The sequence below is a fragment of the Nerophis lumbriciformis genome, linkage group LG07 (assembly GCF_033978685.3).
Source record: "Nerophis lumbriciformis linkage group LG07, RoL_Nlum_v2.1, whole genome shotgun sequence".
NCBI classification, from domain to species: domain Eukaryota; kingdom Metazoa; phylum Chordata; class Actinopteri; order Syngnathiformes; family Syngnathidae; genus Nerophis; species Nerophis lumbriciformis.
In genome coordinates this window covers 20,724,931-21,180,409 of record NC_084554.2, presented here as the reverse complement: position 1 = coordinate 21,180,409, position 455,479 = coordinate 20,724,931, and the positions used below count along the sequence as shown (strand labels likewise).

The window sequence follows — 455,479 nt, the reverse complement described above, 5'->3', positions numbered from 1 at the left end:
TGTCCAATTAGGAGCTGTTGAAATCGCCCTATAAAATTGCCAATGTTAACCATGTAGCATGAACTGTATATGGCATATCCAATGCATATAGCATTAAGCTAGCACATTTTTAAATGCATTTATTTTATGTTGGAATGTCACAGATAAATGATTTCTATATAACATTGACATACATTTCTATATGTCCAGTTTTACAGCACTTAAAGTAAAAACTCTCAAAAGGACCTCAAATGGGAGTTTAAATTTTTATTTGTCAGCTATGCTAGCAAGAATATGGGGTGCCAAATGTCTTTTTTTTTTTTTTCAGTGTACATGAATGGAGGTGTGTGTTGCTGAACCCGACTTGGACATTATCTGGACTGGACCTGGTTTTAAAAACCCTTTAAACAAATCTAATTTCATTTATAACCTGGTCTGGTGAAGATAAGGTCCTTTTTTTTTTTTTTTAGATAAGATAAATAAATATTTTCTTGGATAAAAAAGAAAGTAAAACAATATAAAAATAATTACATAAAAAAAAAAAAAAAGTAATTAAATTAAAATGTTAGTGGACCAGCAGCACATACAATCAAGTGTGCTTCAGGGACTGTGTCCCTTGCAGAAGTGTTGTCCATGTTGTGGGAACCAGAATATTGGTAGCAGAAAGAAACAACCCCTTTTGTGTGAGTGGGTGTGACACTGATCATACAGGGAGCGGACCGCCACAATCAGACAGTCCGAAACCCCATACTCTCTGAGCACTCCCCACAGGACTTCCCGAGGGACACGGTCGAATGCCTTCTCCAAGTCCACAAAGCACATGTAGACTGGTTGGGCAAACTCCCATGCACCCTCAAGGACCCCGCCGAGAGAATAGAGCTGGTCCACAGTTCCACGACCAGGACGAAAACCACACTGTTCCTCCTGAATCCGAGGTTCGACTATCCGGCGTAGCCTCCTCTCCAGTACACCTGAATAGACCTTACCGGGAAGGCTGAGGAGTGTGATCCCACGATAGTTAGAACACACCCTCCGGTTCCCCTTTTTCAAGAGAGGAACCACCACCCCGGTCTGCCAATCCAGAGGTACCGCCCCCGATGTCCACGCGATGCTGCAGAGTCTTGTCAACTAAGACAGCCCCACAGCATCCAGAGCCTTAAGGAACTCCGGGCGGATCTCATCCACCCCCGGGGCCTTGCCACCGAGGAGCTTTTTAACTACCTCAGCAACCTCAGCCCCAGAAATAGGAGAGCCCACCACAGATTCCCCAGGCACTGCTTCCTCATAGGAAGACGTGTTGGTGGGATTGAGGAGGTCTTTGAAGTATTCCCTCCACCGATCCACAACTTCCGCACTCGAGGTCAGCAGAACACCATCCTCACCATACACGGTGTTGGTAGTGCACTGCTTCCCCTTCCTGAGGCGGCGGATGGTGGTCCAGAATTGCTTCGAAGCCGTCCGGAAGTCTTCCCCGAACTCCTCCCATGTCCGAGTTTTTGCCTCCGCGACCGCTGAAGCCGCACACCGCTTGGCCTGTCGGTACCCGTCCGCTGCCTCAAGAGTCCTATGAGCCAAAAGAACCTGATAGAACTCCTTCTTCAGCTTGACGGCATCCCTCACCGCCGGTGTCCACCAACGGGTTCTAGGATTACCGCCACGACAGGTACCAACTACCTTGCGGCCACAGCTCCAATCAGCCGCCTCGACAATAGAGGTGCGGAACATGGTCCACTCGGACTCAATGTCCAGCACCTCCCTCGTGACATGTTCAAAGTTCTTCCGGAGGTGGGAATTGAAACTCTCTCTGACAGGAGACTTTGCCAGACGTTCCCAGCAAACCCTCACGATGCGTTTGGGCTTGCCAGGTCTGCATCTTCCCCCACCATCGCAGCCAACTCACCACCAGGTGGTGATCGGTAGAAAGCTCCGCCCCTCTCTTCACCCGAGTGTCCAAAACATGAGGCCGCAAATCCGATGACACAACAACAAAGTCGATCATGGAACCGCGGACTAGGGTGTCCTGGTGCCAAGTGCACATATGGACACCCTTATGCTTGAACATGGTGTTCCTTATGGACAATCCGTGACGGGCACAAAAGTCCAATAACAAAACACCACTCGAGTTCAGATCCGGGCGGCCATTCTTCCCAATCACGCCTCTCCAGGTTTCACTGTCGTTGCCAATATGAGCGTTGAAGTCCCCCAGTAGAACGAGGGAATCACCCGGGGGAGCAACCTCAAGTACTCCCTCGAGTGAATCCAAAAAGGGTGGGTACTCTGAGCTGCCGTTTGGCGCGTAAGCGCAAACAACAGTCAGGACCCGTCCCCCCCACCCGAAGGCGGAGGGAAGCTACCCTCTCGTCCACCGGGTTGAACTCCAACATGCAGGCTCTGAGCCGGGGGGCAACAAGAATTGCCACCCCAGCCCGTCGCCTCTCACTGCTGGCAACGCCAGAGTGGAAGAGAGTCCAGCCCCTCTCGAGAGAACTGGTTCCAGAGCCCTTGCTGTGCGTCGAGGTGAGTCCAACTATATCCAACCGTAACTTCTCTACCTCACGCACTAGCTCAGGCTCCTTCCCCCCCAGCGAGGTGGCATTCCACGTCCCAAGAGCTAGCTTCTGTAGCCGAGGATCGGACCGCCAAGTGCCCTGCTTTCGGCTGCCGCCCAGCTCACATTGCACCCGACCTCTATGGCCCCTGCTCTGGGTGGTGAGCCCTTTGGAGGGGGGACCCACGTTGCTTCTTCGGCCCCATGAGGACAGGCCCGGCTCGCCATCGTGCCCCAACTCCGGGCCTGGCCCGCGTCCGGGCGAGGGAAATCTGAGTCTCGGTTCTTGTATTTCCATAGAAGTCTTCGAGCTGCTCTTTGTCTGATCCCTCACCTAGGACCTGTTTGTCTTGGGAGACCCTACCAGGGGGCATGGAATCCCCCGGACAACATAGCTCCTAGGATCATCGGGACACGCAAACTTCTCTACCACGGTAAGGTGGCAGCTCAGAGAGGAGTCTAAATTGAAATGTTGAAACTAAATGTTAAATTTAGATTTAACACACACATTTAACATTTCAATTTAGATTTAACATTTAGATTCTAAATTGAAATTTTGAATCTAAATGTTAAATCTAAATTAAAATGTTAAATGTTTGTGTTAAATCTAAATTGAAATGTTAAATCTAAATGTTGAATCCAAATTGAAATGTTAAATTGAAATGTTGAACCTAAATGTTAAATTTAAATGGTAAATTTAAATATTAAATCTACATCTAAATGGTAAATAGAAATGTTAAATCCAAATGTGAAATCTAAAGCTAAATGTTAAATCCAAATGTGAAATCTAAATGTTGAATTTAAATATCTCGCCAAGTGTAAAGTCAAACTATAATGGCTGGGAATGTCTGAAAAGCTGGCTTTAATAGATTTGTGGATGTTTGACACGTTCAAGATACGAAAAGCATGTGTGTGGGGGGGGGTATGGCCTACGGACCTGCAGCGAAGCGAGGTGTGCCAGGACCGGCTGCGAGATCAGCAATAGGTGCGTAGATGGCCCACCTGGGCCTGGTTGTCTAATCATCTGTCGCTCTGTTAAAAGGCAGCAGCCGGGGAGGAGAGTTGAGTTGGTGGTGGAGCACGAGCGAGAGAGAGAGCGAGACAGAGACAGAGACAGAGACAGAGACAGACTACACACTGGAGAGAAACCATTCATGTGCTTAGTTTGTGGTAAACGATTGCTGAAAAGCACACGAAAGACAATTTATTGAAAATTAAAACATTATTGTCAACCTGGAGGAGCCTGGCATGTCGGTGATTGGTGGTCCGAAGAACCTGGAAGCAAGAGTCTTCCACAGCATGTTTTTGGTAATTGATTAAAAAATTATAATAAAAATGACAAAATAAGTACATATATAAAAAAAAAGTGCTCAGCAAGAGCTTAAACGTAACATGTGACTTGATGTGGTTCGTAGCACACTGATATTTGTCATATTGTTGCATAGTTAGTAATCGCTGTTTAACGTCCTCTTAAGAACCATCGCCAAATTCTTTCTTAGCCTCAGAAGTCAGTTTCCTCTGATGTAATATGTCTTGTTTTATATTGTGGGCGTTGCATCCTGCTGCTGTGAGTACAAAAGTGGACTCAAAAGGAGAAGCAGAGTCCCCTCCAGTCGGTTCTTCCTGTTTATACTCATTCTCACATTTATACACCGGTGCTCCCTTCACATACATCAAGCTATTCCACAAACAAAGGCGGCATGCCCCGCCTCACACACACACTCCACACACACTCACACCATGGTGACGTCCCACAATGCACCAGTCAAACAGTTATTTGTCTTTATAAACAAGGTTTCCTGTGACATCCCAGTTCCTATTATAATAAGGCAGTTTGAGAGTGAAGCACGGGGGAATATTCTTTGATTTATTTGCATACGCCAGACACTAGTTCATATTGTACACTTGTGGTGGGCCCATTATGGCTCTGGGACGGGCTGGATTAGAATGTATGAAAGCGGGCAAGGATTAAGATGAGGCACTGAATCCATGAAAATAAATCTCCCCCTAGATTTAGAGAGGAATAAAACTGATTAAGATGTTTTCTTTTACATAACCAGGAAAGATCTTCTGAGGGTAAAACTGCAAAGTGGAGATGAGAAGGGTGAAGCCCCTCTTTAGGTGTCTTTTTCACACTGTAGCACCAAAAATGGGAGATATTGCACAACCTAACTGTTATTATATTATTAATTTAGTTATTTTCCCGTGTTTCCACCAATATTTCCTTACTCTTATTTTGTTATTTCTATTGCCTGTTTGCCACCATATGTTTCACCTTTCTCACCTGTCCCTAATTGGCACTCAGGACTTACCAGGATGCTTCACATGCCAGTCCCTGTCCTATGTCTGCTTAACTTGTGTGTTTTGTACTTCCAGTCAGCATAGCTTTTCCCTATGCTTGGTTTCGATGTTGTCTTTTGCTGCATTTCCCTGCTGCACTATATGTTGTTATTAATTACTTTTTTACCTGCATTTCGCTTGCCGTCTCTGCATTCTGGGGTCAAGACCAAAACAAGCTCTGCTGTACAAGAACGTAACATATGTTACTTTTGGTTTACTTATACTTAAAATAAGGCAAAGTTCTTTTGCATTAACTGTTAAACACAGATTTCTAAATATGGCATTTATATTTTATATTATATTCATACAAATATATATTTTAACAAAAATGTTAAAAAAATATATATGTTTACAATATCAGTTATTTTGTGATAGTTGTTTGAAGACCCCGCTGAATTGATCACATGGTCTTAAAATTAGCATCATAACTCCTTTGTTTTTTGCTAACTTGCTAACAACCTTTTTAACTCTGTTTGTTGTTGCGACTGCTCTCTACTTGGGCCTCATGTATTAAGCGTGTGTACGGACAAAAACTTGGCGTACGCCCTTTTTCACAGCAAAGTTGAGATGTATGAAGAGTGAACTGAACGTCATGCTTCACATATGCAAATGACTACATGCTGTATGGATAATTTGGCGACACCAAGAGGTGGTCGTTCGGGCTTTGCCAACATTTGATTTCAACAATGTAAAAAGGATCAAAGCAAGGACCGAACATTTGCTTTCTCATCAATGCACTTAATACTTGATATTCATATTCATATTTGTGAGGACGTCTATCAATTTAGCTAGGCAAACATTTTGGCACCTAATGCTGTGACAATGTGTTCTTGTGACTCCAGCACAGCTTGGCCAGTCAGGCTGGCAGCTGCTTGGTTGCGGCACATTAACGACAGTGGCAAAATGGCCCGACTTTGTGTCACGTGGCTGCTACCGCAAGAAGCTGTCCTGTATTGTAACAATAAATTGAGTAATCAAACAAGAGTCAAAGTCATTGGTGGCATATTTAAATTGAAAATATTTCAAACCAAATAGTAAATAATTTTTTTTGGTGACAGAGGAAATCAGGATTGGCGTGGGTTGCTACAGTCAAGATAGGTAAGAAGGTGCAAGGCCAATAAGACATTTAAAAACTAATAATAGAACTTTATAATCAACCCTGAAGCGCACGAGAAGCCAATGCAGCACATTTAAAACTGTTGTAATGTGCCTCCGCCCTCTGGTCCTTGTCAGCACGCGTGCAGCTTTTTTGTAATAATTGTAGATTTTTAATATTCCTTTTGGGAAGACCAGATGACCGGGCATTACATTAGTCCCAACGAAAAGAATAAAGCATGCATTAGAAACGGGAAGACTCTGTAATCTTTTTAAAATGTTGAATAAAAGTTAGCACCAAAAATCAAAAATCACACCCAGATGTTTTATAGATTGTGTTGGTTTGAAAATGTTGTAATTTTGTAAAAGTTTCTCCCTCAGGACCTATACTGTTTTGTCTTAGTTGAAATGTAGGAAATTGACAAATGTGTTAATGTCTCAGAGACAGCAAATTGTTCTAAAAGCCAGAGGTGGTGCAACAAAGTACCAGTGGTGTGTTGTAGTGTTTCTTTCATGATAGCATGCTCTTTTTCCCCCAGAATTAAGTGGTTCCATATTTGTCACTCTGCTTGATCTAAAAATGAAACTGTTACTGACTTCCACAATGTACATATTCTTGATTTATTTTAGTGTGTCTTAAAACTAAAAAGTTGCCATTTGAAATTACTATAGTTTTGTGTCATGTCTGTTTTCTGCTTTTTTTCTACAAACTTAAACAACTGAATAAACATCATCCAAGCGTTGCGGTGAGTCCATCATTTTTTCTGAAGGGCTTATATAGTACACACGTTGTTGATAAGGTTACTCCCCCTAGTCAACATAAGAATTCAGAGAAAAAGCACATCCAGCTGTCACTTCACTTATGATCCCTCGATAAAAGCCTCATCAAACATTTGTTACCAAGCAACAAGAACAGATGTGAAGCAAAATGCCACACAATATGATGTTTAACACCACTTAGTAAGCTCTTCAAACAAATCCTTCATTGGTCGCCTGTTGGAAGCGTATGTGCATGTGTACTAACATGTTTACATGTATCTTAGTCAATATATATGATGAAAAATAAGCCTGCAGCTGTTTTTTAATTCATTATATATGGTGAGAAATAAGCCTGCAGCTGTTTTGCTTTGTATTATAAATGATCGCAGATCGAGACTGAAATTGGGTGTGCACCCTTTGTTGTGCACTGTACTATCAGGGAGGCACACATTCTGTTTAATTTTTATTCTTTGTGGGTTTTAAAGGCACAAGGTTGAGTTCAAAACCAATAAACGCCATCCCTTAATAGGGAGGTGTGTGCTGCATTCAGACTCCTATTCATTGGAAAAGCAGATACAAAAACATATGAAAAAAACCCCACAATGTTGAAAAACAAGAATTGAACAAGCGGTTCCCCCTCCCTTTGCCCCTCCATGTCGGTCTGAAAGTGTGTGTTTTGCCAATAAAACAAAAACTGACAGCTAAATGGACTTACTGTCTTCACGACAAGAACTCAGAATCAGTCTAACAGCTCTTTGTGAACACAACTACATATTAGGACAAAAAATGAGTCTATTTAACCACTACAGCTGAAAGTGTTTACTGTAGTAATTATGTACAGGAAACGTGATCTTTGAATTTTACACTTACATGGCAGGATGAGACATTTAGGGTATAGTCATCTCTCCCCATCCCCCACCTGCCAGAAAGACCCGCAAACCGTGCTAACAACACAACAATATCCATCCATTTTTGACATCTTGTCCCTGTCAGGGTCGCGAGGGTGCTGGAGCCTATTTTCAGCTGCATTCGGGCAGAAGGCAGCGTATACCCTGGACAAGTCGCCACCTCATCGCAGGGCCAAAACCGATAGACAGACAACATTCACACTCACATTCACACACTAGGGCCAATTTAGTGTTGCCAATCAACTTATCCCCAGGTACATGTCTTTGGAGGTGGGATTATCCAGAAGGAACCCACACAGTCACGGGGAGAAACATGCAAACTCCACACAGAAAGACCCCAAGCTTGGGGATGGAACCCAGGATTTCCGTATTGTGAGGCACATGCACGAACCTCGTCCCATTATATATTATTTGTGTTATTTTATTATATAATCTTAAATACAAAAAAGTAAGTAAAGAGAAAAAACAAGATACACTAGAATCTGTGAATGGCACCGCGAAACACGTGAGCCTTTGATACCGGTAACGGGAACTAAAATGCTAACGTTAGCATGCGGACAGTTAGCAGGTATCACGTCCTAGGTTGTATGACTCTGGGGTAATGGTTTACCAAATGAGCTAAAAATGTTAGCATGCTAATGTTAGTATGCAAACATGCTAACGTTAGCATGTGTTACATACCAAGTTATGGTTATGGTTATAGTTATGGTTATGGTTTGAGTTTATTTTGAACATTCATACAATTACAACATGATACATCACAATCTTCAGTTTCTCTTTTCAACATGTTCGAAAACAAGTAGGAAGAAGCAAAGCTTATTTAATCCTGCCCCTTTTTCATTATAAAGTAATTGCTAGCACTTTTGTTCACGTCCTGTTCTCAATTTATTCACAATATCCATCCATTTTCTACCGCTAATCCCTTTCAGGGTTGCGGGGGATGCTGGAGCCTATCTCAGCTGCATTATACTCCATAAAAAATAACAATAAATAAAAAATAGTGAAGTAAGTTGTATTTCATATTGTGTGATGAATATGATTTTCAATAAGTTCACAATGTTTATCATGGTTCTTCTTCTTTGTACTTTGTAAACAATTTGAGTTTGAACAGTTTCTTAAAATGAATCATATTAGTACACTGTTTGATATCTTTAGTTAATCCGGTGTTGGGCCGTCGGGGCTAGCAAGGCCTTCTCTGCTGGTCATGATCATAATAAAAGATACAATTAATTTTTGATTTACTTTCCCTAAATATATTAATCTCTTCATGTCATATTATGCTCTTTCCAGTACTGTTGTTTTTAGGTTAGAGTTTTTATCGAATCAGAATTCAGCTAGCTTATGTTGCCATGCTTTACGAAATCTGCCCGGGGCCTTCAGAATCAACAATGTGGGAGTCTGTGCACTGTAAGTGAACGGACACATACAGTTGATAGGTAATTGTTAAGTTAAGTTAAAGTACCAATGATTGTCACACACACACTAGGTGCAGTGAAATTTGTCCTCTGCATTTGACCCATCACCTTGTTCACCCCCTGGGAGGTGAGGGGAGCAGTGGGCAGCAGCGGTGCCACGCCCGGGAATCATTTTTGGTGATTTAACCCCCAATTCCAACCCTTGATGCTGAGTGCCAAGCAGGGAGGTAATGGGTCCCATTTTTATAGTCTTTGGTATGACTCGGCCGGGGTTTGAACTCACAACCTACCGATCTCAGGGCGGACACTCTAACCACTAGGCCACTGAGTAGGTCCTAGCCAATCAGATCACGAGTTGTTGTTAGTAAGGCCTTCTAGCTGGCCTCACGTTGGACGTGACATTTACGCGTCCTGTGACTGGATCCTCACTGGTTTGAGCCGCGGCAGTGCTATGCAGATCAGCAGAGTCACATCCGAGATCGTTAGCGGATTAATTTGTGAACACATACAGTTGATAGACAGTTGCAATAGCCAGATCACAAGTTGTTGACAGTGGTCTATCTAGGTAGCCTGGCGTTAATGAGACTATGATTGGATACTCACTTGTCACTCCAAAGTGAGTATCCAATTACAAGTTGCAATTTACTAAAAGCAGGAAGTGTTGCGCCGTAGAGAAATCACAGATGCTCACTTTCTTAACCCACAAATAAGTAGAACAAAATGTTGATTAGGTGGCAGATATATATTTGCAAGGCCATTTTCAGAAGGATATTTCAAGAGAAATTACATCTTCTGAGACAACGTCGGCCAACCCCGGAAGCTAGCTCAGCTGTCCCGGCGATGAAATGGGGAAATGCCCGCCACTTCCACTCCAATCAACCGACCACAAGCGGTACCACTGGCTTATACGGCGTTGAATAGGTTCTAAAAATTGTGAGTTCAAATATTTGATTTCCTTTTTTTTTCACGTTTAATATGTATTTTGCAATTTTAGTTTTGATAGAACCACATAAGATATGTTTTACTTGCTTTATTGATTTTTAAATGCGCCAGAAAATAGCCCGTTTTGCACACCGTTGAGGTGATTCAATGACCAGTAGTGAGTAAATGTGTTTCTGTATAATATTTCTCCAGCAATAGTCAGGTGGTGACATAAATTATGGTATTTTGAGAGGTAATCATTGAAGTTGGACATCACTGAAGGCCTAAGTGGGAAACGCATGCAGCACCAAGCAAATAATCTCAACATCCCCATTATATCAATTCCTAGATGTGATCAAAATTATTTAAGGCGCACTGCGCAAAATAGACGTAACATTATTAATATCAGTATTACCTAAAATATGGACTTTTTAAACATCAGATCATTGTCTACCAAAGCGTTATCAGTTAATGAAGTCATTGGAGACAACAATCTTAACGTCACTAATCTCAGTGAAACTTGGCTAAAACCAGATAAATGTGTCCTGCTTACAAGGCATCTCCTCCTTACTATGTGAGTGGACATATAGCCCGTCCCCTTAAAAGGGGTGGAGGGGTCGCACTAATATCCGTCGAAAACCTTAACCTTACACCTAACCGATGTAATAAATATAAATCATTTGAGGTGCTTACTATCAGGTCTGTCACACCGCTACCTCTCCATCTGGCTGTTATCAATCGCCCCCCTGGGTCCTATTCGGACTTTATCAGTGAATTTTCAAAGTTTGTCTCTCATCTAGTAACGCACACAGACAATATAATTATAATGGGGGATTTTGATATCCATATGAATACCCATTTTGTTGCTACTTAATCTTAGCGCTGCTTTCGATACCATCAATTAAAAAATTATATTAGAACGTATCAAAACAAGTATTGGTATTTCAGACATAACCTTTTCTTGGTTTAACTCCTATCTTACTGACTGGATGCAGAGTGTCTCCCATAACAATGTGACCTTTGAGTATGTTAAGATAACGTGCGGAGTTCCACAGGTTTTGGTTCTTGGCCCTGCACTCTTAGGCATCTATATGCTACCGCTAGATCACATCTTGCGCAAACACAGTGTTAGCTTCCTCTGTTATGCTGATAACAAGTGAATCTACATGTCCCTAAAGCTGACCAACACGCCAGATTGTTGTCACCTGGAGGCGTGTCTAAATCAAATTAAACAATGGATATCCAGCAACTTTTTGCATCTTAATGCTAAGAAAACGGAAATGCTGAGAAATTGGCACTTATTTAATAACACCACCTTAATATTTGACAACAAAACAATTACACAAAGCAACTCAGTAAAGAATATTGGTATTATCTTCAACCCAACTCTCTCATTTGAGTTACATATTAAGAGTATTACTTAAACAGCCTTCTTTCATCTCCGTATAGTTCTAAAATGTATCCCATTTTGTCCACCGCCAACACTGATTCATGCATTCGATTACTTTAACATTTTATTTTCGGGTGTCTTTATGTCTAGCATTAAAAGATTACAGTTGGTACAAAATGCGGCTAGACTTTTCACAAAAACAAGAAAGTTTGATCATATTACGCCTATACTGGCTCACCTGCACTGGCTTCCTGTACACTTAAGATGTGACTTTAATGTTTTGCTACTTACTGTACATATAAAATATGGTCTAGCTCCATCTTATCTTGCGTATTGTATTGTACCATATGTCTTGGCCAGTGTTTCGGCGGTAACTAGTAATCTAACACGTTATTTTTTATATTCAGTAACTCAGTTACCGTTACTACATGATGCGTTATTGCGTTATTTCACGTTATTTTTTATGTAGTATCGGCTAGAAACTGAGGATCTGAGTGTGTTTTATTCCAGCGAAGCAGAGACGTGCTTCTGATTCTTCCTCTGCGCTCTCTGTGTGTGTGTGTGTGTGTCTGGGTGTTGGGAGAGGAGAGGAGGGGAGGGGGGTGCGCAATACAACGTAAACCATTGGCCAACAAAAAAGTAACCACAGAACACTATACGACTATACGGTATAGTGTTCTGTGGTTACTTTTTGGTTGGCCAATGTCCCCACTCAGATCCGCACGGACCGGGAGGGGGCGTGCCTTAAGTCCGGCTGGAAATCGGGAGAAATTTGGAGAATGGTTGTCCCAGGGAGAGGCACTGAAATTCGGGAGGGTTGGCAAGTATGAGATATTCTCACTTCTTTTCTTTTGTCCAGCACAAAGAAAATAACATTTTAGTTAAATGTAAGTTGTGTCTTGGATCAAAGATCCCGTTTCCTGCCCAAAACAACAATTCAAATCTGTCTGGTTAGGCTCTGTGTATGTCACGTGTGCCTTCCTTAGGTGAAGCCAGGTTTACAGCTATGTTGTTGATTGATTGATTGATTGAAACTTTTATTAGTAGATTCCGTACAATTGACCACTAAATGGTAACACCCAAATAAGTTTTTTAACTTGTTTAAGTCGGGGTCCACTTAAATTGATTCATGATACAGATATATACTATCAAATATATACTAACATCATAATACAGTCATCACACAAGATAATCATCAGGGTATATACATTGAATTATTTACATTATTTACAATCCAGGGTGTGGGATATGGAGGGGGGGGGGGGGGGGTTAGGTTTGGTTGGTATCAACACTTCAGTCATCAACAATTGCATCATCAGAGAAATGGACATTGGAACAGTGTAGGACTGACTTGGTAGGATATGTATAGCAAGTAGTGGACACAGAGAGAGAGATCAGAAAGTATAAGAAAAAGTGTCTACATTTGATTATTTACAATCCGAAGAGGTATTATGTGGAAGGAAAAGTGTTAGTTTAGGGTTGTAGTTGCCTGGAGGTGTTATTTTAGTGCGGTTTTGAAGGAGGATAGAGATGCCCTTTCTTTTACACCTGTTGGGAGTGCAGTCCATATTGAAGTGGCATAGAAAGAGAATGAGTTAAGACCTTTATTAGTTCGGAATCTGGGTTTAACGTGGTTAGTGTTAGTGTTAGTGTTAGTGTTATTATGCTGTTTGTTACTTATGTATATTATGTTGCAGCTATTTAAAATAGTTTTGTCAATTTGTTCTGGCCTGAAATAAATTGGCCCTTTGAAACATATCTTTGTCTTTGTGTGTTGTATGTAGAGCACATTGCTTAGCAGAGTTCAGTGATGCAAATGTATGTCAAGTTGATCAACAGATTGTATTATTCTCCAGTGCAATAACAGTACTGAAATGAAGGCTAAAAGGGCATTAATGGGAGCTTTAAAAAAAAACAAGTAGAAGAAGTAACTAAATAGTTACTTTTCACAGTAACGCATTACTTTTTGGCGTAAGTAACTGAGTTAGTAACTGAGTTACTTTTGAAATAAAGTAACTAGTAACTGTAACTAGTTACTGTTTTTCAGTAACTAACCCAACACTGGTCTTGGCCAGAAATCTGCTTATTAGTGATTCCCAGAGCCCAAAAAAGTCTACAGACTTTAGAGTGTTTTCTATTTGGGCTCCTGTACTCCGAATACCCTACCAGTAACAGTTAGAGATGCTACATCAGTAGAAGCATTTAAGTCCCATCTTAAAACTAATTTGTTTACTCTAGCCTTTAAATAGACCTTTTTTTAGACCAGTTAATCTGCAGTCTCCCTTTTCTGCTCTGCCCCCCTCTCTCGCGTAGAGACGTTGTAAGGTGACCACGGATCAGCCACCACGGCTCCAAGTCAGGACCGTGGACCACTCTGTGCTTCAGTTCGTGACGTCTCTGCGCTGCTGACTTGACTCTATTCAGGAATATTCCATGCTGACCTCCCAATGGAATGGTCTTTCACATTATGAATTCGGGATTCGGGGTGGAATACTCCTTGTGTATTCAGTCTGTGACGTCCCAGTGCCCCGACTTGTCTATATGCAAGAGAATCCCCTGCTGGGCCCACTATGGACTGGACTTTCACATTATTAACCATAATGTGTGTGCGGGGGGATGGGATTGATTAATTTTTGGTGTAGAACAACATGCCTTTTGTCATTCACACAATAAATGAAATGTAATATATAAATACCAATATGAATTGCACAAATCCTTCATCACAGGACGTAACAACCATGCTTGAAAAATCCCTGAAGAAAGCTAACAAAAAACCCTACTCTGTGGAGAATAAAATAATATTCTTTCAGTAAACTATTTCGAATATTACATACACATTTGGATTTGCATCATCCTATTACCATCTGAACAGTTCCAGTTACGATAATGCACCACTTTTGTACATAGAGAAACATGATAGGAATTTAGTGCTCAGACTGTAGCAGATTTTTCAACCCGTGTTTTTGACCCCATTAACGTTACTGAGTGTGAAATGCAATCTAAAACTTGACTTTTTGAGCCTTCTTTGATGCAAAATGATCAATTAAATCATCATACCAAATTTGATGTGCCACTGTATGATTGATGCTGATCAGGGCCGGCCCGTGGCATAGGCCGTATAGGCAAATGCTAAGGGCGCCGTCCATCAGGGGGCGCCACGCCAGTGCCACAAATGTTGGAGAAAAAAAATTAAAAAAAATTGGTACTGTTATTTCTAAATACAAAAAAATAATCCCACGTTAATTAAAATGTAAAGTAAAGCCTATTTAATAGAAATATTATTTGTTACAACATTATGCCCCCCCCCCCCCACCCACCCCCCCCCCACCCCCCCACCCACCGCACCACCCCCCCTTCCCCCCGCACGGTGCGCCCCTCCCTTCCCGTATCATGACTCGGACGTCACCACATCAAAAAATCAACACAAGATGTCAAAACGGCCAAAACTGTCAGGTGCCCAGGGAAGAAAAAAGAGAAAAGAAGAGGAGGAGAAACGAGAAAAAGACAGAGGTAGCAGGTAGGTACCGTTAGCCTACATGAAATTATTTGTCTGTTAAAGAATGTGATAGTAACCTGCTTTTTAGCATTAAGCTAATGTTACATGATTCGGCAATTGCTAATCAATAAATAGCTAGTTCTGTTTTAACGTCGGGTTAATATTGTGGAGGGGGCTAAATTGTTATGGAAAATAATAATGTAACATTAGGTAATTACAGTACTCCCACCTTACATTCATCTGGGACATTTGTATTAGATCTTTTAAGCAGGTGTTTTTTGTTTACATTGTTATTGCCTTCTGGTTAGCTAATGTTTGCCCTGCAGGTAATAGTCACTTTTCCACCCCTTTATATATTAGGTATAGTTGTAAACCGAGTTGTTAAAGTGCACATCAATAATGTTAATTAAGCAATATCACATGAGAGGGAATGCTGTTTTTTAATTTAAGCACTGCTGTGATTCGGTTAAAGATAATCATAACATAACATTCTCATATAATATATTATACTGTTACTTTGCATTCTGCTATTCAGCATTTCACTGTAATGATGACAATAAATTGAATCTAATCTAATTTGCATATCAGTTAACATCATACATATATCTCTTTGGTTTTTCATCTATATTATATCATTTCATTTTATTCCTGGAATCATATGTTTTTATTATTAAACTGTAATACTCAATGGTGTCACATACTCCTCTCTTCAGATGCACTGTTGAAGTTTCTAAATCCCACCCCTGGGCCATCTACCACATCTACCGCTGCTGCCTCCACTTCAGCAGCACAACCCACCAGTGATGCAGCATTAGCAGCACAACCCACCAGTTTTGCAGCAGCAAAACATACAGCCATCTCTTCACTTGATGAGAGATTTCAGAGCTTTGGAGAGGTGAATGACAAGTTTGGAGTACTCCTCAATTTCCACAACTTACAAAAAGAAGAGCTGCTACAGCCCTGAGTACTACTCTGACCCATGACAGCCAGCTGGACATTAATGGCACAGAACTTGCAATGGAAATGCAGAATTTCCCACCATTGCCATCAAAGAACATGACAAACATGGAACTCTTGACCTTCCTGCATGAGAAGAAGCTGGCAGAAATGTACCCCAACATGTGGGTTGCTCTGAAAATCTCTATTAAAAAGCACAAATAGAGAACTCTGTAGGATCCCCTTTTTTTGTAATATAGTTGTTAAAGTCATACTGGTTTGATATCTTGTTTTGTGCAGTGCCTTATTTATATTGTATTTTTAATTTATTTTATGCAACTTGTTGACACGTTTTATTTTGTGTTTATGTATGTAAAAAATATTGTATTTCATATATTCATTTTTTATTTTTTGTATTCATTTATTTATTCTTTTTTTTTTTTAATCTTGTTAACTATTCTGATTGTTAATTTGCTTTCTTTAAGTAAAAAAAAAGGTCAAAGACAAAGCTATTCGGTTTCTTGTGAGTATATACACTTCACTGCCGATGTGGGGGGGCGCCACCTAAAATCTTGCCTAGGGCGCCAGATTGATGCTGATGATGGAAGATCCTGAGAGACGCGCCTGTGACATTGTGGACCTCAACTACGTTTCAGTAAGCGTCCCTGATTCGCCCGTCGAACAACCAGAGTCACGTGAGTCGCGTAAATGACTACACAGACTTTTCTTTTCTTTTCTTTTTTCTTTTTTTTTCTTTTACACACAACCCAATTAATTACATGTTGGTATATAGATGTATTTTACTTCTAGGAATTAAATACAATTTATTTGGAAACAGTTTGTATTGTTTGACCCCCTTGACCACTTCCCTTCTGCCTCTTCTGGCACACACAACCTGTATCACTCTCAGCAGAAAGTTGAGATGTCAGTAGCCCTTTTTATAAAGACCACCAAGCCACCAATTTGCCCATTCTTTTGGCAGCATAATCATCGTTTTTATACAGAGGGAGGCAAATTGGGGGTCTGCTTCGGTTCGCCAATTTTTCACCCGTTTGGAGTTCTATATTGTTGAGGGGGGTGTGGTCTGTGGGCCTGCCGTGGAGCGGGGTGTGTAAGGACCGGCCTCGAAGCCAGCGGCAGGTGAGTAGATTGCCCAGCTGGGGCTGGTTATCTAATCACCTGTCGCCCTTATTAGCAGCAGCCGGTCCGAGACACGTTATTGGAGTTGGAGAGAGAAAAAGACACACGCTGGAGAGCACAAGGGAGAGCAAGAGAGACTGAGGCGGAAAAGTCGAGTGTGTCTGCCGCAGAGTGGACTAAATAAAAACATTATTGAATCCAGAATACCGGGGCTCTTGTGCAGTGTGTGGTGGTCAGGGAAACCCACGGCAGAGGAACTGCCACATATATATACACTGAACAAAAATATAAACACAACACTTTTGTTTTTGCTCGCAGTTTTCATGAGTTGGGATGTGCGTGTCTGTTGTGATTTCCCTTCCTGGTTTGATGACCCGCCCTATTTTGCTTCTGATTGGCCTGTCCGTAATATTTTGCCCTAATCTTAACCAATTGTGACTCATCAGAGTAAACCAACCAACCAATCATAGATTTTCTTATACGTAAACCAACCAATCACTGATTTTTCCCATATATTTTTTCTCTTGCCCGTGGAGTTACATTAGTCCATTTCTCTTTCTCTTCTCCCTCTCTCTTCTTTTGTAGCATGTAGCTGAGCAAACCGCTACATGGGTCTAAAATAGTTAAGCTACAGAAATCGGTACTTGTTTAAAAAGTAGCGAAGCTACTGCCAAGTTACTGGGAAATGTAGTTAAGCTACGTAGCTTCGATTTTTAAGTAAATCATTTTTAATGGAAAACCTTACTTTTTACCACTGCAGGCACAAGCCGGAATGGATTATCAAAAACCGTCCTCACTACGGGAAAACCGTAGTTGTTGGCAGGTATGGCAAAGAGACGGATCAAGATTTTAACACACATTGTAGGACAGAAAAAACGAAGAAAAACGGAAAATATTTTTTTATATTTTTACAGAGATAAAAAAAGACAGATTTCGCACTATAGACGGATAAATCACATGCCTTTTTAGCCCTTAACGGGGAAATTATGTTGGTGCAGTGCAGATACAAAAAATAAGGAAAAAACACATGAAAACAAGGTAAACATCAAAGCACAAAAAGGACATAAAAGACATTAAAAGAACACAGAGCTGATGCAACCAGCTTACGCTTCAGCGGTGCGATTTCTACATACAGCTACAAAGTAAAACACAACGAAAAAACTAAAATTTTGGAATAAATAAAACATATTGCGCATATACGTTTTTTCGCCATGCATAGACAAACAACAAAACAAAACATAAAAACGCAATTTCAACACCCACACACAGTAGACCTCGGTGGCCTCTGCAGTGCTCCACGCTGTCGTCTGATGGGGTGTTGCCCCTCAACACCCCATCAGACGACAGCGTGGAGCACTGCAGAGGCCGTGTGCCCCCTGCACACGGCCAGAGACAGGAGCAGACCCTTCAAAGCAACCAAGAGCGCTGACTCCATCCTATGCTGCCCACTAGCCCCCGGCCAATGTCCTGTGTGCGCAGATGAGAGAACATCAGTCCAGGGAGACTGAAGTGTCCGATACATGCTTGTGACAGTCTCTGCCTGTCTGACTTCTTTATTATTTCAATAAGAAACCTGTCGGTCGCTTTACAGCTGCGGCTCCACCTGCTGCTTGCTCCACCACCTGCTTTTCAGCCGCGCGCGTCGCCATGGGCTCTTTGTCGTTCTCGCTCAGCATCAGCCTCTCGTTGTGTCTGCTTTCTTTCTCCGTCTCTCTTTTTGACGTTTACGTCTCCCGCCCTTTTATACAGTGCGAGAGGATAATTATATTGTCCGCAGCTGCGCGATCCACGCACCTTGTCCTGATTGTGGCGTCGCTCCTGGCGAGCGCCGCCTCGCTGCTCGCTCGTCGTCCACGCCTCCTCACCGCCATCTTGGAGCGGGCTCCGGTGTGCCCTGCCTCCCTGTTGGACTGCCGGCCACGCCTCCTCGCCGCCATCTTGGAGTTGGTCCCGGTGGGACACGCCTCGCTGTCGGTCCACCGGCCCCGCCTCCCCATAGTCCTCCATCGCCGGACGCAAGCCGGGAGTCCGACCGGCTAAGCCTACTCCCCCCACCCCCTTCCTGAGGGAGCGGGAAGCGAAGACAACCACGACCACCTGCGCCCCCGGTTTTCTCCTCCTCCTTCACTCGTTCTCCTTCTTCCTCTTCTCTGTCTTCTTCTTTGCCTTTGTCTTTTTCTTTGTCTTTTTTGTCTTTTTCTTTGTCTTTTCCGTCTTCTTCTTCTCCTTCTTTGTCTTTTTCTTCTTTTTCTTTGTGTTTTTCTTCTTCTTCTTTGTCTTCTTCTTTGTGTTTTTCTTCTTCTTCTTTGTCTTCTTCTTTGTGTTTTTCTTCTTCTTCTTGGTCTTTTTCTTCTTCTCGTTCCGGGGGCCACTCGCCGCCCTCCTCCATCCGGTCCGCTAATGCTTGCAAGAGCTGACTTTGCTATCGGCTGCTTGTCGCGAGCTCCGTGAGTGAGCCTATGATAGCCCACGGGGGATCTTCCTCCCCCGCCTCTGGTGGTCCTTCCTGGTTGGGCGCCAAATGTGACAGTCTCTGCCTGTCGTGCGGGTTCTCAGGACCATCAAGGAACGACTATTGTCGTGAGCAGGTTTGACTTCTTTATTATTTCAATAAGAAACCTTCGTGTCGGTCGCTTTTCAGCTCCGGCTCCACCTGCTGCTCCGGCACCACCTGCTGCTCGCTCCGCCGCCTGCTTTTCAGCTGCACGCGTCGCCGTGGGCTCTTTGTCGTTCTCGCTCAGCATCAGCCTCTCATTGTGTCTGCTTTCTTTCTCCGTCTCTCTTTTTGACGTTTACGTCTCCCGCCCTTTTATACAGTGCGAGAGGATAATTATATTGTCCGCAGCTGCGCGATCCACGCACCTTGTCCTGATTGCGGCGTCGCTCCTGGCGTTCCCCGCCTCGCTGCTCGTTCGTCGTCCACGCTTCCTCACCGCCATCTTGGAGCGGGCTCCTGTGTGCCCTGCCTCCCTGTTGGACTGCCGGCGGGACATCCCTCGCTGTCGGTCCGCCGGCCCTGCCTCCCCACAATGCTTAATCAGATTGAATATTTAGGCCTACTACGCTACTGTATTTTAATGTTGGTCATTATGGTGGTACTTGAAGAGTCAAGTTTTTCTCAGGTGGTACTTGGTAAAAAAAAGTTATTTGGACCCGGCGCTAACTAACCAGATCCCGGAGGAGCTGAAAAGGACTAATGGAGGTTCTCATGGCTGTCGATGGAAAAGGAGACGTTCGAGACAGAAGAGGGCTGAACGAGGAGGGAGAGAAGGAGATATAAATCATATCTTCCTTCCGTCATCATGGGTAATGTGCGGTCTCTGGCAAATAAAATGGATGAGTTGTCAGCTGTGTGGTGTGCTTCAGCACATCTTCAACATGAATCTTAGGCCCCATTTACACTATCCAGGTAACAAGGTTATCCAGGGTAAATCACACCTAACCTTATCCGTGTCCACACACAACAATGCCACCGTTAAAACCCCCACAACCCTCCGTCCGCCGGCGCCACGCGACCTAGTACACATTTGCGGAAAAAAAAAACGTCCATCTGCTCTCCAGTAGATGACTTCACTTCACTGTGAAGTTATTTAAAAGAGCTGTATTGTAAATAGTTTGCTGTGCATTTTACATTTGTTTGCTGTGTTTTGTGTGCAAGTTTTTAAATAAAAATGTATCTCCTTTGAAGAATATCCAGTGTTGTGGTATTTCAACTAACTGGAATCCAGTGTGTCTATTGTAGTGAATCACACCTGAGACATCATAAATCAAATCTTTATTGGACACGTAAACAATGTGATAAAGAACATTTTACAACAATTAATCTAGACAGAGAATACCCAAAGTATTTTTGTTGTGGGTTGACTCCGCCGTTGGGGTATTCTTTCGTGAGATATGGCATCAGGGGATAGGCTGGGTCACCCCAAAGAAAAACAGGGAGCGGATCTTCATCTTCCAGCAGTTGTTTGGGACACGAGGAGATGGTTCCATCTTTCAGCTGCGCGCTAATGGCGGAGTTAGCGAAGATGCGGGCATCATGCACGCTGCCTGGCCATTTCACTGTCACATCCATAAAGCAATATTGTTAGTCGCATACTGCCTATCACGATCACATCCACGGGAGAAAGGGACAACGTTTTTTGATAAATAGACTCACAGCTGACGCGGACATTTGAAAGTGTTATATACGAAATAGCTGCAATCACCCGTTGCCTTATCTTAAGGTATTGATTTGTGGTTTCCAAAAGCGCCTGTACATGTAGAAAAAGAGAAACTCAGGCGTGTCTGGATGATCTGCCTCCAACTTTGATATGAAGCTGCCTGTGGCGCGTTCTTTATGATGTCTTTTACTGTGGCTTTCTGGCGTCACTTCCTCTCCGAATTCAGTTTGTAAACGATCAATGAGTCCATACATAGCTAAGTGCCGGAGATTCAAGAATTACACGGCTGACTTACCCGTGTAAAAATTTGTCCGAGGAGGGGGACCTTAAACGATGGTTTAGTGTGGCTGAAACGCGGCTTAGGCTAAATAATTATTAGTTTAAGGGGTTAAACGACTTAGTGTAGACATGGCCTTTAGCTGCAGAAAGTCCCCACACTGTGGAAAACCTCATGCGTCGTCCCCATCCCCAAGTGCACTCGACCCAGTACGTTGAAGGACTACAGGTGGCTCTAACCTCCCATATCATGAAGACCATGGAGAAGTTTGTCCTGGAACAACTCCGCCCGGCCATCAAGCCCCATCTGGACCCACTCCAGTTTGCTTACTAGCCCCGGCTGGGAGTGGAAGACATCTACATCTACCTGCTGAACCGAGCCCACACCCACCTACACAAAGCCTGCGAGCAGTGTGAGGGTCATGTTTTTTGACTTCTCCAGTGCTTTCGATACCATACGGCCCTGGCTACTGGGTGTGAAGTTAGAGGCAATGCAGGTGGAGGCCCCCTTGGTGTCCTGGGTTGTTGATTACCCGACTGACGGACCACAGTACGTGCGACTCCAGGTCTGTGTGTCTGACAGACTGGTCAGCAACACAGGGGCCCCTGTGTTGCTGACCAGTCCTCTCCCCCTTCCTCTTCACCATTTACCCCACCGATTTCCACTATCAGTTAGAATCCTGCCACCTTCAGAAGTTTTCTGATGACTCTGCGATAGTGGCGTGTATTAAAGATGGTGATGAGGAGGAATACAGTGCACTGGTGGAGGACTTTGTCACATGGTGTGGAAAGAACCGCCTCCAGCTCAATGTGACGAAGACCAAGGAGCTGGTTGTGGACCCGGAAAGGAGGAGGAGTACTCCGGCGACACCTGTTTCCATCGGGGGGGGTTGGGGATATGGTTGGGGATTATAAATACCTTGGACTACACATCGACAACAAGCTGAATGGGTCAAAACACGCTGAGGCACTCTACAAGAAGGGTCAGGAGACAAAGATCATTCAACGTCTGAACAAAGATGTTGAAGATGTTCTACGAGTTGGTGGTGGCAGGCACAAACAGGCTGGACAAGCTGGTAAAGAAGGCCAGTGACGTGGTGGGAGTGGAGCTAGACTCTCTGGCGGTGGTGTCAGAGAGGAGAAGTCTAGCAAAGCTCCTAGCCATTATGGACAACACCTCCCACCCACTACACTGGGACCTCGCGGAGAGAATGAGCACGTTCAGTGGAAGGCTCAGACTCCCAAAATGCAACACGGAATGGCACAGGAAGTCCTTCATACCGACAGCCATCAGACTGTATAATGCTATATAATGTACTTGAATGTATACTAGACCGTATTTATGTTATTCACATGTAAAAATGCTACTTGCACTACTGCCTTTTTGCACCAGAAGAATAGTGATAGGACAATTATATTCGATTCCATAGCCTTATTTATATTATTCACAAGTATAATGCTATTTGCACTGCTGTTGTTGCACCTGCTGTTTTTTGCTGTTTTTGCACCATAAGGAAAGTGAGGGGACAGTTCGAGTGTACGCTATTCCATATCTTTATTTTTTACTCTCCTTGATATATGATTTATTGTTTATTGTGAGCGAACTGTGGTGCTGAATTTCCCCCAGGGATCAATAAAGTACATTCTATTCTATTCTATGTCCAGAGTCAATGGTACATAACAAATGGTGTATAAGCTATGGTCAAGACAATTTCTGTGACCTAACCTCACACAAGATACTGGTGTCTGTCATTGGCACTTTGGCTTTCCCAGCCAACCTTCAGTTACCATACTTTTCTCTTTTCTGGGTTGCAGGCAAAGTACTATTAATGCTTCCCGCAGTCTTTGCGAGTGGAGCAGCTCCACGCTGCACAACATGGTATGTTTACACAGCAAAAAAACCTCTTCAATTAAAACAGATGTCCGATGAAGAAGTACAGTGTACGCCAGCCAGTATGCGTAGCTCCAGCTCAAAACTGGTAGCAAACATGATGCCCTGTCATCACATGAATGGCTTTTGACTAATCATTTAGGAGATGGTCTGCAACTGAGTTGGCCATACTCTCTTTATACACAGGGAGGTGGTAGCCCTGTAATGCAAAACATAAATGGCCACTGCAAAGGACGCTGACTCTGAAGAGGAGACAGATACAAGTAAATTTTACAAAATGTGATCACCTGTGTAAACGACCTTCTATATTGTTTATATGACAAGTCCATGGTCATTAAGTAATGTCATAGAGCCACAATTCACATGTTTTAGGCATTCATAGCGTTTATATTTGTGATAAATGTAAAGGCCTTGTGTGTTCATTCCATAAGTAATTGATATCATTTAAAATAATATTTTGTATTGCATTTTCAAAGGAGATTGCTGTTCATTCAAATGGTAAAATTGTCATATTTCATGGGTTTTGATTAAATATATGTGTTAAATTTAAAGTATGAATATAAATTTGATTATATAATAAAGCTCAGGGGTTCTTAATCTTTTTTACCTCAGGGCCCAACTTTTCCACTTCCCACTGAACTATTAACACTGAATTTGTAATCTTACTCTTGATTTTGATTGTATTCAATAACTTTACCAAACCCATGTACAGTTTAACAGGACAAACCTTGTAAAATATTATAAAAACATGTGTTAATCCCAAAGATTATAATCAAGGTTTAGGTCAGGCTGATTACAAAATAAAAACTAATCAAATATACTGCAAAAGAAGGGACTAATAAAAACTCATAAAAAACTATTTTACATACAATTACGCATTAGTAAACTAAGCAAATTCTAACTAAATAATAATATAATTATACATATGTTTCTTCAATAAATTGTCAATAAAATTAAAGAGCAATTGAAAATGCAGTTTCACCAATTTGGTCATAAGTTTTGCGGTTAAGAAACTTCTCTATGACTTTAGCTCCAAACTTCTTCTGTTTGTTTGCGATTACATTACTGCCACACGTGGTGGAAAAGTGTATTACTACTGCGTACTGTGTACTGCTGCGGCCCATACGGACCACAGCTGAGAAACATATTTTTTGTTGGCCCTTTTGGAGCACTCGCGGCCCAACAATGGTTAAGAAACAAATAGCATTTGGGAAGATGTATTTTTTAGACACAGTTTGTATATTTTTGTAAACTACTTAATAGGATATATGGAAGTATTAATATAATAATAATAATAAACTTTATTTGTTTAGCATCTTTCATACAAGAATTGCAGCTCAAAGTGCTTCACAGCAGTAAAACACATGATTAAGTAAAGACATGGTAAAAACAAGTGTAGAAAATGGAAAATAAATTATACAAATAAAAATAAAGATAAAAGCAAAGTAGAAAACAAAAATGATCAGACAATAATAGTTACAATGATCACAGTGTGGAACAAAAAAGTAATGTAGGAAACAAAAGGCTAAAAGTAATGCAGAGTAAAATACAGGATCACTGTGAGCCGTAGGTCTCATTTACAGTACAATAATCACAGTATGTATGCAGAGAATAAGATATAGTGCAATTATATAGGATAAAAGTCAGAATAGCAAATTACAGTGAACTCAAGGTGCTTACAATAAAAGTAAAAATGTATTACAACCAACCGGTCTGTACCAGTTTCATGGTACCGCAATGATATAAAATAAAAACAAAGTAGGAAGCAGTACGATAAGGCAGTGCCGAAGGTAATGTAGACAGTAATGCAGACAGTAATCATTATATAATAAAATAAAAAGATCACTGCGAGCCGTCGGTCTCATTTACAGTACAGTAATCACAGCAATGTAGGAAATAAAAGGCACTGAATCGCAGGTTTCATTTACAGTACACTAATCACAGTGTGGATGCAGACATTTAAGAGCAATGTAGGAAATAAAAGGGTGATGCGGTGTGGGTGCAGCAAGTGCAAGGTGATAGTGTAGTGGTTAAAGGTGTAGTTAGCTGGCTTCCCTGATATCTAATTTAAATGCTTGAGTGAAGAGATAGGTTTAAAGCTGTCTTTTGAAGATATCTATCGAGTTGGCTTCTCTTATATTTTTGGCAGTGTGTTCCATAGTTTTGGGGCGTACTTGACAAAGGCTGCATCACGGATCCTCTTTTGACTATTTCTGGGAGCCTCTATGGCCCAGCAGCTGATGACCGCAGTGTTCTTTTTGGTACATAGTTTGTTAGGGTGTTGGCGATATAGCTTGGTCCCTGTCCATTTAGGGCTTTGTATGTAAGGAGCAGGACCTTAAAGTCAAATCTAAACGTTATATTATATATATTAATAAAATATAATTGCTTGCCGTAGTTTGAGTAACCCTGATTGATTGATCGAAATAACAAATCCCAAAAAAATCAATCAATCCATAGTTCCTACATTTAACCAGCCATGGAAGACACTATGCACTTTAAACTAATCAGAAACAACGTAAGGCCGGTCTTTGCGTCTCTCTTTCGCTTACATCAGATGTACGTTGTTTCTGATTGGTTTAAATTGCGTGGTGTTTTGCGTGGTTGGTTAAATGTATGGACACCTCAGATACGCACACACAGGTTGCATTACACGCACTTCTAAATGTGCGCACAAATTTTACTACACGCTCACAATTCTGGATGCGCGTGCTCAAATCTTAGACGACAGAAGTGTCGCAAGAAGTCCCGGGTAAAAATACAGTCAATAGAGGGTTCCTGCTTCTCGTAAATCAAAATACGCATGCGCAGATTGTATTAAACGCATGCGCTTCTGAATTTGCGCGCACAAGTTATATTACACGCTCAGGAATTTGGATGCACGTGTGATGGGACCAAGAAGGGGATTTTATTTTTTTGTTTCATTGCCATGCATGTCTTAAAGTGTTTTTATTGCTGTAAATTGTAATTGCATGTTTTATTGCTGTGGAATTTGATTGTATTTTTAATTGCATGTTTTTACACGTTGCGACTTTGATTGTATTTTTAATTGCATGTTTTTACACTTTGCGGACTTTGACTGTATTTTTAATTGTATGTTTTTTACTCCTTGTGGACTTTGCTGGTATTTTAAGACGTTGCCCCTTTTTAGCTTGTTGCCCCTGACAACCAAAGTGCCAATCGAACGGCACCTGAAACCAGACGCACCTGTGGAGCATTAGGGCTGCACACATTTAAAAAAGAGCGACCAGAAGGATCGAGAGGCTTGACAGGATGATATATATGTATGACTTCCGGTTCCGGTGACTGCTCGCTGTTTCGAAAAAGCTAAGTATCGTTCTATCTGTGTGCTTTTAATTGTTCTGCAGCTTTCTTTACTACTTCCTAGTGATGGGTTGATGAGGCCTCATGAAGCGTTTCGACACATTGCAAAACTGTATTGATACTGTGTCGATACAGTGTCACTAAATACTGACATCTGCTGGACATTAAAAATCCCTACAAGCAACCTATGGACCGACTCAACTGACACTGATTTTATGACCTAGTACAGTGGTTCTCAAATGGGGGTACGCGTACCCCTGGGGGTACTTGAAGGTATGCCAAGGGGTACGTGAGATTTTAAAAAAATATTCTAAAAATAGCAACAATTCAAAAATCTTTTATAAATATATTTATTGAATAATACTTCAACAAAATATTAATGTAAGTTCATAAACTCCGTGAAGCACAAGCTCAGGTTTGTCACTAAAATGTCTGTCAAAAAGAACTGTGAAAAGAAATGCAACAATACAATATTCAGTGTTGACAGCTAGATTTTTTGTGGACATGTTCCATAAATATTGATGTTAAAGATTTTTTTTTTTGTGAAGAAATGTTTAGAATTAAGTTCATGAATCCAGATGGAGCTCTAATACAATCCCCAAAGAGGGCACTTTAAGTTGATTATTACTTCTAGGTGTAGAAATCTTTATTTATAATTGAATCACTAGTTTATTTTTCAACAAGTTTTTAGCTATTTTTATATCTTTTTTTTCAAATAGTTCAAGAAAGACCACTACAAATGAGCAATATTTTGCACTGTCATACAATTTAATAAATCAGAAACTGATGACATAGTGCTGTATTTTACTTCATCTTTTTTTTTCAACCAAAAATGCTTTGCTCTGATTAGGGGGTACTTGAATTTAAAAAAAATTCACAGGGGGTACATTGCTGAAAAAAGGTTGAGAACCACTGACCTAGTATATACAATAATATAAACCAAGTCATTGTATTTCATTTAGGATTATTTCATAACTTCATTTAAATAAAAATATATTTTTTGTCTTTTTTAGATACAGTCAATAAATAATGTGAACATGTATCAGAACATGGAAATCTAAGAGAACGTGTTGTGAATGAGGATGCTTGTGGACCTGGAAATTATTTTTATTTTTTTTTACACCTTTTTAATTAAAAAAAAACAAAACAGTTTTTCCAACGTATTCAATTTTAGACGCTTTCTCTTCTTAGTTATTATTTCTCCGGCTGTAGAAAAGAGCCGCTCACAGGGCACAGAGGAGGCGTCAGTGCGACACAGTTCGCGTATCGGTCACGTGACCAAAACAGCTCATGATCAGTCACGTGACTTTCTAAAAGCGGTACGCGCACCGACACAGGGTTTCGCTCTTTGAGCTCGACGCATGCGCCGATGCATCGGTGTTGCCGGACCCATCACTACTACTTCCTAAACATATTTAGTAGTACTATTTAACTTGCAAATCACCCAATCTCTGTCTCACCACCCCTCCCGCAGCTAGCTAGCTGCTAGCTGCTAAGCTAAAGAAGCTAGCGCAGAGAAAGGCGACGCTGTCACGCCAAATTTCTTCCCCCCCCCCCCATTTATTTCCGTGGTCATTTCCTCTTACTTACGTCATTGACAGCGATCGATATAATCCAAATCTCCTGAAAATGGTGGTGTCACTGAATGACATGTGTCTTTATCTTTCCCAGGGGACTTATGTCAAACACCAGCAGGCTTCGAAAAATTCCAGGCGGAGTGTTAGGGGAAATTTCAGGCGGAGTGTTAGGGCCGCTGCTGGGAACTTCTGTCTTCGTGGTAACGTGCAAAAAATATGAATTAATATATCCATCCATCCATCCATCCATTTTCTACCGCTTATTCCCATTTGTTTAAACCATTTCACTAACATTAATTAATATATAATACTGTTAAATGTCTGTACTTTAAATCAACATTATTGTTGAAACCATTTCACTAATATTAATTAATATATAATACTGTTAAATGTCTGTACTTTAAATCAACATTTATTGTTGAAACCATTTCACTACAATATTGTGTGTGCTGCTGTCCTGTGTCAAAGCCGAAGTGTTATTGATCGCTGTCAATGACGTAAGAGGAAATGACCCCGGAAGTAAATGGGAGGGGGGGGGGGGGGGGTTGTAGGGGTAAGAAATTTGGCGTTACAGCGCCGGTCGTCGGTCGGAAGGAAGCTACTCCCGCACACCGTGACCACGACTTCTCGGAAGACAGCAGAAACTTCACTCTGTGACAGAAAACACCGTGAGTATGGCTTCCTGCGCGTCGTGCACCTTACTCACGGAGAGGCTGGCTCTGCTAGAGGGCCGTGTCCGCCAGTTAGAGCAGAGTAATCTCGTAACTTTAGATGTTGCGGCTACGTCTGCTAGCGTTAGCTGTAGCGAGCTAACTAGCCCAGCTTGTAGTAGTCCTAAGCGACCTACAAGCTACGGTGTACCGGTTGAGATGCATAATAGATTTAGCTCTTTAGCTAGTCCTACACCCCAGTCTACCGGGCACCACACCTTAGTCATAGGGGACTCCATCACCCGAAACATAAAGCTTAGCAAACCAGCCACAATTAAGTGTATTCCCGGGGCCAGAGCACCTGACATTGAAGCTGATCTTAGGGAGCTAACTCGCAACAGGCCTAGTAAACATGTACGACAGGCTAATTGCACCACTAGTTATGCGAATATAGTTGTACTCGTTGGCTCCAATGACACCAGGATGAGACAGTCAGAGATTACAAAGAGAAACATAGCCAGGACTTGTGATCTCGCTAGAAAGTTGTCCAGGCATCGAGTAATTGTCTCCGGCCCCCTGCCTGTGAGAGGCAATAATGAGAGATATAGCAGATTAGTCTCGCTTAACAAGTGGCTGGCTAGCTTTTGTAGACAACAGGGACTAACGTTTATTGATAATTGGCCCTCTTTCTGGGGAAAACCACGCTTGCTGATGAGAGACGGCGTTCACCCTAACAAGGAAGGCGCCATTATCCTGTCTAAAAACATAGTCTACTGTTTAAGTCACACTTGACTAACTACACTAGAGTAAGCCCGGTCACAGGCAATTACAGTCCGGGTGAGGAGTCAGTTAAGCTAGAACTAGCCAGCGCCAGGCTGGATAATCCCTGTACGCATAGCAATTCTCTTTAGAATAATACACAACTCACATAATGTTTTTTCTGTTGTGACTGTGTCAGAGGTGGACGTGCATTCTACTGAGGTGGCAAATTATCATGCGTTCAGTTTATCGCAGCACCAAGCAAACAATCTGACAATTCCCGTCATATCAATTCCTAGATATGCTCGAAACTATTTAAAATGCACTACGCATAATAAACGCAACATTAATATTGCTACTACGGATAATTTCAACAAAAACTCATCAAAACAGCCCAATACCTATAATATGGGCTTTTTAAACATAAGATCATTGTCTCCCAAAACGTTATTAGTTAATGAGGTCATTAGAGACAACAATCTTAACGTCATTGGTCTTAGCGAAACTTAGCTGGTCAGGGGTGTCACCACCTCCAAAGTTATGGTACTCCCGTTTACTAAAGTAATGTCGGATCATTACCTTATAAAATTCGAAGTTCTGACTCATTGTCAACAAGCTAATAATAATAATAACTGCTATAGCAGCCGCAACATTAATGCTGCCACAACGATGACTCTTGCTGACCTACTGCCTTCGGTAATGGCACCATTCCCAAATTATGTCGGCTCTATTGATAACCTCACTAACAACTTTGACAATGCCCTGCGCGAAACCATTGATAGTATAGCACCGCTAACTTTAACTCTTATCTTACTGACAGGATGCAGTGTGTCTCCCATAATAATGTGACCTCGGACTATGTTAAGGTAACGTGCGGAGTTCCTCAGGGTTCGGTTCTTGGCCCTGCACTCTTTAGTATTTACATGCTGCCGCTAGGTGACATCATACGCAAATACGGTGTTAGCTTTCACTGTTATGCTGATGACACCCAACTCTACATGCCCCTAAAGCTGACCAACACGCCGGATTGTAGTCAGCTGGAGGCGTATCTTAATGAAATTAAACAATGGATGTCCGCTAACTTCTTGCAACTCAACGCCAAGAAAATGGAAATGCTGATTATCGGTCCTGCTAAACACTGACATTTATTTAATAATACCACCTTAACATTTGACAACCAAACAATTACACATGGCGACTCAGTAAAGAATCTGGGTATTATCTTCGACCCAACTCTCTCGTTTGAGTCACACATTAAGAGTGTTACTAAAACGGTCTTCTTTCATCTCCGTAATATCGCTAAAATTCTTTCCATTTTGTCCACTAGCAACACTGAGATCATTATTCATGCGTTTGTTACGTCTCGACTACTGTAATGTATTATTTTCGGGTCTCCCTATGTCTAGCATTAAAAGATTACAGTTGGTACAAAATGCGGCTGCTAGACTTTTGACAAGAACAAGAAAGTTTGATCATATTACGCCTATACTGGCTCACCTGCACTGGCTTCCTGTGCACTTAAGATGTGACTTTAAGGTCTTACTACTTACGTATAAAATACTACACGGTCTAGCTCCAGCCTATCTTGACGATTGTATTGTACCATATGTCCCGGCAAAAAATCTGCGTTCAAAGAACTCCGGCTTATTAGTGATTCCCAGAGCCCAAAAAAAGTCTGCGGGCTATAGAGCGTTTTCTATTCGGGCTCCAGTACTATGGAATGCCCTCCTGGTAACAGTTAGAGATGCTACCTCAATAGAAGCATTTAAGTCCCATCTTAAAACTCATTTGTATACGCTAGCCTTTAAATAGCCCCCCTTTTTTAGACCAGTTGATCTGCAGTTTCTTTTCCTTTCTCCTCTGCTCCCCTCGCTCTTGTGGAGGGGGAGACACACTGGTCCGGTGGCCATGGATGAAGTGCTGTCTGTCCAGAGTCGGGACCCGGGATGGACCGCTCGCCTGTGCATCGGTTGGGAACAACTCTGCACTGCTGACCCGTCTCCGCTCGGGAAGGTTTCCTGCTGGCCTCACTATGAACTGGACTCTTACTATTATGTTGGATCCACTATGGACTGGACTCTCACAATATTATGTCAGACTCACTCGACCTCCATTGCATTCGGTCTCCCCTAGAGGGGGGGGTTACCCACATATGCGGTCCTCTCCAAGGTTTCTCATAGTCATTCACATTGACGTCCCACTGGGGTGAGTTTTTCCTTGCCCTTATGTGGGCTCTGTACCGAGGATGTCGTTGTGGCTTGTGCAGCCCTTCGAGACACTTGTGATTTAGGGCTATATAAATAAACATTGATTGATTTATGATTGATTGACAAGGAGGACCGGGTGAACGCGTGCAGGCTGAGAAGGAATCCCGAGGACTACCTAGCAGACCCGCAGGCTACCGGAGCGAACCCCACAACACGCAGGGACAGAGGAAACTCTGCCTCCAAAGTAAGTGTCGTGCCTTGTGTATTTGTGGGGGTACTCAACTGCCTTGGGCTGTGGGCTTGCGGCTCGTGCGTCGTGCGCTGGCTGTGTGGTTCTGTGAGCAGGAGCGATCGGGACCCAGAGACCTGCGGTGACCCCCGGGAGAGACCAAGAGGCAGAGCGAGCCGGGACAAGTACGGCCACGTAAGTCCCGCGAGTGACCGGAGACTGGCGAGGAGGGCGGGCGTACCCAATACTTCTACGCGGAACTACAGCAGAGGCCTTGCGTGTAAGTGTGACGTCAGCCCTGAGAGCGTCTCCGTGTTTTTAAAGTAATTTATTCCCCTGGCCTGCCTCCGATTTTAATTTGTGTGCACGAGGACGCCGTGGAAGTGAGCGGAGCCAAGACACTGACCACGCCTGTCGTGGCTGTACCCTCACCTATATTGTTTACCAATTGGTATTTTTAGTGTTATCAATTTGACTGTTTTTTTAATTTGTATTGTAATAAATTGTGAGTGAGCATCATTATTTTTCCTTATTTTGGGACGGTTGCTCTCACTACATTGGGTTCTTAATATTTATATTAGTTTTTAGCAAAATTTGATTAGATTTTAATATTCCACCACTCATTACACGCGCGCTCAAATCTTACACGGAAGTAGTGTCGCAAAAGTAGAAAGACAGACAAATTAAAACACACATACACAGATCTAAAACACACGCGTACGCGAATCTAAAACATGCGTAAGCGGATCTGAATACACACACTTGGTACACATTTACGCGCAGATTGAGATATATTTGCAGATAATTTTGCCACAATAATACTTCCATAGTTGTATTGATAAAAGAATGGATGATCAGTGCAGTCTGATTCAGTTGGGAGCCCAACTTTACTATGTAACTTTTTTTTGAGCGCAACAAGATAGTCTTCAAATAGATTTGACTGATTTTCTGACATTTTAATGGGACTCTTGGTATCCGCTGAAATGTCTAAAAATGTATATACTCTAATTGAGTGTGACTTTTCGGCTGACCTAAAACTTTAATGTGAACTTCATGCAAAATTTACCGACTGAAAGTCCAACAGTCAGAGTATGCAGTTTATTTCTGACAAATGCATGCAAATCCTTGAGCGTATATCATTCTCTACTTATGAAACACACCAGAGACCACAAACTCACTATCAAATTTATGGCATTCATTGCGGGAAGAGTGGAAAAAATTCATCCTGGGGCCAATAAAGAGCTGCAGGACGAGCGAAAATGCTTCTTTGCAGCATGACAATGATGCCTTTCCTCCGTCAGCCATGATGCAGATCCTCTCCCCTGAGAGGGGGGTGTAGATTATGCATGCTGTTGACCTTTTGTTGCGTTTATGTTGGATTCTTGCTTCATTTATCACGCCTGGCCTCAACAAGCACCTAGTGCATGATTAACACTTGCTGTGTACCCCTGCAGTATATCCTCAAAAGAACCAGTGTCCCCTGCAGTGGACATTTGTGTTTTGCAAAACACTGAAATGACAAAAGAAATATAAATAATTTGAATGTAAATAGATTTGACTCGCTCCCTCCAATTTATCTGCACACATCCATGCTTCCTTTTGTGTCGCCTTACTGAAGTACAGTTGTTAGGAAGGATGTTTGGCTTTATCTAATGTTTGGGCTTAAAGGTCCAGTGGAGATGTGTTGTGTAAACACACAGATAATGCTGTTTGCTTTGAGCAGTGGGCCCGTATCCTGCCTGTGGAGGACTACATGAAAATAATACAATGGACCTCTGTAATGCCTCCTCTGGGATCCTGCAGTGTTTACCAACACTTCCCCTCCACTACCGACACAGAGCTGGATCCATTTATATGGTATGTTGACGCTAATACAATATTCTGACACCACAGAATGGGTGGGAAATTAAAATAGCTAATATTTTAGCAAATATATACTTAAATATAATATATGTAGGTCCATTATCTTTTTCTCTGACAATGTAGTTCTTAAATGTTTTTCACCAAGTACCACCTCAGAAAACACTTGGCTTGCCAAGTACTACCATAATGTCCAACATTAACATTAAAATACAGTAGTGTTGTAGGCCTAAGTAATCATTAATAGCAAGGCAGAGGATTTATTTAAAGGATAATTTCCTTTTCTTTTTAAATGTGCCATATGCAATATTTTAATGTCAAGTCATCATTAAACTGCTCTCGTATGTTAAAAGGCATTAATAAATCATGGTGATTCTTTAGTATACCACTAGATGGAGCCTGCGTATGAGTAGTGTTAAACATACCACCGTTTGAGAATACTGCTCTATCAGTTTTATAAATTGTTGTACACCCAACGGATTTACAATTATATATGGAATTTTAAATCCAAAATTATAACACAGACAAGGCAAGATTCTAACATACAGTTGATGACGAGATAATTCCAGATGTACTGCTATTGTGGTAACATGTCTGCAGATATTGAAAGTTCCTACTAAAGCAATATGATTACTATGAATTCTGTTTTGGGCTAAAATTAGGAATGGGTAGCAAATTTGCTACTTTTATAGGCACAGATTTACATAAAATTAAACTGTGCCTTATTTCGATACCTTTGTTGCACGTGAGGTGACGTCTGGTAGCAGACTTGCACTGGCGCAAATACTTGGCCGGGAAATATGTAGTCAAGCACTCAGTTTTACTGCCTCTTAGGTAATGTTTTCTAATCCAACAAAGCAAGTAGAAGGTGATTAAAAATACTGGAAAACTCCACTTTTCAAAATGCGGTAGCTTGATGCTAATTAACATTGGATTTACCATAGACATACTAAATATTAGCATTAGCGATTTTACATGGCGATTTCAACACCTCCAAATTTGGTAATGAAAGCTACAATTAAGATTGCAGGTTGCAATCAAATAGCTGGTGTGTGATAAATATAATATGTTTATAATAAAGATTGGCACAATCAACCTAATGGCAAAGGCTACTTCATGGCTAAGGCATCACACTATAGTCTATACACTACTGCCATTTGATGTCTTGGTATTGCAACTGCATGCAAATTCTCCTGCACAGTACAGTACCTGCAAATAAGACACAGGAGTGTAAGAAGTGGACAGCACAGCTCAGTGTCAAATTCATTTTTTAAACATTTATTAACAAGTACCGAAAATGTGTACAGTTGAGTACATGTATCGGTTCCCAGGTACTGAACTACTGTATTGATTTGGATGTAAAAAATACCTAATGTGTACTTTTGTAGCATTATTGTGCCCAATGAAAATCACTATATATATATAAAATAATACCTCAATTTTCTCGAGTCATTTGTTCAAAAAGGACCAAATCGTATGAAAGCTGACGCAATTTTTCCTTTTTACATTTTAAGACATACTTAGCATTTTGAGTGCATAAGTGCAATGTGAGGTTTGGCAAAGCACAGTCCCTGCAGGATTTTGTAATGTCACGATAGCGCCAATTCACGCAAATTCAATAGAAAATATGTGCATCGCCAGCGGGTCATCGTCATCCACGATGCCGCTATCGTCTCCAGGTGGTCTTTCCAGGACGCCGCCATCATCGTCTCCTGCGGGCTTACCGTCGCCTCTTGTCCTGGAGTCAGCTCCAGCTTTCCTGCCGCACAAGCGGCCTGATGGCTTGTGTGGCCCCCTCATCGGCGAGGAATGTGGCTGTTCAGCCACCAGCAGCTAGGCCCAGGACCCGGGCATGGACGGTGGCAGCTGCTGGTGCAGTGTGGCCACTCACGTCCGCCTCCTCGTCAGCCGTGGTCTCCCACCTCTCCAGCGGCGGCAACGGTCTACTCGTCACTGCCATTTGACTTTTCCCAGCTGGTTGTGAGGACATAGGTCTGACATGTTCTGTCTGATTAATTAATAAATACAATTTTTACTGCACGCTACTACCTTGTCCATCCGCATCTTTAAAATCACTGCACGACGCCTCGTTTGTCAACGTTTGACATGATGTTCATGTTGTTGTATTGTGTATGCACTGAAATGTGACTAATCCAGTTCCACTTAGTCTCTGATCCACGAGGTCACGGGTAGCTGGAGTCTATCCCAGCATGCAATAGGACAAGCGGGATTTACAGCCTGACCTGGTCTTCACTCTTATGTGTGTATGTGTTACTGATCAGACTAGGGTTTAACTCAGAAATAATACTGTCAAGTCTATGGAATTGGTCCATCAACCATCAGACAAGAGTGTCAGACAAAACACTGTTCACGGCAATGGTGCCGTGTGTAAATGTAAGTTTCATAGTCCAATTCTGCAGGTGTTTTAACGGCATTAGCAAATTACAAGCAACTTAAAAAAATATATATATATTTTTGCAAAAGTTTGTACACTTTGAACATAATATGAAGTGTGATTAACGACTGTATATCAAACAAACATAACAAGAGGGTGATGGATCAACTTCATCTTTATTAACAAGTCAAAACAATCTGCTGTCTATGCGCTGCTATGCCAACACATGGACACACACAGAAGTCCCTTTGGTGCCCTCACAAACGGTCATAAATGTCAAAAATCCTTAACTTTACAAATATATTGCTACAATAAGCATTTTAAAAAGTAAAATCTACTTACATTAACATGGGCAAGGAGCTGACAAAAAAAAGAGCAGACAGTGGGAGAGAAGAGTGGGATCTTTCTCCGGAAAAGTTCAGTGTTCTCACAATAAAACTTGCTGAGGTACGAAGCCTGTTTCGTCGATTCTTCCACACTCCGCGCTGAGAAGTGACTAGTAGTGTACTGTGCAGCAAGCTCCCGTAGATCCACGCTGATTTCCGTGTCTCCTCCACTAACAGCCAATAAAAGATTAAAACCCTCAAATGTATTACACTATATACATCCATTCATACTAGGGCTGTCAAAATTAACGCGATAGGGCAGCACGGTGGGACAGGGGTTAGTGCGTCTGCCTCACAATACGAAGGTCCTGAGTAGTCCTGGGTTCAATCCCGGGCTCGGGATCTTTCTGTGTGGAGTTTGCATGTTCTCCCCGTGACTGCGTGGGTTCCTTCCGGGTACTCCGGCTTCCTCCCACCTCCAAAGACATGCACCTGGGGATAGGTTGATTGGTAACACTAAATTGGCTCTAGTGTGTGAATGTGAGTGTGAATGTTGTCTGTCTATCTGTGTTGGCCCTGGGATGAGGTGGCGACTTGTCCAGGGTGTACCCCGCCTTCCGCCCGATTGTAGCTGAGATAGGCTCCAGCGCCCCCTGCGACCCCGAAGGGAATAAGCGGTAGAAAATGGATGGATGGAATAACGCGTTAACTAGAAATTTCAATAATGGCATTAATTTTTTTAATGGCCGAATAACACACACGCGTCTATTTTGACCCTCCGGCAGTGCCGTAGCGAGGGGATCTTGGCTACAGTTCTCTTGTTATTCATGAGCCACAAGCAAGCAGAAATGGAAAAAGGAAAGTCGTCTACCTTACGGAAATATCAGGTTAAACCCATGGTATGTTGTTCTCCCGATAAGAAAAGACTATTTTTCGCTGCTGCGTGGGTCGTTCAGGTGGGTGGTGCTTCACTTCCGTGTTCAGATTACGGTTCAGGTGGAGTGATAACATTACATTTAGATTGCTACTGTGGCTGATTTAGTAAGTAAGATGACATAAAAGTTCAACAGAAATGAAAGACGGTCGGCAGGAGGTCTAAAGGAAACGTTTTTATTGCAAACAGTCAACCCAACATCCAAACATTTTAAAAACATTTTCTCAAAGCAATTACACACTTATTCCTGCTACAAAACCGCTATACATCCGGTTTACCTTCATTTACAAAATGAAAATATCTTACATTACGACCATGCTTTGTCAATAGGAGTGGGCAGCGGATACGGTACTTTTTTGGCAGCGACTGAAACCAGCCGGTACTACCGGGCACAAATTCACATAAGATCCAGCATTTTTCGGTGCCTGGGTGGCGCGTGAAGTCACATCTGTTTGAATTAGCACCTGCGAGTGACGAGTACTCGAGAGGAAAACAGGCGATTTCGAAGCGGACGTGCTTTTGGTAATCTTGCAACCCATCAATATTTAATGACTAAAACGCAACCATGCCAAATAGAAAACACTCTAAAGTGCGGCTCGTCTTTTCCAAAAGGGATACCGATGAGGATTACGCTCGCTGCGGTATTTGTGACATAAAAATCAAGGCAAGTGTAGTATACTGCCAATCTGAGGAAGCACCTGGTTAAACACAGGATTTTTCTCATGACTGAAGAGTACACCAAATTAGATATACAACTACTGCATTTGGCACCTTTAGCGACTTGGCTGCAGCCAACAACACGGGGAAACAAATGGCGTTAACATTTGGTGACGATAACAGTGACATCATCATCCTCGGCCACTCCAGGTAAAAAGCCTACTGTATAAGAATACATAAACTTTACATTTTAACTATCGATAGGTATCATAATCAGCTGGGTTCCTCATACTGTACCTTGTAATGTTAATGTAAAGGTTTTTCCTCATTTTTATTTGTAGTTTAATAGTTAAAAAAAAATTCTGGCAGGCTAAAATATTGTGTAATGTTCTGGTTGAGTCCTCAATTACAAAATGATTAGCAGGCTAAATATTACATTTTATACATTAACAGAAAAGGTTAAAATATTGCCATGCAGCAATATGAAGACTATTAACTTGTGCAACATGTAATGTACAGATAATCAGAAGCATTTTTTCAGATTACAGCTGGGATAGGCTCCAGCCCCTCGTGACCCCAAGCGATAGATATGGATGGATGGATATTACAAAAACATCTTTGACAATGAAAGCATGATCATAACAATCAACATGTTGTGTTATTTATGCGTGAAAATGTTATCTAAACATGGAAGCCTCCTCTGAATGCAAGTGCTCCTAAATTAGGAATAAAAATTCTGTATTTCTACAAAATAAAAAATCTGGCAAGACCCCCACCCCCGGAGAGCACGGCGCGGCCCGCCCCCGGCCACCCCACCCAAGTCGGCCGCAGGTGTGGTGACACTGCCCATAGCAAAAATGTGCTTGCTCATCTGTTGCTTGATCTCGTACCTTGAGAACATTTTGAGCTTCTCATATGCATACTTGCCAACCCTCCCGGATTTTCCGGGAGACTCCCGAAATTCAGTGCCTCTCCCAAAAACCTCCCGGGACAAGTTTTCTCCCGAAAATCTCCCGAAATTCAGGCGGACCTGAGTGACGTGTCGACAGCCTGTTTTCACGTCCGCTTTCCCACAATAAACAGCGTGCCTGCCCAATCCCGTTATAACTGTAGAATGATCGAGTTCTTGGTTTCTTTTGTGGGTTTATTGTTAGGCAGTTTCATTAACGTCCTCCCAGCGCGGCAACAACACACAACAACAGCAGTCACGTTTTCGTCTCCCGTAAAGCAGTTTGTCTGCCGTAAACGGCAATGTTGTGACACTCTTAAACAGGACAATACTGCCATCTACTGTACATGCATATGTGACAATAACATCTACGGCTTTTAGAGAGTGCAGTGCACAACTGCACACACAACAAGGAGACAAAGCAGAATGCATCATCAAAGAGGGTGTTCAGCATGGTTAGAAAAATAGTGACAGAGAATAGAACAAGGATGGACAATTCAACCCTTAACTCAACAATGAATGGATGAGTGTTATGTGTGTGTATATGTGTAAATAAATGAACACTGAAATTCAAGTATTTCTCTTATTTTTATATATATATATATAGCTAGAATTCACTGAAAGTCAAGTCTTCCTTATATATATATATACCGTATTTTCCGCACTATTAGCCGCACCTAAAAACCACAAATTTACTCAAAAGCTGACAGTGCGGCTTATAACCCGGTGCACTTTATATATGGATTAATATTAAGATTCATTTTCATAAAGTTTCGGTCTCGCAACTACGGTAAACAGCCGCCATCTTTTTTCCCCGTAGAAGAGGAAGTGCTTCTTCTTCTACGCAAGCAACCGCCAAGGTAAGCACCCGCCCCCATAGAAGAGGAAGCGCTTCTTCTTCTACTGTAAGCAACCACCCGCCCCCGTAGAAGAAGAAGAAGCGCGCGGATATTACGTTTCATTTCCTTTGTGTGTTTACATCTGTAAAGACCACAAAATGGCTCCTACTAAGCGACAGGTTTCCGGTTCATGAAAAGACGCAATCTCTCCATCCGCACACGGACTACTATTTCACAGCAACTGCCTAAAGACTTTCAAGAAAAGCTGGCTACTTTCCGTGCATATTGTAAAAACAAGATAGCTGAAAAAAAGATCCGGCCAGAGAACATTATCAACATGGACGAGGTTCCACTGACTTTTGATTTTCCTGTGAACCGCACTGTGGATACAACGGGAGCACGTACGGTGAATATTCGCACCACAGGGAATGAGAAGTCATCTTTCACTGTGGTTCTAGCTTGCCATGCTAATGGCCAGAAACTTCCACCCATGGTGATATTCAAAAGGAAGACCTTGCCAAAAGAGACCTTTCCAGCCGGCGTCATCATAAAAGCTAACTCGAAGGGATGGATGGATGAAGAAAAGATGAGCGAGTGGTTAAGGTAAGTTTACGCGAAGAGGCCGGGTGGCTTTTTTCACGCAGCTCCGTCCATGTTGATATACGACTCCATGCGCGCCCACATCACGCTGGTTTTTAATATATTATTTAAGTTTGACTGACCTATCTGACTGTTTTTTTGACATTCCTTTAGCGCAGTTAGATGCGGCTTATAACACGGGGCGGCTTATAGGTGGACAAAGTTTTGAAATATGCCGTTCATTGAAGGCGCGGCTTATAACCCAGGGCGGCTTATGGTGCGGAAAATACGGTATATATATATATATATATATATATATATATATATATATATATATATATATATATATGAAATACTTGACTAGCTGTAAATATGCCCCCCCCCCCCCCCCCCCCCCCCCCCCGAAATCGGAGGTCTCAAGGTTGGCAAGTATGCGTATCTGTCTAATTCTGTGATCAATTATTTCTCTTGTATTGCTCCTTAGGAGCAATAAATAAGCTAAAAAGAGACAAGACATCACTGAGACAAAGGAGGTTGAGTTGAGACAACCATTAGAGCAATATTTGAGAAGTGGGATACACTGAGGAGAGCTCATATATGTATGACACTGATCTCAATTATGTCTCATTTATTTTGAAAGAGAATTAAAGAGAAATAAATAAGATGTATGAGCAATAAAAGAGATCTTATGTATGTCTCTTTCATATCTTGATTATTTCTCTTAAATGTCTTAACAAAGCCATCATATCTCAAATTTGAGAATAATGAGTGCAATAACTGACTTATTTAGAAATAACAGTAAATAAAATACTCAAATATTGAAAGGTGTATCACTTTATTTGGCTATACAAAAATACAAAACATAAGATATAAAAATAGATTAAATACAACAATTTAAATGTAGTTAATTATTACATACATAATATACATATTGACATTCACAATAATTAAAACAACATAGAAAACAATATACAAAAAATAAAAAAAATGCAAATATAAATTAATTTAACCCCAAGTACTCACTTCGTTGTTGTGAAAAAGTCAGGTGTGCTTTTTTTAACTACTTGTTGAGCAAACCATGTACCGTAGTTAAAAAAAAACCACCTGACTTCATCTCAAAAGAAGGTGATTAAATGACAACATTTTCCATTTTTTAAATATTCCAAGGAAAAAACTGAAATACATTTATAAAATTGTAACTGTGCTGTTTGGAACTGGTCGACATACAAAAATTAATCACACATTGAAAACCAGGGATACTAAACATTTTTTACCTAGGGGCCCGACCAACTTTTCCACTATAGAGGGGTCTGGGGCCCACTCAAATACAAACACTGAATTAGTCATCTTACACTAAAGTGTGTTAAAACTGAGTACCATTGCGGCCCATATGGACGGACCACAGCTAAGAAACAGATATTTGTTGGCGGCCACCAAGGGGTACTCGCAGCCAAACAGTGGGCCCCAGCCCTGTGATTAAGAAACACTGTTGTAAACAATAGCCTCTTGCGATAACAATATACAAACCCCGTTTCCATTTGAGTTGGGAAATTGTGTTTGATGTAAATATAAACGGAATACAATGATTTGAAAATCTTTTTCAACCCATATTCAATTGAATATGCTACAAAGACAACATATTTGATGTTCAAACTGATAAACTTTTTTTTTTTGTTTCCAAAAATAATTAACTTAGAATTTCATGGCTGCAACACATGCCTGTGCCAAAGTAGTTGGGAAAGGGCATGCACACCACTGTGTTACATGACCTTTCCTTTTAACAACACTCAGTAAACGTTTGGGAACTGAGGAGACACATTGTTTTAAGCTTCTCAGGTGGAATTCTTTCTCATTCTTGCTTGATGTAAAGCTTAAGTTGTTTAACAGTCCGGGGTCTCCGTTGTGGTATTTTAGGCTTCATAATGCGCCACACATTTTCAATGGGTGACAGGTCTGGACTACAGGCAGGCCAGTCTAGTACCTGCACTCTTTTACTATGAAGCCACGTTGATGTAACACGTGGCTTGGCATTGTCTTGCTGAAATAAGCAGGGGCGTCCATGGTAACGTTGCTTGGATGGCAACATATGTTGCTCCAAAACCTGTATGTACCTTTCAGCATTAATGGCGCCTTCACAGATGTGTAAGTTACCCATGTCTTGGGCACTAATACACCCCCATACCATCACAGATGCTGGCTTTTCAACTTTGCGCCTATAACAATCCGGAAGGTTCTTTTCCTCTTTGGTCTGGAGGACACAACGTCCACAGTTTCCAAAAACAATTTGAAATGTGGACTCGTCAGACCACAGAACACTTTTCCACTTTGTATCAGTCCATCTTAGATGAGCTCAGGCCCAGTGAAGCCGGCGGCGTTTCTGGGTGTTGTTGATAAACGGTTTTCGCTTTGCATAGGAGAGTTTTAACTTGCACTTACAGATGTAGCGACCAACTGTAGTTACTGACAGTGGGTTTCTGAAGTGTTCCTGAGCCCATGTGGTAATATCCTTTACACGCTGATGTCGCTTGTTGATGCAGTACAGCCTGAGGGATTGAAGGTCACGGGCTTTGCTGCTTACGTGCAGTGATTTCTCCAGATTCTCTGAACCCTTTGATAATATTACGGACCGTAGATGGTGAAATCCCTAAATTCCTTGCAATAGCTGGTTGAGAAAGGTTTTTCTTAAACTGTTCAACAATTTGCTCACGCATTTGTTGACAAAGTGCTGACCCATCCTTGTTTGTGAATGACTGAGCATTTCATGGAATCTACTTTTATACCCAATCATGGCACCCACCTGTTCCCAATTTGCCTGTTCACCTGTGGGATGTTCCAAATAAGTGTTTGATGAGCATTCCTCAACTTTATCAGTATTTATTGCCACCTTTCCCAACTTCTTTGTCACGTGTTGCTGGCATCAAATTCTAAAGTTAATGATTATTTCCAAAAAAAAAAAAGTTTATCAGTTTGAACATCAAATATGTTGTCTTTGTAGCATATTCAACTGAATATGGTTTGAAAATTATTTGCAAATCATTGTATTCCGTTTATATTTACATCCAACACAATTTCCCAACTCATATGGAAACAGGGTTTGTAACATTTGGTACATAAATGATCATTGAAACATTTTGAAATTGGTTACAAAAGCTACTAATATACCTGATTATGTAAGCAGTAACATACTGCGTCATTTCCAGTTGTATTATTTTTTTATTTGGAAACAGCTTTGCACTGTGAAGGGATATTAGCCGCTAGCTTGTTAGTGAGGTTACATCGGTGCCAAATTTGCGAGACACAGTACAGCTCAATATGTATTGTCACAGTATAACGTGGTATTAAAAGCTACATCATATGGCAATTTTATACAATATATACTGTGCAACCCCAGACCAAAATGTTAACATGTTTACAAAGGAAACATCCTACCCCAGAATGAACTTGGCAGGTACAAGGGCCTACTTAAAACCTGCTCTGGCCCGACATTTGTTTACCAAAGCTTTCTTGAGCTTGGCCTCCTCAATATTGTCCCAACCAGGAAGGGTACCGCATCTCAGGACATACGCTGTAAGGCAAAAAACATAATAATCAGGCATTTGTAATTTTGCCACATCCGAGTTTCTACAAGGTATCAAATCTATGCAATGCAATAATAATAATAATAATGCAAATCTAATGTAATGCTTTTTAATCCCATTTTTTTGGTACTTAAAAAAATTTAATGCCCATGTGCAACTGCATATAGTTATTATATATAGTCAAAAGCTTACAAGTATCTATATACAAACAGTTGTAAGCATTAGACAAGTTAATTAGCTGAAAAGTTTACATTAACTGTTACTATCTAGTGTATTAGAATTGGCTTACAAAGCTGTTTAATTGGAGAATGTATTTGTATTTATTTATTTTCTGGAGTAGCATCTGGTGTTTTGACTGTGCATGGCCGTAGACATTTTAGAAAAATACAGAACGATATTCGGAAAAATGCCAATAAGATGCATAAAAAAAAGGTATGTCAATTAAACATATTGAATATATTGTATTTTACACCCTCTCTGTTGTTTAAAATGTTTACAGTAAATAGCAAGTTATGTATCGAGTGTCATGTCTTGTATTCATTTATTGTGGGAACGTCAGAGAATAAAAGAGTTGTGGTCTGCTGTGAAAGTTGCCTTGTTTGTCCACCCTAAGCCAGCGTAGATCACTTGAGACGCCTGCGTCACGACAGTTGCTAATGTTAGCCAAGTTAGCTCATATGTGTTGAAGTGGAGGTGATTGAAATAAACGAGTCGTGTATGAAAAAAGCTCAACTTCCCCATTATCCTGACATGGTGTCACAGTTAAGGACTACACGCCTACAGTGACCAAAGAAAGGAAATGTTTAGGCCCCCAGTGCAGTTTCATTTTGCCGTATTGAGGCAGTGCTTTTGTCGCGTTCCCACCTTACAATACCTCTTGTATGCAGTTTAACAGCTACAGCTAAAAAAAAGAAACACACAGACAGACGTAGCAATTTTGATGACCGTAACGTTCTTAAGTTAATTTTCATTTACCGTTTGACATATTGACTATCGGCCATGTCCTACAATTGTATTACATTTTTTAAATGCCTCTAGACAACGCATTTAATGCTTTTTATTGCCGTTTAAGGCCTTAATTTACGCAAAATACATTTACTGCCTTGCGGAAACCCTGAACATACAGTACATTAATACACACAACCACACTTCAAATTGATGGACATAACACTATATTGCTTATCACAAAGCTAGTTTTTTGGCCAAATACAAACTGTAATTATGTAACATTCAGTTATGCTTCTAGTGTGCTGTAATTAATAAGGCATCAAACGTTCTCGTATTGAACTTCTATTGTTACACAATTTTGGCCTGAAAACACCCTCAGTTTGGGAAAACTTACTTAGGATTCCTTCAACTTTTTTCCGGTCAAGGATGCGCTTTCCTGTTCCTGCAGGTTTGTTTCCAGGGCGACCAAAAGGGACAGCATTTTGACACTCCCCAACTGTAAAAAAGTGGTCAAAAAGTGCATGGAATAAACGCATACAATTGGGCTTTGAAGCATGACTCATGGCAGCAAGGTGGAACGATGATATGAATATGCCGCTCTCAGGAAAGAGCACCTGCTGGCCCGATTGTCTCCAGGTCGCAGAGAGTTTGAAGTACTCTGACTTGGCCCGGATCTGAAAGGGAAAAAATAGCACAAACAATACCAGAATGAGAAAAGAATGTGTTCAAGGCCCAATCACAAATTAAAGTAAACAAAACAATTACATCATGAACAAATTAGCATGAATTACTTGCCTATTTTCAAGAGGACTTCTTTGATTTGTTGCTTTTCTCGCAGGATTTTTTCGAACTCCTCCCTACATCCATCACATGGCGTCCATGATTTTTCTGCCTGCGGTCGATATGAGATAGTGTCCTCGACAGATGGGTTGCCTGCATCTCTCCTGTCCGGTGCCAGGAAAGCTGGGTTTTTATTGTCAGGTGGATTCCCCCAGCTAGCTTGCCAGGTGCGCCGGGTGAAGGACCAGAGTTCTTGTAGACATTTGGTGATGGGCCAGCGGTGTTGAAGTCATGCAGTGATGGGCAGGATGCATGGTCTTCATAGGGAGATGGACCTTTGATGTTGAGGCCATACGGTGGTAGGCTAGATGTATGGCCCCCATAGGGAAATTGACAATTGATGTGGAGGCCATAAGGTGATGGTATGGCTGTATTGCCGCTGTAGGGTGATGGACCGATGGTTCTCTCTTTGGTAAACCTATCATGAAATTTCATTGAACCGTAGATTACCATTCTATAAACCCAACTTGTCCATATATATATATACAATATCAAAAGTGATGAGAAATACTGAACTACAAAAAAATTACTGAATTGACCCGCATTTTAACCTCCAGCGGCCAAAGGAGAACAAGTATTTAATAGACTGGCGATTCTGTAAAATATAAAACAAAATAAAAAATGACATTGTATGATTTTCAGGTAATTTGCATTTTGTTCCTCTTTTTTACCTCTACTTCTCTGAAGTATATAATATGGATTTCATGCAATAAGATGCACATTAATTAGTTTAAAAAAAAATTCATACAATGTGATTTTACGGATTGTTGTTTTGGATTCTATCACTTACAATTGAAGTGTGCCTATAATGATACTATTAATAATAATAATAATAATAATAATAATAATATAAGTAACAGACCTCGAACTACAAAATCAGCAGTGTATAAATTATTTGTTTTCCTTACTCTATGATGGACGGTACCAATAATGAAAATAAATGTACCATGACCAAAATTGACCATATCTGTAGTCGTTCTGTACAGTACTCCTAAACAGAAACATTTCACATCAAACACAAAGGAACTGGACCAATACTGAAGATGAAATCATCTTGACTGAAAGGAAATAGACAACTCACTTAGTCAACAATACCAACTAACAGATTATGACAGAATTTTTAATATTAAATTATACATAACATTGACTATCACCAAAAAGTTACTACTTTATATATCTCAGGATTATTTATGAAATGTACAATTAAGTATAAACCGTCAAACCAGTACTTATATTTGGTTTAAATATGTTTTTTTAAACTATTGCTTATTGAGATTTCTGCCCTACCTCCTTTCTTTCGCAGAGGTAGTACAGGCATGTGAGCAACCTTTGACAAAAGAAGAAGAAAATTCACAAAAAAGAGGAACATTTCTATCCGCACGTAGTGCTCCCATGCAAGCCCCAATTTTTGTTTTTAAGAATCAATACTACATAGCACTGGGGCAATAAAACAATAAATATATATCGCTATAGACACATAATCATATCAATATTAAATGCGTTCAATAAAATATTCGAGCAAGCAAGATTCGCTGCATTACGTCACTCGTGCTTTGGGAACCCAGAAAACAGGAAGTGTCACTGAGCAATGGCAGGGACATACTATAACAGACAATCAGTTAACAGTATTTACTGAGCAATGGAAGGGACACACCAACAGCCAATCAGGTAACAGTATCAACAATAAGTAAGCTAGCTCGATGATGCTAATTATGCTAACTAGCAAGATTGTTTTGGTTTCCCTGTACTGAAAATCAGTGCGGAGCAACAGCAAGTACCTGCGGCCGAGGCGAGCGTTCCACAAATATTGTTTGGATCCTATTTGTTGATATTGTTTACTTACATCCATGGAACTTTTGTTATTGTTGAAAGCTCCGGTCGGACAGGTTTCACGGGACACATTTCCGGTGTTGTGTGTTGCTCTGAGAACCCAAGGGTGTTTCGTTAATGCTCGATTGCTGATAAGAAAGCAAAGTTAGCTCTGTTTTTTGACACTCATCCTTCAACTCCCATCCTTACACTACTTTTATTTATATTTGTATATATTTTTATTAAATTTAATTTAAAAAAATGCGGAATTTATATTTTGACGTGAAACTGAATGTTTAAAAACTTAGATTTCTTCTATTAAGAAAGTATATATTGTGTAACAATTTGTTTTCTCAATAAAACTTGTTTATAAGATTTCAGTGTGTGTTCAAGTATACTTCTTGAGCACATTCATCAATACTGTGATAACAATTGTAACCATAACATGAAATGTTAATTTTGTTACTCCCTAGTTTTGACACATGAGATTGCAGAGTGGATATTTACACTCTATGAACAATTTGACCGTGGCTGAAAAGTAATACAATGATGGCAAATAATTGTTTTCAGGGTCCACAAGTTCAGAACTTTTAATCCTGAAATCAAAGTGGATACAGATGTTGGGTTTTGGGCAATTAAATAAATTAAATATTTGTATTTGTCATTCACATACTATTTACTGAAACAATTATTTGATGGCAGATAAAATAATATTTCAGTTAATGCTGTTTTTTTGGTTTGGAAATTCACCAAATTTGATTTGATCAAGATCAAAAGTTTTGAACTTGTAGCCCCATAGGCATGAGGTAATAAATGTCAAGCTCACCCATAGGGTGGTGGTGGTCCAACAGTGTTGCTGCCTGTTACAAGTTCCCTGTCACTTGATAGATTCAGTGCTGTGATACTATCATGTTCAGACAGTGGGTTCCGATCTACTGTAATGGTGTCAGACCCTGATGTTGAGTGTGCTGGCTCATTGGCTTCCAACATATTTAAAAATGACTCCTGTGGAGTTTGGCAGCCTTTTGGTGACTGAGTCTGATCTTTTCCTGAAATATATTCAACAGTTGCCCTATAAAGTTTACCATCTGACCACTTTGCTAAAACAGAATCTCCTGTTCTAAGATCTAAGATCTGCACAGGAGCTTCATATCTTGACAAAATGTCTGCTCCTGTAAAGATTTTGCCGGTATAACTGTCCTCCCATCTGATGAATGCCAAACACCCTGAAAGAGAGAGTGCAAAAGAGAAAGTGTTTAAAATGTTTTATTTCCATCCATCCATCCATCTTCTTCCGCTTATCCGAGATCGGGTCGCGGGGGCAGCAGCCTAAGCAGGGAAGCCCAGACTTTCCTCTCCCCAGCCACTCTCGTCCAGCTCTTTCCGGGGGATCCCGAGGCGTTCCCAGGCCAGCCGGGAGACATAGTCTTCCCAACGTGTCCTGGGTCTTCCCCGTGGCCTCCTACCGGTTGGACGTGCCCTAAACACCTCCCTAGGGAGGCGTTCGGGTGGCATCCTGACCAGATGCCCGAACCACCTCATCTGGCTCCTCTCGATGTGGAGGAGCAGCGGCTTTACTTTGAGCTCCCCCCGGATGACAGAGCTTCTCACCCTATCTCTAAGGGAGAGCCCCGCCACCCGGCGGAGGAAACTCATTTCGGCCGCTTGTACCCGTGATCTTGTCCTTTCGGTCATAACCCAAAGCTCATGACCATAGGTGAGGATGGGAACGTAGATCGACCGGTAAATTGAGAGCTTTGCCTTCCGGCTCAGCTCCTTCTTCACCACAACGGATCGATACAGCGTCCGCATTACTGAAGATGCCGCACCGATCCGCCTGTCGATCTCACGATCCACTCTTCCCCCACTCGTGAACAAGACTCCTAGGTACTTGAACTCCTCCACTTGGGGACGGGTCTCCTCCCCAACCCGTAGATGGCACTCCACCCTTTTCCGGGCGAGAACCATGGACTCGGACTTGGAGGTGCTGATTCTCATCCCAGTCGCTTCACACTCAGCTGCGAACCGATCCAGTGAGAGCTGAAGATCCTGGCCAGATGAAGCCATCAGGACCACATCATCCGCAAAAAGCAGAGACCTAATCCTGCAGCCACCAAACCGGATCCCCTCAACGCCTTGACTGCGCCTAGAAATTATGTCCATAAAAGTTATGAACAGAATCGGTGACAAAGGGCAGCCTTGGCGGAGTCCAACCCTCACTGGAAACGTGTCCGACCTACTGCCGGCAATGTTTTATTTGAGTATACAAATTTGGACTGGTATTTGTCACCTCATTTGGACAACAATTATATGATTATTCCCTCTCCCCATCCCTATTTGCATTTTAAAGCATATGCAGTAGGATGAGCTTGCCCATCGCTGTCTTAGAGGTGTGTGGCCTCATTACAATTAGGGTACTGTTACCTAACTTCCTTGGTGCGACTTTCCCAAGGTGGCATTCTCAGCTGTTCTTTAAATACTAAACAAACTAATAAATTCCTTTTTCCAGTTTGTTAGCTACATGTAACACTGCAATTTGGTTTATCCGTAGTCCGCTTTGCCACACATACATAGAGACTTACCAGATTGCTCATTTGGGGGAGGAGAATTATGCAGGTCCTTCATTTTTTTTGTGGGAACTCTTAACCTCTTTTTTGTTGACATTTTCTTTTTGTCCATCCTGTTAATGAAAAAACAAATGTTGCATCACAAACTGGGGATAGGTTGATTGGCAACACTAAATTGACGCGAGTGTGTGAATGTTGTCTGTCGATCTGTGTTGACTTGTCCAGGGTGTACCCCGCCTTCCGCCCGAGCGCAGCTGGGATAGGCTCCAGCACCACCCACGACACGGAAGGGAAAGGCAGTATAAAAAAGATGGATGGATGGAACTATAAAATAAATGGAAAGTATTTACATATATGGGGTCACTCCATATGGATGTTAAGTTTTTCGGTGAATCATATTTAACTTCTGTCAAAAACAAGTAAACATAATGATTGTTTATGATCATTCTGGCTATAGTAAAAAAAATATCAACCCAGACAGTTTAATTCTGGATTTAATTTGTATCTATTTTGGGGTGCGGGGGGCTTGATGGCACCTTTTTAAAATAGAGTACATATTAAGAAAGTTGTGGCATTTTTAACAAAAAAGGTCATGAATAAAATCTCGCACCCCAATGACTTTGTATTGAAGAGGTTGACCATAAATTAGTGCATTCTGACCAGGTTAAAACAATCATAACTTTTTAAACATGCATCACAGCAAAAGTATTCTTATATCACGTAACTAGTCTTAACAAGACCTGTCTGATGATACTGGTTTCATTTAAATGAATTAATGTTTAAAATTTTACACACCTACCTACTTTATTTTCCAATATATATGCAGTTTATATAATCAATAGCATGATACAAAACCATACTTGCCAACCTTGAGACCTCCGATTTTGGGAGGTGGGGGTCGTGGTCGGGGGTGGGGCGGGGTTGGGAGCGTGGTTAAGAGGGGAGGAGTATATTTACAGCTAGAATTCACCAAGCCAAGTATTTCATATATATATATATATATATATATATATATATATATATATAAAATAAAATAAATACTTGAATTTCAGTGTTCATTTATTTACACATATACACACACATAACACTCATCTACTCATTGTTAAGTTAAGGGTTGAATTGCCCATCCTTGTTCTATTCTCTGTCACTATCTTTCTAACCATGCTGAACACCCTCTCTGATGATGCATTGCTGTGTGGCACGCACAAAAGTGCTTTCATCAAAACATTTCATGGCCCAAAACCGGTCAATCCTTGCTTCCTGAGGAAGATCTTCACTGCCAAGCACTTGGTAGTCCACTACTTCTTCCTGGAGGCTATCCAGGTCCAATTGCAGCTGCGGCTTGGAACTTACAAGCGTATTTCTTCATCTTACTTGTCGTCGGCGTCGCCATGGCTGTATCTTCCTCGTTTTTCTGCTTCGTCTCTTTGTTGTGTGCGCAGTTGTGCACTGCACTCTCTAAAAGCCCTAGATGTTATTGTCTCATATGCATGTACAGTAGATGACAGTATTGTCCTGTTTAAGAGTGTCACAACATTGCTGTTTACGACAGAGGAACTGCTTTACGATAGACGAAAACGTGACTGCTGTTGTTGTGTGTTGTTACCGCGCTGGGAGGACGTTAATGAAACTGCCTCACAATAAACCCACATAAGAAACCAAGAACTCGCCCTCGATCATTCTACAGTTATAACGTCATTGGGCAGGCACGCTGTTTATATTGGGGGAAAGCGGACGTGAAAACAGGCTGTCGACACGTCACTCAGGTCCGCATGGAGCTGGAGGGGGCGTGGCCTCCAGCTCCGCCTGAATTTCGGGAGATTTTCGGGAGAAAATTTGTCCCGGGAGGTTTTCGGGAGAGGCGCTGAATTTCCGGAGTCCCCCGGAAAATCCGTGAGGATTGGCAAGTATGTACAAAACATACTCGGCCACTGCCAGCGAGTAAACAAATGTACTACTGCTTTCAAAATGGCGGAACAAATTGGTTAATCATTGAACACTTTTCGATGTCATCTAATATTTATTACAACTAGCCAGCCATACCAATAAAATGCAGCCCTGACCTTCTTTGTCAATTGTTACTTTACCTACAACAGTATTATAAAACATTTTAAAGTCAAGCCCCCCAAATTAATATGCACTGTAGAATCTAATTGTGAAGGTCATTATGTATACTAACATTACTTGTTGGGCAGACGCCATTAGCGTTACCGCAACCTCCCAAAGGACCACACTGTTGTCACAACAGTTAAATATTTTCACTTCACAACATTACATGGTTGAACAACTAAAAAATATTAGGATACTTATCTCTCCAAGTCTAATGTTGCGGTCGTCGTTTCCAAAAACTTTCCCGCTTCTTCTTTTCTTTCTTCTTCTGTTTCTTTTTCTTCCTCGTTTTAGATTAAGGTAGGCGCAGACAACGTTAGAATATTACGCCACCTACTGTTTTCCTGCTTCTTCTTCTTCTGACGTTAATTGATGGCAAACAATGCGTGATGTCCGCTGCTGTCTGATACAAAGCGTGAATTTTCTGAATTGCCTTCCTTTGAAAGTTACACATAGCTAAAAATGGCTATTTTCAGATGGACAAATAAGGAGAAAATCATCCATCCATCCATTTTCTACCGCTTATTCCCTTCGGGGTCGCGGGGGGCGCTGGAGCCTATCACAGCTACAATCGGGCGGAAGGCGGGGTACACCCTGGACAAGTCACCATCTCATCGCAGGGCCAACACAGATAGACAGACAACATTCACACTCACATTCACACACTAGGGCCAATTTAGTGTTGCCAATCAACCTATCCCCAGGTGCATGTTTTTGGAGGTGGGAGGAAGCCGGAGTACCCGGAGGGAACCCACGCAGTCACGGGGAGAACATGCAAACTCCACACAGAAAGATCCCGAGCCCGGGATTGAACCCCAGACTACTCAGCACCTTCGTATTGTGAGGCAAACGCACTATCCCCTCTTCCACCGTGCAGGAGAAAATCAACGTTATCTAAATTCTGATATGTGGATCTGTCTCAACATCCTCGCGAGATTTGGCACGGCGCCCCATGAGTCCAATCATATTTGCTCTTCCTGGAAAACACGCATGCGCATTTAGTGGGCGGATGTGACTTGATTTCGTTTGGAAGAAACAATTCAGCATCGGAGAAATAACGACTGAAAATAAGTATTACCATTTATTGTTTTTGTATTTAAATTACTTTAACACACAAGTTAGTATTTATTAAACTACTGTAACGTCACCGTTACGAAAACAGAGCTATAAATGCCGCATTCAACGGCGCAACCACCTTGCTAGAAGCTATGATACTGTAATAATCCCAGGAATGTAGGCTCATACGACTTCTTTGTTTGTCTTGTCTTTATTGCACAAGATGTAATTCAACCACACAACAGCTCCAATGTGTGTCTAACCCTTTTCCCGGCAAAACTGGAACCAACACTATTACCGTATTTTCCGCACTATTAGCCGCACCTAAAAACCGCAAATTTACTCAAAAGCTGACAGTGCGGCTTATAACCCGGTGCGCTTTATATATGGATTAATATTAAGATTCATTTTCATAAAGTTTCGGTCTCGCAACTACGGTAAACAGCCGCCATCTTTTTTCCCCGTAGAAGAGGAAGTGCTTCTTCTTCTACGCAAGCAACCGCCAAGGTAAGCACCCGCCCCCATAGAAGAGGAAGCGCTTCTTCTTCTACTGTAAGCAACCACCCGCCCCCGTAGAAGAAGAAGAAGCGCGCGGATATTACGTTTCATTTCCTTTGTGTGTTTACATCTGTAAAGACTACAAAATGGCTCCTACTAAGCGACAGGTTTCCGGTTCATGAAAAGACGCAATCTCTCCATCCGCACACGGACTACTATTTCACAGCAACTGCCTAAAGACTTTCAAGAAAAGCTGGCTACTTTCCGTGCATATTGTAAAAACAAGATAGCTGAAAAAAAGATCCGGCCAGAGAACATTATCAACATGGACGAGGTTCCACTGACTTTTGATATTCCTGTGAACCGCACTGTGGATACAACGGGAGCACGTACGGTGAATATTCGCACCACAGGGAATGAGAAGTCATCCTTCACTGTGGTTCTAGCTTGCCATGCTAATGGCCAGAAACTTCCACCCATGGTGATATTCAAAAGGAAGACCTTGCCAAAAGAGACCTTTCCAGCCGGCGTCATCATAAAAGCTAACTCGAAGGGATGGATGGATGAAGAAAAGATGAGCGAGTGGTTAAGGTAAGTTTACGCGAAGAGGCCGGGTGGCTTTTTTCACGCAGCTCCGTCCATGTTGATATACGACTCCATGCGCGCCCACATCACGCTGGTTTTTAATATATTATTAAAGTTTGACTGACCTATCTGACTGTTTTTTTGACATTCCGTTAGCGCAGTTAGATGCGGCTTATAACACGGGGCGGCTTATAGGTGGACAAAGTTTTGAAATATGCCGTTCATTGAAGGCGCGGCTTATAACCCAGGACGGCTTATGGTGCGGAAAATACGGTAACAACGTCACTTCCCTATCCATCCCGGAAGTCCCGCCCCCCAGCCAAAGTCATTGGCTAACACCTCGTAGCCAGCCGCTACAGTACTTACCTCCACCGAGGCATAGCAAGTGATAAGATACACTTTATACATCCCATTGTGAAATAACAATGATAGAAATAAATGTACAGAGAACTTTGGAAGTGGAACAATATAAATTACTGAACAAACACTGCTTCAATATAATATAGAGTTTTACATTTACAAAAAGTTCCACTGTATAATCCAGCAACCTTTGTCTGTATTTACCAGTGACGTGCAGTCACTAGAGGCAAGTGAGGCGGGGCCTCACCTGCCATCATGGAAAGAAAAAAAAGGTAAAAAGAAAAAAAAAAATTATTAAATTGTTAAATGTATCCAGTGATTATACTATAAAGTTATTTTCCATTTAACTTCACCAGTTTTAGATTATTTTTATTCAAAATCGCTGAATTTTCACATTTGCCGTTCAAATACTGAGAAGAGACGGTGCGGTGATCAGCAGCCAGTTGAGGCACGTCACTGAGTTGTGCCTCAACATGGATTGCGGACTCGGCTAACTGCTGGCCTGCTGTGCAGTGAGACGGTATTGCTATATGAACTATATTATACATTTTCATAGTTTAGTTAGCTGAGGTATATAATGTACAGTGTATTTTGTCAACAACTGTATGTGTGTAACGTATTTCTTGTGCTGAGTGATCATAAAACGGCTGCAAAAGACGCACTGGCTGAGGCTCGCAGTAATCCGCCTCCTGCACCCCCGCCGTAGAATTTGCACCCCCTGACGGGAGTGTTATATCAACTAAAGCCCACACTTAAACTTTCCACGTGCAAGATTGAATCTATTTAAAAAAGTTATTTCATAAGAAGCCAAAAAGTGCAAAAACAATAATGTTCGTGTTGGAGGAGTAGTGAATGACTGCACGGCCACAACATTAGGTACACCTGCAGACTGCAGGTGTACCTAATTCACAACTCCTCCAACACGAACATTATTGTTTTTGCACTTTTTGGCTTCTTATTAAATAACTTTTGTAACCTATTTTTATGGGCTTTCCTCTTTGTGATGTTAAGTTCCTGTTATGCGCTGTTATACAGTATATGCCTTGAGCTCTTATTTTGAAGGCGCTAAGAGCGGAAGTGATGACACAGTGGAGCGGAGGTTTTTGAAAGAAGGTAAATAAAGTGGTCCTCGTGTAAACTAGAGCCTCCGTGTTTGTTATTTTGTAGTTTCCTACAGTATAGACGACATTTATAAACCCTCGGTTACACTTTTTTAAATAGATTCAATCTTGCACGTGGAAAGTTTAAGTGAGGGCTTTAGTTGATATAACACTCCCGTCAGGGGGTTCATTAATCCAGCACAACAGCGGCGCATGGACTTTATTTCTAAGTAAAGGTAAGACCATAATAACGTTTTTTTATTAAATGTGCTTTTTTGTGTGCTACAGTTTGTATGTGTAAAGTTAAAGTTAAGTTAAAGTACCAATGATTGTCACACACACTAGGTGTGGTGAAAGTTGTCCTCTGCATTTGACCCATCCCCTTGTTCACCCACTGGGAGGTGAGGGGAGCAGTGGGCAGCAGCGGCGCCGCCCCCGGGAATCATTTTTGGTGATTTAACCCCCAATTCCAACCCTTGATGCTGAGTGCCAAGCAGGGAAGAATGCTGGTATGAGCTTTTAAACATAACTCGTTAACTGCTGCCAATCAAATGGTGAATAAGATACTCTTTAGGGTTCATATGTTTGTAAATCTGACTGTGATGAAGTCAGTGCCTCACCAGCCATGAATCTCACTGGTATTTACATAGTATTGGAGTGTCGAAATGACAAAACGAAAACCTGGAAAACGATGGAGAAGAACTGGTAAAGAAGTAGACTCAAATAAACGATCAAGAAGGACTGTACAATTGGTGAGTAGACTGGCAAAGTGGTGGTGCTTTAAACTGGCAGCAGATATAATATGTGATACTTTATTTTTCTTCCTGCAGTCATTCCGTCCTGCAGCCACCATGTGAATGTGGAGACTAAAGAGCAATGTCTAAGTAAGTTATATGTATATGCGTGTTCTTTGTTTATGTGAATTAGTTCTGATTGAGATTTACAGACCAGATAAATGGATAAAAAGCTGTCCACAGTTTGTCAGGAACAAGCATGGAAATATTGCTTTCTTTTACCCTGATTACAGTAGCATTACGTATGAAGAATGAAACTTGAAATATGAGTTATCTCAGCATGTGTAATAAATCTTCTTTGAACCTTTCATCTTCAAGTTAAGGCTGGTAAGTAACATCAGGTCATGATTAGGGATGTAACAATATCAAAATTGTACCTTTACCTTGCAGTATGCAGACTTTATTTTAGTGTAATCTAACACGGCAGTTATAGGCACAGAAATGTTTCACAGCAACAATTCCTCGGATCTACGAAGCACCAACGTTCCCGTCACTCCTGCACACTTAATCTTTTCGCCCCTATATAATGTCCCCTGTTTGAACTTTGTTGTCCCACACTGCGCGGGTTACCATGGGAGATCGAGTTTACTTCTCAGATCAGCCCACTTAATATTGTCAGAAAAAAACACACTGACGAGAGTTCTTGTTTGATAGCGTCACACATCACGGCATTATTGTGAGAATGTTGATACCAAAATAACGCAATATTTACAATAATGTTGCATTCCTCGTCAAGATCCTTTCTCATAGGTTTGGTTTGCTGCTGTGTATTTATTAATAATTGGCATTGTTTATCACTGAAGTTCCACACTTTCTTTTTATAGTGTGTGATGTATGGTGATAAGTTACATTTAATACTGTGGATTATGTGTTACCACAAACACAGAAGATATGTAAACATGAACTACAATGCGATCAAGATGTGGGAAAAAAGTAATTGCATTCCATTAGCTGGATTTGTATAATTTGTTCAATTTATGTCAACTTGCTTCTTGTTTTGCATGTTTTCTTCTTTTTTAAAAAAATAATTTTAATCTTTTGAGTTGTCAGGAGGTAGCAGCAGGGGAACACTGCAGGAGGCGGTGCCCAAAACACTGCTCTTCAAATGGAACAGGTGTCCATGCAGGATGTACCACTCTGGAACATCAAGCCTCTCCCTACCTGCCAGGTACACCCACCATCTTCTGTGTCTGACTAATGTTTTGTTGTGAATTTTGTCACAAAGCAAATCCTGCTAAAATATGACAAATTTTTGAGTGTAAGAATGTGAGCGATATGCTGAGATGTTATATGTTTTGCCTGGTGACAAAATGTTATAAAAAACCTTTAATGATTTGTATTCAATTTTAATTTCAGCACATGAAAATATTTCTACTTTTGACTCTATCAAAGACAATGGAAAACCATTTTCCAGATCAGCCCTCATAGATCCTCCTGATGGCCTAACAACTGAACTACATGTCGATGCTGAGTATGATCCATCTTAATCATTTGAGGAAGCTCTCCCTGATATGGGGGATTGGATGTACAATGACGGACATACGTTTAATGATAATTTGAAGATAGTTTGAGTGAGGAGTGGGCAGAAGAGTCAAATTTCTAGGACACAACAGACAAAGAAAGAAAGATTCTCATCCTTTATAGAGGTTCCAATTAAGGCTCAAATAAGGTAATTGTTCCTCAAGCCAGGTTTTCAGGAGAAGCTGAACTTTAGATTAAGCAGAAAGAAGGCAGATGCTAACAACATTGAAGCTATATATGATGCAGAAGTTTACAAACAGCTTGTCGATAGGGGTGGTCCCTTAGTGACCCTAAAAACATCTCACTTACTTGGAACACCCATGGGGTACCTATTTTCAAATCATCCAAGTTTTCAGTGTGGCCTTGTATTGTATCGTCAATGAATTAAGCTTCATGGAACGCACAAAAAGAGAGAATATGATATTTGCTGGACTTTGGTATGGGGATTCAAAACCATCCATTGTTACATTTTTGAGACCACTAAGTGACACACTAAGCTTGCAGACGATGGAATTATTGTGCAACCTGCAGAGTTGACATCTGAAACTTTTGTGTGTAAAGTGCTCACCATTGCTGGAACATGCGACTTACCTGCTAAAGCATTAGTCCTTAATTCAGTGCAATACAATGGGAAATTTGGATGTCATAAATGCGAACAGCCAGGAATGACTGTGAAAACCGGGGAAAAAGGACACACCCATGTATTTCCATTCCAACATAGAGATCCAAAGGGGCCACTGCGCACCAATGAAAAGATTGTACTGGATATGAAAATCGCAAATGAAACCAAAACCATTGTCAAAGGGGTAAAGGGTCCCTGTTGCCTGAGCAAACTTAAAATGTATAACCTTATCAAAGGCACTGCCGTAGATTACATGCACTCAGTCCTCCTCAGAGTAATGCGCCTTTTGATGGTGTTGTGGTTTTTTACAGAGTTTTCTCTTCAGCCCTTTAGCATGGCAGAGAATACCAAAGAAATTGACAGGCAATTTCACGAAGTCTGTCCTCCATCTTCAACTAGATATCCTTGATCAGTGGCATATCACAGAAAGTTTTTTAAAGCATCAGAATACCGGGATTTTTTGCTGTTCCAATGACCATGAAACAAGTTGAAAAACTTATTCGGGTTTTATCATTTAGTGGTCAATTGTACGGAGTATGCACTGTACTGTACAATCTACTAAAAAAAGTCTCAATCAATCAATCAATCAAAAAACGGTTATTTTCCGTGGAATTCTTGCAACAATGTACTACAACCACTTCCTTCTGCTAAGTGAAGTCATTTTCATTTTGTTGATGGACTCTATATCGGTTGAACAGATCCATCATGCAGAAAAACTATTGTGGAATGTTTGTTCTCAAATGGCTACACTCTATGGTGAGCGGTACGAAACTACAAATGTACACCTTTTTGTGCACCTGGCAGACTGTCAGGGCCCTTGGTCCATTATGGACTCATTCATGTTTCCACTTTAAAGACACAAATGGATATTTGTTAAGGCTCATACATGGTACTCAAAATATACCTATGCAGATGGTAAATGCAGTCTATTCCTGTTATTTCATAAACTATTAAACCAGGGAATGTCATAGCTGAATTTTACAAACATATGTCTAAAGATGATAGTTTCTGTCAGGAAAACAAATATTTGTATAGGATTAAACTACATCTAGTGAACTTCCATTGGACACAGTTCACCTCTTTGCATTGCAAATACACGTGCATGCTGTTCACTGCATCAATTCTGGAACAGTAAGCATCTTTCACAGGGCACAAGTTATGAGAAATTATCTCATATCAAAACACTATGGTAAAGGAAATAGAAGAAACAATTTTACAGTTTTATTTTTCAAATGACAGACAAACAAAGTATGGACAGATTGATTTCTTCTTTACCATAGCACAATCATGTGCCTAAGAAGCCACAAATCAAATATTTGATCATTGTTATAAATGCTCTGAAAATACACACCGATGTGATGTTGCCGTGGATGCTGTAAAAGTCTGTAAATATGTACTGTATATGGAGTATCATTGTTGATTAAGTTTTTGCATTGTCTGTAATATTTCAGTGGCCAATATATTAAATGTACTTGTTAAATAAAACCACTGTCTTTTTTATGAATATTTAAGCCTACTACACTACTGTATTTTAATATTAGTCCTTATCATGGTGTTTGGAGAGCCAAATGTTTTCTGAAGTGGTACTTTGTGAAAAGAGTTTGAGAACCATTGCTCTAGAAAGTTCACAAATGTTAAAAGGTCTTAAAAAGTGTCTTGTGATGATATCAGTATTGTTTGGGGTCAGTTTTAAATCTCACAATTGTAGTCACTGAGTTACTGTACATGGCGTGTGTATAAGAAATCAACAAATTAAGTAGAACATTATGTAAATAAACCAAATAGATTACAGACCATATATCCATATTGCCTGAATTAATTATTTTCTCCAAATGTTGGCATGAGATAAACTGGAGTATGATTGAGGTATAATTAAACTGTGCAAATTAAAATTCATTTTTAATGTATTTTTCCTAAGATAGAAAAGAGGCATATCTGACAACTCAAATGGTGAGCAGTTAGAGACAAAACCAAGTATATCTCTCACTGAGACATATTGAAACCAATGCTCATCAATTTTCTTTTTGCCGAAATAGAAAAGAGACATCTGAGAACTCAAACAGTAAGTAGTGAGAAACAAAATCATGTATATCTCTCACTGAGACATAATTAAGACATATTGAAGACCAGCTCATTCATCTCTCATTTTGGTGTTAGTTGAAATCGGGAAAAGAGATAACTGTTAGACAACTTTGAGATCTCTCACAGTGCTCACTGTGAGCCTTATTTCTCAGGAGATACATTTGAGAAGAATGAGAAAACTACTTTGGTCTCGATTAGTGCTCTTTTATGTCTGAGAGATGTATATAAGACATACATGAGATTTCATCTTCGATTTTGCTTTGCTATGGGTGACGACCATATCTATGGTGGCGACTTTTATTTAATTTTTTAATAGTAGTGACCTCCTCCTGGTCAATTTCCTTTGTTTTCACTTTAGCAAACTCGTGAGCATGCAAGTGATGTTGGGGCCACATGCGCGTTTACACTGAAGTCTGATACATTTTACTTGCAGTGTAAAACAGTGAGATGGAAAAAAAATGGATTTAAAAAATAATCTGATTTGGGCCATATTGGCCTGCAGTGTAATTGTAGTCATTGATATTGTATTAAATGCTTTATGATTTATGTTTGCCACTCTTGGTCTGTGCTTTAAGAGAAATACATTAATTAGTAAATACTAAAAACAAAATTATGGCTAAAAGTACACACATAAGACAGGTAAAGCACACATTGTTAAAGAAAAAAAGTACCGGTATTTTTCAAAGGCAGTATAGTATCGCTTTTAATTCATTACTACCGCGATATTTTATTAGTACCGGTATACCGTACAACCCTACTCCTACCTGAAAAAACTTCTTGCGACATGCATTTTCCTGTGATTGGATCATTTCATCACAACACAGCAGCGCCTGCCAGAACATACCTTCAGCATGCTAAAAATAGGTTTTGTTGTCTAGTCTATGCTTCAATGTAGCCTATAAATGGTGGTACATAATATATATATATATATATATATATATATATATATATATATATATATATATATATATATATATATATACATATATATGTGTGTGTGCTGTATGTCAACAATATGACAAAACGTACCATATGAGGCCACACATGTGGAGGAAAATAGTTGTCTCCATGGTGACAGCCGGTATACACCCATATTCCTCATTTAGATATGGTGGTCTGCAACACATGTTATCAATTGGTAAATCACCTCCAACACGCCCACTGCCAGTAAATGCAATGCTATATTTTGCACACGTTAATTAGCACACTTTATGTGGATCTTAGTAGATCAGGCCCCAAGTTTGTCCATATGATAACTGAAACGGTATAAAAAAAAAACTAGGGCAAAATATACAAAAAGTGGGGTGTATAAAAAACAAGGGGCAACTGTATCTTATTGTGGTTGCCTAGAAACATAAATATCTTATTTTAACATGGTTAATAGTTAAATTGTAGACACTGATGGGATAAAAAGGCTTGTCAAGTACATAGTAAAGAGAACTAGACTAGCAGGTAATGGTTAGCTCGGCTCATAAAGGACTTGGAGGAGTTGAATTTGACTGACTGAACCACCAACACAAGCATCCATAATGTAAGAATTCTACTTGTCATTTACACAGAGAAGATGAGATTAATCTTGGGAATGCAGGCTGCCGTTAAGTGCTGGAGCCTCAGGCATGCAGAATGATGCATGGTGGGAATGTACTGGAAGTGTTCTCAAAAACACATTCATATACAGGACATACAACTCGAAATCTAAACACTTCCTGCCTCTGATTTAAGAATATTTTTGCCCCTTGGGACAAATCCTTATGTATGAAAAGCATCAATCAAAACAATGTAGAAGAAAAGCTTCTAATAGTGATAAATGCGAATTTGTATACAGTACGTAAGCAGCGCTGTATATTGCTGTATTCCATCATTGGTTTGTATCAGTAGAGTTGGCTATAGAGACATATCCAATTGTTACATAACCACAGAAATATTCAAGAAAGAAAGAGCAGCCATGCGGGAAGATATCTACAATTGTTCTTTTTTTAGTCATGAAAGTTACTAATATTGAAGTTATTGTTAGATATGTAATTTATCAACCTATCTTTAAAAACAAGTTTCATAAGCCCAAGCAGAAATTGTCTTTTTTTCAGGTTACCTCACCGAAATACTTGAAAAATAATTGAAATGCCTGTTATTTATCGACAGTAGTTTTCTCTGCAAAGGCCTTGGCAGACATGATAATATATACAGTATCATCTGTCATGATGAAATGGGGCATGTTACTGGTTATGCATCAAAAGGCCATTTCATGCACATGTGCTAATAATGTGTCTCAAGACTATTGAACATGGGTGACCATCTCTGACTTAATTCTATAAAATGACATCAGTGAATATTTTGGTTGATGCCTTAAATTAAATTAAACCTACTCAGTGGACTTGTGGTTAGAGTGTCCGCCCTGAGATCGGTAGGTTGTGAGTTCAAACCCCAGCCGAGTTATACCAAAGACTATAGCAATGGGACCCATTACCTCCCTGCTTGGCACTCAGCATCAAGGGTTGGAATTGGAGGTTGAATCACCAAAAAATATTCCCGGGCGCGGCCACCGCTGCTGCCCACTGCTCCCCTCACCTCCCAGGGGGTGATCAAGGGTGATGGGTCAAATGCAGAGAATAATTTCGCCACACCGAGTGTGTGTGTGACAATCATTGGTACTTTTAACTTTTTTTTTTTTTAATTAAAAGCAACTTGCTGTTGTTTTTTGTATTTATTCATATTGTTGTTTACATGCTTCTGTATGTTTTACCCACATACCCATGTGGAAAACATCCGCAACAAATATAAAGTATAAAAATGGTTTTACTGCATACAATTGTTTGAGCAACACAGAGTCAAAAGTAAAAACTACAAAGTACTTATCATTTAGTTAGCTATTAGCTATTAAACTCTCGGTGTGTAACATGTTTAGCCTCACCCTCCAGTGATAATGTTACTTTCCAACTCTCGGGGTTGCGGGGTAGCTGGAGCCTATCCGATAATGATATTTAAGATATTAAGAAATGCAGTTTATTTTCCGTAATGGAGGTGAGTATTGTTAATTTAGGGGTACGACTCCACACTGTGTATTGAGACACATATTAGCTGCTAGCCGCTTGTCAGCTGGGGAACTAAAAATAAATACAGTGTCAACCAGAGCGGATCCGGCCGATCACATGCTTTTTTCACGAATATGGGTTTAAAAAAAATGTAAAATATCACTACTGATTGATATGAAATTGCATATACTTTTACTGTTAGGGATGCATCGGTATACAGTAAAATACCAGACCCTGCATGGGACAATCCCTCTTTGGACCCCGGTTTTCCATTTGTGTGATTAATTTTTCTGTGTGTGTGTCTGTGTTTGTGTGTGTGAGCGAGCGTGTGTGCCTCTAACCATGCCTCCTCCTGTTCTCCTCACATTGTACAAATTTAATTAATCAAGATTTATATACAGTATGAGCTGAGTACCTACTGAGTTAATCAGAAGGAAAAACCTCTACAAACACTTTTGAGTTTATGTTTTGTCACAAAATAAGTTGTTATCCACAAACATATATATATATATATATACATATTTCGTTAACAAATGATGATTACATTTGCTTTATGCTGGCACACATTGTTGTTTTGCACTACTTAAAATTTTAAGGTGTGAAGGTACGTCCTGCTGCCAAACCACTGGTAAGAAGCATTGGCGTATGCAAATATCATGGAATAAGAGGCAATTTCCCATTTCAAAATGTTGTGTTTAGTTGCTGTTAACATAAAAAAGGCATGTAATATTCAGCTGTATGTAATGATATGAAAGTTTTATATCACGTTATTGTGACCAAAATTATCACAGTTATTATTATCCCAGTATTGTTGTAAGTGCTCACAAATTACTTATACACACACTGAAATATTTTGACCAAGCTCGGTTCTTTTTAAACAACTAAAATAAATAGACACACTGTTGGAAAACTATTTAGCATGCTTTGTGTTTCTTATGCTTCACTGACAGTGTTTTAGTCTTAGTGTTTCATTTGTTTTAATGTATGTTTTAAAAGCTTTTTATCATTTTAAATATCGGTTTGTTTTGTAGCACTTTAGCATTTATTTAAATGAAAAGTGTGTAACAAATGAAATATGTTACTATTCTTTATTATTTCTGGCGGGCATTGTGGCGGTCCTTGAAAGTGTCGCAAAAAGTATAGAATGATCACTTTGTTCTAAAAGAGCAAGGCTTGTAGGTTTGATGTGAACAAATGAATAGCTTAGTTGCTCAGACACAATGTGTTTATATAATTTTAGATTGAGGATTGATGTTTCTTAATAGGGAAAGATGTTAATGTCTCTTGTTTTTATATTTGCATTTAAGCTGGAAAGCTGGCGCGAGTCAGTCTGTGAGTTTATCAAAGTGCAATTATTAATCACAATTTTTTTATTATCTTAATTCAAAACGGTAATACTAACCGCAGTTATCCTGCTTACTGTTCATCGTTACATACCTAGTTTACTGCAAAATGAAGTTTTTGCTGACAAGCGAAATAAATAGAAATTTTTTAAAGGAAACAAGTTATGCTCCTTAAACACAAAGAAAATCATACCAAAAATTAACTGAAACCAAGGTACGGATTGTATCTTGGGTAACCTGCACTGTTTCACCCCTATTTATTTATGTATGTATTTATTAATTAAATTAATTAATTACTTTATGTATTTATTTTTTCACTCCAACAATCCAATCCGAATTACAACTTATTGCAAGTAGAACATATACAGAAGGACACTGTTGCAAATTCTGCATTAAACATAACTAGAAGCTGGGATTTGTATAGGTTGATTCACAGATGTAATTGAGTTGAATCTAAGTATTTTCTGACAGTTTTAGAATGCTAAAAGTAGCTTCCATTAGGCTCTTCCTCAATTCATTAGGTATTGTTTTTTCCTGTCAATGAGAAAGGACGCAAAAGAAAAAGGCTCCGATTCTGCTACCGGAGTTTTTGTTAAATCTGAAGATTTTGACCACTGATTTGTGATCACAGCCACAGGAGAGTCACCTGGCATCTTCGATCTGATATTGGTCAGTTGAGAGGCACAGAAACGCTGAAATAAGGCGAGTTGGAAGAGCCGTTAGACTCAAGCCAACGGCGCCTTGCCGCAGTTCAAAGCGGTTGCCTGGCAACCGAAAGTTACGGCGAGTTTACAGCTGTTTTAAAGTGATTCCGACGTCGCAGAGTGATATAAGTTGACAGGCTGACACCCAAAATTGATCTCTGAACGGCGCAAGGTACGAAATTGTTGAAAAAACAAGTGAAAAGTACCGCAAGTTGCTAAAGAAGTAACTGCCGCTAAGACATAAGAGGCACTGACGTCATCGACTGCCGCGATGAAAAAAGGTAGAGGAAAGACTGAACAAGATTTGAGGCTGGACACAGGACATGATGGGATGCAAGAATGGATACAAAAAATACTCCATGATTTTAAAGAAGAAATGAAAGAAGAATGGAAGTACATGATGGAGGGATGGAAAGAAGAAATGAAAGAAGAACACAGACAAGATGTGAAAAGTCTGCGGCAGGGATGGAAAGAAGACATGAAAGAAATGAAAGAAGAACACAGACAAGATGTGAAAAGTCTGCAGCAATGTATAGAAAGTCTGCAATCTCACAAAACCATCAGAAATAATGAAGCCACTGAAATGGGCAAACAAATGAAGATCCTTCAAGAAGACAACAACATGCTGAAGAATATCATAGATGGAATGGATCAGGATAAACGGATGAATGATATCATCGTGACAGGGCACCGAATTAAACCAAGATCCTATGCGAAAGCTGTGAATAATGAAGGTGAACCAGATGAAATGGATATGGTCTCAGCAGAACAGCAAGTGGTCAACTTTCTGCAATCAAAAGAAATTGAAATTGACATTAATACCATCGAAACATGCATCCCACTGAACGGAAGAAACAACAACGCCACTCCAGTCGTGCTCGTGAAACTTGTAAACAGAAAATCTAAAATGGCATTGCTGAGACAGGGAAAGAAGCTGAAGGGAACAAATGTGTACATGAATGAGCATCTCACAAAACGTAATGCTGGAATTGCCAAGAAAGCACGCGACTTGAGAAAGCAGGGAAAAATCCAGGGAACTTGGAGCGCCAACTGTAAAATCTACATCAAGCTGAATGGAGGTCCAGAAGCAAGAGTACTTGCTGTCCAAGACATCAAGGACCTGGACAATTTTTAAAGTTTACACAGCTTCCACAACAACGATGATAATGAACTCTGACAGAAAACAAGCACCTAAATTCAGCATCAACACTACTATGTTCCAAGGAACGACTAAACAAGAGGACCTAGATTCAGGATTGCATCCACCTACACTTATAGAGATTATTGAAACAACATCAAAGATTGTTGAACAAGAAAACATGGAACTAAAAAATTTCTGCAACAAAGATCATAAAAACCAGGATTTGGAAAATGATATAGATCCAGATACAAATTTTTTCTCCCACTTCAGTAATAATTGTTTTTATTATACAGATGATCAATATAACAGCAACATTAAATGTGATAACAAATTGTCAATTATTCATTTTAATAGCAGAAGCTTGTATGCAAACTACAACAATATTAAGAACTTTTTGGAACACATCAACGAACCCTTCAAAGTCATTGCTGTCACGGAAACATGGATTGATGATAAAAAAGGAATAGATTTTGATCTGGATGGATATGAACTAAACTACATCAACAGAAACAACAAAAATGGAGGAGGAGTAGCTGTGTACGTGATGAAGAACCTGAACTACAAAGTGGTAAAAAACATGTCATTTGCTATAGATAATATTTTAGAATGTATAACAATTGAAATATGTCAGGAAAAAAGCAAAAACATATTCATCAGTTGTATATATAGATCACCTAAGTCAAGTATAGAAACATTTGAAGAATGGATCAAGGCTACTTACATGGACAATGGGCAAAGAATAATTTTCCTATGTGGTGACTTTAATATTGACTTATTGAACCCTAACAAGCAAAAGTCTATTGATGACTTCATTGATACAATGTACAGCATCAGTTTATATCCTAAAATCACAAAGCCAAGCAGAATTACAGGACACTGTGCCACGCTTATTGATAATATTTTTACCAATGATTTTGATAATAACACTACAAGTGGTCTACTTATAACCGATGTTAGTGATCATCTGCCAGTTTTTATAATATATGATGGAAACTACAAGAAGAATATGGAAGACAAAAGGACATTTCGAAGACTGTGCACAGAGAAGAGGATGATTGCTTTCAAAATTGAGCTACAAAAGCAAGATTGGGACAATGTGTACAATGAAAATGAGGTTGATGAAGCATATGAACATTTCTTAAACAAGTTCATAATACTTTATAACAAACATTGTCCATGGATACAACTCAGTAATAAGCAGAGAAAGAATAATCAACCATGGATGACAAAAGGATTAAAAAATGCTTGTAAGAAGAAGAATACACTATATAGGAAATTTATAGCACAAAGAACTACAGAGGCAGAAATTAAATACAAAAAGTATAAAAACAAGTTAACATACATACTACGATTATGTAGAAAAGAATATTACAGTGAATTATTGGACAAGAACAAAACTAATATGAGAGCAACATGGGGCATCCTCAATAGCATTATTAAAAATGGCACTAAGAGGGACTACCCTCAATACTTCTTAGACGGAAATAAAAAAAATGACAACATAAAGGAAGTAGTTGAAAGCTTCAATAATTATTTTGTAAATATTGGACCAAAATTGGAAGAAAGGATTCCAGACCCAGTTTCAATTGAGGACTATAATGATACCATAGAGCGAAATCCCAACTCCATGTTCCTCAGTAATGTGACACAGGAGGAAATAGTTACAATCGTGAAAAAATGTAAATCCAAGACTTCAACTGATTGTAATGAAATTGATATGGAAACGATAAAAAAGGTTATTGAAGAGATTTCAGGACCATTAATGTATATTAGTAACCTATCATTTCAAACAGGTACATTTCCAAACAAAATGAAAATAGCTAAAGTTGCACCAATTTACAAGACTGGCGACAAACATCAATTTACAAACTATAGACCTGTTTCCTTACTTCCACAATTTTCTAAAATCATTGAAAAACTGTTCAATAACAGATTAGAGAGTTTCATAAATAAAAATAGAATACTCGAAGAAAATCAATATGGATACAGAGCTAATGTTTCAACTTCGATGGCTTTAATTGAAATTACAGAAGAAATTACCAATGCTATAGATAATAAAAAATGTGCGGCAGCAGTTTTTATGGATCTAACTAAAGCATTTGACACAATTAATCACAATATTTTAATCAAAAAACTAGAACGATATGGCATCAGAGGGTTAGTCTTAAACTGGATAAGAAGTTATCTAATGAACAGGAAACAATACGTGAAGGTAGGCGAACACACCTCTACAACGCTAAATATATCCTGTGGTGTACCTCAGGGATCAATACTAGGACCTAAATTATTCAATCTATATATAAATGACATTTGTAAAGTTACAAAAGATTTAAAGTTAGTATTATTTGCGGATGATACAACAGCGTTTTGTTCAGGAGAGAATACACAGAAGATACTACAAATAATAACAGAAGAAATTAACAAATTAAAAAGATGGTTTGACAAAAACAGACTATCGTTGAATCTCAGTAAAACTAAAATAATGCTATTTGGTAACAGTAGAAGAGAAAGTCAAACACAAATACAAATAGACGGAATAGAAATTGAAAGAGTAAATGAAACCAAATTTCTAGGTATAATGATTGATGATAAATTGAACTGGAAATCTCACGTAAAAAATATACAACATAAAGTAGCAAGAAACACGTCAATAATGAATAAAGCAAAACATGTTCTAGACAAAAAATCACTTCATATTCTCTACTGCTCACTAGTGTTACCATATCTGAGTTATTGTGCAGAAATATGGGGAAATAATTACAAAAGTACACTTCATTCATTAACGGTGTTACAAAAAAGATCAGTTAGAATAATACATAATGTTGGATATAGAGAACACACAAATCCTTTATTTATTGAATCAAAGATTCTGAAATTCTACGACATAGTGAATTTGCAAACAGCTAAAATTATACACAAAGCAAACTATAACCTGCTACCCAAGAATATACAACAATTCTTCTCAAAAAAAGAGGAGAAATATAATCTTAGAGAGAAATGTAATTTAAAACATTTGTATGCACGTACAACACTTAAGACCTTCAGTATATCAGTATGTGGAATTAAATTATGGAATGGATTAAGCAAAGCAATCAAACAATGTACTAATATGATCCACTTCAAGAAACTCTTCAAACTTAAAGTGTTTACAAAGTACAAAGAAGAAGAACCATGATAAACATTCTGAATTTATTTAACTCATCCATTCTTTCATTCTTTCACTCACAAAATAATCTTACTTATCTCAACATATGAAATGTAACTTACTTCACCAATTATTATTTATTTACTTATTTTATTGTGATTACTTATGGAGTATATTGTGAATAAATTGAGAACAGGAAGTGAACAAAAGTTTTAGCAACTGTCATGTAAAAGAAAAGGGGTAGGATTAAATAAGCTTTGCTTCTTCCTACTCCTTTTCGAACATGTTGAAAAGAGAAACTGGAGATTGTGATGTATCATGTTGTATACTTGCATGTTCGAAATAAACTCAAACTCAAACTCAATATAGACTCCCCACATCAATGTCCAAAATAATTGACATTTTTGTTTTCTGTTGATCCAGTCCTTATCTGCAGAAGAATGGAATAATTGGCTTGCTTGTTCACAACCAAAGGATATATAATAATATAAAACGTTTGGTAATTGTAGTCCTCCTTTATCTTGTGAACTAGACAAGACTAGACAAAAAAGTTAATATCAGTGAATCCCAGCTGAATGTCTCTCTTAGATTTAGACTTAGACAAACTTTATTGATCCACAAGGGAAATTGTTCAGTTACAAAGGATGGAAAGGGTAAGGCTGGAAAGGATAATGCAGGTATAAAGTCGACTAAAAATCTAACATATATGTAATATTTACATATTATATATACAGTACAGTATTTACATATTATATATACAGTATATAATATATACTGATATACTATAATATTATATAATTTTATATTTTAATATAATATATACACTATATAACAAATCCCAATTATCATGTACAATATTACAGTATATGTAACAGCTGCAGCAAAAAAGGGCAGCATAAAATAGAGAGTAGATCCAGCAGAAGATATATACATTATAAACAAAGAGAGGTAGCTAACATAGAAGCGGTCAGGTAATAGACAGATATCATCTATTGTATGGCGAGCAGTGTTGGGTTAGTTCAGTGGTTCTCAAACTTTTTTTGTCATCCCCCACTTTGGACAAGGGGGAGTTTTCAAGCCCCACCTGCCCCCATGGCCCCAACAGAGCGCTAATGCCAAGCTTTAACATTTTCAAATTTATTGAACATCAAGTTGTATACATTCAAACTCAATAACATAAAATAACATTAAGTTCAATAATAAATAAAATAACTGTGCAGCTGTGATATAACTTGCATCAAGTTCAATAATAAATAAAATAACTTCCATCAAGTTCAATAATAAATAAAACAAAAGTGTTATAACTTGCATCAAGTTCAATAATAAATCAAAAAAAGTGTTATAACTTGCATCACGTTCAATAATCAATCAAAAAAAGTGTTATAACTTGCATCACGTTCAATAATAAATCAAAAAAATTGTTATAACTTGCATCAAGTTCAATAATAAATCATAAAAAAATTATAACTTGCATCACATTCAATAATAAATCAAAAAAAGTGTTATAACTTGCATCAAGTTCAATAATAAATCAAATAAAAGTGTTATAACTTGCATCAAGTTCAATAATAAATCAAAAAAAGTGTTATAACTTGCATCAAGTTCAATAATAAATCAAAAAAGTGTTATAACTTGCAGCAAGTTCAATAATAAATCAAAAAGTGTTATAACTTGCATCACGTTCAATAATACATCAAAACAAGTGTTATAACTTGCATCAAGTTCAATAATAAATCAAATAACTTGCATCAAGTTCAATAATAAATCAAAAAAAGTTTTATAACTTGCATCAAGTTCAATAATAAAAAAAAGTGTTATAACTTGCATCAAGTTCAATAATAAATCAAATAAAAGTGTTATAACTTGCATCAAGTTCAATAATAAATCAAATAACTTGCATCAAGTTCAATAATAAATAAAACAAAAGTGTTATAACTTGCATCAAGTTCAATAATAAATCAACAAAAGTGTTATAACTTGCATCAAGTTCAATAATAAATCAAAAAAAGTGTTATAACTTGCATCAAGTTCAATAATAAATAAAACAAAAGTGTTATAACTTGCATCAAGTTCAATAATAAATAAAAAAAAGTGTTATAACTTGCATCAAGTTCAATAATAAATCAAATAACTTGCATCAAGTTCAATAATAAATACAATAAAAGTGCCACTTTGCAATCTTTGCAAAAAAAAAAGGAGGAGCTATGCATTTGGCAAGACAGGGCAAGTGACAGCACTTTCCCCCAGGAGAGCCACCTTGCTTCACTGTGAAACAGCACGGCTGTATGATCAGCTCCCATTTCCTCACACAGTGCAGAGAACAGTCGCACTTTCAGTGGTCATGTTTTGATCAAATTTACCGCGCTCACAACATCTGTTAAAACCTCATTGAGTTCGGGGCTGAGCTGCTTTGACGCGAGTGCTTCCCGGTGAATGACACAGTGTGTGCCCGTCACATTTTTGTTTCTCTGCAGGCGCTGGCTCTGGCTCGACGACCTTTGAGGTGCGAGTCACAAATGTATATATTTGTGTAATTGTGATCCACACATTAGCCTGCTACCCATCCGCGCGAATGTTTGTTCCGCTTAGCCCCGCCCCCATTAGTTACTGTTGCTATGTCTGTCAAACTTTTGCTCGTACCGAGAAATATAAAGCCTACAGTAAAAATAAGTACCGGTAATTTCCATTTATTTATATAGCGGATTTCACAGACAGAATCACAAAGTGATTTACAGTGTGTATAGAAAATGAAAGCATAGTAAAAAAAAATAATCTAAGAATATAATAATTTTAAAAAAAAATTTTAAGTGAAATTTCCTCCCGTTCCTCGCGCCCCACCTGTCATGTCTCTATTCCCCACCAGTGGGGCGTGCCCCACACTTTGAGAAACGCTGGGTTAGTTACTGAAAACCAGTAACTAGTTACAGTTACTAGTTACTTTATTTCAAAGGTAACTCAGTTACTAACTCAGTTACTTACACCAAAAAGTAATATGTTACTGTGAAAAGTAACTATCTAGTTACTTCTTCTACTTTTTTTTTTTTTAAATCCCATTAATGCCCTTTTAGCCTTCATTTTAGTACTGTTATTGCACTGGAGAATAATACAATTTGTTGATCAACTTGACATGCATTTGCATCACTGAACTCTGCTAAGCAGTGTGGTCTACATACAACACACAAAGACAAAGATATGTTTCAAAGGGCCAATTTATTTCAGGCCAGAACAAATTGACAAAACTATTTTAAATAGCTGCATCATAACATACATAAGTAACATAGCTGTAAACCTGGCTTCACCTAAGGAAGGCACACGTGATGTACACAAAGCCTAACCAGGCAGATTTGAATTATTGTTTTGGGCAGTAGATGGGATCTTTGATCCAAGACACAACTTACATTTAACTAAAATGTTCTTTTCTTTGTGCTCGACAAAAGAAAAGAAGTGAGAATATCTCTTACTTGCCAACCCTCCCGAATTTCAGTGCCTCTCCCCGGGACAACCATTCTCCCAAATTTCTCCCGATTTCCAGCCGTACTTAAGGCACTCGCCCTCCAGGTCCATGCGGAACTGAGAGAGGACAGCCTGTCGTCACGTCCGCTTGGCCAACCAAAAAGTAACCACAGAACAATATACCGGTATAGCGTTCTGTGGTTACTTTTTGGTTGGCCAACGGTTAACGTTGTATTGCGCACCCCCCCCCCCCAGTAGTAGTAGCAGTAACGCATCATGTAGTAACGGTAACTGAGTTACTGAATATAAAAAATAACGCGTTAGATTACTAGTTAACAACACTGGTGGCGAGTGTATTTGTACTGCCCCACTACTGCCACTTCCCGGCCCTGGATGATGATGGGCTACACAGGGGTCATTTTCTTCTTGAAGTCGATGACCAGCTCCTTGGTCTTGTCCACATTAAGGAGCAGATGGTTCGCCTGAGACCACTCCACAAAGTCAGCGATCAGTTTCCTGTACTGTAATTCCTTTCCCTCTCCGATAGACCCGACCACAGCAGAGTCATCAGAGTATGTCTGCAGGTGGCAGGACCTGGAACTATACTGGAAGTCTGAGGTGTACAGGGTGAACAGGACAGGAGACAGGACAGTCCCCTGTGAAGAACCTACACCGCTGACCACAGTATGACAGGGAGCTACCCAGTCGCACAAACTAGGGCCTATCAGACATGTAATCAGTGATCCAAGAGACAATTAATGAATTGACACCCATCCTGAGCAACTTCTCACTCATCAGAATTGGCTGAATGGTTTTAAAGGCACTGGAGAAGTCAAAGAACATGATCCTCACAGTACCCCTCCCACCTTCCAGGTGAGAGTGAGCACGATGCAGCAGGTAAATAACAGCATCATCCACTCCTACATTGGGCTGATACGCAAACTGTAAAAGGTCCAGGGAAGGAGCCACCAGGGGTCTCAGCTGAGCCAGTACAAGTCTCTCGAGGACCTTCATGACGTGAGCCTTTCTAGCCTCAGGGTTAAATATCTTTAGAGGACCATAAAAGAAAGCCAGCTTACTATTATCATTACTATTATCAAAGTGCCGTTAATGGAACATAATGTGGCAGAATGGGATTTTAGATGTAATACTTTCTTTTAATGTAGTTTGCAAGAAAACAGAATTAGAGAATACTGTTGTGATGTATGGGAACTTGTATCTTTAGCAGAGATACTTGCCTTAAGCATTTTGTCATTTTACATGTCAGCTTCAGTTTGAGTAGGTGGATTTAAGACCACAGCTTTTGTCTGAATGTAAACCATTGCTTGGTGTGCTGCTCTGCTAAATATCAAACCTCTCTCCAGTGGAAGAGTCACAAACACAAACAGTTTTCAAATCCTGGCACGCTTTAATGGCTTCTTTTGCAGAGTGCTGCCACAATTCCCATGTGCTGTTCACATTCAGGTCACAACCCGCTGACCTGTGGATAATAAGGACTGGTTCCCTGAAGAGCGAACACCCTTTTTTTCTATATCTGGCCAAAAGTGTGCTGATGGGAAAGTACAGTAATGAGACTTAGTTAATGCTGACAGAGACTCTTGCTGTTAAGGCATCATGTCCAAGTGTGTAACTATGTGTCACAAGTTGGAATAATGAGTCAAAGTTTACTTGCTCGTTTTGGGTGACCCCACTGAAATAAGTTTTTATGTAAGGAAAGTCAAGAGAAGTTATTGCTAAATATATGTTTACAAAATCAGCAAAACTTACAGTGCAATAATATTCATGTGGAAAAAAATGTTCAGTGTGTACAACTCTATTGGCAGTACATATCATCTATAATATTGCAGCATGTTGGCTTACAATATATGACCATTAGGGGTGCTGGTGTGGAATCCGATGCACCCCCTGCATCTGCGTGTGTGTGTATGAATCCAAGGAACGTTGAAACGGAATTGTGCATTTAAAGGATGTTATCATGCAAAACCAACTTTTCTTACCTATTGGTACCTGCTTATCTGTATTTGGGATTTCCATAAGTCCCCGAAAATTTGAAATCAAACCATAGAGGCAAACAATCTTGATTTCCTTCATACTTAACCCAAAGGGTCCATTTGGAATTTTGCTCAAGTGTGACGTCAGCAAATTGTCCATATGTGGTAGAAATATACCCAAACATCCTTCCTTGAGTCAGCCTATTTGAATTTATTTAAATCCGGCTGTGCCACAACATCATATCCATAATAAAAACCCATTAAAGGAAAATGCTCTGTTGTTTGCTTTAACCAACGCAAGTCACTACACAAACTTTAAGCCTCATCTGAAGTAACAAGTGCCTTACTTTTAACTTTGTTTCGTGGCAATGTGCCCTCAACCGTGAATAAGTCGCTTTGAGGGTGTGCAAAAGAGGAGAAATATAACCTCAGAGGAAAATCTAATTTAAAACATTTGTATGCTCGTACAACACTTAAAACCTTTAGTATATCAGTATGTGGAATTAAATTATGGAACGGATTAACCAAAGAAATCAAACAAAGCACCAATATGATTTATGTATTTAATATTTGTATGCTTACTTTGGTATATTATTTATTTGTTATTTATTTGTTCACTGTTCTGTTACAGAGAACAAGGAAATTGTCAAGTAATGGTGGTGATGAACCCCAAGATGCAGAGATGGCAGGCTTGGTGCAGGAAAACATAATTTAATGTCCAAAATTAAAACAAAACACAAACCAGGAACCAGGAACAGGCAAACTGTAAACAGGGAACAGGAACCAGCAAACAGGAAAACTGGAAACAGCAAACAGTCCACAGCATACAGCTTACAGCTACAAAGACAATACTCCAGCACTCACTGGAAGGCAAGGCAGGTCTAAATAGCAGCCGGCTGAATGACAACAGGTGTGGCCAGGTGCCAATCAGCCGCAGCTGAGGGGAAACAGCACTCAGGGAGACAAGCAGGAAATTGAACCAAAATTAGTGCGCTGACAGGAAATAAAACAAACACAGAGGAAAAACTAAAACATAACCAAACTGTCTGGGACAAGCCTGACACCCTTCCGATAACGGATACCAGACGTTCTAGAAAAAAAAACAACAACAAAAAAAAGGTCCAAAGTCACGGGAGGGTGGAGGGAGGACAAGGCGGTGTGCCGCCAGGCCAAGTTTCCCCGCAACCAGCGGAGAAGACTCAGGTGGCGACGGCAAGTTGAACGCCGCAGCAATTGGCGAGGCGATCGCCCATGGAACAACCACATCCGTGGTTGACGAGAGGTCCGCATGCTGGTGCCTACTGGCCGCCAGCGCATCAGGCCAGCTGGAGGTTGCGTAGGCGACGATGCTGGAGACGCTGGCAAAGCCGTGGGACGGCCCACCGGTGACGAGGAAGCTGGCGACGCCGTGGCACGGCCCGCCAGGGAAGAGGAAGCTGATGTCGTCGCCGTCGGCGGAGCCAGAGACGAGGAGGCTGATGTCGTCGGCGTGGGCGGAGCCAGAGAAGAGGAAGACGAGGTCGTTGGCGTAGGCGGAGCCAGAGACGAGGAAGACGAGGTTGTCGGCGTGGGCGGAGTCAAAAGAGCAGGCGGCTCGTCTGCCGGCGTGGGCGGAGTCAAAAGAGCGGGCGGCTCGTCTGCCGGCATTGGCGCAGTCAAAAGAGCAGGCGGCTCGTCTACCGGCGTGGGCGGAGTCAAAAGAGCAGGCGGCTCGTCTGCCCACCAAAGTTGATGGTGGCGTCTGCAGGCCCACTGAAAAAGATGGCGGCGTTTGCATGCCCACCGAAGAGGATGGCACCGTCTGCTGGCCCACCGAAGAGGATGGCGCCGTCTGTTGCAGATCCACTGGGGTGAGAAGTAGCTGTGCCTCCCCAGCTGCACAGCTACTCATAGCCCTCCCCTCAGGGGACGGATCCAAGACGTCCCCAGATAGGCCCACAGACGACAGGGATGGGTGGGAGAAGGCTTGAAATGAGGCCGAACTTTTCCTCAATTTAGCCATCAGCGCTAGAATCCTGTCAAGCCTCTCCGCCATTGAAATGGCCGCGGGGTTCGTATTTGACTGGAGTATTCTGTCAAGTAGTGGTGGTGTCTGCTGGCCCATCGGAGATGATGGTGGCGTCTGCTGGCCCACCGGAGATGATGGTGACGTCTGCTGGCCCACCGGAGATGATGGTGGCGTCTGCTGGCCCACCGGAGTGGATGGTGGCGTCGTCTGCTGGCCCACCAAAGAGGATGGCGCCATCTGTTGCAGACCCACTGGGGTGAGAAGTATCCGTGCCTCCCCAGCTGCACAGCTACTCATAGCTCCCCCCCCCCCCCCCCCCTCAAGGGACGGATCCAAGACGTCCCCCGAGAAGCCAACACAGGACAGGGATGGGTGGGAGGGATCACAAAAAGAGGCAAAGCATTTCTTCGATTCGGCCATCAAAGTTAAAATATTGTTAAGCCTCTCCGCCATAGAAATCTCTGCGGGGCTTGTATTTGGCTGGAGTATTCTGTCAAGTAGAGGTGATGTCTGCTGGCCCATTGGAGATGATGGTGGGGTCTGCTGGCCCACCGGAGATGATGGTGGCGTCTGCTGGCCCACCGGAGATGATGGTGGCGTCTGCTGGCCCACCGGAGTGGATGGTGGCTTCGTCTGCTGGCCCACCAAAGAGGATGTCCCCAGATCGGCCCACAGACGACAGGGATGGGTGGGGTATTCTGTCAAGTAGTGGTGATGTCTGCTGGCCCACCGGAGATGATGGTGGCGTCTGCTGGCCCACCGGAGATGATGGTGGCGTCTGCTGGCCCACCGGAGATGATGGTGGCGTCTGCTGGCCCATCGGAGTGGATGGTGGCTTCGTCTGCTGGCCCACCGAAGAGGATGTCCCCAGATTGGCCCACAGACAACAGGGATGGGTGGGGTATTCTGTCAAGTAGTGGTGATGTCTGCTGGCCCACCGGAGATGATGGTGGCGTCTGCTGGCCCACCGGAGATGATGGTGAGGTCTGCTGGCCCACCGGAGATGATGGTGGCGTCTGCTGGCCCACCAGAGTTGATGGTGGCGTCTACTGGCTCACTGAAGAAGATGGCAACGTCTGCTGGCCCACCAAAGAGGATCGCGCAGTCTTCTGGCCCACCAAAGAGGATCGCGCAGTCTTCTGGCCCACCGAAGAGGATGGCGCCGTCTGCTGGCACACCGAAGAGGATGGCGCCGTCTACTGGCCCACTGAAGAGGATGGCGCCGTCTGCTGGCCCACCAAAGAGCATGGTGCTGTCTGTTGCAAATCCACTGGGGTGAAAAGTAGCTGTGCCTCCCCAGCTGCACAGCTACTCATAGCCCTCCCCTCAGGGGACGGATCCAAGACGTCCCCAGATAGGCCCACAGACGGGATGGGTGGGAGAGGGCTTGAAATGAGGCCGAACTTTTCCTCAATTTAGCCATCAGCGCTAGAATCCTGTCAAGCCTCCCCGACATCGAAATGTCCGCGGGGTTCGTATTTGGCTGGAGTATTCTGTCAAGTAATGGTGGTGACAAACCCCTGCTTCTTCCTACTCCTTTTCGGACGTGCTGTAATGAAACAACTGGAATTGTGTGATGCATTACATTGTATCCTGTGCATGTTTGAAATAAACTGAAACTGAACTGAACTGAGGGGCAGCACGGTGGTAGAGGGGTTAGTGCATCTGCCTCACAATACGAAGGTCCTGGGTTCGATCCTGCGCTCGGGATCTTTCTGTGTGGGGTTTGCATGTTCGCCCCGTGACTGCGTGGGTTCCCTCCGGGTACTCCAGCTTCCTTCCACCTCCAAAGACATGCACCTGGGGATAGGTTAATTGGCAACACTAAATTGGCCCTAGTGTGTGAATGTGAGTGTGAATGTTGTCTGTCTATCTGTGTTGGCCCTGCGATGAGGTGGCGACTTGTCCAGGGTGTACCCCGCTTTCTGCCCGATTGTAGCTGAGATAGGCTCTATCACCCCCCGTGACTCCGAATAGAAAATGGATGGATGGATGGATGAACTGAACTGAACTGAACTGAACTGAACTGGACTGAACTGAACTGAGTGTGTGCAAAGAGTCCTGCTTCACCCACAACCTCACACAAAAAGATAAACTTTCCGTTAAAAAAACCTCCTTTAAGTTGCGGAGTCAGTGACTACTATTTATGGCAATTGAGGAGGCAAAGAAATGGTACGTAATAACAGTAGGTTAGAGAAGTGCGAATGATACGTTAGCATTGTTAACTCAAGTTGTTGAGTAGCTAGCTTAGCTTGCTACTGTAAGACAATATGATCCTGTTCTCCGGCAAAATAAAGAATGATTTTCCTAAAAACTATTGTTAATTGGATCGGTGCTTAATGTTTTTGGCAATGGACCAGTTAGTAATTTAATTTGTTATTATGATGTAGTTTGTAGCATGGCCTACTGCAGCCGGCTTGAACCTCTGTTGTATGCAAGTGGTAGAAGAAGCAGCATTGAATGTATTAATATGATATAGGATAAAATAATTGTATTGTTAATATACACATGTATACGTCCAGGATTTAGCATTGGAGAAAGAAAGATTCTGTAGAAGTTTAATCTTAGCTGGCGTTAGTACAAGAAATTTCCCGCCAGGCTTCTTTACTTTGTGTCCGCCTCGTTGTCCTCTCTCCTTGAGCCCACAACAAAATACATCATCCATGTTGTGTTGTGGAGAAAGTCAAGGAAAAAATAGATGGCTGGTGGGGATCACCTGTGTCCATATTCCATATGGCCTAAGCAAAACTAAAAACAAAAACAACTACTAAACATAGCTGCGGGGCGGTGACAAAAGTGTGGTCAGCGTGAGGGGTGTGGTAAGGGGGGCTTCAATTGCATCCAACAACACTGCCTCTCAAAACAAACCGTTTTTAGAAGAAGTCAGAAAGTGGCCTAAAGAAAGCTCTTCAAAGCAAAATCTTTGCAAATTTTGGACCAAAGAACCATCATTACATGTTATCCATCCATCCATCCATTTTATACCGCTTGTCCCGGTTATGTAAAGCAAAATGAAGTGATTTAAAAATATTAAAATAATCCTTTCAAGGACACTTTTACATGAGTACAATTGTTACCCTATATAAAACGATATATTTTTAGTATATTGTCATTTAATATACATGTTTCACACTACAAACGATCAAATGTATTGTATTGTACTCACGGCAGACTCAATGAGCAATTACATTTCTGCATTCCTTAGATCAATGAAAATATGATACTAAGTTGAAGATAATGGTGGTCAATGAAGCAGTAGAGTAAATAAGAAATATATATACATATATATTGAAAAAAATAATTTCAGTTATTTCACTGATATTGAAAATGTTGTTATTGTTATTGCATTATAAGTAGGAATGAGTACCTTTTCACATTTGAACCGAAACGGTAACATTTTTGTTCATTGTTGAAGAATAAAATCATTTTTATGTAACATTTAGAAATGATCTGATTATGATGACTGTGATGTCCAGTTGTTTTCTTATTACATAGCCTGTCTCATTTGCAAGTGCTATATTTTGTAGACTTTGCAAGCAGTTGCAATTCCAAGACGTTAGATGGCAGTAGAGTATAGGCTACGGTGTGTTGTCTAACTAAGAAGTAGTATTTGCCATGAAGCTGCATGTGCCAGTCTTATGTTATGTTGAACCCTACAAAGTGTTTAAACTGCAATTATTGTATTTGTTGGGTTTCCTCTTTCTTCATTCATCTTCAATGAATACTCCAGTTGTATATATATGAAAGATGATGGTTTATTTTAAGGATGGTTCAGTACAATGCCTCACAGCACCGGGAAACAAAACATCAGTAACTGTGGAAAATAGAACACAACTCCATCGAACTTTTCTGTGTATGTCTCACATTATCTCGCGCGAAGTGAACCGGAAGAGATCACGTGACGATAGCGCGGATGAACCTGCACTACCGTATATAACCTATTGGAGGCGCATAACAACAACAGCAAGCCTTTCTTCTCATGATACACAGCAACAGCATTAATAACAATGAGATCACATTTACTCAACACCCCCCCTTGATCTCATAACCATGAAACAGTGAAACACATTAGTTTCCAAAAAAAAATAATTTGAATTTGTCAATCTTGGCTCTTGTAGTAGGTTTTGTTAAGATGTCTGCAACCATGTCTTCTGTAGGACAGTAGACTAATGAAATTTTCCCTTCAGTGAGTGCCTCACGAATGAAATGATATTTAACATCAATATGTTTGGACCTCTGTCTATTAACTGGATTTTTGCTCAACAAAAGAGCCCCTTGATTGTCTCCATGAATTGTTGTACAATTGTACAAACATTTGTCCATGCCACTCAACAGTTGGGTGATATAAATACTTTCTCGTGTAGTGTTGGATAAGGCAATATATTCAGCTTCACAAGTTGACAATGCAACTGTTGGTTGTTTCTTTGATTTCCAGGATATAGCTGGACCTTGTTTTGTTAGACCGAAACAATATCCACTAGTGCTGCGTCGGTCTTCCATTGATGATGCCCAGTCTGAATCGCTAAATGCAATCAGGTTGAGGCCTTCCTCACTTTTCTTGAAACTTAGTTCAAAGTCATGTGTACCCTTGAGATACCTTAGCACATGTTTGGCAGAAACTAGATCCTGTGCTGTTGGCTTTGCCAATGTTTGTGATAACCTACCAACAATCCAGCTGATATCTGGTCTGGTGCAGGTCATGGCATAGATCAAACTACCAATGATTTCACGGTATTCTCTGGGGTTTACCACCTCGGTAGTGTCACACTCATTTTCATTTGTAGTGCTCAGTTCTACTTTCTGTTCAGAAGGAGTGCTTCTAGGTTTGCATTCTGACATGCCAAATCTTTCAAGCATCTTTTGTATGTACATTTTTTGATACATTTTGATTTCATTCTGTTTCTGTTCAAAATGAATACCCAGGAAATAAGATATCTTACCCAGGTCTTTCATGTTGAATTTGGCTTTCATTGTTTCTTTGAATTGCTCAAGTGCTTCTTTGCTACTTGCAGCAATGATCAGGTCGTCCACCCAGATGATAACAATGACTGTTTCATTTTCTGTTTGTTTTCGGTAGACACAATAATCAGATAGGTTTCTTTTGAAATTGTTTTGCTCTAAATGGTCATTTAGAAGTTTGTACCAATTTCTTCCTGATTGTTTTAGGCCATAGATTGATTTCTTCAACCTAAATACTAGTTTTTCACCTGTGTCCGATGTTTTCTGAAAACCTTCTGGTTGTTCTAGGTATATCTCTTCATCAATGGGGGCATGTAAATATGCCGTTTTCACATCCATCTGGTGGACGGTGAGGTCATTTTGGACAGCTATTTGCATCAATGCACGCACAGAAGTAATGTCTGCGGTTGGTGCAAATGTTTCTTGATAATCTATACCTTCAGTTTGACTGTATCCTTTGGCAACATATCTAGCTTTGAAAAGCTGTCCTTTCTCTGTGTTTTCTTTGAGGGCATAAACCCACTTTCCACCTACTGTATTTTTCCCTTTTGGTAATGTTGTTAGTTCAAATGTGTCATTTTCTTTGAGAGATGCCAACTCGTCTTTCATGGCTTTTTCCCAGCTGGCTGCCTCTGATGACATCAGGGTGTCTTTATACGTCTGTGGGACTCCACACATTGCCCTGCAACAGTGATCAATAACGTCATGGCTTTCATTGATATCATCAATGTTTGTTACATATTCCTCCAAGTATTTTGGAGGAACAATTCTCTCTCTCTTTGGGTAACGACCTCTTTGTTCTGTTCTAGTCTCTGTGTTAGTGGTGGCATCATCTAACACCACATCCTCTTCTACTTCTAGAGTTTGTGTTTGGTTATCAACATCATTTTGAGCTACAGTTTGATTTTCGATGCTCACTAATTTTTCTGATACAGTGTCAGGTAGTTTGGTTTCATTGCTTTCGCAATCTGGGATTTCCAAGTCATACGCATTTGTTTGTGTCTCTTTTTCTGCAGTGTTCTTTTTGGTGAATTTTACCAGTCTGTGTTTTGACACCTTTCTTGACTGTGGATCATAGACCAAGTATGCTGGACTATTTTTACTATAGCCCACAAATACTCCTTTCTCACACCTTGGTTCTAGTTTCTTGTGACTGTGAGTGTATGCGTAACACTCCGAGCCAAACACCCACATTTTTGAAATGTTGGGCTTCTTTCCAGTTAGCATGAAATAAGGTGTGTTCTTTGTTCTGTCATTGTAACATCTGTTCCGAATGTGGGCGGCACTTTGAACAGCATAAGGCCATAATGTTTTTGGTAACTCTTTTTCTAGTAGCATACACCTTGCCATTTCAAACAGTGTTCGCCACTGTCTTTCAGCTGTACCGTTTTGATGAGGAGAATAAGGTGACGAGGCTTCATGTCTGATACCTTTCTCTCTCAAAAGTGTTTGAAAATCGTTTCCAGTGAATTCAGTTCCATTATCTGAGCGCATACATTTTACGTTGCCATATGGGGAAACGTCTGCAATGAACTTCTCTGTCGCAAGGGTAGTTTCACTCTTATTTTTCAAGAAGTAAACAAATACTGCCCCTGAATAATCATCAGTAAATGAGACTGAATATTTATGCCCATGTAATCCAATGGGGTCAATGGGACCGGCCAGGTCAGTGTGCACCAGCTCTAGGGGTGCACTAGCTTTGACATCAGGTAATTTGTTCCTAGTGTTAGTGAATTTTCCTTGTGTACAAATGTCACATTCTATCTTTGTATCTCCTGTAACTGTCATGCCTGTCACAACATTTTGAAGCTTCAACACATCATTCACATTGCAGTGCCCCAAGATCTCGTGCCATGTTTTCACATCACAACATAGATTCACTTTGTCTTTTGACATAATGTCATGCACAGAGTCATCATACAGTTTTTGATGGTTTACCGTTTTGAGGTAGTACAGTCTCTCGTGTACTTCTATCTTGAAGGTGTTTCCTTCTTTCGTGATGAGCCGGTTTTGTCCTTCTCCGAAGATCACTTGAGCTCCATTAGTTGTGGCTGCTTTCACCGACATGAAGTCTTGTGGGTAGGTTGGGATGAACAAGGCGTTCTTCAGTGTGACGGGGACGCTTCTCCCCTCTGTGTTGCGTAGAAGAACCACTGCATCGCCTCTCTTCAGCGCCACGTTGTTCTTCCTTGTTCCATCGGCCAACTCCATGTAGTGTTTGTTTGGGTTAAAAGTCTCATCAAATCGTGTGAATTTGCTCTTCTCAGTGATTATGTGTGACGTCGCCCCACAGTCCACCATCAGTCCATTTTGTTTGATGCCGTCTGGAAGTACCAAATGACTGGCTTGGAACACAAAGGAGGTGCCAATTTCCTTTGAATCTTCTTCTTTCTCCATAGTTTGTTTAGCAGAGTCAGGCTTGGTTTTTCTTCTGCACGTCGCGTCTGTATGTGTTGTGCTTCGGTGGTAGTTGCACCACTTTGGTGTTGTTTTGTGGGGACAATTTTTCGCGAAATGTCCACGATTCCCACATCCATAACAGGTCGCTGACGCTATGTCCACTTTCATTACGTTGTCTGATTTTGGTTTGTGTTCAAATTTCTCTGTCTCTTCGTAGCTTCGTAGTTTGCTCTTGAACTCCACAAAAGTCACTTCATCGTTGCTCTGTGTCATGTGAATGACGAATGGTTTGTATGGTTCCGGTAGGCCCCGCAGAACCATAGCAATGCTCAACTCATCGCTTATTACTTGCTTTGTATTTCTTAAAGAAGTCACTATCTTTTCGGCTCTAATGATGTAGTCTGTAATAGTTTCTTCTGAGTCTTTCTTCAGGGAACACAATTCGTTGTACAGGGAAATAATTCTTGGCTTACCATCACTGGCATAATGGCGCCGTAAAATTTGTAGTGCTTTGCGACCATCGTCAGCAGCGTCTCTCATTACCAACGACAGACTTGTGTCGTCTAGGAACTGGATTAGCTCTGCAAAGCATTCTGCATTCTTCTCTGGGTCAACCTCACCAGAGGAAAGTATTGTGTCCTTTAAACATTCAAGTCTCATGTGACCAAGAAATTTTACTTCCCAAAGTTCGTAGTTGTCCTCGTCTCCATCGAAGATTAGGCGCTGCCATCTTCCTCCCGTTGCATGTCTGGGCCCATAACCTGTTGGGTTTCCTCTTTCTTCATTCATCTTCAATGAATACTCCAGTTGTATATATATGAAAGATGATGGTTTATTTTAAGGATGGTTCAGTACAATGCCTCACAGCACCGGGAAACAAAACATCGGTAACTGTGGAAAATAGAACACAACTCCATCGAACTTTTCTGTGTATGTCTCACATTCTCTCGCGCGAAGTGAACCGGAAGAGATCACGTGACGATAGCGCGGATGAACCTGCACTACCGTATATAACCTATTGGAGGCGCATAACAACAACAGCAAGCCTTTCTTCTCATGATACACAGCAACAGCATTAATAACAATGAGATCACATTTACTCAACAGTATTCATTACACACCAGCTGTTTGATTGTAATGTGCATCTTAGTTGTAATTATTTTCACCAAATTTAGAAACGTTGAAATCGTCATGTGAAATCACTTATGCAAATCAGTCGTATGTCAATGAGACAGCATTTTGGAAACGTGAAGCCTTACTGTAATTTTTGTTCAAGCGTTTTCCATCCGGAATACTTGCTTTGTTGACATGGAAAAATATAAAATTACCCAGAGGTCCTGCTTGAGTGATTGTTTCCTCACCAAGTGTTTAGTCTGCAACTGGACGTGATGTCACAAGCATCCAAATGTAGCACCGTTTGATTCTAAATTAATCAAAACCCCGTAGTAACAAACATAATTCAGACAGTGCCTATAAAAGTATCTAATTTGGTTCCCTTCCCATAAGTTAATGTCGACCAATAGACATTTTCCTTGAAATGTTCCACACAGTAGTTATTTCCTCCCAATATTTGTTTTAGTACAGCTTGATTTATTCAGTCTGAGAGAACTTCATAGTTCAGATTGTGACCTAATATGTAGTTGCTTGACGTACAGTAGAAGCACAGCCAACATCGTAGTGTACAAAATAATCTGTCATGTGGTTACATAAAGCATCCTGGCAAGTGAGTCCCTCTCTCTCTCTTCAGTCTTTACCAGTGTATCTGATTGAGCGTGGAATTCCCTTCATACATGCTAATAAATATGCTTTTTTTCATCTGGTAATGCTTGGCTCCCAGTTGTGACATGTCGCATTATGACAAGTCGACGATGTCGCTTGCTGTGCCAAGCCCCTGTGTCAGACCTGATACCTCATCTTTTGCATGGCTGTCCTTTTTTATGTGATTTATGTATGTATTTATTTATTTTTACACCATTCATAAATTTTGTTGTCTAAAATTGGCTTTCATCCAATTGGTGATGCTAGTGTCAAATTCTCAAACAAAGGGGTATGCACTTTATTTAATTATAACAAAAACATCTGTGCTGTCTGTGGATGTGTTGTTATGAAAACGGGGTGTGCTCTTTTGGTTCCTTAGAGAGAAATGCACTTCAAGTCTAGACAGTTTTGCAACAACATAGACAGAGAATCTTACTCATAATTAAAGTTCATTGAAACGATAAATGGTATTGGTAATAGTATTTAGAAAATAATTAACAAAGTTACATTACGGAACACAACTTGGCTATACTTGCACAATTCATCATGTCAAGAATGAATAAGAAGACTTGTTTTCATCTTTATTTTTGATACAATTCTTATAATAATATTTAATCCACTGTCCTCCAAGTCCTAGCCAATGTGTGTTATTTTGCTTTAGAGATGTGTGGTAAAATATACGTTTGTAACATAACTAATACTTAGCATAGTATTTCTTGCATAAACAAATCACTTGTTTAATTGCTAAGGTAATTAGTAAACAAAACGTGCACAAAATAACACAATACATAAGTAACCCACCCACTCAATTCAATTTGTCAGCAGCACTCAAAGGGATCTGATAGTTGCCACTTCTGAGATCAAGGACACTGAACCATTTGCTATCACTCAAGCACGATAGGGCATCTTCTGCACATTGATCAGGGATTGTTCGCTTCTGGACTCTGAAATTATTCCAGCTTCTCTAAGATCATTTAGATGTTTCCTTACATCTTCTAAATCGCTAGGGGGAACGTTCTCTTAATGGCTTTTCATCTTTTACACAAATGCTGTTTTCTGTGCTTTTTGCACAAATTCACTGCTGGAGAAAAACATCTTTCCTCTCCATCATATTTTCACTCAGGCTCACTTTCCACTCAGTTGGGACAGGAGTCACCAAAGTTAAAAGAGGAAGGGGTTAGTTGAGGTGTAAACAGCTCTGGCTCCTCCTTTTCAGGTACGTGATCCATCACAACAACTGGGAACAGGTGAGAGATTGGCATGCCATGTTTGATTGTGACACAATGATTTGAGACATTTCTTACAGTGACGGTGATGCGCTGTCAGTGGACAGCAGTTGACTTCTCCACAACTGAAGAACATCTTCAGGGAAGCACTCATGCTCCGGTTGGTCGACAAGCACATTGCGGCAGCGAAGATTGCGGGGAGATCTTGGAATGCCAAAGACTGTAGCGACTCCACCAGGTGGAGCTTCAAGAGGTAGTCACCTGAAATGGTTTTCACTTCACAGGTGTGCTTGAAGCTCATCGAGAGAATGCCAAGAGTGTGCAAAGCAGTAATCAGAGCAAAGAGAAGGTCTGTCCAAACTTTTGGCCTGTACTGTATTTATATATATTTCTGGGGGTACTCGCAGGGCCTGCTCATCCGACGGGGGTCGGTTGGTTGGGGCTTGCTGCGTCAAGTCTCCGCGTCTATTGTGGCAGCTTGGTGCACTGCAAAGTATTCCGCAGTGTTACACGTCGGCCAGCTGCTGGGGTAGTGACCTTGTGTGTCAGTGTGTCTGTGATCTTCTTTTAATACATTTTTGTATATTTTATTTTTCAATTTTATATATCTATAAAAAAATGTTTGTTATTATTTTAATTGTATTAATATTTTTTAATCTAAAAAAATAAAAAATTGTTAGCCTCCCTCAGGGTGAGGATTCGACTGGTCAGTTGCTGGATGTTCCGTCTCCATCGTTAGGGTCCCTGCAGGGTGGGTGGTTCCCGTGGCCTCGTGCTGGGCGGTCCTGCGGTGGCCGACTTGGGTGGGGTGGCCTGGGGCGGGCCCCGCCATGCTCTCCGGGTGTGAACGGCAGGGGGCCGGCTTCCTGTCCGGTTGCGGGGGGGTCTCTGGGCCCTTCGGGGCGGGGTGTCCCGTCTCTCTGCCTGCATGAGGTGTGGTCGCTCGCTGGCTTGGGGCTGGCTGTCCCCTGCTTCTCCCGTGCCTATTGTGGCAGCTTGGTGCACTGCAAAGCATTGCGCAGCAGCAGGCGCGTGTGTCTATGGCCTACTGCTGGCCCTTCTGGGTGGCACTGTGGCCCCGGCTCTGGGGTTCCTGTCGTTGGCCGGCCTGGCTGCGTGGGGCCGGTGGTCCCTTGTTCCCTGGGCGCCACATCTGCTGTTTTAGGTTGGGCTCTCTGGGTGGCTGGGGCCGTACTCTGGCTCCCGCACATACTGGGAGACAAACATATTGTACATACAAATACACATACTGTATATACTCACATACACACACTTGTTCATACATATATACACACATACGCACCCACGTACGTACCTACGCTCCCACATACATACACAAACACAGTACATACCTGCACACTGAAAGTTTGTAATTCCACATGCACATATACTGTAGAACAGTGGTTCTTAACCTGGGTTCGATCCGAACCCCGAGTCGGGCTCAGGAGTTCAGCGGAAGTCAAGACACACCCGACTCATCATGTAAATAAAAACTTCTCCCTATCGGCGTATTACGGATACAGCAACAGCAGAAGTCACACTGATTTGCAGGTGTGTAATTTGTTGTGAGTTTATGCTCTGTGTTGGTTTTGTTCTTTGAACAAGGTGATGTTCATGCACGGTTCATTTTGCGCACCAGTAAAAAAAAACATGGTAACACTTTAGTATGGGGAACATATTCACCATTAATTAGTTCTTTATTAACATGCAAATTAGTAACATATTGGCTCTTAACTAGTCATTATTTAGTATTTATTAATGCCTTATTCGGCATGGCCTTATTATAACCCTAACCCTCTAACCCTGGCCCTAACCCTCTAACCCTAACCCTAACCCTAACCCTAACCAAATAACTCTAAATTAAGTCTTTGTTACTTAGAATAGGTTCCCCATACTAAAGTGTTACCAAGAACATATACCTTTTTCTTGAATTTGAAAAAAAACATTTTATTTTTCACTAAAGAAGGGTTCGGTGAATGAGCATATGAAACTGGTGGGGTTCGGTACCTCCAACAAGGTTAAGAACCACTGCTGTAGAAACATACAAAACCCAAAACCAGTTAAGTTGGCACGTTGTGTAATTCGTAATTAAAAACAGAATACAATGATTTGCAAATACTTTTCAACCCGCCCTCCACCATTTGACCAAATAAAAAGTCAGTGAGGGTGTCACATCCAGGTTGCCAGTTACGCACCACCACCTTCGTTTGGATGCTGCCACTGGTAAAGTTACGAAACATGTCAGACTTTAGCAAATCTAAAAGGCGTCTTTACGATTGTCAACTTATTCATGACAAAGCCTGGAACAAAACGAGGATTTGTATCGCTGGTGGCTTTGAAAGATCGAGACGATTGAAGGCGGAGAAGATTTTTTCATCTGACGCCAAACTTGCTAAATCAGGCATTTACGTTTTCTTATTACTTGTAATAAATGGACATTTTGTATGTAAACTATATTGTCCAATACAGTCTATGATCTTGTCTAACAAAGCTGGTATGTTCGTGCAACGGATGCTTAACATGCTCGCCCGGTCAATGACGCATCAACATATAGGCTAACGGGGGAAATATATGCCCGTTAGCCTGTATGTCTATGTGTCATCTAACTGACAGGGAAAAGTACGTGGATATGGGTAGTGTCAGTGCCTTTTTCGTTCTCAATGGGAAGGGGGTTGCAACATTAGCATGGCTAATTGCGGTTTCTGGTACTGTATGTGCATCAAACACATATGGAATGGTATTTGCTTCGCACAATATAATGTGCGAAGCACATTATATTGTGTACACATGTAATGATTTTTTACTTTGTGTATTGACATGGTAGTAGGCTATATGATTTACGCGTAACGTGGTTTTTGCACAACGCTCATAGAATCACACTCTGCACTGAAAGATGGTGATTGATTGCTTAAGTTTAATTTATTTCGAACATGAAGAAACTTACAGAATCACACACAATTACATATCATTTCTCTTGTCCATGTCCAAGCAGGGAGACAACGGGTTCCATTTTTTTTTATAGTCTTTGGTATGATTGAACTCACAACCTTCCAGTCTAAGGTCGGACACTCTAACCATAAGGCCACAGAGCTAGTCATTACACCCAACAATCTAGTTTCCTTTACCCTTTCAATGTTTACTCCGTCTATTTGTATTTGTGTATGATGCCCTTTTGATGTGCATAAATGGAAGAGAATGCAGTGCATCAGGTTGGATGCAATATGGAGTTGTGCTGAATGAAATGTGGCGGTAATTTTACTGTTGGCCTTGGCTTGCCATCAGAATAGGCCTATGCAATATATAATATATTATATATTTGTATATATAATTATTTCGATGGTGGTCCGTGCAGTCAAACGAGTGATTTTAGCAGGGTAATGACAACAATCTGTCCCAACTACCGACTAAAATATTGCTGTGTAACTTTACAAATACATTTGGCTAATCGACGAAGAAGGCAAGAAGCACAAACAAGAGAAACCTACAGCGTGAGACTCGTCAATTACCATTTGAAGTTCCTTGAAGTAGGATTCGGATTCGGCTGCGTATCTGGCAACCTCAGTCAGGGAGAGTGGGAAGGGACTAAAGAAGTTTGACCTTGATTGCAGTACCATTTCTGGCCACATTACTACATACAGTCGTGGTCAAAAGTTTACATACACTGGTAAAGAACATAATGTCATGGCTGTCTTGAGTTTCCAATAACTTCTACAACTCTTATTTTTTAGTGATAGAGTGATTGGAGCACATACTTGTTGGTCACAAAAAACATTCATGAAGTTTGGTTCTTTTATGAATTTATCACGGGTCTACTGAAAATGTGACCAAATCTGCTGGGTCAAAAGTATACATACAGCAATGTTAATATTTGGTTACATGTTCCTTGGCGAGTTTCACTGCAATAAGGTGCTTTTGGTAACCGACCATAAGCTTCTGGCGAGCTTCTGGTTGAATTTTGTTAGGAATTGGTAGGGTGGATCCCAAGGATGCAGAGACTTTTTGTGTACAATAGCTCTTCCTTTTATTTAGGAGGAAGCACAAAGTAGCAAAATAAAGGCGATGGTGGTAAACACAACAAAACACACCATGTAAAAAAAACTACTACAAGAGATAACACACAAACTAAAAGCGCTAGACAAGGCTAGGAAAAAATACTTCATGAAAGAAGTTAATATAAAACAAAGTACAAACTAAAAACGCTAGACAAGGCTAGGAAAACATACTTCATGAAAGAAGTAAATAGATAAACAAAGTACAAAATGAAAACGCTAGACAAGGCTAGGAAATATACAGGCAAACCTGATATGAAGGGCACACGACGAACTAGTGAGTTCTCTGGCAAGATAAACAGGTAGCAAGCAGTAACAAAGTTCCGGCGCTCACAGGCCGTCAGCAGCCAGGTTAAATAGGCTGCTCCTAATCAATGTCAGGTGTGTGCTGCTGCCTCGCACCAGCTGCACTCCATACTGAGGATGAGAGAGAGAGTGAACATTGTGTACAAACAACAACAGAAATGAACAAGGAGATTTCAGATTACCACAGTACCCCCCCCTCAACGGACGCCTCCTGGCGGCCTACCTGGTTTGTCTGGAAATCGAACGTAAAATTCCTTGATCAAGTCCTTGTCAATTATAAGCGATCTAGAAATCCATGACCGCTCCTCCGGGCCGTACCCCTCCCAGTCTACCAGGTATTGGAAACCCCTGCCCCTTCTTCTCACATCTAAGATGGTGTTTACTGTAAATGCTGGGTGACCTTCAACCAGCCTGGGTGGAGGAGGCGGTACCTCAGGAGGACTGAGCGGGCTGGATGCGACAGGCTTGATGCGGGACACGTGAAAAACAGGATGGCACTTGAGAGATTTTGGGAGATGGAGCCTGACTGCAACACGATTGATGATCTTGACAATGGGGTATGGTCCAATGAACCTGGGAGCCAGTTTCTTAGAGTCGGTGGCCAATGATAGGTCCCGGGACGATAACCAGACCTTCTGTCCCAACTGGTAGTGTGGGGCTGGTGTGCGATGGCGGTTGGCTAAGAGTTGGTTCCTGGCCGATGTTCTTCTTAACGCCGCCCTGGTGTTACGCCAAGCTTGATGAGCCCGGCGCAGGTGTGCCGTTACGGATGGAACGTCAGCATTGGGTTGGGTAGAAGAAAAAACTGGGGGTTGGAAACCATAGGCGACGTGAAATGGAGACAGGCCGGTGGCGGAGCTAATGAGGGAATTGTGAGCGTATTCGATCCATGGGAGATTCTCAGACCAGGTTGAGGGTTGCTGATGACATGTGCACCTGATGGCCGCCTCCAGGTCTTGGTTGGTCCACTCGGTCTGTCCATTGCTCTGAGGGTGGTAGCCGGAGGATAGGCTAGGGGAGGCCCCCAGAGACTTGCAGAATGCCCTCCAGACAGCCGAGGAAAACTGTGGCCCTCTGTCGGATACCACATCAGTGGGGATGCCGTGCAGCCGGAAAGCATGGAGCACTAATAGTTGGGCTGTTTCCAGAGCTGAAGGCAGCTTGGGGAGGGCCACGAAGTGGGCCATCTTCGAGAACCGGTCCACAATGGTCAAGACCGTGTCATTTCCCTCGGAAGGGGGCAGTCCTGTGACAAAGTCCACAGCTATGTGTGACCACGGGCGGGAGGGGATGGGTAATGGGTGTAACAGTCCTGCTGGAGCCTGGTGGGATGCCTTGTTCCGGGCGCAGATCCGACATGCTGCCACAAACGCCTTTGTATCTGCAAGAATGGATGGCCACCAAAAACGCTGGGAGAGGACAAAACTGGTGCGACGAATACCTGGATGGCAAGCGATCTTCGACCCATGTGCCCAATCCAGAACGTTGGAACGAAGCCGAGGAACCACAAATAACCGACCTGGTGGGCAGCCCCGAGGAGATGTGTCCGACTTCAGGGCCTCCAAGACTTGCCGCTCGATGTCCCACTGGAGTCCCCCAATGATGTGGGTATGGGGAACAATTGGTTCCTGTGAAGAATTCTCAAAGGACGAAGAGTAGAGACGGGACAGGGCATCGGGCTTCCCATTCTGAGAACCAGGTCGGAAAGTGATGATAAAATTGAAACGGGTCAGAAATAGTGCCCACCTGGCTTGGCGGGGGTTCAGTCTCTGTGCAGTCCTTAAGTAGGACAGGTTCTTGTGGTCCGTGTAGATGATGAATGGTAGCTCCGCCCCTTCCAGCCAATGTCTCCACTCCTGAAGGGCCCAGATGACCGCCAGGAGCTCCCTGTTGCCAATGTCATAATTTCTCTCAGCAGGGGATAGGCGACGAGAGAAGAAAGCACAGGGGTGCAACTTCTGGTCGGAGATAGATTGCTGGGAGAGTACGGCCCCTACACCTGAATCAGAAGCGTCCACCTCAACAAAAAATTGGAGAGAACGGTCAGGGTAACAAAGAACAGGAGCCGAAGTAAACAATCTTTTCAGCCTCAAGAACGCGGAATTGGTTTCGGGTGTCCATTCAAACAGAACCTTAGTAGAGGTTAGCCTCGTAAGTGGCTCAGCGACACGACTAAAATTACGAATAAATCGCCGATAAAAATTAGAGAAGCCCAAGAATCTCTGAAGGTGCTTCTTGGAAACTGGAGTGGGCCAATCTACTACTGCTTTTACCTTAGCAGGGTCCGGTCTGAGTCTACCCTCCTCAATGATAAATCCTAAGAAGGGAATGGAGGAAGAGTGAAACTCGCATTTTTCCGCTTTGACGAACAGTTTATTCTCGAGCAATCGTTGAAGGACTAATCGAACCTGCTGCACATGTTCGTCAAATGTTGATGAATAAATTAATATATCGTCCAGGTAAACAAAGAGAAACCGACCTGTCATGTCCCGAAAAATGTCATTAATGAAACCCTGAAAAACACCAGGTGCATTTGTAAGTCCAAAAGGCATGACTAAATACTCAAAATGTCCGAGAGGGGTGTTGAATGCGGTCTTCCATTCATCCCCCTCTCGGATGCGAACTAGATGGTACGCGTTACGTAGATCGAGTTTAGTAAAAAACTTTGCAGACTGTAAGGGAGTAAAAGCAGAATCAAGGAGTGGAAGAGGATACTTATTCTTGACAGTAATCTGATTAAGAGCACGGTAGTCTATACAAGGCCATAGGGACTTGTCCTTCTTTTCGACAAAAAAAAATCCAGCAGCTACCGGTGCAGTAGAAGGACGAATGAGGCCCGCAGCTCGTGATGTGTTTATGTATTCTTCTAGTGCTTTGAGTTCGGTATTAGACACCTTGTACAAACGGGTCGATGGTAAAGCTGCGCCGGCTAGCAAATCGATACCACAATCGTAGGGTCGGTGGGGGGGAAGTGAGAGTGCTCTATCCTTGCTAAATACCGCTTTTAAATCATGGTAGTTTGTGGGCACGTTTGTTAAGTCTATGTTCTCTATAACGGAGGTAGGTGGCGGTGTGTGGGATCCTGCTGCGGAACGAAGACAATGTATGTGGCAGGTCACACTCCAATTAATAATGGCCGAGCGAGGCCAGTCTATGTGCGGGTTATGCTTATGTAGCCAGGTTATCCCCAAAATGACAGGCGCGGACCGTGATGGCAGGATAAAAAAAATTATTTTCTCACAATGATTACCAGACAAGCGCAGGTTGAGCGGGAGGGTCTGGTGGGTTATACTGGCTAATAGGCGCCCATCTAGAGAATACACCCTCTTGGGCACATACAGTTTTACAACTGGAATCTTATGGAGTCTCATGAACTCAAAGTCCAAAAAGTTATCATCTGCTCCTGAGTCAATGAGAGCGCAAATGTCTATTTGTTGGTTAGACCAAGAAAGAGTACCTTTTAGCTGCATTCTGCCTGCGGCCAACGAAGGAGAACGGCGACCTCTGGTGGACGTGTCCTCTGGTGAGTGAGGGCGCACTCTTGGCCGTGCGGCGGGGCGCGGCAGTTCCTTGCAGCGGGAGATGAGGTGATCAGCGGCCCCACAGTATAGGCAGAGTTGGAGGCGAAAACGGCGTTCCCTCTCGGCAGTGGTGAGTCGACGACCTCCCAGTTGCATCGGCTCATCTATCTGCCCCGAAGGAGAGGTGTCTTCGGGAACGAATTGCTCAGTTTTGCAGATGGCAGGTCTAGCAGGTGCTGATTGGCTGCTAGGTGGGGCTTGTCTCCCTCGTCGATCCCGCCTCTCCTCCAATAGGCGGAAGTCGATTTGCACCGCCAGTTCGATGAGATCATCCAGGTTCGTCGGGAGTGACAGCGGGATCATCATGTGACGAATCTCGTCCGCGAGACCCAGGAAGAAAGCATCCAACAGCGCCGAGGGACCCCAGTCACAGTCGGCGGCCATGGTGCGGAACTCGATCGCGTAATCTGCGACCCGTCGTGAACCCTGTTGCAGCCGAAAAAGGGATCTCGCTGCCTCTCTACCTGGGAGTCGTCGTTGGAAGATTTGCTTCATGGCTTTGGAAAAGTTCGCATATGTGGAGCTGGAGGTGGTCTGACGGTTCCATTCAGCAGTCGCCCAGGTGCCCGCACGGCCAGACAGGTGGGAGATAACAAACGCTACCTTAGCCCGCTCAGAGGTGAAAGCGGAAGCGTTTAGCTCGAAATGTAGTTCACACTGAGTCAGGAATTGTCTTACGTCTTCCCTTTCTCCGGAAAAACGTTCGGGTCGGGATAGCCGTATGTTGCTGGTACTTGCGGGTTGTGTAGGCTGGGCGGATGTCTGGTCAGGCACGGTGGTCGAGGTGGGTACAACAGTGGCTAGCAACATGTTGACTCGCTCCAACATGGTGTCTTGACGCTCCGACAGTCCCTGTAGACCTCGGCTCAGGTGGTCTAGCTGGTCCCCCTGCTGGTTGATCCGTTGAGCCTGGCCTTGTAATGCTCTTTTCCAGGCATCTGTCTCTGCGGGTTCCATAGTTTGGCCGGAACTTTTCTGTTAGGAATTGGTAGGGTGGATCCCAAGGATGCAGAGACTTATTGTGTACAATAGCTCTTCCTTTTATTTAGGAGGAAGCACAAAGTAGCAAAATAAAGGCGATGGTGGTAAACACAACAAAACACACCATGTAAAAAAAACTACTACGAGAGATAACACACAAACTAAAAGCGCTAGACAAGGCTAGGAAAAAATACTTCATGAAAGAAGTTAATATAAAACAAAGTACAAACTAAAAACGCTAGACAAGGCTAGGAAAACATACTTCATGAAAGAAGTAAATAGATAAACAAAGTACAAAATGAAAACGCTAGACAAGGCTAGGAAATATACAGGCAAACCTGATATGAAGGGCACACGACGAACTAGTGAGTTCTCTGGCAAGATAAACAGGTAGCAAGCAGTAACAAAGTTCCGGCGCTCACAGGCCGTCAGCAGCCAGGTTAAATAGGCTGCTCCTAATCAATGTCAGGTGTGTGCTGCTGCCTCGCACCAGCTGCACTCCATACTGAGGATGAGAGAGAGAGTGAACATTGTGTGCAAACAACAACAGAAATGAACAAGGAGATTTCAGATTACCACAGAATTTGTGACAACTCCTCTTGACAAAAGTGGTGCAGTCCAGCTAAATTTCTTGGTTTTCTGACATGGACTTGTTTCTTCAGCATTGTTCACATGTTTAAGTCAAGACTTTGGGAAGGCCATTCTAAAAGCGTAATTCTAGCCTGATTTAGCCATTCCTTTACCATTTTTGACGTGTGTTTGGGGTCATTGTCCTGTTGGAACACCCAACTGTGCTCAAGACCCAACCTCCGGGCTGATGATTTTAGGTTGTCCTGAAGAATTTGGAGGTAATCCTCCTTTTTCATTGTCCTATATACTCTCTGTAAAGCACCAGTTCCATTGGCAGCAAAACAGGCCTAGAGCATAATACTACCACCACCATGCTTGACAGTAGGGTGGTGTTCCTGGGAATATAGGCCTCACCTTTTCTCCTCCAAACATATTGCTGGGTATTGTGGCCAGCTCAATTTTTGTTTCATCTGACCAGGAAACTTTCCTCCAGAAGGTCTTATCTTTGTCCATGTGATCAACAGCAAACTTTAGACTAGCCTTAAGGTGTCGCTTCTGGAGCAAGGGCTTCCTGCTTGCATGGTAGTAGACTTTCAGTCCATGGCGATGCAAAAGACACTTGACTGTGGACACTGACACATGTGTTCCAGCAGCTTCCAATTCATTGCAGACCTGCTTTTTGGTGGTTCTCAGTTGACACTTGATCATCCTGACCAATTGTTTCTCAGCAGCAGGTGATAGCTTGTGTTTTCTTCCTGATCGTGGCAGTAACAAAACTGTACCATGCACTTCATACTTACGAACAATTGTCTACACAGTTGCTCTTGGGACCTTAAGTTGCTTTGAAATGGCTCCCTGTGACTTTCCTGACTTGTTCAAGTCCATGATTCATTTTTTGAGATCTATACTGAGTTCCTTTGACTTTCCCATTGTCGCGTTTATAACCGAGTCTAATGACTGCATCACATGAGCCCTATTTAAATGGGCTCAGAGAAGTCAACAGGTGTTGTCAATTATAATCACTCACATGAAGTTAAGAGGCCATGCAATGAAGCTAATTTGATTTGATTGTAACTTTTCTACATCACCAAAATTGATAATGTATGTTGCTGTATGTATACTTTTGACCCAGCAGATTTGGTCACATTTTCAACAGACCCATAATAAATTCATAAAAGAACCAAACTTCATTAATGTTTTTTGTGACAAACAAGTATGTGCTCAAATCACTCTATCACAAAAAAATAAGAGTTCTAGAAATTATTGGAAACTCAAGACAGCCATGACATTATGTCCTTCACAAGTGTATGTAAACTGTTGACCATGACTGTATGTCACCTTTAAACTGACATTCTTCACGACTCACATTTTTTCAGTACCGTATTTTCCGCGCTATAAGGCGCACCTAAAAACCACAAATTTTCTCAAAAGCTGACAGTGCGCCTTATAACCCGGTGCGCTTTATATATGGATAAATATTAAGATTCATTTTCATAAAGTTTCGGTCTCGTAACTACGGTAAACAGCCGCCATCTTTTTTCCCGGTAGAACAGGAAGCGCTTCTTCTTTTACGCAAGCAACCGCCAAGGTAAGCACCCGCCCCCATAGAACAGGAAGCGCTTCTTCTTCTACTGTAAGCAACCACCCGCCCGCGTAGAAGAAGAAAAAGCGCGCGGATATCACCGTACGTTTCATTTTCTTTGTGTGTTTACATCTGTAAAGACCACAAAATGGCTCCTACTAAACGACAGGGATCCGGTTCATGAAAAGACGCAATCTCTCCATCCGCACACGGATTACTATTTCACAGCAACTGATATTCCTGTGAACCGCACTGTGGATACAACGGGAGCACGTACGGTGACTATTCGCACCACAGGGAATGAGAAGTCATCCTTCACTGTGGTTCTAGCTTGCCATGCTAATGGCCAGAAACTTCCACCCATGGTGATATTCAAAAGGAAGACCTTGCCAAAAGAGACCTTTCCAGCCGGCGTCATCATAAAAGCTAACTCGAAGGGATGGATGGATGAAGAAAAGATGAGCGAGTGGTTAAGGTAAGTTTACGCGAAGAGGCCGGGTGGCTTTTTTCACGCAGCTTCGTCCATGTTGATATACGATTCCATGCGCGCCCACATCACGCTGGTTTTAATATATTATTAAAGTTTGACTGACCTATTTGACTGTTTTTTTGACATTCCTTTAGCGCAGTTAGATGCGGCTTACAACACGGGGCGGCTTATAGGTGGACAAAGTTTTGAAATATGCCGTTCATTGAAGGCGCGGCTTATAACCCAGGGCGCCTTATGGTGCGGAAAATACGGTATATTCACAAACTACTCAAAACCACCGACATCTAAGTAAGCTGAACTGTAAAACGTATTACTGCACAAAAACAATGTTTTAAAATATTAACAATATCAATCTCTGGTGAACCTCCTCACTCTTTTTTTCTTTTTTCCTTCATTCCACTCCCTTAGAAATCTGATTGGTCACAAGTTATCACCCCACTTGGCTCTGATTGGCCGATTGGCAAAATGACACCTGGTTTAACAAATTATCAAGGAACCATCAATGAGACATTCAAGGTCTACTTGAACATAGGAAAATTGTGTTTTCTTATTTCTAATACTGTCAAAACAAATCACTTTTCATGAATCCAATTTAACAGAATGCTACATTCTTCCCCCACCAAAATTGGTCATGTCCTCATGACATAGATACACATTTTGCATATCAGTTTTCATAACGGGTTACAACACACATGTCAACCAATCCACCTGTAAAGAGTATACATATATGTCTTCATTCGGCGATAGTGACAAACAATCTGTTCTTTCCCCAACCTTAATATGTAAGAATCTGGCCAGAAATAGTATTGCAATCACGGTCAAAATTCTGTAGTCCCCTCCCCCTCTCCCTGACTGAAGTTGGCAGATATGCAGCCAAATCCAGCTCGATCGACTGGGCTACTCCCAGGATACATTATCACAACAAATGCTAATCATGTGGTTATTGTCAGTACTATCAGAAAACCAAAACTAAAACGAACTACCACCAATGCTTTATACTGGTGAAAATAAATAGAGCATGCTTAGCAGCTTAATGCACACCCAAAACCAAAGAGCAGACATTTTACCAAGGTATGCTTTTAGGCTACTGTTTCAAACGTTTTAGATTGCCATATAACTTGGTACATGTAGTCCACAATATGCAAACACGAATGACAAATAATTTAATCATGTGATTTGGCTGTCTCCATATATTTCACGTTGCCATGATAGCCATGCTAATGTTGGAACCCATTTCCTAAGTGTATCAGCATATTGAGAATGAAATATGCACTGACTCTACCCATATCCACATAGGTTTTATTTGTCGAAAATATATTTTGCCCTGTCAGTCCAATTACACATCGACATACAGGCGACCAGGCATATATGTATCCCGTTAGCCTATATGTTGATGTGTAATCAAACTGGGCTATACGTATGCTCCCATTGACCGGGCTAGCATGCTAAGCATTCGTTGCACGGACATACTAGCTTTGTTAGACAAGATCATAGACTGTATTGGACAATATAGTTTACATACGAAATGTCCATTTCCATTTATTACAAGTGATAAGAAAACATAAATGCCTGACTTACCTATCTCGGAGGAAATTAGCAAGTTTGGCGTCAGATGAAAAAATCTTCTCCGCCTTCAATCGTCTCCATCTTTCAAAGGCACCCTCGATAGAAATCTTCGTTTTGTTCCTGGCTTTGTCATGAATAAATTGAGAATCGTAACAAGGCCTTTTAGATTTACTAAGGTCTGACAAGTTTAGTAACTTTACCAGTGGCAGTAGCTAGACAAGGATGGCAGTACGTAACTGGCAACCTGGACGTATCACACTCACATACTTTCAAAAGTGTTAAAACGGTGGAGGGGGGGACATTGAAATGAAAACAATAACAATATTTCGGGGCTGTAAATCTAATTTTGAAATCAACATATCCTGTTGTTATTAGTTATAGAGGTATTCGAAAAGAACATGATTTATTAATGCCTTTTGACATATCAGGGCCATTTAATAATGATTTGACATGCAATTCTTACATATGGCTCATTTAACAAGGATAACGCTGTGTGTACTAACTGTTACTGAAGTCGGGCTCCCGGGCGCGGCGCCGCTGCCCGCTGCTCCCCTCACCTCCCAGGGGGTGATCAAGGGGATGGGTCAAATGCAGAGGACAAATTTCACCACACCTCGTGTGTGTGACAATCATTGGTACTTTAACTTAACTTTAACTTTACACATACAAACTGTAGCACACAAAACAGCACATTTAATAAAAAAACTTTATTATGGTCTTACCTATACTCAGAAATTAAGTCCATGCGCCGCTGTTGTGCTGGATTAAAGAACCCCCTGACGGGAGTGTTATATCAACTAAAGCCCTCACTTAAACTTTCCACGTGCAAGATTGAATCTATTTAAAAAAGTGTAACCGAGGGTTTATAAATGTCGCCTATACTGTAGGAAACTACAAAATAACAAACACGGAGGCTCTAGTTTACACGAAGACCACTTTATTTACCTTCTTTCAAAAACCTCCGCTCCACTGTGTCATCACTTCCGCTCTTAGCGCCTTCAAAATAGGAGCTCAAGGCATATACTGTATAACAGCGCATAACAGGAACTTAACATCACAAAGAGGAAAGCCCATAAAAATAGGTTACAAAAGTTATTTAATAAGAAGCCAAAAAGTGCAAAAACAATAATGTTCGTGTTGGAGGAGTTGTGAATCAGGTGTACCTAATGTTGTGGCCCTGCAGTCATTCACAACTCCTCCAACACGAACATTATTGTTTTTGCACTTTTTAGCTTCTTATGAAATAACTTTTTTAAATAGATTAAATCTTGCACGTGGAAAGTTTAAGTGTGGGCTTTAGTTGATATAACACTCCCTTCAGGGGTTGCCGTGCATTCTACGGCGGGAGTGCAGGAGGCGAGCCTCAGCCAGTGCGTCTTTTGCAGCCGTTTTATGATCGCAGATGATTTATGATTACACACATACAGTTGTTGACAAAATACACTGTACATTATATACCTCAGCTAACTAAACTATGGAAATGTATAATATAGTTCATATAGCAATAAGGTCTCACTGCACAGCAGACCAGCAGTTAGCCGAGTCCGCAATCCATGGTGAGGCACAACGCAGTGACGTGCCTCAACTGGCTGCTGTTCACCACACCGTCTCTTCTCAGTATTTGAACGGCAAATGTGAAAATTCAGCGATTTTAAATAAAAAATAATCTAAAACGGGTGAAGTTAAATGGAAAATAACTTTATAGTATAATCACTGGATACATATAACAATTTAATAAAAACATTTTCTTTTTACATTTTTTTTCTTTCCATGATGGCAGGTGAGGCCCCGCCTCACCTGCCTCTAGTGACTGCACGTCACTGATATATATATATACACACCGGTGCTAGTATAGTATCGCGATACAAATTAATCATATTCGGTACTATACCGCCTCTAAAAAGTACCGGTCCCTGCCCCCCTTTTTTTTAACGGGCATGACGGCGCGTCGTGACATTGCTGGTTTTACAAGCAGAGGAGCATGTTCGGCAACTCACAATCACGGAGTAGTTAAAAGCAGACAATGTGTGTAGACAGAAAAGGGAGAATGGACGCATTTTGGCTTAAGAACTAATGATAAAGGTGAAGCTATAACATTGGAACGCATGTACAGGACTTCTTCTAAAATGCCCATAAAAAGTGATACATGTTTGTTACTTGCTGGAAAACAGCAAAATGGCACAGGTAGGAGCGTGATAACATGAAAATGCATTAATTTATGAGATTTTCCATGGTAAAAGCTGCGTGGACGTGCAAATACTTCATTTAAATAAGGCGGTCTCGGCAGTTATGAATAGCACGAGCAATATTCCGCTCACTAATGGCACATCCTATTTTATAGATTGTACACGCTGTTTAGCGCGTGGAGTTTGGATCATGGTAGATCAGGCCCTAAATGTTGTATTTTATATTATGTCGGATAATGGATTTGAAATAGAAAAAAATGTCATTAAGAGTAGGAGTCAAGCCTGTGATATTTACTGTAATAAATGAACTGAGGCAGTAATTCAAAAGCATGCATAATACAGAATGGTTTATCCTCTTGTCAATTCAAATTAAAAAAGGTGTTCTTATGTGTGCGAAGAAAAATTATAAAGTGTGTTTAGCACTTTTAAGTACCCAAGAAAGCTGCTACAAACAACCTCAACGACTATCGCCCAGTAGCACTCACACCTGTCATCATGAAGTGCTTCGAGAGGCTGGTCCTACACCACATCCAAGCCTGCCTCCCTACCACCCTAGACCCACAGCAGTTTGCCTACCGGGCAAACAGATACACGGACGACGCCATAACCATGGATCTCCACTCTGCACTGAGCCACCTGGAACACCGGGGGAGCTATGTCAGGATGCTTTTCATCAATTATAGCTCCGCCTTTAATACTATCATACCAGACATCCTGGTCACCAAACTGCTGGACTTAGGCTTCCCCACACCCACCTGTCTTTGGATTAAGGACCTCCTGACAAACCGACCCTAGACAGTGAAACTCGGCCCCCATCTCTCCTCCTCTCGCACACTCAGCATCGGCTCTCCACAGGGCTGTGTGCTGAGCCCTTTGCTGTATTCCCTCTACACCCATGACTGTAGTCCAGCCATCATCAAATGTCATGCCGATGACACAACGGTGGTTGGTCCCATTACAGGGGGGGATGAGTCTGCATACAGAGATGAGGTCCTGAAACTATCAGCGTGGTGTTCAGTGAATAATCTGGCACTGAACACCACAAAAACCAAGGAACTCATCTTTGACTTCAGGAAAAACACTGCAGACCCCGCCCCCCTCTACATCAACTGCAAGGAGGTGGAGAGAGTCAGCTCCTTCAAGTTCCTCGGCATCCTCATATCTGCTGACCTCTCCTGGACCCAAAATACAACTGCGGTCATCCGGAAGGCCCAGCGGAGACTCCACTTCCTGGGGGTGCTGAAGAAGAACAGACTGGAGAGGCAGCTGATGGTGACCTTCTATCGCTCCGCCATACCTGCCAACCTTGAGACCTCCAAATTCGGAAGGGGGGGTTGAGGTGGGCGGGGGCAAGGTTAAGGGGGGAGGAGTATATTTATAGCTAGAATTCACTGAAATTGAAGTATTTCTTATATATATATATATATATATATATATATATATATATATATATATATATATATATATATACATATATATATATATATATATATATATATATATATATATATATATATATATATATATAAATAAAATAAATACTTCACTTTCAGTGAATTGTAGCTATATATATATATATATATATATATATAAATATATATATATATATATATATGTATTTTATTACATATATATATATATATATATATATATATATATATATATATATATATATATATATATATACATATGAATAAAATAAATACTTGAATTTCAGTGTTCATTTATTTACACATATACACACATAACACTCCTCTCTACTCATTGTTGTATTTGAAAGTGCAATGCTTTGCAGCCAGTAGCACAGCCTTTGAAGGAGCATAGGCAGGGGCAGTGTAATATTCTGGGTTGGAGTCAATAACCAGGCAAGGTGACAAAGTTTCGTCTCTGTACTTCATACATCAGAACCGACTCCCACACTTGCCGTCAGGGTGCGCAATACAACGTAAACCGTTGGCCAACCAAAAAGTAACCACAGAACACTAGTGTTCTGTGGTAACTTTTTGGTTGGCCAAGCGGACGTGACGACAGGCTGTCCTCACTCAGGTCCGCACGGACCTGGAGGGGGCGTGCCTTAAGTCCGGCTGGAAATCGGGAGAAATTCGGGAGAATGGTTGTCCCGGGAGATTTTCGGGAGAGGCACTGGAATTAGGGAGTTTCCCGTAAAATTCAGGAGGGTTGGCAAGTATGCGCTCGACTGTCGAGAGCCTGCTGACGTACTGCTGCACTGAAGCAGACAAAAAGGCGATTCAGAGGGTCATAAAGTCTGCACAAAAAATCATCGGCTAACCCCTCCCCTCCTTGAAGGATTTACACAACTCCCGTTGCCTCAACAGAGCAAAAAGTATCACCAACGACAGCACACACCCTGGTTTCCACCTGTTCGACCTGCTACCATCGGGCAGGCGCTACAGGTGCATCCGAGCCAGAACAAACAGGCTCAGAGACAGCTTCTTTCCCAGAGCTGTCACCATCTTGAACTCTAACTTATAATAAATATTTCACCCCTATACAATATCCTACCCTAATACCCTACTGTGCAATATTACCCTTCGAGTGCAATACATCCGACACTGATTTATTACTCCGGTACTCTTATTCTGTATATTGTACAGTATTTTGTATTTGTATAGTGTTTTGTATATTGTACAGGATTGCTTATTATTTTTATTGGATAGTAGTCTGTTTATATAAATTCTTAGTTTTATCTTTATTACCTCTTGTGTAATTTATTTTAATACCGCACCTTAAGTTGGAGTCCTTAATCTCGTTATATGCAAACATAATGACAATAAAGTCCATTCTATTCTACAAACCCCGTTTCCATATGAGTTGGGAAATTGTGTTAGATGTAAATATAAACGGAATACAATGATTTTCAAATCATTTTCAACCCATATTCAGTTTTATATGCTACAAAGACAACATATTTTATGTTCAAACTGATCCAAAAATTTTTTTTTGCAAATAATCATTAACTTTAGAATTTCATGCCAGCAACACGTGACAAAGAAGTTGGGAAAGGTGGCAATAAATACTGATAAAGTTGAGGAATGCTCATCGAACACTTATTTGGAACATCCCACAGGTGAACAGGCTAATTGGGAACAGGTGGGTGCCATGTTTGGGTTTAAAAACAGCTTTCCAAAAATGCTCAGTCTTTCACAAGAAAGGATGGGGCGAGGTACACCCCTTTGTCCACAACTGTGTGAGAAAATAGTCAAACAGTTTAAGAACAACGTTTCTCAAAGTGCAATTGCAAGAAATTTAGGGATTTCAACATCTACGGTCCATGATATCATCAAAAGGGTCAGAAAATCTGGAGAAATCACTCCACGTAAGCTGCATGGCCAGAAACCAACATTGAATGACCGTGACCTTCGATCCCTCAGACGGCACTGTATCAAAAACCGACATCAATCTCTAAAGGATATCATCACATGGGCTCAGGAACACTTCAGAAAACCACTGTCACTAAATACAGTTCATCGGTCCATCTGTAAGTGCAAGTTAAAGCTCTACTATGCAAAGCGAAAGCCATTTATCAACAACATCCAGAAACGCCGTCGGCTTCTCTGGGCCCGAGATCATCTAAGATGGACTCATGCAAAGTAGAAAAGTGTTCTGTGGTATGACGAGTCCACATTTCACATTGTTTTTGGAAATATTCGACATTGTGTTTGTCACGTGGGGGTTGCAGCTTGCTTCGGTTCGTTCTTTCAATGCAAAAGACGGCTCCGGATGAAGGCGTAAAGGTAGGTTTGTATTTATTAACATAAATCACTCAACTACCAAAAACACAAACAACACAACAAAAAAGGCAGGCGTGCCTAAAACACATGGATCTACTATTTAGCAGAAGCTATGGCATGGACAAGGAAACTCACTTGGTACAGGCGTGACACAAACAGTGTGACATAAACAGTGAAGCCAGGCCGACTGACTGGCAAAGGCAACTTAAATAATGCCTCTGATTAGTGCTCGGGAAGCAGGTGAGCGGGCGAGCACTAATCAGAGACAGGTGAACACAATAAGTCGCCATGGTAACAAAAGCAAACAAGGAAGCCTAAACGGGAACTAAAGAAGTCCAAAACTAACAGAACATAACTAAACAAAACATGATGCGGACCACGGATCATGACAGAGACCCCCCCCTTAAAGACAGATTCCAGATGTCTAAAACACCAAAACAAAAAACAAGGCAGAATCGAGAGTCATGGGAGGGCGGGAGGGGGACATGGTGGTGGGTCGCCAGACCGAGTATCCCCGAATCCACCGAGGACAAGTCATGTGGCGGCGGCGAGTGGAACGCCGCTGCAGCAGGCGAGGCGGGAGACCCGGGAACGGCCACATCCGTGGCCGACGGGGATGTGGGTGCACTTGGCGAGGCGGACGACCAGGGAGCGGCCACATCCGTGGTCGACAGGGAGGTGGGCGTCGGCGTCGTCGTGGAAGCAGCGGACGGGTCAGGCGTGGACGCAGCAGCAGACGAGTCAGGCGTGGACGCAGCAGCAGACGGGTATTGGCATCGAGGGTCTTGGCTTGGGTCTTGGCGTGGTGCAGGTACAGGCGGCGAAGCTTGACGTGGTGCAGGTACAAGCGGCGAAGCTTGGCGTGGTGCAGGTACAGGTGGCGCAGCTTGGCGTGGTGCAGGTACAGGTGGCGAAGTTTGGCATGGTACAGGTACAGGCGGCAAAGCTTGGCGTGGTGCAGGTACAGGCGGCGAAGCTTGGCGTGGTGCAGGTACAGGAGGCGAAGCTTGGCGTGGTGCAGGTACAGGAGGCGAAGCTTGGCGTGGTGCAGGTACAGAAGGCGAAGCTTGGAGTGTCAGCCGAAGTGCAGGAACAGGTGTCAGCCGAGGTGCAGGAACAGGTGTCAGCCGAGGAGCAGGAACAGGTGTCAGCCGAGGAGCAGGAACTGAAGCAGATGCTAGCCGAGGAGCAGGAACAGGAACTGGAGATGATGGTAGCGTCTGCAGGCCCACCCGGGCTGAGGTTACCCATGAGCTTGGCGGAGGTGGTCTAGCTGGGGGTTGCGGCTTGGCATGCCGACGGACTGGTGGCGGAGGACGGGCTGGAGGTTGCTGCCTGGCTGGACGCAGCTGAGCCACCCCACCAGCACAGCTCCAGGCCCCAACCCTCCTCTCAAGGAGCAGATACCAGACGCGCTCCCTGCGGTCTGGGACTCTCTTTAGGGGTGGGTGGAGGAAGGTCAGGAGGGGGGTAGACTCCTCCCCTTTAAATTGTCCAGAAAATCGTCCCCCCCCCCCCCCACCTGAGATTGTGTGGGAGGACAGAGGGAAAAAGTCCTTGACGTGGGCGGGGCTAAAGTCCTTAGGGGCGGAGTCAGAGTCACTGGGGGCGGAGGTGACTGAAGTTGACAGAATCTATTTTTAGAAAAAATGTCCTGATGGTACTTTATTCTTGGAAAAAAGTCTTTAGGAGGTGGCTGACAAAGGGAGACAGATGGAAAAAAGAAAATCCTGATCAGGGTCTTCACTTGAAGACGCCGGCGGAATGATGTCATCGCCGTGCGCCGTTTCAGTGGCGTCCTCGGAAGTGGGTGGGGTGACATCATTCAAAATGGATGTAGTTAAGTTGTTGTCAGAGTTCATTTGGCTTGCAGCCCAATCTAAAAATTGTTTGGCAAAATGAGAAATGTGATTACCAAACAATGGCGGCGGGGAAGACTGGGCTGCATGTGGCGTGCTGTGTTCCGGAGGAGGAGTTTGGGGGAACGACGCGTCTTGGCGGCGAAACGAAGCCTTCTGGCTGGCTTGCGTTTTCGGCGGCGCGTCTCCATCTACTGGCTGTAAAATGCGAAAGAACTGACTGCTGGCTTCACTCTGTCACTTGACGAGCTTGCTGCGGTTCGTTCTTTCAATGCAAAAGACAGCTCCGGATGAAGGCGTAAAGGTAGGTTTGGATTTATTAACATAAATCACTCAACTACCAAAAACACAAACAACACAACAAAAAAGGCAAGCGTGCCTAAAACACATGGATCTACTATTTAGCAGAAGCTATGGCATTGACAAGGAAACTCACTTGGTACAGGCGTGACACAAACAGTGTGACATAAACAGTGAAGCCAGGCCAACTGACTGGCAAAGGCAACTTAAATAATGCCTCTGATTAGTGCTCGGGAAGCAGGTGAGCGGGCGAGCACTAATCAGAGACAGGTGAACACAATAAGTCGCCATGGTGACAAAAGCAAACAAGGAAGCCTAAACGGGAACTAAAGAAGTCCAAAACTAACAGAACATAACTAAACAAAACATGATCCGGACCACGGATCATGACAGTGTCATCCGGACCAAAGGGGAAGCGAACCATCAAGACTGTTATCGACGCAAAGTTCAAAATCCAGCATCTGTGATGGTATGGGGGGGCATTAGTGCCCAAGGCATGGGTAACTTACACATCTGTGAAGGCACCATTATGCTGAAAGGTACATACAGGTTTTGGAACAAGATATGCTGCCATCTAAGCGCCGTCTTTTTCATGGACGCCCCTGCTTATTTCAGCAAGACAATGCTAAGCCACATTCAGCACGTGTTACAACAGCGTGGCTTCGCAAAAAAAGAGTGCGGGTACTTTCTTGGCTCGCCTGCAGTCCAGACCTGTCTCCCATCGAAAATGTGTGCCGCATTATGAAGCGTAAAATACGACAGTTGAATGACTGAAGCTCTACATAAAAACAAGAATGGGAAATAATTCCACTTTCAAAGCTTCAACAATTAGTTTCCTCAGTTCCCAATCGTTTATTGAGTGTTGTTAAAAGAAAAGGTGATGTAACACAGTGGTGAACATGCCCTTTCCCAACTACTTTGGCACGTGTTGCAGCCATGAAATTCTAAGTTAATTATTATTTGCAAAAAAAAAATAAAGTTTATGAGTTTGAACATCAAAAATCTTGTCTTTGTAGTGCATTCAATTGAATATGGGTTGAAAAGAATTTGCAAATCATTGTATTCCGTTTATATTTACATCTAACACAATTTCCCAACTCATATGGAAACAGGGTTTGTATTCTATTCTATTCTATCCTAATACAATGTATGAGCAAGCAACACTTTTCTGTTTTTTGAGCTTTTAATCAAAGCTTTCAGGGCAAACTTTTAATTCGAATTTCTTCGTCAAAGCAAAAATGTATTGGCACTTAATTGTGTGACTCCCAAGGTTGTTATTGTTGCGAAGGCCTCCTCAGCATCAGATATGGGTCCCACTGGGAGGTTTGATATCCAAAATGATAGAATTAATTACACGTGGTTGAAGGTGGTTAGAGGCTGTTTTTTCTCACAAAACAATGATTCAAATCGACCCACAACATAACAGATGAGACTTTTGGGACTTTTGAGACAGTTGGGAAGGAATTGATATGGCCACATTCCTGGATAGATCTCACATGAGAGGAAGAGGGGGGTTAATTATTTTGCAATGTAGTCTGTTGAAAATGATGGAATTAAGAAAAGTTAGTTAATTTAGCCATTGGTATGCTAGAAAATGCTTGATTTAGACCAGAAATATGTAGAATATTGTCATAAGCCCTCATGGTTTTGTTATTTTCTTGTGTTTGGTACTATTTCCTGTCCTGGAGCTTTTATTTTGGCAATAATTTTTGGTTTGTCTCTTAACAAACTTTGAAGCGCAATGTACAGTAGGAAAGGGATTCATATGGCCCCATTTGTTGAGGTTTACCTGACACATGAAACGTGAGGAATTTAGGGTGTTTGCCACGAGATGGCAGTAGAGTGTTGAATATCTCAAAATGTGTCTTTTGGAAATTCCTACTTTAAATACAGTGTCAGTTTCTATGTAGAGTTGTACTTTCCATCATTTTCAGCAATGGGGCCATATGAATCCATTCCCAACTGTTGGGAGGAAAGTTTGTTCTCCATATGTGTATTGGCCCATTCTTAGGCAACATTTATGTAATTTCAGTACTAGCTTCCTTAGCTAAAGATGGAAAGGAAGGGAAACGAAAGGAATTTAGAATGATACAACTTCCTGTTGACTATGTGACTTTGGGAATATTTCACATTTTTCACATCTGAGTAGAAACACAGGCACATGATAAAGTCAACAAAATGTGTATAATTGTTTTAGTTATTTTAAAGAAATACAAATCAAAAATATAGTTCGGTTAAGGAGTAACACATATGGGTAAAAAATTCTGATTATATTTAATGGTAAAGAAAGGAAACAGGGACTATACTATTTTCCAGTTTTGAAGGTATCGGTAGTTTGAACTCATATTTTATTTATTTAGACTTAGACTTAGACTTAGACAAACTTTAATGATCCACAAGGGAAATTGTTCCACACAGTAGCTCAGTTACAAAGGATGGAAAGTGTAAGGATGGAAAGGACAATGCAGGTATAAAACAGACTAAAAATGTACCGTAGTAGCAATATAAAATATAACATATATGTAATATTTACATAATATATGTACAGTATATGATATATACTGATATATTATATTATATCATATTATATGTTTATATCATATATACAATATATAACAATTACCATGTACAATATTACAGTGTATGTAACAGCTGCAGCATAAAATAGAGAGTAGATCCAGCAGAAAATAGACATTATAAACAAAGAGAGGTAGCTAACACAGAAGGTGTCAGGTAATAGACAGATATCATATATTACTGTATGGCGAGTGATTATACAGCTGGATGGAGTGCTTGTATTGTTCTTGAATATCCTATCAGGTCAACGTGATTGACGCTTTGCTTATTAAATAAACATTTTTCAGGTAATTTTTAAGATGCATTGATATATCTAATTTCTATGATGATGCAAATGGCACAGAGTCGGTGGAATGGCACACATGTAGGGCCTCTCACAGTGAAGCTGTAGGCCATTAGAATAATACAGACATAACTCATCTACATGCAGGAAAGACTATGAAGACAGGTATTTTGATTGTTTGGTGAGGGTTTATTTTGGTGCACTAATTACTTACAGTCTTAAATCAAACAGGGAAGTACCTCACTAGATTGGAAGCATCAAAGGCAATGGAAGACACAAGAGTAGATGTGAATTGAAAGAAGGATGATTTTACTTTACAGAAAGAATATTGAGAAAAGAAAGCATGGAGATATAATTATAGAACAATGTGATTACAGTAATGGTTACAAGTGGAGATGAACACAGAGGGCATCATCAACTTACATTGACACGAGTAATTTCTAAAAGTGATAGCTTTGTTATTGCTCAGAGTTAATACATAATGATATTATTCTGGAATATGTTAAACGACAATTTTCCTCTAACTGCTACTTTTAACATGAAAGTATTTCCACTTGTCATTCTTTTAAAAGTGTAAAAATGTGACATTCTGTCTTTTTTTGAACATTGAAATAAAATTGGGAGGAGAAAGGCTCACTTTATGGAAATAATTCCAAGAATACTATTTATTTGTTGGGGAAAACATTGGCTGTTCCAAGAAACTGCATTTTGGAGTTCTCACCTGTTTTTGTGTCTATTGTAAAGCATCCTGGCATGCATACAATTCAGACGGATTAGTGAGCTCCATCCATTTACCGACTCTATATACAGTAATCCTGCTTTGTCCTCCTTTATCGTTCCGCTGCATTGTTGGGTGTATTCAGAGATTATTATGCGTTATGTCTGATATTGTGTACCGGTAGATATTCTAATACCATTTTATGTGCACAAAGGAGACTCGGCTACATCAGCAGTTTGTGTGCACGCTCACATTGTGCAATGGGAGCCGTGCACACATGCGTGTCAGCAAAATCAAACCCTTAAACAGCAGAACTGCAGAGCTCAGCTTGGCATTGGTTGACAGTGTTAAACCAAAAAAAAAAACACGTTACACTATAGTGATATTTATACTATACAGCAGGGATATTCAACTAAACTGTTTTGGAAGCCACATTTCTAGAAAGCTAAGGATCGGAGGGCTCAACTTCTCCCTTCACTATTAGTCTTTTTTTGTATATTTCAAAGAACCAGTGTCCTTTACAGCAAACGTTTGATTTTGGTATATTTATGTGGTCAGAGTTACAGGAGCGCTCTGCAGTTTTTAAGGACCTTCTGCAAAAAATGCCAGTGAAAGATCCTCTCTTAGACAGCCCTCGAAAGAATCTGCTGCAACAATGTGAGTCTCTCACAAGTTTTTTTTTTAACTGAACTCGCGGACCACCATTTGAATAGCCCATATCACCTTAGTCACATAAATCACATTACAAAAAAAAAATTAACTGCCGAAAAGGAGAGGACTTAAAGAGGTGCCTTGAGGAACGCTTCAGTTATGTAAATTAGTCAATTGTTCTATTTTTGCTATAGCAAGATTAAAATGTCAATGCAAGGATCTGCCAATACAGTGGTCCAAGTTCCTCTATACAACAGAAGCACTCCAGTTTTTTAAGGAATTATCTGCAAAAAAAAATGTCTCCCAAATTTAAAACTGAAGTATGGTATCATTCCCGGGTCAGATTTGACACCTGGGCTGGCAGTTTAACAGCCCTGCTTTTCAGTGTATAGTATTCTGTTTGTGTGTGTAGTGTATACGCAATTGTCTTTGCTTCGGACAGTGGACAATCAGTGTTTTGTTAATTACAATTAACAAATCATAAAACATAATCAATCATTAATTAATTAATGATTGATTATGAACAATACCTTTCACTTTTGAATAGTGTTGCTTATTTCTTGGCAGAGCTTTTCGAGCACTTTTCTATATGTCGCTGTCACACGCTATTATGACACTGGGTTACTTACCATCTCATTGGGGAGTGAGACTATTCAGGTGTTCTGTGCTTGTTTGTGCCAGTTATATGGTTTCTCCCGTCATGTATCTTGTGTTTTTTTTTCTCTGTTACCGCCCCTCTGTTCCAGACATTGCAACTCCCTGAGCTTAGCGTAATTATTAGTAGTGGTCGCAGGTTTGGATATTAAATGGTTATTTTTATTCACACCTGTGTGTGCTGATTGCGACTTGTGGGCGCTACCCTTCAAAAGCTCTCTTGTTTCTTTGGTTTCCTTAGTATACCAAAATACTTTTTTGCCTTCCTGCCCTGTCTGGGCTATCTCCCAGAGAAGCTCTTTGAGGAGTTTATATTTTTTCCTGTTGAAATCTTTTTTGCAGCGCTGTTTTAATTCCCTTTGTGTCTCGCTTTTTGTTATTGTAGAGGTCTTGCTCTACCGGGTTCTCTGGACCACCGAAGATGGACATTACAGCCGTGTCCATCTTTGCATACAATGATTTATTTTTCAATAACTGGTGCTTTTCAGCCATGTCCCAGTTTCTCCACCATCAACAACCTTTCTCCTTCCCGACCGCTGCCTTTTACAGAGCGGTATGTCATCAGACAGTCACTCACAGCTGTGTCATCTACACACCTGCCGCTAATCTCAAAGCCGGTCCTGACACGCCCCGCTTCTCCGCAGGCCCGCAGGCCCGCAGGCCACGCCCCACCACAGTTCTTAATCGGTTTCAGAAGTCCAAACATTTTAACATAACACCTTTTTAAAGAAAATGGTTTTAGTTTAGCACTCACAAATCAAATCAAAAATACATATGTAACTAAGCTTTTAGCCTAGTGGTCAGCACACTTACCTCTCATGCCGGCAACTAGGGTTTGTGCCCCCCTCGTAGTAGCGTTGGCAGAGGGGGCCGAACCAGCTGTCTTACATGGTGCCAAGACCCAAATAGAGGAAGGTTTAGAGAGGTGAGTGTAAAGTGTAAAATATCCGCCATGTGTACTGGATGCTGGGCTGCCAGCTCTGGCTTTTAGCTCAGTGGTCAGCACACTCGCCTCTCAGGCTGAACCAGCGGGTGTACACAGATAAATGACAAATAAAATGGATAAATAAACCCTTACTTATTTAGGACTTTTGATTGTGAAGACCATTCTGCATTTCGCAACAACTTCTATTTTCAATTCAATTCTCACCTTCTTCATCAAAGTGCTGGCATGTATGTTATATCTAAGGACGCTAAGGACTGTGTTCATACGACTGGACTGGACCCCAGTGTTCTATGTTTGCTAGCAAGATCCATCCATCATTTTCTACCGCTTTTCCCTTACAGGGTCGCGGGCGGTTGGAGCCTATCTCAGCTGCATTCGGGCGGAAGGCGGGGTACACCCTGGACAAGTCGCCACCTCATCGCAGGGCCAACACAGATAGACAGACAACATTCACACTAGGGCCAGTTTAGTATTGCCAATCAACTTATCCCTGGGTGCATGTTTTTTGGAGGTGGGAGGAAGCCGGAGTACCCGGAGGGAACCCACGCAGTCACGGGGAGAACATGCAAACTCCACACAGAAAGATCCTGAGCGCAGGATCGAACCCAGGACCTTTGTATCGCAAGATTAAATTGTCAAATCAAGGATCTTCCAATGTGTTTACAGCTTCGTAGGATATGTACAGCGAGCGGTGAACATAGTAAGCTCAGAAAGCATAAAAACAAGTATATACATTTGATTATTTACCAGTGACGTGCGGTCACTGGAGGCATCATGGAAAGAAAAAAAATGTAAAAAGAAAAAAAATCTATTAAATTGTTATATGTATTTAGTGATTATACTATAAAGTTATTCTCCATTTAACTTGACCAGTTTTAGATTATTTTTATTCAAAATCGCTAAATTTTCACATTTGCCGTTCAAATACTGAGAAGAGACGGTGCGGTGATCAGCAGCCAGTTGAGGCACGTCACTCAGTTGTGCCTCAACATGGATTGCGGACTCGGCTAACTGCTGTGCAGTGAGACCGTATTGCTATATGAACTATATTATACATTTCCATAGTTTAGTTAGCTGAGGTATATAATGTACAGTGTATTTTGTCAACAACTGTATGTGTGTAACGTATTTCTTGTGCTGAGCAATCATAAAACTGCTGCGAAGACGCACTGGCTGAGGCTCGCGTAATCCCGCCTCCTGGTGCCGGTTAATGCACGCCCCGACGGGAGCGTCACACCAACCAAAGCCCACACCCAAACCCTCCACGTGCAAGACCGAATCCACCCAAAAAAAGTCACTTAACAAGAAGCCAAAAAGTGCAAAAACAACAATGTTCGCGCCGGAGGAGCGTGAACGACTGCAGGGACACAACATTAGGTACACCTGCAGACTGCAGCACAGATTTCATATTTCATTCATTCACAACTCCTCCAACACGAACACCACTGTTCCCGCACTTTAAGTAAAGGTAAGACCATAATAACGTTTTTTTTTAATTAAATGTGATTTTTTTGTGTGTTACAGTTTTTATGTGTAAAGTTAAAGTTAAGTTAAAGTACCAATGATTGTCACACACACACTAGGTGTGGTGAAATTTGTCCTCTGCATTTGACCCATCCCTTGAGCACCCCCTGGGAGGTGAGGGGAGCAGTGGGCAGCAGCGGCGCCGCGCCCGGGAATAATTTTTGGTGATTTAACCCCCAATTCCAACCCTTGATGCTGAGTGCCAAGCAGGGAAGAATGCTGGTATGAACTTTTAAACATAACCCGTTAACTGCTGCCAATCAAATGGTGAATAAGATACTCTTTAGGGTTCATATGTTTGTAAATCTGACTGTGATGAAGTCAGTGCCTCACCAGTCATGAACCTCACCGCACGTCACTGTTATTTACATTTGATTATTTACAATCCGGGGAGATGGGATGTGGTGGGGGAAGGGGGTTAGGCGAGGGTTGTAGCTGCCTGGAGGTGTTCTTTTAGTGCGGTTTTAAAGGATGATAGAGATGCACTTTCTTTTACACATGTTGAGAGTGCATTCCATATTGATGTGGCATAGAAGGAGAATGAGTTAAGACCTTTGTTGGATCGGAATCTGGGTTTGGCGTGGTTTGTGGAGCTCCCCCTGGTGTTGTGGTTATGACGGTCATTAACGTTCTGGAAGTAGTTTGACATGTACTTCGGTATCAGGGAGGTGTAGCGAACTTTATAGACAAGGCTAAGTGCAAGTTGTTTTACTCTGTCCTCCACCCTGCGCCAGCCCACTTTGGAGAAGTGGGTAGGAGTAATGTGTGATCTGGGATGGAGGTCTAGATGTAACCTGACTAGCTTGTTCTGGGCTGTTTGGAGTCTTCATTTGAGGGTTTTGGAGGTGCATGCGTAATCGAAAAAGGGTTGAATGAGCGTTCCCGCTAGAATCTTCAAGGTGCTTTTGTTGACCAGAGAGGAGATTCTGTAGAGAAATCTTGTCCGTTGTTAACTTTTTTGATTACCTTGGTTGCCATTTTATCACAGGAAATACTAGCCTCTAGAATTGAAGATAGGTAGGTGACCTCATCTTTCCTGGTGATAACAATGTCACCCACTTTAATAGTGAAGTCACTGACTTTCTTAAGGTTGATTTGATAGGATGGATTTCGTTTTACCCAAGTGTATGAATAGCTAGCTCCCTAAAGAGGCGTTCGGGTGGCATCCTGACCAGATGCCCTAACGATCTCATCTGGCTCCTCTCGATGTGGAGGAGCAGTGGCTTTGCTTTGAGCTCCTCCCGGATGGCAGCGCTTCTCACCCTATCTCTAAGGGAGAGCCCCGCCACTCGGCGGAGGAAACTCATTCCGGCCGCTTGTGCCCGTGATTCTGTCCTTTCTATCATAACCCAAAGCTCATGACCATAGCTGAGAATGGGAACGTAGATCGACCGGTAAATTGAGAGCTTTGCCTTCCGGCTCAGCTCCTTCTTCACCACAACGGATCGATACACCGTCCGCATTACTGAAGACGCCGAACCGATTCGCCAGTGGATCTCACGATCCACTCTTCCCTCACTCGTGAACAAGACTCCCAGGTACTGGAACTCCTCCACATGGGGCAGGGTCTCCTCCCCAACCCGGAGATGACACTCCACCATTTTCCGGGCGAGAACCATCCCAGTCACTTCACACTTGGCTGCGAACCGATCCAGTGAGAGCTGAAGATCCTGGCCAGATGAAATCATCAGGACCACATCATCTGCAAAAAGCAGAGACCTAATCCTGCAGCCACCAAACCGGATCCCCTCAACGCTCTGACTTCGCCTAGAAATTCTGTCCATAAAAGTTATGAACAGAATCGGTGACAAAGGGCAGCCCTGGCGGAGTCCAACTCTCACTGGAAACGTGTCTGACTTACCGCCGGCAATGCGGACCAAGCTCTGACACTGATTGTACAGGGAGCGGACCGCAACAACCAGACAGTCTGACACCCCATACTCTCTGAGCACTCCCCACAGGACTTCCCGAGAGACATGGTCGAATGCCTTCTCCATATCCACAAAGCACATGTAGACTGTTTGGGCAAACTCCCATGCACCCTCAAGGACCCTGCCGAGAGTATAGAGCTGGTCCACAGTTCCACGACCAGGACGAAAACCACACTGTTCCTCCTGAATCCGAGGTTCGACTATCCGGCGTAGCCTCCTCTCCAGTACACCTGGATAGACTTTACCGGGAAGGCTGAGGAGTGTGATCCCACGATAGTTGGAACACACCCTCCGGTTCCCCTTCTTAAAGAGAGGAACCACCACCCCGGTCTGCCAATCCAGAGGTGCTGCCCCGTTGCAGAGTCTTGTCAACCAAGACAGCCCCACAACATCCAGAGCCTTCAGGAACTCCAGGCGGATCTCATTCACCCCCGGGGCCTTGCCACCGAGGAGCTTTTTAACTACCTCAGCAACTTCAGCCCCAGAAATAGGAGAGCCCACCACAGATCCCCCAGGCACTGCTTCCTCATAGGAAGACGTGTTGGTGGAATTAAGGAGGTCTTCGAAGTATTCCCTCCACCGATCCACAACATCCGCAGTCGAGGTCAGCAGAACACAATCCTCACCATACACGGTGTTGACAGTGCACTACTTCCCCTTCCTGAGGTGGCGGATGGTGGTCCAGAATCGCTTCGAAGCCGTCCAGAAGTCGTTTTCCATGGCTCCCCCAAACTCCTCCCATGTCCGAGTTTTTGCCTCCGCAACCGCTTGGTCTGTCGGTACCTGTCCGCTGCGTCCGGAGTCCTATGAGCCAAAAGAACCTGATAGGACTCTTTCTTTAGCTTGACGGCATCTCTCACCGCTGGTGTCCACCAACGGGTTGTAGGATTACCGCCACGACAGGCACCAACTACCTTGCGGCCACAGCTCCAATCAGCCGCCTCGACAATAGAGGTGCGGAACATGGTCCACTCGGACTCAATGTTCAGCACCTCCCTCGTGACATGTTCAAAGTTCTTCCGGAGGTGGGAATTGAAACTCTCTCTGACAAAAGACTAGACGTTCCCAGCAGACCCTCACATGCGTTTTGGCCTGCCAGGTCTGTCCGGCATCCTCCCCCTTCACCTGAGTGTCCAAAACATGAGGCCGCAAATCCGATGACACAACTGCTAAGTCGATCATGGAACTGTGGCCTAGGGTGTCGTGGTGCCAAGTGCGCATATGGACACCCTTATGTTTCAGCATGGTGTTTGTTATGGATAATCTGTGACGAGCATAAAAGTCCAATAACAGAACACCATTCGGGTTCAGATCCAGGCGGCCATTCTTCCCAATCACACCTCTCCAGGTTTCACTGTCGTTGCCAACATGAGCGTTGAAGTCCATCAGTAGGACAAGGGAATCACCCGGTGGTGCACTTTCCAGTACTCACTCGAGTGTATCCAAAAAGGGTGGGTACTCTGAACTGCCGTTTGGTGCGTAAGCACAAACAACAGTCAGGACCCGTCCCCCCACCCAAAGGCAGAGGGAAGCTACCCTCTCATCCACTGGGTTGAACTCCAACGTGTAGGCTTTGAGCCGGAGGGCAACAAGAATTGCTACCCCAGCCCGTCGCCTCTCAGTGCGTGCAACGCCAGTGTGGAAGAGAGTCCAGCCCCTCTCGAGAGAACTGGTTCCAGAGCCCTTGCTATGCGACGAAGTGAGTCCGACTATATCCAGTCGGAACTTCTTCACCTCGCGCACTAGCTAAGGCTTCTTCTCCCCCAGCGAGGTGACATTCCATGTCCCAAGAGCTAGCTTCTGTAGCCGAGGATCGGACCGCTAAATGCCCTGTCTTCGGCTGCCGCCCAGCTCACATTGCACCCGACCTCTATGGCCCCTCCCATGAGTGGTGAGCCCATTGGAGGGTGGACCCACGTTTCCTCTTCAGGCTGTGCCCGGCCGAGCCCCATGGGGACAGGCCCGGCCACCAGGCGCTCGCCATCGTGCCCCAACTCCGGGCTTGGCTCCAGAGGGGGCCCCGGTGACCTGCGTCCGGGCGAGGGAAAACTGAGTCTCGGTTGTTGTATTTCCATAGAAGTCTTCGAGCTGCTCTTTGTCTGATCCCTCACCTAGGACCTGTTTGTCTTGGGAGACCCTACCAGGGGACATAGAAGCCACCGGACAACATAGCTCCTAGGATTATTGGGACACGCAAACTCCTCCACCACGATAAGGTGGCCAAACATCGGCCAAACATCACATTCATCAAACTAGGAGAAGTAGGACAGAAGACAGACGCGGGGAAGATCATCACTTCTGCTTACCCCTGGTAAGGGCTGGGAGATGCACGTTGACCTGGACAAGCAGCTAGTCTTCCCAACCGAGATAATACAGACAACGCTAAGACCAGCGTTGTAATGTGGTCCTCAGCTGCTAAGAAAGTCCTCATCATTGAACTAACTGTAACAGTAGCACATGAGTTCAAACGATCAAAGTAGAGCGACCTGGCAGAGGACTGCAAGGGGGGAGGCTGGTCTGCGTCATTCACCCCGAGGAGATTGGATGCCAGGGCTTCGCGGGAGTTTCTGCGACCCGGCTCCTGCGTGCGACGAGAATGACCGGTTCCAGCCTGAGGAGGGCCATCAAGGAGTTGGCAGAGGAGGCAGAGAAGGCAAGTTTCTGGATGTGGCTAAGGAGGAGGGACAACACTTGGGGCTCAACACCCCATTGAGGTCAGTTGCAGGGAGTGGCGCGGGGAGATGTCCCCGCTTAGCCACTGCCTCCCCACCGCAAGGTGTCCTGGCTTGGGGGCGAAACATCAGTGAACGGTGGCACCAGCTGACGATCCTGCAGCTGACCTCGAAGTGCAATGGAGGAGGTGCGACAGGTAGAGATGCCAAGCAGTTAGGTTTGTACTTATCAATATATATATATATGTATGTATGTGTGTATATATATATATATATATATATATATACATATATATATATATATATATATATATATATATATATATATATTGATATATACGTACCCTCCAATGGGCTCACCACCCATAGCAGGGGCCATAGAGGTCGGGTGCAGTGTGAGCTGGGCGGAAGCCGAGGGCAGGGCACTTGGCGGTCTGATCCTCGGCTACAGAAGCTAGCTCTTGGGACGTGGAACGTCACCTCGCTGGGGGGGCAGGAGCCTGAGCTAGTGCGCGAGGTCGAGAAGTTCCGGCTTCGACGCACAGCAAGGGCTCTGGAACCAGTTCTCTCAAGAGGGGCTGGACTCTCTTCCACTCTGGCGTTGCCGGCAATGAGAGGCGACGGGCTGGGGTGGCAATTCTTGTTGTCCCCCGACTCAGAGCCTGCACGTTGGAGTTCAACCCGGTGGACGAGAGGGTAGCTTCCCTCCGCCTTCGGGTGGGGGGACGGATCCTGACTGTGGTTTGCGCTTACGCACCAAACGGCAGCTCAGAGTACCCACCCTTTTTGGATTCGCTCGAGGGAGTACTTGAGAGTGCTCCCCCGGGTGATTCCCTCGTTCTACTGGGGGACTTCAATGCTCATGTTGGCAGCGACAGTGAAACCTGGAGAGGCGTGATTGGGAAGAATGGCCGCCCGGATCTGAACCCGAGTGGTGTTTTGTTATTGGACTTTTGTGCCTGTCACAGATTGTCCATAATGAACACCATGTTCAAACACAAGGGTGTCCATATGTGCACTTGGCACCAGGACACCCTAGGCCGCAGTTCCATGATCGACTTTGTAGTTGTGTCATCGGATTTGCGGCCTCATGTTTTGGACTCTCGGGTGAAGAGAGGGGCGGAGCTTTCAACCAATCACTACCTGGTGGTGAGTTGGCTGCGATGGTGGGGGAGGATGCCGGACAGACCTGGCAGGCCCAAACGCATTGTGAGGGTTTGCTGGGAACGTCTGGCAGAGTCTCCTGTCAGAGAGAGTTTCAATTCCCACCTCCAAAAGAACTTTGAACATGTCACGAGGGAGGTGCTGGACATTGAGTCCGAGTGGACCATGTTCCGCACCTCAATTGTCGAGGCAGCTGATTGGAGCTGTGGCCGCAAGGTAGTTGGTGCCTGTCGTGGCGGTAATCCTAGAACACGTTGGTGGACACCGGCGGTGAGGGATGCCGTCAAGCTGAAGAAGGAGTCTTATCGGGTTCTTTTGGCTCATAGGACTCCTGAGGCAGCGGACAGGTACCGACAGGCCAAGCAGTGTGCAGCTTCAGCGGTTGCGGAGGCAAAAACTCGGACATGGGAAAAGTTCGGGGAAGCCGTGGAAAACGACTTCCAGACGGCTTCGAAGCGATTCTGGACCACCATCCGCCGCCTCAGGAAGGGGAAGCAGTGCACTATCAACACCGTGTATGGTGAGGATGGTGTTCTGCTGACCTCGACTGCGGATGTTGTGGATCGGTGGAGGGAATACTTCGAAGACCTCCTCAATCCCACCAACACGTCTTCCTATGAGGAAGCAGTGCCTGGGGAATCTGTGGTGGACTCTTCTATTTCTGGGGCTGAGGTTGCTGAGGTAGTTAAAAAGCTCCTCGGTGGCAGGGCCCCGGGGGTGGATGAGATCCGCCCAGAGTTCCTTAAGGCTCTGGATGCTGTGGGGCTGTCTTGGTTGACAAGACTCTGCAGCATCGCGTGTACATCGGGGGCGGTACCTCTGGATTGGCAGACCGGGGTGGTGGTTCCTCTCTTTAAGAAGGGGAACCGGAGGGTGTGTTCTAACTATCGTGGGATCACACTCCCCAGCCTTCCCGGTAAGGTCTATTCAGGTGTACTGGAGAGGAGGCTACGCCGGATAGTCGAACCTCGGATTCAGGAGGAACAGTGTGGTTTTCGTCCTGGTAGTGGAACTGTGGACCAGCTCTATACTCTCGGCAGGGTCATTGGGGGTGCAAGGGAGTTTGCCCAACCAGTCTACATGTGCTTTGTGGACTTGGAGAAGGCATTCGACCGTGTCCCTCGGGAAGTCCTCTGGGGAGTGCTCAGAGAGTATGGGGTGTCGGACTGTCTGATTTTGGCGGTCCGCTCTCTGTATGATCGGTGTCAGAGCTTGGTCCGCATTGCCGGCAGTAAGTCGGACACGTTTCCAGTGAGGGTTGGACTCCGCCAAGACTGCCCTTTGTCACCGATTCTGTTCATAACTTTTATGGACAGAATTTCTAGGCGCAGTCAAGGCGTTGAGGGGATCCGGTTTGGTGGCTGCAGGATTAGGTCTCTGCTTTTTGCAGATGATGTGGTCCTGATGGCTTCATCTGACCAGGATCTTCAGCTCTCGCTGGATCGGTTTGCAGCCGAGTGTGAAGCGACTGGGATGAGAATCAGCAGCTCCAAGTCCGAGTCCATGGTTCTCGCCCGGAAAAGGGTGGAGTGCCATCTCCGGGTTGGGGCGGAGACCCTACCCCAAGTGGAGGGTTCAAGTACCTCGGGTCTTGTTCACGAGTGAGGGAAGAGTGGATCGTGAGATCGACAGGCGGTTCGGTGCGGCATCTTCAGTAATGCGGACGCTGTATCGATCCGTTGTGGTGAAGAAGGAGCTGAGCCGGAAGGCAAAGCTCTCAGTTTACCGGTCGATCTACGTTCCCAACCTCACCTATGGTCATGAGCTTTGGGTTATGACCGAAAGGACAAGATCACGGGTACAAGCGGCCGAAATGAGTTTCCTCCGCCGGGTGGCAGGGCTCTCCCTTAGAGATAGGGTGAGAAGCTCTGTCATCCGAGGGGAGCTCAAAGTAAAGCCGCTGCTCCTCCACATCGAGAGGAGCCAGATGAGGTTTTTCGGGCATCTGGTCAGGATGCCACCTGATCGCCTCCCTCGGGAGGTGTTTAGGGCACGTCCGACCGGTAGAAGTCCACGGGGAAGACCCAGGACACGTTGGGAACACTATGTCTCCCGGCTGGCCTGGGAACTCCTCGGGATCCCCCGGAAGGTTCTGGACGAAGTGGCTGGGGAGAGGGAAGTCTGGGCTTCCCTGCTTAGGCTGCTGCCCCCGCGACCCGACCTCGGATAAGCGGAAGAAGATGAATGGATGGATGGATATATACGTATATATATATATATATATACATATATATATATATATATATGTATATATGTATATATATATATGTGTATATATATATATATATATATATATATATATATATATATATATATATATATATATATATATATATATATATATATATATATATATATATATATATATATATATATTCTGGTTTTATTCCACCAATTTTCTACCCTATACTTGATTTAGATTTTTTTTTTATTTCCTAATTTGTGCTGATATTTCACCAAGCTTCTTAATAAACAATTTGCATATGTTCAAAAAAGAGGGTAAGAAAACATAATGTGCTGATACTGAATGGAAGAATGACAGAGACTATTTCTGCTACCTCTCAAGCTTTCAGCATGCGTGTTCATCCAGAACAATGGAGGAAGCCATGACTAAGGCAACTAAAAATAATATGTCTGGATGTCGTGTGCTACTGATATGTGCAAATGTGAGGTCATTTTGACGAGGGCAAAGGTCAATGCAGAAATGCTGCAGGGAAAAGGAGGAAGCACCTGCCGCTGCTCTGCAAACACACCACATACAGAATGAGCTTGTGACGGCAAACAGAACGGGACCTCCTTGCCAAGAGTTTCCACTCTGCTACACTTTATATTTTCACGATAGGAAAAGTGCATGTGTGGAAGGAATCCTTGTAACGGTTGATGATGGTAACCCTCCAAAACAGTATATTTTACAAACAATTAACAATTGACCTGTTGCCTTATGTGATATATGACTATGTTCATTAAAAAGCTACTTTTAGGTTGTTATTTGCAGTGGACAATCTGAACTATTCCTGGGTTCAGCCGGACAATTCAAAACAAGAAAATTGTTGATCTTATCAATCTAGTGGGGGGGAACAATGATGAAGCAGGTAATCAATATTGATATTCTCAACAAATTCATACACTTGATTTTATTAATCGTTTGTGTTAAGTGTTACAGCTTGACTTAACCAAATATATGTTGGTTATTGTTACTTATATTGTTTTGGGGTGTTTTTAGTTCATTTTTTAGTTTATTTATTTTTTAGGGTTTTTTGTATTTATCTGTTTTTATTGTGGTTTATCCTATATTTATATCAGGCTGTCAAAATTGTAAGTATATAACTATGATTAATCACATTTTTTCCGTAGTTAACTCATAATTAATCGTGGTTAATACATGGTTTCTGTCTTTAATTATTGTACCTGAGGCAGATATTTTTCTGTTTTTTGAGCACCTCACGATTGAGCTAAATCTGATTCTTGAGTTATCAATTCTATTAAGAATGGTTTTCTCGATTAAACACGATTCCCGATTCAAACCGATTCTCGCAATATATGGTTTGGTATAAGAATTCTAATAAAACGCGACCCGACCTTGGATAAGCGGAAGAAGATGGATGAATGGATGGATGGAAAATTTTAATCGATTTAGAATCGGATTAACCCCTACTATCCACATGAGACTGAACAAATTGTTTTATGAAAATGTTTATTACCCCGAAGGCTGTTTTTTTGTCCTTTCAGTAAATTTTTGCTATATATTTGGCTATAATTTTTTATACAATTATATGTGATTTTTTTTCCTGCAGAGGTTTTTCATGTGTAAATAGAAACATTTCAATGTCCAATTCTTTCAATGCCCAATTATTTTGCTTCAGGTTTGTGCAACTTCTGCCCAAATGCAGCTGGGATAGGCTCCAGCCATCCCCATGACCCCGGGAGGGACAAGTGGTAGAAAATGGATGGATGAACTAAGAGATGGCGCTGAGTTATTTCTCCTCGAGCATGTCAGACCTTTTCTTCCTGTTATGCACACACAAACCAGTGACCTGTAGAGATGCAGCTGCGGAGCATAGTGTGTGACTCAAATATTGTTAACAAGGACGAGATATGATACTAATTTTAAGACAATGGTGATCAATAAAGCTGAGTCATTAAACAATATGTTCAGCAGGTAAGAAATATGATTGATAAACGGAATAGTATTCCATTCCTTTAGTCTCCTTTTTAACACATTTGACCCTTTTAAACACACACAGTTTTTATAAACTACTATTTTTTTTCAACAAAGCCAACTGTTAAAATAAATAATACTCTAAGCCATACTTGCCAACCCTCCCGGATTGTCCGGGAGACTCCCGAAATTCAGCGCCTTTCCCGAAAACCTCCCGGGACAAATGTTCTCCAGAAAATCTCCCGAAATTCAGGCGGAGCTGGAGGCCACGCCCCCTCCAGCTCCATGCGGACCTGAGTGACGTGTTGACTGCCTGTTCACACGTCCGCTTTCCCACAATATAAACAGCTAATGATCAAGGGCGAGTTCTTGGTTTCTTATGTGGGTTTATTGTTAGGCAGTTTCATTAACGTCCTCCCAGCGCAGTAACAACACACAACAACAGCAGTCAAGTCTTCGTCTACCGTAAAGCAGTTCGTCTGCCGTAAACAGCAATGTTGTGACACTTTTAAACAGGACAATACTGCCATCTACTGTACATGCATATGTGACCCACCCATAATGTGTCACATTTTTGTGTTGATTTATTTATTTTATTTTGTGGTTTGAATTCGTTTTTGGAGCTGTCATTACACATTTATCAGTATTCACATTGGTCAGTAGGGGGCAGTAGGGCGTTTCTTTCCAATTGAATGCTATCACCTGCAGACCGGAAGTGTCTTGTCATTCTGATGAGCACGACCAGTCTGTGAACAATTGAAACGTCCTGTGTGCTTTTGCCTCCTGTATAACAGGTTAGTTTTGGTGAATCAACTCACTGAATAATATCTATGTGATCTTTATAAGTTTAAGTACACATTCTGATGGTGGAGCCTAACTCTAAAGTGTTTGTGAGTTGTAGTTTGTATTTGTGAATGAATCCAGTGCACAGCTGCAGTAATCAATACAAAAAGGCGACGTGAGTGCGCAATGTTTAAATATAGGAACTTCTGATCCTAATTCAGACTCCCAAATTAGAGCTCCCGTTTTCTTATTGATTTTATAATGTATATTTGTATAATGTGTGTGTTCTGAAATAGTGACAGAGAATAGAACAAGGATGGACAATTCAACCCTTAACTCAACAATGAGTAGATGAGTGTTATGTGTGTGTATATGTGTAAATAAATGAACACTGAAATTCAAGTATTTCTTTTATTTATTTATATATATATATATATATATATATATATATATATATATATATATATATATATATATATATATGTAATAAAAAAGATATAGATATATATATATATATATATATATACATATATATATATATATATATATATATGTAATAAAAAAGATGTATATATATATATATATATATATATAGCTAGAATTCACTGAAAGTCAAGTATTTCTTACATATATATCCTAACCACGCCCCCCAACCACGCCCCCCGCCCCCCGCCCCACCCCTGACCACGTGTGTGTGTACGTGTGTGTGTATATAACAGTGTGTGTGTAACCATGTGAGTGTACATAATCACACTCAGTTGGGTAAAATTCCAAGCTTTGCCCTATCAGGACTCCAATCACTCTTTCTGGACTCCTGGTGTGAACAAAAGGACATGATCAGACACATAAATCCAAGTTAGCATGATTGCAAGTGCATGCTGTGAAGATACTGATTGCACAGCAGATGACTGTAGAAAACAACACTGACACATACTGTGCAGTACACCGCTCACAATTAATTTCAATAGCCAGTTTCATGACAATATACCCAGTCAAGGGACGTACTTTACGTTAGAATAGTCAGAAAACTTGTGATGGAGTGAAGACGCAAACTTCAAAGCGCGACATGACGGGGGATGACCGTAGTTTGTTACGTCCCGGCACGCAAAGGCAGTCCCTTTAAGGCACACCCCCAATATTGTTGTCTGGGTGGAAATCGGTAGAAATTCGGGAGAATGGTTGCCCCGGGAGATTTTCCGGAGGGGCACTGAAATTCGGAAGTCTCCCAGGAAAATCGGGAGGGTCAATCAATCCACTCCCTCGCTCTCTCTGTCTCTGCCGCTCTCACGAATGCTGCTGCGTGCGCACACCTTCACAATTTGTTTTGATTTTAACCCCTTCTTAATCCTGGACATACATTGAAAATACACGCAACCCTGACTTAAAATGCCGGACATTTGAGGCATTTAAGAAACCCCGCCCGGACAGCCCCGCAAAAGAGGACATGTCCGGGGGGAAAAAGGACGTATGGTCAGTCTAAATTAACACAATATACAGTAGATAGGCTCCAGCACCCCCCGCAACCCCGAATGGGACAAGTGGTAGACAATGGATGGATGGATGGATAGCATAAAGACAATAGCCACACTGAGTGGAGATATCCTTCAACAATAAAGCACAATTGAAATGTTGCCAGTCAACACAATAACACAAATATCTCACCTCTCTTTTTGTCAGAGTAGTTCTCATGATAGTTCGAGACCTGCTCTATCATTAAGTTGCACACTGAATCTATTCCGTTTTAAGTTAAGCAGGACTAGGGTTGTCCAGATACCAATATTTTAGTACCGCTACCGGTACCAAATGTATTTCATTACTTTTTGGTACTTTTCTAAATAAGGGGGACCACAAAAAATGGCATTATTGGCTTTATTTTAACAAAAAATCTCACGGTACATTAAACATATGTTTGTGTGTGTGATATATATGATATATATTGCAATCGAAAAAAAACATTTTGTCCTTAAAAGAAATAGTGAATATACAAGACATCTTGTCTTTTAGTAGTAAGTAAGCAAACAAAGGCTCCTAATTTGTCTGCTGACATATGCAGTAACATATTGTGTCATTTATCATTCTATTATTTTGTCAACATTATTAAGGACAAGCTGTAAACATTTATTAGTAATCCACTTGTTAATTTACTGTTAATATCTGGTTATTTTCCGTTTCAACATGTTCTATCTACACTTCTGTTAAAATGTAATAATTACTTATTCTTCTGTTGTTTGGATACTTTACATTAGTTTTGGATGATACCACAAATGTAGGTATCGATCCGATACCAAGAAGTTACATGATCATACATTGGTCATATTCAAAGTCCTCATGTGTCCAGGGACATATTCCCTGAGTTTATAAACATATTAGGAAATTTTTAAAAAAGGAAAAAATATTTTGTGACAATAAAAAATATCGATGTAATCATAGTAGTATCGACTAGATACGCTATTGTACATGGTATCATTACAGCAGATGTCAGGTGTCGATCCACCCATTGCATTTGTTTACATTCAGGGTGCTAGCTTGCTGTTAGCGGTTAGCTATCGTATCCTCCTACGGTGTGTAGTGAAGCATGTTTAGCTATTCCTCGTCCTGCAGCGATGATACTTGTAAGAAACTTACTTTATTCGTCACCATGGAGGCGAGGATTAGTGATTTAGAAGTACCGTATTTTCCGCACTATAAGGCGCACCGGATTATTAGCCGCACCTTCAATGAATGGCATATTTCATAACTTTGTCCACCAATAAGCCGCCCCGGACTATAAGCCGCGCCTACGCTGCGCTAAAGGGAATGTCAAAAAAACAGTCAGATAGGTCAGTCAAACTTTAATAATATATTAAAAACCAGCGTTCTAACAACTCTGTTCACTCCCAAAATGTACGCAAATGTGCAATCACAAACATAGTAAAATTCAAAATAGTGCAGAGCAATAGCAACATAATGTTGCTCGAACGTTAATGTCACAACACACAAAATAAACATAGCGCTCACTTTCTGAAGTTATTCTTCATTCGTAAATCCTTCGTCTTCGGTGTCCGAAGTGAAAAGTTGGGCAAATTTACGATCCACTGGCAGATGTTGGCGTCGTCTGGCGCTGCCTCCTCGTCTTAGTGAAGGTGTGTTCGCCTTCTGTCATCCATTGTTCCCACGCAGTTAGCAGTCTAGCTTCGAATGCCCTGTTGACACCAATATCTAGCGGCTGGAGGTCTTTTGTCAATCCACCCGGAATGACGGCGAGTATTGAATTAAGCGCGTAAGCGTGTCTCTCAATGTGCTGTTATGAGCTAGCAAATATAACAACTACACTACCCAGCATGCAACGATAGTTACGAGCATGCGCGGTAGCCCTGAGAAGCGTTGTATGCTGGGAGTTAGAATGTGGTTATGAGCACGCTGTGAGTAAACGTTGAGAACTCAGTTAACACGCCTCGTCTGCATTATTTATAATTAGACAGACAACACACTTAATAGGAGCCATTTTGGGGTCTTTACATAAACACACAAATGGAAATGAAACGTCACATATCCCAGCATGCACCGCGCGCTTCTTCGTCATCCACTGTTCCCACGCAGTTAGCAGTCTAGCTTCGAATGCCCTGTTGACACCAATATCTAGCGGCTGGAGGTCTTTTGTCAATCCACCCGGAATGACGGCGAGTATTGAATTAAGCGCGTAAGCGTGTCTCTCAATGTGCTGTTATGAGCTAGCAAATATAACAACTACACTACCCAGCATGCAACGATAGTTACGAGCATGCGCGGTAGCCCTGAGAAGCGTTGTTGTATGCTGGGAGTTAGAATGTGGTTATGAGCACGCTGTGAGTAAACGTTGAGAACTCAGTTAACACGCCTCGTCTGCATTATTTATAATTAGACAGACAACACACTTAATAGGAGCCATTTTGGGGTCTTTACATAAACACACAAATGGAAATGAAACGTCACATATCCCAGCATGCACCGCGCGCTTCTTCTACGGGGAAAAAAGATGGCGGCTGTTTACCGTAGTTGCGAGACCTAAACTTTATGAAAATGAATCTTAATATTTATCCATATATAAAGCGCACCGGGTTATAAGGCGCACTGTCAGCTTTTGAGAAAATTTGTGGTTTTTAGGTGCGCCTTATAGTGCGGAAAATACGGTAGCTAAAACACTGCCGACTGCGGATGGACGTTTTCCGCTAAATAGCTAGCCATGTCTTAAAGCACTTAAAGGCATATTCAGTGTTATAGCTTCGCCTTTATGTTTAGTTTTTAGGCCAAAATGCATTCGTTCTCCCTTTTCTGTCTACACACTGTGTCTGCTTGTAAGTACTCTGTGATTGTGCGCTGCCGAACATGCTACTATGCTCGCAAAACCAGCAATGTCATGACGTGACGATGCGCCGTCATGCCCGGGAACCGGTACTTTATAGTACCGTTTTTGATTCATTAGTACCGCGATTCTATACGTCCATTGCACCAGTCGCCCAGGGGGGGAGTCCCCACATCTGCGGTCCCCTCCAAGGTTTCTCATTGTAATTCCATTGTAATTCCTTTGAGACACTCGGGATTTAGGGCTATATAAATTAACTTTCATTGATTGATTGATACCAGTACCGGTATACTGTACAACCCTAAGCAGGACAGACATTAACCAATAATAACGACACAAAGCTTTGTCTTTAAAAAACAAGTCATCAGGAGAAGGCAGCAGATGGAGAAAACCCTTGAAAACGGGATTGACCAGGGGCTCCAAAACACAAACTTTGGCCACACTTGCGTGTTGGGGGGAAGACTAGGTTAGGATGGCTGCTTCTTTTTCACCTCACGAGGGTGAAAGTTGCTGCCACTGCAAAGGAGTGTTTATCACAAGGCCTCCAATTCCCAGTTGGCATTAACCTGCTGACCAGTTACATGTCCCTGTCGTCCCACGCTCTCTGGCCTCCTTGCAAGCAGAGGTCAAACGCTTCACCCACTTACTTCCGGGTGGCGCTTTGCCAAGGATGACCCAAAGAGACTTTTAGAGGGGTCAAAGGTCATGTCCATCAACTCCCCCTTTTGTAGATCACTCAAACCTGAGCGCTTCAGCCCCGGGGCCCTCTCATCGGAAACTGCGAGTCCTGTACTGAACAACAATAGGAACGCAAGATGAGGTCATTCACCAGACAGATCTTGTCCCACAGGGCGGGGGTTTAGAGAGTCCGTCTGCTTCACCATCTCCTCCAGGATTTTTGCTTGATACGCAGACAGTAGCGTTGGTGCTTTAGAGCTGCATGTTTATAGGACCTCTGGAAGATAGAGGCTGTGAGGCGGTCCATTTTGCTTGGCAGAGGATTTTCGAAAGAGGCTGACAGCGACCGACGGTTAGGGTGAAGATAAAAGGCCATTGAAGGTTCTACCTGTGGGCAGGGACGTGCACATGATTATAGAGCGGCAGGGGCTCAATGTCAGAAAAGGGCAGGAAATTTGTTTTTGGTCCTTTGCACAATATGGAAATTAATGTAAAATTAAATTTGCTAATAGGAAGCTAACTACTTAGCTGTGTGTCCTTTGTAGGTAAAAGTGATTGCCATTTCTTTTGTGTCAACAAATTATTGTCATAATGAGTTAATTCACATTATCATAGGCTTGGAAGACATGAAAAGCAACAAAACACTGGTTTATTATTAGGCTATTTATTGTTAAAGATAAGCACTTTAATATTGAACATTGAACAGTGCAACATGAACTTTGAAAAAAAATACAAAAATAAATACTCAAATGGAAAAAAATTCAATGAGAAAATCTGTCCTTCTTCCCTTAACTTGATGAAAACACCATCAAGTTGTAACTTATGGTCTTTCTCACTTAATGCTCAGACTAAACAACTGAAACGCAATACAGGGCCAAAAATATGGACCAGGGGCCAGTAGAGGGCTGTAGGATGGAGGCCACCCATACCCAAATATGCTCCTCAATGTAAATTCAGGGCTTCCATGATGCTAGTACTTGGTTTTAGCCATGCATTAAGAGGTCTGCTACCCTTAGCTGCTTCCTGGCGCTCCTTCTTCCTTTTCTGTATCCTTTCTTTTTTTGGCATTGTGCTGCAGGCATAATCAACATGAATCAAGTTTGAATACAGATGGTAATATTCCTAACAGATAACCTACATCTTATATCCCCAGAATGCTGAAATTATTATTATTAATAATAATAATAATAATTATTATTATTATTATTATTATTATTATTATTATTATTATCATTATCATTATTCTTCTTATTATTATTGTTATTATTATCATTATTATTATTATTATTATTATTATTTTGTTAACCCACACAGTAATAGCAAAGTCACAATAAACTTTATATCTAAACCTCTACTGTGAGAGAAATGTGATCCGCCGTAAAGACAGTGCATTTTATTTTGAAAATTAACCTGGTGTTTTATTTTGTATTTTGTACACTACTTCCTGTCCCGCACGATCCGCTCTGCTCTGTGCGGAGTTGATGCGCCGTGCTCCGACGTCCGCCAAAAACAGAAACTGACACATTGAATAATAGAATAATACAGCGTTTTTCTGAAATATTACCCATATTAGATGCTGAATAAGTGGACGGCGACTAGACCATAATTCACAGGTTCAAGTTGCTCCACTGTCACGTCTCGTCAGGGGCGCACTTGGCTCTCTCTCCTCTCACTTACTCACTCACTCGCCCTCTCTCTCCCTCTCTGGCGGAAGCGGCAGGCTCAAACAACCCGGTATTACAAGAAAACGTGGAGTTTTTGTACCGCTGTTTTTTTTACATCCCTGACAGGAATTTATTATTGTTATTTAAAGAAGAAAAAAACAACACACACACACAGGCAGAGGGCACTTTTTAAGAGAGGCAAAAAAGGGCAGGGGCCCAAGCACCCATAGGGCCCTATGTGTGCACGTGCCTGCCTGTGGGGGTTCTTCCAGCCCCAACTCACCCATTTTGTGAATCTCCAATTTAGCGCGGCCTTTGGTGGGAAGCCCGCTCTTGTATGGGTTTGTCCAGTAACGACTCATCTCCCTCATACACACCAGTATGGCGGGAGATACTACATTGATTGCAGCCACTTGCCATCATCCAGCCCCCTCACGGTCCCTTCTGCACCCCGGGTGTCAGGCAACTGGATATCTCGCCTGGAAGGAGCCTGCTTACAAACATCCTACAGATGGCTGTTCCTAGGGAGGCTGTGTCTGTCGTACTAAGGGGCCTGAATGGGTCAGCAAGGAATGTGGAGTCTTCAGCCTCCATCGCATCCATATCAAGGAGGTCAGAATTGCCGTCGTCATCTGCATCCTCAGCTCCCCGCCCAACTCAAGTAGGTCCTCAAAGAGTAGAGGCATGTCCGAGAGATTATTGTCCACACAACTCTTAGTAGCTCGCGGGGGATGGTGTGGTTTTAAGAGAGGGCAGACATTGGTCCTGACCGCCTGACTTCTTTCCAGTAGCTTTTCTGGCAGTGATGTTCAGTTGGGGCATGACTGGGAGTCTGCCAGCAGTGTCCGAGCACGCCAAATACCCATGCAGGCTATGCACATCGGGCAGTGGCGGGTCATGTGTTTCCCACCTAGGTCTTCAGTGATGTCCGACTTCAATGATCACCTCTCAAAATACCATAACTTATGTCACCACATGACCATTGCTGGAGAAATACTATACAGGAAAACATTTACGCACTACTGCGTATTGAATCACCTCAACAGTATACAAAACGGGTTATTTTCTGGCGCATTTAAAAATCAATCAAAATGCATCAGCAATTAAAACATATCTTATGTGATACTGTCATAATTAAAATTGCAAAAAACATTAAAAGTGAAAAAATTAAATTTTTGTACTCACAATTTATAGGACCTTCGACGCCGTATAAGCCAGTGGTACTCCTCGTCGTTGGCTTATTCAAGTGGAAATGGCGGGCATTTCCCCATTTCATCACCAAAACAGCTGAGCTAGCTTCCGGGGTTGGCCGACATCATCCCACAAGATGTAGTTTCTCTTTAAATATCCTTCTTGAAAATGGCCTTGCAAATATATATCAGTGGCCTAGTGGCCCTGAGATCGGTAGGTTGTAGGTAGGTTGTCATACCAAAGACTATAAAAATGTGAGCCATTACCCCCCTGCTTGGCACTCAGCATCAAGGGTTGGAATTGGGTGTTAAATCACCAAAAATGATTCCCGGGCTCAGCCACCACTGCTCCCCTCACCCCCCAGGGGGTGATCAAGGGTGATGGGTCAAATGCAGAGAATAATTTTGCCACACCTAGTGTGTGTGTGACAATCATTGATACAAAAATATATATATATATATCAGCCACCTAATCAACGTTTTGTTTTCCTTCTCTGCTATCCCGGGGCCGGTATGGCTACAGCGCAACACTTCCTGCTTCCTGCTAAATTGAAACTTGTGAATGGATACTCACTTTGGAAAGACAAGTGAGTATCCAATCACAGTCTCGTTAACATCAGGCTACTTTGATAGGTTACTGTCAACAACTTGTGATCTGATTGGCTATCGCAACTGTGTTCTCAAATTCATCCGCTAACGGTCTCGGTGAGTATCCAATCACAGGACGCGTAAATGTCACGTTTAACGTGAGGCCATCTAAAAGGCCTTACTGACAACAACTCGTGATCTGATTGGCTATCGCAACTGTCTATCACCTGTATGTTCAATTACAGTGCACAGATAGATAGATTGTTGATTCTGAAGGCCTCGGGCAGATTGCGTACAGCATGGCAACATAAGCTATCTGAATTCTGATTGGATACAAACTAAAACTAAAAACAACAGCATTGGAACGAGCATTATATGACATGACGAGAATATGAATACTTTTAGATATTTAGGGAAAGTAAATAAAAAATATTTGTATCTTTAATTATGATCATGATTTCTGGTTATGTTAGGCCAGCAGAGAAGGCCTTGCTGGCCCTGATGGCACACCACTGACATCGGGTGAGGGTTCCTGTCTGAGATGGAAGCCCAGCAGGACACAGGCGGGATGCAGCTACTTTAGCCTTCATGGGAAACAAAGCTGCTCACATAATGCAGATTGGGTAGAGTAGCCATCTTTTAACCAGAGGGTTACTGGTTCGATCCTGACCTGGAGAGCTTTTGTCAAGGTGTCCCTGAGCAAGACACCATTTTTAATGTGAAATGACAATGAACGCTTATCAAGAGTAGTATTAGTATTAAATGAATACAGAGTAACTAAAAGGAGGCAGCCCGTTACAACTTGGCCGCTCCTCTAAAACCAGTGAACGAAACAACGGAATAACACATTGATCAGTTGTCCGTAACTGAAGTAGATAACCACATTCGCAACTTTACCTTAACGGCTCCTCTTGAATCAATTTAACAGCTACCCACTGGGCCCCATTCAGCAACCGTTCAAATTTTGTTCTTCGGCCCACTTACGAAGTTTTTAAGGAGATTTTTGTATTCACCAATGTTTTCTTAGCTGGGATTTGTTCGTAGGTAAGAGCACTCTTAGGGTGGCCTATTTGTTCTTAAGTGTGACAAGTTCCCTTACTTCTATTGTCTAATGTTAAATTAATATCATAGATGGATAGATAGATAGATAGATAGATAGATAGATAGATAGATATAAGACAGACATATAGCAAAATGAGCAATATATAGACATTTTCAAAACAGGCACATATACGCACACCCACACACACACACACACACACACACACACACAAAATCATCAATTACCGGGGCGCTGATTTAGTGATTGGTGATTCTTTAAAAGACTCAACTCACTCAATGGCAATGCTTTTGCTGCTACTGCAAGATGCATTGCTGCAAGATATATATATATGTATATATATATATATGCATATAAATACATAGATAGATAGATGGAGATATATATAGAGCGATAGATAGATAGATAGATAGATAGATAGATAGATAGATGGATAGATAGATAGATAGATAGATAGATAGATAGATAGATAGATAGATAGATATAAGACAGACAGACAGACATATAGCAAAATGAGCAATATATAGACATTTCAAAATACTGTGTGCGTCCTTACGCACCAGAAGAACCAGAACCACTCATGGGCATACTTGCCAACCCTCCCGATTTTCCCGGGAGAGTCCCGAATTTCAGTGCCCCTCCCGAAAATCTCCCGGGGCCACCATTTCCACAAATTTCTCCCGATTTCCACCCGGACAACAATATTGCTACACCATCGTTCACTGGGCGCCGTTTCTGGCCGGACAATAATAACGGCATACTTGCCAACCCTCCCGGATTTTCCGGGAGACTCCCGAAATTCAGCGCCTCTCCCGAAAACCTCCTGGGACAAATTTTCTCCCGAAAATCTCCCGAAATTCAGGCGGAGCTGGAAGCCACGCCCCCTCCAGCTCCATGCGGACCTGAGTGACGTGTCAACAGCCTGTATTCACGTACGCTTTCCCCCAATATAAACAGTGTGCTTGCCCTAACACGTTATAACTGTAGAATGATCGAGGGCGAGTTCTTGGTTTCTTATGTGGGTTTATTGTTAGGCAGTTTCATTAACGTCCTCCCAGCGCGGTAACAACACACAACAACAGCAGTCATGTTTTATTCTACCATAAAGCAGTTCGTCTGCCGTAAACAGTAATGTTGTAATATATTGAGTTGGAGGCAATAAACAGGCGAGGTGATGAAGTACGTCTCTTTACTGTAGACTTCAGAACAGACTCACACACTTGACGTCAGGTGCGCAACACCACGTAAATCATTGGCCAACCAAAAAGTAACCCCAGTACGCTATAGCCAACATTCACCAGGAGATGGCAACAGACAAACATATATCACTCTATTACATTCCTCCCCTTTTAGAAATGTAGAAGTTACTCAAAACAAATAAACAACCCAACCAAAAAATGCAGCAGCTCAATTAAAAAACTGTACTTAAGCCCTTTTTTTTTTTTTTTTTTTTAGTACTGAACTCTTAACCCTCATCTGTAAACAATAACATGCTTATTATACAAACAGTATTTGTACACCTTTAACACAGATTTGTATACTGTCTTCAGAGATTCAGTTTTTTTGGTGGTACTCGAAACCTTTCTGGGTACCTGCGAAAGGGTGTTCAGCATGGTTAGAAAAATAGTGACAGAGAATAGAACAAGGATGGACAATTCAACCCTTAACTCAACAATGAGTAGATGAGTGTTATGTGTGTGTATATGTGTAAATAAATGAACACTGAAATTCAAGTATTTCTTTTATATATATATATATATATATATATATATATATATATATATATATATATATATATATATATATATATATATATATATATATATAAAATAAATAAATATATAGCTAGAATTCACTGAAAGTCAAGTATTTCTTATATATATATATATATATATATATATATATATATTGACTTGGTGAATTCTAGCTGTAAATATACTCCTCCCCTCTTAGCCACGCCCCCAAACACGCCCCCGCCCCGACCATGCCCCCCCCACCCCCCACCTCCCGAAATCGGAGGTCTCAAGGTTGGCAAGTATGAATAACGGTTACACCTCAAAGTCAAGCGCGGCAATTAGAACAGAAAAAGAAGAAGACGAAGCAGAAGAAGAGACATGGCGACGACGAGTAAGAAGAAGAAGTACGCTTGCAAGTTCCAAAATGATTGGAAAAAAGACTTTCAGTTCATCCAGGACAACTCGAAGGGGAAGGGGTATGCTGCCTGCAAATGTTGTAGATCAGACTTCTCCATTGAACACGGTGGCCGAACGGACATAGTCACTCATGAACGGTCAGAGAAGCACAAGGCTGCGGCAACACAGCCCAGTATTATGGGCCACCTTGCTAAATGGAGACCCGAGGGTGTAACTTATGCCGAGACAAAGATGGCTCTGCTGATAGCTACAAGCAACATCCCGTTCTCATTTGCGGATGTCTTCAACAAATCTGTGAAGGATTACCGGTATGTTCCCAGATTCAGAGATCGCTCGCCAGTACGCAAATGGCAGAACAAAGGCTACTGAAATAGTGAAAGGTGAGTGTATAGGGTTGCCACCCGTCCCTTATAATACGGGGTCGTCCCGTATATTAAGATTAAATTGTTAAATTTTATTTAATTTTTTTTAAGTAAGCAGCAAGTACAGTACAGTTCGTAGAGAAACTGTGTTTTCATTACTGTGTATTTGATAGGTGCCATTGCCCCGGAATTAGACAAAGAAGCGATCGAATTGTGCCAAAAACCAACCCTTTGGTCTGATGTGTGATGAAAGCACAAGCAGAAACATGGGATGCATCTGTCATCTGGTCCAGCTGGCCACAGGATGTGGCATTAGGGCTCTACGCCAGCCTATTGAAGACATCCTCAGCAGTATATATGCTCACTTTGACATCAGGTAAGCATATTGATATGCCGCATGTTACACTTGCACATAAGTTAAAAGAGAGCCTCTGTGCCACAATTTGACAGTTATTGGATGTCATTTTGGTTCCCTGGCTTTTCATTATTTAACAATTTCTCTCCTAATTTTTATTTTTTTTATTTTTTTTAACCTTTCTCAACTTTAGTGCCAAACGTTGCCGACCGAGATGCTGGTACAGTTTTCCTCAGCCATCATCGAGTCCATCCTGACATCCTCCATCACCGTGTGGTTCCCCGGCGCCACAGTCCAGGATAAGCATCGACTGCAGCGCATGGTACGTGCTGCTGAAAAGGTGATTGGCTGCAAGCTCCCATCCCTCCAGGACTTGTTCTCCTCCAGGACCAGGAGGCGTGTGGGTCGGATCACAGCTGACTCTTCTCACCCTGGACACAAACTATTCTCCCCTCTCCCCTCAGGCAGGAGACTACGGTCCATCCAGACCCACACCTCCCGCCACCTGAACAGTTTTTTCCCGTCGGCCATCAGGTACATGAACAATAACTCCTAACAGTAGCTCCTTTGAATTCCTTCTAAGTCTATAACAAGATCTGATAGCTCAGTTACAGCTCTTGTTATTACCAAATCTGTGTTATATGTGTTTTATGTTGCACGATTGCACCAAGAAAAATTCCTAGTTTGTGAACCCGTTCTCAAACAATGGCAATAAAATTATTCTGATTCTGATTCTGATACTGTGCAACCAGGTGGCTCAGCTTGCTGACTTGCATAAACCGGGTGCTCAACCAGTGGGATGCACTGCAGGAATATTTTGCCAGTCATGAGGATGTGGAGAAGCCTAGCAAGGTGAAGATGCTGGCAGAGCATTTAACCAGCAAGAAGACAAAGTTTTTCTTTTCCCCAAACTCAGGTGCATCCCCTTTTTTTAATTGATGGTGGTAGTTGTTTAATAATCAATTTCAGAAGTTATAGAGGATAAGATCAGAGAAAGCAATTATATCCACAGCTCACTTGTGCTTAATTTGCTCATTTTCATTTGCAGTTATAGAGCTAGGGAAAAGTCTCCCGCAGCTGCGGTTGGACCTGGATAGCCTTAGGGAAGAAGTAGTGGAGTACCAAGTGCTTGGCAGGGAAGATCTTCCTCAGGAAGCAAGGATTGACAGGTTTTGGGTTATGCTAGGGAGAGATGGAAGATTCCAGACTCTGGTGCATTTTATGAAGGCACTTTTGTGCGTGCCACACAGCAATGCATCATCAGAGAGGGTGTTCAGCATGGTTAGAAAGATAGTGACAGAGAATAGAACAAGGATGGACAATTCAACCCATAACTCACTCCTTTCCTGCAAATTAAATTTCACAGGTGCTGCCCATACCTATGCTCCTTCAAGGGCTGTGCTACTGGCTGCGAAGCATTGCACCTTCAAATACAACAACGTGTAGAGGAGTGTTATGTGTGTACATGTGTAAATAAATGAACACTGAAATTCAAGTATTTGTTTTTTCTTTTTTTTGTGTGTGTATATATATATATATATATATATATATATATATATATATATATATATATATATATATATATATATATATATATAGATATATATCTATATATATATATATATATATATATATATATATATATATATATATGTCTTAATAAGATTATCCAAAAAATAGTGCTCGATACCGTGGTAGAGCGCAATATATGTAAGTGTGGGAAAAAATCACAAGACTACTTCATCTCTACAGGCCTGTTTCATGAGGGGTTCCCTCAATCATCAGGAGATTAAAATCTCCTGATGATTGAGGGAACCCCTCATGAAACAGGCCTGTAGAGATGAAGTAGTCTTGTGATTTTTTCCCACACATACATATATATATATATATATATATATATATATATATATATATATATGAACCCCAGCGGGCCTTTTGAATATCTCCCTAATTCTGAATATCTCCCTAATTCTGAGGTCTCAAGGTTGGCAAGTATGCTCATGGGTCCAATTAACATTCATGCCCAAAACATTCAGCAACAATTAATTGCTCGTTTCTAATTTTGTTTCATTTGATTAAAGATACATTTGATTAAAACAAAGCATTTAGAAAAACAATCGGGTATCAGAACATGTTTTACTGTCTCATGTTTTCATTCAGGTCTGTCAATTCGTTAAATATTCTGGCCTGTGTCAAAGCTAAGCCTCTTAAGACATCAACAATTTGTGAAAGTGACTCAGCCATACTCTCAGTGTGTTCCGTGGCGATGACACAGCATCTCTTAGTTGACGTTTAGGGGCAGGCTGGTTTTTTGTGGACCTGTGTTTACGTCATGTGCGTGTGGTACCGGCGCTGGTGGAAGGTGGAGGTGGTGACTCAGGCTGAGGCTGTGATAACGGGTCCTCAGAGTCCTCTTCTTCATCGGAGAGCACCAGCGACAGTGAATCTGACATTAAAATTAACCAATTTAGTGACCTTTATTTGGGATGTTTCAATCATGATATATGGACCACCAGAACTACACGTAGCCTACAGGACATGAAGGGAAACCACACATGCCTATAGCCTATTCATTTTACGCGCGGGCGTCGTTGCAAAATGCTCTGCCTTATCGCATGTATACACCGCTGTAGGCGTGCGTCAAATATCTGACAAAGCAAATAAAAAAATAGCAGCTCATCATCAGGTTCTGAGATGGGGAGGAGATGGAGCAGAATGCTGAAGCTGAGATGGTGGCGGTGTCACGGTCTTGGTGGTTAGTATTAGTAAATCGCTGTCCAAATGTTCTGCGGCTGGCACACCGGAAACAGCAGACTCTCAAATTAGGGCTCCAATCCTCTCATCCTGCTCTGAAATGTCCAGATGTATTGGACCCTGTCCACCTGATTGATTGAAAATTGTATTAGCAGTTGGTGTTTGATTTATATATTATTGTTATTATTATTAGTCTGCCCTACAGTTCACACAGTACAGTACATGTTCCATACAAAAACATTATGCAAGTGGGGGGGGGGTCTCAGCTAAAATAGGTAGACTACTACAAGCAGTAGCCAAAAGGTAGGATAAATAGCCCAAAAGGGAAAAAGCATGTACTGACCTCCTGAAGCCTTGGTCTCCGTTCTGTACTGGGTGATGTTCTTTTTGGGGTCAGATTTTAGGTTGAACCATTTCTTTTTAACGTCCTCAACTGTGCGGACCACACCGCTTGACACCATGTTTACTGCATCGGTTATAGTGCCCCAAATCTTAGCTTTATATGTGACCTTAAACCCCGAGTTTGCACTGCTGAGGATCACTACTTTGTTTTTCTCCACTTCCTGCAGTAGAACCTCCATTTCTGAACTTTACAATTTTTTTCTTCCGCTTCGCGGCTACCTAGCAGTCCCCCCTTTCTTAAACTTAGGTTTTGACATTTGTGTTTTCTCCGCGTGTTTGATATTCGGCTTTTCCGCCGGAATTGTGCCCTTATATGGGAAATTAAGGGCGTTTACCTATGCAATTTACGGAATTAAGGGAGTTTACATATGTATATTGGGGAAATAAGGGCGTGTTTGTATGCAAATTATGATAGACACGCGCTAACCATTTGGCATTCAGCAACTTAAGAACAGCAGGTGGGAACAATTTGGCCATTTAAGAACACATCATGAATTTGAATGGACTCCTCTTAGGAAATCACTTAGGAAGAAAGACAAGAGGAAAAGTGAAGTGAAGTGAATTATATTTATATAGCGCTTTTTTCTAGTGACTCAAAGTGCTTTACATAGTGAAACCCAATATCTAAGTTACATTTAAACCAGTGTGGGTGGCACTGGGAGCAGGTGGGTAAAGTGTCTTGCCCAAGGACACAACAGCAGAAACTAGGATGGCGGAAGCGGGGATCTAACCTGCAACCCTCAAGTTGCTGGCACGGCCACTCTACCAACCGAGCTATACCGCCCCAAGTTAGGAACTTATTGCTGAATGGGGCCCACTGTTAGCATGCCTCAGCTGAAGGAGCTTAATGTAGTTTTTTCACAGGAAGAAAGCAAGATTCTGAAAGACATTGGCGCTTCTGTAGTGATACACGGCCAAAGCGATATCCCATAGTGAAACACAGAACAAAGTTAGAAAAAGAACCAAAACTAGGCGATGACATAATAGATGGTGTTGGCCGTAATTCAAAAACCCCTCTATGAGTTTAAATTGCAGAAGCTTATTATGAAGATGTTCCAACTCTGCTGACCTGATTTCTTCAAGCAGCTCATTGCTTCAGGACTACACTTTGCTTTTAATACAAAATTATTATTAAATTGTTCATATTTGGCCCAATAACTCAATCACCCCTACATGATCTGGGCCCAGATGGGCATGACTGGCCAGCTAATGACTACTTCACTATCCATCACATTATTAAACAGCATATTGCTCCAAAATCTGCTTAACATTTCATGACAGCCTGATAAAAGTATATCATGGTTTTATGCTGCCCTCTACTGTTTCAATAGTAACTGTCCTGAAGAAGAACACATACCTGAAAAGATGTAGAAATGAAAATACAGGAAAGATAACAATATGAAAGCAACAAATAGTAAACTGCAAATCTAAAATGCAATTTTTAGAACATTAGTTAGGGACGGCGTGGCGCAGTTGGGAGAGTGGCCGTGCCAGCAACCTGAGGGTTCCTGGTTCAATCCCCAGCTTCTACCATCCCAGTCACATCCGTTGTGTCCTTGAGCAAAACACTTCACCCTTGCTCCTGATGGGTCATGGTTAGCACCTTGCATGGCAGCTCCCGATCAGTGTGTGAATGAATGGGTGAATGTGGAAATAGTGTCAAAGCACTTTGAGTACCTTAAAGGTAGAAAAGCGCTATACAAGTATAACCCATTTATCTAACATTATCTAGTATTTAGCAGTGCTCTGACTTCTTTGTCTTTTGATTGCCTTCAAAAATGTTTCTATTTACAGTAGGGTACTCAACTACATAACAAATGTAATGTACTGAAGAAAATGAGGAGCCCTCTTGATCTGCCGTCAAATGCTCTATAACTGAGATATATCAACATATCAACAACCACGGGTCTGTTATCATTTTCTAAACAATTCTGAGTATATTAATGGACACATTTAAAGCAAAATTGTACTTCAAGGCATTAAATATGTATGTTATATATTGTATATATTATATAAAACTATAATATAATAATATAATATATCAGTATATATTATATACTGTATATATAATATGTAAATATATATTATGTTATATTTTAAATTGCTATTGTGGTACATTTTTGTCTACTTAATACCTGCATTCTCCTTTCCACCCTTACCCTTTCCATCCTTTGAAACATAGCTACTGTGTAGAACAATTTCCCTTGTGGCTCAATAAAGTTTGTCTAAGTCTAAGTCTAAAAACAGGATATTACATATTGACAATGCACATTTTGGTGTATTGAAAATAAAGTGCAAGACACCGAATCATGATGGTGCAATTTTACTGTCCTTATCTTCATTAACGTTATTGCTAACCCAACTAATGTTAACTGTATGTTTCGGTGAAATTTCAATAATGACCCATTGACATCACTAAAGTCACTTCCATTCATCCATTTTAGGTTGCCAGCAGTTAGAGACAAAAAAACGGCGTTCCCATTTTAAGCGGTCAAGGATGCATTTTGTCCCGCATATTTATTATCCTGAGAATTGAAAATTGTCTGCAATAAAAAAAAATTAAATGCATAAAGTTGTCAGTCGAGTGGGTGGAGCTTAGAGCTGGGAATCGAAAACCAGTTTAGAATTGGTTCTCAGTGCGTCAATTCCTTGGAATCACTTGCCATTTTTTCAAACGATTCCTGCGGGTCAGATGGCAACATGGCGCCCAGGCCCTGGAACCACTCCAAATTCTGATTATAATTTACAAGAAAAGATTGCAACAGCGATACTTGTTCGCAAGGTTGTTATTTCAAAAAGACGATGACTATGCTGAAACATTTGAACACACAGCATGCAATAACTATAAATGAATGTCACCTTTATGAACTACTCTGATCTGGGGTTGTACGGTATACTGGTACTAATAAAGTACCGCGATACTAATTGATTGAAATCGGTACTATACTGCCTTTGAAAAGTACCGGTACCGTTCTTTCATTTGAATGTCCGCTGTGTAGCGGTGACTACAGAGCCGAGGCGTATGATGTTGAGTGTGTCAAAACGCACACACAAAGAGCATTCAAGCAATAACATCTTGGAGGAGGAATGGCAAAAAAACACATTTCGACTGGTTAGTAAAGAGTGTGTGTGAAACGCAACATGGAGATATTTGGGCTTCAAAACTAAAGGTAAAGGTGACGTTTTAAACACGGAAGCGCCACGCTTCAAGTGTTGCTTTAAAACCAAATCACCAACTGTGACGATTAGTATTAGCACTTTTGCTTCAAACTTTGGTACAAATTTAAATAATAAACATTCAGATATGCACATGGAGTTTAAAGATTGAGAGGTAATGATGTTGTTGTTGCACCTGTCCTGCTGTTCGGCTCCGGTGCAGACCATAGTAGAGGAGCACAGGGCAGACGTTCCCTTCAGGGTCGATGTTTTCGTCGGGTTAACACACTTCACTTTACCCGTCATTGGGTCTGCTAAGCTCCACTTTCAGGTCAGAATGACGAGGCCGCCGATTTGTGACAATCTGGTTGCTTTATTGTTAGTTTTTGCAGCACACAACCAGACCCGTTTATCACTCGATTGTGCAGTGCAGTGCTACCACTCTCTTTCTCTTTGCTCGCCCACTCACTCACTGACGTCACTCAGCCAACATGTTGCCATTCTCACAAACACACATACTGTACGCTACTCTCATAAGTTAACCAGCTCCATAACAGATACATAACACGTAGGTACGTAGACGCGCACACAGCTGCTTGGATTGATGCAAAATATTAGCGGAGTTAAAACTGTCCAATTAGCAGTCAACTAATGTGAGTGAAATGACTATATTTTGTAACAAATTGCTACAATTTGCGTTTTATCTTTAACAAAAGTGTGTTTTACCTGCTACATGGCTTATCTGTGTACATTCATCCATAGTTTAGTTTTAGTACTTACTAATAATTATATTTTTCTTAAAGCACAGACCAGGAGTGGCAACCATAAATCCTGAAACATTTAATATAATGTAAATAAAGCTTTGTATTATATTCTAACCTAATCCTTGATTGTGGCAGACTATATGTAAAAAGGAAAATTGTAAATTGTTCTATGAGCGCAACAAGAAAAGCCCAATGTGTTTGATGCCTTTTAATTTATACTTTAACCTTCTAAAAGTGTTATTTGAGTGCAATAGGAACCATATGTTTATTGTATTGTAACATTTTCTGTTAAAATAATTTTTAGTTCACTTTATTTTGAAAACTATCAAAAAGTATCGATATCCATTTTGGTACCAGTACCAAATTATTGGTTTCGGGACAACCCTACTCTGATGTCATCCCAGAAGCAGTAACACCAGCATGTCATCTGAATACATCAGGTACGAACACCGCCTATTATGTTGGTGCTATTAATTGTTAATTGGAAATTAATGCCTTGTCATTTAGATTGGCATGACGATAGACAAATTCTGACTGGTTCCGAGGCGGGCAAGTACTCGCTCCAGTTTGTGTCTGCCGCTAGAAGACTGTCACCGAGGAGTGAATAAGTTTGTGGTCAAAAACTTGCACCCATTTGCCACAGCAGACGTTCCTGATTTTCGGTAGGTGAATGTTCAATTGTAGTCAGAGAGAAGTTGCATGTGCTCCTCCCACCAGATTTCCACACCCATTTCCACTATACAGGGGGAACTTAAATAAATTGAATACTGTGTAAAAGTCTATTCATGTCAGCAATTCAACGTCACATGGGAAATTAATATGTGATAACTCATCACATGCAACGTGATATTTGTTAAGCCTTTATTTATTATAATTTTGATGAGTTTGGCTTACAGTTTTTAAACCCCACATTTTCTGAGATTTTCAATTCAAGGTTTTTATAAGCTGTAAGCCATAATCATCAAAATTATAAAAAATAAACGCTTATCCTATCTCACTTTACATGTTATGATTTAGTCTTGCTAATAAATGTAACATTATTGTGTAATTTCTACATATATTTTATTTTGTTAAATTTGACATAATATTTCATTCTTATATTTATTTTCAAAAAAGTTTTTTTCTATGCTACGTATGTGTCTCTTAAGACCTCACTGTAGACTTTGTAGGGTCATACTTCCTCTAAATCAGTGGTGACGAACTCAATTTCATTGAGGGCCACATTGCAGTTATGGCTGCCTTCAGAGGGCCGCTTGTAGCCGTGAATAATTTATGAATATAAGTGTATATGAATTCATCACATTATTGTATATACAATGGCCTTTGCATTTAAATTATAATTTTTTAATTTATTTTTTATCTTTAGATTTTGCAGTAAAACAAACTAGCAGCTCAGTCGCTACAATTTTATCGTAAAATTTACAGTGTTTGTTTTTACAGCATATTATCTTAAATGGAAAAACGGTAAAGGGTGGAGTGCCATCTCCGGGTTGGGGAGGAGATCTTGCCCCAAGTGGAGGAGTTCAAGTACCTCGGAGTCTTGTTCACGAGTGAGGGAAGAGTGGATCGTGAGATCGACAGGCGGATTGGTGCGGCGTCTTCAGTAATGCGGACGCTGTATCGATCCGTTGTGGTGAAGAAGGAGCTGAGCCGGAAAGCAAAGCTCTCGATTTACCGGTCGATCTACGTTCCCATCCTCACCTATGGTCATGAGCTTTGGGTCATGACCGAAAGGACAAGATCACGGGTCCAAGCGGCCGAAATTAGTTTCCTCCGCCGGGTGGCGGGGCTCTCCCTTAGAGATAGGGTGAGAAGCTCTGTCATCCGGGGGGAGCTCAAAGTAAAGCCGCTGCTCCTCCACATCGAGAGGAGCCAGATGAGGTGGTTCGGGCATCTGGTCAGGATGCCACCCGAACGCCTACCTCGGGAGGTGTTCCGGGCACGTCCGACCGGTAGGAGGCCACGGGGAAGACCCAGGACACGTTGGGAAGACTATGTCTCCCGGCTGGCCTGGGAACGCCTCGGGATCCCCCGGGAGGAGCTGGACGAAGTGGCTGGGGAGAGGGAAGTCTGCTGCCCCCGCGACCCGACCTCGGATAAGCGGAAGAAAATGGATGGATGGATGGATGGATGGCATAACGGTACTATAGTGGGGGGGTTTTTTACAGTGAAATTCTGGCAACTGAGCTGTCCGTTTTTTACCGTAAAACGTATTGTCATTTTTACGGTGTACAATTTGTTGGAAAACCTGCTTTGAAATCTTAAGTCAAGCAGATATTTATCATTATGTTCATTGTCGGCAGCACGGTGGAACAGGGAATGTGCCTCACAATACAAAGATGCTGGGTTAGATCCCCGGGCTCGGGGTCTTTCTGTGCGGAGTTTGCATGTTTTCCCCGTGACTGCGTGGGTTCCCTCCGGGTACTCTGGCCTCCTCCAACCTCCAAAGACATGCACCTGGGAATAGGTTGATTGGCAACAATAAATTGGCCCTAGTGAATGAATATGAGTGTGAATGTTGTCTATCTGTGTTGGCCATGCAATGAGGTGGCAACTTGTCCAGGGTGTACCCCGCCTTCCGCCCGAGTACAGCTGAGACACCCCCCGCAACCCCGAAAGGGACAATCGGTAGGAAATGGATGGATGGATGTTCATTGTAATAAAAACAAAATTGGAAATGTATGATAGTATTATTATTTGTGCATTATTAGATAATTATAAAGATTAAAAGATATGCAATTGCATGCAATATGTATATTCATTTTGTGAGAAAAATTAAGTACTTATTTCAAAGCTTTCGTGGGCCACATTAAACTATGTGGTGGGTCAGATCTGGCCGGGCCTTGAGTTTGACACCTGTGCTTAAACTAAACAAAATGAATGCTAATCCACCTTTTTTCTCTTTTTTTCCAAATAAGAATCGATAAGAGAACATAAGGAACCAAATTATTCAGCAGAATCGAAAGTGGAATCGGAATCGGGAAAATATTATCAATTCCCAACCCTCGTGGAGCTACTGGGAGGATACCCTTGTTGGGTTAGCAATGCTACTGTGGTAAACACACATTTAGCATTATTATATTGAGACAAATAAGTAATAATTAGTTCTAGCTAAGGCAAGAGCGTGTTTTTAAGTTATTAAACTATCACTACATGCTTTACGGCGTTCTAGCTTTCCACATGAATGTTTGACAGCTCTGGTTTCATCCATGAACCAAGGCGTACATCTCTTAGGGGTCTTTTTTATTTTTAGTGATGCTACATTATCGATGCTCTTGTGCAGAGCATCATTAAAGTCGTTGATAAGTCGATAGAGCCCACATAATTGGGCAACAGTGCTAGTAGGCCAGAGAGAGTTATGGTTGTAGCAGCACTAATATTATGGCTGCTAAAGCATTGGTTGTTATCAGAACATTTGCAATGCGTCATAACATTGCAAATGTACATAATTGTACAAGGTAGTGATCAGACAATGCTGTGGTATATGGAAGACCATGACTTTATAAGTGGCAACACCTCAGACTAATTCTAACTTGTTACCATTGCAACAGAGTAAAAACAAATTTATGTCAGATCAGGAGTAACAAACAGAGGAACAAATCAAAGAGTTTTAGAACAAGAATAAAAGACAACTGTGATTTAGGCACAGGAATAAAAGACAACATTGTGAACAGTAAAATAGTGTAAGAACAGTAATAAAAACACAATGAACATTACAATAGTTTAAGAACAGGAATAAAAGAACAGAACAAATGATTAGTAACATTTTTGGGTGATACACTGGGTCCTAAAAGTTGGGACCAGGGGTAATCAGGATGTCCCCATAAGGCATGTCCTGCTGCACAAGCCTCCTCCTGGATGTCAAATCCTCTACAACACACACAAATATCAACTGTCATCCTCCAAAGCTCATTTGTGCAGATTGTGGCTTATAAACTATATCAGCATTATGACATAATTGGTTGTCATATGTCTGGGACATGACCTCACTTCCTGTTTTTAATCTGTTATGTATTTGACCAAAACATAACAAATAAAATTTAAGCAAACAAATGCAGCTTGGATAAGCTCCAACACCCCCGAAAGGGACAAGCGGTAGAAAATGGATGGATGGATGGATTAATCATCGATTTGGCCCAAACTCACCTATAACATCATGTCCTCATCCAATTAACATAAACACATAAAATATTAGACCTTATAAATAATTAGGATGTTATTTTCCTTGTTTACTAATTAGCTCTTTGACCAAAGTTGCTAGTTTAATATTCCTTTCTGCACAGATATTCGTTAAATTCGTTATATTTGCCAACTATTCATTTTATTTGCTGGTCAAATGGAGCAACTTTTTTAGTCCGGCAGATGGCACTATTTTTAAACTACAACCATTTTTTTATTTTGGGTTAGTCATGTCGTACCAAGGAGTTTTTGAAAAACATTGCTGACAGTTCTGCGGTCAGCCTGAGGAGGCAGCAGAGTTTCAAACAAAACAGCAGTCTCCCCCTGCTGCTCCTCCAGTCCTGGCAACAACCTGGAAACAAACATGCATACTCTGTTGATACCACAGACTGCAGCTTTTAAGAGGAACACCACTTTTTTTTTAATTTTGCCTGTCATTTACAATCCTTGTGTGAGACAAAACACATGTATTTTTCTTTTTTGTACAGTTTAAATCGTAAAAAAAAAAAAAGGCTATCAACGCAGGTAATAAAAAATGTATCTATTCCACCGATTAAGCTCCAGAAACCTCCAACGTTTTATGTACATGCTGTAAGTATATATGTAATGTAGTAACAGGCACATTCTAAATAACATGTAATATTTACAGTATATTGGTAGAATTACCAAAACTTCTTTCCTGGGCGAATTGATTTCACAGAGCGCATCGAAACGAACGCTACTCCCGTTAACAACTACTAATCATGGCAGACTTCATGAGAGCCAACAACGACTACTTTGGGACAAATGATGATCCAGAACCTTATATTTTTTAGCCTGAATATACGTAGGATGAGGTACAGGTTTTCGACGCTGAGTGATAAGCAGATTTAAACACAAAGCATCATGTCGCAGTACTTCTAAACGTATCATCGACAAAATAAGAACATAATAAAACAATAATTTACTGTACAATGTCTGCTGTCACTGGAATGCCAACTGATGAGACGTCTATATCTTTTTGCACAAGACTTTCACGTTTAGATGATGAATTCATCATAAACCTCAGACAAAAAATGCTGGGAGCAAACAAGCGGCTTCCTAGCAAAATTCAAAATTGACCAACTTCTCGGTTTATGGCCACAACCTTCTACTATACAAGATTGATAATCTAGCGTTAACTTTTACAAAAACATAGGAGCAGCAGCAGCAGCATCTTCAGTAGTTACCTTAATGTTACTAAAAGTAGTTCCTCAGCTTTAGTTCTTATAATAACAATGTCTTTATGGCTAGGTTAATATGCAGGTCATGGCAGGTAAATTGAGTATTTTTGGTGTTTTTGGACGTTTTAAGAGGACTTTATAGGCGGAATAGATGACTTCATTGTTAGCCGCCTCATATTAGCAGTTTTTTTAATCATTATTTAAACTGCACAAAAAAAAGACATGTTAGGTCGTCTCACATAGAGATTGTGAATGATAGGCAACATTCCCCTCAAAAAGTTTTCCCTTAAGAGGAAAGTGATATTCACCCAACAGACTCCATTTTTTTCTCCGGCATCTCGTCTATCTCCTCACGAATGCCTGGCAGAGTAGAGACAGATCTGTGCAGGCAGGACACATTAGTCTGAGTGTGTCAACTTCTGCAACTCTTTGTGTGATACTCACCCATCTTGGTCTGACTGGTAAATCACCTCCCGGGGGTTGGACATCTCCAGCAAACCAGAGTCTTAACACACACACACACACACACACACACACACACACACACACACACACACACACACACACACACACACACACACACACACACACACACAAACCATGTAATCATCTGCTACATTTGGAATCTCACTTGCAAATATGTAGGAGCGGTACTCTCCTGAAGATGGCTGTGGATGCCAACAATTTAAGGCCCAACCATAGTCAGGTGAGAGATACGCAGTACGAACTAAGTAGAGGACTCAAAGCGGAGGAGCGCAAGGCCTATGAGCGCAAAGCTCAACTTTTACGACTGCGCAGACTCTGCTCTGCACACTGGTATCACACAAAACACTGCTCAGCACGTATTTTTCACATCAACCTGCATTAACTGTAACACCAATCTACATTTTGCCACCACAACATACATACTTGCCAACCCTCCCGGATTTTCCGGGAGACTCCCGAAATTCAGCGCCTCTCCCGAAAACCTCCTGGGACAAATTTTCTCCCGAAATTCAGGCGGAGCTGGAGGCCACGCCCCCTCCAGCTCCATGCGGACCTGAATGACGTGTTGACTGCCTGTTCACACGTCCGCTTTCCCACAATATAAACAGCTAATGATCGAGGGCGAGTTCTTGGTTTCTTATGTGGGTTTATTGTTAGGCAGTTTCATTAACGTCCTCCCAGCGCAGTAACAACACACAACAACAGCAGTCAAGTCTTCGTCTACCGTAAAGCAGTTCGTCTGCCGTAAACAGCAATGTTGTGACACTTTTAAACAGGACAATACTGCCATCTACTGTACATGCATATGTGACCCACCCATAATGTGTCACATTTTTGTGTTGATTTATTTATTTTATTTTGTGGTTTGAATTCGTTTTTGGAGCTGTCATTACGCATTTATCAGTATTCACATTGGTCAGTAGGGGGCAATAGGGCATTTCTTCCCAATTGAATGCTATCACCTGCACACCGGAAGCGTCTTGTCATTCTGATGAGCGCGACCAGTCTGTGAACAATTGAAACATCCTGTGTGCTTTTGCCTCCTGTATAACAGGTTAGTTTTGGTGAATCAACTCACTGAATAATATCCATGTGATCTTTATAAGTTTAAGTACACATTCTGATGGTGGAGCCTAACTCTAAAGTGTTTGTGAGTTGTAGTTTGTATTTGTGAATGAATCCAGTGCACAGCTGCAGTAATCAATACAAAAAGGCGATGTGAGTGCGCAATGTTTATATAGGAACTTCTGATCCTAATTCAGACTCTCAAATTAGAGCTCCCGTTTTCTTATTGATTTTATAATGTATATTTGTATAATGTGTGTGTTCTGAAATAGTGACAGAGAATAGAACAAGGATGGACAATTCAACCCTTAACTCAACAATGAGTAGATGAGTGTTATGTGTGTGTAGTGTGTGTAAATAAATGAACACTGAAATTCAAGTATTTCTTTTATTTATTTATTTATATATATATATATATATGTAATAATAAAAAATAAATAAATATATATATATATATATGTATATATATATATATATATATATATATATATACATATATATATATATATATATATAGCTAGAATTCACTGAAAGTCAAGTATTTCTTATATATATCTTAACCACGCCCCCCGCCCCACCCCTGACCACGCCCCCCACCCCCACCTCCCGAAATCGGAGGTCTCAAGGTTGGCAAGTATGACAACATATAACATCAAAATCAGGTCAAAATCATGAGATGTTTTTCACAACTCACCTCTGAGACTGTTTCAGACACAACTGATATGACCAGTTGATAACTGGCTGCACCACTTGGCTCTGAAAAGCCAGTAGCTCGTACTCTTAGAGCGACAGCTGTCCTCTGCGTCTCTCATGGCATTTAATATATCTCTTATATAATAATATATATATCAGAGGAGTTCAGCAGGGGTCCGCGACCGCCAAAATGTCAGCAAAAGTAGTGTGGGGGGCTGGGACATTTTGGATTTAAATATCGCTTTATACTGTATATTTCCCACCGCAATTTTTCCACAAGGGTGAATGTCTTTAAATACACATGAACATTGAGCCAACACACTGTCATGTTGTTGAATGTGAATAAATAATAATATATATCATGAATAAATAATTACCATATTTTTCAGACCATAGGGCGCACCGGATTTTAAGGCGCACTGCCAATGAGCGGGTCGATTTAGGTCTATAGTCATATAAAAGGCCCACCCGGATTATAAGGCACATTACGTTTTTTTTTCAACATTTAAAACACTTCCTTGTGGTCTACATAACATGTTTTGGTGGTTATTTGGTCAAAATGTTGCATAAATATGTTTTACAGACCATCTTCAAGCCGCTTTCTGACCGTCTCTTCAGAATGTGCTGTTTTGTGGGCAGTCTCATTTGCGTGGCTCCACTTCGACTGCGTCTTCTCCTCGCCATCTTTGTTTTACCGGTAGTTTTTAGCGCTTCCATAGCGCAGACTACAATGGTGGACACATGCAACTTTTCGGGACTTATGCAGATCCCAAATACACAACAGCAGGTACCAATAGGTCAGGAAAGTTTGTATTGTATATTATTGAGAAACAAAACGCCAGGTAATTTCTTCTTATAGGTGCCATTGTGGGGCCCTTATACACAGACTATAATAATACCCGTATGTTGAAGCACAGTAAGTCTGACTACAGTAGCCATAATGCGCCAGAAATTCAACAAGCGGTGCAGCTTCGGAGCTTGCCAAAATCGTACTAAAAAACATTCTGACAGATTTTTGAGCATTGTAATGTTTTATATTCTCAATGAAACACCATTTCGGGCTTGCTTGCGCACGTTATTGAACAGGCATCAACTTGCAGTCCACTCGTGTATCTCTCCGAGCCGAGTATGAAGAGAGTTTGGCCAACCTGGTTTCAGGCGATCTCCTCAATGAATCGTCAAAAGGCACTCACGTGACTATAAAGCTCCATGATTGCTACCAATTGTGATGCTGGCCCTAAGCTATACTGCACTTCCTTGACAGACATTTATTTTATTTGAAGAGTTTTTCGCCGTGTAAACATGCCGTGTTGTGTGCTGCTTGGCGGCTAACAAAGCCAACGGGCTAATGAAGCACCCGTTTACCTGTATCCTCAGAAGACCTATTTTTACGATTGTAAAGGCAGGATTTGGGACGATTAAAATATAAGGTATACATTTATCTGTAAGTCTGACAAATATCTTTTAAATTGATCGATTTGCACATTTCGAGTGCCTGTTCGTTTGTTTTGGGATTCAGAAGTCGAGTTGTTGGTGCAAAGCTGATGAGGATTTTGGCAAAATGGGGGTATTACGTTTATTTTTGGTAGTTGTGTATTTTCTGATGTTCATTGCAGGAGGGTATTAGAGAGCCTGCTAGTGACTTAACACTGCATGAATGTAGTGGCAGAGTGCATCAAGTACATCCACTAAATTGCCCCAAAATTATACTTTGACGCAATAAAAGCATGTTTTATTGTAAGTTTACGAGCTGGAGTATGTTTAGAACCATATTTAAATGTGTTATTTTGGTGTATTTTTACAGAAAAACTAACGTCAGAACGACAGCAAATGCATTATTACGGGCACAGCCTTACCAACGTTGGTAGCAAAGATGGCCCCACTCGTTTAGTTGGCCATACTCTCTCTACACATGACTCTGGTATCTCTTACGTGTGACTGCCATCTACTGGTTACATCTATCACTACACCATGTACCAAATAAAATGTATTCGAGGTCGGCAAGCACAACCAGAATTATTACATACATTAGGTGCACCAGGTTAAAAGGCGCACTGTCAGTTTTTGAGAAAATGAAAGCATTTTAAGTGCAACTTATAATAAAAAAAATATGGGAATGAGATTTATCGAGAATTTTTGACACACGTCAGATTGCGGTATTAGATTTTAGAATTTTTAAAACCCCGCGGATAACCTAATATAAATACCTGAGGTAGAGTCCACACCCAGTTTTGCTGCATCTTCAGGGACCTGCAAGCACATAACTAATCAAACTTCTTGTCCTCCCCATGCAAGCTTCATGTCAAACCTTCGTACCTCAGGCCTCTGTTGTTCGCGCTCGGCCTCGGTCGTGATGCTAATACACAGTTTCCATAGCAACAGCAGCTCTTCTGGCAGGACTGTAAGCAGAGGGGGGGGGTTCCAGTTTCAAAAACACCATGAAGAACACAATGGGCCCCATTCAGCAACTTAGGCCCACTTACGAAGTTTTTAAGAAGATTTTTGTATTCACCGATGTTTTCTTAGCTGGGATTTGTTCGTAGGTAAGAACAAAATCTACGAGTGCTCCAGAGCCAAATCGGACCATTATAATAAACTCCAGGATTGCTTAAATAACTCAGACCCTAGGCAGGTGTGGTAAGGTGTCAAAGCAATTACAAACTTAAAAAAAACAACTTCTTCCCCAGTGAAAGGCAGCGCCATCTTAACTGAGGAATTGAATAATTTTTATGTCCGCTTTGACAAGGAAAACACAGACCCAAAGGACTGCCGCCCCTCTCCTCCAACGACACGGCCACAGTCCTCAGCTCGCACAAAGTAAGATTTACCTTGCGTAACATCAACCCAAGGAAAGCAGCTGGACCTGATAGCGTTCTGGACCGTGTGCTTAACACTGTGCGGACGAACTGACGGATGTATTTGTTTCCATTGTTAATCTGTCACTGTCTACATCCTGGGTCCCTGCCTGTTTTAAAACCGCTACAATAATTCCCATCCCCAAACAGGCCATCATCTCATGCCTAAATGACTACAGACCTGAAGCACTCACCTCCATACCTGCCAAATGCATGGAGAGGCTGATATTGAAACGAATTAAAAAGGCAATGCCACCATCCCTTGACCCATATCAGTTCGCGTACCGGGAAAACCGATTAACTGAAGACACCATCGCTATTGTAATCCATAGACTCTTGGAACATCTTGAGCTTAAGGACACTTATGCAAGACTGCTCTTTGTCGATTTCAGCTCAGCATTTAACACAAGGCCAAACAGACTCAGATCTAAGCTTCACAACCTTGGTCTGAACACCTTCCTCTGCAACTGGATTTTGGACTTTTTAACGAATCGCACACAGTATGTGAAAATAGGCGAGCACATTTCTGCCACGCTGACCATCAACACCGGTGCCCCACAGGGTTGTGTGCTAAGCCCTGCGCTCTTCACCCTCTTCACACATGACTGCATAGCCTCTTCAACATCCAATCTCACTGTCAAATATGCCGACGACACCACGGTGCTTGGGCTCATCAGTAATAATGATGAGACAGCATACAAAGCAGAGGTCCAACAGCTGGCTTCATGGTGTGCTAACAATAACTTGGTTCTTAACACTAACAAAACCAAAGAACTAATTGTAGACTTCCACAGGAAAGGGTAGAACAAACACCGTCCACTTTTAATTAATAACAATCTCGTAGAAAGGGTCAAGCATTTCAAATTCTTAGGGGTGAACATAACAGAAGATCTATGCTGGGACATTAACACTGCTTCTACAGTCGGAAAGGCCCAACAACGTCTTTTTCCTCTCTCTTCCACGCCAGTGTGGAAGAGAGTCCAGCCCCTCTCGAGAGAACTGGTTCCAGAGCCCTTGCTGTGCGTCGAGGTGAGTCCGACTATATCCAGCCGGAACTTCTCTACCTCGCGCACTAGCTCGGGCTCCTTCCCCCCCAGCGAGGTGACATTCCACGTCCCAAGAGCTAGCTTATGTAGCCGAGGATCAGACCGCCAAGTGCCCTGCCTTCGGCTGCCGCCCAGCTCACAATGCACCCGACCTCTATGGCCCCTCCCATGAGTGGTGAGCCCATTGGAGGGGGGACCCACGTTGCCTCTTCGGGCTGTGCCCGGCTGGTCAATTCAAAATATTCATAATATATTTTAATGATATTGACTTAAGAATGTTTACATTAGGACAAGAGCCAATACAAAAAGAGCAAAAAAGAAATGGTTCCCAGGACCACATTTTGGACACCACTGTTCTCGAGAAATTAATATGAACAGATAGCGGACTGAGGCTCCATTTGAGCTGAATTAACCAACAAGCTAGCAAACAACACTTTCTGTGCTTTCAATTCTTAGCCAAATTCAAAAGGACTCAGCTCTTGAATCGTGTCACACTGACCGTTACAAGGTGCACCAAGCAACTCGCCATCTGTTTTCATCCTTTGAGACACAGGCGGGAGGAATGTTGGGGCTCTGGTCCCTATCAGAGGGTCATCAATCTGCCTCTTAAGCGTTCCCCAGTGGATCTGCGTTTCCGGGTCAAAGAAGATCAGCTGCCTCTTCCTCTTTCGCTTCGGCACCTTCCTTCCAGGGAGGGGCGCAGCCTGGAACGGGAAGAATATTAGGTGGAATTGACAGTAATACATAACTAATAACAAGGCAGTATTATTCTCATTTGTAGATGGATAAATACAGTGATACCTAAATCTACGAGAATCAACGAAAATTAATTGAAATCAATTCAATCCGTGCTTGGCCCTCCCAGAACAGCCCCGTTAAACATTAAACATGACTTTTAAAAAGAAAAACAAAGTTTTAGATAAGAAATATTGTTTTTACAAAAAATACAATTGGTAATTGTGGTGGGGCGTGGCCTGCACGGCCAATGCCTCCGGCTGTTACCATACACCGCATGGGGGAGGAAGAGGAACCCCATACCTTTTTGGACATTTTTGCGGCCACGGCGAGAGCATATGTGCGTGGCCGGAGGAAGAGTGGGGGGTCCGGATCTTGCCGCTCCTGACGGGGTAGGTGCAGCGCGCAGCGCTCAGCCTGCCGGCGGCATCCAGAATGCGCTTCACGGACCTGAGGAAGGCGGTGCTGGACCGGACGGGAGGTACCGCTGAAGAGTATCGGCGCTGATTCCGGTCCATGCGTCTGGGGAAGGAGGACCGGCCATTCACCTTTGGCCAGCGGCTCAAGGACGCGGCGACGCGCTGGCTGCAGCCGGGAGAAGGAGATGACCGGCTGATGGACCACATCATCCGGAAGAAGTTCCTGGAGGCGATCCCGACGCGGACGGCCAACTGGATCCGGTACCACCGGCCCCGGGACCTCGCAGCAGCGGTGACCCTCTCCGAGGACCACCTGGCCGTTCACCGCGAGGTGCAACCGGCACCCACAGCGCGCGGACAAAGCGCGCAGCAGAGACCCACAACGCGCGGACAAAGCGCGCAGCAGAGACCCACAACGCGCGGACAAAGCGCGCAACCGGCACCCACAACGGCCAAGTATAGCACAGTAGAGAGGGAGTGCCTCGCCATCAGGTGGGCGGTCGGGGCCCTCCGATACTACCTCCTGGGGCGCTCATTCAGCCTGGACCACAAACCCCTCCAGTGGCTCCACCGCATGAAAGATGCCAACGCGCGGATCACCCGGATCCACAGACCGGGTGCAAAGATGGCCGTGGTCGACTTCCTATGGGGGGAGTAGGCGCGGCCGGACGGCGTCCCGCCTGCGGGCCTGCGGAGAAGCGGCCGTGTCAGGACCGGCTTCGAGATTAGCGGCAGGTGCGTAAATGACACAGCTCTGAGTGGTTGTCTGATGACCTACCGCTCTGTAAAAAGCAGCAGTCGGGAAGGAGAGGGGGATGTTGATGGTGGAGAACGGGTACGAGCACGAGCATAAGAGAGAGCGAGGACTGACGTAATGCAAATGACTGAAAAGGAACACAACAAACATTTATTGAAAAATAAATCCCTGTTCAAGACCATGAAGGCAGCTGTCATGTCCTTGGGGGGTGATCCAACGAACCCGGAAGCAAGAGGCTTCCACAGTAATACAAACAACTACAAAACAGCAGTTCTTTGAATGTAACAGGATAAGAAGATGGAAAATTCCCACAGTTGAAAACTCCCATGAAGGCATCACCTGTATTTTGTTATACAGTAATTTTATGTAAAGCGTACACCTTTTCAAGCAGACTGAAGAGGACTTTGAAATCCTTTTTAGTTTGTTTTGTTTGGCATTGTCCCATCTCATCACATTCAACATGATTGTACAAAAAGCCGAGTTACCAAAGAGGGACAGCTGACGGCAGCGAGTAACGGCGTTTAAATAGAGGATATTCCTACTGAGACAATCTCCCACAGTCAGTGTTGTGGTCGGGAAGAGTTGACGCTTTTCAGGCGATGTGCTTGGATAGTTACTACATGGGATGGGGAGGACAACAAATTTTGCTTGACGATATATTAACCTACAAATGATTGCAGATAAAAAATATTATTATTTTCATTCATTTTAGTTATCATAGCAAATTAACCATTGATGTAATGATAATACATAATATTAATACATGTATATCCTTTCAAATGCAATAAACCTGTATTTCTCATGTATTTTAATATTGTAATTGGAATGAAAACGTTTACATCTCCAAGTTAAATAAAACAAACAAATAATAACAATAAAATATACATTGTTAAAAAAAGTTTGCACTTGAATAAAAATTACAACCAAAAGCAACAACATATCTTAAGGAGAGGATGGGGGTGGGGGACTCAAATACACACAAATATAACAATACATAAAATAGCTAAACAAAGTATTGACAAACAAAATTGCACTTCAATATTGAACACAAGTTTGCACCTTCTTATACAAAATTGCAGAGTAACAATATAAACAGTACAGTTTAAACAGATGTATTAACAGATCATATGCAAAACAAAATTACATTTGGCAGATTCTGAGTGAGGAACACCGACATGACATGACAACATGACAGCACTATTTAACGTGAGTGTGGACTGTCGAGTGGTTGTGTTCCAAGTAGGCATTGCTATAGTCGCGCGCATTTGGCAAACTGTCTTCTTTTAAAGGTTTGAACTGAAATATTCTCACACTGGTGCGGTGGCATTTAGTTTTGTGATCATTTTGTCCATCTTAGCTGCTACATGCTAACTAGTTGCACTGAGTGATACTAGCGGTCCAGCGGCCGCGCGTCGCTGCACAAAGAATCAAAGACGCTTCATGAGGAGAAAATAATTCACCCCCTTTTTTTCATTCTGCTATGGTACGAACGCGCGTAGCCGCTAAAAGCGACGAAAAACGTGAATGTTCTTGAAGTATGCACATGGCGATTAATCGACACTGGAAAACTTACCAACTTAATTTTCATTTATTGTCAGTTAATTGACTTCTTGAATATCGGCCCAGGCCTACATTTTCCCGTGTTCTTGGCACAGCAGAGCGCAACAGAGACCCCGGACAGCCAGAGCAGTTTTAGGCGTGCACGTGGCTGAGCTGCGCTTGTAGTAGCAAACTTTAGCAGAAGGAGGATGTGGAAGCTGAATGGATGCTAAAGATTTTTTGGTTAATAATAGATGAAAACCAAGTTATTTCAATCTCTAGCTATAAGCTGATGCTAGCAAGATAGACCATATGTTTTGGGAGGATCTTACGGGGTTCACTGTGACATTAGCTAAGCTAGCCAGCGGCTGTGCAGCTAGTGGCTTGTAACTTAAACTATGCTCGCAATTTAAACAACAAAAAAGCCGAGACACACCTTGTACCTTACTCTTAAGTTAAGGTACTTGTAAGTTGAGGTACTACTGTAACCTAAACAATCTTCACATTTAATTTTTTTCAATCCTTGACTAACAGTGCTGCCAATAAGTGCCATAAAACCGGCAATGGAACAATAATAAGTCACTATAACGTCATTTGAAATGTCAATGCTGAGAGATGGTGTAACTGCTGAGCTGCCTAGAAGAACTGTTGTCACTACACAGCGTATCATAGTTACTCCCATTTAGCCAATGGATACATCCAATATAATTAGACAGTTAATAACTTCTTACATCATTACAGTGTTTTTGTTTTTTTCTCTATAATTTTTTTAAAATGACCTTGTCATTAAAAACAGGCATGTGGATATTCAGAAGCACAACAGAGGTAGCTCAATTTAAGAGTATTTTGAGATATTGTGATTATGCATTGTATTGTAAGCATACATTTGAGCTACAAATCTTCCCGCTGCTAGTTGGCGTACTGAATGTCACAGTGACACCGTAGGATCTGAGCAAAACTTTCGATCTTACTCACTAGCATTACGTTATAATTAATGATCAACACAACTTTGCTTTCCAACCATTGGAAACCTTTAGCAGCGGTCCAGCTTCTACAGCTATCCCGCCTACCACCCACAGCTCGACTTCCTGCCCATGCCTGAAGAATCTCCGGGCTGCGGTATCCAGGCTCACTGTCCCTCCGCCCTGTCCAGTCCTGCTGAGCCAGACAAAAGGGAAGTTGGCGGCTCCCAAGAGTAGTGATCACCCGAGCATATTGCCTGTAAAAGTGTCCCCATTCTAATTCCCCACTTCTCTGCTTGTGAGAAATAACATAACTAAGAATATTTACTTTTTCAACGCCATTACTCACTGCTATCTGGGAGTCAATCGTCTTCCCCCCTTACATAACTTGGCTCATGGTCCATGTTGTATCTAATGAGACACAATACGCCAATCAGAACAAACTAAATAGGACTTTGAAGTCTTTGTCCGTCTGCTGGAAATGGTAATGATGTAAAATATTATAAAATGTTTTCATAAAACTACTGGGGTGTTTTGCTGTACATTATATTGTATTACTTTTCAAACAATAGTTCTTATCTAAAATGTGTTCGTCTTTTTAAGACATGTTACGTGCTAAAATTGTGAAGTTTTGGGGGATCAAGCACAGATTAAATTTATTTGACTTTATTTCAATGATTTGAGATACGAGTGTTTTGAGTTACGAACTCTGTCATGAAACCAATTGAGCTCGCAAGAGGAGGTACTACTGTAGCTTGTTACGCACAATGTTTGGCCATAAAATAATCGAGAAAGTATTTTAAAATTGGGGAATAATATTTTCAAAAATGTTCATCGGAAAATCAAATGCCACGTAATGTGAGCCGTATGAAAACCAAGGTACTTCTGATTTTTATGTATGCTGCCCTGAGTTTTAAATTTGGTTTTGGAAGGAATCTTTGTTGTATTCTACAGTATATTTATAATTGTTAACGCATTGCTGAAACAACAAATCTAACAGTATGCCTAGAATGTGTTCCGTCACTGTGAGCCTTAGTAAAATCAAAGTTAAGGAAGTCCAGCAAAACTTTATACAGACCACACGGCCTCCTTGGGTTCGTACCTCTAACTCGGCAACTACCTCTGCAGCAGCAGGGGCGGAGACTGGGGTTAGCTCCTGCGCAATGGTTGGAGGAATCTCTAGGGTCTTATCCGGTGGGTGCAAGATGGTGTCCTCTGGCAATCTAAACAAAAGGTAAATGGTCAATCTATGAGTGTGTGCACGCATTAACTGGTGATTGTCTTTTGGGTTTTACTCAGGAATGGTTTGTGTTGGCTCTGCATCCATTTCTTGCTCCCTCTCCGGTGTCGTCTCTCTAACCTCTTCTTCGGCAGGCGCTCCCCCCTGTCTTTCCATAACTGCATTTAAAAAAAAAACAGAAAACAAACAAGAAGTCAGTGGAACGTTTTCTTAAGCGTCTCCTGACATGGAGGAACTGTGACTAACCCTCTAAGAAGTTGTCGGGTTGCTCGTCCAAATGGGCGAGTGTAACTTCCAGGTTGGCTTCTAGGTCTGGACCTTCAAACTGCCAATAAAGAAGCAATGTTTTAATACTTTATTGCAGGAAAGTCAAAAGTCCAAACTTGTCCATAGAGAGAGGTATGGTCGCATGGGGTAAGAGGAATTGGACGCCCCAGCTAACGATGGCATACAACACCGCAGAAGCCCACACACGCACACTCCGAACCTCAGTCTTCTCAAGAGGTGTAGGCGACCTTGGCCCTTCTTGTACAGGGCGTTTGAGTTGTGACTGAAGTCAAGTTTATTGTTGAGGTGAGCATCCAGGTATTTAAATGAGCTCACTATTTATATCTTTAATCCCTGGATGTGGTGTAGCTGACCGCCGGAAGTCAATCACAAGCTGTTTTGTCCTACTGGTGTTCAAATGTCTTACATCCACACTGCAGAAAGGAGAATTACCGTAGGTCTTTTCTACCCACATCCATAAGAATTTACCAAGGATCTGTTGTTTTCCATGTGTGCAATATGGGTGATAAGATAGTGTTTTGCTTTATTATTTATCTATACATAGTGTTCTCATTACTACACAATATGTATTATTTATTATTCTTTTAGTTTTCATTAAGTTTTTACTTTTGTTACTGTATGTAAAAATCTTCACTGCAACCACATAATTTCCCCATTGTGGGATGAAAATAAGTCTATCCTATCCTATCCTATCCTATATAGCATGAGGAGAATGGGCGATAATAAAACATTTTTTTAAACTTTGGCAGTTTGTTGGCATCACTATCCTCCACTTGTGACAATTGAAATGTCTACCGCAGAAGAAGGAAGGATCTTTGGTCCGATGCCAAAGCTTTGAAGGTGAATGGCATTTCCTTTGCTGTTGTGTTTTGTTTTTATTTTATTTTTTTACACAAATCTGCAAATATCAACAAACTGAACGATTTTCTGGTTCAGTGTGCACTGTATGTTGCCAATTACTTAAGCGGGAATATTTTAGTAAGAAGAACACGGTGGATCACAAACCGATGAGTTGGTCGACTTAACTAACACAGGTTGTCAACATAAACAGGTTACACAGTAAAAAGATAAGTGTCATGACAACTGTCAGGCATAACGGTGACAGCATGGTGTTGGGTTGCACGAGTGCTGCCGACACAGGGCAGCTCCGATTCATTGAGGGAAAACATGAATTATATGATAAGCTGTGACATTGTGAAGCAGAACATGATCCACTCCATTCATGGCGGTTTTCCAACATGATAAGGAGCACAAATACACCTTCAAGTTGGTGCCTGACTGAGGAAGCAGAAGACAATAAAAGCAACAAGTATTCATAGTGGTACCACTAGTTTGTGTTTTACCTGAGGGGAAGGAGAAGGGTCATTTAGGGTGAGGGTTTGATGAAAAGACCAAATGAATATTTTGTGATGACAAGGTATACCTAATGTTGTGACCAGTGAGTGTGCTTTGTACCTCTGTGGTAGGGATGGTAAACAGCTCTGTCTCTTTCATGGTGATACTTCCCCGAGATGCAGTGATTGCTGTTGGAAAAAAATGATGGTTGTTTCTCATTAAGGTGTCAAGTCATATGCGTCCCGTCTTTATCTTGAAATGTGAACATTTCAGTCACCACTTAGCCTTGCAGCATTGATTGTTGGTCAGCAAAGTCATTTCACGTTTGTACACAGGATTTCTGACTGCTCTCAGGCTGCTTTACTTTAAACTACACAATGCAACACCCTTAAGAGTGACAGACCTGCCAAAAGTTGGTGTTTGCAATCTAGTAGATTTAAATGCCATTTGGTGTAATAAGCCATCTTCATACAGTGCATCCAGAGAGTATTCACAGCACTTCACTTTTTCCACATTTTGTTATGTTACAGCCTTTTTCGAAAATGAAAAAAAAAATGTTTTGTCTTCAAAATAAATTCTACACACATTACCTCACAATGACAATGTGAATATGTTTTGTTGGTTTACTTTAGATTTTTCTGCAAAAGTATTCACAGCCTTTGCCGTGAAGCTCAAAAGTGAGCTACGGTGCAGGCACGTTGGCTCTACGCGAAGTCGAATGCGCGCCAGCTACTTTGGATGCGTACTAGACCCTTCCCGCGCGTTGTCTGCCGGGCCCCAGGGCGGCGGCGCGCCGCACCAGTTGCAAACATTAGTAACAAAGACACATCAAAAGAGTGGGTTTAGCATGGTCGGTGCAGGGGGTGCTTAGCGGGGGCTCTGTGGAAATGTGGCCTTCTTTTATATTTTATTGGCACTATTACTAACTCCAGCTGTCATCTCTACCATACTTTTTACTGCCCTGCCGTGTGCAGCTTCTTTTTTTGTGAATTGTGCCTGTAAGTTCTGCGATGTCTGGCCGAGGTAAATCCAACAAGCCAGGCCGCTACAAGTCTTGTACGTCTCCGGATCCAGATACCACGGAGGAGTCGGTCGTCGACTCGGCCCTTTTTAAGAGGATAAGTCAGAAGATGGACGAAATTCGAGCCGACATCCTCGACAATCTTAAATCTGTTGTCAGTACTCTACAAGCTTTTGGACATGTGTCTGGTTACAAATTGAACTTGGTTAAAAGTTAAATATTTCCTTTAAATTCTGCTGGTAAGAAATATACTCTGCACAATTTCCCCTTTAAAATTGCCACGCAAAGTTTCACATACTTGGGTGTCCATGTCACACGCTTGTAGAGCTTTGTAAAGCCAACTTTATTCCACTGTTGTCCAGACACCAGGGATATTTTGATTGCTGGTCCTTACTTAATATATCTGCAGTGGCTCGTGTTAACTTTGTTAAAATGAATGTACCTCCACAATTTTCCTATTTGTTCCAGTGTATAGCACTTTTTCTCCCTCAGTCCTTCTTTCGTAAATTAGTCAAGATTTTAGACTTCATTTGGGATAAAAAAAAAAAAAAGGCTCACAGATTACGTAACAATATTTACAGAGACCCAAATCGTTAAGAGTATTAGCACTACCAACCTTTAGGTTTTACTACTGGGCCACCAACATTCGAATTCTGAAATTTATACAAGTATATTCCATAATAATAATAAAATAATAATCATAATTATAATGGGGTATTCTGTGTAGAATTTTGAAGACAAAAATTAATGTATACCATTTTGGAATAAGGCTGTAACATAATAAAATGTGTAGAAAGGGAAGCGCTGTGAATACTTTTCGGATGTACTGTACTTCTAATATTTATTCTTAATCATGTATAATTGTTTAGCCTAATTTAGGCACTTCAAGCTTGCAAGCAATTGGTGCTAGCTGCACTTCTCATACAGCGCTACAGCCATGCTTCAATTGTGATCTTAACACATTCACACACTCTTTATTTCTTATAGAAAAGATTATTTATGTATTTAATATTTGTTTCTTTACTATGGTATATTATTTATTTGTTTACTGTTCTGTTACAGAGAACAAGAAAATTGGATAAAATTGCTATGGTATGAAAAGGGGTAGAATTAAATAAGCTCAGCTTCTTCCTACTCCTTTTCGGACGTGCTGTAATGAAACAACTGGAATTTTGTGATGCATTACATTGTATTGTATGCATGTTCGAAATAAACTGAAACTGAACTGAACTGAACTGAATTAATCCCAATTTTTAAACAGCTAGGATGTCGGGACACAAAAACAATTTTCGTAAATCTCCTTCAGAATCCTGAAGCTACGTTTGACCTGTTGCACTCTCTCTCCCTCTGCTGGAGCTGGGCATTCTATTGGTGGTGGAGTAATTACACACACCTGCCACAAATCAGCAGTGAAGCTCTACTTAGGCCAGTGCTTCTCAATTATGTATAATGTGTCCATAAAATAGTTTAAAGTACACCTCTGCATCACAGCATATCCTTATTAAAGGAGAGCTGCACTTTTTAGGGAATTTTGCCTATCGTTCGCAATTATTATGAGAGATCAAAACACGGGCGGAGGGGCAGGGTGCACCTTGGACAAGTCGCCACCTCATAAACAATCACCCAGAAAATATATTTGAAGCCTTTACATCAGTCGATTTTTACATTGTCACTTTAAAGACATTAACTGTAAGTTCTTTTAAAAAATATTTGCTTGAAACAGTAGTTCTTCTTGCATTATTATTTGCACTTAAAAATACATATTTGTTGTAATAAATGTGATTAGAACGTTTGAGCATTATATTTGGGTTCAATTACAGTAAGTGTGTTGTCTAACACATTGCTACCACTTCATTTTACACATTATGTCATTATGTATTTTTTATTGCTACCACAATAATATCGTACCGTGACCTTAACACCGTGATAATATTGTACCATGAGATTTTGACACAGTTGCATCATTAACAATTGTTAACAACTATTCCTGCCTTGTAGGGGGCTTGGTGTCAGCTCCTGACGAGAGGCCATTTGCAGGTGAGTGTCCGCCATCTTAAAGGCAAAAAAAGAAAACATAATTTGAATTAAGTAAGTAAGTAAGTAACCTTAGATGCAAATTGCTGCAGGCAACAGCTACTCCCAGGTTGCGTTAATAATATATGTAATAATTGGTAGCTGCAAAGAACAATGGAGGAGGATAACTGTTCCCGTAGGAAATACAGTTGTACCTCCTAATTTGATTATGAATCTGTTCCAAAGGGGTCGTTTAAAAAAATAGTCGTGTAAAAACCCATACAATTTTTCCTATAAGAAACAATGTAAATATAACTAAACTGTAACGGACACCAAACAATTATAACAAAAAACTTATTAGAAAGCAATTATAGCAAAAAATAATGTAAAATGCAAATAAATGATGAATACAATGGATAAATGAACATTTAACATCACATTTCAAACGCTACCTCCTTACTTTGCTCCGACTTCTTTCTTGACTTCAATAGTGTTTCTAGCTTTTAGTTTTACTTTTATCAGAGTGCTGGCAAAACTGGAATTCTTAGCCATAACACGTCTTTGTTCAATTGATGCAATCACAAGAATGCGCTAAACAGGTTTACAGCACAACCCGCCACTATGAAAAGGTATATTTTATATTTTTACCAATATTAGCACCAAATTGGTGCTTCTAAAATAGTGCCGGTGTTTAAACTGTGCCCGAACCTGTACTAAAGCAATTGAAAACATAGACATTGTGTCTAAAAATATTGCACTTCTATCAAGGATTTTGTCACTCAAATTGAATTGTAATTTAAAAGCTTTAATAATGTAAATAGAATGTTAAGTAATACATTCAAAATGCAAAACTCAGCATATTGACACAGCAAAACCAAATGATTACAGAACACCGTTAATGTGCAAAAAACATGATAATGTAAGATATTTTACTGAGACATGTATTTTCTTAAACAGGATTTGCCGTGCAGCCCTTTTACTGTGAAGGTTTGAAAGTGTACTGTTGATCTCCAGGGCTCTTCACGACTGCTGTGTTTGAAAGAGAGACAAGGCTGTGTTCGTATAAAAAGTGGCTGTACAGGTTCCTGCCCGTTGTCTATTCTTTGCATTGAGTCTGCTCAACGTCATTGGCATCCTACAAGGCCCTCAGTCCCACTTGCAGTGTTTTGTTGAAGTCCAGAATGGTAAATGGTAAATGGGTATACTTGTAAAGGATTTTTTTACCTTCAAGGTACTCAAAGCGCTTTAACTCTATTTCCACATTCACCCATTCATACACACATTCAAACACTGATGGCGGGAGCTGCCATGCAAGGCCCAAACCACAACCCATCAGGAGCAAGGATGAAGTGTCTTGCTCAAGGACACAATGGACATGACTAGGATGGCAGAAGTTGGGGATCGAACCAGGAACCCTCAAGTTGCCAGATTGAGACCTTGTTGTCTCAATTTGGAATTAAATTTGAATCGTTCCACAATCAAACTGGGTTTTGGCGCAAAGTGATCCGTTAATTTCTGAAGCATCTCCGTCAATGTCATGTCTGTATCCGCCGGCTTACCGGGCTGGCACAAATCCCGCAACACTGCATATACTTTGGCCCCACACGAACTCAGGAAAATTGCCTTCTGTTGTCCTTCGTCTGTGATTTTGTTAGCCACCAAGTAAAAATCCAGTCGTTCAGCATACTGTTGCCAATCATCCGTAGCTTGGTCAAACTCCGTTAAATTTCCAAACAACGCCATTGAAGTCGTGATTTATCCTCGTCGCCAATGTAGTAAAGTGACGTACTTCTTATGATGCTCAACTAGAACTTTTAATGAAGCACAGCACACAGATACAACATACACAGCCGTCCGCTCTACTGCTGTCAAAACACTGCTAGCCCCGTTGCCTAAGACCCCGCCTGAACCCCTAGTGGTGGTCCCGGTGCTGCCTGAACAAAAAGGCACATTAACATTACAACAGAGTGAGTGGAGACCCAATTCTTTTCAAAAATTCCCACCAAGCTGATAAGGCAGTGTGTATATTAATACTTCTAAAGCAGTTGTGTTTTCAAAGAATGTGGCTAATAAGGGAAAAGTTAGAAACCAGGATCTCCTAGCTGAACGATTGTTCAATATCTAACCATAAATGTTCTAATAAGTTGGGATGGATCCATTTTAATATGTATTGTAATTTATTTGGGAGTACTAGACCCCATATTTCTTGAGTTTTTATAATGTTAATGCTTATTTGCGCCGGTTTACTTTTCCAAAGAAACTGATTGATGTGTGAATCTAGTGATTTAAACTAAACTTGAGAAGGTTTGGTGGGGATCATTGAAAAAAGATAATTAACCCTAGGCAAGCCTTAATTTTCATGGTAGAAACCCATCATATAAGTGCGATGGGCAGTGTCTCCCAACGCGCTAGATCATCCTCAATGGATTGGAAGATTGGGGAGTAATTCAAGCGATTCAAGTCTGACAAGGTGGAAGAGATATTGATACCCAGGTATTTTAATTTCCTTTTTGTGCAGTGGAATCGATAAGGTACTCTGAAAGTCAAAATTAGTAGATACAACAGTAGATTTGGACCAGTTGATGGAGTAATCTGAAATAAAACTGGATTGATCAATGAGTGAGATTGTGTTTGGAAGAGAAGCATATGGATTTTGTAGGAAAAGTAATACATCATCAGCATAAAGGCTTATTTTATGATAAACGATTGCAGTACGGATACCTTAAATATTTGCATGTTGTCAAATTGTGGCTGCGAGAGGTTCAATAAATATAGCAAACAGTGACAGAGAAAATGGACAACACTGCCTAGTGCCCCTCATAAGAGGAACCCTTGGAGAGATGTGGCTGTTAAGGCTGTGGGAAAACTATATAGAACATTGATCCATGCTATAAATGAATCTCAGAATCCAAATTTCTGTAGAGTAGCCCGGAAAAAATTAATATTCACTCTGTAAAATGTTTTTTTCAGCATCTAATGAAACAACAGCGGTTTTTAGATTATGAATAAGATTGAGTAGACGGTAAACATTGTTGAACGAGTGTCTCCATTTGATAAAACCTGTTTGATCAGGATGAACTATATGTGGAGTAACTTTTTCTAATCTTTGAGCTAATACTTTGCAGATAATTTTAAGATCAACATTAATCAAGGAGATTGGCCAATAACTGGACGAAAGTATTGGGTCTTTATCGGTTTTAGCAAGAGACTGATTATAGCAGAGTTTATGTTTGGAGGAAGGAATTAGTTTTCTTTCATCTCTAAAGCCATTTTTGTAAATATTGGAGCAAGCAATGACCGAATGGTTTGTAGAACTCCACAGGGAACCTATTAGGTCGTGACGCTTTATTGTTTGGCATCTGTTGAAGAGCATCTTTAATTTATGTTACTGAAATAGGTAGATCTACATTCGTTACCTGCCCTGTATTTAATTTGGGAGATGGGTAAATCTGGGGTGTATATACGTTTTTGGAAAAGTCTCTAACGATAGAGTTAATTTCCTCAGCTGAATCTTTAACAGATGGTATAGAGCTTTTTTATTTCTTTAGTTTAAGTTGGTTAGCCAAATATTTACTTGGTTTATTGTCTTGCTAAAACTACGCCAAGCAAAACCTCTGCAGCTGGAATTGAGTTTTCTTATCAAGTATTTATCTTCAGTTTGAGTTTTCTCAAGTTGCTCAAAATTAATTTGTTTTGTGAGTTATTTTAAATAGTTTGATTTCATTTTCAAGTTCCTGCTCAAATAAACGTTCCTTCTTTTACTTGTATGATGAATAGGAAATATTTTTCCAATCTCATCCGCCTCAATAAAAACTATCCTAAATATTTGTTTAATACAGTAGCATCGCTAACCCAACGAGGGACTTCTCCCAGTAGCTCCACTCACTCAGCTGATGACTTTATTATTTACTAAGAAAATTGAGCTCATTAGAAAGGAGAATAAAGATAACACGTCCCAGCTCCAACCATGTTCTTTTAACGCATATATGAATGTATTACTATGGAAAATGCTCTCCAAAATAACATTTCCTTTTAAAGAAATAACATTAGAGGAACTCTTGCGACTCGTAAATGGGACAAAACAGACATCATGTTTACTTGAACCACTTCCTGAGAAACTTATCAAGGAGCTGTTTGTGATATTAGGACCATCAGTGCTAAATATAATTAATATATAATTTACCTCTGGTAGTGTTCGTCTAGCATTCAAAACAGTGATTATTCATTCTCTGCTCAAAAGACTTAACCTCGATTCTGACCTCCTGCAACTACTGGCTGGTGTCAAACCTCCCTTTTATCTCTAAAATCCGTCCACTGAGACAGCCCTTGCAAAAGTGACTAATGAACTATTGCTATCTATGGATGCTGATGCGTCATCCATGTTGCTGCTACTTGAGCTGCTTTGGATACCGTCGATCATAACATTGTATTAGGATACCACCTTATTAACATTTGACAAAAAAAAACAATTATAATAAGGGGCTCGGTAAAGAATTTCGGCATTATCTTCGACCCAACTCCCCCAATGTTTCACAATATTATGCAAAACCAACTTTTTTATACCTTCTGGTACCTGCTGATCTGTATTTGGGATCTGCATAAATCCTGAAAATTTGCGCGGGTCCGCCTTTGTAGTCCATGCCGACACCGTAGTCGATAAGCTTCTTACTTTTTCCTCTATCTTCTTGTTATGGAGCATTTATCCTCCGCTGTTGCCATTTATAATATAAAGTAGCGTAAAGTTGTAACGTGTTAACTATAAACTTCAATAACGGCACACATTTTTTTAGCGACCGATTAACGCACAAGCGTCCTTTTTGACCCTCGGGCGGTGCCGTAGGCGGGGCCAAAAACACGGGGGAAGAAATAGCTTCAACATTTGGTAACAGCGAAATCATCATCCTCTACGTCTGCTCCAGGTAATAAGTCTACTCTATAAGAATACATTAGTTTGCATTTTAACTTGCAATAGTTTATCATAATCAGCCCCGTTCATTTGTAGTTTAATACCTTTGATAAAAAAAACATTTGGTCTTTATTTTTACTCCATCCTCGTTTGCTTATTTGTTTTTAACTTACCGTATTTTCCGCACTATAAGGCGCACCTAAAAAAATATAATCCGGTGCGCCTTATATATGGACCAATATTGAGCCACAACAGGTCTTGCAACTACGGTAACTACGCCGACTTCATTTTCCCCCTTCTACGGCTGCTTACCGTGGAAGAAGAAACGCTTCTTCTTCTACGGGGGAAAATGAAGTCGGCGGTTGCTTACCGAAGAAGAAGGACTTCTTCTTCTACAGGGGAAAATGAAGTCGGCGGCTGATTACCGTAGTTGCGAGACCTAAACTTTATGTAAACACCCAAAAATGGCTCCTATTAAGAGACGCACTTACGACACAGAGTTTAAACTCAAGGCGATCAGTCACGAAGTAGAACACGGGAATAGAGCAGCAGCGAGAGAATTTAACATTAATGAATCAATGGTGCGGAAGTGGAGGAAGCAACATGATGACCTGCGCCAAGTAAAGAAGACTAAACAGAGTTTCCGAGGCAACAATGCGAGATGGCTACAGTTGGAGGACAAACTCGAACAGTGGGTTGTTAAACAGAGAGCAGCAAGTAGAAGTGTCAGTACAATCACTTTGTTTTGTTGACATTCCCTTTAGCGCAGCTCCATCTAATGGATGCATAACGTAACCCCAGCCTCTACTGTAGCGTCTATTCTATGCGCCTTACAATGCGGTGCGCCTTATATATGAACAAAGTTTTAAAATAGGCCATTCATTGAAGGTGCGCCTTACAATCCAGGGCGCCTTATAGTGCGGAAAATACGGTAATTGCCTTAATTGCTTCCATGGACCCTATCACATATTTTCAGATGGAAAAAAAAAGGAGTACATGGAGCTAGGTTTTATTTTGTGCAATACTAAGAAAATAACACTGCATTGTTGTATGTTTGTAATTCAGTGGTTTTATGCTGAAGAAATTAGCAAAACTATTGCAAACATGTTACTATACAAATAATTGGATATTGTTTTGATATATTTGATGAAGAGAAATAAATATGTTACATTTAAACATTTTAAGATTTTATTATTACACAAATAAACAATTTTTACCGCATAAACACACAAAAGTACCAAAAATTGGTACCGTTGAGTACCTGTACTGATTCCCAGGTACATGGTATCGATTTAAATGTGAAAGGTACCATCCCTATTTGTCAGAGATGTTTTGTAATGTTATTCTGTGATATTTACACCTAAAGAAATGCTAGTACATCAGTTGAGGAAAATGTGTAAATTATTTTATGACATGTTCTGGTCGAGTCCTCAATTACAGAATGATTAGCAGGCTGAATATTATTATTTTTTAAATAATAGGGGATGTTTAAACATTGCCATGCAGAAATATGAAGACCATTAACTTGTACAACATGTAATGTACAGAATATCAGAAGCATTTATTCAGGTAGAAATATCACAGATTACAGCTGGGATAGGCTGCAGCCTATCCCGCGACTCCAAAAGGGACAAGCGGTAAAAAAAATAGATGGATGGATATTACAGAACATCTTCGAAAATCAGAGCATGATCATAACAATCCACATTTTGTGTTATTTGTGCGTGAAACTGTTATTTAAACATCGAAGTGTACTCCTCCTCTGAATGCAAGTTGCCCCTAAAGCAGGAATACAAATTCTGTATTTATACAAAATACAAAATCTGGCAATACAGCAACATACAGTAGGCATTTTTTTTTTAATTATTGTCATTAAATCATGTTTAGTTTTTTTGTAATGAGCTGTTTAAAAAAGTATAAAGTTTTAATTTGTTTGCCTTGAGAAGAGACTACATCCCTGCAGCAAATGCCTGCTGCGCGCATCGATAAGAGGTGGGTTGTGCTTCACTCCTGTGTTTACAGTTCAGGTGCAGTGATAACATTACATTTGGATTGTTACTGAGACCGCTTTAGTAAGTAAGACGACATAAAAGCTCAACAGAAATGAAAGACGGTCGGCAGAAAGTCGAAAGGAGATGATTTTATTGCAAACAGTCGATCTGACATCAAAGCATGTCAAGACACTTTCTCAAACCAATCACACACTTTTCCGGCTTCAAAATTAAGCGCTACGCAGTACATTACGGGTTTCCCCTTACTTTTATTTGATTGTGGCGATGCGCCACAGCTTCATATTAGCCGCCACACCTAACACAATAAAGTAATGTAATGTATTGTAGCGTCCAGAAGAAAATATCGCTCTATTTTTTAGCTTTTATTACCAATTTAATGCTCACAATGGGCCCAATTTTAACAAGTATTTCTTCCGTGCATACACGTATGTCTCTGTAATTCACTGCTAGACACACATCACTTCCGCCAACACATTGTGTTCACAGACCATCGGAAGAATCACCATCATAACATACTAACATACACATTAACACCAGCAGGTAGTTCCAGTATGAATGGCTATATGTAGTTATAGTTAAAAAGACGTACTTTGATCACCGGAAGATGGAACCGTGCTCCCAAAATCGATGTTGTGATTACTATATGCACAGGAGCTGATGGCAGGAGCTGCCATGCAAGGCCTTAACCACGACCCATCAGAAGCCAGGGTGCACAACGGACCTGCCTAGGATGGCGGAAGCTGGGGATTGAACCACAAATCCTTAGGTTGCTGGCACAGCCACTTTACAAACCGAGCCACGCTATATCTGAGACACACCCACGGACAGCGAGCTCCACAATTTAAGATGACACTGGCGGCTTTTAATGAGAGAAAGGCTCCCAGCAGCGCGAAGCAAGTGTGACGTCAGGCTCTCTTCTCCTTGCTTTTTGTTACGGACCTGGCGGGACAGAAATATCTAAACAGACTCTCTAAACACGAGTACAGTCTCCAATAACACCAAAAATAGATGCTAGATTTGGTGCCAGTGGTTTTTATTAAAGAAAGAGTGACGAAAAGGATTGGAGAAATGTCAACAACAAAAAAAGTCTCAACAAAGTACATTGTACTACAAGCAGCAACAATTTAAAAATAGAACAAAACGATATTATGGAAGAAAAATATATATGTTAATACTATACTTAATAGTTTTTAATGTATATTCAATTTTTTTTGCCTTTTTAAAGAATATATACATCATAGCAAATCATGCGATGACGTCATATTGACCACGCCCCACCGTCACAGGTATTTTGGCAATTTAGGGGAAACCTAACAAAATAGAAATGTCTTACATTACGATCATGCTTTGTCAGAGATGTTATGTACTGTTATTCTGTGATATGAGGGCGCGGGGGTGGATTTCTCTGGCTGGCTGAAATATTCTATAAATTATTTTACAACATGTTCTGGTCAAGTCCTCAATTACAGAATGATTAGCAGGCTTAATATTACATTTTATTAATTACTACAGAAGGTTAAAACATTGTCATGCAGCAATGTGAAGATAATTAACTTGTACAACATGTAATGTACATAATACCAGAAGTATTTATTCAGGTGGAAATATCACAGATTACATCTGGGATAGGCTCCAGCCCCTCCACAAACCCAAAAGGGACAAGCTGTAGAAAATGGATGGATGGATGGGTATTACCAAACATCTTTGACAATCAAAGCATGATCATAACAATCCACATTTGTGTTATTAATGCGTGAAACTGGTATCTAAACATGCAAGTGTAGCTCCTCCTTTAAATGCAAGTGCTCTTAAAGCAAGAATACAAATTCTGTATTTCTACTAAATAAATAAATAATAAAATAAATACAGTAGGCATTTTTTATTGTCATTGAATGGTGTTTGCCCTTTTTTGTGATTAACTGTTTAAAAAAAACATAAACATAAAGCATAATGTTTAAGACACATTTCATTATGTGTGTGTGATTATCAGTGGTACTTTAACTTTAATTAAAGTAAATTAATTGTACGTTGATGGTGTTAAAACTTGGAAAATGATCTGTCTCGGGTACACTTATTAATGATGAAAAATTATATCTATCTGCGATTAATCATGATTAATTTTGAGTTAACTATGAATAATACTATTAATTGTGATTAAATATTTTAATTGTTTGACAGCCCTAATATATATATATATATATATATATATATACATTAGAGATGCGCGGTTTGCGGACACAACCGCGGAGTCCGCGGATTATCCGCGGATCGGGCGGATGAAATTAAAAAAACTAAGATTTTATCCGCTCGCGGGTCGGGTCGGGCGGATTAATTTTTTTTTTTTTTTTTTTTTTTTGCGGGTGGCAGTTAAACCAATTCGGAAATATATATACATAGTTAAATGTTGTTACCCACATACGAAAAACGAGCAGGCACCTGCTGCATATGCCACAACAGAAGAAAAAAAAAGAAAAGAGATGGACACTTTTACGGAGCGGAGAAGGGACGCCTCGCCGGGGTCCGGGACCGAGGCCCCTTCCCCCGAGAGGGCCCCACCGGGAGCCGTAGCTGAAGCGATCCGCGAGAAGGGCCCGACGCACGTCCAGGATCACTACCGCGCCCACCGCACCGACACCCCGCCTCGTCCGCTTTCGCCGCGGCCGGCGTCACGCGCAGCAGGTAAGCAGCTTACCTGCCCGCCACCCCTGTGGCCGGGGGCTCGTAACATGGGTCACTCCGCGCGCTCCGCCCGCGCAGCTTACCTGCTTGCCACCCCTGTTGCCGGGGGCGCGTAACAGGGGTCACTCCGCGCGTAGTGCGCTCATGAAAGGGGTGGGGCTCACCCTGGTTGATATAGAGAGCAGGACGGTGGCCATGGAAGTTGGAACCCGCTAAGGAGTGTGTAACAACCCACCTGCCGAATCAACTAGCCCTGAAAATGGATGGCGCTGGAGCGTGGGCCCATATCTGGCCGTCGCCGGCAGCGAGACGCGCTTGGAGGTGCGCTCAGCGCGGCTCCCATATGATTGCGCACTGGTGTGCGTCTGGGTCGTGACAGCGTGGCACGCGAATGTCTGTGCATTGGATCAGTCTCCTTTCTTTAACAGGCAAAAGCTTTATAACCTCACCATACCTGCCAACTTTTAAATCAGAAAAACCTAGTAGCCAGGGTCCAAGGGCCGCAGGCCCCGGTAGGTCCAGGACAAAGTCCTGGTGGAGGGTTCAGGGCTTCGCCCCCCGACGCAAAATGACTATTAGCATTCAGACAGGTTAAAATGTTGCTAAAACCATCACTTTTCTATCAGTCACAGTGACTTTTCAAAACAAAAATATTACAGCAAAAATCATATGGGTTGATTGACATGTTTATTCTGTAAGCTAACTTCAATAGTTTGAAATTATTTTGACAGTTAATGCCAGTTATCCTGTCAACCTTTCACAAGACTTCAATTTGTTAATTGAAAGTATAAATAGTATAATTTTAATCGCATTATTAGTTCCCACAAGCATACATATCTCACTCACGCTACAGTACACACATCAATAGGGACTGGAGGTCGGCTGTAACGGCTGACCTCCTAATTTTAACTACACAGTAGACACTCTGGGGGCCTTGTACACATGCATGGGGGGTTTGGGGTTCGGCGCACCCCTCATTGCCTCGTCGGCCGGCGGGGACTGCGGTCTGGTGGCCTGCCAGGCTTTTATTCATTTATTATTGTTATATATATATTTTTTATTTTTAATGTATTTATTATTTTTATTTTTATTATTACTCATTTTTATTTTATTTTATTTTTTAAATTTTATTTTTTATTTTATTTTTTTATTTTTATTTTATTTCATTTTTTTTTAATCTTATTATTTATTTGTGTGTGGCGTCGCGCGGGTCTCACTTCCTGTTGGATGGGGTCCGTGCCCGTGTGGCCCGACCTTGCGCTGTGGGGTCTCTGTTGGTGACTTGGTGTGGTGGCGGCGCAGCCCCCGTGTCTGGTCTGGATGCTGTGTCCCGGTTGTTTGGGCGGTGGTGTGTTTGTGCGGGTTTGGGTTGGGGTGGGGGGCCTTTTGGTTGGGGGGGTTGTTGGTGTCTCTTGTTTGCGTGTTGGCGTTCGGGCTGACCGGCGGGCTGGCGCCGGCTGGTCTCCGTGGCCCTGGTGGCGTGTGGTTGCTGGTCGCAGTTTTTCTTTGATCGCTTTAATTTGATTGGCTGGTGCTGGCTGTCTGGGGTTATTGCGGCTGCTGTTTCTGCTGCCGTTTGTTTGTGGTGTGGGCGCCCGTGGCTGCTGGGTCTGGTGCAGGGGTGTGGCTGATGTTGTGACTGGTGGCAGCGCGCGCGCGTGATGGCTGTCGGGGCTGACGAACTGTGTATATGTATGTATATGTGTGTGTATGTATGTATGTTTATATATGTGTATGTGTACATATGTGTATGTATATGTATATATGTGTATGTGTGGGTATGTATACGTGTATGTGTGTATGTGTATGTGTATGTGTGTATGTATGTATGTATGTATATTTCTGGGGGTACGCTCTGGGCCTGCCTGTCAGACGGGGGTCGATGCCTCAGGCTACTGCATCCGAACTGCGTGTCTGGAGCTCCTGGGTCCCGCTGTCCATCCCTTCCGGGTGCCCGTCTTGGTTGGGGCCTGTTGGGCCTAGTCCCTGCGTCTATTGTGGTAGCTTGGTGCTGCAAGGTATTCCGAGGTGCTGCGAGTCGGCCAGTTGCTGGGGTAGTGACCTTGTTTGTCAGCATGTCTGTGATCTTCTTTTAATTCTTTTTTTTTTTTTTTAATTAATTAATTAATTTATTTATTTATTTATTTATTTTTAAAATATATTTTATTAATATTATTTTTTAATTTTTCCCCTCCCTCAGGGGGGGGGCTCGGCGGGGCGGTTGCTGGTTGTTCCATCTCCATCGTTGGGGTCCCTGCGGGTGGGGTGGGTGGTTCCCGTGGCCCTGTGCCTGGGTGGTCCTGCGGCGGCCGGTTTGGGTGGGGTGGCCGGGGGCTGGCCTCGCCGCGCTCTCCGGGGGTGGGGGGTGGGCTCGTGGGGGCCCGGTTGCCGGTGGGGCGGGGGCGGTCTTCCCGTCCGGTTGCGGGGAGTCTCTGGGTCCTTCGGGCGGGGCGTCTCGCCTTTCTGCCCGTGTGGGGTGTGGTCTCTCGCTGGCTTGGGGTCTGGCTGTCCCCTGCTTTTCTCGTGCCCTGTCCTCCGCCGGGTGCGTCTGTCTGCGGCCTGCTGCTGGCCCTTGTGGGCGGTACGGTGGGTCGGGCTCTGGGGTTCCTGTCGCTGGCCGGCTTGGCTGCGTGGGGGCGGTGGTCCCTGGTTCCCTGGGCACCACGCCTCCTGTTTGTGGGATGGGCTCTCGGGGGTGATGGGGCCGTGCTCTGGCTCCCACGCACTCTGGGAGTCGAATGTATTGTACATGCAAATTCACGTATGCTCACATACGTACATAGGTACCTACGCTCCCACATACATACACAAATACAGTACATATTTACCTACCTAATGTTCGTACATCCACACGCACATTCAATATACAAACATACACATACACATACTGTACATATACATTCACTGTACAAACACATATACACATTCTGTACATATACATTCATTGTATAAACACATATACACATTCTGTACATATACAAGTACATATGCATACTTACACTCATGCACATAATCACGTTTCATCAAACATATATTAACGTTGTTGCCCTAGGGTAAACTGGGTGTAACACATGGCACACTGACAAAGCTTAACCTATTGTGACTATAACAATCTACAAGGTTAATGTAGGTTGCTTCTCTTTCTCCCCCTCCATTTTTCTGCATTCTTTCGTATCTCAAGTTATCATTACGTATATGTATTGTTGCATTTAAACAACTGTATTGTTGATAATAAAGGTAAATTATTGGTATTGTTCATTATCAATAGCGCTATTTCTATTGGTATTTGTATTGATCCATTTGTAGTGTAATAATGCTCATTGTCATTTCTGTATTATTTTTTATTTTTCGCTAACTGCTTATTTGCTATTACTTTTACCATCATATTTGTACATGTCATATTTGCTGATGTTGCTCTATTGTTGTTGTTGTTGTTGTTTGCTGTTGTTGTTTTTGTCTCACTGTCTAATCCCCCTCTTGTCCCCACAATTTCCCCCTCTGTCTTCTTTTTTTTTCTCTTTCTATCCCCTCCTGCTCCGGCCCGGCTGCACTAAATGATAATATAAATACATTTAATAAAGTCAAATACAAATAAGGCAACAAGAGAAGTATCCTGCACTTCTCTTTTGTAAAGTAAATCTGAACAGCCGACATGGGCATCTACATCAACTATATGATTTGCCTGAGAAGCTGGACAGGACATAAAAAAAAAAAAAAAAAAAAAAAAAAAAGAAAGTATAAATAGTATAAACACTTTTTACAGTATGTCGTGCTGTGAAATACAGCCGACAGGATTGCGCATGCGGTGCAGGAGAACAAAGGACTTCTTTCATTTAAGGTTTGTGATAAACCATCAAACTCATTCGTTAAAAGGACTCTATAGTAATATAAAGCGAATTTTTCTGGACATTATCATGCAAGAAAAGTTTATTTTTGGGATCGCGATCACCGCGTAATGATTTTTAAAGGTTGCATTACATTATTAACTGTCCCATGTGATCAGCCAGTGCGATTGGAAGTCCATGCTCAATTATTGCCTCCGTAAATAAAACTTCGGCATTTATCACATCCAAAGAATCTGTTTGGGCGACGAAAAACGTTGAAAGTTTTCCACTTGTATCGCTAGCAACGGCATTAGACTTGTGTTTTTTTGTCCCAACGTGGTCTTTTACATCGCTAATTCCTCCGTGTCCGATCGAAAAATCTTGTCTGCACAAGGTGCAATTCGCGTAGTTTTCACCCTTTTTTTTAATTTTTTTATTAATATTAGATATATAACAACGGGCGGATGGTGGGCGGGTGACGTTCTGATCAAACGTTACATCGGGTGGATGGCGGATGGTTGACGACTTTCTGACGCGGTTGCGGATGAAATAATTGCCTATCCGCGCATCTCTAATATACATATATATATATATATATATATATATATATATATATATATACTGTATATATATATATATATTTATATATATATATATACATTTACCGTATTTTTCAGACGATAAGGCACACCTAAAATCACTTCATTTTCAAAAATCGACAGTGCGCCTTATAACCCGGTGCGCCTAAAGTACGGAATCATACCGACCTCAAAGCTATTTTATATGGTACATGGTGTAATGATAAGTGTGACCAGTAGATGCAGTCACACATAAGAGATACGTGTAGACTGCAATATGATGCCAGTAAACAACACCAAAAATGCAAATGTTCCATTGAGAATATAGAACATTACACACGGCGCTCAAAAATCGGTCAAAATGTTTTAGTACGACTTTGGTAAGCTATGAAGCTGCACCGCTTGATGGATTGTCGGCCCATTACGGCTACTGTAGTCAGACGTGCTGTGCTTCAACATACAAGTATTATTATGGGTGTGTAAGAACTGCAAAATGGCACCCATTAGCAGACATCTTATCTGGCATTTTGTTATGCGAAACCAACTTTCTTACCTTCTGGTACCTGCTGATCTGTATTTGGGATCTGCATAAATCCTGAAAATTTGCGCGCGTCCGCCTTTGTAGTCCGTGCAGACACCGTAGTCGATAAGCTTCTTCTTTTTCCTCTATCTTCTTGTTATGGAGAATTTATCCTCCGCTGTTGCCATTTATAATATAAAGTAGCGTAAAGTTCTAACTTATATCTGTCTGTAGACTCGCTATGAAAGCGCTAAAACCTACCGGTATAGCAGGTTCACATAGTTCACCCACAACTTTAGTTATTAGAGAGTTCCGGTCGGACGGTTTTTCACGGGACACATTTCCGGCGTTGTTGTTGCACTAGTGAGCCACAGATGAGGAAATGCTGCTTGATTTAAGTAAAGTCTGAATGTCATTAAAACAGTTATTATTTATTTCAATCACCATAAACTGCAATGATTGCATTTTTGTGTTGTGTTGTATTATAATGCATTTTATACTGCTATGGACCAATGTGTCTGCAATTACATTTATAATAATATGGTTTGTCACCAATAGCACCAAACTTAGATTATTGTAAGAAAAAGAGTAAACCTGCCAAATAAACTTAAATAAACTTGTATTTTAATCAGTGCTTACCAGTTTGGCTATAAGAGTGAGTCTAGATATCTGCAGTGCACAAAGTACAGCCTGGGGTTCATTTGTGAAAAACAAGCAAAAAGACAATAAAATGCCAAAACGTTAATACTCACCTATGACACAAAGCTGAGACGCAGACTTTAACAAGAAAAGTAAAGGCCCCCCGAACCCTTTATTTTCAGTGTCTGGCCTGTTCTGTTGTTTTTTATTATTATTGTTATTATTATTATTAATATTATTATTATTATTATTATTATTATTATTATTATTATTATTATTATTATTATTATTATTATTATTATTATTATTATTATCATTATTATTATTATTATTATTATAGGACATTGGTCGAGGTCTCCTGGGAGCTCATATATTTATCTTTGTGGAACATACCTTAATCAGTGTGTTGAGACTCGCCATGCCATCATCCATTACTCCAAAAAAAGGATCAGGCACTCCATCAGCGTCATCCAGGTAAGACAGAGCATCCCGGAAGAGTAAAGCTTGTCTGGGATGACACTTAAATTACTCCATGGGAACTTTTAGGTGAGATTGGGGGAGTCCGGACTTACTTGCCCTGGTCCTCAATGTCAAGCTGCCGAGCTCTCTTCTGCTTCAACAGCCGACTCCAAATATACTGAATATCCTCTGAGGAGGATGAGAGTAGGTTAAGCAGTGTTTTTCAACCACTGTGCCGTGAGATATTGTCTGGTGTGCCGTGGGAAATTATGCAACTTCACCTAATTGGTCCAGAAAATATTTTTGCAAATCAATAATTATAATAATATGCTGTTGTCTCGTGCCTGTGCAGTGTAGAGCTTGGCAGGGTAATACTCCATATCAGTAGGTGGCAGCAGGTAGTTAATTGCTTTGTAGAAGTCGGAACGCGTCGAGGATGGTTTGTCATGATCCCAATATGCAGAGCACAGCGGGAGACAGCGTGCAGGTAAAAATGTATGTAATGCTTAAACCAAAAATTAACAAAAGGCAAGTCCCGCTAGGAAAAGGAACTGAAGCATAGCGTTGGCTATGCAAAACAAAAGTAAAACTAAACTGGATATAAGGTAAACGAAAACAGAATGCTGGACGACAGCAAAAACTTACAGTGTGTGGAGCAGAGACGGTCCACAAAGTACATCCGTACATGACATGACAATCAACAATGTCCCCACAAAAGAAGGATAGCGTACGCACAACTTATATAGTCTTGATTGCGAAAATAAAGCAGGCGTGAAGCTGCTACAGGAGAACACCAACAAAACAGGAAGGGTCACCAAAATAACAGCGCAAGACAGAAACTAAAGCACTACACACAGAAAACAACAACAAACTCAAAATAAGGCATGACAACCTGGTGGAGTTTAATTTTTTAACATTTTCTGCTGGTGGTGTGCCTCCGTATTTTTTTAATGAAAAAAATGTGCCTTGGCTCAAAAAAGGTTGAAAAACACTGGGTTAGAGAACAGGAAAAAGTGATAGAATCCGCTGCAAGGTGAATATGGTTACTCACCCAGAAGAAGGGTACATTGGCGGTGGAAGACTAGGACGACGCCATATTGGAGCTGGGAGGACAGGTATAAGGAGAAACGAGGTCGCGGCAGGCTGGGATGAGGCGGTGGGACCTGCTCCAGCACGTAGTTCATGATGTCATCACTGTGGGGAGGTCAGTGGAATATCAACAAGAGTGGGTAGGCTACAGTAATTGTATAAAATGGTATTTTGCGTTAGAGGAAAGTAACAATAAACCTTCTGGAAGATATATGTGAACCATGTTCCAAAAAACATTGACAATGTTATGTTTTTTTGACATTCAAGTTTGAGATTTGAGCAACAGGCTTCTGTGTCAACTCAACAGATTATTAATAAATATTTTTTATATTTTACTTTTTATTCTACAGTATTTTCAATTGATATTTATTATTGTTTATACGGCCACCCTTAGTATGACATGTATGGCTGTTGACTAAGAATGCCCTTCATTCACTTGTTATGGAGTGTATAAAATCAGCGTGATCATCATTATTAGGTATGATCTTACAGAATGACAAACTTTCCTTGACATCTTCAACGTAAGACCATTTAAACTCCGTCCAACGCTACAAATTCAGTGAAGTGGGTAGGCTCAATCAAACGTATTCCTTACATCAGGCGTACTGGGTTACACAGCGCAGTGCATCGAGTTTTGAGAATTTTAAGTGCGCCTTATAGTCTGGAAAATAGGGTACATATAATACGTAAAACGAACATAAAATAAACTAAGATTGCACAAATCTCATGCTGGTTGAGAAGCTAATGGGTAAAAAAATCATGCTGGTTTAAAAGCTAATGGGTAAAAAAATGTTTTAAGACGTGATTTAAAACTCATTAAAGAAAAAGACGTCCGAATAACCAGAGGGATATCGTTCCAAAGTTTAAGAGTCACAGCAGATAACGCACGATCCCCTCTGAATTTTAATCAGGGTTTTGGGACGACAAGGAGAATAGATCAGCAGAATGCAGAGACCGTGTGAAGATGTAGATTTTTAAGCGGTCTGAAATATATTGTGGTGCTAATCCGTAAGGAGATTTGAATAATTCAATTTTTAAATTATTTCTAAAATGAACTGTTAGCCAGTGAAAGGATGCTAAAATGGGGTAATGTGTTCATGTTTTTTGTGCCAGTTAAAAGGTGAGCAGCAACATTTTGGACTAACTGCAATCACTCTAGATAAAGTGAGTTGCAGTAGTCCAAATGTGACGAAATAAAAGCATGGATTACCTGCTCAAAGTCGTTAAATGATAATAAAACTGATTTAATTTAATAAACTTGATGATAATAAACTTTGAATTGAATTGACTGGCAGAGTTAGCATCAATATTCCTACAGAGTTTGGTGAATATATGTCTGTAAGTAGAAATACATTTTCTGTTTTATGTCAATTTTGTTTTGTTTAAATCTATTTTGTTAAATATTTGTACAAGTTTAAAACAACCGCAATGCTAATTTTCTTTAGCCTGTCAATGGTCTTGTCCATTGAATGTTAGCATTAATTAAGCTAGTGACATTAGAGCTACGCTTTATCTGGTATAGTTATACATGTTATGTAGACCATGAAGTATTTTAAATGTAGAAAATAAATCCTATTTTGACAGCTTTGAATACATATGCTCAACTTTTATCATGTACTATATTTTTTAAGAATGACTTTTAGCTAAAAATTTTCAATCAAGACATTTTGAATTAACATATTTTAGAGCAGTAACTATAATACCATACCATAAAAATGTGAGATTTTTGCCTAAAGTTATCATAGTGTCAGAATCTTATGCCTGATCTGGAGCGGTGTGAGCGTGTCTGGGGTGTAGGCGTACTTTAATATATCTCAGAAAGACCCGCAAACAATGGTAATAATAATTGCCATTATAATTAGTTTCAGTTTTCGGCCATGGCTTCCCCATTTTCGGTTTGAGCCAAGAATTTTCATTTTAATGCATCCCTAATTATTGATATGTATAACACCGATATGGCTTTGTTAAATATGCAGTATGTATAACATTTTAGACTTTTTAAAAATGACATGCGTCATAGCCAATTATGCAAACTATACGATAAAACCACATTAGCCACGCCCCAAACAGTCAAAAATAGATTGCCAATCTGTGGGAAACACTGCTGTATTGCGTTTGGGATCTAAATATTGTGACATGCAAGCCAGCAGATGGCCCCAAATTACTTCTCTACCTCTAGCGAGTCAGAGATTTTCTAATGTCACTCACACCAGTGACCAGGAAACACAGAAAAGTGTCTGCAAGGTTGTTAGATAGGAGTGAGTGATAATGCAGAATTTGGTATCGATACCAAGTAATTACAGGGCGAGTATGGCAGGATAGGGATGTAACGGTAAACAGTGTTAATGATAACTGGGGTAAAGATCCCGATGGCTAGTATTACCGTTTTAAATTAAAATTATTGAAAAACTATGATTGATAACCATCTTTTGTTGAACTTATGGATCAACTGATCCTAGCTTGCTAGCTGAAATGCTAACATGAATACAAGAGACCCTAACATCTTTCTCGAAACAACATACCCCAATGTATCTGAACAACTAAGATATTAAATTGTGTAAATTAAACCTACAGATTGTGCTCTCCTAATACAGAGTGATTGGTATATTGATCTATACTTAGAGGAATACGAGACGGAGGGATTTTGACAGAGCGTTCAAGGACCGCTGAACAGAGTAGGACGCGTATCAATAAAGCATTATAAATACAAAACATGTAAAATGGTGGACTTTCTAACAGTATGTCTATTTATTTTAATTGTTTTGAAAAATAACTTTTTTTAAAGATTACAGTGTGTCTGTGTTTAAGTACCTTTTGAGCACATCAACAATACCACCATAATTATTATAACCATTTTGGTCACAATAACTGTGATATAAAAATGTTCCTATTCCCTAATCCTGATGTACCGTTGTACATTACACATTATATAGTAGATTAATGAAAAGTCAGTTCACTGATTCTACAAACACAATTATTTTTGTCCTGAAACTAATTGTACAAAAACAGGTCTTGAAGAGAGGGCTCGTCTTATATTGAGGGTTGTCTGACTGTATATTACGGTAGACCAAAATTGAATTTACCAGGTGCGTGTAACGTTGACTTTCAGGAACTCCCGGCGTGGGACCTTTTTTCCCTTAGTGGCCACCAGCCTACAAGAATACATCAAGAGGACAAACATCCATAATCAATTGTGACAAATTCAATCAGCCACTTTATTAAGCACTAGCGGTGGGAAAAATGAATTCTTTGATGCATCACAATTGAGGCGTGGACGATTATTATAATATTACTTCGGTATATTAAAAATAGCGATGTTAACAAGTTGACATGCTGCTTCAGCAGGCTTCTAGAGCCTTCACCTGTGTAGTCTTCTATATCTACAGCATATCTATGCTGTGCACGATTGCATCCGAGAACATAAAATGGCGCAATTTATTACCGCATATGTAGGAGTCCTTTACACATATGTTTAACAATTAATAATTATAATAATATACAATACCCAACAATTTTCTATACCGCTTCCTCACTTGGGTTGGGGGTGGACTTGAGCCTTTAAGACCATAAAATAAATAAATATGCATAAATGATCAATTAAATAATGGAATCGTGAGTTGCCCAAATTTTACCACCTTCGTTAAGTACACTTGTACCATTACCTAAATCAAACACAAAATTCCTGCCTTTGAAAAAAAAAAATTCTATTACAATTACCCTTTTCTATTACAATTACACTTTATCCAGGATGTATTTACTGTATTTAAGGATGAATTGACTCAACAATGTATTGTAGATTGATTTTGCTGGATAGGAGTACATAATGTGTTCAAACAATACCTTAATCCAGACCCACTCTAGCCACAACATGAGCTACACCTGACAAATCAATTTTACATAAAATGTATAAATTTTCTGGATTTTTTTTTTTTTTTGCAACTAAAAAACAAGTGAGTGTAAGCAATACAGCACCTACGGGAGATATTGGTGAATTGCAGTTTAAAGCAGGTTTAATACAAACATCCATCCATCCATCCATTTCTACCGCTTATTCCCTTTTGGGGTCGCGGGGGGCGCTGGAGCCTATCTCAGCTACAATCGGGCGGAAGGCGGGGTACACCCTGGACAAGTCGCCACCTCATCGCAGGGCCAACACAGATAGACGGACAACATTCACACTCACATTCACACACTAGGGCCAATTTAGTGTTGCCAATCAACCTATCCCCAGGTGCATGTCTTTGGAGGTGGGAGGAAGCCGGAGTACCCGGAGGGAACCCACGCAGTCACGGGGAGAACATGCAAACTCCACACAGAAAGATCCCGAGCCTGGGATTGAACCCAAGACTACTCAGGACCTTCGTATTGTGAGGCAGATGCACTAACCCCTCTTCCACCGTGCATAAACATTTATTTATTATCATTATTATTTTTATGAATTGTACCTTCTTATATTGGATCTCAGTGCCTTACGCCATTGCTGGTATATCAAAGAGCATTACAATGAAATAATTCACGATTATTAAAGGTACTTTTATACAGTAGTACAATAAATGTCTGGTTAACGATAAAGAAATTATAGAGCAGTTTTTTTTTTGCTAAATCGATTTTACACACAGTACATATAAATCCAGCAGTATTGCCAATATCGATATGGAATAAAATGACACAATCCTATTTTCATAACTAGCAGACATGCATACATGGGCATTTTATTTTATTTATTCATATGCACAATGACGAAACCAAAACATCTAATTCCATAACAAGGGCAAACAGGAAAAGGCAAATAGAGGATTTAAAAGACACTAAAACAGTTCAACCATTTTTAATAAAACAATTATTCCCCTTCGTTGCATACCATCGTGTATACAATATTAATTAAATCCATGGCACAAAATAGGTTAAAAAAAAAAAAAAAAGACAAAAACTACTACTGTCTCTTTTAAAGCATTTGGTATGTTCAATAACGTATTTCCTAATTTTGTAAATATACAGACTGTAACTATAACTATATCACTAATGTAGCAAAATGAACAACACAACCAAAAACAGATACAGAGAAGAGAACTAAAAATGTATATTTCATACCACTAATATCGACCCAATACTGTCCTTGGTATCGACACTATCGACATGTGGCTAACTAGAGTGGCGAGTTATCAATCTGCACATTTCTATATCATTGTCTTTGCGCAGCAATAAATTAAATACGATCCAATGTCTGACAAATAAGAGCCTAAAACATACAAATTGCCTATTAAATACATCCATGTAGGGAATAAAGCCGTTTCACATATCCTAATTATTTCAAATAAATCACCACCATAAATCCCCAATTGCAAGCTACACGTGGTGATATGAATATCATTATATATACATAATACAGTACTCACATTTTAATCCCATTTGTTATTATATTATTATACATTTACAATACATCATAAGTCCATGTTAGTAAATATCTTCGTCGAGTATTAGAAGACTTGATGATGGATTTGTTAGGTGGCTAATTCGTCACTCGCTAGCTAATATTGTTAAATATATTAACATATGGCGATTTTATTTTACTCACCAGATCGTCGAGAAACATCCAGTGTGTCGCTGTAAAACAACAGGGTAGTAAAACATATTGTTCAAATAGTCCAGAAAGTTATTGAAAGGCGAAAGTTTTCCCTGCCGAGGTGAATGCAGCAGATATTAAAAGTTCAGTGATGGGAAAGATTGGAAAACTACTGTTTTAGCATCAGGCCCTCTGATTGGTCCATCTGCCGGGAAAACGAGCGAGAAAGAAATCACCTCTCCAAAAAAAAAGTATTGTAATAATCACACTATCACTTGGGTTGTCATAATTGCATAACACAATTTTAAAACATTACTTAAAATAATTATAGCTTTTAAAATGTACAAAAAAATAAGGGAGTAATGCTTTCCTGAAGAAAAATGGCATTTTATTTAATTGCAAATACATTTGCTTTTAGTCAAATGAAATGCATGCATATGAAAAATAACTGAAGAAGATCACATCTTAAAAGCTAATCTAAAAAGCTTTCTAAACATCACTTGTGAAAAATAATTACACTGGGGGTTTTTAAGGACCCGGCCACTCACTTTGACCTCCTGCTAAATGAAGTACCAGGTCAGCTCGGTTGCTACTTGTACTTAAATTATGCTGCAAAATATTCACTATATCTTTTTTTTCTAATTTATTGTGGTTCATCCCCATCATAAGTAATATCAATCATCGCAATATCTAATAATATAGAGGTATCAGGATCATGAGCCATGTGTTTGTTGTGTATCGCAGTGAAAGAGGAAGGAACCTAACTTGTAGAAGACCCAGGATAGCTCAGAGGTTAACATTACTAACACTTAGTAATGGTATCTGGGTTTGTACCCCAGTTGGGTCGATTGATAATTTACTGTTGTTTCATCGCTATCATATCATGGTTACTCAAAGAAATACAAACCCCGTTTCCATATGAGTTGGGAAATTGTGTAAGATGTAAATATAAACGGAATACAATGATTTGCAAATCCTTTTCAACTCATATTCAATTGAATGCACTACAAAGACAAGATATTTGATGTTCAAACTCATAAACTTTTTTTTTTTTTTGTAAATAATAATTAACTTAGAATTTCATGGCTGTAACACATGCCAAAGTAGTTGGGAAAGGGCATGTTCACCACTGTGTTACATGGCCTTTCCTTTTAAAAAACACTCAGTAAACATTTGGGAACTGAGGAGACACATTTTTTAAGCTTCTCAGGTGGAATTCTTTCCCATTCTTGCTTGATGTACAGCTTAAATTGTTCAACAGTCGGGGGGTCTCCGTTGTGGTATTTTATGCTTCATAATGCGCCACACATTTTCACTGGGAGACAGGTCTGGACTACAGGCAGGCAAGTCTAGTACCCACACTCTTTTACTATGAAGCCACGCTGTTTTAACACGTGGCTTGGCATTGTCTTGCTCAAATAAGCAGGGGCGTCCATGGTAACGTTGCTTGGATGGCAACATATGTTGCTCCAAAACCTATATGTACCTTTCAGCATTAATGGCGCCTTCACAGATGTGTAAGTTACCCATGTCTTGGGCACTAATACACCCCCATACCATCACAGATGCTGGCTTTTCAACTTTGCGCCTATAACAATCCGGATGGTTATTTTCCTCTTTGGTACGGAGGACACGACGTCCACAGTTTCCAAAAACATTTTGAAATGTGGACTTGTCAGACCACAGAACACTTTTCCACTTTGTATCAGTCCATCTTAGATGAGCTCAGGCCCAGCGAAGCCGACAGCGTTTCTGTGTTGTTGATAAACGGTTTTCACCTTGCATAGGAGAGTTTTAACTTGCACTTACAGATGTAGCGACCAACTGTAGTTACTGACAGCGGGTTTCTGAAGTGTTCCTGAGCCCATGTGGTGATATCCTTTACATACTGATGTCGCTTGTTGATGCAGTACAGCCTGAGGGATCGAAGGTCACAGGCTTAGCTGCTTACGTGCAGTGATTTCTCCAGATATCTGAACCCTTTGATGATATTACGGACCATAGATGGTGAAATCCCTAAATTCCTTGCAATAATAGCTGGTTGAGAAAGGTTTTTCTTAAACTGTTCAACAATTTGCTCACGCATTTGTTGACAAAGTGGTGAGCCTCGCCCCATCCTTGTTTGTGAATGACTGAGCATTTCATGGAATCTACTTTTATACCTAATCATGGCACCCACCTGTTCCCAATTTGCCTGTTCACCTGTGGGATGTTCCAAATAAGTGTTTGATGAGCATTCCTCAACTTTATCAGTATTTATTGCCACCTTCCCAACTTCTTTGTCTCGTGTTGCTGGCATCAAATTCTAAAGTTAATGATTATTTGCAAAAAAAAAACATGAACATCAAATATGTTGTCTTTGTAGCATATTCAACTGAATATGGGTTGAAAATGATTTGCAAATCATTGTATTCCGTTTATATTTACATCTAACACAATTTCCCAACTCATATGGAAACGGGGTTTGTATATCAATCAGGGGAATCCAATGTCAACAAAACCCTGGATACCTCAGTGGTTAAAACTGTTGGCTCTCAATAAGAAGTACTGCTTTTGAATCCCAGTCAGGTTGATAGACAACTTACAAAAGTATATGGCTGGAAGCATCAGGATGCCTAGGAATTACAAAGGTTTTCCTACAAACTTTAGCCTTGGCACAGAGGATACAACCCTGACTCACCGAGGTTTACATTGCCTTTTGATGATCTGTTATCTTTATCAGCATGGTGGCACAGGAATTAGTGTGCCACCGCATGTGCCTCACAATACGAAGGTCCTGAGTAGTCCTGGGTTCAATCCCGGGTTCGGGACCTTTCTGTGTGGAGTTTGCTCTCCCCGTGACTGCGTGGGTTCCCTCCAGGTACTGCGGCTTCCTCCCACCTCCAAAAACATGCACCTGGGGATAGGTTGATTGGCAATACTAAATTGGCACTAGTGTGTGAATGTGAGTGTGAATGTTGTCTGTGTTGGCCCTGTGATGAGGTGGCGACTTGTCCAGGGTGTACCCCACCTTCCGCCCGAATGCAGCTGAGATAGGCTCCAGCACCCCCGCGACCCCAAAAGGGACAAGCGGTAGAAAATGGATGGATGGATGGATGGATGTTATCTTTATCCATTACTGAACTTTTTAACTACTGTGTATGTTAATTATCAATTACCACCTAAAATTACTCTGTGTGGGGGAGGTGTGTACACCGTCATGAGGACTGCAGAATTACCTTGTAGGTTACCGATTGACTGGTATTCAAACGCAGTGTTAACCACTGACCTATTTCTTGATGAGGTGTGATTCCGCCCCATAACCAAATGTAATCGGGGACACTTGCCATAATGAACTACAATACGGGTAAAACAAGACACTGACTCTTCTGGCAGGAACTTTGAAAGTTACCTATCAACCCATCTGGTTTATATCTCACATGGGTACCCCTCATAAAGAGCCAGCAGTGCTAACCACTGAGCTATCCAGAGTCTTGGTTAGATATTCTTTTTCCTACACAAATGTAATTTAGGACCCACCTCAGTAAACAAAGCACTATTAACACTAGTCCAGCCACAGCCATGTAAGTTATCGATCAATTTTTGGTCTTGCTTGGATAGAACTCCACAAAGTTGTATTTTCCTAAGCAACCTGGTGAACCAACATTAAGTTACCAAGTCAATGGATGTTTATTCATCCAGTTTATTGTATTCTCAGGGCATTCAATCAATTGCAACTGGACTGTTCAGTTTGTTTTTAGGCTGGCAAACACTGATTTTGTAAATCCTAAGCGATTCTATTAATCTGTTACAGACCCCACACACAAAGGTAAAAAAATCAGCCATTTTGACCTATGTGTGTGGTATGCTCATGTCAGCGCAGCACACCACCTTGCCTGATATAAGCCAAAATCTTGTGTGGACAAAATACATTTAACATCATAACTTATTTAAAATAAAAAAGATTTAACTGAATCTGAACGTTGTTCTCACACTCATTTAGACCTTTGTGGAGAACATACTCATGACTTACACCATTCATTCCAGTTTATGTAAGGGCACCACACTGCAAGTTATGATAGAGGGCACTATAAAAATGAGACCCATTGCCTCCCTGTTTGGCACTTGGCATCAAGGGTTAGAATTGAGGGTTAAATCACCAAAAATGATTCTCGGGCGCAGCCAGAGCTGCTGCTCACTGCTTCCCTCACCTCCCAGGGGGTGATCAAGGGTGATGGGTCAAATGCAGAGAATAATTTCACCACACCTGGTGTGTCTGTGACAATCATTGGTACTTTAACTTTATTTAAAAAGTTTATATTATAAAATGCAGCAGTTCTAAACCCAGTCACACAAATTGCAAAGACAAAGCCCATTGGCTCGGGTGACAAACACATATCTTTAGTCTTATTGGAAGGAGATGTATACATTTTGGCAAAGTAGGAACAATACAGCAGAGTAATTGCTTTGGTCTGCTTTACAAAAAGGTTTATTACAGGTTGAGATTGGCAGTACAGCGCTCTGACATAGATGGAAAACAATCCTCAATCGTCCTTATCCTTGGCACCGTGTTTAAGGATGCGTGTGAACTCCACATAGTTGAAGTTATTCTTCTTGTCGATGGGGGCCTCCCTGAAGAGCTCATCCACCTCGTCGTCTGTGAAACGGTCACCCATGGTTGTCAGCAGCTCCCTCAGGTAATCATCAGGAATGAAACCTGCAAATAAAAAGTTCATGTTTTTTTGGGCTGCTTCCATACATTTAATGTTTCATCTTCTCAAAAGATTTATTTTACCTGTCCCCTCTTCGTCAAAGCAAGCAAAAGCATTTCTGATCACGTCTTCAGGGTCTGTGCCGTTGAGCTTTTCTCCAAACATGGTGAGGAACATGGTGAAGTTGATGGGCCCAGGAGCTTCATTCATCATGGCCTCCAGGTACTCGTCAGTTGGATCCTTCCCTGGAACCACAAAAAAAACCACACTTAGACAATTTACATTTTCATCAATAATTTCACCAAACTACTTCAATTGTTCAATAATAGTTTAAACCCAGGGTCCACAACCACTTGACCAAGCCGCGGAAAACTTTCACAATAAATTATTTTTAAAAAGGTAACCTTTTTAAAACACAATTTCTGTAAATATCTAAAGATTTTTTTGGGGAAGTTTGGAAATAAAGGTATTGTTTTCTTTTGAAAACTTTACAAATACATTTATTTTACTTTGACTGAACTTACCCTCATGAAGCTAAGTTAATCTTTCCCATTGAGTATACTAAAAAGTAATTACACTACTCAAGGAATTAGTGAAAAGAAGACACAGCTAGAGCTACTTAAAATAAGCTTTTGTTGCTTCCATGCTAACGTTTGTTTTGGTCATGATCAGAAGCAGAATGACAAGAATTTCACTCATTTGTAAATGGTACTATACCAAATATGACTTTTGCCAAGAAACATACACTTTAATCCTAAATTGATCAAGGTAGTCTATACATACTGTTTTTAGAACGCCCATACACAGAAATACTGTTTCACAGGGCAAACAAGTTAAAGTACCAATGATTGTCACACACACACTAGGTGTGGCGAAATTATTCTCTGCATTTGACCCATCACCCTTTATCACCCCCTGGGAGGTGAGGGGAGCAGTGGGCATCATTTTTGGTGATTTAACCCCCAATTCCAACTATTGATGCTGAGTGCCAAGCAGGGAGGTAATGGGTCCCATTTTCATAGTCTTTGGTATGAACTCACAACCTACCGATCTCAGGGCGGACACTCTAACCACTAGGCCACTGAGTAGGTTGTTGTTTTTGTTTTTTTCGGTTATCGCTTTCCGACGGTGTTTTGTTTTGCTTATATTTGCCGGGTCAAGTTATTATTTTATTGGTCGACTTCAAAGTGATGCACTTTCCGGTACAATTTCTTAAATTTTGATTCGCCGAAAGTTTTATCGATCACAAATACTGCATTTCCGGTATTAGGACTTCCGCGTGTTATTGTTTTCATCCTAGCGAGCAATAAATCCACGCAGCGAAGCTTCAATGAAAAGTGGCTTCAAGAGCCACTTTTCAGCAAATGGCTCACTTATGACGATGGAAAGATGTTTTGCAAGCCATGTAAACGGGTTAATAAAAAGAACACCTTACGACCGGGTGCACTGATTTTCAAAGATCCAGCCTTACACCAAGAAACATGTTACAGCTTTCCTGCTTGTCTGCTCCCAAACCGTAGCCGAGGAGCGTGGTGGAGACTTTCCCTCCAGGGTCGATATATTGTCGGGAATAACATCGTCCACTTAGTCGGAATGACGAGGCCGGGGATTTATTGCAACTCTTTATTTATGTTTTCCACAAAGCCAAGCGGATATCCACCATGCTATATTAACACTCATGAACATGCTAGCGCTCCCTCTCCTAACTTGCCCACTCACTTACACATGTCACTTACCCCACATGCCGCCTTCTTAAAGGGGAACACACAGCTTATGGCCATCACAAAGCCAGAGATGAAATGCTAGAGTTGAGTGCCACTGTATTAAATGACATTGAAACTAACTTGCCAAATTTTAAGTTTGTTGGCATTTAATTTTCATGAAAGTGTAGATGCGGCGGTTTTTAAACGAATAATGATCTACATACAGGTGAGAATAATCAATTAAATTTGTCATGCATGTATGATCTGGCACACGATTATCATAATTTCATGACCGAAGAAACATTTTTTTTACACTTTTATACTGAAATAAATACATCTACAACTTATTAAATGAAAATATAGAAAAAAAAATACCGGCAGCGGTAACGTTTAGATCCATGAAGGAAAGAAGAAAGCGAATGAATGTTTATAACTGAATACATTTACATATGCATACAAATTTGTTTTCTTTTGTATAATTTTTTTAATGACTTAATTTAGTTTATGACAACATTTTTCCAAAACACCATATAGAATGTGAGATATAACAGGATAATGCATACATTTATCATTTGTTTTCAAAACGGTTACAAAAAAGTGGGACCCCAAAAAGTTACTGTGGGACCCCATTTTTATGACTTGATGGGGTCCCTGGGACTCCATTTTCAAAAATTCCTAGCGCCAACACTGGTATACATACTACAACATACAACTCAAGACTTGCAACGGAGGGTGAAGGGGCGAGCATCTGGCTCGAAACTGCCAGCCAGCTACGTTTTCCGTCATACCACGTGGGGTGAAGTGTCTGAGGCGTGGGATGGAGGGTGGGGTACGTGTGTGTGTGTGGTGTGTATTTTTCGTGAATGCATATGTGTGTCTGTTCCGCGACACTCTCGCAAACGCGATAGCACAGCCAGTCAGTCCAACAAAAGTCAACAAACAACAGGTGTATGTCCATGAGAGACAGGGAAGGAGGTTGTTTCGTCTGCACTGTTTTATGCACCGGAGGAATGACCCACCTTTGTGTTACGTACAGCTGCAAGATGTTTTCATGATTTGTATTAATAAATTGAGAAATCAAACTCTAAGAGTCTAAGTCTTTCGTATCCTTTTTGACAGCACTCGCATGTTTAAATTTAAAAGTTTAGAAATCGAATATTACATAATTTTCACATGAAACTAATCTGGCATGTGAGCAGGCTACTACTGTATGAACACATTTTGATCTAAGTTACACAAATCATTTTTATATTAGGGGTAATCAGAGTCACCTGCCTCCAAGATTTTGTGTATCATTGCAGCAAGTCTGCAACTATCTTTTCAAACAGGGTGCGGAACTACTTTAATTCCGGTCTATTTTGGCCATGCACAGCCATCCTGGGAAGAGGTCACCGAGAGACATGGCACTGGGAAATGAAACATCCATAGGTATTTTTTCCTCAAGTTGAGTGCATCGCATGACCTTGTAATGACCAACTGTTCTGCCTCCCCGTTTGTAACAAGACATCATGGATGCTTCAAGCATTGGCATTTGATTATGTCATCACCAGGAATAAGGACAGGTAGGATGCAAAAGTCGCTGAGGCCATGTGTGGTGCCCAATGCTGGACTGATGGCCTTATTGTGTCTAAGCACAAACACTGCATCCTGCCAGAAGAATGTAAAGAAGCTCAACGTCCTCAAGCTTAGAGCAGCTATGTTACAGAATAACTGCCCAATAATCTTGACGGAGGGCTACTAGACACACTCCAGTCTTCTGGCTGCTCAATGCAGATGAGACTCAATTGCTGACAGAGAAGACACAGATCTTGGAGAGATGGTTGAACACTGATGTGATATTCAAACCAGGCGCAATCAACGACATGTGGACATCAACTATGACCATGACAACCTCCCTAGAAAGGAAGAAGTCAGAAAGGCCATCAAGCAACTCTCCTGTGGTGAAGGACCAGGATCAGATTCAATCCCTGCTGAGGTGTACAAGGCAGGTGGGTCCAGCCATGATACAGAAACTGACAGAACTCAAGTCTGTGGAATGAAGGAAGGGTCCCAATACAGATATAGATGTGACCATTGTCCACATCTACAAGAGGAAAGAAAGGCTACCTCCAGGCCTGTGATAATCACAGTGGCCTCTCTCTCGTCGATCGCCAGGAAGATAAGTTTGAATTTAGATGATTCCAGTTTAGATTCCTTGTTCCAATTCTGGATCTCAACAATTCTCAATTACGATTCTTTTAAAAGGCAGAGTCAAAAATATGTATTTATTTTTAGATAATAACTTTACAATGCATTTCTCATGTGGCTATTTTCAAAGCAATCAATGTGATTAAAAGAACTGAAAATATGGGAAACATTTTGGATTTGAAAACTTAAAGCCACAAGAAAAAAACACTACATTAGTGTGAATGTAGTGTTGTTAAGGCGGCCGCCTTAACAACAAAGATCCACCGCCTAAACTAGTCTTAACAAGCTGCTCCGCTTAGTTCTGCCCCTGCCTCTGTCAGTACGTCTCTGCAGCACCCAGCATTGTTCCACCCACAGAACCATCTGATTGGTTACACGCAAAGCGGTAATAGCCTATCAGCAGTGCGTATTCAGAGCGCATGTAACAGCCAATCAGCAGTGCGTATTCAGAGCGCATGTAACAGCCAATCAGCAGTGCGTATTCAGAGCGCATGGAGTCAGTGCTCCTGCGGTGAGGTGAGCAGAAAGGTGTTTAGCAGGTAAGGCAGCGGACTCTACCCAAATTATACTAAACACCTCCCAGTCAACTACTAGTAAAATCACTATGAGCCCGTTGACGTTCTAGAAACATAAGCGGCATCTCAGCTCGCTCGCAGTCCTTGAGGTGAAGGCTAATTAGCTTTTAGCGTAACGTTAGCTCATTTTGCGGCGTGTGTGTGTTACGGACAGCAAAGCCCTGTCGGTCTGAGAGAAAGACAAGCATTATTGACCCACAGTTAACAACTAAGTTATTTCACTTTACCTTTTTCTGTGTTAATTGAGCTGTGTTGAAGCAGCAAAAAAACGACATTATGGCGAAGTTGGTAGAGTGGCCGTGCCAGCAATCGGAGGGTTGCTGGTTACTGGGGTTCAATCCCCACCTTCTACCATCCTAGTCACGTCCGTTGTGTCCTTGGGCAAGACACTTCACCCCTTGCTCCTGATGGCTGCTGGTTAGCGCCTTGCATGGCAGCTCCCGCCATCAGTGTGTGAATGTGTGTGTGAATGGGTGAATGTGGAAATACTGTCAAAGCGCTTTGAGTACCTTGAAGGTAGAAAAGCGCTATACAAGTATAACCCATTTATCATTTATCATTATGTTAAATAGTTTCCTGAAGCTGTCTCTGATAGTTGATATAATAATGTAACTGCATTATAAAGCCTACATGAACTCCATGGTGTTCAGGGATGAATAGTCTCTCCTATTGCTATTGTACTATTTTTTTCAGCTATAGTTACATTAATCATTAGTAATGTAGCAGCCTAGATTTGAATGGCAGGGTCCCTGCAATCACATGTTGATAAAAATATAACATTTACAAAATAAAAATCAACTACATGCTTCCCAAATGCATGATGAGTTAAACATATGTCAGCATGTAGCCCCACTTTTAACTCTTTTTTTTCAAACGCTTATTGCAAACGCTTACTTACTTGTATGTGGGGCTGTAATGGTACGTGTATTTGTATTGAACCGTTTCGGTACGGGGGGTTCGGTTCGGAGGTGTACCAAACAAGTTTCCACACGAACATATTAAGTAGCCGCCTCCGCTTCCTTCTGCCTCGGTCAGTACTCTACACAGCACCCAGCATTGTCCCACCGACACAACCATCTGATTGGTTACAAACAGAGCGGTAACAGCCAATCAGCAGTGCGTATTCAGAGCGGTAACAGCCAATCAGCAGTGCGTATTCAGAGCGCATGTAGTCAGTGCTTAGCGTTTAGCATGTAAGCATCAGGCTGCGAACTCTCCCCAAATTATAATAAACACCTCCCTGTCAACTACTAGTAACATCACTATGAGCCCGTTGACCTTCTAGAAATATAAAAGGCAGCTTAGCTCGCTCGCAGTCCTGGCTTGAGGTGAAGGCTAATTCGCTTTTAGCGTAACGTTAGCTCATTTTGCGGTGTGTGTGTGTGTGTGCGTGTTATGGACAGCAAAGCCCTGTCTGTCTGTCATTTCACTTTACCTTTTTCTGTGTTGATTGAGCTGTGTTGAAGCAGCAAAAAAGGACATTATGTTAAATAAAGAGTTTCTGTCTCTGATAGTTGATATAATAATGTAACTGCATCATTAAGCCTACATGAACTCCATGGTGTTCAGGGATGAATAGTCTCTCCTATTGCTATTGTGCTATTTTTTTCAGCTATAGTTACATTAATCATTAGTAATGAAGCAGCCTAGTTTTGAATGGCTGGGTCCCTGCTATCACATGTTGATAAAAATAGAACATTTACATAATAAAAATCAACTACAGGCTTCCCAAATGCTGTAATAAATTAAGCATGATGAGTTGACTTGAAACTGTTTAATGTTGCACTTTTTATATGTAGAAGAAAAGTTATGTAATTTTATTTAATCTGAGCAACAACTTGAGGCAGTTTAATGTTGATTAACGTTCAAGGTTCAAGGGTTTTATTCGTCACATGCAGAGTACACCACAGTGAAAGGCTTTTTTCAATGCTCTTCAGATATTGCATACAGTGGGATCCAAACACTAGTTGCTGAATCTAATACACTAAATACAAAAAAATACGGCAGAATTATTATAGTGTTCCCAATGTTAAAAGGATAAAGCCATTGTTTACAAATTTGGTAAATAAATAACCAAAAAATTTATATTTTGTTGTTTTCTTACTGTACCGAAAATGAACCGAACCGTGACCTCTAAACCGAGGTACGTACCGAACCGAAATTTTTGTGTACCGTTACACCCCTACAAGTAAGTCATTAATTTGACTCAGTAAGTCATTATTTTGACTTACTAATTAATAATGACTTACTAAGTCAAAATATTGACTTACTAAGTCATAATAATGACATACTTAGTATCTCAGGTAACTAGGACTGTTTTGTTTTTACTTTACGGTAAAAATATCGAGATATATATCGTATATCGCCATTCAGCAAAAAAAAACAAAAATTGTAGGATTCTTCACGCGACGAAGCCGGCCTACTTCACAACAGTCTGTAGTCTATTGCCCACCAGGCTGTGGTGGCAGCGACGAGGTGGAGACATAATGGCGACAGGCCGAGTTACACTGATCCTTACACCCACCAACCCCCTTCCCCGGTCTGTCATCCGGAGAGACACCACCTTAACTAACACATTTTCTGGGGGAAACACTGAACTGTATTGTTTTGTGTGGGTATTAAATAGACCTACTGTAGCTTATCCAAGGACAACATGTTTACTTGTATGTTCTGATTTTTTAAATTCTATGTATCATATTGTTGTTAAAATAAAGTTACAACAAAAGAGCTGTAATTTGTCAGCTTGTTAAGACATAATTTCCGGTGTTCACACAGCCCTCCTTTGCTTACGTCTTTGAAGCAATGTGCATGTCAAAAGTGATCTTTGCTTCAAAACGATTAGTTCCATCTCCAACATTAAAGTGAGTGTTGCTATCACTACAACACACAGGAAAACATGTGGGGAAGAGAATTTCTGGGTGTTGTTGATAAATAGCTTTCGTTTTGCATAGCAGAGTTTTAACTTGCACTTACAGATGTAGCGACAAACTGTAGTTTCGGACAGTGGTTTCCTGAAGTGTTCCTGAGCCAATGTGGTGATATCCTTTACACACTGATGTCGTTTTTTGATGCAGTACCACCTGAGAGATCGAAGGTCACGGGCATTCAATGTTGGTTTTCGGCTTTGCCGCTTACGTGCAGTGATTTGTCCAGATTCTCTGAACCTTTTGATGATATTATTATATGTTGTTCTTAAACTGTTTGACAATTTGCTCATGCTCATCCTTGTTGGTGAATGACTGAGCATTTCATGACACCCAATCATGAACCCACCTTTTCCCAATCAGACTGTTCACCAGTGGGATGTTCCAAATAAGTGTTTGATGAGCATTCCTCAACTTTATCAATCTTTTTTGCCACTTGTGCCAGCTTTTTTGAAACTTGTTGCAAGCCTCAAATTCCAAATGAGCTAATACTTGCAAAAAATAACAAAGTTTACTAGTACAAACGTTAAGTATCTTGTCTGTGCAGTGTATTCAATTGAACATAGGTTGAAAAGGTTGTATTCTGTTTTTATTTATGATTGACACAACGTGCCAACTTCACTGGTTTTGGGTTTTGTAGATAGATGCTGTTTTTTTTTTACTGTTTGTAGAGAAAATAAATATTATAAGAAAGTGGGCCAAAGAAAAGGCAAACTAAATATATACATACAGTGGGGGGGGGACCCCTCGAGGTAGTTGTAAGGTGTCCCCAGCTAAATGACAGATAGTTAACAGTGATGGACCCTTATTGAGTCCAATTGTGCACTCTCAGTTACTCGGTAGAGAAAATGAATAATATTATAAGGATGGGCCAAAGAAAAGGCAAACTAAATATATACATACAGTGGGGTGGGGAGACCCCTCGGGGTAGTTGTAGGGTGTCCCCAGCTAAATGACAGATTAATAGTAATGGACCCTTATTGGGTTCAATTGTGCACTCTCAGTTACATTAACATTGATATTACATAGATAGGGGATAGCTTCCTCTGTAGCTTAGATACATTTAATCGAGAGTAACTTGAAGCTTAGTGTACTACATTTTCCAAGTAGCTTGCTGATTGCCCATCACTGCTGATGAGGCTCACCCTGTTCATGTAATGACAGCTTGTATCCAGTTTGAAAGCCAGAAAGGAAGACGTAGCAATTCATCGATGACGGCAGAATTAAGGAGTTAATTTTCATTTATTGACTATCAGCCCAGGCCTACAATTGTATTACATTTTTATTGCCTCTGGACATCGAATTAAATGCTTTTTTAAGCCAGTTAAGGCAAATTATTTTCACAAAATACATTGCATTACTTTTTAGTGCTTTGTAATGACACGCAGAAACCCTGGCGTTTGTGTATTTGAGATACTAATAAATTCCAAATATTTGCAATTAAACCAAGGCAGAGAATTTTTTTAAAACAATCTTGCCTTTTTCCAAACTTGCTCCAAACGAGCCATTTGGAATTTGAGACGATTGTGTATGGATATATCCATACATTGTAGATGTTAACCTGAAGAGCTTTGCACAAGTTCTCAATTTTTATTAAGTTGTAGTCCAAAGTTGTAGTCAATAAATTCCTTATTTTTTTCGAGACTGGCTCGTAAATTCTCCACAATTGCCATTTCTAATACAAAGTAGCGTATAGTTCTAAGATATCTGTCAGTAGATTCGATGTGGAACCGCAAACAACTACAACATGATTGACTAGAGGGCCTCGACACGTAAATAAGACTGCCCACAAAAATGGCTGGAAGGTAGTCTGTAACACAATCTATGCAAAATATTGACAAAAGCATAGGGAAAATGTTTAATAAGAAATTATCGAGTTCGAGCCTATTATCGAATCCTCTTATCGAACCGATTCCTTATCGATTCTCTTATCGAGTCCACATAGGTTGTTGTATATGGAAAAAAACACACAATATTTGGTTTTAACAAAAGCTCACTTTTACTATATATATATAAATAAATAAAAAATCTAATAAATAAATAAATAAATATTGACTGTTACCCCCCTAAAAAAAAATAATTATTGACTGTTGTTGCCCAACGTATATTAAGTGGGATTTTTCAGAAAAACAAATATATACAGTAACACAAAAACAACCTGTCTCTGTGATCACTATAGGTATATAAATAATAATATAGTCCATCCATCCATTTTCTACCGCTTATTCCCTTCGGGGTCGCGGGGGGCGCTGGAGCCCATCTCAGCTACAATCGGGCGGAAGGCGGGGTACACCCTGGACAAGTCGCCACCTCATCGCAGGGCCAGCACAGATAGACAGACAACATTCACACTCACATTCACACACTAGGGCCAATTTAGTGTTGCCAATCAACCTATCCCCAGGTGCATGTCTTTGGAGGTGGGAGGAAGCCGGAGTACCCGGAGGGAACCCACGCAGTCACGGGGAGAACATGCAAACTCCACACAGAAAGATCCCGAGCCTGGGATTGAACCCCAGACTACTCAGCACCTTCGTATTGTGAGGCAGACGCACTAACCTTTCTTCCACCGTGCTGCCCATATATTATAATATAGTGTTAAATAAAATCAGTCCCTTGGGCACAAAACTGAAAATAATACAGATCTCCAAAAAGTGCACTTCTGCTGCTATTTGACATAACTGTTTGTTATGATGCTTTGACATTTTTGCACTTTATTTCTTTATATAAATAAAGTTGATTTGATTTGATTTGATTGAAAGAAAATTCTATGAAGAGAAAAGTTGTTTGCAAATGTGGTTACAATGCTAAAAAATGAAAAGTTAAAGCTAAGAAAATAAATACACTTTATTGAGTTAACATTATTTCTTTATAGGGGAAAATGTGATGTTATGAGCTAGGGAATATAACAACTACACTACCCAGCATACAACGGGAGTGACGAGCATGCGCGGTAGCCCCAAAAAGTGTTGTTGCACGTCGCCACCCGGCAGCTAAGAATGTGGTTATAGCACGCTGTGAAAGTAAACGTCAAGAACTCAGCAACACGCCTTGTCTGCATTATTTATAATTAGACAGACAACACATATACAGTGTGACTTTGTTTCGATTACAAGGAAAGAAAAACAAAAGTTAAAAAAGGGAGATGTTGTATATATATGTATGTGCTGCGGTTGCTTTAAGAACGTTGCGACAGCTGCCGTAAAGGAGGTGTGTTGCTATGTTTCCAGTTGATCGTAAAAGTGTTCGTCATGTGTTTGTACCCTGCTCAAATCTCTCAGTAAAGTTATTCATTGGATTATACCTTTTGTTTTGAACTTTATTAAACCTTGGAGCGCTTTTTCCGGTCCATTGTTTTTTCCTGCTTTCGCTATCTGCGCCTAATGACTGAGCTACGTGACGTCATTTCTTGTGATGTCCCACGGGGCATTTCTGGTCGGGACGGGATTCGTTCCCAGGGATTCGAATAAAGGACCAACTCTTTTCTTTACCATAGTGGTCTCGATAACGGGTACCGGTTCTCAAAAAGGGATTTGAGTCCGAGGACTCGGTTCTTTTCTTATCGAACAACCGGGAAAATCGGTTTCGAGTATCATCCCTACCAAAGCATCACCCATACATTTTATGTAGACCAAAATAAACAGTTTTAAATGTAGGAAAAAAAATCATTATGACTCCTTTAACACTCTCACAAGTCAGAGCCGGTGAATAAAGGAACAGGTCAGTGACATGGTGTTATAATGCGCTTTCAAAATTAAAGCAAAATAGCATATTTCTTTCCTCTGTTGTGTATCTTTTGGGTAGGACAAACGTTGTCCACACCGGATGCCATCTAAAAACAGCAGTGCGGTCTTAAACACCCGCCGAGACTCCATTGAGGAAGAGAGTGAAATGGAGAGAAATAAAGTGAAACAAAGTGAATGGCTGTTAATGTTAATAAAAATAATAACACTAATAATAATGTTAATAAGTGTGTTGTGGTGATGGAGCTGTGTCCACACACAATGGTCTCTGGCGGTGGGCGAGAGTTGCTCCACGCTGTCGTGGTTGTAAAAGTGCTTGATTTCATATGCAGCGGAGCCTGCTTTTAAATGTTAATATCGCCAACGATCACCCCCATTTAATCGTGGCAGCCAAAACTATGATTAATATTTGATGAATTGGTTGTGAAGCCCTAATAATCATTTGTACCTGTTTGGTTGTTGTCTGTCTATTGTGTCCATATTGTCTTTGTGTCGGTGTGTTAGTGTTTTTCTACCTGCCTTAGGGAAAAGGATGCAATTTAGCTTTTGTGCTAATTCCAGCATTAGGGCTGCAACTAACGACTATTTTGATGGTCAATTAGTCAACGATTATCTTAACGATTGGTCGACTAACCAGATAATAAAGCGTAAACATATTTAATGGCTCTAATTTTTCCATCGACTTCGAAATGCAGTTTAAGTTATTTTAGACATGTGATTACTAACAACAAAGATGACTAATTCATTCATAAATATGTATTTATACTATAACTGTGCTGATCATTCACCTGTTACAAAAATTAAAACTACTATTAAAATGTTGTCCTTTTAAAATAAAGGAAAGGCTAAGTGCTGACACAAAACTATTACCGGTAACCTTTTTTATGTATTTAAAAAACAGTTAAAATAGCAGCAATGAAAACAAACAACAAAACACAAAATCTAACTTCCTCAATGCTTTTCTTTTTGAGGAAGTTAGATTTTGTGTTTTGTTGTGTGTTTTCATTGCTGCTATTTTAACTGTAAACATTTTGTGATGTTTAAGAAGCTGCACACTGGTATATTGACCATTGATTAACTCTTGGCAACCTAAGCACTCTAATAGACTCAATGTGTAGAATTCTATATTTTATTAATTATTAAAATGTTGGCAAGGGCAGCACGGTGGAAGAGGGGTTAGTGCGTCTGCTTCACAATACGAAGGTCCTGAGTAGTAGTGAGTTCAATCCCGGCCTCGGGATCTTTCTGTGTGGAGTTTGCATGTCCTCCCCGTGACTGCGTGGGTTCCCTCCGGGTACTCCGGCTTCCTCCCACCTACAAAGACATGCACCTGGGGATAGGTTGATTGGCATCACTAAATTGGCCCTAGTGTGTGAATGTGAGTGTGAATGTTGTCTGTCTATCAGTGTTGGCCCTGCGATGAGGTGGCGACTTGTACAGGGTGCTTCTGCCCGATTGTAGCTGAGATCGGGGTCGCGTGGGGCGCTGTAGCCTAAGGGAATAAGCGGTAGAAAATGGATGGATGGATGGAAAATGTTGGCTATTTAATAGATTATATGTTTAATCTTATGGTACCTCTGCCTTGGTGCCTGTCAGTCTGTGTGTGTGTGTGTGCACGCGCTTGTGTGTGTTCCCTTGTTAAAGTGCCTTTTTTTCAGCATTGCAAAGTGACACTGCTTTAAAAAGTACTTGAATTGATGTAGACAAAGTTTAGTTGGCTGACTTTGGCTGAAATGAAAGTAATTTTTTACACAACTTTGTCTCACTCTCGTTAGCTAGCTAGCAAGGTAGAAGCTCACACTCTTACCAAGGTTGAGACTGCATCTTCCCTCCAAATGTCCGACATCAGGGCTCCGCTTTAAATGGTCGCGTATCACAAATGTACTGCCATAAAAACAAAGTCCGCTTTGCAAAATGAGCAAGGTATTCATGTTTTTAACAATAAGAGGAAGTATCCTCAAACTTTACATGTTATCACTGACATTGTTTTAGCGAGTGACCCACTTTCGCCTGGAAAAACATCAGTGATGACGTCACGACTATTGCGGACAAATAATTGTTGGCGACAAGTTTTATCGTCAAAATTTGTCGACAAATCGTGGCAACCCTATCCAGTATATTTATGTTGAAGCTTGTTTTGATGACACATTGATTAATATGTACTGTCCTAACTCAAATAAATTAAATCTAATCCATAAACTATATACCATTACTGGAAGAAATCTACCATATTAAACTGTTAAAGCTTTGCACGTCACAACGTCCAGCTCTACTCACCCAGCGAGGCTAGCATGTCGTGGAGGTCTTCCTTGTCAACAAAACCGTCACGGTTTTGGTCGATCATGTTGAAGGCCTCTTTGAACTCCTGGATTTGGGACTGGTCAAACATGGCGAAAACATTGGAGGTGGCGCGCTGGGGGCGCTTCTTGGTGGTCTTTCCCTTTGCCCTTTTGCTCGACATTTTGATGGATTTATACCTTTAAAAAATAGCGCATTTAACTACAGATATGAATACATGTATAAAAATGTAATGCACAAATATCTACTGGACTAGGGTCATGATAATATGTATGCCTACACCTCGTAGATACATCATTCCAAGCCTGTGAATCCTGAGCTATAAATGGACATGTTCCTTTTCTTTCTAGATCACTGCGTCACTGACGGAAGAAAAGCCAGTAATGCACGGACTGATGCCCTTATCTGGATGTTTAACACAGGAAAGGTTTTGATGCTACAACACAAGCGAAGACATGCTTGACAGGCAGTTTAAGCTCAGTTGCTAAAGTAATGACATCCATCCATCCATTTTCTACCACTTGTCCCTCTCATTTTGTCGATATAACTACAATGGATCAATTAGCTGTATATTGCTTATGACTACTGCTTAATAATTAACTTCACAATTACTTTATTTTGAACTTTGCAATGTTTTTTTTTAAAAACAAAAAAACAATTACTCTTAAACTGGAGCTTTCCAAAAACATGCCAATTATTCCGTTTAAGGAGCTTGGAGGGGAGGGGTCGCAAATGATGTTGATTTATATCAATCAACAAGACGATGCCTTAAAATATGTATTTTAAACGGCAAGTCATTTAAGGACTAAAACAAGCCTTTCATACCAACAACAACTAAACATTTATCTTGTTCTTATCTCGAACCTGGTTAGTCTTGACTCCGGAGAAGCAGTCTTTGCCACTAATATTACTATAAAGGACATGTATTAAATAATGCACAATAAAAAAAGGAATAATAACACCAACACGTTACTAACACGAATAATGGAACACCAGCTGACGTTACCTTTGAAGGAATTCAACAACATCATATTTGCGTTTTAGCACAATTCTTGTAGTCATGTCGTCAGTTTCTGTTTGAACATTTATATCGTTGCCCCGTTAGCTAGCGTTAGCTAAACTAACCGTCCGCGTTCAGTGTTTTGAAACCACTTAAAACACACACATTCTCGCTCGTCGTTCACGTTTAACGCCAATAATATCTCACATAAACGTGCCACGAATAGACGACAATAAGAGGCAAATACTTGCTTACCTCCGATAAGACGATAAGTTGGTGTTAAAAGCGTTTTTTCTTAACCACCGCCCTTCACTTCCTGCCTTCAAGTTAATGTCGTCAACTCGTTCGGGACAAACCAACTGAAAAAAAGGGAGGTCCTTATTTTGCAGCAACACAGTTTAAACCGTTATTAAGTATACATAACATGGTTCGAAATAGATAGAAAATATTTTAAGATAAATAGAAATTGAATACACGATTATGTGTCGAACCGGGCTTTTATTATTGACTAAAGAAGTACAGCTGAATGTTTTACCCTGAGACAAGTATATTTCCCAAATACGCCAACTGCGTTCCTGGATATGACCATTTATGGACAGGAGACATTCTACACGTTGTTATGCAATAAAACCAATAAAACATCACGCTCATCTTAGGGATGTTTGTTACTCAATTTTCATTGCTCAATTTAGAGTTATTGTCTAATGCATCCCGTTTAGGTTGATTTTATCCTGACATTGGGGTGATGGTATTGGTGAAATACACAATATCATCACAATAATAGTGACCGCAACAGGTGATACAACATGCTGGAACCTGGACTTAATATATAAAATAATATGCAGCTGAGATAGGCTCCAGCACCCCCCGCGATCCCGAAAGGGACAAGCGGTAGAAAATGGATGGATGGATTTTAAATTGGCACCGTAAGCCAGCTTTTTGTTTAGTGCAACTGGCCAAGGTAAACTTTTCTTTCTAGGCAGCAATTTCAGACAGTAATCCATATGCCTCAACTGGATTCAATGTCGCTTTATTGTGGGGTTAGCCCAAGCCTCCATGGGGCCCTAAGCAAAATTTGATTTTGGGGCCCTCTATTTCTGCCAATAATATTGATTGATCATTCACACACCTACTATAAACTCATTGCGGCTCTGGCAGTGTTGTTTACATTATCCTATTGTCAGCCTGGTATGTCTTTACAAATGACATATCATTTATAAAGATATGGGGGTGGCCCAGTTAAGAACATAAATAATACCAATGAATGAACGAATGATGTCCAGAGTGCCACATATGGTTCCTAATCTTAAAATGTAGAAAACATTCAGCTACAAGAGTGGCCTGGGGTTGAACAGTCCAAGTGATAAATCTTTGTATTTACAGTAAAAGTGTCATCTTGTCTCATCAGTCTTGTACATATTAGTCTTTAATTACTAGTTTATATTTTTAGTTAATTGTTCATATTTAATGTTTACTTTGTACAAAGAGAGCGCAGTCTACTGAAGTTAAATTCCATGTGTGTTAAACATAACTGGACAATAAAGCTGATTCTGATTCAATTTATTATTTTTGGTAACAAAAACCTGAAACAGCAATGTGCAAAAATGTTGACCTAAAATTGTGTTTTTGTACAATAATATATCTTTGATCATTTAGAAATCATCAGTCAGACTCGTACATGCAAAAAATAAAAAATAATAATTTTTTGTTAATTGCTTTTGGGGGCCCCCTGGTGGCCGCGGGGCCCTAAGCAAGCGCTTAGTACGCTTATGCCTTGGGCCGGCTCTGGGTTAGCCCATACTTGCCAACCTTGAGACCTCCGATTTCGGGAGGTGGGGGAGTGGGGGGAGGGGTTGGGGGGTGGGACGGGGGCGTGGTTAAGAGGGGAGGAGTATATTGACAGCTAGAATTCACCAAGTCAAGTATTTCATACATATATATATATATATATACATACATATACATATACATATATATATATACATATAGATATACATATATATATATAGGCTCCAGCGCCCCCCGCGACCCCAAAGGGAATAAGCGGTAGAAAATGGATGGATGGATGGATATATATATATATATATATATATATATATATATATATATATATATATATATATATATATATATATCCTCTCTGAGCTGCCACATTACCGTGGTAGAGGAGTTTGCGTGTCCCAATGATCCTAGGAGCTATGTTGTCCGGGGGTTTCTATGCCCCCTGGTAGGGTCTCCCAAGGCAAACTGGTCCTAGGTGAAGGATCAGACAAAGAGCAGCTCAAAGACCTCTATGAAGAACACAAACAAAGGACCCAGATTTCCCTCGCCCGGACGCGGGTCACCGGGGTCCCCCTCTGGAGCCAGGCCCGGAGGTGGGGCACGATGGCGAGCACCTGGTGGCCGGGCCTGTCCCCATGGGGCCCGGCCGGGCACAGCCCGAAGAGGCAACGTGGGTCCCCCCTGCAATGGGCTCACCACCCATAGCAGGGGCCATAGAGGTCGGGTGCAGTGTGAGCTGGGTGGCAGCCGAGGGCAGGGCACTTGGCGGTCCGATCCTCGGCTACATAAGCTGGCTCTTGGGACGTGGAACGTCACTTTGCTGGGGGGGAAGGAGCCTGAGCTAGTGCGGGAGGTGGAGAAGTTCCGGCTAGATATAGTCGGACTCACTTCGACGCACAGCAAGGGCTCTGGAACCACTTCTCTTGAGAGGGGCTGGACTCTCTTCCACTCTGGCGTTGCCGGCAGTGAGAGGCGACGGGCTGGGGTGGCAATTCTTGTTGCCCCTCGGCTTAAAGCCTGCACGTTGGAGTTCAACCCGGTGGACGAGAGTGTAGCTTCCCTCCGCCTTCGGGTGGGGGGACGGGTCCTGACTGTTGTTTGCGTTTACGCGCCAAACGGCAGCTCAGAGTACCCACCCTTTTTGGATTCACTCGAGGGAGTACTGGAGAGTGCTCCCCCGGGTGATTCCCTCGTTCTACTGGGGGCAGCGACAGTGAAACCTGGAGAGGTGTGATTGGGAAGAATGGCCGCCCGGATCTGAACCCGAGTGGTGTTCTGTTATTGGACTTTTGTGCTCGTCACAGATTGTCGATAACAAACACCATGTTCAAACATAAGGGTGTCCATATGTGCACTTGGCACCAGGACACCCTAGGCCGCAGTTCCATGATCGACTTTGTAATTGTGTCATCGGATTTGCGGTCTCATGTTTTGGACACTCGGGTGAAGAGAGGGGCGGAGCTTTCTACCGATCACCACCTGGTGGTGAGTTGGCTGCGATGGTGGGGGAGGATGCCGGACAGACCTGGCAGGCCCAAACGCATTGTGAGGGTTTGCTGGGAACGCCTGGCAGAGTCTCCTGTCAGAGAGAGTTTCAATTCCCACCTCCGGAAGAACTTTGAACATGTCACGAGGGAGGCGCTGGACATTGAGTCCGAGTGGACGATGTTCCGTACCTCTGTTGTCGAGGCCGCCGATTGGAGATGTGGCCGCAAGGTGGTTGGTGCCTGTCGTGGCGGTAATCCGAGAACCCGTTGGTGGACGCCGGCGGTGAGGGATGCCGTTAGGCTGAAGAAGGAGTCCTATCGGGTTCTTTTGGATCATGGGACTCCTGAGGCAGCAGACAGGTACTGACAGGCCAAGCGGTGTGCGGCTTCAGCGGTCGCGGAGGCAAAAACTCAGACATGGGACGAGTTCGGGGAGGCCATGGAAAAAGACTTCCGGACGGCTTCAAAGCAATTCTGGACCACCATCCACCGCCTCAGGAAGGGGAAGCAGTGCACTGTCAACACCGTGTATGGTGGGGATGGTGCTCTGCTGACCTCGACTGCGGATGTTGTGGATCGGTGGGGAGAATACTTCAAAGACCTCCTCAATCCTACCAGCACGTCTTCCTATTAGGAAGCAGGGCCTGGGGAATCTGTGGTGGGCTCTCCTATTTCTGGGGCTGAGGTTGCCGAGGTAGTTAAAAAGCTCCTCGGTGGCAAGGCCCCGGGGGTAGATGAGATCCGCCCGGAGTTCCTTAAGGCTCTGGATGTTGTGGGGCTGTCTTGGTTGACAAGACTCTGCAACATCGCGTGGACATCGGGGGCGGTACCTCTGGATTGGCAGACCGGGGTGGTGGTTCCTCTCTTTAAGAAGGGGAACCGGAAGGGTGTGTTCCAACTATCGCGGGATCACACTCCTCAGCCTTCCCGGTAAGGTCTATTCAGGTGTACTGGAGAGGAGGCTACGCCGGATAGTCGAACCTTGGATTCAGGAGGAACAGTGTGGTTTTCGTCCTGGTCGTGGAACTGTGGACAAGCTCTATACTCTCGACAGGGTCCTTGAGGGTGCATGGGAGTTTGCCCAACCAGTCTACATGTGCTTTGTGGACTTGGAGAAGGCATTCGACCGTGTACCCCGGAAAGTCCTGTGGGGAGTGCTCAGAGAGTATGGGGTAACGGACTATCTTATTGTGGCAGTTCGCTCCCTGTATAATCAGTGTCAGAGCTTGGTCCGCATTGCCGGCAGTAAGTCGGACACGTTTCCAGTGAGGGTTGGACTCCGCCAAGGCTGCCCTTTGTCACCGATTCTGTTCATAACCTTTATGGACAGAATTTCTAGGCGCAGTCAGGGCGTTGAGGGTATCTGGTTTGGTGGCTGCAGGATTAGGTCTCTGCTATTTGCAGATGATGTGGTCCTGATGGCTTCCTCCGGCCAAGATCTTCAGCTCTCACTGGATCGGTTCTCAGCCGAGTGTGAAGCGACTGGGATGGGAATCAGCACTTCCAAGTCCGAGTCCATGGTTCTCTCCCGGAAAAGGGTGGAGTGCCATCTCCGGGTTGGGGAGGAGATCTTGCCCCAAGTGGAGGAGTTCAAGTACCTTGGAGTCTTGTTCACGAGTGGGGGAAGAGTGGATCGTGAGATCGACAGGCGGATCGGTGCGGCGTCTTCAGTAATGCGGACGCTGTATCGATCCGTTGTGGTGAAGAAGGAGCTGAGCCGGAAGGCAAAGCTCTCGATTTACCGGTCGATCTACGTTCCCATCCTCACCTATGGTCATGAGCTTTGGGTCATGACCGAAAGGACAAGATCACGGGTACAAGCGGCCGAAATGAGTTTCCTCCGCCGAGTGGCGGGGCTCTCCCTTAGAGATAGGGTGAGAAGCTCTGTCATTCGGGGGGAGCTCAAAGTAAAGCCGCTGCTCCTCCACATCGAGAGGAGCCAGATGAGGTGGTTCGGGCGTCTGGTCAGGATGCCACCCGAACGCCTCCCAAGGAAGGTGTTTCGGCCACGGGGAAGACCCAGGACACGCTGGGACGACTATCTCTCCCGGCTGGCCTGGGAACGCCTCGGGATCCCCCGGGAGGAGCTGGACGAAGTGGCTGGGGAGAGGGAAGTCTGGGCTTCCCTGCTTAAGCTTCTGCCCCCGCGACCCGACCTCGGATGAAGATGGATGGATGGATGGATATATATATATATATATATATATATATATATATATATATATATATATATATACATATACATATATATATATATATATATATATATCCATCCATCCATCTTCATCCGAGGTCGGGTCGCGGTATATATATATATATATATATATATATATATATATATATATATATATATATATATATATATATACCGGGTTGCGATATATATATATATATATATATATATATATCTACATCCTGAAAATATGCAAACAAAACTGTGTTTAGATAATTGATACTTCAAACTTGTATAAATAAATATTAAGGAATATAATATAACTTGGCTTCTGAGAGCTTCAAAATGTAATGAATAAAATGCTAAAGTTGTTGATAAACCAGCAATTATTTTAATAATTAAATATGGTCATTTTAAATGAATTATTATGATAATTTAAAATTAATTATTTCCGATATGTTTATTTTAATGTATAATTCCATGGCTGGATGTAATAAGGAGTCAGAAAAAATACAAATAAAAGTACAATTAATTTTGATGTTTTTAGCAAAATATAGTAAAAATTTATTTAGTTTTTTTTTTTTTAAATGAATAAATATATTTATTTTTAGGTAAGATAAACATAATAATACAATCTATCTCTAGTCTGGATGTTTTAGTTCTTGTCACCCTGTTGTCCTCCCGTCATAAAAAAAAGGCTGTCCTCACTCAGGAGCTGGAGGCCACGCCCCCTCCAGCTCCGGCTGAAAATCGGGAGTTTTTCTGGAGAATATTTGTCCCGGGAGGTTTTCGGGGGAGGCGCTGAATTTCGTGAGTCTCCCGGAAAATTCGGGAGGGTTGGCAAGTATGGGTTAGCCCAGCGTTTCTCAAAGTGTGGGGCGCGCCCCACTGGTGGGGAATAGAGACATGACAGGTGGGGCGCGAGGAACGGGAGGAAATTTCACTTTAAATTTTTTTTTTAAATTATTATATTCTTAGATTATTTTTTTTACTATGCTTTCATTTTCTATACACACTGTAAATCACTTTGTGATTTACAGTGTCTGTGAAATCCGCTATATAAATAAATGGAAATTACCGGTACTTATTTTTACTGTAGGCTTTATATTTCTCGGTACGAGCGAAAGTTTGACAGACATAGCAACAGTAACTAATGGGGGCGGGGCTAAGCGGAACAAACTTTCGCGCGGATGGGTAGCAGGCTAATGTATGGATCACAATTACACAAATATATACATTTGTGACTCGCACCTCAAAGGTCGTCGAGCCAGAGCCAGCGCCTGCAGAGAAACAAAAATCTGACGGGCACACACTGTGTCATTCACCGGGAAGCACTAGCGTCAAGGCAGCTCAGCCCCGAACTCAATGAGGTTTTAACAGATGTTGTGAGCGCGGTAAATTTGATCAAAACACGACCACTGAAAGCGCGACTGTTCTCTACATTGTGTGAGGAAATGGGAGCTGATCATACAGCCGTGCTGTTTCACAGTGAAGCAAGGTGGCTCTCCTGGGGGAAAGTGCTGTCACTTGCCCTGTCTTGCCAAATGCATAGCTCCTCCTTTTTTTTGTTGCAAAGATTGCAAAGTGGCACTTTTATTGTATTTATTATTGAACTTGATGCAAGTTATTTGATTTATTATTGAAGTTGATGCAAGTTATAACACTTTTTTTGATTTATTATTGAACTTGATGCAAGTTATAACACTTTTTTTGATTTATTATTGAACTTGATGCAAGTTATAACACTTTTGTTTGATTTATTATTGAACTTGATGCAAGTTATAACACTTTTGTTTTATTTATTATTGAACTTGATGCAAGTTATTTGATTTATTATTGAACTTAATGCAAGTTATAACACTTTTATTTGATTTATTATTGAACTTGATGCAAGTTATAACACTTTTTTTTTATTGAACTTGATGCAAGTTATAACACTTTTGTTTTATTTATTATTGAACTTGATGCAAGTTATAACACTTTTTTTGATTTATTATTGAACGTGATGCAAGTTATAACACTTTTTGATTTATTATTGAACTTGATGCAAGTTATAACACTTTTTTTTATTTATTATTGAACTTGATGCAAGTTATAACACTTTTTTTGATTTATTATTGAACTTGATGCAAGTTATAACACTTTTTTTGATTTATTATTGAACATGATGCAAGTTATTTGATTTATTATTGAACTTGATGCAAGTTATAACACTTTTATTTGATTTAATATTGAACTTGATGCAAGTTATAACACTTTTTTTTTATTATTGAACTTGATGCAAGTTATAACACTTTTGTTTTATTTATTATTGAACTTGATGCAAGTTATAACACTTTTTTTGATTTATTATTGAACTTGATGCAAGTTATTTGATTTATTATTGAACTTGATGCAAGTTATAACACCTTTTTTGATTTATTATTGAACGTGATGCAAGTTATAACACTTTTTGATTTATTATTGAACTTGATGCAAGTTATAACACTTTTTTTTATTTATTATTGAACTTGATGCAAGTTATAACATTTTTTTTTATTTATTATTGAACTTGATGCAAGTTATAACAAGTATTTGATTTATTATTGAACTTGATGCAAGTTATAACACTTTTTTGATGTATTATTGAACGTGATGCAAGTTATAACACTTTTTTTTATTTATTATTGAACTTGATGCAAGTTATAACAGTTTTTTTGATTTATTATTGAACGTGATGCAAGTTATAACACTTTTTTTTATTTATTATTGAACTTGATGCAAGTTATACCACAGCTGCACAGTTATTTTATTTATTATTGAACTTAATGTTATTTTATGTTATTGAGTTTGAATGTATACAACTTGATGTTCAATACATTTGAAAATGTTAAAGCTTGGCATTAGCGCTCTGTTGGGGCGATGGGGGCAGGTGGGGCTTGAAAACTCCCCCTTGTCCAAAGTGGGGGATGACAAAAAAAGTTTGAGAATCACTGGGTTAGCCAGTCCTCCCTCTCACGTCTGCAGCTGGTGCAAAACGCAGCTGACCGCCTAAGCATGAGTAAAAGAGAACACATCTTACTCCTGTTTTAGAGCATCACTTCACTGGCTACCTATGCCTTTTAGAGTCAATTTTAAAATGACTTTATTTGATTTTAAATCTTTATATGGTCTTGCTCCGCCTTACCTCTCTGAGCCCCCCGCCTGGTCCTCCAGCTGCTCCTGGAGTTATCGAAATCAAAACAAGCTCAGAAGGGGCCAAAACGTTTCTGTTACGGCTCCCAAACTGTGGAAGGATCTCTCTCTTCATGTGAAACAGGCCCCATGAGAAACAGGCCCCTTCCTTGACAACTGCTGTATGTAGAAATGGCACCACTAAAGTGGCAGGTGGTTGCATCAGCTCTGTGATCTTTTATGTTCTTTGTATTCTTGAATGTTTCCCTCTTGTTTTCATATATTTTTACCTTAGTTTGGGGATGTTTTAAATCTGCACTGCAACTACATAAGTTCATAATTGTTGTATAGATAATTTCTTTATCCTATCCTATCTTAAAACCCACTTTTACTCACTGGCCTATGACCCGAAGTCATTGTTTTCAAATATTTTTTATTTGAACTTTTTATTTCTAAATATATATTTTACTTTGTTTTAAATTATCTGTGGAAGTGGGTTTTATGCCTTTGCTTTTATGCTTTCTTATATTTTACCTGTGTTTAGTGTACAGCCCTTTGTTTCTCAACTGTGCTTGTTTTTAAACGGCTCTATGAATAAAGTTGGTATGGTAACATAAGTAACTAAGTCAAATCTAATTTCAAGTTTAGTGTCACTAAAATTTGTTTTACTTTTTAAACTGTTTCCCTATACTCAGGGACTTTTCGTTGAAGAACTTGAAGTTGTTTTTTTTCAAATCTTTGGCTAGGGTTAGGCGTGTGTGTGTGTGTGTGTGTGTGTGTGTGTGTGTGTGTGTGTGTGTGTGTGTGTGTGTGTGTGTGTGTGTGTGTGTGTGTACATAAATACATAACGCAACGGAATTCTATTAGTACTATCATGTAGTGAGCTTGTTCCGTTAAAGGGAAACTGCACTTTTTTGGAATTTTGCCTATCGTTCACAATCATTATGAGAGACAAGAACACGTGTTTTTTGGGGTTTTTTTTGGGTGGGGGCTAGGGGGGAGTTTAAAGAATATAAATACGCTTGCAAGTTGCAGGTAATGGTAGTCACAGTTGTAGCCTTCAAAGCCCTCTAAAACAACTTCACAACTCTCCATCAACGTTTTACATACAGGCTGCAAGTATATATACAGTATATTGTAGTAACAGACACATTCATAATAATATGTCCATCCATCCATTTTCTACCGCTTGTCCCTTTTGGGGTCGCGGGCGGTGCTGGAGCCTATCTCATATGTAATATGTACAATATTTACCGTATTTTGGTCATTTTAAGCAAGACCGGAACTTATTTCTTCAAAACATGTATTTCCGTTTTCACAGTCGCTCACATCCGACTTCTGGCAACAAACGTGTGTTCCAACTTCCGGAAGCAAATGTGAGTGTTTCATAACTATGGCAGACTTGGTAATGGATGACAAAGATGACTATTTTTGGACAAATGAGGATTCATAACCTTATCTTTTTGAAACTGAATATACCGAGGATGAACTGCTGCTTATAAAAGTGAGCACAAAGTGAGGCTGAAACGTTGGAGCAGACGGAAGCTGAGAGAATGACTTTACGGTGCAAATGTGCAACTTGGAGCCAAGCTATACTGACATATATGGATTGCTTACCCAAAATCAACTGGAAACGTCCCCGGCCAGCTGGACCAAACGCAAAACTGTCCATCGAGTGAGTCACTTTAATATTGATCATGATACACACAGCACGCCATGCGTGTTATTACAACTGCAGTACATACGCTGTTGAGCTAGCTGTGTAAAAACAAAATTGTGGGCTAATACTTTACAGATACTGTAATATAGTTGTTCATGTTTTTCAGTCAGTACAGATTGGTGTCCTATTGCATTGTGTTGTGCATTACAAACTCAAAAGTAATTCAGATGCTGACGCAAGAAGCTAGCGTACCTCTTGGCGTAGCTAGCTTACGGCTCATGCCTTAGCATGCCGTCGCAAGGCAATGTGTTACTACGCTAGATATTCAGTTCCTCAGAGTTCGCTCTTACAATAACAATGTCGCTTCTACAGCTTGGTTATCATACAGGTTATGGAACGTGAATGAAGTATTGTTGGCGGTTTTGTGAATTACAGGGAGAATGGATTGATCCTATTAGCTGCATTGCTAGCCACCTAGAACAAGCTGATTATTACAAATTAGAATGCAAAAAAAAACCTTTTGCCTTCTTGCCTCTCATAAAGATTGTGAATGATAAGCAAAATTTCAAAAAAGGGCAGTTCCCTTTTAACAATAATAACAATGTGTGATAACTTTGCATCCAAATACCTAATTGAGTGAGTGCACTGGGCCTCCTAAATGCACAGGCTTACCTGGTCTGTTGATGGCGTAATACAATGATTGGTGTTCATAGCTGTTAATCACAGACAGCTCTGTTTGGTGTGGCGATTGTGTACTCTCTTTCTAGGCTGCGGTGTATTTTACTACTGCTCCAAGCGGGACGCAAACCCAGGTCGCCGGTGTGACAGGCAAGGGTGCTTGACTGATGAGCTTAAAGCACAGGAAATTGCTCAGATCTCCAGCACTATTCTTGAAGTTGACTGGCCTCCACACTCACACAGGCGTGCATGCGCCCTTCTTTTGCAAGGGAGATGTATTTATAAAGGACATTTTTTTATACTGGTCGATTTTTTTGCATTGTTGCTGTTCTGTTGAGTAAAATCATAATTACATTTTTCTAAATGTGTTTTCGGAGTGAGGGGGGGCAGGGGGTTTGACATCCGGGGGTGGGGGTTTGAGGTTTGGGTGGGGCCCCTTGAACCTATTTAGCCCCAGGGCCCCCCCTTAGGTTAAGGCGGTCATGTGAGTAGATATAAATATTTGAAATTGTTTTGTGTATCAACTGTCAGAAATAAAGCCCTAAAATCATTGCAGCTGTTTTTAATTGGTTTAGTACTTTAACAAAGTAGTGGTGAATATATTTCGACCCATTAGTTTTCGTGTGCATATTTTTGTCATGATATCTACACTGTGCATTGTTGTTGCATTCTTCACAACCAAGCAGTTATTTACTTTCACAAATGAGAGTGAAACCTGAGCATGTGGCGAAGGACAGCGGGACAATGAGGCTGCCATGGTTTGTTTGTGACGCAAGTAACAATAGCAGTGGCTAAAGTTAGAAACCTTTCCGGTGACGTTGTTTGCGCTGCTGGGATTTACTGGCAAGAACATCGTAACATCACATGTTCATTTAGACAGCAGATTTTAGTTGAAGACAATTTTTGACAACAATGATTCTGATCTACTCAAGGTTTGTGTGTATTAAAACGTGCATATTTGATGGCACACACAACTGATCTACTAAGTTTGTTTGCTGAGGACTGTGTATGTTAAACAATTGTTAGATAATTGATTTAATTTATTTGTCTTCATGTATATGCAAAATATATGCTGACCCCGCCCGAATGCAGCTGATATAGGCTCCAGCAAACCTCCGCGACCCGAAAGGGGCAAGCGGTAGAAAATGGATGGATGGATAGATTTTTAGAACACACAATGCTGTGAGGAGTAGATTCAAATACAGTCATTTAGCGCTCACATTGTAAGTCAATCAACCTGAGAGTGTTTTTGCATCTACATTTAGCACGTTTGGAAGGTACTTCCAAACTGGCACAGTTACGCACAGTTGGCTGTGAGAAAGGAGACTGTGCTGCAATGACACACATTGAAGAGAGAATCCTATATCTGTGTGCTTGTCAACATATTTGTATTGTCATACATTAAAATATTTGAATTTTTTTTTTCATCAATATCATTTTAGAATTTTGTAGCTGCTTGATGACTTAAAGAGGAACTGCACTTTTTTTTGGAATTTTGTCTAACGTTCACAATTATTTTGAAATACTCTTTTTTTTAATTGCAAATATTAAATAAATGCGATCAAAAGACGCTCTATTACGCCTATAAAGCCCTTAGAAAAACATCCAAACACCTCTATCAAGGTTCAATATACACACTATAAGTATATATGTAATGTAGTAACAGGCACATCTATAATAACATTTAATACTTACGTATTTTGATAATTTTAAGTATACCCGGCGTATTAATTTAAAAAACGCATCATGACGTTCTTTTTTTTTTTCGTCATTAGATAGGCTCCAGCACCCCCTGCGACCCCGAAAGGGATAAGCGGTAGACAATGGGTGGGTGGATGGATCACTGATTACTACTCACTGCAGACTTTATGAGAGCCAACAAACATAATAAAACAACACTTACTGTACAATATCTGCTGTCATAGGATGCAGACTGCTAGGATGTTCATATATTCCTGTTTAGATGAAGAATGACTCATAATCCTCGCGAAGAAAAGTATTTTTATGTCGTCCGGCAAAGTGTACTTATTTGTCGGAATTTGTCCTCGTCCTTCTACCTTCTAGGTGAGAGGCATGATTTACGATCTTATATAAAGTTTGACAAGCAAAAAAACGAGGAAGCAGCTGATCATTCGATCATACTAACATTGGTATGATCGACGTTTGTCTGCGTAGCGCTTATAATATCACTAATACTTGGTTAATATTCCAAGTCACGAAATATAAATTGAGTATATTTGACGTTTTTGTTAATTGCAATTTATGGGCAGAATAGAGGACCATCCATTGGCTCCGCTATAAGCGAACAATTATTTACGATTATTTGCAAGTTAGAAGGCATTAAAAAATAAATTTGTCGTCATGTCTTTCATGTTGATTGTAAACGATAGGCAAAATTCCCCAAAAAGTGCACTTCCCCCTCAAGGGGCGCATTGGAGCCTGCTGGCCTTGTTTTAAAGATCATTTGTTTTTTCATGTAAGAGATATAATATTATATCTCATAGCAGTGTCACATATATGCTACTATTTTTATTTCATTATTTTGTTTTGTCTTGTTGTCCAATATATTATTTATTCTCATTGAAGAGAAAGGTGCAGTTTTTGTGTGCTTCTCGGTATACATACATATTAATATACAGACATACATACATTCATACATACATTATATACATACACATATACATTTATACATGCATACGTACATACATAAATACATACACACGTGCACACACACGTACATGTACACATTCGGTTCCTCCCTCTGTCTTCTTTTTTCTTCTTTCTATGTCCTCCCGTTTGCAGTAAACAATACAAATTTTTAAAAAACACAAAAAATGTAACAAGAGAAGTATCCCACAGTTCTATTTTGTAAACTAAATCTGTACAGCAGATTTGATCATCTCGATCAACAATATTATTTGACAAGACAGGTTAAAAATAAATTAATAAATAGAAACAGTGGAGCAACATTGTATTTAATCTAATACACATTATCTAGACCAGTGATTCTCAAACTGTGGTACGTGTACTACTAGTGGTATGCGGGCTTCATCGAGTGGTACACCAAATAATCACTTGATTAAAGTACAGTGTTACTGTTCAAACTGTGTGTAATGTTACAGTGGCTGAAATATAAAATATACTTGTTAAATTAAACCTCTGTCTTGTTTTCAATAAATACTTAGGCATACAACGCTACTGTATTTTAATGTTGGTCATTATGGTGGTACTTGGAGAGTTAAGTGTTTTCTTAGGGGGTACTTGGTGGAAAAAGTTTGAGAACCACAGGTCTAGACCACAAGGAAGTGACTTAAATTGTCAGCCTTTAGAATGTTTTCTTAACATCATTCTTTGCAAGTCGAAACCAATTTATGTACTCTTTATCAAAGAAGACTTATTGTAAAGTTGTTAAGGAAGTTGACTTGCTTATCAATCATCAAACATACCCCCCCACACTCTCAGCTATATTTATCTCCACCCTCGCCATAAATGGCTGTGACTGCTGCTCGGACATTCTGGCCGGGCCCCGTGTTATTTTTGCTGTGTGTACACAGTCCTGAACCTACCTACCAACCTACCTGCTTGGCTGTTAAACGTTTTGGTTGTGGAGTCTGAGCACTTTTTCCCTGAAAGTTGACAAACTAACACTCTGAGGTCGAAGTGGGTAAGTGGCAGCTGCAGAAATAAGAGGTAAGAAATGTATTTGGGGTATTTCCACGCATCATGAGAGACGTTGCCTGATTGCCTGCTTATGATGTCATGTTGTTTGGTTCTAGTAAAGGTTGTTGCTACTATTTCGCCTGCACTGTGCTAAATTAACAGTACATGTTCAACTTAAAAAGAACATGTTGACAAATGCAGAAATCTAACAAACATTCGCGAATGAAAGCCAAATATGCTCTTGAACACGAACTCACCAGACGGAAAATCAAGTAGACAAGAAGGAGGATACACTCGTGCATCATGTACCAGAAGCAACACCGCCACTATGACCGTGGCTACCGCTACCAGTCTGGCAGCAGATACACTACTGGAGCTAGCAGCAGCAGCAGCAGGGGGTAAGAAAAGGAGGCCCAGATGAAGGATAACAGACTTTGTTGTCCCCCTAATATCCTCATTGAGCTCACTCCCGTCCTTCATCCTCACAAATGGATGATTCACTCTCTCTTCTCTGAGGTTTGGCTTCACCTTCCATTCCACTAACCGTCTCACATGTGAGGAATGCTGCCTTCATGATCATCCAATAAGTTTTTTGCTTCCAATTTGAGCACGATAACCTCTCGCAATGCTGCATGTGTTTTGTTAAGTCATGTTTTAATGGCTAGGCTGCAAAGGACTCTTCACCTGTGCAACAATGTGCTGAAAAGCAAAGAAAGACGTCTTAATAACACACTTGATCCTTAAAGGATAGTTTTGCAGCATTTGACAACTCCAGCAATCCAATCTGCTGCAGGACATCTTTAAATATACTTGCTTGGAGCGTGTGAACATCTCAGAGGACTTAGGGTTTGTTAGCGACATCTGATCTTTGCCTGGCACTCCACCAACCAGACACCCAAACCAACGTTAACCTTGCAGCAATGATGCAACCAACCAGCTGCTCCATAACAATGTGTTTCTGTTGCAAATACTGTATTTGAGACAAAGAATGATAGCTTTTATTTTTGTAGAAAGTGAAGTGCTTAATCGATGTCAAAACACGGAAAATGAGGTTAGCTCCTCTCACACCAATGTTGGTGTGAGAGGATTAGATATGCCTGAGACGTATCTAATCATTTGGATGCCCAAGGTAATCCTTGTCATTGAGGCCATGCAGATAACAAAAACAACATGATTATTTATAATTACCGTATTTTTCGGACCGTTGGGCGCACCGTATTATACTGTAAGGCGCGATGAGTGGGTCTTTTCAGGCATATTTTCATACAAAAGGCGGACTGACTATAAGGCGCATTAAAAGGTGTCATACTATGATTATTTTTCCCGACATTTAAAACACTTCTGGTGGTCTACATACTCTTTGGTCAAAATGTTGCATAGATTATGTTTATGCCGCTATCCTACCCTCTCCTTAGGATGCGCCGTTTTGTGAGCTGCCTTATTATTATGTCCCTTCACTTCGACGGCATCTTCTCAGCATCTTTGTAGTACCGGTAGTTTTTGGCGCTTCCATAGCGAGTCTACTGACAGATATAAGTTAGAACTGTACGCTACTTTTTTATCAGAAATGGCAACAGCGAAGGATGAATGCCTCACAACAATAGGATAGAGAAAAAGAAGGCGCTTATCGATTGGCACAGACTTTAAATTTGGGACTTATGCAGGTCCCAAACACACAACAGCAGGTACCAATAGGTAAGAAAAGTTGGTTTTGCATGATAGGGCGAAACAAAACTAGATAATTTCTCCTAATAGGTGCCATTTTGGGATCCTTCCTCATAATAATACAAGTATGTTGAAGCCCAGTGCTCCGACAATCCATCAAGCGGTGCAGCTTCGTAGCTTACCAAAGTCGTACAAAAAAATTGTGACAGGTTTTTGAGCACCGTGTGTAATGTTTTATATTCTCAATGAAACGTCAAAATGTTGGTGTTGCTTGCTAGCGTCATTTAATGAACAGGCATCAACTTGCAGTCCACGCATATCTCTTATGACTGCCATCTACTGGTCACATTTATTACACCATGTACAGAATAAAATTGTTTTGAGGTTAGTAAGCACAACCAGAATTAATCCGTACGTTGGGTTATAAGGCGTGTTCTGCCCTCACTATATGTGTTGATGTTCCAATAAAGTTCCAAAGCAGATGAATCCTTTTAGGCTCTTTATTATTGTTGATCTTGCTTTGTCTTCTTTATATAAACTTTACTTGCTTTTTTAGTTTGTCTTGTACTTTACTTTACTCTTGCACTTTACTTAAAAAACTGAAATATACACATTGACAAATGTATAAGCTATGTGATTCAAACAACATACTGAAATGTACAAACCCCGTTTCTATATGAGTTGAGAAATTGTGTTAGATGTAAATATAAACGGAATACAATGATTTGCAAATAATTTTCAACCCATATTCAGTTGAATATGCTACAAAGACAACATATTTGATGTTCAAACTGATAAACATTTTTTTTGTGCAAAAAACCATTAACGTTTGTAATACACAATAGGTATGTAAATATTAGCTTTACACAAAGATGCAATGCTATCATCAAACAAATACTTCTGAGTGTTGAAAATGTTGATGGTAGAAATATATGATTGGCAGCCATTCTAAGTCAATCAATCAATCAATCAATCAATGTTTTTTTATATAGCCCTAAATCACAAGTGTCTCAAAGGGCTGCACAAACCACAACGACATCCGTGGTACAGAGCCCACATAAGGGCAAGGAAAAACTCACAACCCAGTGGGACGTCGATGTGAATGACTATGAGAAACCTTGGAGGACAGGTTAATCAGTTTACGTCCATACTTATCTTTTCCAAGGTTTTTAAGAGTGAACACATCTTGTTTGCTTCTCAATTGTCTCATAAACTGACGTCTTGAAATCGTCAACCCGGAAGTGCCTAAACAAATCAAGCGTAGTAACTTCCTATCGCCGCAGGGTGTCAGTAAGAGTCTACAATCAAATGGGCATAACAATGAGAAAATGAAAAAAAATTAAGTGGGCCTTGGTAGTCCAAAAAATACGGTAATAGGAACATGAATCAACGTTTGCTCTGACAGTAGTGACTGTTGTGTTCATCACATAAATTCTGTCAGTGAGAAAATGTTGACACTTTGGGTAGTTTTCATAAAAACGATTTCTCTTCTTAGGTAACTCTGCTTCAGCTTTGTAAAAACCTCTCATAACTTCGCCAAACAATTGGTTTTGGTCTGTTTTTCGGGAATCATGTGCAGTAGTATGTAATATTCAGTCCATTGCGTGAGAATGGAGGGGAAGACTGTTAAAAGCGATTGAGATTGATTAAGCATTTTTATGTACAAAACCCAGAACCAGTGAAGTTGGCATGTTGTGTAAATAAAAACAGAATACAATGAATTGCAAATCCTTTTCAACTTATATTCTATTGAATACACTGCAAAGACAAGATATTTAATGTTTGAACTGAGAAACATATTTTTTTTTTGCAAATAATCATTAACTTAGAATGTAATGGCAGCAACACATTGCAAAAGAGTTGGCACAAGGGCATTTTTACCACTGTGTTACATCGCCTTTACTTTGAACAACACTCAGTAAGTTTGTTGTCAAATTTTACGCTTCATAATGCGCCACACATTTTCAATTGGAGACAGGTCTGGACTACAGGCAGACCAGTCTAGTACCTGCACTCTTTTACTATGAAGCCACGCTGTTGTAACACGTACAGAATGTGTCTTGGGATTGTCATGCTGAAATAAGCAGGGGCGTCCATGAAAAATACGTTGCTTGGATGGTAACATATGTTGCTACAAAACCTGCATGTACCTTTCAGCATTAATGGTGCCTTCACAGATGTGTAAGTTACCCATGCCTTGGGCACTAATACACCTTCATACCATCACAGATGCTGGCTTTTGAACTTTGCGCTTATAACAGTCTGGATGGTTCTTTTCCTCTTTGGTCTGGAGGACACGGCGTCCACAGTTTCCAAAAACAATTTGAAATGTGGACTTGTCAGACCACAGAACACGTTTGGACTGATGTCCATCTTAGATTAGCTCGGGCCCAGCGAAGCCGGCGAGGTTGCTGGGTGTTGTTGATAAATGGTTTTTGCTTTGCATAGTAGAGTTTGAACTTGCACTTACAGATGTAGCGACGAACTGTAGTTACTGACAGTGGTTTTCTGAAGTGTTCCTGAGCCCATGTGGTGGTATCCTTTTCACACTGCATTGCCGCCTACGTGCAGTGATTTCTCCAGATTCTCTGAACCTTTAGATTATATTACGGACGGATGGTGAAATCCCTAAATTCCTTGCAATAGCTTGTTGAGAAATATTGTTCTTAAACTGTTGGACAATTTGCTCATGCATTTGTTCACAAAGTGGTGACCCTCACCCCATCCTTGTTTGTGAATGATTGAGCATTTCATGGAAGCTGCTTTTATACCCAATCATGACACCCACCTGTTCCCAATTAGCCTGGCCACCTGTGGGATGTTCTAAATAAGTGTTTGATGAGCATTCCTCAAATTCCTTAGTCTTTTTTGCCACTTGTGCTAGCTTTTTCAAAACATGTTGCATGTATCAAATTCCAAATGAGCTAATATTTGCAAAATAACAAAGTTTACCAGTTTGAACATTGAGTATCTTGTCTTTGCAGTGTATTCAATTGAATAAATTGAAAAGGATTTGCAAATCATTGTATTCTGTTTTTATTTACGATTTACAAAACGTGCCAACTTCACTGGCTTTGGGTTTTGTATTTTAAAGCGCCCAATTTAAGAAAAATAATAATTGTTTTAAATAAAAGAAAGTTCTATTATGTGTTTTATGAGAATGTTTGGGGCACCTGGAAATCTCGGGGCCCTGGGCAACTGCCTGTGTTTGCCAAATGGTTTTTTAAAGCTTCAAGCGGAGGGGGAGGAGCTCTTGACATAAATAAAGCAGTGATATAAATTCTGATAAAAACTATTTTTTAATGCAGAGTCTGAATTGATTGGTGAGTGTATAGGTGCACATAATGTTACCGAGTGAATCGCTATAATGTTTATGAAATTTGTGTCTGGAAAAAAATAGCGGCAATACCTCAAGATATATATTTTAACAGTGTACATTTTCAAAATACAAATTATGATACTTTAGGAGAGAAAGGGGCATTGTTTCATTTGCAATCTAGGAACATCTTGCAGGCTGTCTCAAAAAATGGGTTATAAAAGTGACTGTGGAGCAAAATTTACGAACATTTTACAGCAAAGCATATCCAATACATATTATGTGGGATGAGGTGGCAACTTATCCTAGAGTGTACGCCGCCTTCCGCCCGAATGCAGCTGAGGTAGGCTCCAGCACCCCCGCGACCCCGAACGGAACAAACGGTAGAAAATGGATGGATGGATGGATTATGTGGACCACAAGGAAATGTTTTAAATGTAGAATACAATCTCGACAGGTCCCCTTTAAACATGTTTCGTGACAGTTAGAAATTATACTTGGACAATTCGTTCACACAGTCTTGTAAATAATATGAAGTGGACCAATTAAAGTATTCTCGGTGGCTAAAACTGCAATTGATACTGATCAGTATCTGTGGTTCTGTGTGTCATTTTCATCATTGACATTATTAAACCTTGGCTAATCAATGTAATTAGAATAAATCATTTTAAAAATGTAGCAACATGAAACATTTTCTATACCTACTTTGTGCACGAACAAAAGTTGTTCAACCAGCAATTTCTTTTTTTATACAGTAAAGTTTGTACAAAAATATCATAACTTTATCAAAATGTAAAGATGGACATTCCATTTTAGCTAACCATACACAATGGTCCAAACAATGCTGATAAGTATTACACCTTAAAACAACAATTATATCCTAAAATACTGCACTACTGTACCAACTGCAGTTTCTTTATAGTTTTTGGCCTTGAAAGTTTGAGGTAACAAATTAACAGAGAGCAATAATTGGAATCTTGGATGCATAACTTGTACTTACTCCGATTCTATGTTTCTGTCTCAGAATCGATTGGTCGTCACAGTCCGGACTGGACAAGACTCAAGTGAGTCCTTTGCTCAAAAGAGACAGGCCAGCTTACTTGGCTGTGGACAAAGAAAACTACATCATCGGCTACGTCATTCCTGTCTTCAGGAGCAGGTAACAACAAAATGTTTGGTTATTAATATTTCTCACAACTCATTTTGGTCTTGCCTTGCACGTTTGGTATTTCTATGCCAGTCAAGAGTTTGCTGCTGGATATTCCAACACGAAGGAAGCAAGACTAAGGAACACTTCTGCATACATGGAGCACAGAAATCTGTTTACCAGCGGCCTGGAAATGGAGAGGTCGGAGCAGATCTCCAGAAGGGATACTATGCGCCAGTCAGCCGAGCGCATCTCATTGAACAAAACAGTAAGTTGGAAAATCTGAAAATCTCCTTTTTGTCTTTGTACAGCGTCTTTAAGTCTCGATGAAAGCGCTATATAAAGTTAATGAATTATTAATTATTTTATATCTTTAAACCCTAAGGTTAGGTGTGAGAAACTGCAAAACATGTATTATTCTAATCAACATTACCTTTCACAATATAATAATAATGACATCCAATACAAGAACTACAGAACAAGATCTTGTATTTTTGTCTTTTCGCAGTTTTAAGTTACATGACAAGAGCAAAACATTAAAAACACACACTAACTTTACATTCAAAGTAGTATTTATTTACACACAAGAAACACACTCTACAAATAGATCTGGTGTAACTTTAAATGTGCTAAATTATTACACTAAATTGGCCCTAGTGTATGAATGTGAGTGGGAATGTTGTCTCTTTATCTGTGTTGGCCCTGCGATGAGATGGCGACTTGTCCAGGGTGCAGCTGGAATAAGCTCCAGCACCTCCCCAAAAGGGACACACGGTAGAAAATGGATGGATGGATGGATAGTATTTATTTTCACAACAATAACACAGACTTCTATTATATATAGTATAACATTAGATGTGCCAAATTAGTATTTATTTACACGCTAGAAACACACACTATAAATACACAAGAGTATACCATTACATGTGTCAAATTCGTATTTATTTACACACTAGAAACACACATACAACTCACTAGAGGGGGCGTGGTTAAGATGCGCAAGCAGTAGTTTGCCTCTGCGGTAACACCGGTGAAAACTTTAAGATTTAATTCAAATTCTGCTTTTTTTTTTAAATTAAAACTGACAACGCTTGGCCAACTATATGCATGCCTATCACTCTGGGTGAGTTATACTCTATCAATACATAGATAACAACAATCATGCCCAAGACACGAAGAGGGAAGCAATCAGAGTCACCTGTGGCCGTAAACGAGCTCGAGGCTGGCGCTGAGATGGCGTCATCAACTTTGGAGAAGTTGCTGGATAAGATACTCGAGTCTATCAACAAACGTTTTGACATGCTGGAGGAAAAAGCTTGAGACTCTTACAAGCAAGCAGGCGGCATTGACCAACAGAGTGGAGGACATGCAGCAGCAAGGTTCCGAACATGCGCGCCGCATCGAAGCGCTCGAACAAAAACTGACTGAAACGCAGAAGAGCAATGAGAAATTGGCTGCTAAAATAGACGAATTGGAAGGGCGCTCAAGACGTAATAACGTAAAAATAGTAGGGATACCAGAGCAAGAAGAAAAGGGAAGACTTACGGATTTCGTTGCGGACCTGATACCAAAGTTGTCTGGAGCGAGTAACTTCTCCATGCCAGTGGTGGTGGACCGTGCGCACCGTGTCCCGTTTGCTCGCTATGCTGACGGCAATCGCCCCAGGAGCATCATCGCAAGAATACACTTCTACCAGGACAAGGAGCTACTTCTTAGACTGAGCCGCGGCCAGGAGCTGATCTACAACGGCCTGCGCGTCTTCCTGTTTCCAGACTACACTGCCGAGGTGACAGCGCAAAGACAGGCCTTTCGAGAGGTAATGAACATGCTGCGGGAGAAGGAAATCAAGTTTATGCTACGTTTTCCAGCTCGCCTGCATGTGGAGTACAACGACCAGGTAAAGGAGTTTACCTCTCCTACATATACAGACTAAGACCTTCATTATAAAACATCTTAGTGGCTAATCATCAGTAACGGCTCTACCACACAAGGCTTATGATAAGCATAAAGCAGAAATACACTTTTTCACTGAGGTTTATTTCACCGGAGGACGCAGGAGAAAAAAAACAAAAAACACTTCGCTGCCGAGCAGTGAACGCAACTACTAGCATGCGCCCTGCGCCTGAAGATGGGGGTGGGGGACTTTTGGACTGGGGAATCGACCAACACGACGTCGTATGGATAACATCACAATGGAGATTTCACTCCAAAACATTGAACTACACACGATTGGGACAGAGGGAGGGGGGAACAATGGGGTGTGAGTGTGTGAATCTGAGCATGAATGTGGAGGAGAGAGGTGCACAATCATATTTCAACTTGCCAATTACTAAGGTGTTTTTTTTCACGTAAAGATAAAATACAACAACTTTAATGTCAACTTGTAAAAAAAAAAATACACTAGTTTCATGGAATGTCAGGGGCTTAGCCAAAAATATTAAAGCAGGAAGGTTTTTTCACACTTAAATTCATTAAAAGCAGATGTCAAGGTCAAGAAACACATCTCTGTAAAGACAACCAACACAAACTTAAAGCTCGCTGGATATCTCAGGTTTATCATGCACCCTTTACTTCACAAGCTAGAGGTGTAGCCATTTTATTTCATAAAAATGTGCCTTTCATACTTACATAAAAAATAATTGACCCTAACGGAAGATTTATTTTATTAAATGGTCATAATACATCCTACCCAGTAACTTTTTTAAATATCTATGGACCAAACACCGATGACTCAAACTTTTATCATAGAGTCTTTGGTCTACTTCCTGATGATAGCTCCTCTCATATCTACATTGGTGGTGATTTTAACTGCCTTTTGGATCCCGCTTTAGATAGATTGTCAACTAAATCTCATGTAATTGCTAACTCAACTAAAACCATTAATAATCTTATGAGATCAAGAAATATCATAAACATTTGGAGAACAAAACATCCTAATAAAAGGGAGTATTCATTTTACTTCGCTGTACACAATTCTTACACAAGAATCTATTACTTTTTAGTGGAAGCCTCTGCTCTCTCCAATGTCAGTAATCCTGAGTACCACAGTAGAGTCATCTCAGATCACAGGCCTGTGAGTCTGCAGATCCAAATTGTTCTCCTTAAAACCAAACAAAAATGGAGATTTAATCCACAATTATTATTATATGAAGATTTTAAAGAGTATATGAACAAGATTATCCAAGAGTTTATTGAGGTGAATGATAACGGAGAGGTCTCAGACTCTACATTGTGGGAAGCCCTTAAAGCTACTGTGAGAGGATATATCATTTCATTTGAAAGCTCAAAACAAAGAGATGTAAGAAAAAGGCATAAAGAATTGGAAAAATAAATTAAAGAAATCGAAGAAATTCATATAAATTCTCTTTTGCAGTCTGACTACAATAAGATGCTGAAACTGAAAAATTAATACAATTCTCTTCTTCACAGGGAAGTATCTAAACTCTTACTGAAAAATAAACAAAAACATTTTGAAATATCTGATAAATCACAAACACTTCTGTCTAGACAGCTCAAAGCAGAACAAGCTAAAGCTGCTATCCACAAAATATGCTCAAAAACAGGTGAAACATGTACAGATTTACAGGTGATCAACAATGTCTTTAAAGACTTTTATTCAGAATTATATAAATCTTGTACAGCTACATCGGTTAATGATTTAAATGATTTTTTTACTCCATTAAACCTACCTCAACTGAGTCCAAATCATCAGAATTCTTTAAACAATACTATTTCAACTGAAGAACTGCTAAAAGCGCTGAAATCTTTCTCCGTGAAGAAAAGCCCTGGTCCAGATGGATTTGGTGCGGAGTTTTATCAAGCTTTTAGTGAAATACTGTCCCCTATTATACTAAGAATGTTAAATGACTCTTTCGTAAACAATAAACTTCCAAGCTCCTTGTATGAAGCTCATATATGTATAATACCAAAAAAGGGGAAAAATCCACTTGATCCAGCCAATTATAGACCTATCTCCCCGCTCAATCTAGACCATAAGATTCTAACTAAGGTACTCGCAACAAGGTTAAGCAACCAGACCTTCTTTTGGCAATGTACGGAGATTATTGAACTTGTTGTACTCGGACTGCATAGGAAACAAAAAGGCAGCCGTCCTGACTCTGGATGCTCATAAAGCTTTTGATTCAATTGAGTGGGCTTATCTATTTCATGTTCTCAATTTATTTGGGTTGGGAGAAAATTTTATAAAATCGGTTTAAATAGTTTATTTTGCACCAAAATTATATGTCGTAACTAATAATGTAATATCGGATAGTTTTGAATTGCATCGCCCTTACCTTCCAATTTGGCCCTAGAACCACTGGCTATTGGTCTAAGAATGAACTCTAATATTAAAGGCTTTTCAGTGGGCACATCAGAGAGTCTCATCTCACTTTATGCAGATGATGTACTTTTACACTTACTGAGCCAGAAATTGCATTACCACTTCTTTTAGAATATGTAGACTCTTTTGGAAGAATATCTGGTTATAAAATAAACTGGTCCAAAAGCGAGCTTATGTTCCTAGAAGATAATGTTAAGATCAGTCAAAACCCAGTTAAAGTTGCAGAAAACTATATATCTCGGCTTAAAGGGGAACATTATCACCAGACCAATGTAAGCATCAATATATACCTTGATGTTGCAGAAAAAAGACCATATATTTTTTTAACCGATTTCCGAACTCTAAATGGGTGAATTTTGGCGAATTAAACGCCTTTCTATTATTCGCTCTCGGAGCGATGACGTCACAACGCGACGTCACATTGGGAAGCAATCCGCCATTTTCTCAAACACCGAGTCAAATCAGCTCTGTAATTTTCCGTTTTTTCGACTGTTTTCCGTACCTTGGAGACATCATGCCTCGTCGGTGTGTTGTCGGAGGGTGTAACAACACGAACAGGGACGGATTCAAGTTGCACCAGTGGCCCAAAGATGCGAAAGTGGCAAGAAATTGGACGTTTGTTCCGCACACTTTACCGACGAAAGCTATGCTATGACAGAGATGGCAAGAATGTGTGGATATCCTGCGACACTCAAAGCAGATGCATTTCCAACGATAAAGTCAAAGAAATCTGCCGCCAGACCCCCATTGAATCTGCCGGAGTGTGTGAGCAATTCAGGGACAAAGGACCTCGGTAGCACGGCAAGCAATGGCGGCAGTTTGTTTCCGCAGACGAGCTAGCTAAACCCCCTGGATGTCTTGGCTCACACCGTCCCTTATGCCACCGAAGATGATCAAGAGAAGAATATCGACCCCAGCTTCCCTGGCCTGCTGACATCAACTCCAAAACTGGACAGATCAGCTTTCAGGAAAAGAGAGCAGATGAGGGTATGTCTACAGAATATATTAATTGATGAAAATTGGGCTGTCTGCACTCTCAAAGTGCATGTTGTTGCCAAATGTATTTCATATGCTGTAAACCTAGTTCATAGTTGTTAGTTTCCTTTAATGCCAAACAAACACTTACCAATCGTTGGTTAGAAGGCGATCGCCGAATTCGTCGTCGCTTTCTCCCGTGTCGCTGGCTGTCGTGTCGTTTTCGTTGGTTTCGCTTGCATACGGTTCAAACCGATATGGCTCAATAGCTTCAGCTTCTTCAAATTCGTTTTCGCTACCTGCCTCCACACTACAACCATCCGTTTCAATACATGCGTAATCTGTTGAATCGCTTAAGCCGCTGAAATCCGAGTCTGAATCCGAGCTAATGTCGCTATAGCTTGCTGTTCTATGCGCCATGTTTGTTTGTGTTGGCATCACTATGTGACGTCACAGGAAAATGGACGGGTGTATATAACGATGGTTAAAATCAGGCTCTTTGAAGCTTATTTTAGGGATATTGCGTGATGGGTAAAATTTTGGAAAAAACTTCGAAAAATAAAATAAGCCACTGGGAACTGATTTTTAATGGTTTTAACCATTCTGAAATTGTGATAATGTTCCCCTTTAAAAATATCTAAAAATTATTAATCATTACTAAAATTGAACTTTACTGAAGCTTTTGAGAAATTAAAAGTGTGTATAGAGTTTGACCCTACTTCTCTCTAAGCAGGTAGAGTGAATGCTATCAAAATGATTACCCTGCCAAAATTTACCTATCTTTTTCAAAATTGACCAATTCTAATTCCTGCAGATTTTTTCCAAAAACTTGAATCTTTAGTTCTAGATTTTGTTTGGGGATATAAAAAACGCAGAATATCTAAAAAGCACTTATTCAGATCTACAAAAGGAAGAGGGACTGGGTCTTTCAATGTTCAAAAATTATTATTGGGCATCAAATCTGAACTCATTGACCTATTGGAAGATGGGGTTCCCAAAGAATGAATCACTTAATTGTGCTCCCTTGTGGATGAAATTGGAACTGCAGTCATTAGTTAAACCTTAGTTAAACCTTTTTACTAAACCAGTCTCTTCTATTAAATCAACAAGCCATAGTGTAGTAGTAAGACATTCTATCAAAATTATTTCTCAAATTAAAAAACAATTGAATATTTCCAATGTAACTATGTATTCACCAATGTGTCACAATCATGCATTTATTCCATCGATAACAGACAGAACATTTTTTAACATGTACTTAAATGGAATTAAATACATAAAAGACATGTATGTTGAGGACAGTCTTGCGTCATTTGAGCAATTGCGAATCAAATTCAATTTGTCCCAATTCAGTTGGTTTTGCTATTTGCAGGCAAAAAAATTTATCAAAGAAAACATTTCAAAGTCTCAGCTGGTAAATGAAAAACACCCTCTCTTAGAATTACTGAATTTATCACCCACAAGTAAAAAGCTTATCACCAAATTTGCCAGCTGCTTCATTATGCCCATGACATCAGAAGACGGTGTTAAAAGAGCATGGGAACAGGAACTAAGAACAACAATACCCAAACAGCAATGGGAGCGGACACTCTCTCAAATTCACAACTGCTCAATTAACAGCAGACTTAGGCTCATACAGTTTAAAGTGATTCATCGTTTTTACTACTCCAAAGTCTTATTACACAAATGTTATTCTGATACATCTCCACTTTGTGATAAATGTAAATCTACTGAAGGATCACTGTCTCATTTGTTTTGGGAGTGTCCAATTATTCAATCATTTTGGTCCAGCATTTTCTTTTTTTACTCGGGGGTATATCAGAGAAAACTTGTCCCTGACAGGGATATAATCTTGTTTGGGTGGTCTTCAGAAACACAAAAACTTCCAAAATATGCTGCTCGGGACGGTTTTGGCCAAAAGACTCATTCTCAAAGACTGGAAAAGCCCATCTGCACCCAACTTCAGGAACTGGCTAAATGAACTTGTGAATGTAATGACTCTTAAAAAAATAAGATTTATAAACTCTGCAAGTATGACTAATTGGGAACTAACCTGGAAACCTTTACTGACATATATTGAATCATAACTTAGACATTTAAGGAAAAAAGAAAAAAACAAGAAAAAGGAAAAAAAAACAAAAAAAACTGCCATCTTTTTTGTAGTTGTATTCCTTTTTTAATATCTTTATTATTTTCTGTATTGATCCTACACTATTGTTTTTTTTGTTTGTTTTTTTGTTTTTTTGTTACTTCTGATATGGCTTTGCCACGGTTTACTTGCTTATATATTTTTATTTTTTTGTGAGTTTTTATTTTGTATTGTTTTGAATCTGATCAACCTTTGAGATTTTCCTTTTCTTTTTTAAGTGTGAACGGTGGAGAGGTCCTCGAGAGGTGATCTTGGGATCACTTCCTGAGGATCCTTGATGCCGAGGAATGCTCATCCATCTTGCTATGGTCTGGATAGCCTGCTGATTCTGAGCCAGAGCGGGATGGATGGATATATATACAATATCTGGGTATTTTTTCTAATAATGTCTATACTGTAAACCTTGATTTGTTAAAGTTTAAGTGCGTTAAGTTTTTGTGTGCCTGGCGATTCTTTCCGTTGAGGACATCAAAGTTTTCTACCTTTTTTTTAAATTAATTTATTAATTAATTTGTATTTCCATCCTATTCCCTTTGGGGTTGCGGGCAATTTCAAAGATGAGGGCAGCCGTTCAAGGTACTCAGAAGATGCACGTCATGATTCATAGGATGGGCACGGCCCTCAGACTGTGGCGATTTCTGAACTAACACTTTGTTCAAATGCATGAAACAAAGAAAAACGCAATTACAAAACCCAAAACCAGTGAAGTTGGCACGTTGTGTAAATCGTAAATAAAAACAGAATACAATGATTTGCAAATTCTTTTCAACTTATATTTGACTGAATAGACTGCAAAGACAAGATATTTAATGTTGGAACTGAGAAAATGATTTCTTTTTTTTTTTGCAATTAATCATTAACTTAGAATTATCGGCAGCAACACTTTGCAAAAGAGTTGGCACAGGTGCATTTTTACCACTGTGTTACATCGCCTTTCCTCTTACCAACACTCAGTAAACCTTTAGGAACTGAGGAGACCAATTTTTGAAGCTTTCCAGGTGGAATTCTTTCCCATTCTTGCTTGATGTACAGCTTAAGTTGTTCAACAGTCCGGGGTCTCCGTTCGTATTTTACGCTTCATAATGCGCCACACATTTTCAATGGGAGACAAGTCTGGACTACTGGCAGTCCAGTCTAGTACCCTCACTCTTTTACTACGAAGCCACGCTGTTGTAACACGTACAGAACAGTGACGTGCGGTGAGGTTCATGGCTGGTGAGGCACTGACTTCATCACAGTCAGATTTACAAACATATGAACCCTAAAGAGTATCTTATTCACCATTTGATTGGCAGCAGTTAACGGGTTATGTTTAAAAGCTCATACCAGCATTCTTCCCTGCTTGGCACTCAGCATCAAGGGTTGGAATTGGGGGTTAAATCACCAAAAATTATTCCCGGGCGCGGTGCCGCTGCTGCCCACTGCTCCCCTCACCTCCCAGGGGGTGATCAAGGGGATGGGTCGAATGCAGAGGACAAATGTCATTACACCTAGTGTGTGTGTGACAATCATTGGTACTTTAACTTAACTTTAAATTTACACATACAAACTGTAGCACACAAAAAAGCACATTTAATAAAACATTTTTTATTATGGTCTTACCTTTACTTATAAATTAAGTCCATGCGCCGCTGTTGTGCTGGATTAATGCACCCCCTGACGGGAGTGTTATATCAACTAAAGCCCTCACTTAAACTTTCCATGTGCAAGATTGAATCTATTTAAAAAAGTGTAACCGAGGGTTTATAAATGTCGCCTATACTGTATGAAACTACAAAATAACAAACACGGAGGCTCCAGTTTACACGAGGACCACTTTATTTACCTTCTTTCAAAAACCTCCGCTCCACTCCAACGTGTCATCACTTTCGCTCTTAGCGCCTTCAAAATAAGAGTTCAAGGCATATACTGTATAACAGCGCATAACAGGAACTTAACATCACAAAGAGGGAAGCCCATAAAATAGGTTACAAAAGTTATTTAATAAGAAGCCAAAAAGTGCAAAAACAATAATGTTCGTGTTGGAGGAGTTGTGAATTAGGTACACCCGCAGACTGCAGGTGTACCTAATGTTGTGGCCCTTCAGTCATTCACAACTCTTCCAACACGAACATTATTGTTTTTGCACTTTTTGGCTTCTTATGAAATAACTTTTTTAAATAGATTCAATCTTGCACGTGGAAAGTTTAAGTGTGGGCTTTAGTTGATATAACACTCCCGTCAGGGGTTGCATTCTACGGCAGGGGTGCAGGATTACTGCGAGCCTCAGCCAGTGCTTCTTTTGCAGCCGTTTTATGATCGCTCAGCACAAGAAATATGTTACACACGTACAAAATACACTGTACATTATATACCTCAGCTAACTAAACTATGGAAATGTATAATATAGTTCATATAGCAATACGGTCTCACTGCACAGCAGGCCAGCAGTTAGCCGAGTCCGCAATCCAATGTGAGGCACAACTGAGTGACGTGCCTCAACTGGCTGCTGTTCACCGCACCGTCTCTTCTCAGTATTTGAACGGCAAATGTGAAAATTCAGCGATTTTAAATAAAAATAATATAAAACTGGTGAAGTTAAATGGAAAATAACTTTATAGGATAATCACTGGATACATATAACAATTTAATAAAATTTTTTTCATTTTACATTTTTTTTCTTTCCATGATGGCAGGTGAGGCCCCGCCTCACCTGCCTCTAGTGACTGCACGTCACTGGTGCAGAATGTGGCTTGACATTGTCTTGCTAAAATAAGCAGGGGCGTCCATGAAAAAGACCATGTTGGATGGCAACATATGTTTCTCCAAAACCTGTATGTACCTTTCAGCACCAATTCACAGATGTGTAAGTCAGTGTTTTTCAACCTTTTTTGAACCAAGGCACATTTTTTTCATTGAAAAAATGCGGAGGCACACCACCAGCAGAAAACATGAAAAAATGAAACTTAGTAGCCGATATTGACAATAAAAAGTGTTGGATATGAATTCAAACCATAACCAACCATGCATCATTATAGCTCTTGTCTCAAAGTACTGTCACGACCTGTCACATGACGCCGCGACTTATTTGAGTTTTTTAGTGTCTTCCTGTCTGTAGTGTTTTAGTTCATGTCTTGCGCTCCTATTTTGGTGGCTTTTCCTCTTTTATTGGTATTTTCCTGTAGCAGTTTCATGTCTTCCTTGAACGCTATTCCCCGCACCTGCTTTGTTTTCGCAATCAAGACTATTTAAGTTGTACGGACGCTATCCTTCTTTGTGGGGACATTGTTGATTGTCATGTCATGTACGTGATATACTTTGTGGACGTCGTCTACTCCACACGCTGTAAGTCTTTGCTGTCATCCAGCATTCTGTTTTTGTTTACTCTGCAGCCAGTTCAGTTTTAGTTTCGTTTTGCATAGCCATCCCTAAGCTTCAATGCCTTTTCTTAGCGGCACTCGCCTTTTGTTTATTTTTGGTTTAAGTGTTAGATACCTTTTTACCTACACGCTTTCCATCCACATATTGTGATCACGACAAACCATGTTCCCGATATCTACAATGCAATTAGCTACTTGCTGCCACCTACTGATATGGAAGAGTATTACACGGTTATTATGCCGAGCTCTAGACAGCACAGACACTCAATAACGGCACATTTGCAGAATATAGTTACTGGTTTGCAAAAAATATTTTTAACCCAATTAGGTGAAATTACATAATCTCCCACAGCACACCAGTCAATATCTCACGGTACAGTAGTGTGCCGCGGCACAGTGGTTGAACAACACTGGTGTAAGTTACCCATGCCTTGGGCACTAATACACTCCCATACCATCACAGGTGCTGGCTTTTGAACTTTGCGCCTAGAACAGTCCTAATGGTTCTTTTCCTCTTTGGTCCGGAAGACACAACGTCCACAGTTTCCAAAAACAATTTGAAATGTGGACTCGTCAGACCACAGAACACTTTTCCACTTTGCATCCGTCCATTTCAGATGAGCTCGGGCCCAGCGAAGCTGGCAGTGTTTCTGGGTGTTATTGATAATTGGCTTTCGCTTTGCATAGTAGAGTTAGTAGCGACAAACTGTAGTTACTAACAGTGGTTTTCCGAAGTGTTCCTGAGCCCATGTGGTGATATCCTTTACACAGGGATGTCGCTTTTTGATGCAGTACCGCCTGAGGGATCGAAGGTCACAGGCATTCAATGTTGGTTTTCTCCAGATTCTCTGATCCTTTTGATGATATTACAGACAGTCAATGGTGAAATCCCCGGCCGACCTGTCGGACAAGCCTGTAAATGTGTGTTGGTCATGTAGTCTTTTTGTTATTTTTGTTTTTGTGATGTGTAATGTCCATTGTTCAAATGTACGGCAGTGAAAATGAATTTCCCCAAGGGGACCAATAAATCTAAATCTAATCTATCTAATCTAAAAGTGCTGACCCTCGCTCCATCCTTGTTTGTGAATGACTGAGCATTTCATGGAAGCTGCTTTTATGCCCAATCATGGTACCCACCTGTTCCCAATTAGCCTGTTCACCTGTGGGATGTTCTAAATAAGTGTTTGATGAGCATTCCTTTTTTGCCACTTGTGCCAGCTTTTTTGAAACACGTTGAAGGCATCAAATTCCAAATGAGCTAATATTTGCAATGAATAACGTTTCTCAATTCGAACGTTGAGTATCTTGTCTTTGCAGTGTATTCAATTGAATATAGGATGAAAATGATTTGCAAATCATTGTATTCTGTTTTTATTTGCAATTTACACAACGTGCCAACTTCACTGGTTTTGGGTTTTGTACAAACGATGAGATTAATTGGATATTACAGTGATTTGCTTTGCTGCCTATAATACAAAGCATACATACCTTTATAATACAGTTTATTGACCTACATGGGGTTGTTCTTAGCATCTTTAATACACAAATTGTACAAACGTGGCTCTCACATTATATTGTCAATTTTGTTTCCATACGGTCCCAAAAATTAACTGAACTGATTTTCCTTCGTTATGTTTTTTTGTCAGTGAATATATGAAGTGGGTCTTACATTTTATTTATTATGGTCTTGAAAGCATTTTAAATTTGAGGTGTTGAATGACTACCAAATAACTAATACTAATACTGTCCTTTCCTTCGATTGACCAATAAGTTCAGAGATATTAAGAATATATATTATTATCTCTAACTTCTTAGAGTCTTTCTTAAGTTATCATTATGAATAACTTTTACTTTGCTCTACTGCAGTTGTCTTTTTGTTGTGCGGCTGTATGACATAGTGCCTCCGTACCTTTAGATCCATGAGCATGGAGACCACTTTAAGCGCATGAATGAAGACAGCCTGCTGCACGCTCCCGAGTTTGTCATCAAGCCTCGCTCTCACACCGTGTGGGAAAAGCAGTGCGTGCGCCTACATTGTACCGTGAGCGGATGGCCTGACCCAAGGGTCGTCTGGTAGGTTCTCAAAGGCCGTCAATTTGTCTCAACATTATAACACAGAAATATCTTCAAACACTGTTCCTCTTCCTCCGACAAGGTACAAAAACAATGTGGCAATTGACCCCCTGACCAATGGTGGAAAGTACAACATTGAGAGCAAATACAGCGTGCACTCACTGGAGATCAACAGGTAGGAGGAATCTCCTGTCCCAAACATGCAAAATATGCAAAAGTTGCCACACCATTTATCAATTAGTTAATATCTTGGTTCCCTGACTGTTAATAAATATTAAGCCCTTACAGGATTTTGCAATGTCGCAATTGTGCCAATTCACCCAAATTCAACCACCCTACAACTTGTTGAACGTTGTCCACAGCCAGCAACTTACACACACATGTTCGTCAATCAGTCATTTGTCATACCTAATTTGTCTTTGAGTGGCGCTCGATGTAGAATCAAAACTTATGTTTGTTTCTTGTGCAGACAAAGCAAGACCAATAATGTGTAACAAAAGATCAACTCTTTGTTGATCAAACGACACAATTGCATTTACATGTTAAAGATGTGTGATGATAATCTCTCATCAGCTCTCATTTACCAACAGAAATTAGCGCTGTATATTGTTCTGAGCAGTTTACAAATGTTTTTAATGTGAGGGAGTAAATGCGTTGAAACACAAATGAATGCTTGCGATGCACTAACAATTTTCAAGTGTAAAACAAATACGGTGAATGTCTGAAACTTGGGGACAAGGGAGCAGACACCGGACAATAAAGAAGTCCTTTAATGGGGTTTCTTTATTATTTTATTTATTGTCATTTTGTTTATTCTTTATAGATATTATTTATAATGAATTAAAACAGTACCGTAATTTGACAATGAGTATGTACTTTTAGTCCCATCTAGTGTCTACTTAAAAAATCCTGAAATCCTGTGTTTTTTTATGTTAATGTTACAGCATTGATAATAAATTAATAAAATCACAAATTGATTCAATGTTATTTGAAAAAAAAAGTCTCAAAACATCACAACTTTTGCCGCAACTTTTGTAGCCTGTGAAATCTTGGAGGGACTGACTAAAATACCTGTATCTAGTATCACATGACATCACCTGTGGTGTCTATTTATTCCTGGCCGGCATGACAAATGGTGACTTTCAGGCTTGCAGGGGTGAAGCATGTAAAAGTTAGAGTTGCACACATAACTTTTAATGATAAATTAGTAAGTTATAATTGTTCTCTTTCAGGTGCGATTTTGATGACACAGCCCAGTATCGAGTATCTGCCATGAATTCCAAGGGGGAGTTGTCTGCTTTCGCTTCAATTGTTGTAAAGAGTATGTGACAACCTGAAACAAAAACACTTCCAGAAACATGTCGCTTTGATGCCATCATGATTAGAAACCTTTAGTGAGGCATGGAGTACAAATGACATCAATTTAAATCTTGTTGCAAGTTGTCCCAACACAAATACTGTAAGGCAAGGGCTCTTAACCTTTTTGACCTCAGGGCCCACATTTACCACTACAGAGAGGCCTGGGGCCTAGTCAAATATTAACATCAAATTAATAATCTTACTCTTGATTTCGCATTCAAAAATTATATCTAACCTACCTACAGTTTAACAAGATAAACCTTGTGAATCCATGAACCATGAAACCAGAGGTAGGTACCCCAAAAAATTATTAAGAAAAATGTTTCCATACAATTACGCGGTGCTAAAATAAATTCTAACTGAATTAATCATAATAATAATAATAATAATAATAATAATAATAATGTTTTCCTTCAATAAATTATCAACATTTAAGTGCAAATGAAAATACAGCTTAACCACTTAAGTGATCATTTTTGCGCTTCAAATTTGACTCGAGTACCAGACTTCTTCTGCTTGCTTGATGTTGTCATTACTGCCACACGTGGTGGAAAAGTGTATTACAACAGAGTACTGCTACGGCCCATACGGACCTCAGCGGAGAAACATACTTTTTGGCGCTCGGGCCTATAGTTAAGAAACACCGCAGGAAGTGACCCCCATTACAAAAAAATGTCATACTTTTTTTGTGTGAAATTATTTTTATCCTATTTGACTAGAACTTGAATTTAAATAGATGCATGTTTTGGACTAAACACATTTATGGGGAAAAGTAATTGTTTTAGTGCAAAATAACTTTAACATTATTAAAATTGATCAGACCTTCCTACCAAACTTCCATTTCTGACAAGACCACACAAAATGAGGCCCCTTATTTATCGCGGAGCCCTACGCACAGCTTGTGATCTGCATTTAGGGAGGGGCGGCCCTGCAAATAAGCATAGCGAGTGTCCATGGTAACTGCTTCTGCTCCTCACACAGGGTTCAAAGGTGAAGTTGACGAGTCCCTGCCTGCTCCAAGACGTACGTATTATTTATTTACAGTTCTCATTATTTCTGTAAAAGCTCTTCTTAATGTGTATTATATAAGCAAAACACGAAATATCTATTCATGCTAATTCAGCCTCTGATCTGATGAGAACCAAGACCTGATCTGTATACTATACCTGTGTAGTATATTAACTTCAGATTCGGCCTTTTCCAATAAAAATTCAGGAACTTTAAGTTCCCGGAACCTTTAGTTCCAGGAACTATAGGTTCCTGTAGACTTGTGTGGTTTGTGTTTCCACCGCATTTTACAGTTCAGGGTAGTTTCTACAAATCAGGCTGATGACATATGGATGAGTGGTACAGTATATTTCTACATTGATGCCATTCAGTAAACAGACAATAATAGGTCAGATTTATTTTACTAAAATGTAAGTAAATAAAATACGAAACAGTAAGTCAGGGTTTTGTCCACAGTCTCCAACAGTCAGAACATCTTCCCCTCTGTAAATGATAAATTCATGAGAGTCAGATAAGTCCTTAAGATCTATTTCAGCTGTAAATAACAATATATAAATAATAAATGTCAATGTTTATCTCATGGCGACAAAGTGAGAACATCTTTAAAGTTTTAAGTTTTAAAGATTTAAAGTTAGCTTGTTAGCATTAGCATTCAGTCACTTGTGTTGAGGCTATTAACTACACTAATGGCCTGTCGTTGACTGTTACAAACAAAGTAAATTGAGAATATTTGATGTGTTCCACTTGTTTTTTGCCTCCTCTATTTCACATGTATCCTTGTTTATTACCTTTATTGTTTATTGAATGGATCCCCATTAGCTGACGCCAAGGCGATTGCTAGTCTTCCTGGGGTCCATATAGGACCATACAAAATTAAAATACAAAGAATACATGCGTTACCAAACATTATACAATAGAAAAATACAACATAAGATAAAAAAGCTAGTTAAAACCAGTATTAAAAATTCACGTCATGTGGACAGCTGCAATAGGTCTATCTTCAAAGCTGTCTTGAATGACAATTTACTTTGTGAGAGATTGTGAGATGGCAACCCATTCCAGAATGATATAAATCCATACATGACTGTATGTTTGAGGAGATTGGTCCTGGGAGCAGGAAGTGGCAAATAGCCATTGCTGGCATTCCTAGTGTCATGAATATGTGTGTTAGTGGATTTTAAAAACTGTATGTAAAAGTAATCTGGTGATTGATCTAAAATGATAGTTCTAAAGAACATAAGGAGACTACAATACATATTTTGTTCAACAGACAACTAGGACAGGCGTGAATGCATAAATGAAATATTAGTGCGCAAAGAACAGTTAAGTACCAGTCTAGCCGCTCTGTTCTGAACAAGTTGCAGTTTGTTCAGCTCAGACTTAGTCGTAGCGGACCATATTATTGGACAGTAATGAAGATGACAGAAAACCAAGGACTGTATGACTTGATCCATTGTTGAGGATGTCAAGAAGGTGGAGCACTTCCTGACCATGGCTAAACCTCTTCCCATTTTCATTAAAATACCATCAATATGATCGGACCATGACAGGTGACTGTCTAATAGCACAACAAGCAGTTTTGCTTTTTTGACCTGCTCAATAGGTATGTCTGACATTGAAATATGAAGCTGAGGGTCATCAACAAGCATATGCCTGGATCCAAAAAGAATGCTTTTTGTTTTGTCAATATTCACAACAAGTTTACTATCATTTACCCAGCGTGACACTCTCTCCAGGTCCTGATTTAAGTTATTTTCTCGGCCATTTAAGGTAGAGGCAGTACTGTACAGAGTTGTGTCATCTGCATACATAACCATATTGGTGTTTGTTGTAACACAGGGAAGATCATTAATAAAAATAATAAAAAGTAGAGGACCTAAGCAGCTTCCTTGAGGCACGCCACAGTAATTGTACTTGCGTTCAGATAGTCTACCATTAAAAGACACTCTCTGTGATCTTCCTGATAGATAGCTCAACATCCAAGAAAGACATACTATTAAAAACATATTTTCTCAGTTTGTTAAGCTAACAACGAATAGTCCTAGTGAGCAATACTGAATATTAAATAAACCTGTGTATAACAGAGGCCAGACAGATGCCCGGGCTTTTAGCTTAGTAGTTAGCACACTCGTCTCTCTTGCGGACGACTCAGGTGCGAGTCCCAGTCGGTACAGAAGAGCAGGGACCAAACCAGGCGGGTTACAGTAGTGCCGTGCGACCCGTTGCATCAGACAACGCAGAGGAAAAAAACACTGGTTACACATGGTGCCGTGACCCTGATGAGAGTGCGATTTAGAAGGGTGAGTGTAACAAAGGCCAGGCAGTGTGGCTGGGCCAAGTGTACATTGGTAAACCTCATTCCCTAACAACCTCAAAAGCAATGCTGGCTGTTGGGTTGATAGCTCAGGCTTTTAGCTCAGTAGTTAGCACACTCGTCAATCATGCGGACGACCTAGGTTTGAGTCTAGTGTGGAACAGAAGAGCAGGAACCGTAACTGGCGGGTTACTTTGGTGCCGTGCAACCCGTTGCATCACACAAAGCAGAGGAAGATAACACAGGTTACACTGTAATTACTATTAAGAGTCCGGCCACTTCTTCTAGCCACTTCTTCTAGCTTCGCATATTGAAATGAAACTTGTAAAAATGCATAAAAACATTAAACTGCATACTAGCTTAAACACTACTGCTAAGTAAAACACTGCAAAATTGTTCCACTAACCAGCCTTCTTCAACACACAAAAGTTCCCGCAACTCAAAATATTTTACTGTTTTTCTTTCTTTCTGTTGTCAAATATATTGTTGTAGAAGTACACAACATATAAAAAATAAACAACTTGTTCCTGGCAGCTTTTGTATAGGAACGCAAAGTTCCTATACCCAGCTCACAACGGGTGCGTTGTGAGTTGGGCGGCAGCCGAAGGCAGGACACTTGGCGGTCCGATCCTCGGCTACATAAGCTAGCTCTTGGGACGTAGAATGTCACCTCGCTGGGGGGGAAGGAGCCTGAGCAAGTGCGCTAGGTGGAGAAGTTACAGCTGGATATAGTCGGACTCACTTTGACGCACAGCAAGGGCTCTGGAACCAGTTCTCTCAAGAGGGGCTGTACTCTCTTCCACACTGGCGTTGCACGCAGTGAGAGGCGACAAGCTATGGTAGCAATTCTTGTTGCCCCCCCGGCTCAAAGCCTGCACTTTGGAGTTCGAACCAGTGGACGAGAGGGTAGATTCCCTCCGCCTTCGGGTGGGGGACGGGTCCTGACTGTTCAGAGTACCCAGCCTTTTAGGATACACTCGAGGGAGTACTGGAAAGTGCTCCCCCGGGTGATTCCCTTGTCCTACTAGGGGACTTCAACGCTCATGTTGGCAACGACAGTGAAACATCGAGAGGCGTGATTGGGAAGAATGGCCACCCGGATCAGAACCCGAGTGGTGTTTTGTTATTGGACTTTTGTGCTCGTCACAGATTGTCCATAACAAACACCATGTTCAAACATAAGGGTGTCCATATGTGCACTTGGCACCAGGACACCCTAGGCCGCAGTTCCATGATCGACTTTGTAGTTGTGTCATCGGATTTGCGGCCTCATGTTTTGGACACTCGGGTGAAGAGAGGGGCGGAGCTTTCTATCGATCACCACCTTGTGGTGAGTTGGCTGCGATGGTGGGGCAGGATGCCGGACAGACCTGGCAGGCCCAAACACATTGTGAGGGTCTGCTGGGAATGTCTGCAGAGTCTCCTGTCAGAGAGAGTTTCAATTCCCACCTCCGGAAGAACTTTCAACATGTCACGAGGGAGGTGCTGGACATTGAGTTCGAGTGGACGATGTTCCGCACCTCTATTGTCGAGGCGGCTGATTGGAGCTGTGGCCGCAAGGTAGTTGGTGCCTGTCGTGGCGGTAATCCTAAAACCCGTTGGTAGACACTGGCGGTGAGGGATGCCGTCAAGCTGAAAAAGGAGTCCTATTGGGTTCTTTTGGTTCATAGGACTCCGGAGGCAGCGGACAGGTACCGACAGGCCAAGCGGTGTGCGGCTTCAGCGGTCGCGAAGGCAAAAACTTGGACATGGTAGGAGTTTGAGGAAGCCATGGAAAACGACTTAGAAGCGATTCTGGACCACCATCCACAACCTCAGGAAGGGGAAGCAGTGCACTGTCAACACCATGTATGGTGAGAATGGTGTTCTGCTGACCTCGACTGCGGATGTTGTGGATCGGTGGAGGGAATACTTCGAAGACCTCCTCAATCCCACCAACACATCTTCCTATGAGGAAGAAGTGCCTGGAGAATCTGTGGTGGACTCTCCTATTTCTGGGGCTGAGGTTGCTGAGGTAGTTAAAAAGCTCCTCGTTGGCAAGGCCCCGGGGGTGGATGAGATCCGCCCGGAGTTCCTTAAAGCTCTGGATGCTCTGGGGCTGTCTTGGTTGACAAGACTCTGCAGCATCGCGTGGACATCGGGGGCGGTACCTCTGGATTGGCAGACCGAGGTAATGGTTCCTCTCTTTAAGAAGGGGAACCGATCCAACTATCGTGGGATCACACTCCTCAGCCTTCCCAGTAAGGTCTATTCAGGTGTACTGGAGAGGAGGCTACGCCAGATAGCCGAACCTCGGATTCAGGAGGAACAGTGTGGTTTTCGTCCTGGTCGTGGAACTGTGGGCCAGCTCTATACTTTCGGCAGGGTCCTTGAGGGTGCATGGGAGTTTGCCCAACCATTCTACATGTGCTTTGTGGACTTGGAGAAGGCATTCGACCGTGTCCCTCGGAAAGTCCTGTGGGGTGTGCTCAGAGAGTATGGGGAATTGGACTGTCTGATTGTGGCGGTCCGCTCCCTGTATGATCGGTGTCAGAGCTTGGTCCGTATTGCCGGCAGTAAGTTGGACACGTTTCTAGTGAGGTTTGGACTGCGCCTAGGCTGCCCTTTGTCACTGATTCTGTTCATAACTTTTATGGACAGAATTTCCAGGCGTAGTCAGGGCGTTGAGGGGACCTGGTTTGGTGGCTGCAGGATTAGGTCTCTGCTTTTTGTAGATGATGTTTTCCTGATGGCTTCATCTGGCCAGGATCTTCAGCTCTCACTGGATCGGTTCGCAGCCGAGTGTGAAGCAACTGGGATGAGAATCAGCACCTCCAAGTCCGAGTCCATGGTTCTCACCCGGAAAAGGGTGGAGTGCCATCTCCGGGTTGGGGAGGAGACCCTGCCCCAAGTGGAGGAGTTTAAGTACCTCGGGGTCTTGTTCACGAGTGAGGGAAGAGTGGATTGTGAGATCGACAGGCGGATCGGTGATGCGTCTTCAGTAATGCGGACGCTGTATCGATCCGATGTGGTGAAAAAGGAGCTGAGCCGGAAGGCAAAGCTCTCAATTTACCGGTCGATCTACGTTCCCATCCTCACCTATGGTCATGAGCTTTGGGTTACGACCGAAAAGACAATATCATGGGTACAAGCAGCTGAAATGAGTGGCGGGGCTCTCCCTTAGAGATAGAGTGAGAAGCTCTGCCATCCGGGGGGAGCTCAAAGTAAAACCGCTGCTCCTCCACATCGAGAGGAGCCAGATGAGGTGGTTCGGGCATCTGGTCAGGATGCCACCCGAACACCTCCCTAGGGAGGTGTTTAGGGCACGTCCGACCGGTAGGAGGCCACGGGTAAGACCCAGGACACGTTGGGAAGACTATGTCTCCCGGCTGGCCTGGGTACGCCTCGGGATCCCCCGGGAAGAGCTGGACGAAGTGGCTGGGGAGAGGAGAGTCTGGGCTTCCCTGCTTAGGCTGCTGCCCCCGCGACCCGACCTCGGATAAGCGGAAGAAGATGGATGGATGGATGGATATTACTAAATTAATACATTAGCAAGTCAGATGATCGATTGTGATATTTGTATTTGACTGCTCGTTTGTTTGTTTGATGCTGCAGGGAGAAGTGCTAAAGGTAAATTAGTCAGTGTTTTGTTTTGTTTAACCTCACACAAGTCGAGAGTGTGCATCGTCACGTTTTTTAATTGTAGTATATGCACTTTCAATTGACATACATGTGCTAACAGTTTGGAAAATAATTTTTTTTTTCAAGTTGACTTCCACAAGGTTTTCTTTGGTTTGTTGTGTTTAGTCTTTAGTTCCTCTAGCATAATTGAGTTGCTTTATGTGTCACATCTTGCTGACTTTGCACCACAAGACATTAACATAGTCGTTGTTTCCAAGTCATTGTTGAATGTAATTTCCAAAACACCTGCTGTTGTGTTCATATGCAGATGGTCCAGTGTCTGAGTATGGCATCACCTTCCAAACTCACATTGCTGATACGTTTGGTGTGTCATTTGGGAGGGAGGGTGAGACCATGAGTCTGGGATGTGCGGTCGTCATCTACCCCGCCTTGCCCCGCTACCAACCTGAGGTGCAGTGGTTTAGAGACGGTAAGTTTCATGGAGTACACTTATTTTTTGACATTCATTCCAAACAGAGTTGTGACATCTCCTCCAGATGTCCTACTCGGTCCGACCAAGTGGACACACATGCAGTGGAGTGGAGACCGAGCCACGTTGACTCTCACACACCTGAACAAAGAGGATGAAGGACTTTACACCTTGCGGGTCACCACCAAGTCTGGATATGAAACATATTCTGCTTACGTCTTTGTGAGAGGTCAGCTTCTTAAAATCTGAAGTGTTGTGACCTGAAATGTGTGTGGTGAGAGGGGGGAGGTTGTCATCAAAATGACATACATATACTGTATGTATGTATGTATGTATGTATGTATGTGTATATATATATATATATATATATATATATATATATATATATATGTATATATATATATATACTGTATATCTCGCATTTATATGTATATATATATATATATGCGAGATATACAGTATATATATATATATATATATGTATATATATATATATATATATACGTATATATATATTTATACACACATATATATATATATATATATATATATATATATCGGGATGGGAAGGGGGGGTGTCATCAAAATTTTGTTTAATCGATGTGATCTGATTAACCCTAAATATTGCTACTAAACAGAAACAATTTAAAGCTGCTCTTCTGATTAATTCAATTAAATAGAAGGTTTTATTTTATACAGTATATTCTACAGAAACAAGCGGGGTTAATTTTGTTCTTTCTGTATGTCCAAGACGCTGATGCTGAAGTGCAAGGCGCACCAGGGGCCCCCCTCGATGTTGGCTGTTTGGATGCCAATAAGGACTACATCATTGTCACCTGGAAGCAGCCAGCGGTTGATGGGGGCAACTCTATCCTTGGTTACTTTGTGGACAGGTTAGACATTAAATTACATTTCTAAAATGTTGTTTCTGTGGAAACTCTAATCTGACTCTGTGTCCTCCATTGTCAAATAGAAATTTGATGGAAATGACAAACCGTACTGAGGATACCTTGAGTGAAAATATATTCAAACATCCTTTAAATGCAAGGCTTCACGATAAATTGTACAAGTGGTAATTGTGGTAATTAAATATGTGCAGATGTGAAGTTGGAACCAACCACTGGATCCAGTGCAACGACACTCCTGTCAAGTTTTCTCGATTTCCTGTCACCGGATTGGTGGAGGGCCGGTCTTATATCTTCCGTGTGCGCGCTGTCAACAAAAGCGGAATGAGTCATCCGTCCCGTGTGTCTGAACCCGTGGCCGCCATGGACCCTGCTGACCGAGCCCGTATGAGAGGTATTACGGTTTGGACATTTCTAGTGCGGTAATATTTGAGACTTTCAAAGAGCAGTTGATGGACAAACTCTACATCTTATTGTCAGGTACCTCTGCTCCTTGGACTGGTCAAATCATTGTCACAGAAGAAGAACCTGCAGGTTACAAGATCCCAATTTTCAACTTCTGAAAAAAAAGTCAGGTTTATTTGACCTTTACTTGTGATTTCTAATGAAACTTTTGGCAGAGGGTATTGTACCTGGCAGACCTCGCGACCTGCAGGTGACAGAAGCAACCAAGAACTATGTGGTGCTCAGCTGGAGGCCACCTGGTGAGAAAGGCCTGGAGGGTGTCATGTACTATGTGGAGAAGGTAATTGAGCATGTTTACTTGCAATAAAAAGCTAAACGGTACAGTCCAGTTCTGTCCAGCTCACTTTGGTATGTCATATTCAAAACGGCTCAAAAGTAACTAGTCTTTCCACTCAGGGGTGTGGAGGTGTGATGTTCATAGCTTTGAAAATAGTGTTACAACTTGTGACAGTGTACATAACTGAATTCTCTTAAGAAAGAGAAAGTGGTATAGTACAGTCCAATGTACTTAACATGAAATTATAATCCGAGGTCATCCTTTCTTGTTGCATCGAAATGACAGTGGGTCTAGCACCGCCCTTCAGGAACCCTATTGGTAAGGTAGATGGTGTACAGTACAGATGAAATCTGGTCACATGGGTTTGGTACCATAGGAAATGATGGCACCCTTTGAACGCAGGGAATATCCAAAATCCTCTACGGCCTTTGTTATTGACCATTTCTACTCCTTTAGTGTGTGTCCGGCACAGACACCTGGCAGAGGGTGAACACAGAGATCCCAGTCAAGTCACCTCGTTTTGCTCTGTTCGACCTCGCTGAGGGGAACTCCTATTGCTTCCGTGTCCGCTGCTGCAACTCTGCTGGCGTCGGTGAGCCGTCAGACCCCACTGAGGCCACGACGGTTGGAGACAAGCTGGGTCAGCGGACTCCCAAAAACACAATTATGTTTAACAGCCTACAATGACAGCTGTGACATATGAGCAATATGTTTGAATTTGTAGACATCCCCGCTGCTCCAAGCAAAGTTGTTCCTACAAGAAACACAGACACGTCAGTCGTAGTATCCTGGGAAGCATCCCTAGATGCTAAAGAGTTGGTGGGCTACTACATTGAAGCTAGCGTTGTGGGTAGCAACTCCTGGGAGCCCTGCAACAACAAACCTGTCAATGTAACCAGGTAAACTTTCATAATTTTTTTTTCAATGTACAGTATCTTGTTGTCTAAGTTCTAGACTTCTCTGTAGGTTCATCTGCCATGGATTGATGACAGGAGAGACGTACGTGTTCAGGGTGAGGGCTGTAAATGCCGCAGGACTCAGTCACTTTTCTAAGGAATCAGAAGCTGTAGAGGTGAAGGCTGCAATTGGTGAGGAAAAAAAGCAATTGTTGGAACATCTTTCATGGCATTTAGAATACAAATTGTATAAATCATATACATTCTGCAAAAGAAGTGGGTGTAGTTTCCAGTGAAGACAAGCTAATGATCATATTTGTATAAATATACCTTCCTATAGTTTCCAAACAAAGTAATATTTTCTAATCTTAATTAGAATCTCTGTACACATGCTTGCTAAAAATTCCAAATGTATTATTTGAAGCAATTAGGATATTTATATAAGGGATGTAGCATCTGATCACCTTTGTCTGTTTGAGCCATCTTCACTTTCACACTGTTCTCTACCATGGTTGTTAGTCTTGTGTGATCTGTCCACCAACATCCACCCTACCTCTCAGCACACCTCTCTCTGCACAGCCTGAGGCGGGGACAGGGTCAGGACTTGTACACTTCCTCTAATTTGGGTCAGTGCGATCCAACTCAGTGGTCGTTACAAACCAGCCCAAGAATCACATCCCAACATCCTTCCCTTCCTCTCCCCTCACATCTCCCTCACCTGTCTTGGGTGTAATGCCTTGTCAGCATCCCCAGCCCGTGTTCAAGGTACCAACAAACAGGTCCCACCAAACCCCAACTACTATTTCCAAGGCAACTAACCTTGCTCTGTTTTACTTGCATTGCTTGAATATTTGAGATTTGTGGCTTTCAAGACAATACATTTGGAGTCTGATCTACTAAATAGTACTAAATAGTGTGTACAAAGTATACAATTGTGTGTACTATTAGTGGTTGTGTTGCGTATGATCTACTAAGACTGTGTACAATTTATAACAAGTACAAAAGCATTTTTAAATGAGTATTTTGTGTGTACTACCTGCTGTCAGTATAGAGACACACATTTACTGCACATCCATGACATCATGCTCCAACTTGTGTTGTTTTGTTATGTTGAACATGCATCACACAAATATAATCTGCACCACATTTTGTGGGCTAAATAGAAGACAATTCTGTACAACAGAATCTATTTTTAGCACGTCAAGGTGCGCTCTGGGAGACGTTGCGTTAGTGCCAAAAACACCGGAATGATCCAAAGGCAAGAAAATACATGGTACAATAATTGTTTTCATATAATTTCCTATATGAATAACATATATTCAATATATATTATAATAAAATATATTCATATGAAACAAAACTAATGTCATTCAAAAAATGCAAACAGAAACCAAAACAAATCTGCTGGCTCCAATCGGCACCTTAAAAAGGACAATTGATTACTTTAATCTAATTTTAGCACACTTGCTTGTGGTACGAATAATATCTATTATATATGCTTTGGCTAGTAATGTTGCAATGTTGCTGTTCTTCAGCAGCAGTTAAGCGGCTAATCCAACTTAATACTAGTCAATGTTGACAAAACACAAATAAACACTGGAGTATTTGTTTTAGAAATCTCACAGCAGGCGGGATGGTATGAAACAAGAAGGAATGACACTGGAGGCTGCAGCCAACAGCCTTAGTACAGCAGAGAGGCAGGAGGCTGGCAGAGAGCATATACTAGAATGCCCACATACGTACGTCCGTCAATCTGGTTAAAAAAAGACTGTAAAAAAAAAAGTGTTCAGATGCATCTGAAACTGCTGTACGCTCAGTTCAAATGTACCTTATGATTTGATGCTTTGGCATTTTTTAACACAAGTGTCCAACATTGTAACAACATTTATAAGTCAAAAAAGTACAAAATTATCTTTAGTCCCCTTTAATTCATAAAGCAGGTATAAAATGTAATCGCTAAATAGATGTGTCCAATGCTTTTATTTGACGTACAAATATGTTGACAAATATGCTTTCATATGTCATTGCATCAATGTCCTCTTTTCTCACGGCCATTTTTGCCTTAATGTGCAAGTTTGCGCGTACATTCCAAGCGTTCTAAATATAGATGCAAAAACAGTGGCTGCAAGACAGTTTAAGGTTTGTTTAATCACACTGTGAATGCTGAATGAGTATGTTTGCATCTCCTCCTCCCAGCATTGTGTTTTGTAATAATCGGCATATATTCTGCATATACATGAAGACAAACAAACTAATTGGTATATGAACTAGAAGTAGAAGATGAAGTAGCCTATCTTTGTGTGCTCTCAAGTTTTTACGTAATTCAATACACACATGCACACCTTTAGTATCTCAGCCTAAATGTGTATATATATATATACCAAAAACTGTTCTAAACACGATGAATACAGATTAATTAATTACTAAGCGCTCAGAAATACGGACTTGCAATGACTTTTCAAAATGTGGTTAGAATTACTCAGTGGCCTAGAGTGTCCGCCCTGAGATCGGTAGGTTGTGAGTTCAAACCCCGGCCGAGTCATACCAAAGACTATAAAATGGGACACATTACCTCCCTGCTTGGCACTCAGGATCAAGGGTTGGAATTGGAGTTAAATTACCAAAAATGATTCCTGGGCGTGGCCACCGCTGCTGCCCACTGCTCCCCTCACCTCCCAGGGGGTGAACAAGGGGATGGGTCAAATGCAAAGGACAAATTTCACCACACCTAGTGTGTGTTGTCAATCATTGGTACTTAACTTTAACTTTAAACAATTTCATCTATTTTGTAGTCAGTCTTAAAAAGCAATCTTCATACATTTGATGCCATTTTTGCACGAGGTAACGTTGATTTAATACATTTGCAATGTGACTAAAGTTTGGCTGCATGTTCTCATCATGTCCTCACATGGATGTCACCTTTCGGCCATCTTGTCTTCATCTTTTCTTTCCAGTCAGATGAAGACATATTTTCTGCTTATTTATTGATCCATTGTTTTAGTCATTGTAAACTCTGCTTATGTGACTCGCATCTGTTTGTCCTAAAAAAAGCTTCTCTTGATTTTCTCTGCTAACTCCTGTAGGGGGCGGCATCCCTCATGGTGTGTTGCCGGAGATGGGGCCGGGGGGTAAAGCAGGCCAACTAACCCTGCACAGGCCACGCTGGATGGGCACGCATGACACTGTCCAGCTCTCCCCTGACACAATGCAATTGAGCAAAGCTCAGACTGACCCCGAGCACGGGCAGGGGCAGGCCCAGGTGGTAAACTCGGGCCCCTCACACCCCGCAGAGACAAACAACCAGCGGGCATTAAGTGTGTCTCAGGCCCACAATGTGGTGAACGATCAGCTCTCACAGTCTGCGCCGGGCTCACTTTGTGAAGCACTTACTGACACAGAAGCACAATTAGGCTCCAATCACGCTGTAAAAACAGCCGAGAGGTCGGAGACTGAGCAGACATGTGAGTTGTCAGTAGATGCTTCTGCTAACCAGGAGCACACTCAGGGGCCCCACTCAGAGTCAGCAGGTGAGCACTGCCTTAGGACGGAGGTAGAAAAACAAACTTCATTGTCATACACATTTTTAAACCTAAAACATGTACTCGAGGTGACATCAAATAAACAGTAGGTGGCGTTCTCCTCACAGGTAAGTAACTGATTGAATGACACAGCAGACAGCCAAGCTCAGATGTTCTGACGAGTTGTGCATCCCTTTGCTATTCCACATGCGTAGAACACAGAGACCATGTTTAAATCTTGTAATAATGGTAATAATTATGGAAGTATTATTGTAGCTAAATTATTTGCAAACACGTATCTCAATCTGTGCATGTGTACGTATACTAATTTGTGTCTTTATAATGATTTCTCTATGGGTAAAAAAAAAATCTCAGTCCGTATTTCGATCGGTGTGTGAATAAGTGTGTGTAAAAAAAAAAAAGTGTGTGTCTAAAGCAAGAACCCTCGATAGGCTGTCTATTTACAAGTGACTTTTGCTACTTTTCTGCCGTGGAATATTTCTGTGTGTGTATTCAGATTTGTGTGCGTGTAATACAATCTGTGTGTGTGTATCTGTATTTGTGTGTGTATTACTTTATGTGCGTCAATTGAAGGACGGAAAGGATGGAGGAAACTTATTTCAGCCGTCATGTCGTGACATTATTGATAGCTTATTTGAAAACAAAAATACTTCTGACCACTAAGTTACTTCTAAAACATGAACTTTTACTTACAGCAAGTGATGGAAAGTCCATTATTCTTGGCTTCAATGCCAATAGGAGTGCAAGTGGCTGCAAGGTAGTGTTGTCCCGATACCAATATTTTGGTACCGGTACCAAAATTGTGTCGATACTTTTCAATACTTTTCTAAATAAAGAGTACCACAAAAACTTGCATTACTGGATTTATTTTAACAAAAAATCTTACGGTACATTAGACATATGTTTCTTATTGCAAGTTTGTCCTTGAATAAGATAGTGAACATACATGACAACTTGTCTTTTATTAGTAAGTACACAAACAAAGGCTCCTAATTTAGTCTGCTGACGTATGCAGTAACATATTGTGTCATTGTCCATTCTATTATTTTGTCAACATTATTAAGGACAAGTGGTAGAAAATGAATTATTAATCTACTAGTTCATTTACTGCTAATAACTGCTTACTTTCTCTTTTAACATGTTCTATCTACACTTCTGTTAAAATGTAATAATTTATTCTTCTGTTGTTTGAATGCTTTACATTAGTTTTGGATGATACCACAAATTTGGGTATCAATCCGATACCAAGTCGTTACAGGATCATACATTGGTCATATTCAAAGTCCTCATGTGTCCAGGGACATATTTCCTGAGTATATAAACATAATATAAATTTGAAAAAACACGAAAGAAGATGTTGTGATGCCAAAAAATATTGACGTAATCATAGTAGTATCGACGAGATACGCTCCTGTACTTGGTATCATTACAGTGGATGTTCGGCGTAGATCCCCCAATGGCGTTTGTTTACATTTTGACGCCGGTGAGCTACGGTGTGTAGTGAAGCATGTTTAGCGATTCCTTGTTCTGCAGGGATGATACTTGTAAGAAACTCACTTTATTTGTCGCAGTGGAGGCGTGGATTAGTGATTTAGAAGTAGCTAAAACACTGCTGACTGCGGCTCGACTTTAGCCGCTAGCTAGTTAGCCATGTCTTAAAGCACCTGATCCGGTGGGCGTTTCAGTGTTATAGCTTCACCTTTATCGTTAGTTTTTTAGCCAAAATGTGTCCGTTCAGCCTTTTCAGTCCGCACACATTTTCTGTTTGTAAGTACTCCGTGATTGTGCGCTACCAAACATGCTCCTCTGCTCGTAAACCAGCAATGACACAACGTGACGACTACGGGGGACCGGTACGTTTCAGAGGCGGTATAGTACCGAATATGATTTATAAGTATCGCAGTACTATACTAATACCGGTATACCGTACAACCCTACTGCAAGGTGCCGACTCGTGTTAAGTATAAGTAAAGAAAAGTTGAAGCTGCAGGCAAAACTTTGTACACGTTCGAATCGCTGCACGCACACACAGATCTACCACGACAGAAGTGTAGCAAAAGTCACATGTAAAAGACAGCCAATCGAGTGTTCCTGTTTCACACAGATCTGAATACAGACACACACAATGTAATACACTCACTCACACATCTGGATACGCACACACACATCTGACTGAATACGCACACACAAATCTTCCACGGCAAAAGTGTAGCAAAAGTCACGTTTAAAAGACAGCCAATTGAGGGTTCTTGCTTTACACAATTCTGAATACGGACACGTTTTTTTTTACACACACACACAGATCAAAATACAGAGACAGATTTTTTTTTTTGCTGACAGACAAATTAGCATGAGAACACACACTGATTACCACACACACAGATTGAGATACAGACACACACATTAGTACCAGACACGTGAATTGGATTACACACGCACAGATAGAGATACATGTTTGCAAATAATTTTTGCTACAATAATACCTCCATAATAATCTAATCATGAATGTATATGTTGATTTTTCACATCTTTACACAAATATCACAACCCAATACATTACAAACTTCACATTTTAAAAGATGTCATGTAAAATATGCATATCAAACGACAAAACACACTAATACAGTAATCTTGTTTTTCATGTCTAATTGGTTACATGTTCAACTGTGGTAAAAACGATTTGGCGAAGTAGGAATTATTATTCATGAATCAAATATTTTCATAGTCAGTGCTTAAAAAACTGTTTATAACCTTCTAAATACAATTTGTTAACATTGTTAGAGCTCTGTACATCTAAAATAACACCCATATAGTCAACCTTACACTCCTTTTATCCAACATACAAGCTTTGAGTGCGTCCTCTCACTCGGAACTGGGCTAAAATAACCACATGCCTAGTTTCTTCTGCCAAAATTTGGTCAACCTGATCGTCAGGGTAGTTTATATAAATCAGACTGATGGCATATGGAAGTGGTATAGTATACAATATTCTATGTAAATAAACGGACAACATTAGGTCATATTTTCGTTACTAAAGTGTAAGTAAATAAAATTCAAAGCAATGATAAACAAAATATATGACTAATATCCTGGAATTTACATAAAAAGTCAGTCTTTTGTCCACAGTGTACAACAGTCAAAAAGTGGTCCTCTCAGTAAATGAGGATTTAATGAGGCTCAGGTGATTCCTTTTGGTCCATTTCTGCTGTAAATAACAATATAAAAATTTCAAAAAATGTCAGTGTTTATCTCAGTGCGACAACATGAACACATCGGATTTAGCTTTAGCCTACTAGCATTAGCATTCGGTTCAGTCAGGTTGAGACAAACAACTCCACAAATGGAGGTCACTGAATATTTTTAGAGCATGTAACAAAGTAAATTGTGAATATTTGATGTGATTTACCTTTGTTCTACTCGTCCTTCATTTCACATTTATCTTCAAACTAGGAGGGGTTGCCGCTTCAAAGTCCGGCTGAATTATATTCCTCTGTAAATATATGTAAAATAAAGGTTTAAAAAAAGGAGCTTAGTCAGTCCTTTATACTTAAAGCACTGATTGGTACATTTAGTCACACAATTATTATGCTTTGACTTGAAATTCTGATCAAAATTGTCCAAAGATGTATGCACCAAAAAGTGTTAAGGATTTTTGCATTCAATTAACAAGCATTTTTGTTTTGAAAAATTGTAACTCTTACATTTTTTGTTTACACTAAAGAGTCATTGCTTTAGGAGACTTTTTAAACTTTTATTTAATATGATATATTTGTAAGAACTACAACTGATAAATGATAATGGTGGATAATTGGGAGATTTGGAATTCTAGAAATTAAAAACAATAATAATGTACACTGAACCGGGTTTTAGATTTTGTGAACAGTTCCAGCAATAAAATACAGTGTATTATTATTATCTATTGTGATCACTACAACATAAAAATAGAAACTGCTGTACTGTAAGACATAAAAGACATAAAAAAGACTTCATTTAGGCTAACAATATGCAGAATTTACCTCAAAAAAGAAAAAGAGAACAAAAAATCTCAACAGAGTCAAGCTGCAAAATTTGAAGCGAAGGACCACAAGTTTTCTTTACTGTAACTATTCTATTTTTATGAAAGATTTAATTATAAGGATTGCAGAGTTTGACGGTTAAAACATTTAAAACAAGTTTCCTTACCATTACTTGTTCATGTGTTAATTTTTTTTGATATTATATCATTATATATGTATGTACTATTATTTCTTATACCATATTATTAAAAATTTGCTATCAATTCTTATATGATTATATATATTTACTATTATTTATATATATATCAATATATCAGTATATATAAACCGATGCAGGGTCTGCATAGCTCCTCAGAACACCATCTTTCCACAACCTTCAGGTGAGCTTGAAAACTTGACAAACCACCACAAAGATGTCAGATTATCACCAACCAAGAATGAGGCTTTGTGCAACTAGCGCATCAAACTCTAATCTTTTTGTACAAATCTAACTTTAACTAACAGCACAGTATTATCAATTTCCCTGACCTGGCATCTAAGCAATTACCAATGTTGTTTTGGCTGCCTGAATTAGATAAATTATGAATAGTTTTCAATTAAATGGATTACTGAAATTGACGAGAAAAAAATGAAATTTAGCATAAAGACTATCAACAATAGAAAACGTTTAGTCTGCTTTTGTCCATCAGAAGTTAGTTTTGAAATGTTGATTTACCAAATAAATGTGTTGTTCTTTGTTAGGACAGAACGTTTAAGCATTTTAGCATAATGCTTACCAACTCCTCAATTTATTCTTCAAAAGCTGTTCAAATATGTGTTTAATAAGAACAAAACTTATTTCTATAGTTACATATTGTGGTTAAAACAACGTTTTTAAGTACTTGCAGCCTTTACAACATAGTTTTGAAATTCACTTCAGTTAGCTTTAAGAATGAAATGTGTCCCTTTTAGTGAGCTTTAGTTAGCCATGCATTCAGGGTTCATTGGAGTTGTCTGTCATCTCAGCGTCCCCTGCTCCACCTTTTGGCATCAGTGTACTGGAGTGTGTACGTGACTCAATGGTGCTCGCCTGGAAACAGCCGGCCTTCGTGGGCGGGGCTGACATCAGTGGATACTTTGTGGATTACCGCGAAATCATCGACGGAGTGCCGGGCAAGTGGCATGAGGCTAACATTAGGGCAATCAGCGAAAGGGCCTACAGAGTGAGTCTTCTTTGTTTTTCCCAGCATGATGTTCACAGAAGCTAAGATTATTCTCATGTCTGTAGGTGACGGACCTGAAGGAGAACAGAAAGTATCAGTTTCAGGTTCGAGCAGCCAATATTGCAGGTGTTGGCATTCCGTCACTTCCCAGCGACACGTTCCTGTGTGAGGAGTGGACTATTGCTGTTCCAGGTGCACTTTTAGCAGCTCTCAGGGGATTTATTTCAACCTTCAGCCTTTAAAACATGATCTGGAATTTCAGTATTCCAATATTTTGTCTGTTTTTTCATGCTAGGACCTCCTCATGATCTAGAACTCAGAGAGGTGCGACGTGACTCCATGACTTTGCTATGGAAACCACCAGTTTATCAAGGTCGAGATCCGGTCAATGGCTTTTACGTCGATATAAAGGAAGCTGAAGCTCCAGAGGAAGCTTGGAGAGGAATCAACACCAAGGCTACAGAGAACACCTTTTTCAAGGTCACTGTGAAGGTGGTCACAATTTTAAAAACATGCTTATTCTTCTTGTTGTACTGCAGGTCAAGAATCTGAAGGAGGGAGAGACGTACATTTTCCGTGTGCGAGCACAGAACCAAGCTGGTGTAGGAAAGACTTCTGACATCTCAGAGAGGGTCCAAGCTCTGACCAAGCCAGGTAGGAGGTATATGGACAGTTGATAAACTACTAAAAATTCTCAATATTTCTAGTAAATAATCTCGATATTTCTAATGAATAATCGCAATAGTACTCGGCAGAGGTGGGACCAAGTCATTGTTTTGCAAGTCACAAGTAAGTCTCAAGTCTTTGCCCTCGAGTCCGAGTCAAGTCCCGAGTCAAGACAGGCAAGCCCCGAGTCAAGTCCAAAGTCAAGACTGGAAAGTCTCAAGTCAAGTCCTAAGTCCTGCATTTTGAGTTTCGAGTCCTTTCAAGTCCTTTTAACCACAGACTAATATATTAACACAGATTGTGTATGCTTTTCAAACGCTGTATTTATTTATTAAAACAAGTGCATTTTAAATTGCAGGAAAGAAAATTGTGCTGACATTGCACTTCATAATAGCACTATTAACCAGTCATTTTAAACATTAACTCATTCCTTTACAGAACAAACACATTGAAAAATAAAGTGCAAATGTACTTATTTGTACAAAAGTGTTAACATTGAAAAAACATGACATATACGTGAACATAACAAAAAAGTTGTACTTTTTATATGTCAGGGCCCTATGCTGCATTGCATTTGCAAAAGACCAAATTAGCCAAGAGTCTGTCAGTCATTTGTGCACGATGGGGGCGTAGTATGATGCCACCATGGCTGAAAACTCGCTCCACTGGAGCACTGGAGGCAGGCACTGCCAAGACTCTCATGGCCACTCGTAACAGTGAAGGAAGAGTCTTCATGTTCAATGCCCAGAACAAAAGGGGGGAGAGAGTTTTTTTGGGTTGGTGCACTACTTGTAAGTGTATCTTGTGTTTTTTATGTTGATTTAATTAAAAAAAGAAAAAAATATATATATATATTTCTTGTGCGGCCCGATACCAATCGATCCACGGACCAGTAGCGGGCCGCGGCCCGGTGGTTGGGGACCACTGAGGTAAACAACCAACAGTATGTCAGAAAGCTAGCTAAAACGGTACACTTATTCATAATATAGTATACATTTTAACTGACCTTTATTTTACTATTTTTGTCTTTTTTTAGGTGGCTAAAATATGCGGTGCTGCTGACCGCCGTCTAACGTTACGTGTGATATATTGACTAACGTAACCCTGCTTAAAAAAAAATCACTGAACAAAAAGTATGAATAAGGTAGTGAACTGCAACAGATTCCCGTGTTTGCAATAACGTTATAACGTTAGCAGTGAGTTTACAGCCTCACTGATTTAACTACACAGCAAATAAAAGTCACGTTACTTAGCCAATAAACGTTATCTTACATTCAAAACTTACCGTTCTTTGTGCAACTTCAAATGCCGGACGAAGTTGGAAGTTGTTGCCTCTCCATCAGTCATTTTCGAACCGCATGTGTTGCATACTGCAAACCGTTTTGTGTTGACCACCTCGTAATTTTTATACCCAAACGAAATTATTTTAGGTATCATTTTTTGTTCACTGGCGTGTGGTTTGGACATGTCTTCTTCGTTGGTTGTCCTGCAATTTGATTGGATGAATGCTGTGTGATGAAAACAAAGTAGATCTAATTTGATTGGCTGTTGTACTGAGACCACACCAGCTGACACACGCAACGCTGATAGACAAGTACACAATGAAAAATACGGAGCGCTCCCGAATAACTTTTTCATCTTTGGGTTTTGGGGAAAGTAGCAAGTCATGTCAATTCAAAAGGCTCAAGTACAAGTGAAGTCACAAGTCATTGATGTTAAAGTCTAAGTCGAGTTGCAAGTCTTTTTACATTTTGTCAAGTCGAGTCTAAAGTCATCAAATTCATGACTCGAGTCTGACTCGAGTCCAAGTCATGTGACTCGAGTCCACACCTCTGGTACTCGGTAATATATTTAATATTTCTAGTGAATATTCTCAATAATCCCAGTGAAAAATCTCAATATGAGCAGTGAATAATGTCAATATTTGTAGTGAATAATGTCAATAGATCTAGTAAATAATCCCATTATTTATAGCGCATAATCTCAATATTTAAAGTGAATAATCACAATATTCCTTGTGAAAAATCTAAATATTTCAAGGTAATAATCATATTTTTTGTAAAAAATCTTAATATTCCTAGCAGATAATCATATATTTGTAGTGAATAATTTGAATAGTCCTAGTGAATAACCCCAATATTTCTAGTGAATAATCTAAATATTCCAAGTGAAAAAAATCTCAATATTTCCTGTGAAAAATCTCAATATTCTTAGTGAATAATCTCAATATTTCCAGTGAATAATTTCAATATTCTTAGTGAATAAAATCAATATGTCTAATAAATAATCTCAATATTTCTAAGGAAAAATCTAAATATTTCTGGTAAAAAAAAAAAAGAAATCCAATCTTTCTAGTGGAAAATCTCAATGTTGTAGTGAATAATGTCTATATTTTTTGCCTTCCTGTGGCTTCCAGGCACCAAGGAAATAGTTGTGGATGTTGATGATGATGGCAACATCTCCCTAAACTTTGAATGCAGCAACATGACCCCTGACTCAAAATTCTTGTGGTCTAAAAATTATGAGGATATCCCCGACTATTCACGCATGACTGTGGAGACCAAAGGAAACAAGTGAGATGATATTTGAAAGACACTTTGTGCTTAATCACTCATTGATGAAATTATTTCAGGTCAAAGGTGACTTTCAGATGTCCCGGAGAGGAAGACATTGGCATTTATTCATGTCTTGTCAGTAACACTGACGGTGCGTCATCCAGCTACACTATCTCAGAGGAAGGTGAGTTTTAAAGTAAAGAACGTCTCTTTTAAAAAACAGCATTCTTCAAAGCTGTGCTGTCAACATTCATAACCTCTGAAGATGTTAAAACTGGTCAATGTTAAAGACAATGGTATGAAACATGTTCCAAAAATCTCTTTCATTTTCAGAGATGAAGAGACTGCTGGAGATCAGCCATGATCACAAGTTCCCAAGTAAGTCCACAAAACATTTCTGCTGTTTTTAGGTGTTCAGGCGGTCCTCAGGTTTCCAACAAATTCTAATCCTAGATTGTGATAATCAAGTCCAGTTTTACAGAAACTTTGGAGGAAGTCAGAAGTTCTACCCAATCAACACTTAATTTACTCATGCTGTACACAGAACACGTTAAAACATTTGTATTACCCAGTCAGTGGTGGGTCGTGTGTTTCCCACATAGGCCTTCAGTGATGTCCGACTTCAATGATTACCTCTCAAAATACCATAATTTACGCACCACATGACCATTGTTGGATAAATACTATACAGAAACACATTTACACACTACTGTGAATTGAATCACTTCAACAGTGTAGAAAACGGACTATTTTCTGACGCATTTAAAAATAAACTCGCATCAGCAATTAAAACATATCTTATGTGGTACTTTCAAAATTAAAATTGTAAAAAAAACATATAAAACGTGAAAAAATAGAGAAATGTAATATTTGAACTCACAATTTGTAGCACCCATTCAACGCCGTATAAGCCAGTGGTACCGCTCATAGCCGGTTGATTTGAGTGGAAGTGGCGGGCATTTCCCCATTTCATCGCCGGGACAGCTGAGCTAGATTCTGAGGTTTGCCGACGTCGTCTCACAAGACGTAGTTTCTCTTGAAATATCCTTCTTGAAAATGGTCTTGCAAATATATATCTGCCAACTAATCAACGTTTTGTTCTCCTTCTTTGTGGGTTCAAAAAGTGAGTATATGTGATTTCTCTGCTAGCCAGGTATGGCTACGGTGAAACACTTCCTGCTTCATTAAATTGTAACTTGTAATTGGATACTCACTTTGGAGTGACACGTGAGTATCCAATCACAGTCTCATTAACGTCAGGCTACCTAGATAGGCTACTGTCAACAACTTGTGATCTGATTGGCTATCACAACTGTCTATCAACTGTATGTGTTCTGTTCGTTTACACTATGTTGATTCAGAAGGCTACGGCCAAATTCATAAAGCTCTGGCAACAAGCCAGCCTGACATGAAGATAATATATCTTTATATATCTATGGAAAGTAAATTAAAAATAAAATTAACTTTGATTAATTTATAATCATTATTTATGTGCGGCCAGCAGAGAAGGCGTGATTGCGGATATAATTTAATAAATTAATCTGCTAACGGTGTGGCTCTGCTGATCTGCATAGCACCGCCGCGGCTCAAACCAGTGAGTATCCAATCACAGGACGCCTAAATGTCACGTTCAACGTGAGGCCAGCTAGAAGGCCTTACTGACAACAACTTGTGATCTGATTGGCTATCGCAATTATCTATCAACTGTATGTGCCCTTCACTTACGTGCACAGACTTCCGCCTTGTTGATTCTGAAGGCCCCGGGCAGATTTCGTACAGCATGGCAACATAAGCTAGCTGAATTCTGATTATATAAAAACTCTAACCTAAAAACAACAGCAATGGAAGGAGCATAATATGACATGAAGAGAATATGAATACTTTTTGATATTTAGGGAAAGTAAATAAAAAAATACTTTTATTTTTAATTATGATCATGATTTCTGGTTATGTTAGGCCAGCAGAGAAGGCCTTGATGGCCCTGACGGCCCACCACTGGTATGACCTCCTGATGTAAACGGCTCCTCAGATACTGTTTCTTCACCTGGATGCTATGTACTCAGCCATGCATTCATCTTTAGTAACTCTCGATCCCAAAATCCATCCATCCATCCATTTTCTACTGCCCAACCCTCTCAGGGTCTCGGGGGTGGGCTGGAGACAGCTGCATTCGGGCGAAAGGCAGGGTACACCCTAGAAAAGTCGCCACATCATTGCAGATAGACAACACAGATAGACAACATTTACACTCACATTCACACACTAGGGCCAATTTAGTGTTGCCAATCAACCTATACAAAACATAAAGTTGAACGTCTCACTGACAAAAGTACACAAAACAAAATGAAAAGCTATGAGCAATAATGCTAACACTGGTTTGGAGAGGAAGTCACTACACAGGACATATGATGACCAGGCAAAGACTAGACAGCTAACTGAGAACTAGATACACAGGCTAGACAAATAAATACACCTGCACTAGACACAAGAGGAAGGTGATTGAAAAAACAAAGGTCAAGGCAAGACATAGGTGCAACTCAGGACACAAAGAAACACTTGGGGAACAGAACACAAGACAACCAGAAACAGATCATACCAGTACCCTCCCCCAAAGGAAAAGATTCCAGATGTCCCAAAGTCCACAAACAAGAAAATGACAAACTTTAAAAAAAACAAAAAACACACAAACTTGGCCTACCACAAACTGCTAAAGTGCTAACCCTCTTGAGAAGTCAGGCGGCCATCCAGAGCAACGAAGCCAGCGGAGTAGAGACCGCTCAGGGTACTTGGTCAATGAAAGACCAAAAGTAATATGCAAATGTATACTACATGTATCACATCATTATTGCAGCCCTTTGAGGCACTTGTGATTAAGGGTCATACCATTACACTTTGATTGACTGATTGATAATTATTGCTCTTACTGGCTTCTAAGAGAACAGCAGTCGATTAGCACACTGCAACATAGCAACTCAAGCATGAAGAAGGAAGGCAGAAAGGAAGGAAGGAAGGCCTTTGTTGTCATCGCACGAGTACAACCCACTTCGCTTCAAAAGTTCATTTTGTTCATATCAAAGTTCATATAATTTCTTCTTTAGAAAAGCAAAATTAAGTTTTTCATTCACTTATGGAAGCATGTTTGTAAACCATGAAATCTCGTCATTAAACATTATAAAACTGTTCTAAGTTATTCTTTCTCTCATCTTTTAGCTATTCCCCTCAAGTCAGATCTGGCAGTGGAGATGCTGGAAAAGGGCAGAGTTCGCTTTTGGCTGCAGGCTGACAAGATATCGGCCAACGCCAAAGTCGATTACATTTTCAACGACAATGTTGTGTCTCAGGGCGAGGTCAGCCAGCAACAAACACCACTTTTCATTCTTCTCAGATCTTCATGTTCCCTTCTGTTGGCATCTGGCAGAAATACAAGATGAACTTTGACAAGAACACCGGTGTGATTGAAATGATCATGGAGTCTCTGACACCAGCAGATGAAGGAACCTTCACCTTTCAGATGCAAGATGGGAAAGCAACCAACCAGTCCAGCCTGGTACTGATAGGAGACGGTAGGTCCAGTCAGACCGACTTCGAATTAGACCTAGTTAGCGATTGGAGGTTAGAATTTCACCACTACAACTGGTGGCAAACAATATTTGTTTTGGATTCCAGTGTTCAAGGATCTGCAGAAGGAATCTGAGTTCCAGAGGAAAGAATGGTCCAGAAAACAAGGTGTTTATCTCGACTTTTGCACTGAAATCTCCATGAGTTTCGTTTACCTTTTTGACCACCATGTTGGTTCCAGGTCCTCACTTTATTGAATATTTGGGTTACGAGGTGACACCAGAATGTTGTGTTGTACTGAAGTGCAAGGTAAGACTTAGCTTCATTCAGATTCTTTAAAACATTGTGTTGTAATAATCCTACAGTCTACTGTGCTGCATTCAAGGTGGGAAACATAAAAAAGGACACCTCAGCTCTCTGGTATAAAGACGGCCGCGAGATTAAGGCAGATGAAAATCTGGGCTTTACAGAAGGAGTACTGAAACTGGAAATAGCTCAGGTATGGATTCAAGTTTTTAAATATCTTACTTGGGCTTGTGTTGTCGTCATGGAAACATGCTGCGAATATAACAAACATTTCAATTCAGTGTTGAAATCTATATTTACTTGTTTGATGGCTCTTTTGCCTTGTGTCCAACGTGTTTCAAAAAATTAATCTGCCCTCCTGAATACAAAGCAAATTAATATTGATAGCATCATTTATCATCTACGTTTATAACAAGAAACATTGTGACGGCTGTCTGACAGATTTCGAAGAAGGATGCTGGCGTGTATGAGATTGTTTTGAAGGACGACAGAGGAAAGGACACTTCAGCGTTAAGTCTGACCGACCAAGGTGACCTGCTGTTTGAATAATTGATTCTTCCAATAGCCAAATTCCACGTCATGTTTTTTTTAAATTCCTACTGGTGTATTAGTTTTCGGAGCTGCCAACTCTTTTGGATTCTGCGGGAGACATTTGGAAATGCTGACTGATGTTTTGAAATTTTGCTTTGTAGTTTTGTGGATTTAAAATGAAAAGAGGCAATATACTGTAAATATAACAAAGTTCTATAGGAAGGAATAAATACTACTAAATGTGTTTAAGATTGCGATCGATGCGTCAATGAAGACAACCCCCAAAAATGTTGCGTTGGCTAGCTCTGTATGTTGAGTGCATAGAATGCAGATAGTTTACTGAATCAGTGACTAGCTAGCTCAGCACCATGATATTTATAGATGATAAGCATAAGGATACCATGAACGACACAAAGGTGATCCAGGGCTTTTTAAGGTATGTTCATGTACAATACAATACCACTAGGTTATTTGACTAGTGGCCAAATCCGACCTGTTAAATATGGTAGTGTTATTGTAGCAAAATTATTCGCAAATGTGTATCTCAATCTGTGCGTGTGTAATCCAAATCACGTGTGCGTGTTATAATGTGTGTCTGTATATCAATCTGTGTGTGTGTATTTAGATCCGTGTGTGTGTTTTAAGTTGTCTGTCCGTATTATGAGTTGTCTGTGTGTAAATGACTCCTGTGTAAGAGTTGTCTGTCTGTTCAGCAATTTGAACGTGTAAAAGGATTTGTTTGTAACTCCTCCTCGCCTTTCCTTATATTCCTGACGAGTCGGCGCCTAGGCTTTACCTTGTTAACGGTAAAGCCTAGAACAATGGACTTTTTATCACTTGCTGTAAATAAAAGTCCAGATTTTAGCAGTAACTTCGTTGTCAGAAGTATTTTTGTATTCACGTAAGTGATCATGTAATGACATTGGTGGCGGAACATAAATAAATAAAAATAAATGTGAAAAACCTGCAAGATGGCCGTAAGATGTAATGTATTTGCACTTTTTGTCCTACAAGTATACAAAAATAGTGTTGCTATATAATAGATCTATCCATCCATCCATCCATCTTCTTCCGCTTATCCGAGGTCGGGTTGCGGGGGCAGCAGCCTAAGCAGGGAAGCCCAGACTTCCCTCTCCCCAGCCATTTCGTCCAGTTCCTCCCGGGGGATTCCGAGGCGTTCCCAGGCCAGCCGGGAGAGATAGTCTTCCCAACGTGTCCTGGGTCTTCTCCGTGGCCTCCTACCGGTCGGACGTGCCCGAAACACCTCCCTAGGGAGGCGTTCGGGTGGCATCCTGACCAGATGCCCGAACCACCTCATCTGGCTCCTCTCGATGTGGAGGAGCAGCGGCTTTAGTTTGAGCTCCTCCTGGATGACAGAGCTTCTCACCCTATCTCTAAGGGAGAGCCGCGCCACCCGGCGGAGGAAGCTCATTTCGGCCATAACCGAAAGCTCATGACCATAGGTGAGGATGGGAACGTAGATCGACCGGTAAATTGAGAGCTTTGCCTTACGGCTCAGCTCCTTCTTCACCACAACGGATCGATACAGCGTCCGCATTACTGAAGACGCCTCACGATCCACTCTTCCCTGACTCGTGAACAAGAGTCCGAGGTACTTGAACTCCTCCACTTGGGGCAAGATCTCCTCCCCAACCCGGACATGGCACTCCACCCTTTCTGGGCGAGAACCATGGACTCGGACTTGGAGGTGCTGATTCCCATCCCAGTCGCTTCACACTCGGCTGCGAACGGATCCAGTGGGAGCTGAAGATCTTGGCCAGATGAAGCCATCAGGACCACATCATCTGCCAAAAGCAGAGACCTAATCCTGCAGCCACTAAACCAGATACCCTCAACGCCCTGACTGCGCCTAGAAATGTCCATAAAGTTATGAACAGAATCGGTGACAAAGGGCAGCCTTAGCGGAGTCCAACCCTCACTGGAAACGGGTCCGACTTACTGCCGGCAATGCGGACCAAGTTCTGACACAGATCATACTTAATCAGACAGTCCGTTACCTCATACTCTTTGAGCCCTCCCCACAGGACTTCCCGGGGCACACGGTCGAATGCCTTCTCCAAGTCCACAAAGCACATGTAGACTGGTTGGGCAAACTCCCATGCACCCTAAAGCAGTGTTTTTCAACCTTTTTTGAGCCAAGGCACATTTAATGCTTTGAAAAAATCCGGAGGCACACCACCAGCAGAAATAGTTAAAAACGAAACTCAGTTGACAGTAAAAAGTCGTTGTCGCAATTGTCGGATATGAATTCAAACCATAACCATAACCAACCATTCATAACTATAGTCACGACCTGTCACATCCCGCCGTGATTTATTTTGAGTTTTTCTGTGTTTTCCTGTGTGTAGTGTTTTAGTTCTTGTCTTGCGTTCCTATTTTGGTGTTGATTGTCATGTCATGTACAAATGTACTTTGTGGACGCCGTCTGCTCCACACTAGGGCTGCAACAACTAATCGATTAAATCGATTAAAATTGATTATAAAAATAGTTGGCGATTAATTTAGTCATCGATTCGTTGGATCTATGCTATGCGCATGCGCAGAGGCTATTTTATTTTATTTAATTTTTTAATTTTTTTATAAACCTTTATTTATAAACTGCAACATTTACAAACAGCTGAGAAACAATAATCAAAATAAGTATGGTGCCAGTATGCTGTTTTTTTCCCAATAAAATACTGGAAAAGATAGAAATGTAGTTTGTCTCTTTTATCCGATTATTAATCGATTAATCGAAGTAATAATCGACAGATAAATCGATTATCAAATTAGTTGTTAGTTGCAGCCCTACTCCACACGCTGTAAGTTTTTGCTGTCGTCCAGCATTCTGTTTTTGTTTACTTTGTAGCCAGTTCAGTTTTAGTTTCATTCTGCATAGCCTTCCCTAAGCTTCAATGCCTTTTCTTAGGGGCACTCACCTTTTGTTTATTTTTGGTTTAAGCATTAGATACCTTTTTACCTGCACACTGCCTCCCGCTGTTTCCGACATCTACAAAGCAATTAGCTACCTGCTGCCACCTACTGATATGGAAGAGTATTACACGGTTACTCTGCCGAGCTCTAGACAGCACCGACACTCAACAACAACACATCATTTGCAGACTATAATTACCGCTATGCAAAAAATATTTTTAACCTAAATAGGTGAAATTAGATCATCTCCCACGGCACACCAGACTGTATCTCACGGTAGTGTGCCGCGCCACAGTGGTTGAAAAACACTGCCCTAAAGGACCCTGCCGAGAGTATAGAGTTGGTCCGCAGTTCCACGAACAGGACGAAAACCACACTGTTCCTCCTGAATCCGAGGTTCGACTATCCGGCGTAGCCTCCTCTCCGGTTCCCCTTTTTAAAGAGAGGAACCACCACCCCAGTCTGCCAATCCAGAGGTACCGTCCCCGATGTCCACGCGATGTTGCAGAGTCTTGTCAACCAAGACAGCCCCACAACATCCAGAGCCTTAAGGAACTCCGGGCGGGTCTCATCCACCCCCGGGGCCTTGCCACCGAGGAGCTTTTTAACTACCTCGACAACCTCAGCCCCAGAAATAGGAGCGCCCACCACAGATGTCCCAGGCACTGTTTCCTCATAGGAAGACGTTGTTGGTAGGATTGAGGTCTTCGAAGTATTCCCTCCACCGATCCACAACATCCGCAGTCGAGGTCAGCAGAACACCATCCCCACCATACACAGTGTTGACATTGCACTGCTTCCCCTTCCTGAGGCGGCGGATGGTGGTCCAGAATCGCTTCGAAGCCGTCTGGAAGTCGTTTTCCATGGCTTCCCCGAACTCCTCCCATGTCTGAGTTTTTGCCTCTGCGACCGCTGAAGCCGCACACCGCTTGGCCTTTCGGTACCTGTCTGCTGCCTCCGGAGTCCTATGAGCCAAAAGAACCCGATAGGACTCTTTCTTCAGCTTGACGGCATCCCTCACCGCTGGTATCCACCGGCGGGTTCTAGGATTACCGCCACGACAGGCACCAACCACCTTGCGGCTACAGCTGCAATCGACCGCCTCGACAATAGAGGTACGGAACATTGTCCACTCGGACTCAATGTCCAGCGCCTCCCTCGTGACATGTTCAAAGTTCTTCCGGAGGCGGGAATTGAAACTCTCTCTGACAAGAGACTCTGCTAGGTGTTCCCAGCAGACCCTCACAATGCGTTTGGGCCTGCCAGGTCTGTCCGGCATCCTTCCCCACCATCGCAGCCAACTCACCACCAGGTGGTGATCGGTAGAAAGCTCCGCCCCTCTCTTTAAAGACACTCGGGTGACATGAGACCGCAAATCCGATGACACAACTACAAAGTCGATCATGGAACTGCGGCCTGGGGTGTCCTGGTGCCAAGTGCACATATGGACACCCTTAAGTTTGAACATGGTGTTCGTTATGGACAATCTGTGACGAGCACAAAAGTCCAATAACAAAACACCACTCGGGTTCAGATCCGGGTGGCCATTCTTCCCAATCACGCCTCTCCAGGTTTCACTGTTGTTGCCAATCTGAGCGTTGTAGGCCCCCAGTAGAATGAAGGAATCACCCGGGGGAGCACTCTCAAGTACTCCCTCGAGTGAATACAAAAAGGGTGGGTACTCTGAGGTGCCGTTAGGCGCGTAAGCGTAAACAACAGTCAGGACCCGTCCCCCCACCCGAAGGCAGAGGGAAGCTACCCTCTCGTCCACTGGGTTGAACTCCAACGTGCAGGCTCTGAGCCGGGGGGAAACAAGAATTGCCATCCCAGCCCGTCGCCTCTCACTGCTGGCAACGCCAGAGTGGAAGAGAGCCCAGCCCCTCTCGAGAGAACTGGTTCCAGAGCCCTTGCTGTACGTCGAAGTGAGTCCGACTATATCTAGCCAGAACTTCTCCACCTCGCGCACCAGCTCAGGCTCCTTCCCCCCCAGCGAGGTGACGTTCCACGTCCCAAGAGCTAGCTTATGTAGCCGAGGATTGGACCGCCAAGTGCCCTGCCTTCGGCTGCTGCCCAGCTCACATTGCACCCACCCGACCTCTATAGCCCCTGCTATGGGTGGTGAGTCCATTGGAGGGGGGACCCACGTTGCCTCTTCAGGCGCTCGCCATCGTGCCCCACCTTCAGGCCTGGCTTCAGAAGGGGGCCCCGGTGACCCGCGTCCGGGCGAGGGAAATCTGGGTCCTTCGTTTCTATTTTTCATAGAGGTCTTCGAGCTGCTCTTTGTCTGATCCCTCACCTAGGACCAGTTTGTCTTGGGACACTCTACCAGGGGGCATAAAGACAACATAGCTCCGAGGATCATTGGGACACGCCATCTCCTCTACCACAATAAGGTTGCAGCTCAGAGAGGAGATGATAGATCTAGTCTTACACATATCAGAGAACACATCTCAACTGTTTGAAAGTTTGGCAATGAAATATGACAGCGCTGCAGTGTCTTTGTCTTTTGCCATTTTTGACAAGGGAGCATAAGCAGCTGATTCTGGAAGGCATCAGGCAGTGTATGTGTGATGTTGCTAGAGATGGTGTACTGTAACTGTGGCATCTAACTTGCCTGTTGAACACCCACTCTGCAAATAGGGGAAAAGCAAATATATTATTATATTTATTAGATGCTGATTATTATTATACTCATCTGACTGACACACACACAGTGACACACTGACCCTAATGTTCCTCTTCTAAAAACAAAACAAGTTGCAGTGATTTTGCTTGGATTTGTTTTAAACATTAAGTTTTAACAGTAAGGTAAAGTAGCAGCAGTCATTAACAGCACAAAACATATGAACAGAAGTATATTTTGCTCTGCTGCAGTATGCGTCAAGTGCACACACTACTCGCTCTCATCGTTAGCGCCCAATAACAAGTAACTTTAAGTAACACTTGAAGTGTAACCATAAGACATACTTGCCAACCTTGAGACCTCCGATTTCGGGAGGTGGGGGGGGGAGGCGTGATCGGGGGTGGGTCAGGGGTGTGGGGGCGTGGTTAAGAGGGGAGGAGTATATTTACAGCTAGAATTCACCAAGTCAAGTATTTCATATATATATATATATATATATATATATATATATATATGTATATATATGTATGTATGTATGTATGTATGTATATATATATATATATATATATATGTATATATATGTATGTATGTATGTATGTATGTATGTATATATATATATGTATATATAAGAAATACTTGACTCTCAGTGAATTCTAGCTATATATATATATATATATATATTTATTTTATTATATTATTTATATATATATATATATATATATATATATATATATAAAATAAATACTTGAATTTTTAAGTGAATTCTAGCTGTATATATATACATTTATTTTATTATATTATATATATATATATATATATATATATATATATATAAATAAAAGAAATACTTGAATTTCAGTGTTCATTTACTTACACATATACACACACATAACACTCATCTACTCATTGTTGTAGCACAGCCTTTGAAGGAGCATAGGTGTGGGCAGCATCTGTGAAATTTAATTTGCAGGAAAGGAGTGAGTTAAGGGTTGAATTGTCCATCCTTGTTCTATTCTCTGTCACTATTTTCTAACCATGCTGAACACCCTCTCTGATGATGCATTGCTGTGTGGCACGCACAAAAGTGCTTTCATCAAATGCACTAGAGTCTGGTATCTTCCATTTCTCCCTTGCATGGACCAAAACCGGTCAATCGTTGCTTCCTGAGGAAGATCTTCACTGCCAAGCAATGTTCCCTCTGATTCATGTGTCTGAGCAAACACAAAAACTCCCTGAGCATTCAGTGGAGCACTTGTGAGCAACATCACACGTGGAAATACCAGCAGCACACCTGTCTCAAACCAATCCTTTTTAATAACACTCAAATGAGAGGAGTTATTTTCATGAGATTATTTTGTAATATTAGTGATTTTGCCCACTTGTAATGAAAATAAAAGAAATCTTGTTTTTCATAAGCTATGGATTAGTTTTGTACAATATGTCTGGGTGGGGGTCCTGCTTTGGAAATCATTTGTACCCCTTTCAGAGATCACATTTAGTTCCCCTTAAACATCCTCATGTTGCACAATGAAATGTAAGCATAGGATGAAGTGTGCATTCCTGTCACTTTCTCTAGTAACAACATTCCATTATTAATATCAATAAATTAACATTAATAATAAATGACAGTAGAATAAGCACACGTATGACTGAGGAGTCACAGTGTAACTTTGTGTGGTGTTTGAGTTGTCCGGCTTTTTGTGTGGCCATAAACGCACCAGTGGCTTAGTGGTATGCGTGTTGGTGACAGATGACAAGTTGGTTTGTACGGCAGAAAATGACTAGTTTTTCGAGATAGAAGTTTTTTACTCGTGTTTTTGGTGTGGTTATGGCCGAATATAAACAGTTTTGCTCAATAAAGTGATCGATAAAATTCCTGTCCTCGAAGCATCTCGATAGACGTTACAATAATTGAACGGTGTTCAATTGAACGGTGTTCAATTGAACGGTGTTGACGAGCACCGTTACGGCCGCTTGTTTTCACTGTCACTCAGTTACATTGCAAAATTACGCACAATAAATGTGTTTATTTTGTTTAGAATTCAGATGGGATTTGATTTGGTGCGCGGCATATATTTACTGTGCGCACAGGACGTTTGAGCAGTGCGCAATTGCGCAGGCACGCACCTTAGAGGGAACGTTGTGCCAAGCACTTGGTAGTCCACTACTTCTTCCCGGAGGCTATCCAGTTCCAATCGCAGCTGCGGCTTGGAACCTACAAGCGTATTTCTTCATCTTACTCGTCGTCGGCCTCGCCACGGCTGTATCTTCCTCGTTCTTCTGCTTGTCTCCTTGTTGTGTGCGCAGTTGTGCACTGCACTCTCTAAAAGCCGTAGATGTTATAACGTGATTGGGCAGCACGCTGTTTATATTGTGGGAAAGCGGACGTGAAAACAGGCTGTCGACACGTCACTCAGGTCCGCATGGAGCTGGAGGGGGCGTGGCCTCCAGCTCCGGCTGAAAATCGGGAGATTTTCGGGAGAATATTTGTCCCGGGAGGTTTTCGGGAGAGGCACTGAATTTCGGGAGTCTCCCGGAAAATTTGTGAGGGTTGGCAAGTATGCCATAAGAACTTTTGACAACGATGACATGTTAATTTTCAAACACTTTCCATCATGCATTCAGCTACAAGTTGACCTACCTTGCACTCAATGTGTAGTTGTGGATGGTGGTTCCGGAGTTGGCTCAACATGTTTGAAGTGTCGCCTCCTTTTCCTGCATTTTCTGGTGATGGGCTGACTATCCTGAATTATTTTACCCTCAGCACGCTTTACGAATCCAAAATACGTCCAGACTTCAGATTTAGTCCGTTTACTAAGAGGGCAACATCTCAAGAACTAGGTCCTTGTGTTGTTTTCTGCCATTGCAGACAGTGTTAGTGCGCATGTGCCCTCTTTGGAGGCGCCGTTGCTGCGGCGTTTCCAGAAAGTGAGCAATGTCCCTCAGTTCATTAATAAATGATGGTTTGTCGATAATTGAAAAATTATACGTTATTACTAACCGTTCTGAATTTTACCGCGGTTTATCATTATTTACATCCCTTAATACTTCCATAGTTAAAGACGTTAAATTGGTACACAAGTGCAGTCCAAAGCTTTGACAAGTAATGGTTTTTTTTGCGAGTCGGAAAAACGGCGCATTACTCTTGTCCTACAGATTGAAGTAGTTGGTCCTAAGAATAAGTAGTCCACTGTCACATAATGGATCTTTGACTAGCGTAAACTTAATAACCTTATTTCTGATTGTTAACCATTTTCCATTCATATCGTGCAGTTAGATGTAAGGAGCTTGGGGGTAGAATCTACTGCATCATCACCAAATGTTGGTAGCTCTGGAGTTGGCGATTACTAAACAAAATAATATGTTAGTAATGTAATAAAATATTGGCAACATGTGTGTTACCTGCTAGCACGTTTGCCGCATACTAGCCACAATACCTAGCTGAAGATAAGTTAAAACGCTAATAAACATTACCCAGCTGAAGCTAGCACTAAGCTAAAACGCCAATACACGTTACTTAGTGTAGCAAGCACTAAGCTGAAACACGAATAGATGTTCTGTTGCTGAAGCTAGCACTAAGCTAAAATGCTAACAGATGTTAACTGGCTGTAGCTAGCACTAAGCAAAAACGGTAATAAATGTTACCTGGCTGAAGCTAGCATTAAGCAGTACACCTTCCTTTGATTTGTATTGAGTCTGAAGTTTTAATTGTGTACTTTGACAAACGTTGCTGTGTTAAGTTTGCTTATTGTCTTGAACATTGTGCTCATTGTTTTCTTCAAGGTTTCAAAGACCTGATGAATGAAGTGTTTGACTATATCGGTGAGTTGTAAACATTTCACACCTACTTTTGTCAAGTTTGTTCCACCTAAATTAGGCAATTGAATGGACGCTTGTTGACTTTGCAGCTAACTCTTCCACACCGTTGAAGATCACGAGCACAGAGGAAGGCATTCGCATCTATACCTTTGTCAGCTACTACAACGACCTGCTGCCAGTCACATGGCATTACAAGTGTGTTCAACCCATTTACGTTTTCAAAATAATGAAAACATACTCTGGTTCAAATATACAAAACTAAACTCGGGTTTGTGCCTCAACAGGGATTCACCAATTAAATTCAGTGACCGCCTCAAGAGCGGCGTGGTGGGCGAGCAGTTGTGGTTGCAAATCTCAGAGCCCACTGAGAAGGACATGGGAAAGTACGCCATTGAGTTCAGCGACAGCAAGGGAGGCCTAAGGCGGACCGTGGAGCTGTCAGGTCAAGGTTAGGGAGAATTCAACTTCCCTATTTGCTGCTGAATGTCATTTCTCTCAAAATGTGTTTGTGCTCTGCAGCATATGAAGATGCCTTAGCAGAATTCAAGAGACTCAAGTGAGTTAAAAGCTGATTTACTGTCACATTGTTTTGACTGCAAAATCTATTTCTGATCATTTCACACCTGAATTGATTTGTTGATTCTCTCCTTCAGAGCGACTGCTGTTGCAGAAAAACGTATGTTTTGTTTATCCATGTTGTTGGCATGCATGTGTGTGTCTGCATGGAATTACAAATATGAGATAGCAATACAAAGTATAGAAATATGGAATAGGATTGGGTGAATCAATGTTGCTGAGGCCTGAGTGGAGCAGACCTGATCAGTGCAGTAGTACAGGTGAGTACTGGTACAAGTGTACTAATGAAAAAATCCTATACATGTGTTCATATATACTTTGTATATATGTTTTCTTGATTCTCAGAAATGATTGTGAACGATAGGCAAAATTTCAAAAAAAAAAGTGCAGTTCTCCTTTAACTGGTTCAAGTCCTATCTCGATCCCAGGTAGTTGGTTGGAATTTGTGTGTCTCTGACCAAATGGCTATGCCTGAAGTAATTCACCGAGGTCAAATCTGGGACCCCAATTGTTCAACTGATACATGCTGCCAATATGTCCATTCATTTAGTCCGTCAATAGTCTCTCTCATTTCATCAGTCCATTAAAGCACCCAACCCTAACCCATAATACATCTTCAACAGTGTCTTGTTCCTTACTTTGACCATGACTCTAATGACTCTGAACACTTTCTGGACATTCCAACTGTGGAACATGTAACGCCTGGAGCATAATGCCTTCCTGCAAGCTTCAACTTTGATTGTTCTCAAATATTTGACACTTGATTTATTCTCAACACGTTTCTTTGCCTTCTATTTTATTATATATTTTTTTTAAATTATATTATATGCCTATCATATATTTGACTTTCACATCTTTACCATTTCATGTGTGCTGTTTCCTCTAAAAGACTTTTCCAATGATTGATGTATTTTTGTCCATTTAGCACAGCATTTCTCAAAGTGTGGGGCGCGCCCCACTGGTGGGGAATAGAGACATGACAGGTGGGGCGCGAGGAACGGGAGGACATTTCACTTTCATTATTTTTTTTTAAATTATATTCTTAGATTTTTTTTTTTTTACTATGCTTTCATTTTCTATACACACTGTAAATCACTTTGTGATTCTGTCTGTGGAATCCGCTATATAAATAAATGCAAATTACTTATTTTTCCTGTAGGCTTTAAATGTCTCATTAGGAGCGAAAGTTTGACAGACATAGCAACAGTAACTAATGGGGGCGGTGCTAAGCGGATCAAACTTTCGCACGGATGGGTAGCAGGCTAATGTGTGAACCACAATTACACAAAATGGATACATTTGTGACTGGCACCTCAAAGGTCGTCGAGCCAGAGCCAGAGCCAGCGCCTGCAGAAAAACAAAAATCTGACGGGCCTAATCAACCATAAAGACAACCGAAAAGAAAATATGATGAAGGGTATCTTAATGCTCTTGGACTCACGGCAGCGGTGGTGGAGGCAGAGAGACCCCTGTGTGTTCTGTGTCTAAAAGCGCTAGCAGCAGACAGCATGAGACCCAACAAATTAAAGAGACACCTCGAGACCACACACCCCAATCACGTCAATAAGCCACTTGATTTCTTTCAAATAAAACTGACAGAGTACCGTCAACAGGAGAAGCGCCTGGTAAAAGCTACATCAGTAAACAGTAACGCTCAAATGGCTTCATATAGAGTTGCATACAGAATTGCACAATGCAAAAAAACATGTTATGTCCTCGGTTTCACCTATGTGCTTATTTAGGTGTCTTAATTTAATAATAATCAGGCAACACGTTTCAACTCAATGCCTCGGATCGCTCCCGTTTATTAACAACTTCGAGAGTCCAAACTCTCCCTCCCTCCCGTGACGTCACACACTGAACACATGCTACGGTGGCTCGGACATGACAAAACAGTACATGACACCTCACACAATTGCTGAGCAGCTCATTCTCCCCGCTGCAATAGACATGGTGTCAGTCATGCTTGACGAGACAAGCGCAGCAAAATTAAAAGCTGTCCCACTGTCAAACGACACAGTTGCGAGACGTATATGCGACATTGCAAGTGATATTGAGGAACAACTCGTCGACACATTAAAAGAAAGTCGTTTTGCTTTACAAGTGGACGAAGCTACTGACAGCAATACTGTTCATCGCATACGTCCGCTTTGTGAATGGCGAGTCACTGCGAGGATTTGCTGTTTTGCAAATACATCAAAAATAGAGCCACTGCTGATGAGCTGTTCAAGATAATGGACAGTTTCATCAAAGAACACGACCTTTAAATGTGAAAACTGTGTGGGCTTTTGCTGTGATGGCGCACAGACCATGGCAGGGTCAAGAAACGGGCTGCAGGCTCTAATAAAGAGGGTTGCGCCAAATGCACATTGGACACACTGTGTCATTCACCGGGAAGCACTTGCGTCAAGGCAGCTCAGCCCCCGGACTCAATGAGGTTTTAACAAATGTTGTGAGCGCGGTAAATTTGATCAAAACACGACCACTGAAAGCGCGGCTGTTCTCTGCACTGTGTGAGGAAATGGGAGCTGATCATACAGCGGTGCTGTTTCACAGTGAAGCAAGGTGGCTCTCCTGGGGCAAAGTGCTGTCACTTGCCCTGACTTGCCAAATGCATAGCTCCTCCTTTTTTGTTGTTGCAAAGATTGCAAAGTGGCACTTTTATTTTATTTATTATTGAACTTGATGCAAGTTATAATACTTTTTTTGATTTATTATTGAACTTGATGCTAGTTATAACACTTTTGTTTTATTTATTATTGAACTTGATGCAAGTTATTTTATTTATTATTGAACTTGATGCAAGTTATACCACAGCTGCACAGTTATTTTATTTATTATTGAACTTGATGTTATGTTATGTTATTGAGTTTGAATGTATACAACTTGATGTTACTTGATGTTCAATAAATTTGAAAATGTTAAGCTTGGCATTAGCGTTCTGTTGGGGCGATGGGGGCAGGTGGGGCTTGAAAACTCCCCCTTGTCCAAAGTGGGGGATGACAAAAAAAGTTTGAGAACCACTGATTTAGCATGAGAACAAGAAGCTTTCTAATAAATGTGCACACCTTGATATGAACTGTTTATCTACTTCTGCCACATCCTTGCTCATGCTTATGTGCAAAAATCATTCTAATTGAAATTGTACTAATTCATAAATCATGATTTTGCATATTTTTAAAGATTTGCAGGGAGTGTATTGTTTCTCTGTTGACAAAGATAGTGTGTTTGTTGTTTAATTTAGATCGCGCTCGAGTGGCAGGAGGCCTCCCAGATGTGGTCACCATCCAGGAGGGCAAGGTAGTGGATAAACAATTCTTCGAATCGTTCCATTGTAGACTGTAGCTCGTGTTTTAATGTTGATTTCCTTCAGGCCCTCCAGCTCACCTGCAATATTTCGGGCGACCCTCTCCCGGAGGTGACCTGGCTAAAGAATGAGAAGGAGCTGACATCGGACGAGCACTGCATCCTCAAGTTAGATTCGGGCAAGTTTGCTAGCTTCACCATCACAGGTGTGAGCACGTTGGACACGGGCAAGTACAGCATCCTGGTGAAGAACAAGTACGGAACGGAGAGCGCAGACTTTACCGTAAGTGTTTTCATCCCAGAAGAGGTGGGTGGCAAGAAAAAATAAGCCAGTGCTCAAAATGTGACTGAGAAAAAAAGGTTTTGTAGAAGTGTTTTGTGAAGAAAATTACTCTAAAGGTTGCTGAACGACAAAATTAACACTAGAAACATAGAACCTCTTTCAAAGCAACAATCCTGAACACAGGCCAACCTGCTCCACCTCAGTCTTGCAGGTGACCCTACATCCATTAAGCCTGATGCAAGTAGTCTGTAACACAAAGAGTCTCAAAGAATTCTTCTGCCTGAATCTTGATCACATTCTGCACCAAATTGTAACGCAACCTTATTTAATGCCCAGTTCACACTATAGCGATCACCATGATTGCCATTATTGGTGAAACGTGGAGCTGTGGTGGTGAGCGCATCTGTCCTTGACATGAAGTGCGGCTGCCGTGGCAATCGTAGAAACATTTTGGACGGTTAAAACAATTTCCACAATAAACATGATCTACGAGATTTAAAAAAATGAAACACTCCATCACGCCGCGTTGCGATGCAATCTGTTTCGCATAATTTCATAACATATCTGACGAGCTGATACACTTCAATGCACTACCAACTGCCTCTCTACTGCTCTTCTGGCCCTTATTTGTGGCTGGTCTAGTAGTTTGTCCTCTTCTTGCTCTAGGACAGTGACGTAAGCATTAAATTGTCATTATTATTGTTATTATTAAGCATAGAATAGTATGTTAAATGTGATGTTGTCTTCATCAAGAGCTCCTGTTATGGTGAATGTCCTCAACGAAATGAGCAAGGACAATACATCAGCCTCTTGTATATACCATGTCTCCAATCGGCATTGTTTCTAATAGCAACACAACGTAACTGATGTATGAGAACGTTCAATAGTGCATTAAATCTGCGCTCTAATCACATCTTAATACATCTGAACGGGCCATCCATCTTGTCATAATCGCCACCAAATCTTATTAGAACTTATCAAACCGTCTACTTAGGTGAAATCTGACCACAAATACAAGTTATGAGCAGGCAATGGTGGTGATTGCATGACAGTGTGAATGGGGCATAAGAAGTGCCTGCACAGTTTCACGACTTGGAACTAAACGTCAAATTCAAAAAGGCATTGAAATATTTTCAAATGTTCGGATGGTTAAAATATTTGACTTATGACATTGTTAGCTTGGTCTATTAAAATACATAGAAGCTTGTCTTCATGTTTCTTCATTTTCTCCAAAGTATGACAACTTCGCTGCACACCACATTTTATATCAGCGTTCCTTGAGATAGAGAAAACCTCACTCTCTAGGATGCTGTATTCAAGAACATGAGTTCCTCACTTTCTAGGACATTTGGAATGTATAAGTTCCTCACTTTCTAGGACGATGCATTCAAGGACATAAGTTCCTCACCTTCTTGGACATTTAGAACATACATCCCTCACTTTCTAGGACATATAGAACATAAGTTCCTCAATTCCTATGAGAGAACATAAGTTGTTTGCAATGCTGACTTTTCCCTCATTATTCAGTACAAAAAAAACAGACTTCATGTCATACATGAACAGATAGTGATCACTTTAGCGAGATACATTTTTTACCAATAAAATCAATTGAATGCATTTGAAGAAGTCTGCCAATCTTAAATGAAAATGAAGTAAACATGATGTTCATGTGAACATCCCTTCACTGTGTCCCTGTCCAAAGTCAAGATGGCTTCCACCTTCACTATCACTCATCACACTTTGCTCATATTGTTTATGTTCATTTTTGGAATGCTTCCTACTTCCTGTAAAACTAATAAAAACAACTGCACAAAGACCCCAAACTGTGTTTTTTGTCACCCCTTCGCCTTGTCAACATTTACACTTTCTTCACCTCAACTCATTTTTTGTGGACATCCCGAAGATCACACCACCAGCATGGACAGGACCCCACCTCCACCCTCGAACACCATAATCCAACCCTCATCGAAATATTTGTTCAATATTTTTTTTTTTTTTATTTGTGATGTCGCTGAGGAAAATAAATGTTCACTTGGAAGGAATCATCTGAACAGCCACCTATAGCGATTGTCAATTTGTAATGTCACTTTGCTCCTCAGGAGGTGATGGTGAGCCCACACAAATTATACGGGTAAAACTCGACTAGACACGCTATCCACCTATTATTATCGAATGGTTCCTGTGTGGAACAGTGGAACCAGGGAATGTTAGCTTGTTGGTCAAAGTTCCGGTTTGCTTTATGGGACCATTATGCATCGTAATAATCATTCTTATTCCCAATATAAACACAACATAAAACTATTTAGAAGCTTCACATAAGTAGAAAGCATAAAACAATTGTAATTACAATACAACTTTACAAACTTCACAACCTAAGTGAAAAGTTGTAGTAGATAACATACAGTAAATATGTATTAACAAATAATACAACCATTTCTTCTCTAAGCTCTTGTCGTTTTTCCACAAACAAAGACTTCTAAGACTCTAGATTCTTTTAAGGGGCTGACACTGAGTGCAGTGTCCAAGTAAGAGAACATTCATCTTTTGCTGACATTCTTTTGCTCTGTTTTTTTTTTTACATTTAAAACACTTCTTTATCTTTCTTCTACATAACGTGTAATGGTGGTTTTCTGTTCAAAAGTATGCACAGATAATGTTCTACAGACCATCTTTAAGCCACTCTCTGACTGTCTCTTCAGGATGAACCATTTTGTGGGCAGTTTTACGTGCCTCCACTCTGACTGTGTCTTCTACCCGTCAGCAATGGTATAGTTTTTAGCGCTTTCCATATCAAATCTACTGACTAATATAACTTCAAACTATACCCTACATTGTATTAAAAATGGCAACAGTGCAGGATACATGTGCATGTACGAGTCTGTGATGTACCAGTCTGCCCTACAACAAGAGGATAGAGAAAAAGAAAGAACTTACTACATTGTCGAACTACAATAGCGGGCTCGGGCAAAAAAATAATCGGGTAAAACTTTACCATATGGTAATCTCCTGCCGTCGTTCGGAGGAAGTATGAAGGAAAGCAAGATTGTTTTAAAAATACTGCCTTGATGCCTCCATGGTTTGATTTAAAATTTCCGGGTCTTGTGCAGATCCTAAATACACAAAAACAGGTACCAATAGGTAAGAAAAGTTGGTTTTGTACAAACCCCGTTTCCATATGAGTTGGGAAATTGTGTTAGATGTAAATATAAACGGAATACAATGATTTGCAAATAATTTTCAACCTATGTTCAGTTGAATATGCTACAAAGACAACATATTTGATGATCAAACTGATAAGCATGTTTTGTTTTGCAAATAATCATTAACTTTAGAATTTGATGCCAACAACACGTGACAAAGAAGTTGGCAAAGGTGGCAATAAATACTGATAAAGTTTAGGAATGCTCATCAAACACTTATTTGGAACATCCCACAGGTGAACAGGCAAATTGGGAACAGATGGGTGCCATGATTGGGTTAAAAAGTAGATTCCATGAAATGCTCAGTCATTCACAAACAATGATGGGGCGAGGGTCACCACTTTGTCAACAAATGCGTGAGCAAATTGTTGAACAGTTTAAGAAAAACCTTTCTCAACCAGCTATTGCAAGGAATTTAGGGATTTCACCATCTATGGCCCGTAATATCATCAAAGGGTTCAGAGAATCTGGAGAAATCACTGCACGTAAGCAGCTAAGCCTGTGACCTTCGATCCCTCAGGCTGTACTGCATCAACAAGCGACATCAGTGTGTAAAGGATATCAGGAACACTTCAGAAACCCACTGTCAGTAACTACAGTTAGTCGCTACATCTGTAAGTGCAAGTTAAAACTCTCCTATGCAAGGCGAAAACAGTTTATCAACAACACCCAGAAACGCCGTTGGCTTCGCTGGGCCTGAGCTCATCTAAGATGGACTGATACAAAGTGGAAAAGTGTTCTGTGGTCTGACGAGTCCACATTTCAAATTGTTTTTGGAAACTGTGGACGTTGTGTCCTCCGGACCAAAGAGGAAAAGAACCATCCGGATTGTTATAGGCGCAAAGTTGAAAAGCCAGCATCTGTGATGGTATGGGGGTGTTTTAGTGCCCAAGACATGGGTAACTTACACATCTGTGAAGGCGCCATTAATGCTGAAAGGTACATACAGGTTTTGGAGCAACATATGTTGCCATCCAAGCAACGTTACCATGGACGCCCCTGCTTATTTCAGCAAGACAATGCCAAGCCACGTGTTACATCAACGTGGCTTCATAGTAAAAGAGTGCGGGTACTAGACTGGCCTGCCTGTAGTCCAGACCTGTCTCCCATTGAAAAAGTGTGGCGCATTATGAAGCCTAAAATACCACAACGGAGACCCCCGGACTGTTGAACAACTTAAGCTGTACATCAAGCAAGAATGGGAAAGAATTCCACCTAAGAAGCTTAAAAAATGTGTCTCCTCAGTTCCCAAACGTTTACTGAGTGTTGTTAAAAGGAAAGGCCATGTAACACAGTGGTAAACATGCCCTTTCCCAACTACTTTGGCACGTATTGCACCCATGAAATTCTAAGTTAATTATTATTTCTTTTGACCGTAAGCTTTAGTCTCTTCCAGATACTTAAAAACAAAGTGCAACGACTTCCGGTTTGGCGACAAGATGGAGTAGTCGCACTTTTCCACGCTCCCGCAAATTTCACTCCTACCATTCTGTACAGCTCGACTGAATGCAGTAACTGCTACTAACGTTTTAATAGTACTAATACTTTTTTCGCGCTGAATGAGAAAATGTCTAACAGATCCAAAAAGGAGGAGCAAAAGAAGGAGGACTTGGCGGCAAGTACCATCATGGCTACGCTAACTACAATGCTAGCGGACCACAAGACTTCTCTCTCGTCGGAGTTTAACTCTGCCTTTTCCAAACTCAACAACACGCTGGATTGTATACACACCACACTTCTGGAAAACCAGAAGCGCCTCTCCTCACTAGAACTCTTTGCCGACACGACCAGCCGAGATATGCTGGCTATAAACACCAAGCTAACATTCGTAACCGAGGAGAACGCGAGGCTAAAAGCTAAGCTAATAGACTTGGAGAGCAGAAGTCGTCGAAACAACATACGAATTGTTGGCGTACCTGAAAACATTGAAGGTCCACATCCAACAACGTTCTTCTCTCAACTGCTGGTCGAGGTCCTGGGTGAACACACGCTGTCGTCGACCCCGGAGCTGGACCGTGCCCACCGCTCGCTAACAGCAAAGCCAGGCCCCGGTGAGAGGCCGCGGGCTATCGTGATATGCTTCCACCGATTCCAGACGAGGGAGCTGGTGGTGCGGGAGGCTCGGAAACGCAGAGGCAAACTAAGGTACAAGGACTCACCGATACACATCTTCGAAGACTACTGCCCCGAAATACTGGAACAGCGGGCCGTGTACCGTGACGTCATGAGGGATCTCTACAATCTGGGCCTCAAACCAGCACTCCACTATCCGGCTAAGCTATTGGTTTCAACCGAGGTTGGAAAGAGACGGCGACTCACATCTCTCAAATACGCCCAAGATTTTGTCAAGTCCCACAATCAACGCAGCCAAGAACATGCAAAAGAGTAATCTCAGTCGGTATGACTTTATTGAAACTTTGTTTGATACGATGTGACTACCCCACAGTGCATGGCAGGGTGGCGCTAGCTTGGCTAACTGCAGCCATGTCTGGATGCCACACTGCCGACACCAACCTTAATCAACGCCTGCTTTATCACGATCAACCATGCTAACATAACTCTAACTCCAGGCCTGACCGTGAATATCACATCTGTGTGTACACTCATTGGATCCACTTTCAACCCGCAATATTGTTCATTCTGTTTTATTTTGTTACATCGACACTCAAATTATTTTGTCTCCCCTTTACATTTAGTTATCATGTTCTAATAGATATATATTTTTACACGGTGGTTTACTTCTTTGTTATTTGACCTAACTGCTGATCTACTTATTTCTTGGTTGGTTACTGTTATTCCTTACCTATACATCCATGATGGTATACATGTTTATGCGCGTGGGTGTGTGTGTGTGTGTATATGCATATATATATAGGTGTATGTATGTGTGTATGTATATGTGTGACACCGCTTGCTTGTACTTTACATTTACTTTATTTTGCCACATGCTTTTTGAGTTGCTTATACTTTATAATCTATTTTTCTCGCTTTCTGAAGTTATCTTAGTACTGGGTACTATGTTTCCTGAGGGAATATATTGCAGTTTTGATGCACTTTAATATGTTCTGACTCAGTTGGAGCCAATCTGTTGTTCTCGGGAGGTGGAAAAACCCGGAAGCCGATATGGATACGTCCATGCAGGCGCTGTGATGTTATGTGCCAGGGAATATAAGAACTACACTACCCAATATGCAACAGGAATGATGAGCATGCGCGGCAGCCCGGAAGGTGGAATGTGGCCATGCCTGCAGCTAGAATGTTGTTATGAGCACGCTTTATGAGTAAACGTTTAGAACTCAGCCAACACGCCTCGTCTGCATTATTTACTAATAGACAGACAACACATGGTGTCAGAAGTGGCCGTGAGCAGCGTCGGACGGAATGTTTGCCACGAGGGAGCCACGAAAAACGAGCGGAAGGCAGATGTCTCTGGTCGCGTGAGTGAAAACGTGCGAAGGACGCCACATTTCTGAGGAGTTTGCTACGGTGTGTGAAGACTATGAGCGGCGGTAAAGTGACACAGAGGACAAGGGACAAATTGAACAAATAGAAGAGGATCTTGTGCCCGAGTTGGAGGAAAGCCAACAACACAAAGAGCTGTGGAGTCCCGGTAACTTACCCCAAAGTGCAGTCATGGAAAAGCTAAGTCCACCTAGCCCAATGCTACTAACTGCTAATCTTGCTGATAACTGGAAGCGTTTTAAGCAAAGATTTAATATATATTTAGCAGCAAGCGGAGCAGGAGGTGATAATGAAAAGCTGAAAGCTCATATACTTTTGCATGTTATTGGAGAAGATGCTTTGGACATATATAATAGCTTTCAGTTGGATGAAGCTAATTTGACTTTGGAACAGCTAATGACAAAGTTTGAAGAATACTTTGTGCCTCGTCAAAACGTGACATTTGAGAGGTATAAGTTTTTCACATATGACCAAAAGCAAGGAGTACCTTTTGATCAGTACATGGCAGAGCTTCATACACTAAGCAAAACATGTGAATTTGACACTCTGAGAGACTCATTAGTGAGAGATAGGATTGTTTGTGGTACAATGGATAATGCACTGAGAGAAAGACTGCTTCGAGAAACTGGGCTTACGTTAGATAAGTGTGTCAGTATGTGTAGAGCAGCTGAGACCACCAGAGCTCAAGCAAAAGAGCTACGGAGAGGTGAAACAGTGCATGCCATACATAAAGAACAATGGAAAAATAAAATGTGTACCAAACAAAAGGATCAAAAAGGCAAATCTGTGGAATTTAAATGTGGTAAATGTGGAGGCAGCCACAAGCCAAAATATTGTCCTGCATATGGAAAAACATGTAACAACTGTGGAAGGAGCAATCACTATGCAAAGTGTTGCAAAGCAGCTTCAAGACAGAAAGTTCACACAGTTGAAGAAGATGATGATAAGGAGTTTCTTGTCAATGTGGTGCAAGCATGCACAATTGAAAAAGAAGAATGGATTGTTCCAATCACAGTGAATCAGACGACAATACCATTCAAGTTAGATACAGGTGCTCACGTAAACCTGCTATCTTTGGAAGATTACAAAACACTGACTGTAAAGAGCAAAATCCATCCAGTAAAAACCAAAGTAAGTGGATACACTGGAGAACGAGTTCCTGTTAAAGGCGGATGTATTGCAACTTTTAAACACAAGGGTCGACAAATGAGAGCACAGCTACTGATCGTGGATATGAGTGTACAACCAATCTTGGGACTCAGTGCATGCACAAAGCTCAATCTTGTCAAAAGAGTGTTTGTGGTGACATCTCAAGAAACTACAAATGCTCAGGACACACTCATGGAAGAGTATAAGGACTGCTTTCAAGGACTTGGATGTCTACCTGGACTACATAAAATATGTGTAGATAAAAATTTGTTTCCTGTTGTGCACCCGTGCAGGAAAGTCCCATTTGCTCTGCGGGAAAAACTGAAAGATGAACTAGCACGAATGGGAAAAGTTGGGAGTCATTAAAAGAATAGATGAGCCAACTGAATGGGTCAGCTCGCTGGTTGTTGTGCAAAAGAAAACAGGTGCCCTAAGAATATGCTTGGATCCAAGAGACTTAAATAAAGCGATCAGAAGAGAGCACTTCAAGTTACCAACCAGGGAAAAGATCATGGCACAATTTGCTGGAGCAAAATGGTTCAGCAAATTAGATGCTTCATCAGGTTTCTGGCAGATGAAGCTTGACGAGGAGAGTTCAAGACTGTGCACATTTAACACCCCGGAGGGCAGGTACAGGTTTCTTCGTCTACCATACGGCATCTTGTCAGCGCCTGAAGTATATCATAAGACCATTCACATGATTTTTGAGCACATACCTGGAGTTGAGACAATGATGGATGATATCATAGTGTGGGGCTCAACCCGAAAAGAACACGACGAACGACTGAGACAAGTGCTAGACAAGACAAGGGAGGTGAACCTGAAACTTAACAAAGAAAAATGTGAGTTTGGAGTGAAGTCACTTACCTTTGTGGGAGATGTTGTGAGTGAAGAGGGCGTGAAGCCAGACCCGAGAAAAACTTCAGCAATCAACAACATGGAAAGGCCAACCAACAAAGATGAGGTCAGACGTTTCCTAGGGATGGTCACCTATCTTGCCAAGTTTGTCCCACAACTGTCAACACAGTCAGCACCTCTCAGGAGTCTTCTTGAACAAAATAATGAATGGATATGGTCCCACGAGCAAGAACAATGTTTTCTGAAACTGAAAGAGACTCTTACACAGGAGCCTGTGTTAAAGTTTTATGACCCCGAGAAGAGCACCAGGATCTCGGCAGATGCATCGCAGTACGGCCTGGGAGCAGTGCTACTGCAGCAACATGAAGAGCAGTGGCTACCTGTCGCCTATGCATCCAGAGCGCTGACAAGTGCCGAGACCAGGTATGCTCAAATTGAAAAAGAACTGTTAGCAAGTTTGTATGCATCTGAGCGTTTCCATCAATATGTATATGGACAGATGTTTCAAGTGGAAACTGATCATAAACCGTTGGTGTCCATCATGAACAAACCATTGAATGACTGTCCAGTACGAATACAGCGCATGCTAATTCGACTGCAAAAATATGACGTGCACATGATGTATACACAAGGAAAATATATGTACACAGCTGACACATTGTCTAGAGCAGTGGATAAGAGAGAACTTGCAGACAGTGAAAATAGCACAGAGATACAGGCATATGTAGATATGGTAGTGACATCTTTGCCGGTGACTGCAGACAGAACAGAACACATACGGAGAGAGACTATTGCAGATGAAACTATGAAAGAACTCAAGAGCACAGTACAGAATGGATGGCCTGACAACAAAAAGGATTGCCCCTTGAAAATACAAGACTATTGGAATTGTAGAGCTGAGCTCACAGTGGTGGATGACATTGTGCTAAAAGGGAGCAAATTTGTTATTCCGTACTCACTGCGCAAACAGATGCTCGAAAAGATACACGAAGGCCACCTCGGTGAAGTCAAGTGTAAAAGGAGGGCTAGAGAAGTAATGTACTGGCCAAGGATCAATCAGGATATTAGCCAAACAACAACATCATGTGGAGTTTGCCGAACTTACAGGCCAAAACAACAAGCTGAGCCACCGATGACTCATCCAGTGCCCCACAGACCGTACTACAAAGTAGGAACTGATCTATTTGACTTTGATGGAAGGAGCTACGTGGTAGTCACAGACTACTTTTCAAACTATCCGGAAATTGGAGCGTTGCAGTCAACATCGAGCAAAGCAGTTGTCAGTTATTTAAAGACTGTTTTCGCCAGACATGGTGTTCCATGCGAACTGTTTTCTGACAATGGTCCCCAGTTTTCTAGTTGTGAGTTTGCTGCCTTTGCCAAGGAATGGGGGTTTCAACACTCCACGTCAAGTCCAACTTATCCAAAGTCCAACGGCTTGGCAGAATGCTCTGTAAAAACAGTAAAAAACTTGTTAAAAAAATCACAGGACAAAGATGACTTTCAGAAAAGTTTACTGATCTACCGGAGTGCACCTCTACAAAATGGACTGTCACCAGCCCAAATGCTGATGGGTAGGCGCATTCGCTCCAACCTACTAGTCAACGAGGATTTGCTGACACCCAAAGGCGCACACAAAGTCAGACACGCTAAGGAAGTACAAAAAGCAAAGCAAAAACAGCTGCATGATAGAACGGCAAAACACCTGCCTATGCCGAGGCCGGGAGACGTTGTGCGTCTCAGAGACATTTCTACAGGCACTTGGAGACAAAAAGGACAGGTGGAAGAGAAAGTTGCTCCACGTTCGTATAGGATCCAGATGGAAAATGGACCGACTCTGAGAAGGAACCGCACGGATCTTCAACTACAGCTGACTGAAGGCAACATTGCAGCTCAGGAAAAGGCTCAACAGGACTCAGCTGGACCTGCAGAACTTGCTGACACTGAGCCTGACCTTGCTGACCAAGGACTGACAGCAGTGTCCGCGTCACCTGCTGTTGAGAGACTGTCTAACTCTAGACCTAAGAGACATGTTCAGCCACCTAAGAGGCTGATTGAGAGTTGTTAAGGACTCTGAGGTTTTGAGAGTTGTTAAAAAAAAAAAAAAAAAAAAAGGGTTGACATAACTGTTTATGATGCTTTGACATTATTGCACTTTGTCTTTATTGAAAGAAATGTCTATGTAGAGAAAAGTTATTTGCAGATGTGGTTGCAATGCTAAAAGAATGAAAAGTTAAACACTATTTCTTTATAGGGGGAAAGATGTGATGTTATGTGTCAGGGAATATTAGAACTACACTACCCAGCATGCAACAGGAATGATGAGCATGCGCGGCAGCCCGGAAGGTGGAATGTGGCCATGCCTGCAGCTAGAATGTTGTTATGAGCACGCTTTATGAGTAAACGTTTAGAACTCAGCCAACACGCCTCGTCTGCATTATTTACTAATAGACAGACAACACAGGCGCAAGGACAGCGCACTGCTGTGAAAAGGACACTTAAGGTTAAGTTTCGACAATGGGGTTCTCAGGTCCTGGGACGATGGCCCTGTAGGTGGTTGCCAGGTTTAATCCACCTGGCATTGTTGTATGTTGTTGTGTCTGTGAGTGTGTGTGTGAGTCTGTTGTGTTTTCTATATGTATGTGTGTTTATTGGTTTGTTTATCTCCTTATTCCTTCCTCTCACGCTTCTGTTTCATCCCCTCCTCTTACCAGTACTCTCTGCAGTCCCCAGTTATCGTGCATCAGCCTCCCTCCTGACCTGCTTGTATACATCAGCCCGTTCTGCTCTCCTAGTTGGACATGGTGAGACATGACAAGCACCAGTAATACACTTAGATTTGTTTCATGGAACGTGAGGGGAGTGGGGAGCGCCACTAAAATTGGGAGGGTCTTGACCCATTTGCAACACCTCAAAGGAGATATATTTTTCATTCAGGAGACCCACCTTCGCAACAGAGAGATTTCACGACTTAAAAGAGGCTGGATCAGCCATATTTTCCATTCAAAATTCAACGAAAGGGCCAGGGGCACAGCTATCCTTATTCGTAGAAATATTTCATTCGAACTCAATCAAACTGTAGCAGACCCGGCTGGTCGTTATATTATTGTGTCTGGAAAGCTGCAAGGCACCCCAGTCATACTCGCTAGCGTTTATGGACCCAACTGGGATGACAACTCTTATGTGACTAAATTGTTTACATCATTTCCGAACATTGGAAACCATTTCATCATTATGGGTGGGGACTTTAACCTGGTGCAGGATCCTGTACTGGATCGATCATCTAACAAACTGGCTCCCTTATCTAATTCAGCTAAAACACTGGATACTTTCGCTAAACAGTTGGGTCTTACAGACCCATGGAGACATGCCTCCCCTACAATTAAACAATTCTCCTACTTCTCCCATGTACATCACACTTACACTCGGATAGACTTCTTTCTTCTCGACAATAGATTGCTTTCCAAAACCAAAACATGTAATTACCATAGTATCGTAATCTCCGATCATGCCCCCACCTCAGTCGACATCAATATGGACACTCAACCTAGACCCCTTAAACAATGGCGATTCAACTCAGCCTTACTAGCAGAAGACCGTTATAGGAATTTTCTACACGATCAAATTAAGTGTTTTTTCGAACTGAACGACTCGCCAGAAATTGGAAGAGGTATACTATGGGAAGCATCTAAAGCCTATATTAGAGGACAACTTATATCTTTTGTTTCAAACCTAAATAAGACAGAGACCATTCAAATCACTGGGCTGCTCCGCAAGATTAAGGATCTCGACGATAAATACGCTTCAAACCCAGACCCGACACTATATAAAGAACGCCTTCGCCTACAAACTGACTTTGACCTTATGTCTGTTAATAGAGCAAAATTACAACTGCTCAAATCCAGACAACGATTTTTTGAATCTGGGGAGAAAGCTGGCAGGCTCTTATTCCACCGGGTCAGGGAGGAAGCATCTTCGAGGCTAATCACGTCTATTCGCTCTAACACAGGAGAACTACATACTGATCCAGCTAAGATTAATGAAACATTTGCTGCATTTTATACAACGTTATATACCTCAGACTGCCCCCCTTCCTCAGATGAGCTGTTTGGCGATAAAACATTCCCACAGATAGAATGTGGGGCTGCGAGGGGCCTGGGCCAGCCCATTAGTGTCATTGAGATCACAGAAGCCATCAAATCCTTACAGAGCAATAAATCACCCGGCCCGGATGGCTTCAGTGCAGAATATTACAAGACTTTCTCCAGTGCTCTTGCTCCGGCTCTAAGAGACATGTATAATGAAGCTTTTCTGCAACATCGCCTCCCAGAAACCTTATCGAGGGCCACCATTTCTCTCATCCTAAAAAAAGACAAAGACCCCCTGCTTTGCAGCAGCTATATGTAGCCGGTTCGAGTCTGCGTTGTGTATTGCTGGTGTTGCTTGGAAGACAAGGGGACTCGGTGGTTGCCTTTAGCCGAAACAGGTGGCGTATTTATTGCTGTATGAAATACACAGGAAATAATGCAGCAGCATTAACACACGACTCTGCAGCACACCAGTCTCCTCACGGCATGTCTCAGCAGCAAGTGAGCTTAAATGACCAGAAATGCTATATAAAACATTCATAAATGTCACAAAACCTATACATCACAATTACAAATACACTGAAAATTAATATACCACCGTCAAATATTATATACAATAGCAAAATAAACAATGAATCAAAACAGTACAGAAGAATAGAATAAAGTTTTGGGAGCAACAGAAACATACCTGTATGAAATACACAGGAAATAATGCGGCAGCATTAACACACGACTCTGCAGCACACCAGTCTAAAATGGAGGGAAAACTTCAATGAAGTGCCGCAGCCACTGTGTGTGAGTGAAAAGTGCTACCAAACAGTACACTGGCAAAACGTTTGCTAAAACACTCAAACTCTGAGCAAAACAAGTGTTCATGAACATGTTAGCAACATTAGCAGCACAAGAGTAACTTATAACCTCGTTTCACAGTTACATTCTCTTTAAAACACGAGAGCAGAGAAAAACACTCACCTCCTCACAGCATGTCTCAGCAGCAAGTGAGGACGACAACGTCACTACCGGAAGAAGGTAGGACTTCAAAATAAAATGACAAATGCTCCCAAAACGAACTATTTGCTGGAAAAAATTACAAAATAAAAGTGCCAATGAAAACAATAGAGCAATTAAATAAAACATGAGGGAATTTTGGTGGAATGCATAACATATATATTATATACCTGCTACATTCACCCTTCCTGAATTACACCAAAATCCTGAGCAGCTGACTGGACATGACCAGTAACACTGGGCCATACACACGGGTTTACATTAAGATCTAATCTTCACATTCAGCTTGAGAGCTACCTGACAAACAGGTTTAGAGAAATCAAAGGGTTGCGCAAGCCCTAGTCCCTCCCAGAATCGCCTGGTGCCGTGTACACCAAACTACCCGGCCCACTTTACTCTTAAGCCACACCTGCAAGGATACACACTAAGTACCATCTTACAGCGGCAAAGTGCAAAACAAAATAAAAACAACAATACAATAGACACTATATCCCAGGAAAAAAATGAAACATAAGACAACCTTTCGGAACAGAATAGGGCAAGAAGACTCTTTGATTACCAACTAAATGAGTTTAAAAACCCCCCATGATAATCGGCGTCTGAGCCATTGTCTCTACTAGGCGGCTGACCCTCTTAACAACCCTGCCAGCACGTGTTCTAAACACACCGCCTTCTTGTGTGGATGCCTGGCTTACTCGACCCCATCCCCCAACTGGTAACATTGTGTCAGGGATAACAGTTGGGACATGGCCTGTGGCAACCCCCGACACTGTGTCTGCTGTGTCAACTGCTGGCACTGTGACTGGTTGAAACGACTGGATACTGCTTGCATCAACCACTGATACTGTATCTGGTGCCATTGACCGGTCTATCTCTGTATCAGAAGAGTCTTGCTCTATATCAGACTGGGCTGCATCCATAGACACTCCGTCACAGGGTTGGTGACTGGCGGATTCTTCAGCCCCGCTCAATACCCATGCACTCGTCCTATCCTCCAAACTCTCCCCCTCCAAAGAGTCAATGAGATCCTCCAATTGACACTCATCCTCTGAATCATCAAGACTGTCCTCAGTTCCTGACATGTCTCCATCAGCAGACTCTATGGGCAGGAAGCTGATGTCCAGGATAAGGTTGCGATGTACCACCTTTGTTTTTCCTTTGTCATCTTCCAACTTGTAGACATGAGTCTGCGGGTTGCTGTCCATGACAGTATAGACTGTTGGTTCCCACTTGTCTGCAAGTTTCTTCTTTCCCTTCTCGCCTTTGTTGGCGAGGAGTACTCGATCTCCCACATTCAGGTAAGTCCCCTTAACCTTCCGATTGTAACCTCTGGCTTGCTTGTCTTGTTCTTTGATAGCATGCGTTTGAGCAATGCCGGCTGCTTCATGGAGGTAAGACATAAGAGATGTTACATAGCTGTCATAGTCAACGACCACCGGGTCATGTAGGACCCGTTTGAACATCACATCAACGGGGAGCCTCGGGACCCGCCCAAACATGAGATGAAAAGGTGCGTATCCAGTTGTTTCATGCACCGTTGCATTATATGCAAATGTCAGGGTCTGGATTTGCTGGGGCCACTTGGCCTTCTCTTTCAGCGACAACGAACGCAGCATATTCCCAAGAGTCCTGTTAAATCTCTCGGTCCCTCCGTTCCCCATGGGGTGATAGGCTGTAGTGTGCGACTTGGAGACTCCTGATAGTTTAAGCAGCTCCGCAATAAGCTCACCCTCAAAGTTGGCACCTTGATCTGTGTGGATGCGCCTTGGAAACCCGTATACACAGAAGACGTTATCCCATAACTTTTTGGCAACCTGCTTTGCCTGTTGGTTTGCACAGGGAAAGGCATGGGCCAATTTTGTGAAGTGGTCTGTCAGGACAAGAACGTCCACTGAACGCTGCTTGCTATCCTCTGCACTCCAGAAATCCAAGCACACTAGTTCCATTGGAGCCGAGGTCCTGATACTCTCAAGTGGAGCTCTGGCGGAAGGATCTGGTGTCTTGGCCAGGATGCACCTCTGACAACACTTGATGTAGTCTTTAATTTGATGCTCCATTCTAGGCCAAAAGAAGCGTTGTCTTGCCAGGTGAATTGTTCTTGCCTGCCCTTGATGTCCGGCCAAGTCATGCACACCGCGCAAGGCCTTTTCTATCAGGCTCTTGGGCAACACAAACTGATGCCTCTTCTGTTTGCTCATGGAATCTCTGGCGACTCTATAGAGCACTCCATCAATAACTTTAAGCCTCTCCCACTGTCTGATAAGGACCAGGGCACTTGTGTCCAGACCGTCCTTCTCTCGCCTTGAGGGCCTCCTCTGCCGATTCAGAAATGGCATGACTCTAGAGATGCCTGGGTCAAGTTCTTGACTTTTCCGGAGCTCTTCCACGGAAAAGACAGGTAGCAGGTCGTGTCCCGGTGAAACAAGGTTCTGAATGGACTGAACCAATTCTGTTGCTCTGGACTCTGTAGCTGCACCCCAGTGGTCATGAGAATCAAGAACAGCCTTCACGATGTCGCCATCCAGAGATGGGGAACAACGGGATTGAGTTGCACCTCGTTTTGTCCTCTTCATCTGGTGACACTGGACTTTTAAACGGAAGACATCCTGAACTCCATGTTCTCCAAATCCATCAGATTCGACAAGCAGATTGCTGTAAGACTCTGAGACTAGTCTATTTCCAATAGTCTTAGCAAACGGGTCCCTGCTGAGAGCGTCAGCCACTTTGTTCTTGGTTCCTGCAATGTGCTTCAGACTGAATGCGTATGGAGCAAGCTTTGCAACCCATCGCTGTTCGCAGGCGTCGAGTTTGGGCTTAGTCATTATGTATGTGAGTGGATTGTTGTCGGTCCATACTGTGAAGGAATTACCCTTCAGCCAATGGCTGAATTTGTCACACACACTCCACTTCAGCGCCAAAAACTCGAGCCGATGAGCTGGATAATTTTTCTGGGAACTGCTTAGGGTCTTACTTGCAAATGCTATGGGCCGCGCTTTACTTTCACCAGCCGGTACTTGTGACAACACTGCACCAAGCCCGTCCAAGGAAGCGTCAGTCGACAGAATCATGGGACGTGAGAAGTCAGGATGTGCAAGGACCACACAGTCCAGCAAACTCTCTTTAAGACTGACAAGGGCGACGTCACACTCTGGAGTCCAGTCATCAGGTTTGAGTTTCCTGAATGTTCCTGCCTTCCCATTTACTTTTTTCTTTCCTCTTCTCTTTTGACCAGCAGTTAGAGCAAAGAGTGGCTTGGCAATGGAAGAGCAGTTGGGGATGAAATGCTGGTAGAAAAACACCATGCCCAAAAAGGATTTGATCCTTCGCACTGAAGGTGTACATCCATCATCTTCCATGAGATCAGACCTTGACATATTGGATGACTTCCACCTTCGCAGGGTCCACGGCCACTCCACTTCCATCTACGATGTGACCCAGAAACTTGACGGATGATCGCAACAGGTGACATTTTTTGGGACTTAACTTCAGGTTGTGGTCTCGCAGGCGCTGGAATACGACCTCCAGTCTCTGTAGGGCCTCCTCTTCAGTCGCTGCAAATACGAGCAAGTCATCTAAATAACATAACAGGCTACTGAAATTCAGATCCCCAAATATGCACAGCATCATGCGCATGAAAGAGGCTGGACTATTGCACAGTCCTTGCGGCATCCTGTTATACTCATGCAGGCCTAGCGGTGTTGTAAAGGCCGTGTATTTTTTGTCCTCTTCAGCCATGGGGATGTTGTAGAAGCCGGACGTTAAGTCCATGGTACTGAAGTAGGTACTCCCTCCCAAGGAAGCCAAGCAATCTGACTGGTGTGGCAGAGGATGGGCGTCCTTGAGTGTTCTCGCATTTAACCAGCGGAAATCGGTGCAGATCCTCAAGTTTCCATCCTTTTTCCATACCATCACTAACGGTGAGGCATAGTCACTAACAGACTTCCGAATGATCCCTTGCTCCTCCATTTCTGTCAAGACTTGACGTAGCTTGTGGTAGTGAGCGGGGGGTACTCTCCGGTAAGGAAGGCGGAATGGCCGGTCATCGGTAAGTCGAATGCGGTGGACAAAGCCCTTCGCTTCACCACAGTCCATTTCGTGCTTGGAAAAGACATCGTTGTAACACTCGAGCAACCGCACTAACTTTTCCTTTCCTGCGTAGCTAGTCTGACAGGGCTCTATGTCAAGGTTGCCAAGGCCTACATCTCGTAGTCTCTGTTTGAGATCTGAAGGACTAATTGGTGTGTGGTGTTTGCCTGTTAGAGTTTTGTCAATTTGACAAGAGCCTTGGAGGAGTTCAAAATCTTCCACAGCTAAGCAAGGGGACACATCTGCAAGCTTACAGTTCCTTTTCAGTGTAACTGGTCTATCAGACAGGTTGGTGACCTTCATGGGGACCCACCTATCACCCCACAGAGGTGTCACAACACGGCCAATCATGATGTTACGTGGCATGGACCTGGATGAGGTCGGCTCAACCAACACAGTGCTTCCTGGTGACATGGCCGTATCATTAGGCAACTTGCCCCAGACAAGGTGTTCTTGCATCGCTAAAAGAGTTACTGACTGCTTCAGCTTGACTGTGCCAATCTTGTCTGGTAGCTCCTTACCCCTCCAACGAGATGTATTTGCCATGAGGTCCAAGAACTGTTCACACTCTGGGGATGACAAAGGACTGCAAACAGAGATAAGCCGCCAGTAATCATCACTGTTTTTCAACTGGTGCATGAGAAACTTAATCACATTTGTGCCGATGATGAGATCATCTCGCTGGCCTGGCACCACTAGAACTGGAACGATACAGCTAATCCCATATACCTTCAGTTCAACCTCATACATACACTTCGGTTTAGTGAGTTTTCCTCCACACCCAATTAAAACCACTGCCTGTGTCATCAGTCTAGGTCCTAACAAGACTTTTTCACTCAACATCTTTTCTTCTGCTTCTTCACTGAAAGTACAGGCCATGGAACCTGAATCAAGCATTCCTTGCATCTGGAACATATTATTCACATTGACTGGAGTATAGAATAGTTCATCATATGGCTCAACTCTATGCGTGTTCTGTGCTATTATCTTCACATCAGCCGGTGCTGCACTGCACACTTTCAAATAACACTGTTCAAATTCACTGTCACTTTTGAGGGATTGATTGTCCTCACCCACACGTCCCCTCTCCCAATGCGGGTCAGTTAGTTTAAACCCTGCTGCTCTTGAGGTGGATGTGCAGCTTGATCCTCCCGTCCGGGAGTGTAGCTTGGACATTTTCTCTTTAGATGGCCAGGCTTAAAGCAAGACAAACACAGGTAGTCCCGCCTGCAGTGCACTAAAGTGGTGTGTTCCACAGACTTGCACACCTTGCAGGGTTTTCTCTGTGACTGGTCAAACGGGCGCTGTCTATACATCAGCTGATTTTTCAGAGCCAGCGTCTGGCTGTTCTGGGCGAGTGTGCGGTCAAGCAGACCAATCAGAGTCTTTAGACAATTATCATCAACCTGAGGAGTAAACTTGGCACTCACTTCGGCCTGGACAGGAGGCAACTCTGGGTAGCTATGTGTAGACACCTCCTCAGACACAGGTGTTTGAATATGAGCAGTCACACGTCTTGCTGGTGCAAGACAGTTTGTTCTGGTGTTAAGCTGTTCTCTCATGTCGATCTGATAATGGTCAACGTGCTCCTGTATTTCACCAGGAGTCCATTTCTCTGGTGCTTTGAACCGCAGCACTGCAGCAAGGGAGGGATCGGGACAATATTTGACAAACATCATTGTTACCTCTCGACCAGGATCATCAATATGCCGCCCCTGCCTGCTCAAGCCCTCCTCGGCTGCATCAACAGCTTTGTTAAGGCGGATCCAGTATTCGACTGGGTTCTCTCCTGTTACAGGTACAGTGCTATAAAAGTCTGCAAGAGGCATACTGGAACATGACACACCACTAAAATGCTGTTTCAGTAAGTCAGTAATAACTTTTGGGTTCTCATGAGGCCTCAGTGATGGATTGCTACGGAGTGTTATCTTTACAATGTCTTTAGCTTTCCCCATTAATCTAGACAACATCTCCTGATGCTGCTCTTCTAGACGTATGTTCCTTTTTCTCAAGTATGTGTCCATGAGCTCTGTACACAGGAGGCTCCCTCACATCGGACTGCATGACTAATTTCACACCAGTCAGGTTAAGCGTGGAGTCAACTATTGACTGGCCTGCACCTGAGTTCTGAACTCGTGCTTGATCGCCTTCAATTGTCTGACTCTCTCCCTTTAACTGAGCTGATATAGACTGTCCTACTTGCTCGGCGATGTGTGTGATGAGGTCACTCAAAGCTGGGTCACTCCTGTCTGGGATGGTTGAAAGACAAAAAGTCGGTCTGTGGGTACGGGGTGTGTGAACAGGTAGACAGGTGGGAGTGAAAGCTGGGGAAGCTACATTGCCTGGGACATTAACTGAATGGGTGGAGCTGAGCGCTGGTGATCCCACAACACCTGGACTTGTGACTGGAGAATTAGACAGCTGCGCCCCCCTCCCAAAACCAGCAACGGGAGAGTTAAACATATGTGCCCCCCTCCCAAAACCAGAAATTGGAGTGTTAAACAGCTGTGCCCCCCTACCAAAACCAGAATCAACAGTTCGAACAGCTGTCCCATTTACAACATTGGATTCCATCTTTCAAAATAGTTTGGTTGATGTCAACAAAAATTTTAAAAATATATTACTATTGATATACATTAACAAATGGAAAGTGCTTTTTTTCTCATCTTTCACTTGACACTTTACTTTTTTTTTTATTTTTTTTTTTTTTTAAATGCCTTTTTAACTTTCCATTTTAGGTAAATGAAGAAAAAAAATACCAAATCCCCCTTTTTACTGGGACAAAGTCACTTCAATGTAACCCCCTTAAAGAAACCTTCATTTGTTGTTGTTCTGACGTTCAACAACCTCCGGTGACCAAACTGGTGTTGATCCACGATGTCATCCGGGTCACGGCACCAATGTAGCCGGTTCGAGTCTGCGTTGTGTATTGCTGGTGTTGCTTGGAAGACAAGGGGACTCGGTGGTTGCCTTTAGCCGAAACAGGTGGCGTATTTATTGCTGTATGAAATACACAGGAAATAATGCAGCAGCATTAACACACGACTCTGCAGCACACCAGTCTCCTCACGGCATGTCTCAGCAGCAAGTGAGCTTAAATGACCAGAAATGCTATATAAAACATTCATAAATGTCACAAAACCTATACATCACAATTACAAATACACTGAAAATTAATATACCACCGTCAAATATTATATACAATAGCAAAATAAACAATGAATCAAAACAGTACAGAAGAATAGAATAAAGTTTTGGGAGCAACAGAAACATACCTGTATGAAATACACAGGAAATAATGCGGCAGCATTAACACACGACTCTGCAGCACACCAGTCTAAAATGGAGGGAAAACTTCAATGAAGTGCCGCAGCCACTGTGTGTGAGTGAAAAGTGCTACCAAACAGTACACTGGCAAAACGTTTGCTAAAACACTCAAACTCTGAGCAAAACAAGTGTTCATGAACATGTTAGCAACATTAGCAGCACAAGAGTAACTTATAACCTCGTTTCACAGTTACATTCTCTTTAAAACACGAGAGCAGAGAAAAACACTCACCTCCTCACAGCATGTCTCAGCAGCAAGTGAGGACGACAACGTCACTACCGGAAGAAGGTAGGACTTCAAAATAAAATGACAAATGCTCCCAAAACGAACTATTTGCTGGAAAAAATTACAAAATAAAAGTGCCAATGAAAACAATAGAGCAATTAAATAAAACATGAGGGAATTTTGGTGGAATGCATAACATATATATTATATACCTGCTACATATAGACCAATTTCGCTCTTAAATGTAGATCTAAAAATTATATCCAAGGTTCTCGCTCTCCGGCTCCAAAGGGTGATGCCTTCCATCATCTCGTTGGATCAAACAGGTTTTATGCTAGGCCGGCAATCCTCACACAACACTCGGCGCTTCCTAAACATTATCCATTCGCCAAACCCTTCGACCCCGGAGGTGGTAGTGTCCCTCGATGCGGAGAAAGCCTTTGACAGGGTTGAATGGGAATATCTATTTGAAGTGATGGGTCGGTTTGGTTTTAACGAAGATTTCATTCTCTGGGTTAAACTTTTGTACTTGTCCCCAGTAGCCTCGGTACGTACAAATAATACACTATCCGCCCCAATTTTTGTAAAAAGAGGCACTAGACAAGGTAGCCCGTTATCTCCACTACTGTTTGCTATTGCGATAGAGCCCCTTGTTCTTTGGCTGCGCGCTGAGGCGGGCTTTAAAGGTATCACCCGGTCGGACACGTTGCACAAAGTCTCGCTTTACGCGGATGACCTGCTCCTGTACATCTCGGACCCTGCTAGCTCACTCCCGGTAATATTTGACATTTTGGAGCGGTTTGGCACACACTCTGGTTACAAACTTAACTACCAAAAAAGTGAGCTGTTTCCGATTAATTCCTTAGCTAAACAGTTACCACGATCTCTAGCGGCATTCAAATGGGCACATGACGGGATTCATTACTTGGGGATCCTTATTCCGGCTATGTCTGATATGCTCCGGGCAAATTTTTTACCTCTAATTGAAAAGATGGAGAAGAACTTTGCCCGCTGGTCAGTTTTACCATTATCTCTCGCTGGCCGGATCAATCTGATCAAGATGATCACACTGCCTAAATTCCTTTACCTTTTTCAACATATCCCCATATTTATTACTAAATCATTTTTCGATAAACTAGACAAATCAATATCTAAATTTTTATGGGGGGCCGGATTGGCTCGAATCCGCAAGTCTGTCCTACAATCTCCCAAATCTGAAGGAGGGCTTGCTCTCCCCAATTTCAGACAATACTATTGGGCGGCTAATGTACAGAAACTCCTATACTGGATGGATGGAGGCTCTCAGACCCTCCCGGCTTGGGTATCCCTTGAAACGGCAATCCCACACTCCTCATTACATTCTTGCTTATGCTCATCACTCCCTTTCCCATTTAAACTTGAAGGCGCAAATACCATCGTATCAATCTCCATTAAAATATGGAACCAGCTACGAAAACACGTGGGTTCTCAGGGCCCATCTATATTGACCCCGCTACTTAAAAAACAATTATTTAAACCTTCCCGTACTGACCCCGCATTTATGACTTGGCACGATCATGGTATCACCACTGTGAAAGACCTCTATGCAGACGGAGTGTTCTCATCCTTCACTGAACTCTCTTCCAAATACGATCTGCCGAACTCCCACCTTTTTCGTTTCTTTCAGGTGCGGGACTTCGTAAAGAAGCAGTTCCCACACTTTCCAAATCGTCCTCCGGAAACTCTTATAGATACATTATCTTTGAGCCCTAATCATAAAAAATGTATCTCCGTGTTATATACCTCCTTAAGCTCAGTTGCTCCAAACTCTATATCAGTGATAAGAGCCTCGTGGGAGAGCGATCTTAATACCAACATATCCGATCAACACTGGAACTCGGCCCTGAAACTGGTTCACTCCTCAATATGTGCCCGTCATAGTCTCATCCAATGCAAAGTAATCCATAAAATTCACTACACTAATTCAAAACTATCCAAAATCTACCCCACTGTTAGCAATACCTGCAATAGATGCAAACAATCTCCGGCTGATCACGTCCATATGTTCTGGTCCTGCTCTAAACTATGTTCCTTTTGGGAGGACATTTTTGACACAATTGGAAAAGCATACGGTCAAAACTTTCCTCCCAACCCACTATCAGCCATTTTTGGCGTATGCCCCGATAACGTGCCCGGTACCACTAAAACGCGCTGTTGCTTTTACGACCTTGCTGGCCAGGCGATTGATCTTGTTTAATTGGAAGCTGGCTCGCCCCCCATCACACGGCCGTTGGATTAGAGAGGTTCTCTACAATCTAAAACTGGAAAAACTTAGGTTTTCGCTAAAGGGCTCGGTTCAAGCATTTGAAAGCTCATGGAGCCCTTTTTTGCTGTATGTCAACTCTCTTGACCTATGCCCAGACGCAGATGAGGAATAATTCCCCTTTTATGTATTAGTATTATTTTATTCTATTTTTTATTTTATTATATATTATTATTATTATTAATTTTTATTTTATTTTATTATTATATATATATTTATTTTTTTATATATATATATATATATCTGTCTGTCTCTGGCCGCGTATGTGTGTGTGTGTGTGTGAGAGAATGTGTCTGTCTTTGTCGTCTTACTTGTTACACAATTGCGCCATTTGTCCCTCGTTAGTGGGACCTGAGTGGGGTGGGAGGGTGGGTGGTTTGGGTTTTAAGGGAAAGGGTGTGAATCATTTACTGCCTTTAAAATTGTACTGTTTTGACTTGTACTTTTTTCTGTCTGTTTGAAAATGCCAATAAAAAAAGTTGGAAAAAAACAAAAAAAACTAAGTGCAACATGCATAAAATTGCATCCTCAATACTGCATTAATGTTTATAGGCAAATTGACATGCATCTATCTTGGACTCCACTTCTGTTTTGAGCAGTGACACAATTTTTTAAAAACATTTTACATTTATCAAGGTCAAGGCTACAGGGTGAACGTCATTGTTGTCTTTAGCTCCAGGCTTTTGGGGCAGAGGTGTTATTGATGACCTCTTCCAAAGAGCTAGGACAGTGTGGGGGTCAGATGACGACTCAAATATAAGACATCATGCTGGTGTCAGTTCCTTTGCACAGCTTTTGAACAGAAAAGCCAGCAATATATTTGGCCCAAAAGATTTATTAGTTTGCACTGTACGAAAAGGAGGCTGGCTGCTATGTGGATGCACCTCCAGCGAATCGGGGGTATCGGGCCATGGTAAGGAGTACCTCACACATACAGTATGTGTGTGTATTTTACCTCTGTTTTAAATCATATATTTTAGTCTGTCCTTTCCCTGTATTTCTTTGCTTTTTGTGTGTCTACTTGTTCGTAGCCCTTTGTTTTTCAACTGTGGTTGTTTTTAAAGGGCTTTCTAAAGTCAGTATCAGTCTGGGTGCTGATACTAGTATGGGCACGGGAGCTGGTACTGGCATGGGAACCAGCCTAGAAGCGGGTGCTGGCATGGGAACCAGCCTAGGAGCGGGTGCTGGCTCGGGGGCCAGCCTAGGAGCGGGTGGTGGTTGTCTGGCTGGGGACTGCGGCTGGATAAAACGGAAGACAGGTAGTAGTATTCTGGCAGGGGGTAGCCTGGCTGGGCGCAGTTGTGCTACCACACCAGCACAGCCACCAGTACTACCCCCCCCCCCCCCCCGAAAGCGGATGCCAGACTATTCCTGCTGACTGAGGAACAGTCACTAAGGGTGGGAGGTGGGTGGCCAGGCGGCGGGTAAATTCTTCCATTCCTACCGCACTGCTAAACAGTCCAAGATATTGATGAGGAGGTGGGCTAGAGGGGCGGAGGTAAAAGAAAAAGACATCCTGAGAGGGTCAAAAAGTCACTGGGGGCGGGGCTAAAGTCACTGGGAGCGGTGCTAAAGAAAACAAAATTGCACTGTCTAGTCCCTAATAAATTGGCCGGAACATACTGTTATGGTTGGAGGAAGGAGTTGTGACGGCACAGAACCACATGGGGAAAATATTGCTCTATGTATTATATATATATATATATATATATATATATATATATATATATATATATATATATATATATATATATATATATATATATATATAATCAGTGACGTGCGGTGAGGTTCATGGATGGTGAGGCACTGACTTCATCACAGTCAGATTTACAAACATATGAACCCTAAAGAGTATCTTATTCACCATTTGATTGGCAGCAGTTAACGGGTTATGTTTAAAAGCTCATACCAGCATTCTTCCCTACTTGGCACTCAGCATCAAGGAATGGGGGTTAAATCACCAAAAATGATTCCCGGGCGCGGCGCCGCTGCTGCCCACTGCTCCCCTCACCTCCCAGGGGGTGATCAAGGGGATGGGTCAAATGCAGAGGACAAATTTCACCACACATAGTGACAATCATTGGTGCTTTTAACTTAACTTTAACTTTACACATACAAACTGTAGCACACAAAAAAGTACATTTAATAAAAAAAAACGTTATGTCTTACCTTTACTTATAAATGAAGTCCATGCGCAACTCCTTTTAAACAAAAGCATCGATAACTTGTTTATAGAAGTCTTCCTTATCTTTCTTCAGTTTTAAAAGTCTCTCTGTCTCGATGGAGATGATCCTTTAAGTATTACCTCCTGCCTCGATTGAAAGTCCAGTTTAGAAAACGGTTTTATTTTAGATATGTAATCCTCCATGTTAATAGTCCAGGCAAGAGGAAAAAATAAACGATTGCTGCTAACTGTTGCTGCTTGTTGTCACTTCTTCTGCAGCCGAGTAGTCGCATGAATGATCTCTGGGATCACTACCGCCCTCTACCACCAGGGGGCCGGATTACTGCGATCCTCACTGTGCGTCTTTTGCAGCTGTTTTATGATTGCTCAGCACAAGAAATACCTTACACACATACAGTTGTTGACCAAATACACTGTACATTATATACCTCAGCTAACTAAACTATGGAAATCCATCCATCCATCCATTTTCTACCGCTTATTCCCTTTGGGGTCGCGGGGGGCGCTGGAGCTTATCTCAGCTACAATCGGGCGGAAGGCGGGGTACACCCTGGACAAGTCGCCACCTCATCGCAGGGCCAACACAGATAGACAGACAACATTCACACTCACATTCACACACTAGGGCCAATTTAGTGTTGCCAATAATCCTATCCCCAGGTGCATACCTCAGCTAACTAAACTATGGATATGTATAATATAATTCATATAGCAATACGGTCTCACTGCACAGCAGGCCAACAGTTAGCCGAGTCATTGCGCAATCCTTGGTGAGGCTCAACTCAGTGACGTGCCTCAACTGGCTGCTGACTCACCGCAAGTCTCTTCTCAGTATTTGAACGGTAAATGTGAAAATTTAGGGATTTTGAATAAAAATAATTTAAAACTAGTGAAGTTAAATGGAAAATAACTTTATAGTATAATCATTGGATACATATAACAATTTAAAAAAAAAATTCTTTTTACATTTTTTTTCTTTCCATGATGGCACGTGAGGCCCCGCCTCACCTGCCTCCCCTGACTGCACGTCACTGGTATGCAGTAACATATTGTGTAATTGTGACGTCACAGAACCACATGGGGGAATATTGCTCTATGTATTATATATATATATATAAACAATATAATATAATAAATAATGAACAATATATATATAATTAAACAACAAGGAATGGTGTGTGACAAAATCCAAGAGTGTGTATGGTGTAAGATTATGTGTAGGAATTAATTGCTGAGTGTTACCAGAAGTGATGAGTGAGAGGCGGAAGTTCAGGCAGAGCTTGGAGGTCCATGAGGCGGAGAGAGAGAGAGAGAGAGAACAAGATTGCATAAAGCACAATGATCGCTTACTCTTCGCCAACAGAAGGTTACGTTCCGGGGAGGGATGGCAGGTTGTCTGATAATCAGCTCCAGGTGTGCAGATTAGTGACGATTGATTGCAGCTGTTCGCTGCCGCCGGTTGTTATAGGGTTTGTGTTGTCATAACACCCCTTGTGAAATGGTATGCCCCAGCAGCAGGGAGGAAGTGGGCGTGTGTGATGTTCTGAGGTCAGTTGAATACAGTCGGACTAGAATATACACTTGTCTCAGGTCTCATTATTCATCCACACACAAACATGGTGTCAGAAGTGACTAGAACCACACATAGTCAGGTGGAAGAGTACTGTGCTTCACGGAGGGACCCGTGAAGACAAGAAAAAAAAGAAAAGAAAAGAGTGGAATGGCGTTAGCAACAAGCTAGGCTAAGAACATCATCATGGCTACAAACATACCGCCACCGGAGGAGATGAAGATCAGCGGCGATCTTGCAAGTAACTGGGAAAACTTCAGAGCAGAATTCGAAGACTTTATACTTGCTACAGGATTACAAAACAAAGCAAAAGAGGTACAAGCAGCAACTTTACGAAGAGTGATGGGCGGGGAATGTCGTCACATATACAAACACAACTTGGGACTCACACCGGAGCAAGGAAAGGACGTGACAGTTATTCTCGATGCCTTGGAGGGATATTTCAAGCCAGCTAGAAACGTCATATTTGAGAGATACGTTTTTGGCATCTGCAAGCAAGATGAGGGGGAGCCCATTGATGCATTCATAACAAAGTTGAGGGAGAAGGCTGCTTCCTGTGAGTATGGACAACTCAGAGAGGATCTGATAAGAGACAGACTGGTGCTGGGTGTGAGTGATGAAAGTGTGCGCCGTCGTCTACTCAGACAGCAGGATCTCACACTAGCATCAGCCATAGAAATATGCAGAGCTGCTGAGATGACAGACAAGAGGATAAAAACGATCACACAGGACAGGGCACTAGAGACAGTGCATGCAACAGATGGCCGGCGGCCGCGAGTCCCACCCAGGCTTGAACGCTCGGACAGGTTCCAGTATCAGACTCCAGGCACGAGTGAAAACAGCACGTGCAAATTCTGCGGGAACATGCACAGGCGCGGACGCGACCTGTGTCCTGCATTTGGAAAAAACTGTCGCCACTGTGGAACAGCAAATCATTTTGCCAAGGTGTGTATGAAGAGGGGCCAAGCTACACGACAGTTACATGCAGCTGACATGGAGGTACATGAGGACATGGACAGGTCTGACACAGAGGCCCACATATACACAGCAGAGTGCATAGGGTTAATTCAGGGTCGGGGGAAGAAATGGTTTGCCAACATAAAAATAAATGGAGGGTCTCAGAGGTGTCAGTTAGATTCAGGGGCAACCTGTGATGTTATGAGCATAAAAGACACGAGGAGACTTGCTCCAGAGGCTAAATTACTACCAAGCCAGACCAGATTAGTACTGTATTCGGGTCAATCAATGCACTCCATAGGCATATTCCGAACAGAGTGTCTAGTGAGGGGAAAAGCACACAAGCTACAATTTGAAATAGTAAGAAGCGGGCAAAGACCCCTGTTGTCAGGTGAAACAAGTGAGCGTTTAGGTTTAATGCACTTTACCATTCCAGATGAGCTGCTTATGGTAGGGCATAGTAGCTCAGAGCCACTAACCAGGCAGCACCTTGTGCAGACTTATCATGATGTTTTTAACGAGCCAGTTGAGTCACTCCCAGGGGATGTTCATTTTGAGTTACATACTGACGTAGCCCCAGTGCAGGCCTCTCCACGTAATGTCCCAGTGGCTCTCAGAGATGCAGTCAAGGCTCAGCTAGACAAATATGAAAAAGAGGGCCATTTAATCTCAGTGGCAGAGCCTACTGAATGGATTAGCAACATGGTGATTATCAGACAGCCAGAGAAGTTAAGGATCTGCAGAGACCCTAAGTCATTGAATCAGGCCCTAAGGAGGTCTCACTACATAATGCCGACACTTGTAGATGTGTTACACAAGCTGCCCAGGGCTCGCATATTCACACTTGTAGATGCACGAGATGCTTTTTTGCAGTGTAAGCTAGACGAGGAGAGCAGTTACACCACCACGTTCTGGACGCAGTGGGGCAGGAAGCGCTGGTTAAAGCTGCTATTTGGGGTGTCTGTGGCCCCAGAAATATATTAGCGAAAGCAGCACAAGCTACTGGCAGGTTTAAGCGGGGTAGAGCCAATAGCAGATGACATACTGGTGGTTGGGTGTGGGGAGGCAGATGAGGAGGCCATACATGACCATGACACAAAACTGATGGCACTCATGCAGAGGTGCAGGGAGGTTAAGCTGAGGTTGAGTTTAAAGAAACTGCAATTCAGGTTCAGAGAGGTCAAGTTTCACGGACACATTCTCTCGGCAGCGAGGCTCAGAGTGGACTCTGACAAAAGTAGGGCGCTCCGGGACATGCCACACCCCGAAGACGCCAAGGCCGTACAGCGGTTCATCGGATTTGTGACATACCTCACAAGGTTCATGCCACGCCTCTCTGGGGTATGCGAGCCACTACGGAGGCTGTTGGACAAAGATGTCCCATGGCACTGGCTGCCCAAACACGACGCTGCAGTCGAGGAGATCAAGCGACTTGTCACAACTGCCCCGATCCTGAGATACTACGACGTGACAAAGCCAGTCGTCATCCAGAGCGATGCGAGTCAAAGTACTGGGCTGCTGCCTGATGCAGGAGGGTCAGCCTGTGGGGTACGCGTCGCGGGCGCTAACCCAGACTGAACAGAATTATGCACAAATAGAAAAAGTGTGTTTGAGTATTGTGTTTTCGTGCCAGCGTTTTCATTACTATTTGTTTGGGCGAGCGGAGATAATAGCAGAAACGGACCACAAACCGCTCATTTCAATTTTCACAAAGCCCCTCCTCACAGCACCCAAACGACTTCAGAGCATGCTGCTCACTCTCCAGGCCTACAATCTCAAGGTAGTGTACAAGCCAGGTCCTGATATGCATATTAGTGACACACTGAGCAGGGCCACTGCTCCAACACAGGAGCTAAATATACAAAGCAGTCCATCTGCTGCCTGCAGAGGGAGCAAGAGGCCACTGAGTTAATAAACCAGGCTGAATACCTGAACGTCACCAGTCAGCGGCTAAACCAGATAAGACTGCACACGGAGGGCGATGGGAGCCTTCAGTTATTGAAAGAGTTGGTGATCCAGGGATGGCCAGATTGCCGAGAGGATGCTCCTCTTGCGACAAGAGAATACTGGTCAATCAGGGACGAGGTCAGTGCATAGGATGGAGTACTATTCAGAAGCCAGAGAGTCATAGTACCAAAATCGTTGCGTGCAGAGATGTTGAAACGCATCCATACAGCCATGTAGGAAGAGATGCCTGCTACAGACAAGCTAGAGACACGCTGTTCTGGCCCAACATGCACAGCGAGATCAAGGACTATGTGAGCCAGTGCTCAACATGCAATGAATACTCACATGAGCAGCAGCGGGAGACAATGATGTCCCATGCACTTCCTACACGACCTTGGCAGATCCTCAGCATAAAAGCTAAAGTTAAAGTTAAAGTACCAATGATTGTCACACACACACTAGGTGTGGCGAAATTATTCTCTGCATTTAACCCATCACCCTTGATCACCCCCTGGGAGGTGAGGGGAGCAGTGGGCAGCAGCGGTGGCCGCGCCCGGGAATCATTTTTGGTGATTTAACCCCCAATTCCAACCCTTGATACTGAGTGCCAAGCAGGGAGGTAATGGGTCCCATTTTTATAGTCTTTGGTATGACTCGGCCGGGGTTTGAACCCACAACCTACCGATCTCAGGGCGGACACTCTAACCACTAGGCCACTGAGTAGCATGGATCTGTTCAAACAAGCGGGCAAAGACCTTCTGATTATTGTTGACCATTATTCTGATTTCTGGGAAATAGAGCTGCTTCCAGAACTTTCAGCGGAGACCACAGTGCTAAGGTGCAAGGCCCAGTTTTCACGTCATGGACAACCGGATCGCGTGATAACAGATTGTGGGTCTCAGTTTGCCTGTGAGACCTTCAGGAGATTCGCAAAGAAGTGGGACTTTGACCATGTCAAGTCCTCCCCCAGGCACCCAAAATCGAACGGGAAGGCCGAATCGGCCATGAAGATAGTGAAGGCTCTGTGCAAGAAGGCAGCCAGCGCGGGTAATGACCCATGGCTGGCCATTTTGCAGTGGAGGAACACGCCCACGGAGGGCATGCTCAGCAGCCCCGCACAGAGGCTGATGTCTCGTAGGCTGAGGACTCCGCTCCCAGTCGCTGACACGCTTTTGGAGCCGAGTGTGGTCACTGGGGTCCCAGACAAGCTGCGGATAAAACACCAGACAGCCAAACTCTGGTACGACAGATCGGCCAGGGACCTGCCTGAGCTGTGTATTGGACAGGACATAAGGATGAAGCCCCTGCCTGGGGACAGGACAGGCAGGTGGCGAAGAGGAGTTTGTCTACAATAGGTGGGCCCCAGATCGTACCTAGTGGATGTTGAGGGGACATTCTATCGCCGTAACCGGGTGGATTTGAGACCAGCGGAGAGGCACGCGGCCGAGCGCCACCCTGAGCAAAACTGTGTACAGCACAGCTGCCCACCTGATGGGCAACCCAGTGGTCCACCCAGCAAAGTAATGGACACTGACACAGGTGTCCAGGCCGTCAGGCCACTCAGGCAGAGTGACCAGCACCAGCCTATGGCTGGACCATGTCCATCCCCATCACCATCACCACCACTACTATTTGCGCCAGCCGGGCACAGGACGGCCAGTGGCAGGGTGGTGAAAGCGCCTGACAGACTTAATCTTTAGGCACGTCCGAACTCTTGGGTTTTGTTGGTTAAAGTATACCTGGGACTGATTTGTTAAGGTTGTTGACACACACACAAAAAAAAAAAAAGATTGTTATAATGCTGTAATGACATTGATTTGTACTAAGTATTATTTGCACTAAAAGATTGGTTCTCACTGTGCTTGTACTAAAGTTTTCAGCAATGTAAAAGTTGGCATCTATAAAAGGGGAGATGTTATAGGGTTTGTGTTGTCATAACACCCCTTGTGAAATGGTATGCCCCAGCAGCAGGGAGGAAGTGGGTGTGTGTGATGTTCTGAGGTCAGTTAAATACAGTCGGACTAGAATATACACTTGTCTCAGGTCTCATTATTCATACACACATAAACACCGGTCTCTCCGAGCTGCGCTCGGTGCAGCGCACAGATGAATGCGTACTGGACCGTGACACTTTCAGCTCATTAGATTTGTTGCCATTTATCCAGGGTGATCATTTGCTTTCTTGCTGGATTCATATTTGTTGCTGATTTAATTGATTTTTAGTATTTGAAGTTAAGGGGCTATGTTCCATTGTTTGTCAGTGTTATTTTCTTGCTTTTGTTAGTTGTTTCAGTTCTTTTTGAACTTGTATCAGACTTGGTCTGTCTTTTTTACTAAGCTTGTCTTTTCCTATTAAAGCACTCTTTGATTTATTTTTCATATTCTGTTGTTAGGATAGATAAGAACATTCCTCTTGGCTAATAAATTATCAACACGGAATTTTGCATAATCTGTCACAGTCTCTGTGGCCTCGTCAAGCTGTAGAGCATGGGTGTCAACTCTGGCCCGGCATGTAATTTCACTTGGCCCGTGAGGTGATATCAAATTAGCACTAGAGCTAGCCCGCCGATTATATACAGCGACGGTGCCGCGGTACACCACTAATTCTCATACTTTCCAAACCTCCCAGGAGACTCCCATATTTCGGTGCCCCGTCCCGAGGATTGTAATGCCCTCTTTTCATCCAGTCCAACAAGTGCTGGCTCAGTCACATAATATATGCGGCTTTTGCACGCACACAGAAGTGAATGCAACGCATACTTGATCTTCAGCGATACAGGTTACACTGAGAGAACAAATACCCAGAATCCCATGCAGCACTAACTCGGAGCTCGGAAGAGTTAGGGCTGCATGGGATTCTGGGTATTTGTTTTGTTGTGTTTATATTGTGTTACTGTGCGGATGTTCTCCCAAAATGTGTTTGTCATTCTTGTTTGGTGTGGATTCACAGTGTGGCACATATTTCTAACAATGTTAAAGTTATTTATACAGGACCGTCAGTGTAACCTGTATCGCTGTTGGCCAAGTATGCATTGCATTTACATGTGTGTTTGTGCTGAAGTCGCACATATTTTGTGATCGGGCCGTCACGTTGTTGGAATGGAAGAAAAGCTGACGTGACGACAGCTAGTGGAGGACGATAAACACAGTGCCTATAAAGCACGCCCCCAAGACTGTGGTCCGGGTGGACTACGAGGTATAATGACTGATGAACAACTTCGTTCGATAATGAAAGATGCCTCAGCTCAAAGCCTGAACCCCGACATATAGCATCCAAGAAAAGATGCCAGGTATCTGGCTTGGGCACATCAGATTAGATCAGTGTGTTGCAAACTGAGCAGTTTAAAGTCCTGAATGGTTGGTTTATTCATTATTTTATTTTCTAATTTATTAGCCTGTGGAAAAAGTTAATGTTGATATTTACCTCAGAAGGCTGCAAATAGAAAAGAGGCATTACATTTTTATTTAAATTGTATTTGATATGCCATTGATGTTTTTTTAATTATTATTATTATTACTATTTGAAACTCGATTTTGCATGTCACTATAAAGTTATATAAGCCTTGCTTGTTCAATATTCAATGCAAAACTTGTTTGGGTCCCTATCAAAAAGGTTAATTTGTTCAACCTTGACCCGCGGCTTTGTTCAGTTTTAAATTTTGGCCCACTTTGTATTTGAGTTTGACACCCCTGCTCTAGATTACAGGTGTCCAACTCAAGGCTCGGGGGTCAGATGTTGCCCGCCACTTCATTTTATTTGGCCCTCGAAAGCCTGGAAATAGTATGTATCAAAAAAGTACTGTAACTTTTCTTACTAAATGTATTCTTTCTTTCTATTTTGGGAGAAAAAAATTATATGTGCTCCATGTAATCGCAAATTATGCTAACTTAAATATTGTCTAATTATGCAAAAATATATTATCAAACATTCAAACACTTATTTTTAAATATAAATAAATACTAATAATAATAATTTCAAAGCAAGTTATCCATCAAATTGTGCAATGTAAAAGTAACAATAGATTTCATGGTATAATTGTGAATTTTACTGTAGTTGTTACAGCATTTTTCTCTAAATGAAAAAAACTGCATTTTTTTTTTACTGTAATAAACTGTGGTGCGGTTTTGGCATTTACAGTAATACACCAAAACATCTACAGTTGTTGATTTGCAGTATTAAAAAAACAAACAAACTGGCAGCTCAGGTGCCAAAATGTTACTGCAAAATTGCCTTTTTTTTTTTTAAAGTTAAAAACCTCATGTAAATTTTACAGTAAAATTCTGACAACTGAGCTGCCTTTTTTTTTTTTTTACCATAAAGACAGCAGTACTGTTTTTCTATTTAAAGTAATATACACTAAGTTAAGGTTAAACGTTAAATTATTGCAACTTACCATATATTTTTACATTTTAGTTTAAAAAAAATCTACTAACAAAATTAAAAAATTGTGTAATAATAGTATTCACTGTTAAAAGCGACCCTTTGGGGCCAAACATAACTGGGACGTGGCCCTCAGTGAAAGCGACTTTAACACCTTTGCTCTAGAGTGTGAAATATGCACCGGTCTGTACACAGGAAACACCCTTTAAGAGTCTCAATGGAATCATCATTCCACACATTAAGAGACTTATGTATAGGATGCGTGATTTGAAGTTTGATTTGTTTGAGGGAATCAGTACTGTGTTACAGTCCGAGTTCAGGGGGCTTTGCCTTTGCAGAATATCAGCACCCCTGATATTGCCGTAACATTTGTCCAAAATTCTGGTTCCCATATTGTTCAAAACCTGATAAGACAGTCTCTGGCTTACAGTGGTTGAAATCGCTCAGGAAGAGAATAGTCGCTTCCAGTGTGCACTGTCTAGAACCAGGCTATGCACGCAGCTGCTTTGCCTGCATTGCATTAAAAACAGTGCCGAAAATGGTGTTTCCAAACTCCCTTGGCAGGAAACAGAGTCTCATTGATATGCAAAGTAGTTCTATTTTCTGGGGTGCATACTGTCTGTAAGTGTATATTGTTACCCCATTTGTCACTCACATCATATGCATGAACACGCCTCTTCCTTTCTTTTTCGCCGGACGTGTCAGAGCGGTCATTGCGTACCAGGGAAAACACATCCAGGTGCAGCAGAGCTTTTGGGACTCCTTGGTGGCACCATGTTTCCGTGAATACCATAAGGTTAGCTGTTTTGTTTCAGGTTAGCTCTTTTGTTTAGGAGTCAGGATGATAGATGGCAGCTGCGGTTCACTGGCTCTCCAGCGAAGTTGCTCACGGACGCCTACCCGCCTACTTTGACGGAGGTGGAGTTAATTTCAGGTTGGATGTTAAACAGACATTCAACATACAGCTAAGCCAACTGTTTGTTCCCAGCATTGAAAGCTCATGCCACGGATGTCAGCCCGTGCTGACTCGTGTGGTTAAGGGACCGTTAATAAATTACTTGTCAATGGTCTCAGTTAGGTCTGGACTTCAGATGCAGAGACGAAACAGTAGGTAAAACAAAAATATGTTTATTTGAATAAATCAAGAACAAAAATAGTCAGCTGGAAGGCTGGAGAAAACTGGGCAAATATAAAGTAGCCAAAAGTAACAAGGTTGAAAACTGGAAACAGTGGAATGCTGGCAGGTTTCACAGGCAGACGTGACGAAGTGAAAATAGCAACAAGACAAACATGAATCAGGTGTGGCCAATCGTCTCACCTCCAGCTGCAACAAGTTTTCCAATCAACAGAAGAGAGAGAGAGTGAAACAACTCCAAGAAGGAAAAGGCACACTTAAAAAAGGGGAATTGTAAAACATGACAAATGGCTTATAGAGAATATTTAAATTGTCAATAGTGTTTTGCTTATGTGACCGACAACGGCCACTTTCACATTGTTTTTTTCATCATTGCTATGGTTGGCTTATACGTTGGTTTTTCCAGTTTGTCATTTTAATTTGTTTTCTTAGTTTAAATTTTTTTTAATCTTCAATAGCTTTTTAGTCATATGACCTATACCCAAAACTATTTTCAAAATGTGTTTTTTAATCATTACTACAGTTGGCTCACGCGTTGGTTTTTCTAGTTTGTTAAAAAAATATTTTTAGTAAAACCCCAAACCTACTTTCATATTGTTTGTTATTCATTACTATACTTGTCTTACGTGTTGGTTTTTCCAGTTTGTTATATATATATATGTATATATATATATATATATATATATATATATATATATATATATATATATATATATATATATATATATATATTTTACATATTTTTTTTACATATTTTAAAATTTCAGTCTTCAATAGCTTTTTAGTCATATGACATAGAAACCCAAAACCACTTTCATATTGTTTGTTTATTATTACTACACTTTGTTCATATTTTGTTTTTCCAGTTTGTCATTTAAATTGGTTTTTAGAAATTAGTGCATCTCTTGAAAGATACATCTCCTGGATGCACTGGGACACATCATCAGTGATGTATCCTGGATTCATCGGGTGTTTCGGGTCTCACAACATCAGACACCCTCGTCCAGGCGACCCAGCCGGGGTGATCAAGTCCCTGCTTGTGTCCCAGTAGCAACCCACGGATCTGCCCTTTTCAACCACAACCACCTCGTGGCTTTCTCTGCCGCTTCACTTGCGGATTGAATGGCCCTCCTTTTGGCCGCCCCTGTGACTCCCAATCGGCCAAGCACTTTGCAGAGGGAGCGTCCTGCAAAGCCACGGCAGCCAATTTCTATTGGCTCATAGAAAGTCCTCCAGCCCCTGCCCCTGCAGTCCTCCACCAGCTCCTGATACTTGGCACGTTTCCTTTCGTTGGCTTCCTCAATCCGCTCCTCCCAAGGCACTGTTAGTTCCAGCATGATGAGGTGTTTCGAAGCCTCTGAGATGATGATCATGTCTGGCCGTAGAGATGTTTTTACAATGTGCTGGGGGAACCTCAGTTGTTTTCCCAGGTCAACGTGTAGCTGCCAATCAGGGGCTGTGTGAAGGAGTCCTGTTGTTGTCTTTGGAAGTGCACGAGGTCTCTCTCCAGCTTTGATGAATGAGATTGACTTCTTTGGCGCATGATGTTGCTTGCTGGTGCTGATGGCTGAGGCTATGCTCTCAGCAACTGCTTTGAGTACCTGGTCATGACGCCAGCGATAGCGACCATCAGCCAGAGACTTTGGGCAACTGCTGAGGAGATGTTCCAAGGTGCCTCTTCCGGAGCAAAGGGAGCAGGAGGGTGTCTCGCTCTTCCCCCAAACATGGAGGTTTGCTGGGCTAGAGAGGGAATCATAGACTTCTGCCACGAGGAACCGGACGCGGTGGAGGTCTGTCTGCATGATGTTTGACCAGGTGACTTTGCGCTGCAACGTGCCCTCCCATCTTGTCCATGCCCCCTGTTGCCGGAGTCCCACTACCCTGCCCACTCGCTCTTCCTCCAAGCCTGCTCGGACCTCCTCCTGGAGTAGATGTCGTCTGTCTTGGCCCGGGGCCTGGCTGAAATGGGTCTTTGGGAAGTAGCCCAAGCCTGCTCTCCCTGTTGCTATGGCCCCAACCAGTGCCTTTTGCCTAAGGTGTGACTCAGCCACCTCCACTGCCTTTTCTGCCTTCCACTTCCTTCCTGTCCTCACTTCAATCCCGGCTGATGACACCTTGCAGTCCCTGGAGTCTCTGTACTGTAGGGCTTCTCTTGTGCGTACTCTGGAGTACACACATCATTGTACATGTTCCAACTATGAAGTTGTCTGAAGACAAAAAGTTTTGGTCAACTGTCAAACATCTATTAGCGTGATCGTGCTTGCCTGCTGTCAACAGACAACTCGGTCACAGTCAGAAGCACTTTCTGAGCGTATTGCGATGTACATTACACAAACAACACTCAAACTAGGGATGTCCCGATCCGATATTTGGATCAGATCGGCCGCCTATTTGCCAAAAAATGCGTATCGGCAAGGCATGGGAAAATACCGATCCAGATCCACTCCGGTCCGTGTTTTCCAACGCACCAATTCAAATAATACATTCCACTTTTCTGCTGCTCCCTAAGTTCCGTTCCGCATTTTCCAGCACACCTTCAACACACCCACAGGTCTGTGGATTCTCACGCAGTTGCTTTTAGCTGCTGACATTACACGACAGGCTCTTCTCACTTTTTCCTGTGTCTCCTTCTCACAGACAGCAAGCGCACCTTCTTACACACGTCACATACTGTCACGTCATACGTCACATACGTATACGTCCTCTCCCAGCAGAGAGGTAGCAGCATGGCTAACGTTAGCTGTGATGCTAGCGCAGCAGTGCGAGCAACATTCCCTCTAAGGTGCGCGCCTGTGCAATTGTGCACTGCTCAAGCGTCCTCTGGGCACGGCAAATATATGCCACACACAAAATCAAAAAAAAAAAAATAAGCGCATAACAATTTTCGACACGACATGGACACGACAGAGAAAACCGTTTTCGTCATCATTGTTCAAATATTGTAACGTCTGTCGAGACGCTTTGAGGACATGAATTCCATCCATCACTTTACTGAGCAAAACTCTTTATTGTCGGCCATAAACACATCACCAAAACATTGGTAAAAAAATGATATCTAGCAAAACTGGTCATTTTCTGCAGTACAAACCAGACCAAAAGCAACTTTGTTATATAAACAGCAGCCGATTCGGTCTTTCTCACTTGCGCCAACACATGCACAATATGGCACTTAGCCAGTGATGCGTTTACAGCCACACAAAAAGTCGGACAACTCCAACACCACACACAAAGTGTCATTCCAGGTCGTTACACTATGATTTACCAATCAAATGTGTGCTTATTCTAGTGTCATTTATTAGGAATCTTAATTTATGAATATTAATCATGAAATGCTGTTAGTATAGTAAATAAATACTAATAAAAATATATTTTTTACAAACAGGAAGTTGCAGGAATGTACACATGATCCCCTGCTTACATCTCATTGTGCAACATGTGAATGTTTTAATGGGAACTAAATGCAATGTCTGAAAGGGGTACAAGTTATTTCCAAAGCAGGACCTCCACCCAGACAAACAATACAAGTAAACAGTTCATGAAAAACAATATTTTTTGTTATTGTCATTGTAAGTGGGCCTAAACACTTATATTAGAAAATAATCTCATGGAAATAACTGCTGTCATTTGATTGTAATAATAAGAGAATGTTGTCTGTCTATCTGTGTTGGACCTGCAATGAGATGGGGACTTGTCCAGGGTGTACCCCGCCTTCCGCCCGAATGCAGCTGAGATAGGCTCCAGCACCCCCCGCGACCCCGAAAGGGACAAGCGGTAGAAAATGGATTGATGGATGGAAATTGAACTTGTTATTTAGTCAGGTTTGGGACAGGTGTGCCGCTGGTGTAGCCACAGTGTGCACGTCTGATGTTGCTCACATGGGCTCCACTGAATGCTCAGGGAGTTTTTGCGTTTGCTCACACACATGAAAAATTTGAGGGAACATTGCGTGCGAGTGGTAAAACGAATGAAGGAAGAATTAATTAATTCCCCCAAAAAACAGCGGGGGGTCCATCATCTGGCAGTGGTTTGGCTTCAAGTGGGAATATGTCGAACAGACAACTATAATTTGTCAAGTATGGAGCAAAAGCGTTGCTATAAAAAGTAGCATTACTGCTAATTTGTAGCATCATTTGAAAAGTCCCCTGCTAGAGAATGAAGAGTGTTTGAAACTGGGCATGTCAACATCTCCATTCGGTGCCACACGCCCACACCATCAAAATGCCGAGGCAAACATTTCCAGATCAACACCGTATGAAAAAAATAGTGATTTTTTAGTCGTGATTTCCTTCTCTGCATGAAAGTTTAAAAGTAGCATATATTAATGCAGTATGAAGAAGAATGTTTTAATGTCGACACATAGAATCATCATACTGCTGTGATTATATGCATCAAGTGTTCATTCAAGGCTAAGGCAAAATATCGAGATATATATCGTGTATCGCGATATGGCCTTAAAATATCGCGATATTAAAAAAAGGCCATATCACCCAGCCCTAGTTCAATGATGCCATTTCTGTTTGTCATGTATAATTTTGTCTATTTTGTGTTTATCCTTGAATAAACAGGTCAGTTTCTTGTTACCAACCATTGTGTATTATTCAAACTCCCCTAATTCAGCTGGCTAGTTGTTATCAAGAGTACTAAAACCCTTTTCAACATGATTCTGACAACTAAGTAGGCTAAATAACTTTAAACTTTAATACATGCTCGGATAGGCCAGTATCGGCCAGTATTGGTATCGGATCGGAAGTGCAAAAACATCGGTATCGGATCGAAAGTGCAAAAACCTGGATCGAGACATCCCTAACTCAAACTAACTATGTTTAAAAACAAAACAGAAGCAATAGTATCACAAGCCAGGGTAGTAGCGCCACCAGAGGTACCAATGTCTCGGAAAATAGTTAGTCCATTTCCATGCACTATATTAGTCTGATTTCTCAAATAATTCGGCTTAAAATAAGATTTCCTAAACACATGGAAACACCTTAATCTGACGTGTTTGGCTTTTGAAAAATTGAACTGACACAACTAGATTATGCAATTAGAAACCAGTTTTCTTGCATGTGGGCGTTATAAGTATGCCAATCTCCATGGAGGACCAACACGCCGCTCTTTATCACTATCCATAAGCAAAGAAGAACAAGCCGGTGGGCGGGCTGGAGGTTCTGTTTACATCAACAAGCATACAGCATACATATATAAACTGAAATAAGTCAATATTTTTAAATATATAACATAAAAAACCTATCCGTTTGAAGAAGACACTAAATACGTGACATGACGCCCGCACATACCAGCCAAAGGAGAGACCGGTGGAGAAAACTTCTAAACAGTTGCATTTTGACACTAAAACTTGTTTGTATACAAAACGGAATACGGAGTATATGTGTATGTTTTGTTAGTCAGTAGATAACAATAATTGTAATAGCGGTGGATCACATGACTTCAAGACAGCATGGATATTCTTCATTCAGATCATCCATGGCAACATTGTTGTTCATACTTTATTTAGTGATGTAAGAAATAATTATTTTATTATTATTATTTTACAATTATTTACTGTGTAGTTAGTATGAACAGTAAATAATCAAAGCCGTTCACCAAAATAGCGACCTTTTGGAATGTCTGTGATCATAAGTGTCATTTCAGCACATTAAAACATTATCAACAACACCAAAGAGCAATGGAAACCTGTAGTTATCGGTTCGATCCGGACCTTAAAAGCTACTAGCTCTACCGACCTGTTTCTATTCTCAGTTCCATTTCGAAAGTAATGGAAAAAATTGTTTATGAACAGGTCGATAGATACCTTGCTACTAAAAAACTAATGTACAAATTCCAATCCGGCTTCAGAACTAACCACTCCACTGACACATGCCTTCTCTATCTGACCGACCACATATGAGGTGGACGCGGGCAAATACTGCGGCATGGTTATGCTGGACCTTCAGAAGGCCTTTGACACCGTTAACCTCGCTATACTGTTGGATAAGCTCAGAGCAATCGGATTTGATAAAACCTCATTGAGCTGGATGCAATCTTACTTGGAGAGGAGGAAACAGGTGGTAGAGGTGAACGGCACCATGTCCCCCCCTCCTCTCAGTAAGCTGTGGAGTCCCCCAAAGCAGTATATTAGGGCCTTTACTGTTCCTAATATACGTAAATGACATGTCATCAGCATGCGACTGTGAATTGTTCCTGTTTGCGGATGACTCGTGGAAAACATCCTCAGTGCTGAACTCCTTAGTATAAACCCCGTTTCCATATGAGTTGGGAAATTGTGTTAGATGTAAATATAAACGGAATACAATGATTTGCAAATCATTTTCAACCCATATTCAGTTGAATATGCTACAAAGACAACATATTTGATGTTCAAACTGATAAACATTTTTTTTTTTGCAAATAATCATTAACTTTAGAATTTGATGCCAGCAACACGTGACAAAGAAGTTAGAAAAGGTGGCAATAAATACTGATAAAGTTGAGGAATGCTCATCAAACACTTATTTGGAACATCCCACAGGTGAACAGGCAAATTGGGAACAGGTGGGTGCCATGATTGGGTATAAAAGTAGATTCCATGAAATGCTCAGTCATTCACAAACAAGGATGGGGCGAGGATCACCACTTTGTCAACAAATGTGTGAGCAAATTGTTGGAACAGTTTAAGAAAAACCTTTCTCAACCAGCTATTGCAAGGAATTTAGGGATTTCACCATCTACGGTCCGTAATATCATCAAAGGGTTCAGAGAATCTGGAAAAATCACTGCACATAAGCAGCTAAGCCCGTGACCTTCGATCCCTCAGGCTGTACTGCATCAACAAGCGACATCAGTGTGTAAAGGATTCCACCACATGGGCTCAGGAACACTTCAGAAACCCACTGTTAGTAACTACAGTTGGTCGCTACATCTGTAGCAAGTTAAAACTCTCCTATGCAAGGCGAAAACCGTTTATCAACAACACCCAGAAATGTCGTCGGCTTTGCTGGGCCTGAGCTCATCTAAGATGGACTTATACAAAGTGGAAAAGTGTTCTGTGGTCTGACGAGTCCACATTTCAAATTGTTTTTGGAAACTGTGGACGTTGTGTCCTCCGGAGAGGAAAAGAACCATCCGGATTGTTATAGGCGCAAAGTTGAAAAGCCAGCATCTGTGATGGTATGGGGGGGTATTAGTGCCCAAGACATGGGTAACTTACACATCTGTGAAGGCGCCATTAATGCTGAAAGGTACATACAGGTTTTGGAGCAACATATGTTGCCATCCAAGCAAAGTTACCATGGACGCCCCTTCTTATTTCAGCAAGACAATGCCAAGCCACGTGTTACATCAACGTGGCTTCATAGTAAAAGAGTGCGGGTACTACACTTGCCTTCCTGTAGTCCAGACCTGTCTCCCATTGAAAATGTGTGGCGCATTATGAAGCCTAAAATATCACAACGGAGACCCCCGGACTGTTGAACAACTTAAGCTGTACGTCAAGCAAGAATGGGAAAGAATTCCACCTAAGAAGCTTAAAAAATGTGTCTCCTCAGTTCCCAAACGTTTACTGAGTGTTGTTAAAAGGAAAGGCCATGTAACACAGTGGTGAACATGCCCTTTCCCAACTACTTTGGCACGTGTTGCAGCCATGAAATTCTAGGTTAATTATTATTTGCAAAAAAAAAAAAAAGTTTGAGTTTGAACATCAAATATCTTGTCTTTGTAGTGCATTCAATTGAATATGGGTTGAAAAGGATTTGCAAATTATTGTATTCCGTTTATATTTACATCTAACACATTTTCCCAACTCATATGGAAACGGCATTTGTATTTGCACTTGGCTCGCTGATAATAAACTATCCATATGCTTAGGTAAAACGGAATCCATCCTATTTGGGTCCCAAATCAATCTAAAAAAAGTCAGTGACTTCACTATTAAAGTGGGTGACATTGTTATCACCAGGAAAGATGAGGTCACCTACCTAGGTTCCATTCTAGAGGCTAATCTTTCCTGTGATAAAATGGCAACCAAGGTAATCAAAAAGGTCAACCAACGAACGAGATTTCTCTACAGAATCTCCTCTCTGGTCAACAAAAGCACCTTGAAGATTCTTGCGAGAACTCTCGTTCAACCCCTTTTCGATTACGCTTGCACCTCCTGGTACCCTAGCAACTCCAAAACCCTCAAATCTAGACTCCAAACATCCCGGAACAAGCTAGTCAGGTTACTTTTAGACCTCCACCCCAGATCACACCTCACTCCAAGCCACTTGGCCAAAGTGGGCTGGCTCAGGGTGGAGGACAGAGTAAAACAACTTGCACTGAGCCTAGTCTATAAAATCCACTACACCTCCCTGATACCGAAGTACATGTCAAACTACTTCCATAACGTAAATGACCGCCATAACCACAACACCAGGGGGAGCACTAACCACGTTAAACCCAGATTCAGATCTAACAAAGGTCTTAACTCATTCTCCTTCTATGCCACATCAGTATGGAATGCACTCCCAACAGGTGTAAAAGAAAGGGCATCTCTATCCTCCTTCAAAACAGCACTAAAAGAACACCTCCAGTCAACTTCAACCCCCTCCCCCCTCCACATCCCACCTCCCCGGATTGTAAATAACTAAATGTAAATAATCAAATGTATATATGTAGCCGGTTCGTGTCTGCGTTGTGTATTGCTGGTGTTGCTTGGAAGACAAGGGGACTCGGTGGTTGCCTTTAGCCGAAACAGGTGGCGTATTTATTGCTGTATGAAATACACAGGAAATAATGCAGCAGCATTAACACACGACTCTGCAGCACACCAGTCTCCTCACGGCATGTCTCAACAGCAAGTGAGGACGACAACGTCACTACCGGAAGAAGGTAGGACTTCAAAATAAAATGACATATGCTCCCAAAACGAACTATTTGCTGAAAAAATTACAAAATAAAAGTGACAATGAATACAATAGAGCAATCAAATAAAACGTGAGGGAATTTTGGTGGAATGCATAACATATATATTATATACCTGCTACATATACTACTCACTATGTTCTCTGCTCTCTGTACATATCCTACCAAGTCAGACCTACACTGTTTCGATGTCCATTTTTCTGATGATGCAATTGTTGATGACTGAAGTGCTGATATCAACTAAACCCTCCTCATCATACCCCCCGGGTTGTGAATATTGTACATAATGTAAATAATTCAATGTATATACTCTGATGATTAACTTGTGTGATGACTGTATTATGCTGATAGTACCATGAATTGATTTACGTGAACAAGTTGAAAAACTTATTCGGGTGTTACCATTTAGTGGTCAATTGTACGGAATATGTACTGTACTGTGCAATCTACTAATACAAGTTTCAATCAATCAATCAATCAATCAATCCATGTAGCATATAGCATTATTTTCTTCTATTTACATTCCCACATAGCTTAACATGCTGAAATGACCACAATCGCCCCCTAGTGCACGAGAGTTTGTTGGTAGAGCCAAACCAGACTGTGATGGAAGTGCAAAGAACAAACTGTATTGGCCATGATCCATAATGATTGTTTTGAACATTATTTTTCCTGTGTTTAGTGTTTTTTCCTGTCCCGCGCTTTTAATATGGTTCCACTTCCTGTTTTTGGTCGTTCTTTCTGTGATTTCACTACTGCTTATGAAGCCTGTTCTACTCACCTATCCTAATCTGCCGGTGTCGCCTTTCTTGCAATGCTGGTTCATTGTTCCAGTGATAGTGTTGTGCTTTCTTGTGTTTTTGCCTTGCCTTACTTGGCCTTGCTTTGTCTTGTTTTTGCGATCGATAAACTACTACCTAAGAAAGGGACCCTCTGTTTGCAAAGTGCCTGCATTCTCTGCATCCTGCATCGTCAACAACAACATTGTAGAATGATTTTAGCACTTCCTTCAGCAGGTTGAACTTCTTTAGCAAGACATTTATCACAATTATAATTGGCAGTATCAATAACAATATCAACACAATATTTAAACTATTTCATTATATTCTTTTATTACATACAATTGTTTGATCAAAACAAAGTCCACTTTACACAATACCTAAACAAAAGTAAAAACTACTATCCAGTATCTAACATATACTGATACTTTCCTTGGCAACGAGACCACCGAATTATGAATGGATCCGCCCTCCTCTCACATGTTGTGTACTAACTGTGACAAAGCTGACACAACAGTTGTTGTATTATTCTCTCTCTTTAGGCTAGAGATGGGCAGTAAAATATCCATAATGACACCAGTGCCAACGTTGATGGAAGTAACTAAACCAGGGGTCGGCGACCCAAAACGTTGAAAGAGCCATATTGGACCAAAAATACAAAAAAACGAATCTGTCTGGAGCCGCAAAAAATTAAAACGTATATAAGTGAAGGCAACACATGATGTAAGTGTCTTTATTAGCTATATTAGCCTACTATCAAAATGACTATGTGTCGCAGGCTGAAGAAAATCTTTTTTGACAGAAATGTTGAAATGTAATAGTTATTCTACACATTTTTACAACATTAGAAACCATTAATTTTCAACTGTGCTTGTCTTTAAAAGGCTTTATAAATACAGTTGGTATGGTATGGTATGGTATTAGTAAAACAGGGGCTACTCAGAAGGTGAGATAACTCCTGGAAATTACTGGCTTTTAATGGCCAAAGGTATCTGTGTGTCCAAGTTAAAGGAAACGGCAGGCTGTCTTCTTTTAATAGATTTATTACAATCTTTGGCAAGCTAGGTAATGTTTGCTGTGGTCTGGAACAACATGGCACACAAACAACTATCTGAAAAGCAACCAATATTACATACAGTTAATGTGTCGTGAGACATGCAAAGCTAAATTATATACAAAGAGGATAAAAGTAAAGGATATTAAATTAGCTCAAATATACATACAAATGAGGCATAATGATGCAATATGTACATACAGCTAGCCTAAATAGCATGTTAACGTTGATTAGCTTGCTGTCATGCACTGACCAAATATGCCTGATTAACACTCCAACAAGTCAATAACATCAACAAAGCACACCTTTGTGAATTCACGCACAGCATGAAAATTTTGGTGGACAAAATGAGAGGAGTGGAAGATTTTAAATGTAAACAAACTGTTGCGTCACAGTCCACACTGTGGTGAGTTCAAGAACCGCCAAAATTAGTAGGACAAACAATGTTCACCAAATACTCTCATCAGTGAAGCATACACACAAACATATTAAACAGTGGGCTTTCCAACAATTGGGAAGGTTTGTGTCATGTTTGTCCTCAAACAAAAAACATACTAAAGCAAAAAAAATATTTTTTCCATTTTCAATCCTTTTTTTAAAAATGCTCATGGGAGCCACTAGGGCAGCACTAGAGAGCCGCGGGTTGCTGACTCCTGAACTAGACCGAAAAAAAAGCCATCAGTGCCTACTGTCGGTGCACACGGAAGTGTTCTCTAGCAATGCTACATTATCAATAAATATTGTTCATATTTGTTGTTTTATGTCTTGCTGACTAATACAACAATTGTTGCACGCCATTTTCTTACGTAAAGATTGGATGAAGGAAATGTCGTTAAATAGCTTTCAAAATCTTTTTTCTGGGTTTTGGTGGTAAGTTTGATGTCACTGGTCCGTAGTAGAAGTAGAGGATGTGTTTTTTTTTTTAAATATTCGTATAAGATGTTTTTATTACGTGTCTGCTCTTAGCTGGAAGTGACCGAGGGAACGCCCGACTTGGGCGTGACATCCTACTTGACTGATGCAGCGGGTAACGTAGCGTTTGGTCCGAACGCTTCAAAGAAAATGAAAAGTACAGTCACAGCAACGAAAGTGCAGAAGACAAAAGGTAAGCAGACTGACATTTAAACAAGATGTCAACGAGTAAACCGTAACAATTTTTAGTTCCAGTGGGAAAGATGGAGAAGAATCAAACACAGAAGCCAGGAGAAGACGAAAACTTTATAGACAAAGTTACATTGGAATCCAAAAGTGACCCTGGTGACCACATGGCGACCTCTAAAGACACTACTTGAAGAAAATACAAAGCATTAATAGTATACACATACAATATCATTGAATAGCATACACAGTGACTAATATTCTATTCATAACCATCAAATATATGTATTGTTTATCAGTGTGTTTCCAATGTTGTGCCTTTTTTCATCATATCCATGCCAAATAAAATGCTTGCAAAATTAAAAGGAAATGTTCAGTCAGTCGCAAAAACAAAGCAAACGATGAAAGTCTTGAGGTGCGGAAGTTGTCAGGCAAAGAGGAAGAAGAAGCAACATCATCATGAAGTCCAACATACAGCAATTCAATTCAAATTCTAATTCAGTGCAAAACTAATTAAATCATTAAGAGTCATATTCTACCTGTGTTGCTTGAAGTTTTGTTTGTTTTTCTTATTTATATTTTCCCATCCAGACTGGGGACATGCCCACTCCAAGTCAAGGAGACACAAGCGTTGTCATTTGAATAATTTAATTAATGAGAAGTCCCGGCACACAGAGTCAGCCGTGCCCGTCCTGGGCTGGAAGCTGTTTATTTGATTTGCTTCTTTTTTTTTTTTCTACATCGTAGCAGTTAAAATAAGATGATAAGTCAAGGAGACACAAGCATTGTCATGTGATTAATATAATTAATGAGCAGTCCCGGCCCAAAGAATCAGCCGTGCCCGTACTGGGTTGGAAGCTGTTTATTTTATTTGTGTATTTTTTTTAATTTTTTTTATTTACATCTTAGCAGGTCAAATAAGATGATAAATAATCAAAACAAAGGCATAGACATGTTAGTTAACGCATAAAAACGAGATGAAAACGTTGACCGAAACGAAATCCAATCATATTTAATTTAATCTTGTTGATGAGTGGGACGACTAGTTCGGAATATGTCCAATCACAGCTCTTCAACGGCTAACATTGAAAGAGGGTTTGAGGTTAGTTGTTAAGGACAGCCAATCAGGTGCTTTTCCTCACGGGATAAGGAAGTCAACGCCAAAAACAAGATGTGTGTGTTATGGTAAATGGGTTATACTTGTATAGTGCTTTTCTACCTTCAAAGCGCTTTCCACATTCACCCATTCACACACTGATGGTGGGAGCTGCCATGCAAGGCCTTAACGACGACCCATCAGGAGCAATGGTGAAGTGTCCTGTTCAACGACAACGGACGTGACGAGGTTGGTAGAAGGTGGGGATTGAACGGCGTGGCACGGTTACAAGAGTGTTATGATAATGATAAATGGGTTGTACTTGTATAGCGCTTTTCTACCTTCAAGGTACTCAAAGCGCTTTGACACTACTTCCACATTTACCCATTCACACACTGATGGAGGGAGCTGCCATGCAAGGCGCTAACCAACACCCATCAGGAGCAAGGGTGAAGTGTCTTGCTCAGGACACAACGGACATGACGAGGTTGGTACTAGGTGGGGATTGAACCAGAGACCCTCGGGTCGCGCACGGCCATTCTTCCACTGCGCCACGCCGTCCCCTGTTGACATGTTCCACGTCGCAATGTGTGCAAACTGGGAGCAAGTGAACACATTTTTTTACTGCTTTTCTGGCATCAGCAGGCATGTCATCGATCATGACATCCACACAACTGTAAGTCAAATATTTTATTTGCCAAAAGCTGATTCCCGCCCCGTGAGCGAGCATCGCTCGATAACACTGCACTGCCAGGGCGCCGTCTGTCCACAACTGATTACTACATGTAAGACAAACACTTAAAATTGAAGCCTTCATCGTGTCCAAAATATAAAGCAATTGGCCATTTCTATTTTGGTATTGTATAGGACTGTAGCTGATGCGATGAAGTGCTAAAACCTCTTTCTTGTTTAAAAGCTACATACAATATTGACCGGTATTTCTGATTATCAGAAGGCACAATACTTGGTGCCAAGTGCACACAAAGATACCCTTATGTTTGAACATGGTAGAAGAGGGGTCAGCAGGGGCTGCAAAAACAGGAAATATACGTCATATCCGGCCGCCATTTTATTTTTTATTTTTTTTAAGCTGTCCGCCATCTTGGTGTAGTCCATAGATAATGATTTATTCCTACAGACAGAAAAGGTATTATAACTTGTAGTTTTATTATGTCCGCCATTTTAGTTGTAGTAATTACAGCCGTTATACTGTTTTTAAGGCTTTAATCCACCCTCAGATGTCTTATATAATTAACTTTAATTGTATTTAAGGTAATTAGTGCATTTATGCCACTATTTCACAGCATTTCAACTCAATTACAAAAGTTTATTTCTATGCCATGCCAAACCCATATATTATCTTATTTTAGTTGTCTTGTACCACCAAGGCTGTTTTATAACGGATTTGAGTTATAATAGATATCCATCCATCCATCCATCCATCTTCTTCCGCTTATCCGAGGTCGAGTCGCGGGGGCAGCAGCCTAAGCAGGGAAGCCCAGACTTCCCTCTCCCCAGCCACTTCGTCCAGCTCTTCCTGTGGGACCCCGAGGCGTTCCCAGGCCAGCCGGGAGACATAGTCTTCCCAACGTGTCCTGGGTCTTCCCCGCGGCCTCCTACCGGTCGGACGTGCCCTAAACACCTCCCTAGGGAGGTGTTTAGATATAATAGATATGTTTAACTTAATATAATTTAAATAAAAGTTTACTATTTTTTCTTATTATAAAAGTATAATGTTGTATAATTTTGTCTTAAATAAAAGTGAACTATTTTCCTTATTTCAAAATAATTTTGTATTTAGGCTGTTTTTATCTTAAATCAAATGTAACTGTTGTACTCGCATAAAAAAATAGTACCGGTATACTGTCTACTTGTTATCTTTAAAAAAAACTTCACTATGTATTAAATAAAAATTCATAAACTTTTATTTCTTAAAAAGTATTATATTGTATGAAGTTGTTTTGTCTTAAAAGTTAATGAGCTATTTTTCTATTTTAAAATAATATTTCGGTTTACTCATGTCTAAAATAAAAGTTTGAAACAATTGTTCTTATTTTGAAATTAGAATTATGTATACTTTTGTCTTCAATAAAAGTTTGTAAACTTGGATTCTGTTAGACTAATGTAACAACTTAAACATCATGTCTATTTTTTAGTCAATTTAACTCAAAAGTTGACACGCTTTTTTTATTTTTATTTTTTTATTTTTTTAAAAGGTACACTATTAGCTAAACGACTAATGAAACAACCTACGCTCTGAATCTGTCTGCTACTAGCTGTAAGTTTTGTGGCCTCAAAAATAAGAATCCAAATGCAGATCCGTTAAAAAATCTAATTAATAACAAAAAAATCACTGGAGAAAATAAATCAATTGCAACGAAAGATCAGCGCCAGGAAAACCGGGTCAAAGGTCTGTCCTCCACCTGAGGAAATACAAGACAGAATTACAAAAGGTTCAGGGCAAAAGACAGAGTAAGTGAGCTCACGGCTAGATTCTACCGCAGGCAACGGACGAACTGGCACCGGCTGAGTGGAGATCCAGGGTTTAAGTCTGGTAGTTGATTAGCAGCAGATGGGCTCGGATGACTGGCAGCACACCTGGAACTAATGACAGGGTAGGAGACTTACAGACACAAGAGGGGAGGGGAGTATGAAAACAAGAGGGAAAAAAGCAGGAGAACTGCCCTCATGACAGTAAGACTAATTAAACAATTTAAACATTATGTTTAAACTATTAGCTATAAAATTAATGAAACAATTTAAACATTATTCGTATTTGTCTACTGTTAGCCATTTACTTTAACGACATCCAGTCACAGAACATGAAAAAATATAAATACATACTTAAATTTGATTTGTGTATTTTGCTCAAAGTTGAATCATAGTGTCAGCTCTTCGCTGCTCCTCAACGGTCTGGGGCCCATCAGGAAAACCCACACCACTAGAACACCCCCCACTTCTCTCCGTCCCTCCCACCTATCCCCACACACACGCACGCACACACAGTCACACATTCACGTACTGTATTTTCTGTTTTTTTATCTAGTCAGTCCCATTTTTTAATCCATGGTAGAGACCGGTATTGTTTTTTTAAGCCTTTGTTAGAGGTAGCTGTAACCACTTTGTATTACCAAATGTTGTTTTGTAACAGTTTCGGTAACAGAGAGTAAAAATACCCTATTTTAGGCATTGCTTCAAAGACATTTGTCACCGGAAGGAGTTGAAGGCCAAATGGTGATGCTCTCCAAAAAGTGTTATGGCTCTTTACTACTTTGCTTTATTTTCCTGGATACATGATGACTTAACTTGATGTTGTGTTTAATTATATCAAAATACCAGTAATGTCTAAGCCACATAGTTTTTTAAATAATAATTAACACATTATTTTTAATTGTCTGTCATTACACTGTAGGAATATTGGTAGTTTTCCTCTATTTCTATATATTCTGTACATGTTTAATATACATATCGTGAATTCAAGATGCATTCATAGTGTATTCTGGATAGATTTCAGGGTGTATTTCGGCTGTTTCTGTCATACCTGGTTGAAGTCTGGTCTGGGTTTCGTCTGGTTTCATGTTGTTTTGTCATTTCTTGTTTTATTTTGAAATGCTGACTCTCCTTCTCGTTTCAGGTCACTTGCTCTTCCTCCTGTTTCACTGGTCTGATGTCTTTCCTGATTGCCTGATTGCGCCCACCTGTGTCACCCTCCCTCATGTGTATAAATGTCTCATCCTCCTTCTGTCCTGTGCCAGAGTGTTTCGTATCTTCTTGTGCGTACCTCCAGCGGTCCTTTGCCACAGCCTTGTTTACAGCCATTGCCACGTTTTTTTGTACTTTTGATCCACGGGAGATTCTTTGTTTGTAACCTTTTGTCAGGTAAGATTAGCTTCTTAGCATCGCCTCCGTTGGAGCGCCTTTTGTTGTATTTGTTAGTTTTTGTCCTTAACCCCTTTTTCCCTCCATAGCCGGAGCGTTTTGAGTTGTTAATATTTTTGTTAGTTTAGTAGTCAGTAGTGATGGGTTGATGAGGCGTCATGAAGCGTTTCAACACATTGCAAAACTGTATTGATACTGTGTCGATACTGTGTCACTAAATACTAGTGATGGGTTCATGAGGCGTCATGAAGCGTTTCGACACATTGCAAAACTGTATTGATACTGTGTTGATACTGTGTCACTAAATACTGACATCTGCTGGACATTAAAAATCCCTACAGGCAACTTATGGACCGACTCAACTGACACTGATTTTATGACCTAGTACAGTGGTTCTCAAATGGGGGTACGCGTACCCCTGGGGGTACTTGAAGGTATGCCAAGGGGTACGTGAGATTTTTTTTGAATATTCTAAAAATAGCAAAAATTCAAAAATCCTTTATAAATATATTTATTGAATAATACTTCAACAAAATAAAGTTTAGTAAGTTCATAAACTCAGTGAAGCACAAGCTCAGGTTTGTCACTAAAATGTCTGTCAAAAAGAACTGTGAAAAGAAATGCAACAATGCAATATTCAGTGTTGACAGCTAGATTTTTTGTGGACATGTTCCATAAATATTGATGTTAAAGATTTTTTTTTTGTGTGAAGAAATGTTTAGAATTAAGTTCATGAATCCAGATGGATCTCTAATACAATCCCCAAAGAGGGCACTTTAAGTTGATGATTACTTCTATGTGTATAAATCTTTATTTATAATTGAATCACTTGTTTATTTTTCAACAAGTTTTTAGTTATTTGTATATCTTTTTTTCCAAATAGTTCAAGAAAGACCACTACAAATGAGCAATATTTTGCACTGTTATACAATTTAATAAATCAGAAACTGATGACATAGTGCTGTATTTTACTTCTTTGTCTTTTTTTTTCAACCAAAAATGCTTTGCTCTGATTAGGGGGTACTTGAATTAAAAAAAAAAAATCACAGGGGGTACATTGCTGAAAAAAGGTTGAGAACCACTGACCTAGTATATACAATAATATAAACCAAGTCATTGTATTTCATTTAGGATTATTTCATAACTTCATTTAAATAAAAATATATTTTTTGTCTTTTTTAGATAGTCAATAAATAATGTGAACATGTATCATAACATGGAAATCTAAGAGAACGTGTTGTGAATGAGGATGCTTGTGGACCTGGAAATTATTATTTATTTATTTTTTACACATTTTTATTTTAAAAAAAAAACAGTTTTTCCAACGTATTCAATTTTAGACGCTTTCTCTTCTTAGTTATTTCTCCGGCTGTAGAAAAGACCCTTTCACAGGGCACAGAGGAGGCGTCAGTGCGACGCAGTTCGCGTATCGGTCACGTGACTAAAACAGCTCATGATCGGTCACGTGACTTTCTAAAAGCGGTACGCGCACCGACACAGGGTTTTGCTCTATGAGCTCGACGCATGCGCCGATGCATCGGTGTTGCCGGACCCATCACTACTAAATACTGACATCAGCTGGACATTAAAAATCCCTACAGGCAACCTATGGACCGACTCAACTGACACTGATTTTATGACCTAGTACAGTGGTTCTCAAATGGGGGTACGTGTACCCCTGGGGGTACTTGAAGGTATGCCAAGGGGTACGTGAGATTTTTTTTAAATATTCTAAAAATAGCAACAATTCAAAAATCATTTATAAATATATTTATTGAATAATACTTAAACAAAATATGAATGTAAGTTCATAAACTCAGTGAAGCACAAGCTCAGGTTTGTCACTAAAATGTCTGTCAAAAAGAACTGTGAAAAGAAATGCAACAATGCAATCTTCAGTGTTGACAGCTAGATTGTTTGTGGACATGTTCCATAAATATTGATGTTAAAGATTTTTTTTTTTGTGAAGAAATGTTTAGAATTAAGTTCATGAATCCAGATGGAGCTCTAATACAATCCCCAAAGAGGGCACTTTAAGTTGATGATTACTTCTATGTGTAGAAATCTTTATTTATAATTGAATCACTTGTTTATTTTTCAACAAGTTTTTAGTTATTTGTATATCTTTTTTTCCAAATAGTTCAAGAAAGACCACTACAAATGAGCAATATTTTGCACTGTTATACAATTTAATAAATCAGAAACTGATGACATAGTGCTGTATTTTACTTCTTTATCTTTTTTTTTTTTTTTCAACCAAAAATGCTTTGCTCTGATTAGGGGGTACTTGAATTTAAAAAAAATTCACAGGGGGTACATTGCTGAAAAAAGGTTGAGAACCACTGACCTAGTATATACAATAATATAAACCAAGTCATTGTATTTCATTTAGGATTATTTCATAACTTCATTTAAATAAAAATATATTTTTTGTCTTTTTTAGATACAGTCAATAAATAATGTGAACATGTATCAGAACATGGAAATCTAAGAGAACGTGTTGTGAATGAGGATGCTTGTGGACCTGGAATTTTTTTTTTTTTTTACACATTTTTATTTTTTTTTAAAAACAGTTTTTCCAACGTATTCAATTTTAGACGCTTTCTCTTCTTAGTTATTATTTCTCCGGCTGTAGAAAAGACCCTTTCACAGGGCACAGAAGAGGCGTCAGTGCGACACAGTTCGCGTATCGGTCACGTGACCAAAACAGCTCATGATCGGTCACGTGACTTTCTAAAAGCGGTACGCGCACCGACACAGGGTTTCGCTCTATGAGCTCGACGCATGCGCCGATGCATCGGTGTTGCCGGACCCATCACTAGTAGTCAGGTTAGATCTGTTTTGATAGCCTGTTTTGTTTCTCCTGTTTTGGACCCTTCCCCTTCTGAGAATAAACAACTGTTTTCAGTAATCCTGCATCTATGCCCAGAGTCCTAGTCGGGTCGTGACAGTTTCTGTTTTAATAAAGGTTTATGAGCTATTTTTCTATTTTAAAAGAATACTTCTGTTAACTATTGTCTTAAATAAAAGTTAATTAAACAATTGTTCTTATTTTAAAATTATAATTATGTATACTTTTGTCTTAAATAAGTTTCTAAACTGTTTTTCCTATTTTAATAGCATTATATTGCAGTTTAGTTCTTTTTTACTTGAAATTCATTAGTTTGATTTAAATTTCATATTCCGGTCTTCTTAAAGTAGTATTGTAATTGTATAAAGCCGCTCTTCTTAAAGTTGGTATTCGAATGGAGTTAATAGATTTATCTCTCCAAGGAAAGCCCAGAGTTGTGTATTTATTTATCTGCCTATGACCTATCACCCACAAGGCAATTCACACACTTAAGTACATGAACTAATGTGTCACTCGACTATCTTAAATATGAACTTTTATTATCTTTTGGTATTTTAGCCGTAAATTTAATCTCATTGTCTCGTTGGAAGGTGACCTATAGTTGAACTTCCTTAAATAATTACCTTTATTATCCTTGTAAACACATAGTCACCAGTTTCCGATCACATGTCCTTGACAAAAACTTTTGGTTAATTCTATCAGGAGTCTGCAACTGTTCAGTATGGTAAAGGTTAATCTTTTAACTGCTACAAACTATTTACGGTATCTCCCTTATTTGAATACATCAGAATGGACTTTTAAAGGTGTAATTAACAAAAAAAAAGTGTTTCTTTACTTCTAAACACTCTGCTGTTTTTTTAACACTAAAAACAAAAAGATATTACTACCAACATTAAAAAAATTAAACAGTAGGTTTTAACAATACTACCAATACCACATAACAAAAAACCGCATGTGAGCACATGTAAATATAGAAATGTTAAGGATATGACTTATGTACTTGTGTAGTTTTAGCTATATTGTATAGTAAAAAAAGACACTATTCTATCATTTTTTAAACAGCTCGATGTTATTCTGACATTCAATTACAAAATGATTTGTAACAAATATAGCCTCTCTTTCGCTTAAATGCTAACATTTTTCTTTCATAAGTTAATTTAAACTTTATCATAAATCTTTTAAAAGCATAACTGACAAGTTAGGGCTACATTTTTAATTTACGCATAATTTAAATACAAACCCCGTTTCCATGAGTTGGGAAATTGTGTTCGATGTAAATATAAACGGAATACAATGATTTGCAAATCCTTTTCAACCCATATTCAATTGAATGCACTACAAAGACAATATATTTGATGTTCAAACTCATAAACTTTATTTTTTTTTTGCAAATAATTAACTTAGAATTTCATGGCTGCAACACGGGCCAAAGTAGTTGGGGAAGGGCATGTTCACCACTGTGTTACATGGCCTTTCCTTTTAACAACACTCAGTAAACGTTTGGGAACTGAGGAGACACATTTTTGAAGCTTCTCAGGTGGAAGTCTTTCCCATTCTTGCTTGATGTACAGCTTAAGTTGTTCAACTTGTGGTATTTTAGGCTTCATAATGCACCACACATTTTCAATGGGAGACAGGTCTGGACTACAGGCAGGCCAGTCTAGTACCCGCACTCTTTTACTATGAAGCCACGTTGATGTAACACGTGGCTTGGCATTATCATGCTGAAATAAGCAGGGGTGTCCATGGTAACGTTGTTTGGATGGCAACATATGTTGCTCCAAAACCTGTATGTACCTTTCAGCATTAATGGTGCCTGCACTGATGTGTAAGTTACCCATGTCTTGGGCACTAATACACAGAGGTGTGGACTCGAGTCACATGACTTGGACTCGAGTCAGACTCGAGTCATGAATTTGTGACTTTAGACTCGACTTGACAAAATGTAAAGAGACTTGCAACTCGACTTAGACTTTAACATCAATGACTTGTGACTTCACTTGGACTTGAGCCTTTTGACTTGACATGACTTGCTACTTTCCCCAAAATCCAAAGCTTAAAAAGTTATTTGGGAGCGCTCCGTATTTTTCATTTTCTTCGTCTGTCTATCAGCGTGTTGTTCCTGTCAGCTGGTGTGCTCTCAGTACAACAGCCAATCAAATTAGATGTACGCTGTTTTCATCACACAGCATTCATCCAATCAAATTGCAGTACAACCAATGAACAAGAGTTGTCCAACAACGTGCCAGTGAGAAACAATTATGCCAAAGTTAGTTTCGTTCGGGTATAAAAACTACGACTTGGTCAACAAAAAACGAATTGCCGTATGCAAATCACGCAGTTCGAATATTACAGACGGAGACGCAACAACTTCCAACTTCGTTCGACATTTGAAGTTGCACAAAGAAGGGTACGTTTTGAATGTAAGATAACGTTTATTGGCTAAGTAACGTGACTTTAATTTGCTGTGTAGTTAAATCAGTGAGGCTATAAACTCACTGCTAGCGTTATAACCATAGACATCTTATAAGTAGACGCAGCATCGAGCGCTACTGCCTACTGGCGCAGACGAGACGCGTGGCCGCCATCTTGGAGTGGTGATCCGCTCCACTCAGTGCAATTCATTTGGCAGGAGAAATGAACTGTCAGCGCATTTAATTCATCTTACCTCACTGAATACCACTGATTTTCACCCCCTTTTTTGTCATACGTGTAGCTATGATAAAGGACACATGTTTTGGCGTGTTTTATTATTCATAGTTTGCTTAACAGTAATGTAATATTCTTATATGCTATAAGTGACCAGACGTCCGAGATCAAAACTGGGAATATAATCCCAGAGAAGGGGGAAAAAATGGTAAGCTATTTTTAAGTTGAGGAAACAATTTGATTAGGTTATATATACATGTGTATATCCTACATATACAATGTATGAATACATTAGATATCTATATATCTTATAGACTGTATCTCTGTTGCTGCAGCAGCAGAGAGTTTATTCTGTCTTGACACTTTGTATTGATATTTTCTATTACATTCTTCCCTTAAATGATAATGTTTACAGTGATTATTTTATATGTATTTTTTCATGTAAGTCGCTTTGGATAAAAGCGTCTGCCAAATACTTAAACATATATAAACACCTGAAAGTCTTTATATCAGCTAAAACCACCAATCTGTTTCACTGGATTCAGAATCAAACCAAATTATGTCTTACCCAACAATGTTAGTATTTGAATATTGTTACTTGAAGACTTATTCCTGGTTACAATTGTACTGTTAAGAAAGTATTGTCTTATACTTTGCCTAAAATGAGAATGCATCATAATCAGTGGTGGCTGGTGAATTTTGTTTTAGGTGGGGCAGAAAGTTTGTAAACCAAACCCCTGTAGGGGCGTCATCCTCCCCCAGAAGATTTCTTTGTGATTTTCACATACAAATATTGAAGATCTTTGCTCCTTCTCAACTCTGTGGTAATATTCTTTTCATAAAATACAACCAATAGTACGTTAATGTTAAATCTTACTTGTGAAAAGTAATCCCCCGATTCCCATTTTCAACAGTCCGCTCATTTGAGCAGGAAAACGCTGAACACCATCTTTGTTTTCTACCTGTCAACTGTCACTTTAGGCTCCTCGCCGGCTCCTCATCACCACTTAAAGATGGCGGCCAAATTGCTCACGTCACAGCAACTAATGCTGCGTCTACTTATAAGATGTCTATGGTCATAATGTCATTGCAAACACGGCAATATGTTGCGTCCACTGCAGTTCGCTACCTTATTCATACTTTTTGTCAAGTGATTTTTTTTTAAGCAGGGTTGCATGAGGTACCAACACATAACGTTACGTTAGTCAATGTATCACACACAGTAACGTAACGTTAGTCAATGTATCACACACAGTAACATTACGTTAGTCAATGTATCACACACAGTAACGTAACTTTAGACGGCTGTCAGCAGCACCGCGTATTTTAACCACCTACAAAAAGACAAGCATAGTCAAATAAAGGTCAGTTAAAATGTATACTATATTAAGAATATGTGTACATATTGCATAGGGCCCTGACATCTAAAAAGTACAACTCTGTTCATTGTTATGTTCATATATTTGATATGTTTTTCATGTGTAGTCACACATCAACACACATACAGTATGAGATGAGATCAATGAGATAAGGTAAGAACAGGATAGAAACTGCTGTGGAACTACCGTATTTTTCGGACTATAAGTCGACGTTTTTTTCATAGTTTGGCTGTGGGTGCGACATATACTCCGGAGCGACTTATGTGTGAAATTATTAACATATTACCCTAAAATATCAAATAATATTATTTATCTCATTCGCGTGAGCGACGAAGAAAATGTCCGCAATCGTCACACACACGCCAACCAATAAGAATTTGGCGGGTTATGGCAGAAGTGCATTGTGGGTTTTGGAATGCTAACTGCTATACGCTACTGCCGTAGCTATTAAAATGGATCACATGAACATTGGCGGTAACTTATAAAAACTGAGGAGGACTGAACTAAAATGGCACCGAAAAGGAAATCATATACTGCAGATTACAAGATGGACGTAGTGAAATATGCACCAGAAAACGGCGATCGAGCAGCAGAAAGAATGGACGCTAGCGGCACAAACCAGGAGCGACACCGGGGAGGAAGATTTCATGGGATTTAGCGATTAGGAGTGACAGATTGTTTGGTAAATGTATAGCATGTTCTATATGTTATAGTTATTTGAATGACTCTTACCATAATATGTTACGTTAACATACCAGGCACGTTCTCAGTTGGTTATTTATGCCATAACGTACACTTATTCAGCCTGTTGTTTACTATTCTTTATTTATTTAAATTACCTTTCTAATGTCTATTCTTGGTGTTGGATTTTATCAAATAAATTTCCCCCAAAAATGCGACTTATATGTTTTTTTCCTTCTTTATTGTGCATTTTCGGCCGGTGCGACGTATACTCCGGAGCGACTTATAGTCCGAAAAATACGGTAGTTACAATGCAATAGGCCATGGAAATACAATGTTAACACTTTTGTGCAAAAAGTACAGTTGCACTTGTTTTTTCAAATGTGTTTATTCTGTAAAGGAATGAGTTACATGTTTAAAATGACTGGTTAATAGTGCTATTTTGAAGTGCAATGTCACCACTATCTTTTTCCCTGCAATTTCAAATGCACTTGTTTTAATAAATAAATACAGCGTTTTAAAAGCATACACAATCTGTGTAAATATATTAGTCTGTGGTTAAAATGACTTAAAAGGACTCGAAACTCAAAATGCAGGACTTGGGACTTGACTTGAGACTTTCCAGTCTTGACTTTGGACTTGACTCGGACTTGCCTGTCTTGACTCGGGACTTGACTCGAGACTTGAGGGCAAAGACTTGAGACTTACTTGTGACTTGCAAAGCAAAGACTTGGTCCCACCTCTGCTAATACACCCCCATACCATCACAGATGCTGGCTTTTCAACTTTGCGCCTATAACAATCCGGATGGGTCTTTTCCTCTTTGGTCCGGAGGACACGACGTCCACAGTTTCCAAAAACAATTTGAATCGTGGACTCGTCAGACCACAGAACACTTTTCCACTTTATCAGTCCATCTTAGATGAGCTCAGGCCCAGTGAAGCCAACAGCGTTTCTGGGTGTTGTTGATAAACGGGTTTCGCCTTGCATAGGAGAGTTTTAACTTGCACTTACAGATGTAGCGACCAACTGTAGTTACTGACAGTGGGTTTTTGAAGTGTTCCTGAGCCCATGTGGTGATATCCTTTACACACTGATGTCGCTTTTTGATGCAGTACAGCCTGAGGGATCAAAGGTCACGGGCTTAGCTGCTTACGTGCAGTGCTTTCTCCAGATTCTCTGAACCCTTTGATATTACGGACCGTAGATGGTGAAATCCCTAAATTCCTTGCAATAGCTGGTTGAGAAAGGTTTTTCTTAAACTGTTCAACAATTTGCTCACGCATTTGTTGACAAAGTGGTGACCCTGGCCCCGTCCTTGTTTGTGAATGACTGAGCATTTCATGGAATCTACTTTTATACCCAATCATGGCACCCACCTGTTCCCAATTTGCCTGTTCACCTGTGGGATGTTTCAAATAAGTGTTTGATGAGCATTCCTCAACTTTATCAGTATTTATTGCTACCTTTCCCAACTTCTTTGTCACGTGTTGCTGGCATCAAATTCTAAAGTTAATGATTATTTGCAAAAAAAAACATGTTTATCAGTTTGAACATCAAATATGTTGTCTTGTAGCATATTCAACTGAATATGGGTTGAAGATGATTTGCAAATCATTGTATACCGTTTATATTTACATCTAACACAATTTCCCAACTCATATGGAAACAGGGATTGTACATGTATGTTTTACTTGCATATCATGTTATAGTCATCCATCCATTTTCTACCGCTTGTCCCTTGTGTCATTGAATAATGTGAATGACTTATGTTGATGACTTTTAGCTACTGTCAGTGTAGTCAGGGTTAAAGTATTATTATATAATATTGTGTCATGATCTGTCACATAACATCATTCCTTGTTTTGAGTTTGTGGGTGTTTTCCTGTGTTTTGGGTCTTAGTTACGGTTTAGGACTCTTGTTGTGGCTGTTCTTCCTGTTTTGTTTGGGGTGTTCCTGCAAGCGGCTTCATTCCCGCCTCTGAGCGTCTGCTCAGCGCAGACATTTTTTTGTATTATTACGGCCATCTGACTTGAGCCTCTGTTGCAAAACCTTGTTGGACTTTGTGAATGTTTATTCAAGTGGACGCTTTTCCTGCCGCACTTCTCTCTGCGTAAGTCTCTGTCGTGCTGGGGTACTTCGTTTCGTAGTCTCTAAGTTTTTAGTTTCGGTCTGCATAGCCTCTTGTATGCCTTGGTCCAACATCAAGCGGCAATCATATGTTTGCCTATTTTTGGTCCCTTGATTGAATATTTTTTCAATTGCAAGCTACCTCCCTCGGGTTTCTGCATTTCCGGGAACACGACAAATATCGTGACGCCATCCGACCGCTACTGAATTGATTTTATTCCACTAATAGTTTTTTTTCAATGTTATTTGTATTTTAAAGCTGATGTATTACACGTGCTAAACAAACATAACTAATATTGTAAAGACGATATGAGTATGTACATAGTCCAATTTTTTTATTTATTTTTTAGTTTGAGAAAGACTTATCTTTTAAACCAGGGGTCCCCAAACTACAGCCCGCGGGCCGAATACGGCCCCCCAGCGTCCAAAATCTATTTTTTTTATTTTATTTGTCTGGCCGCTTCTGTGTTAGGTACCTCTCTATGTTAATAATGTCTATTATTTTTTTTATCTATTATTTTTTTGTTTTTGCTGCAGCTGTTACATTTACTGGTGTACTGTACATCAGGGGTGTCCAACTCATTTTAGCTCAGGGGCCGCATGGAGGGAAATCTGCGCACACGCAGGCTGGACTATTAAAATCATGGCATTAAAACTAAAAAAATAAAGACAACTTCAGATTGTTTTCTTTGTCTTACTTTGGCCAAAAATAGAACAAACACATTCTGAAAATATTACAATAAAAGTATAAAAAAAATACCCGCCAGCGCTAAAGTTTACTACGGCCAACCAGCATCCAAAATTCGGCCTGCGAGAAGTCTCAAGTATTTTTTTTTTAATTTGTCCTTTCTAATAAATTTTCTACCGCTTGTTACTCTCGGGGTCTCCTAGCCGCTCAGGCAAATCATATTGTCTAAAAATGCATTTTCCCATCGATAACGTGACATGCTCGCACCGCAGTGTCGGGTGAGCGTGCTTTTAGTCAATTAGTGCAAAAAGAATGTATTTATATATATATATATATATATATATATATATATATATATATACACACACACACACACACACAGCCCGGCCCCCGGCCAAATTTTTTTTAACCCAATGCGGCCCCTGAGTCAAAAAGTTTGGGGACCCTTGTTTTAAACAATTAGACATTGTTTTAGATAGCATATGTCATACATACAGTTATGTATGTCTAATATACTGTATATTAGTGATGTATATATGTTTGGTTTTACCACTTATGTAGAATAGATGTAATGCCAATCCTTCAAGTAAAGACAGTATTTAAGTTAAAATGCTACATTTGAAAGCGATTACCAATTTTTATGTTTTAGAAAGACTTTGATTTTAAACAATTAAACATTGTTTTGGATAGCATACCGTACAGTTATGTCTGTCCATTATATATTAATGAGGTATGTGTGGTTTTTACCCTTATGAAGAATAGATGTAAGGCCAAAGTCTAGCAGCCGCATTTTGTACCAACTGAAATCTTTTAATGCTAGACATAGGGAGACCCGAAAATAATACGTTACAGTAATCGAGACGAGACGTAACGAACGCATAAATAATGATCTCAGCATTGGTGGTGGACGAAATGAGACGAATTTTAGTGATATTACGGAGATGAAAGAAGGTTGTTTTAGTAACACTCTTAATGTGTGACTCAAATGAGAGTTGAGTTAAAAATAATACAGAGATCCTTTACCGAGTCGCTTTGTGTAATTCAATACTTGGTGGTGAGTCGGATTGGGTGACTGGCGATGATAACAACTACTGTTAAGAAAGAAAAGATGTGTTGTAACATGAAGAGATGATGCATATAAAAAAGGGCTGTCCCGTTCTGACTTGGGGTTGTTGGCATGAGTGCATTATGTAGAGACAGGACACAACATGTAGGTACAATTCTAATTTATTAAGTACAAATACAAACGTGTGCAGCTTGGAAGTGCACAAAAGACCAACACCCTTTAAGGTAGAAACAGACAATGATGACCGTGTCTGTGGATGACTGTGTTTTGTTCAGAAGAAAACACACAAAAGCTAATATAAATAATAATACAATAAATGAAAAAATCAAACAGATAGTTTGGCAAAAATAGACTATCTTAGAATCTCAGTAAAACTAAAATAATGCTATTCGGTAAGAGTAGAAAAGAAAGTCAAACACAAATTCAAATAGACGGAGTAGAAATTTAGAGGGTAAAAGAAATCACATTTTTGGATGTAATAATAGATGATGAAATGAACTGTAACTCTAATACAAATTTCAATAATAAATATAGCAAAATATGTTCTGGACCAAAGATCACTCCATATTCTCGACTGCTCGCTAGTGTTACCATATCTGAGTTACTGTGTAGAAAAATTGGAAACGAACTACAAAAGTACACTTCATTTGTTAACCATCTTACAAAAAAGTTCAGTTAGAATAATAACGGGCATGCTAGGCAGGGGCTCTGTGGAAATGTGACCTTTTTTTTGTTTTATTAACATTTTTGCTAACTCCAGCCGTCAACTTTAAAGTACTTTTGTGCCGCCTGTTGTGTGCAGCCCCTTTTTTTTGTCATTGCGCCTCTAAATTTCCTCGATGACAAGCCAGGCCGCTCCAAGCCTTGTGCATCTCCGGATCCAGACATCATGGAGGGCTCTTTCAAATAGTCTGGTTATGCTGTGTGTACATAATGTTGGTTAATGACTTAATTAATTTTGGCTTTTTATTTTGCAGGTTTGTTTCCACAAGTTAGCTAACATTACTAAGGTAAGGCTTGATAGTAAGAAGGTATCCACAGTATCAATTAAACTGTTTGACAAAACTGCACTGGTTGACTTTAAAACTATTCATGGTTTCTTTTGGGTATATTATCATCTCAATTTTAAATTCCCTTTTTTAAGTTTTTAATCCGTCCATATGTTGCATAGGTATTAAAGGCCATTTCCAGTCATAATCAATTGTATCTCAGAAATCAAGTCACCTATGATCAGTTCATCTCATGACATGTAAACATATTTCCACTGGACTAATAATGGTTCATAGTGGTTCAAAATGTCTTAAAATAAGCTTGTTCTAACTATGTGTATTATAATTTCTGTTAGGCTATAATTACATTTTTATAATTTTACAGTAAGTCCTTCTGTTGTCAACTAGGTGTTGTATTGAATTTGTTGAATTTGTGTTAATTCTCTGTACATTTTTGTTTATACACATGTAAAAGAATGGCTTCTCCCAGATCTCTCACAACAGTCCTCCTGGACTGCAGAGAAATTTTCAAGAAGACTTACACTCTTGGTAATGTCAAGGACATTACAGAGGCGTGTACATTTGCACTATCGTGCAAGCAGAAATGACCAGAATTCTGAAGTTCTGCTTAGATTTTAACAAATACATTGACACTGATGTGAACTGCAATGTTGAAAACATGGATCAGTTCCAAATTCTATTCAAGTCCTTTCAATCAGATGTTTGTGATGTCAGTGCCACTGCTGTCACCACACAGGAAATGGAAGTACAGCAGGTATGTTTGTTCATTTGTTCATGTCTGTTAATTTAAGGTCACTAAACATAATATTCTGTTTAGTGAGCCTGTGTGCCTTTTATGTGTAGTATTATTATCCCAGTGCTTAGATTAAGTGGTAATATCTCTACAGCAGTATACTGGTTAAAATAAAATACTGTATATACGGACAAAAAACTCCTTGCCAGAACCATTGTGACACTTAACCCATCACTTAACATCAAGATGGAGGATGAAAATGAAGGATATGTAAGGGAATGTTGTTAAGAGTGTGAAACACACATTACGTCGATTGATTCTGATAGTAGCTCATTAGATCACTGTTTTATTTGCGTTGTACTTGTACTCTGTGTTGTAATGGAACACTTCTATGATCTAACATGCCACACTGGCTTTCTGGAAGATAAGCTGAGGAATATCTGCCGAAAACTAAGGGATGATTGGCGCTGTTATTGCAGAAGGGGTGGATCATCTGAAGTCACTGTTCGACTTGAAGAAGTTACAGAAAGTGATGAGTCTGTCCAAGAATGGATAACTGTGATCAAAAGGATGAAGCTTAGTCCTGAGAACCTTTCTTCGATCAAGATGGGTATGGACAAAACCTACTTCCACTGAAGATACTGGATATCTAATCAGTCACCTACACTGGCAGAGATTGTTGAGAACTACCCTCGTTTCATTGATATGCCATATCTGGTAAATCAGTACATTTAATCACCACCTGCACTTTCATTGGATTTCCATATAACCTTGTCTAATCATTAGGGATGTCCGATAATGGCTTTTTGCCGATATCCGATATTCCGATATTGTCCAACTCTTTAATTACCGATACAAATATCAACGGATACCGATATATACAATCGTGGAATTAACACATTAGTATGCCTAATTTGGACAACCAGGTATGGTGAAGATAAGGTCCTTTTTAAAAAAATAAATAAAATAAAATAAGAGATGAATTAAAAACATTTTCTTGAATAAAAAAGAAAGTAAAACAATATAAAAACAGTTACATAGAAACTAGTAATTAATGAAAATTAGTAAAATTAACTGTTAAAGGTTAGTACTATTAGTGGACCAGCAGCACGCACAATCATGTGTGCTTATGGACTGTATCACTTGCAGACTGTATTGATATATATTGATATATAATGTAGGAACCAGAATATTAATAACAGAAAGAAACAACCCTTTTGTGTGAATGAGTGTAAATGGGGGAGGGAGGTTTTTTGGGTTGGTGCACTAATTGTAAGTGTATCTTGTGTTTTTTATGTTGATTTAATAAAAAATAAAAAAAACGATACCGATAATAAAAAAAACGATACAGATCATTTCCGATATTACATTTTAAAGCATTTATCGGCCGATAATATCGGCAGGCCGATATTATCGGACATCTCTACTAATCACCCTTGTGTTGTCCTGTTGGTAAAACTTAACAGATCGACAGAGAGTTTGAGAAGATGTTTCCAAACAAGACGGACATCTATCTACGCAACCATGGTCCCAAAACTGTTGAAGCTGGCTGCCCTTGAAGGAAAAGATGAACCACCAGAAGTTGAGAGTGCTGGTAATGTTTAGTTTATTTATGGAGGATTATCATGTCTTTTTGTGTTGTCTTCGGTGCATGAAGACTCCCCAAGTTGACACACATTTAACCTTACAGTCTCACATGTCAGTTATGCAAACTGTGTATATTTTTCTATTTCTACAGAATCAAAGTGCTATAGAGCACTGAAGATGCTCACACATTATCTGCCCCTACTGTGTCAGATCTAAGGAATGGACAAAATGCAACATCGAATCAGCTCTGTCCTACATGTTGGACATTAAACAAGTAAGAATATCTTAATTTGTGATAAGAATATAAAACAAGTGTGATATCTTAATAAGTAAATTATTCATAACTTGTAAAGATCATCTGTGTGCATGATGTAATACAATGTGTTGCATACACTGTGTGTTTTAGCCAGGAACAAGTTTCCATGACCTCCTACAAACCACTGACCCTGCTCCAGTGATGGAACTTCGTCTGGTGAGCATTGGACATCCCAGCACACAATCAACACACTATGTAGTCATTCCATTCCAGGAAGAGGGCCTCACCTGCAGTCTGGACAAACTCTTCAAGTTGTATTGGGTTTGTAACCTTGCCTGTTTGGTAGAGTATGAGTTGTTGATTGAAAAATGGCAGCCTGTGGACATGATTTAAACATTTTGAGTATGATAAGTGTGCATACTTGCCAACCTTGAGACCTCCGATTTCGGGAGGCGGGGGGCAGGGGGCGGGGGTCGGGGGCGTGGTTGGGCGTGTGGTTAATTCTTATATATATATATATATATATATATGTATACATATATATAGCTAGAATTCACTGAAAGTCAAGTATTTCTTTTATTTATATATATATATATATATATATATATATATAAGAAATACTTCATCTACTCATTGTTGAGTTAAGGGTTGAATTGTCCATCCTTGTTCTATTCTGTCTCTATTTTTCTAACCATGCTGAACACCCTCTCTGATGATGCATTCTGCTTCGTCTCCTTGTTGTGTGCGCAGTTGTGCACTGCACTCTCTAAAAGCCGTAGATGTTGTCACATTTGCATGTACAGTAGATGGCAGTATTGTCCTGTTTAAGAGTGTCACAACATTGCTGTTTACGGCAGACGAACTGCTTTACGGTAGACGGAAACGTGACTGCTGTTGTTGTGTGTTGTTGCCGCGCTGGGAGGACGTTAATGAATTAAGGAATTATTGAATTAAATGCCAGTTAAATTTCAATGATGTTGTTTTTTATACAGCATAGCATGCACACACACACACACACAAACACGTGTTGCCAATATACACAAAATGTGTTGATTTTGAGTAAGTAACACAAACATTTGTTACTAAAACCTACACATGTACTGTGTTAATATAAGTAACAAAGTTAATGTGTTAAAATTAACAAAAATTCAGTTGTCCCCCTCTGGACATGGAGATGTGTAAAAAAACAACACAAATTGTGTTATTTCCAACACATTCGTTTTAAGAGTGCAGTGCTTTGAACATGGCAAAAAGGCTAGCATATTAATAACGCAGATATTGGCATCCCATCATATTACACAGATTCAAACTGATTCAGGCATAACCATTGATGACCTTGAGATAAATTACATTTTTACGGATTTTTATATATCCACATACTTGCGTGCTGAATGTTCTACCCCTGAGCTGGATGGCGTTTTTAATAATCCCCTTAGTTTATCAGTCTGCTGCTATGGAATTGGAGAGAACAGTCACTCACTACTCCAGGAGTGAATGTTGCAGCATTATCACTACCAAACGGTAAATCTCGGGCCGGATGGTTACCCTTCCAAATTAAAAAAAAAAGTTCTGGCATAAGCTTGCCCGTTTATCATTGAATATGTACAATGAGTCATTTAAATCTGGCCAGCTCCCACAAACGCTTAACCAAGCGTCAAATTCACTCCTCTTGGAAAAAAGTAAAGTGCACTTTGCCTGTTGAATGTGAATTTCAAATTATTGTCTGAACTACTAGCTTTATGTCTTGACACTTATCTTCCTTCTATTATCAATGCAGATCAAACCGGTTTCATTCGAAATAGGCACTTCTTCTCTAATCTTCGACGTCTTTTCAATATATTGTGCGCTTGCTTCAAACACCTAAGAGGCAGTGATATCACTGAATGTGGAAAAGGCTTTTTTGACAGGGTGGAGTGGAACTTTCTATTTTATGTCCTGGAGAGATTCGGCTTCGGTAATAGTTTATTTTGTGGGTTAAACTTCTCTATTCATCCCCAGTGGCCAAATAATATTTAATCCCAACACTTTTTCCTTGATCGTTGGACGCAATGGGATGTCCTCTCAGCCCATTGCTTTTTGCTTTTGCCATTGAGCTTTGTGCCAATCTGCTTATTACAGGTATTTGCAGGCACAATGTGCAGGTGAAAGTCTCTCTCTATGCATATGCTTATGTGTCACAGACTCTCTGTATCAGTCTTGGCTGCACCGAGTACTCTTTAAGCTTTTGGTCATGTGTCTGGTTACAAATTGAACTTGGCTAAAAGTGAAATTTTTACTATAAATTATGCTGCTAAGAAATATCCTCTGCACATTTTTCCCTTTAAAATTGCCTCACAAAGTTTCACATACTTGAGTGTCCAGGTACACAAACTCTTGCAGAGCTTTATAAAGCCAACTTTGCTCCACTGTTGTCCAAAATCCAGGAAGACTTTGACCGCTAGTCTTTACTTAATTTAATCTACGGTGGCCCGTGTCAACCCCTTTAAAATGAATGTGGTTCTGCGATTTCCCTATCTGTTCCAAAGCAAACCACTTTTTTCCCATTAGTCCTTCTTTCGTAAATTTGATAGTCAAATTCTAAACTTCATTTGGAATAGGAAGACTCACAGGTTACATAAACAGTGCTTCTAAAGACTCAAATCGTCGGGAGGATTAGCACCATCGTACTTTAGATTTTATTACTGGGCCACCAACATTAGAATTCTTAAATATTGGCTGCAATATGAAGCATTTGATCTTCCCCCGCTGTGGTTGGTTATGGAGGCAAACTAAACTAAGGTCATGTCTACACTAAGTCGTTTAACCCCTTAAACGAATAATTATTTAGCCTAAGCCCCGTATCAGCCACACTGAACCATCGTTTAAGGTCCCCCTCCGGACAAATTTTTACACGGATAAGTGCGGCGTGTATTTCTTGAATCTCCGGCTCTTAGCTTTGTATGGACTCATTGATCGTTTACAAACTGAGTTCGGAGAGGAAGTGAAGCCAGAAAGATCGCGCCCACACAGGAAGTGACGCCAGAAAGACCGCGCCCTACACAGAAAGTGACATCAGAAAGAACGCGCCATAACATAACAAAAATGGAGGCGGATCATCCAGACATGCCTGTGTTTCTCATTCTTGTACATGTACAGGCGCATGAATACCTTAAGAGAAGGCAACGGACGATTGCAGCTATTTCGGATACAACACACCTTAGACAGCAAGAGAACTTTCAAATGTCCAGGTCAGCTGTGATTCTACTTACCGAAAAACTTCATCCCTTCCTCCCGTGGATGCAATACAGGCAGTGTGTGATTACAAATATAGCTTTATGGCTTGCATGGTCATCGAGTGTGCGTTTGGACGACTGAATGCACGCTTTGGTTCACTGCGCCGCCCCATGGACATTAACCAGACTGACCTAACATTCATTGTGTAATGCTAGTTTTGTACTCCATAACTACTGTGAAGCCATGAAGGAGCCACTTAACAAGCAGTCCGTGGTTGCCGCCTTGGAGTACGACCGCCATTTTCAGCTTCCAAGCACAGGCTAGATTGCAAAAATGGAAAATGAAGGTGAAGGCAAAAGAGTGAGGAGTGTCCTGACCAGATATTTAGATCCCTAGATTAATTGTTGTAAAATGTTTTTATTGCATTGTCTACTTTCTCATGTCGATTAAAGATTTGATTCATGTATTATGGCTCAGTTGTGATTCACTACAATAGGGCCCACAGTACACTGGATTTTAGTTAATTGAAATACCAAAACATTGGATATTCAAAGGATATACATTTTAATTTAAAAACTTGCACACAAAACACAGAAAACAAATGTAAAATGCAAAGCAAACTATTTACAATATAGCTTTTTTACATAACAACTTCACAGTGAATTCAAATCATCTATTGGAGAGCTTAGAGCAGATGGATGCTCAGGTGGATTTTTTTTTTTTTCCGCGCATGCGTACTAGGTAGCGTTGCTTCGGCGGACGGAGGGTGGCGGGGGTCTTAAACGGTGGCATTGTTGTGTGTGGACACGGATAAGGCTAGGTAGGATTTACCCTGGATAACCTTATCCGTAAACGGGGCTAAACCGGTATCTCCTAGAGCGCTGGCTCACTCTCTCATTCACTCGTCTACTTTTTCTTTCAAGAAAAATCAAATTGTAAAAGCTTCAATTAGGATTTGGATTCCGTTCAAGCGCAATTTGTGTCACATTTGGAATGCATGGCTGCGATGGTTGTGTTCCCTCCAAGGCAGAAAGACAAGCTGGAGCAGCATGTATATAGGATTGTGCTTTAATTATTTAAGGCAGGACAAAAAATACAAAAAAACTCAGACACTAAACAAGCGTGAAGCAAAAAATAAAATTGTCACCAAGGGTGAACAGCGAGGAATTCTAAAGTATGGAAAAAAAACACTTAAGCATTGTGAAAACAGGATGAAACGCAAGTGTCGCCAAGAGCGAGCATTGACCCAGCAACTTGTGCTGGGTGACTGAAAACTATAAAGGGGAGTGATTAACCAAAACAGCTTGTGGGAACACTAATTACTAAACAAGGGCAGGTGTGGAGAATTAGTGTCCGTGGAAACCAACAGTAAACTAAAGGAAAGAGGGTACAGCCAGGAAACAGACTAAAATATAGGAAAAAAGCTACTAAACATAAATCACACCAAGACCCAGGTAATGGATCGTGACAATTTGTTTTTAAAGACTAATTCCAGTCTTGACCCCATCACTGCTAATCATGCTTTCCCCCCTCTGTTATAGATAGTGCCTTCTTAAGGTGGTCAAGTCAGGAGATCAACACCATTAAAGATGTATACATTGACAACACCTTTGTCTCTTTCCAGCAATTGTATAATACATTTTCACTGGATTAAAAATGTTCTGTATTTTGTCAAACTGGATAAGATTAGGCTGACATCGAACGGTTGTTCTGCAAAGTTTCAAGAACTGTATGGTGCTTTTCTGAGATATGTTGGATAAATGAATCTCCAAATTAACCCTGATTAAATGACAATTGTTATGTGGGTGGTTGATGAACCTTTTGTGTGCTTGTGGGTTGCTATATCTCTCTAAGGTCATTGAGGAATGCAGCTGTCTGTGGTTTTATGTTGACTTCTGTCTGTGGTTTCTTACAATATTTATTATAACAATTATTTTTTCTATTTTTATTTTATTAGTATTATTATTATTTTACTTGTTGGGGAAAACCGCACAATTGAGCTATGTTTGATAGTAAACCAATGTTTAAAAAAGAAAAAAACATAACTTTGGATGTACAGAAAGAACACTCAAACCCTAATTTATTGAATAAGAAATATTAACATTCAATGATTTGGTGCATTTGCAAACAGCTAAAATTATGCACAAAGCAAACTATTACCTGCTTTCCAAAAATGTACAACAATTCATCTCAACAAAAGAGGAGAAATGTAACCTAAGAGAAAAATTTAACTTAAAACATTTGTATGCACATACATCACTTAAGACATTTAGTATATCAGTATGTGGAATTAAATTATGGAATGGATTAAGCAAAAAAGACAAACAATGTACTAAATGATGCAGTTTAAGAAACTATTCAAACTCAAAATTTTTACAAAGTACAAGGAAGTAGAATCCTGATAAACATTTTGAACCTTATTGAAAACATGATAATGCCAGAAAAATAATGTATGACCGAAAAAGGGGTCAGCGGAGGCTGCGGCGATAGAATGATTTATGACCCCCGGAAGTGAGGGTGGGCCGGTGGGTTATGACCCCCCAGGAAGTGGCCGTGACTTCTACGTAGTACCTATTTGGGGAGGGAAGGGGGGGATGACTTCACACTCATAGGGCGTAGCCTAAACCAGAAATAGGATATACACTGTGACAATCTGTCACTTCATGTCTGTTTATGTTTCCTTAGGTGGTGTTTATTTCCTGTCAGCGCTCTTATTTTTGTTCCACTTCCTGCATGTCTCCCTGAGCGCTCGTTTCCCTCACCTGTCCCTGATTGGCAGCCTGGCACACCTGGTTGCAGTTTCCAATCAGCCTGCTATTTATGCCTGCCTCGCCTGATCGTCAGGGCTCGAGGATGAATTATGTTAAGGACTTTTTGCTGCATGCATGACTGCTCCTCCTATTTGGAGTACAATAAAATACTCTTACCTGCACATCGTCCTGCTGTTTCCTGCATCTTGGGCTCACAATTACCGCAGCCATGCTAGTTCCTCACAGAATCCTCAAGCCAGAAAGTGACCTCGCGGGAACCCCTGTTGGTGACGTGGGGCCGACGTTCTGGACCGCACATTTGCTGGAGGACATGAAGGCCAAGTTTGTGTGGTCTCAACCTTGGGCAGGCTCACTCTTTCTCCCCCCGGCTCTGCCGACGGCCCCAGCGCTCCGCTCTGCTCAACCTCCTCTGCCTGCTGTGCTACGCCGGCACAGCAGGCAGAGAATACTTTGGTCCCTGCAGAGGATACTCTGGTCCCTGCTCTTCCAGTGTGACCTTTGACGCCTCTTCCTGCTAGTCCCATGATGGTCCTTTGGAGCCCACAGCGCTGTCCATCCTGGCGTCCTGTCCGGACTTGCATACTTCTGGACTACAACCAAGATGCTGGTGTGCCGTTACCACTTGCGTCCGCCTCCTTGTCGGCCACTGATGTGGCCGTTCCGTGGTCGCCCGCCTCGCCTGCTGCAGCAGCGTTTGACTCGCCGCCGCCACCTGACTCGCGCCCAGTGAATTTCGGGGACACTTGGCCTGGCGACTCACCACCAAGTCTTTCCTCCGCCTTCCCGTGACTTTTGAACTTGTTCTGTTTTTTTTCTGGGGACATCTGGAATCTGTCCTTTAGGGGTTTGGGGGTACTGTGACAAACTGTCACTTCATGTCTGGTTATGTTTCCTTAGTTAGTGTTTATTCCTGTCAGCACTCTTAATTTTGTTCCACTTCCTGCATGTCTCCCTGAGCACTCGTTTCTCTCCTCTGTCCCTGATTGGTAGCCTGGCACACATGGCACACAGTTGCCAATCAGGCTGCTATTTATGCCTGCCTCGCCTGTGTGTTAGGGCTCGAAGATTAATTATGTTAAGGACCTTTTGCTGCATGCATGACTGGTCCTCCTTTTTTGAATACAATAAAAGACTCTTACCTGCACGTCGTCCTGCTGTTTCCTGCATCTTGGGGTCAGAACTACCGCAGTCATGCGAGTTCCTCACATATATGTCATATCCGGCCGCCATTTTAATGTTGTAGTTTTTACTAATAAACCCGCCATCTTGGTTGTAGTCCAGTAGTTTGCGTCATATTTGGCAGCCATTTTAACTTTGTAGTTTTTATCGTGTAAGGCACCATGTTGGTTGTAGTCCAAGTTGTACCATGTGACTGCTTCAGGACGCGGTTCAGCCTAGCTGCCCGCTGGTACCACGTGACTGTTTCGAGACGCGGTTCAGATTTTCCCGGAGATTAGACAACTCATAAACCGCCCAAGATCCATTGAAAATGTGTGCTTTTGAAACTTGTGGTCTGTTCGGAATATGGATGGAGGATAAAGATAATTTTTAAAATGCCGCTAGAATCAAAGGACGACAAACTGAATCCAAACGACAAACTTGATTTCATTTAACAAATATTTAATTAATACCTTGTATTGATGACGTCATCAGAATTTTGGTAGTACGATGATTCGCGGATCCACCTTTTATTCCACAAGACGTGGGTTCGATTCTCGGCAATGTCAGTTCTCAAATGTGTTGATCGCTGTAAACATTACATTTAATAAAGTAACGCATTCTGTATTTTTTTAACCAGCTACCAAAAATCAATAGCTGGATGATGGAAAAATGTTGTCAAAAAAAATTTAATAAAAAAAAAGACAAAAAATAAAAATTAACTAAATCTCCTCTGTTCTATACATCATTGTGTATGTTACATTATATTGTCATCTTCCTCTTTAAGCCATTTCTTCAAGGTGACAGAAAAATATTATACTTAGACTTAGACATAGACAAATTTTATTGATCCACAAGGTAAATTGTTCCACACAGTAGCTCAGTGACAAAGGATGGATAGGGTAATGATGGAAAGGATCGTGTCCACAAGGGCACAAAAACAGGGCGAAAACAAAAGGTATAAAGTAGATTAAAAATATACCATCGTAGCAATATAAAATATAACATATGTAATATTTACATATTATGTATACAGTATATAATATATACTGATAGGTTATATAATCATATAATAATATAATATAACATATCATATGACTCTACCAGGTTGGTAAATTTCAAACACACAATATATATATATACATATATAACACATAAAACATATTGTATTATACTTTGTTGATTTACCTAGCAAAACCATTTTGTCAAACATTTATTGTGATTCATTGTCATTTCCAAGAGCCATAATAGTCGCAACATTTCAATGCGTTCCACATTATGAGGCTAAGATACAGCTGTTTGTAATTATACATTGGACCAGCAGGTGGAGTCTTGTGAAAAAGCATGCATTGTAGCTTTGGGAATTATGGAACCAAGTGGCTCAAGTGTTCAATGCCTCATGAGGCTTCATCTGACCATCACGTGCATGCACACTCACTCACTCCTAGAGGAACCACCTGTAGACAAAAGATAAATTGATGGATATAGACAGATACCACAGAGATCTGGTATCCTGAGAGGATCATTATTTGGCCCTTCGTTCCCACTCATGGTTCTAACGCTGGTGTGTGGGTGCAATGGACTCCGGCTACAACAATGCCAACCAATGAGATGCAACAGTGATAGTCAAGGGGCAGAGGTGGCCAATAAGAGCCAAGGGGCAGGGTGGTGTGTGTGTGTGTGTGTGTGTGTGTGTGTGTGTGTGTGTGTGTGTGTGTGTGTGTGTGTGTGTGTGATTTGGTAGAAAAAAAATACTGAAAAAAAAGATAGTCACCATGCCCCTTAGCTCTCATTGGGTACCTCTGCCCCTTGACTGTAGCTGTTGCCTCTCATTGGTTGGCATTGTTGTAGCCAGAGTGGCATCCACACGCCAGAGTTTGAACCCTGAGTGGGAATGACGGGCCAAATAATGACAATCTCAGGATACCCCTCCCTTAACCAGTTCTCTGTGAAAACTTGCTTGAAATGAACTTCGACAGTATTGCATACCCACTGAGGGGGGGCCTGGTTTTATGCCTCAGCAGAATTGATGTTACAATGATCCTGCATCGGCGATATGTTATATGTGACAATGTAAAAGTCGAGAGTCCCATTAGGGCACAATAACCAATACTAACCCATAGGAAATTTTACTCTAAAACCTAAATCTGTCAAAAGACAAACTTGGATTACAACCAACATGGTGCCTTACACGCCTTGCTTTATTTGCAAAAAGGTCTTCTTTCCAACACTCTATCCAAGGTTAACAAAAACAACTTTAACTGCATACTAAGCTATAAACAAAACTAAGTTTCAAGTGTAGAAGTGGTCCAAAACTGTTTTCACCGCCAGTCTCTCAACCCAACATTTTTTGTCCAATCGATTTCACCTGTGCGCCCCTATATGCTCTCCTCACAGGTGCTTTAAATGACACAGAATGTAAATGACGCTTTCTCATTCAATAAATTAACTTGAAATATATCAAAACATATTTTCATGATAATTCAAAAAATAAATAATTTAACTTAATAGATGCAGGGTCACCCTTGGGCAAGGTGTAGCACCCGAATGCCCCACCCCCCCTCCCCCCCATCAGGGTTACGATACCCCCCCTTTGAAAGAAACGAAGAGAAGATGCGTTACCCGGCCCGGATGAAGCCCGGGGCCCTCCTCCCGCGGTCGGAACCAGTGGGGTCGGGTGCGCTGCCAAGTGGATGGCAGTGAAAGTGGAGGCTCCAGACGGACCAATTTGGGGCAGCAAAGGCTGACTTTCGGGACGTGGAACGTCTCTCCGCTGGTTTGGGAAGGAGCCTGAGCTTGTGCGAGAGGTGGAGCGCTACCGGTTGGATCTGGTGGGGCTTACCTCTACGCAAAGCAAGGGCTCTGAAACCACACTCCTGGACAAGGGATGGACGCAAATTTCTGGAGTTGCTCAGGGTGTGAGGGCCCAGGCGGGTGTGGGGATACTCACGAGTCCCCGGCTGAGTGTCTGTACGTTGGAGTTCACCCCAGTGGACAAGAGGGTCGCCTCCCTTCGCCTTAGGGTTGGAGGGGGGGAAACTCGGACTGTTGTTTGTGCGTACGTTGGATACCTTGCAGGGGATTCCATAGTCTTGCTGGGGGACTTCAACGTGCACGTGGGCAATGACAGTGATACTTGGACTTGCGTGATTGGGAGGAACGGTCTCCCTGAGTGGTGGATTGTTATTGGACTTCTGTGCTAGTCATGGACTTGCGACAATAAACACCATGTTGAAGCATAAGGATGCTCATAGGTGTACCTGGTACCAGAGCACGCCAGGCCAAAGATCAATGATCGATTTTGTAATCGTATCAGTTGATCTGAGGCTGTATGTTTTGGACACTCAGGTGAAGAGAGGGGCTGAACTGTCAACTGATCACCATCTGGTGGTGAGTTGGGTCAGATGGTGGGGGAAACCTCTGGACAGACCTGGCAAACCCAAGCGTGTAGTGCGGGTGAACTGGGAACGTTTGGAGGAGTCCTCTGTCCGGAAGGACTTCAACTCCCACCTCCGGCGGGACTTCTCTGCCATCCTTGTGGAGGTTGGTGATATTGAACAGGAATGGGCAATGTTCAAAGCCTCTATTGCTAAATCTGCAGCTGCGAGCTGTGGCCAGAAGGTCTTAGGTGCCTCAAGGGGCGGTAACCCTCGAACACCCTGGTGGACAGCGGTGGTCAGGGAAGCTGTCCGACTGAAGAAGGAGTACCGGGGTATGTTATCCCAGGGGACTCCGGAGGCAGTTGCAAGGTACCGACAGACCCGAAGGAGAGCGGCCGTGGCTGTGGACGACGCTAAGCAGAGGGTGTGGGAGAAGTTCGGGGAATCCATGGAGAAGGACTATCGGGCGGCACCAAAGCTGTTCTGGAAGGCCATGCGGCACCTCAGGAGGTGGAAGCAGGGAACCATCCAAGCTGTGTACGGCAAGGATGGGACTCTGCTGACTTCAAGTGAGGAAGTCATAGGGCGTTGGAAAGAGCACTTTTCTGGAACTCCTGAACCCAACTACAAACACTGTTTCCATATGAGTTGGGAAATTGTGTTATATGTAAATATAAACGGAATACAATGATTTGCAAATCCTTTTCAAACCATATTCAATTGAATGCACTACAAAGACAAGATATTTGATGTTCAAACTCATAAACTTTATTTTTTTTTTGCAAATAATAATTAACTTAGAATTTCATGGCTGTAACATGTGCCAAAGTAGTTGGGAAATGGCATGTTCACCACTGTGTTACATGGCCTTTCCTTTTAACAACACTCAGTAAACATTTGGGAACTGAGGAGACACATTTTTTAAGCTTCTTAGGTGGAATTCTTTCCCATTCTTACTTGATGTACAGCTTAAGTTGTTCAACAGTCCGGGGGTCTCCGTTGTGGTATTTTAGGCTTCATAATGCGCCACAAATTTTCAATGGGAGACAGGTCTGGACTACAGGCAGGCCAGTCTAGTACCTGCACTCTTTTACTATGAAGCCACGTTGATGTAACATGTGGCTTGGCATTGTCTTGCTGAAATAAGCAGGGGCGTCCATGGTAACGTTGCTTGAATGGCAACATATGTTGCTCCAAAACCTGGATGTACCTTTCAGCATTAATGGTGCCTTCACAGATGTGTAAGTTACCCATGTCTTGGGCACTAATACACCCCCATACCATCACAGATGCTGGCTTTTCAACTTTGCGCCTATCACAATTCGAATGGTTCTAATCCTCTTTGGTCCGGAGGACATGACGTCCACAGTTTCCAAAAACAATTTGAAATGTGGACTCGTAAGACCACAGAACACTTTTCCACTTTGTCCATCTTAGATGAGCTCAGGCCCAGCAAAGCTGACAACGTTTCTGGGTGTTGTTGATAAACGGTTTTCGCCTTGCATAGGAAAGTTTTAACTTGCACTTACAGATGTAGCGACCACCTGTAGTTACTGACAGTGGGTTTCTGAAGTGTTCCTGAGCCCATGTGGTGATATCCTTTACACACTGACGTCGCTTGTTGATGCAGTACAGCCTGAGGGATCAAAGGTCACGGGCTTAGCTGCTTACGTGCAGTGATTTCTCCAGATTCTCTGAACCCTTTGATGATATTACGGACCGTAGATGGTAAAATCCCTAAATTCCTTGCAATAGCTGGTTGAGAAAGGTTTTTCTTAAACGGTTCAACAATGAACTGATGAAGCCTACTTGGATGAGAGGCAGAACGTCGTTTATGAAATACCAAACAGTCCAGCTGCATGATCCTTTTTCATTCCACAGGAACACATGAGAAGTGCCATGATTGGCAATCAGGGATGGGCATGTCCTGATTGGCAAGCAGGGACGGGGAGGGAGAGAGGCATCGCTCAGGCCAGAAGTGAAGTGGCAAAAAATGGGAGCAAAACAGAAAGAGGAAACAATGAAAAAAGAGCGCCGCAACAGAAACAATACCAAGAACAGGAAAATATTAAACATAAATATAGGTTTTTCCACTTGTATGAATTTTAAGACGCTGAGAAATACAAATGAATGATTGAAAACATGAAAATAATATCTAACTGTATTTATCTGGGCTGTTTTTCACCTTTTATATGAAGAATAAAAAACTTACTAAAAATAAAAAAAATACAGACCACACCCGCTAGCACAATTGTAGGAATGTGTGTGTGTGTCTGCATGTGATTGCACCGACAGGATTCATCAGTGTTTTCTCACGCTGCAGGTAAGCTAAAAGGTGTGTCAGCATGTAAAATGCAGCATTATTAAATTAGTCACAGCAGATTTTTCTTTTCATTCAGACGTCCACTTCTTCACTTCTTCATCCTGTAAGTCCAACATGTGTCTTCTTTCCACTTCTTCTGCAGACTTGTTGGCCTGTCAGTCTTCACCAGTTCTTTCATTGCCTTCTTTTGTCAAAGTTCTTGTTTTCTTGCTTAATAGTTATTTCTTTGATTTTTGTTCACAAAGTTTTCTTGGTCTGTTGAAGTTTATCTTTGTTTGCAATCGTAGATTCTCTTAATGTCTCTTGTGTCTGCCATCCTCGGTAGCATTGTGGTGAGTTACTGGGAATCTATACCGTTAATCAGTGGTAGCAATTTTTGGTATTTTTGAGTGTGTTCATATGTTAATAAAAGTGAACTGTTAACAATATGTTTATGTTACATTTAGCAGTGAGCTGATAATAATAACTGTGTTGTCCAGTTGTTATGTTTAGTTGCGGTACACTTCTAAGTATAATTTGCAAGTATGCTTTCATTCCAGTTTGTTCTCAGTGTGTTGCTGTAGTCAAAAAGTAGTAGTCTTTGGCATTGAGTTGAATTTAAATTAATCCACCCACCCATTTTCTATAACAATTATCCTCATTAAGTCACGGGTAACCTGGAGAGTATTCTAGCTGACTTGGTACAAGAGGCGTGGTACATCCTAGACTGGTCGCCAGTTAATCACAGAGCACATACAGACAAACAATTATTCACACTCACATTCTTACTTACGGACAAGTTAGAATCTTCAATTGACCTAACAAATTCAGCAGTAAAAATTTACATAAAAAAGGACTGAATTCAGTATTCATCCCTACTGCCAAGTAAGTGAAGATCTTTGTTTGATTGTGATGTCATCTTCTGGCTGCTGACAAACTTTCACTTCATGTATTTTGTCATTATTACTGTAGCTACAGTATATTAGATTATCTGTCCTGTTGGTCCTCGAAGATGAGGAGTTTTGTTAGACTGTCTCACAACTGCTTTATATTGCTTGTATATCCAAACCACTCTGCTTTATACTTAATAGTCTTCTCTACTTTGATTATGACTGTGTACAGGAAAAGGATGAGCTGAAGGGTTAAAGGACACTTACCTGGTCAAACACCTGTATTGTTGGTGAACTACCTTAACCAAGACAGTGCTGCAACACTTGTACACTAACTGCCCTTGATAGCATAGAGCAATGCTTTACTAATCCAGTTTCTTCATTCATTTTCCACAATTTAATTCTCAGTTCTTTGTGTTTTGTCTAAGTTAAGAAAACAAATATTTTGGTCAAAGTCATGTTCTTCTCAAGGATCAGGACTGCAATCTGGTCCAATGTGTACCTGGTCTGAAGCCACACTGGCTCTTTACCTGCGTTCTTAGTCTTCTTTTTAGTAATTGTTAAGAGAACTTTTCAACGTGACTCATTAAATAGATATATCTGTAATTCTTACACAAAACCTCAATAACCTCTTGGTTATTGACTCCTCTATAACTTCAGAAGATGAGCAATTTGTAGACTTCCTGTAGACTTTGCACGTCTCTCTCCTTTCTTGACCCACTTTTGGTAATTCCTGAAAGAATTCTATGCAGTAATTTCTTCTGCTTTTACAGAATTTAGACATACCGTAATTTCCAGTCTATAAGGTGTTACTTTTTACCCAGACTTTGAACCCTGCGTTTTATATAAAGATGCACCTAGTTTATGGATTTTCCGGGTTCACAAGCTTCACCTCCCGCCAATAATTAGCCTTGCCACATCAGACCAATGAAATTGTTCACATTAAATTAAATGCACTGTGCACTTGCCTTGATGTTGTCTTTCTCTCCTGGATTGTTGTCTATGACTTTTGCACTGGAGGCCAAAGTGGCCCGAATCAGATTTTTTCGATATCTGAATTTTTCCAGCTCACTGTTTATACTGCAAGTAAAATGGGATTTTTATCTGACTCCATTGTAAATGCACAAACCAATTATGCAGATTGAATAGCTTGTAAATTGTTTTTACAATAGACTCCTTGATAAAAAGTGATGAGTGATGATATAATTTCCTCATTTCTACATATATAGTCAAATACAACGTGCATTAGTATTTCAATACATGCGGGAGGATGACATTTGTGTTGTTTGATCAATAAAAAGTTGATATATTGTTAAACGTCAGTAGACAAGAAACACACATTGGTTCTAAATAGACGTTGACGTGCGCTTTGTCGCACATTGTTAAAGATCGGCCAAATTTCGCAGCGAATTTGGGGGCAATGGACAAAGTCCATGCGCATAGTTTGCAGGGATTGGTTGAATTTGAGTGATTTGGCATGATAGCAAAATCGTTGAGGGACTGTATAAAGTGTTTTTTTGCCATAATAGATCATTTTAAATCAAGTGTAATGATTAATAGTGTTTCTAATTTTACAATCCAACTTTTCTTACTATATCTATTGAAAACAAAGCCAGCAAAGAGTTTGGGCTGATTATGTGACAGTCATGTGACCACAACATAATATTCTCCAAAATAGTTGTATGTCAAATAAGCTAGCACATTTCCAAAAGCTTTTTTTATTACAATTAAAGTCCAATATATAGCAATTTAACAAATGCAATGCTTTAACAGAATCTCAACACTTTTAGAAATGAGTCACATTGGAGATTGCCTAAGGCCCTTTCTCTAGTGGGCGCCAAATGGATGAGGGGGAATATAGATTCATATTTGTAACAATTGAACAATTGCAGGTACAAGTGTTGGTATTGTTATCAGTTCTGACAATACTTGGTAATAATAGTGATTATTTAACGTGTGTTGAATGAAGTTTATTTTCTTTCAGACAGACATCATTATGGCATCAGGACTCTCTCCAACCGAAGCCAACGGGGTTTTCTCTTTGGCTTTGTTTCAAAAGCTGAGTGAGGAGGGCAAGTCTGCAAATGTCTTCTTCTCGCCATTTAGCATCTCTTCAGCGTTAGCCATGGCTATGTTGGGTGCCAGAGCTAACACATCCGCCCAAATGTTGCAGGTAACACGTGCTCATCAGCAAACATTCAAAGACTGACTGGAAGTATTTCATATCTACAATTTTACTAGCTGACTTGATGTCTAAAGGAGAAAAAAATGTGTGGGGGGGGGGGGGTTATTGGGGGGGTTAAGGGGAGAGGAGTATATTTATAGCTAGAATTCACTGAAATTCAAGTATTTATTTTATATATATATATATATATATATATATATATATATATATATATATATATATATATATATATATATATATATGTGAAATACTTGAATTTGCCCTGAAATTCAAGTATTTATTTTATATATATATATAAATAAAAGAAATACTTGAATTTTTGTGTTCATTTATTTGCACATATACACACACAAAACACTCCTCTCTCCTCATTGTTGTATTTGAAAGTGCAATGCTTTGCAGCCAGTAGCACAGCCTTTGCAGGAGCATAGGTGACATTTAATTTGCAGTAAAGGAGTGAGTTTAGGGTTGAATTGTCCATCCTCGTTTTATTCTCTGTCACTATCTTTGTTTGGACATTACTACTTGCCGTAGTTTTGAAGCAATGCATGATGGGAATCCGGATGTTGTGTGTCAGTGTATTAACGTGCCAGCTGGAATAAACACACGCTGAGAAATAGCTCCGTACCTGCCTACTTTATGGGTTATAGATAAACCTATGGATAACGGAAACATATATAATAGTCTCCTTCTTGTTGTGTGTGCAGTTGCGCACTGAGCTCCAAAAGCCGTAGATGTTATAACGTGACTGGGCCGGCACGCTGTTTATATGGAGCAAAAGTGGACGTGACGACAGGCTGTCCTCACTCAGGTCCGGCTGGAAATCGGGAGAAATTCGGGAGAATGGTTGTCCCGGGAGATTTTCGGGAGAGGCACTGAAATTCGTGAGTCTCCCGGAAAATTCGGGAGGGTTGGCAAGTATGTGTAACGGGCGTGCATTGTCTTTATCAGTTTAATGTCTCGTTAGATGTACATCTTTTAACCTTTGTATGTTCTGGGTTGTGTTCTTTATTTTACTTTGTGAAGAAAGGACTCAAACTGCAACCAGCTACTGGTTGCTCTTTTAATGACGACAGCACGCTAGATGTGTCTGTACACGTAAATAAAAGACAATAAGGCTCTGTAACATGCAGTCTCCTCCACACAGTTGAAGCTCCTCCTCTCAGCGAGTCTGGCGCAAACTAGTGATGGGATCAGCAGTTCTTTTGACTGTACGGAATCACTAGAATCAGTTCCTTAAATTGATTCGTTCAAAAGATTCGTTCACCGAATCACCCCCCCCCCCCCCCCCCCCCCCCCCCAAAAAAAAGGAGGGGGGCGGGCGTGCGTAGTACAGTACAGTGCTAGTGATGGGATCGGCAGTTCTTTTGACTGTACTGAATCACTAGAATCAGTTCCTTAAATTTATTCTTTCAAAAAATTCGTTCACCGAATCACCCCCCCCCCAAAAAAAAGGAGGGGGGGGGGCGTGGGCGTGCGTAGTACAGTACAGTGCAGACATTCGTGGGAGAAGCAGCATGGGTGAACGCGAGTCCCTACACAGCTCTGTGCATGCAGTACACCAGGCAGTGAGTGACTGACACAGCGCCACAGTCAGCACAGTTCAGTACGTGAACCTGAATCACTTCTGCAGCAGCAGTTCTGTGTGCAGGTCGGCGAATCACCGAATCACTTCTGCAGCAGCAGTTCTGTGCGCAGGTCGGCGAATCACCGAATCACTTGTGCAGTACCAGTTCTGTGCGCAGGTCGGCGAATCACCGAATCACTTGTGCAGTACCAGTTCTGTGCGCAGGTCGGCAAATCACCGAATCACTTGTGCATTAGCAGTTCTGTGCGCAGGTCGGCGAATCACCGAATCACTTGTGCAGTACCAGTTCTGTGCGCAGGTCGGCGAATCACCGAATCACTTCTGCAGCAGCAGTTCTGTGCGCAGGTCGGCTAATCACCGAATCACTTGTGCAGTAGCAGCTACAGTTCTGTGGGCCAGAGGGCGACAGACGTGAATCGCTCTCTGCCCTGACAGACTCCCCTTGACGTTCGCAAATTAACAGACATTGCAGCTGTAGAGGTTCCGTTACTTTTAAAAACACTGTGTGCGTTTCCGGCCTGTCCAATAAACAAAATGTGACTAAATGTCTTGGTTGTTAAATATGTTTTATTGCACTGAAATGAAAATAAGAAATTAATAAAAGTGGGAAATAAAAAAAATAGTAATAGCCTACTAAAATGCTTGCAATCAACAGTTAAATAAATAGGCCTCGTTTGTTTAGTGCAAAAACAAATATTAAATTAAGAAACGCTTAACAAATGCCAACATAAAAACTAAATGTTCTGTAGCAAAGAAAATGTAAACTTAAATATGCAAACAAAAAGAAAATAAATACCTTCAAAATAAAACAAATAAATTAAGAGCCAGAAATGCCAACATAAAAACTAAATGTTCTGTAGCCTACGTTTAAAAATATAACAAAGAAAATATTAACTTTTATCCAAAGCGACATACATAAAAAATACATATAAAACAATCACTGTAAACATTATCATTAAAGGGAAGAATGTAATACAAAATATCAATACAAAGTGTCAAGACAGAATAAACTCTCTGCTGCTGCAGCAACAGAGATACAGTCTATAGGCAGTGTTGGGACTAACGCGTTACTTTTAACGCGTTACTGTAACGCCGTTACTATCGGCGGTAAATAGTAATCTAACGCGTTATTTTTTATATTCAGTAACTCAGTTACCGTTACTACATGATGCGTTACTGCGTTATTTTGCGTTATTTTTATATAGTATCGGCTAGAAACTGAGAAGATCTGAGTGTTCGGCGCTGCGGAAGAGGCAACAAGAAAGAGGCGCGCCGCGCGCTGTCTGTGTGTACTTGTGTGTGTGTGTGTGTGTGTGTGTGTGTGTGTGTGTGTGTGTGTGTGTGTGTGTGTGGGAGGGGGCGTGTCTGTGTCTACTAACAAGACGTCATGGCGAACCCCGAAGCCGAGTTTCTTAAAATGGAGATATTTTCAGTACGTTTCTTTTATCGACCACAAAGAAAAGAACATTTTAGTTGAATGTAAGTTGTCTAGGATCAAAGATCCTATTCTCGCAATTCAAATATGCTGAAACAGCTACAAAAACAACATGCTTCGACGAAGCTAGTAAAGAGACACACACTTCACCTCCACCTCCAAAAGCGGCTGGATTTTAACGAGGCACTGCACACTGAAGGTACACACACTCTGTCAATTCTCTTATATACTCTTTCATTCTACACTTCTAGAGTGTTTGATTATCACATCACTCTAAATGTTTAGACTATAAAGTTCACAAACCTAAAGAGGGATACTAGTGGGCCAGGCTAATATTTCCTTTTCTCTAAACTAAGTGGGGAAATGTGTAGAGTGTTCTGGGCTTCAGACATGATTTTATTTCAGAATTCCTTGAGATAAAAAAAACGCCTGGTTAGGCTTTATGTATGTAGTGTGCCTTTCTTGGTTTACAGCTATGTTGTTATTATGCTGTTTGTTACTTATGTATGTTATGTTGCAGCTATTTAAAATAGTTTTGTCAATTTGTTCTGGTCTGAAACAAATTGGCCCTTTGGAACATATCTTTGTCTTTGTGTGTTGTATGTATTGCTTAGCAGAGTTCAGTGATGCAAATGCATGTCAAGTTGATCAACAGATTGTATTATTCTCCAGTGCAATAACAGTACTGAAATGAAGGCTAAAAGGGCATTAAATGGGGCCTTAAAAAAATTAATGGTTTGGGTTGGTTTGGTTTGCATTTCCTTTGGAAATCGAGGTCCCAGAGTATGGAGGAAGACAGTAGAGGCACAGGATCCACGTTGCCTGAAGTCTAGTGTAAAGTTTCCACCATCAGTGATGGTTTGGGGTGCCATGTCATCTGCTGGTGTCGGTCCACTCTGGTTCCTGAGATCCAGGGTCAACGCAGCCGTCTACCAGCAAGTTTTAGAGCACTTCATGCTTCCTGCTGCTGACCTGCTCTATGGAGATGGAGATTTCAAGTTCCAACAGGACTTGGCGCCTGCACACAGCGCAAAATCTACCCGTGCCTGGTTTACGGACCATGGTATTTCTGTTCTAAATTGGCCCGCCAACTCCCCTGACCTTAGCCCCATAGAAAATCTGTGGGGTATTGTGAAAAGGAAGATGCAGAATGCCAGACCCAAAAACGCAGAAGAGTTGAAGGCCACTATCAGAGCAACCTGGGCTCTCATAACACATGAGCAGTGCCAGAAACTCATCGACTCCATGCCACGCCGCATTAACGCAGTAATTGAGGCAAAAGGAGCTCCAACCAAGTATTGAGTATTGTACATGCTCATATTTTTCATTTTCATACTTTTCAGTTGGCCAACATTTCTAAAAATCCCTTTTTTGTATTAGCCTTAAGTAACATTCTAATTTTGTGACACACGGAATTTTGGATTTTCATTTGTTGCCACTTCAAATCATCAAAATTAAATGAAATAAACATTTGAATGCATCAGTCTGTGTGCAATGAATAAATATAATGTACAAGTTACACCTTTTGAATGCAATTACTGAAATAAATCAAGTTTTTCAAAATATTCTAATTTACTGGCTTTTACCTGTATATATAAGTAACTAAATAGTTACTTTTCACAGTAACGCATTACTTTTTGGTTCAAGTAACTGAGTTAGTAACTGAGTTACTTTTGAAATAAAGTAACTAGTAACTGTAACTAGTTACTGGTTTTCAGTAACTAACCCAACACTGTCTATAGGTCCCTAAGATATATAGATATCTAATGTATTCATACATTGTTTATGTAGGATATACGCATGTATAACCTACCGTAATCATATTGTTTCTTCAACTTAAAAATAGCTGACCGTTTTTTCCCCCTTCTCTGGGATTATATTCCCAGTTTTGATCTCGGACATTTGCTCACGTATAGCATATAAGAATATTTTATTACTGTTAATCAAACTATGAATAATAAAACACACCAGAACATGTGTCCTTTATCATAGCTACACGTATGACAAAAAAGTGCGTGAAAATCAATGGTATTCAGTGAGGTAAAATGAATTAAATGCGCTGACAGTTTATTGCTCGTGCCAAATTAATTGCACTGAGTGGAGCGGATCACCACTCCAAGATGGTGGCCCCGCGTCTCGTTAGCGCCAGTAGGCAGTAGCGCTCGATGCTGCGTCTACTTATAAGATGTCTATGGTTATAACGTTAGCAGTGAGTTTACAGCCTCACTGATTTAACTACCCAGCAAATAAAAGTTTACTTTACTTAGCCAATAAACGTTAGCTTACATTCAAAATGTACCCTTCTTTGTGAATCCTCAAATGTCGAACGAAGTTAGAAGTTGTTGCGTCTCCGTCTGTAATATTCGAACCGCATATTGCAATTCGTTTTTTGTTGACCAAGTTGTAGTTTTTCTACCCGAACGAAACCAACTTTTCGTTCAGTTTTTTCTGACTGGCGCGTTGTTCGACAATCTTCTTCGTTGGTTTTCCTGCAATTTGATTGGATAAATGTTGTGGGATGAAAACAACGTAGATCTAATTTGATTGACTATTGTACTGAGAGCACACACGCTGATAGACACACACGCTGACAGACAAATACGTACAAAATGGAAGATAAGGAGTGCTCCTGAATAACTTTTTCATCTTTGGGTTTTGGGGAAAGTAGCAAGTCATGTCAAGTCAAAAGGCTCAAGTCCAAGTGAAATCACAAGTCTAAGTCGAGTTGCAAGTCTCTTTACATTTTGTCAAGTCGAGTCTAAAGTCATCAAATTCATGACTCGAGTCTGACTCGAGTCCAAGTCATGTGACTCGAGTCCACACCTCTGCTGACTAAACACTGGAAATGTACTCACAAAATGGCTGTGATTTTACCTTCAGGTCCTGTGCTTCACGAAGCCAAAGGAAGCGATAATGCAAGACCCAGAGAAAGAAGAAGAACAAGATCCGCAAAAAAAGATGCAGAACCCGATGCAAATGCAGATAAAGACGCGTCAACAGATGCGGATGCAGATCCAGCAATGCAGCAGACTGCCACAATATCTGAAAAAGGTACATTTATAAAATAGTTTCAAAAATAGCTTTTTTCCAGATCTTTATTTCTGTGAAAATCTGCCTTAAAAATTATTAACATAACATAACTTGGAGTCAGATGTTAGTAAATATCATTCAAACATCTAAAGAAAACCTATTATTGGGGTCATGAACTGTTATACACATGAAAAAAATATATACACACAAATATATATACATTTATATATTCACACATAGATATATCTATATACACACACATTTATGCATATATACAAATACACATACACATATGTGTATACAGTATATATATATATATATATATATATATATATATATATATATATATATATATATATATATACACACCTATGGGTAGCACGGTGGAAGAAGGGTTAGTGCATCTGCCTCACAATACGAAGGTCCTGAGTAGTCTTGGGTTCAATCCCGGGCTCGGGATCTTTCTGTGTGGAGTTTGCATGTCCTCCCCGTGACTGCGTTGGTTCCCTCCGGGTACTCCGGCTTCCTCCCACCTCCAAAAGACATGCACCTGGGGATAGGTTGACTGGCAACACTAAATTGGCCCTAGTGTGTGAATGTGAGTGTGAATGTTGTCTGTCTATCTGTGTTGGCCCTGCAATGAGGTGGCGACTTGTCCAGTGTGTACCCCGCCTTCCGCCCGATTGTAGCTGAGATAGGCTCCAGCACCCCCCGCGACCCCAAAGGGAATAAGCGGTAGAAAATGGATGGATGGATGGATATTCACACATAGATATATCTATATACACACACATTTATACATACACACACACACACATACACATATGTGTATACAGTATATATATATACATATACACACATATATATGCACAAGACTGTATAGTACACACACAAACATTTATACACACACATATATATATATATATATATATATATATATATATATATATATATATATATATATATATATATATATATATAAGGATGATATATATATATATATATATATATATATATATATATATATATATATGTATATATATATATATATAATGTATATATATACACACAAGCGTGCGCGCACACACATTACACACACACAAACCTTAATCACAGGTAATGTTCCAAACACTGTTAAAAAGTAAGAAAATACAACATTCATCATAGGTTGCCTTTAAGGTTGTAGACAGAAAACTAACTTGGGCATGTTGAGTCAGTGAAGTGCGTCTTTGTTTCCTTTTGTTGTTCACAGGTTCTGAAAGGCGACAGGCCGAGTCATGAAGAGGTGCACACCCACTTCAAACAACTTTTGATCGAGTTCAACAAGACTAACGCTGAATACGCCCTGAGTCTTGCCAACAGGCTTTATGGGGAGCAAACGTACACGTTTGTTGAGGTATGTATTGTGGTTAGGGTTGGTCCAATTTGATACTCAGGAGTGGTATCGGTCTGATACAAACCAAATGTATTGCATCAGATATCAGGAAAAAAATATAAAACCTCTGATCAAACCCAAAATCACAAACTGTCACATTAAAGTTCAGTTTAACTTCATTGTAAGTAGAAACATGGCATCTGCAATGCCTGCAGCACAGGGGCTTTATTAGATGGAACTATTTTGATCACCTTGGCACATGCCCTAAGAGCATATAGATTAAGTTCCATTGGCAGCATATGTAACCAGTACTGTGTGCATATAGTTCAGTATATAAGACTGTAGTGCCAGGAGTATAAAATATAGCTATTAAGTAAATAAAATAAATAAAAATAATAATTATATGTAAAAAAAAGATTGTGTCAAAATATTAAAGTTAGAAGTAATTTTCTGCGAATAATTGATATTAATCAAAATACAAAGTTTGATTAATCTGATTTTAAAAGTCAATGTTTCGGCAGCACAGATTATAATTAAAAGCAACCAATGAGTGCACATTGTTTATGTTGAAATTTACACTTCGACATGAGTCTTTAAGTTTATATCAACATGAGTACATTGTTTAAATGCACACATCAACATACATACATTATGTTTAAATGTACACATCAACACATTGTTTATTTAAATGTACACAACTTAAGGACATTATGTTTAAATGTACACATAAGTACAATGCTTAGGTTTAAATGTACAGTACACATTAACATAATACATTGTTTAGGTTTTACTATTTTACGAGGGGGATGAGCCTGCAGGTAAAACATTATTTAATAAAGAAAAATAGTGCAGCAGGGAAGCACACAGAAAGCATACGGAATGCTATGCAGCATAGAAGCAAACAAAGCACTGAAAATAATCTGAACTTTTTCTGAGACGCAAAAGCGGTTGATAAACCCCTCGGATTAGTGATCAGTAGCAGGTGAGTTTCAGGATCACTAATCAGAGGCAGGTGTGCTCAATCAGCGTACACAGCATGAAGTGGCTAAAACGGAAGGAAAGAGCCCTGAAACAGAAATAAACACAAACTCAGGAAAAACTAATTTACAAAGTCTGACCTATCATGTCAGGTCGTGACAAAATGTACACATCAACATATGTACATTGTTTAGGTTTTAATGTACAGTCGATATAAGTATTTTTGTTTGTTTGATTTAAATGTACACAATACATACATCAATTGTTAAAATTTAAATGTACACATCAGCAATAGTACACTGTTTAGGTTTAAGTGTACACTCAAGTACACTGTCAACACCGGTAACCATCCGGTTTGTGTAACCCTCTCCATCTTCCCGCCATCTCCTACAGCTTTTTGATCATATTCTATTTATTCTTAACTGAGCATCAAGTGTGACTTCTAGTGTAAAGATTGTATTATTAGATTATTATTAATATTACTATAGTATACAAGTCACATATGTATATTGTTTAGGTTTTAATGCACAGTAGACGTAAGTATTTTTGTTTGTTTGATTTAAATGTACACAATACATACATAAATTGTTAACATTTAAATGTACACATCAGCAAAAGTACACTGTTTAGGTTTAAGTGTACACTCAAGTACACTGTCAACAATGTTTACCATCCGGTTTATGTAACCCTCTCCATCTTGCCATCTCCTACAGCTTTTTGATCATATTTTATTTATTCTTAACTGAGCATCAAGTGTGACTTCTAGTGTAAAGATTGTATTATTAGATTATTATTAATATTACTATAGTATACAAGTCACGCTATGGACGTTATTTTACAGTGTTTGTACAAGTACAATATACCCAGTGTGTGAGAATTCAGTTATTGTGTGTTCTCATACTTTCCAGGAATTCCTTGAGGAAACCAAGAATTTCTACTTTGCGGAAGTGGAGTCTGTGGATTTCAAGAAAAATGCAGAGGCGGCAAGGCTGACAATAAATAGTTGGGTGGATGAGAAAACTCAAGGTACTTTTAATATGCACTTCATTATCCTTTTTGTGTGCCTTAATTTTTATTTCATTTACTTGTACTATTGGAAGACATTATTTTGTTCCTCTGTATACATATATTCTTTATCATATATTTCATACCTGTCTCATTGCAGCAATTATTGTATTACAGTAAATCGTCTCTGGGACAATATTATTGGACATAATTGAGAATAGTCAGTGTACATGTTGTACAACACTTTATACTGTAACTTTGATATCTACAATGAGAATGATTATTGTCTCAATATCTACGCAGAAGGTAATTTATACGTTTTTCAAATTATTTTTTGCACGTAAAACCATCATTATTTTCCGTAAAATTTTTATTTAACTTCAATATACTTTTGAAGTTATATATTTAATTCAATATATAATTAAATGTACTACTGTACTTTGTGGACGCAGGGAGAAAATCCCAGATGCCTCGATGCAGCTAGCAGAAACGCTAACGCAGACAAAATCAGAGGAGGAAGATTGTGCATTTATACACGTGACCATTACAAGAAATGCATGTTCTACGTTTTTTCATACTATTTACATTGTATGAAGAAAAAAAAACTCAGAAGACACTAAACCAAGTAATATACTTTGTTTAATTATTTAAGTCATCCAGCAGCTATAAGATTCTAAAATGTCATTGCCAAATAGACAATATGTCTAATATTGTTATTTCTTAAATCGCAGCCATTTGTGTGTAGAGGTGCCAGTTTGCACACACCTTCCAAACGTGCTAAATTTAGACACAAAAACACTTTTAAGTTCGATAAATTACATGATTATATTTTCATCTCCTCCTCCCAGTAATGTGTGTTCTAATAATCAGCATGTATTCTGCATACACATGAAGACAAACACACTAAATGGATTTCAATAATCGTTTTGATTATTTACCAGACTCAATCTTAAGCTTGTTAACTTGGTAGATCAGCTTTGTGTGTTATCAAGTTTACACATGTCATAAAGGATGAGTAAAGGCATCAATTACTTTTTTGTTTTGTTTGATCAGCCTTTTTCTGCCATGTTACATGCACCGTTGTGAAACAATCAAGGTATGGAAAATGTATAAAGTGGCACAGACCGCCTTATTTAAATGAGGATGTTGCGTATATCTACAATGACAAAATGTTGGGTTTTTTTGTTTGTTTTTTTCCGCTGAAGGTGCATGGGAGAGAGGCTGCATTTACTCCGCTTAATGCGCAAAAATGCATACTTGAAGTTTTTTTTTCATAGAGAAAATATTTTAATGATATATATTCTATGTGAAAAAAACACATCAATTTATTTTGTTTTCATCAGCCCTTAAGTCCTTTAGCAGCTATAAAATTGACTAATATATTTTTTTCTGACCATCCAAAAATGTTGACACACACACGACAGTGGATTCTCGTCTGTCCATCTTCTGTCTGTGCAACGCGAGCACTGATCCTGCAGCCGTGTGTGGAACTGTCAGTTAGCACAGTTGGTAAATACAACGCAAAACAGTGCTCACAAAACGGTGATGAGGTGATGAGCAAACCTTCAGTAGATCAGGACCTATGTGTCCAACTCCAACCTGGAGAAGAGAATTGCACTTTGTCAGGCCTCTACCTTCCCACCAGCACAACTTTGGTGTCCCACCTGAAGACTAAGCTCCTGCTGGTAGCTCTTAACCACAATAAGGTGGTAATCTCTCATGGGGGAAACTAAAAAATAGAAGTAAAATAAATAAAATAAAGTATCCTATATCCACATTTTATCAACCACCACATTTACTGTATCTTAACGTAATGGCCTAATTCTTAAACTGAATTAATTTATAAGACTTCACGCACAATAGTCACACACAATTTACAAAACTACAGTACAGTAGTCTCATGAATAAAAAATAAAAAAATTCTGAAACTAGTTTATCATCGAGTCAGCTGCATCATGCCTCGGAGTGTCTGTATTCTCCATGTATTTAAACAGAGAAACTTTAACAACACTGCCTACATAGAAATGTTTTTTTTCAAGTTGTGTTTTACTGTACCAACTGACTAACAAGGAGTCATCAGTTCCCCTGTTCTTTTAAATTCTGTTTATTGCATTGTGTTCTCTGACCAGTAGTGAAGTGAAGTGTGATTTATATTTATATAGCCCTTTACTCTAGTGACTCAAAGCGCTTTACATAGTGAAACCTATTATCTAAGTTACATTTCAACCAGTGTGGGTGCCACTGGGAAAAGGTGGGTAAAGAATCTTGCCCAAGGACACAACGGCAGTGACTAGGATGGCGGAAGCGGGGATCGAACCTGCAACCCTCAAGTTGCTGGCACGGCCACTAAGCCAACTGAGCCACGCTGCCCCGCCCAGTAAGCATGCAGACACATGCAGCGTGAGGAAGTTCACATTGACGCAAATAATGGTATCCTACATATTAGTTTTCATCACTGTTTAAAGAGGAATAAAAACTAATAGCTCTTTTCGACAAAACAGCTCATTTTGACAGAACACATGAAGCAGCAAATATACACAGCTTTAACTTACAGTTGAGTCATAGCATAGCATCAAATAGTGTCAAAAATAAAATGTGTCATCTTCGGGTTCTCCCAGGTGTTCACATATTACGATGTAGATAGAACATGTTAAATCCACACTTTTGTTTTGGCGCTGCTGCCGCCGGTGATGAGTTCACTTCCTCATTGCAGAAGATAAAGCATCTGATTCACCCACCTTCGTCGCTAACTCCCACCCTTTTTTTTGATTGATTGAAACTTTTATAAGTAGATTGCACAGTACAGTACATATTCCGTACAATTGACCACTAAATGGTAACACCCGAATAAGTTTATCAACTTGTTTAAGTCGGGGTCCACGTTAATCAAGTCATGTACATTATTAAAGAAATGCGAATGGATATATTCCAAAACTTGTCCCACCTATTTACAAGACAAAATTAAATATGATTGGATTTTGTTTCTGATTATGATTTGATTTTGTTGTCCTCTATTTACTGAGGGCTGTGGGGAGGGATCTGTGAGTCTGTGTGCGTGCGGATTCGTGCAGCCTCTGACAAAGGTGATGGACAGAAAAGAGGGTAGACGACATCATAAGAGTGTTGTAACGTGTCCCTTTTTCAACGGATTTATCCACAATTGCGGATAATTTTGTGAACTAGCCATACATATATTTTGTGGGTATATAAAATGTACTTTCTCAACTTTAAACATTTTGATTTCAGGGGGAAATACATTTTGCAGCCTTAACTCTTCCGAGCTGTAATATACACCCCAGCTACCACCAAACCCCACCCCACCCCAACCCCGCCCACCTCAACCGACGAGGGGGGGGTGTATATTGCAGATTGCAGCCCGGAAGAGTTACGGCTGCAGTTCGGGAGTCTCCCGGGAGGGTTGGCAAGTATGAGAATTAGCGGTGAATGCGGTGTTACCGCGGCACCGCCGCTCTATATAATCGGCGGGCCAGCTCTAGTGTTAATTTGATATTGCCTCAAGGGCCAAGTGAAATTACACGGCGGGCCAATTTTGGCCCGCGGGCCAGAGTTTGACACACATGCACTAGCCCGGAAGAGTTAGGGCTGCATGGGATTCTGGGTATTTGTTCTGTTGTGTTTATGTTGTGTTACGGTGCGGATGTTCTCCCGAAATGTGTTTGTCATTCTTGTTTGGTGTGGATTCACAGTGTATCTGGTTTGGGCACATCAGATTAGATCAGTGTGTTGCAAACTGAGCTGTTTAAAGTCCTGAATGGTTGGTTTATTCATTATTTTATTTTCAAATGTATTAGCCTGTGGAAAAAGTTAATGTTGATATTTACCTCAGAAGGCTGCAAATAGAAAAGAGGCATTACATTTTTATTTAAATTGTATTTGATATGCCATTGATATTTTTTGATTATTATTATTATTATTTGAAACTCGATTTTGCATGTCACTTTAAAGTTATATAAGCCTTGCTTGTTCAATATTCAATGCAAAACTTGTTTGGGTCCCTATTAAAAGGTTCATTTGTTCAACCTTGGCCTGCGGCTTTGTTCAGTTTTAAATTTTGGCCCACTCTGTATTTGAGTTTGACACCCCTGCCCTATGGAGAGCCTGCCCCGGTGCCGCTATAAATAGTCGGTCCGTGTCAGCGCTTATAATAACAGAATCACTAATACTGGTTAATATTCAAGTTACAAAATGTAAATGGAGTTTTGTTGGCGGTTTTTGAATGGTTATTTATTGAATTTTATAGGCGAAATAGTTGAGCTCCAATTGGCTTTTCTGTAAGCGGACTTTTATTTACGTTTATTGAATATTTACAATGCATTAAAAAAATCCATCCATTGTCATGTTTTTCATAGTGATTGTGAACGAGAGGCAAAATTCCCCAAAAAATGCAGTTCTCCTTTAAGATGTTTCCACTTTTACCATTCCCATCATTTGTGTGCCTATTCCTGAGGTGTATTGATTCTAAAAGGGTCTGTGACTGAACGAAGGTCCAAGAACCACTGCATTGTTCTGTTTATTAATATTGTACTGCATATTGCTGATTACCAACATTGTTGATCAGGTAAAATCAAGGACATACTGCCGAAGGACAAGGTGTCTGACACAACCAGGCTGGTGCTGATCAACGCCATCTATTTCAAAGGCAACTGGAACCAAAAGTTCAATGAAGAGTTGACTGTTGATGCTCCATTTAAAATCAACAAGGTAACATTGTGAATATGATAAGATGTGTTTGATAGTCGTGGTTTACACTTTACACCTGCAAGTGGGGAACTATAGTAGAAAGGGGACTCATATAGCCCCATTTGTCACGATTTACTTGACATATGAAACGTGACAAATTGGGGGGGGGGGGGGGGGGGTGCATTATCCACTTTAGCCGCTGGATGGCAGTAGAGTATTGAACATTTTGCAATGTGTTTTGTTGCAGTTCCAACTTTGAGACTGCATTACGAAATAATTACCCCCCCCCCCGACTAATGTGAGATCCACCCAGGAAGGGGGCTATATGAATCTCTTTCCTATTGTAATTTAATCTGCAATAAGTTAGTTTAAAATGGAACTTTGAAAGAATATTTATCAAAATAAATTGAAAGTGAGTTAGACCAAAATAACACTGAAGGGCTCAATTAAGATCCATGGTGTGTGGACACAGACAAACATTAATCAACAGTGGAACCCCTTTATTTCAACATAAGCGGTTGTCGACATAACCAAAAATCAAAAACTAAATTAACTATTGCTTGCACATTGACTTGTGACTCTGCGCACAGACGTTAGGAGCACAGCTGATATTACAGATGTTTTTGTTGATATTATTTCCCTCCATTTGTGCGTATTTGTATATTCTTATGTAGTCATGATATTTTATCTAGCAGAGTTGTTCTGGTAATTGCGTTATATTATTTGACATCATATAAGCATACATTTTTGTTTCGATAGCAAAAGAAAATCAACTTAAGCAGCACATTTGAGTAATAATAACAGTAGTGGATAAGTTGGTCAACATGTTGTTGACATAAACTTCAACAGATTCCACTGTATCATGAAAAATATTTGAAATTTTTTTTTTTCAAATATGTAAGTACATACAAACCCCGTTTCCATATGAGTTGGGAAATTGTGTTAGATGTAAATATAAACGGAATACCAATGATTTGCAAATCATTTTTAACCCATATTCAGGTGAATATGCCACAAAGACAACATATTTGATGTTCAAACTGATAAACTTGGCCCTGCGATGAGGTGGCGACTTGTCCAGGGTGTACCCCGCCTTCCGCCCGATTGTAGCTGAGATAGGCTCCAGCGCCCCCCGCGACCCCAAAGGGAATAAGCGGTAGAAAATGGATGGATGGAACTGATCAACTTTTTTTTTTTTTTGCAAATAATCATTAACTTTAGAATTTGATGCCAGCAACATGTGACAAAAAAGTTGGGAAAGGTGGCAATACATACTGATAAAGTTGAGGAATGCTCATCGAACAATCATTTGGAACATCCCACAGGTGTGCAGGCTAATTGGGAACAGGTGGGTGCCATGATTGGGTATTAAAACAGCTTCCCAAAAAATGCTCAGTTTTTCACAAAAAAGGATGGGGCGAGGGACACCCCTTTGTCCACAACTGCGTGAGCAAATAGTCAAACAGTTTAAGAACAACGTTTCTCAAAGTGCAATTGCAAGAAATTTAGGGATTTCAACATCTACGGTTCATAGTATCATCAAAAGGTTCAGAGAATCTAGAAAAATCACTCCACATAAGCCGCATGGCCAGAAACCAACATTGAATGACCGTGACCTTCGATCCCTCAGACAGCACTGTATCAAAAACCGACATCAATCTCTAAAGGATATCACCACATGGGCTCAGGAACACTTCAAAAAAACACTGTTACTTAAATACAGGTCGTCGCTACATCTGTAAGTGCAAGTTAAAGCTCTACTATGCAAAGCGAAAGCCATTTATCAACAACATCCAGAAACGCCGCCGGCTTCTCTGGGCCCGAGATCATCTAAGATGGACTGATGCAAAGTGGAAAAGTGTTCTGTGGTCTGACGAGTCCACATTTCAAATTGTTTTTGGAAATATTCGACATCGTGTCATCCGGACCAAAGGGGAAGCGAACCATCCAGACTGTTATCGACGCAAAGTTCAAAAGCCAGCATCTGTGATGGTATGGGGTTGCATTAGTGCCCAAGGCATGGGTAACTTACACATCTGTGAAGGCACCATTAATGCTGAAAGGTACATACAGGCTTTGGAACAACATATGCTGCCATCTAAGCGCCGTCTTTTTCATGGATGCCCCTGCTTATTTCAGCAAGACAATGCCAAGCCACATTCAGCACGTGTTACAACAGCGTGGCTTCGTAAAAAAAGAGTGTGGGTACTTTCCTGGCCCGCCTGCAGTCCAGACCTGTCTCCCATCGAAAATGTGTGGCGCATTATGAAGCGTAAAATACGACAGCGGAGACCCCGGACTGTTGAACGACTGAAGCTCTACATAAAACAAGAATGGGAAATAATTCCACTTTCAAAGCTTCAAAAATTAGTTTCCTCAGTTCCCAATCGTTTATTGAGTATTGTTAAAAGAAAAGGTGACGTAACATAGTGGTGAACATGCCCTTTCCCAACTACTTTGGCACGTGTTGTAGCCATGAAACTCTAAGTTAATTATTATTTGCAAAAAAAAAAATTAAGTTTATGAGTTTGAACATTAAATATATTGTCTCTGTAGTGCATTCTATTGAATATGGGTTGAAAGGGATTTGCAAATCATTGTATTCCGTTTATATTTACATCTAACACAATTTCCCAACTCATGTGGAAACGGGGTTTGTACATTGTAGAAGTAAAAAAATATCATTATAAATACAGTACATTCTTCCTTTTACTTTAATGTATTTGTGTTTTTTATAGGCTATATTTATGTTTTAATGTGTCATTAGATTGATTATAAATTAATTACATATGATATTAATTATATATTAACTAATTGTTAATTAAATTAGCTTTTTTGTATTGCTTGGATTTTACTGACGTCACGTCTGGCTCACGTCCCGCCCATTAAATATGCGTGGTGGTCAAGCTAGCTCTGTCCTCAATGGGTACTAGGGCGCCATTTAGCCTTTCTTGAAGAGAAAATGCTGTATGCTTGTGTTGTTTTTGCTGTACGAGTCGTTCAAATCACGAAAAGGATAAACATTTCTTCAGAGTTCCTCTAGACGTAATTAAAAAGGGAGGAAGAGTGCAAGATGTTGCAAAACGACGAGAAAGCATGCAGCTACACTCCAGTCCAGGGGAGCAGAGTCAAAGAATTCATGAGTTTGCACTGAAGACTTCCTTAAAGTTTTTTTAAAATATTCTTTTAATGTGTATACTTTCCCTTTTAAGTGTTATCTTGATATTATTTGTATATCTTAAACACATGTTTGCTATGAGTATTTCAAAAAGCCCCAACTCAGCGAGTCTAAATGAAAGAAATCAAAAATGAGCAAAAACCTAAAAGAGTTAAGTTTTTACCAAAGGCAACAATCATAAATTAAGATTTCAGCACATTCACAATGTTCATATATATAGTTATATTTTGATAAAAACGGGAAAAACACGCTACTCGTAAACAGCGCGCACAACCACAGCAACAAACGTGTTGGGCAGTAGCTCGTTGCATATAGCGAAGCTACGTGGCTTAACTATATTTCCACGGAGCTTGGCAGTAGCTTAGCTACTTTTTAAACGAGTAAAGATTTCTGTAGCTTAGCTATTTTTAGACCCATGTAGCGGGTAGCTTAGCTACAAAGCTACAAGCTACAAAAGAAAGAGGGAGAAGAGAAAGATAAAAGAAAGAGAGAAACGGACTAGTGCAACTGAACCGGCAGGAGAAAAAATATACGGAACAATTAATGATGATTGGTTGGTTTACGTGGTTTCTGTGGGATCTGAGCTAACAATGTCGTTGGGGCTTGTGCAGCCCTTTGAGACACTCGTGATTTAGGGCTATATAAATACATTTTGATTGATTGAGTGATTGATACGTATAAGAAAATCCATGATTGGTTGGTTTACTATGGTGAGTCACGATTGGTTAAGATTAAGGCAAGATCGGGCAGGTCACCGAACCAGAAAGGGAAATCACAACAGACACGGACATCTCAAATGACGACAGGGAGTCGGAGAAGAGAAGAGTAAATATTCAAGCAGGCAATAAAAAAAAAAAAGAACTAGTGGAAGATGGCAGAGGGATTCTCTTCGTTAGATATTTCTTTTAGCGATGTAAACAACGTCCAGGAAACCCACAATGTGTCTACTTAGCCACATTTGGACTAATGTATGCTTTTTGATAAAACAATGCCCAAAACATTAATTGCAGTTGTTTACCTTGTAAGCCCAAATCAAAACTGCTCTCAACATGGAAAACGTGGAACACACATTAATGTGAGTCATACTTGCCAACCCTCCCGAATTTTCCGTCAGATTCCCGAATTTCAGTGCCTCTCCCGAAAATCTCCCGGGACAATCATTCTCCCGAAAATCTCCCGATTTCCAGCCGGACAACTATATTGGGGGCGTGCCTTAAAGGCACTGCCTTTAGCGTCCTCTCTCACCTGAAAAGGAAACTATTATATATGTCTCCGTTATCCATAGGTTTATCTATAACCCATAAAGTAGGCAGGCACGGAGCTATTTCTCAGCATGTGTTTATTCCAGCCGGCACGTTAATACACTGACACATAACATCCGGATTCCCATCACGCATTGCTTCAAAACTACAGCAAATTGTAATATCCAAAATTTTCAGCCGGACAAACAATATTGGGGGTGTGCCTTAAAGGTGTCCTCTCACCTGAAAAGGAGACTATTATATATGTCTCTGTTATCCATAGGTTTATCTATAACCCATAACACGGTGGCAGAATGAATATAGTCACTCATGAACGGTCAGAGAAGCACAAGGGGGCAGCAACGCAGTATTATGGGCCACCTTGCAAGCAACATTCCGTTCTCATTCGCGGTTGTTTTCAACAAATCCGTGAAGGATATGTGCCCGGATTCAGAGATCGCTCGCCAGTACTCAAATGGTAGAACAAAAGCTCCTCAAATAGTAAAAGGTAAGTGTTTTTTTTTTAAGTAAGCAGCAAGTATGATATAAGTGAAATAAGTTTATTTCGGTCATATAATCAACCATCAACCATTAACCATTTTGTGTGACCAGTTTAAGAGTACAGACTATACATATATAACAATCATACACATTTACACACAAAAAGACAAGAAAAAGCATGACAGAAAAAGGAATCGGCTGAAGCCAAAGCTTATATTTGCCTATCCTAAACCTTCGCTGAAAATAAGATTACTTGGAACATCAACGTTAAAAAAAAAATCAAAATCAAGTAATTGTTACTATATTTTATAATTTTCAATTATTTCACCTTTCAATGTTTTCTTCAAGTACATGTCTTCAGCTCATCACTGAGCTTGTTCCACCATTTAACTCCTAAAACTGAAATACATTTGTATTTAATATTCGTTCTTGCTTTACCTATTTCAAAAATCAATATAATTATAGTTTTCTCCTCTTAATTGAAATAACCTAAGAATACAAGCTGGAAGGCTGTTGTTCTTTACTCGAAACATAATTTCCATTGTTTTTAAAAACACAATATTTGAACATTTTAACACTTTGAACTTATAAATAATGGATTGGTATGTTCATAGTAGCACGCTTTGTGTATTATTCTAATGACCCTTTTTTGGAGTTTAATTATTGGGTCTATGTTTGTTCTTTAAACATTTCCCTAAACTTCAACACAATATGTTAAATATGGAAAAATAAAAGAATAATATAACATATGCAGACATTTCTTATTCAGCATGTGTTTTACTTTATAAAGAATGGCAATGGATTTGGATATTTTTCCCTTTATATATTCAATATGCGGTTTCTAACATAATTTATGATCAATTATTATTCCCAAGAATTTAGTTTCATATACTCTATCAATTTCCACTTGATTTAATTTAAATTTTGCTTCACAATTTGTCCTTGCACCACTAAACACCATAAATTTAGTTTTCTTATCCTTTAATGATAACTTATTGATATCAAACCATTTTTTTAGCTGAATCAACTCAACTTCTATTACACTCAACACTTCCTTCAAGTCTTCTCCTGAACAATATACATTTGTTTCATCTGCAAACATAATACATTTCAATGTATTAGATATTGAACAAATATCATTTAAATATAGTATAAATAACTTAGGTCCAAAAATCGAGCCTTGTGCAACCCCACAAGTTACTCTTCTTGGCTGTGATTTAGTCTTATTAATTTCCACATATCGAGATCTATTACTTAAATAACTACTTAACCACTGTTGTGAAAACTGGGAATATAATCACAGAGAAGGGGGAAAAAAACGGTCAGCTATTTTTAAGTTGAAGAAACAATATGATTAGGTTATATACACATGCGTATATCCTACATAAACAATGTATGAATACATTAGATATCTATATATCTTAGGGACCTATAGACTGCATCTCTGTTGCTGCAGCAGTAGAGAGTTTATTCTGTCTTGACACTTTGTATTGATATTTTGTATTACATTCTTCCCTTAAATGATAATGTTTACAGTGGTTGTTTTATATGCATTTTTTATGTATGTCGCTTTGCATAAAACCGTCTGCCAATTACTTAAACATAAACATACATAAACACCTGAAAGTCTTTATATCAGCTAAAACCACCAATCTGTTTCATTGGATTCAGAATAAAACCAAATTCTGTCTTACCCAACAATGTTAGTATTTGAATATTATAATATCATATATATATTATGTCATGTATTTGTTATGATTTTCATGTGTACGCACACATAAACACACATACAGTATGAGATGAGACCAATGAGATAAGGTAAGAACAGGATAGAAACTGCTGTGGAACGAGTTACAATTCAATATGCCATGGAAATACAATGTTAACACTTTTGTGCAAATAAGTACAGTTGCACTTGTTTTTTCAAATTTGTTTATTCTGTAAAGGAATGAGTTAAATGTTTAAAATGACTGGTTAATAGTGCTTTTATGAAGTGCAATGTCAGCACTATTTTTTTTCTGCAATTTCAAATGTACTTGTTTTAATAAAAAAATACAGCGTTTTAAAAGCATACACAATCTGTGTAAATATATTAGTCTGTGGTTAAAAATGCAGGACTTGGGACTTGACTTGAGACTTTCCAGTCTTGACTTTGGATTGACTCGGGACTTGTCTGTCTTGACTTGGTACTTGACTCAGGACTTGAGGGCAAAGACTTGAGACTTACTTATGACTTGCAAAACAATGACTTGGTCCCACCTCTGGTATTTATTATAATGTTTATTTATCATTATTACTGTATCACTGCCTTTTATTCAATTTGTTTCCTGTGTTTGTCCCTCATTTTGTACATGGTATGCAATTTGAAATACATTTTAAAAAGTGATACAAAGGGCATGTTTCTAGCTCGTGTTTATTTTAATAAACAATCAAAGTGAGCCTTTTTTTCTCTTGTTGGGTGGAAAGTTGTACATTAAGTTATATATTTATATAATGTAGCTTTAATGTAGCAAGCTACTTTTGCCGTGTAACTTGCTACAATTCTCTGGGGATAGCATCCCCTGTAGCTTAGCTGCATTTAATGAAAAGTTACTTGTAGCTTAGTTAACTACATTTTCATTCAATAATAACAATAATAGAAATAATGGTCAAAAACTTGGCATAAATTGTTAAGAACAAACTTGTAAAAAAAAAAGTTACATATTAGCAATTTTTCAGTGTATATTTGATTAAGGTTTTACTGATTTTAGAATGACACCAAACCAGTGAAGATGATGACTCAGAAAAGTAAATTCCCTATCGTTTTCATCCCAGAGATCAACTGCCAGGTAATGAAATTATTTGTTTGTTTAATGACGAACATGAAATGGATGAAATTATATGTCATTATGCAGATGAATTTGTGTTTATCAAAATGATGCTTTGACAGATCCTAGAGCTGCCTTACAAAGGAAAGGATCTAAGTATGCTTGTCTTCCTGCCCAATGAAATTGAGGACGACATGACAGGATTGGAGAAAGTACAACACACATTCAGTGATAGAAGCAACACCACTGACGATAACGCATTATTTAATATCGTAATTTCCCCTCCTGACAGTTGAAGACAGCCCTGACATATTCCAAATTAATGGAGTGGACTTCTTCGCACATGATGATTGTAGAAGAGGTCGAGGTGGGCCTGCCAAGATTCAAGATGGAGGTGACCTACGACTTAGAGAGCATTCTGGGCAGCATGGGCATGGTGGATGCGTTTGACAGCAGCAGGAGCGACTTCTCTGGTAAGGAATGACTAATTTGCGCTGACAAAAATAACAATACAGTCATTTGGACTCAATGAATGATTGAAATAGCATTTTGACATATAATGGTATTAGCCTTATTTTATCGATATATATATATATATATATATATATATTTACATGTGTAATATACAGTATACACACGATACCAGTATTTAGTAATGAAGAAAAGAAAAAAAGAGTGATATGTAAAGAAGTAAGTTAGTATTATTAACCAGTGCTCCTTTCTGCTAAGCTGCGCTGCGGTGCTCAGACGGCCTTTCTCCCTTCACCCCTCGCCCACTCCCCACCACCACCACCCTCCCCCCTCCCCCATTTCTCTCCTTGGAATGCTGATCGCCAACAGCATGTCTTCTCTGCTTACAAGAACTTCCATTTTTTGCCGGAAATTCGAGTTTTTCTCCTTCTCTCCTGGAGTCTTCCTCCCGTTTTATGCATTTTTGCTACTACAGCGATCTTACGACAAGTCTTCGTCCGCTACAGTCGCAGTGTGGGAGCATAGCGAGTTTTTATGTTTCGTGATTCAGTCAAATAACATTCCAACACAGATGGATGGACATGAAGATGACAGAAAATCTATCTCTGCCAAAAATACACACTTTGTGTACATTGACAAATAGGGGACTTATATAATACGTAAAGAAGAGCAGGCAGCAGCTCATTTCTGTAATATTGAAGAAGAAATTGTCGGCCAGCTTGAAAAATGTCCCACCTTAGCTACATGAAGGATCCCAGAGTTGTTTAAATGTTTGCCATATTTAGAAATTGTGTATTTCATATAAATCATACAATTTAGAAATTATTGATTAAATTGTGTAACAAATTGACAACAGGAAGTGAACAAAGTGTATGTATTCGTAATTGCTATTAAGTGGAAAAGGGATAGGATTAAATAAGCTTTGCTTCTTCCTTCTCCTTTTCGGACATGTTGTAAAGACAAATGAAAATATATAAAATATGTGATGTATCATATGGAAACTTTATACATATTCGAAGTAAACTTCAAACTACCAACCAACCAACCAACCAATATAACAGGGTTCCTCACAAGGAAACTTTACAATGTATTAAATCCATAAACTGCTGTTAAATTGAATAGAAGTGGAGTTGTTATGATGTAGAACAATCCCATATTTTTACCAATTATCAGGAGATTTCTCATATTTTCAAATGCCAATGTTGGTGTTCCTCTTAGACACACATAATAAAGGTGTTTGTAAAATCCTCTCATGTTTTTTGCTGCTAAATTAATCACAACATTAGCATCACATAAAACATTATGTTGCTACTGGTCCGCTGCTTCCTAAAAATAATGTTAAAAAAAACCCAGCCTAAAGCCTTGTCCAGCTGTTTACTGACGTATACTATTCATGTTTATATAACTTTTATTGCAAATGAATATCGGCTTCAAATATCGGTTATCAACTCACTGCTAATAATCGGTATCGGCATCGGCCCTAAAAAAAAGTTTATCAGTCGATGTCCACTAAAAAAAGACGTGTGGTTTATACAGAAAACCTGCTTAAGGGGGTCCTATGAAAAATAACTTTTCTTATCTGTTGGTACCTGTTTATATGTATTTGGGAAGTCCCGAAAATGTGAAATCAAACCAAGGCATGGCTTAGATATGTATAAAACAAACTTGCTTTCATCCAAACTTGCTCTGATTAGCTACTGTATGTGGAAATTGAATACGCTATCGTAAACGATGACGCTCGTCCTTCAAAATGGCTGTGGCGATGCACTTCTGGGTAAAGTCGAAATCCCTCTATTCACTCAATATTTTTAGGCGTGATGTTGTCTAACTACACGTTTTATAAAAATGTGTTTCCAACAACTGTAAAAGGAATACTTTAGGCTCTCTAAATGACGAAAATGTTTTTAGCTACCTATTTTGATTAACTTACCAAGGGGTCAAAGAATATTAGGATTGTTGTTGTGTTAAGTTTTGATTTCAGCTGGGGGGCGGGGGCATAATTGGCTGAGTACAGGGGGCAACACTTTAAGAGACGGGGCTTGAATTGCTTGAAATGTGCCATCAAACAAATCTACCCTACACCTTGAAGCATCAAAACAATATAAAGTTGAAATATATATTGAATTACAGACTCAAAGAGTCAAGCGTAACCTATTCTTTAAGTAACTTAAAGATACGATTGGATAAGAATTTCTCCATTCGGACACCTAATTAGCATACTGTACATACACACAGACACAGATTCATGTTCATGTAAACTAAATGTGATAATTTCTGGACGAATTGTGTGTGAAGTCTGTAAAAACTGCTGCCGAACTGAAATGCCATCAAAAAAACTGAAATGCTGATTAAATCAGAACAAATAATCTACATGTCAGTCATTGTTTAAGACCGACACGAGGAGGAAATACATAAATAAGTACAGCATCTTTTTATTTGTTTTTTGAACACATGCTCCCAATAACCCTCTAAATGCAACTCCCATAGATTTAAAAATCTTATGTTTGGTCAAAGTCACAAATGTAAGCGATGGTTATTTTTGGTTGCGGTAATGTTGACGACCGCTAATGTTGAGATCTGTCAGCAGTCCAAGAGCCATCAACAGAAACATGTTGCACTATATTTGTCATTCTTTGCTTGACAGCTTTTGTGTTGTTTTTATGTGTTTAGTGTTCATTCTTGTCTAGCGCTCTTATTTTTGTTCCACTTCCTGATTTGATTGTGCCTTGCCGTGACTTCACAATTGCTTCTGAGCACTGTTCGCCACACATGCTCTTGATTAGTGATCAGAGGACTCACCTGCCTCTGATCACTAATCAGGGGGGTTTATCTGTCAGTGTCGCCTTCCTTGCGACACTGGTTCATTTGTCTATTGTGATGAATGTACATGTTGTGCCTTTTGTTCGTTAAACCTCCTTATTACCTGCACGTCAACAATATTGAAATATTGTTTTTGCTTTAGGCATGTCTGCTGCCAACGACCTGGTCTTGTCCAAAGTCATCCATAAGTCATTTGTGGAGGTCAACGAGGAAGGAAGCGAGGCTGCTGCAGCAACAGCCCTTGTTTTTGTGGAGCGCGCATCAGCTATCTCACACACCTTCATCGCTGACCACCCCTTCTTGTTCTTCATACGATACAACCCCACCAACACAATCCTGTTTGCTGGCCAGTACTCCTCCCCTGAATGAGACAGTATTGTATGTAGTTCTATTGTTGTAGTGATCGCTCTTTTTAGTACTGCTATTCTGTTCTCTCCTGCAAATTGTAACCGTGTTCAAATCATTACGTGGATAAAGTGCCGTTTTTGCTGTCATTGTTCTCTTCATCACAATGTCTTCTTGTAACTTCAATTTCATGCCTGTGGATTAAAAATACCGTATTTTTCGGAGTATAAGTCGCACCGGAGTATAAGTCGCACCTGCCGAAAATGCATAATAAAGAAGGAAAAAAAACATATACAAGTCGCACTGGAAACTATGAAAAAAACTGCGACTTATAGTCCGAAAAATACGGTAATTAAAAAGAAAATGCATGCCATTTTTTGTTAATCTTCTAAGACAAGCATGTCAAACTTGTTTCCATTGAAGGCCACAGAATTTTACTATAACATTTGTGGTGTGTTTTTTTAGAACATTTTTCACTGTAAATGGAATAGAAAAACAGTAACAGCAGTGTTTTACAGTAAAATCTACGGTTATCATTTTCATAGTGTATTACTTTATATGGCAAAACGGTATTAAAGTTATTTATGCGGTAAAAATGGCATCTCAGTCACCAGTATTTTAAAGTCCATTGTAATTTTTACGTTGTAAAATTTGATGGATAACTTGCATTGAAATCATTTGTCAAACAAACATTTAGGTATTTATTTTATTTTAACCCAAAACATTTTTGGAATGTATGATAATATATTTTGTTGCATTATTAGATCAAATCAAGGTTTAAAAGGTATGCAATTGCATTCAGTACAGGTATTTTTTTAATGTCACAATGGAAAGAACAAATAATTTAGCAAGAAAATATGTACTTTATAAGCACATATTGTTTCCAGGCTTTCACGGAACACATAATGGTAAATGGATTATGCTTATATAGCGATTGTCTACCTTCAAAGTACTCATAGCGCTTTGACACTATTTCCACATTCACACTCTAATGGCGGGAGCTACCATGCAAGGCCCTCACCACGGCCCATCAGGAGCAAGGGTGAAGTGCCTTGCCCAAGGACACAACAGATGTGACTAGGATGGTGGAAGCTGGGATTGAACCTGAAACCCTCAAGTTCCTGGCATGGCCACTCTACCACCCGAACCACGCCGTCAGCTTAAGAAATTACGTGGCAGGCCAGATCCGGCCCCCGGGCTTTGAATTTGACACCTACTGTATGTCCTAAGAGTTTAAACTCTCTGTACTTTCTTCCATGTATCTTGTTGACAGACTGATAAGGTTTTAAATGACAAAACGATTATTAGTGTCAGGGTTCATTTAAGGCAGAGGTGGGCAAAGTTTTTGGCTTTTGAAACAGACGGGCCAGGCAAGCAAGTTATGCATTTCAAAGCATGTCATATTTGTTGGAAATAAGAGTAGGCTTCTCAAACAATCATAATTTTAATCATAATGCATCTATTTTTCAACAATAACATATCAGAACATCAAAGAAACTTGAAAATGGTATTAAAGGGTTAACACCTACATTCTCTTTTAGGGGCAGCAGTGTTGTTGATCACCCTTTTCCCCCCAGTATGTCAAAGTCTAGTAGTATTTTGTTGTGGCAATTCTCAAAACAAATCTTTTCTCAATTCTGTTTGAATATTTGGCTCCTGGATTAAAGGGACCAACTGGATGTGGCCCGTAGGCCATAGTTTGTCCACTGCTGATTTAAAGTGTGAAGATATAATTAATATAGCTAAATAAGAACTATAAAATACTGTACCGGTATTAGAAACACCATGCAGTAGACATAAACAAAATGTGTTATCGTTTTAAAAGCTGATTTTTCAATATAGTTCTTATACTGTGCTAGATAAAGTGTTTGGTTGATGTATACTTTGGTTACAATAGTAAGGTAATTTTAGTTTTCAAATTGCTGGGTTGCATATGAGGTCACATCCGTTTTTCTTCTTTGCGGCTTAATTCACACGAGGGTCAAGCAGCTTGAACATGGTATTAACAAGTGAAAGTGAGTGTCGAGTTTGAGCAGAAAATGCCGTATTGCTGTTCTGTTATTGGGTGTTCGGGTCGTTCAAATAGAGAGATAGGAAAGAGCTTTCATAGAGTCCCGAAAGAAGTGGTTCATAAAGATAATAAAGTCAGGGGGGAAACAAAAGTGCATCAAAGGAAATGGCTCTTAAAACTATCACTTTCATTATGGAATACATTCGGACCATGTGCGTGTCTGCAGCGATCACTTTGTAAAATGTGTATTTGAACATTTGAATTGTTTGAGAAACTTTCTATGATGCAATCGAGTTTATTCTCTTCTGTATTAGTAGTGTTCGAGAGCAGAACTAAACGTTAAGAAAGGACAAGAGATAGCATTAGTTTGTGTTCTTTTGTGGTAGCTATGCCTAAATATAACTACGAAGACCTGGTTGTGCAAATAAACTAAAGTCACGTTAAGTCCTAGTAATAAATATTGTGGTTGTTGGTCCAATCCACCGTATTTTCATAACATAAATTAAAAGCTTAGTTGTTGTTGGGGCGGTATAGCTCGGTTGGTAGAGTGGCCGTGCCAGCAACTTGAGAGTTGCAGGTTCGATCCCCGCTTCCGCCATCCTAGTCACTGTCGTTGTGTCCTTGGGCAAGACACTTTACCCACCTGCTCCCAGTGCCACCCACACCGGTTTAAATGTAACTTAGATATTGGGTTTCACTATGTAAAGCGCTTTGAGTCACTTGAGAAAAAGCGCTATATAAATGTAATTCACTTCACTTCACTTGTTGTTGTGCAGGAAAGTCAAGTGCTTTATTCGACACGGATGACCACATCATAGCGTCGATCTTTGGTGATATTTGTTAGCAACAAAAAAAAGTATTCTTAATAGTATTAATAAACAAGATTAATAAATATCTCGTAGGCTCAACAGCATATGGTGAATCTTGATATTGCTAGCAAACATTGCTAAACAACAGGGACATTTATAGCTAAATAATGAGACAAAGTATGAACTTCAAACCATAAAAACAACTGCAGACATGAATTGTAGATGAGACTAATATTTGTATCAAAAAATCAATTGCAAACAAACTTATCCTGTGTCTCATTAGTGTCACGATCTCAGCAGCACGGCACTCCTTATGTCAATCAAATATTTTACTTGCCGATGCACGAATAAGTCCATAACTTTGTATTTCATGGATTAATGCTTAATTTGTGGAACCCTCAGATGTAAATACATGATGTGCCTCTAATCCTTTCTTCTCCAAATACCATAAGTGTCAAATGAAGTTAGGTAGTAGCGAGCAGTGACGTCTTGGTGACAATAAACGTTTTAAATCATTAATATATCTTTTTTTTTTTTTTTTTTTTTTTTTTTTTTTTAAAGAGTGTATAAATCCACTCCATCCCATTTTAAATATTATTAGCACACCACTCGCTAAACCTGCATTGCTGAGCTTTTTTTTATCCACAAGGGATGACTACGTATGAGACAAACACTTTATCTTAGTGGTTATTGTAACGCTGTGTGTTTAACATTATTTAAGCTTTTACCGTGCCGGAAAAATGACTGTTTGCCTTTTCTGTGGTATCAATGGGATTTTAAAGGACCGTTGTTATCGTTGTTTATGTGCTAAAACCTCTTTCTTGTTTAAAAGCTACTGACGTGAATTAATTAACTCATATTATGTTCTACATATGGTGAATGTGTATATTCACCTTGGAGAAAGCAAACCACCAAGTTTAATTAAATAGTGGTATTTCAGTTTGAGCACATAAGATAAGGCCCCTTAGTTTGACATTCGCAGGTGGATTGGATCACTTCTCGTAGGAAAGAGGCCCTATTTGGGACTTCGGAATGCAAAAGTGATAACCATATCCTTGAGAAAAGACTACCTGTCTAGCTCAATGCCAACATTTGAGTTATGACTTAAAGCAGTTGTAAAGCAATTTCCCAACTCATATGGAAACGGGGTTTGCATATATATATATATATATATATATATATATATATATATATATATATATATAGTATACTCCTCTCTGAGCTGCCACCTTACCGTGGTGGAGGAGTTTGCGTGTCCCAATGATCCTAGGAGCTATGTTGTCCGGGGGCTTCCATGCCCCCTGGTAGGGTCTCCCAAGACAAACAGGTCCTAGGTGAGGGATCAGACAATAGCAGCTCGAAGACTTCTATGGGAATGCAAGAACAAAGACGCGGGTCACTGGGGCCCCCCTCTGGAGCCAGGCCTGGAGTTGGGGCACGATGGCAAGCGCCTGGTGGCCGCGCCTGTCCCCATGGGGGACGGCCGGGCAGAGGCAACGTGGGTCCCCCCCTCCAATGGGCTCACCACTCATGGGAGGGGCCATAGAGGTTGGGTGCGTTGTGAGCTGGGCGGTAGCCGAAGGCAGGGCACTTGGAGGTCCGATCCTCGGCTACATAAGCTAGCTCTTGGTTCGTGGAATGTCACCTCGCTGGGGGGGAAGGAGTCTGAGCTAATGCGCGAGGTGGAGAAGTTCCGGCTGGATATAGTCGGACTCACGTCGACGCACAGCAAGGGCTCTGGAACCAGTTCACTCGGGAGGGGGGGGACTCTCTTCCACACTGGCGTTGCACGAATTGAGAGGCGACGGGCTGGGGTAGCAATTCTTGTTGCGCCCCGGCTCAAAGCCTGCACGTTGGAGTTCAACCCAGTGGACAAGAGGGTAGCTTCCCTCCGCCTTCGGGTGGGGGGACGGGTCCTGACTGTTGTTTGTGCTTACGCACCAAACAGCAGTTCAGAGTACCCACCCTTTTTGGATACACTCGAGGGAGTACTGGAAAGTGCTCCCCCGTGTGATTCCCTTGTCCTACTGGGGGACTTCAACGCTCATGTTGGCAACGACAGTGAAACCTGGAGAGGCATGATTGGGAAGAATGGCCGTCCAGATCTGAACCCGAGTGGTGTTTTCTTATTGGACTTTTGTGCTCGTCACTGATTGTCCATAACAAACACCATGTTCAAACATAAGGGTGTCCATGTGTGCACTTGGCACCAGGACACCCTAGGCCGCAGTTCCATGATCGACTTTGTAGGTGTGTCATCGGATTTGCGGCCTCATGTTTTGGACACTCGGGTGAAGAGAGGGGTGGAGCTTTCTACCGATAACCACCTGGTGGTGAGTTGGCTGCGATGGTGGGGGAGGATGCATGACAGACCTGGCAGGCCCAAACGCATTGTGAGGGTCTGCTGGGAACGTCTGGCAGGGTCTCCTGTCAGAGAGAGTTTCAATTCCCACCTCCGGAAGAACTTTGAACATGTCACGAGGGAGGTGCTGGACTTTGAGTCTGAGTGGACCATGTTCCGCACCTCTATTGTCGAGGCGGCTGATTGGAGCTGTGGCCGCAAGGTGGTTGGTGCCTGTCGTGGCGGTAATCCTAGGACCCGTTGGTGGACACCGGCGATGAGTAATGCCGTCAAGCTGAAGAAGAAGTCCTATCGGGTTTTTTTGGCTCATAGGACTCCGGAGGCAGCGGACAGGTACTGACAGGCCAAGCCGTGTGCGGCTTCAGCGGTCACGGAGGCAAAAACTCGGACATGGGAGGAGTTCTGGGATGCTATGGAAAACGACTTCCGGGCGGCTTCGAAGTGATTCTGGACCACCATCCGCCGCCTCAGGAAGGGGAAGCAGTGCACTGTCAACACCGTGTATGGTGAGAATGGTGTTCTGCTGACCTCGACTGCGGATGTTGTGGATTGGTGGAGGGAATACTTCGAAGACCTCCTCAATCCCGCAAACACGTCTTCCTATGAGGAAGCAGTGCCTGGGGAATCTGTGGTCGGCTCTCCTATTTCTGGGGCTGAGGTTGTTGAGGTAGTTAAAAAGCTCCTCGGTGGCAAGGCCCCGGGGGTGGATGAGATCTGCACAGAGTTCCTTAAGGCTCTTGATGCTGTGGGGCTGTCTTGGTTGACAAGACTCTGCAGCATCGCGTGGACATCGGGGGCGGTACCTCTGGATTGGCAGACCGGGGTGGTGGTTCCTTTCTTTAAGAAGGGGAACTGGAGGGTGTGTTCCCACTATCGTGGGATCACACTCCTCAGCCTTCCCGGTAAGGTCTATTCAGGTGTACTACCTCGGATTCAGGAGGAACAGTGGGGTTTTCGTCCTGGTCGTGGAACTGTGGACCAGCTCTATACTCTCGGGTGCTTGAGCATGGCAGAGGTGGGACCAAGTCATTGCTTTGCAAGTCACAAGTAAGTCTCAAGTCTTTGCCCTCAAGTCTCGAGTCAAGTCCCGAGTCAAGACAGGCAAGTCCGAGTCAAGTCCAAAGTCAAGACTGGAAAGTCTCAAGTCAAGTCCCAAGTCCTGCATTTTGAGTTTCGAGTCCTTTTAAGTCATTTTAACCACAGACTAATATATTTACACAGATTGTGTATGCTTTTAAAACGCTGTATTTATTTATTAAAACAAGTGCATTTGAAATTGCAGGGAAAAAGATAGTGGTGACATTGCACTTCAAAATAGCACTATTAACCAGTCATTTTAAACATGTAACTCATTCCTTTACAGAATAAACACATTTGAAAAAACAAGTGCAACTGTACTTTTTGCACAAAAGTGTTAACATTGTATTCCCATGGCCTATTGCATTGTAACTACCGTATTTTTCGGACTATAAGTCGCTCCGGAGTATACGTCGCACCGGCCGAAAATGCACAATAAAGAAGGAAAAAAACATATATAAGTCGCATTTTTGGGGGAAATTTATTTGATAAAATCCAACACCATGAATAGACATTAGAAAGGTAATTTAAATAAATAAAGAATAGTAAACAACAGGCTGAATAAGTGTACGTTATGGCATAAATAACCAACTGAGAACGTGCCTGGTATGTTAACGTAACATATTATGGTAAGAGTCATTCAAATAACTATAACATATAGAACATGCTATACATTTACCAAACAATCTGTCACTCCTAATCGCTAAATCCCATGAAATCTTCCTCCCCGGTGTCGCTCCTGGTATGTGCCGCTAGCGTCCATTCTTTCTGCTGCTCGATCGCCGTTTTCTGGTGCATATTTCACTACGTCCATCTTGTAATCTGCAGTATATGATTTCCTTTTCGGTGCCATTTTAGTTCAGTCCTCCTCAGTTTTTATAAGTTACCGCCAATGTTCATGTGATCCATTTTAATAGCTACGGCAGTAGCGTATAGCAGTTAGCATTCCAAAACCCACAATGCACTTCTGCCATAACCCGCCAAATTCTTATTGGTTGGCGTGTGAGTGATGATTGCTGACATGTGTGTGACGATTGCGGACATTTTCTTCGTCGCTCACGCGAATGAGATAAATAATATTATTTGATATTTTAGGGTAATATGTTAATAATTTCACACATAAGTCGCTCCGGAGTATATGTCGCACCCACAGCCAAACTATGAAAAAAACGTCGACTTATAGTCCGAAAAATACGGTAGTTCCACAGCAGTTTCTATCCTGTTCTTACCTTATCTCATTGATCTCATCTCATACTGTATGTGTGTTGATGTGTGACTACACATGAAAAACATATCAAATATATGAACATAACAATGAACAGAGTTGTACTTTTTAGATGTCAGGGCCCTATGCAATATGTACACATATTCTTAATATAGTATACATTTTAACTGACCTTTATTTGACTATGCTTGTCTTTTTGTAGGTGGTTAAAATACGCGGTGCTGCTGACAGCCGTCTAGAGTTACGTTACTGTGTGTGATACATTGACTAACGTAATGTTACTGTGTGTGATACATTGACTAACGTTACGTTACTGTGTGTGATACATTGACTAACGTAACGTTATGTGTTGGTACCTCATGCAACCCTGCTTAAAAAAAATCACTTGACAAAAAGTATAAATAAGGTAGCGAACTGCAGTGGACGCAACATATTGCCGTGTTTGCAATGACATTATGACCATAGACATCTTATAAGTAGACGCAGCATTAGTTGCTGTGACGTGAGCAATTTGGCCGCCATCTTTAAGTGGTGATGAGGAGCCGGCGAGGAGCCTAAAGTGACAGTTGACAGGTAGAAAACAAAGATGGTGTTCAGCGTTTTCCTGCTCAAATGAGCGGACTGTTGAAAATGGGAATCGGGGGATTACTTTTCACAAGTAAGATTTAACATTAACGTACTATTGGTTGTATTTTATGAAAAGAATATTACCACAGAGTTGAGAAGGAGCAAAGATCTTCAATATTTGTATGTGAAAATCACAAAGAAATCTTCTGGGGGAGGATGACGCCCCTACAGGGGTTTGGTTTACAAACTTTCTGCCCCACCTAAAACAAAATTCACCAGCCACCACTGATTATGATGCATTCTCATTTTAGGCAAAGTATAAGACAATACTTTCTTAACAGTACAATTGTAACCAGGAATAAGTCTTCAAGTAACAATATTCAAATACTAACATTGTTGGGTAAGACATAATTTGGTTTGATTCTGAATCCAGTGAAACAGATTGGTGGTTTTAGCTGATATAAAGACTTTCAGGTGTTTATATATGTTTAAGTATTTGGCAGACGCTTTTATCCAAAGCGACTTACATGAAAAAATACATATAAAATAATCACTGTAAACATTATCATTTAAGGGAAGAATGTAATAGAAAATATCAATACAAAGTGTCAAGACAGAATAAACTCTCTGCTGCTGCAGCAACAGAGATACAGTCTATAAGATATATAGATATCTAATGTATTCATACATTGTTTATGTAGGATATACACATGTATATATAACCTAATCATATTGTTTCCTCAACTTAAAAATAGTTTACCATTTTTTCCCCCTTCTCTGGGATTATATTCCCAGTTTTGATCTCGGACGTCTGGTCACTTATAGCATATAAGAATATTACATTACTGTTAAGCAAACTATGAATAATAAAACACGCCAAAACATGTGTCCTTTATCATAGCTACACGTATGACAAAAAAGGGGGTGAAAATCAGTGGTATTCAGTGAGGTAAGATGAATTAAATGCGCTGACAGTTCATTTCTCCTGCCAAATGAATTGCACTGAGTGGAGCGGATCACCACTCCAAGATGGCGGCCACGCGTCTCGTCTGCGCCAGTAGGCAGTAGCGCTCGATGCTGCGTCTACTTATAAGATGTCTATGGTTATAACGCTAGCAGTGAGTTTATAGCCTCACTGATTTAACTACACAGCAAATTAAAGTCACGTTACTTAGCCAATAAACGTTATCTTACATTCAAAACGTACCCTTCTTTGTGCAACTTCAAATGTCGAACGAAGTTGGAAGTTGTTGCGTCTCCGTCTGTAATATTCGAACTGCGTGATTTGCATACGGCAATTCGTTTTTTGTTGACCAAGTCGTAGTTTTTATACCCGAACGAAACTAACTTTGGCATAATTGTTTCTCACTGGCACGTTGTTGGACAACTCTTGTTCATTGGTTGTACTGCAATTTGATTGGATGAATGCTGTGTGATGAAAACAGCGTACATCTAATTTGATTGGCTGTTGTACTGAGAGCACACCAGCTGACAGGAACAACACGCTGATAGACAGACGAAGAAAATGAAAAATACGGAGCGCTCCCAAATAACTTTTTAAGCTTTGGATTTTGGGGAAAGTAGCAAGTCATGTCAAGTCAAAAGGCTCAAGTCCAAGTGAAGTCACAAGTCATTGATGTTAAAGTCTAAGTCGAGTTGCAAGTCTCTTTACATTTTGTCAAGTCGAGTCTAAAGTCACAAATTCATGACTCGAGTCTGACTCGAGTCCAAGTCATGTGACTCGAGTCCACACCTCTGGTGCATGGGAGTTTGTCCAACCAGTCTACATGTGCTTTGTGGACTTGGAGAAGGCATTCGACCGTGTCTCTCGGGAAGTCCTGTGGGGAGTGCTCAGAGAGTATTGGGTATCGGACTGTCTGATTGTGGCGGTCCGCTCTCTGTACGATCAGTGTCAGCGCTTGGTCCGCATTGCCGACAGTAAGTCGGACCCGTTTCCAGTGAGGGTTGGACCCCGCCAAGGCTGCCCTTTGTCACCCATTCTGTTCATAACTTTTATGGACAGAATTTCTAGGCGCAGTCAAGGCATTGAGGGGATCCGGTTTGGTGGCTGCAAGATTAGGTCTCTGCTTTTTGCAGATGATGTAGTCCTGATGGCTTCATCTGGCCATGATCTTCAGCTCTCACTGGACCGGTTTGTGAAGCGACTGGGATGAGAATCAGCACCTCCAAGTCCGAGTCCATGGTTCTCGCCCGGAAAAGGGTGGAGTGCCATCTCCGGGTTGGGGAGAAGACCCTGCCCCAAGTGGAGGAGTTCAAGTACCTCGGGGTCTTGTTCACGAGTGAGGGAAGAGTGGATCGTGAGATCGACAGGCGGATCGGTGCGGCGTCTTCAGTAATGCGGACGCTGTATCGATCCATTGTGGTGAAGAAGGAGCTGAGCTGGAAGGCAAAGCCATACTTGCCAACCCTCCCGGATTTTCCGGGAGACTCCCGAAATTCAGCGCCTCCCCCGAAAACCTCCCGGGACAAATTTTCTCCCGAAAATCTCCCGAAATTCAGGCGGACTCAGGTCCTCCACAATATAAAAAAGTGTACCTGCCCGATGACGTTATAACTGTAGAATGATGGAGGGCGAGTTCTTGGTTTCTTATGTAGGTTTATTGTTAGGCAGTGTCATTAATGTCCTCCCAGCGCGGCAACTACACACAACAACAGCAGTCACTTTTTTGTATACAGTAAAGCAGTTCGTCTGCCGTAAACAGCAATGTTGTGACACTCTTAAACAGGACAATACTGCCATCTAGTGCATTTGATGAAAGCAGTTTTGTGTGTGCCACACAGCAAAGCATCAGAGAGGGTGTTAAGCATGGTTCGAAAAATAGTGACAGAGAATAGAACAAGGATGGACTATTCAACCCTTTTAGTAGATGAGTGTTATGTGTGTGTATATGTGTAAATAAATGAACACTGAAATTCAAGTATTTATTATATATATATATATATATATATATATATATATATATATATATATATATATATATATATATATATATATATATATATATATATATATATAATAAAATATATAATAAAATAAATATATATATATATATATATATATATATATATATATATATATATATATATATCTAGAATTCACTGAACGTCAAGTATTTCTTATATATATATATATATATATATATATATATATATATATATATATATATATATATATATATATATATGAAATATTTGACTTGGTGAATTCTAGCTGTAAATATACCCCTCCCCTTTTAGCCACGCCCCCAACCACGCCCCCGTCCCACCCCGACCACGCCCACCCCCACCCCCCTCCCCCCACCTCCCGAAATCGGAGGTCTCAAGGTTGGCAAGTATGGGCAAAGCTCTCAATTTACCGGTCAAACTACGTTCCCATCCTCACCTATCGTTATGAGCTTTGGGTTATGGCCGAAAGGACAAAATCACGGGTACAAGCGGCCGAAAAGAGTTTCCTTCGCCGGGTGGCGCGGCTCTCCCTTAGAGATAGGGTGAGAAGCTCTGCCATCCGGGAGGAGCTCAAAGTAAAGCCGCTGCTCCTCCACATCGAGAGGAGCCAGATGAGGTGGTTCAGGCATCTGGTCAGGATTCCACCCGAACGCCTCCCTCAGGAGGTGTTTAGGGCACGTCCGACCGGTAGGAGGCCACGGGGAAGACCCAGGACACGTTGGGAAGACTATGTCTCCCGGCTGGCCTGGGAACGCCTCGGGATCCCCCCGGGAAGAGCTGGACAAAGTGGCTGGGGAGAGGAAAGTCTGGGCTTCCCTGCTTAGGCTGCTGCCCCCACGACCCGACCTCGGATAAGCGGAAGAAGATGGATGGATATATATATATATATATATATATATATATATATATATACACATATATATATATATGAATGATATATTTTCATATACATATATATGGATGTGTGTGTACATAAACTTTTTTCAGAATGTATATTATTGGTTTGTAGAGAAATGTTTTAACATTTTATTATAAAAGGGTATTTCAACAAGTAAACAGTACTGTAGGTATTTGATTTTGATACATGCTCACTGGGGTATTCTAATAAATTCTGCAGAGATGACATGTGCCAATATCAAAATTTTACTTTGAATCAATTTTTGGCACCAACTAAGTGGTAATTTTGGGAGGGTTTTGCTCTAAAAAGGGTATTTCAACAAGTAAACAGTAGAGTAAGTACTTCATTTTGATATATGTAATGCACATAAGGATATGCTAGTAAAATATGCGGAAATGTGATGTGTCATTATCAAAATATTAATTTGAATACATTTTTGGCAACAACTTCTTAGGGTAGATTTAAACTTGTTAAAGGGTATTTCAACAAGTAAACAGTGCAGTGGGTACTTCATTTTTATATATGTATAGCTCATAAGGGTATTCTAGTAAAATATTCAGCGATGAGATGTGTCAATATCAAAATATTAGTATAAATCAATTTTTGTCAACAACTAAGGGGTTGTTTGGGTACATTTTAGATTTACAAACCCCGTTTCCATATGAGTTGGGAAATTGTGTTTGATGTAAATATAAACGGAATACAATGATTTTCAAAGACAAGATATTTGATGTTCAAACTCATAAACTTTAATTTTTTTTTGCAAATAATAATTAACTTAGAATTTCATGGCTGTAACACGGGCCAAAGTAGTTGAGAAAGGGCATGTTCACTACTGTGTTACATGGCCTTTCCTTTTAACAACACTCAGTAAACGTTTGGGAACTGAGGAGACACATTTTTGAAGCTTCTCAGGTGGAATTCTTTCCCATTCTTGCTTGATGTACAGCTTAAGTTGTTCAACAGTCCGGGGGTCTCCGTTGTGGTATTTTAGGCTTCATAATGTGCCACACATTTTCAATGGGAGACAGATCTGGACTACAGGCAGGCCAGTCTTGTACCCACACTCTTTTACTATGAAGCCACGTTGATGTAACACGTGGCTTTGCATTGTCTTGCTGAAATAATCAGGGGTGTCCATGGTAACGTTGCTTGGATGGCAACATTTGTTGCTCCAAAAGCTGTATGTACCTTTCAGCATTAATGGCGCCTTCACAGATGTGTAAGTTACCCATGTCTTGGGCACTAATACACCCCCATACCATCACAGATGCTGGCTTTTCAACTTTGCGCCTATAACAATCCGGATGGGTCTTTTCCTCTTTGGTCCGGAGGACACGACATCCACAGTTTCCAAAAACAATTTGAAATGTGGACTCATCAGACCACAGAACACTTTTCCACTTTGTATCAGTCCATCTTAGATGAGCTCAGGCCCAGCGAAGCCGACGGCGTTTCTGGGTGTTGTTGATAAACGGTTTTCACCTTGCATAGGAGAGTTTTAACTTGCACTTACAGATGTAGCGACCAACTGTAGTTACTGACAGTGGGTTTCTGAAGTGTTCCTGAGCCCATGTGGTGATATCCTTTACACACTGATGTCGCTTGTTGATGCAGTACAGCCTGAGGGATCCAAGGTCACGGGCTTAGCTGCTTACGTGCAGTGATTTCTCCAGATTCTCTGAACCCTTTGATGATATTACGGACCGTAGATGGTGAAATCCTAAATTCCTTGCAATAGCTGGTTGAGAATGGTTTTTCTTAAACTGTTCAACAATTTGCCCCATCCTTGTTTGTGAATGACTGAACATTTCATGGAATCTACTTTTATACCCAATCATGGCACCCACCTGTTCCCAATTTGCCTATTCACCTTTGGGATGTTCCAAATAAGTGTTTGATGAGCATTCCTCAACTTTATCAGTATTTATTGCCAACCTTTCCCAACTTCTTTGTCACGTGTTGCTGGCATCAAATTCTAAAGTTAATGATTATTGGCACAAAAAAAATGTTTATCAGTTTGAACATCAAATATGTTGTCTTTGTAGCATATTCAACTGAATATGGGTTGAAAATGATTTGCAAATCATTGTATTCCGTTTATATTTACATCTAACACAATTTCCCAACTCATATGGAAATGGGGTTTGTAGAAAGGGTACTTTAACAGGTAAACAGTACAGTAGGTACTTCATTTTGATATACAGTATGTAATGTTCATAAGGGTGTTCTAGTAAAATATGCAAAGATGAGATGTGACAATATTAAAATATTACTTTGAATCCATTTTTGGCAACAACTAAATGGTCATTTTGGGTTATTTTAGCTCTAAAAAGGGTACTTTAACAAGTAAACAGTACAGGAGGTACTTCATTTTGATATATGTAATGCTCATAAGGGTGTTCTAGTAAAATATGCAGAGATGAGATGTGTCAATATCACAATATTACTTTGATTCCATTTTTGGCAACAACTAAGTTTGGTTAGATTTTAGCTTTTAAAAGGGTATTTCAACAAGTAAACAGTACAGTAGGTACTTGATTTTGATACTGTATATGTAATGCTCATAAGTGTATTGTAGTAAAATATGCAGAGATGAGATGTGCCAATATCAAACTACTGCGTTGAATCACTTTTTGTCAGGTAATAATACATTTAATGAAAATGTAAATTCAATGAATACATCCAAACACTTTATAAATATGTATTACGTGCGCGAAGAAATAACATTTACAATTGTATGTTGCTTCTAAACAAGAAATAACTTTTAGCACATCAACATCATATCATCAACAGTCCTTCAAAATCTCATTAACACCACAGAAAAGGCAAATTGTCATTTTTCGGACACTGTGTGAAACACAAGTCACACATCCATCCATCCACAATAACCACGAAAATAAAGTGTCTCACGCGTAGTCATCCGTTGTGGACAGACAAAGCCCAGCAATGCAGGTTTAGCAATCGGTGCGTGCTCCTGCGAAGGGAATAATTTTTTGGCAAGGATTCCAATTTTGGCACAACACCGGAAGTGCCCGGGTGTTCCTCGAGGTCACATGATTGCAACCCAGCTATACTCATTGCTGAAAAACAGGGGTCCCCAAATGTTTTGACTCGGGGGCCGCATTGGGTTAAAAAAAATTGGCCGGGGGCCAGGCGGTATATATATATATATGTATATATATATATATATATATATATATATATATATATATATATATATATATATATATATATATATATATATATATATATATATATATATATATATATGTGACATGCGATGAGGTTCATGGCTGGTAAGGCACTGACTTCATCACAGTCAGATTTACAAACATATGAACACTAAAGAGTTTCTTATTCACCACTTGATTGGCAGCAGTTAACGGGTTATGTTTAAAAGCTCATACCAGCATTCTTCCCTGCTTGGCACTCAGCATCAAGGGTTGGAATTGGGGGTTAAATCACCAAAAATGATTCCCAGGCGCTGCGCCGCTGCTGCCCACTGCTCCCCTCACCTCCCAGGGGGTGAACAAGGGGATGGGTCAAATGCAGAGGACACATTTCATCACACCTAGTGTGTGTGACAATCATTGGTACTTTAACTTAACTTTAACTTTACACATACAAACTGTAGCACACAAAAAAGCACATTTAATTAAAAAAAACGTTATTATGGTCTTACCTTTACTTATATATGAAGTCCATGCGCCGCTCCTTCTGAACAAAAGCATCGATAATTTGTTTATAGAAGTCTTCCTTATCTTTCTTCAGTTTTAAAAGTCTCTCTGTCTCGATGGAGATCGTCCTTTAATTATTACCTCCTGCTTCGATTGAAAGTTCAGTTTAGAAAACTGTTTTATTTTAGATATGTAATCCTCCATGTAAAAAGTCCAGGCGAGAGGAAAAAATAAACAATCGCTAACTGTTGCTGCTTGTTGTCATTTATTCTGCAGCCGAGTAGTCCCAAAAATGATCTCTGGGATCACTAGCGCCCTCTACCACCAGGAGGCGGGATTACTGCGAGCCTCACCCAGTGCGTCTTCGCAGCCGTTTTATGATTGCTCAGCACAAGAAATACCTTACACACATACAGTTGTTGACAAAATACACTGTACATTATATACCTCAGCTAACTAAACTATGGAAATGTATAATATAATTCATATAGCAATACGGTCTCACTGCGCAGCAGGCCAGCAGTTAGCCGAGTCATTGCGCAATCCATGGCGAGGCTCAACTGGCTGATGACTCACCCACCGCAAGTCTCTTCTCAGTATTTGAACGACAAATGTGAAAATTCAGCGATTTTGAATAAAAATAATCTAAAACTGGTGAAGTTAAATGGAAAATAACTTTATAGTATAATCACTGGATACATATAACAATTTAATTAATAAAAATATTTTTTTCTTTTTACATTTTTTTTCTGTCCATGATGGCAGACTGCACGTCACTGATACATTTAACATCAATTAACATTGATGTTCATCAACATTTAACATTGTCACATTATAGATGGGAAAATTTATTTTTAGACAGTATGATTTGCCTGAGCAGCTAGGAGACACCAAGAGTAACAAGCGGTAGAAAATGGATTAGAAAGGAAAGATTACAAAAATAAAATAAAATTAAATTAAAATAAAAAAAATACAAATACAAATAAAAAACGTTTTAACTTGGGACTTCCTGTGGGCCGGATTTTGGATGCTGGTGGGGCCGGATCCCGCGGGCCGTCGTTTAGGGACCCCTGCTGTAAAACATCTGTGGTATCGTAGATCATCTTTTATTAGCCTACTTATTGTATGTATACATTATTGTTGGCTCTCTTGAGAGATAATTATAAGAGATAGGCCAATAGAGGGCGCACTCGTTGTTATGTTGGCTCCTGTCTACGTCACTTGGCACACTTAGAAGAAGAGTGTGCCAAGTCTTGTGTGTGTATGTTACAAAACGTTGAGTAAACGACAACTAAGAACAATTCCTGTGCAGTGCATTCATTATGACAATATAACAACATCCATCCATCCATTTCCCACCGTTTATACATATTCCTCTTAGATATAATAATATAAGAACATCATTTGACAACATTTACTCACATAATCATGTAATGAGATTAAACCAAATGAAAAATCAATTATATACAATAATCTACCGGTATGTATAATCTATTATTTTTATAGTCAATCTTTTTTTGTTTTAATCCTGCGCTTCCGGGCATTAAACGTATGTTAGGTCGGTTTCCGTATGACGTCATTGGCAAACGCGGAAGCTGATTTTACGATGACGTTTTTGGGCGTGTTAGTGTAGAAAAAAATATATAACACTTTTTTGACAACCGTCTGAGTATTCTTGACCACCAAAGGACATAAATCACCGTCTGTCAGTAAGTAATTATTATTTGTCGACGTATTTACGGGTGTGAGCGTAATTGTAATGGTTGTCGTAAAGAAATTCGATTTTGTTATGGCTCATTTCCACTGCGGTATCAAGTATAACAATACTTTGTCCTGGACGAAATCTTAATGAATATAGTGATTGCTATCAGCCTGTTATTTATTTATTCCAACCATTCAATTATCCGACACTATCAAAACAAGTTGTATTTTTGAGAACATTCTGAATTGATAACCCGGTTTTATTTTTTGCAGATACAATGGCGTCATCAGCAGACAATATATCCAAAGCTAACACCTCCTTCTGCTTGGATCTTCTGAAACGATTGAGCGACAATGACAAGACTGCAAATGTCTTCTTCTCCCCTTTCAGCATCTCTTCAGCCCTCGCCATGGTGATGCTGGGGGCTTCTGGCAACACAGCCTCACAAATGTCAGAGGTACTCTTTCAAATCATCTCTTTCCTCTCACACGACAAGCTTCCCTTGCTTTGCAACATGCAATGGAAGGCAAAATGCTTGTAGGGTATAAACATGTGCAATATACATAACACATGCTCACACTGCAGCACTTTTTATGCATATATGTACGCTAAATGTGAATTATGTTACCAAATGGATGTAAGAAAGTGTCTTTTACCATCTATGTTTAAAAATACGGTAGTCGAATATTATACTTGTTTGTTACAGAAATTGTTGTAAAGTCAAGTAGGATCTTCCCATCTAAGTTTCCCTGCCCTTAAAACAGCAGACTATTCTATTCAGTTGGAATGTAGGTGGAACTCGAGATGGTGCAAGTATGTTGGCTCATTTTACCAACCAATTGCTAAAGCAAAGCCACACCCAGTTTAGTCAGAGCTGCTCGACGTGATTGTGTGTGAGCGTGGGTGTGTGTGCGATTGTTCGCCTGCCTATGTGTGTGACAACTGCAACCTAAGTGTGTTGTAGGAGTTGGTGAGAGAGAAGTTGGTGTAACAATTGGAATTCGGACATAGGTTAAATTGCTGACTGCAGTGTAAGGGGTAAAGTGCAAGGTGTGTATTTGTATGTTTGGTAATGAAATGTTCAAAAGGCACCCTGATGAACTTCTGCTCTGGAGGCAAATCATTGGTTACACCTGACAGACAACGAACACATTTAATGTAGCAGAATATTTATAATTTTTGGTATTGATTACTTGTTAGGATTTATTTGGAATAGTTAATTTCCAAATAGTTATTTACAGGTGAGATACAATGAAGTGCATTTTAAAATTGTAATCACTGCAATGAACCAGGAAATAGCTGCCAAGTAAAAAAACAAACAAAGAAGTGGAGATCTGCATAGTGACACTCTACTTGATGTGGTCATCAATTACTATTAAAACCATCTGCACAGCTGGTTCTGAATGTGAGTAAGTCAAGAGGATAAGTGAGAAGCAGTGAATATCATTGATTCAAAAATAAAACAAATGTGTAACATAAATGTGCTAACTTATAAAAAAGTATATCGAGCCTTAGTGCATGTGTTTATGCCTTTTTTGTTGCTGTATTGAATCAGTACTTCATGATCTGTGTATTTTATGTAATTCATGTGATTTGTGTACAGAATGACAAACTTAGGTCTTTAAGTACATTAAAATGTGACTTACTGGTACACAGAGGACCGCCTGTATAACACAAGTTTGGTTCAATCAAATCAATGTTTATCGTTTTAGTTACATTATGAACAACCATGATTTGCCATGTTTTGCACACATGTTGATGATTTTTAACTCCATGAACTCACACCCTCCAGGTTCTGTATCTCAATGAAGCAAAGTCTCAACAGGCAAAAGCACAAGATATGCAAATGCAGCAGCAAGTCCAGTCCAGTCTGCCAATGTTTCTGCAGAAGGTGGTAACTTACAGTACATAGAAATAAGGCACTAGAAGCATGTGGAGCTTTGTACTAACAACTAACTCGGGTGCAAGCAGGTGGAGGAACAAAGGTTCTAAATCTGTATAGCGCAAAGGGAGCAGCTTTATTTGTTACACAGAGTGTTGCTAGTAACAATCTTGATGTTGTACAATGTCCACAACTTTTCTCTTCATGGTTTTCTTGTTGCGGCTGCTCAGAATGATATGACAAATGCTTCTGGAATTTAACAATACTTAACAACGGTGTCTATATTTTCTGCGCCATAAAATTTTAAGATGCAGGTTTGACTTTTCTTTATTCTAATTTGGTGTAGGTCCTACTATGCTAAGCTATTGAATATACTGTATATTCACTCATAATTTTGTTAGTGTGATAAAACATTCAATATTTTTTCTCTTTTCAATGTGGCCCCAATTCTCATTGATGATGTTTAATTTAATGTATAGATAAAAATGAGTCTGTTGGGCCTACTTTGGACACCCCTGGAAGAAGATACAGTATGTTTTTTGTTTTTTTTTCAAATATATTGTATTGTTTTGTACAAGGGATTGGCATAGTAATCAATCTATTATTTGACTGTCAATTAGTGTGCTGTATTAATAGTTGATCAATCATATTTGAAAGGAAATATCTTACTAAGAGATCAAATATCTCAACCTCTTACAGAACATAAGCACTCTAGGTTTTATTGATATAACTTAATGAAATGCTAACATGGGAGATTCCATCCTAACGACTGGTCTCTCTTCCTTGCATCTTAACAGCTATTCTTTTGCACCACAATGAAACAACACCATTCTTGTCTGAGCATGTTCCCTCTTGCAGGAGATATGAGCATGCTATTATAATTTCAGTACCATTACAGCCCTTAGTATCTATTAAATCGATATTTGGATGGATGCGTTCACCCCAAAGGGGAAATTGAGTAAAACCATGCAATTGTTATGCCAACTCCTGTGGCATTGAAACGGGGATTCAGAACATCCTCTCATCCTGTTGCTCTCTTATTAACTGATCTTTTTTTGCCCAAAGTCTATCTAGGAAATTGAAGTGCTCATCCCTATTGAATACTACTTTAAACATTGTAACTCGATAAATATAACGAACACTATCAGTCTATAATTGAATTGTAAACAGAATACAATGGTCTGTAATGTACGGTAATGCTATTTGCAGGTGAATGTGTGCAACTGTGCACAGATTATTCACTTGTTAATGTCAGCACAACTTGAATCGATCTGCTTGCTGTGTAACTTCACGTCCTCTTGATCCACAGGTTCTGAAAACCAAAGGCCATGATGAAATCCATGCCAGCTTTGCCAAAGTGCTGCTGGAGCTAAACAATCCAAAAGCACTTTATGCCCTCAGTGTTGCCAACAGGCTGTATGGGGAGCAGTCCTACCCGTTTGTTGAGGTTTGTGTTGTTCTATCAATCATGTTTTGTTCCCGCCAACAAGACAGATTCAAATCTTAAGAGCTTTGCATGAAAAATGAGGACAATGACCGCACTATTGTGATAAACAGGATACTCTCCATTAGTGCAAGATAAAAGGATCCAAGAGTTGGAGCAGAAATTAAGACTTTGCAGTAGAAGTGTACGATACTACAAATGTTGAAATACATCCAACACCAAATATTACAAATCCAATATCAATACAGATATTTTTATAATAATACTTTTTATTACTACATTTGTTTGAGCAAAATAAATTAAACAGTGCAAAATATCCATCCATTTTTCTACCGCTTGTCCCTCTCGGAGTCACGGGGGTGCTGGAGTCTATGCCAGCTGCCTTCGGGCAGAAGGTGGTGTACACCATGGACAAGTCGCCACCTCATCGCAGGGCCAACCAGCAAAACGAAAATTATAAATATAATATGTATTTATAGAGATCATTGTAATGTAAAATAGGGCATGTTCCTAGGTTCAATAACAGTTGGGAAACACTGATGTAGATTTACACGTTTGTATTTAATGCAGTTAGAATGAGTATTTCCACCTGTGCTCGTTATGAATGTTCATAAATGATGTGTTCTTTCTGGTGTTAGGATTTTCTAGCACAAACTAAAAAGCACTACAGAGCGGAGCTGGAATCTGTGGACTTTATAAAAGGACATGAGGCAGCCAGGGTGAACATTAATAAATGGGTGGAAAAGGAGACACAAGGTAGACTGCTTACCACTAGTACACAATGTTAACACAATGTTGATGGTTTCCACTGCTGCTCTTTACCAGGTAAGATTACGGATATACTGATCCCAGGTGTGTTGGACAACATGACCAGGCTGGTGCTGGTCAATGCCATCTACTTTAAAGGCGACTGGAACAAGAAGTTTAAAGAGAGTTCAACACGTGACGCTCAGTTTAGAATTAACAAGGTAACACTGCTGTTAAAGTACTTTTTGTGCTCATCTTTACACTTCCATCCATAACCCATAATGCCAAACAACAACAATAATGTCATCAAAACACAACACTGCCATCTACTGGTCACACTTGTCATTACACAGTGTACCACATAAAATTGGTTTGAGGTCAGTAAGCACAACCAGAATTATACATACATTAGGCGCACCAGGTTATAAGGCGCACTGTCGATTTTTCAGTAAATAGTGATCACTTTTGTTTTAGCACATATATGCGTAACACTTCTTTTGCAGATCTACGTATAGACTGACAATTCATATTTTATGTTTTGTGTTCTATTTAATATCAGAATGTTGCAGTTATTTCCAATGGGGCTGGGCGATTATATGATCGTGATCGATAATCGCGATTGATTTCAGTTCAATCACGGTGACCAGCTATTAGCATATTTCTTCAATCAAACATGGCGGAAATGTCTGTTAAAAGATACCACAGTAGTAAAGAGTAAGAATGCAATGATGCTTGAGATAATCCTGCACGGAGCAGTCCCGCCTTTATTGACCGCGACCCTCTGTGTGTTTGTGTACATGTTCGTGTGTTTGTGTAAATGTGTTTGTGTACGTGTGTGCGCGACTGTCCCTGTACTTCGTCACGAAAGTCAGGCTTGTCACGACATAACTAATGTTCAATCAGTGTTGTGCCTCTTCACCCTTACGCGACTGTGAGTGCAGGCCAGAAGAAAAAAATGAAGCAATATGGCCAACATTAGCATAGAAGTTGAAACACAACATTTAGAAGAAGCAGCAACTTCAGTGACGGACTTTAATCTCACTATCTGCTGCAGCTCATGTTGTGGTGCATGCAGTAATCCTGCCCTCAATGCGGAATCGCAGGCACTCACAGAATGCCTTTGTGACTGAACTTCTGTGTTGTCCCCGACTAGGAGAATAAACACTCATAAATTAATCACGAAAAAAAGTACCGTACATTTTTATACCTAAATATTTTTGACTCAGACTTTTTGTTTGTGTTTGCTCTGATTGAACTCCTCTTATATAACATGTACTACAAAAAAACTGCAGAAATTGTTGGTTCAAAAAATGTTTTAGTTTGTGGATAAAAACATTTTGTGCCTTAAATAATCATTAAATGTGTTTTATGTGCTGTTACACATTATTTTACAGTACCTCAAATTCAAACTGCACTTTAATGTACTTTTATTGAATATGATACATAATTTGCGATTTAATAAACGCCAAAATCTGGGTCACCGCTTGTTGAGTTGGCTTGTCGTTTGCCAAAGCACTGGTGAGAAGCACTGATGTGTACAAGTAATTAAAGTATACAAATAATAATTTGCCATTTGAAAGTGTTGTTGATTAATTGTTAACTTGAAATAAAACTCTGATAATATTCTGTACATCCCTTGTTTACTGCAGAATGAAGTTTGTGATGACAAGCAAAATAACGCAAGAACTATGAGAGATAAAAAAGTTGTTCTCCCCCAAAATGTACTGTAAAAGAAGCAAAACCGTGGCCCTAAAACCGAGGTACGGACCGTAGTGTGGGTTACCTGTACCGTTGCACCTCTAGTGAACATAATCATAGATGTTGACAAAATGACAGTTGTCAGCTGTTGGTAGGGCAATATAGCCTGAAAATAAAATCCCCAATATTTTTCACCAAAAATTGGATTTACGATTTTTTTCAGTTTTTTTACCTCCTACTTTTTCAAGAAACCGTTGAAGACAAATGACAAATATAATATATTGTGGGGCCGCGTGGCTCGGTTGGTAGAGCGGCCGTTCCAGCAACCTGGGGGTTGCAGGTTTGATGCCCGCTTCCGCCATCCTAGTCACTCCCATTGTGTCCTTGGCAAGATACTTTACCCACTTGCTGCCAGTGCCACCCACACTGGTTTAAATGTAACTTAGATAATGGGTTTTACTATGTAAAGCGCTTTGAGTCACTAGAGAAAAGCACTATAAAATATTAACTTCACTTCAAATATAAGTCAAAACAAGTTGTTCTTTTATTTAATCAACAAGTAGTTTCAAATCATATTGCATATACTGCAATTTATTCTTAGCAAAATTATCATTTGTATAATGATGTTCTTTTTAGACCAGATATAAATTGTACTTTTATGGAATAATTTTAAAATAACTAAATTAAGAGTTTCCCTTGGGAAACAATACTTCTGCTTGAATACAATACTTTAATTAACAAAAGTAATTGTAATTGCACATTGCATGCAAAATAAACAATCTCCAAATTCGAGATCATTAAAGTACAAACTTTTATATTATTAAATTCATATTTCTGTAAATTAAAATATAGTATTATACATTGTATCCAAATAAATAATGAAGTAAAACATTGAGAGGACTGTAGTTTGTTTTAGAAAGTAGACAAAGTAAACACAGCCTTTTCCATTCACACATCTTGGTGATGTGTGAATACCGAGCAACTGCTTCAGTGATCGCTCTACGCATTGTGCTTCTTTCTCATCATACATGGCATCATCATACATACCTGGTGTAAAAGATTGCACAATAGTAAGGTGGTTTTTAGCCTGTAGTTTGTTTGTTGTTGTCTTGTTCGCCTGGTAAAGAATTGTATTTCCTACAATTGACTGGAAGCTTCAGTTTCAGAAGCTGAAATAAGTTTGATGTGCTGCTGCCTTATTGAAATAAACTTAGCAGCGTGCAGCTACTTGTTCCACGCCTGTTGCTGCAAAACCAAAGTACTGACAACACTTTTCTTTTCTTTGGAACAAACGTCGCCCTCTCATTAGCGTTAGCATAAGCCATGTTTTGCTATGCGTGCCGCTAGCTAAGGAAGTAAAGGGACGGTGTAAGCTACGGAAGCTCCTGGAGGGCAAAAAGTATGCCAGAGCAAGAGGAGAGAAAAAATCAATTTTTTAATTGTATGAATCGTCTGCAATAAAAAACTTTAATATATTGATAAATCCTATATATAGCTCAGGCGTAACTGTTGGCATATATTACCTCGATCAAGCATGGCAGAAATGTATGTTACAAGATACTGCAGTAGTAAACAGTAGGGATGCAACGGTACTCGGTCTAAACCTGCACAGGACAATTCTACTTTGATAAAAAATTGTGATATTAATCGAGATCGAATAGTGGTCCTTTTTTTTGCCATATCGCCCAGTCCAGAGGTGGGTAGAGTAGCCAGAAATTGTACTTAAGTAAGAGTACTGTTACTTTAGAGATTTATTACTCAAGTAAAAGTAAGGAGTAGTCACCCAAATATTTACTTGAGTAAAAGTAAAAAGTATGTTGTGAAAAAACTACTCAAGTACTGAGTAACTGATGAGTAACATACACACTCATATCATATATATATATATATATATATATATATATATATATATATATATATATATATATATATATATACATAGATATATATATATATATATATATACATAGATACATATACATTGATATATACAGTATATCATTTATATGTATTTATTTTGCTGTTTTTGTTTACATGTTAAAGGTGTTTTAATGAATATACATGCATGTTTAACACATATAGATTCCTTTCTTTCATGAAGACTAGAATATAAGTTGGTGTATTACCTGATTCTGATGACTTGCGTTGATTGTAATCAGACAGTAGTGCTGGTAACGTCCACGTTTTCAAATGGAGGAGAAGAAAAGTTCCTCCTTTCTGTCTAATACCACATGAAAGTTTCCAGCTTCCATATTCGTTTTTATATACTTTACAAGAAATATATTGGCGTCAAACTCCGTAGCTTGCTAGCTTGTTTGCGCTGGTTTTCGGAGACTCTTGTTTTGAAAGCGCAGGCGCGATGGAGCGGCACTTTTATTGTGAAGACAGGAACGTCCTCGTGTGCGGTCAGTCTTTAGGCTTTTGACAGGATGTACGGTTGAAATAAAAAAGTATCTTTTTTCCTTCACACTTTTGATTGATTGATTGGAACTTTTATTATTAGATTGCACAGTAGAGTATATATTCCGTACAATTGACCACTAAATGGTAACACCCCAATAAGTTTTTCAACTTGTTTAAGTCAGGTCATGTGACCACCTGGCTCTGTTTGATTGGTCCAACGTCACCAGTGACTGCATCTGATTGGTGGAACGAAGTGAAACGTCACCAGTAAGGCAGGCATTTTGAAGGTCTGTCTGACAGACCAAAACAAACAAAGCGTGCATTAACAGATCGATAAAAATTAGTAGCGAGTAGCGAGCTGAATGTAGATAAAAGTAGCGGAGTAAAAGTAGCGGAGTAAAAGTAGCGTTCCTTCTCTATAAATATACTTAAGTAAAAGTAAAAGTATGTTGCATTAAAACTACTCTTAGAAGTACAATTTATCCCAAAAGTTACTCAAGTAGATGTAACGGAGTAAATGTAGCGCGTTACTACCCACCTCTGGCCCAGTCCTACTTTTCAATATGATAGAGGGTCAGCAACCTTCACAATCAAAATATAACACAGATGATAAACTTTTAAGAGTGATGATCTTTTTTTAATTTGACAGACAAAAGGATATTGCCGTGCAGAATTAAACTATTATTTTTTTCTAACATTTTTCTTGTTTTGGGTTATATTGTCACACACAGGGTTAGGGTAGGGATTAGAGTTTTTGCATCTTTCTTTATTGCTTGCTTTCCTCATGCTCATCTAATCACCAGGGATCATCAGGACACATTCATGGCCTCACAGACCGTAGGAAATAATACGAATATTTTTAAAAAGCAACATTCTGTCAGTCCTTTAGACAAATATACTTATTGAGTGCGAGTTGCTGACGCCTGAATATTCAATCTGATTGATTAGATCACTTCTTGTTGGATGAAACCCATGCATGACCTGATGGAATATTGTAAATGTAATATTCTACTGTTAAAATTAAAACTTCTAAACTTCTTACAAAGGAATTGGAGTCATAGGAAATTGTGTTGTTTGCAGCATTACAACAAAGGAAATATTGTTTGTCTTAATTTGATGATGTGATGATTATGTTTAATGTTTAATTCATTCATCGTTTGATGAGCTCTATTGTTGTTCTTAGAATGCAACCAAACCAGTGAAGATGATGCACCAAAAATCCAAATTTCCTTTGACTTACATCCCTGAAGCCAGCTGCCAGGTAAAGACAGGAAGAAGATGTAGTTGTCTTTTTGTGACTGTGAAGAAACGACACGTTGTCTTTTTGTGACTGCATCAAATATGTTGTGGTAAAAAAAATCTGCTTCTGTTGGACAGATCTTGGAGCTGCCTTACAAAGGAAAGGATCTCAGCATGCTCATCTTTCTCCCCATGCATATGGAGGACGACTCAACTGGTCTGGAGAAGGTATAGGACATGCATTATGAACACACAACACAACCCACACTAACTTTGGACTGTGTGTCTGCCACAGATAGAGAAGCTACTGACATATGAGAACTTTGTGGAGTGGACTCGTGCAGAGATGATGGATGAAGTTGAGGTCCAGGTGGGCCTCCCTCGATTTAAGATGGAGGAGAAGTACAACATGAAGAATGTCTTGCTCAGCATGGGGATGTCAGATGCCTTCAACATGTCGAACAGTGATTTTTCTGGTAGGATACAGTATGTGCCGGATTGATCATTATTATATCATACTTGCCTACAATTCATCCCAGAGGAAGGAATGGAACTAACAATGATCTGTTCCAGGGTCAAACTTTTCACACGACATCTCATAGCTCTCAAGTAGAGCTATTAAGTAGAAAAAAATCCCCCCCAAAAAATCAATCAAAACAAAAATCAATTGTGGTGATCATATGTAGGTGCAGTCTAAATACATGGGGACAAAAACTTCCATCCATCCATTTTCTACCGCTTGTCCCTTTTGGGGTCGCGGGGGGTGCTGGAGCCTATCTCAGCTGCATTCGGGCGGAAGGCAGTGTACACCCTGGACAAGTCGCCACCTCATCAGAGGGCCAACACAGATAGACAGACAACATTCACACTCACATTCACCCACTAGAGCCCATTTAGTGTTGCCAATCAACCTATCCCCAGGTGCATGTTTTTGGAGGTGCGAGGAAGCCGGAGTACCTGGAGGGAACCCACGCAGTCAAGGGGAGAACATGCAAACTCCACACAGAAAGATCCCGAGCCGGGATTGAACTCAGGACTACTCAGAACCTTCGTATTGTGAGGCAAATGCACTAACCCCTGTTCCACCGTGCTGCCCTGGATAAAAACTTAAATGTAGCAATTCTCTTACAATTCTAGAATTTAGTTAAAAATAATGCAACAACATTCAAAATTCTACAATATGCAGAAATTATTGTAATATGTATGTTGCTCCCTATTAGGCTAGAAGTGAACTTTACTGTGTCTTTAAGAGAATATCTCTTTGAATACGTCATGTTTATGTTGCTTTCTGTTAGGCCAGGGGTCGGCAACCCAAAATGTTGAAAGAGCCGTATTGGACCGAAAATACAAAAAAATAATCTGTCTGCACCCGAAAAAATTAAAAGCCTATGTAAATGTTATAATGAAGGCAACACATGATGTAAGTGTCTATGTTAGCCTACTATCAAAGGCTGACGCAAATCTTCGTTGACAGAAATGTTGTATTTTAATTTTTATTCTACACATTTTTGCAACATTGGAAATCATTAGTAAAATGGAGGCTTGTCAGAGGATGAGATAACTTCTGGAAATTACTGTTTTAGAATGGCCAAATGTATAGCTGTGTGTGTCCAAGTTTAAGAAAACAGCATGTTGTCTTCTTCTAATGGATTTATTACGATCTTTGCAAGCTAGGTAATGTTTGCTGTGGTCTGGAACATCATGGCACACAAACAACAATCAGAAGTGCAGCCAATATTACATACAGATAATATGTCATGAGACATGCAAATATAAATTAAATACACAGAAGACATAAGTAAAGGAAATTAAATGAGTTCAAATATACCTACTGGCAAGGCATAATGATGCAATATGTACTACAATATGTAGCTAGCCTAAATAGCATGTTCTATCATTGATTACCGGTAGTTTGCAGTCATGGATTGACCAAATATGCCTGATTAGCACTTCAGCAAATCCATAAAATCAACAAAGGTCACCTTTGTGCATTCACACACAGCATTAAAACTTTGGTGGACAAAATGAGACAAAGAAAGCGTGGCATGAAACACGTCTTTCTGTGGCAGCATCTGAGAAAGCTGTACATGTAAACTAACTATGGTGAGTTCAAGGATCGCTGAAATTAGTAGGACAAAACGGTGCTTGCCAAATACTCTCATCAGTGAAGCATGTTTAATATAAACAGTGGGATTTCTAACCATTAGGACGGTTTGTGTCATGTTTGTTCTCCTACAGAAATTATATTAAAACAAAAAATTTATTATTTTCTTCATCGGTTTCCTTATTCACACATCTCTGAAAGAGGTCCAGGGAGCCAATAGGGCGGCACTAAAGAGCCAGATGCGGCTCTAGAGCCGCGGGTTGCTGACCCCCGTGTTAGGCTAAAAGTGCTTGTTACTGTCTCTTTAAAATAATATTGCTTTGATTATGTCGTGTTTATTGTTGCTCTATTAGGCTAGACATACAGTATATGTTACTTTCCCTTAAAGAGAATATATATTTGATAAATTATTGTTGATGTTGCTTTCTGGTAGGATTGAAATGCATGTTATGGTCTCTTTAAGAGAATAAATATTTGTGCACCGGTGGCACAGGGGTTAGTGTGTGTGCGCTTCACAATAAGAAGGTTCTGGGTCTTTCTGTGTGGAATTTGCATGTTCTCCCCGTGACTGCGTGGGAAAGGTTTGAAGCTCACACTTTTCGTACTGTAGTGTTAGAGAGCTGTGAGGTAAAGCTACTAAAGAGTATATTCTTCATTCCATCTCAGTCCTGTGGAAGTGTTCTTACTAAAGCACACCAGTAGGCCCATTGGACTTTTTATGAAACTTGTCTCCCAAAACAGTGACTTGACTCACTTAGAAGGAACCATGAAAGAAGTTTTGTAATGGCAAAAAAAAGTGATACCGAGAAGAGCATATTGCTAATTGTATCGTAAGGTTAAATATTGTGATAGTTTTCAATACTGATACATTGTCACTCTTCTACAAACCCCGTTTCTATATGAGTTGGGAAATTGTGTTAGATGTAAATATAAACGGAATACAATGATTTGCAAATCATTTTCAACCCATATTCAGTTGAATATGCTACAAAGACAACATATTTGATGTTCAAACTGATAAACATTTTTTTTTTGCAAATAATCATTAACTTTGGAATTTGATGCCAGCAACACGTGACAAAGAAGTTGGGAACGGTGGCAATAAATCCTGATAAAGTTGAGGAATGCTCAACTTCCTCAACTTTATTAGTTGAGGAAGTTTTATGGACTGATACAAAGTGGAAAAGTGTTCTGTGGTCTGACGAGTCCACATTTCAAATTGTTTTTGGAAACTGTGGACGTCGTGTCCTCCGGACCAAAGAGGAAAAGAATCATCCGGATTGTTATAGGCGCAAAGTTGAAAAGCCAGCATCTGTGATGGTATGGGGGTGTATTAGTGCCCAAGACATGGGTAACTTACACATCTGTGAAGGCGTCATTAATGTTGAAAGGTGCATACAGCTTTTGGAGCAACATATGTTGCCATCCAAGCAACGTTACCATGGACGCCCCTGCTTATTTCAGCAAGACAATGCCAAGCCACGTGTTACATCAATGTGGCTTCATAGTAAAAGAGTGCGGGTACTAGACAGGCCTGCGTGTAGTCCAGACCTGTCTCCCATTGAAAATGTGTAGCGCATAATGAAGCCTAAAATACCACAACGGAGACCCCCGGACTGTTGAACAACTTAAGCTGTACATCAAGCAAGAATGGGAAAGAATTCCACCTGAGAAGCTTAAAAAATGTGTCTCCTCAGTTCCCAAACGTTTACGGAGTGTTGTTAAAAGGAAAGGCAATGTAACACAGTGGTGAACATGCCCTTTCCCAACTACTTTGGCACGTGTTGTAGCCATGAAATTCTAAGTTAATTATTATTTGCTAAAAATAAATAAAGTTTTTGAGTTTGAACATCAAATATCTTGTCTTTGTAGTGCATTCAATTGAATATGGGTTGAAAAGGATTTGCAAATCATTGTATTCCGTTTATATTTACATCTAACACAATTTCCCAACTCATATGGAAACGGGGTTTGTAATATACATACCAATATTAACAATTTATCAGCATGAACAACAAAACACAGATATTTGTGAAAATAAACACAGAAGACAATGAAAAAGTAGAGACCTCATCAGGCAAGTATCGTTCTGATACTGGTCCTACCACACTCAATGTTTAGATGGAGGCAAGCTGTCCACTCCTACCTGGTACAGCGTACTACTACAAGTTTACATAACATATAGCTCACCTTCGCCAAAACTTTTTCGTCTTATTTTGGATTAACATTTGCATTCTAATTGAGTGTTGTAATTTGATGACCTCCAATAACACTCGAGTCACAGTCGTCAACATCACACTTGGTGTCTAATCAAAGGGGCGGTTTGCAACATTTACACAAATGTCTAGAGGGCACTAACTTTCCAATATTATATCCCGCCCTCTTACGGCTTCATAATGATAAATATAAATGATAAATGGGTTGTACTTGTATAGCGCTTTTCTACCTTCAAGGTACTCAAAGCGCTTTGACACTACTTCCACATTTACCCATTCACACACACATTCACACACTGATGGAGGGAGCTGCCATGCAAGGCGCTACCAGTGTGAAGTGTCTTGCTCAGGACACAACGGACATGACGAGGTTGGTACTAGGTGGGGATTGAACCAGGGACCCTCGGGTTGCGGACGGCCACTCTCCCACTGTGCCACGCCGTCCCGTTCATAATTATGTACGTACGTAACGCACAAACGAGCATTAGCTTGGGGTGTTGTTAGCTAATAATAATACTAATAGACAGGGTGACTGACCGCTGTAAGCATCAATCATTTTATCCGTGCCTGTAAAAACATTTTTACACAAACTTAGCAATTGTGAAAAATAGACCGTTTTAAAACCAATATGTTCTGTTAAACCACTAACAGTAACATAAGCTAGCCAATGGTGGTGTTGTTACTGTGTAACTATGAGCAAGCTGCAAACAGCCCCTTTAATTACACAAAGTGCTCAACTCCGACAAAAGGATAGATTAAATATGAATTATACATTTTTGTCAGATTTTCACTTAATTCAGTAAATACAATACAAATTTATGAATAATCCTATTGTATTTTCTGTTCATTATTAATTCAAACTTATGTATTTAATTTTTGTTGATATAATATCTCTACTCACTACACAAGCGATACTCGTGCTACTCCCTGTTTATATTTGATTTTGTGTCACGTCTTTCGCTTTCAAATGTCTTGTTTGACACTTGCTGTGTGTTCGCAGGCATGTCTCCTGCCAACGACCTGTTCTTGTCAGAGGTGATCCACAAGGCCTTTGTGGAGGTGAATGAGGAAGGAACCGAGGCTGCCGCCGCCACCGCCGCCGTCATGATGTTACGCTGTGCCTTGCGAACACCTGACTTCATCGCTGACCACCCCTTCCTCTTCTTCATCCGCCATAACCCGTCCATGAGCGTGCTTTTTGCAGGCAGATTTTGCTCCCCCGTGTGAGCTTATGTTCCTCCACTACATATTAACCACTTGAGGAAGAAATCCCTGCTAACATCCTGAGTGATTCCAGGATGCTTCTGCTTTTAACCACATGTGCCTGCCTGTCAGGCGTTCAATTACTGCCTATTCAGGTGCTCATTCACACTTTCACAGGTGATGAATTGTTAATTACAGCGCTTTATGCTGAATCATTTGCACTCTTTGCTTTATTCAAGTTGAGTTGAACAAAACCTTTAAACACACAAACATATCCTGCAGTGTTTTAATCTGCTTTGCTCATTTTATGACAGTGATGGACAACATGTTTGTGTTTTTGACCAAAGAGAATGATGAAATATGATGTTCTGTACAGTTAAGCACCTGTTATCGACCAAAATTCAGATATTTACTAACCTCACTCTTAACAACTTCAAAGTTTGCACCGGACATTGAGTTGACAGCTTGTGCTTTTAGCTTGATGTCTAGCGCGCTCGTCTGCAGGACCAGTCCGGTTCCAGCGGTGCCATGACCTGCATGAGAGTGAGGTTTAGGGCGGTGAGTGACTGTTCGAGTGTACGTTGATTTAAAATACTCCCTGGCATCTTTAAAAGTTGGTGCTAAATATCAAGTTGACATCTGACTTTTCGCTCAATGCCTAACACTCCCAATGAAAGCACACCGTTTTAAGACACAGACAGAATGGAAGTGGAGATGGTCTTGGATCAGGTGAAAAACATCAAATTAGTCGTATGTATGCAATAAAAGTTGGTGGTGTTTGGACAACAAATTGTATCTCCGGTTTTATTAAATTTTTCCCAACATACCATAACAATACAACGTTTTTTGACTACATAAAGAGAACCATAGCTGATGTTTGGTTTGAATAAACAGTAAGTTGTTTTTGGAATGTCATTTTTTAAATCATAATTAGTGCTTGACAAGCACTAATTATGATTTAAACGATTAAATTGTACAAGCACTGCTTGTACAATTTATTTTTTTCTACATTATCCACCGTTCCATAATCAAATCCAGTAGATGGCGGTAATGTACCTAAGATGTAAGCCAAAGGAGAAGAAATGATTGTTGCCAGACGTACGATAAGTGGTGTATTTGTACACTGATTTCACGCACAGTATAACGCACTATCCATCCATTTATACTGCTTGTCCCCCTCGGGGTTGCAGAGGTGACTGGAGACTATCGCGGCTAACATTCATTTAAAAAAATGTAACACAAACAGGATACAAACAATACTTCTAGTGGAGTGCATTGTCTCATCTGCCCTCTTCGAAACTGTTTTGTCAGTGGCAGTTTTTTTCCAACAGTGTTGTTTGTTTGAAGCTAAAACGACAATATAAGATGTGATATACATACAATGGTAATGTATACTATATAAAATAGTCCTGACCAACGTCAAATCGAAAATGTTCGGTCATTTTGAACCTGTGGTACAATAGCGTGTCTATTCCCATCTGGCAACGTTGAGTGTTTCTTTTCTACACAAAAGAAAATCGCTTCCGGGTAACATGTAATATTAAAGTTCTTGAAATATTTCCGAATTTTTAACCGGAAGCCATGACAGCAACTTTACAAAAGCTTCGTGTATATTGTAAGGACAACATATGATCTACACAATGAGGAGTTTTTTGTCACGTCCCATCTGAGAAACCAAGACGTAGCGAGCTAATGCTAATGTGGAACCGAGCAGTTTTCAAAGATGGAGACGCTATTATTTAAAATGACAGAAAAACGTTTTCTTTTCACGGCTTCTGTTGTTATACGCCTCGCCTTGGTCGCCTATGGAGACTTCCATGACAGGACTATGGTAGTAAAGTACACTGATATTGACTATCATGTGTTCACGGATGCTGCAAGATTCATCACGAAGGTAACAACTAGCTAATGTTTGCTAAATAAACATTTAGTCTCAATTCGTGCTCTTCCATAAATATGCATTGAACATATTACACTAAGTGTAAAGAATGGAAGTTCAAGAAATCAATGGCCTATAAATCATGCTAAATAACAATAACATGCAATGAACACAAGCACTTTAGTACTTTAATATTTGTGTGTTTGTGTGAAGCAATAATGTAACAAACATTCCCCTAAAGCAACAAAAAGATTTACATTGACCTGATTTGTATGACGTCATACTTTTTTAAATTAAGTATTGTTTTTGGTTATTAACATAATGTCGTCATTATGTTTAACCTTGTTGATCTATCCACTTGATTAACACTGAAAATGTTCATAAAGCACATTTTATGTTCATAAAGTACATTTTATTGTCATTGAGTGTTGCAACAGAAAGTTTTACGTATTGTAGCAAAGTATTAATACTCATTCAATGACAATTCGCACAATTGGCCATGACACATGTCATCACAAATAAATTGATGTATGAGAAACTCTGAAATAGTTGTTGGACACAGTAGGACTATGGGGACTAAAAGCCAAAGTATTGGAATGACAGTGAATAATAAATAATTAATAATTTAATTGCATTACAATTGTATGATATACAGACAACATTTGTCTGTCTATCTGTGTTGGCCCTGCGATGAGGTGGCGACTTGTCCAGGGTGTACCCCGCCTTCCGCCCGATTGTAGCTGAGATAGGCTCCAGCGCCCCCCGCGACCCCAAAGGGAATAAGCGGTAGAAAATGGATGGATGGATGGATGGATTGTATGAAATAAAAGGCAATTAATAAATTCTTCAGAAATACGTTTTTTTGCCAAAAAATGTTGGTTGTGATTACAACCATGATCAACAATTTAAAGCAGGACATATACATTGATAAGAATCTCATTACATTGTTTGGGTGTACCTGACATACTGAACGAGACATTTTTATCCTCACATTGTGTTACCAGGGTGAGTCTCCGTACAACAGATCTACATATCGTTACACACCTCTACTAGCCTGGATGCTAACTCCCAACATTTACATCAACTTCATGTTTGGCAAGCTGCTCTTCATCCTGTGTGACCTTCTGTCTGGCCTGCTGATCTACGCCATCCTGAGCCTGCGAGGTCTGCGTTCAGAGGTTTGGTGTTTGAGGAAATCTAACCATCACTACTTTAATTATTAGCTCTTTAGTTTTTACCACAGAGAAGTATGAAAGTGGATATTATCTGTTCCAGTGTCAAACCAACACAAAACCTATTTTTAGAAAACATGCTGAAAAAGCCACATAAAAAAGTTAAATGAGCACTTTATTCTACCCTCATATGCTGCATTATTTTTAACTAGTTACAATTTTTGAGAAACATCTTTTTCCTGACAAACTCAACTGTACATGAAAATAAAAATGTACTTTTATGATCAGACAGCACGACAAATGTGTTCCCTGTGGCTTCTCAACCCTCTGCCTATGGGAGTGTCCAGTCGTGGAAATGCAGAGTCCATCCTGGCTGCTTTGGTGCTGGGGACACTGCTTTGTATGGAGGGTAAAATTATTACATTATTTATTATTATATATACATTATGTTGGTCATAAAGTATGTTTGTCTGTACTTGGTCTTACATTACAGTATATATTATTATATACTTTTTTTTGTCTTCCATCATCCATCCATTTTCCAATATTATTTATTATATACTTAATGGCACAGGAGTTAGTGTGTGTGCCTCACAATACGAAGGTCCTGGGTTCGATCCCCGGGCAGAGGGTTATTCTGTGTGGAGTTTGCATGTTCTCCCCGTGACTGTGTGGTACTCCCGCTTCCTCCCACATCAGAAGGCATGCACCAGGGTATAGGCTGATCGGCAACACTAAATGGTCCTGTGTGAATGTGAGTGTGAACGTTGTCTGTCTATCTGTGTTGGCCCTGCTATGAGGTAGCGACTTGTCCAGGGTGTACCCCGCCTTCCGCCCAAAGGCAGCTGGGATAGGCTCTAGCACCCCCGCAACCCCAAGAGGGACAAGCGGTAGAAAATGGATGGATATGTTTGTCTTACATTTTTTTATTATATGCGTCATGTTCGTCTGTATTTGTTCTTACATGATATAATATTATACACTTTATTTTTGTCTCATTTTATTCATTATTATATACTTAATGTTTGTCTTATATTATTTATTATCATATAATTAATTATAACTTCATGTTATAATATTCACTTACATTGTTTACTATTATATACTTTGTTTGTCCGTACGTATTCTTACATTCCCTATTATTGTATACTTTGTCTGACATTATATATTAGTGTACTGTATACTCTTCATGTTGTCACTTGTTCTAACAATTTGTATTATTATATCCTTCATGTTTGTCCTATATTATTTATTATTATAACTTCATGTTTGTTCATATTTGTTCTTACATTATTTATCAAGTTATGATACTTCATGTTTGTTCACTCTTACATATTTTTTCATTAGATATCCATCCATCCATCCATTTTCTACCGCTTATTCCCTTTGGGGTCGCGGGGGGCGCTGGAGCCTATCTCAGCTACAATCGGGCGGAAGGCGGGGTACACCCTGGACAAGTCGCCACCTCATCGCAGTCATTATCTAATTATCATTAGATACTATACTTCATATTTGTTACATTGTTTTGTCATACGGTAAGTTATCCTATTTCATGTTTGTAATATTTTTCTGTAGGTGGCCGCATAGTGTGGGCGGCGCTACTGTATGGGCTGTCAGTTCATATGAAAATCTATCCTGTCACGTACGCTCTTCCCATTCTTCTGAGTCTTCGCTCGTCACAAAGAAGATCTGAGGAACAACAAAAATGGTGGAAAAGATTGTTTGGCTCGTTGGGACGTTTCTTCAACAGAGAATTGTTCCTCTTTGCAAGTGTTGCTGGGGGCATTTTTTGTGTTTTAACCGCACTTTTCTATCACATGTAAGATCAAACATTAGGTGATTTCTGGTTATTGGTTATAATTGTAATGTATTTACACCGTGACTCACCTCTACGGTCAGGTATGGTTGGACGTTCCTCCATGAGACTTACTTGTACCATCTAACCAGAAGAGATATCAGACACAACTTCTCTCCTTACTTCTATATGCTCTACCTGACTGTAGGTATGTCTACTTCTCATAGTTTTTTGGGAAATCATCATCATATTGATAATAATAAATAATGTTTGATTCCGCAGACAACAGGTGGAGTCAGTGTCTTGGCCTGGTGGCCTTCTTGCCTCAGTTGACCCTTCTGTTGGTGACATCATGGTCTTTTCACCGTGACCTTGCTTTTTGTTGTTTCCTGCACACTGCCATCTTTGTCACCTTCAACAAAGTCTGCACGTCACAGGTACTCATGTCAAGATCATACCTTACATACCTGAATAACTACACAAAAAATATATGGATACGGTGTAGTCCAATTGTGTAGTCGAATTTCTACAAAGTAAAGATGCCATTTTGTGATTTTTTTTTATGAATATTGTATGCATGTAAATTATTCATAAACCCTCTACATAAATTTATAAACACTTCCTATATTTTTAAACCCTTCATAAACCCTAAAACCGTGCTTCCTAACCTTAGGGCCTGGGCCCATTGTTAAGCCGGCAAAAATATATTTTTCAGTGTGTAATTAAAAAAAAAAAATCAACTTGCTTTCTCAGTTCCATCACTTGTGGCAGTAATCACAATCTCAAACCAGAGTCGTGTATAAAGAGCATATGGCCAACTCGGTTTCAGGCAATCTCTTCAATGATTGGTCAAAATGCACTGATGTGACTACATGCCATTACCGCTACCAACTTTTAACTGATGAAATGTGTTTGCGGCGCTTCCTCTTTAGTTTTTGATCGTGTAAAAATGGCTTGTTGTGCAGCATTGGGCTGCTCCACCTGCTAGAATTGTGGACAGCTTTTACACCGCTTTCCCTACAACTCGGAAATAAGATAATTAATTATGGGAAGTAAAGGTTTGCTATCAACAATGGGGCCCTGCCACCGAGGAGCTTCTTAACTACCTCGGCAACCTCAGCCCCAGAAATAAGAAAGCCCACCGCAGAGTCCCAACGCACTGCTTCCTCATCGGAAAACGTGTAGGTGGGATTGATGAGGTCTTCAAAGTATTCCTTCCACCAATCCACAACATCCCCAGTCGACATCAGCAGCACACCGTCCCCGCTGTACACGGTGTTGACAGTGCACTGGAAAGCAGTGCACTGGGGAACTCCTAAGGCGACGGGGTCGTGGTCCAGAAACGCTTCGAAGCTGTCCGGAAGTCGTTCTCCATGCACCCTCCTCCATTGTCCGAGTTTTTGCCTCTGCTACCGCCGAATCCACACACCGCTTGGTCTGTCAGTACCTGTCCGCTGCCTCCAGAGTCCCAAAAGGCAAAAGGACCCAATAGGACTTATTTTTCAGCTTGACGGCATCCCTCACCGTTTGTGTCCACCAGCGGGTTCTGGGATTTCCGCCACGGCAGGCACCGACCACCTTGCGGCCACAGTTCCGATCGGATGCTTCGACAATAGAGGCACGGAACATGGTTCACTCGAACTCAATATTTAGTGCCTCCCTCGTAACATGTTGGAAGTTCTCCCTAAGGTTGGAATTGAAACTCCCTCTGACGGGAGACTGCCAGACATTTCCATCAGACCCTCATTATACATTTGGGCCTGCCAGGTCTGTCGGACAACCTCCCCCACCATCGGAGCCGACTCACAACCAGGTGGTGATCAGTTGAAAGCTCCCTCCTCTCTCTTTACCCGAGTGTCCAAAATAAGAGACCACAAATCCAATGATACAACCACAAAGTCGATCATCAAACTGCGGCCTATGGTGTCCTGGTGCCAAGTGCACATATGGACACCCTTATGTTTGAACAGGGAGTTTGTTATGGACGATCTGTGACGAGCACAAAAGTCCAATAGCAAAACACCACTCTGGTTAGGATCAGGGCGGCCGTTGCTCCCAATCACGCCTCTCCAGGTCTCACTGTTGTTGCCAACGTGAGCGTTGAAGTCCCCCAGTAGAACAAGGGAATCACCAAAGGGAGCACTCTATAGTACTCCCTCTAGGGACCCCAAAAAAGGCGGGTACTCTGAACTGCTATTTGGTGCGTAAGCACAAACAACGGTCAGGATCTGTCCCCCCACCAGGTGAAGGGAAGCTATCCTTTCGTCTACCGGGTTAAACTCCAACGCGCAGGCTCTGAGCCGCGGGGCAACAAGTATTTCCACATCCGCCCATTGCCTCTCACTGCTTTCAACGCCAGAATGAAGAGAGTCCAGCGCCTATTGAGAGTGCAGGTTGTACCTGCTAGTTATTAGAGATCGGGGAATAATCGATTTATAGATGCATCGCAATTCGGACATGGACGATTATAGAGATCTGACCAGATCCTTTATTTTTGGGCATTGACGTTCCAGTTTTTCACACATTTCCTTGACTTAATAAATATGAGAAATAATTTAGCTGTTTTTTATTACAAATGCACTGTTTTTTAAAGTTGAAAGTTATATACGCTTATTTAGTGAAACGAAAAGAATTGTAGCTCCTAAATTGTTATATGTATTAGAATTGTGAGGTGCCCAAAGATTCCCACCTCAAGTGATAATGTTTTAAGACGTTCAGTGAATGACGAAAAACACAAATAATTGAAGCACTCCAGAAATTTCAGCAGCATAACTTGTGCGTATTATTTACAAATTAACGTTAACATGTGTTTTTTTCACTGTGCAGTACTTCCTGTGGTATCTGAGTTTGCTTCCTCTGGTCATCCCTCACCTGAGTCTTTCAGTCAAACAAGGAGTAGGACTGCTGCTCCTCTGGTTTGCAGGACAGGTAATTAGATTTTTAATATTTGAATATACAAGGTGACTAAATGTACTTTTCCATCACCAGGCTGCATGGTTGGCTCCAGCCTACTTCCTGGAGTTTGAGGGCTACAACACTTTTGTGTTTATTTGGCTTTCTGGATTGTTCTTTTTAACCGTGAACTGTATCATTCTCATACAGATTATTGTACACTACAACAACAATCAAGTCAACAAGAAGATAACAAAGTTGATATAAACCTTTATGAAAGCTTTTTTAATGTATTTTTGCTTGTGATTGCACGTGATTTACTAATCAAATACACAGTAAGAATAACTAATTTGATCATGACGGCTCAGACAATAAAACGATTGTAAGAATTACACTAAAAGTACAAAACCAATTTCAAGCAAACTGTAGAGGATCTGCATAAAAGGTTGATAGAATAAAATATTGATCTCTTTATTTTTTATTATGTTTTGTGTTTTTCTTTTGTTCGTTTGTTTCGGGAGTAGACTTGCTAAGTTTTATTTTGCTTATTCTGTTGGTAAAAAGTAAATACACATGGTTAGTGACAAGGTAAAATTGGTATCGTTTAATGTTAATGGGCTACTGAACCCAATTAAACGCAGTAAAATCTTATCGTAGGTGAGGACAGAGCAAGCTCACATAGTGTATTGACAGGAGGCCCACTTGGCTGACAAGGAGCATGTAAAACTAAAGAGAATGGGCTTCACTAATTTGTTTTTTTCTTCATATAAATCAGGACATAGGAGAGGAGTTTCTATTCTCATCTCAAATAAGCTAAATTTTGAAAAAGTATTGGAATTTGGTGATAAGGAGGGTAGATTTATTTTAGTAAAGGGGAAGATAGATGGGAAGTCAATCACCCTATTGAATGTCTATGCACCCCCTGGGAGTGCTATTAGTTTCTTCTAAAACATCACCAATATTGTGGTAACGAAAACCGAAGGTCTTTTGATTTGTGGTGGGGATTTAAATACATACTTAGTCTCTTCTTTGTTATGGGACACCTTGAAGGCTGTTGTAAGAGGGAAAATTATAGCAATATCTTAATTTAAGAAAAAAAATTAGAATACAAAATCAGATGACTTAAAAAAAAAAAAAAAGGAATTAGAAAGAAAACATAAATTAGATTTGGCATTGGATACATTAAGGGAAACAAGAAATATTATGAATGAAATTAACAGTTTGACCACACAAGAAAAAAAAATCGAATGTTTCTGAAACATAGACACTATGAAAGTGGCTCTAAGTCTATAAAAATGTTGGCCTGGAAACTGAAAAAAAAGATAGCGGCAAACACAATCCATAGAATTAGGGATCCAAGAACAAAAGTGATAAAAACTAAACCAAACGCAATTCAAGAAGCTTTAGAATTTTTTTTATAAAACCTTTTACTCCGAGGTCTCTAATAGGAGCGTAACCCAAATTGATAACTTCCTGAACTTCCTGGATTTACCTACTTTAGGTGGAGAACAAAATCAAACAATGTCTGCAGATATAATTGAAGATGAATTAAAAGGTGCAATTGGTAGGCTTAAATTAAGTAAGTCTCCAGTATCAGACGGTTACACAGCAGAGTGGTACAAGGAATTAAAAAAAATATTAATACCTGTTTTACTCCGCACACTGAATTGGGTTTTAAAAAAGGCACAAACGCCTCCTAGTTGGAACCTGAATAGACCCGCTCAACGACAGTGCGCCTTATAATCCGGTGCGCCCTATGGTCCGAAAATTACGGTAATGCACATAGCTGTACACATAAACAAAAGTCAATAAGGCTCTGTATCATGCAGTCTCCTCCACACAGCACATATGTTTCCAGCTTCTGGTATCAAATAAACACCCAGAGGACCCTGTAACATGTTACAAATACATGTTACATGTTACATGTTACTGCCTGTTTACAATTTTGATATTTGATTAACACTTTAACTGCATGTTCACATCCTTGATACTAACATTTGTACATGTATTAAAAAAGGTTTATATTGTCCAAAAACCGAAATAAATGTAGCACAGGAAGGACCTGCGACTTCTTAAAATGACAGTACAGGTATCGACACTTTGGTCTGAATACAACATACAGAATATTGGAAAATAAAACATCTTAACCATTTTTGAAACATTGATGATCAGGATTTGGTGACATTTCATCCTTACCAATAGAATTATAATTTCAACCTGGTTACACAAGGATATGACTTCCTCAAAATAGCCACTTGTCAAGTAAGCTCATTTCGAAAAATGTCATATGTTTTTACCAATTACGCTCAATGGAAAGCCATTTAGCAATTGTTATACTTTAATAGTGTGTCAAATATTACAATTCAACTGTTATTACTTTATTTCTTCAATTAATTAATAAAACATACTGCTGTCTTTGAGTTTAAAAATTGCCATAGAAATCCTGACGTGACGTATTTGTCACGACAACAAAGATGCAAATAAAACACTCAGAATGTGATCTACTAAAGGTTTGCGTGTATTAAAACGCATGCAAAACTTAATGAATTAAAAGTTGATCTACTAAATTCATGCACAGATGATTGTGTCTGTTATAGGATCAAAATAGTTCATTAAATCAATGTAGTATGTTTTGCTTCATGTGTCATGATGATTATTAAAACACACAATACTGGGAGGTGGAGATGCAACTATAATCGTTTAGCGCTTGGAATGCGATGAATCAAACCTGAAAGGTTTTGTGTCTATATCAAGGTTGGAATTTACGTGAAAAACTGGCTCAGTTATGTAGTGGATTGTCCGAAGCTTAAACAGCAACAAAAGTGAGTTTAGTACAAAAGGTTTATTTACCCATAGTCAAAAAGTACAACGTTGGATTGAGTTGCCCGTGCAGACAGACAAACGTCTTCCGGAGGACACAAGAATCAAGCAATCTCACATAGCCCTTGTCTCTTGGCCATTTTATCTGTTTCCTTCATGCGTCAAGGTCCTGTTGTTTTCGACCTGTTTGTTCTGCAACATCCTTGAATCCCTTAGTCATGATAGACAATCAAAACATTTTGTAGAATGGTCAGAGTGACTCCATATTCATCTTTTACCTACATCTGGTCCTCCAATGGTTTAGAATAGAAAAGAATGAAACGAGCAGACATTTTTGACAGACACGAAATATAGTTCAAAAGTCAGAAATTCCACTACAGTTACGCACAAATGGTTGCACTACGGTCAGAAGGAGTCTATTGCTGCAATATGATCAAATGCAGATGATGGAGTAAGGGAATCTTCCATGTTCGTGTCGACAATAGACATGTTTTTGTCAGGAAATACAAATATTAGATCGATCAGCTGTCTAGCAATTCTATCTTTAAGCTGATCAAAGACCTAAGGGTTGATTTGGAAAGGTGTTTGTTTTAGTGGCATTTGTTTTTCATATTTAGGAGATATATTATTAGTACAAACCTCGTTTCCATATGAGTTGGGAAATTGTGTTAGATGTAAATATAAACGGAATACAATGATTTGCAAATCATTTTCAACCCATATTCGGTTGAATATGCTACAAAGACAACATATTTTATGTTCAAACTGATAAACATTTTTTGTTTGCAAATAATCATTAACTTTAGAATTTGATACCAGCAACACGTGACAAAGAAGTTGGGAAAGGTGGCAATAAATACTGATAAAGTTGAGGATTGCTCATCAAACACTTATTTGGAACACCCCACAGGTGTGCAGGCTAATTGGGAACAGGTGGGTGCCATGATTGGGTATAAAAACAGCTTCCCAAAAAATGCTCAGTCTTTCACAAGAAAGGATGGGGCGAGGTACACCCCTTTGTCCACAACTGCGTGAGCAAATAGTCAAACAGTTTAAGAACAACGTTTCTCAAAGTGCAATTGCAAGAAATTTAGGGATTTCAACATCTATGGTCCATAATATCATCAAAAGGTTCAGAGAATCTGGAGAAATCACTCCACATAAGCGGCATGGCCGGAAACCAACATTGAATGACCGTGACCTTCGATCCCTCAGACGGCACTGTATCAAAAACCGACATCAATCTCTAAAGGATATCACCACATGGGCTCAGGAACACTTCAAAAAACCACTGTCACTAAATACAGTGGACAGTCGCTACATCTGTAAGTGCAAGTTAAAGCTCTACTATGCAAAGCGAAAGCCATTTATCAACAACATCCAGAAACGCCGCCGGCTTCTCTGGGCCCGAGATCATCTAAGATGGACTGATGCAAAGTGGAAAAGTGTTATGTGGTCTGATGAGTCCACATTTCAAATAGTTTTTGGAAATCTTCGACATCGTGTCATCCGGACCAAAGGGGAAGCGAACCATCCAGACTGTTATCGTCGCAAAGTTCAAAGGACAGCATCTGTGATGGGTATGAGGGTGCATTAGTGCCCAAGGCATGGGTAACTTACACATCTGTGAAGGCACCATTAATGCTGAAAGGTACATACAGGTTTTGGAGCAACATATGTTGCCATCCAAGCAACTTTACCATGGACGCCCCTGCTTATTTCAGCAAGACAATGCCAAGCCACATTCAGCATGTGTTACAACAGCGTGGCTTCGTAAAAAAAGAGTGCGGGTACTTTCCTGGCCCACCTGCAGTCCAGACCTGTCTCCCATCGAAAATGTGTGACGCATTATGAAGCGTAAAATACGACAGCGGAGACCCCGGACTGTTGAACGACTGAAGCTCTACATAAAACAAGAATGGGAAATAATTCCACTTTCAAAGCTTCAACAATTCGTTTCCTCAGTTCCCAATCGTTTATTGAGTGTTGTTAAAAGAAAAGGTGATGTAACACAGTGGTGAACATGCCCTTTCCCAACTACTTTGGCACGTGTTGCAGCCATGAAATTCTAAGTTAATTTTTATTTGCAAAAAAAAAAAAAAAGTTTATGAGTTTGAACATCAAATATCTTGTCTTTGTAGTGCATTCAATTGAATATGGGTTGAAAAGGATTTGCAAATCATTGTATTCCGTTTATATTTACATCTAACACAAATTCCCAACTCATATGGAAACGGGGTTTGTAGAATTGAGTGTGGAATTTACAGGCCAATATCTGTTCTCAATGTAGATTATAAACTATTTACTTCCATCATGGACAAAAGATTAGAAGATTTCTTACCTATATTGATACATAATGATCAAACAGATTTTATACATCAACACCAAACACAAGACAATATAAGAAAGACACTACATATTATGGATCATATACAAAGAAAAAACATTGAAGAAATTGTTTTAAGTGTAGATGCTGAAAAGGCCTTTGATTCGGTCAATTGTAATTGTCCTTACAGAGTTCTATATCAATTTGGCTTCCTGCAGGATACAATCACTAAAGTAATGCAATCATTTGAACAGTATGGTCAATTATGAGGATATAAAATCAATATAGGTAAAACCCAGCTACTCTCATATAATTATAGCCCACCAGAGAAATCAGAAGCAGTTACCCCTTGGCATGGCGAAATGTATTTCTGGTCTTGTCACCTTCTCCTGGGCAGAAGGGTGACACGGCAGTCCGGCTGGATCAAAAGAGACGTCGGAGACGCTTTGCTGAACAAAAATGTGCTTTATATTTATTTATTTATTTATAATATTTTATTTCTTATGTTATTATTATTATTATTATATATTTTTTATAGATTGATTTATTTGTTGTTAATATTATTATTATTTTGGTTTGTTTTAATTTTGTTTTTTTTTTGCTGTTTTTCTCTTTTTCTTTTGGGGAAGGGGTGGCATCGTTGGGATATAAACAAAAAAATATTATTTTGACATTTAGTGCAGACAATATGATGTATCGTGTATGCAAATATAACGTAATGGATAGGAATGTCGAATGCTGGATGTCAATAAAACTAAATTTAAAATAATAAAATATTGAGTCATTATCCACAATCATAATTACACAAATTGTCTGCTTGTTTATGAACCATCCATCCATCCATCCATCCATCTTCTTCCGCTTATCCGAGGTCGGGGCGCGGGGGCAGCAGCCTAAGCAGGGAAGCCCAGACTTCCCTCTCCCCAGCCACTTCGTCCAGCTCTTCCTGTGGGACCCCGAGGCGTTCCCAGGCCAGCCGGGAGACATAGTCTTCCCAACGTGTCCTGGGTCTTCCCCGCGGCCTCCTACCGGTCGGACGTGCCCTAAACACCTCCCTAGGGAGGGGTTCGGGTGGCATCCTGACCAGATGCCCGAACCACCTCATCTGGCTCCTCTCGATGTGGAGGAGCAGCGGCTTTACTTTGAGCTCCTCCCGGATGGCAGAGCTTCTCACCCTATCTTTAAGGGAGAGACCCGCCACCCGGCGGAGGAAACTCATTTCGGCCGCTTGTACCCGTGATCTTGTCCTTTCGGTCATAACCCAAAGCTCATGACCATAGGTGAGGATGGGAACGTAGATCGACCGGTAAATTGAGAGCTTTGCTTTCCGGCTCAGCTCCTTCTTCACCACAACGGATCGATACACCGTCCGCATTACTGAAGACGCCGCACCGATCCGCCTGTCGATCTCACGATCCACTCTTCCCTCACTCGTGAACAAGACTCCGAGGTACTTGAACTCCTCCACTTGGGGCAAGATCTCCTCCCCAACCCGGAGATGGCACTCCACCCTTTTTCGGGCGAGAACCATGGACTCGGACTTGGAGGTGCTGATTCTTATCCCAGTCGCTTCACACTCAGCTGCGAACCGATCCAGTGAGAGCTGAAGATCCTGGCCAGATGAAGCCATCAGGACCACATCATCTGCAAAAAGCAGAGACCTAATCCTGCAGCCACCAAACCAGATCCCCTCAACGCCTTGACTGCGCCTAGAAATTCTGTCCATAAAAGTTATGAACAGAATCGGTGACAAAGGGCAGCCTTGGCGGAGTCCAACCCTCACTGGAAACGTGTCCGACTTACTACCGGCAATGCGGACCAAGCTCTGGCACTGATCATACAGGGAGCGGACTGCCACAATCAGACAGTCCGATACCCCGTACTCTCTGAGCACTCCCCACAGGACTTCCCGAGGGACACGGTCGAATGCCTTCTCCAAGTCCACAAAACACATGTAGACTGGTTGGGCAAACTCCCATGTACCCTCAAGGACTCTGCCGAGAGTATAGAGCTGATCCACAGTTCCACGACCAGGACGAAAACCACACTGTTCCTCCTGAATCCGAGGTTCGACTATCTGGCGTAGCCTCCTCTCCAGTACACCTGAATAGACCTTACCGGGAAGGCTGGGGAGTGTGATCCCACGATAGTTAGAACACACCCTCCGGTTCCCCTTCTTAAACAGAGGAACCACCACCCCGGTCTGCCAATCCAGTGGTACCGCCCCCGATGTCCACGCGATGCTGCAGAGTCTTGTCAACCAAGACAGCCCCACAGCATCCAGAGCCTTAAGGAACTCCGGGCGGATCTCATCTACCCCCGGGGCCTTGCCACCGAGGAGCTTTTTAACTACCTCAGCAACCTCAGCCCCAGAAATAGGAGAGCCCACCACACACTCCCCAGGCACTGCTTCCTCATAGGAAGACGTGTTGGTGGGATTGAGGAGGTCTTCGAAGTATTCCCTCCACCGATCCACAACATCCGCAGTCGAGGTCAGCAGAACACCATCCTCGCCATACACGGTGTTGATAGTGCACTGCTTCCCCTTCCTGAGGCGGCGGATGGTGGTCCAGAATTGCTTCGAAGTCGTCCGGAAGTCGTTTTCCATGGCCTCACCGAACTCCTCCCATGTCCGAGTTTTTGCCTCTGCGACCGCTGAAGCCGCACACCGCTTGGCCTGTCGGTACTTGTCCGCTGCCTCAGGAGTCCTATGAGGCAAAAGAACCCGATAGGACTCCTTCTTCAGCTTGACGGCATCCCTCACCGCCGGTGTCCACCAACGGGTTCTAGGATTACCGCCACGACAAGCACCAACTACCTTGCGGCCACAGCTCCAATCAGCCGCCTCGACAATAGAGGCGCGGAACATGGTCCATTCGGACTCAATGTCCAGCACCTCCCTCGTGACATGTTCAAAGTTCTTCCGGAGGTGGGAATTGAAACTTTCTCTGACAGGAGACTCTGCCAGACGTTCCCAGCAAACCCTCACAATGCGTTTGGGCCTGCCAGGTCTGTTCGGCATCCTCCCCCACCATCGCAGCCAACTCACTACCAGGTGGTGATCGGTAGAAAGCTAGAACGAGGGAATCACCCGGGGGAGCACTCTTAAGTACTCCCTCGAGTGAATCCAAAAAGGGTGGGTACTCTGAGCTGCGGTTTGGTGCATAAGCGCAAACCACAGTCAGGACCCGTTCCCCCACCCGAAGGTGGAGGGAAGCTACCCTCTCGTCCACCGGGTTGAACTCCAACGTACAGGCTCTGAGCCGGGGGGAAACAAGAATTGCCACCCCAGCCCGTCGCCTCTCACTGCCGGCAACGCCGGAGTGGAAGAGAGTCCAGCCCCTCTCGAGAGAACTGGTTCCAGAGCCCTTGCTGTGCGTCGAAGTGAGTCCGACTATATCTAGCCGGAACTTCTCCACTTCGCGCACTAGCTCAGGCTCCTTCCTCCCCAGCGAGGTGACGTTCCACGTCCCAAGAGCTAGCTTCTGTAGCCGAGGATCGGACCGCCAAGTGCCCTGCCCTCGGCTGCCGCCCAGCTCACATCGCACCCGACCTCTATGACCCCTGCTATGGGTGGTGAGCCCATTGGAGGGGGGACCCACGTTGCCTCTTCGGGCTGTGCCCGGCCGGGCCCCATGGGGACAGGCCCGGCCACCAGGCGCTCGCCATCGTGCCCCACCTCCGGGCCTGGCTCCAGAGGGGGGCCCCGGTGACCCGCGTCCGGGCAAGGGAAATCTGGGTTCCTTGTTTGTTTTCTTCATAAAGGTCTTTGAGCTGCTCTTTGTCTGATCCCTCACCTAGGACCAGTTTGTCTTGGGAGACCCTACCAGGGGGCATAAAGTCCCCGGACAACATAGCTCCTAGGATCATTGGGACACGCAAACTCCTCTACCACGTTAAGGTGGCAGCTCAGAGAGGAGTTTTATGAACCAGTAAATAACTATCACAACTCTTCTATTTTTTTTCCATTTCATGAACTTTAAAGACACAATTATTTATGGGGTCAAGAAAGAGTAAACTTTTCATACTGTGTGTGTGTGTGTGTGTGTGTGTGTGTGTGTGTGTGTGTGTGTGTGTGTGTGTGTGTGCGCGCGCGCGTGCATGCGTGCGTGTGGGTGTGTGAAATAACAAGAATATACAGTATCATTATTTTGTAAAATAAAACTAAATAAACACACTAAATAAAAATAATATACCATGTATATATACACACACACACACACTTACAATATATACATGTATAATATGTATATATGTTAATATATACCTATTTAGATATAATAAATATATGCAATATATTTAACTTCAATAATTCACAGTTAATAATAAGAATATATAATATATTTACTGTATGTAGAATGATTTACAGTAAATAATAAGAATATATAATATATTTAAGTAGAATTATTCACAGTAGATAAGATATTTAAGTAGAGTAATTCAAAATAGATTAGAAGTATATGTAACAAAATTAGGTAATATATTTTACAGTAAATAAAATCAATGTATCATAAATTTAAGTGGAATAATTCATAGTAAATATTAAGAATATATAACATATGTAAGTACAATAATTCACAGTAGATAATAACAATATATAATTTATCTAAGTAGAATAATTATCTGTATGTGATAAGAATATATCATTCATTTAAGTAGAATAATTAACTTTAAAAATAAGAATGTATAATATAATTAAGTAGAATAATTCAAAGTAGATTTTAAAAATATATAATATATTTAAGGAAAATAATTCACAGTAGATTATAAAAATATGTATTATTTTTAAATAGTATATTTCACAGTAAATAATAAGAATGTATAATATTTTTAAATGGAATATAGTAAATATTAAGAATAAATAACATATTTAAGTAGAATAATTCCTAGTATATAGTAAGAATATATCATTTATTTAAATAGAATAATTATCTGTATATGATAAGAATATATCATTTATTTAAGTAGAATAATTCCCACTGGATAATAAGGATAAATAGCGTTGTGTTTTTTTTTATTCTCCCCAAATCTTTTATTATTTGTATTAATTAATTATTTAGGTCTTATTATAAACACTGCACTGCATTAACTACAACATTTTGGCATCATTTTAAAAATATTGTAAAAACAACAATGCCAAATGTAGTTTGATGTGTTGTGTTGAAAAGTAAAATTTTTAATATACTACGAAAAGTTTTTGAAAATATGCTGTGTTTTCCCAGATTTTAATAATTATTATTTCCATGTTTAACTTCATTGCAATTATGCTGCAATTTATGTTTTACAACATTTGAAATCCCCTTTGTTTTTAAAACAATGCATTTTGCAAATGTTTTGTTAATTCCCAAATATTAATTTTACTGTTTCACAGGGACAAGCGATAGAAAATTGACTTTATTCACTTTTACTATGTTTTGTATATCAGATAAATCGCAGCTGCAGTGTTCAGGTTTGACCACAAGATAGCAGCTTGTAATTACAGATTGAGTGTCTGTCCTGATGTAACCTATCAAAAGCAAAGAACTCCATCAAGCTAAAGTGCTGCTGCAAAACACACATTTGCTGCAGCTAGCGTACAACCCTGCTTAAGATGTGAATTACATTCACTCACTAACACATCTGCATAATTTATGTTATCAAAAATAGAAAATCAACATTTAAGATAGGAACACCTCCTATCTTAAATGTTGATTTTCTATTCTATTCATTCACTCCCTAATACATCTACACAAACCTAAAACATCCAAAAATAGGCAATCAACCTTTAAGATGTGAGGTGCATTGACTCATGAGTACAACTGCAAAAACTTACAACATCAAAAATAGGCAATCAACCTATGAGGTGTACATTCACCCACTAATGCATATGCACAAACGTATAACATTAAACACAATCAACCTTTAAGATGTGAGGTGCATTCACTCACTAATACATTTACACAAACTTATAACATCAAACATTAACAATCATTCTTTAAGAAGTGAGGTGCATTTACTCACTGATACATTTACAAAAATTATAATATCAAAAATAAACACTCAACCTTTAAGAAGTGAGGTGCATTCACTCACTAATACATCTGCATTAATTATAACATACAAAAAAACAATCAACTTTTAAAATTCGAGGTACATTCACTCACTAATACATTTGCACATATTTATAAAGTGAAAAATAGACAATCAACCGTTAAGAAGTTAGGTGCATTCACTAAATAATACATTTGCAAAAACTTATAACATCCAAAATAGAAGCTCAATCTGATTCCCTCACTAATAAAACTGCACAAATTATAACATCAAAAATAGAAAATCAACATTTAAGATAGGAGGTACATTTACCTGCTAATACATCTCCACAAACATATAACATCCAAAAATGGACAATCAACCTTTATATGTGAGGTGCTTTCACTCACTAATACAGCTGCAAAAGTTATAACATCCAAAAATGGACAATCAATCTTTAAGATGTGCAGTGCATTTACTCATTGATAATTTGCACATATTTATAACATAAAAACTAGACAATCAACCGTTAAATAAGTGAGGTCCATTTACTAAGTATATTATTTTCACAAACTTTTAACATCGAAAATAGACAATCAACCTTTTAAGAAGTGAGGTGCATTTACTCAATACTACATGTATACAAATTATAACAAAAAATAAACAAGCAATGTTTAAGAAGTGAGGTACCTTCACTCACTAATACACTTGCACAAATTATAACATCAAGAAAAGACGATCAACCTTTAAGATTTAAGGTGCATTCACTCAATAATACATCTGCACAAATTATAACATCCAAAAATGGACAATCAACCTTTGAGATGTAAGGTGCAATCACTCACTAATACATCTGCACAAACATATAACAATAAACCCAAACAATCAAACTCTAAGATATGCGGTGCATTCACTCACTAATATATTTGCACAAACTTATTACATTGAAAATAGATAATCAACCTTTAAAATGTGATGTGCATTCAATCACTAATATATCTGCACAAATTATAACACAAATAGACAATCAGGATGTGAGGTGCATTCACTCACTAATAGATCCACACAAATTATAACATAAGAAATAAACAATCAACCTTTAAGATTTGAGTGTATTCACTCACTAATACATTTGCACATATTTAAAACATCAAAAATAGACAATCAACCTTTAAGATGTGAGGTGCATTCACTCAATAACACATCTGCGCAAATTATAACATCCAAAAATGGACAATCAACCTTTAAGATGTGAGGTGCATTCACTCACTAATACATCTGCACAAAATGTAAAATCAAAAATAGACAATCAACCTTTAAGATGTGAGGTACACTCACTCACTAATATTTTTGCAAAAATTATAACGTCAAAAACAAACAAGCGACGTTTAAGAAGTGAGGTGGATTCTCTCACTAATACCTCTGCAGAAATTATAACAACAAAAGTAGACAATCAACCTTTAAGGAGTGAGGTACATTCACTTACGGTACTAAAACATCTGCACAAAATATCCAAAATAGACAATCAACCTTTTAAGATGTGAAGTGCATTCACTCACTAAAACATCTGCACAAATTATAACATCCAAAAATAGACAATCAACCTTTTAAGATGTGAAGTTCAGTCTCTCACTAATATATCAGCACAAATTATAACATGAAAAATGGACAATCAACCTTTAAGATTTGAGGTGCTAACACTCACTACAATGTTTGCACAAATTAGTAATATCCAAAAATAGACAATTAACCTTTCAGATATGAAACACTAATGTATTTAAGTTAAAGTTAAAGTTAAAGTACCAATGATTGTCACACACACACTCGGTGTGGTGAAATTTGTCCTCTGCATTTGACCCATCCCCTTGATCACCCCCTGGGAGGTGAGGGGAGCAGTGGGCAGCAGCGGTGCCGTGCCCGGGAATAATTTTTGGGTGATTTAACCCCCAATTCCAACCCTTGATGCTGAGTGCCAAGCAAGGAGGCAATGGGTCCCATTGTTATAGTCTTTGGTATGACTGGGGTTTGAACTCACAACCTACCGATCTCAGGGCAGACACTCTAACGTCTAACCACTGAGTAGGTGCACAATATTTTAACCTCAGTCACTAATACATCTGCACAAACATGTAACAATAAACACAAACAATCAATCTTTAAGAAGTGAGGTGCATTCACTCACTAATACATCTGCACAAACATATAACAATAAACCCAAACAATCAAACTTTAAGATATGCGGTGCATTCACTCACTAATATATTTACAAACTTATAACATTGAAAATAGATAATCAATCTTTAATATGTGAAATGCATTCACTCACTAATATATCTGCACAAATTACAACTTAAATAGACAATCAGGTTGTGAGGTGCATTCACTCACTAATACATTTGCACATATTTAAAACATCAAAAATAGACAATCAACCTTTAAGATGTGAGGTGCATTCACTCAATAACACATCTGCGCAAATTATAACATCCAAAAATGGACAATCAACCTTTAAGATGTGAGGTGCATTCACTCACTAATACATCTGCACAAAATGTAAAATCAAAAATAGACAATCAACCTTTAAGATGTGAGGTACACTCACTCACTAATATTTTTGCAAAAATTATAACGTCAAAAAAAAACAAGCGACGTTTAAGAAGTGAGGTGGATTCTCTCACTAATACCTCTGCAGAAATTATAACAACAAAAGTAGACAATCAACCATTAAGGAGTGAGGTACATTCACTCACTAAAACATCTGCACAAAATATAACATCCAAAATAGACAATCAACCTTTTAAGATGTGAAGTGCATTCACTCACTAAAACATCTGCACAAATTATAACATCCAAAAATAGACAATGAACCTTTTAAGATGTGAAGTTCAGTCTCTCACTAATATATCAGCACAAATTAAAACATGAAAAATGGACAATCAACCTTTAAGATTTGAGGTGCTAACACTCACTACAATGTTTGCACAAATTAGTAATATCCAAAAATAGACAATTAACCTTTCAGATATGAAACACTAATGTAAAGTTAAAGTTAAAGTACCAATGATTGTCACACAAACACTTGGTGTGGTGAAATGTGTCCTCTGCATTTGACCCATCCCTTGATCACCCCCTGGGAGGTGAGGGGAGCAGTGGGGAGCAGTGGGCAGCAGCGGTGCCGCGCCCGGGAATCATTTTTTGGTGATTTAACCCCCAATTCCAACCCTTGATGCTGAGTGCCAAGCAGGGAGGCAATCGGTCCCATTTTTATAGTCTTTGGTATGACTCGGCCTGGGTTTGAACTCACAACCTACCGATCTCAAGGCGGACACTCTAACGTCTAACCACTGCACAATTTTTTAATACATTTTTCTAATACATCTGCACAAACATGTAACAATAAACACAAACAATCAAACTTTAAGATGTGAGGTGCATTCACTCACTAATACATCTTCACAAATTATAACATCATGAATAATCAATTGACCTTTAAGAAGTGAGGTGCATTTACTCTGCAAAAATTATAACATTCAAAAATAGACAATCAACCTTTAAGATGTGAAGTATAATCACTCAATAATAAATCTGCACAAATTATAACATCAAACATAAAAAAACAACATTTAAGATAGGAGGTGCATTCACTTGCTAATACATATACACATATTATAAAATCAAAAATAGACAATCAACCTTTAAAAACTGAGGTGCATTTACTTAGTAGTACATTTGCACAAATTATATTAATCAAAAATAGACAATCAACCTTGAAGAAGTGACGTGCATTTACTCAATAATGCATCTTTACAAATTATAACATTGAAAATAGATAATCAAACTTTTAAGATGTGAGGTACATTCATTGAATAGACAAAAAGGTAAGATTTTGTTACCTTTTTTGTATGTGACAAAAATATCTACTGAAGTTTTTTTTTTTAATCAAATGTTGACCCTTTTACTTTCACCCCAAGGCCTTAATCAAACAGCATCCCAGCGCCTTCTATTTGTTCTCATTATTATTGTTCTTTTTTTTCAGGTGTATTTAATATATACTGTAGTTGATCCAAAATGGTCCTTGAAGCCTTCTAGACATTGACGTGACTAAATAAAGCGAGTAGGGGCGTGGTCTATGTTAATGAGTTTAATGTGCAGGATTGCGTGACCTCCCTCCATATGCTTAGTAGGTTGTGTGTATATGTGCATGACAATATGTATTTATGTGTGTATGTGCATGACATTATGTGTATGTGTGCATGTCATGTCAGTGTCATACCCCCAAGGATTCTCCTGATTGTCATCAGGGGGTGTGTGGGGTTGTGTGTGCGTGTGTGTGCTGGAGAGAGACACGCAAAAACTCTGGGAGTGGGTGTGACCAATTAAGACAAATGGTGTGCAGAGCAGCAAAGAGAATGAACGGTCACGCAACCTTGCATGGTATAGGATTACAGGACACACACACACACACGCACACACACACACACACACGCACACACACACACACACACACACACACACACACACACACACAAACACACACACACACACAGCTGTCAACAAGCATCACACACCTTGCTACTACAATTATCCCAAGCTCTCAATTGCTTTTTTAATAATTTTTTTATTAGCGCTTACCTTTATTAACTTCTTTTTTTCTAGCCTTATTCTTACCTCCTTTGTCGGGAACAACAATATGATATGATGTATGATGTGATATATGATATAATGTAAGATGTGATGGGTGATATGATGTACGATATGATATATGATATAATGGTAAGATGTGATATATGATATAATGAATGATGTAATATATGATACGACGTACAATGTGATATATGATATAATATATGATGTGATATATGATACGATGTACGATGTGATATATGATATGATGTACGATATGATATATGATATAATGGTAAGATGTGATATATGATATGATGTGCGATGTGATATATGATATAATGAATGACGTAATATATGATACGACGTTTGATGTGATGTATGATATGATGTATGATGTGATATATGATACGACGTTTGATGTGATATATGATACGATGTACGATGTAATATATGATATAATGTATGATGTGATATATGATACGATGTACGATGTGATATATGATATAATGCACGATGTGATATATGATACGATGTACAATGGGATATATGATATAATGTATGATGTGATATATGACACGATGTACGATGTGATATATGATATGATGTACAATGTGATATGTGTTATAATGTATGATGTGATATATGATATGATGATATGATGGAAGATGTGATATATGTTATAATGTCATCATCGGCGGTCACTCGAACGAGTATGACGGTCCTCCTGGTAGGGGTGTATCCCTTTATGGAGGATGCCTGTGCGTGACTTTGTTTAACGTGGGGAGGCTGGTGCACAGACAGTCACCACACGATCCTTGACAGAATCAGGTCAGGGTCCAGTGACATGGAGTCCAAGACGACTGGGGACCCTTTTCTACTGCAGCCTTCTTCCGCCATTGAAACTTGAAACTTGTATTAGTAGATTGCACAGTGAAGTACATATTCCGTACAATTGACCACTAAATGGTAACACCCGAATAAGTTTTTCAACTTGTTTAAGTCGCAGCCGTTGTGGTAGTTCTTAAATCTACCGTCTTCTGCCTGCTCCGCCGTTGAGGTCTTCACCGTATCCCTGGCTAGTCAGTAGGCCTTTGCCAAGGGCCAACTGGGGTAACAGTAGTAAAGGGGTTACCTCCTAGTGCCCCAAGACCCCATAGAGGAGCCTCCACTGCCGGATGCACTTTAACGTCATGCCCAGGATAATGTATGATGTGATATATGATATGATGTGACGTATGATATAATGTATGATGTGATTTATGATACAATATACAACTGTGTGATGTATGGACATGATGGTATTAGTTTATTATTTTATTTGAAACACACATAGTTACAATAAGGCACATCACCGACAGTATTTTCAGTTTCTCATTACAGCTTGTCTGAAAAGCAGCAGGATGAAGCCTTTTGTTTGATTGTTCACTTCCTGTACTCAATTTGTAGCACACAAAAAATAAATGAATAGTCAATAAAGTTATCATGATAAATAGTAAGTTGTTATTCACATATATCATCTTATTTATCAATAATGTTCACGATGTTCGCCACTGTTTAACACTTTGATTTAACACTGAGATCCAAATGCCACGCTCTAAACATCGTGTGAAAATGATAAAATTGCACGTACTGTTGGTGGGCGTGTTGTGTGTGAACCACTAAGACATGATAATCGCTTTATTTAAATTAGATGTTTGCATGAAGGTAGCCATGGAAACATTCCATATTCATGTCTAAGAATGTTCTCATTCATCCAGGTCATTGTCATCTCAGGGCATTCAACTGATTGCAACTGGACGGTTTGGTTTGTCTTGGAAGAAAAGCAGCAGGAAGAAGCCGTGCTTATTTTAACCCTCCCCAACACATTTGTTTGATTGTTCACTTCCTGTCCTCAATTTGTAGCACAAATAAATACATGAATAGTCAATAAAGTTATCATGATAAATAGTTCAGTAAGTTGTTATTCACATAATTATATGAATAATATTATCTTATTTATCAATAATGTTCCAGATGTTCGCCACTGTTTAACACTTTGATTTACTACTGAAGGTGGCCAGGGAAACATCCCACATGACTCATTCATCCAGGTCATGTCATCTCAGGGCATTCAATCGATCGCAACTGGACTGTTTCGTTTGTCTTAGAAGAGGGCAGCGGCTGGTGCCAAAACCACAAATATTCATACTCCAAAACCAGGAGGGTGTGCCTGGGCAAGGATGGTTTTGCCCTATCGTAGTGAGAAAAACAACTATTTTCATGCAAATGAGCAATCCTAGCTGTCAAAGCTATCGACAGTCGTCAAAGTGTAATTTCCCCTCGTTAGCATTGAGGTATTGTGTCGCAGAACGATTGCTGTGGGTCGACTACTATCAGTCCAAATTAGTCGAAATCCCCCACGTAAGCATTCCATTCACTTGTAAACAAATGGCCCAAATGGCATTCTGGTCACCTTCTGTGATCAGAATGTTTCTAACTCCTGTTATTTGTTTAAGTCTTTTAGGAATGGTTGAAAGGACAGTGTTGTATGTGGGAGACCACCTCCGTCTGCATCGTCTGTCTTTGCAGCGCGATCCACTCTTTTCTCACACCCACGTCTGTCTTTGCAGCGCGATCCACTCTTTTCTCACACCCACGTGTGTACCTGTCAGTTTGCACATCCTTTCTAGTCGTGCTAAATAAAGACACAAAATAGCGCTCGCAAAGCAGTGTCAGCCTTGATAAATCACACTGCGAGTGGTGAATGGTTATAATTGCATCTTCTTCTCCCAGTATTGTGAACGTTGTAATTATCAGCACATATTCAACGACTTCATGAAGACACACACACTAAATGGATTGTGCACCTAATTCTACTCACTTAAAAGACACAATCCTCTGCGTACATATTTAGTAGGTCAGCTTTGTGTGTACTATTACGTGTGCACGTGTTTTAGTGCACGCAAACTTTTACTATTTCAGTTTAAATGTTTTAAGTGTTGCACATGCATCCAAATTTAGAGTTACTTTTTTCCCTAGGTTATATTTCTCCTCTTTTGTGGAGAATAATTGCTGTACATTCTTGGATAGCAGGTTATAGTTTGCTGTGTGCATTATTTTAGTGTATGGATGTGATAGATGGCGTGTTGTGTGAATGATTGCGTGCAGTATTTATTAATCATTTAAAGTCGGCCTCATTATGTCAAGCCCCGCCCCCGCTTCCTCATCAGTATAATCTATCAGAACATTAACATGCTTGTTATATGTGTAATATATATTATATATTTGTTGTATGCTATATACTTGTTATATATATGTAAAATATGTTATATACTTGTGTTATATACTTGTTAAATGTGTAATATACAGTATGTTATATATTTGTTACATATTTGTTGTATGTTATATACTTGTTATATGTGTAATATATGTTATATGCGTGCTAAACGTGTAATGTTTGTTGTGTATTTATTGTATATGTGATATAGTGATATATTTGTTGTATGCACAATATATGTTCTATATTTGCTAATATGTAACATACGTTTTATATTTTTATATGCGTAATGTATATATACTTGTTATATATGTAATGTATGTTACATTATAAATGTATGCTACTTGTTCCATCCATCCATCCATTTTCTTCCGCTTATCCGAGGTCGGGTCGCGGGGGCAGCAGCCTAAGCAGGGAAGCCCAGACTTCCCTCTCCCCAGCCACTTTGTCCAGCTCTTCCTGTGGGACCCCGAGGCGTTCCCAGGCCAGCCGGGAGACATAGTCTTCCCAACGTGTCCTGGGTCTTCCCCGCGGCCTCCTACCGGTCGGACGTGCCCTAAACACGTCCCTAGGGAGGCGTTCGGGTGGCATCCTGACCAGATGCCCGAACCACCTCATCTGGCTCCTCTCGATGTGGAGGAGCAGCGGCTTTACTTTGAGCTCCTCCCGGATGGCAGAGCTTCTCACCCTATCTCTAAGGGAGAGACCCGCCACCCGGCGGAGGAAACTCATTTCGGCCGCTTGTACCCGTGATCTTGTCCTTTCGGTCATAACCCAAAGCTCATGACCATAGGTGAGGATGGGAACGTAGATTGACCGGTAAATTGAGAGCTTTGCCTTCCGGCTCAGCTCCTTCTTCACCACAACGGATCGATACAGCGTCCGCATTACTGAAGACGCCGCACCGATCCGCCTGTCGATCTCACGATCCACTCTTCCCTCACTCGTGAACAAGACTCCGAGGTACTTGAACTCCTCCACTTGGGGCAAGATCTCCTCCCCAACCCGGAGATGGCACTCCACCCTTTTCCGGGCGAGAACCATGGACTCGGACTTGGAGGTGCTGATTCTCATCCCAGTCGCTTCACACTCAGCTGCGAACCGATCCAGTGAGAGCTGAAGATCCTGGCCAGATGAAGCCATCAGGACCACATCATCTGCAAAAAGCAGAGACCTAATCCTGCAGCCACCAAACCAGATCCCCTCAACGCCTTGACTGCGCCTAGAAATTCTGTCCATAAAAGTTATGAACAGAATCGGTGACAAAGGGCAGCCTTGGCGGAGTCCAACCCTCACTGGAAATGTGTCCGACTTACTGCCGGCAATGCGGACCAAGCTCTGGCACTGATCATACAGGGAGCGGACTGCCACAATCAGACAGTCCGATACCCCATACTCTCTGAGCACTCCCCACAGGACTTCCCGAGGGACACGGTCGAATGCCTTCTCCAAGTCCACAAAACACATATAGACTGGTTGGGCAAACTCCCATGCACCCTCAAGGACCCTGCCGAGAGTATAGAGCTGGTCCACAGTTCCACGACCAGGACGAAAACAACACTGTTCCTCCTGAATCCGAGGTTCGACTATCCGGCGTAGCCTCCTCTCCAGTACACCTGAATAGACCTTACCGGGAAGGCTGAGGAGTGTGATCCCACGATAGTTAGAACACACCCTCCGGTTTCCCCTTCTTAAAGAGAGGAACCACCACCCCGGTCTGCCAATCCAGTGGTACCTCCCCTGATGTCCACGCAATGCTGCAGAGTCTTGTCAACCAAGACAGCCCCACAGCATCCAGAGCCTTAAGGAACTCCGGGCGGCTCTCATCTACCCCCGGGGCCTTGCCACCGAGGAGCTTTTTAACTACCTCAGCAACCTCAGCCCCAGAAATAGGAGAGCCCACCACAGACTCCCCAGGCACTGCTTCCTCATAGGAAGACGTGTTGGTGGGATTGAGGAGGTCTTCGAAGTATTCCCTCCACCGATCCACAACATCCGCAGTCGAGGTCAGCAGAACACCATCCTCGCCATACACGGTGTTGATAGTGCACTGCTTCCCCTTCCTGAGGCGGCGGACGGTGGTCCAGAATTGCTTCGAAGCCGTCCGGAAGTCGTTTTCCATGGCCTCACCGAACTCCTCCCATGTCCGAGTTTTTGCCTCTGCGACCGCTGAAGCCGCACACCGCTTGGCCTGTCGGTACCTGTCCGCTGCCTCATGAGTCCTATGAGCCAAAAGAACCCGATAGGACTCCTTTCAGCTTGACGGCATCCCTCACCGCCGGTGTCCACCAACGGGTTCTAGGATTACCGCCACGACAAGCACCAACTACCTTGCGGCCACAGCTCCAATCAGCCGCCTCGACAATAGAGGCGCGGAACATGGTCCATTCGGACTCAATGTCCAGCACCTCC

General features: G+C 40.7%; 6 protein-coding genes and 1 long non-coding RNA gene across 17 annotated transcripts; 4 read left to right on the top strand and 3 right to left on the bottom strand.

Moving 5' to 3' along the window:
- Nucleotides 1-150,283: 150,283 nt before the first annotated feature.
- rec8b (REC8 meiotic recombination protein b) lies at nt 150,284-191,148 on the bottom strand. The gene is made up of 17 exons (XM_061964765.2): nt 191,013-191,148; nt 188,521-188,589; nt 185,400-185,542; nt 184,462-184,537; nt 184,283-184,397; nt 168,710-168,770; nt 165,818-165,885; nt 164,321-164,399; nt 164,130-164,232; nt 163,937-164,057; nt 158,922-159,126; nt 156,838-156,920; nt 156,729-156,771; nt 152,722-152,782; nt 152,586-152,657; nt 151,315-151,427; nt 150,284-150,766 (listed from the first exon to the last, which is right to left on the bottom strand). The coding sequence occupies exons 1-17, from the start codon at nt 191,066-191,068 to the stop codon at nt 150,684-150,686; spliced, it is 1,551 nt and encodes a 516-aa protein (XP_061820749.2). The 5' UTR covers nt 191,069-191,148; the 3' UTR covers nt 150,284-150,683.
- Nucleotides 191,149-195,252: 4,104 nt separating this feature from the next.
- Nucleotides 195,253-210,480, bottom strand: LOC133609764 (myosin regulatory light chain 2, smooth muscle minor isoform). 3 transcript variants are annotated; one of them, XM_061965668.2, is made up of 4 exons: nt 210,377-210,480; nt 209,101-209,300; nt 195,775-195,936; nt 195,253-195,696 (listed from the first exon to the last, which is right to left on the bottom strand). In XM_061965668.2, exons 2-4 carry the CDS (start codon nt 209,282-209,284, stop codon nt 195,524-195,526), a joined length of 519 nt encoding a protein of 172 aa, XP_061821652.1. In that variant the 5' UTR covers nt 209,285-209,300; nt 210,377-210,480; the 3' UTR covers nt 195,253-195,523. The 3 variants fall into 3 exon arrangements, with proteins under 3 accessions (XP_061821652.1, XP_061821651.1, XP_061821650.1); XM_061965667.2 differs by lacking the exon at nt 210,377-210,480 and adding an exon at nt 210,128-210,273; XM_061965666.1 differs by lacking the exon at nt 210,377-210,480 and adding an exon at nt 209,986-210,109.
- Nucleotides 210,481-224,610: 14,130 nt separating this feature from the next.
- On the top strand, nt 224,611-332,971 carry LOC133609763 (myomesin-1-like). Its single transcript, XM_061965661.2, has 40 exons — nt 224,611-224,744; nt 224,975-225,112; nt 230,720-230,854; nt 230,936-231,110; nt 243,583-243,740; nt 243,823-243,915; nt 244,973-245,061; nt 246,081-246,122; nt 252,350-252,511; nt 252,579-252,740; nt 253,263-253,404; nt 253,611-253,810; nt 253,897-253,950; nt 254,037-254,161; nt 254,615-254,798; nt 254,883-255,057; nt 255,125-255,246; nt 258,138-258,581; nt 263,615-263,811; nt 263,877-264,003; nt 264,107-264,291; nt 264,351-264,465; nt 266,894-267,050; nt 267,110-267,216; nt 267,366-267,410; nt 270,243-270,379; nt 270,451-270,595; nt 270,699-270,758; nt 270,832-270,899; nt 270,976-271,089; nt 271,338-271,425; nt 280,768-280,806; nt 280,893-280,998; nt 281,088-281,251; nt 281,323-281,359; nt 281,457-281,479; nt 284,624-284,679; nt 284,753-284,968; nt 332,547-332,685; nt 332,742-332,971. Exons 2-40 carry the CDS (start codon nt 225,018-225,020, stop codon nt 332,870-332,872), a joined length of 5,013 nt encoding a protein of 1,670 aa, XP_061821645.2. The 5' UTR covers nt 224,611-224,744; nt 224,975-225,017; the 3' UTR covers nt 332,873-332,971.
- Nucleotides 332,972-336,042: 3,071 nt separating this feature from the next.
- LOC133609256 (uncharacterized) lies at nt 336,043-337,461 on the bottom strand. The gene is made up of 3 exons (XR_009815690.1): nt 337,316-337,461; nt 336,274-336,378; nt 336,043-336,197 (listed from the first exon to the last, which is right to left on the bottom strand). It is a non-coding gene; the product is annotated as an uncharacterized lncRNA (long non-coding RNA).
- Nucleotides 337,462-351,395: 13,934 nt separating this feature from the next.
- LOC133609765 (leukocyte elastase inhibitor-like) lies at nt 351,396-394,503 on the top strand. Of its 6 annotated transcripts, XM_061965669.1 has the most exons (13): nt 351,398-351,451; nt 352,308-352,435; nt 352,580-352,702; nt 352,835-352,900; nt 368,383-368,571; nt 374,487-374,657; nt 375,889-376,032; nt 377,898-378,015; nt 382,574-382,716; nt 390,366-390,443; nt 390,545-390,634; nt 390,715-390,895; nt 393,856-394,503. In XM_061965669.1, the coding sequence occupies exons 3-13, from the start codon at nt 352,685-352,687 to the stop codon at nt 394,080-394,082; spliced, it is 1,425 nt and encodes a 474-aa protein (XP_061821653.1). In that variant the 5' UTR covers nt 351,398-351,451; nt 352,308-352,435; nt 352,580-352,684; the 3' UTR covers nt 394,083-394,503. The 6 variants fall into 6 exon arrangements, with proteins under 6 accessions (XP_061821654.1, XP_061821653.1, XP_061821658.1 ...); XM_061965670.1 differs by lacking the exon at nt 390,366-390,443 and having other exon boundaries at nt 351,396-351,451; XM_061965674.1 differs by lacking the exons at nt 351,398-351,451; nt 352,308-352,435; nt 352,580-352,702; nt 352,835-352,900 and adding an exon at nt 365,506-365,529 and having other exon boundaries at nt 393,856-394,502.
- Nucleotides 394,504-411,204: 16,701 nt separating this feature from the next.
- On the top strand, nt 411,205-427,082 carry LOC133609766 (leukocyte elastase inhibitor-like). 3 transcript variants are annotated; one of them, XM_061965676.2, is made up of 11 exons: nt 411,205-411,363; nt 411,629-411,813; nt 413,149-413,247; nt 413,718-413,768; nt 414,548-414,685; nt 415,321-415,438; nt 415,508-415,650; nt 420,714-420,791; nt 420,908-420,997; nt 421,065-421,245; nt 426,090-427,082. In XM_061965676.2, exons 2-11 carry the CDS (start codon nt 411,634-411,636, stop codon nt 426,314-426,316), a joined length of 1,305 nt encoding a protein of 434 aa, XP_061821660.1. In that variant the 5' UTR covers nt 411,205-411,363; nt 411,629-411,633; the 3' UTR covers nt 426,317-427,082. The 3 variants fall into 3 exon arrangements, with proteins under 3 accessions (XP_061821660.1, XP_061821661.1, XP_061821662.1); XM_061965677.2 differs by lacking the exon at nt 413,718-413,768; XM_061965678.2 differs by lacking the exons at nt 413,149-413,247; nt 413,718-413,768.
- A 702-nt stretch (nt 427,083-427,784) lies between these two features.
- Nucleotides 427,785-438,710, top strand: pigm (phosphatidylinositol glycan anchor biosynthesis, class M). 2 transcript variants are annotated; one of them, XM_061965679.2, is made up of 8 exons: nt 427,785-428,186; nt 429,176-429,349; nt 429,632-429,752; nt 430,919-431,162; nt 431,243-431,346; nt 431,421-431,575; nt 433,965-434,066; nt 434,127-438,703. In XM_061965679.2, exons 1-8 carry the CDS (start codon nt 428,016-428,018, stop codon nt 434,295-434,297), a joined length of 1,242 nt encoding a protein of 413 aa, XP_061821663.1. In that variant the 5' UTR covers nt 427,785-428,015; the 3' UTR covers nt 434,298-438,703. The 2 variants fall into 2 exon arrangements, with proteins under 2 accessions (XP_061821663.1, XP_072769574.1); XM_072913473.1 differs by having other exon boundaries at nt 428,042-428,187; nt 429,272-429,349; nt 434,127-438,710.
- The last annotated feature ends 16,769 nt before the right edge of the window (nt 438,711-455,479 follow it).

What these genes read in the sequence shown, in the direction of transcription:
- rec8b (XM_061964765.2), bottom strand. Translation starts at nt 191,068, where the DNA reads ATGTTTTACTACCCTGTTGTTTTACAGCGACACACTGGATGTTTCTCG. An exon ending in ACCCGACAACTTCTTAGAGG is followed by an intron (nt 164,233 to 164,320) that starts GTTAGTCACAGT and finishes TTTTAAATGCAG; the next exon opens with TTATGGAAAGACAGGGGGGA. An exon ending in AGGTAGTTGCCGAGTTAGAG is followed by an intron (nt 159,127 to 163,936) that starts GTACGAACCCAA and finishes TTCCCGTTCCAG; the next exon opens with GCTGCGCCCCTCCCTGGAAG.
- LOC133609764 (XM_061965666.1), bottom strand. Translation starts at nt 210,044, where the DNA reads ATGTCCTTTATAGTAATATTAGTGGCAAAGACTGCTTCTCCGGAGTCA. An exon ending in CCGGAGTCAAGACTAACCAG is followed by an intron (nt 209,301 to 209,985) that starts GTTCGAGATAAG and finishes TATTTTTTAAAG; the next exon opens with GTATAAATCCATCAAAATGT. An exon ending in CTTTGACGAAGAGGGGACAG is followed by an intron (nt 195,697 to 195,774) that starts GTAAAATAAATC and finishes TTTTATTTGCAG; the next exon opens with GTTTCATTCCTGATGATTAC.
- LOC133609763 (XM_061965661.2), top strand. Translation starts at nt 225,018, where the DNA reads ATGTACCAGAAGCAACACCGCCACTATGACCGTGGCTACCGCTACCAG. An exon ending in CTTGGTTACTTTGTGGACAG is followed by an intron (nt 253,405 to 253,610) that starts GTTAGACATTAA and finishes AAATATGTGCAG; the next exon opens with ATGTGAAGTTGGAACCAACC. An exon ending in CTACACTATCTCAGAGGAAG is followed by an intron (nt 267,217 to 267,365) that starts GTGAGTTTTAAA and finishes TTTCATTTTCAG; the next exon opens with AGATGAAGAGACTGCTGGAG.
- LOC133609765 (XM_061965669.1), top strand. An exon ending in CATCCGCCCAAATGTTGCAG is followed by an intron (nt 368,572 to 374,486) that starts GTAACACGTGCT and finishes TTTTACCTTCAG; the next exon opens with GTCCTGTGCTTCACGAAGCC. An exon ending in TGCCACAATATCTGAAAAAG is followed by an intron (nt 374,658 to 375,888) that starts GTACATTTATAA and finishes TGTTGTTCACAG; the next exon opens with GTTCTGAAAGGCGACAGGCC.
- LOC133609766 (XM_061965676.2), top strand. Translation starts at nt 411,634, where the DNA reads ATGGCGTCATCAGCAGACAATATATCCAAAGCTAACACCTCCTTCTGC. An exon ending in CACCCCTGGAAGAAGATACA is followed by an intron (nt 413,769 to 414,547) that starts GTATGTTTTTTG and finishes CTTGATCCACAG; the next exon opens with GTTCTGAAAACCAAAGGCCA. An exon ending in ACTCAACTGGTCTGGAGAAG is followed by an intron (nt 420,998 to 421,064) that starts GTATAGGACATG and finishes TGTCTGCCACAG; the next exon opens with ATAGAGAAGCTACTGACATA.
- pigm (XM_061965679.2), top strand. Translation starts at nt 428,016, where the DNA reads ATGGAGACGCTATTATTTAAAATGACAGAAAAACGTTTTCTTTTCACG. An exon ending in TGCGAGGTCTGCGTTCAGAG is followed by an intron (nt 429,350 to 429,631) that starts GTTTGGTGTTTG and finishes TTTTATGATCAG; the next exon opens with ACAGCACGACAAATGTGTTC. An exon ending in ACAAAGTCTGCACGTCACAG is followed by an intron (nt 431,576 to 433,964) that starts GTACTCATGTCA and finishes TTCACTGTGCAG; the next exon opens with TACTTCCTGTGGTATCTGAG.